The 459,661-nt window shown below is 39.8% G+C and overlaps 2 protein-coding genes and 2 pseudogenes across 8 annotated transcripts; 3 read left to right on the plus strand and 1 right to left on the minus strand.

The window, feature by feature from the left end:
- The first annotated feature begins 822 nt into the window (after positions 1–822).
- On the plus strand, positions 823–52,599 carry LOC308507345 (heat shock protein HSP 90-alpha-like; annotated as a pseudogene). The gene is made up of 2 exons: positions 823–886; positions 50,979–52,599. The product of its transcript is annotated as a heat shock protein HSP 90-alpha-like (transcript).
- A 29,382-nt stretch (positions 52,600–81,981) lies between these two features.
- Positions 81,982–350,912, plus strand: CFAP20DC (CFAP20 domain containing). 5 transcript variants are annotated; one of them, XM_081072079.1, is made up of 17 exons: positions 82,028–82,296; positions 84,648–84,737; positions 96,044–96,137; positions 102,611–102,683; positions 216,093–216,207; positions 225,112–225,268; positions 242,969–243,133; positions 256,844–256,977; positions 257,631–257,793; positions 259,147–259,263; positions 261,176–261,298; positions 263,674–263,987; positions 273,673–274,050; positions 290,777–290,980; positions 300,513–300,574; positions 339,066–339,160; positions 350,356–350,578. In XM_081072079.1, exons 1-17 carry the CDS (start codon positions 82,276–82,278, stop codon positions 350,466–350,468), a joined length of 2,418 nt encoding a protein of 805 aa, XP_080928205.1. In that variant the 5' UTR covers positions 82,028–82,275; the 3' UTR covers positions 350,469–350,578. The 5 variants fall into 5 exon arrangements, with proteins under 5 accessions (XP_080928208.1, XP_080928205.1, XP_080928207.1 ...); XM_081072081.1 differs by lacking the exon at positions 273,673–274,050 and having other exon boundaries at positions 350,356–350,912; XM_081072080.1 differs by lacking the exon at positions 261,176–261,298.
- LOC308507437 (large ribosomal subunit protein eL6-like) lies at positions 90,060–90,802 on the minus strand (annotated as a pseudogene). Its single transcript has one exon. The product of its transcript is annotated as a large ribosomal subunit protein eL6-like (transcript).
- An 82,360-nt stretch (positions 350,913–433,272) lies between the features above and the next one.
- Positions 433,273–452,991, plus strand: FAM3D (FAM3 metabolism regulating signaling molecule D; the record flags this gene model as incomplete). The annotated part of the gene is made up of 9 exons (XM_081072195.1): positions 433,273–433,345; positions 433,432–433,539; positions 436,860–436,880; positions 440,449–440,566; positions 441,902–441,960; positions 444,899–444,949; positions 449,264–449,348; positions 450,055–450,181; positions 452,902–452,991. 9 exons carry the CDS (start codon positions 433,273–433,275, stop codon positions 452,989–452,991), a joined length of 732 nt encoding a protein of 243 aa, XP_080928321.1.
- Positions 452,992–459,661: the final 6,670 nt, after the last annotated feature.

A 459,661-nucleotide genomic window follows, 5' to 3' on the forward strand; every position in this document is an offset into this window, starting at 1 on the left:
TAGGGATAGGAATCTGTTTATTACGAGTAGAATGCAAAATAATATGTGTATCATACATGTACTCATTCAAGAGCAACTTATTAAACACCTAATATATACCAGACATTATTCTAAGAGCTGAGAATGTATCCACAAACAAAACAAACTCCCCTCAGTGAGCTTTCATTCTAGTTGGTAGAGACAGACAACAAATCACTAAGAATTAAAATTGCTGACGGATTTCCATCTATGACAATACCTCATTACAGTCCACCTTCAAGTATTTATCTGTAAGCAAATGAAGTAAAATAAATGTTGTTCCTAAAAGATAACCTTTTAAAATTCTAATGTTTGTTTTCCAAATGAAGCGAGTCTAGGTTACTGATGAAATAAGTGCTAAGTATGTCTCTTGCAGAAAGGTACAAACTCAAGGAAATTCTATTTCTCAAGAAAAGATGACAAGGATTAAATTAATTCTAGAAGCAAGAACACTTGACTTTATCTATGGGATTTAATCTACCTCGTCCTTTTGTATCCTGATTATAATTTTACCTGCTTTAAATAAAACTACATATTTTTACAGAGCTGAAATCACCAGAAACTATATATATATATAACTATATATAACTATATATATACTTTATATATATATATATACTTTATATTTATATATATAAAGTGTACTTTATATATATATAAAGTTTATCTATATCTATATCTATATCTATATCTATATCTATATCTATATCTATATCTATATATATATAAAGTAGGTCAATCATTTTACTTATTTGGCATATTTGTCTGCGTTAGGTCTGTGTCCCCCACTAGAAGGTAAGCCCCATGGCGGCCAAGGCCTGGAATATCCCATTTGCCACCATATCCCCAGCATCTGGTACAGTGGCTGGTAAAAATCATAACATCATTCTGGACTCTCTTTCTCTTATATCCCACATCTGACCTGAAAAAATGCCTCCAGAATTCAGCCACTTCACACTACATCCTTATTGGGAGACAATTCTCCATGTATCTTTTACATTTCTGCTCATCTTATAAGGGAAAACACAATAGCTTTCGTTCTGGACTATTTTTCCAAGGAGGTTTGCTTAGCAAACTACTTTGGAAGATAGTGTCCTCCTCTGAAACAGAGGGCAAGTTTGTTTGCATCCAATATAATAAAAATAGCGTTGCTCTGCAAAAGAGAGCAAAGGCTGGGCCAGTTTCCTCATAATCCATTATAAAACATAGGGGTTTCCTAAGTTTGGGATCTCTCAGCTGTGACACAAACCCGCTGTATGCAGTGTCCCCTTGGGCCACACTGCAGCCCTCCCATGGGACTTGGGAAGGGGGGGTGGGGGGGCATGAATCAAATAAGAAGCTCATGCTGACTGCTGTGTCATGAGAAGTAAAGTCCTTTGTCTCTGATCCATAAGTCTCCTATTTTCTGCCAACATGCAAGAAACAAGCTAACTTGATAATTTACAAGTCAGTAGTCGGATAAAATCTCAGGCCCACACTGTTCTTGACAATCCTCCACTCCTATCCTGGCACAACTGACCATCATCTCTCCCTGCAGTAGCCTCCTAACAGGTCTCCTGCCTCCACCTTGGTTCTCCTACAGGCTTTTCTCCAATTAGCAGCCAGAATGATCCATTGAAAACTACGTCAGAGGGAGCAACTCCTCTGCTTAGACCGCTTCAGTGGTTTCCTGTCTGGACAATGCCCTACAAAGCTTAGTCTCTGGCTCCCTGCTGTCTTTCTTTATCTCATTTTGTTCCACCCTCCCAAGTGTTCCATGCACTTTAGACACACTGGGCATCTTGCTGCTCTGCGAGGCACACTTTCCTCTCAAGGCCTTTTTATTTACTATTTCCTCTGCCTGAAATGCACCCCCCACCCCAGCTTTAGGTCATTCCCTCAACTCCTTCAGGCCTCTACTCAAACATTGCTTTCTCATCCTATTCAAAATTGCAATTCCCCCTTCTCTACTCTGCATCCTTAGCCCCATTCTCCGCCTTATTTTTCTCTAAAGCACTTTGCAGCTTCTAATACACCATTTGCCATTTATTTTTGTTTGACTCCTCACACAAGAATGTAAGATCCATAAGGGAAAAATCTTTGTTTTACTCATTTCAGCATCCCTCATCTAGAACAATTCTTGGTACTTAGAATGCTTAATAATTCTTAATAAATTATCCAATCGATGCTTAATAAATTATTGTTAAATGACTAAGAATGGACTTCTAATCAGACCACGCTCAACCTCTTAGTAACTGTCATTTGGACACGTTGCATAGCCTCTCTCAGAATTAGTTTCCTGTCTGGAAAAGGAAAATCATCTTCATATGATTATTGACTGGATTGGACAAGGTACACATGAAAAACACTTACTAGGTATTTAATTAATGATATTTTCCTTAATAAGATCGCAATGAAATTTATATTAATTCTACACATTTTAGTTTTACCAGGGAAAACTTGATATATATTGCTAACCATATCTTTTCATCTTTATCCCCTCAGCACGGCACAGTTTCCAGCAAACACTAGTGCTTGTTTGCTTTCTCTCATAAAAATAATATATTTTTAAATATATTTATAATATATTTATATTAATATATTTATATTATATTATATATATATTATATTAATATATTTATATAAATATAAATATAGAGAAGAAACAGATCGTCTATAGTCCTAACATAGTCATGACTGTCATTACTATTTTATTGAATTTTCTTCTAGAATTTTTCCCCATGATATTTCTAATTGAAATTATGATGTACATACATTTTTATATGACTTTTTCACTTATTTTTTGATATAAACATTTTGCTACATATCTTTTGTCTTTCCAACCATTAGTTTTTGATAGTTGTATCGTTTTGTCAAATACATAGATTTTAGTTTACTTGGGCATTTTTTCATTATTGGTTATTTAGATAACTTCCAACTATTTATTTCAATAAATGTAAAAGGATTAAAAAGGAAAAGAATCTACTTTCTCTCTCTCCAAAACTAAAACATGTCAGACCCTTTTTGGGAGAAGGAACTGAATTCCTCTACTCTGCATTTAAAAGAGAATGCTTCTGAATAATTCATGGGTACACAGAGATGGAAAAGATATGCCTCATCGAGCTGATTATTAACATAATACAGCCAAATGAAACATTATCCTAAAAATGTCACTTAATTGCAGCTGTGGAAATGAGACTTTGAACATTGTAGAAAGAAGTCATATTTGAGATGTAAATAAATACATTTCAAAATTATTTTAAGGTATTGCCTACTACAAATTCTTCTCTGGAAATGTGGTTATTGGGATTTTTTTCACAAAAGTGGAAAATCAGTCCTTGCAATTTACCAAGTTAGTGAACAATCTAAAAAATAATATAGTAAACTTCTAAAATATCTGTTTATAAAAGGTAATAAAATCACCTAGATTTCTGTGTATAAATGTTAGCTTTTTTTTAACTTTTTGTTAGGTCACATGAGAAATAACACAAATGGTAAAATGAAAACTATGTGCTGATTACTTAGACCAATGATAATGTTTGATTATATCATTCCTAAAAGAAAGGTATACTTCTTATACCAAAAATGGAAACTATAGAGATATGAAAAAGTACGTGTAGAAACATTTATTTTACATGGGGACAGGCAAAGTAAAAAGAAAATGGAAGGATAGAGTACTGCTAACAGACTCTTTAAAGGTTACTGAATATTGGAGTTCAAATGGTTTTCTTCCTTCACTCTCCCTTAGCCCCAGTGTTTCCATCTATGAGTATGTCAGCTGCATTCCAGGCCTAATTGTGTCCTGGTTGTTTCGTTGCATGCTGACTTTCCTTCTGCAAGTCTTCTTTCCAAAATTCAGTGTATTCCTATTCTTGGTTTTTATCCCCCTTATTTTGATTAAAGTACAGCTTCCAGTGCTTCCTAAGAAGGTGAATGTTTCTGAGTACTCACATATCTGAAAAATATCTTTATTCTACCATTTATCTTACCTGATTCATCTCTTGATAGATTAAGAGGCCGGGCACATACTCTTAAAATTTTGAGGGAATTGCTCCCGTAATTTTTAGCATCCACTCTTGGATTGGAGAAATGAATGCTATTTTGACTTAGGTTGGAGGTAAGGAGCCTGAGGGACAATATCTGGCTGTCAGAGTTCTGAGCTGACAGTGAGGAGGGGAGACAGTGCGGAGAGTACCTGACTCACTGTCTACCCTGCTTTCAGTCCTTGCCTTGGTGCTCACCTCACTCTGCCTAACGTCACTGAGCTCAAGCATCCTCCAGTTCAAATCCTCTAGAGCATAAATCTGTTGCTCCTGAAAGGCAGGACCCCAGGGGCCAACCACATCCGTTCCCTCTCTTGTTAGCCCCATGCGTACTCCGCCCCCACCTCCTGCAGTGCTTGGCGTTTCTAAGAGCTGAGCCTCCAGAGCACGGCCAGGGTTATTCAGCACACTTTTAGTCCTCCTTCCTCACCTGTCTCATGTCATCCCCAAATCTCTCTCCGTTCCTATCTCCTCTCTGTGCTCTCCGTCCTAGTGAAATACAAACTTTGTTTTAGTCCTTTATTGTCTTTTTCTTAAAAGTTTTGAAGGAAAAGAGCATCTTTACTTTTCAAATGATGGCACATGTTGCTTCCTTTCTGCGGCCTCCCCGACTCCAGACTGCTCTGGTCCATTCTTCTATGCTTCCCTCTAAGTTCTCAGAGTGCTGGGAACAGATCTCTAGTACCTACTTTCTATTCTTTGTTCATTTCTTCTAAAATACGACACCTATGCTCTATATCATACATCTGAGCACTTGATCACATTTTATATTGGTTTGCCTTTATTTCATGCATCAGTAGGCATCTCATTGTGGGACAAAGGTAACCTTTCATATAAAGCCCCACAATGCCTAAAATAGGTGCTCTCAGACTTAGTGTGCCCAAGGAGCACTTAGAGAACTTGCTAAAAATGAAGACTGCAAGACTTCACCTCAGAGAAACTGAATATGACTGTGGTACCGTCCTGGGAGCTGGATACCTAACACGCACACCCACGTGATTCTGACACAGGTAGTTTTGGACCATACTGTGAGATATGTAGTCTAAGGACACGCCTGAACACTGTTCAATAAAAAATGAGCTGATTGCATTGGTTGATTTGTTGTTCTCTCCCGTTTTATCTTTGAAAGGCTGGGATTCTGGTTTACCTTAATATGTCATCATGAATCCGACATTCATGAATTTATCTCTTTTCCTTAGACTTACTATGCTTTTTTCCTTTAATATCTCAGTATCACAAATTGTCAGCCATATAAGGTATATGTTATTTTGTTGCCTTGAATTATTTCTTACAAGATTCACAGATATTCTAGTTATAAAATTCCTGTATTTGGCAAATATTTTGGTCACCTCAGGTTGCCTAATAAAACATCATAAACCAGGTGGATTAAACAACAGAAATTTATCTTCTCACAATTATGGAGGCTGAAAATTTGAGATCAGGGTACAAAGTATGGTTAGGTTCCGACGAGGACCCTTTTCCAAGCTTGCAGACTTCCTGGCTTGCTGCCTTCTCACTGTGTGCTTACGTGATCTTTCCTCAGTGTGTGCATGTGGAGATAGAGACAGAGAGGGTTGGGGAGGAGAGATCACTTTCTCTTTTTATAAAGGGACCAGTCCTATCAGGTTAGGACCCACCCTCATGACCTCATTTAACCCTAATTACCACCTAAAAGCCCTACCTCCAACCAAATACAGTCACATTGGCCATTAGGGCTTCAACATATAGATGGGGGTATGGAGGAGGAAGAGAGCAGGAATCAGTTCGATCCAGAGCAACAAACTAACACACACAACACAGGTACGGTTAGAACTACACATACACAGGTGCACCCAGGTCGTGGTGCAGTACCTTGAATGTGACAGGTGTTCAATAAGCATTTATTTGATGAGTAAAATAGCCAACATCTAGAAAACAAAGCTACAAAATAGCTAAGAAAAGAATATCTGCTGTGCTCTGCTTTATACAAAGTCAATGTATGAAAATGTGGAAACATGCATACTGATATATTTGATATGCAAAAGAATTCCCTAAGACTTCTTTGGGAGCATAGGAAGCATTTAACAATTCCATTTATACCTGTTTTCTTTTTGAAAAACCTTTCTTAAGCAAATTGAGGTTACACATTTAAATGCGTAATAAAATCAGATGAAGTTGATAAAATGAGCAAGTAATCATACCAACAATTTGGGGTGGTTTATCTTCAAAGGTTTCATTAAAATATAAATTTCAATAGTCTGAAGAAAAGGGAGGTGCAGCTTCAAGCTACTAGAAACTAAATAAGTCCAGTACATTTCACTGGCCAAAGTCAAGTCCCACGACCACTTCTGACTTCAAGAGTAGAGGGAGTATAATTCTCCCTTACATAAGGAGGAGTGAATGGGTCAGTGAATAGTAGCCCAGTCTGCCACAGTGCCTGTGAGAGCTTTTTGAATGCAAAATCAACTGTATTCTCCAAGGTATTTGTTGAAACATTTTATTTTTACTTATTTGAGGATTAATTTCTGACCACTGCATAGAAAATAAAAGCAAGAAATGACTCAAGAGTTCTATAGCAGCTGGTAGATATACAGTGATTTCTTTCCACACCTCTCTTTGACGTCTGAGTGGATGTGAAGAGACAATTTCAGTCTTTGAGGCTTCAGAACTGATTGAAAGTGAAATAATTATAGTCTCTTGCTTTGCCTGAAAAAGCTAGAACCTGAAAAGTGCCCCCAAGGGAAGAGTAGCATTTAAGCACAACATGCTCTAGAAAAGAGAAATGCTGGCTCCTAAAAATCTGCTGAAAGCTTCCCTCAACACATTTCTCATCTTTGCCTACTCAGAGAGCTGAGCGGTGAGCTCAATGAACAGAGACAAAAGTCTAATCCAGCTGTCTAGCATGCCACTGACAAGAGACACCGTGCTCCTCAGGACTCACCAAGCAGGAAAACTTTCTTCTCTTGGAAGGAATGGTGAAGTAGGAAAATGAACATGCCCTTCACTATGAGCCTCCACGTGGGGAACTATAACTTTTACGACCACTGTAACAGTCAGAAATCCATTGTAGTTGCCGCATAAACAATCACCAAGTACACCAACTAACAATCAAAGATTCATGGCTTCATACCATATTCCCAGCAGATACTGAAATAGTGCCTGAGCAACATAATTTCTAAATAAAAAGCTTCAAGTTATTGGGGGTAGGGTGACTCATAGGATAAAAGGAAAGAAAAGTGTCCTAGATATGCTATTTTGTGACTATTACAAAGTCTGAAGCCGTTTTATTTAGCTTGATTGAAGGAAGGCCTTTGTCTTTTTCCATTTAGCAAAAATATTTCCTGTGTTTTGTATTTGCCATGCAAAGGCTCCTTTTACCAGATTAAACAATCTTTTCCCTTCTGAATTTCATGAGGATTTCACTCATGTTTTCTCCTACTACTCATAGGATTTCTTTGTTTTAACATTTACTATTTGAAATCTGTAATCTGTTTGAAATTTATCCTAATATTCAGTATGAGGACTGTCTTCAGTTTTATATTTTTCCACATGGCTACTCAGTTTATCTCCACATCACCTATTAAAAGTCCATCATTTCCCAATGATTGGGATGCTGCCTTTAGAGTGTGTATGACAACATATAATGTTGCCATAGGAAGTTACATCCACTTATGCGTTTTCCATTCTGTTCTGTTAGTCTGTCTGTCTATCCAGGCACCATGATCACACTGTTATAATTATGTTTCAATATGTAGTAGGTCTACCTCACACCCATTGCTCTCTTTTCTGATGACTCCTTATACTTGGTTATTTATTTATTTAAATGACCTTTATAATGAACTTTTCTATCTCTAGGAAAGAAAACTTGATAGTAGTTTTATTGGAATTGTGTTAAATTTATAAATTAACTTAGGGAAAACTGATGTCTTTAGGTTTCCTTTTTCAATCCAAGTATATAGGTACATTTTTCCATGTGTTTGAGTTAATTTTTACGTCTTTTGGGACTGTTTTATAATTTTCTTCATTATATGTTTTGGGTATTTCTTCTTAATTTTGTGCCTAGTTGTTTAGTTTTGGCTATAATAAACAGGGTCCTCTCGTCTATTACATCTTATAAACAGTTTATTCTTCTAAACATGAAAGTCTCAATAAATTTAAAAAGATTGAAATCATACAAGCATCTAATCTGACTGCAATGGTATGAAACAAGAAAGCAATAACAAGGAAAAAAATGAAAAACACACAAACACATGGAAGCTAAAGAACATTCTGCTAAACAATAAATGGGTTAAAAATGAGATCAAGGAAGAAATGAAAAGATACTTTGAGACAAGTGAAAATGAAAACACACAAAATCTATGGGACAGAGCAAAAGCAGTCCTAAGAGAGAAACTCATAGCAATACATGCTTACCTAAAAAAACAAGAAAAATCTCAAATAAACAATCTAACCTTACACTAGAGACCTTTCTCTAGAAAGACTAGAGAAAGAATAGCAATTAAAGCCCAGAGTGCAGAACGAGGGAAATAATAAAGATCAGATTGGAAATAAAGGAAATAGAGTCTAAAAAAATAATACAAAAGATTAATGAAACCAAAAGCTGGTTCTTTGAAAATATAAAAACAATTAATAAACCGTTAGCCAGACTCATCAAGAAAAAAAGAGAAAGAACCCAAATAAATAACATCAGAAATGAAAGAGGAGAAGTGACAACTGACACCACAGAAATAGAAAGAATTACAAGAAAATATTACAATTTTATGCCAATACATTGGACAATCTGGAAAAGAAATGGAAACATTCCTAGAAACATACAAACTTCCAAGACTGAATCAAGAAACAGAAAATATGAATGGACTGATTACTACAAACAAAATTGAATCAGTAACCAACAAACAAAAGTCCTGAACCAGATGGCTTCACAGGTAAGTTTTACCAAACATTCAAAAAAGAATTAACGCCTGTCCTTCTCAAACTATTCCAAAAAATTCAAGAGGAGAAAAAGCTCCTAAACTCATTCTACAAATCCACCATTACCCTGATTCCAAAACTACACAAAGACGTGTGTGTGTGTGTGTGTGTGTGTGTGTGTGTATGTATTTGCCAATAACCCTGATAAACATAGATGCAAAAATCCTCAACAAAATAATAGTAGACCAAATTCAGCAATACGTTAAAAAGATCACACACCATGATCAAGTGGGATTTATTCCGGGGATGCAAATTTGGTTCAATCTTCACAAATCAATTAAATTGATACACCAAATAAACAAAATAAAAAATAATATGATCCTACCACTAGATGCAGAAAAGCTGTTTGACAAAATCCAGCATCCATTTATGATTAAAAAAAAACTCTTAGCAAAGTGGGAATAGAGGGAACATACCTAAATATAATAAAGTCCATATATGACTAATCTATAGCTAACATCATATTCAATAAAGAAAAGCTAAAAGCATTCCCCTCATGATCAGGAACAAGGCAAAGATACCCACTCTCACCACTTTTATTCAACATAGTATCGAAAGTTCTAGCCACTGCAATCAGACAAGAAAAGAAATAAAAATCATCCAAATTGAAAATGAAGAAGTAAAATTGTCATTATGCAGATCACGTGATACCATATGTAGAAAATCCCAAAGATCCACTAAAAAATGATTAGAACTTATAAATGAATTTAGTAAAGAAGCAGGATACAAAATAAATATTCGAAAAGCAGTCGCATTTTTATATACCAATAGTGAACTATCAGGAAGACAAATTTTTTAAAAAATCCCATTTACAATTGCATCAAAAACAACAACAACAACAAAAAAAAAACACCTAGGAATAAATTTAACCAAGAAGGTAAAGGACCTGTACTCAGAAAATTTTAAGACATTGAAGAAGATACAAATAAATGGAGGCATATACCATGCTCATGGATAGAAATTAACATTGTTAAAATGTCCATGCTAACCAAAGCAATCTATAGATCCAATATAATTCGTATCAAAATACCAATGGCATTTTTCATAAAACCAGAACAAATAATCCTAAATATTTTATGGAACCACAAAAGACCCTAAATAACCACAGCAATCTTGAGAAAGAAGAGCAAAATTGGATGCATCACACTACCTGATATATAACTATATGCCACACAGCCATTGTAATTAAAACAGCGTGGTACTGGCATTAAAACAGACACATAGATCAATGGAGCAGAATAGAGAGTCCAGAAATAAACCCACATCTATATAGTAAATTAATTAAAAATTATAGTAAATTAAAATTAATTATAAAATTATATATTTACTATAATTATAAAATTATAGTAAATTAAAATTAAAAAGGATGCACGAACACACAGTGGGGTGATGACAGCCTATTTAATAAATGGTGCTGGGAAAACTGAAACAACACATGGAAAAAACTGAAGACAGACCACCTTCCCCTCCATATACAAGAACAAACTCAGAATGGATTAAAGACATTAATGTAAGACCCAAAACCATAAAACTCCTAGAAGAAATCATAGGCAGTAAAGTCTCTGACACTGCTCTTAGTAATGTTTTTTTTTTTTTTTCTGATGTATCTCCTCAAGCAACGGAAACAAAAGAAAAAATAAGCATATGGAGACTAAAAAATTTTGCACAGCGAAGGAAACCATCAACAAAATGAAAAGACAACCTACAGTATGGGAGAAGATATTCACCAATAATACATCTGATAAGGGGTTAATAGCCAAAATTTTAAAGAACTCATGTAACTCAATACCAAAAAACAAACAGTCCAATTAAAAAATGGACAGAGGACCTGAATAACTATTTCTCCAAAGATGACATACACATGGCCAATATATATATGAAAAGATGTTCAACATCACTAATCATCAAAGAAAAGCAAATAAAAACCACAATGAGATATCACCTGTCAGAATGGTTATCATCAATAAACCAAAAAACAAGTGTTGGCGAGGATATGGAGAAAAGGGAACCCTCGTGCACTGTTGGAGGGATTGAAAATTTGTGCAGCCATAATGGCAAATAGTTTGGAGGTTCCTCAAAGAATCAACAAGAGAACTACTTTATGACCCAGTAATTCTTCTTCTGGGTGTTTATCTGAAGAAAGCCAAAACACTACTTTGAAAAGATACATGCACTCCTATGTTTATTGCGGCACTATTTACAATACCCAAGATATGAAAGCATCCTAAGTGCCCATCAATGAACATTTTGGATACAGAAGAATTGGTACATATATAGTGGAATATTACTCAATCATAAAAAATAAAATCTTACCTTTTGCTACAACATGAATGGACCTAGAAGATATTATGCTAAGTAAAATAAGTCAGACTTAGAAAGATAAATATCATATAACCTCACTTATATGTGGAATCTAAAGAACAAAATAAATGAAAAAACAAAACAGAAACAGACTCACAGATACAGAGAACAAGCTGATGGTTACCAGATTGGGGGTAGGGAGGGAGATTAGAGAGCTGGGTGAAAAAGGGAAGGGATCAAGAACTATAGTTTGGCAGTTATAAAATAGTCACAGGGATATAAAGTACAACATAGGGAACATAGCCAATCATACTGTAATAACTATGTATAGTGCTAGGTGGACACCAGACTAATCAGGGGGATCACTTCATAAATTACATCCAATTATTATACTGTACACTTGAAACTAATATAAAATAATATTCATTGTCAACTGTATTTGAAAAAATATTTGTATTTGAAAAAATATTTGTATTTGAAAAAATATTTGTATTTGAAAAAATATTTGAAAAAGCATAAAATATTTAGGGGTCAAATTAATAAACTATGTGTAAGACTTGCACTTTGAAAACCACAAACACTATTGCAGGAAATTATAGAAAAGCTGAGTCAATGGAGAGATAGTCTATGTTAATGGATTGGGAGACTCAATATTATTAGGTGTCAATTCTATAAATTGAACCCAATCACAGTCAAAATCACAGAAGAATTTTAAAAGAAATTAATGAACTAATTTAAAAATGCATATGGACAATAACAGAAAGTTAACTGGAAAATACCAAAATATATGGAGATTAAATAACACAACTCTAAATAAACACATGGGTCAATGAAGAAGCCTCAAGAAAATTTAAAAATATTTTGATCTAAATAAAAATACAGCTCATCAAAATTTGTGGAATGCAGCAAAAGCAGTGCTTAGAGAGAAATTCTTTTGCATTCACTGCATATATTAGAAAAAATCTAAAATTTATAATCTAAGCTTCCACATCAGGAAACTTTATAGAAAAAGAGCAAATAAAATCCAAAGTGAGCAGAAGAAAAGAAATAATAAGAAGCAGAAGGTATCTATGAAATTGAAAACAGGAAAGCAAGAGAAAAAAATCAATAAAACCAAAAGCTGGTTCTTTGAAAAACTGATGAAATTGATAAACCTCTAGACAGACTAAAAAATAAAATAGGACAGAAATTGCTAATGTCAGAAATGAAAGAGGAGACGTCACTATAGACTTTATGTACATTAAAAGGATAATAAAGGTATACTATGAACAAGTCTATGCCCACAAATTTAATCATACATGAAATGAACCAATACCTTGAAAGGCACAATTTGCCAAAACTCACAAAAATAGACCATCTTAACATACTTACATCTATTAAACATATTGAAACAATAATTAATAACCTTCCAAAACATAAGGCACCAGGCCCAGATGGGTTCACTGGTGATATCTACCAAACATTTAAGAAAGAAATTATACTAATTCTCTACAATCTTTCACAGAGGATAGAAACAGGGAGGATATGGTGCAACAAGAACTTTCATTTATTGCTGGTGAGAATGAGAAATGGTACAGCCATGTTGGAAGACAGTTTGGTGATTTCTCACAAAACTAAATATAATCTTGCCATATGATACAGTACTCACACTCTTTGATATTTACTCACAGGAATTAAAAACATATGTCCACACAAAAGCCTGCACATGGGTGTTTATAGCAGCTTTATTCAAAATTTTCAAAAGTTAAAAGCAACCGAGATGTCCTTCAGTAGGTAAATGGATAAATAAACTATGGTACATCCAGGAAATGGAATATTATTCAGTGCTAAAAAGAAATGAGCTATGAAGCCATGAAAAGATGTGGAGGAACCTGAAATGTATATTACTAAGTGAAAGAAGCGAATCTGAAAAAGCCGTGTACTGTATGATTCCAATCTGAAAAGGCTACACATTGTAAAACTATATGTATAACCCTCAGTTTTTCCTCTTTGTCCCCAAAACTGTTTCTGATTAGTTCATTCACTTATTCTTTTCTTTAGGTTCCGCATATAAGTGAGATCATATGGTACTTGTCTAGGAGAAAGGTGAGGGGATTAGAAAACAGTCGGTAACCACAAAATGGCCTCAGGGTTTTTGAAAAATAATTTGGGGAACATAATCAATAATGTTGTAAAGATTTTGTAGGGTATCTGATGGACACGTGTCCCATCAGATGTAGATGCTTGATCAATGTACTGTACACCTGAAACTGAACAATGGTGAATGCCAACTATAATTTTATATATATAATGTGATGGCTCGGTGCGCTGTTGGAGGGATAGTGGATGGGGGGATGGGGGAGGGGGTCCACAGTGTGAGGGATATAAATGATGAACGTCTAAGTATTACCTGGTCTTGTGCACCTGAAACTAATAAATATATCTATATATCTATATCTATATATAGATATAGATATATATAAAACTATATGTATAATATTTTATATATATCTATATATAGATATAGATATATATAAAACTATATGCATAATATTTTATATATATCTATATATAGATATAGATATATATAAAACTATATGTATAATATGACATTCTGGGAAAGGCTAAACTATGGCTGGCAGGAGTTTGGAGGTGCAGGGAGAGACAAACAAGTGGAGCACAGAGGGCATTTAGGGCTGTGAAAATACTCTGCATGATACTATAATTATGGATACATGTCATTATGCATTTGCCGAAACCCATTGGAAGTACAACACCAAGAGTAAACTCAAAGTAAACTATGGACTTTGGGTGATTATGATGAGTCAGATAAGTTCACCAATTGTAGCAAATGTACCACTCTGATGGGGGTGTTTATAATGAAGGAGGCTGTGCCTATGTGAGAACAGGGAGCATATAGGAAATTTCTGTACTTTCTACTCTATTACTGTGAACCTAAAACTACTCTAAAAAATTGTCTTAAAATTTTTATATGGAAATCCCAAGGATCTCAAATAATAAAAACTATTTTAAAAAATCAAAGTTTGAGGATTTATACTCTCTGATTTCAAGACATTATAAAGCTACAGTAATCAAGACAGTGTAAAAATGGCACAAATATAGACATATAGATCAATGTAACAAATCTGATCAAAAGATTTTTGACAAAGGTGCCAAGACAATTCAACGGTGAAATTATAATTCTTTCAATAAATGGGTCTAGAACTGGATATCTGTAAAGAAAGAGAAAGAAAGAAAGAAAGAAAGAAAGAAAGAAAGAAAGAAAGAAAGAAAGAAAGAAAGAAAGAAAGAAAGAAAGAAAGAAAGAGAGAGAGACTCCAAATGATCATAAACCCAAAATTAAAAGTTTCAACAATAAAACTGTGAAAATAAGAAAAAAACTTTATATTCTTTGGGTCAGAAGATATTTTATAAATTAAACACAAAATCAATAACTATAAAAGAAAAAAATTACAGATTGCACTTAACAAAAGTAAAAACTTCCTGTCTTCAAAACACGGAATTAAAAAAGTGAAACTGCTAGCCACAGACTTGAGAAAAATATTCAAAATCAGAAAATACCCAAATAAATATATCTGACAAAGATTTTGTATCAATAATATATAAGGAACACTTACAACACAATAAGACTAACAACCATTAAAAAAAAAGTTGATTTTACTAAAAAATTCAGTGAGACCTGTACTCTGTATCCCTTATGGATTGGTAATAAAATTGATCCTATGACCAACTATTAGTTTAGCAGGACTTCTTACTGCTTGATACTTTCTAGAAGGCAGATTACCCATTTTACGGAGTATTGCTAAATTTGTTTGAATTCGACCTCTCACACACAGTGTGGATCTAATTAAAAAACAGAGAGCAGGGGCTCCACCAAATTTACAGGACAATAAAGTTCTTACAGATTATAAAAACTGTTTTGAGTCTGCTTCACTAATAATGCTTGCAATTAAATGGCCATATATAGAGGTTGTCAAAAATGTATACACATTGTAAGAAAGGAAAAAAAAACTGTACTACAATTGTAATACTCAATATAGACCGATAACAAAAGATGAACACAAGTCATGTGTATACATTTTTGGAAAAAAAAATATATATATATCAGCAAACTGAGGAAAGGAAAATAAATAATAGTATACTACATGGCTCAACTGCCAATATAGTTGTAGAAATGTAAACATTGAATATTAATTTAACCATAGTTGTGATATAACTTTATTCAGAGTAATGAATTGAAGCTCTTCTGGAAACTATGATGTATGATGTTAGGGAAGAATTGAGAATTAAGTCAGAAATCACATTTTGCAAAATGTGCACTGACTCACAGAACTGTATTCATTACAAACTCTCAGAATAAATACCAGTTCACACAGACTCCTATACACAAGATAAGACCATAAATAAACTGATGCAAGGGTAATTCTGCATGGTCTCATATTTTCTAAACAATAAAAGCACTGAATGTTCCATCATCCCCTCCGATTTATAAATTCTGTCCAATCTCTGCTAAGATTACTGCAAACTTTGTAACATCCCTTCACTACCTCCTTTGATTCTGCATGATGTAGGATCTCCTTTGATACAGCAAATAATAAACCTAACTATTGATTTCAGCTGTTCCTAATGGTCTCTGGCTGATATAAAAAAGAGAATTAGAAGATAAGAAGCATAGTGTGTGGTACTAGATCATCATACTGCATAGTTGGAAGTCAATAAACAATGCATAAAATTTATAAATCAAAAGCAACATGAAAAAACAGGTTTACACATATGGAGGTAAGTATCAAGAGAATCAGTTATGGAAACAAATTGGTAGCCTCATGAGTTGAGTTAGAAGACTGGGGTGTTTGTCTGTTTGTTTAAAATCTTGCAGAGCTATTTGAATCTTTAAGCTACATACATATCTGACTTTGATAATAATAAAATTAAACTGAAAATAACAAATTAGGCAAATATTTCAGGAAAGAATAAGAAGACTAAGCCATATTCTATTCCTTGCTTATCTGAATTTGTAAACTAATATTCCTAACCACTTTTTATTTATTCACTCAACAAATATTTCTTTATAGAACACCACTACGTACCAGACAGAATTGTAGGTACTGGAGACACAATTGAGAAAAAGAGACCAAAAAGAGAGAGAGAAAAAAAAATCAATCCCTGCCCTAAAGGAGTTCAGGTAGATAAGGACTCTAGAAGTTACCTACCTCCCCAAAAGGTAAAATACTAGTTCGCAAAGCTGGCAGATGGTTCAGCCAGGATTTGAAATATGATATTCTGACTCCAGAACCTGTTGACTTTAATTTTAATTATGGACAGATTGGGACCGGGTCAGGAAATGTCTAAAATGAATCTGGAGGCTCTTGTAGTGGAAGAAAGTAAGAAAGTGCTCCAAAAAGAGGACTCTAATGATGGGTATATATTAAAGGGACATAGGAGCCAACTGAAAGAGCTCACAATGGCCAAAACTAACAATTGAGCAATAAAATGAATAAAGTAGTGTTGGATTATAGCCCAAAGTATGAATTAAATGTCCATGAGTCCAAATTGACAAACAAATGATAGATGATAGATGGATACATAGATACATAGACAGACAGACAGATGAGAACAAATCCCCTATACAGCAGAAATCCAAATAATTTATAGCTACTCTATACACAAGGCAGGGGAGCATGATTCCCAATTCCTTAAGTATGGGTTATCAATAGTGACTTTTTTCCAAAGAGTACAGCATGGAAAAGGGGGATGAAAAGAGTAACTTTACAATGGAGAAACCTGACACACACTATCTCAGCTAGGTGATCAAGGTCAACATCAACAGGGATAAGTCATGTCGATAGTATTTGCCTTTGATATAATATGATGAAAATGGCACTTCTGTGGTCTTCCTACCCAAAACTCCTAACCCCAGGCTACTCAGGAGGAAAAACATTAAAATATCCCAACTGAAGGACATTCAATAAAATATATGATCAGTACTCCTCAAAACTGCCAAGGTCATGAAAAACAAGAATAGTCTGAAATGAGAAGTTGCCACAGCCAAGAGGAGCCTAAGGAGACATGACAACGTAACGCAATGTGATATCCTGGATGAGATTCTGGAACAGAGAAAGGACATTAGTTGAAAACTAAGGAAATCTGAATAAAGTATGAGCTTTCATTAATAATATATCCTTTGGTTCATTAATTGTAAAAACCACACCATGCTAATGGAAGATGTTAATAACAGAAAACTGGGTACAGGGTCCATGGGAATTGTCTGCTATATCTTTGCCATGTTTCTACAAACCTGAAACTGTTTGCAAAAGTACGTTTATTTATTTTGAATGAAATAAATATATTTATAAATGAAAAATATAATTATATTAGTTTAAATATAAAATATATAAATTGACTTATTTATAAACGGAAAATATATGGGCAGATTGGCAATTAGGGGCTTTTTATTCTTCAAAAATAACAACATAGACCCCAGTTGGCTAAGTCTCCATATCATATGCTTTATGACACAGGTTGTTTAAAAGCCAAGGTTATAAATTTCAAATTGAATACTCTAAAAATTGTGCTAAAAGGACTTAAATATCAAATATCAAAAGTAGTTTTTTCTAGGGTGAGATCACAGGTGACCTTTCTATTGCTTTCTGTGTTTTCCAAGTTATCTGCAACACATATATTTTCAAAAAGGAAACAATAACAACAAAAGAAATAAATATGTTTTTGGTAAACTTGCAAGCAATTAATTTAAATAAGTTCATGTGAGAAGGCACCTCAGAGGAAGAGAAAGGAAGACCATTTATTCTACAAATACTAGATGCCAGTCACTGGTCTGGGAACTTAACACATTATTTCATGCAAATGTGTAAACTAAGGATGTCCTTGAATTGAATCACATTTGGAAAGTATTTTTATGTTTATGAAGCCACTGTAAGTTAAAGCAAAAATGCTAAAGCATGGTTTTTAGAATTCCGATCAGGTATTTTTTGTTCTTACGCTAAGAGAACAATTAGTTACCTACCACCTAACATGTCATCTATATTTTTTTCTTGTCACACAGTTTTATTTGATCCACATCTGAAGAGAAGCCAATACACCATGTCTTGCCTGTATATGAATCTCTTAAACTAATTTTATGCTTCATTGTGAAATAATTGATTTGTGATTCACAGGACATTAATTAACTCAGATAAGCCTTTAATAGTAAGTAAATAATGAAGTTTAGAAAATGACAGCATGTAATGTGTCCAAAGGAAATATTTTCCACAGTTTGTTTTAGTTTGTGTGCATTTTATATTACATAAAATAAAAAGGGACAAAAATTGTAATCACATTGATCACAGATGTTAAGATTACAAATTTCATATATATGCATATATATTTACACAGGACCCATTTTCTGTGAAAGTATATCTCAAAATCAAAACTACAATCAGTAATCAACATCATTGTTCTTGCAAATCATTGCAGAAAATAGTTGTTTAGTAAATTTGTGTATTTATGGATTGTTTTCTCTAAAGATTTTCAACCAACATATAAAAATTGTTTTTCCCCCAGACACCTTTTCTTGGAGGTGATTGCTAAGTTGCAGAGAGTGACAATATTGTAATTACTGAATGCTGGCTCAGCATTTTATCAGACATAGTCTGATTTAATTCGTACAATAATCTCCCATATTTGTACTATTATCCCCAATATACAAAATCTTGTCTAAAGTCACACAGCAGTAGTAGGTAGAAGAGCTGTGTTTCAAACCCAGTTATGTCTGATTCCAAAGTCCAAATTCTTAACAAAGTCCCAATTCTTAACCACCTTGCTGTTCTGCTCTTTAGTACCAGTACCTGTCTTTCACACAGCTTCTGAGGCTCCCCACTCTACTCAGCTACCCTGGTCAGTTGAACTTACCCTAGTACTGTGCCCCTATATCCAAACCACTCTCATCTCTTACCTAGAATGCTGCAGTAGCCTCCTTTCTATGGATCTTCAAATCTTCCTAATTCTTTGTCTATCCCTTCCCTCCATCACCATCCCCAGCTGCAATCCATTCTCCACACTGTAACTGCAATGACTTTTCTCAAACCATGTGGCCTACAAGCCATTATCTGTTTGCTACATGACTCTCAACCTTCTTGCACAAGGCTAGCCTTCATCCTCTGGGCTCACGCCACACTAGTCTTTTTCATATATGAATATGTACCATACTCCCTCCTACCACAGGGCCATGGTATATACTGTTCCCTCTTCTTGGATCATTCTTTGCCTAGTTAACTCCTACTCACCCTTCACATAACAATTCATAATCATATCATTAGGAAGCCTTCCTTGACCTCCATTCCTAGACATAACTTCCTATTATGAGAACTCTGGCAACATGAGTCTCTGTTCCATTACATGCTGCCATTACAATGTTATCTGTGTGTGTGTGTGTGTGTATGTTTACTTAATTAATGTCTGATCTAAGCCCCTATGCCCTATTGTGCACCACATTGTAAACTCAGTGAGGGCAAGGACTCAGTTTGCTTTTGCTCACCATGTTATGGTTTTACACACAGTAAGCTTTCAACAAATTCCTATAGATGAGTAGACTGTTCCCATTTCTACCACCATCAACATCTAAAGACTACTACTGTTCTCCTATAGGAAGAATGTTCTCTGCCCCTTCACAAGGTCAATGGTGGGGGTAAAAATAGGGCACAGGGGATACATAAATATCATGGTGGTACTGACCGCAGAATAAACCTACTGTGATTCATGGACAAGAATTTAAACAGCTACTTTAAATTCTAGGTTTTGGTTTCAAATACATATCTTTATCCTTCAATAATCCCTGAATTACTAATTTCTATATATGTCTATTCAGTGTCTCTACTTGAATTTCTAATAGGCATTTCAAATTTAACATGTCCCAACCTGAACTATTTTTATTTCTCCTCTTAATTCATTCCTCCCTAGTTTTCCCCATCTCAATAAATGACATCACCGTGCATCTAGTTGCTCAGGCCAAAAACCCAGGAATCATGCCTGATTCTCATCTTTCTCACATACCCTACATTTAATTCAAATGTGTGCCTTGTTCAAAACACTCCAATGGCTCCCTATCATACACAGAATAAAATCTAACATCTTTATTTGACCTTAAGACTCTTCAAAATGTGGCCCTTCATCACCGTTTTGATCTCATTTCCTCATTGTTACCTTCCTCACCGGAGTTCAGCATCATTGGCTTCCCTATTGTTCCTTAAAAATGGACATGACCACCTCAGACTCTTTGTACTTGCTTCCCTGTGCATGAAAGGACATTTCCTCAGGACACTGTTCACACATTCCCTTTTGGAGAATCTACACAGCCCCCAATGCTGCTCTATAGCCATTTATCTCTTTCCCTTTTCTAAATAATGGATCTTGAGATTATCATGCTAAGTGAAATAAGTCAGACAGAAAAAGTTGAGAACCATATTATTTCACTCATATGTGGAATGCGGGATATAAAACTAAAGCAACAAGCAAAACAAATAAATAAAAACATGGACACAGATAACAGTTTAGTAATTACCAGAGAGTAAGAGAGGAAAGGGGCCGGTAGAAGAGAGTTTCTTATCACTACTAATATTAAATTATGCATTTATTTATATGTCTATTCATTTATGCATCCACCACTTTACTTTAAACCTCTCAAGTTTATCCTGTTAAGCATCTAGGAGCTTAATAATTCTCCTATAAATGAATAAACATGATTGCCAATGTCCAACTATTTTGAATTATCTAACAGTTTGAAATTTTCATGTCAACTACATTTTAAATAGAAAGTAAATTAACTGTTTAATAACTAATGTAAAAAGGATAGCAAAGCAAAATGTAATCTTTTAATGATTAGCTAAGAATGATTACAAATCTGTGCAAACCAACTGTAAAAAATATATATAAAATAAAAGCTTTATTGTGGGGTTTCTTAATTAGCTTAGGAAAATTCAGGGTCAGACAAGTTATTTCCTTTATTGTTTTCCTTTAGCCTTCCTCTGCAAAGTCTGTCATCAACCTCTACTCATGACAGTATTATGGCAATAATACTGTGTGTCAATGCAAAGATCATGTAATTTATAAGGAAAAAAACAATGATGTTCAAAGCAGTAAAATTGTTACATGACTCACAGTGATTACTCAGTACGTAAAGTTTAAGAAATATGGATAGAAGTTCACTGTCGATATTTTTCTTTATGTTATCCGACCATTAGCACCAAAAAATCACAAATTTCCAATTCAAGCAAAAAATAAAAAACAAAACAAAAACAAAAGAAAGAAAAAAACTAATTAACACTGCATTTCCTTTTTTTGTAATTTTTATTAAATTTATTGGGGTGACATCCTTTGTTAAGTTTATTCCTAAAATTATACAGGTTTCAAGAGTACTATTCATATATTTCATTGTGTGTTCACCACCTAAAATCAATTCTCCTTGTATAACCGTATTTAACCCCCTTTACCCTCTTTACCTCTCCTCCTTCCCCTTTACCCCCTTTACCCTCTGTTGTTACCCTCAGTTAACCACTAAACTGTTGTTTGTGTCTGTGATTTGTTTGTGTGTCTTGTTCGTTTGTTGCTTTCTGCTTTATATCCCACATATGAGAGAGGTCATACGATTGTCGAATTTTTCTATGACTTATTTCGATTAGCATGATAATCTCAAGATCCATGAATGTTGTCGCAAATGGCAGTATTTTATATTATGGCCAAATAATATTCCATTGCATATATGTACTATTCTTTACCCAATCATCTACCGAAGGACACTTTGGTTGTTTCTATGTTTCGGCCACTGTGAATAATGCTGCAATGAATATAGGTGTATATATATCTTTATGGATAAATGTTTTTTCAGATTTGTTGGGTAGTCACCCAGAAGAGGGATTACTGGGTCATATGGTAATTCTAGTCTTAATTTTTTGAGGAACCTCTATACTGTTTTCTATATTGGCTGTACCAATTTAATTCCAACGAACAGGATTCCTTTTTTTTCCACAACCACTCCACACTTCCTATTACTTCTCTTGTTGATAATAGCCATTCTAACAGGTGTAAGGTGGTATCTCATTGTAGTTTTCATTTGCATTTCTCTAATAGCTAGTGAAATTGAGCATTTTCTCATATATCTGTTAGCTGTTTATACGTCTTCTTGGGAGAAGTTTCTGTTCAGGTCCTCTGCCCATTTTTTAATTGGATTGTTTTATTGTTGTTGAGTTTTTTTAATATATTTTGGATATTAGCCCCTAATCTGAGGTATTCTTTGCAAACATCTCCTCCCATTTGGTTGGTTGCTTCTTTGTTTTGTTGATGGTTTCTTTTGCTGTGCAGAATCATTTTAGTTTAATATAGTTCCATTCATTATTTTTTATTTATTTCCCTTGACTTTGAGGTAAAATTCGTAAAATCCTCTCTAAACGTAAAATCCTCTTCAAAGTCCATAAGTTTAGTAGTACCTATGCTTTCTTCTATGCAATTTATTGTGATTTCAGGTATTATATTTAGGTCTTTGATTTACTTTGAGTTAATTTTATTATATGGTGACAGATATAAATCTAGTTTCATTCTTTTGCACGTGGTTTTCCAATTTTCCCAGCACCATTTATTGAACAGGCTTTCTTTTCTCCATTGTATGTTTTTGGCTCCTTTATCAAAAATTAATTGCCATATACATGTGGGTTTATTTTGGGGTTCTCATTTCTATTCAATTGGTCTGTGTACTTGTTTTTCTGCCAATATCATGCTATTTTGATTATTGTCGCTTTGTAGTATAAATTGACGTCAGGGAATATGACACCTCTAACCTTGTTCTTTTTCCTCAGGATTGCTTTCGCTATTTAGGGTCTGTTATAATTCTATATAAATCTGATGATTTTTTGTTCTGTTTCTTTAAAAAATGCCGTGTAATTTTGATGGGGATTGCATTAAATCTGTATATTGATTTTGGTAATATGACCATTTTAACGATGTTGATTCTTTCAATCCATAAACAAGAAACATCTTTCCATTTCTTTGTGTCTTCTTCAATTTCTTTTAATAATGTCATAGTTTTCAGTGTACTTGGAGGTCCTTCACATCCTTTGTTAAGTTTATTCCTAAGTATTTTATTCTTTTTGTTGCAATTGTAAAAGGAATTGCTTTCTTCATTTCTTTTTCTGAAATTTAATTGTTAGTAAATAGGAACGTAATGGATTTTTGTACATGGATTTTGTATCCTGCAATTTTACTATATTTTTTATTATTTCTAATAGCTTTTTAGTGGAGTCTTTAGGGTTTTCTTTATAAAGAATCATGTCATCTGCCAAAAGTGACGATCTGACTTTTTCATTCCCAATTTGGATGCATTTTATTTCTTTCTCTTGCCTGATAGCTCTGGCGAGGACTTCCAACATTATGTTGCATAGCAGTGCTGAGGGGGAGTGTCCATGTCTTGTTCCTGAACATAGAGGAAAAACTTTCAGTATTTCATCGTTAAGTATGATATTAGCTGAGGGTTTGTTGTATATGGCCTTTATTATGTTGAAGTACTTTTCCTTCTATATCCATTTGATTAAGTGTTTTAATCATAAATGGATGCTGTATCTTGTCAAATGCTTTTCCTGCGTCTATTGATATGATCGTATTATTTTTATCCTTTATTTTGTTTATGCAGTGTATCATGTAGTGTACAATTTATGTATATTGGACCACCCTTGAGTCACTGGAATGAATGACACTTGATCGTGATGTATCATCTTTTTAATGTATTGTTGTATTCAATTTGCTAGTATTATGTTTAGGATTTTTGCATCTGCATTCATCAGAGATATTGGTCTGTAGTTTTCATTTTTTTTGTGTTATCCTTACCAGGTTTTGATATCAGGGTAATGTTGGCCTCATCAAATGAGTTAGGAAGTATGGCCTCTTCTTCAAATTTTTGGAAGAGTTTGAGAAGGACAGGTATTAAATCATCTTTGAATGTTTGGTAGAAATCACTAGTGAAACCTTCTGGTTCTGGACATTTGCTTTTGGGGAAGTTTTGGATGATTGTTTCAATTTCCTTACTGTTGATTGGTCTATTTAGATTTTCCAGTTCTTAATGATTCAGTCTAGGAAGGTTATATATTTCTAAGAACTTGTCCATTTCTTGTAGGTTTTTAAATTTGGTTGCATATAGTCTTTCATAGTATTAACGTATGATTCTTAGTATTTCTGTGGTATCCATCATAATTTCTTTCATTTCTGATGTTGTTTTTTTGTGTCTTTTCTCTTTTTTTTCATTAGTGAGTCTACCCAGCAGTTTGTCAATGTTTTTAACCTTTTCTAAGAACCAGATCTTTGTTGCATTAATTTTTCCTATTGTCTTTTTGTTCTCTATTTCATTTAACTCTCCTCTAATTTTTTATTATTTCCTTCCTTCTGCTGACTTTGGGTTTCATTTGTTCTTCTCTTTCTAGTTCTTTAAGATGTAATGTTAAGTTGTTTATCTGGGATTTTTCTTGTTTCTTAACATAGGCCTGTAATGATATAAATTTGCCTCTTAATACTGCTTTTACAGTATGCCAAAAATTTTGATATGTTCTATTTTCATTCTCGTTTATTTCTAGGTATCTTTTGATCTCTGTGACTATTTCTCCTTTGACTCAGTCATTCTTTAGTAGTATGTTGCTTAATCTCTGCATATTTGTGGTTTTTCTCCCTATCTTTTTGTAGTTGATCTCCAATATCAGAGAATATATTTGGTATGATTTCAATCTTCTTAAATTTGTTGAGGCCAGTTTTGTGTCCCAACATGTGTCCCAACATATGGTCATCTTGCTCATAGATTGTATCCTTTTGTCTTTTTATGTCAGGTAGAATAAGCCCCTTCAGTATTTCCCACAATGCAAGCCTTGTAATGGAAAATTCCCTCAGTTTCTGTATATCTGGAAAGGTCTTTATAACTCCTTCATATCTAAAAGATAACTTCGCTGCACATATTATTCTTGGCTGGCAATTTCTCTTTTTCAATAGTTTGAATATTTGATTTTGCTCCCTCCTAGCTTGTAGAGTTTCTGATATAAAATCAATCTAATATGCTTTCTTTTGTACGTTACTGTCTTCTTTTCCCTGGCTGCCTTGAGAATTCTTTGCCATTACTTTTTAACAGTTTCAATATAATGTGCCTTAGAGAAGGCCTTTTAGGATTGAGATAATTAGGTGTTCTGTTTGCTTTTTGGATTTTAGGATCTAGTTCTTTCCATAGGTTTGGAAAGTTCTCATCTACTATTTGCTTGAATACGCCCTCCATGCCTTTCTCCCTGTCTTCTTCTAGAATATCCATTATTCTTGTGTTGCTCTTTCTGATGGAGTCAGATAGTTTTCATAGAGTTTTTTTCATTTCTTTAAACTCTCAAGTCTCTCTCTTCTTCCATCTGCATTATTTCTAAATTTCTACCTTCAATATCACTAATTCTTTCCTCCATTTGGTCCATTCTATTTCCTAAGCTCATTTCATTCTTCATCTCTTTTATTGAGTTCTTCAGCTCCAGAATTTCTATTTGTTTTTCTTTTTTCATTTTATTTTGATCTCTTTGTTAAAGTATTCATTTTGTTTGTTGATTTTATTTCTGAGTTCATTATGAGCTTTTTTGCATCTTCTTGAGTTTTTACAGAACTGCAATCTTGAATTCTCTGTCATTTAAGCCACACATTTCCATGTCTTTAAGTTTATTTTATGGAAATTTTCATTTTCTCTGAGATGCCTTGTTTTCCTGGCTATTCATGATAATTAATGAATTATTTCTCTTTCTGGGCATCAACGGGTATAAATTCTGCATCAAGCTGAAATGAAACGGTCTTTCTTTTATTTTCAAAAACATAGCGCTGGACCATTGTATTTTCTCCTGTCCTTTTCTGGCTTCTCACAGTGTAACATTCCCTGGGGAGGTGGGCGTTTCCTCTGTGACCAGGTCACCTCAATCTCAGGGCACTACTACCGTGGGAGGATGTGGTAGGCGATGGGGCTCTGAGCCCCTGAAATCCCACTCCTACCCCTGCAGCCAGATGCAGAGCTGTGTGCCTGAGCACTACTGAAATCAGCCACAAAAGGAGTGGGCGGGGTGGGCTCGGAGAGGCCACTGTTGTGTTTGTGGCTTTCCTCTTCTCCAAATAATGACGACTGCCACACCAAAGCTGCCCACCTCTATATCTCCATTGTGATTAGCTGCAGTGTGTGTCTGCCACTCAGGAACTGTCTCTAGAGTTCTAAGGGCTGTAGATATTCTGCTCTTTACCCCAATATTCACTGCAAACATATCTTCTGAGGCCCACTGCTAGCTGTGGGTGGGTTGGGAGAGGAGGCCAGGCTCCGTGGCTTTGTTTTCTGCCTGGCAGTGAGGGCTGCTAGACCAAAGCTATTGGACTTCCAAATTGGGTCTTTGCTTCAATGGCTAGGTTCAGCTGTGTTATTAGACAGGAATGCTCAGGGCCACAGTGAGTGTACTTTGCAGCTAAATCCTGCCCTCTGCCAGGACTGCAGTGAGCTCCAGGTGCATCCACTCTGCTCTTCTCCCTTCCTTCCTCCCCTGTTTGCCCTGATTCATCCATCTTCAGATATTTTGATGTGCAAATCTTTCAGACATGTTTGTGTGTTGCACAGAAAATCCTTTGTTGAATTATAGCGGTTCAACTTGAAACTTCAAAGGGAGAGATCAAGGGGTACCCCTCATGTCACCAGGTTTCAGATGTCACCTCTCAGTATTTTCTATTTTAGATGATGGGTACTTCACTCTAAATTTTTCAGCATGCTAGAGGAGAACTAAGACAACTCTTAAAAGAACCCACATCCACTTATTCAAGTATGGACTCCATCCAATCAATCCCCAAGTCCAATCAGTTTTATCTATTAAATATGTCTCAATGTCATGAGTTTAGGTTTTAAAGTAGCCACTGCCTTAATCCTCCCACTTGGATTACAAAACATCATCCTTTTTTACACTTTTTTTTTTTTTTACTTTTTCAATTACAGTTGACATGCAATACTATATTAGTTTCAGGTATACAACATAATGATTACATAAATATAAATAATATAAATATAAATATATACGGGAGGCGTATACACATGACTTGTATTCATCTTTTTTATCAGTATATATTGAATATTACAATTTTAATACAGATTTTTTCTTTCTTAAAATGTGTATACATTTTTTTGGCACCCTCTGTATATAGGAAGTGATCACACTTCAATAAATCTAGTACCCATTAGACACTATAAATAGTTATTACAATATTATTAACTATATTAACTATGCCATATTTTACATCCCCATGACTAGTTTGTAACTACCAATTTGTATTTCTTAATCTCCCCCTCACCCATTCACTCATCCTTTCAACCCCCCTCCATCTGGCAATCATCAAAATGTTCTCTGTTCTGTGAGTTTGTTTCTGCTTTGTTTGTTCATTTATTTTGTTGTTTAGATTCAACATATACGTAAAATCATATGGAAATTGTCCTTTTCTACCTGACCTATTTCATTCAGCATAATAACCTTTAGGTCCATCCATGACGTTGCAGATAGCAAGATTTCATTCTCCCCTATGGCCAAGTAATGTTCCATTGTATATATGGACCATTTCTTCTTTATCCACCCATCTACTGATAGACACCTAGGCTGCTTCCATATCTTGGCTACTGTAAATAATGATGCAATAAACATATGGCTACATATGTCTTTTCAAATTAGTGTTTTGTGTTTCTTTGGATAAATACCAGAAGTGAGATTACTGGTCCTTCCTTGTCCCTTGTTATAGTCTTTGTTTTAAAATCATTTTGTCGCCCGGCCCAGTGGCTCAGGCGGTTGGAGTGCTGAGCTCCTAATGCGAGGTAGCCAGTTCAATTCCCACATGGGCCAGTGGGCTGTGTCCTTTACAGCTAAGATTGTGAACAACGGCTCTCCCTGGAGCTGGGCTGCCGGTGTTAGCGTGTGCTGCCATGAGTGGCCGGTAGCCCTCGTGAGTGGCTGTGTGCTGCCATGTAGTGCCTTAAGTGGCCAGCAGCCGTGGAGAGCTGCCGTGAGCTGCTGAGCTGCTGTGAGCAGCAGACCAATGACCGACTGCCACAGCCAGGGGGAGCGCAAGGCTCATAATACCAGCATGGGTCGGGGAGCTGTGTCCTACACAACTAAACTGAGAAACAACGGCTTGAACCGGAGTCGGGGAGGGGAGGGAGAAGGAGGCAGAAAAAGGGGAAAAATAATTTTGTCTAGTATAAGTATTGCTACTCCAGCTTTTTTGTTTTGTTTTGTTCCCATTTTCACATAATATCGTCTTCCATCCCTTTATTTTCAGTCTGTGTGTGTGTCTTTTAATCTGAAGTGTGTCTCTTGAAGGTAGCATATATAAGGGTCTTGTTTTCTTATGCATTCAGCCACCCTATGTCTTTTGATTGGAGCATTTAATTAATTTACATTTGCAGTAATTGTTGATAGATACGCAGGTATTGCCATTTTATTATTCATATTTTTTATCTTTTCCTTGTTGTTCTTAAAGAAGTCCCTTTAACATTTCTTGTAATACTAGTTTGGTGGTGATAAACTCCTTTAGCTTTTTCTTATCTGGGAAGCTCTTTATCTGTTTTTTGATTCTAAATGATAGCTTCGCTGGGTAGAGTAATGTTGGTTATAGGTTCTTTTTCTCATTACTTTAAATATTTTGTGCCAATTCCTTCTGGCCCGAAAACTTTCTGTTGAGAAATCAGCTGACAGTCTTATGGGAGTTCTCTTGTAGGTAGCTAACTGCTTTTCTCTTGCTGCTTTCAAGATTCTGTCTTTGTCTTTAATCTTTGGCATTTTAATTACGATGTATCTTGGTGTAGGCCTCTTTGGGTTCATCTTGTTTGGACTCCCTGTGCTTCCTTGGCTTGTATGTCTATTTCCTTCTCCAGTTTAGTAAAGTGTACCATCATTATTTCTTTAAATAGATTTTTAATTCCTTGCTCCCTGTCTTCTATTCTGGTACCCCTATGATGCAAATGTTGATATGCTTGATGTTGTCTCAGAAGCCTCTTAAACTATCCTCATTTTTTTTTAAATTCTTTTTTTCTTTCTGCTGCTCTGATTGGGTGTTTTCTGCTACTTTATCTTCCAAATTGCTGATTCAATCGTCCGCTTTTTCCAGTCTACTGCTCTTTCCCTTGAATATATTCTTCATTTCAGTTATTACATTCTTCATTTCTGACTGGTTCTTTTTTATGTTTTCTATTTCCATTGTTATGTTTCCTATCTCTTTGAAGTTCTCCCTGAGATCATTGAGCATCCTTATAACCACTGTTTTGAACTTTGCATCTAGTAGATTGCTTGTCTACATTTTGTTAAGTTCTTTTCCTGGAACTTTGTTCTAATATTTCATTTGCAACACATTTCTTTGTCTCATTTTGACTTTCTCCCTATGTTTGTTTCTATGCATTAGGTAGAACTGCTATGCCTAGGGGTCTTGGTAAAGTGACCTTATATAGTACATGCCCTGTGAGGCCAAGTGGCACAGTCTCCCTGATCACTTGATCCGGATGCTCCAGGTTGTTCCTTGTGTCCGTTTTGTGTGCCCTCCTGTTGTAGTTGAGCCTTGATTGTCATTGGCACATCAATGGTAAGGATTGATCCTCAAGATAACTGGTTGTAAGGACTGGCCATGACTACAGTGGAGGAGCTGTTGTGCAGGGGCTGACACTACAGAGCAGCATTTACTTTATCAGGGCTCTGGAGCCTGTCTAGTCTGCCCTTTGGGTTTGTTGTTTGTGGAGGTGGCTGAGTGGTGCTCTGGTGTAGTCTGAAGCTGGCCTACAGGTGAGTTAATTCTGGGGCCCCTTGGGGGGCAGGGTTATTCCAAGGCTAGCCCCTGCATGTGCCATGCTGGGGACACTTGGTATAAACTACAAAGTGATCAGCAGATGGTTCCTGCTTATGCTGGGCTTGCAGGTGCCTGGAAGAGGTATCAACTGAGGCTGGCTGCTGCTAGTGCCAGGCTTGGGACTGCTTAGCAAGTGGTATGAGGCACACCAAGGCTAGATACTGTTTGTCTGTGGTTAAGAGATTTTAGGAAAGTTCACAGCATGAACTAAAATAGAACATTTGTATAGAAAAAATATTGGAATCAGCTTGGCCCATAAAATGGATGGAGTAGGGGTCTCAGGGAACCACCAGGGTGGGGTAAACAGTATTAGCAAGGTAGATGGAGAGTCAGTTATGGCACCAACCTGTGACTGTGTGCTGGGAAGAGAGAGAGCTCAACAAAAGAACAATGGCTTATGCCAGCACTTCTGTCTGGGAGAAAGCTGCCCCTCCAGCCCTCACTCTGAAGCCAGACAACTCAGTATCTGTTTGTATGTTCCTGGTTCCTTCCAAACTGCTGCCACAGTGCTGGAGCTCAGAGTAATAAGTCTGTCAGCAAGTAAGTCTGTATATGGGCCTTTTAAGAGGAGCACCTGGGACTCCAGCTGCCTTCAATTTCACTCAGCCATAGCCTCTGCTGGTTTTCACAGCCAGAAGTTATGGGGACTTCTCTTCCTGGCACTGGAACCCTGGGCTGGGAGCCTGATGTGGAGCTTGGAATCCTAGTTCCTCAGGGGGAAACTCTGTAGCCGAGATATTTCTCCTGATTTTTAACTGCCACACATGGGTGTGGGAGCAGCCCATTCCACATTTCTGCCCCTCCTACCAGTTTCGATATGGCTTCTCCTGCATATCTTTAATTATAGGGCTTCTGTTCAGCTAGATTTCAGGCAATTCTCAATGATGGTTGTTCTGTAGTTTAGTCGCAATTTTGATGTGGTCACACATCAAAAGCACAGCATTTACCTTCTGCCATCTTGCCAAATATCTTCTTAAAGGTCCTCTCCACATTTACTCTTTTTCCTTCAGATACACTCTCCTGTCTACAGCAGAATAATATTCTAATATGCCAATCCAATAATGTCCCTCTGTTAACTAAAAACATATAGTGGCTTACCTTTGCTCATAAAATTCTGGTCCCTAATGTCACCTAATGGCCACCTGTGTTTTGGCCTCTGCCTAGCTTCCCAACTTCATCTTGAACCACTCTTGCCTTTGCTCTTTCCACTTGAACCCCACAAAACTCTTGTTAGTTTCTTGAATGTGCCAAAGCCCTTTCTGCCCCAAAGACCCTTCTTAGGCATCATTCTGATTTCAGATCAAAGGTCACTTACTTGAGGGTGGTCTCCCAGTCCCTCTAGTCTAACAGAGGTTCTCCTGTTACAAATTCTCATAGCTCTCTGCACTTTTCCATCCTAGCACATGTCATAATTACATACTTAATTTACTTATTTGTTTAATATTTTTCTTCTACATTACACTGTAAGCACCCTGAAAGCAGGAAACATAGTAGTGGTCCTCCATATTATATCTCAACACTTAACATAAAACCTTGTACATAGTAGAAATTCAATAACTATTTACTGCATGATAACATTGTCGACAGAAGAAACATCCAAACCTATACAGAACTTTTACAAAAATTTATTTGAACCAAATAGAGAATACACCTGGAGAAAGATCTCAACAGACTGAAATAAATCCTTTGGAGAATAACAGTTTGGAGTTTCTTTTATGCCTTTGAGATTAAGGAGGGATTACAAGAATGTGAGAGAACACAAGACAGGGATCAGACTACAGGATACTAAGAAACATGTGCTGTCTCGAGTGTGTTCACAATATTAGAAGGGGGAGAGTCTGAAAGGGGGCATTTCAAAGGTGTGTTAATCTAGAGGCACAGAAACGAAGGCATTTTTAAGGCAAAGATAATCCTTTTACTAAAGAAGTTATATGCCTGGGATGTGGCTACCCACCATGACTGCCCAGTTAGGAATTTATGATCAGGTCACACTTTCCATAGAATTCCTTTTCATCCACAATTCCCACTTTTGGTCATAAATCAATCCGAAAGAAGAATTGATAACCAACCTTTTGTTTGGATGGTGTGGTATCACAGTGCAAGGAAGGCTAATTCCTAGGAGATCTCTATATTGAGGAAGTCTTGTTGACCATTGGGAATGGAGCAATACTGTAACCATAGGATGTGAATTGAGGCTGAATTTTCCCAAAAGGAAAGGGCAGGCAAATGACAGTCAGTCAGGTCTTATGGTCTTCATTGTGAAAATAATATTCTAGGTCATTTCTATACTGTGAACTATCATGATCCAAATTTTGCCTACTATCCCATTTTTTTGTATTAGGCATCTAGTATAACATTCACTTACACAATAAAAAGGTTATTAAAAGTTATCTTATATATCTTCTTTAGCTTGGCAATGTGTAACATGTCTCCTTTCAATAATGTCAGCTCCTAAATTCCTTCATATAACTTAAGTCTAGCTTAAATACACCATGGTGCATGAAGAAATATAAAAACCAATATGCCAGGGAGCCAGGATGAATGAAGCAGCCATCTTGGGTTTTCCATTGTCTGACTATTTGTTTAATTTACAACCATTGTTTACCTATACAATATATCCTAGAAATTTTTCATCATTTATTTTACAATGTTTCCCAGTCGATTTAACATTTTAAAAAAAACAAATCTTTTGAGGTGTTCCAAGGTCCCTTCTGGAACAGTGCAAAGTTATTCCTATGTATGTTGGTATTTTAACCTTTAAAAACTCATTTTTTAATGAAAACTAAGACATAAGCATTAGCATTCTGTAGCTTGACAGATTTATAAAGACATTTTATAAGCTCTAGAAACATATTCCACAGATACCAAAATCAGTTATTAACATAGGCTTATTTTTATAAAACCTAGGCAAAATAAAGACATATCTGTTTTACTTAAACCAACAAGCTTAAGCTAGCTTTTATTTAAAAGGATTAATCTTAGATCACATGGACTTGAAAAGCATTTGAGTTAGTTTCTACATTTCTGAGAATTTTAGAATACCCATTCCTTACAAGCACTTGACTTTAAATTAATTTTAATATGATCTGGAGGTAGAAAATTATCTCTTTACTACATACATATATAAACACACATAGACAGGCACCAAGAGAGATCTAAAAGAACAGTTGGATCCAAATTTTGTTTTGTAGGCATTTACAATTTGTATCTGTCCTTGACAAGTCAGGTTCCAAATGACCTTCTGTATTTTAAAATAAGGAGAGCCATATTAAATACTGCAAAAAATTGGGTTGACACCTAAAAATATCATAAGTTTATCCATTTATCTGAATTCTCTTTTTGAAGCTTCAAGAGACCAATTAAATATGCTTTCCATTCTTTCTGCCTAATTTTATAGCCAGCTTTTTATAATTGTGCATGTAAAATATTAATTTAGAAGTATCAAAGGGTCCTCATCTCAGCCATCCTCCTACATGAGTATTAATGGGAGGCAGACTGTCGTAGGCCTTGTCGGCTGGGAGGCACAATTTCCGATTTTAATGTGGAGATCTGTGAAGTCTGAACAAACTTCTAGGGAAAACCAGCCTTTACATGCACATGTTCAGACAAACCAAATGTGCTGAATATCTCTATAGGGATGTTTCATGCCCTAGAGGAAATTTTTCCTCAGGGATCTCCACAAAGATTCTTAGTCACCTAAGAATACCGGAGCAAGGGCCAGCGAGAGCTTACCAAGCACCCTGAAACTGTGCTGCTTTGCAAGGCACAGGCCCCTCTCCCTTTCAGGGTGAACCCATTCCAAGGCACCCTGCCCTTTCTCCCCAGGCCTACCATGGCCTTCTCTGGGTCAGCTGCATATCACACTGCACTGGACACCTTGCTACCCTTATCTCCTCCACTCCAAATTCAGGATCTGTAACAACTACTGTCACCCTATTGGCTATTTGGGTTGGGGAAACAAGTGTCCTTTCTCTTTGGGAGCTAGAGAGAGTTCAGTCTCTCATTTAACCAGCAAAGATTTTGTTCAGACTCTCAGTAAGCAGTCCAATTAAAGAGCCAAAATTAAAAGCACCATTTTACTTTCCTTTCCCTGAGTCATCCCAACACTTACCCACCTGCAGGATTTTCTAAAAACAGCTCAGATAAAGTCATGGCCTGCTAATTAAAGCAAGGAAGCCTGGAATCCCAAGAGATAACTCACCCAAGTTCACCTGATGCAAAGTGGGGAGTTGGTGGGACCCAATGGGCCCTTGCTTGTAGCAGGTCCAGGTCCGCAGGGTGGTCCTGGGTGGGCTTCTTCGGAATCCTGCCACACGACACCAAGGAAATGTCAATGTAAGAAATGGCCCAACCTGTACAGAATATTTACAGAAATTTATTTGAGCCACATAGAGGATTCACCTGGATGCAAGATCTCAAGAGACTGAGATAAACGCTTCAGAATAAGTTTGGAACTTTCTTTTGTGCAGTTGAGATTGTGTAGAGCATCCCCTGCAAAGTATATTTTCTATGAGCAAGAGTGATTCCATTTTTGAATGAGCAAGAGTTACTCCATTTTTGTGTGGGACTGTGCTAAGGAACACCCAAAGCAGTAAACAAGAACCAGATGGCCATGGAGTGCTGCGTGGACTGGTAGGACAGGGCATACCCTGATTCGCCCCAGACTGCAGAACTAAGAACACAGCACTTTGGAACATCTTGCTTGAGAAGTCACCATGCTGCCCCTCTGCTCTGAGAACCACTTCTCCCACTCAGCCCGAACCTCTGCCAGACCGACCTCCTGGACCAGCCACCCTCCTCACTCCATCAGGACCTTGAATTGACTCTGGGACTTGTTTGTTACCCCTCCTTATTAGAGTGATTATATTCTTAATGTTATTGCTGTGTGTATTGGATAGTTGTAACCTATGTTACTGTGTAAAGAGCACATTGAAAGGCACCGGAATCTGTAAACTGCCTAAATTCTGCTCAGGCCATGGGCTACCGCGGAGACCTTGGTCGGTGCCCAGTAGCCCCCAGGGGTCCAAGAGCCTCTCAGTAGATGAAAGTCCACTGACTTGCAGAAAGAGACTGCAGCATGGGCTGTGAGCCTAGCAATTCCTCGCGACAGATTAAGGAGGGATTACATAAAAGTAGGAGAAAGCAAGGTGGGGATCGGAGGGTGAAGGTAATGTGCTCTCTTGAGTGTGGTCACATTTTAGAAGAAGGGGTCTAAAAGGGGGCATTTCAAAGGAGTGTTAACCTAGAGACACAGAAACAATGGACAGGGTTTGCTTAAGGCAAAGATAAGCCTTTTACTAAAGAAGTTATAGGCCTGGGGCGGACTACCCACCATGACTGCCCAGTTAGGAATTTATGATCAGATCACCCTGAGAGGTTACTTTCCATAGAACCCCCTTTTCATTCACAACAGCATGAGATGAGAAGAAACAGTCAAATGTTGGCATAGGGAATTTGGGCAATATTTAAGAGCATTTTTTAAAGCGTCAATGAACATTGGAATGGGGTCCCAAAACAAAGTTGTGGAATCATCTCCTGTGGAGATCTTAAAAACAGAATATATATATATATATATATATATACACACACACAGAGAGGTCTACACTGCCCAGTATGGTCACCATTAGCCAGTCACATGTGGCTATTGCATTCTTGGAATGTGATCAGTCCTAGTTGAGATGTCTCATAAATATTAAATGCACAATAGATTTCAAAATACTGGAAGAAAAGTAAAATATCTCATTAACAATTTTTATATTGATCACATGTTGAAATAATATTTTGGTTATATTGTTAAATAAAATATATCGCTAAACTTAATTTTGTCTTTTTTGACATTTTTAAGATGTAACTACTAGGAAATTTAAAATATTATGTAGTTACATTACATTTCTATTAGACCACGATGGTCTACAGTATTTCAGGATAATACTGCCCAAAGATAGGCATGATCTAGTGGGGAAATCTGTTGACACAGATTTGAATGCTGTCAGGAAGGATGTTCTGTTAGTAATGTGATTTTTTCTTCCAATACCACCCACCCAGTGGCTGTGCCTGTGCTACTTCACTACACATCCAAATATCTGTTCAATATATTGCCCCACTTACTCAATCTCTACAAACTGAATTTCAAAGCCCCTCATCAGACTGTTATTTAGTCGGTGTTCCAAAGACTGACAAAAAGTTTGCAAAGTTCAGCTTTCTTACTTTACTAACTTCTAAATAGTCAGTTTGTTCACAGAGTGCTCGGGACAGTTTGGCACGATGAATCATTTGCACTCTAGGAACCAAACAGTGCAAACAGCAGCTCTGTTTGGAACTGTAATCGCAGGATTATACAGATTCTCTTCACACCTCTGAAAGCTTCACCGCTCCTCAGAGTTTTCCTTGTATTCCTAAGGCAGTTTGCCCATGTTGTTTTTACATGTTGTCTTCCTCCTAAGACCCTGGAGCAAGTGAATGTATGGATTGATGTTGGTATCCTTAGCATCTAACATAGCGCGATGCCTGCCACAAAGTAGGCACTCAAATCTTCTCTAGAATTTGTAGAATAAATGAATTTGTTCCTCACTCTGATCACCCCTTGACTCTAACCTCAACACTTACTATAGATTCAATTTATAGGCTTGTAGTTGATGAACCATTGCCCAGGGATTGTTTTAGGACCATTTCGTGCGTATGTGTTTGGAGTGGCTAAATCAAAGATAGAGTCTTCAACCTCCTATAATGCCTAGGGCTATGCTTTAAGCATTTCACAGGTTCAATATATAGTAATTGAAAAATTGTAATCTTTAGACCAAACACTACTGCCATGTACGGGTGAAGGGCCTGATCCATGATTGTTCTTAGCATACCCCACTTACTGCACAACACTAAGCTTATGCATAAAATTATTCTTCATACAACTTAGCAAGTGTATCTCTAAAATGTAAGCTACAGTTTAGGATAAACTGACACCACTGAAATATGAAGGCCAAATGAGTCCTTCCAAACATAAACTCTAGAGGACATAAAGATATTGAAAAACTACATCAAGAGTATGTACTGCAAAATTTGTCTGAGGCAATTAGATCAAGGTGAGTAAAGCAACAAAGTAGTGGCATATACATGATGGACTAAAATGTACAAACATCATGTTTGACCAGCTGAAATCAAGCCTTGCTTCTGCATAAGGACACGAGAGGTGCAGCAGTATGCCTGTTGGCTGCCAGAAATCAACACAGGAAGACAGATAACCTTGGGTTGGCAGTCCGAGAGAGTTGCTTTGTTTCAGCAAAAGAATCAGGCAGCCTAACTAGGTGAAGGATAATGCAGCAAATTTATAAATTTTTCCTAATCAGGGGGCAATCCAAGTGTACTCTTGGACTGAGGTCAACATCTGAATTAAATCTGACCATTAACCACTCAGGTATAAGTAAATTAGAAATGCAGTTTTGGGAATGTCTGGATGATTCTCATCAAGGAGTCACAATCTCAAGACAGAAAAGATTTTGCATCACAGCAGGTTTTTCTTCCACACTGGTAGGCCAGGCAGCAACTGCAAGATTGTTTTCTTATTACAAAAGGAGTGTGTGTCTGTGTGTGTGTGTGTGTTCCTCCAAATATTGTAAACCTAAAAAAACAACATTTATATACATAAATGATATAAATAAATGGCTGGCCTGGCTTATGTCCAGGCATTATTTGTATCCTTGGCAGCTATCGACTATCTTAGCAAAGCTCTAGAGAAAATGTGTATGAAGAAATTGCAATCCCATTTCAGTAATTGATAGATTGTGGGTCATAGGCATTGTGGCAGTCACAACCTCTAGCCATTTCATTTTTCCATAAATAAAGGAATACTCCATTGATGCAGATTCAACTAGGGGCATAAACATTATCTGTGCCAACACATCCTTTTCTTGCTAAGAACTGCAATTTGTCATTTCCCAGACAATCAATGTTGCAAAGAGGTCCCACACAAACTCATATAAGCCTATCTGTTTAATCCATTGTGTGGCTGAGATGCTACAGAAGGAGAAAATGAGAGATAACAAGAGAAAGGACAGGAAGGAAAAATGGGATTCCACAGAGCAGCGGTCATACATAGGAAAATTCCAAGGGGAATTATAAATTAATTTGAGCTATATTATGAGTTAATTATGATACTGGATTATCTGAGAACCCAACTACCATTTGTAATAATGTTTCTGTGGGGAATGTATCTGAAATAATTTTCTGAAATAAAATCTGTTTTATATCACTTTTTGCCTAGAAAAAGATTAAAATGAAAAGCAGTAAAAGGGTACTTATGGCTAGTAAAAACATAAAAGGAATTCATTCATCCTCCCCTACCTATTGGAGATACAGGTAAATAAACTAAGCATTTGGTGTACTAAACGTTTTAACAAAATGTGCAATGACATGGAGGACACAGGAGGGGCCTCTAACTAAACTTGATGAGAGTCGAGAGGTGAGGAAGGTGTGAAGGAATGATTTGAGAGAACTGAAAGAAGGTAAAGTGAAGACAAAAATATTCTAGGCAAAAAAAAACAAAAAAAAAAACAAAATAATACTTCTGGAGGCAAGAGAAATAATGAAGTCAAGGAAGACTCCCCGGTTTCCGGTTTTAGCTCCAGGGACATAGTAGTACCATTCATCAAGAAAGAAAACAAAATTACAGGGCTAAAATAATAAAAACAGCATGGTATTGGCAGAAAAACAGACACATAGACCAATGGAATAGAATTGAACCCAGAAATAAAACCACATAAATATGGACAGATAATTTTTGACAAAGAAGCTAAAAACATGCAATGGAGAAAAGACAGTCTCTTCAATAAATGGTGCTGGGAGAATTGGATAGCCAAGTGCAAAAAAATAAAACTGGACTGCTATCTGTCACCATGTACCAAAATTAATTCAAAATGGATCAAAGACTTAAGCATAACACCTAACACAATAAACTGCACAGAAGAAAACACAGGTACTAAACTTATGGACCTTGGGTCCATAACCCAAATTATGAATTGACTTCAAAGGCAAGGGAACTGAAAGCTAAAATAAATGAATGGGAATATGAAACTTAAAAGCTTCTACAAAGCAAAAGAAACCATCGACAAAATAAAGAGGCAACCAACTGAATGGGAGAAGATTTTTGCAAACAGTGCCTCAGATAAGGGGCTAATATCCAAAATGTACAAGGAACGCATGAAACTCAACAACAAAAAGACAAACAACCCAATTGAAAAATGGGCAGAGGACCTGAAGAGACATTTCTCCAAAGAGGACATACAAATGGCAAATAGACATATGAAAAAATGCTCAACATCACTAATCATCAGAGAAATGCAAATAAAAACCGCGATGAGATATCACCTCACCCCGGTCAGAATGGCTATCATCAACAAGACAAATAGTAACAAGTGTTGGAAAGGCTGTGGAGAAAAAGGAACCCTCATACACTGTTGGTGGAAATGCAGACTGATGCAGCTGTTATGGAAGGCAGTGTGGAGGTTCCTCAAAAAATTACGAATAGAATTACCATATGACCCAGCAATCCCTCTCCTGGGTATCTACCTCAAAAATCTGAAAACATTTATCCATAAAGACACGTGTGCTCCAATGTTCATTGCAGCTTTGTTTACAGTGGCCAAGACATGGAAACAACCAAAATGTCCTTCAATAGATGAATGGATAAAAAAGTTGTGGTATATATACACAATGGAATACTATTTGGCGGTAAGAAAAGATGATATAGGAACTTTTGTGACAACATGGATGGATCTTGAGAGTAATGCTAAGCTAAATAAGTCAGACAGAAAAAGCAGAGAACCCTATGATTTCACTGATATGTGGTATATAAACCAAACACCACAAAAGAACAAGACAAACAAATGAGAAACAAAACCTCATAGACACAGACAATAGTTTAGTGGTTACTAGAGGGTAAGGGGGGTGGGGGGGAGGGAGATGAGGGTAAGGGGGATCAAATATATGGTGATGGAAGGAGAACTGACTCTGGGTGGTGAACACACAATGGGATTTATAGATGATGTAATACAGAATTGTACACCTGAAATCTATGTAATTTTACTAACAATTTTCACCCCAATAAATAAAAAAAGGAAGAAAACAAAGAAGAGGTCAGCTTGAGGAGGACAATGTGAATTTCATTTTGGATTTGTGAGTCAGAGGTACTTAAAGAACATACAAGTGGTAGTATTTAGGAGTCCTGTAGATATCTGGAGCTGAGGCTCACGAGACTTCTGGGCTAGAGATACAGATTTTTAAGTCATAAGGAAAGTAATTGTAGGTTTTGGAGAACACAACTCCCTCCCCCCAGGAGTGTAATGATGTGGTTCCTAGACAAGAACCTCCAAACAATGAGTAACAAAGGAAGAACGGCCTGAATGGTTGGAGGAAAAACAAAAGATGCCACTGAAGCAAAATAAAAGCATTTCAAGAAGGAAAGTGTGATCAACAAGGATGATCAAGTAAAATGAGGACTGATAAGCATCCACTGAATTTAGTCATACGGGGCCACTGGAAGCTTTGGTGAGAGCAATACAGTGGAGGAGAACAGCAGGACAGAAACTGAATTGTGGTAGACTAAGAAGTAAAGGCAGGTAGATAGACAATTCTCAAAAAGTGTACCTGCCAAGACGTACTGGGAGTAACATGTAGTGGATGTAATGAGGCTTTTGCTTCATTTTTCTTTATTTACATATTTAAATAAAGGAGCCAGCAAGAGAAGGGAAGAATTTGAAGATACAAGAGAGAAAAAGATAATTAAGAAACTGAGAGAGTTATAAAGGATAGAAAGAATGGGATCCAGAGCCTTGGGTAAGAAGACTACATCGTCATTAGAGGACAAAATAAAAGAAAAAAAACAAAGGAAGACTAGGATATGTGAGCTAATAACTTTGTTGGGTGGAGTTGAGGGTGTTCTTTCTGATAATTTCTAATTGTCTCTGTGTAGCAACACATGAGCTCATTAGATGAGGAGAGGTGGGAATGAGGTGTTGAGTGGCTGCTTTAAGGAGAATGGAGAGTGGGAAACAGCTAAAAACTTGCCAAAAACACTGCCAAGAGCCTAATAAGATTGTGTGGTTTTCCACAGCAACTGGTTCAATGCTGGCTTTGATTATGGGTTCTAAATGCTAAGATTTATGGACTGGGAGAAAATAGAGAAGTGAACAGACTGAATGTTCCTATGAGATGGAAAAATAATTGTTGAGGGAAGAAACTGAGAGACCTGAAATAATTAGACACTTAAATTTAAGATTACAAAAGTAGAGCAATTCCAGGTGATGGTAAGATTCAGGGCTTGGCCACTGGAGTAAGAGGCTGAAGTTGGTGGAGACAAGTATCATGGGAGTTGATAAGGTCACAGAAGTGAGATACTACTCCTGTTGGATAAGGTATAAAAGTCACTCAGAACACCAGTAAAAATTACAACAAAAAAACAATAAACAGATTTTCTTTAATTAACATATAGAAAAGCTGTGATAAATGCCAAAATTGAAGTGCTTAAAAAAAAAAAAAAAGAAGAAAAGAAAAGACAGAGGAGGAAGATGTCCTGAAGATGTAAAACCAACCTGAAGAATTTCCAATGGCCAAAGCTTTTTGAGCAACAAAACAAAAATAGTACTGGATTATAGCACAAAAAGTAAAATAAACATCCACAAGTTTGTACTGATATAAATAAGAGATTAAATAAATAAGTAGGAAAGAAGGGACAAATATTCCATATAGAATAATTTTAAATAATAAATGTAGAAGAAATGAGGAAAATAGAAAATCACCACAGCAATCATCATGGATAAATGCTAAAAGTTGGCATAACAACATTAAAAAGAAACAGAATATTTACATAGCCTCAGATTATCTTTCCCAACATATTTATTTATTACTGCAGTGATTTTAATGTATATCCAAAAATTTTTCAATATTTCTCCAGGAGGCAGAGCTTAACTCTCCTCCCCTTAAGTGTAGGCTAGACTTAGTGACTCACTTCTACCCAGAAAAAATATGAAAAGGGGAAAAAATAGTAACTTTACAGTAGAGAAATGCATCCAACATCACCTTAACCAAGTGATCAAGGTGTAGTTCACAGGCACAAAGCAATGATGACATCATGCTAATATGATGTGTCGGGAAGGGTACTTCACTTCTGTGGTCGTGTCTTCCTCAAATCCATAACCCCAGTCTAACCATGAGAAACATCAGCCAAACCCAAATTGAGGGATGTTCTACAAAACATCTGACCAGTAAACTTTAAAAGTGTCAGAGTCATGAGGAACAAGGAAAGGCTATGAAATAAGAAAAGGCAGACTGAAGGAGACTAAGGGGAGATGACACCTAAATGCAACGTGCATTGGATCTTGGGGAAAATAGACATTAGTGGAAAAACTGGTGAAGGAAGTCCAAACAAAAATCTGTTGTTCAGTTAATTGCATTGTACCAATGCTAATTTCTTAGTTTCAATGTAATTTCAATGTACCAAGGTTAGATAAGAGATTAACATCAGGGGAAATTGGCTGAAGGGTATATGAGAACTCTGTATACTTCTTCACAACTGATTTATAAATACGAATTCTTTCAAAATAAAAAAAATTAAGAGAAAAGCTTTAATGAATAAGTAGCTAGGGAACCAGAACATTATCATGAAAAGACTAAGGGTGTAATGTCTGTCAGAGCTGGCGAGCATAAGTTTCAACGGAATAGGAGGTTTTACAGAATGGTGAAGAAGGAGTCACCGGGAAAAGCATTATGGAGTAAGATGTGAGGTACCAGGCTACCAACTCTGTGTTACAGCCTAACATTTATTTGACTTGATGCTGTTACTGTGTCTGGAGGTCAAATATGGATTAAAAAGGGTTCACTGCATTTGGTAATTATCTGATCCATGTATTATGTGGACCACTGGTCCTGATTAGAAGGGCCATCATCCTTGAAATTTGTCAGTATCAGTCAGCTCCATTCCATTATCCATAGCAGATCTATGCTATTTCCTGCTTCAAAGTTTGCAGCCCCCATGGACAAAGTTTTATAAGTGATCTAGGGAAAGCTACAAGTCCTAAGCTGTTTTGCACAGTGGAAATGACCAACGTGTTTGGAACCTAGTGAATGGTCAACTTTTCTACTCTTTCCAGCTTTTCTCACCTTTGATTGCCTCCTATCAAGGGGTAAGATTTCGACAAAGTGCTGTAAATATTAGGTCACACCAGCAAAAACTTAACAAGGAAAGGAAGTTAAAAAAAAATTTGAGTTGAGTGTCTATAAAGTGTTTAAACTAGTAATAGATAGTTTTGAATAAATTATCTCAACAGGATCATTTTGAAAATATGAATAAAAACATGTAAAATTAGAGACAGTAAATACTATTCACTTTGCTAATTTAAAAAATAATAATGTATACTACTCTAAATTTAAGATGTAGGAAAAACAAGGGTTGAAAGAATGGGAAGGAAAATTTTTTAAGGTACTGACTGACAGGTAAACACAGTAACTTTAGACATCTTTTAATTCAACCCACGCTGTATTTATCACGGGTAAGAGCTGGCTCACAACCATGGCAGAATCACAACAGAGAGCCAGGTGACAAAGGAGAATTTGTGGCAAAGGCTCAGAGTAGACAATGTTCATCACAACCAACAAAACAAATCAACTCTGGAATAATATTCATCACAAAGTTCCAAAAAGAAAAAAATAAGAACTCTTAACTTTTCACTTGATGGATCAGTCTGACAAATACAACTAGAATTAAAATGTATGATGATCGATAAGTGAAAGACAAATATTAGATTAGCTAGACAGACAGATAGGTATAAAATGATAACAAATGTATTCTAGAAACCAAATCTGAAACTTCAGTTTATAATATCCATTAGGTTAATCAAAAACGAAAAAAAGGCTTTTTCTAAGACTAACAATATTTGAGTGCTTAAACAAACAATAGAAAAACAACCGCAATAAACCAACATTACAGATTTTTTTAGTGCTTGATTTTTGAGAAGCTTAAAGTGCTTTAAACCTAATGTCAGTTCCACTCTCAGAGAATTAAGTCAGAATCGCATCATTAATAAATAAATCTGTTCAAAAGCACATGGCAAAAATGACTGAGCCAAATCAGATCCTAGTAGAGTGATCGTTGTATGCAACACAGAAGAGTTATGGTGAAAACCTGGATAGGCATAAATTTTTTTTCAGTAGCAAAAAATCACAAGTCAGAAACAAAATTGTTAAGACAGAGATCCAAATCTCAAAATAGAAGATTTAGTGCCACCATTACAAACCCCTGTCTTAACAAAAATGAAAAATTTGAACAGAAGGGGGACTTGTAAGCTTTAATTTAGATGGTCCCTGACTAATAACAGAAATTTTGATAACTATCACATTCATATTTTCCTAGTAATTGTCTCTGAAATAATAAATGCAGTATTCTCGCATAACTCAAATTTTAAGACAAATTTAACACATAGTATGGGCCATATAATTCATTGGGATAGAGGTCATATAATACGTACATTTTAAATTATTCTAGTTAAATCAATAAAGATGTTCAGATAATTTTATTCACTTTTGACATTGATACAACCAGGATTATTTTTAAAAAATCTTTTTTTATTGAAACACACATATAGAGAAGTGCACATATCTTTTTTGTTTGTTTTTAATAGACTTTATTTTTAGAATAGTTTTATGTTCACAGTAATATTGAGCAGAAGGTACAAAGATTTCCCACAACCTCCCTTCCCCCACATATGCACAACCTTGCCCCTCCCCCGCAGTAACATCCTCAACAAGACTGCTATGTTTGCTAAAACTGGTGAACCTACATTGACACATCATTAACCCCCCAAGTACATAGTTTTCATTAAGGTTCACTCTTGGTGTTGTACATTCCATGGATTTGGACAAATGTATAATAACATGTATCAATCATTATAGTAACATACAGAGTATTTTCACTGCCCTAAAAATCCTCTGTGCTTCTCCTATTCATTTCTCTCTCTCCCCATCCCCAGGCAACCATTGATTTTTTTTCTTTCTGTTCCATACTTTTGCCTTTTCCAGAACATCACATGGTTAGAATCATACAATATGGAGCCTTTTCAGATTGGCTACTTTGACCTAGTAACATGCATTTAAGCTTCCTCCATGCCTTTTCATGGCTTCATATAGAACATTTCTTTTTAGCACTGAATTTTACATTCCATTGTCTAGATGTGCCACGTTTTATTTATCCATCCACCTACTGAAGAATATCTTGGTTGCTTTCAAGTTTTGACAATTATGAATAAAGCTGATAGAAGCATCCATGTGCAAGTTTTTGTGTGAAGGTAAGTTTTCAGTTCTTTGGGGGTAAATACCAAGGAGTGCGAGTCCTGGATCACAAGAGTGTATTTAGTTTTGTAAGAGATGGCCAAACTGTCTTCCAAAGTGGTTGCACCATTTTGCATTCCCACCAACAATGAATGAGAGTTCCTGTTGTTCCACATCCTTTCCAGCATTTGGTGTTGAAAGCATTTTAATTTTGGTCATTTTGATAGGTGTGTAGTGGTAACAAATTAAAACATTGTTTTAATTTGCACTTTCCTGATGATCTATGATATGGAACATGTTTTTATATACTTATTTATCATCTGTATATCTTCTTTGGGGAGTTGTTAAAGTCTTTGGCCCATTTGTTAATTAGATTGCTTGTTTTCTTGTTGAGTTTTAAAAATTACTTTTATATTTTAGATAACAGTCCTTTATCAGAAGTGTCTTTTGCAAATATGTTCTTCTTGTCTGTGTCTTATCATCTCATTCACTTGACAATGTCTTTTGCAGAGCAGAATTTTTTAATTGTAATGAATTCCAGTTTATGAACTCTAAAATATCACAGCCAAATCCAAGGTCATCCAGAATTTCTTCTACGTCATCTTCTAGTTTTATAGTTCTGCATTTTACATTTAGGCCTATGATCAATTTTGGGAGAATTTTTCTGAAGGATGTAAGATCTGTGTCTAGATTCACTGTTTTGTATATGGATGTCCAGTTGTTTGACACCATCTGTTGAAAAGACTATCTTTACTCCAGTATTGTATTGCCTTTGCTCCTTTTATCAAGATCAGTTGACTACCTTTATGTGGTCACATATCTTGAATATAAAGGATGGAAAATTTCATACACTGAATATACTCAAATAACCATGTTTTTTTTGTTTGTTTTTTGTTTTTTATTGTCCTTTTTTTTTAATTAATTTATTTATTTATTAGTTTCAGGTGTACAAAACAAGGCAATACTTAGACGTTCATCATCCACATCCCTCACACTGTGAACCCCCCCCCCATCCACTGTCCCTCCGACCTCACACTGAACCATCACATTATATATATAAAATTATAGTTGGCATTCATTAATGTTTAGCTTCTGGTGTACAATGCCATGATCAGGTATCCACAGTATCCCTGAGGTGGTCTCCCAAATAGGACGCATGTCCATCGGATACCCAACAAAATCTTTACAACATTATAGAATACCTTCCCCAAATTAATTTTCAAAAAAGCCCTGAGGCCGTCTTGTGGTTACCAGCTGCTTCCAAATCCCTTCACCTTTCCCCTTATCTCCAACCCCCTCCCACACACCCATCTAACCACTCTCGGTTTTTTCTCTGCGTCCCCAAAACTGTCTCTGATTAGTTCATTCACATAGTCTTTTCTTTAGATTCCATATATAAGTGAGATCATATGGTAATTGTCTTTCTCTTTCTGACTTATTTCACTTAACATAATGTTCTCTAGGTCCATCCATGTTGCTGCAAATGATAAGATTTCTTTCTTCTTTATGGCTGCGTAATACTCCATTGTATAAATGTACCACAGCTTCTTAATCCAGTCATCTACCGATGGGCATTTCGGTTGTTTCCACATCTTGGCTATTGTGTAAAGTGCTGCAATAAACATAGGAGTGCATACAGATTTTTGAATTGGAGTTTTGGATTTCTCCGGGTAGATGCCTAGGAGTGGAATTACTGGATCATAGGGTAGTTCCATTTTCAGATTCCTGAGATACCTCCATACTGTTTTCCATAGTGGCTGCACTAATCTGCAGTCCCACCAACAGTGCACTAGCGTTCCCTTTTCTCCACATCCGCGCCAGCATTTGTTGTTTGTTGATTTATTGATAATAGCCATTTTGACTGGAGTGAGGTGGTATCTCATTGTGGTTTTTATTTGCATTTCTCTGATGGTTAGTGAGGTTGAGCATTTCTTCATATGTCTTCTTGCCTTCTGTATGTCCTTTTTAGAGAAATGTCTCCCCAAGTCCTCTGCCCATTTTTTAATTGGGTTGTTTGTTTTTTTGGAGTTGAGTTGAGTAAGTTTTTTATAGATTTGTGATATTAATCCCTTATCAGATATATCATTGGCAAATATCTTTTCCCATACAGTAGGATCCCTTTTTGTTTTATTGATGGTTTCCTTTGCTGTGAAAAAACTTTTTAGTTTGATGTAATCCCACATGTTTATTTTTTCTCTTACTTCGCTCGCGCGAGGGGATATATCAGTGAAAATCTTACTCCGGGTAATGTCCATGAAGTTTCTTCCTATATTTTCTTCTAGATATTTTATGGTTTCAGATCTTACATTTAAGTCTTTAAGCCATCAAATAACCATGTTTTAAATATTATGGATACATCCAACTAAAGACAAACTCTTTAGTCTTCCATATACATGTTTAAATATCAAAAATATTTGCTGGCATTTTTATCCCTCATAAATGTGTAACCATTTTTCTTTCTTCTGAATTTTCTTTCACCTATCAATTTTAAGAAGTTGGACCCAATTGTAAGAAAATAAAATTGTCTGGTAACCTACAAATTTGACACATAGCATATTCCTTATCCTAGTTCATTAAGTACCCCACCCTATTCTAGATTGAGATTTGCTCATTTAAATGAGCTGAGATAACTTTATTCCAGGTCTCCTGGCTTTTCTACAAATCTCAGGCACTAATGATAATTCTGACTGCTTGGACTCTGAGTTTTGTTTGTAAGAATGAACTACAAAGGAATGATGATCTTATGGCTTTAATTCACATTCCTTGTAGCTGCAAGGGACACAGAGGTTGGCTAAACTTGGAACCAGGATAAAGTGGAATGAGGATTGGCTCAAGAGTAGCCACTGAAATTTTCAAAGTCTTCTCAAAGAAGTGGAGTCCTGAGCTGTAGGGGAACCAAACAATCTGAACCAAACTATCTAACATGATTAATACATAAAGCACTAACTCCTACGATTTCAAAAAGGGTGCCCATGGAAGTCAGAGCTGCGATCTTGAAAGGATTTGGTTGCTCATTTTGAAAAGCCCTGAAATGCTTCCATTGTGTGCATAAAGAGAAATAAACAGAGAACTCATGCAGAGGTAAAGACTCAGAAAAGTCATACAACAGAACACATTCGATAACACTGCTTATATGAAAATAAACCTGTTGGCTAATGCTGCCTGAGCTGGCTATGGAGGCCTAATGAGCTTGGGCAGCCACCCAAAAGGACCCATTCTGAGAACCTAACAATTGCTAGAAAGGCAAACATTCAGCAGGGGTTTTCTTCAAAGGGTAAATAGAAAACAGTAGGGCTAGGGACTAATATAGTTGTGAAAAATGCTACCTTTTTCTTAGTGCCTATTCAGAAAACAGGCAGGTTTTCAACAATCCACGTTAAATGTGCAATGTTAAAAATTAATGAGTAATCACAATAACATGCATGTAATCACACAGTGATAGCTTATAATAAATAGCAATGGGTTAAATTTCCTTCACTGTTTATGGAATTCTCTCTGAAATTCCTTATTAGATCAACAGTGGCATTACTCTTGTATTATACATGTTGAAGGAATACATGCATACATGCATGAATGAAGTGACTTAACTAGCGATTGAACTTTGGAAGTTTTCATGCAGGGTTAATTTTCTATTACGAACTTGTGTATGCAAGAGTTGGAGTGTTTGCTCATTCTTGCAAAACATATTTTGCTTTGTAAGCTGATTTCAGATTGTGTTACCATGGCATTTGTAGTATGGCTATAAGGCCTACATCAGAATCATCCTATCCTACACAGTGTCTTTGGATGAGTTAGAAAATGTGTCCCTTAAGAATGAATGTAGCTCCTTGGGCATGTGACTTGGTGAAAAGATAGAACTCTGGTATAAAGATAAAAGATGCCCCATTCTCTGGAAGACTTGGGGAGGTGGCGAGAGATTGGGCTGGATTTCCACCCCCATTACCTCTTCTTTGTTGAAAGCATAAGCAGTATAACCTTCGCTCAGCCTATAAGACCACAGAATAATGATAAAGAAAAGAGCAAAAATCAGAACTTTCTTGATATTTTGTTTTGTGGGGTCATTTGCCACAGGCCAGATTCTATTAATAAATGATATAAATCAATAGTTGTAAAAACCACCTAACTGAATGTATTTAAATGTTAAAAATTCAAATTTCCCTCAAGTTGTTTTTCAATCTTTCTTACCAATATGATTTTTCCTGAAGGCAAGGTGAAATAAAATCATTAAAAGGGTCATAACCATACTATATGTGGTCACACAGACTTTTTAGTCTTATCTTATGGAAAATTTCAAATTAATATGTTATTGCTATCCTAGTTATTTTTTTACGTCTCCTTTTGTATCAGTAAAGGTTATTTTTATTTCTTTCCCCTATGACTTCTCAATGGCTATTGTGATCAACTAAAATCCCCCATTCTAATTCTAAGAGAAGGGATATACTCAGAGCAGGGAAAGTGGAGAAATAGTGATGGAGAATGGTAATGGAATCTATTTTATCCTGAAGCAATAACAAAATGAATTCAATTTGCACAAAAGGATTCTGATTTGCAGCCAAAGGACTAGAAAGGTTCTTCTGTTTACTTTTCATTGGGAAAGTATACATGCCACATGCTTTTCTGGCTATCTTATAGCCATGAAATAAACTTGATCCTCCCAGCTGTTAGGCTCTGCCATCTGAGGCTTGTTCTGCATGTTGAAATAGAAAGAAGTGGACTGTAAGCCAGCAGATCCAGTTTCAAATTTCAGCTTTTTGACAGCTGCCCTTATTCTTGGCAAATCACAAAGTCTCTCTGTTTCCTGAGCTGTACGATGGGGGGTTGGGCTAATGAGGAGATTATACTGACAATAGCGACTACCATTTATTGACAGCCTACTGTGTACCTAGCACTAGGGTGAACACTTGCAGTAACACTATCTCATCTGACACTTACAAGTCCATTTAACAAGTGAGTGATTTTTACAGGAGAGAAGCTGAAACTTGGGTGGGTCAAATAACCTACCAGAGTCCTAGAGCTGTAGGTATCAGTGCCAGGATGGAACCAGTGGTGTCACTTAAAGGCCATCTGGAATTGCTTCTTGCATATTTACAGGCTACCTAAAAAGCAATCTACAATGTGAATTGCAGTCAAGAGCTGTCTGCAGATTTTCTTTTTTACACATATCTAAGTGTTTTAACTCCAGAAGCATACACTGAGTTTTCCAAAATGTTAGTGAAAAGGAAACATGACTGCTCTCTTAGTGATCATGCTAAGGGTGGCTCTCTGTAGACTTAGGGAATATAAGTTATCACTGCCAAATCCACTGCTATGTCATATTATTAGGTATTTACATGTCTCATAATATAGAGTCAGATTTCATTTTACACAACTGTTTTTCTTAAGAATTGATATGATGCAAAGAAAATATCACAAGCTATAAAGCCAATTCCAAAAGAAGAATTCTAGAAACATTTTGAAAAATGGTTCCATCATGAAATAACTCAGTAGTTTCTGAAGTGGCTGCTCTAGCTGGGAGAAGGTCTTTAAGTGATAAAGAAGTCATTGATGATGAGGCTGAAGAAAAGGAAGATAAACAGAAAGAGAAAGAAAAAGAAGAAAAACAGTCCAATGATAAACCTGAGATAAGAGATGTTGGTTATGATGAAGAAAAAGAAAAAGAAAAGGATGGTGACAAGAAAAAGAAGATAAGGAGAAGTATGTTAACCAAGAAGAACCGAATAAGACAAAGCTTATCTGGACAAGAAATCCTGATATTACTAGTTAAGAATATAGGGAATTCTACAAGAGCTTGATTAATGACTGGAAGGTCACTTGGCAGTGAAACATTTTTCAGTTGAAGGACAACTGAAATCCAGGGCCCTCCTTTTTGTCCCAAAACATGCTCCCTTTGACCTATTTGAAAACAGAAAGAAAAAGATCAACATTCACAAAGTTTTCATCATGGATAACTGTGAGGAGCCAATCCCTGAATATGTGAATTTCATTAGCAGTGTGGTGGACTCTGAGAATTTCCCTCTAAATATTTCCTGGCAGATGTTGCAAAAAAGCAAAATTTTGAAAGTTATCAGAAAGAATTTGGTCAAAATGTTCTTAGACCTCTTCACTGAACTGGCAAAAGATAAACAGAACTACTCAAAATTTTATGAGCAGGTCTCTAAAAACATTAAGCTTGGAATACATGAAGACTCTCAAAATTGGAAGAAGCTTTCAGAGCTGTTAAGATACTACACATTTGCTTCTAGTGATGAGATGGTTTCTCTCAAGCACTACTGCACAAGAATGAAGGATAACCAGAAACATCGATTACAGGTGAGTCCAAGGGCCAGGCAGCTAACTTTGCCGTTGTGAAACGTTTTTGCAAGCACAGCCTGTAAGTGATCGATATGATTGAGCCTATTGATGAGCACTGTATCTAACAGCCGAAGGAATTGAAGGGAAAGACTTTAGTGTCAGTCACCAAAGAGCGCTTGGAACTTCCAGAAGATGAAGAAGAGAAAAAGAATCAGGAAGAGAAAACAACAAAGTTTGAAAACCTCTGCAAAATCATGAAAGACATCTTTGAGAAAAAAGTAGAAAAGGTGGTCATATCAAACCGATTAGGACATCCCCATGCTGCACTGTACAAGCACATATGGCTGGACAGCAAACATGGAAAGCATCATGAAAGCTCAATCCTAAGAGACAACTCAACAATGGGTTACATGGCAGCAAAGAAACACTGGAGATAAACCCTTACCATTCCATCATCGAGACCTTAAGACAAAAGGCAGAGGCTGACAAGTCTGTGAAGGATCTGGTCATCCTGCTGTAAGAAACTGCACTCCTGTCTTCCGGCTTCAGTTTGAAAGATCCCCAGACACATGTTAACAGGATTTACAGGATGATTAAACTTGGTCTTGCTATTGATGAAGATGACCCCATTGCTGATGACAGTAATGCTGCCGTAACTGAAAAGGTGCCACTCCTCGAAGGGGACGATGACGTGTCACGCTTGGAAGTAGACGAAGCTCTGCCTAAAGAATGGCTGGTACATGTGTTGAATATTTTACCTTCATTTCCTCTGATAACATATTTTCAAGAATTTTCAAAAATTTTATTAACACTTTAAAAATCTGCATGGCATGACAATAACTACTTAAAGGAAACATAAGATTTCTTTCTACTTTTAAGTGTATAATACTGTGATACCTCAGACACTAAATCAGAGATAGTTTTTCCTTTCTAGTTTCATGTTGGCTTCTTTAAACAGATCAAGGTTCTGTTTGTTGTAAGATGTACGTAACGTAATGTTAACTTTGTGGTCTAAAGTATTTAGCTATCAAGCAGATTCCTTAACAGACCAAATCTTTTGTCACTGAAGGGTTCTGAGATATACTATGATGTTTAAAATAAAACTATTGGTTAAAACAACCTTAATCTCCTACGATTTTTCCAAACCTTCCATCCCCTGTAGTTATTAACTGGCCTCTAGAAATTAGTATGTTAAGCTGAGCCAACTTGATGGGAGTAGCTATCCATAAAGCTTCTTTTCCAAAGAAAATTACTATTTAGAGGAGCAAAATTATAAGCCTACTTAGTCATGTTGTAAAGCTGTTTGAAAATAACTAGAGAAAGTTTTATAAATGAAATTATAGTACTCAAGTCACATTCTGCTTTAAAAGGTTGTGACAAATACAGACAAATTTTTAAAAAGCAATTGTATTTCTGGATACTTGCAATGAACTATCTGAAAATGAAATTAAGAAAAATATTCACTTACAAAAGCATCAAAAGAAAATATTTAGGAATAAATTTCACAAAAAAGTGCAAAATTTATACACTAAAAACTATAAAACATTATTGAAAAAAATTAAAGACCTAAATAAATGGAAGACATCTCACATTGTAAGACTTAATATTATTGGAAGACTTAATATGGTAAAGATGGCAATACTCACTAAACTGATGGACAGATTCAAGGTAATTCCTGATAAAATCTTAGCTGCCATTTTTGCAGAAATTGACAAGTTGATCTCATAATTCATATGCAAATGCAGGGAACCAGAACAGCCAAAACAATTTTGAAAAAAAGAATGAAGTAGGAGGACTCACACTGCCCAATTTCAAAAGTGACTACAAAGCCACAGTAATGAAGATAGTGTGGTATTGACATTGGATGGACTTACAGATTAATGGAATAGACTTGAGAGTCCAGAAATAAACCCATGTTAAACTGTTTTTGACAAGAGTGCCAAGACCATTGAATGGGGAAATAGTAGTCTTTTCAATAAATGGTGCTGTGATTACTGGATATCCACATGCAAAAGAATGCAGTTGAACCCGTTCTTCATACCATATACAAATATTAACTCACAATGGATCAAAGACCTAAATGTAAGAGTTACACAATAAAACTCTTAGAAGAAAACATAGGTTTAAATCTTCATAATCTTAGATTAGGTAATGGCTTCCTAGATATGACAACAAAAGCACAAGCCACTATAATAAATAAATAGATAAATAGATAGATAGATAGATAGATAGACAGATAGATAGATAGATAGATAGATAAAAATAAATCATCAAAGTGATGAACACTTGTTATTCAAAGGACTCTGTCAAGAAAGGAAATAAATCCACAGAATGAGAGAAAATATTTGCAAATTTTGTCTGATAACTTATATTTAGAACATATAAAGAACTCCAATTTTTTTTAATTTATTAGTTTCAGCTGTACACGACAAGGTAATACTTAGACATTCATCATTTATATCCCTCACACTGTGAACCCCCCTCCCCCCATCCACTATCCCTCCGACCTCGCACCGAGCCATCACATTATATATATAAAATTATAGTTGGCATTCATTATTGTTTAGCTTCTGGTGTACAGTGCCATGATCAGGCATCTACAGTGTCCCTGAGGTGGTCTCCCAAATGGGACACGTGTCCATCGGATACCCAACAAAATCTTTACATTATTGATTATGTTCCCCAAGTTAATTTTCAAAAACCCTGAGGCCCTCTTGTGGTTACCAACTGTTTCCTAATCCCTTCACCTTTCCCCTTATCCCCCCCACCCCCACCCCCCGCCCATCTAACAACTCTCAAGAACTCCAATTTTTTAAATGTACAAAGGTTCTGAATTGACATTTTTCCTAAGAAGATATATAAATGCACACTAAACACATGAAAAGATGTTCAACATCATTAGCCATCAGACATGCAAATTAAAGCCACAATAAGTTAGCATGCCCACGAGAATGGCTATAATGAAAAAGACCGGTAGTGGGTTTCTCCAACAAGGATATGGAGAAGCTGGAACCCATACAGATAGTAGGAATGTAAAATGGTGTAGCTGCTTTGGAAAACAACTTCGTAGTTCCTCGAAAGATTAGCTGTAGAATTATTGTATGACCAATAATTCTATTCCTAGAAATACATTGAAAAGAAATGTATACATCTACACAATAACTTGTACATGAATGGTCATAGCAGCATTATTAATAATAGCCAAAAAGTGGAGGCAACTCAAATATCTAACAACTGGTAAACAGATACATAACATGTGACTCATCTACACAATGGAGTTGTATTCAGCAGTAAAGATGAATGAAATACTGATACATGCTACAATATGGATGAACCTTTAAAGACATGCCAAGTGAAAGAAGCCAGTCCCAAAAGTTACATATTGTATAATTCAATTCCATTTATGTGAAAGATCCAGTAGAGGCAAATCTATGGAGATAGATAGTTGATTAGTGATTACTTAGGACTGAGAGTGTCGGGGGAAATTGAGGATGACTGCTAAAGGGTACAGAGTTTCCTTTTGGAGTGATGAAAACGTTCTAAAATTGATTATGGTGAAGATTGCACAATTTTCGGAATATATCAAAGTCTATTGAACTGTACACTTTAGATGGTTGAATTGTATGGTATGTGAATTATAATTCAAGATTGTTGTAACCCAAAAAATGCACAGGGGACAAAAAGAGACAAGGGGTAGAAAGGAAGTTGGAGATGCAGGTACATGTGAGAAATTAGAGGGCTTTGTTAGTCATTGTGTAGAACTAGGATTTTACTAAGGGCAGAGAGAAGCTATAGGAGAGGAATTATATATATACACACACACATGTATGTATGTATACATATGTATGTATATGTATATAATTGACAGTTTTAAAAGCTCATTCTGGCTGTTGTCTAGAGAATAGATTGGAAAGGGCACAAGTGGAAGCAGGGAGAGCAGTAGAAGGATATGGCAGAAGCCCCGGTAAGACCTGACAGTAGTTTGAATTAGGATATGTTACAAGAGAAAGAGAAAGATGGATTTGAGAGATATTTTAGAGACAGAACACTTATAATATATACATATAGATAAATATATACATATAAAATTATATATGAAAATAATTTAAATAAAACCCAAAAATTAAAAGCCAGTATTTGTTGAAACATTTGCTTTTGTTTTAAAATACAATGTTTCATATTTAAGTAGGAATCTGTAATGGGCTAGGTAATTTTCTAGAACTTTCAACTCATTTAAGTCTATTTGTTTAATACAGGTAATTTCTACAATGAATAACTATATTACTAAAATTTTACCCAGTTTTAAAATTTTGAGATGAAATTAAAGTCACACAAATATAAAAGTATTTGTTAAACTATGAGTCCTAATTTGGTAACCCTTAACTGTACATCATAGATGCCCACAGAATTTAAAGAGCTGAGGGATCCTAAAAGTCACTTATTTAGTCCAATGACATACCATCCAACGAGTAAATTTTTTTCTACAACATTCCTGACACGCAATCAGCCAGATCTGATATCCTATCAATGCTTAATATTTGTTAATCAAGAAATATCGGAAATTTGACATCTCTGAAGACTTGCTTTGGACATTAACAGTTTTAGAGGATGTTTTAAAACATAAGCATTCTGGAGCTATATCTACAGGAAAATACTATTATGAAATTAATATTTAAATAAATTAGTTATTTTTAAAAATAATTTTGTCAAATGTGTTTCTTAATTCCTTTTTATCTTTACATGTAAAGAAAGTAAATTAACTCAATAAAGTCAGGAATCGGTTTCTTCTCTATTAGATAAGCTGACCACTCATGAAAAGTTTATATATGGCTATTAGCAAAAATTTAATACTGAATTTAGACCAAAATGAACGAATCAGATATCTAGCAACCACAGCAACAGTAGATTTATCTGGCAATGTTGAAGAATGAATTATACCATGCAAATGAATTTTACAAATAATCTTCTGTTACAATCAATTCATGGATACTTAAAACAGTTCTCATTAAAATCTAAATCTATCTAAGGTGTTACAGACTTCACTATCATAGCAAATAGATGAACATAACTTAAAAGTTGTTGATGAATCAGGATCATTATTGTAAAATTCCATAAAATGATACTAGTAAATAAAAGTTAGCTTACACACCCATTTCTTTCCATAGACAACAGGGTTGATGGACTTCATTGCCACATTAGATACCCTACAGAGGTGTTCTCATTTCCTTTTATACAGCTTCAAGGAAAAACTTTTTGTGTCCCAATTATTTCAAAGCTCTTCATCCTGATTGACTCCTTGGTATACTCTCCTCAGGTTCACTACAAAAATATCCTATCTATGAAAAGGGCACCTCCCTTGTACTGGGGGTTCTGCTCTGAGGGCTTTTAGTTGTAAGCAAGGGTAACTAACGGGCCAACGAATCAAAAGCAGCAGCTCCTGAAAGGGATATTGGGAGGCTCACAGAATAGGCAGGAGGACTAGGTTTCGGACTAAGATTCCAGGATAAAGGACTAAACTGATAAGATGAAAAATTACTACCACTGCTGCTGTCCTACTTCTGTCATTCACATACTCCAAATATTCCCACACTTCCCTGCCTTTTAAACTTTGACGTCACAGCATCAAACATATAGTAAATATTCAATACATGTTTATTCATTCAACAAATATGTATTGAACACTTAGTATGTTTCTTGAATTGAATGAAAAATCCTCTAGTATCCTTATGTATATGAAGAGTTTCTACCTTTTTATCAATATACACTACATTTAAGCAACAAGTTCTGCACTAACACAAATGGTGTAGGATTCTCATGTTCCTTATAAACTAAAGAAGTGAATTGAATCTGACAAGTAGCTCAGCCTGAAATCAATGTATAGCTGAACTGCATGCATTAACTATAGCTTAAAATTAATTGCCTAAGGGAGTAGGAGAAACTCTACAATGCAGATTACTATAAGATCTACTTTAATGAAATAATCATGGTAAGTACACCTGGTATGCATGAGTAGGTGCACTCAGATTGCAAGAGGCCGGTGCGTAGCTACATTTCATGCTTGCTTGCTTAATGCTAAACTCAGTTAACTGTTCTGGATAAAAATGAATGTACAAGTTTTGATAGAGACTCATTTGTTTCTTTTCACCTTGAACTTGAGCTGTTTATATCAAAGCTGCATTATTTTGCAAATAATGGAGTCTTAAGATCTTTATACACATAAATCATTCAGATGCAAGTTAGAAACGCTAAATGGACTCAGACATGAGCCACTCGGAGGAAAGCCTGTAAAGAAAGTGGGTATTTTTAGGTGAGAACCCCTGGGAACAAGTGTTCCGATCAAATTAGCTGCTTCTATGGCAGAAAAAAAGGCAAGTCATTATCCTGTGACCATCAGTGTCCTTGTCCTCTGGCTAGAGGTTTCTGATCAACAATTCCTGATCTCGCTGTACAACATAGCGGGACACATTTTTCCATCAGCCTCAGGCTCTAACATGACTTGGCACAGCACTGCTTGGTTTATCATACTCTCAAGTTCAACAGTGAAACAAAACTATAGGTTGAACCACATGAAATGAATGTTTTTATAGATCTAAAGCGGCCAGGTGTCAGTAATTTCATATGGTTCAATCTAATATTCATACTTCAGATCCATTTGATTTAATGTATTTCATAAAATGCTAATTATTGTGCCTGACACTGGGTCAGACTGGTACTTTTAATAATATGAAAAACCAGGCCCAGGAAAGTTAAAGTGCTATGTGTTTAGGTTAAAACCAAGATTAGAACGCAAGTCTTCTGATGGTCAATTCCATGGGCTTTTCATGATACTAAGATGCTTCATGGTAGAACGCTAAATGCTTTGTTTGGCCATTATATTTTAAAATTTTTGAATGATTAACTGACACAGTATTTAAAATGTGAGATTTCACATCAAAATCTGGATTGTCAGCTTCTCTTTCAAAAGAGGAAAATTTGTCTCGGGTCCAGGCCAAGATTAGGGTGAGGCAAATGAGGCACTCTGTGGACACAAAATTTCAAGGTGTGTCAAAAAATTCAGTAATCAAGATAAATCATCTTTTAATGCAATCTTTAAAGAATCAAAATTAATGCAAAAAATAATCCACAATGAACAAAATATCAAAATGTTAAATACAGATAGGCTGTTGTTCATTTCTTTTATTTTTCTCTATTATTGTCCAACTGGAATAGTCATTTCCAACTAGCCCTCTGTAGTGGGGTCACTTGCCCATCAAGTCTTCCCACTGGGCAGATTTACGAGAGTTGACAATTACATGAAAACTGTGCAGCATAGGGCTTTGTATATAATCATATTTTTGATTGTAGAGCTTTTGATAAATTTTTCCATTCAAAATATGGGCAGATATTTTGGTAAGTGTATATAGCGATATACAATTTTCCTTTTGCCTTAGGCTCCAATGTGGCTTTGCATGGTGGTGCCTACAACAAGCAGCTGAAGCCAAGGAGCAAGTCTTTGGCCAGAGAGGTACTTTCCAGGCAGCAGAGTGAGTCCCCGTTCAACCCTCTTCACTCACTTGGCCTCCTTTGTTTTTCCTCTGCTATCTTTGAAATGTTGGCGAGCCACAGAATTCAGAGCTGAGCCCTTTTCTCTTCCCTAGGTAATTTCATCCACAGATTGAAATTATGGATTTAAATGTCATCTATGTGCCAGTAACCCTCAGATATATGTGTCCAATCACGTGACCTTTCCTCTGAGTTCCAGATTTAAATATACAACTGCCTACTTGATATTCTACACAGATGAATAGGATCATAAATTTGACCTATTAAAAACAGAAAGGACTTTTGATTTTTTCTTTCCAAACTTGTTTCTCTTCCGGTCTTCTCCACCTCAGTAAATGATATTACCATCCCCAGTTCTCAAGATCTACATCTAAAAGTCCTCTTTGACTTACCTTATGTCTCCATCCCAAAATCTCACATCTACTCACTTCCCATCTCTATTGCTACTATCACAGTCCAAAATATCACCATCTCTCTCCCTGACTGTTGTTGCAATGGCTTTTCAACTGGTCTATTTTGATTTTGCACTGCATATCCCTCCGCATTCCATTTTTCATTTCACAGCCAAAGTGATCGATCTAAAATATAAATCAGTTTATGTTGCCACCCTGCTTAAAAACTTTACAATGTCTTTCTTTTACAAGTAGACTAAAATCCATATTCTTCTTATGATACAAAACATGTAATATGCATCATCACATTCCAACCACACCGGCCTCTATATTCTCAGAAACTCTCCAGGCACAATCCCTCTTAGAGATATTTTCTTTTATATTCTCTTGTCCTGAAATGCCCTTTCTTTAGATCTTCACATGGCTGGCTTCTTCTCATCATTCAGATCTTAGCTCTCAGATCTATAACCTCTCCAGAGAGGCTTCTCTGACCAGCCTGTCTATAATAGGTCCGTTGGTCACTCTTTCTCATATCACCTCCTATCTTGTGAAATTACCCTGTTTGTTTCCCTGTTTATTATTTTATTTCCTCATGTGGAGTTCACTGATATATTCTCAGCATGTAGCTTAGTGCTAGGTAAGACATGCTCAATAAATATTTGCTGAAGAATGCCTGGGCCCATGAATGAGTAAATGAGACCAACCATATTTCAAGCAGAATTTGATAGGAATATTAGCTATTATAAACTAATGAACCATCCAAATTAATTTTCTCTCCAGAAACATGCTTGGTTTTGTTTTGTCTTCTGTGAATGTCTTTGAGTTCACTTGTTTGTGCCCTCATGCATATGTCCCTGCTTTTCTCCTTCTGCCATTTTTTTCAATTTTTTAAAATTAAGGTACAATCAACAGGTAACATTATATTAGTTTCAGATGTACAAAATAATGATTCAATATTTGTATACATTAAGAAATGATCACCACAGTAAGTCTAGTTAACATCCAGCAGCTTTACATAATCACAAAAAAAATTTGTTGGTTTTTTTATGATGAGAACTTGCAAGATCTACTCTTTTAGCAACTGTCAAATAAGAAATATAATGTTATTAATTGTAGTCACCACAGTGCTTTGTTTTTAAATGTTTATATGCATAAGCTTACTTGAGAGCAAAATATTTCAATTCTGAGAACACACAAATCTGTACTGTGAAACAATATCTGGGTCCTGGAAAACGACCTTAGAGAAAATCTAAAGTCAACAACAACCACATGAAACTATGGGCATTATACAGGAATCCACAAAATGAAGACCTAAAGAGACTTAGAAAATGATAGCAGCTGGTGAAATTTTGGAAGATAAAAAGATTCCCTTGTACATTTTTTTCTGTGACTTTCATTTTTAAAATATCTTTAGACAGCATCAGTCTTTGTGTACATTTATGGTTCCTAAATGACAGAGGCTATCTGGTCACCATGAAATCTAGCCATCAAAGATAGAAATAAAGCATCAAAAGAAAAATTATCCTTAGGTCTTTAGACAGTTTGATCTCATCTCATTGTTGTGATCCTTCTAAATTGGCAGCAAAGTCCAAGATACAAAACTTTTAATTGTTGTCCCCATCTCCTGTGTTTTGGCACATCACCATGTATGTTTTTTAAAAACAGCCTTATTGGTATGTATAAAATATATCATTAAATTTACCCATTTCAAGTGTACGATTTAAATTTTTTTTAGCAAGTTTACCAAATGGTGCAAACGTCATCATAAATCAGGTTTAGAATACTTTGATCCCCCAATAAGATCCTTCCTACCCATTTACAGTTAATCCAGACACTGGCAATCATAATCTATTTTCCATCTCTATAAATTCTCCTTTTCTGGACATATTATACAAATGAAATCATACAGTATATGTTCACAAACATGTAGTGGGCTTTTTCCACTTTGCATTACATTTTTGAGGTTTATCCACAATGTATGTGTATGTAGTACATTATTTTGATTGCTAAATAATATTCAATTATGTGGCTATGTCATATTTTGTCTATTTATTAACTAATTGATGGACATTTGGGTTGTTTCCAATTCTTGCCTATTATAAATAATGCTGCCATGAACATTCACATATAGGTTTTTGTGTGGATTTATGTTTTCATTTTTCTTGGGTAGATACCTACGTAGGAGTGGATCTGATGGTTTATGTGGTTTTATGTAGAATTAAAACAGTTTTTTCAAAATGTTTTTGAAAATGGCTATAGCATTTTATGTTCCCACCGAAACATGAGTGTCCCCATTTCTCTATATCCTCACAAACATTTGTTATTGTCTTATTTATTATAGGCATTCTAGTGGGTGTGAAATGGTGTCTCATTGGTTTTAATTAGCATTTCGTTAATCACTAATTCTATTGATCATCTACATGGGCTCAATAACCAACCATTTTCTTGTATATTCTTTGGTAAATGTCTGTTCATATCTTTAGTTCATTTTTGATTGGTTTATTTGCTATTACTATTGAATTTTAAGGGTTCTTAGTAAATTCTGGATGAAACATCTGTATGAAAACATACATGTTTTCTCCCAGACTATTGCTTATCTTTTCATTTTTTTAATGGTAACTTTTGAAGTGCAAAAGTTTTGAATTTTGATAAAATTCAATTTATCAATTTTTTTCTTTTATGGGCTATGCTTTTGGTATAGCTAAGAAATCTTTGCCTAATCCCAGGTCTCAAAGATCTTCTCCTATATTTATTCTAAAAGTTTTATTGTTTTAGCTTACATTTAAAACTATGATTTTTATGTATGGCATGAAGTAAGGAAGTTCATCTTTTTACATGTGGGTATCTAATTGTCCCAATATCATTTGTTGAAAAGATTATACTTTCCCCAGTGAACTTCCTTAGCATGTTTGTCAAAAATCAATTGATTACAATAAGAATTTATTTCTGGACTTTCAATTGTGTTCTATTCATCGATATTTCTATCCTTACGTCATTACCACACTGTCTTGATAACTATATATTTATAGTAAGCTTTGAAATTGAGAAGTGAAAGTCCTCCAACTTGTCTTTCTTTTTCAAAATTGTTTTGGCTATTTTAGGTGTTATGCATTTCCATACAAATTTTCGGATCTGCTTGTCAATTTATGCAAAAAAGCCACCCAGAATTTTGATAGGGATTGCATTGCATCTATAGCTCAATTAGAGGAGAATTTCCATCTAAACAATATTGAATCTTCCAATGTACAAACATGGAACACTTAGATCTTCTTTAATTGCTCTCAACAAAGTTTAAAATTTTCAGTGTAAAAGTCTTGTACTTCTTTTGTTAAATTTATTCCAAAAGTAATTTATCCTTTTTGATACTATTTTGAATAGAAAAAAAAATATTTTCTATTTCCTGAATTATCATTGCACACAATTGAGTTTTTTTTCAGCTTGTACTCATAGCTCTGCATTTTTTTGTTTTATGGGTATGTAATTCATATTCCATAAAAATCTTTTAAAAATGCATAATCCAGTATATTCACAGAGTTGTGCACCCATCACAACTATCTAATTCTAGAATATTTTCATTACCCCCAGGAGAAACAATGGGCCCATCAGCAGTCATTCCTCATTTCTTCTTATCCCCAGCCCTGGGCAATCACTAATCTAAGTTTTGTCTCTATAGATTTGTCTACCCTATAAGTCATATAAGATGTGGCCTTTTGTGTTTGGTTTTTTTCACATAGCATAATGTTTTCCAGGTTCATCCATGTTGTACAATGTATCAATACTGATTCCTTTTAATGGCTCAATAAAATTCCATTATATTGATATATCATGTATATCCACTAAAAATTGTTGGACATTTGGTTTGTTTCCACTTTTTGGTTATATGAATGATGTTGCTCTGAACATTCATGTACAAGCTTTTGTGCAGACATATGCTTTCATTTCTCTTGGGAATATGCCTAGGAGTAGAAAACCTGGGTCATATGGTAACTCTATATTTAATCTCTAGAGGAACTGTCAACTATGTTTTCTAATATTCTGCACCATTTTACATTCTCATCAGCCATGTATGAGGGTTCCAATCTTTCCATATCTTCACCAACATTTGTCTTTTTTATTATAGCCATTTTAGTGGATATGAAGTGGTATACCACTATAAGTTTGATTTTTCAATGATGTTGAACATCTTTTCATGTGTGTATTGACTGTTTGTATATATTATTTGGAGAAATGCCTATTTGGATTCTTTGTACACTTTCAAGTTGGGTTGTGTTTTTATTGTTGATTTGTAATAGTATTTTATATATTCCTGATACAAGTTCTTTATCAGATAACTGATTTACAAACATTTTCTCCCATTATTTTGATTGTCTTTTGATTTTCTAGATTATCTCCTTTGAAGCGCATTTTTTTTTTTTTTACTTTGATGGTCTAATTATTTTTTTTTTCTTTTGTGGCTGAGCTTTTGGAGATTTAGCTAACTAACCATTGTTTAATCCAAGGTCATGATGATTATCTCATGTAGTTTCTTCTAAAAACTTTGTAGTTTTAGCTATTACATTTAGGTTTTTGATCCACTATGAGTTAATTTTTGAATACAGTGTGAGATAGGGGTGCAATTTCATTCTTTTGCATGTGGATATCCAGTAGTCCCAGCACTCTTTGTTCAAAAGATTATTCTTCCCTACTGAGTGATCTTTGCACCATCATAATCAATATCATGAGTCTTAAATACTAAAACACCAAGATAGGATGTTATAATGATAATACTATTTCCATTTGTTTCTGATAGTTAAAAGTCTTTAAATAATCTTTCCATATTTAGAAAAACACTTGAAAAGAAAATCCAGAGGCAGTTTCCATTTTAGACTATCTTAATAATCACCTTGATGCAGTTGTAGACTAGCCTAAAGAAACTTCATCAGGGTTCTATTCACATTACAGAAGAATTTGGTACTATATTTGTATAAATTATGATGTTTCCCACTGCATGTTAAAGAAATCTAACTTATGCTGGCTTAAATCAAAATTAAATTTATTATTTCATATAAGAGGAAGTCCAGAGATAGGGCAAGCCCTGATATAGTTGATTCAGTGGCACACTGAGGAAGGTAGGCAGCACCCAGGAAAGGCATATTATCGAGGGCCCTCTTCAGATGTTTCCAGAAAGGATGACAAAAAAGAAGGTGAGCAAAGTGCCATGGAAAAAGTATATACTGAGGAGCTACTCCCAGAAAGCAGAAACAGTGACTAATCAAGGTGTATTCGTCACCCTGAGGGCAAGAGGCCCTTGTGAATTCTGTAGGATATCAGAATATAATGACATAGCTAATGACTGCTATGTCTCCCATTATTCCCCTTTCAGGAATGGGAGTACTTAGTGCAGTTTACTGCTGTTACACATCCCTGTTCCATCTTTGCATATTGGGTGTTTGGAGAATAGATAATTTACCTTTTGTAGTTCAAAGACCTTAGAGTAAGAGGAGTCACATCATGCATTACTTGAACTTTGAACCCAATACTGTGATTAGATGGCACTACTGAGTTGTCTACCTAGGGTATGGAATGAGTATAATTTGCATGTAGAAGGTAAGGAAGTGAATATTTGTGACCAACAGGGTAAATTGTATTTCAAGATACTTGGTGCTTCCTCCTGAGAAAGATTATACATCCCTGTCCACTGACGTCAGGCTCTGCCATACGGTTTCCTTTGGTCAATAAAATATGAGAAGCCAGATATACCACTTCCAAGTAGAAGCTTTAAGAGCCATTGCATGATTCTACTACATTCTTCATTTCCCTTTACCAGGAGACTGGCAGTGTTCCAGGTAGGGCTGCTCCACCAGCATGGGTTCCAGAATGAAGATGACATTAGACTGAGCAACAGTTGACCAATGTAAGAAATGTTACAAGACCAGGAAATAAACCTTTGTTGTTTTAAGCTTCTGAGGTTTGGCGATTGTTTTGTTATGGCAGCATAAATAGCCGCAGCTGACAAAAACGATTACTATTTTACAAGTATTTCTGAACTTCTGACAATTTAAATATATCTAAAGAGGCCATAATATACAAAGGAACACGTTTCCTTAATTAGATTTAATTCCGAAGTCTAACAAATTAGGAAAAGGCTTCTTTTAAGATAAGGCCTGGTTATTCGGCGTTAAGGAAAGATGATATAGGAACATTTGTGACAACATGGATGGATCTTGAGAGTATAATGCTAAGCAAAATAAGTCAGACAGAAAAAGCAGAGAACCCTATGATTTCACTGATATGTGGTATATAAACCAAACACAACAAAAGAACAAGACAAACAAATGAGAAACAAAAACTCATAGACACAGACAATAGTTTAGTGGTTACCAGAAGGTGAGGGGAGTGGGGGGAGGGAGATGAGGGTAAGGGGGATCAAATATATGGTGATGGAAGGAGAACTGACTCTGGGTGGTGAACACACAATGGGATTTATAGATGATGTAATATAGAATTGTACACCTGAAATTATATAATTTCATTAACAATAGTCATCCCAATAAATTTAAAAAAAAAAGATAAGGCCTGGCACATCTCTTATTTGCCAATCTAAATCTACATAAATTAGTATCATCTTTCCTATTTAAATATCTGCAAGGCTTTAAATCTGAATAAATGATGCTATTATTCCAATATTGAACTAGAGATCTTGCAGTTCCCAATGCACACATTTAAAATTTACATTATAATACACAAGCCCTATATACAATACTTATTCATATTTGCATAAGTGTTACCAAATTAAAATAATTTGTTATAAATAAAAAGATGAAATGCATCCTTGGGGTTTCTTATATAGAAATGGTTTTTAATATCATATATTGAACATTTTTTTAATGCACAAAAAATCTTCTAAATTAAAGCCATTCAGTTCTCAGCGTGATGCAACTAAATTCAACTATTTGAGGCAAATAAGAAGACGAGTTACCGATAACAATCTACATTTTGGTTGAATATGGCAAGAAAAGGAAGTAGTTTGTTAGAGCAGTAATAGCATATTTACTGGTATATTCCAACCTGAAGTAAAAATTAAAATGTGCAAATTTTGTGTTTTATTACATTAACATTATTTATGACAATACCTAGATATTCTCACAGATTCCAAAGTTTACTTAAGATTATATGTTATAATTTTAAATAAAATCATGATTCAAAAACTGGTTCTACAGTATTGTTTCCTGGCGAAATAAAGAATAATCTCCTAAACAGTAAACATAAAACAAAGCTGCAGAAATCCCTTTGCAGATTTACATTTTAATGTTCACATTTTAGCCCAAAGGAATTAGAAAGCATATTATTATGAAAAATACAAGGAATGGAAAAAGCCAGAACAAGCCAACCAAAGAGATAAACAAATAGGGCAAAGAAATAGGGAGAGAAAACTTAAAAGCTAAAACAATTCAATAAGTACTAAGTAACTTAATTCTAATCCCATATCAGAAGAGTAGCAGATTCCCTAAGCATTATTACAGAGATTAAATTTTTGTTCTATGAGTTCTATTTTCAATAGAATCGCTTTATTATCTAAATATAGCTATAATTAATTTAAATGTAACTAAGTGTCTTATTCACGATTATCTATTGACAAATTATCTTAAGCAATCTGTCAGGCCAATAGAGAAAGAGTATGACTAGGAAGGCACCAAAGTTCACAGAGGACCTTACCAATGTTTGTGCATATCCAACCATGGGCCCAAGAAAATACTACATAACATCACTCACTTAAACTTCTTGGGATCTTAATTATAAAATATTTTTGAGTAACCCTGCTTTATAATTTTAAATATACAAAATAAAACCAATGGGAGGAGAGGCCCAAGACAAAGGATTAAGTAAAAGCTATGCCTACTGCCTGCCAGGATCACACCAAAATTTCAAATAAATTATAGAACAATCAACCTCAAGAATCATCTGAAGACTAGCTGAACAGAACCCATAAACTAAGGGTGTAAACAAGAGGCCACATCCAGACTGGTAGGAGGGGTGGAGACGTGAAATGGGATGACCCTAACCCACACATCGTATTTGAACATCAGGAGGGAAACCTCAGTGGCAGGGGTTCCCCTGAAGAGGGAGGGGTCCCAGTTACACGCTAGACTCCCCAGCCCAGGGTCCTCTGCCTAAAAGAGGAGTTCCCACATATCTGGCAGTGAAAATCAGTGAGGATTCTGTCTTCCCTTCCTGATGGGGTGGAAGGCAGTTGGAAACCCAGACGACCTCTTATAGAGCAGGCACACGGACTCGCTTGCAGGCATTCACCTGTTTGTAGGAGGAAAAGTGGCAGCTCGAGAGGCCCAGGGACATGCAGGGAAGAACTAAGCTGTGTGGCTTTGGCACAGAAGCTGGAAGGACAGGAGCCATTGTTGTCCCTGTATGGAACATGACACACATGTGGTCTACAGGAGAGTGCCATATTTTCAGTGTAAAGCCCTCCTCCAAAGGGCCAAGTCTGGGATCACATTGGTCTGGAACAATTTGTGCACGTGCGCTGTCTTAGTGATGCCTGGGTCCCAACCACTCCCACCCACTGGGTGCTACACTGCCCAGGAAATTCTTGATTGCTGGGCTTCTGGTTCTGCCCCACAGCCTGTGGATATCTGTTTGTAGTGGGCTTTATACATATATATATGTAGATGGCCAGCAAAAACATGGGAAATATCTGCTGCTAAGTGGTAACCCAAGACCTGTGTTTCTTGGGCAGCTCTTGGGAGCCTGCAGGGCCTGAGACAGTGCAGGCTGGCTCTCAGGGCACTGGGCAAAGTGGTCACAAGCAGAGAACTGACATAAGAACTGAATCTGCATTAACTTTGTAAAAACCACCAGCAATATCTTCGGGACTCCCTGGTACTTCACCTGCCCAGCTAGTATTGCATTGCCAACTCTCAACTCCAGGTCAACCAGCCCATCCTATGTACCTAACAAGGCTCTTTCAGTGGCTGAGCACTAGAAGAATCTAGTGGGTGACATTAGGTCTAGGGGGCCGTGAGCCATTTGCTAAACTGCCTCAGGCCCACTACTGGTGGCAGCCAGCCTTGGTTCACAGTAAGGCCACCCACACATGCCTCCAGGTTCAGCTCATGCAGCAGCCAACCACATATACCTCTGTGGTTTCTACCAGGTAGTTGTGGGCCAGTATCAAGCAGGGCTGAAATTGCCCTGCGTGGGAGCCCTTCCAAAGAGACATCAGAAACAACACACCTAGAAACCAGTTTCAGACCACAACAGAGCACTACCTGGTTAGCCCCACAAGTGGCACACCCAAGGGGTTGTCTCAACAGGGACAAGAGCCCACAAGGGCAAATCCTCCTCAGAGGGGGTCAGCCCACACACAGCGCTCATATGCTGTGGGTATAGCCAATCCTCATGTCAGTCAATTCCACCCATTGACACGTCAAAAGCAATCAAGGTTCAGCTCAACAGGAGAATACACCTGGAATATGCATACAAGAGATCAGGGAGAATGTGCCATTGGACTACACAGGACACATATATTACAATTCCACCCAGCAAAGACTAAGAGACAAAGATCTACCTAATACATAGAAGCAAACATAGAGCAGCAGTAAAAGAAATCTCCAAAAATAGAACTAAATGAAATGGAGGTAATCAACCTACCAAAGACATCATTTAAAACAGTGGTTATAAGACTGCTTAAGGAACTTAGTGAGAATTTCAACAGAGATAGCAAGCATAAAGAAGGACATAGAAACCACACCAAAAAAGTCAGAAATAAAGAATATAACTGAAATGAAGAATACTAGAAAGAATATACAGCAGATTAGATGAAGCAGAGGGTGGATTCAGAGACTTAGAAGACAAAGTAGCAAAAAAGATCCAATTGGAACACCACCAACAACAACAACAAAAAGGAATAAAAACAATGAAGATAGTTTAAGGGACCTGTGGGACAACATAAAGCATAACAAGCTTCACATCATAGAGGTACCAGAAGGAATACAGAGGGAGCAAGTGATTGAGAACCTATTTGAAGAAATAATGACTGAAATGTTCCTAATCTGGTGAAGGAGATAGACATACAAGTCCAGAAATCGCATAGAGTCTGAAACAAGATAAACCCAAATGGCCCACACCAAGACATATCACAGTTAAAATGCCAAAGATTAAAGACAAAGAGAGAATCCTAAAGCAGTAAGAGAAAGACAACTAGTTACTTGCAAGGGAGCTCCCATAAGACTATCAGCTCATTTCTCAATAGAAACTTCGCAGGCCAGAAGGGAGTGGCAGGAAATATTCAAAGTGATGAAAAAAAAAAAGGGCCTACAACCAAGAATACTCTACCAAACAAGGCAATAATTTAAAACTGAAGGAGAGATTAACACCTCCCTAGACAAGAAAAAGCTAAAGGAATTCATTACCACCAAGCCAGTATTAAATAAATGTTAAAAGAACTTCTTTAAACAGAAGGAGAAATCACACAAACAAATGAAGAGAAAAAATATGAATAATAAAATGGCAATAACTATGTACCTATCGATAATCATTTTAAACATAAAGGGATTAATAGCTCCAATCAAAAGACATAGGGTAGTTGAATTAATAAGAAAACAAGACCCATGCATACACTGTCTACAAGAGACCCACCTCAGATCAAAAGACACACACAGACTGAAAGTGTAGGGATGGAAAAAGATATTTCACTCAAATGGAAACAAGAAAAAGGGTGGGTAGCAATACTTATATCAAACAAAATAAACTTTAAAATAAAGACTGTCAGAGACAAAGAAGGACATTACATAGAAATAAAGGGATCAATCCAACAAGAGGTCATAACCCTAGTAATCATCTATGCTCCCAATATAAGAACAACTAAATATATAAAACAAATATTGACCAACATAAAGACAGAGATTAACAGTAACACAATCATAGTAGGGGACTTTAACAATCCACTGACACCAATGGACAGATTTACAAACAGAAAATCAACAGGGAAACAGCAGCCTTAAACAATGCACTAGACCAAATGAATTTAATTGATATTTTTAGTGCATTTCACCCCAAAGCAGCAGAACATACATTCTTTTCCAGTGCACATGGAACATTTTCCAAGATAGACCACGTTAGGCCACAAAACAAATCTCAATAAATTTAAGAATGCAATCATATCAAGTGTCTTTTCTGACCATAGCTGTATGAAACTAGAAATCAATACAAGAAAAAAAAACTGAAAAACACAAAACACATGGATACTAAATAACATGCTACTAAATAATGAATGGGTCAACAATGAGATCAAGGAAGAAATCAAAAGATACCTTGAGACAAATGAAAATGAAAACACAACAACCCTAAATCTGTGGGACACAGCAAAAGCAGTCCTAAGAGGAAAATTCATAGCAATGTAGGCCTACCAAAGGAAACAAGAAAAATCTCAAAACAACCATCTATCTTTATACCTAAGAGAACTGGAAAAAGAACAACAAACAAAGCCCAAAGTGAATACAAGGAAGGAAATAAGAAACGTCAGAATAGAAATAAACAAAATAGAGTGTAAAAAAAAAAAAAAACCAGCACAAAAGATCGATGAAACCAACATCTGTTTTGGGTTTTTTTTAAAAAAAGATAAACAAAATTGACAAAACTTTAACCAGATTCATCAAGAATAGAAGAGACCAGACCCAAATAAATAAAATCAGAAATGAAATAGGAGAAATGAAAACCGATACCAGAGAAATACCGAAAAAAAAATTTAAGAAAATGCTGGAGAAATGGACAAATTCCTAGAAGCATGCAATCTCCCAAGGCTGAATCAAAAAGAAACAGAAAATCTGAACAGACCAATTACTAACAGTGATATTGAATCAGTAATCAACAAGCTCCCATCAAACAAAAGTCTTGGACCCAATGGCTTCACAGGTGAATTTTACCAAACATTCAAAAAAGAATTAACACCTATTCTCCTGAAACTATTCCAAAAAATCCAAGAGGGTGGAAGGCTCCCAAGCTCATTTTACGAGGCCACCATTACCCTGATTCCAAAACCAGAAAAAGACATTACCAAAAAAAATTAAAAAGAAATTATAGGCCAATACCTTTGATGAACAGAGATGCAAATTTCCTCAACCAAATATTAGCAAACAAAATTCAGCAACACGTTAAAAAGATCATACACCACAACCAAGTGGGATTCATTCCTGGTATGCAAGGTTGGTTCAATATCCACAAGTTAATTGAGGTAATACACCATATAAACAAAATAAAAAATAAAAATCATATTGATATATCAATAGATGCAGAAAAAGCCATTGACAAAATCGAGCATCCACTTATGATAAAACTCTCTGCAAAGTGGGAAAAAGAGGAACATATATCAACTTAATAAAGCCCATATGTGACAAACCCACAAGTAATAGCATACACAATTGGGAAAAGCTAAAAGCATTCTCCTTAAAATCAGGAACAAGACAATCATGCCCACTATTACTACTTTTATCAACATAGTTCTGGAAGTCCTAGCCACAGCAATCAGACAAAAAGAAAAAGAAAGAAAAGTCATCTAAATGGGAAAGGAAGACATAAAACTATCATTATTTGTAGATGATATGATACTGTATATAGACAACCCCAAAGATTCCAAAAAATTATTAAAACTGATAAATTTAGTAATGTAGCAGGATACAAAATTAATATTCAGAAAACAGTTGCATTTTAGTATATGTGCTGCCGAAGCGAGCACAAACAGTTGCATTTTATACACCAATAAGGAACAATCAGAAATAGAAATTAAGAAAAAAATCCCAAATATTATTACATCAAAAAATAAAATACCTAAATTTTATTTAACCAAGGAAGTAAAAGACCTGTACTCAGAAAATTATACGACATTGAAGAGAGAAATTAAAGAAGATACAAGTAAACGGAAAAATAAACCATGCTCATGGATAGAAATAATTAATATAATTAAAATGTCCATACTACCCAAATTAATCTATAGATTTAATGCAATCCCTATCAAAATACCTATGGCATTTTTCATAGAACTGGAACAAATAATCCTAAAATTTATATGGAACCATAAAAGACCCCGAATTGCCACAGCAATCCTGAGAAAGAAGAACTAAGCTGAAGGTTTCATGCTACCTGATATGAAATTATACTACACGCCTATAGTAATCAAAACACCATGGTATTGGCATAAAAACAGACACCTATATCAATGAAACAGAATAGAGGGCCCAGAAATAAATCCATCCCTATATGGTCATTTAGTCTATGAGAAAGGAAGCAAGAATTTACACTTGGATAAAGACAGTATATTCAATAAATGGTGCTGGGAAAACTGGACTGATACATGCCAAAGAATGAAACTGGCCCACCTTCTTATGCCATATTCAAGAATAAATTCAAAATGGATGAAAGAAAAGACTTAAATGTAAGACTTGAAGCCATAAAACTCCTAGAAGAAAATATAGGAAGTAAACTCTCAGACATTACCCTTAGTAATATTTTTACCGGTATATCTCCCCAGGCAAGGGAAACAAAAGAAAAACTAAACAAATGGGACTAAAAACTTTTTTCACAGCAAAGGAAACCATCAACAAAACAATAAGACATCATACTGAATGGGAGAAGATATTTACCAATGATACATCTGATAAGAGGTTAATATCCAAAATTTATAAATAACTCATACAACTCAACACCAAAAAAACAAACAACCCAATTAAAAACTGGGCAGAGGACCTGAATAAATATTTCTCCAAAGAGGACATTCACATGGCCAATAGACACATGAAAGGATGCTCAGTATCACTAAAGAAGTTCAAATAAAAACCACAATGAGATATCACCTCACTGTTGTCAGAATGGTTATCTTTAATAAATCAACAAACAACAAGTGTTGGTGAAGGTGTATAGAAAACAGAACCCTTGTGCATTGTTGGTGGCACTGCAAATTGGTGCAGCTACTCCCTCAAAAAATTAAAAATTGAATAACAATTCTACTCCTAGATATTTATCCAAAGAAACCCCAAAAATAATTCAGAAAATATGTACACCCTTATGTTTACTGCAGCGCTATTTACAATAGCCGAATTAGGGAAACAACCCAAATGCCTATTAATACGCATAAACAACAGAATAAAGAAATTGTGGTATATTTATACAATGGATTATTACTTTACCTTAAAAAAGCATGAATTCTTATCAATTTCAACAACATGGATAGACCTAGAGGATATAATGCTAAGTGAAATAAGTCAGGCTGAGAATGACAAAGACCATATGAACTCACTTACATGTAGAATCTAAAGAACAGAATAAATGAACAAACAAAACAGAAATGTACTCATAGATACAGAGAACAAACTGATGGTTGCTAGAGGGGAGACGGGTTATGATGGTGGGTGAGAAAGGTGAAGGGATTATGAAGTACAGATTGGTAGTCACAAAATAGTCACAGAGATGTGAAATACATTATGGGGAATATAGTCAATATGTTGTGAAAAACCGTGGTGTCAGATGGGGGATCACCATAAAATATACAAACGCCTAACCACTGTGCTGTACACCTGAAACTAATATAAAATAATATTGAATGTCAACTATAACTAATGTATAACTAAATGTTTAATTTGGTCATGAGGAAACAATTAGACAAATCCATATTGAGAGATATTCTACAGAACAACTGGCCTGAACTCTCCAAAATGTCAATGTCTTAAAAAAAAACAACCAACCAATTGTTTTAGATTAAAAGAAACTGAAATAACATTACAACAAAATTTAAAGCACGATCCTTAATTGATGCTGTATGGAAAAATAAAATAATTAGGAGAACTGGAGAATTCTGAATATACACTGTATATCAGAATACATTATTGTTCAATAAATTTCTTAAGGGTGATAATGATATTAAGGTATGCTATGCACGTAGCATTATGGTATATAATGGTATGCAGATTATCCTGTTCTTTGGAGATATACATATGCTTTTATGTCATGCATTCAGCAGTAAAGTGCCATGCTGCCTTTACCTTAACTTTAAATAGTTCTGCTAAAATACACACACACACACACACACACACACACACACACACACACACACACACTTACTGCATACCAGTATTCCTCAAGCTGTTTTTAAGGAGCCTTTGTTAGATATTTTCTTCCTAACTAATTCCCCAACTGCCATAAAATTTTAATTGTGGTAAAAAATACATAACATAAAATTTGCCATCTTAAACATTAAGGGTATGGTTCAGTATTGTTAAGATATTCACATTGTTGTGCAATCAATCTCCAGAAGAACAAATTTCCATCTTGTAAAGCAAACCCTATACTTATTAAACAATAACTTTCCATTTCTCCTTCCTCTACCCATTCCCTGGCAACTATCATTCTACTTTTGAATCTATGATTTGACTGCTCTGTATACCTCATATAAGTGGAATCATATAGTATTTGTTTTTTTATGATTGGCTCACCAAGGTTCATCCATTTTGTAGCATGTGTCAGAATTTCCTTCCTTTTTAGGGCTGAACTGTATTCCATTGTCTGTATATGCCACATTTGTTTATCCATTCATCCATCCAACAACACTTAGGTTGCTTCCACCTTTTGACTATTCTGAATAATGCTGCTAAGTACAAAAATGCTGCTGAGATCCTGCTTTCAGTTTTTTGGGATATATACCCAGAAGTAGAATGACTGGATTATATGGTAATTCTATTTTAATTTTTTGAACAACTGCCCTACTGTTTCCATTAACTGCTGCACCATTTTATATTGCCACCAACAATGCAGAGTTTCCAATTTCTCCACATCCTCACCAACACTTGTTATTTGCCATGTTTTTTGTAGTAGCCATCTTAATGGGTATGAGGTGATATTCACTGAGATTTTGATTTGCATGTCCCTAGTGATTAGTGATGTTGAACAAGTTTTCCTGTGCTTATTGGCTATTTGTATACCTTCTTTGGCGAAACGTCTATTCAAGTCCTTTGGCCATTTTTTAACCAGGTTATTTGTTTTTGCTGTTGAGTTATAGAAGTTGTTTGTATATTCTGAATATATATGTTATCAGATATATGATTTGCAAGATTGTGTCCTTTGGTGCACAGTTTTAAATTTTGATCTAGTCTAATTTGTCTTCTTCTTTTTTTAACTTTTGTTGCCTGTGCTTTTAATGTATAAACCAAGAAATAACTGTCAAATCCAACGTCATGAAGATTTTCCCCTATGTTTTCTTCTAAAAGTTTTATAGTCTTAAGTTCTGTGCTTAGGTCTTTGATCTGCTTTTAGTTATTTTTTTCTTATATAGTAACAGGGTCCAACTTAATTCTTTTGTATGTGGATATCTAGTTTTCTATAGGCTTCTTATCACAAATCAACACTAAATGGCTTTAGGTTAGGAACGGTTATGTCAGAAAAGGTTATTAGATATAACTAGTACTAAAATTGGTACAATGTTTCCCCAAAAATAAGACCTAGTCGGACAATCAGCTCTAATGCATCTTTTGGAGCAAAAATTAATATAAGACCCAGTCTTATATTATGTTATATTATATTATGTCATGTCATGTCATATTATATTATACCCATCTTATATTATAGTAAAATAAGACTGGGTCTTATATTAATTTTTGCTCCAAAAGATGCATTAGAGCTGATTATCTGGCTAGGTCTTATTTTTGGAGAAACTATTAAATATCAACTTACTTCATTTAACCTTTTCAAAGAGGCATTCTACAAATATGTTCATTTTTCTAAACCTAAGAGCTTGCTATATAAAACTTTATTTAGGAAAGTATTCATACCTAAATATTCAACTACTAAAAGAGTTTGTTTTTTTCCCTGAGAATATCTTCAAGTAATAGCTGGATTGGATATTTCAAGTTTATTGCATAAATTTTGAAGTATTTTGTCATCTAAAGATACAGGCAAGAAAAAATCCATGTAGACCAGAGGAAAAAAATCTCACAGACCAGAGGGAAAAAAAAGACTATTTGAGAAGAAAATCTACAAACAGTAAAGCCCTCAAAAACTTTCCCCATACCACACCTTCTTAAAAAAAATGGCATCACTGCTCTCAAATCAAAAGTAAAATGGATGATTCAGATATCATTAATTTTTCTCAACTAGCTTAAAGCTATAAAATAGGTACAGTTTTTAATTATTCTATCAACTTGGCATTCTTGCCATTTATGAACTTATTCCATAATGTGCAAAAAGAATAAAATCATTGTCCAACTATTAAACATTTCTAGATTACTGTGTAGCAAAGCAAATTCTGATCATCTAACCAATATCTTTTGTCTTCCCATTATGCTAAATAATCTGATTATAAACTGCAATCAAAATATAAACGACAAGTATATTGTGGCATATACTGTACATTCTATTTCTTGTTAAATTGATAATCATATCATCTAACTTGAATGATTACATTGGCATACAAAGGCTCCACCACCTTTTAAAATTATTTTCAGTCTATGCTATTTTAAATGCCATCCAATATCCTTTAATAATATTAATACGCCACCAAATTACTTTCTTTGTAGAACAAAGACAAGCACTTTAAAGCTTGTAAAGTGACTAATTATTAATGTTGTCAAATAAAGTTAAGCAATTTAATTCAATTACTGAATGTACTGACTTCTTTAAAAACTGTACCAATTAGAGAAACTATTTCACTGCCTTTTATAATGTACATAAATAACTTGGCTTAAGCAAAGTTGTTTGGGCAGGCTGCCTCTTTTTTGTGGGGTGGGGGTCTGAATTCTGGTAGCCATACTTGAAGTCATAGTCAAATCTAAGTTTCTGGTCATAGCTTACGTTCATCCAAATCAAACAAAAGCATTTGGTATTATAAAATTGAATCTCTTTCTACCTCTGGTTCTAAGTTCATATTGTTAAAGTGGTGCACATTCTTATTTTGCTTTGTAGCCACCACTGCCAGTGTTAAGAGTAGTTTTCACCATAGACAAAACAACTTTGATCTGAGCTGGGGAGCGTGTAGAATTATCCATTGCCTGGAAGGTCCTACACCAAACTGGCTAAACAACTATAAGTCTCCTGAACTTGTTAGGAGTTAAGAGGGTTAGGAAGTGACCCAACACTTGAACAGTTGGGCCTTAAACAATTACTTTCTCTCAAGGAAATGAGGTGTTAAAAGTAAATGACACTGGCTCTTTCCAACCTTAAATTGAATAAACAGGTGATGAAAAACAAAAACACGTGAATAATACTTACTGATACACTGTGATTAATCATTTCAACTCTGTAACTAGTTTTTTTATCAACAAATTGAAGTTATTAATTCACCCTTTTACCTTAATGTGTTTTCAATTGCTTTCTTCTTGCTTTCTCAACACCAAAGCCTATGACTGTCTTTTAAGAATATATTCATCCTTCACCTCCTTCCTCACTCATTCATTTATTCATTCAGTTACTATTTTATACCAGGTACAAGGTTGAACTAGTTACTACAGTAAATGCAAAACAGACATGGTCCCTGCTCTCTTGAAATTTACAGTGTAATAGAGATAGACAATATTACAAACACATAAAAAATTTCAATTTTTATTTCAATAATGCTAAGTACTAAGATGCTGTGAGAACCTCTAAGTAGGGGGATCTGATCAAGTCAGGGAGACAAGAGAAGGCATCTGTGAGAAAGGGACCCTTGATCTAAACTCTATATTTACAGGACAAGGAAGCCTTAACCAAAGAAAAAAAGGAGCAAAAGTAATCCACGAGGGAGAACAACACAAAGGCCCTACAGTGAAAGTGAACATGTTGAACATGAAGAACTGAAAGAAAACTCGATGTGACTGAAATGAAGGGGGCTACATGATGTACAATGAAACTGGAGCGGAAGACAGGATCTATAGTCACCAGGGTGGGTCAGAAGCAAGGGACTAACATGACTGGATTTCTGTTCTATGAATATGACACTGTCTGCAATGTGGAGATCGATTTGAAAGGGGGCCAAAGTGGTGTGTAAATTAGGAGGCTAGTAGAGTAGCTTAGGGAAGGGAAATCATAGGTTAATCAGAGTACATACAGGTATACCTAGTTTTATTGCACTTCACAGATACTGCACTTTTTTATAAATTGAAGGCAAGACCCTCCACAGGCAAATATCATTTTACTGTGGTGGTCTGGAACCCAAAATCACAATATCTGAGGTACGCCCATATAGACTACAGTGGAGGAAAGGTAGATCGATTGTAGAGGTATCTAGATAAAATGAATAGCTAAACCTATGATGAAATGGGCACGGGGAATGTTTTAGTGATCTGTTGTGTAAAAAAGTACCTTAAAACTTAGCAGTTTACAATACATATAATTTCTGTAGACCGGGAATCAGGGTCCGATTTAGCTGGGTGTCACTGACACAGGCTCAGTCATAGGCTGCAATCTAGGTGTTGACCAGGTATGCAGTCACTTCACGCTGACCAAGGAAGGATTCTCTTCCAAGTCCACTCACGTGGCTGCTAGCAGGCCTCCAGTCCTCATTAACTGTTGGTCAGAGACATTAGTTCCTTGCCATGTAAACCTGTCCAAGGGGCTACTCACAACACAGCAACTTGCTTTGTCTGAAGTGAGGACAGAGAAGGGAAGGCGAACCAGAGCAAGGGAGTGAAAGAAAGCAAAGAAGAAAAATCACAGTCTTTTTGTAACCTAATCTTGGAAATGACATTTCAGTACTTTTGCCATTTTGTATTCATTAGAAGGGAGTCACTAGGTCCAGTCCACATACAAAGGGAGAAGATTACACAGAGGGCACGCATACCAGCAGGTGGAGATCACTGCAGACCATTTTAGAAGCTGCCCACCACGGGGAGTGAGAAAGAGGAGGCACTGTGGTATTAGTGACATTGAGAAGGATGGAAAAGGCCCAGGTTTGGAGAAGTTTTGTTTTGGATGCTGAGTTTAAAAGGACAAGGTGCCTTTAATTCAAACAAAAAATATGTATTTATAAAATACCTACTATGTGCCAGGCACTACTCTAGAAGATAAAGTACAATGAACATAGAAAAAGTCCTTACCTTCATGGAATTTACCTTCTAATAGCTAAAGACAGATGATAAACAAACAAACAAATAAGTAATAAATTCAGATAATGATAAGGGGTAGAAAGAAAATAACAGGACAAAGTTGTAGGTTTCTCTTCAGAAATGATTTCAAAACACCCCTTTCAGAGACCAAGTAGATTGTTAAAAGCCTTAAGATGTCTCCTAGATCCTCCTGCACTCTCATTGTACTGTTTACCACCTTATAGCATTTATCAAAAACTGCTTTGTATTATAGTGCAAGTGAGCCTTTGTGTTAGGCCAAAAAAATGTCGTGCCCCACCCCCAAAAGATATCTATATCTACCCCTGGAATGTGCAAATATTACCCTGTTTGAAAAAAAGTGTCTTTGCAGGTATTTCTAAGTTAAGGATCTTGCAATATCGATTACCTTGAATTATCCACGTGGGCCCTAAATGCCATCACAATTGTCCTTAAAAAGGACACACAGACTAGAAGACACAAACAGAGAAGAGGCAGCATGACCAAGTCAAGGAGAGATGCAGCCACAAGTCAAGGAAGGCTGACAGCCACCAGAAGCTGGAAGACACAAAGGGCAAATTCACCTCTAAAGCCTCCAAAAGGAATGCTGCCCTGCTGACATCTTGATTTTGGACTTCTGATCTCAACTGTGAATGAACTTGTTTTTTAAGCCTCCCAGTTTGTGGTAATGTTACAACAGCCACAGGAAACTAGTATACTCTTCCAATGTTATTCCCTAGCATTGGATTCACGGTATTTATCACAAGTTGCAATTACTTATTTATTGTTTCTCACCCCATTAATGGAAGCACCAAGAAGATGGGGGCCTTCCCTCTGAACCTAGCTCTTAGCATAGTGTCTAGAATATATTGCAATCCTAGGAATTATCTGTAAAATGAATGGATAAATGTCCCCAATTAGATAACAAATCTTGTACGACAGAGACCATGTCTATTGACCATAATTCCCAAAGATCCCCACCACAAAACCTAAACAAAAACTGTTGAACTAGGTTTGAATTATAGAAATAAGGAAGTCTGGATTCTAGATATTATACTGCAATTTACATTTATGTGATATCCCCACCTTTATTTTGTACACATCTAGTATTAGACTTAGTGTGTTTGAGTTTGTTTCTTATCTGCTCTTCTTAGCCCTGATAAGGAGCAAGTACAGATAGCATTCATTTTTCTCACCCTGTACAGGATCCACAGTGCTTAGCATATTGTAGGGACAACAAATATTCGAGACTTTGTGGTGAATTATAGTGATAACAGGCTCAGCCGTAACCTCAAGTCAACACTGCATCCTTGAGTGAAACCAAATTAACCCTGAACCTGAATATTCTCAACTACCCCTTGCCTCACGTGGTTGTGAACCTGTGACCACTTAGCCTATAGTGGCTGCATGAGTGGTACCTGATTATTAACCCTTTGCCTCTGACCTAACTCAACCTAAGTGCATCGGACAAGAGCTCCAAACCAGCTCCATCACCTATTGGCCATGTGATCTTAGACAAACTTCTTTACCTCTCTGAGCCACAATTCCTCAGGCAAAAACTGACAATACCTACTTTATAAGAGTAGTTCTGCACTGCAACTAAATGAAATAACCAAATAGTTAAACTTAGAGAGCCTGTCTCAATAATGTACGCAATTATTTGGAGCAAAAACACTTGGCTTTTTAACATGTGCAGTGATCTGGAATAACTATTCCCACCTCCCCGGGCAAAGAAAGGGGCTAGCAGACCCTATTACTGTTTCAATGAGCCCAAGTTGGGGAAACTTTTAACCAAAGGCCACATGACTCCATGACTCTTTCCTTCAGCAACCTACCAGTTATCAGTGTTTACAACGAAGAGAGACCAAGTCGACGTGACACGTTTTCTAGAAGCGTCCAGCACCGTGGTAGCTTTTAAACACGGCTAAATTTAAGCTTTATCGCAGACACAGGTCACGACCTAAGGAGGGCGCGCATCAGAGATTGCGCTGTCCAAGGTCTCTCAGCGATTCCCTCGGTTGCTTGGGTAACGTGACGTCACCGCGTAGCCTCACGTGCACGTTGGCGAGAAGCCCGTGAGGCGCAACACGCAGGCGCCTGGCAACACGCAGAGCCAATGGGCGCGGCCGGAATGTTGGCGCCGCTCAGCCCCGCCCTTTTCCGATCGGATCTGGGGGCGGTGCAGGGAGGGGCGGGAACGAGCGCGCCTTTCCTGGGCAATCGGGCGGTTGTCGGTAGCTGTGTGGGTGGGTGCTCGGTCACGTAGGTTACGCACACAATCACTCCCCAGGGTTTGCCCGGAGCCTGTCCAGGCCGCTCCGCGCTCCCGCACCCCGGCACCATGATGGCAGGGGTCGCGATGGAGCTGAACAGGGGCTGAGAAGAGCCTGACCCAGTGGGAGCCAAGCACCAAACCCTTCCCCGCCCGCCGATTTCCATCCGCCAGGGTCAGGCTGCTCGCTGGAAGCCCTGAACTCCGTGCTCCTAAGCCCCGGGCCCCCTGCGGGAATGTTCAAAAATGAGTACCAGGTAACCGAAAACGGCTCTCCAACCTGTCTGTAGCTTTCCCCTCCTAGATGACGTAGCTCGTGTCCGGGGTGAGGACAAAGCGTCCCCCATCCCCCCATAATACGGTCTTTTTTTCGGGGCAAGAAGGAATTAATGGATGAGTGGTTTTGACCCAAAAAGAAAAAAAAAAAAAAAAGAAGGAAGCAACTAACGTCTGGGCGTATGATCTGACTCTGCTCAGTCTCCAGCTCAGTGCTTCTCCAGGTGTATGATGGATTGTGTGACATTCTGATTCAAATGAAGCTCTTAAACCCCAACCAGACTTCTGAATCAGAACCTTCAGGGCAGGGCCCGCAAGTCTCGCTTTAACAGGCGCCTTGGGTACTCACCTGCTGACGCACACCTGTGTGTCAGACGCTGTTTAGAAGAGAGTGACTACGGGAATTCCTGAGCGGGTTAAACAAAGAAAGAAAAGACGCACTTTGACTATATGCTATTTTATTTTCCCCAAAACTCTGGGGGTTGGTGATTCTCAAACACTGGAGTATATTAGGATCACTTGGGGTGCTTGTAATAAATGCACATTTCCTGATCCTCACTCCAGATCTCGTGAATCAGAATCTATGTAGACGGGGCTAGTTAATTTACCTTTATAACAACTTCCCATAGTTCTTACTGATGCAGGTGGTCCAAAGATCACACCGGGGAAACTGGGTATCCTTCCCTCACCTTGAGTATCCTAGAGTGTCTCCATGCATGACCTGCTTTCCTCACTTCACGGGGCATCTCCCTTCCTGCTTTTCCTGTGCCCTAATCGCCTGCCCTCCCCTCCCTGCCTCTACCTGAGTTTACAGTCTGGTGTCCATCCTAGTCCTGCTGTTAGGATGAACAACTTTGGCCCTGTGCCAGAACACTCCTCCACTGGTCTCCAACTCTTCATTGCTTCTACCTTTTCACCAAACACTACCTGCTTTCTTATGAGTGTTCCGATAGTATTCTTTAGCTCTTTTTCTTCTATTCGAATTGTTAGAACAATTTCAGAGAATTTCTCTTAATATAGGTAAAATATATTGTTGTAAAAAAGCAAACACCTATTGTAGGCAACTTGGAAAACAGGAGGCAGCAAAAAGAAATGGAGAGGGGCAGTTTTCTATCTCACCGTGTATGAGGATATTTCTTTAAAACAAAAAAAAAAAAGCTGCCTTAAATTTAAAATTCATAGTGAAATACGACCTGACCTCAGAAGCTATAGTAATTCTATCCCACACAGTTTGCACATAATACTGCATAAGGAAGAAGAAATTAAATGTCTTCAAGTCATTACATGTTAAAACTCTGAAGCAAAAATATCTTTACATTATTGAGAAAAATTAGAAGTGGAAATTCTTCACAAAAATCAGACAGATTTGCTCATGCGCTGCTTCTAATTCAAACAGGCCATTAAAGAAAACCATATTTAGTCTTAATTTCAGATTCTTAATTTCTTGCATAAACTCTTCCTCAGAGATAATCATCTTGTTTAATTCCCTTATAATTAAAGCTTCTGGACATTCACTAATGTGTTTAGTGTTTTTATATAAGCGTGTCCTTCCATGTTTTTCTCAGGTTTATGATAGGAAACACGTAGCTTCTCTATAGATATGATTCCCTATTTTTCTTATACAGATTTTACAGATTTCTAAATTAATTTGTATTAAATACATAAAAAGATCTTATAGGAATGCTCAAAATAAGAATCATTATTTCCTCCCTCCCAAACTTTTTTATTGACTAGTATTAAACTATTTGCCCTTTTTTGAATAATCATTGCTGGCACTATTGAGCTGTCGCTATATGTGAGACATTATGTGAGATATTATGCTTGGTGGTTTATGTTTGTTGTCCTGTTTAATTCAACAACCCATTTTACAGATGAAGAATCAAGAGATTAAGTAACTCCAAAGTCAAATAGTTAATAAATGGCAAAGCTGGCATTAGAGTTCAGGTCAGTATGACTAAAAAGCTTGCAGCCAGAGATAATTATCAGAATTTATTAGTCTGGGTTGAATTGAATGTTTTGTAAGCATGATCTATGTGTCAAATAAATGAACTTCACACTGAGAGAGTGCAGTGTTTATATGGCACAATTTGTTTAATGTTTTCCATGCTTTAAAAAAAAAATTCCTTTAATCAGTAATTCAAGGTGACCCAGATCAACACTACTGTGGCTCAGATATAATCAAGGGATAACACAGGAATAATAACAGTGATAGTGATTCTTCCCAGATATATTTAACTGACAGATGCCTGGAACCGTGGTTACAGATTATGTGGGTGGTGGTTATTTTCTTAGCATTGTCTTTCACTTTAAATATTTTATTTTTGTTTTCTAGGGAGGTGCATTTGTTGAAATCTTTAGTGCTCAGGGAAAAAATCCTGGAGCAAAATGGAAGATTCTTGGCAGTCCATCTGTGATTTGGAAAGTAAGTGTTAGAAATTAGAGCCACCTAAGTTCTGGAAAGAAATGAGAGTGACGGTTATAACAAAACGGACTTGGTCAGATTTCTGTTCATTCACCCCAAAATCCTTTCCTGAAATTGTTGGCTGCGGTCCTCCCAGACACCATTCCTCAATTGTTTAAGACTTTGGCATGCGGCTCACAGCCCTCTGGACACCAAGTCCTACTATTGTTTTATTGTTTTAGGTGACTTAAGTATCTATGAGGAAAATCTCTCCAAACTCTTAGCTTTTCAGTTTCTTGATTTCTTCATCTCTGATGACCTCTTCTACTATACTTTACCACCCATTCCCACTGTCACACCCTGTACTTTATCACCACAAACTGCAGGACCTCTAAAATTACTAATTGAGACATTGAGATATCCCTCTCTGACCCCAATCTTCAATTCTTAACTGCTTACCCAGTTACTCACACTACATTTGTTCTTCGACCTAATTGAGACCCTTAGTCCATTGGCCATTCTAGTTTCCACTGTGTTTAGTTTATTTATGTGTGTATTGTCTCTGTCTTCACTACCTCTTCTATCCAGCATGGAATCCATAGTGTATAACTTCAGTCCCTTCTTGGACAAGATCTAGAATTCACTTGTTCCTTGTCCTTTCATCATGACTGCCTAGCAAATGCCAGCCCTTTCTGAATCCCCACTTATCTATCATCTATCTATCTATCTATCTATCTATCTATCTATCTATCTATCTATCATGTGCTTGCATCTGGGCTTCTCAGTATCTTTGAAGAAAATTTCTATAGCTTCTCAGATTGATAATACTGTATATTCCACTGGAATAAGCCCAGAAAGTTCTCCTGCTGTGTTCTTTTTGTTTGTTTCAGGGCTAACTTTTTTTTATTGTTTTGTTTTGTTTTTGTTTTTTTTTAGTTTCAGGTGTACAAAACATGATAGACATTTACATACCTCACAAACTGATAGCTCCCCAAGTCTACTACCCCTCTGACATTGCACATAGCTATTACAATACCATTGACTATATTCCCTATGATGTACTTTACATCCCGTGAATATATATATGTGTGTGTATATATATGTATACTCATATGTATATATATTTACTTACAGTTGACATTCAGTATTATTTTATATTACTTTCAGGTGTACAGCGTAGTGGTTAGGCATTTATATAATGTATGAAGTGATCCTCCCGATAAGTCAAATACTCATCTGACACCCTACATAGTCTTTACAACATTACCTAATCCCTTTTCTTCACCTTTCTCCCCCATCCCCTTAACCCTCTCCCATCTAACAACTCTGTTTTATTTGTTCATTTATTCTGTTCTTTAGATTCTACGTATAAGTGAGATCATACGATCTTTGTCTTTCTCAGTCTGACTTATTTCACTTAGCATAATATCTTCTAGGTCCATCCATGTTGTCACAAATGGTAAGACCTCATTCTTTTTTATGGCAGGTTAATACTCCATTGTATAAATGTACCATAGTTTCTTTATCTAATCATCTATTACTCAGCATTTGGATTTCCTTATAGTGACTATTGTGAATAGTACTGCAGTAAACAGTGGTGCATATATTTTTTTGAATTAGTGTTTTGGATTTCTTTGGATAAATTCCCAGGAATGGAATTGCTGCGTCATAATTGCTGCGTCATAGTTCTATTTTCAATTTTTTTGAGGAACCTCCATACTGTTTTCCATAGTGGCTGCACCAATTTGCAATGCCACCAACAGTGTACAAGGGTTTCCTTTTCTCTATATTCTCGCCAGCATTTGTTGCTTGTTGATTTAATGAAGATAACCATTCTGACAAGATTGAGCTGATATCTCATTGTGGTTTTTATTTATATTTCTCTGATGATTAATGATATTGAGCATCTTTTTGTATGTCTATTGGCCATGTGTACGTCCTCTTTGGGGAAATGTCTATTCAAGTCCTCTGCCCATCTTTTAATTGGATTGTTTGTTTTTTGGGTGTTAAGTTGTGTAAGTTTTTTTATAAATTTTGGATATGAACCCCTTATCAGATGTATCATTGGCATATCTTCTTCCATTCAGTAGAATGTCTTTTTGTTTTGTTGATGATTTCCTTGGCTGTGAAAAAACTTTTTAGTTTATGTTAGTTCCATTTGTTTATACTTTGTTTCACTTGCCCGAGGAGATATATTACCATGTTTCCCCGAAAATAAGACCTAACCGGAAAATAAGCCCTAGCATGATTATTCAGGATGACGTGCCCTGAACATAAGCCCTAATGCGTCTTTTGGAGCAAAAATTAATATAAGACCCGGTCTTATTTTCGGAGAAACACAGTAGAAAAAATGTCCCTAAGGGTAATGTCTGAGTTTTACTTCCTATATTTTCTTCTAGGAGTTTTATGGTTTTGGTCTTACATTTAAGTCTTTAATCCATTTTGAGTTTATTCTTATATATGGTGTAAGAAGGTGGGCCAGTTTCATTTTTTTGCATGTATCTGTCCAGTTGTCCTAGCACCACTTATTAAATAGACTGTCTTTACCCCCAAATAAAGCCTTGCTTCCTTTGTCATAGATTAAATGACCATATAGTGAGGGATTTATTTCTGGGCTTTATTCTGTTTAGTTGATCTATGTGTCTGTTTTTATGACAATATCATGCTGTTTTTATTGCTATAGCCTTGTTGTATAATTTGATATTGGGTAGCGTGATACCTCTAGCTTAGTTCTTCTCAGGATTGGCATGGCAATTTGGTGTCTTTTATGGTTCCATATAAATTTTAGGATTATTTGTTCTAGTTCTGTGAAAAACGCCATTGGTATTTTGATAGGTATTGTGTTGAGTCTATATATTGCTTTGGGTAATATGGACATTTTAACTATTAATATGTTAATTCTTCCTATCCATGAGCATGGTATATATTTCCATTTATTTGTATCTTTTAAAATTTCTCTCTTCAATGTCTTATAATTTCCTGTGTACAGGTGTTTTACTTCCTTGGTTAAATTTACTCCTAAGTATTTTATTTTTAGATGCAATTGTAAATGGTATTGTTTTCTTAATATCTCTTTCTGGTAGTTTGTTATTGGTATGTAAGTATGCAGCCAATTTCTGAATATTAATTTTGTATTTTGCTACTTTACTATATTCATTTATCAGTCCTAATAGTTTTTTTTGGTATAATCTTTGGGGTTCTTTATATATAGTATCATGTCACTTCAAATAATGACAATTTACTTTTTTCCCATTTGGATGCCTTTTACATCTTTTTTCTTTTTTCTTTTTTTTATGTGATTGCTGTTGCTAGAACTTCCAGTATTATGTTGAATAAAAGTGGTGAAAATGGGCATCCTAATCTTATTCCTGATCTTAAGGGGAATTCTTGTAGCTTTTCCCCATTGAGTATGATGTTAGCTGTGGGTTTGTTATATCTGACCTTTATTATGGTGAGTTATGTTCCCTCTATTCCCACTTTGTTGACAGTTTTTGTTATAAATGAATGCTGGATATTGTTGAATGCTTTCTCTACAGCTATTGATACGACCATATGATTTTTATTTTTCATTTTGTTTATGTGGTGTATCATGTTAATTAATTTGCAGATATTGAACCAACCTTGCATACCAGGAAAGGATCCCACTTGATGGTGGTGTATGATCTTTTTAATATGTTGCTGAGTTCAGTTTGCTAATATTTTGTTGTGGATTTTTGCATTTATGTTTATTAGGGATATCAGCCTATCATTTTCTTTTTTAGTAATGTCTTTGTCTGGTTTTGGAAGAGCTTGGGAGCCTTTCGTCCTCTCAGATTTTTTGGAATATTTTGAGGGGAATAGGTGTTAATTCTTTTTTGAATGTTTGGTAAAATTCACCTGTGAAGCCATCTGGTCCAGGTCTTTGTTTGTTGGGAGCTTGTTGATTACAGATTCAATTTCATTGGTAGTAATCAGTCTGTTCAGATTTTCTGTTTCTTTTTCATTCAGCCTTGGAATATCGTATGCTTCTACTAATTTATCCATTTCTTCCGGATTGTCCAGTTTGTTGACATATAGTTGATCATGGTAGTTTCTTAATTTTTTTTTGTATTTTTCTTGTGTCGATTGTCACTTCTCCTCTTTCATTTCTATTTTTATTTATTTGGGCCCTCTCTCTTCTTTTCTTGATGACTCTGGTTAAAGGTTTGTCAATTTTGTTTATGTTTTTGAAAAACCAACTCTTGGTTTCATTGATCTTTTGTATTGTTTTTCAGATCTGTATTTGATTTGTTCCTGCTCTGATTTTTATTATTTCCTTCTTTGTGGCTCTGTTTGCTGTTCTTTTTCCAGATCTCTTAGGTGTAAAGATAGGCTATTGATTTGAAATATTTCTTACTTGTTTATGTAGGCCTGCATTGCTATGAATTTCCCTCTTAGGACTGCGTTTGCTGTGTCCCATAGATTTTTTGGGTCATTGTGTTTTCATTTTCATTTGTCTCAAGGAATATTTCGATTTCTTTCTTGATCTCATTGTTGATCCAATCATTATTTAGTAGCATGTTATTTAGTCTCCATGTGTTTGTGTGTTTGGGTTTTTTTCTTATAATTGATTTCTAGTTTCATACCATTGTAGTCAGAGAAGATGCTTGATATGATTTCAGTCTTCTTAAATCATTGAGACTTGTTTAACGGCCTAACATGTGGTCTAACTTGAAAAATGTTTCATGTGCACTGGAAAAGAATATATATTATGCTACTTTCGGGTGAAATGCTCTAAAAATATCAATTAAATCCATCTGGTCTGGTCTGTCATTTAAGACTGCTGTTTCCGTGTTGACTTTCTGTCTGGAAGATATGTCCAGTGGTGTCAGTGTGGTGTTCAAGTCCCCTACTATGATAGTGTTACTGTGATCGCTGCCTTAATGTTGGTCAATATTTGTTTTATATATTTAGGTGCTGCTATATTGGGTGCATAGGTGTTTCCAGGGTTATGACCTCTTGTTGGATGATCCCTTTATTTTTATGTAATATTCTTCTTTGTCTCTTATTATGGTCCTCATTTTAAAGTCCATTTTGACCCATGTATGTATTGCTACCCAGGCTGTTTTCTTATTTCCATTTGCATGAAATATATTTTTCCATCCCTTTACTTTCACTCTGTGTGTGTCTTTTGGTCTAAGGTGGATCTCTCTCTTTTTTTTTTTTAACAGTTCAGGCATTTAATTAAGTTCTTCGTAATTAATATAGAACACCAGTTTATGAGGATAAACCCCACTTGTGAGAGCAAACACAGAGCGGAGGTAGCCCTGGAGCTGAGGAACAGCTTTGATTTTTGGCAGAATTTGCGAGTCCACTGCTTTCTGATCAATTTTGTGCTGCTCTGTAATTTCATATTTCTCTTTCTCTGTGTTGAAGATCTCCCCCTCCTGGTGCCTGGGCTTACGCAGCTTCTTCTTCTTGAAGTAAACATCAGTGAGATGTTTGGGGATTTTCACACCACTGATACCAATTTTGGTGGAGGTGGCGATGACGAATTTCTGGTGTGTTCTACGCAGAGGAACTCAATTGAGGGACAGAGGTCCAGTCACAAGTAGCAAGCCACTGCTCATCTGCTTCAGGAAAACCACCCTCTTGCCTCTATGGCGCCCAGTGAGGATGATCAGAATGGTCCCGGGAGTGATGCTGGCCCGCAGTTTTCTCACGTGCTGACTGAAGTGTGTCTTGACATGGCTCAACAGCTTTTGAGGCACATCTTCAGTAGGACAGTATCTAGGCATTTTGCAGAGTTTAACCACTCGGGTGCCACCATTCTTGTCGCCACCAACTGGTTTTGTGACAGTAGCAAGAACCTTCTCCTTTTTCTTTTCACTCCTGGATTTAGCTGCTGAGTATTTCCTCTTGTACATGGCCTTTCCAGAATACATAGCTGATCGGGAATACCTGCCGATTCCTCTGACCAGGACAGGGTATCGGCTACAGTATGTCTTCCTCTTCTTAGGCATTTTGGCCTTGAGGTTAGCCTTCTTAACCTTGCCACCAGCATCAGCCTTCTTGGCTTCAGGTTTCTTCTCCTTAGTGTCCGGCTTCCCAGCTTTTTCAACCGCCATCTTGAAAGTTGGGAAAGAGCTGAGGTGGCTCTCTTGTAGACAGTGTATGCATAGGTCTTGTTTTCTTATCCACTCAGCCACCCTATGTCTTTTGATTGGAGCTATTAATCCATTTACATTTAAAAATGATTATTGAAAATCTCCCATTCAGTTGGTTGTCACTTTATTTTGTCGATGGTTTCTTTTGCTGTGCAGAAGCTTTTAAGTTTCATATAGTCCCGTTCATTTATTTTAGCTTTTACTTCCCTTGCCTTTGGAGTCAAATTCATAAAACGCTCTTTGAACCCAAGGTCCATAAGTTTAGTACCTGTTTTCTTCTAGGCAGTTTATTGTTTCAGGTCTTATGCTTAAGTCTTTGATCCATTTTGAATTAATTTTGGTACATGGTGACAGATAGCAGTCCCGTTTCATTCTTTTGCACATGGCTTTCCAATTCTCCCAGCACCATTTAGTGAAGAGGCTGTCTTTTCTCCATTGTATGTTTTTTGCTTCTTTGTCAAAAATTATGTGTCCATATTTATGTGGTTTTATTTCTGAGTTCTCAATTCTATTCCATTGGTTAGCTTGATTTCTCCTTTCTTCTGGTTGAAAAAGTCTTTTTAACATTTCTTGTAATGCTGTTTTGGTGGTAATGAATTCCTTTAGCTTTCTCTAATCTGGGAAGCTCTTTATCTCTCCTTCAATTTTAAGTGATAGCCTTGTTTGGTAGAGTATTCTTGATTGTAGGCCCTTCTTTCTCATCACTTTGAATATTTCCTGCCACTCCCTTCTGGCCTGCAAAGTTTCTGTTGAGAAATCAGCTGATGGTCTTATGGGAGCTCCCTTGTGAGCAACTAGTTGTATTTCTCTTCCTGCTTTTGGGATTCTCTCTTTGTCTTTAATATTTTCCATTTTAATAATGATTTGTCTTGGTGTAAACCTATTTAGGTTCATCTTGTTTGGGAGTCTGCGATTCCTGGGCTTGTATGTCATTTTCCTTCACGGGATTAGGGAAGTTTTCAGTCATTTTTTTTCAACTAGGGTTTTGATCCCTGGCTTCTCCCCTTCACTTTCTGATATTCCTATCATGCAAATATTGTTATGCTTGATGTTGTCCCACAGGTCCCTTAAACTATCTTCATTGTGTTTTATTTTTTGTTTCTTTTTGTTGTTCTGATTTGATCTTTTCTGCTACCTTGTCTTCTAAATCGCTGATTCGATCTTCTGCTTCATCTAATCTGCTGTTGATTCTTTCTAGTATATTTTTCATTTCAGTTATTGTGTTCTTTTTTTCTGATTGGTTCTTGTTTCTGTGTCTTTCTTTATGCTTCCTATCTGTTTGTTGAAATTCTCATTAAATTCCTTAAGCATTATTATAACCAGAGTTTTAAGCTCTGTCTGTGGTAGGTTGGTTGCTTCCATTTTATATAGTTATATAGCTAGAGTTTTGTCCTGTTCTTTTTTTTAGGACATGTTTCTTTGTTTCCTTATTCTGGCTGCTTTTCTGTGTTTGCTTCTGTGTATTAGGTAGATCTCCTATGTCTCTCAGTCTTTGCTGGGTGGCCTTATATAATATGTGTCCTGTGTGGTCCAGTGGCACAGTCTCCTTGATCTCCTGTTCGTGTATTCCAGGAGTGTCTCTTGAGTGTGCTGTGTGTGTTCTGTTGTGGTTGAGCCTTGTTTGCTTTGGGCACATCAATGTATGGGATTGATTCCCAGGCTGATTGACAGTGAGGATTGGCTATGCCCACAGTATAGGAGCTGCTGGGTCTGACTCCCTCCTGAGGGAATCATCCCTGCGGGTTCTTGTCCCTGTTGAGACCCCCCTTTTGGTGTGCTTCTTGTGGGGCTAACCAGGTAATGCTCTGGTGTGGTCTTAAGCTGGCCTCTGGGTGTGTTGTTTCTGGTGTCTCTTGGGATGTGCTCCCATACAGACCAATTTCAGCCTTGCTGGTTACCGGCCCGCAGCTCTCTGGTAGGAGCCACAAAGCTATGTGGTTTGCTGCTGCCTGTGCTGGACCTGATGGTGTGTGTGTGTGGCCTCACACATATACCAAGGCTGTCTACCACCAGTAGTAAGCCTGAGGCAGTTTAGCAAAAAACCCAGTGTGCCCTAGGCCTATTGCCACCCGCTGACTGCTCGTAAACCCTAGCCTTTGAAAGAACCTCCTTAGCTGCTTGGGCCAGGCTGGTTGTCCTGGTGGTGTTCAGCATGCCCTCAGTGATACAGCCCTAGCTGCATGGGGTGGGGTCCCAGATAGTCCTGAGACATGGCTGTTAGTTTTAACAAAGTTAATGCACATTCAGTTCTTACGCAGCCTGGACTGCGACTACTTCACACAGCACCTAGAGAACATTGCAGCCAGCCACTGCCCGCCTCAGACTCGTAAATTTCCAAAAGCTGCCCAAGAATGGCTGAAGCACAGGTTTTGGGTCACCACCACTCCCCAGGAAAGCTCACTCCCTGAGCTTTCCTGGGCCATCTGCCACTACAGAAGGCGTCCTAAGCTTGTGGGGCAAGGCTGGCCACCCAGGAGCCAAGAGTTACCCTGGCACTGAAACTCTCGGTAATCGGGGTACGGTTCTTGGGAGCTAAGGATTGTGGTTGGTGGTTTCTACAAAGTCAATGCAGTGTGATCTCCTGCACCAGTGCTGGGCCGGTGACCACCCCACAAAAATGCCCTGAGAACACAGCCAGCCACCGCCTACCCAGGCCCGCAGCTTCCGGAGAGTTGCCCAAGAGACGTTGCAGTGCTGGTCTTAAGTCACTGTCCACTAGAAGACGTTTCCGAAACAGCCATGGGCCATCCAGTACTACAAAAAGACTTCTGCAGCCTGTGGGGGCGGGGCCTGCAGACCACCAGTCAAGAGTGCCCTGGACAATGTAACACCATCCGTAGACGGTGGGGTAGACCCAGCGCGTCACCAAGGTGGTGCACAGGCGCCAGAATCCACCTGATCAATGTGGTCCTAGATTTGACACTTTGCGAGAGGGTGACACCATGAAAAGATGGCACTCTCCTGTAGGTCACACCTGTGTCAACCTCCCCATAAGGACAACAATGGCTCCTATCCCTCCAGCTCTCACCCCTGAAGCCACACAACTCAGTCTTTCCCCACACGTCCCTGGGCCTCACAAGCTGCTACCCCTCCACCAGAGACCAGGTGAGTGTCTGCAAACGAGTGAGTCTGTGTGTGGACTCCACAAGAGGTCATCTGGGTTTCCAGCTGCCTTCCATCTCACCAGGATGGGCAGACAGAGTCCTTGCTGATTTTCACTGTCAGATGTGTAGGAGCTCCTCTTCCTGGCAGAGATCTCCTGGACTCGGGAGCTTGGCATGGGACTGGGACAGCTCTATCCCTCCCGGTGTTCAACTGATATCTGTGGGTTTAGGGTCAGTGCATTTCGCGTCTCATCCCCTTTCCACCGGTCTCAATGTGGACTCTTTATATCCTTGTTATAGGGGTTCTGTTCAGCTAGTCTTCAGATGATTCTTGAGGTTGATCTGTAATTTATTTGTAATTTTTGTGTGATCCTGGGATACAATAGGCATAATATTTACCTAATCTGCCATCTTGAACCTTCCCCCACCTCCTGTTATGTTCTTAGTCTCTAAAATAGTTATTTATCCATTATCTTCAGGTTTTGAACCACCAACTCCTTACCCACAGCCCAACCCACACCCAGACAGGCTCTCTTCACTCACTAGAAGACCTCATGCCCCATTTCATGGGACAAACCAATGCCATCAGGTAGAAACTACCTCAGCTTGCTGCCACCAGAACTAAAAACCTATATCCATCCCTATCTTTTTCTGTTTCTTTTCTCTCCAGTACAATCAAGAGAAAAATGCCTTTCTAGGGATCTTGTTCTATGGATTTTTTTTAAACTACTACTATTTACTATTTACTTTCTATTTACGAAGCACAGCATTAAGTACATTACATATGTTATATAATCTACACACTAGCTTTGTGAGATAAGTACTTTTATGCCTATTTTATAGATGATAAAACTGAGGCATGAAGAGGGTAAGCAACTTGCTCAGAATTGTACAGCTCTTACTATGAATAAGAGATGAGTGGGTATATAGCAGGGAGATTAGGACAGGCTTCCCAGAGGAAATGACATTTGATTTCCAAGAGCTAACGAGGCACTGGGTGGGGCCGTTGGAGAGAAGAGGTTTCAGGCAAAGGGAAAAGCATGTACAAAGTCCTGTGTCAGGAGAGAGCTTAGAATTTTTTAAAAACTGCAAAAAGATTACTAAGGCTAGGATTCAGAGAGAAGAGTGAGTGCAAGATAGGAGATGAAATTTGGTAAACTGGGTAGAGACCAGGCTACCAGGGGCTTACAGACCATGTTGAAGAGTTTGGTAAGCTGTTGGGAGGTTTTAACTTGTATACAGATGGAATAAATGATACACTTGGTGTGTATATGTCCATTTCAAATACATGAGAGATGCTATTGTGAAGAATATAATACAAATTCAAATATTACTTAATTCTTACTAGTCATTAGTTACAATGCATTTTTTAACGTATATAAAAATGATGCATCGAAGGATGTGTGAAATGTTTTAATGTGAAAAGAGGACTTTTATGCTCAAAGGATGGGAATTTGTTCCAAGATAAAGAAATAACCATTTACATTTTCACTGATTCATGGAAACTGGACTCTGACCTGTAAGAGCGTTTTCATATCCAGGTTTGTTTCATTTTATATTGTTTCTGTTTCTCCGACCTTAGTTTTTTAGGTCACCTTAATTGTAGCACTATAATTTGTACTGAGTTTAATTAAATGGTGTAGAGCGTCAAGTTAGAGCACTAGTGAAAAAAAGGCAATGATTAATTCTGTATCGGCCATGGCCAGAAACCAAGGAACTTCCAGACTGGATATAACATAGGTTAGACATTTATTGTATTGTACGGGGAAGTGATGTTCAGCCTGTACTATTAGACAGAAATACACAGATTAAAGGAGAGGAAGGGAAAAGATACTGGGAACTCTAAGTTGGGAACTGGGAAGTCCCTAAACCAGGAGAACTTCTCATCATTTTGAGGAAGAGTGTCTTGATGTAGCAGAGGGTTTGCCAAGTGGCCTAGTGTGGCTCTCTCTTCCAGTTCCCAGCAAGTCTCAGACTAAGAGCACCGTCAATCATTTGAATCTAGGATTTGTTTCCTGTATGTTTGAAGGTCCAATTTTATAATAGAAGCCAAATAAAATATGCTTTAATTACCACTGTTTTCATTTTTGTTCTATAGGAGTTTGATAAAGAAGTTAAAAGTTTTGTGTTTGTCCTGGAAGGCAGCAGCCAAACAAACAAAATTCAGTTACCAAAGGAGAATAAGCAAATCCGTAAGTAAGATTTTTAGTATTGAACTTAACATTTGATACTTAAAATTATGCTTTTAAGTGCTCTCTTTGGCAGCACGTATACTAAATTTGGAACCACACAAAGATTAGCATGGCCTCTGCGCAAGGATGACAGGCAAATTCATGAAGCGTCCCATTAAAAAAAAAATTATACTTTGAAGTCTCATACATAGGCATTAATTTGACTTTTATTGGCATCTGTTGACATGAAGTGATAGGATTTTTTTTTTTATTTAGAAAGTAGCCTTATACCGGGCTTAAAAAAAAAAAAAAATTCTACCTCACTGTTTACTAGAAATATAGATAGCAATACATTTAAGATTTAAAAAATTATTTAATAGCCATTAATTATAATTGTAATGGTATTTGTTGACTGCTTACTATGTGCTTACAACTTTCTAAGCATTTCACATTTATTAACTCTTTTAATCCTCACAATAGCTCTTTTCTGGATGAGCACACTGAGATTGGTTTCTCGTCAAGTAATCAGGTAGTTAAGGCTAAGCTTTGAAATAAACTCAGGAGTTCCTAAATGATAGGAAATAAATTTGCAAAAAAAATGACATAACCTACTATAGGAGGCATTATTTAGTGACACATCAACTTAGATACCTTTAGAAATATTAATATCTAATAAGTATAGGTATTTATATGTGTTTCGACAAAAGCCCAAAGAGTAGATTCCAATTCTTATTTACTTTGAAAATTAGGATCAGCATTTTAAAGTAGAAGCAATCCTTAGAGATCACCTTTTAGCATCAGAAGCTCAGTTATTGGCAGAACTGGGCTTAAAGTTCAAGGGTCTCCCACCAAATTAGGCTTTGATAAACTTGATGTGATTTAAGAAATATAATTCTTCAGAATATTTAGTCAAATGTTCATCCACTTTGTCCTATGGTTTAACTGTAGTTTTTAGGTAATGTAGCAAATATAAGTAGCAATATTTTTTACATTCATCACTTATTCCTTCCTTCATTCAGTAACAACATTTATTGAATACCTACTGTGTACCAGTACTATAAAAATACCTGTTCTTGGTACCTGATTTTCTCATTTTAAATCAGTTTTCTAAATGTCTACCATTTCAAACTACTACATGTATATTTTGGATTTCTGAGATGTAGACCAAGCCTTAAAAATTGTAGATGGAAGATGATTCACTTTAAAGTAAAATACTAAAGTAAACTAAACAGAACCTAAACAGAAGGAATAATCATTGTTAAAAATTTTTTTAATTTACTACAATTTAAAAATCATGATTTCCTCAGAGTTTCTGTTTTTGTTTTTAGTAGCAGAGTTTTTTTTCATTTCCTCAAAAATTTATACATATAAATAAGGTGAACTAAAATGAGCCAGGGAAATGTGTCTGAAACTATAGGTTATTCTTCTTCAGGAGACATGGTCCATCTTCTTTAAGGATATTGACTTTGTGAAATAGATACATTTGATTTGCAGGAACATGACTTTATTCTAAACCTGTGTTCTTTTGTTGTTTTCTTATTGTTGGCCTGTACTTCCATGTAATGTCCTCAGCATCTATGTACAGGTCATGTTATTGACAAAATCAAATCACTTCTAGTAAAGTTTCTCAGTTGGCTCTGAAAAATACTGTGTTTCCCAAAAAATAAGACCTAGCTGGACAATCAGCTCTAATGTGTCTTTTGGAGCAAAAATTAATATAAGACCTGGTCTTATATTAATTACATTACATTATACCTAGTATAGTATAGTATAGTATAGTATACCGGGTCTTATAGTAAAATGAGACCGGGTCTTATATTAATTTTTGCTCCAAAAGATGCATTAGAGCTGATAGTCTGGCTAGGTCTTATTTTCAGGGAAACAGAGTATTTGTCCTGTATTAAAGTCTCAGTGACTAAAGAGAAACTCTCCTTTCCTACTTCTGCTTAAGATTTTTCTATAAATAAAAAACGTTATGGGTTATAATTGCTTTTTAAACCCAAAGATGATAGTTTTAATTGGAAGAAACAGAAGAATCTTTTTGTATTTCTTGTACAATGCCCTGTAATGAAAAGTTAATCTGGCTCTTTTGTAGCATGTGCAGCACTGTCACAAATGACACAGTTTATATAGTCTGTCCTGTACTAATGCCTTTAAGATTATTTGTAATTTTTGATAACAAAACTTTATAGTTATTTTTGCTCATATAAAATAACCTCTAAGTTGTTATGGTTAAATTCAAACTAAATGGCATGTCTTGAATAGAGAATTGGCTTTCAATTAACATTTCTAAATTTAGTTCAGTTATCATTATGTATTTACTTGACTTTAGGTACCTCATATATGTTTCCTACCGTATTAGGTACTTACAAAGAAAGTTTAATGATGAAATAAGTATATTTCTCTTTTCATTTTAAATAGTAATATTTCTGAATTACATTTGAGCATCTCTAAATATGTCAAAGTTTTCGTTTTGTTTTTTGTTTTTTACTAAGAATCTTATCAAATAAAGGAAAGTGATATCGATTATCAGATTGTGCACTTCTCCAGTGTAGGAATCTTGCATCATCTATTTTGTACCCCTAACTTAGTGTATTGCGTCTAGTTGGTGTTTAAATTTGCCACATTAAGAAACTATAACAATGTAGGTTAAAATTTGCAATTGTAACCAGCTGGCCTTGATAATGAGATGAGTAAATCGTTAGCCAGATAAAGAAATCAATCCATGCTGCTCTTCACCCTGGAACGTGCTACATAGAGAGTTGCCCATATGAAAAGCAGCTCTGTCGCACATAAATATCTATCATTTGGATGGTCTGCTCCGGGACTTTCTGTTCAAGGGTCATCTTTGAAACCCTTTTCCCCTCATCTGTCTGTGGCATCTGAGTCTAATGGTATGTCTCTCCAGATCAGCACCCCTGAAGCTTTGTATTGATCTAAGTTTCAACTGCTGTAAGAGGATGAGGTCATCTTTATGAAGTTCCCCACCAGGACTTCTCCTGTCCCCACTGTGGTGTTCTTTTTAAAATAAATCTCATTATGATTTCCTCTTTTTAAAGCCCTTGGATGGCTTTCATCTTACCACTCTACTGTTAGTGCCCTGTCAACGTCACGAGTGATCTTGCATTCCTGAATCCCATGGCTGGTTCTCAGCCCTCCTCATCTTACTTAACATACCAGCAGCATTTGACAAGGTTGACTCCCTACTCCTTGTTATATTTTCTTTACTCATCTCCCAAGGTGCCCAAACTCCTAATTTTCGTTCTACTTCATGGGTCTTCCTTCTTAGTTTTCTTTCATGGTTCTTCACCAACTTAGCTCTTGACCTTCTGTCTACTTTTACTTCTACATTTACTACATTACTTCCCTTGGTTATCATCTCTAGTCGCATGGTTTTAAATACCATGTCTGTCTTACTCCAGTTTACATTTCCAGCTCAGACTTCTCTCCCAAATTCCAGACTTCTATTTTCAGTTGCTTATTTAACATTTCTACTTGGACAGCTTTCCCCTAGAAACTTCCCCTCCTTTTCCTGCAGACAGCCCCATCTCGGTTGTTAGCAACTTGTGTTCTCAATTATTCACACCAAAAACTCTTTAATCAGCCTGATTTTTCTTCTCTTTATTCAGTCCATCAGGAAGATCTTGTTGGTTCTGTGTTTAAATTAGATTCAGAGTCTGACTAGTACTGCTTGCCACCTCCAATGCTACCACCCTGGTCCGACCCAGCAGCATCTCATGCTTGGAATACTGCAGTAGTCTTCTAATTGGCCTCCCTATGTCTGACTTCCTCCTGTTGTCTATGTAGAGGCTAGAGTGATACATTTAAACATAAGGCACTCCTTTGCTGAAAATGCCCCATCTCTTTCTGAGTAAAAACCAAACATCTCTAGGACCCTGCAGTATCTAGTGCCATCTTAACTCTATTACTTTATCTCCTATTACACTTTCCCTTGTTCACTCAGCTGTAGTCATGCAGGTCTCTTTGCATTTTCCTGGTACCCTATAGTCTTAGCATCTGTGCACAAGCTATGCCTAGAGCTTTCTTTTCCAAAATAGCTGCGTGGCTCACACTCTCCCCTTCTTCAGGCCGTTACTAAAATGCCATCTCCTCAACGAGGGCCCATCCTGACCAGTGCTTTAGGCCCTTTCCACAGTTTTAATCCCTTTTGCCATGCTCCACTTTTCCCAATAGTACTTATCACTATTTACTATGCTATTTATTTTTTATGGTTTTTTTGTTTTGTTTTGTTTTTCTCACCATCAGCAGAAAGCTAAGTCCCACTAGCACAGAAATTTAATCTATTTTGTTCACCTATGATAGTGCCTGGCATATAGTGGACATCCACTAAATCTGTGTTGAATCAATTAATGAATATATGAGTGGCTTCCCATTGATTTTAGGCTTACTCATGTTCTTCACATGGCCTTCACTGATTGAGTTCCTAGCTATTTGCCAGACTTACTTCCTGCTGCTTTTCCCCTTCTGTCTCTCCCACCTGCCCTTTAGGCCTTTAAATTCACCTAACCTACTGTGGCCTTTTTCATCACGTGATAGAGTATTCCCTCTCCCTATATAATGTAGACATGAAGAGTCAGTTTAAATTTACTAGGCCACTGGAAAAAATATTACTGTAGAGTTTACTTAGCTCTTCTGACACAGGATCAGCATGCTAAATGTTATTACTGTATTTTTTCTTTATCAGGTCATCACCATATGGTATTGCCATACTTCTTTTAATCTTAGAAGTGAAGCCTTTTGGAAACTAGGGCTTCTATATTGAGAGAGTTGAATTATAAAGGTTTCTTTTTCTGAGAGCAGGTGTCTTTCATATCTAAAAATGTTCATACAAAAATAGCCTGTATGTGGAGCTCTTTGTGTTTGAAGAGAACAGTGCTGATTCAGTGAGATGTGTGACATAAACTAGGGTCCTTTTGTAAAGACTGATTTCATTTATCCTGGTGCTCTCTCAGCTCTATTTACAAAGGCCATTGTGCAATGGAAAAATACTATAGGGCCAATCAATGGAAGATGGAAGAGAGAGATTAATGGTGGTTTATTTAGGTTGGCCTCATTTTGGTGTCTGTCTTTGGTTTTGTAGTCCAGGATTCTGGTTGCCTCACTGGCTTTTCCCTTAAATGTGGTAGCGTCTTATTTCTAGAGAATTTTCTAAGGTCAGAGCCTGTTATTCCCTGCTTTCATTGTATTGCTTAGTCTACAGATGGCTCTCTGGAACAGTTTATAATAATCTGAGCGATTTAAGCAAAAGTTATCTTTGTATGCTTGATTTTAAAATATTAAGCATATTAGATCAAAATATGTTTATTTTTTAGAAACTAAATTTCAGGTAAAATATAGAAAACTGTTTAAGTTGTTCAAGAATGTTGTAAAATAAGTTTACCAAAGAAATTGTGAATCAGAAGTCTTCATATAGACTATTCAAACATGTGTTGTTATTTTACAATACTTAAATTTGTTAAGCCTACTAACTCAGAATGACTAGAAAATAGCATGCATTTAACCCAGTCGTCTTTATTTATCCATGTGTTGGCCTGTGATAGGAGAGGTTCACAGACAAATCAAGAAATCTCCATTTCCTACCCAAAGTCCCACATCAGGAAAAAAGTTTCTAAAAGGCATGTTTTGGGGGGAAGCGGTACTAAAACATCCATTAACAACATCATAATTGAGAAATCAAGCAAAAGTCCAAAACCTAAGAGGAAAGGAATTAAGTGAATAAGTCTGAAGAATATAAAAGCAATCGACTTTTGAAGCAGTTATAAACTTCACCTATCAAAGGTGCCATAGGGATTGGTTTTCCTGCAAATATTTTTAATCCAGATGAAGCTAGTGATGGAGAATAAAAGTTATCAGTTGTTAATTTGTGAGCATTGACTTAATTAAAAGTGTGTTAAATTAACAAAAGGTATTATAAATGAAACTATGTTCCTTGATCCATCTCAGTGTAGACACCATATTTAAAACCATATAAACTAGATATGGCTCATCAAACCTTCAGTTATAGTTGTAGTAATTAGAATTGTCTTTCTTGATCTATTGTTTTTTAGTTAGGTCATTTAGTATAGTTAAAACTGTCAGTAAATAAAAAGAATTGCCACATGCTGTTATGGCTGCCTTGATGGGAATCTGTAGTGCAATTTTATATCTCTATTAATGCAGTTCTATGTGTACTTTCTCTCACAACTAATAAAAATAGTAAATAAAAAATTGCTTTTTAAATTTTCATAAAAATTCCACCAAGACCACAGATGGGACTTTAAAAGGCAGCGTTTGTTGTTAAAATTTGATTTGATTTTCATCAATTTTTTGCTTTCATAATGAGGTTGTAACTCATGGGTAATGCTATTGCAGCTGTATATGTTGTTGAAATACTAAGACCATGAACTTGTTGATGGTGTGTGATTGTGTTTGTTTATATGCACATATAAATGGTTTGGACATATGAACATATATATTTCCCCCTCTCATTCTAGTTGGACTGATCCAGAGGTTTCTTGTGCTTCAAATTTACATACCCTTGGGACAAGACTTCTCCACCGAATTGCTGTAAGATATATAGAACTTCTTTCAGTGTTTTATGTGTATTAGACATTTGATCAATTGGAGCAATATGAACAGTCATTAATTACAAGTGGCAGTTTTTGCATTAAAGAGCAGTGACTTATTAAGTCGACATGAAGTAATTAAATTAATTTAATCGTATTTCTTAGATATCACTGTAGTCTGACATTTCCCTAGGGGGAGGAAGCAAATTTCATCTGTTTAAGAAAATATCAAAGGATTGTGAATTTGGCAATTAACAGCCAATAACTTGAAGAAATAAATAATCCAAAAGTTTGAGATTTGGGTTCAAATAGGGGTGATGTTATGTTTTGTACTATCTACTATTCAAAACTATATTTGATTTAAAAATGATTGAAATACCCCATTGTAATGTAGTTTATTTTAGAAATATTCATCCTTTTTGTTTATACATAGATGGCTCTGAATAGATTTGTTTTCAATGGTTGCTGTGAACAGATTGTTTAGCAAAAATGAGAATATACAACTTTTACTCAATTGTACTATCTGTTGTCTGAGATGATTCTGAGAATGAACACATTTGATCTGTATATTCATGTAGAATTGAATAATTAAGATTTAATTAATACATGTGTATACTTTCATTACATTACATTTAAGGTATGCTATTTTCTAACTTTTCTTTGTAATTAATAGCTGCCCAAGGTCTAAGCTTAAGCTGTTATTTTCCCTGCTGGAATAAATGGCTTTTCCTGTCAATGGAGGTAATTTTGAACTAGTTACACTGGTACAAAGTAAGAGAAAAAAGTGTTGCTGGAGGACTAGGGTCTGCCTCCACCCTGGGAAGGCCCAGAGAAGGGGCCTGGGGCAGTGGGTTCTTGGCAGAGTGCAGGAAAGAATTCAGGCAGCAGCCCAAATAAAAGTACAGCAAGGATCAGTTTATTCAAGCAGCGGAGAAGGAAGAACAGGCTACTCCATAGACAGAGCTACACCGCTTCTGTCGGGTTTAACCTATCATCGGTGTTTCTTTAATTAGGGGCTATACATTGAAATTTGTAGGGGGAATATTCAGGGTTTTCTGGGAAAGAGTGGAGATTTCCCAGAAGGGCTCGGTTGGGGACATTTTGTGTCCTTTTGTGGTTTATCCAGTTCCAACAATGGTGGCTCACGCTTATGCATTGTAAGGAGCATATAATGAGTCTTAAGATCACTGCCAGGTGAAAACCATGGCCATGTTGGTTCTAGCTGATCGCAGCTGGTCTTAGCTGCTTCCCAGACCACCAACCATCCATTCCCTCTTGGCACCTCGCCTTGAGGTCTGGTGATAAATTTCAGAAGGGCAGAGATTTCTTGTCCCACAGCCAGCCCTGACTCCACAGCCTGCTTTTTCATCTACCTCGAAAGGAAGAACATCTTTCATAAAATGAGAATAACTTAAATTTGAATTCATTTCTCTTTGTTTATGTGAAGTAGTATATTAACAATTTGTGCATATGTTGGTAAAATATGAATTTCACTAATCATATACAATCTTGTTTTCTTGAGTGATAAAAGATAGATGAAATAATTTATACCTTTGTTTTGTTCAACTTTAAATCTCAGTGAACTACCAATATTTTCTACTATTGTCTGCCTTGGTCACCAAGATTATTTAAATTAGTTCTTACAGTAACGGAACCAAAATATTGTTTGATGCTCTTGTGTATCTTTTTCTGGTTCTACAGAAAGAGCATGTTCAAGACTCTAAAGATATTCTAAATGTACAGAGAGTTCCACCATATAAAGCTATATTTTCAATGTAGGGGGAATGGTTTTCTACCAAATGGAAGAAGGCAAATTGTATTTTATTTTTAAGCTTGTTAAGTTTCTTAACAGAGAAAATCCACTTCAGCCCTTCTTATTCTCCTGATCTCTACCACTTACATTTTGAGATTCTTCAGTGATGGGCATACTGGTGGGTGGTCTTTGGATCAAAGCTGTGCAAGACACTGGCAGAAGCTTTTGCTGATAAACACTCTTTTCTATGCAAAATTAAGCTTTATTTGTGCCCCAGACCTTTGAACTTATCACCCAAGCCTAAGCAATATACTGTTTTAACTAACTTAGTAATAATTAAAGCTTTAATTACTGAGAAATTGATAGGTATCTTAGTCTAGCAAGAGAGCAGCTGTTATAAGCAAGCCTGACTCCTCCTTTGTTACCCTCTTGTTAATGCTGTTGCCCTATTTAAGGATGGAAAAGTATTTTCAGGGGTGATAAGATTATTCATTAGATTTTGAATTCAGTTGACTATAATCATAGATTCTCTTGTTCTCGTATACACATGGACAAATATTTGGATTTTCCAAATGTCTTTAGTTTTATAGTTTTAGCAAGATAAATATCTTACAGATAAAAGGTCAAAATTATTAAATAACATAGGGAAGACATTCTCTGTCTTGATGTGGTGAATTTATCAGATTATAAGAAACTATATTAACTCTGCATTGGAATGTGTTGCTAATAGATAAAATATTTTCTGTTTTAAAAGTAATGACAGAGACCATGTTTTTATAAAGAACAAAGTAGAATAATGAGTATAAATTGTCTTTCTAACTATAGCTCTTTTTGTTCTTAAATGAAAAGGCTTTCTTTTACCACCCTTAGTGTTTTACTGTGTAACTAACAGCATGACCCCAGGCTATTTAAAATAACACATTTCTCTCACAAGCTTGAGAAGTCGCATTTACAAATATACCTGGCTTCTAACATTTTCCACTGTCAGAGTGGAAGAGTCATTTTGTTTTACTAAGATACATTCACACATCAGGAGGTTTTCCTAAGTGGAGTCTTGCCAGATGGTTTATAAATTTGCCAATAATTTCTTCAACATCTTCCTGTGTCTGTCATGTCCATTGGATAATTAAACTGCTCAGGGGGAGGTCGTGCATATGTGGGTTAGTAGATGCCTTACAATCAGCAACAGTTCTGATTGAGAAATCATTCATTCAGTCAGTAAACAAATTATTGAATTCCTGTATTGTCAGGCAGTGGGTTGGGCATGGAGGAGTCACTCTACCTTGAATATCCTTCTCCCTATCCTCTCTGCTCTCCTCGTCCCAAACCACCATCACATTTACCTTGATGTACCATTAGAGCATCACCAGTGGATTTCCCAGCTTTTATCTTTTTCCACTCTGGAGTCCAATCACATTGCAGCTAGAGTAATCATTCTAAAACCTCAACTGTAATTCCAATTGTACTGAAGATAAACTCTCAAATCCTTGATATTCTATGTGCTCTGGTCTCTCAAATCTCCCATCTTTTCTCATATCACTTGTTCTGTGCTCACAATTCGTCAACCACACTGGCTTTCCCTTCGTCATACACCAGGAAAGGTCTCTTCTTCGGTCCTTCTCACAGGTGGTTTATACCCCCATTTCTTTGCCTTGCTAACAGCTACTCGGCCTTCTCATCACAGCTCCGTGCCCCTTCTTCAGAGAGGCCTTCTTTGATTTCCCTCAACTAAATGAGTTTCATCTCTTATGCTTTTTTCTAACACCCTGCTCTTTTCCTTCATTACAACTATACCAGTTTATAATTACATATTGACTTGATTATCTATATTTTAGGGGTAGACTTTGAGTTCCACGAGGATAATTCCCTGTGTGTCTACCCAACATGGTAGCCCAGCACCTAAAATGCCTGGCACAAAAGTGCTGATATCCGGATGAGCGGGCAGGAGTAAACTAATGGACTGAAATGAATAAACAGGACTCAGCCTCTTTCTTCATATAGTGTACTCTGAGAGTGAAAGATCAGGCAATTTAGATACATCTTGATAAATGGTTTGATGACATCAGAGCAAGACCTGTGGGGAACATGTCAAGTATTAGGTAGAAGTAATTGCATCGGCTTGGAACTGGACAGAGGCACTGTCAAACCCTGCTTTACCTCTGTGGGACTTTGGACTCACCTCACCTATGGGATGAGAGCAACAATACTTACCTCGCAGGTGTGCATAAGAATTCAATTGGAAAATTAACATAAAGTGTAATGGCTAACATGTATTAAGCACTTACTATATATGCTGGACATTACTCTACGTACTTTAACTGTTTTAGCTCAATCCTCAAAACAAGCCTGTGTGGTAATCATAATTGTTGCCTGTTTTACCATTGAGGGAACTGAAGTCCAGACAGGTTAAGGAATTTGACAGAGATTAGAGGCCTACTAACTGTCAAAGCCAGGATTCAAACTTGTGGCGCTCTGCCCCACCGTGCCATGCTGCCGCAACTTGTAAATATTGTTCTTTTTCTATGTATACATAGATACATATGTGGTAAGGATATTTTGTTTGAATTTTGGTCAAGATGAAAGTGCTAAGCCTTCTACATCTCTTTTATGAGCTTCTCATGATACAGTGTTATCATCAGTTCTTTCATTCTGAGGTGTTCCTGTTTCTGTATTTATCCTTTTGAGAGATAAATGTCTGAAAGTTAAAAGAAGAATTTTACCCCAGTGTTGTTGTTTTTTTGTTTCAGTATTTTGCATCTCAAATGTGGCAATACTTATATTACACATTTAAAAAAGGAGAGAGAGCTAAGAAATAACTTTACTTCTTAATTGATTATTTTGGTCCATACCTAGGCCTTTTTTTTCTTTAACATCTAAAAATTGTATTATTCAAAATCCTGTACCTGTGGATATGATGCCTTCAGCGCTTCGTAACCTGACCAGCAATTATCCAAATACATGACATTTTGCATGTAGAACAAAAGGAGCATTTAGTATATCTAGCAATACAGTAACGGAATTCTCCCACGTTTCTGTCTTTCAGTGTCAATCCACACACACACACACACACAAAATCCCCTCCCTTGCCTTCTACAAAGAAACCCTACATTTTGACTTACTTATTTCTTAGCATTAGCTGCAATTTTCATTTCCAAAGTATTTTAATGTAGCTGTGTCTTACTGTTTGACCTAAAGTTAAAGGATTCGATAAATAGGTTTCAAAGAATCCTTTCCGTTTGTGGTCTCTTCCGTACCGCGTCATCAGGGCAGTGGGAAGCCAACAGCTCCCGTGTGTGGGTTGTTAGGTGTTTCAGAGCCTGCGGGCAGACATCTGGTGCATGAGAGGAACACCACAAACCAGAGCTCTTGGAAAAGAACCAGCTGCATCTCGAAATAGAAATCCATTGCACTCTATCTGATGCTGCCAGTCACATTAGATGACTTTGGACTATTACAGTTTTTGACAGGAATTGTATTCATTTTACTGAATATTGTTAATCTGCATTAATTCCTTCATTCTGATTTTGTCCTTATCTGGATGAATTGTAAGAGATTTTGTAATGTTAATGCCTATAGAGAATTGATATTTTTCTCATTTTTACTCAGCTCAACCAGTGCTTTTTCAATATATGGGAAGAAAACACTGAAAGCCCGTGGTGGGCATCATGTGCTATTTGGAGAGGGGATGCTTAGGCTGTGGTGCCTGTGGAATTTTATTACCAGAAGGTTTCACATGTTGAGCCCTTAGCTGTTTGGAATACTACTTACATTTTAAATTTTATAAGGTAAATTATTAAAAAAAAAAGAGAGACCCCTAAAAGGGAAACTAGTCCTTACAAATTTTAACTGATCCTTTGTGATGTTTTAATTGCAGTATTCTGAATTTGGAGTATATCTCCCGAGTAGAGTTTAATGATTTTAACCTAGAATTCAATCTAGGATTCATGATGCTCATTCTACACTTCTTGCTCTCATTCATCCTTTTGCTCTGTCCCCTAGTTACATGCCTTTAGAGGGCCAGACACTTGAATTCTGTCTCAGTTGCTTCTTCAGTAAATGATAATGTGACCTTTTCTCTTTTAATTGCCAGAGTTAATTGGTAATATTGTTTTTTTCTTTTCTAAGAAATTTAAGGAGGTTTAGGTCTATGTGGATCTCAGAGTTTGTTTTTTTTTTTCTATTTCTGTAAAATGGAAAATTGAAACATACCCATCCTACAAAGTTTTAGCACCAAAGTAATTTAATGAAAGTCATTCTTACATCACCTTGTCTGTATCATTACTGCTGAGCTAGACAAAGAGGTCAGAAGAGAAATTTAATAGAAGTTTCAGGTTCTTCTACCCTATTGAATTTTTCTCCTACCATCCCTTCTTCCGTGATGTTGGAGATAGTAAACTCCTTTGAAACTTTAAACCAAGGAAAATGAATATGGTCTCACAGCTGCAGACCTGTTCTTTTCACATGTCATCGGTTTCTTTCAGCCACTTTAAAGCTACTAGAGTTGAGAGAATACCTAAATTTGATAGCTTTAGGTCAGAATGACATTGGTGAGAGCTTTTGAGATTGTGTCCATTTAACCAAGCACAACTCTTCCTGTGGAAAATTTACTTTATCTCTTTAGTCATTTTGATGCCTTCCTTTGAAGAAAATAGTGATTGCTATATAGCTCTTAAGCTATTTGTAAAAAAGATGCTATCTAAGTGCAAAGTACTATATTATCCAATGAAATCATTATGTCACCGAGTGACTACATCTCCAAACTATATATTTACAACTGAGTGAAAATGGCCAATGGCTACTCTTTTTTAAACTAGAAATATTGTGTAGTAAACTGGTAACAACATTACAAGTGTCATTACCATTTTGAGTGCATCTCATGGCTAATTCCAACTTCTATTTTTTCTTTTTAAAATCATCAGTGTTTAAATCTCATTATTTTAATTATATCCAATTAAATGTGCTTGCATAATCAGTATATTTTGTTACATGCATTAGTAAAAAGCACTTTAAAATGCTTTGCATACTGACTTTCATAATATATTAAATTTGCATGCCTTAAAATAGGTTTTATGTGGAAGTTTTAGGTAACATGTGGTATGTATATAAATCTGATGCCATATTCTTTGTCTATTGAGTAAATGTTCTTTGAGAAATCATTTCCTTCTGGTTCTTAGTTCGGCTTATTTTACTTTTCTAAATTATTTTTAAAATATTCTTTAGACAACCTAGATACTTGTTGAAAACTAGAATTAAATATAATAGTAGCAAAAGAAAAATTGCACATATGGAAATATTTGGAAGTGTTCTTACTCTGTAAAATTATAATGAAAGGCCATCACATGTTAAGCGCTGTTCAGTTAAATGAGTGCCATATCCATTATCAGGGCACAAGTCGGGGTCCTGTAATGTGTTGGATTACAGGCCTGGGAGTCATGGCTTTGTCATGTATTATTAGCTTGATGACCCTGGGCAAGTTACTGAACCCTCCCTGTGTCACAACCTCATCTGTACAATGGGGATGATATATATACCTGTTTATTGAGTAATTATGAGAATTAAGTTATATATTGCCAAATAGTAACTGTACAGTAAATATTTATAATTTTACATCTCTAAATATAGATAAGAGTGCAGGGAGATTTAATTTTAAAATTGTTCTTCTGAAACATTTTGAAATAAGTTGAGCTTTTCTCTTTTCCCTGTGAAATTTTTATGACACTCGTCCCTGAAGAGAGGTGGAAAGCAGCTTGTCCTTGAGAGCCTGTTTGACTATCGACTCATTCAGGTTCTCTATCTGGAAAGACGTGATCAACATAAACATGAAAGGAGAAGTGACTCCCATCGTTTGGGTATGGATGCTAGTGATTTATTTAAAATACAACTGTAGGAACTATTGGCATCCGAGTCTCAAGGTATGAAGGTACTTACAGGTGACCAGGCCAAGTGTAGTGAAGAAACAACACCTGGGAAAAGTAGACAAAGCAGGTAGACTTCCAGTGATTCAGGGCATAAGAAACAGGCATTTGCTGTTTCCCCTGCCCACGTTCTTCTTCACTAACAGGGATGATTGAAGATGACTCGGAGCAAATCACAGATCTTCCAAATGCTCTTCCTCACTTGCTGTGGCAGAGTTGGGAGGATATGTTTCTTTGATACCAGTAATCCATAACTCACTTTTTATTATACGGAGAAATATTTCAGCTGGTTTGGTTCTTCCCTCTGACTGTCTTTTATTTTTATTCTGGCAGTTAATTATTTTAATTCAAAATAAAAATAATGTAAACATCTAAAAATAGAATATAATATGTATGTTATGGACCTATTTAGTCCCTATTATAAAATTTGTAATAATTTAGGACATTTTCATTAATGCAGTATTTACAACTGTTTAATATGGAGCGAACATTCCTCGTTAGCAATTAAAATATATCCTGGAATTTTATGCAGTAATTTGGCTTTGATTAGGTTGGCCGGTAAGAAATAAATACAGGGAGAAGCCCCCTATGGGGGGGGCTGGTATGGCTAGCATTTCGGATTTTTGTAATTTTTTTCCATAAATTGTAGAATTTCTTATCTGGTTTACAAATATTTTAGAATCTTTATTTGAACCACAGAAATGACTTTGGTGGAGTGAAATATATGTAGTAAATCACAAATATATCTTATAGTAGCACTTATACGTAAGTCAGTTATGACATTTATTACATAAAAGTCTTTTTTTCTATTTATTTATTTATTTATTTATTTATTTATTTTGACAGTCGGTATTATCTTACATTAATTTCAGGTGTACAGCTATAGTGGTTAGACAGTTATATAATTTAAGAAGTGATCCCCCTGACTACTTGCCAATAGCTATACATAGTTATTACCATATTGTAGACTATATTCTCTATGTTTTATGTTACATCCCTATGCTTATTTTGACTTCTTAATCCTTTCACCTTTTTCACTCTGCCCTCTAACCTCCCCATCTATCAACCTGTTAAATCTAGTAACCATCTAACACCACACATAATTATTACAATATAGTTAACTATATTCCTTATGCTATACCCTACATCCCCATGACTGCTGTATAACAACCAATTTGTATTTCTTAATCCCTTCCCCTCTTTTGCTCACCCCCCAAACTCTCCTCCCATCTGGCAACCATCAAAATGTTCTCTGTATCTATGAGTTTGTTTCTGTTTTGTTTCTTTATTTTGTTCTTTAGATTCCACATATAAGTGACATCACATTGCATCTGTCTCTCTCTATCTGACACTCCACTCAGCACAGTACTCTCTAGGTCCATCCATGCCACCACAGATGGCAAGACCCATTCCCTTCAGTGGCCAAGAAATATTCCATTGTATATACAGAGGGTGCCCAAAAAATGTATGCACATTTTAAAAAAGGAAAAAACTGTATTCAAATTGTAATACTCAATATATACTGATAACAAAAGATGAATACAAGTCAATGTATACATTTCTTTGGCACCCACGGTGTGTACCAGCTCCTCTTTATCCATGCATCTATCAACAGGCACCCAGGCTGCCTCCATCTCTTGGCCATTGTAGACAACGCTGCAATGGACATATGGATGCTCATGTCCGCACAGGAGCATTTTGAGTTTCTTCAGATAAATACCAGGAATTTCCTGGTTCCTTCTTTGTCTCTTGTTACAGCCTTTGTTTTAAATTCTATTTTTTCTGGTATAAGTGTTGCTACCTCATCCTTTTCTTATTTGTTTGTTTGTTTCCATTTTCATGAAATATCTTATTACCATCCTTTTTTTTCAGTCTGTGTGTGCCTTTTGATCTGATGTGAGTCTCTTTTAGGCAGCATATGTAAGGGGCTTGTTTTCTTATCCATTCTGTCACCCTATCTTTTGATCGGAGCATTTAATTCATTTACATTTAAAATAATTTTGATAGATATTGCCCTTTTACGATTCATATTTTTTATTTCTTTTTTCATCTTGAAGTAGTCCCTCTAGGATTCCTTGTAATACTGATTTGGTGCTGATGAACCCCTTTAGCCTGTTCTTGTTTTGGAAACTATTTATCTCTCCTTCAATTCTAAATGATAGTTTTGGTGGATAGAATAATGTTGGTCATGGGTCCTTACTTTTGATCACTTTGAATATTTCCTGTCAGTCCCTTCTGGCCTGCAAAGTTTCTGTTGAGAAATCACTGACAGCCTTCTGGGAACTCTCTTGTAGGTAACTAACTGATTTTCTCTTGCTACTTTTAAGATTTTCTGTTTGTCTTTAACTTTTAATATTTTAATTATGATGTATCTTGGTGTCGGTCTGTTTGGGTTTATCTTGTTTTGACCTCTGCACTTCCTCTGCTTGATATCTATTTCCTTTGTGAGGTTAGGGAAGTTTTCCATCATTGTTTCTTCAAATAAGATTTCAATTTTTTGCTCTTTTTCTTCTTCTTCTGGTACTACTATGATGCTAATGTTGGAATGTTTGATGATGTCCCAGAGGCTGCTTAAACTATCCTTATTATTTAAATTCTTTTTAATATTTGCCGTTCTGATTGGGTGTTTTCTGTTACTTTATCTTCCAAATTCCTGATTCAGTCCTCTGCTTCATCTAATCTACTGTTGATTCCCTCTAATGTATTCTTCATTTCAGTTATTATAGTGTTTATTTTTGATTGGTTCTTTTTTATGTTTTCTATCTCCATTTTTAGGTTTCCTTTCTCTTTGTTGAAGTTCTCCCTGAGATCATTGAGCATCGTTATAACCAGTGTTTGGAGCTCCACGTCCAATAGATTGCTTGTCTCCATTTTGTATAGTTCTTTTTCTGGAGCTTTGTTCTGTTCTTTTATTTGGGACATGTTTCTTTGTCTACCCATTTTGGCCACTTCCCTATGTTTGTTCCTATGTATTAGGTAAGGCTGCTATGCTTCTCAGTCTTAGCATAGTGGTCTTACGTAATAGGTGTCCTGTGGGACCCAGTGGTATAGTCTCCCAGGTCACCAGAGCCGGGTGCTCCAGGTGTGTCCCTTGAATGGGTTGTGTGTGCCTTCCTGTTGTAGTGGAGCCTGGTTGGTGTTTGCACATCAGTGGTAGGTATTGACCCTCAGGCTGTTGGGTTGTGAGGACTAGTTGGGACTATAGTGGAGGAGCTGTGGTGCAAGAGCTGACCTTACAGAGCAGGGTTCGCTTTAGTGGGGTTCTAGTGCCTGCCCCCTCTGCCCTTTGAGTGTGTCATTCTTCTAGATGGCCGTTGGATGCTCTGGCTTGATCCAAAGCTGGCTACCAGACATGCCGTCCCTGGGGCCTCCTGGTAAGGGACCCGCTTCAGGGGCCACTTGGTATGAGCCACAAAACAATCTGCAGATGGTCATCGCCTGCACTGGGCTTGGATATACCTCAAGAGGCCAATCTGCAAACTGAGGGCAGCTGTCACTAGTGCCAGGCTTAGGGCTACTCAACCAAAGGTATGGGACATGCCAAAGCCAAGTGCTGCTTGTTTGGGTTTTATGAACCTTTGAGAGATTTTAGGAAATTCGACAGCATGAGCTAAAACAGGTCATTTGTACAGAAAAACCACTGGAAGCAGTTGGTGTGCCCGACAGGTGGGTGGAGCATGGTCTCAGGGAATCACTGGGGCAAGGCAGATAAAAGGTGGTAGCCAGTTTGAAGGAGACTCACATATGGCATCTGCCAGCCTCTGCATGAAGGGGGGGGGAGGGCTCAACAGTGAAACAGTGGCTTTTGCAAGCTCCTCCCTCCAGGAGAAAGAAGCCCCTCTAACCCTCCCCCTGAAGCTAAATAATTCAGTTCCTCTCTATATGTCCCTAGCACCTTCAAGCTGCTCTCCCAATGCTGGAGCTCCAAGCAAGTGAGTTTGTCAATGAGTAAGTCCAAGCAAGTGAGTTTGTCAATGAGTAAGTGGGCCCTTTAATGATTGCCGCCCTCCAGCTCACTTAGCCACAATCTCTGCTGGTTTTCGCAACCAGAAATTATAGGGACATCCCTCACTGGCACTGGAACCTTGGGCTGGGGAGCCTGGTGTGGGGCTGGGAACACTTGTGGGAGAACCTCCACAGCCAAGATATCCCTCCCAATTTTTAATGGTCACTTGCAGGTGGTCCCACACCCGCAAGTGTGTGTCTCTGCTCCTTCTATCAGTCTTGAGGTGGCTTCTTCTGTTTGTCTTTAGCTGTAGGGCTGTATTTGTAGTTCAGCTAGACTTTAGGTGATTCTCAATGATAGTTGTTCTGTAGTTATAATCGATGTGGTCCGGAGAGGAGGTGAGCATAGCATTTACCTACTCAGCCATCTTGACTGTGGAAATCAGTGGTCTTATTATTTATCTCCACAACCAACTCTTTACCTTGACTAGACCATGAGATCTTCAGGGGCCAGTGCATTTGGAACCCGATGAGGCTATCATTGGCTTTTGAATTTCTAACCTCCATTTGTAAAGGCCATTGCCTAGTGTTCCAGTAGACAGCAGCAGAGTTAACTGGACTTTATGTTGTTTACAGAGACTGAACATAGTAGATGGCACATAGCACATGATCAGTAAATGTTCATTTTCTTCTTTGAGCAATTTCTAATTCCTTTAAGTCGGTTTCAGTTTGTGGTGTGGTGTATTTTCTTTGGCTGGAAGAAGTGAAGATGTGGTTGGTTTAAAATTGGTAACATGGCAATATTCACATTTAGAATTTCCATTCATAGAAATGAAGTTTCTATAATGCTAGCTGGAAAGAACATTTAAATTCTCTAATCCGTTGGTTTTTATACAATCCTGAGTCACTTCTGTTACTTCAGACAGAACACTCTGTCCTCCCTTTTTTCACTCTTGTATGCATCTGGGGATGAAAATGTGCATATATTTTATATGAACCGAGGATGCCATTGTTCCCACAAAAGGTTGAAATTAACTGATATGGTTCAACCGTCTCTTTAATACTCGGTAGTAATACGTAGTCAAAGGAAGCTGACATGGCAGAATTAGAATTCTGTTGCCGGGAATTCTAACATCTGCTTTTACTTTTGAAATGATCAGTATTTGAATTTGAAGTTTTAGGTTGTGTTCTTAGGTAGCCTAGGTCTGTGGGAACAACTATCCGATTTGCTGCAGTCCAAGCTTCTTCATCCGAATGCACCCCCCAGAGTTGGTGGTCACTGGGCACTGTAAGCTTTTCTGGGTGTGGTCTCCGATACCTCTCCCGCCATAGCTCTCATTCTACAGCTCCCCCTTGCCATAGACACGGGTTGCTGAACATCCTACAGGCTTTTATGCCTCTGGCTTAAGTTTACATCCAACTTAATCCCATCTCTTCACCTTTTGAAACCTAATCATTCTTTGAGGTCAAACTCACATGCATATCCTCATGAATCCTCCCTATGTCCTCTTGTTGGAGTAAGACTTTCCCTCCTCAGTGTTCCCATACTTGCGTACATGATGACTTTGAGGGTAAGGATTTCTTCATCATCATTATGATCCCCATAGCACTTAGAGCGCTGTGTGCATGGTGAGTCCTCTAATGCTTATTATATTGTATTATACTGAAATAGGGTGATATACTGTCAGAGTGGTTCTTTGATTTAAAAAAGATAGGACAGGAAACAAGAATGACTAAGAAGCGGATGAACAGGATTATGAAAATATCCAGCTTTCCTTTTCTCAACCCTTAGTTCCTGGAAAACTAGTGACTGAGCCTTAATTTAACATTTTATTTGCCCTGCATCTACTGGCAGGATGGTAACTGTTTCAAAGAATGAGGAAAGGCAGGAGAACTTAGCTAAGAAGAAATAAATTCTTTTTAATTTTGTCAAAATGGTTGTATGGGAAGGAGTATATGCAACTAAATGTTTTCAAGACTGGAATAAATCTAAGGAATACCACACATGGCTCTTAGGTGAAAACTGGTCTGGTTATAACAGACCTCCCAGAGAACTTTAATTAAAACCAAGTACTCTGCCTTTTTTATTGGCACACATTAGTGATCTTACATTTTATATCACACATTTAAAGTTATTACAATAAACTGTTTGAAACAATGACAGTGATCTGAAATTCTCAGTGTAGTGGGAGGTTGGTTGCATTTGTTAGCAGTAAATAGGAACAGCTATTCTGTTTCATATACATAGGTTTAACCATCCTCTTTTTTTTTTTAAGGTTAATTGCCATTGAATTATAACTTGGAAAAAAAATCTTTTCACGTTATTTAAAACCACATAGGATTATTAGTATACCTTAAACATAGCGATTTGTAATAAATGTACAAATTCACTATATTTTAAAAATTGATGTCTTAGCATAATTTTTTTTTTTTTTAAGTTTCAGCAGCTCAATTCCCTATTACTATAGGGAATTTACACATCTTACCCAACTCTTTATTTTTTTTATAGAAAAAAACCCCAATACCCAGAAAAGGGATGTGACATTCCTCAGGAAGTTTCTTGCAGGCAAACCCAAGATTACAATCCAGGGCTTCTGACTCTATAGCATCTTGCTATTTTTGCTGCCTTTTAGTGCTTGACTTGGAAAAAGATGAAGATGTAGCATGATTTTGTAATCCTGGTTTCTGACACTTTATAAAATTGAAGTTATTTCTCTAAATGCTTTGGACTCTCAGTTGCAGAAACTTAATTCTATTACCATAATCCAGATTGCTATTCCCCACCTCTAACAATTACCAGAAATAAATTAAGTTCTTTGTTTAGGTCAAGATCAGTGATGTCATACAGAACAAAACAGGTACTTCTTTTTTTTTTCCAATTATAATTGACATTTAGTATTATTTTATATTAGTTTCAGGGGTAAAGCATAGTGATTAGACATTTGTGTAATTTATGAAGTGATCCCCCGATAAATCTAGTCCCCACCTGGCACTATACATAGATATTACAATATTATTGACTATATTCTCTAGGCTGTATTTTACATCCCCGTGACTATTTTGTAACTACTGATTTGTACTTTTTAATCTCTTCACCTTTTTCACCCAGCCCTCCAAACTCTGTCCCATCTGGCAACCATCAGTTGTTGCTGTTTTTTAATTTTCTTCCTTGTATTCCACATACAAGTGAGATCATATGGTATCTGTCTTTGTCTGACTTGTTTCACTTAGCATAATACTCTCTAGGTCCATCCATGTTCTCACAAATGGTAAGATTTCATTTTTTATATAGCTGAGTAATATTTCATTGTATATATATACCACTTCTTTATCCAATTGACTATTGATGGGCATTTTGGTTGCTTCTATATCTTGGCAGAAATCTTTTTTGTTGTTGTTGTTGTTGATTATTGATTGATTTTAAACTTACTGGGGTGAAAATTCTTAATAAAATTACATAGATTTCAGGTGTACAATTCTGCATTACATCATCTATAAATCCCATTGTGTGTTCACCACCCAGAGTCAGTTCTCCTTCCATCATCATATCTTTGATCCCCCTTACCCTCATCTCCCACTCCCTAACCCCCGTACTCTAACCCCCGTACCCTGTACCTTTAGTGGTAACCACTAAACTATTGTCTGTGTCTATGAGTTTTTGTTTCTCATTTGTTACTCTTGTTCTTTTGTTGTTTTTGGTTTATATACCACATATCAATGAAATCATATGGTTCTCTGCTTTTTCTGTCTTAACTTATTTCACTTAGCATTATACTCTCAAGATCCATCCATGTTGTCACAAATGTTCCTATATCATCTTTTCTTACCGCCGAATAGTATTCCATTGTGTATATGTACCACAACTTCTTTATCCATTCATCTATCGAAGGACATTTTGGTTGTTTCCATGTCTTGGCCACCGTAAACAAAGCTGCAATGAACATTGGAGCACACGTGCCTTTATGAAAACTGTTTTCAGATTTTTGGGGTAGATACCCAGGAGAGGGATTGCTGGGTCATACGGTAAATCTATTCGTAATTTTTTTGGAACCTCCACAGTGCCTTCCATAGCGGCTGCACCAGTCTGCATTCCCACCAACAGTGTATGAGGATTCCTTTTTCTCCACAGCCTCTCCAACACTTGTTGCTATTTGTCTTGTTGATGAAAGCCATTCTGACTGGGGTGAGGTGATGTCTCATTGTGGTTTTTATTTGCATTTCTCTGATGATTAGCGATGTTGAGCATTTCTTCATGTCTGTTTGCCATTTGTATGTCCTCTTTGGAGAAATGTCTCTTCAGGTCCTCTGCCCATTTTTCAATTGGGTTGTTTGTTTTTTTGTTGCTGAGTTGCATCTATTTGCTATAATTTTTCAGCAGATAACTCTGTCCTTTCTGACACATTATCTCAGTTTGTATAATTTATTCAGAGAGTTCTTGGACCACTAATACATTCCAATGGGACATAGTCCCTTTAGGTGCTATGGAATGTACCACCGTAAAGTATTCACAAGAAATGACTTTTAAAAATCTTGTTTGGGGCTATGCTGATGGCAAATTTCTGTGTAGTTTCGTTTGGTCTTCTATTTGTCTCAGAGTATGCAATGCGGGATATTGGCATCTCTTTATATTAGGACACTTGGCAATTCTGAGTGAAAAGATGGTTGGAAGGTAGCAAGAGAAGGAAAGATATCAGAAGTCTTCCCGCCCCCCGCCCCCACCGTGAGGCAAAGACACTTCGCATATCCAGGAAGTAAGTTCCTGGCATGAATTTTAGCAGACATGTACATGGTGTTTACACGTTGTTTGCTTATGTGTCTAGATGCTATGATGATCGCAGCACCATCCATGTTTGTCTGTTCCCTTATCTGTTAACCCCCCCACACACCAGACTGTATATTCCGCGAGGCAGGGACCGTAACCTGTAGTGTTCACCTCTCTATCCTGGTGCCTAGTAATAAATATTTGTTGAGTAAATGAATTCTATCTGAACTGGTAATCCACATGTAACATACATGATTTAAGTCTGTTTGCCATAATTTGAACAGGGCCCCACATCTGCTGAAGGCAGGAAATTCAGCCCTGTGTCTTTCTACTGCCGTGAAACCTGAGGCATTTTCATTTTTGTTTTCATCCCCTGATAAAATTGATGCATCCCCTCATACCAACTGAGGAGTCGGCTTACTTGTGAGCTTGCAGCCGCCCCATGGGATGGCCTCCCTCCACACACCAAGGCACAGTACATGCAGAACAAGGAAAGGGCCTCTGGAGAGCTTACCTTCCACTGGATTCTTTGACTTTTGCCAACCAACTTTGTAAGTGCTCTCAAAAGTCACTCATTGCCTCTGCTGGTGTGAAGAAACCCTGTGCAGTTCAAGAGTTTGTGAAATAACGTGAAACAGGATTGAAAGCTGTTCTGGCAAAGCAATTACAGTCAGAATTAGCTATGTCACCAAGCCACATCCTGGCTCAAGTGATGTTATTTGTATCCAACTGCACTTGACAACCCCCGAGCCAAAATCTCGCCACAGCAATGAGTCTTACCCCTCTGCTTTGTGTGAGGACAAAAAGGATTGCTCTTGCAAACTTCTGTGTTTGAGCCCAGAGAAAGCACATTGCACACAGGAAGATGTCCTTAATATTGAAGTGGATGGAATTGCTGGGCTTTCTGGACCTGCTACGGAAGCCCAGAAGGTTGTGGATTAAGAGGGAGAAAGAAGAGAGGACACTGCCTTCTTCTTCCTTTAAGTGCGGCTCCCTCTGGAAAGAGAAAGCGTAGGTGTGTATTACTATAGACAGCATTCCTAAGGCTCAGTGTTTTGGATCACAGAGTGGGAGAAAGAACAGCACCTATTTCTCGGATTGGCGAGGGACCCTGTGAGAAGATACAGGCAGGGCTCGTAGCCCCAGCGGGTAACGAGCTCTCAGCGTGTGGTCATCGCTGCACAAGGGTCTCGGGAGGCTGTGCAATGTATGCACGTGTGCGTGTTAGGAGTGTCCATCTCAGAGTCATTCCACAGGGTGCAAGTAGGAGTTAGGAGGCGGGATCTGGTCACATGTAGACCCTTCTCAGACAAAAGTGTCCTTCTGTGACAGTTCTCAGCTAACATATCTCGGCACGTGACCTCATGGGATGCATTTGCCCTGGGGCCCAAAGGGTTCCATGTGGCTTCTTTAACGAGAGACCAAAACTACAGTACTTATACTTTGAGGACTCAGTCTGCTATTTGATAATATCACTAGTTGGTTTAAATATTTTGTGCTGTATGTTTGTGGTTTTATCTGGAGTGGAGTAGAGGTAGATATAGAACCTTTGTATTTTAGTGACCTGTCTGAAATTGTTTTAGAGTAGCAAATAAAAATATGTATTTTTTGCTACTGCCCTGAAAATAGAATTAATTTGCCCTCTTGGTAATGAACCACATTGCTTTCTAAATTTGTCAGACTTTTCAATCGCATCCCCATGTTGGAAGACTGTATAGCTCGCTGGTGAGAGACCGGCAGCCATGCTTTGGGTAGAATCAGGGCCTTACCTAGCCTAAAATCTTCCCCTGCAGTCCTGTAATGCTGAAGAGGGTAAAAATTCCTGCTGAGGATCTGGGTCTGGGAGAGTAGCCAGAGCAGCCTGCCAAGTGCAAAATTGTTTGAAAGGGTCAGTTTAGCTAAAAACATTTCTCATGTTATTCCATTCTGTATCCATGTTTGTTCAAATATTGATATTAAAACTGTTTACATTATTGCCCCTTACCCCACCAATTTTTTAAGTAAAATTAAGGGTGCAAGAAGACATATATTAAGTGTCCAATTTCAGAGACACCCCCCTCTAGCATCTAACATTTATCTACTTCATGATTGTAAGATACAAGAAATTTGAAACTGTACATTTTAAATTCTTAACCACCCTTTTATTCCATGTTCAAACTAAACTGGGTCTATGTAAGAATAGGTGGGAAGGAAGTTAGGTATGGTTTTTAGGAAAGTTCAAGACCATGGTAAGGTATTGATAAGATATACCATGTCCCATGACTGCTATTACATCCTTGGGGAGAGCCTTATGTTAGGTGCAAACAAACAAAAAATCCAACCTGAGTTATGATCTTCTCTTGGATTTGATAAGCAGGACTCTCATTGTGCGTTTGAGGTGCTTTCCAACCCTCCTCCAATGCACTGAATGAAACAGCCTTAATTCTGCCCAAGATAACTTTATTCATTGAATATGTATGTGGGTGTGCGTGTGTGTAACAAACATATATATAGCTTACCTTATATTAGATGCTAAGAATACCAGTAAACCAGTAAAATATTAATAAACTATTTACTCAGGGCTGCTGGTATGATGGAGCTCACATTGTAGAGTAGGGAGAAAGATGGTAAACAAGTAAACACATGAGTAAAATAATTTCAAAAACTGATACGTGCAACAAAGCAAACTCCCAAGGATATAACTAAATTTGCCTGCTATTGATTGGGAGGTAGAAGGTGGCTTCTCTGATGAGGTATCATTTAATCCGTGATCTTCGTGATAAGAAGAGGCCACATATGTGACTCTCAGGGAGAAGAGATTTTCAGGTAAAGGGAACCACTGGTGCAAAGGCTCGGAGGTAGAACCTAGAGAAGACCGATATGTCTGGATCCTTGAAGAGAAGATTCCTACAGACGAAAAAGAGGGAGTGGTAGGTAGGGAGGGGCACATCTTGTGGGATCTTGTTGCCATGGCAGCATAGTTAGCTTTTATTCTAACAGCAGTCAGAAGCCTCTGCAGGACTTTGAGTAAGAGACACACATGGTGTGAAGGGTTTGAGACGATCATAGTGACAGCTGCACAGAAATAGACTTTCAGGGCCGCTTAGAAGGGTCTTGCATTTTGTCCAGCTGTGAGCAATGGTGGCTTGGACTAAGGTGGAGAGGAGTGTGTGGGGTAAGAATGTGGAAGTGGAGCCAGTTAGGCTCACTCATGGCTTGTAGTGAGAGCGATCAACTAGCACCTAAAGCAGCCCTGCCCAGCAGAAATGGAATGCACGCCACGTTTATAACCAAGTGTTCTCATTGCCACGTCAGAGAAACAGGTACAGTTCATTTTGATGGCATTTTAAACATGTAAGCTTAAATAAGTATATTTTAATATGTAATCAATGTAAAAATTGTTACAGAGAATTTTATATTTTTTTGTTTAAAGCCTCTGAAATCCGGTGCATGCCTTGCGTGTATCGTCCTTCTCAGTTTACACCAGCTCCATTTTCAAGTGCTCAACAGCCAGTGTGTTGGGCAGTGCAGGCCTCGTTGACCTCATACCTGAGCATGCTGGAAGCTCACCTGGTACCCTGACCAGGCTCCACCTGCCTCAAGAAGAGGGGAGGCTGTTCTTTTTGCTTCAGAAGCCTGAATTGTCAAAGTCCTATGTCTCCTCTGTTGGCATCTACATAAAAAGTTTCATGACTGTTTATTTAGTCCATGAAACAATGACTAGGATCCTGCCCTTACAGGGCCTGGGCTTCCTCATGCGGAAGTCACAGGGCATTTGGAAAATTAGGTCTTGGGGTCTCTCTTGTCTACACCTTCTCCAGAGTCTCCTCGTGCCACAGGACGAGTAGAGGACAATGAGTATCATAGAAAAAGGAACAGAAATGGATTTTACGTAACTGTATGTTTGGGCCGAGTGAAGGCAAATGGTTCCATAGAATTTTGTAACCAAAACATTGGTATAAACCCACCAAATTCACAAGAACACACAAGAGAGGACTTCATGTTCACATTGCTAGTGGCAATTTCATTTAACAAAGCATCTTACTTCATTAATTTAATGTTAATTTTAATTATGTTGGCTTTTTAGTTTTGTTTGCTTTTAGTGTGTTTTATAGTTATATCTGAGCTGTGGTCGTTATTGTACTTTTAGACCATATCTAAGTATCTGCAATGAATAAGCTGACGTTGGCTGGTGTTGACTTTTCCATAAGAAAGTTTTTCTGTTTAAAAGGGGTCTTTAAATTCACCAACACAACTAAATACTGTTCAAAGTAGTAAATAGTTTCCAGAAGCCGAGTGGGCAGATGCGTGTGGAAGCACCTACTATTTGTTGAGTTCAGATGCATGAGCTGTGCCTTCACAGTTGTAACTAATATGCCAAATGTATGACTTGAGTAATGAACTAGAGATCTCAGGAAGTCCTCAGTTCTTACTCTGGATACACTGATATTTACTTTAGTATTATTTTGCCTTGGATACCATGTTCAGTTTTGATGATTTACCATCATGTCGAAAAAGAAAAGTCCTTTTACCCCATGATGGTGCAAATTAATCTGTACTTTGTACTGTATTTTGGATACCTGAAGAATTTTGGAAATGTTCCTGGATATCTAACCCTCTTCTTATTTTTTTATTTTTTTTATTTATTTTATTTTTTATTTTTTGTGTTTATTTTTTTATTTATTTTTTATTATTAGTTTCAGGTGTACAAGACAAGGTAATACTTAGACGTTCATCATTTATATCCCTCACACTGTGAACCCCCTTCCCCCCATCCATTATCCCTCCGACCTCACACCCAGCCATCACATTATATATATAAAATTACAGTTGGCATTCATTAATGTTTAGCTTCTGGTGTACAATGCCATGATCAGGCATCCACATTATCTCTGAGGTGGTCTCCCAAATAGGACGCATGTTCATCGGATACCCAACAAAATCTTTACAACATTATTGAATAAGTTCCCCAAATTAATTTTCAGAAAACCCTGAGGCCATCTTGTGGTTACCAACTGCTTCCTAATCCCTTCACCTTTCCCCTTATCCCCCCCCCCCCGCCCATCTAACAACTCTCGGTTTTTTCTTTGTGTCCTCAAAACTGTCTCTGATTAGTTCATTCACATATTCTTTTCTTTAGATTCCGCATATAAGTGAGATCATATGGTACTTGTCTTTCTCTTTCTGACTTATTTCACTTAACATAATGTTCTCTAGATCCATCCATGTTGTTGCAAATGATAAGATTTCTTTCTTCTTTATGGCTACGTAATACTCCATTGTATAAATGTACCACAGCTTCTTAATCCAGTCATCTACCGATGGGCATTTCGGTTGTTTCCATATCTTGTCTATTGTGTAAAGTGCTGCAATAAACATAGGAGTGCATACTGATTTTTGAATTGGAGTCTAACCCTCTTCTTAAAAAGTATTTCTGTAGGAAGTTCTAAATTATGGAGTTTTAAAACTTAGGATATTTTCAATGAAAAACTTCCAGAAGACAAACAAATGTGCTAAATCTGTAAATTTTTGTGTATATGTCACATATACTCTCTATAAGCCATCAGAAAAGAATGTATGGCTTCACATATTTTCAGCCCCAAAAATGGTCCAAGCATAGTCTCCGTTTCCTAAACCAGTGGTTCTCCTCCTTTAGATGCATAAGACACTGATTGAACTTGCTGAAAATTCAAACATCAGGGCTTGCCTGCCCTGATAATCTGTAGTTAACTCCCTTCTCAGAGGAGAAAGAGTGCTGTGCGTTGTGGGTGACAGTGCCTGTTGGAACTGGACCAGCCACGTGCTCTGGGTCAGAGTGTCTGCTCTTCAGAATAACAGCAGCCCTCATTGCTGAGTTCCTCCTTTGAGGCAGATGCTTCCCTATACTAATGCATCAGATCCTTACAAGCTCCTTAAATAACAGGGTTTTAAGCCTGTTAGAGATGAGGAAACTAAGGTTCCGAAGAGGCAGTCTTCTTCTCCACCGTGAAACAGCTAATTATGGACAGAGCAGGGGCAGAAAGCCTGTCCAATTTTCAAGGCTGCTACTCCATCAGATGGCTTGCCAGATAAGCATTCATGGCAGGACCTTACATCCTCGCTGAATCGACTGAGCTAACCTAACAGACGCTTTGGCTGGTAGTAATTTTGTTCCCAAATCTGCAAAATGTGGCCTGGTCACATGATGAAGTTCTGCCTTCACAATCAACTGACTGGAGTTCTCTTCCACTGTCATCCACTGTCATTTCTATATGGTCTCTGCCAGAGTCATACTCAACTCCAAAGCCTTGATTTGTGCATGGGTGAGCTTGACGCATGTTTCCTTTTGAGAGGCCAGCTGCCTACCTGTGCTTGGGTTATTGTGCGGTCGGTAGAGTGGCGCTGCTGGCTTTAGCTTTGGTCATCCACACTGAGAGCTGATGTTGGTCTAACTAGTTGTCCATATAGACTCTGACAGATTGAAATCACGGATTCAAGAGGCAGAGACTCCCCAGCTCCAGGATGAAGGGCAGCCCACGACGGTTAGGATGGTCCTCCCAGCAGTGGCGGACTATGTGCGCTAAATATATGGATACGTTGTTATTGCTTCTGAGGTTACTTCTATTATGAGAGACCCAGAAGAAGCCCTAACTAGACATGATTGCGGTGCAGCTAGTAATCATCTTGTCCCATGTGTTGGCAACGCAGTTTGGATAATGGCTAAACGGGTCTGTGTGCCTCTGCAGGTCTCCTGACTGGCGGTGAGGGATCTGCACGTAAGGTCAAAATCCACCTGTGGATATAGCCTTGAAGGTCTAGAGGCTAATTTACAAAATAAAAACACTCATCTAAAATTACAGCAGTGACATGGAGATGTCTTTGAAATAGCTCCTTGTTGCCTGAAAGATTGGCCGTCTCAGATAGATGTTTCTCCAGCAGCGGAGCCCTTCTCATGGAATTATATGATTGTTTTGACACTCTCATCAGTGGTTTGCCTCTGAGAGGGGAGCTAGGGTAGAAACACAGCATGAATTACATAGGCATGGAGGGCGGAATCCAGATGTGGAAATTCAGCTTGGAAACCTACAGAAAAAGTCAGAATGGATGACTAGCTATGGTGGTGACAAAAATGTGTCAACCAGAGGTTGGTTTTGTTTTGCTTAACCATTCCCCAGCTCCTTAAAGCAACATTTCTTGAAGCTTGCTCACTTTTCCTTCTCCTCAGCCTTTAAGGAGAGTTTCTCTGTCGGTCCAATTCGTAAGCTTTTGAGGTGCAGACCTTGGGGACTGTGTGTGAGTGCGTGTGTAATACACAAGCGTGTGTGTCTGTGTAGAGATAAGTGCTTCCATGTACACATGCCTAACGTGTGTAAGTGCTATGGCTATGCAGATACACAAACCTATGTGAGTGTTTCTGTGTAGACACATTTATGTCTTTTTCTCAGTAGCCTAGAGATTAAAGAGAACTTCTGGTGAAAACTTGAAAGCAATGGATTTGGAGAGATTCTGGAGTAGTTGTGCAGTTTATGAAGTGGAGATAAAAGGAAAGAGAATTTTAAGTATCATTCTGGGTCATAGATTAGGCTTCCATTAATGTTATTTGAGAACTTCAAGATTGAAACTTTTCTGGTGCTTCGACTGATGGGCCTGTGTCTCTTTCAGTACCAGGACTGAATCACATGGGTCCACACATTGTACTTAACTTATACAAACATGGATTACCACTCTCACCCCACCCCTAACACACACAGCTTGTCCCCAGGCATGCTGTATGCATTTGACTACCAACCAAACATGACTGGTGGGTAAGACATCAGGGAAAGGGAACCAGTTCTATTTAGAACCCAAACAAGTTGCAGTTAATTTTCCAGAGAGACAGATTTCTTTATTGACATTCCCAAAGACACACTCACATAGAGATAGTATTAGAGAAAAAGACACAGGAAAATGAAGCCACGTGTCCAATCAGCTCCCTGTTTATAGAGATTCATGAGAATGTTTCCTTTCCACCCAGTAGCCCTTTTTCAGACACAGGGGCAAAAGGGAAATGTGCTGTGAGACTCAGCATATGTGTTGCTAGTGAGAATGAGACTTCTAGATCAGAAAAGAGTTTTCAATGGGTTGTCCTTTTGGTTTTGTCTCTGATTTGAATAGATCCCATAAAAAGAGAAATGTGGTGTGTGTGTGTGTGTGTGTGTGTGTGTGTGTGTGTGTGTGTGTGTGTGCGCTCCTGCATGCTCACGTGTGTGTGTCATTCCTTCAACACCCCATTTCTGGGATTCCACCTCCTATGCTGATGCTGATGGCTCTGCAGTACAGGGCTAAGCCCTGGTCACAGGCCTGAGCACTGGGAGACTTGCTGCATCGCTAAGTTGTCTTTTATGGATATTTAAGAATTATTTATAAAAGGACTGGATGGTAAATTAGAAACTGTGCCTCTCTCTTCTTGATAGTAGACTATTTCAATTTGCTATTGGTCAATTCTATCATTAGATTTGTCTCTAAGAAAAATCTAGACATTGTAAGTTTCGTATCTACTTATGTGGAAGTTTGCTTTGTGAGGACACCATATAAATATTTACCAAATTGGGAAATAAAAATATTGAAACAGTTCCTTGTGCCTAAGAAAAAGAAAAATACTGAGTGTGTCTGCATACACATGTATAATCCCAGTTAAAATTAACTGCTTTTGGAGAACTGTTTCTCTCAGTATTTCAGGCAGGAACAAACTAACAGCAGGGAGAAGAAACCCAATCAAGGGAGGCATGGCACCATCTAAAGACCGTGAGAAATCTCGCTGTCAAACAAGAGAGGATTGAAATTAAAGAGTATCAAAATTATATCTTCCCTGGAAGAGTAGCTTACACTCGGAACTCGAGTACAGTGTGGGGGGTATGAAAGTAAACCACTGTGTAAACTGTCTATGTAATTTCAGCCTGTCACCAGGTAACTACATGTGTAGTCAACGTGCTAATAGCAATAGCGGGGCCTATCTGTACACATTCAGAAGGAGCCACATGACGAGCCCTCTGGGTTCTTTAGTAAAGAATCAAGGTCCCTTTTCAACTCTTAGAGCACCACTAGGATTCCGAAGGATAGCTATTCATTAAGAGCAAGTAAAGTTGTCTACGTTTTCCGTCTGACTTATTTCGCTTAGCATGATAATCTCAGGATCCATCCATGTTGTTGCAAATGGCATTATTTCATCTTTTCTAATGGCAGAGTAGTATACCTAAAACCTATGTAACTTTACTAACAATTGTCACCCCAATAAACTTTAATTTTAAAAAAAAACAGCAAGTAAAGTTTCTTTATAAATATAGATTACAAAAAAAAAATTTCCCATGAAACATTGTATGAATGAAATTACCCCATATACGGTGAAACAGGAAAGCAATTGCAGACAAGTAGTGCACTGTAATTAGAGGTCATAGTTTCCTCAATTGCAATCAGCACAGGGCTGTGCAGAGAGATACCAAACCAAAGATGTTTTCTCAGGCTGCTGTTTCCTCCCCTTTCTGCCCCACTGCAGGACACTTACTAGAAGTCTCTTATATTTCAAATCAGAATATTCTGTACCTTAACCCTTATTAGTAACCAGTGACTTGAAGCACACTTCCCAGCAGGCTGGGACCCACCAGATTATGGTCATACTGCAGCTGAGAACGACTTTTCAAGATGGCGAGAATTCATGCCTTCTGAAGCTTCTCGAGCCATCCCCCAATGGGAGCTCCCAGACTTCAGCCCCAACACTTTTATTTGGAATTAAAATGAGGAACGAGAAATGGGATCTTACACCTCGAGGGAGGAAAACCATACACGTTCATATTTATGGCTGGAGAGGGTTGGGAAATGCAGTTCCACCCTTTTCTTTTTGCAAGTGATTTGCAGCTTAGAATGGCCAAGGGACTCATCCAAAGGTGCCCAATGATTATAGGATCAGCCAGACCTTTTCATTGATGTTCCAAGCCTCAGACTGAATTCCATAATCAGTCCTTGTGCTGACAACAGTGCATCACGCCCTGAAGTTAGCTTTTCGCTGGTCAGATTATGTCCTGCATTAACACTGACTAAAGCACCTTTATCATAAATAAATCGATTTTATGGTCAGGGTAGTTACTGCTACCTGCGATAAGAGACAAATCACCCAAAACTTATTAACCCAAGATTATCTCTGTTCACATAAGATCATCTGTAGTTTGTGGCTCTTATAGCTATGCCATCAGTGCTATGTGACCTGTAAGGTCTTCACAGTAGGGGTAGGGAGAGAGGGAGAAGACACATTAGTTCATAGTCCATTGGTCAACCTAGCCACATGACTCCAACCTCAGCATCTGGGGAGGTGAGGGAATGCAGAGGGATGTATAGATGTCTGGCAAGTATCCGCCTCAAAGTCCTGCATCTCTAGACAATGCCCCATAAATACCTCTCAGACCTCGATGTGGTTCATCTTGGTTTGGAGACCTAAAAACTAAAAAATAGAATAAATTGTTTGCCTTCGCCTACTCATCAGTATCCATGGCAGACAGGATAACCACAACAACAGGCTCACTTATTGGGATTCCAAATAACTTCCTGTTATTGGGATTCCAAATAACTTCCTGTTATTTGGAAAGGGAAAGAATGCAGTCACCTAGCATCCGCTGGTCCCAGTAATCTGAAATCCTCCAGACGTTGGAAGGCATCCTATCCTCCTGGGTGGGAGTTCTGTGATTAGGTTCTCTGGAGTTTCTTTGTCCACTCTTCTCCAGTGGACCCTGGCTTGCGGATTCCTCCTCCTTTCTTTATCTTCTTTGGCCATGACTGAAGTAGGCATGGGGTTAACATGGCCTCCTCAAGAGCTGCACACCTTCTCAGTCTCCTTTCTGTTTATGGGAGGGCAGATCTGAGAGCCATTTTAGGTCTCAGAGGTTTTTTACTCCAGCATCTAGTTTCTTTTGGCAATCAGTGCATTTTTCTTAAGAATTAGTGAGGCTTCTGATAATTGCTTCCTGTATGTTTCGTGGGTCAGGAACCAAACTCATTTTTTTTTTTTTTTGAGACACAGTTCTCAAATCTACTTTGTGTTTTCCTTCTCATCCTATTTTTTTCTTCTTTCCAAATTAACATGGAAGCTATGGGGGACAAAAAGTACTCAAGTCACATCATACCACCCCATACTTTCCCCCTCCCCCAGAAATGGTCTCAGGTTTTTAATTTATAGCTTTCATAAACCAGGAAGATAAAAATGAATAACTCAATAGAAACAAAAAGTATATGAGGAGACTTTTCAGGAAAAGAAATACAATTAGCCAATACAGTTTAGAAATTGAGATCTATTTTCTACCTATTAGCATATTTAAGCTTTTATATATATTTTAATAAAATTATATATATTTAAGGTGTATATGGTGATTTTATATATGTTTGTATGTGTGTATATACATATATATGTATTCATATATATGTAGATATATAGATATATATATATATATAAATGATTTCTACAGCCAAACTAATTAACATGTCATTTCACATAGTTACCTTTTTTTTTTTTTTTTTTGGAATGAGAGCTCCTAAAGTCTACTCTCAGTATAGTTCCAGTATTCAATACATTTTATTAACTATAGTCATCACCTATACATTAGATCTCTGGACTTATTCATCCTGCCACACCATTAATTTAGTCTTTGCTCTGAGTCATTTTATGCAATTGAGAGTGTTAATCGAGCATCTGAGAGGCAAGACCCTGAATTTAGAGAGACTGCATATTTCTTTGTATCTGTTTATTTTTGTAAACTGTCCAGTTCTTCCCTAGCTCGTCTTTCTAGCAGCACCTTGCCATGTGCAACCATTGCAGCCGACACACACGAATCCTTGTTTTCAGTATGGTAGGTGGATGGTCTGCCTGTTGGGCCAGCACAGGCATACTAAATGTGTTGCCCCTGCATATATGGACCACTTCCTTTCTAGTCTCTCATATGTAGTTCCTTGCTGCCTGCTGCCCAGCATCTACCCTAACGTATATTTTATCATTGTTGTTTGAAGCACCCTGCTTTTGGCTTTCAATTTCTGTTTACGGAAAATCAGTAACAAAATCTCAGGAGTTGAACACAATGAAGCCCATATAGCCCTGCTCCATCTAATCGCTATGCCATCTAAAATGTGTGAACTCTAAGCTCCCCACAGCAAATGTTTCAGGCTAGAAGTGTCACAGGTCACTTCCACTCATACTCTATTAGCCAGAACCAGACGCAGAGAATCCATCTAACTGCAAGGAAGGCTGGGAGTCTGTAGTGAAGCCTCAGAATATTGACATGTCTCTGCCGTGTGCACTCACACACTGAGCAGCCAGCTGCTAAAATGCAGTTCCCTGATCATCCACTCTGTGCAGACAGTGTCCCAATCCATTGTGTTTTCCCAAGTAACCCAGGACTACTCCCCTGAATTTCCCCCTCCAAACTCTTACTGCTTTACCATGGAGCTGGCTTTGCGAAGGAGAGAGGTCAGAGTCAGCAGTGGTAGGCACGGGGTCTTCCTAGAGGTTCTGCAAAATCCCCCAGCCCCACTTTTTGGAGCTGAATCTGGTGTCACCTAGGCGCCCCCCACCTGACCCTACTCTCCTTTTTTTTAGAGAGAAACTCCTAAGTTATTACTTCCTCTTCTTCCCTTTTCCCTCACAGAGCTTTCTTTACAGGTCTGGAATGCTGGAGTGGAAAGAGCTTTAGGTTTTGCCTTACTTAATTAAAAAAAAAACACACACACACAAAATATTTTTTTCTATTTCTCATTTTAAGAATAATGTGTGTTGAGGTAAACTTCAAAAATAGAGTAGTATATGAAAAATAAATCTATTTTATAACCTAAAGGTTGCCACGATTAGCATTTTGTATTATTTCCTCTGGTTTTTTGTTCTAGGCATACCTATTTATACATAATTTAAATCTTATACTAGAGGTTATTCGGTGTTTTGCTGTTCTTAACAGTGAATCGTGAACATGACATTGTATTACTGGGTATTTCTGTAAGCATTATTATTTCTGTAAGCATTATTTAAAATTCACATATCATACAAGTCACTATTTTAAAGTGCATAATTCAATGGCATTTAGTACATTCACAATGTTGTACAATCATCATCTAGTTCCAAAACATTTTCATTACTCAAAAGGAAACCCCTTACCCATTAAGCAGGCACTCCCCAAATCTCCGATTTCCTCAGCCCCTGGAAACCAGCAGTCTGTTTTTTGTTTGTATAAATTTACCTCTTCTGGATCCTTCATGTGAATGGAATTGTACAATATGTGGCTTTTTGTGTCTGGCTTCTCTTATTTTGCATTACGTTTTCAAGGTTCACCCATGTTATAGCATGTATCAGTACTTCATTCCTTTGTATGGCTGAAAAACTATTCTGCTGTATGGATATAATACATTTTATTTGTCCATTTATCAGTTGATGGACATTTGGATTGTTTCCACCTTTTGGGTATTGGGAATAATGCTGATATGAACAATAGTGTATAAAATTTTGTTTGAATACCCTTTATCAATTATTTTGGGTGTAGGCCTAGAAGTAGAATTGCTAGGACATATGGTAATCCTATGTTTAATTTTTTGAGGAACAATTAAGCTATTTTTCACAAAAGTAGTACCATTTTACATTCTCATCAGCAATATACAAGGGTTCTAATTGGCCATATTCTTACCAATATTTCTTTTTCTTTTCTTAAAATTATAACCATCCCAACATGTATGAAGTGGTAACTCATTGTGGTTTTGAATTACATTTACTTATTAATTAATGATGTTGAGTGTCTTTTCATGTGCTTGTTGGCTATTTGTGTCTCTTCTTTGCAGAAATATCTATTCAAGTCTTTGCCACTTTTATTTTTTATTTATTTTTTAAGATTTAGGAGTTCTTTATGTATTCTGGATATTAGACCTTTATCAGATATATCATTTGCAAATACTTTCTCCCGTTCTGTAGATTGTCTTTTTAACTTTCTTGGTAATGACCTTTGAAGGCCAAAAATTTCAGATTTTTATGAAGTCCAAATTATCTCTTTTTTCATTTGTAGTTTGTACTTTTGGCATCATATCTAAGGGTACATTTCCAACTCTATTATTAGACGTTGGTTATCAAGCTTTAACTCCATGTTTTCTCCTGGGAGCTTTATAGTTTTAGCTCTTACATTTAGATCTTTATCCTGAGCTATTTTTTTCTATATGATGTGAGGTAGGAATTTGCATGTGTTTATCTAGTTGTCCTAGTGTCCTTTGCTAAAGAAATTGTTCTTTCCCCATTGGATGGTGTTGGTACCCTTGCTAAAATCAATTGACCATAGACGTATGGGCTTATTTCAGGACACTGAACTCTATTCCATTGATCTAGACGGCTTTCATTATGCCAGAATCACACTACTTTATTTATAGGAAGATTTGAAATTGGGAAATGTGACTCTTCCCACTTTCTATAGCAATATTGCATAAATATTATAAAAGATATTTAAAAATCAATGTCTCTATGACAATGTATTTTGTGCACATAGCTCCATTTATTTTTCTGATCTTTTGTGATTGGAAAGGAGAATTCTTCATTCAGTTATCATGAACTCATTGAGGGCCACCATTAGCCAATGTTTTACAAATACAGCTATGGTAAGGACGCAATACCTTGCACTAAAATTGGAAATAAATGATGGTCATATACAAAACTGCATTAATTGAATGCTAAGCAAATCAAATTTTAAAAAGTGAAAACAAAAAATGATAGTACAGGTAGAAACATTTCTATTTTCTCTGCCTAATAGTATGGGAAAGTACCCCTAAACTAACTTTAAATGTAGAGGTGCCAAAACAAATGTATATACATTTTAAGAAAGGAAAATTCTATATTAAAATTATGCTGATGGTAGCCACTTTGAGCACCTCTTGCAATTGCAGAAGTCAAAGGCGACTTGTATTCATCTTTTATTATCGGTATAAATATATTGAATATTGCAATTTTTTTTTCTTTTTTAAAATTAAAGTTTATTGGGATGACAATTGTTAGTAAAGTTACATAGGTTTCAGGTGTACAATTCTGTATTACATCATCTATATATAACATTGTGTGTTCACCACCCAGAGTCAGTTCTCCTTCCATCACCATATATTTGATCAATTTTACTCTCATCTACCACCCCTCCCCCCTTACTCTCTTGTAACCACTACACTATTGTCTTTGTCTATGAGTTTTTGTTTCTTCATTTGTTTGTCTTGTTCGTTTGTTGTTTTCAGTTCTATATCCCACATATCAGTGAAATTATATGGTTCTCTACTTTTTCTGTCTGACTTATTTTGCGTAGCATAATAATCTCAAGGTCCATTCATGTTGTCGCAAATGACATTATTTTCTCTTTTCTTATGGTAGAATAGTATTCCATTGTGTATATATACCACATCTTCTTTATCTAATCATCTATCAAAGGACACTTTGGTTCTTTCCATGTCTTGGCCAACATGAATAAAGTTGCAGTGAACTTCGGAGCACATATATCTTTATGGATAAACATTTTCAGAATTTTTGGTAGATACCCAGGAGAGGGATTGCTGGGTCATGTGGTAATTCTATTCTTAATTTTTTGAGGAACCTCCACACTGCCTTGCATAGCAGCTGCACCAGTCTACATTCCCACCAACAGTGTATGAAGGTTCCTTTTTCTCCGCAGCCTCTCCAACACTTGTTATTATTTGTCTTGTTGATGATAGCCATTCTGTTATAACTGGTGTGAGGTGATATCTTATTGTGGTTTCTATTTGCATTTCTCTGATAATTAGTAATGTTGAGCATTTTGTCATATGTCTATTGGCCATCTGTATGTCCTCTTTGGAGAAATGTCTCTTCAGGTCTTCTGCCCATTTTTAAATTGGATTGTTTGTTTATTTGTTGCTGAGTTGTATAAGTTCCTTATATATTTTGGATATTAGTCCCTTATCAGAGGCATTGTTTGCAAACATTTCCCATTCGGTTGGTTGCCTCTTTATTTTGTCAATGGTTTCTTTTGCTGTGCAGAAGCTTTTTAGTTTGATATAGACTCATTCATTTATTTTACCTTTTACTTCCCTTGCCTTTGAAGTCAAATTCTTAAAATCCTCTTTGAACCCAAGGTCCATAAGTTTAGTGCCTCTGTTTTCTCCTATGCAGTTTATTGTTTCAGGTCTTATATCTAGGTCTTTGATACATTTTGAGTTAATTTTGGTACACAGTGACAGAAAGCAATCTAGTTTCATTCTTTTGCATGTGTCTTTCCAATTCTCCCAGCACCATTTATTGAAGAAGCCATCTTCTCTCCATTACGTATTTGGCTTCTTTGTCAAAAATTGTCCATACCTATGTGGTTTATTTCTGGGTTCTCAATTCTATTTCACTGGTCTGTATGTCTGTTCTTCTGCCAACACCATACTGCTTTGATTATTGTTGCCCTGTACTACAAGCTGCAGTCAGAGAGTGTGATACCTCCAGCACTTTTCTTTTTTCTTAGGATTACATTTTCTTAGGTTATATTTCTTAGGATTACATTTGTTAGGAATATGGGGTCTTTTGTGGTTTTGTACAAATCTGATGATTTTTTTTGTTCTTTTTCTTTAAAAAAAAAAAGCCATTGGGATTTTGATGGGGATTGCATTAAATCTGTATATTGCTTTGGCTAATATGGTCATTTTAACTATGTTGATTCTTCCAATCCATGAACACAGACTGTTTTTCCATTTCTTTGTGTCTTTTTTTAAAAATTAGTTTAAAGTGCACAAAACAAAGTAATAGTTAGACATTTATTATTTGTATCCCTCACACAGTGACAACCCCCCACCCCCCATCCACTACCCCTCTGACATCGCACACAGCCATTACATTTCCACTGTATCTATTCCTAATGCTATACTCTGCTTCTTGTAACTATATACATGTACATATATATGTGAACTTGTAGTTGACATTCATTATTGTTCAGCTTCAACTTCAGGTGTACAGTGCAGTGATCAGGCATCTACAACTTCCCTGAGGTGGTCACCCTAACGAGACGAGTGTCCATCGGATACCCTACAAAATCTTTACAACATTATTGATTATATTCCCCAAATTAACTTTTGTAACCCCGTGGCAATCTTGCGGTTACTGACTGTGCTTTCTAATCCCCTCACCTTCCCCCTTATCCCCACTCCCCTCCCATCTAGCAACCCTCAATTTTTCCTCTATATCTCCGAAACTGTTTCTGATTAGTTCATTCATTTATTATTTTCTTTAGATTCCAAATATAAGTGAGATCATATGGTATTTGTCTTTCTCTGTCTGACTTATTTCACTTAGCATAATGTTCTCTAGGTCCATCCATGTTGTTGCAAATGGTAAGATTTCTTTATTCTTTATGGCTACGTAATACTCCGTTGTATAAATGCACCACAGTTTCTTAATCCAGTCATCTACCAATGGGCATTTCAGTTGTTTCCATGTCTTGGCTATTGTGTATAGTGCTGCAATATACATAGGGGTCATAAAGATTTTTGAATTAGCATTTTGGATTTCTCTGGATAGATATCTAGGAGTGGAATTGCTGGATCATAAGGTAGTTCCATTTTCAGATTTTTGAGATACCTCCATACTGTTTTCCATAGTGGCTGCACCAATCTGCAATCCCACCAACAATGCACGAGCGTTCCCTTTTCTCCACATCCGCGCCAACACTTGTTTGTTGATTTATTGATGATAGCTATTTTGACTGGGGTGAGGTGGTATCTTATTGTGGTTTTTATTTGCATTTCTCTGATGGTTAGTGAGGTTGAGCATTTCTTCATATGTCTGTTTGCTATCTGTATGTCCTGTTTAGAAAAATGTCTCTTCGTGTTCTCTGCCCATTTTTTAATTGTGTTGTTTGGTTTTTTGAAGTTGAGTTGAGTGAGTTTGTATGTAAATTTGTGATATTAACCCTTTACGGATATATCATTGACAAATATCTTTTCCCATTCAATAGGATACCTTTTTGTTTTATTGATGGTTTCCTTTGCTGTGAAAAAATCTTTTTAGTTTATGTAATCCCACATGTTTATTTTTTCTCTTACTTCCTTTGCCCGAGGGGATATATCAGTAAAAATATCACTAATGTCTGAAAAGTGTCTTCCTATATTTTCTTCTAGGAATTTTATCTTTTCAGATCTTACATTTAAGTCTTTAAGCCATTTTGAATTTATTTTTATATATGGTGTAGATAGGTGGTCCAGCTTCATTTTTTTGCATGTGTCTATTCAGGCTTTCCAGCACCATTTATTGAACAGGCTGTCTTTACCCTACTGTAAATTCTTGCTTCCATTGTTGTAGATTAAATGACCATATAGGCATAGATTTATTTCTGCGCTCTCTATTCTGTTCCATTGATCTATGTGTCTGTTTTTATGCTAGTACCATGCTATTTTGATTATTGTAGCCTTGTAGTATAAATTGATGTCAGGTATCATTATACCTCCCACTTTGTTCTTATTTCTCAAGATTGCCGAGGCTATCCGGGGTCTTTTATGGTTCCATATAAATTTTAGGAGTATATGTTCTATTTTCGTGAAAAGCATCCTTGGTAGTTTGATAGGAAATGCATTGAATATGTATATTGCCTTAGGCAGTATGGACATTTTAACTATATTAATTCTTCCTATCCATGAACATGGTATGTGTTTTCATCTATTTATATCTTATTTCTCTCTTCAGTGTCTTATAATTTTCTGAGTACAGATCTTTTACTTTTTTAGTTAAATTTATTCCCAGGTATGTTATAGTCTTTGAAACAATTGTAAATGGGATTGTATTCTTAATATCTCCTGATATTTTATTATTGGTATATACAAATGCAAATGATTTCTGAATATTAATTTTGTATCCTGATACTTTACTAAATTAATCTATCAGAGCTAATAGTTTCTTGGTAGAGTCTTTAGGGTTCTCTCTATATAATATCATGTCATCTGCGTATAATTTTACTTCGTCCTTACCAATTTGGATGCCTTTATTTTTTTTCTTGTCTGATTGCTATGGCTAGAACTTCCAGCACTATGCTGAATAGAAGTGGAGAAAGTGGGCAACTTTGCCTTGTTCCTGATCTTACGGGGAATGGTTTTAGCTTTACCACATTGAGTATGATGTTAGCTGTGGGTTCATCATATATGGCCTTTATTATGTTGAGATATGATCCCTCTATTCCCACTTTCTTAAGGGTTTTTATCATAAATGGCTGCTGGGTTTTGTCAAATGCTTTTTCTGCATCTATTGATATGATCATATGATTTTCATTTTTCATTTTGTTAATGTGGTGTATCACATTAATTGATTTGGGGATGTTGAACCACCCTTGAATACTAGGAATGAATCCAACTTGATCATGGTGTATGATCTTTTTAATGTATTGCTGGATTCTGTTTGCTAATATTTTGTTGATGATTTTTGCATCTATGTTCATTAGAGGTTTCGGCCTGTAGTTTTCTTTTTTTGTAGTGTCTTTGTCTGATTTTTGGATGAGGGTGATAGTGGCCTCATAAAAAGTGTTTGGTAGCCTTTCCTCCTTCTGGATTTTTTGGAAGAGCTTGAGGAGAATAGGTGATAATTCTTTTTTAAATATTTTGTAAAATTCACCTGTAAAGCCATCTGGTCCAGGGCTTTTGTTTGTTGGGAGATTGTTGATTACTGATTCAATTTCCCTAATGATAATAAGTCTATTCAGGCTTTCCATTTCTTCTAGAGTGAGTCTTGGGAGGTTGTATGCTTCTAGAAAATTGTCCATTTCTTCAAGATTGTCAAATTTTTTGGCATATAGTTGTTTTTGTTGGCATAGTAATTTGTTGGCATAGTAATTTCTTAATTTTTTTTGTATTTCTGTGGTGTCTGTTGTCACTTCTCTTTCATTTCTGATTTTTTAAATTTGGGTCCTCTCTCTCTCTCTCTTTGTTTTTTTATGAGTATGGCTAAAGGTTTGTCGATTCTGTTTATCTTCTCTAAAAATCAACTCATGGATTCATTGGTCTTTTGTATTGTTCTTCTGGTTTCTATTTCATTTATTTCCACTCTGATCTTTATTATCTTCTTCCTTGTACTCCCTTTGGGCTTATTTTGCTGTTCTTTTTCCAGATCCCTTAAGTGTGAAGAGAAACTGTTGATTAGTGATTTTTCTTTCTTTCTTTCTTTCTTTTTTTTTTTTTTTTAGGTAGACCTGCAATGCTATGAATTTCCCTCTTAGGATTGCTTTCGCTGCATCCCATAGATTTTGGGTCGTTGTGTTTTCATTTTCATTTGTCTCTGTTTCCCTGATCTCATGGTTGACCCATTCATTATTTAGTAACTTGTTATTCAGCCTCCATGAATTGGTGTGTCTTCCAGTTTTTTTCCTGTAGTTCATTTCTATTTTCATAGCACTGTGGTCAGAGAAGAACCTTGGTATGACTTCAGTTTTCTTAAATTTATCAAGACTTGTTTTGTGGCCTAACATGTGGTCTGTCTTGGAAAATGTTCTGTGTGTGCTTGAGAAGAATGTGTATTCTGCAGCTTCGGAGTGAAATGCTCTGAAAATATCGATTAAATCCAAGTGGTCCAATGTATCATTTAAGGCTGTTGTCTCCATATTGATTTTCTGTCTGGAAGATATGTCCCTTGTTGTCAGAGGTGTGTTAAAGTCCCCTACTATGATAGTGTTACTGTTGATCTCAGTCTTTCTGTCAGTCATTACCTGTTTTATATATTTAGGTGCTATGTTGGGTGCATAGATGTTTACTAGGGCTATGTCCTCTTGTCGGATCCGTCCCTTTATTATTATATAGTGCCAATCTTTGTCTTTTAGTATATTCTTCATTTTGAAGTCTATTTTGTAAGATATAAGTATTGCAACTCCAGCTTTTTTCTCATTTCCATTTGCATGAAATATCTTACTCCAACCCTTCACTTTCAGCCTGTGTGTGTCTTTTGATCTGAGGTGAGTCTCTTGTATACAACATATACAAGGGTCTTGCATTCTTATCCACTCAGCCACCCTATGACTTTTGATTGGAGCATTTAATCCATTTACATTTAAAATGATTATTGATAGGTACATAGTTATTGCCATTTTTTAAATTTGTAGTTAGAGTGTTTTCATATTTCTTCTGTTTACAGAAGCCCTTTTAATATTTCTTGCAATGGTGGCTTGGTGGTAATAAAATCCTTTAGCTTATTCTTTTCTGGGAAGATCTTTATCTCTCTTTCAATTTTAAATTATAACCTGGCTGGATAAAGCAATCTAGGTTGTAGGCCTTTGTTTTCCATCACTTTGAGTATCTCCTGCCACTCCATCCTGGCCTTCAATGTTTCTGTAGAAAAGTAATTTGATAATCTTATAGGAGTTCACTTGTATGTAACCCGCTATCTTTCTCTTGCTGCGTTTAGGATTCTCTCTTTGTCTTTAACCTTTGCCATTTTAACTATAATGTGTCTTGGTGTGGACCTCTTTGTGTTTATCCTGGTTGGAACTCTCTGCACTTCCTGGGCTTGTATGTTGGTTTCCTTCACCAGGTTAGGGAAGTTTTCGGACATTATTGCTTCAAATATGTTCTTGATCCCTTGCTTCCTGTCTTCACCTTCTGGTATTCCTATAATGTGCATGTTGTTGCGCTTGATGTTGTCCCAGAGGTCTCTTAAACCATCTTCATTGTTTCTTTGTTCTTTTTTCTTTTTGTTATTCTGTTTGGATGATCTCTGCTAACTTGTCTTCTAAGTCACTGATTCGATCCTCTGCTTCATCTAACCTGCTGGTAATTCCTTCAAGTGTGTTCTTTATTTCAGTAATTGTATTCTTTAGTTCTAACTGTTGTGTTCATTACGATTTCTCTATCTTTCTTTATGTTGTCACTAAGCTCCTTAAACATTCTTATCATCAGGGTTCTGAACTCTGTCTCTGATAGATTGGTTACCTCTGTTTCATTTGGTTCCAATTCTGGAGGTTTCTTCTGTTCTTTTATTTCGGACATGTTTCTTTGTTTCCCCATTCTGGCTGACTCCCTGTATTTGCTTTGATGTAGTAGGTAGATCCCGTAGGGTTCGTAGTTTTTGCTGGGTTATCTTATGTAGTATGTGCTCTTTATATTTGACTTGCACCACTTTTTTCTTCTCCTCTGCATGTGCTCCAAAGGTGACTCTTGTGTTGTGTATATTGTCCTGTTAAAGTTGATCTTTAATTGCTTTTAGCCTGTGAGTAGGTGGGGTTAACTCCTAGGCTGACTAGTTGTGAGACTTGGCTCTGCCCACAGCCGGATGTTCTGCTGCATGAGGGTTGACCACTTAAATGAGGCTTGGCCTCTATGGGCTCTTGTGCCTGTAGAGAATTCCCTCTGGGTGTATCACTTGTAGGTCAAACCCGGTAGTACTCTGGTTTGGTCTGGAGTTGGCCTCTGGGTGTGTTGAATCTTGTGCCTCTTGCGCTGGGCCCAGGTGTAGGGCAATTTCAGAACAAAGCAAATCACCAAGCACAACAACAACAACAACAAAGAAAATACCAAATACATTCACATGTAAAAACAACCAATAACCCATACTCAACACAGGGAAAAATATCAAAGATATAAAAACAAAACAAAACAAAACAAGCAGCCCCAGCCTTGGCTTAAGCCCACCAAGTAATCACCAGGTTGTCCTCTGTTGTACAAAGAGTCCTCTGCGTATTGTGCAGGCAGAGCCGGTCACCTGGTGCCCAGGGTGACCTTGAGACTGCAGATTTAGATGAGTGGGTGCATGGGGTCTGGATGGTAGTTTTTACAAAGTCAGTGCAGTTTTTGCCCTTGCCTGCACATATGCGCACTGAGAGTAGCACCACCAGCCCTGTGCCCAGGTCTCCTGAGTCTTAGAGCACTTCTTCCGTGTGTGTGTGTGTGTGTGTGTGTGTGTGTGTGTGTGTGTGTGTAGGGCGGGAGATTTTTGAGCTACTGAAAGCCCAGAGCTGCTTCTACTGCCTACTGCTGATCCCTGGGAGTATCTCTGCAGTTGTAATTGCCCTGCCCTAGGCAGACCTGAAAGGGTGGGGCTGGGGATGGAGGGGTCTTCTTTCTCCTAGCCCAGCAGTGCCACACTCTTCCCACAGGCCAAAAAAGGCGAAGGCTGTGGGTGGAGGGGTCTTCTCTCTCCCAGACCAGCAGTATCACAATCTTCCCAGCCACTTTCCTGGGTCAGAGCTGGGTTTTCCCAGATCCAGAGCACTATAGCTCCTCTGGAATCTGACACTACTCCTCAGTTCAGGGGCCAGTTTAAGTTTCTGGAAGGGCGGGGATAGGATTGGGAGAGTGGGGGGAGGGGCCCAGGTATGGAGTTTACATCCTTTGTCCGACCTAGGGCCCAGGTGGAGGGCTTAGCTGAGGTTACTGCCTCAAATGCTGAATACGCTGCTCTCAGTGGGAGAGGTCAGCTGTAGGATGCAGGGAAAGAGCCCATCTCCTGGCTCTTTGGGTCTCTGTTCCGTCCTGAGATCCCCTGCATCTCCAAAGCTGCGGATGTGACCTTGTCTCCACTCTGCTCCCTTCCCTCTTCCCCTGCTTGCCAATTTGCCCACCTTCAAGTAATCCTCGTATGTGTCTCTTAGCTGTTCTGTGTGATGAGCAGAGTCCTTTGCTGGGTTGTACACGTTCAGTTTGTGGTAAGCTCTGGAGAAGAACTCAAGTCCACTTCATTGTCGCCATTCTGTATTAGCTTTTTAAAAATAGTTTATTTTCATCTTCTAAATACTACATAAGTGTACAAAAGTAATTTGATGTCGAAGTGAACTTTCATTTTTCTTTGTTTTTTTATTTTTATTTTTATTTTATTGGTTACTATTGGGGAACAGTGTGTTTCTCCAGGGCCCATCAGCTCCAAGTAGTTGTGTTTCAATCTAGTTGTGGAGGGCACAGCTCAGCTCTAAGTCCGGTCGCTATTTTCACTCTTTAGTTGCATGGGGTGCAGTCCACCAACCCATGGTTTGAACTGGCAACCTTGTTGTTGAGAGCTGGGCTCTAGCCAGCTGAACCATCCGGCCACCCCTCCGAAAGCTCAGCGGCAGCTCGTGGTCTTCAATGTAGTTGTGGAGGGCGCAGCTCACTGGCCCACGTGGGAATCGAACCAGCAACCCTGTTGTTGAGAGCTCACACCCTAACCAAATGAGATATCTGACTGCCCATGTATTAATTTTATCATAATAAGAATATTTCAAGACAACGCTGCGTTTTGGTGTATAGATTACCCTGTGATTATTTTCACTATTTTTTCCTGTGTGTCTGAATGATAATCTGTCTCCACAAGTGGACAGAAGCTCTTGGAGTAGAGGCACAATGCCTAATATCTCATGTGCATGGTTGCCTTTTGTTTAGGTTCTCAGTGTTTATCAGTTTCTAGGTGGACACATTTGCTGCAAGTCTGCTTTCTCTGAGCAATTGAAGAAAAATAGAATCTGAGAGACCTAAAATTGGGATTGATGTGTAAGGTCAGCGAAAATATTGATTGCCAAATTTTACCTTAGAAGTCTATACAATCTTCTCTAACCCCCTGTCCCAATAAAGCCCATAAGATTTTAGACGGCCATTCATTCCTGAGAGGCCCCTGCCAACTCTGAACGTGGCAGATCACTTTCCTTCAAGTGAGGCTGATGATTCCAACAAAGTACCTGGGAGCAGACTGAGTTTGCAATGGGTACCAGTTCATTTTCAGAAGTAGAGGATTGGGGGGCACTATTGAATAATGAATAATTTTATAATGGAATGCTACGAAGCAAAACCAGTATGGATTCAAAAATATCATATTGGAGCTTTTAGAAAACTATGGTGAGCAAAACAGACAGGTCTTTATTTCATGGAACTCACCCCTTTGAGTAGAGAAAAATCCTCTTAACAAACATAGAACTTAGTGGCATTTTTTCCAATTCCATGATGCCTCAATGTTCTGTAGGTACTGGCTACAGAAATAGACGCCTTCAAGCTTAAAGACACCTCATTTTCTATCTTACTGCATCCCTTATTCATTCCCTCATTCATTTACTCAGACAGACAAAATTCAGAATCACCTGCAGGCATCTTCAATATAACTGTTAAGGCATTGGGGGAATATAGGAAGTGCCACGTTTGTTCTGACATCTCTCACGAAAATCATGACCCAGTAGACATCAGGCTTCTGATCAGTGATGCGTATCACCTGGGTTCCAAAGTTTTTCCTGTCCTATTAGTCCTCAACTTCAAATGGCTAAATTACTTTTTCTTTTACAATCGTTTAAATAAAAACTGGAGCATAGTTTAGAACACATGGATTTTGAATGTATCAAATCTTAGTATGTAGGATTCTTTCCCATCTCCAAATAACTGATAAATAGGAGATAAGATTTCCTTCTGTATATGAAATTTTAAATCAAAGTAACAAACATCCCCATTTTCTGACCAATGGGGACTGACCTTGATGGCCACAGCTGGCCTTCTCCAGGTAACGCCCCTGCAGCTGTCATGAGATAAGTGCTGATAATAGAAATTGCATCATACAGTACCAGTTAAGAGTTCAGGAAAGTTGAGAAAACTTAAGAGGCCCAGAAGTGAAAATACATGTATTATTAGGTGAATAAAAAAATTCCCTAGAAATACTGTTTAGAAATATACTTCCTTGGTGAGCTCCAGTAACTTTCTCTGCTTTGGTAATATTAAAAAACAAGTGGACTCTGGCAGAAGGTCTCACATCGTTTTTCCTGCCAAGGTGCATTCTAAGACAGGCATTTTTTAGTAAATGACCTTGCATGCAATAATTGCTTCTCTGGCATTGCAGTATAATGCTGCCATTTCCTTTCATCTAAGTCATATATGTTTCGGTATCTGACCACTCAAACCATTGTAATAAGAGACAGAAAAAGAAATTACTTTGGCCAGTTTTCCGAGATGCTAGAATAGATGCTGTCAATTACAGCCACAGGTTAGGAGAAATCTTTTGAAAGGGCAGGGGGATCGGTCCCTGAAACCTTATCTGTTTTATTGCAACGTGATGGAATGTGAACACGATCACATGTTGTGTTTTCATCCACTGATTGAATAGGTCTTTGGTCCTAAGTGATAATGACAAATACAAATACTCAATGACTTACCAACAGGAGAAATAGGGATTTCTTGTCGGGAATCTTACAGAAAGCCCAAAATGCAATTTGAACCTGGAAAAAGGAATTCAAGCAAAATAGAAATTCCCCATGATGCTCTTGGGCCCAGCAATCATAGCGTTACATCTCCATTCAAAGTACCTCTTTCTCTGTACAAGATGAGCAGCTGGCTCATCTACCAAAGCCCAGACTTCACTGAGCTTGTGCTTTATCCTCATGCATGGCCTCAGGGATTCCCCTATTTTCGCAAATATAATTTGTCTAGGAATTATTTGGTGTTTCAATAGGAGATTTACTCTACCGGTATTCTGTGTCCCTAAACAACAAGATGATTTTCTTTAAAAAGTCAAGTAATGGGTCAGCTTAGCAAACAGATCACTTGGGACTGACGTCTGATCCGCATTTATTTAAATTTTGCACGATCAACAAGGGACATTTCTTTCATTGCTAAATATCTTTCAAGGGCTTAAATTCTATACCAGGTAACGCCCCTGCAGCGTTATAGGCCCAGGACTTTTGATGGTGAAAATGACAGATAAACTTCCTTCTCTCATGTTGTGTATGTTGGGGTAGATCCACAATAAATGAATTAACAAAAAGAAATATGGGGGCAGGGAGGGAGAGTGTTTGAGAGAGGGAGGGAAGCAGAAGGGGGAGAGGTGAAGGCTGAGAAGGAAGAGAAGAATGAAGGAAAAAAAGGATGGAAGTAGGGAGGAATAAAAGGAATGAAGGAAGAAAGGAAGGAAGGAGCAGTAAGAACTCTGAAGGAAACAAACAAAATGTAGAATATATATATGTAAACCATGACAGTTACATACATCACAACTCTAGTTCAGAGGAACATGCAAATTAGAGCCATATGATTTTAAAGGTCAGACAGAGACCTTTGATAACCCAGTAGGTCTGAGTTATTTCATTGGTGAGCCGTGGCCATGTTGGTCTCTTCAATGTTGCTAAAATAATATAACATGGAAACATGATCCCCCACAATAGTAAAGACCACCCACCCCCACAATAGTAAAGACACCGACTTATCAATATATCTCCCTTGTTTTAGAGTCATAATTTATATTACCACATGAAATATTCTGGAAAGTCCTCCAATACCCATTCCGTTAAGAATTCCCTACACTTATTTGGATATGGAAACTTGTTTCCTGTCCCACTTATTAACCTCCCACCTGACTTGTTGTTCTGCTGGTTATCTCATGGGCAGGATGGCTAGAAAAAGCAGTGTCCACATCCTAGGAATTTATTTATTTATTTATTTAAATATTTATTTTTCACCTTTAACAAGGTTCCATTTATTTAAAAACAAAACCAACCAAAAAACAAAAAACTGAAGGTATGGAAAATGAATACACACATGAAAGTATTTTCTCAGGGAGCTACTCAGCTAAGCTAGGTATTAATAAGCACAAGGTGGTTATAAAGAACAATTGCTTGTAGATACCTTTTAAATGTGCATTTTACCGAATAAGTTACTTTATTATACACCCACGTAATGCTTCTCAAGGGGCAGCACCATTTCTTGGCTGAGGGAGTGGAAACAATTCATCTTAGGGGCTTTCAAAATGCAGCACTATCCACCCCTGGAAAAACATTCTGATACACGTCCCTTTTTTATTTTTTTGAAGCATCCTACAGACTTTAAGTTCTAATAAAGTAAATATCAGTCTTTAATATGCCACATAAACAAAAAATTCTTTGGGACCCCCCTTTTTTTCAGTGTAAAGGGGTCTTGAAACCCCACACAGAGAAAACCAGTGTAGTTTCTCCTTAGCCATATATGGTCAGTTTCTGGCTCTGACCTCATAAAGCACCAGTGTGAGGGAATGACCCAAAGCTGCTATATAGGGCCCTGGCTGGGCTGAGCTTTCTGTCCGTTATAGCCCAGGAAGCTGATTTGTGGTGACCTGTTGGACTTGGACCTTTTACCGTGCTATTGTTTATTAGCACAGTTTGTAATATTGACAGTTAATACATAACATCAGAGTAGTTACTGTAGTTATTACTGTTTAATAGCACAGTAATATTGTTGATAGTATACTTAGTCATCACAGTCAGTATACTTATTATTACTTACTAGCTCACTTGGAGGGCACAGTATCATCAGTGAGCTAGTTACCGAGTCACCATGACACGTGACTTTAGAGACATCCCTGTCGACCAGGAGCCCATCAGTGCCCATTACGAACTCCAGGAAATCATCGGAGAGGGCTCCTATGGCCAGGTCGTGCTCGGCAAGCACATCCTGACGAACACAATGGTGGCTGTGAAAGTCATGGAGCAACGGGTCGCCGACAGAACGCACCTATTTCTTCTGGAAGAAGTCCATTGCATGGCAGACTTGCACCATCCTAACATCGTCGAGCTATTCCACGTGGTCACCTCGCCGGAATACCTCTTCATAGTCATGGAGCTGGTGCCCGGAGGGAACATGCTGGACTACTTTTACGACCATGGTCGGATGTCGGAGGACACGGCCCGTGGAGTGTTCAGGCAGCTGGTGTCAGCGGTGCACTACTGCCATGGCAAGGGGGTTGCTCACAGGGACCTGAAACCGGAAAACGTGCTGATAGACGCCCACCTGAACGTCAAACTTATAGACTTTGGCGTTGGCGCGTCCTCCAACATACATAAACTCAGCACGTTTTGCGGCACCCTCCCTTATATGGCCCCAGAAGTGTTCCTGGGAAAACCGTACGATGGCTGTGCTGCGGACATCTGGAGCCTGGGAGTGCTACTTTTTGAGATGCTTACAAACTCCCTGCCTTTCAAGGCAAAGAACTGGAGAAGGATGGAGAAGAAGGTACTCAGAGGGCGGTATGTCATACCATCTTATCTATCCTTTGAGGTGGAACGCTTAATAAAAAAACTGCTAACTGTCATCCCTAAGCAGAGAGAAAACCTGACGACCATCATGCCAGATCCGTGGCTCAACATGGGTGAAGAAGAACTAAAACCCTACGTCCAGCCACCCAGTGAGGCCCTAGACCCCTGGATCATACAACAGATGGAGAAGCTGGGCATTCACAGGGAACACATCTACGCCACATGGTCAAGTAAAACCTACAATAATAATACCATCGCCACATACCGCATACTAAACAGCCACAAACCAAAACCCCATCCTCCTGAGTTCCAGAGCCGCAGTCCCTCCCCAGCCCAGAATGTTCAATCACAGTGCTCCATTTTCCATCAGGCAGAACAGCAGCCTATGCGTGAGCCAGGGGAGAAGGCCCAAGAGTGTGCCGGTCTTAAAGCCATCCTGGAATACAGTACCACCGTTTCTAAGTCCAGGACAACCACCGACCCTTCCAACACGGGATGGAAGACCGCCACCTCAGAGGCCTGCCGGGGCTCCAGGACCATCACTGCTGAAACCTCCACTCCCAAGTACAGACCAGGCTCCAGGAACAGCACTCCCAGGCACAGCATGGGCCCCAGGAACACCGCCCCCCAGCACAGCCCAGGCCCCAGGAACACCGCCCCGGAGCACAGCCCGGGCCCCAGGAACACCGCTCCCGAGCACGGCCCGGGCACCAGGAACACCGCCCGCCAGCACGGCCCGGGCACCAGGAACACCGCCGCCCACCACGGCCCGGGCACCAGGAACACCGCCCCCCAGCACGGCCCGGGCACCAGGAACACCGCCCCCCAGCACGGCCCGGACACCAGGAACACCGCCCGCCAGCACGGCCCGGGCACCAGGAACACCGCCGCCCAGCACGGCCCGGGCACCAGGAACACCGCCCCCCAGCACGGCCCGGGCACCAGGAACGCCGCCCCCCAGCACGGCCCGGGCCCCAGGAACACCGCCCGCCAGCACGGCCCGGGCACCAGGAACACCGCCGCCCAGCACGGCCCGGGCACCAGGAACACCGCCCCCCAGCACGGCCCGGGCACCAGGAACACCGCCCGCCAGCACGGCCCGGGCACCAGGAACACCGCCGCCCAGCACGGCCCGGGCACCAGGAACACCGCCCCCCAGCACGGCCCGGGCACCAGGAACACCGCCCGCCAGCACGGCCCAGGCCCCAGGAACACCGCCCCGGAGCACAGCCCGGGCCCCAGGAACACCGCCCCCCAGCACGGCCCGGGCACCAGGAACACCGCCCGCCAGCACGGCCCAGGCCCCAGGAACACCGCCCCGGAGCACAGCCCGGGCCCCAGGAACACCGCCCCCCAGCACGGCCCGGGCACCGGGAACACCGCCCGCCAGCACGGCCCGGGCACCAGGAACACCGCCCCGCAGCACGGCCCGGGCACCGGGAACACCGCCCGCCAGCACGGCCCGGGCACCAGGAACACCGCCCCCCAGCACGGCCCGGGCACCGGGAACACCGCCCGCCAGCACGGCCCGGGCACCAGGAACACCGCTCCCGAGCACGGCCCGGGCACCAGGAACACCGCCCCCCAGCACGGCCCGGGCACCGGGAACACCGCCCGCCAGCACGGCCCGGGCACCAGGAACACCGCCCCCCAGCACGACCCGGGCACCAGGAACGCCGCCCGCCAGCACGGCCCGAGCACCAGGAACACCGCCGCCCAGCACGGCCCGTGCACCAGGAACACCGCCCGCCAGCACGGCCCGGGCACCAGGAACACCTCCAGCCAGCACGGCCCGGGCACCAGGAACACCTCCAGCCAGCACGGCCCGGGCACCAGGAACACCGCCCGCCAGCACGGCCCGGGCACCAGGAACACCTCCAGCCAGCACGGCCCGGGCACCAGGAACGCCGCCCGCCAGCACGGCCCGGGCACCAGGAACACCGCCGCCCAGCACGGCCCGGGCAGCAGGAACACCGCCCCCCAGCACGGCCCAGACACCAGGAACACCGCCCCCCAGCACGGCCCAGACACCAGGAACACCGCCCCCCAGCACGGCCCGGGCACCAGGAACACCTCCAGCCAGCACGGCCCGGGCACCAGGAACACCGCCCGCCAGCACCGCCCGGGCACCAGGAACACCTCCAGCCAGCACGGCCCGGGCACCAGGAACACCGCCCGCCAGCACGGCCCGGGCACCAGGAACACCGCCGCCCAGCACGTCCCGGGCACCAGGAACACCGCCCCGCAGCACGGCCCGGGCACCAGGAACACCGCCCGCCAGCACGGCCCGGGCACCAGGAACACCTCCCGCCAGGACGGCCCGAGCCCCAGGAACACCGCCCCCCAGCACGGCCCGGGCACCAGGAACACCGCCCCCCAGCACGGCCAGGGCACCAGGAACACCGCCCCCCAGCACAGTCCAGGCACCAGGAACACCGCCCGCCAGCACAGTCCAGGCACCAGGAACACCGCCCCCCAGCACGGCCCGGGCACCAGGAACACCGCCCGCCAGCACGGCCCGGGCCCCAGGAACACCGCCCCCCAGCACGGCCCGGGCACCAGGAACACCACCCGCCAGCACGGCCCGGGCACCAGGAACACCGCCGCCCAGCACGGCCCGGGCACCAGGAACACCGCCCCCCAGCACGGCCCGGGCACCAGGAACACCACCGCCCAGCACGGCCCGGGCACCAGGAACACCGCCCGCCAGCACGGCCCGGGCACCAGGAACACCGCCCCCCAGCACGGCCAGGGCACCAGGAACACCGCCCCCCAGCACAGTCCAGGCACCAGGAACACCGCCCCCCAGCACGGCCCGGGCACCAGGAACACCGCCCCCCAGCACGGCCCGGGCACCAGGAACACCGCCCCCCAGCACGGCCCGGGCACCAGGAACACCGCCCCGGAGCACGGCCCGGGCACCAGGAACACCGCCCCGGAGCACAGCCGGGGCCCCAGGAACACCGCCGCCCAGCACGGCCCGGGCCCCAGGAACACCGTCCCCCAGCACGGCCCGGGCCCCAGGAACACCGCCCCCCAGCACGGCCAGGGCACCAGGAACACCGTCCCCCAGCACGGCCTGGGCACCAGGAACACCGTCCCCCAGCACGGCCTGGGCACCAGGAACACCGTCCCCCAGCACGGCCTGGGCACCAGGAACACCGCCCCCCAGCACGGCCTGGGCACCAGGAACACCGCCCCCCAGCACGGCCAGGGCCCCAGGAACACCGCCGCCCAGCACGGCCAGGGCACCAGGAACACCGTCCCCCAGCACGGCCCGGGCACCAGGGACACCGTCCCCCAGCACAGCCCGGGCACCAGGAACACCGCCCCCCAGCAGGGCCAGGGCACCAGGAACACCGTCCCCCAGCAGGGACAGGGCACCAGGAACACCGCCCCCCAGCAGGGCCAGGGCACCAGGAACACCGCCCCCCAGCACGGCCAGGGCACCAGGAACACCGCCCCCCAGCAGGGCCAGGGCACCAGGAACACCGCCCCCCAGCAGGGCCAGGGCACCAGGAACACCGCCCCCCAGCACGGCCAGGGCACCAGGAACACCGCCCCCCAGCACGGCCCAGGCACCAGGAACACCGTCCCCCACCACGGCCCAGGCACCAGGAACACCGCCCGCCAGCACGGCCCGGGCACCGGGAACACCGCCCGCCAGCACGGCCCGGGCACCGGGAACACCGCCCGCCAGCACGGCCCGGGCACCGGGAACACCGCCCGCCAGCACGGCCCGGGCACCGGGAACACCGCCCGCCAGCACGGCCCGGGCACCGGGAACACCGCCCGCCAGCACGGCCCGGGCACCGGGAACACCGCCCCCCAGCACGGCCCGGGCACCGGGAACACCGCCCGCCAGCACGGCCCGGGCACCGGGAACACCGCCCGCCAGCACGGCCCGGGCACCGGGAACACCGCCCCCCAGCACGGCCCGGGCACCGGGAACACCGCCCCCCAGCACGGCCCGGGCACCGGGAACACCGCCCCCCAGCACGGCCCGGGCACCGGGAACACCGCCCGCCAGCACGGCCCGGGCACCGGGAACACCGCCCCCCAGCACGGCCCGGGCACCGGGAACACCGCCCCCCAGCACGGCCCGGGCACCGGGAGCACCGCCCCCCAGCACGGCCCGGGCACCGGGAGCACCGCCCGCCAACACGGCCCGGGCACCGGGAGCACCGCCCGCCAGCACGGCCCGGGCACCGGGAGCACCGCCCGCCAGCACGGCCCGGGCACCGGGAGCACCGCCCGCCAGCACGGCCCGGTCACCGGGATCACCGCCCCCCAGCACGGCCCGGGCACCGGGAACACCGCCCGCCAGCACGGCCCGGGCACCGGGAACACCGCCCGCCAGCACGGCCCGGGCACCGGGAACACCGCCCGCCAGCACGGCCCGGGCACCGGGAACACCGCCCGCCAGCACGGCCCGGGCACCGGGAACACCGCCCCCCAGCACGGCCCGGGCACCGGGAACACCGCCCGCCAGCACGGCCCGGGCACCGGGAACACCGCCCCCCAGCACGGCCCGGGCACCGGGAACACCGCCCGCCAGCACGGCCCGGGCACCGGGAACACCGCCCGCCAGCACGGCCCGGGCACCGGGAACACCGCCCGCCAGCACGGCCCGGGCACCGGGAACACCGCCCGCCAGCACCGCCCGGGCACCGGGAACACCGCCCGCCAGCACGGCCCGGGCACCGGGAACACCGCCCCCCAGCACGGCCCGGGCACCGGGAGCACCGCCCGCCAGCACGGCCCGAACACCGGAAGCACCGCCATCCAGCACGACCCGGGCACCGGGAACACCGTCCCCCAGCACCGCCCGGGCACCGGGAACACCGCCCGCCAGCACGTCCCGGGCACCGGGAACACCGCCCGCCAGCACGACCCGGGCACCGGGAACACCGCCCCTCAGCACGGCCCGGGCACCGGGAACACCGCCCGCCAGCACGGCCCGGGCACCGGGAAGACCGCCCGCCAGCACGGCCCGGGCACCGGGAAGACCGCCCGCCAGCACGGCCCGGGCACCGGGAACACCGCCCCCCAGCACGGCCCGGGCACCGGGAACACCGCCCGCCAGCACGGCCCGGGCACCGGCAACACCGCCCGCCAGCACGGCCCGGGCACCGGGAAGACCGCCGGCCAGCACGGCCCGGGCACCGGGAACACCGCCCGCCAGCACGGCCCGGGCACCGGGAACACCGCCCGCCAGCACGGCCCGGGCACCGGGAACACGGCCCGCCATCACGGCCCGGGCACCGGGAACACCGCCCGCCAGCACGGCCCGGGCACCGGGAAAACCGCCCCCCAGCACGGCCCGGGCACCGGGAACACCGCCCCCCAGCACGGCCCGGGCACCGGGAACACCGCCCCCCAGCACGGCCCGGGCACCGGGAACACCGCCCGCCAGCACGGCCCGGGCACCGGGAACACCGCCCCCCAGCACGGCCCGGGCACCGGGAACACCGCCCCCCAGCACGGCCCGGGCACCGGGAACACCGCCCCCCAGCACGGCCCGGGCACCGGGAACACCGCCCCCCAGCACCGCCCGGGCACCGGGAACACCGCCCGCCAGCACGTCCCGGGCACCGGGAACACCGCCCGCCAGCACGGCCCGAACACCGGAAGCACCGCCATCCAGCACGACCCGGGCACCGGGAACACCGTCCCCCAGCACCGCCCGGGCACCGGGAACACCGCCCGCCAGCACGTCCCGGGCACCGGGAACACCGCCCGCCAGCACGACCCGGGCACCGGGAACACCGCCCGCCAGCACGGCCCGGGCACCGGGAACACCGCCCGCCAGCACGGCCCGGGCACCGGGAAGACCGCCCGCCAGCACGGCCCGGGCACCGGGAAGACCGCCCGCCAGCACGGCCCGGGCACCGGGAACACCGCCCCCCAGCACGGCCCGGGCACCGGGAACACCGCCCCCCAGCACGGCCCGGGCACCGGGAACACCGCCCGCCAGCACGGCCCGGGCACCGGGAACACCGCCCGCCAGCACGGCCCGGGCACCGGGAACACCGCCCGCCAGCACGGCCCGGGCACCGGGAACACCGCCCGCCAGCACGGCCCGGGCACCGGGAACACCGCCCGCCAGCACGGCCCGGGCACCGGGAACACCGCCCCCCAGTACGGCCCGGGCACCCGGAACACCGCCCCTCAGCACGGCCCGCGCCCCGGGAACACCGCCGCCGAGCACGGCCCGCGCCCCAGGAACACCGCCCCGGAGCACGGCCCGCGCCCCAGGAGCACCGCCGCCGAGCACGGGCCGCGCCCCAGGAACACTGTCCCGGAGCACGGCCTGCGCCCCAGGAACACCGCCGCCGAGCACGGGCCGCGCCCCAGGAACACGGCCCCCGAGAATGGCCCGCGCCCCAGGAACACCGCCACGGAGCATGGCCCGGGCCCCAGGAACACCGCCCCCGAGCTCGGCCCGGGCCCCAGGGACACCGCCCCCGAGCTCAGACCCAGCTCCAGGACCCCAACTCCGGAGCTCAGTCCAGGTTCGAGCACCACCATTGTTAGCCCAGTCTCGGTAGCCCAATATCACCCTGGGGACTCTGTCTCCAGCCACAGCATCACCAGCAACAGTCGAAAGGCTGATCACATCAAGCGGGGCCCGCGGAGGTTTGCTAGGAGGTGCTGGAACTTTTTTCGGAAACTTATCTGTCTTCCACCAACAAAGGGGTACTGCAAACCCAGTCAAGTGAAGCCCCTATAGAATTTGGACAGATAAGGTCCTTTCGTGGAGGCCAGCCTCCCCTAGAACATGGACCACTCGGGGAAGAGATTCGTGTAGGAATAAAATCAGGTATCTGTTTAAAGGAGAAAACGAATGGTAATATGGCACCTCCATCCCTATAATTCATCCTGACTCATCTATGGAAACTGCCAGAGCCCTCTAACCTTCCTTCCTTGCTTCTTCCTGTAGATTCCTAACTGGAATGCTCTCATGGTTAAGAAACAATATTCACACATTACTTCTCAAGTATCCTCCAGAGTTTTGCTTTCAACCAATGAGCTTTGGTTTCACCCAAATATAGCAAAATGGTTGAAATGCTGGACTGCATAGTCACATGTGGGTCTAAATCTTAGCTTCACCTTTACAAACGCTGTGACCTAAGGAAAGTTATTTCCCTTCCCTTTGTCACAGTTTCTCACATGTAAAATGAGCCCATAATAGTATTGACTTTACAGATTGTTCAGTGAATGCATCAGTTAGTAAATATCAGTGAGGTTTTTTTTGTTGTTTGTTTTGTTTTGTTTTTCCCTATTGAAAGAATTGGAAAGATTTTTCCATGGAAGACCATTCAGTACTCATTCAGAGTTTGGAGTGTATTAATATTGTGTAGTCAATTGTTGTTGATGAAATACTATTTAGAAGTCAAGAAAGCATGTGTCCTCTCAAGAAAGCAAAATAGAGCATTCCATAGTGAGTCAACAGGGACAGGACACCTAAGCTGTGAGCTTATCAGGTGTTCCGGTGCAGGTGATAGTTATGTATTTGGTTAGGTCCCTTTCGTGGTTGCTAATGAAAATCTCCTTTAGCTAGGTTAGGCCAAAGGAGAACTTCTACCACATGGGACATGGACTGTTTCATGAAACTCCAGGGCAGGAATGCAGGGACTCACCCACTGCCTAGAGAGCCATCGGAATGCTTGCTTTTTATCTCTTGAACCTCTCAGAGAGCATCTGCTTCATTCTACTTCTTCTCTGAAGGCCATCTTTATCTACTCTTTATCTTCAGGTCATAATTTGGTGTCACCCTTTTGTCCAGGTCATAGTTCTGTTCACATTCAGAGAGTAACCTCTTATCTCTAAGTTTCATCTCCAAACTCTGGGAAAAATACTCTGGTCTTGTTTGGACCAGAAGTCTGTCCATCCATGAGGCTAATGCTAACGTACATACCAGGGACCCACCTGTGAAGATTGGGTGTCATTCCCTGAGAAAGGGAGAACTGTATGCTGGGTACAAACTTCATAAAGATCCGAATGATTTATTTGTCTTGTTTAAGAATGGTAATTCCTGCCCAAGCTATAAACCACCCCTGCCCGTATAATTCTTATGCAGAAGGGCTAGAGAGAGATGTGTTCTTTAATATGTTTAGAAGGGTCTCCAGATGATTCTAATGATTAACAAATTTTAAGAAACTTTATTTGGGGACACTCACATTATGGTGGGAAAAAAAGGAAAACAAGACTAATGAAAAGAGATTAAGACTGGACTTTTCAGCCTAGATGAAGTAAGATCAAGAATCTTTAAGTGTCCACACATAACACCTGTTAGACTCATCCACGGAAAATAGCTGGTTTTTGTCTCCACAAAGAACAGTACAAAAGCACGAGGTTATATATAAGGAAACATTTCTTAATAGGAAAAGAATTTAAAAAAAAAAGTAGAACTCTGTATCTCTGGGGCAGTCTCAACATACCTGAGGGTGCGTACGTACGCCAGCTGACCTTTCAGAATGCCGTTCAGTAGAGTCTGGGATCCTAGGGCCAGGGTCAGAATCAACAGGCTCAGAAACGGAAAACCAGCTTTCAGGTGGGGATCATGTTACCCAGAGAAAGAAGAGTGAGGGAAACAGCTCCCACTAACCTTCTCTGACCCATGTACTGGGGTCAATCAAACTGCACTCTCAGCTCCTTTAAAGGATGAGGCATATCTCCGTGGAGGCATTCAGTGGGCAAAGAAGGTGGCACTGGCCCCCTCTCCTCTCAGCTCCCAGTCTTGGCCCCGAACAGGATTATGGTCCAGGGCCCCTCCTCCAGGCAGATGGGGCCTGGTGAGCAATGTGATGTTGTATTCACCGTACGGACATGGCTTGCCCTTACTAGGTCTTCAGGTGCTTGCATGAAAAGGGGAAGCAAAGGGTGGAGTCTGGTCTCCATAAGTCATCCAATCAAGCAGGCTATGTCCAGAGTCAAACATGCTGACTCCTACTTCTCTGCTTCTTCATTACCAGAAGCCCATCTGTGCTATGGTCTGAATATTTGTATCCTCCCCACTCATATGTTGCTATCCTAATGCCCAATGTGATGCTATTAGGAGGAGGGGCCTTTGGAAGGTGATTAGGTCATGAAGGCAGATCTCTCAGAAATAAGATTAATTCCCTTATAAATGAGGCCCAAGAAAGTTGCCTGTTCCTACTACATGTGAGGACACAGCAAGAAGTCAGCAGTCTGTGGCCCAGAAAAGGGTTCTCATGAGATCCTGACCATTCTGGCACCCTGATGTCAGACTTCCAGCACCCAGAATCGTAAGAAATGTTTGCTGTTTAAAGCTATCCAGTGTGTGGTACTGTGTTCTAGGAGCCGAAAGGAACTAAGACAATCAGCCTCTTAGTTATTACATCAGATGGGATGGGGCTTGTTCCCAGGGCCTATTTCTTATAGGCTTGATGCTGACCTGTCAGCCTTCTTTCTTTCTTTTCCAGCTTCTCCAGGTTGGCAGCTGGTGAGTACACTGAGCCAACCTTAGTTTCCAGCCATCCTACTGCCCACCCCCCACCCAACTTCTTCTGGTGGCTGGACAGTGGTAGATACTGGGATTTAAATCTGTGAAAGAAAACGGAGCTAGAAGTTCCATTTAGACCTCAAGTCTTTACCAGAGCTCAACAGTCAAATAGCTGTCAATACAGCGATAGCATCAAGCACGTTCTTGTTCCTTAGGTACATAACAGTCTCCAGAACCTCTGAGGGAGGGCAGTGAGAAGGTGATTGGCAAGGCAGGTTTCCAGCATTCTTGGATCCCAGGGGACTATCCCATTCAAAGCCCAGCAGATTCAGAGTTACTTGGGGACAAATGCATGGGTCTTAACTACTCTTTTCACGGTGTAAATAGACATCTGGCATTGGTTTTCTGATTTCTCAAGGGAAAACAGAACTTCAAAGAACATGAGCAAATAAACCAGATATTTTGGAGCTGGAGCTTGTGCGTCGTCCTGTCTAATCACCGTGGATTGTTGTCTCAACTTCATGAAGGAGCACCATGAGCAAAGGGGAAAGTAATGGTTTCCTCAGGTGCCAGCCCAGGTGTCCAGAGGGCCCTAGACCACTGAGGCTTCGACAGGATCTATGACCCTGTGGGCCACACATTGTCCTGCTCACCACACTTCCCCTCCAATGATGCCCCCAGGATCAAGACAGGCGTCTTCCTAAGGAGAACCCAGAACTCTAATGCCTTGAACCGTTTCTCAGAAACACTTTCCAAGTTCCGAAAACTTTGGGAAGTGTTTTGTGCCATGTTCTCCCTCCATCCTCAGATTTTACAGATCAGTTTAGCAAATTTAAACCACTGAGAATTCCTACAATAAGATAACCCTTTGGCTTTGTTCAGCTTAGAGAATCTGAAATTTATCTTACCATAAAGCGCTTCTTATTTATTTTTAACATCATTCCTATTAGGATTCTGTGAAGCAAGCATTCTGCCAAACACAGCTTAGAAACACTGGCTCACACCAATGTCCAGTTCAAATGGGAAGAGTCCACCTTGCATGGATCTCCTGTGCCCTTCCCCAACTCTCATGGGACATCTGTGGGCTTCACTATAATACTAGGGGGTATAGGTTTTTTACTGTTGTATAAAGTGCTCTTTACTACCAGTTTTTCATGTCAAATTGACCTCATTATTAGGGGTGTTTGATGGTAGTGTAGAGCTGGCTCAGCTCTAAAGTTAGGGCATTTAATCCAGGCCCCAAGAAAATTTTCATAAAACCATACAAATCTAGAAAGTTAAGGCAACACACTTTTGAAATCCATTTGGAACTACTTGCTGCCTTATTTCACTTAGTTAAAATACCGTGTCTAAAGAAAATGTACGTAATTTTCATTGTCAGTATCAAAAAAAAGACAGTAACTGTAATTTCACATCCTTGGTTAAGTTTATTCCTAAGTATTTTATTCTTTTTGCTGCAATTGCAAAAGGAATTGTTGTTTTTATTTCTTTTTCTGAGATTTCATTGTTAGTATATAGGAATGCAATGGAGTTTTGTATGTTGATTTTGTGGCCGGCAACTTTTTTGTATTCTTTGATTGTTCCTAATACCTTTTTCATGGAATCTTTAGGGTTTTCTATATATAGCATCATGTCGTCTGGAAAGAGTGACAGTAACTTCTTCATTCCCAATTTGGATGCCTTTTATTTTTTTTTCTTGCCAGATTGCTCTGGGGAGGACTTCTAACACTATGTTGAAAAGCAGAGGTGAAAGGGGACAGCCCTGTCATGTTCCTGAACATAGAGCAAAGGGCTTCAGTTTTTCATTGTTAATTATGAGGTTAGCTGAGGGTTTGTCATATATGGCCTTTATCATGTTTAGGTATTTTCCTTCTATACCTGTTTTATTAAGTGTTTTAATCATAAATGGATGTGTATCTTGTCAAATGCTTTTTCTGCATCAATTGATATAATCATATGATTTTTGTCCTTTATTTTGTTTATGTGATGTATCACATTGATGGATTTGCAGATGTTGAACCATCCTTGTGCTCCCGGGATGAACCCCACTTGGTCGTGATGAATAATTTTTTTAATGCATTGCTGCATTGTATTTGCTAGAATTTTAGTTAGGATATTTGCATCTGTATTCATCAGCGATATTGGTCTCTAGTTTTCTTTTTTTGTGTTGTCCTTGCCAGATGTTGGTATCAGGGTAATGTTGGCCTCATAAAATGAATTAGGGAGTATTGTCTTGTCTTCAATTTTTTGGAAGAGTTTGAGCAGGATAGGTATTAGATCCTCTTTGAAGGTTTGGTAGAATTCACTAGTGAAGCCATCTGGTCCCGGACTTTTACTTTTGAGAAGGTTTTGGATGACTGGTTCAATTTCGTTACTGGTGATCGGTCTGTTTAGATTTTCCAGTTCTTCATGGTTCAGCCTAGGAAGGCTGTATGTTTCTAAGACCTTGTCCATTTCTTCTAGGTTATTGAATTTGGTGGCATATTGTCCTTCATAGTATTCTTGGATGATCCTATGTATTTCTGTGGTGTCCGTGATAACTTCCCCTTTTTCATTTCTGATTTTGTTAGTTTCTTCTCTCTTTTGATCTTAGTGAGTCTAGCCAAGGGTTTGTCAATTTTGTGAATCTTTTCAAAGAACCAGCTCTTTGTCACATTAATTTTTTCTATTGTCTTTTTGTTCTCTATTTCATTTAGTTCTGCTCTGATCTTTATTATTTCCTTTCTTCTGCTGACCTTGGGTTTCATTTGTTCTTCTTTTTCCAGTTCTTTAAGGTGTAACATGAGGCTATTTATTTGGGATTTTTCTTGTTTCTTGAGATAGGCCTGTAATAATGTAAATTTCCCTCTTAAAACTGCTTTCGCTGCATCCCAAAAATTTTGGTAGGATGTATTTTCATTGTCATTTGTCTCTATGTATCTTTTGATCTCTCCTCTAATTTCTTTTTTGACTTGGTCTTTCTTTAAAGTATGTTGTTTAATCTCCATATATTTCTTGTTTTTTCCTGCTTTGTTTTTGCAGTTGCTATCTACTTTCAAAGCCTTGAGAATATGCTTGGTATGATTTCAATCGTCTTAATTTTGCTGAGGCTGATTTTATGTCCCAATATATGGTCTATCCTTGAGAATGTTCCATGTACACTAGAGAAAAATGTGTAGTCTGATGTTTTAGGATGAAGTGCTCTATATATATATATATATATATATATATATATATATATATATATATATATATATATATATATATGTCAATTATGTCCATTTCAGCGAATGTGTCATTTAGGGCTACTATTTCGTTATTTATTTTCTGTTTGGATGATCTATCCATAGCTGTCAATGATGTATTTAAGTCCCCTAGTATAATTGTGTTTTGGTCAATTTCTCCCTTTAGTTCTGTTAGTAGTTGCTTGGTACATTTTGGTGCTCCCTGATTGGGAACATAAATATTGATGACTGTTATGTCTTCTTGTTGTATAGTCCCCTTTACCATTATGAAATGTCCATCTTTGTCTCTTGTTATCTTTTTCACCCTGCAGTCTGTTTCATGATATCATTATTGCTGTACCTGATTTTCTCTGGATACCATTTGCTTGGAGTGTCAATTTCCATCCTTTCACTTTGAGTCTATGCTTGTCCTTGTAGCTGAGATGTGTCTCTTGGAGACAGCATATGATTGGGTTTAGTTTTTTGATCCAATCTGCTACTCTATGCCTTTTTATTGGTGAGTTCAGTCAATTTACATTTAGGGTTATTATTGATATGTGAGGATTTTCTGTCATTATAGCTTTTGTTTTCTGGTAAGGCTGTGTCTCCATTGTTTCTTTGCCTTTTTGTTGTTGTCTGTTATTTCTGTGTGGTGGTATTCTATGATGTTTCCCTCTGTTTGTTTTATTACAGTATAAATTTCAGTTCTGGATTGTTTTTTGAGTGGTTACCCTTAAGTTTATGTAAAAGAAAGTTTGATATTTAGGTATTCCATTTTCTTCAGCACACTTACATTCTCCATTCCCATATTCCGGTTTAGGCCTTTACTCTCCCCCTTTTTATGTTGCCACAAATTGTCCCTGTTGATGGTGGTCAAATAGCCTCTTTAATATTTCTTGTTGTGCAGGTCGTGTATTAGAAAATTCCCTCAGCTTCTGGATGTCTGGAAAGGTCTTTATTCCTCCTTCATATCTAAAGGAGATCTTTGCTGGATATATTATTCTTGGGTTATAATTTCTCTCTTTCAATAGTTTGAATATTTGGTTCCATTCCCTCCTAGCTTGTAGAGTTTCTACTGAAAAATCTGATGATAATCTAATGGGCTTTCCTTTGTAAGTTACCGTCTTCTTTTCCCTGGCTGCCTTGAGGATTCTTTCTTTGTCATTGATTTTAGACAGCTTCAATACAATGTGCCTTGGTGAAGGCCTGTTGGGATTGAGGTAATTAGGTGTTCTATTTGCTTCTTGGATTTGAGGATCCAGTTCTTTCCACAAGTTTGGGAAGTTCTCATCAACGATTTGTTTGAATATATTCTCTGTTCCCTTCCCTCTTTCTTCTCCTTCTGCTATGCCCATTATTCTTATATTGCTCTTTCTGATGGAGTCAGAAAGTTCTTGTAGAGTTCTTTCATTTCTTTTAAGTCTCAAGTCTCTTTCTTTTTCCATCAGTGTAATTTCCAGGTTTCTATCTTCGATGTCACTGATTTTTTCTTCCATCTGGTCAACTCTACTACCTAAGCTGGCTATTTCATTCTTAATTTCTTCTATTGAGTTCTTAATCTCCAGAAATTCTATTTGGTTCTTTTTTAAAATTTCAATCTCTTTTGTAAAATGCTCATGTTCTTTGATAGTGTGTCTGAGTTCATTAAACCACCTTTCTGTGTTTTCTTGCATCTCGTTGAGTTTTTTCAGAACTGCAATCTTGAATTCTCTGTCATTTAAGTCACATATTTCCATATCTTTAAGTTCCTTTTTTGGAGACTTTTCACTTTCTTTCTTAGCTGTCTTGTTGCCTTGGTTATTCGTGGCAATTACTGATTTATTATTTCTCTTCCTAGACATCTACAGGAGTGGCTTCTGCAACAGGTTGATAGGAGAGGTCTTTCTTTTGTTTTCTAGTCCTTGTTGGTAGAATGTTTTATTTTCTCTCTGACTGCAGCCTTTTATTCTCTTTCACATGGTAGTGCTATGTTTTCTCTGCACTATTCCAGCTTCTCACACAATGGAGGTATTCCTTGGGAGACGGGCTTCTCCTCTGTTGATAGTTCGCCTGGGTCACAGAGCACAGTGTCATTGTGGGTATGTGGAGATTTTTTGAAGTTCCAAAGCTCTTCCTGCACCAGATTCAGAGCCCGTATGTTTCAGCAGTTCTGTTTACTCTTGCAGGGATCTGCCCAGATAGCTGGGGCCAGGAGTGGGGTGAGTTGTGAGAGGTGGCCCAGAGCAATGGTTGCGACCCCCACCACAGCCAGTCCTGCTTCCACAGCTCCCTCACCCTTGCCAGAACTAGTTGGGCTGCAAATCTGTGTCTGCGGTCCATAGTTTTCAGAACAGCAAATTTTCTGTTCTTTTGATCTGACACTGCATCTAGCACCGGGCAGGTGGATGCAGGGCCATCTCTGGGAGGGTAGCGAGGGAGAGGCTAGTCTCAGTGCCTAAGGCTTCTGTCCTCTGCTCAGCAGTGAGGGCTTAAACCACCTCAGTCTTTTCTCCGAGGTCTCTGCCGTGAGCGTTGGGTTCAGCCGTGTTATAAGCTGCCCCCTCAGCCCTGTGGGCCATACGTGGAGCCCTAGCAGTCCGAGTTCTTCCCTCTCCCGCAGCTGCGGTAGTTCCGGGTTGCAGCGAGCTCAGAGCACTGAGCTAGGTCTGCGTCCTGCGCCCGCAGGGCTCCATCTCCACACTTCTCCCTTCCCTCCTCCCCCGCTGGCGCGATTCACCCAGCAGTGAATCCAGTAGTGGGCCTCTTCGTCTTGTCTGTCTGCTGTGCAGGGAGTCCTTTGTCGTGTTATAGTTGTTCGATTAGTTGTAAATTCCAGGGGAGATTTATAGAGGTTCACCTCACGCCGCCATTTTGATCCAGACATCTTTTCAAATTAGTGTTTTGGAATTCTTCAGATATATACTCATAAGTGGAATTGCTAGGTCATAAGGTAGTTCTATTTTTAATTTTTTGAGGATCTTTGATACTGTTTTGCATAGTTGCTGCACCAATTTGCAATCCTACCAACAATGCATGAGGGTTCCCCTTTCTCTACATCCTTGCCAACACTTGTTTGTTGATTCTGACAGGAGTGAGATGGTATCTCGTTGTTGTTTTAATTTGCATTTCTCTAATGATTAGTGATATTGAGCATCTTTTCATGTCTATCGGCCATGTGTATATCCTCTTTGGAGAAATACCTATTTAGGTCCTCTGACATTTTTTCAGTTGGATTGTCTTTTTGTTGTAGAGTTGTGTGAGTTTTTTATAAATTTTGGATATTAACCCAAATTATATCATTGTATCAGATGTATCATTGGCAAATATCCTCTCCCATTCAGTAAGATGTCATTCAGTAGGATGGTTTCCTTTGCCATGCAAAACCTTTGTAGTTTTATGTAGCCCCATTTGTTTATTTTTTCTTTTGTTTTTCATTGCCTGAGGCAATGTAACACCTATTTCTTTTAAGGATCTTTTGGTTGACAGCGACTGAAATCTATTTAAATTATGTCAAGTAAAAAGATAAGCATTGGGAGAACATGAAGAGATCTTTTAGAACCCAACCTCAGAAGCTGATATAGGACTCTTGAGAGATGAGAGCTGGCAGCAGCTTCTCTCTCTGGCAGCTACTCTTTTGTCTCTCATCCTGTTCGTAAGTTTGCTTCATCCGTCTGTTTTCATCTTACAGATCCGCTTTCTCTGATTGCTTGTCACTGTGCATGTGGGCAAATATGGCTGCCAATACATCCCTCTGCAACCCTGTAACTCCAGTACCCATCACTGTATAACCAGTTTCATTCTGTGTTCTTTGAAGTTATTCATTCTTCCAGTTCAAAGATTTGAAAAAGTAATCAGGATTGGTCTTTGGCTTAGCTTCGGACTTAAGCCAACTGCGCTGTCTTTGGTTTCGGACTCAGAGGTTGTAAGCTGGAATCGTTTCCCTGCAAAAAGGGCATGGGCAGGGCAGACAAATGGACTGATACTACTGTACTATTCTTTGAGTATGGATGCTTGTCACCTGCCAATGACTTGTACAGATAGTCCTGAGCTCCTCAATTGGCAGTCAGGGGTAAATAATAGCCAAAATTGTTTATTATAGTCAGAGCTACTTTGGTGCCATTCTTGTCTTAGTTCACATACTTCATTTACCTGAAATCCTAAGGTTATCTCAATGGTACTATATAAACTTTATTAGTTAATCAGGGTAGGCTCACAAGATGGCCTCAGGGTTTTTTTGAAAATTAATTTGGGGAAGGTATTCAATAATGTTGTAAAGATTTTGTTGGGTATCCGATGGACATGCGTCCTATTTGGGAGACCACCTCAGGGATACTGTGGATACCTGATCATGGCATTGTACACCAGAAGCTAAACATTAATGAATGCCAACTATAATTTTATATATATAATGTGATGGTTTAGTGTGAGGTCGGAGGGATAGATGGGGGGAGGGGGGTTCACAGTGTGAGGGATATAAATGATGAACGTCTAAGTATTACCTTGTCTTGTACACCTGAAACTAATGAATAAAAAAAATAAAAAAATAAAAAAATAAAAATAAATAAAAAAAAATCAGGGTAGGCTCTGCTTTGTGCAGTCTGTCAAAGACTAAGCTACAGTTCTTTAGCACTTTTCCAGCTAAGTACCGGTAATACCGGATTAGAACAGTTAGGTTTATTGAACATCTACAATATGTTAGGCTTGTTCCATACTCTTATTTGTCAGGTTTGCTAAAGTGGCTTACAACAATTTCATTTGTTTCTGTCTCACATTACCTGAAAGCTGCAGGTAAACTATAGCTCTGCTTTTGCAATAGGTCGAATATTTGTTGGTTCTGTGTCATCTCATTCCATGGATTAAACAAATGTCCCCTATCTAGGACATTCTGTTCATGAGACAAGGGCAGAAAGAGCAAGAAAGAATCTGAGCAGAACCACACAACTGAATTAAAAGCTTCTCCTTGGATATGTGTTGTATCTCATGTGTCATTCTACTTACATCCATTGGCCAACGCAAGTTATACAGCCAAGCCTATAGTCAGCGGGGCTCTGTCCCCTACAGTCATTTAGGGACCTGGGTTCCTTCTGTCATTTATCTAAGCCTTAGAATCTCTCCTGGATCCTCTGTATCTGGTCAGCAGAAAGGGAGAGCCTGGAGAATCACACGAGAGGATATAGCCAGAACTCATATACCACCCATAACAGCATTGCAGGCTGGGAAACCTAGTTTGGCTATGTGTCCAGAAGAAAAGGAAATGACACAGTTTGCCCAAAACATATTATCTTCTACTAGAATAATCAACTAAGTTGCTAATAAATAAATTAAAAGAAAACTTTATGATTTGTTGTCAGCTTTTTTTGCCCTTATGAAACTTAAGTGATACACGGTACAAAACAGTGATATCTCATGCGTTTTGAAAAGTTGTAGGGACATACAATCTAAAATTAGTTTTAAAATATTTTTAACTTTTTATTTTGATGTTGATGTCATTTCAAACTTAAAGAAAATTTGCAAAAATAGTACAAAGAACTATCATAAACCTTTTACCCACATTTACCAATTAACATTTTGCCACTTTTGCTTTTACGTTTTTCTCTATTTACATATATATCTGTGTGTGTGCATATGCATTTTTCCCCTAAACTATAAGAGTAAGTTGCAGACCTCTTTACTAAATACTTGTGTGTATCCACTGAGAACAAAGACACTCCCTTACTATGGCTATTCACAGTGCAATTTTCAAAATTAGGACATTCAGCATTGATGCAACACTATTATCTGTGTTATAGCTCTACTGTCCTTTATAGCAATTATGTTTTCGGTCAGGGATTATACATTGCATTTACTTTTCATGTGTCTTTAGTCTCCATTAATTTGGAATTATCAGCCTTTCTATGTCTTTCACATCAATGACATTTCTGAAAAATACAGGCTAGTTATTTTGGAGAATACCCCTTAATTGAGTTCATCTGATTTTTCCTTATTAGATTCAGGTTATACATTTTTGGCAGAAATGGTACTAAAGAGATGTGTCCTTCTCAGTGCATTTTATCAGAAGGCATATGATACTAGTGTGTTCCATTACAGGTTATGTTAACTTTGATCTCTTGGTAAAATGATATCTGCCAGATTTCCTCACATGGTAAAGTTACTATTTTTCTCTTTAAAATTAATGTCATTTGTGGGGACATACTTTGAAAGTGAAAATATTTTGGTCTTCATCAAGCTTGTATTTACTAGTTAAATATGATGCTTCTTGCCTAAACCAATTTTTACTATAATGGTTGCAAAACAAAGTAATTTTTAAGTTATTTACTAATTACACATACAAGAAACAAGTGTGGTAGACATTTGTTGGTTCTCTGCCTCCCTTATTGGGCCACGTTTTCCTCTTCCTAAAATTATCTGAGTTTTGTTTGGGTATCTCCTCCTGCCTCGTGGCCGCCTGTGCACTTCTAACGTAGATCACAGCACAGCCCCTGGTGTTGGCTTTGATTGATAGGTCAATTAGCACATTCCATTCATTTAGCCACATTTATTCTTTTAGGAGTGGGCATCTGAGCTACGCTGGCCCAATCGGATTGGATTTTAGGGCTCTTATTTGGGGTGCTGCACTAGTGGCCCTGTTTCCCTCTGGCTCCCCTCCTGTGACCATGAGAATAAGGCTGACCCAGGTGGCAGAAGGGGAGAAATAGAAAGAAATTGGGTCACTGATGACTGTTTTGAATTGTTAAGTCAGTCAACCTCGTAGCTTGTCCTACTTCTGTGGTTTCCAATTATGTGGGCTAATAAATTCAATTTATTAAGTGAGCTAGCTTGCTTGAGTTGGGCTTTCTGTTAACTTTGGACATAGAGAATTCTAACTGATACTCCTGGGAACAAATAAGTAGTAATAGCTGTTTTACCTGATATTTTTTAAAATGGTAAGAATGATGTATGTATAAAACTTTTCAACACTCAACAGAAAGAAATGGGTATGAGGGATTTTCACTTTTTGCTTTTTTTATCTTTATTAAATTTATTGCGGTGACATTGGTTAGTAAAATTATATAGGTTTCAAATGTACATTTCTATAATACATCATCTCTATATTGCATTGTGTGTTCACCACCCAGAGTCAGTTCTCCTTCTGTCAACATATATTTGATCCCCTTTTCCCTCTTCTACCACCTCTTCTTCTCCTCTGTAGCCACTAAACTATTGTCTGTGTCTATGAGTTTTTGTTTGTCTTGTTTGTTTGTTGCTTTCAGTTTTATATGCCACATATGAGTGAAATCATAGGGTTCCTGATTTTTTCTGTCTGACATATTTCACTTAGCATAATAATCTCAAGATCCATCTATGTTGTCGCAAATGGCAGTAATTCATCTTTTCTTATGGCCCAGTAACATGCAATTGTATTTTTGTTTGTTTTCCCACCAGCTTGGTGATAGCATGCTGGCATAGGCTCTACTCAGGAAGGTTAAAGAACTGACAATGCATATCCCATGTGTCGAAAGGCAGATGAGTTCATTTTCAGTAGTAAAGTTGTTATGGTTGTGGAGAGGGACTATTTATTTGGACTCAGTTAACCAAACCAATTTGAGTGAATTACAACACAGTAGAGGCATCAAATGCAAGTATGCGGGGGTGTCACATGAAGCCAAGGACAGTAACCCAGCTGAGTGTGGAAGCCAGCACAAGAAAAGCCTTAAGCACATACTCTTTTATCTTTTTCTGTGTTTCGCCTTCATTTCCAGTTTTACTAGGCAATTTCAAAGAACCTAGAAAGAAAATATGATTGACTTTGTTTGGGTCAAGCATTCATTCCTGTTCACATCAGTTGTACTCGTTGGTATAAAAATCGTTTCAGAAGACCTAGCCCTGAGGGTATGGAGAAGATTTTAGGAGGTGATTCAGAAAGAGATGCCAGAGTTGGCTACTAGAGAAACATTTATGGATGCCACAGTCAGCTGCGGGCATAATTGTAAGCGGGAAAAATTGGTCAGTGATGCCTTTCTTCCCCCCCAGGACTCCTGCCTCTCATCATTCGTTTGTATCTCTCTCATTTGAATTCTTGCTAAGATGCTCAAGAATAAGATTTTAGGGTTTGGGTTGTAATCATTTCCAGGAAGTTTTTGTTGTGTTTTGTTTTGTTGTGTTTTTTTTGTTTGTTTTTTACTAAGGCACTGTTTTATATCAGCAGCATCAATAACCTGGAAATTTGTTAGAACTGCAAATTCTCAGGCCCCACTCCTGAAGTACAGAAAGAGAAAGGGCCCAGCAATTCGTGTTTTAACAAGTCCTCCAGGTGTTGCTGACACACTGGAAGTTTGAAAACCATTGCCATGGGGGAATTCCTGAAAACCCACAAGATGGTCAGAATCCGAGACCTTCTTGCCAGCTTCTGTTCCCAGCTGGACACGCTGGTGTCCACTGCTTGAATATTGAAACATGGCCAAGTTGTCTCACCCACTGCTTCAGAAGAGAACCCTAATCTCTGGCCTCTAACGAGTAAAAGAGACTTCCACAACCAAAAGGCGGCTGTCCCCAGCTCTAGAGCCTCCATCTCTTCAGTTTAGACCCAAGAGACCTCCCTGTGTCCAGCTTTGCTTGGACATTTTTCTGCCTATGTGCAGAAGTCAAAATACCTCCTCTGCTGTCTCCACCTCCCTAATCTTTCTGCGTCTCCTTTCCTTCTCTTTCTCTTCCCTTTTTCTCTCCTTTCCTTCCACCTTATTTCTTCTTTATCTCTTCTTCCTCATCCTTCCTCCTCGTTCCCTTCTTTTTCTTCTTTGCCTTCTCTTTCCTCTTTTCTTTATTTTCACTCTTTGCTGTCTACTTCTTTTTTTCTTTTTCTTTCTCATTTTCTTTTTTCTTCTTTCTTCTCCTTCTCTCATTTCTTGTAATTTTCCACCAGTACCTCCCCTTCCTCCTCTCACTTCTACTCCTAAAAAGGATAAGAAGAGAAGGTGAATGCCTGAGGGCCATAGGAGGTGGTAATGCCATCTCTATATGCCTGGTTGCTACCCACAGACATCCTTACATACACAAGGTACCTTCCAGATTATTCGGGGTCTGAGCCTGCCCACTCGTGGCACCTGTTCAGCAAGACCTCAGCCTTCAGCTCTTCAGTTCTCAGTCCCCACAGCCTCCTGTCCCACCCCCACCCTAACCCTCAGAATGATCTCACACTGCAGTGTGCTGGTAAATGTTTCCCAATTAGTTCTGGGCTGGAGGGTTGGGTATTGAGGACCCTGATGTTCAGCGTTTGCTCATTTCTGTGGTGTGAATAGTCCCACTATGGCCGCTTTTAAGCTACCAGCCTGACGTGACTGAGTGAGGAGCTGAGAAGAACTGCTCACAGTGGACTCTCACAAACCAGTCAAACCTGTTCTAGCATACACCATGCAGGGCCTGTTAGCCATGGTCCATGGACTGCACGCACCTCACTCATTCATGCAGATGTGTTGAGGTTAAACTAATGAATGAATTACTGTAATTTGAAACCTAAGATATTTGTTCCTTCCTTAACTGACTCATTTTTTAGGACAGCCATTGGAATCATTAAAAATAGCAATATATAATTACCACAATGCCACCTTTTAGTTTGATTAAATAAAATTCAGCTGCAAATACTGCCCAGAAAAAAAGAAAATGGAGCCCTTTCAATGATTTGTAAACCTTTTTACTTGTGAGTCTGAGTTCAATCAAAATATCACTATAAATTGACAACACTTTTGGATTATAGATATAATAAAGTTTCAGTTAATATTCAGCTTAAATGTAGAATATCATCCAGTCACCCTATCTTTTTTATTTGCATCCTACAGCATCTCTGTTGGATTTTTATTATTTTTAAGTAGCTTCACATTATGTTTTATGATACATTTCTTCCTACAACAGCTTTGCATACAGATGGAAATGTTGGGAATCTAGTTTAAGGCTGATCTTATTTTTTTTTTATTCTGTTATGTGATTGATCTGGTCAGTGAACAAGAAATTCTTCGAGGCCATCCATCACTCCAGGCAGCAGCTGAGCTAAACCTTCTAACTCACTGCTTCCAGTCATTCATGCAAGATTCGGGTTATAAATATTGAATGTGCAAACAACTGTTTAAATTAGCTGTCCTATCTATTTTATGCAATTTCAGTAGAAAAGCAAGCTGATATATTGTTTAGTGGCAAGAGGTAGAAGACAGTGAATTTAGTATTATCCTTTCATACGTCACTGAATTCATCCTGTTGGCAAATATTTAAAATAGATCAAACTAATTCTTGTTCCCTTAAGTTAAATTAGAAGTAAGGCAACCGAGCATGTAATTTATGTAACATTTTTGGTTTTTATATTCAAACAGTAGCAAGACTGTTCGTAATTGTAAATGTAGCCATCTGTCATAAATATAGTAGCCAATTGTTAAATGCTTAGTTCTGTGAATTTTGTTACCTCTTTGCAATAACAAAATTGCTTAATATTTGGAAAATATTTGGGCAAGAAGGAAAGTAGCAACTGGTTTATCCTAGCACTCCTGGTAAGCATCTAGAATATTGAACACGTGCAGGTGTTTGTTCTTCTGCTACTTGGATTCGTGACAAGTGTGCATACTTTCCCTGGTGTTGATATATGCAACAGATTACATGCCAACAATTTGTAGTGACGCTTAGGAGGCATTTGTTAAGGAATGAATTTAGGTAAAGTTCCAAAATTGCTATCTGTGTTTTAAGTTTATTCTTCAGAATATATTATGCTGGAAACATTCTTTCAAGTAGAAGACATGTATCTAAGCCTTCATGAATAGCATACATGAACGGCTTACCAACGAGAAAACTGCCCCCCTTATAGGCATGCAAGGTGTTTAGGAGTGTGTCTCGCTTAGTATTTGCAGTGGAACATAACAGAAAAGTTGGACAACGTTTTATGTCACTTTCTATACCAAACACTGCTGATGGCTTACCCATATCCATTTTTCTTTTCTTCCTTTAGCAGAATTTTGGTCATGATAGCAATGAGCCCAGCTGAATAGATGTACCTTCCTAGACTCCCTTACACCTGGAGAGGGCCACCTGTCCTAGTTCTGGCCAATGAAACATAAGTGGAATTGTCTTGGTAGTACTCCCAGGAAAGCTACTTAAAAGGGACAATGTCAAAGGGCTAACTGGTCTTTTAGCCCTATGTCTTTTGTCACTTTGTTCTTTCCTTGTTTTCTGCCTAAAATATGAATACAGTGCATGATGGTATAGCAGCCTGCTTGAGAGTATGAATGCCAAAGAAATGCAGTTGGCACAGTAGAAAAATGGGGGGAAAATCTGGGTCCCTGATGCCATTATTAAGCCTCTAACCTGTCCTGAACTGCCAATTCTTAAATTTGAATGAGTAAATAAACCTCATTCTTGTTTAAGCCACTGTTTTTCAGGGATACCTGTCGCCTAACACATTCCTAACTGATACACTTATCTTTCTGAATGACCTAAGTCTTTATGAAACTATGCATTGTGTTTTTTAAAACAGCCTATTTTGGAATTACAAAGATTAGCTTTTACATGTGTCCTTATGTGGAAATAAATTGAACCAGCATTGCCATATTGATAAACCTCATTATTGACAAATGTAAGAATGGTATTGATGAATTATTTTAGTAACAAAAATCACAATTGCAGGGTAAAGCTCAGGGAATTTTCTTAACCTCATCTACTGAATCTTATTTTCCTTTGTCTTTCATCAATTTCTATCATTTTTTCCTTTGCCTTCAGGTGCTCACAGTCTGTTGGAAGCTAATGTATAAACAATTATAATGTAGTGTTGTAAGTCCTAGAAATTGTATCACAAATGTAAACCTAATTTTATTATTTCCCTGCTTAAAAGCTTTCCATAATTTTTGATGTGGAATTAAAGGCTTTCTTCATTCTGGCTCCAATTGCCTTGTCCAATGGTGCTTCCCTTCCTTTCTCCCAACATATTCCCTCAGCCCTGTGCTGTCTAAAACCACTGGAATATTGGTAGGATCCAAAAACTATAACATACTTTTATTCTTTTATATCCTTCCTTATCCTTTCTGTCCTGTGCCCTTTCTCTCATTTCCATCTTTGAAATCCACTCATTCTAAAAAACTGAGTTCAAATGTCTTTCTCTCTAAAGTTTCCTTCCCTGACTCTTCCAACATCATCTTCTGTTCTTTCCATTCACATTCTTTGTATGCTTCCATGATGGCACTTATTAGGTTGTTTTATAGTCTGGTTAGTTTCCAGGTTTGTCTTTTTCAGGAGTTCCATAAAGAAATGAGCTATGTTTTGTTTTGCAACTCGAGTAAGTCAGTATCCGAAATGAGTGAATACTCAAATTTTTTATATGCTTTTATAACAAGAAAATAAAAATTTAAACTTTCTGCACCTCTCATTGAGTACAAGGAGTATTTGCCTGTGTACTAATTATCCCTGTGAAGGAAATGCTACTAATGATTAAAGAACATTCATCAATTACGTAACAAATAATTGTCCATCTGGGGCATCTCTGCATCTGCTCTTATTGACCCACGACTGACTTTCTTGCTGCTTTGTGTGTCTTTAATTTTTGGATTACGTATCACACATTGCATCTAAAGAACGATAAACCTGAAGTAAGTAGCATTTACCTCCCCAAAAGAGTGTGCCCCTTCTTCTAAGCCCATGGAACCATGGAAGCAGGGAAGTCAGTCTGTGGCTGAGCTGGGCTGGGGCTTTGTTGTAGTTTCAGGATGAGTCAGTGTTGTCATCTTTTGAGGCAGAGTCAGATCTTTTCCTTCAGCAGGGCTTGAGCTCTGACCGCCAGCAAGATTGAGCAGGTTTATAGATGTGGCTTTCCAAACTGTGAGAGAGCTCTCTCTTCTTTATAGATTAGATGCCATGTCTTTGGGTCACCAGACAGTTCTCTTTGCTTTCAGTCCTGCCTCTGGTTTGTTGTGCCTTGGGAGGTCTGTTTTTCCCTTGCTGCCTGACCCAAGTCTCCTGAGGAAGACTGCCTTACACTCTGTGAAGGCCTGAAATTCCTTGGAAAGGTCTGTCAGCTCTGCTGGTCACCGCAGCCTCCAGAAGCTGAAATCCGAGCCCCTTAGATGAATTTCTCTCCACTTTCCAGTTACACCCACTACGTTCAGTTACCCCCAGCACGTGGTGAAGACCCATGGGGCAGAGTTGACAGACAGGTGGAGGCTTGCCTTATGTGGGGATCCTCAGAATCCTGACTCACCACCCTGCCTGCATGCAGCTGTTAAAGCTGGACTGCTTTCTCCTTACTTACCCCCATCCATGGCCCATTCTTTGTCCTCCTTCTGCCCTGCTGGAAATAACAGCCATGGTTCTCTCCTTTCCTGTGAAAGTTTCATTCACTTCTACAGTTTAGCTCATTTACGTCTTTTGGCATCCTCAGTTCTCTGATAGGTTTTTTTATAAACTATCATTTTGTAGTTCATCAGGCTTGTTTTGGTTGTTTAGGTGAGAGTAACAGTCTTTTGCCACTTGGTATATCTAACCTCCCTTTCCCCATCTTCCCTTCCATCCATCCATCCATTCGTGTGTGTGTGTGTGTGTGTGTGTGTGTGTGTGTGTGTGTGTGTGTGTGTGTAAGCTGTAGGGATATTTTTTAATACTTTTTATTGATAAATAACACTATGTCTTGGGTATCGTTTCCCTTTCTGTACACCCTCAAATTCTCAAAATGTATTTTCTTGTTATTGTAGCTATCACATGTAGAAGAAAAGTTTGAGCTTTCCTAAGAAAATAAGAGATTCTTTTCACTGAAAACCAATTTTTTTACCTATATCAGTGTGTCTAAGATATTTTGCAAATGAGGATTTACTGGTTCATACCGTCTTTTAGGCTTCATCAAATCTAGAAATGAGAATAATAAATGCTTAAATTTGATTAGTTCACAAATAATGTAGTCTCTATCGACCACAAAGAAGATGAAGAATCAGATGATGAAAGCATTCATTTACATTAATATATTTAACTACGAGGTAATGATAGTTCTATGGCAGCCAGCTAGAAATAGAGTGGAAGGATATTAAACATGATGTTATCAGTATTATTTCATGTCAGTTGAGTTTACCTACAGTGGCTACAGTGATATAAAATGACTGAATACAAAAACAAAGTTTAATTCTAACACAAATTACATGAGGGCAAAATTTAAACATTATATGAGAGCAAAATTCATACATGATACATTTTAAGTTTGTTACAGCCTCCAATAGAGTGATATTTACCACAGAACACTGTGTGGTATAAAATGACTATGTATTAGTCAGCTTTTTGCATCATAAACCATTCCAAGATGCTGTGGCTTAAAAGTATTACGTATTATTTTTCATGCATCTGCGGGGTGGGCTGAGGTTCGCTGATCTTGGCTGGGCTTGCTGGAAACCGTACAGGACAGCTGGCCTGCACACATCCCCTTGGTGCTGCAACAGAAGTACCCTATCTTCTCCCTGCAGGAGACAGAAACAGTAGTGGCTTTGGCCAGAAACCATCGGATGCACACACTCGAGCAGAACACAGAAGAGCACACAGAGTCAGAAACAGGGAAAGATATTCCCCACACAAGGGGACAAGCCCAGCACAGGCTGTGAGGACTCTTGTTATTTCTTGGTAAGAAAGTGTTCCAGGCCTGAGGCCCATTCTTCTGCAGCCAGGAAGGAGTCGAAAGATGACACATGTGAGTCTGCCTTTCCCGACAGTATGTTTCACAAAGAGAAGAGCATCAGTTAATCCAGTGGGTTTGTTGGATTAAGAAGAGAGCTCCTTCTGTTTTAGTTTAAGCATAAGCAATTTTGAAAAGAACCCTTTGTAATTGGGGGCAATGAAAGTGAAATTAGAAAGCCTTCATTGTATGTACTATGTTTTGTTTTAATTATAGGCTCCTCTGCTTTCTTCCTGCAAGTTAGTCTCATACCTTTCTTGGAATGCTGTACAGTGGTGAAATTGGGATTGACCAATTTTATCATTATTACGCATGGTCTATCAGATAAATTGATTACTCCGTTTTCATATCAGATCTGGAAAATAGAACAAATGTTTTCAGACTTTCATCCAAATAAATTGAGTTTTAATCTGTCTGTGTCTAGACTTATTACCATCTTCAGCACTGTGTCTCTGATATTCTTAACTTGGATCTTTTATGGGATACCTATGAATTGCTTTGGCATATGTATGACTGTTGGTTTAGAAGGTAAAGACTAGTCCTATCAGTATACCCCAACTATAAAAGCAGCCACAAGCTTGCTATTCAGAAAGACTTATAATTTTCCAAGTATTAACTCTCTGTCTTAATTTCTTAAATAGATTAGGTTACATCACACCTATAAACATCAACAAGTTTCTAGCTAACAGATCTGTGCAGCAAATCTTCATTTCCTTTTCTCCTGTTCAGAACTGCAGAACTGTGACACCTGCTTGCCCATGTCTACCCATTCTCTCTGTTGTCTTAAAGGGAGAGGGGAGGAGAGAAAAAAACTAGATTGTTATAATTTATAAAACGAATATCTACCTTCAGATGACTAAGAAGCTTATCTACAGTGTTTCATAATTCTTAAAACCTTCCTTCTGTGCTGCATTTTTTTGTGGGAATAATCAGTGCATTTCCTGCCCCCTCCAAACTCTGGTAACTCTCGAAATGCTTATAAAATAGGTCTTTTGATTCCATCATATAACCACAGGAAAGAACATAGGATTTTCAGTCGGCAATCCTGGATGTCATACAGCTTTGTCGGTAACCAAGACCTTGGGTGAGTGATTTTATTTTCTGGGAGCCCCAGTTTCTTTCTATGTTAAAGGAGAAAATGCCTTCTTAATGTGAGGATTAACTTTGATAATAATATGTTTTTTGAGCTGTATGAATGTTCTTATTATAAGAAGGTCACGAGTACTCTTTGTCATGTAAACTTCAGTAACAGCCCTTGGGTAAGGGAGAAAGTTGAAGAAAAATAGAACCGATCCCAGTTGATAAGCGCAGGAACGTTGAGTTGGCGTCCCTCACTACACCTCATCACACCGAGTGTGTCAGATATGTAGTTGGGAGCAGGAACAGCAGAATGTGAAATTCACTAGTTCTCTCGATGGTGCTAATCTGTAAGTGACTTGCATTGCTTTCTTCCTTACGGTGATATCCAGGATGCACATTAGTATTTATTATAATCCAAATTGTATATCATCAATGATAGTTCTTAATATATAAATTACTGATTATATGCTTTTTGGAATTTAGAATGACAACTTCATTAACAGTAAACCATCCCTAACTACGTGATAGTTGCTCAGTAAACTTTCTTGCATAAGTAAATGATCTCACATTTGAAAATACTTCCAACCAGCTTTTCTTGCTTAAAGCCATCTTGGTTCTGCTGAATGTAAAGTATGTTGTTAAGAAACATAAATTTTTCCCAGTGACTTTTGTATGGAAATCAGAGATGTGACCCCTGGTGTGGGAAGCGAAGTTCGTGGGAGAGGCACTCATGTTAGCACGTTCTCAGCCACTCAGGAATAAGGAGGTATTTATTAGTTCCCTTTTGTAGGCGAGGAAACTGAGGTTCTAAGAATCTTTCCTGGGGCTTTTCAGTGGGTTCACAGAGCTGGGACTCCAACTCATTCCTGTCAGGTTCTGACAATCCATGCGCTTTTAACTTCATATTCTCCCTCTTAGGCAAATAGTTAAGATGGTATAGCCAATCACATGATATTTTAGTACACTGTGGGTATTTTAAATGCCAAAAGTTATAGTCATTTTTTATTAGTTAACTTTTTCTATTGAGAATGTTCTCAGCTTTGGAATCCTTTCTTTACCACAAGTCACCTTTTTTGTCTTTCCCCTCAAGCCACACTAATTGGCAGAGGGCTGGAGAGACCTGACTCCTGTGAGAAGAGACAGACAGTAATGTGAGGGGCTTCCCCTCCTCCCGGAGGCCATCCCTCATCTGAAGTGGGTTAGGTCTCTGCTTTTAAGAGATTAGAAGACTTTTGTCCTTCAAAGGGCAAAGCCCTAAAGCATCAGGGTCACTACCCCTTTTTCTCTTGTGGAGTGCTGGTCTATGTGTCATATAGAGACAGTATACTGCACCCTGTGTTTTTACAATGGTATCAAACAATCTTCAAGTGTAAAGTGTCGAGATTAAGGACATAAATTATGACTTACAGTGCTGTGTTAATTATTTCAACAGTGATTTAAATCTGGGTCTCCTCTTTCTTTTCTTCTGTTTACACTCAGCAGGCTTCAGCCCTTTGAATTTACTCCTTTTTCCAATCCTTGTTTCTTTGATTACAATAAGCATCCTAGTTTTAGTAACATTTAATGTTGTTTTAAAGCCTCTTGGAATTAAGGCAATAGGTCAATTCTTACTTTTTGTCCTTTAATTTAAATCCAGTTTTCTCTCAACTATTTTCCCTCATCAACTTCACGTCACTCCATTTAAATCTTTTCAGTGGATGATGTCTTTTTATGGCTGAGTTTCTAGTCAATGCCCTCAGTTTTAGTTCAAAATGATGCTATTTTGCATATGTTACATTTCCTCTAAGCTCCAGCTTAGATGGTGTCTCTTGAACTCGGCCTCAGGAACTCCCCAAACTGGCCTTCCTTTTTGGAGGAACACAGCACTCTGCCCTTCTCCCCGGAACAGAACCTCCAACTTTGTTCTTCACATCCGCATACCCTCCAGTTTGCCACCTGCTCTCCGCCTCCATTTCTGTCCGTCTAAATTCCTCAACACCTCAGATCTTCCTGGATTCTCCTTGAGTCCCCACTGTCTCATGAACTGACAGGCCTGATACTTTTCCAGTGTCCGCTGATGTCTAGCTCAAGGACCTCCATCTGTGTCCCCAAATCTAGCAGGCGTCACAGTCCCTCCTGGTCTGCCTTGATAAGGATTTCTTTCCAGATCTTACCAGGTCTCCTCTACTGAAAAATTGAACACAAGCATTGGTTTCTTCACCATTATCACAACTCGGTTTCACTGATTCCAGACAAATTAGACTGCTAAAAATTTTGACTGGCATTTTGAAGCTGAAATGTCTCTTCTTCACCCCTGTAGTTCTATCCCAAGCTTTAGGCACACCCCATTCCTGGCCATTGCAGGAAACTCATAGAAATGGAGAATAGGGCAGCAGTAAGTAGTATATAGTACCAAAGGGCAAAGAAGGAAAATTCAGATATGGAATTTCTATATTAAATTACAGAGTTGAAACTGGATTTCAACTACCAAATACCATTAGATACAACCCCTGGAGCCCTTTAAGACCTATTATACAACTTTTCAGATTTGGCTTTAGTGACTAACAGTATGGTCCTTGTCTGGGAACAGTCCAGTAAGAAAAACCAGAGAGGACTAGGGGTTCGTTTAAATGTGTCGGCCTGGGTACTCTCTTATTACTATTACGCTAGGCTTCATACTTTAGAACGTCTTTGTCTGTCTCTCCCTTTCCATTTAACAAGCCTGGGTGGGTATATGCTCATACATTCAGATAGTCACGAAACGTCTTCTGTCTTGTCCCTTCTGTTGATACTGCCAAGTCCCCCACCCTGTTCTAGGTCTCTGTGTCCAGCCTGGAGCAGCCTCTGACTCAATCTCTGGTTCACGTTTTTTCAAGACTATTTGGATGCCTGCTGCCGTACTTCCCTGAAATTAAGACCTAGCCGGACAATCAGCTCTAATGCGTCTTTTGGAGCAAAAATTTATATAAGACCCCATCTTATTTTACTATAAGACCAGATAGTATAGTATAGTATAGTATAGTATAGTATAGTATAGTATAGTATAAATGTCATATATTAATTTTTGCTCCGAAAGACACGTTAGAGGTGATTGTCTGGCTAGGTCTTATTTTCGGGGAAGCAGAGCAGTGACTTAATTTTCCACCACGGGAAGCATAAGTTCCACGAACCTTGTTCAAACCTCCCGTAATCTGTGCTCAAACTAGCATCACTCCTACTGCACATACAGATCTTGCTTCTCGCCATCAGATACACACTGGGACTTCTGCTTTCTTCTCTGCCTCTTGCTAGCGTTGGGCCTCCCTCTTGGGTGTGTCTGCTAATAACCCTTCCCTGGTGTCTGAGTCCTCATCAGAGATGGTGGTGAGAATGAGCACTCACAGAAGCCATGTGCAGTGGTTTGGAGTCAGACTGCCCACCCACTATGTGACTTTGACAAAATATTTAACCACTTTGTGTCTTAATGTTCTCAGCTGAAAATGAAGATACTAAGACCAAATGACTCCCAGATCTCTGTGGCTTATGACAACGAGCATTTATTTCTTACTCTTGGTACATGTAAACTCCTGGTAGGCTGCAGCTCTGTCTGTCTTTTTCATCCAGGATGACATGCCATTATCAGGGTCAGCTCTGTGATGGGACCTCTTGTTGCCGCTTAGAAACTGCTGGGACAGGTCATATCTGCTCAGTTCTAATGGCAAAGCCTGTCACATGGCTGGTCATTGGGGTCAGGATGTATTTCTCCTCTGACAAGGAAAGGAGCAGGGGACATATGTCCATAATGATGTAGCCCACCATGCTGCCTCATAGGGTTATTGCGAAGTACGAGTGAGTTAACAGGTGTGACAGCTTAGTAGGGTGCCTAGCACACAGTAAGGACTCAATAAGGGTCAGTTGTTATTTTTATCATTAAGTTTCTGTGCTCAGTACTTTACATGTATCTTAAGATTGATATTATTATGCCTGTTTTACAAATGAGTAAACTGAGGCTTACAGAAAATAGGTAAATTGTCCACAGTTACACTGTTTGCAAGGGACGAAATGGGCATTTAAACCAGACTGTAGAATCTTTGCTACTAACCTGTTCTATTCCAGTAAGCATATCGGGAAGAGTCCACCTAAACTTTATGAGCCTATTTCACTGCTGCCACTGCAGTCTATCACCCCTGCAGACTCTGCCATGACCCTGAAGGACTTGCTCTCAGGCAGCTGCCCACCCAAAGAAACACAGCTGCCAAAGTCCCAAGGCTTTGGTTATAATGACCTTCAAGTTTGGGTTAGTGCCACTGGTTACTTTATTCAGATAACATTAAAAAAAAAAATCTATGGAAGGCCAACTGAGTAGTTGGTACATGGACTCTGAAGCCCTCAATCTCATGTTTGGAGAGCTGAATTTGCTTCCTGTGGGATTTTTCTTGTCTGATTCCTGGCTGGGGCCCCATGTGCTCTCCCCAAGGCAGACGTCAGACCCCACAGGAAGTCCAATAGACTTTGTTAGAGAAAGTTACCTATTTGTCCCTTTTCCTATATCTCATTAGTGAGCAAATGGTAGAATAAGGCATGTGGTCACTTGCAATCCTGTGAGGCTAGAACTGTCCTTATTCAAAGCTTAGGATTTGGAGTATAGCCTTAAAAGAATTGGCCCTCACATTCATTCTTCCAAGCCCAAGGCAGGGCAGCCCTTCCACCTTATAATTGGTTCACTTATTAGTCGTATTTCTTCCGTCATGATATGAGCTTCATGAGGGTAGAGACCATGTTTCATGACCCTTCTGCATTTCCTCACAATGCCTACAACTTGGAGACATCATTAGAGGCTGCCTGGGTGAACCTGCAGAGATGAATTCGGTACAGCCCCTGTCTTTGGGCAGCACACAATGTAGAAGCATTGTCTCTCAGTTGTAAAATGGAGACACATGTCTGCATCACTGAACTGAGGATTGAAATTTAGAGAGAGGGTGGGATAGTGAAGCAGTAAGAGCATGCTCTAGAGCCCGATTGCCTAGTTTATATTGCCTCACTACTTACTATCTGAAAACTTTGAGCTTCAATTTTCTCTTCTGTAGGGTGGGGTAATAGTACTTATTTCACAGGATTATTGTGAGGATTAAATGTTTGTGCAAGTATTGGGCATATAATAAGAATTCAATGAATGTTAGCTCTTACAAATAACAAGTAACACATGAAACACCTAGAATTGCCTAGAACAATGCTACTCAGTGGCTATCTGCAGTGAGATAAGGAACTTGTGCCGATGTAAATCGACACTCTTGCTTCTTTGAAAAACTCTTGTTAGGAAAACAATGTATGCTTGGTAATAAAGGTGATTTACATTCTGCTCTAGCGGCCTATCTTCTTTGTAGACAGTAACAAACAGTTCACAGACCACACCTTTTGTTTCCGTGACCTAGGACATAGTAGGTAGTCAATAAATTTGTTTGGGTATAAACTCTAGCCTAAAAAAACCCTATTTACGGTGTCTTATTATGCTTACATAAATAAATTTCCTACTTAATGAATTTTGTGGATTTGAAGTTCCCTGTGTGTCACACATTACAAATCTGTAGTATACTTATTTACAGTCTTTCTGTATCTTCAGAATTACAAATAGGGTAAAAAGCACAGCCTTTCTTTGGGTAAAAGCTGTCATTGCTTTTCCAGTAATGCGTAGATAAAAGCAGCCATATGGGTCATCATGTGAAGTCTAAATGGGTTTTATCATATAGCAAGAAGACGTACAGGTGATACACTCATTTCCTTTTGTCATCATGTTAGCCTTTGTTTACAGTCAAATATAAGAAAAACTCAGCATAGTTTTTACAGGTAAGATTTATTTATGTAAATACGTTTGGAAACTATGCCTATTGTTTACCAAAAAATCAAGTATGGTGCCGTTACCTAGAAAGGAATTAATATGTCAATACTTTTTTTTTAGCTTCATTTATACCAAGGCAATTTAACATAAAACTCATAATTGTGTTAGTCTGGGTTCTCCAAAGAAACAACCAATAATATATTTTGTAATATAATATTTTATATATTACATATAATTGTAATTATTTCTGTATATATATGTGCGCGCGCGTATATAGAGGGAGATAATGGACTGATTGATTCTAAGGAATAGCTCACACAGTTTTGGAGGCTGAGAAGTCCCACCATCTGTAGTCAGCAAGCTGGACCCATGAGAGCCCGTGGTATATTAACACATAGGTCCAGTCTGAGTCCAAAGGCCTGAGGACCAGGAGATCGTGTAAGCTCCAGTCCCAGTCTGAGTCCAAAGGCAGGAGACCAATGTCCCAGCTCTAACACAGTCAGGCAGAGAGTTTGCATTCTCCCTTCCTGTGCCTTAGTTCTGTTCAAGCCTCCCACAGATTGAAGGAGGCCCATCCACACTGGGTAGGGTAATCTGCTGTACTCAGAGTGTGGTTCACTGACACACCCAGAATAATGTGTAACTAAACATCTGCGCACCCCTTGGCCCAGTCAAGTTGACACAAAATTAACCATCACAGTGTTATTAAACACAGCACCCCCTATGTAAAGATGAACTTCTTTGATTCCTGTGTACTCTTGAGAATGTTTTTTTTTTTCCTACTCAAAGTTAATTACTTAGCCTAGTTTTGGATTTTAATTACTTATTTTTGAATAAAATTTGTTTTGCTCTTCTTAATTTCTGCAAGTAGTATATTTATTTTTATGAGAGGTTATTAGCCATCATTTCTGCTGCCTTATAATTGAAAACTTAAAGACATATGCCCATGGTTGTTCTGGAAATTTTTCAGTTGCTGGAGAATCCTGTTTCTAAGCTAAAAAATAGATTTGATAGATTATAGAGGAAACCTTTTGAGTGATGGGGCATAGGAAGGCAGACTGCTTTGTGCAACTGAATTTCCTAATGTCCTCCTCAAAAGAGAATGGTAGGGATGCGCAGCAAAGGTGGTAACCCTCTGTCATTGCAGAAGAAATGGATGTAGGTAATGCAGCCTGAAAGTTCTCAGGGCATGGAGGAAAAACGTTTCAAAAACAGAAAAGGACCGTTTGAAAATGCAAAAGAAAATGGATATCCTAGGAAGGAATTGGATTAATTTTCACTGATAGCTCTCCTGTAACTATAACGAATAGTACCATAGCTCCACCTACTGAATAAAGAGGCAAAGAGGCAAAACACTGTCGGTTACAAAGAACTTTCTTCCCACACCCCAGGATTTTTTTGTTTTGTTTTGTTTTAACCTTTTGGTTCTTCACCCAAGCAAAGTCATTGAAACGGTTCTTATTTTTTGCTTCCAATCATCTTTCCTCTCCACTTCCTACTAATTTCATGTTTGAAAGATTTATGGGTATCATTTCAAAATCTGACATTTCGAAGAAAACATAATAGGAAATTATAATTTGATGATTTGGTTGAGATGTCTGGAAATGCATACACATAAAGTACAATTTAGATATATATGTACTTGAATAAAATATGTGTGAGAAAGACTGGAGAAGAGAGGAGGAAGGCAGTATTGTTATCTGATGAGGAAAAGAGCAGGAGTTTTAAAGACCTGAATTCTCTGACTCATTTGCTTGGTGCCTTGGGCAAGTTACTTAACTTTCTTTGTGTGCTGCAGTTTTTCCATTTAAAAAAAAAAAATTAGGATAATGGTATATACCTTTCCTCTGCCTCATAGAATTCTTATCAGAATGATAGAAGATCAAGTAATGCCCCCTTATCTAGCCATCACTTGTCAGCCTCCACCTTCCGTAATGAATCTCAGAAGCAGGCAGAAAAACGCCTAGGCACCAGAAGAGCATTGCATATTTTAAGAAAAGGCAAAACCCATTGACTTGGAATTGTGTCTAAAGTAGGCTCAGTGATTTAAAGCGAGTGTGCATGTGTACATGCGCTTGTGTGTTTGCATGTATGTTTCTTCCTGTAGTTCTTCCCTCTCTGTAGTTACATAGGAAAACAGATTTTTAAAATGGAAAGATAGAAAAGATGATGGAGGAGAGTGCACGTGTCTTCTTAGAAATTCACCATGAAAGTAACTGGAGATGAGATCCCATAAGTCATTCTCAGGCCAGAATTGGGAGTAAACAGCTGTCTGTATTTACAGGATTTTACAAAAGGTTTCTGAATCATGTGTAGAATGCTCTTTTACAAAGAAGTTTGTGTTGTATTTTACAAAGACTTCCATTTTCAAAAAATGTCTTTAAAGGGATCTGTATCATTTGTCTTGAAATCAATACATATAGACTACCTCATTTTTTTCTTCCATGATGGTAGACACATTTGATATCACTTCGATATATTTTGATTTCCTCAATCAAATGGAAAATTACTCCCCTAAATTTCCTTCCTTGTGGTTTCTGATCTGATTTAAATCACTTTTTTTTAAATCACTTTCTAAATCATCTTAAAGTCAAAACAAGAAGTTAGATTATGGAAACTTATTTTGAGGGGTAGGAGGTATTTGTCTTACAAAATAAAAATGTAAATTAAATGTCTTTTGTTGTATTTGGCCTCTTGTAAAAGGGCTTTTGTTTTTGAGGTAGAACTGAAAATTTAAAATTCCGGATGATGTTTATGTAGGCATTTTTTTACCTACCTTAAATGATTAGGCATTATATTTTCATGCAGTAAGGGCAACAAATTACATATTTCATATTGAAATCCTTTTACATAACATCTTCATTAAAAGGTGTACTAAATTTATAAATGTAAACTTGAACAAATCCAAAAATTCTTTCTATATTTGTTTGCTGTTGGAGGCAGGCAAAAAGTGATAGATACACCCCTAGTTTTCTTTCCCATCTGAGATGGGAAAATCTGAGAATTCAAATGAGGTTGGTATAAATCAGTGCTTCTCAAATTATTTGAAGTACCCGGTAGTTTTTTTCTTTTTCTTTTTCTTTTATTTTAATTTCTGTCTGTCTTAGACCAGTCTGTCCCACTGTCTTTCCCACTGGCTATACATGGTACCACTGCATAGCTAGGACCACATGCTACTCATGTACTTTTGACATCCCTTAAACTGGTCTGTCTCCTGCCCCAAAAAATGAGTCCAGTGATCACATACTTGGATGTCACAGCAATGTCAAATGCTACGTAAGTTTCTAAATTCTTAGTCTCAATTTTGGTACTTACCTGATTATGGACTGGTAGCAATCTGCTTTCAGGCAAGCACCTTGGAATACCACTGAATAGATTAGTAATTAACCGTACACACCTAGGAAACAGACTTCCTGGGTTCAAATGCTGGCTTTGCCATTTGCTGGCAGTGAGATCCCAGGGACAATCAATATGAATGAATGATTCTAACGTCAAAGAATATTGAATATTCAATGACTATTTATTGAACATGCCTTTTTATATTCAGCCTTCAAAGGGCATCATTAGGTTCCTAGGAGGTAAGCACTTGGCCACTGAGCTTCTATTGGAGGTCACAGCTGAAGAAATCTGGCTGGAGGTGGGTGTATCTTAGTCACAAAGATGTTATTGTCAGTGCCTTAGCTTGAACTATTTCACTTGGCCCCCAAAGCATTTAAGTCTCCACGCTTGGTGCTGCACAGATTAACATAAATGCTAACCCTCTGAGTTACCCATAATGAAATGTCATTAATATTATACTTCTGCGTTAGTGATATGCCTTTGTCAATGATGAGTTCTCTACTTTAGTGACTACTGATACTTCTTCTGGGAGAACTGGTGAGTTTTTGTTTCTTAAGGAAATGACTATAAATTGTTGAAGAGGTGTGGGGCACAACTGAACTTTATACAGTGTAGACCAGAAAGTATAGAAAATATTATAAATGCCTTCCTATGGAAAGAAACTTGTTCATTCAGCCATTCGTGTATGATAGTGTATCTAGAAAGCACTTTTTCGTGTTTTTGTTCCTTTATTCGTTTGATAAATATTTGTTAGCTTCAATTATACGTCAAGTATGGTTCCAGGTGCTGAGAATATTTTTAATGATCAAGGCAGAAAAAAACCCCTGTCCTCCTGAAGTTAACATTTCTAGAAAGAAAAAAAAAGCACATTAAAAAAAAAGGTTAAGTGTTATGGAGTAAATACGCAGAATAACAAGGTCTACAGAAAGGTCCACTTTAGGAAAAGTGGTCAGGATACACAGCTCTACAGAACTAACATTTGAACTGAAACCCAAAGGACAAGAAGGTGCAAGCCCTGGGAAGAGCTTGGACAGAACCTTTCAGCAAGTGGGAAAGCTAATGTTAGCTCTGCGTGGTACCTCATACCAGGCATTTGAAAAAACTCATCAGTAGTGGGAAATACCGTCTTTTCTCCAGCTGTTTATAACCCGTAATAGAAGAAGAATACAGAAATGACTGCCAGAAAGAAGCCATTTCTACTTTAATTTACAATCTACCTCTTTGGAGCTGTTCATTTCTGCATCAACTACCACATCCTCCCAGGACCTCTCTGAGAGCTCATCAGGGCTGCAGTTCAGCGTTCCCAGTGCATTGTCAGAGCACAGAATGCATTCCGTGTATGCCTGACTTTATTACATGCTATCTATCAGTACACTGCAGACACATCTCAGGCATTTAATTCCATTGAGAGTTTTTCTTGATACAAATTACTTTCATTTACTGTAAGTTTTAATATATTATCCACAGGATTAGTAGTTTTGAAACTCTTGACCAACACTTTTCTCAGAGGTCATAATTCTTTCCACTTCTGCTATATCTCATGCCATGCCTTTTACTTAACTAATTGTGAATCGATAAATTGCTCATTTTTAATTCTTTCCCCTAAGAAGCCATATATGTAAGTATTAATTTTAAAATTCTCTTCTTGGTTTACAAATACTACAGCTATTTGAAATTTTCATAGTTACTATGGATATGCATTTACTTCCAGTATTGAAAAATGATCATCTTGTGAAGTGTAAACTAAGTTTTGGGTTATTTTATTGAAAGTGGTATGCAAATCAAACATTTCTTTTTTTAATCTTTAACCTGATGAATTTGTATAGATTTGTTATGGAACAGAGATTTATATTACAAAGTTTTATCTTCCTTGAGTAGAATGAGAAATGTCTAGAAAAGTTTATTAATGAATCTTGAAAACTTTGGTCATGAACTACTTAGAGTATCCTCTTTGCATACTTCAGTGATACTGAATACCTCGCAAAGACAGGATGTGAGTAATGCTTTATCTAATGAAACTCTAGGAAGAATTTAAAATGTCATCATCATTAGCACAAATTCTAAAAACGGCATATTCCTCCTCAGTACTTTGGCTTCCTTGCTTCTTAAATTCTATGTATTTCCTTCCTTTACATAAAATGTGCTATTAGTATTGCGGCTCTAGAGCCAATTATGGTAGAATGACCTGGATTCTTTGTGTGTTATATATCATAAACTAGATTTTTAAACTAGTGTCAATTTTAGTAACAGTAAATCTATAAAATAAGAAAATAATGTAAATTTCCATTTTTGATTAATTTTAAGTGATGAAAGACTCTAATAGTCAGTGGTCTTTTATCTATGATTTTCCTTTACTTATGCAGTTTATCACTAATTTTACAGAGACTTACTAAAATTTAATATACTAATTTTATCTTCTGTTGTCTAAGTTGAAAAAATAGTACAGAATGTACAGAATGTAAATATTTTAGGAATAAATTTTACTACAACTCATGGCATAAGATTTAATAACACTTGGAACTGTGGGTATTGTTCTCTTGGCAAATTTTTTTTTTCCGGCTTCCATTTGTAAAATAATAATAATAAATATCTTACTAAAATGAGAAGTATTTTTTAAATCACAAGTGGTGATTTAGAAAAAGACTAAAAGTGGAAAGAAATTTAGAAGTAAAAATAGCTCAATATTGTACATTTATATTTTTTCCTTGTAGAACCAACTGACAGTACAGAAATATAATAGTGAATAATTGAATGCAGTGGTTCTCTAGTATTTATAATAATCATCTGTCAAGCTTTTAGTGTGTGGGGGGGTGAAGTATGTGATGCTATCAGATTCTTTGACACCAGCTGGGTGCTAAACAGCAGAATTCAGCTCTGACACTAACTCCTGGGGTTAGGTTAAGGGCTCAGTCCTACGAGAAAGACTGTCTCCACTTCAGATGCCAAGTGTGTTAGTTGTGCCCAGCTACCCATAATTCTCACCAACCAGATTGTTGCTTTAGTTGATACTCTAAAGCTTCTATTTCAATTATTCCCTTTTTGCCTTTTTCTACTTTTGTGAGTTCATTATTTTTCTAACTTTTTGAATTGAATATTTAACTGAAGAAGCTTAACCTTTTAAAATAAGCAATGTAAGGCTATACATTTATATGCATATCAGGTCTTTATATGTAGTACTTGATATTTAACCGTGGCTACTTTGGAAGTTATATGTTCCATTTCTATTCTTTTAGTGGTTGCATTTAAATTTAAAACATTCCTATTTGCCTTAACAATGTTGAAAATAAATAGCTCATCCCCTTACAAAATAAACACCTTAGAAAGCTTTAATTCCAGTTGTACCCCCACCTCATTGTTTCTTCCTTTATTTCTCCATTTTTGGCAATTTCCTCAGATCATTAATTCCTTAGATGTAACTTATATGGTATTTTGCCTGTCTTTTTTTAAAAAAAAAGAAAAAACTCTAATTTCTAGAATCCTGTTTGGTTCTCTTTGAAGTCATTTTATGGTGTTCTATTCTTTCATTATGTCTTTAAGCATACTTATTTTATAGTGGTTTTCAGATTGCTCTATTATCTCAAGTTCTAAAGAAGCTAATCTTCCTATTTGTTATATATCTGCTGACTCTCCCTCATGGTGTATAATTTCCTCATGTTAGTAACTTTAGAATATGTGTTTATCTTCATCAGAGCGTGTTTTCAGAGGGAGTACCTATGGCAGAATAGTTGAAGCTTTGCATTTTCTTCTACTGGTTACCTCAAAACTTCTACTGATATAGATAAAACCTATTTTTAAATGCCTTTCTTAGCTTGGGATTTCCTCATAATAAGGGTATTTTAAAAGGCAGATTAAATTCACATACATGGCTTGAGTTTAGGGTTTTGATTTCTTTCAGCAGACTTTCTTCAACCCAGAACTTAGACAGAAACAAGCTTTCTTGCTGCCTGGATCGGTGAACCCCTCTCACAGAGGGGGCAGTCTTTTCAGGGTCTGGCTTTGTGTAGGAGTCTCAATTCAGCTCATCTTATGTAAACCCACAGCCACATCTGCTTCCCGCACGTAGATGTTACGGTCCTGGGGCTCCTGTCCATAATTTTACACATTTGGATCTGCTCCTTCTATATATTTAGGCCCTATTGCCCCCCACCCCCAACACACACACACACACACACACACACACACACACACAAACACACACACACACTTTGACATCAACTCATAGCTCATCAGCCCTGGATTTTATTTCCTTTTCATTGGTCAACATGCTCTTTTATCTTTTAAACTTTGTTTTTCTTCTATTTTTCCAGACTGTCTATGTGTTTGTAGCAGACAGAGAATATTCATTAGCTCAAATCCACCCTTACTTTCTAATAAAGGAAAAATAATGGTTAAACAAAATATAGAAATGTAATAATGGCTGATAGGCTGAATCAGGGATAAGAATCAACTAATGGGGGAAAGCTGCCAGGGCATTCTCTCGTTTAATATCTATTCAGTATGTACTATATCAGATTCCAGAAACTGTTCTAGATCCTGGAGATACAAAGATGAATAAGATACAATTTCTTTCCTAAGGAGTTGTAGTCTATTGAAGAGAATGATACAGGACAAATAAAATCCAATGTGAGAAATGCTAATATAAGTGCATTGCTATGGAGCCTTTAAGTAAAATGCAGTTCTTATGTTGGCCTTTTAGAGATGAATTTATCAATAGATGATGTTTCTAAAAGTTCTTACAGAACAAATAAGAACTTATAAAAGGATGGCATTTTAGGACAAGAGCAAAACATTTGTAAAAGCCATACCACTAGTGCAGTGTATTGGTTTGGCTGGAGAATTAGCAGTGAGTGAACAAGTGGTGGCAGATGAATCTGGAGAAGTAGACAGAGATGTTTGGACTTTATTCTGCAGGCAAGGGATTCATTGTTTTTGCAAATTAGGGAGTTGCATGGGTGGTTCTCTCTCTAAAGATGTGTTAAGTTGCTGAGAAAAAAAACCAGAAGCAGTGAGTCACATTAGGAAGCTGCTACAGTCAGGCCAGTGAGGATGGACTTTTAAAAGCAGGAGTAGAGGTGAAAAGGAAGAAGTAGATTTCAGAGATGAGGCTCTAAGAGAAAATTTTGGAGTTAGTATAAATGGAGAACAGGAAGGGTGATAAAGAAACCAAAATGTATTGAGCGGTGACATTACACCGGGCTTTTACCAAGTTCCCTTAACTCTCACAACTCCAGAAGATAAGTGATAATTTATAGGTGAGAAGACAGGCTCAGAGAAGCTCATGAATAGCCCAGCATCACACCTGTGGAGCTGTAACCCAGGCTGTCTGGCTCCCATGCAGGTTTTCTACACTCCTTTTGTTGCCTCTCTGTAGGGGATTTTTTTTTTTTTAATTTCTGATTTTTTTTTTTTACATGCAAGTTTGCCTCATATTGTAGTTTTATAAAGTGAAATGATGAGCAATTTAAGAGTCTCTAAATAACTATAATTTGAAGCTTCAAATTACTTCTCAACTGTAAGCTAATTAAATCTTGCAAGACCAGTCCCTGTAAAGTTGAAAACGATTTGGCATCTCTTTCTATGTCATTAAGCCCCATCTGTCTTTGTAGTGTGACGATTCTGCTCTCCGCATTTTCTTTTGGTCAACATGTGGTTTGTGGGACTGTGGGGCAAAGGGTAATAATTATTAGTTTCTGATACACTAGTGAAATGTATCAGAAACTAATTCAGAAGCTGTACTCATCACTAAGCCGGTTCACAGTTCAAAAAACAGTGATCATTCGGAGATGTCTGACAAAAACGGTGTCATCCATAAATTGAAGAAATAGGAAGCCAATGACAATTACTGCTGGTTTATCGCAGAAGTTCCTCTGGGCTTTCCAAAAGAAAGGTTTTATATAAGTAAGTAGAGAAGATCTGATTATAATAAGCAGGATGGAATACTGCCACTAACTTTTCCTGCCAACTGGATTCTTCCTTTCCTCCCTAACCAAATTCACAAGCATTCTTTCCCTTTTTCCCTGAAACACCAATGATGGGAACTAAAGGAACACTGAGAGGCTGAGAGGCAGACATGAGGTTCAGAAGTAGCTGGGGCCAACCCCTGAAATCATGCCTTACCCAGAGGCTACATTAGAATTTCTGGCTCGAAGACAAAGAGAGTATGTATCATAGTGGTTTAGAGGACAGATGCTGGAGCCAGACTGTCTCAATTTGAATCCTAGTTCTGATCCTCACCAGCCATATTATCCTAAGCAAATTACTGTTACTATGCCTCAGTTTCTTCGTCTGTAAAGTGGGAATAATAAAAAGACACATCTCGGGATATGTGAAGATGAAACAATGTATGTAAAGAGCTTAGCAAAACGTGTGGCACAGAGTAAGCCTTATATAAATGTTTATTGTTGTTACTGTCATTCTCGATACTTCTAAGCAAGGACTTCTATTTCAGTGGGTTATGGTGATTTTTAAACTTAGATAATAAAATATATGATATCTTATTTCCAGTGAGCAAATTTTTGAGTAGAATAAGAATAGACAGTCTCTTATATGCTTTCCCTTTATGGGGTTTTGCTCTGATTTTGTTGTGTAAATCTTTCAACTAGAAAAGGTTTAGAACTGAACCATAAGTTCTAAAACTGCTATCTAAATTAAATGTCTTTTTTTTTGCTTTTAAAAAAATGTATTTTCTTTGTTAAATTGTAAACAATTTAGTGCACCCACATTCCTTATGGTTTAAGTAGTCTATAGAAAATTTAAATGACAAGGAAGGTGGGATTAACCAGATTTATGATTGGCAAAGGGAAGCTGCAGGCAGCTTTCCATGTAGCAGGTGTAGCTATTTTAATGGCTGTACCAGACTGGTCCATAAACCTACCCAGGTGCTGCATCATTCCACAGATAGCTACTTACAATTAAATGTCACCAAAATGATTCTAGTGAAGAATTCTTTAAAACAAACTATAATGATTTATCATGTCTGAAATATCATCATTATCCTAATGGCCCATGGCCACAACCATTTTCTTCAAATGTTTTCTATCTCCCTCGGGCTCCCCTTTTTCTGTTAGAAACTTCTTCTTTGATCTCCATATTCTTAATACCACTAATCAGGCTGAAGTTTTATTCATATTTTCTGGCTTCCACTAGATTTCCTTGCCTTGATTTGAGAGACATCCTATCTTTTAATTTCATCCATTGTGAGTTGATTTTAATAACTTTCAAGGTAACCTTATCTTCAAGTTCTGAGGGCTACTTGGTTATGGAAGGAGGATAACTTGACAGAGGGATTGACATGTGCTTACAAAGACTCAGTGGTGAGAGGCCTATGGCATTGAATTTAAGAAGGGATCTATACATTTAGCAGGTCCTTGTACAAGGCACAGCATGTTGTATGTACAGGGTACCACACCCTTTCAGCTATGGTAATGGTAGCAGGGTAAATACATCACAAAGGCACACACTTCCTCGCCAGTGTTCACGGCAGACAATGTTATTCAGCCATGGCAGCCCTGCCGTCCATCTCACCAGGGTGCTCCAGACAGTCTCGACCAGTCACTTGAAGTTGGAACTTAAGATGAAACCTGTTTGCCATTGAGGATGTGATTTTTGCAAAGGACAAGTGTTGTTTTGTTTGTTTTTCCAAATGGATTTTTCTTATATTGATTCTCCATAAAAAAAAAAAAAGGAAAGAAAACTGAGGACAAAACATTAAATCTCAACTTGTGCAAACATTTTCTTTTTAGGGAGAAAATATCGTATGGTTCAGAGTATCAGACATCTCAAGCACGACTTCGGCAAGTGCCAGATTCAGTCAGTTCGTACTTGAATTTTTTTGACAAGTGCCTGGAGTGCTGAAATTTGGTCCTGTTGCTTCAGGTGGAATCAGTATAGTGCAGATGCCAGCCTGGAAGCAGAGGTGACATTCTGTTACGGAAGTTCAGAACCTGGATTTCCTTCTTGGCAGACTGAGTGCCACTCTCATTTTGTGCGATGGCGGGTGAACGCGGATGGCTCATTTCTCAGCACTTTTGATTATGTCCAAGCACTTGGATAAATACTTTGTTGTAACCTCAAAGCCCTGGGATATGAAGGAGCTTTTATCAGTAATAACAGCTAACACATAAAGCACCTAAGTGCCTTATTTAGACTATGCTAAGCACTTCGCATGCATTACGACTTTTAACACTGGAGCGATTCCACAGGGCAGAGCCTACTTTTGTGCCTGCGTTGGGAAGAGGGAGCCTAAGTTGCCCCAAGTACTACGGCTGATAAGTGGGAGAGCCATGATGTGTGTCCAGGTGGTCTGACGGCAGAGCCTGTTCTTTCACCTTCTACAATGCCTCTCCACTTGAATTGCAGGTTTTGTGATTCTCCTTCTGTGACAGATCATGTCATCCAGTCCTGCATCTGGCTCAAGCAAGCCCTTTGGTCACGTAGGATCTTCTTGGGTCGTAACTTCTAGACTGTTACCCCTGAGGTTAAGGTTTTTGATGAATCATAGCCTCACCACCACCACTAAGATAATAAAGAACCCCCGTTAAGTTCAGGCTTGAAGAATATACGAAGAATACTCCAGAACCTGGGATTAGAGTGGCTCTGTCTGAGTTCAGCCAAGAAGAGACAGGGATTCGAGCAAACTAAAAGCCAGAGGGGTGCTTTCCCAGTGAAGTCAGCCGTGTTCTCGAAATGCGGTCTTCGGACCGCCTGCACTAGCAGTGCTAGAAGTCCCCAGTCCAGAGGTACCTCCCGCATACTGCTTTCTTTTATTTCACAACGTCAGACGTTCCTTGACACGTACACTTCAGTGGAGATTTGCAGCCTTGACAAAACAGGAACAGGGAAAAGTCGTTGGTTTCTGAAGCTTAGAAAGCAGATGGGAAGTGTGAAGGGAAAGGGACAGGAAGATACTGGGATGTAGGGAGCGGTTGAGGGTTAGGGGTGCCTCGGGCTTTCATTGTTGTTGTTTTAGTCTCTCCCTACTCCTCCCCAGGACAAAAAGCTGTGCAGGCATCTCCAGACCCTTTCCTCCTAGACTCCACTAATTCTAGGAAGGGCCCCCCCCCCATGCCTTTCCCCACTCAGTTCCTGAGAGGGGCTGACGTTTCCCCAGGCAAAACTGGTTTTGTGACAAGTCACTCTCTCCTTGCGTCCACCTTCTCACACTGCGTTCAGGTCCTTATGCAGATGTCTAGCTGGCCTTGGCGCTGTGGTTGAGTGGGGAGAGACAAAAGCAGGAGCATGAGGCAGCTTCTCCTCAAGTGGAGCGAGTTTCATATTGTCTCTGCCAGTTTTCCAATCTGCTGCCATCTTTCTTCCCACTTCCCTTTTTTTGTCTTTACCACTCCAAATTTCGGACAAGAAGCTATAAAATTTTAACCAAGGACTAAACTATGTCCAGAATTTTTATATCCCCAAAGTCTTGCCCCATGACACATAAGCCCTGCATCGGTGTGTGTTTTCAGGAACCACCCTTTGTGACACACACGGTACCCTCAAGGCCAGTATGCCGGCTAGGGCACAATGCAGTTTCCTGGCTACAGTTAAGGCTTACCCCTGTGTTCGCTAGGATGGCTGGTATCTTCTTTCAGAAATTATTCTGTACTATAATGATTGCTGTTGCTTCTGAAAAACATTTGCTTCAACTGTTTTACCTCCTTCAATTCTGATTCTCAGACTTCCTACCTCCACATGGGAACTTCATACTGACAAAGGCTACTGTTTAGGTATTTTGGCCCAATTTAAGTATCAAACGAAGGGCAGCAAGGTTTTGGTTGGCGATAAGAACAAATGATAGTAATGAGGCTAGCCTCCTGTTTTTGTAAGAACCTTGCAAGTCAGGTATTAGCCCCATTTCACAGATGAAGGAACTAATGTGCTGACAACTACTTGCTCCAGTTGCACAGACAGTAGGTGGTAAAACCAGGATGTAAAACTAAGTCAGCCTGCATCTGTGGCCTGTGTTCTCTGCAGTCGCTCTCCCTAGATGCCACGTGATAACAGTAATGGTCCTAACAACATGGACAGCTGTCCTCTGCTGGGGCTGCTGCTCTTCTTGCTCCTTCAGTGAGGATGACGATGCCATCAGACCTGCCGGCAGCAACCCAGGATCTTGGCAACATTCTTCTCATCCACTTTTTAGCCCTTCATCTTTCCTTGATCCGATGCTGTTTCTTTGTCTACTTTTACTTCACTTGTACCTCCTTCCAGAGTTAAGGTATTTCGTGGCTTTCCCTCTCCTACCAACACTCAGAATTACTTTTAATCTCTGTTAACTGCTTACATGTTGAGGTGCACATTGTTGAATGAATCTTAAGTGGAGATTGCCCATTGTGAATGCAGCTCCTCTAAAAATAGTGCGGTGTACAAGTGAAGCCAAAGGTTGCTTTTGACAGACTGTTTCTGCAAAAGCAAGTAGTCCCTTGTCATGCTCTGAAATCTAGGATCAGCTGACGCTCTTTTTTCAGAGGAGGTAAGAGAAGCACTTGGATTTTTAAATATACAGTCATATGGAAGTGTTGTCACCACTGTAGGTTGTGCTCTGTGATTGCCATCTTAGCACATATTAAAAAATGTTATCTACAGTCAGATTTCCCCTACATGCAAAGCTACTTCCTGTTCCTTTGTTCCCTTTTTCTTCAATTAAAAAAGAAAACAGATGTTGAAATGACTAATATTCTAGTACCAAAAGCATCACAGACCAAAACAGGTGATTTTCTGCTATTGCTATAGAAACAGCAGTAAGAGAAATGAGCATGAGCCTTGCTTTTAAATGATTCAGTTCTCTTTTAGACCATTGGTGCAATAATAGACATTTTCCTTTTAAGTAAACAAGGAATGGAGCATCTATCAATGTAGATTTTTACTTTACATAAAGACTTTTACATTATCTTTTTTTTAGCTACAACCATGCCATATAGAAAAATAAAGATCAGGTTTTCTTAAATGCTGCCTCAGTTTAGAATTCATGCAGATGTTTCTGTAAATACATTGTCTCTAGACACAGTCTTATGATTTTGCTATATAATTTAGCCAACATTCATTCAGTTGATATTTACTGAGCCCTACAATGTGGCAGGCATCTCCTAGACAGATTGCCACTGCTGTCATATTCTGGAGGAGAAGACAGAAAAAAGCAAGTAAATAAAACGCTGAAAATTTTTGGTAAGTCCTCTGAAGGAAACAGGCAAAGGACTAACCAGGGAGGTACCTGCCCCTAGACAGGGAGATCGCCCCACTAAATTAAGCCTGAAGGAGATGAATAGCTAGCCATGTGAGAGTGAAAGGAAGAGGGTACCCACAAAACGAAAAAGCCTCTGCAAATTCCTGTTACAAAAACATACGAAGTGTGAAGGTGGAGAGCAGTAAGGAAGAGCGACAGTGGCACGAATGAGATCGGCATGTGTGCTGATGCGTCTCCCTTCCACCACTCCCTAGCCACGCACTGCCTTCCTTCATGTGTCCTGCGTCCTGGGACGTAGGTCTCCGCTGTGCTCCCACATCACATTGTGTTAATCACCCAGCCTCCTTTGACCTAAAGGCTTCCCAGCCAATGGGAAGTACCAGCAGGAGATCAGCGGACAGGAAGACAGAGTCAGGGTGTTTCTTCCCTTTATTCCTGCTGATATCCCCTCCTACGAAGATCCAGTCGCTCTGGCTTCAGTCCTCCCCTTGCCCCTGTAGACCTAAGAATGGTGATAGCTGCCCACGGTTTGATGTCTAACCATCCTTTGTTTATTTCCTCAACCCCCACACCTCCATAAAGTGTTATTTCATGACAACCTTTTCATTTGAACCATGTGGAATGAGTTCTGTTTCCTTTGAGTTCTCTGACTAGAGAATGAGGCCTGGTGAGTGAGGCAGGTAATTTCCTTGTAAGCTAGGAATTTAGGTTCTCTTCTCAGAGCAGCATGAAGCCGCTGAAAAAGGATCCCCATTTAAGATGGTCACTTTGGCTATTCTTGAAGGTATTGACTGGTTAAAGAAGGGATGAGAATGGAAGCAGTGAGACCAGCTGGAAGGCTGGGCAGGCAGGGCAAGGTGGTGCTTGGGCCAGAGATGGAGAAATAAATGAGTGGATTCAACACAGAACTGCAGAGAGGAAATAGGAATCAAGAGTGATGCAGATTTCTGGTTTGATCACCAGGGAATGGTGAGGATGGGGAGTTAGGGCTCTTGATGGCTTTCATTCAAAATGTCTGTAAGATATCCAGGAAGATTCAAGTAAGTAGTTTGGAGTTCAAGGAATTGAGTCCGGGCTAGAGATGTAATAAATCAAATTGTCAGCATGGAGATAACATTTAAAATCATAGGTGATAGTGCACATAGTCCCCAAGGAAGAGAATGTTTAAAACAAAAATAGAGACCCGGGATCTCCCAGATTTAAAAGTCTTTTGGAGCTGTTTGAATGCACATTTTAATTCCTCCAAAAATATTGCCTTAATAATACATAAATCCAGTTTTAGGAAAAGAAAAATGAGAATAATGAATGCTTCAGAAATCAAATGTGAAAATGCTAGGTATTCTATTTCTCCCCATAAAATAAGATTGATATCTAATTGAACATATTTTTAAAAGAACAATAGTTCTGTGCCTTCTAGAAATACTGCCTTACTTCTGCTTTGACCACTGGCACAAATATACCATGTTTCCCCGAAAATAAGACCTAGCCAGATACTCAGCTCTAATGTATCTTTTGGAGCAAAAATTAATATAAGACCTGGTATAATATAATGTAATGTAATTTAATACCAGGTCTTTAATATAACATAACATAATATAATATAATATAATATAATATAATATAATATAATATAATATAATATGATATAATACTGGGTATAATATAATATAATACCGGGTCTTATATTAATTTTTGCTCCAAAAGACTCATTAGAGCTGATTGTCTGGCTAGGTCTTATTTTCGGGGAAACAGGGTAGCTCATGTGACCACTTTAGCTTATGCTGGAAATTTGTGAATTGACTATCGAACTGAATGAGTTAATTTGCTTCCTCATCTCAAGCTCTTGTTTGTAACCACCAGGATTATGCTCAGGTGGTGAATTCTGCATATTGTCTACCTTAATTGGGAAATGTGTTTACATTGATAAGCTTGCAGCCTAATTCAATTGAAGGAAAGCTTTCTAATTTCACCTTTCATTTACTAGAATTAAAAAGATAAAAGAATGTATAAAAATGGCACCAATGTGTTACTAGTAGTGCAATCCACATTAACCAAATCTGTTTGCATTTTACTTCAAAACCACCATCAGGACTTGCAATGAGACATTTACTGGTGTTTTTCTTTAGTTCCTCTATAAATGGTCATCCTCTGACCCCAGAGACTTATAGATTTTATCATATGGCCGTCCAGCTTGTATGTTACAACACTGAACTGTCATCTATAGCATCCATTAGAATGTTATTGACAAAATGTCCACTAATATTGAACTAAGCACTCAATAAACCACTATAAGTAAATTTGTTGTGCTCTTTCCTCACAGGATACTCTATTGATTCTCCACGTGAGTAGAGACAGAATGGCCCTAGCTACAGTTCCCTTGTGGTATCTGTAAAATGTGGCATAATGTCTTTTGGGATGCCCCCAGAAAGTAAAGAACTTTTCACACCTTTTTTGTGTGAATTGTTGTTTGTGTAGAATATTTTATTTTAAATAGTTAACTATTAATCATTGCTTTGTACTTATGGGCTAAAACACTTCCATTTATAGATTATATTACATAATAAAAGTAACCCATGCTCATCACAAGAAAATTTGGAATCATTCTCCAGAGGTAACTGCTTTTAACAGTTTTATGAGTCCCTTCAGAGATCGTGTGTGTGTGTGTGTGAGAAAGAGAGAGAGAGAAAGAGAGAGAGAGAGAGAGACATTACAGTCCTTTTTTCCACAAATAGAATCATACTATTTATAGTCTTTGGAAATTTGTGTGGTGACAGTGAGGCTTTTCTACTTTATCTGTCTTGGATATCTTTCCATATTACTACATATTAATCTTCCTTACTCTTTTTAATAGATGTCATATGTATCATTGCATACATATAGCATGGTATATTTATTAGGTCGGTGCAAAACTAATTGCAGTTTTTGCAATTATTTTTAACCTTTGAAACCGCAATTACTTTTGCACCAACTTACTATCTCTAGGTAGACCTTTATGATGAACCTCTAAATTTTCCCTCTGTTTTTGTTTCTTGGTTTCTCTCTTAATGGTTTAGTGAACTTTCATGTCGTAAATATATTTTTACATACTTGTGAAATCTCCTGCATTTGAAGATATGTGAGATTTTCGAGTAAAAAAATAAAATAAGAGAACGTATATACTACCTAAAGAGTCAAAATCTTCTACAGCTATAGTGATATGTTCAGAAGAGGAGAGGTGAGGAGGGAGAGAAATCTAAAGAGTGCATGTTGCAGGTGTTCAAGGACATTTGATAGATTTCCCCCCTGTTGGATATTGTCAAATTTTCAATGCTGGGCAACTTACAGCAAAAAATTGAAAAAGTTTTCAAAACTAAATAATTGGAAATCTCCACTAATCAGAGTTTAAGTAGTATTTTATAATGATAATTGAGCATCCTAACTGATTTGTGATTTGTGACAAATGTACTTTTAGTGGCGAGTGTCTTCCTTATTGTGGTCTTCAGAAAGTGATCATTTATGATGGTACTATTCAGTTGAACAGAATAGTCAATTAACTGGAATAAGCAATGCTCTAACCCTATTATAAACAAAAGGTTACAGTGCTTGCTGTTCTATTTCCTAAAATGCAGGTGAGTTCGTTGACAATTTATAGCAAAGTGTATTTTGGGTGGGTTAAGAAGAGTGGGTGATGTGAAAATTCCATGGTTTGAATTTCCACTTTTAAGTTAGAGATGGTTATTTTTTTAAGTAGGCAACTTACAAGTATACCCAAACTGTAGCTGTAACAAAGGCGAGTGTTGCTTAAAAACAGATGATTTTATAGAAAGGAAAAGAGAAAACCCAATGAATTAGAGCTGACAAATCAATTAAAAGCATACATCTGGAGGAATAATATCCTGTATTTATAAAGTACTTCACAATTTCTGAAGTGTCATGATCATTTTCTCAGCACAATGAATGAATAGATGTTATTATCCCCAATTTATAGGTGTAGGAATTGAGACTCCAAGAGGTTGGCTCTAGTTCCTGTAATCCTTTGTCTTTACTAATAAAGATGTGAATATTACTGTAGTATGTCCTAGGACTGCCATGACAAATGCCCACAAACTAGATGGCATAGAACAACAAAAATGTATCATCTCACACTTCTGGAAGCTAAAATTCCCAAATCAGGGTGTCAGGAGGATGGTTCCTTTTGAAAGCACTGAACAAAATCTGTACCATGCCTCTCTTGCCTAGCTTCTGGAAGTTACCAACAATCTTTGGCATTTCTTGGCTTGTATATACACCACCCAATTTCTGCCTCTGTTATCACATATGTCCTCTCCTTATCTGTGTCCAAATTTCCCTCTTCTTATAAGGACACCAGTCATTGAGTTACAGCCCACTCTAATCCAGCATGACTTCGTCTTAATTTGATTATGTCAGCAAAGACCCTATTTCCAAATAAGGTCACATTCACAGGTATCAGGGATTAAGACTTGAATATATCTTTCTGGGGCACACAGGTCAACCTGTAGTGATAACTGTGGGTCATTGAATGGATGTTTTCCAGAAGCACAAGAGCATCACCAAAAACCTATGTGTTTCATACTAATGGAATAGAAATAGTAGTTCTTATTTTTTTCTATACCTTTCTCATAAATTTCCATTTACCTAAAGTTCCATCATCAATAAGTGATTGAATTTTTAAAAGCATTTTTTAGTGTGATGTAATTCACATACCATAAAATTCTTCTTTCTAAAGTGTATGATTCAGTGGTTTTTAGTATATTTCAGAGTTGTGCAACCATCACCACAATGTAATTTTAGAATGTTTCATCACCCCTAAAAGTACCTGTACCCGGTACCATGTTTCCCCGAAAATAAGACCTAGCCGGACCAATCAGCTCTAATGCGTCTTTTGGAGCAAAAATTAATATAAGACCTAGTCTTATTTCAATATAAGACCAGATATAATATGTAGTATAGTATAGTATAGTATAATATAATACTGAGTCTTTAACTAATTTTTGCTCCAAAAGATGCGTTAGGGCCGATTGTCCGGCTAGGTCTTATTTTCGGGGAAACATAGAAGTAGCAACACTCCACTCTCTGCTACCCCCAGCCATTTCTTTCCATTTCTATGGATTTGCCTGTTTTGAACATTTCATATAAATGGAACTATGCAAAATGCAGTCTGTGTTTAACTTTTTTCACTTACCATGTTTTCAATATTCATTCATGCTATAGTAGCATGTATCAGTGATTTGTTTTTATTGTGCCTGACTACTAATCCATTGTATGGCTCTACCATATTTTGTTTATTCACTTATCAGTTGATGGACATTTGAGTTGTTTTTACTTTTTGGCTATTACTAATAATGCTGCTATAAACATTCATGTGCAAGTTTTGTGTAGACATATGTTTTCAATTCTCTGACATATATACCTAGGAGTGGAATTTCTGGATCGTATAGAACTCTACATTTAACTTTTGAGGGACTACCAAACTGTTTTCAAAGTGGCTGTACCACTTTATATTCCCACTAGCAATATATGACAGTTTCAATGTCTTCATATCCTCAGCAAAACATATTACTAGTCTTTTTGATTATACCCATTCTTGAGCCAGTGGGTATGAAATGGTATCTCATGGTTTTGATTTGCATTTCCCTGTTGGCTAATAATGTTGAGCATCTTTCATCTGCTTATTGTCTGTTTCTGTATGTTCTTTAGAGAAATGTCTATTCAAATTCTTTGCCCATTTTTAATTGGATTATTTGTCTATTTATGGTTGAGTTGTATGTGTTCTTCATACATTTTAGACATTAGACCCCTATCAGATATGTAATTTGTAAAAATTTTCTTCCATCGTATGGGTTATCTTCTTACTTTCTGGATAGTGTCCTTTGAAGGACAAAACTTTTTAATTTTATGAGATCCAGTTTATCTATTTTTCTTTTGTTGCTAAGAAACCATTACCTAACCCAAAGGCATGAAGATTTTTCACCTATGGTTTTTCTAGGCGATTTATAGTTTTAGCTCTTACATTTAAATAGATGTAAGTAGATCCATATTGAGTTAATGATAAAAAAAAATAAAACTAAAAAATCTCTCCATAACCTAGGATAAGAACGGAATTTCTTCAACCTGACAAAGGGCATCTATGAACAACATATAGCTTGTCATACTTAATGGTATGATAAGACCATGAAAGACTGAATGTTTTCCCCTTAGGGTCAGAAACAAGACAAGGCTGTCTTTTTTTCACCATTTCTATTAAGTATTGTATTGAAGATTCTAGTAAATGCAATCAGGTAGGAAGAGGAAATAAATAATATAAGACATCCATATAGGAAAGGAAAAAGCAAAACCGTCTTTATTCTCAAACAACATGAATGAATGTAGGAGAAAAATAAATGAGTTCAGCAAGGTTGAAGAATATGCAAATTGATATGCAAAAATCAATTGCATCTCTATATGCTAGCAAAGAGCAATCTGAAAATGAAATTAAGAAAACAGTTCTATTCACAATAAAATCAAAACGAATAAAATGCTTAGGAATAATTTTAACAAAGTTAGTGTAAGATTTGTATACTGAATATTAAAAAAAAATACTGCTGAGAGAAATTAAAGATCTAAATAAATGGATAGCCATTCCTTGGAAGATTCAATATTCTTAAGATGACAGTTCTCCCCAAATTGATGTAAAAATTCACCAGCGGCTGGCTGTTTTAGTTTTGGTTTGGTTTTTATAGAAATTGATGAACTAATTCTAAAATTTATATGGAAATTTAGAGGTATAGTAAAACAGTTTTGTAAAAGAAGAACAAAGGTAGGGGATTTACATTACTGATTTCAAAATTTACTATAAAGGTGCAATAATCAAGGCAGTATGGTACTGGCATAAAGAAAATAGATCAATGGAGCACCATGCAGAATTGAGAAATAAAACTTACCTTTATGGTCAGTTGATTTTTTACAAAAGTGCTAAGGCAATTCAATGGATAAAAAAATAGTCTTTTCAACGAACGGTGCTGGGACATTTGAATATCCACATGCAAAAAAGTTGATTTATACCTTGCCTCATACCATATACAAAAATTATCTCAAAATGGAATATAGGCCTAAATGTGAGTTAAAATTATAAAAATTCTAGAAGGAAATCTTCATGACCCAGGGTTAGGCAAAGCATTTGTAGATATAATATCAAAACACAATCAGTAAAAGAAAAAATGATAAATTTGACTTCATAAAAATTTAAAAGTTTTTGCATTTCAAAGGACACCATTAAGTAAATGAAGATGAGCCACAGACTGGTGAAAATATTTGCAAATCATAAATATGGTAAAGTTCTTGTATCCAGAATATAAAAAGAAATCTTCCTGTGCATTAATAAGAAAATATGTCATCCAATTCGACATTTGGTACAAGATTTGAATAGGCTTCTTAGAAAAGAAGATGGTCAGATGTCTAAATGATTCCTCTCAGTATCATTTGCTATTTGGGAAATGCAAACTAAAGCCACCTGAGACACCACCTCATACCCACCACCGTGGCTGTCTTCCTGGGCACCTAAGGGGTACGAAACCATTATGTCCACACACAGAGCTGAACATGAATGTTCTTAGCGCCATTTTTAGATTGACCAAACCTGGAGACAATCTGCAGCTCCATCAATTCAACTGGTGAGTGGACAAACAAAAGGTGGCATGTATACACATGTTGGAATCCTAGTCTGCAATAAAAAGTAATGACACATGCTACAATGTGGATGAGTCCCAAAAACATGATGCTAAGCAAAAGAAGTCAAATGCAAAGATTTTATATTTTTTATTTCATTTATATGAAAAGGCAAATGTTTAGAAACCAAAACCAGATTAGTGATAGCCTGGGGCTAGGGGAGAGTGGGGTTCACTGCAAACAGGCATGAAGGCTCTTTTGGGGATTATGGGAACATTCGACAACTGAATTCTGATGATGGCTGCATAATTCCTTAGACATACTAAAAATGTACACTAAAAATGGTGAATTTTATTGCATATAAGTTATACCTCAATATAACTGTTTTTTAAAAAGGAATCAAATGATATTCAGAGAAAGATTCTAAGAGGACCAGTTATTAATTAAAAATCATATATGTGAAATATGCATTGTACTGAATGGTAACTATTAAAAAAACAAGAGCTACTTGTGTTTTAATAAGTATATGAAAGTATCTTGGGTTCAGAATTACTACTCTTTTCTAGTAAGGATAAAAGAATTCTCAATGAATTTAAACTTCAGCAGAAGGAGTCCAGGGAAAACTAATGGAATAAAATTCCCTTTGGTGATTGTGAAGCATAGGAATGATTCTACATACAGAAGAAAAGTGAATAGGTAATCTGAATAGATGAGTTTATCTGTACTCTTGGATGGTTGCTACCATTTACTCAAATACTCACTGAGGTTGCTATCGTAGGAAAAAAGTGTCAATCAAAGATAAAGATATAAAAGTGAATTGAAAATTGAATTGAAAAGTAATTTTACTTTCAAATGGTTTGCAAATGTAGATTTTAAGATTGGAATGAATGTCGTTAATGACCATGGCTGTGAAAGTTATACACCTGCTGATCACTAGAATATTATAATAAATGAGGTTGATTTTCCTGTTGACTACTCCATTTTTTCTCAACATGGTCTCATTACTTTTTCTATCACATCGCTGACCCTTAGCTATAAGTGCTCATTTACAGATATATATTAACTCATATGTTGTGTGTTTTTTTTAAAAAAATGTATCTAAGTGCAAGAGGCACAATGGCGGTGTTGCTTGTCTTTTTCTGCTTTGTTAGGTCAGAGGAGGTTTTAGATGGTGGAAATCAAGCCTGTGTTACAAGTGAAGAGCTGTTTTACAAGCAGGCTTCTTTACAGCAGCTAAATTGTCCCCAAAAAAGCACATAAGCGTAATGAAGCTTTTAAGTGTCACACATATGCGTTTATATTCTCTCTCTCATGAATGACTAATTTTAATTTTTTTTAAAGTAGCAATTCAGCTTGCTTTCAGAATCATTTAAGCTTAGCAATGATTTTGTTTTCCCTCCAAAACCAACTCTTCTTGATTATGAGGTAGGGAAGGTTTGCATATTTATTTTTGCAAAGACAGTAGAATAAATCCTCATCACCATCTGAATGGTTTAGTCCTAATACCTCTGTCCTAAGCTGGGCACATGATCATTTAGAAATTCATCCAGTGATCAGAGCCATGGTGGTTGGTTTTAACTGAGAACAATTTTGCACAAACCAAAACTTGACCTCCATGAGGGCAAAGTCATGACAGACACCCATTGTGTGGTTCTTTTGAAACCTGACAGCTCAGGGGCCCACATCTCTTAATAAATATTTGTTGAATTACATTAAAAGACCCTCTATAGAAAGGAACAAATCTTTTTGTTTTTTTCTTTTTAATTTTCGTGCAGTCCTCAGGATTATTCTGTCTGGGATCCTCTTTCTCTAGATAGGTGCATAGTTTCAACCTTTGCTTCATTCAACTCTGTTCAAATGGCACCTTTTTCAGGAGGCCTTTGCTAACTACCTTTTCTAAAATAGCACTCGCACTTCATCTCTCTCCATTACCTTGCTGTACTTTATTTTTCTTTATAGTCATTATTGAGGGCTGACATATTACGTGTGTACTTATTTGTCTATTACTATTTCCCCCCATTAAAATACATGCTTCAGGAATAGGAAGTACAAATTGGTAGTTACAAAAGAGTCACAGGGATATAAAGTACAGTATGGGGAAGATAGTCAATAATATTGTAAAAACTATGTAGTGTCAGATGGGTACTAGACTTATTGGAAGGGAATCACTTAATAAATTATATAAATGTCTAACCACTACACTGTACACCTGAAACTAATATAAAATAATATTGAATGTCAACTATAATTTTAAAAAGTAGTCACAGGGATATATAGTACAGCATAGGGAATATAGTCAGTAATATTCTAATAATTATGTACAGTGTCAGATGGGTAATAGACTTATTGAGGTTATCACTTTGTGAGTTATATAAATGTATAATCACTATGTTCTGTAAACCTGAAACTAATTTAAAAAATCCACTGATTAAAAAAAAAAAAGCATGCTTCATGAGGGTGGGGACCTTGTTTTATTCACTGTGATATCCCAGTATCTCCTTTCATGCTTGACACCAAGCATGAAAGTGCTCAATAAATAGATGACCAAATATATGATTCCAGTAGGACTTCAACAAAGGCAGTTCAGCAAATACTTCCAAATTAACTACAAAGCTCTGGACGTAACTCTGTAAGAGTGCCGTGATAAGCAGGATGTGATGTCAGCTCCCGGGGAGCTTACAGGCTAGTAGAAGAGACAGACAGTAGACACGAGCCTACGATGACACCCGTACATGTGTACCAAGACTCACTGCAGCAGGGTGAAAAATGTCATGGCCCACAACACCGTCCATTCCCACTTTCCAGTATGGAGGTTGGGACATTGATACAGTATTATGCAGTCATGTATGGGCCACTCAAGTTTTAGTTACAGAAAATTAAAGGCCAAAAACACACAAGGTTCACTAGGCAAACTACAGCCACCCAAGTTGATGATGGGTAATACTTAGGTAGAACTTTCTGTGTGCCAGACACTGTTCTGAACATTTTTCACATATATACTTACTTTTTACTCACAACAATCCTAGAGTACTATTATTTTCTACATTTTACTGAGGAAAATCTAAGACACCAAAGGTTAAATAACTTGCCTAGTGTCACACAGCTAAGAAATGATGCAGCTAGAATTTGGACCCAGAAAATCTGGCTTCAAAATTATTGCTCTTAACCATTATGGCATATTTCCACACTTGTTAATAATGTCATAATAACAATTTACCACGCAAAAAAAAAAAAATCATAATGCTTGAAAACTACAATTAACTCATGACAGCACTGGTGATGAATTTGTAATATATTTTCCTTCCCCCAAATTGCAGAAGTTTCTCTCCTCTTCTTCTTGTACTTAGGCATAGTAGAAACTTTATAAATTGCCAAGCCTCTCAGGGCAGTCAGACTTTTTTGAGAAATTTAGAATGAGAAATTTTTAAAGTCTAAAATGGACTTTGGTGTACCAAATTCTAGTAACTCTTTTAAATTTATTTAGAATGTTACTAGCAATTGGTAAAACTGAAATATATGGGATCACATGTTATTCACCCATGAAAACAAAGGAAAAGATTTGTATATTTGCACCAGATTATGGCCCATAAAGTGGACTATAGTTACTGACCTAGAACACCAAGGGGGAATGAAAAAAATCTGTAATAGAGGTAAAAAAAAATATGCTGTGGTAAGTCCAAAAAGGATGTGATTATTTTTAATTTGCAAATCTGAGGTGTTTTCAGGGAGGAGGAGGCATTTCAACCCAAACTGTGATGGATGAATATAATTTCAGTAGGCATAATGAGAGAAGGGGCTTTCCAAGGGAAATACATAAGCAAAGGCATAAAAGTACAAAACGAGGGAGTATGCTTACACAGCAGCAAGCATGCTGGTATTGTCACTGTCCCAGCCCACTCCCATGTCCTATGTTACGTCCTGTGTGTCCACCTCTGATATCAGCTGCTGATGTAGTGGGCAGTTTGGTGCAAACTCGCTGAATAGCATGCCATATCAAGGGCCACCCAGGGCTTTCTTTGATACTGTGGGAGCCTGCTCCACCCACAGACAAGCACAGCCTGGAAATATCCCCAGGTCCCCAGAGGCAACCCTTAACCAGAGGGCATTGGGAGTCGGTGCATATACGCTCCCACCTCTCACTCTTCAGGAGGACAATTCCGAGAGACATTCTCTACATGTCTCTGGACATCCTGGTGCAATGGAGGCCTAGAGCAGCGTTGTTGACAATGCATGCTTATCGTGGCTTTTCCTCTTTTGTTGTTTTCTTCTCCCTGCTCCCTCATTCCTGCTTCATGGAATCCTATCTCCCAGATTTAACAGATGACTTCTGCAAGCAATACAGGTATATACCTCGTTTTATTGTGCTTTGCAGATAGTGCATTTTTTTACCAGTTGAAGACAAGAAGCTCTACCAGCAAAAAGATTACGACTCACTGAAGACTCAGATGATAGTTAGCGTTTTTTAACAGTAAAGTATTTTTTAATTAAGATACGCGCTTTTTTTAGACATATTGCTATTGCACACAATAGACTACAGTATGCTGTAAACGTGCCTTCTGTATGCATTTGGAAACCAAAAAGTTTGTGTGACTTTCTTTATTGCAGTATTCGCTTTATTACAGTGGTCTGGAACCAACCCACAATATCTCCGAGGTATGCCTGTACCTGAGAGAGCAATACTTGAGACAGTATCACTCACCCTTAGGGAGCTGTTACATTTATAGCTTATGTGACATTTTCAAGGAAGCTGTGCCCCATAAGTGCATGGATTCCAGGTTTGTGAACCATAAGCAATCTTAAATCAGGTACATGCTGCATTTTTTTGAGGATTTCCCCCTAATAAATACTGTTAATGTATTTGCCTAAGGTCAGTCATGTTTACAAGGAAGCTTTGGCTAGTTGTAATACCTTTCTTTTCTGGAATGTCCTTTTGTAAAGAGGCGGCGGAATGCATTGCAGGCCTGCTACTCACACGTTCCTTCCTAGTAAGCATGGAACATTTCAGAAACACTAAGCCAGACAAGTATCATCCTCTGGAATTGTCAGATAGACTTGTAAATAATTTACCTCAATTCCTCTCTAGCTCTTTAGGTAGATTCCTGCTCTGCCGCATACTAGCTCTGAGACCTTGAACAAATGGCTTAATGTCTCTGAGCTTCTCATTACATTGGCAAGATGTGAATATTAATTCCTATTTGAAAAAGTTGTTGGGAATAATAAATGAGATAACATTAGTGAAATGATGTGCAGATTCTAGCACGTGACAGGCATTTAGATGTTGCTCTTCCATTTCCCATCCTTTTCTGTTTATAATTATAGCCTTGATATCTCCCCTATTGATAATTTCTTGGTATATCAAGATAAGACTACCAAAATCCAACCCTATCTTTATTCTGTAATTCCACTCTTTCTGATGTTCTCTCCTGGCATCTCTGAAACCCAGGCTGGTTTAGTCTTGAACTCTTTATTATATGAGGTCTGACACGAGAAGAGGTTGGATAGAGGAATGTGGTAAAAGGTGCTATTGGAGTAGTGGCTAAGGGTCCGATTTTGGAGGTCCTTGAATAACAAGATAAGGAACTTGGTCTTCATTATTTAAACTCTAGGAAAAATTTAGAGAAAAAGAAGAATTTAGAGCCAAAGAGGAATTTAGAGCCAAGCAATGACAAGTCTTTCTAGCTTTGAGACCAACCTTTCAGGAGGCTTTACGTGGGATCATGGTGGTAAAGTACAGTTTGTGACCTATGAGAAGATTGGATCCAGAATGGATTCCTGAGTGGAGCTGGAAACGGTTCTGAAAGAATGATAAAGGGGGAGAAGTGAAAGGGTATGTGGTTTCCGTCATGTAAACAACTATTGTATTGGAAGTATTTGGCTGTGGTTCTTCCGCGAGGAGAGAAACTAGAGCACTCTTAACATTGCTAGCAGTACCTGACAAGTGGTCATTCAGCATAAACGAAGCACAGAGCTTCAGCCTGGTTTGTACTGGACATAGAGGTGTGTCACAGAAATTACAGTGGATTTGAAGGAGACAAGTTTTAACACTGGTCTCTGCTACTTACGAGCTACAGATCCACAGACTAGCAGCTTCCTTAGTTTCTAGAGTCTAGTTTCCTTATCTACAAAATAGAGAATGAACATACTACCTTCAGGGAAAGATTATTGTGAGACAATAAAATAATGTCTGTAAAATGTGCTAAAAACAGCTAAAAAATGGTTGTTTTACTGGAGTATGATTTCCACATCTTAGCTACTTCCATATCTCTAGTAGTTTGTATTGTGCTACTAAAGCATTGACTGAAAGTTAGTTGAATGAATTCATAAACCAGGAGGAAAGTTTAAATAGAAGATCTTGAAGTTAAGCAGTTCCTAGTGATGATGAGCTTGAAAAAAAGAACAGAGAAATTTTACCAAGACAAAAGTTGTTTCTTTAAAAAGACAAACTTGAGGGCGGCCGGTTAGCTCAGTTGGTTAGAGCGCGGTGCTCTTACAACAAGGTCGCCGGTTTGATCCCCACATGGGCCACTGTGAGCTGCGCCCTTCACAACTACATTGAAACAACTACTTGACTTAGAGCTGATGGGTCCTGGGAAAACACACTTAAAATAAATTTTAAAAGTTTTTTTTTTAAAGGTAAACTTGATAAACCATTGCAGGATTGATTAATTAAAAAGAGAAGTCATAAATTACCAATGTCAGGAATGAGAGGGAATACCACTACAGATCCTGCTAATGATAAAAAGATAGTGAAGGGAATAATGTGAACAACCTTATAGCAATAAACTCAACAACTTTAAAGGAAAATCACAATTTACCAAAACTGAAACAAAAAAAAATTAGAAATTTGAATAGCCCTATAATCTATTAAAGAAATTGTGTAACCAATTTGGTTAGCCAGAATGTATAACTAAAATCTTCCCACAAAGAAAACTTCAGAGTTAGTTGAATTCTATTAACATTTAAAGAATAACTAGCACCATTGTAAACAAGTTTTCAGACAATAGAGGAGGAAGAAACATTTCCTGTATCACTTTATGGGACTAGCATAACTTTATTATCAAAATCTGACATAGATATTACCAGAAAATTACAGACCAATGTCCATCATGAACATAGGTGTAAAAAAAAATCCTCAACAAAATGCTAGCACAATTGCAATTTTTATCAAGAAAGAAGGTTGGTTTTACAATTGAAATCAATACAATTTAACATATGGACAGAATAAAGGAGAAAATCAATAGGATCATCTCAATCAGTACAGAAAAATCATTTGACAAAATTGCACACTCTTTCATGACTAAAAAAAGTTCTCAAAAAAGTAGAAATAGAAGAGAACATCCTTAATCTGATAAAGGAAACCTTCATCTGATATCTTATTTAATAGAAACATAATGAGCACTTTCCTCCTTTGATCAGGAACAATGCAAGGTTTTGTACTCATCACTTCTATTCTGTATATGCTGGAGGTCCTAGCCAGTGCAATAAGGCAGAAAGAAAAAGTAAAAAAGAAAAGGAAGAAAGAAAAGGTATGAAGATCGAAAATAGCAGAAATAAAATTATTTACTGAAGACATGATTATACAGAAAATCTTCAGGAACCTACAAAACAACTACTCATGAGCGAATTACCATGTTTCCCCAAAAATAAGACCTAGCCAGACAATCAGCTCTAATGTGTCTTTTGGAGCAAAAATTAATATAAGACCGGGTCAGACCCAGTCTTATAGTAAAATAAGGCCGGATCTTATATTAATTTTTGCTCCAAAAGATGCATTAGAGCTGATTATCTGGCTAGGTCTTATTTTCAGGTAAACAAGGTTACAGGAAACAAGGTCTATATACAAAAATCAATGGTATTTCAATGTACTACTAGCATTTGGCTGATAATTGATATTTTAAAATTTATTTTCATCATGTCAGAAAACAAAATACTTAGGAATAAATTTAACAAAAGATGTGTAAGACTTCTAAATTGAGAACTATAAAGCATTGTGAAACAAATTAAACCAGGACTAAATAAATGGAGAGATATGTCATGTAAGTTGATTGGGAAACTCAATATTGTTCTTCCCAAATTGGTCTATAGATTCAACACAATCCAAGTTAGACTCATTTTAATAGAAACATTTTAATAGAAAATGATCAGTGGATCCTAAACTACATATGGAAAAGGAAGGGCCAAACAAAACCAAGTTGAAGAGTTTTTTAACTAGTTTCAAGACTTAACTATAAATCTACAATAACCAAGGCAGTGTGACATTTGTGTAAAAGTGAACAAATGGATAAATGAAAAAAATGGATCAATAGAGTCCAGAAATAGACCCACGCATATGTATAGTCAATTGATTTTCGGCAAAGTAACAAGACATTTCCATGAAGAAAGGAGAGTCTTTAACAAATGATGTTGAGAAGAATGGATAAACATATAGAAAGAAATAAACCCACACCCACGACTATCTCACACAATACACAGAAATTAATTAGGGATGGATGATAGACTAAATGTAAAAACTAAGACTGTAAAGATCTAGAGAGACAGGTAGGAAAGTATTTTTGCAACTTTTGGCTAGGCAAGGGTTTTTTAGATCATAGAAAATATTACTATAAATACCGATAAACTGGACTGAATAAAAATTGAAAACTGCTAATCAAAAATCAGCATTGAGCAATAAGCTAATCTAAATAAAGAATATATGAGTTTCTGTGTACTGTTTTTGATACTTTTCCCTAAGTTCAAAATTGTTTCCACATAGAAGTTTTAAAAAGATAGGTGAGAAAATAGTCACAATACGTATGTCTGACAAAGCACATGTATCCAAAATAAAGAACTCTTACAATTATAAGAAAACAACCCAATAAAAACTGAGTAAAAGACGTAACAGACACTTCACAAGATACACCAATAAATGCATGTAAAAGTGTTCAATGTCATTATTCATAAAAGAAATACTAATAAAATCACAATAATATCCATTTCACATCCACTAGAATTGGCTAACAATAAAGTCTGACAGCACATAAAGTTGGTAAGGGTGTGGAACCACTGCAAGCACTTTGGAGAACTGTTTCTACAAGGTTATACATATATCTCCCCAGTGACCCAGTTATCCCATTTTTAATTGTCAAGAGAATGAAAATACATGTCCACAGGAAGACTATAAGCAGTTTCATACAGGTTTCATAAGAAACCAGTATTGGAAACAACTGTGCATCAACAGGAAAATGGTTACATGAAATGTTGTGTAGCCATACAAGACTCAGCAATCAAAAAAAAAAAGTGGTACATGCTGCAGCATGGATGAATCTCAAAAACAGCATGTTAAGTGAAAGAAGCCAGTCACAAATTATAGTCTGTACTCTTCCATCCATAAGAAGTTCTAGAACAGACAAAACTTCTCCGTGGTGATAGAAATCAGGAGTGAGGATTAACTAGAAGGGGCCAGGAGGCAGCTTTCTAGGGCGATGGAAATGTTCTGTATTTGGATTGGAGTGGTGACCGTATGCATGTATACATGTATGGAAACACATGAGATTGTACACTGAAATCTGTATGTTTCCGTTATACAAATTTTACCCCAATAAAGAAATAAAAGAGAACATAACTATTTATTTTTATGATAAAAATAAATATTCATCCTGCAGGGTAGAATGTTGACTCTCTAATAGCTTCCTATTGTGAAAAATAAATGTATAAACCCCTTACCTTGGCATAAAGACCCGGCATGATTTGGCTCTTGCCCACCCTTTCTACTTCATGCCCCACCCTTATCTGCTAGGTCCTACCCCTGCTGGCTTTACTGTGTAGAAATAGGAAATTTCTTGATATTTTCTAGCTTAGTCTCTTACTTGTTTTCTTCATTGCATTTACGATACTTGCATTTATTTTCTCTCTTAATACTTTTTTCAGCTGCCTTTTTCACTAGAATAGAAGTTCCTGGAGGATAGGGACCTTTCCTTTTTTACTACTGTGTTCCCAATGTATTCCCTGGATATTGCCTGACTCGGGGAGTATTTGCTGAACATGTGAATGGATGAAGGAATGAGTGAACAAATGTTCTTGTTGTTCCATATGTTGATAAGGTAGTAGTATACTCATATGTTCCTCTGTTTGGACTTTGATCCTTACCTAATTGAAATAAAAATGACATAGTCTTATCCCTATAAGTAAAGCAAACCTTTAATAAACCTTTAATAAATGAGTTTTTGGTTGATGTAAGGGAACCTTTTCTTCCCCTTTCCTTTCCAGAATCTCTTTATATTCTTTCCTTCTGTTTCTTCTTCAGAGCTCCTTTCAGAAGAGACCTAATAACCTTGCTTTCCAAATATATTTGATCCTGTACCCCATTGGCAAAACATTTGAGCACACTAACCACATAGGTACATTGATTTATTTCAAAAATATATAAATATTACTGTATTACTGTATAATGAAATGTGCACAGAAATAACATTTTGAAGGGGTGATGAAAGATAGTTTTAATATTTTGCTCCTGCACTTCAGTGGATGGTTGTGTAGCACCCCTCCTTCCCATGTGCTCATCCCACTTTGAAGACACTGCCTTGGGGCAAATATTACAGGGCAAATATTACATTTACTTATACATACAAGTGTAAAACTACAGTAGTGTTAACACTTGCATTTTAAACCTTACTTCTAACTATGGGTTGAAAGACTTTATTGCTTTTTCAATGAATTTATGGCCTCATTTAGTGCAAGTAGGGTAGAATTTTTAGCTCTATGGGCATACTCTGAAATTACTGTACTTATTGTGAACATTGTTCAATGATAATTTTCTACAGAAAATATGTAGAGTATTTTAGAGGAAGGAAATAATGAGATTAAAAAAGTGGGAAGGGAAAGCAAGAAAGAGCTATGTTAATTTTAAAAAATAGTTAATTACACTATAAATATTGGTAGCAGTGTATTTGAATGAAATGTCTCCTGGGGGAATTGCTAATTATAGAACACTAACAGTTAGTACATGTAGAAAAGGTTTCTAAAAATAGGGGGAAAATCGCTTTCTCCAATAAAAGATAGTCTTTCAGGAAACATCAATTCTGCAATACAGCAGCCTAAGACAGGTTTGGAGAGTTTAAGCCTGCTGTGTTACCTCTGAGACCTAACGGAAGCAGCACATAAAAATGAGCCTCTATCAATTTGAAGTAAACCTAAGCTTTGTGATCATGGCTGTGGTCTAAATCTATTAAAGATGTTCAAACTCAGTATCCTTGGTATCACAGCGGATTGACCTGAATAGTGAGCAATAAACTTGTGTATTATAATTCTGGTTCGAAGACATGTGCTTACGAAGTGAAACCGACAGTCAGTATTTTGTGTCTGTCTCCATGCAGACTAAGACCCTATAGAAAATGACAGGTGCATTTTTAGGGAAAGAAACCCATAATGTTTTCCTATTTAGTAGGTGACAGTATGTTCCAAGATAACACAAGCTTAAAGGGCTGGAACAAGCATGGTTATTAAGGACTAGCAGTTTCTCAGTTCATACAAATTGAATTTTTTTCATAGGCTGGAAGATTGTGGAAATCTAATATAAAGTACTGAAATAAATTAGCATATTAAGTGAATTTGTACATGCAAACTTGTGAACACTTTGAATTTAAGGAAGAAATTTGATTATTTCTTCAAAGAAAAAAGGCAGTTCTTAAATTCTGTGTTTGATCTCCCTGTTGGAAAGGGCCCATATGATAAATTATATTTATTTGATGATTATCCAAAGATGTGGTTATTATATTGGTGGAAATCTTTCTCTCTTCTTTTTTCTTTCTTTTTTCAGAATAACTGATTTAGGGAATATCAAAAGAAGATTGTACTTATCAACGGTCCATAAAGAACTGTCCTCAACCCCTCTTCATGCAAAAATCCCACTCTTCATGATCAAGCGCAAAATTGTAAGTGTCACATGAATGTTGCTTAAAATATTAAGTTCACTTTAACAAATATTAATTATGGGCCTATTCTGAGTATAAGGCACTTTGTTAACTATGCTGGTATAAAAAAAATGTATAAAATTCATGCTCTTTCTTTCCTTCCCATGAAAATGCTTCAAATCTTACTAAGTAGGAGAATATAATTATTTGAATAGTAAGAATACCACCAAAATTATAATGAAAAGAACAGTGGAGAGGGAAGGTGCTATTTGTACTGTGAAAGGGAAAGAAGTCCATCTGACTTCAGGATAAGAAAAGGCTTCATGAAAGAGATTGCACTTAGCATGGACGTTGAAAGACTGTCAGATTTCAACAGGTAGAAACGAGAAGCCACGCATTCCAAGCAGAAGGAACAGCCTGGAGCCTGGAAAGGGGTACATATTTGGAGAACAAGGAATGATTGATTATTGTTGCCAGATTTTTAAAAAATAGCCTTAAGGAAAATCACTCCTGCAATATAACAGCTTCGTACAAGTTGGGAGATTTTATGCCTTTGTATAACCTCTGAAACCTAAAGCAACAGATTACAGGCCAAGAAACTTGGGCCTGATGTAACTGAGTCTTTCTCAAATTTCAGTCGTTTCAACACATCTGTCCTGACTACCATGTTTGTGTACTACCTGTTCTAATATATACTTAATATTTTCCTTTAAATTGATTCACTTCGAGGAGGCTTAAATTATTTAAAAGAAAACTGTAACCACTTACCCAAATGCATAAATACCAATGAAAAGACTCAAGGCTCATGAAAAATCAGGTAAGTATGACACCAGCAAAGGAAACTAATACAGCTCTAGTAACTTATCCTAACGTGCACAGCTAATGTACTCAGTAGAAAGAGGTTGAAAGATTTTCCTCTAAGAACATGAACAAGACAAGGGTACCCACTATCACCATTCATATTCAACATAGTACTGGAAGTCTTTATCAGAGTAATCCGGCAAGAAAAGGGAAGAAGAAAAATTGTCTCTATTCGCAGATGACATGATTTTAAATGTAGAAAATCCTAAAAACTCCATACACAAAAAAACCTGTTAGATCTAATCGCAAATGCAGTGAAGTTGAAGGATACAAAATTCATATGGAAAAATTAATAGCATTTCTAAACTATAACGAGAATTTTCTGAAAAAAAGAAATCAACTCCATTTACAATGGCATCAAAGTATAAAAATACTTAGGAATAAACTAAACCAAGGAGGTGAAAAATCTCTACTCTAAAAACTACAAGACAATGATAAAAGAAATCCAACAAGACACAAATAAATAAAAAGGTATCTTGTGTTCATGGACTGGAAGAATTAATATTCTTAAAATGTCCATTCTACCAAAAGCCATCTGTAGATCCGATGCAAACCCTTTCAAGATTCCCGCAGCATTTTTAAAATATTTTTTATTTTTTTTACACTTTATTTATTTTGACACTCAATATTATATTAATTTCATATGTACAACATAGTGGTTAGACATTTATATAATTTAAGAAGTGATTCCCCTAACTAGTCTAGTACCCAGCTAGCATTCTACATAGTTATTACCATGTTATTGACTCTATTCTCTATGCTTTACTTTACATCCCCAAAAAGCATTAACCTTAATAAAAAAACTGACAGAATGGGCTTCACCAAAATTTAAAAACTGCCAATCTAAAATAATTTTTAAGAAAGTGAATAAGCAAGCTACAGACTGAGAGAAAATATTTTAATACATATATCTGACAAAAGTCTTTTATCCAGAATATATCCTATGACTATATAATAAAAAGAGAGATAATTTTTTTAAAGGCAAAAACAATTGAATAAACACTTCACAAAGATTATACAATTGGTCAAATAAGCCTGTGAAAAAGAGCTCTCTCTATACCATCAGTCAGGGAAATTCATATGAAAAACAATTTCCACTATTTGCCCACTGGATTGGCAGAAATAAAAGAGACAGGAAATACTACATGTTGGCCTGATATAAAGCAATTATCTTATATTTTCAATGGAAATGGAAAAATCGTATAACCACTTTGGAAATACCTTTGGAAGTTTCTGATAAAGTTAAATATTTACCCATTGATTTGGCAGTTCCACTTGTTGGTATATATCCAAGGAAATGGAAGTATATGGACACAAGAAGACTTGTATGGGAATTTCACAACAGTTTATTCATAAAAGCCAAAATCTTGAAATAACCCAAATGTCCAAGAACAAAAGAATGAACAATCAAACTGTGGTATATTCACAGAGTGAATACTGCTCAGCAAAACAAGAATGAACTACCAATACGTGCAACAACAGTGATGAACCTCAAATCGCATGTTGAATGAAAGAAACCATTTACTGTGATTCCATTAAATAAAGTAATAGAACAGACAAAACTAATTATGGTGAAAGAAATTAGTGCTTGCCCTTGACAGGGGTGAGTACTGAGATTGATTGGGAAGCTGCAGGAAAGATCTTTCTGGGATGATTGATATGTCCTGTCTTACTGGAGTGTGGTGCTCTGTTGTCAGAAATGGTCAAAACTCATCAAGCCGTCCCCTTAAAGTCTGTGCATTTCATGGTATGGAAGTCAGAATGATTATATAATTAACTTATATTGAGCACTTATCATATGCTAGGCACTATTATAAGTGCTTAGGTATATTTAAACATTAATTCTAACAATTCTATTAGAGGTGTACTGTTATCACCATTTTACAAACGAGGAAGGAAAGGCACAGAGAAGTTAACTGTGAAGATTCTGTAGCTAATCAGTGGTGGACCTGGACCCAGACAGTTGGGCTCCGAGCCCAAATTCTTGCATCCCTAGGAGGAAAATATTTAAAAAGAGTTGCCTGTTAGGGTTTAAGTGGAGGAAATTGCCAGACAGGTTAAAGAATAGGATATTTTGATTAGATAAAGTATTTTTAATTCCAAATTTTAAAAGGTAAGTGTTTCAGGGTAATGAAATCTCAAGATGTGACCATGTGAGTGGATTAGAGTGAAGAAGAGAGGAAGGCTTTTGAAGGAAAGGAGGTTAAGGGGCTGTTAAGAGTGTTGAACAGTATGTTAGAAGGGAAGATGTACCTCGTCCCAGCATTTTTCAGCAATGCATATATAGGCTGGTGAGGGTGTGTCTGAAGGGGTAGAAGGACTGACAGGTAGTTATTGGTAGACTGATGAAGCTAAAAGGGTAGAAAAGCCTGCCAGTGCAATGCCTTCAAAGAGGGGCATGCCTTCTCCCAATGCCTCTCGGCGCCAGGGCCTCAAAACAGGGGGCAGTAGAAGCACATGTGAATGCTATAAGTGAACTTCAACTCCAGAGGAAATAGTATTTCAGAGAAAATTCAGGTTTCAGTTAAGGTAAGGTGTGTAGGACCCTTAGAAAAATATAGAGGTTATACGTACTTTTTAGTAGTAAGGATTTCATAGGACACAGCAAAGGGTGAGTTGAGGATTAGCAAGAGAAAGATGAAGCTGCCATTTCAGGAAGAGACAGCTTGCTCAAAGCAGGTGGGAATTTGGAGGTAGGGATCGATGGCTGAAAGGTAGAATGAGCATACTTCTACAAGGAACGTGCCATTCCTTGGTTCAGCAAAGAGCTGCAGCTCTGGAAGCCCCAACCTCCCCTCCTCAGCTCCTCTCTCTCCATATACAGACTTGTCGTGATTTGCTTTTCCTGGGGAAATTGTTTTTTATACATTAGTAATTAGTAATTGCTTCTCCTGACCATGTGGATATAAAATTACTATTTCAATCTCTGTTTACACCATTTTATAAATACAATATGATATGATAGAGATATAATTTTAATGTCTTGAGAAATTAAAACTAACATGAAAAATTATTTTAAAAGGCACAATAAATGTCTTAAAACTTTGTTCTTTGTTGTCATTTTAGGAGCACGAAAACAGGATGAGGTCCTAAAATTCTAGGAAGAGATGTAGTTTAGGATTACTACCATGTTTCCCCAAAAATAAGACCTAACCAGACAATCAGCTCTAATGCGTCTGTTGGAACAAAAAAAGTTAATATAAGATCAGGTCTTATATTATGTTATATAAGACCCAGTCTTATATTATAGTAAAATAAGGCCGGGTCTTATATTAATTTTTGCTACAACAGACACATTAGAGCTGATTGTCTGGCTAGGTCTTATTTTCGGGGGAACACGGTAGGTTATGAAATCGTGGTTTCTTGTTTGTGGTTTCCTTTTAGAAAGGCAATGATGGCTGGATTTGTGCACTGTTATGATTTGGGCCCTTTCCACTCTGGCAAAAGGAATCCAGTTATCTTCAGAGCTTTCGTATAATAATGGCATGGGAGATCAGAACAGTGCTAGGACAACCAAAAACTTGTTACTGCATGCATTTGAGTGTGTGTGTGTGTGTTCACAGAATATACCATCCTGTCATCGGTATAATAAAGCCACATTGCCAAAACATGAGTCAGTGAAAACTAGAAATTCACGCTTTGAATCATTATTTTACCCTTCGCAAATCAATATTTTTCTTGCAAAATTCCATGCTGGAACTAAGTAACATAATCTCTCTTACTAATCTAAGCACAAACGAAACAGAAGTGCCTTTTTCTCTCTCTCAGATTGCTGTCTTTCTGGTGCAAACTTCTTAAGGACCCATGACTATATTTTAGACAAAGACCTCTTTCCTGCAGGACTATAGTTACACATAGGAACATAGGAATATAATTATTAGAGATCAAGAAAAGTGTAAAAAAAAAGGGATCTTAAGAATGGATGATATCACCAATAGTGAAAATAATATAAAGATCAACTGTAATTTATGTAATCCACCTGTTGATAGTACAAAGTTTATACTCTTTCCAAAACTTCAGAAAATGTATCTCAGCATTTATGTTCATATGAATAATGAGTTATTTGTTGAAGCTTATGAAAATTAGAACCTTTATGAATATCAGCTAAAACAAAAAATAATTTCTATTTCCTCTAGCCAAGGGAGGTTTGTGAAAGTTTTTCCATCTTTTTCAGGAACTACTCCGATGTGTACTTCTAAGAAATGGATTCACTAAATGTTATCAGTTCCCACACATTTATAGGGTGTGTTGAGTGATTATAAAATGAAAGATTGAAAGTGTGTCTGTAGGCATGTATGTATATGCATGTCTTCATATATTAATACACACGCGCGCATACCATTATTTGATGAGTATTGGCCATGAAGCATGAGTCCAGGCAGAGGGGGGAAAAGCACACTGTGATGGTTAACTGTGATGGTTAAGAAAAGTGTGTAGTAGGTAAGGGCCTGGTTTCCTGGGACTCAGAGTTTTTGAAGAAGGTGGACACCAATTTCCAAGCAAAGCTGATCGGGTCTGATGGGGTGTGCAGGTGCAACCAGCTGAGAAGTTCATCTAAGCCAGGAATAAAGGGGCAGGGCCCTGAGAAGAAATGCACAGCATGCTCACATGCCTCCCTGGGCCTGGAAACTCTCATTCACTGTTCACAACCGAATTCAGATGTCACCTACAAGCCTTTCCTGGATGGTGGAAAACTTAAGATTCAAAGGAAATAAAGTAGACAGTTAAAACAGCAATTAACTCTAGAAATATAAAGAAGTTGCATAAGGAAGGAAACGTAATCATAGAGCATCAGTTGGCTCAATTGTGTATAATATTTACATAGTCACAATAAGGAAAACACAGAATATGAATTTTGAGGAAAAAAGAAAGAATGAGGTGTAATTAGCTAGGAAGGATGAAGGAGGCGAAGTAGTATGTGTAAGTGAGCTAAGTCTTATCTACCATAACAGGAAGTCAGTAGATACTATCTAGAATTGATGAATCACGAGATATTGTTCACAAATACAGAGAGAAGAAACAGTTAAGAGATGACAGTATGATTACAGGAATGAGAGATGAGAAAGACTTCATTTCATATTAAATTTTTGTCACTATTTAGCTTTATATGCATATAATATCATGATATAATTTTTTAATTAATTTTATTGGGATGACAATGGTTAGTAAAATTACATAGGTTTTAAGTGTACAATTCTGTATTACATCATCTGTATATTACATTGTGTGCTCACCACCCAGAGTCAGTTCTCCTTCTACCATCATATATTTGATCCTCTTTACCCTCTTCTACCACCACCCTCCCTCTTTACCCTCTGGTAACCACTAAACTATTGTCTGTGTCTACGAGTTTTTGTTTCTTTGTTTGTCTTGTTCCTTTGTTGCATTCAGTTTTGTATCCCACATGAGTAAAGTCATATGGTTCTCGATTTTTTCTGTCTGACTTACTTCACTTAGCATAATAATCTCAAGATCCATCCATGTTGTCGCAAATGGCAGTATTTCATCTTTTCTTATGGCAGAGTAGTATTCTATTATGTTTATGTAACACATCTTCCTTATCCAATCATCTATCGAAGGACATTTTGGTTGTTTCCATATCTTGACCACCATAAATAATGCTGCAGTGAACATCAGAGTACATATATCTTTATGGATAAATGTTTTCAGATTTTTTGGGTAGATACCCAGGAGAGGGATTGCTGGGTCATATAGTAATTCTATTCTTAATTTTTGAGGAACCTCCATACTGTTTTCCATAACGCCTGTACCAATCTGCATTCCCACCAACAGTGTATCTGGGTTCCTTTTTCTCCACAGCCTCTTCAACACTTATTATTTGTCTTGTTAATGATAGCCATGATATAATTTTTAAAATGTGTTTTCAAAGAAGTCTTTCCCAAACCTCCCCACCCTCCTATCTTCAGCCCTCTCTGTACTAACTGTATGTAATAAATGCCAAATGTCTGCCTCCCAGACTGGAAGGACTGTCATATTCGTTGCTGTATTCCTTGAGTCAAGCCCAATGTCTAACACCTGATAAGTGCTTAGCATGTGTGTGAAAGAATGGATGAATGCAATTACTGGGACAGACCAGCTGAATGATTAGAATTGGGGCATAATGTTAATTAAGTCTTTTAGGAATAGGAACCACATTTATAATAATAAAAATATTGCTAACATGATAATAATGTTAATAGCTATTATTGAATAGCTGGAAACCCCAACACCTCCATCCCTATAACCTGGATTTTACCACGCCATGAAGTTTCAACTTACTGCATGCTTACTGGATTTGTCCCATACATTCCACTTCCTGTGATAGTCTTCTAACCAGACCCTTCTCACTTTATGCTTAAATGATTGACAGACTAACTAGTCTGTCTGTGCCTCAGTCTGTCTCCCTCTACTTCAGCCTTCCCCCACAGACCCCCTTCACCACCCCAAAACATTCCTGCATCAGGGTTAGTCCAGACTTCCCAATACTCTACTTTTGTCACATTCTCCTTCAGGAACCACAGTGACACTTCATCCTCGGGTTCAAGGTTATCTTCTGCTCTTCCCTCTCCTCCAGAACCTGGCCTCACTGGCCAACCCCACATTACTTCCCACACATCCCAGCACTCACCATCCTACTACTGTGTTTCCCCGAAAATAAGACCTAGCCATACCATGAGTTCTGATGCACCTCTGAGGGCAAAAATTAAGATCTGGTCTTATTTTAATATAATATAGTATAGTATAATATAATATAATATAGTATAATATAATATAATATATAATTAATATAATATAATATAATACCAGGTATAATATAATACTGGGTCTTACGTTAATTTTTGCTCCAAAAGACGCATTAGAGCCAATGGTCTGGCTAGGTCTTATTTTCGGGAAAACATGGTAGTCAAGCCAGTCTCATTATTACATCACACTCGGTCCTACTTCATACCTGTTATTACACCAGACTCCTTTTCCCTGAAAAGACCAGAGCATCTCTGTGGCCTGGGAATTCAATTTTACTGTTGAGATATCTACAGAGAAAATAATCTTCACATATTTAATCAATAAGTTACTGCAATATCTTTTACTTTTCTACTATGGAAACAACCTTTCTACTATGGAAACAACCTCAGCTTTTCCTCCAAGTTCAAATTATCATTCCTAAATAGAACTTGCCTTAAAAATGACATTTTATTTATCAATAAATATGGCTTTCAATTTCTATCAAAATTTTATTTTGATAGAGTAATAAAATGGACCTTATATAAACCGTGCTTCTAAACAAATAATGTGCTTCTTTTTAAAAGAAGCACAGATAATTTTAAGTACTAATTTTAATTTCAAAATTTATTTTTCCTGCTTTTTTTCCCAGTCTTTAATATGTCTTAATTTCTTACTAAATGATTATTTTCTCCTTCTCTTTAACTCAGACCATTTGGAGAATTCATTTGATGAAGTATTGAGGGGTCTAATGTTTAATGGGCAGAAATTAGTCCCTGCAAGAGTACTTTTAAAAATGGCAAATACCAGGCATAATTACAAATTATTTAGCAGAATCTGTTTCTGTAAAATAGGTAAATTGGTTATAACTAGACAGCACTGGCCACAATTTAAACCCAGCTTCTAATTTCATCCATGCTTTTTTTTTAACAAATATAAGTGGCTAATTATGATCAAATTAGTCCCCTTGAAGGAACAATTGGCTACTTATCCCTGATTTTCAAGATTTAAGTGGTCTGATGCACCTGCAATTAGCTTCCCATTAGCATACTGCCTACAGATCTAGACTTCTTCCCCAAAGTTGTCAAAGCCTTGACTCATGATAGAAACTCGGTAGTCAGATGACTAATGTATAGTTTAGATTATGATGATTCCTTTGGAAGAATCAAGGCAATTCTTCAGAAAATTGAAGCCAAAACAGAGACAGATTTGCCTAAAAGGGGAAACTGGTATGGGGAAAATTGATCCAGATAATTGCCTCAAATCTGGACTTTCCACATACAGATGACTTGCTCATTTGTGTGATTATAGACAGTACTTCTTCTTTCCTTTTCTTTATTTTAGTGGTGCAATCTGTGCATTGACTTGGTGGCATTTACCAGTGAAATATTCAAGGGAGCAGTTTTCCAGTCATTGGATGGAATTATTGTCTCAGCTAACTGTAAGCTAAGGAAGATCTTCACTTTAAAATCGAAGCCTCAAGACACCGCTGATAAAGATGGTATGTTCACATTGCTACCGAGAGTTTTAAATTCTCCAATATGTTTTGAAAATTAGACATGCCTTCGGAGAGTATGAGTACATGGTAGTGATTTTTTTTTAATTCGTTTTGTTTTATTTTATTTTGTTGTGGAAAGGATATTAACGTGAGATCTATCCTCTTAATAAAATTTTAGATATACAATATATAATTGCTGACTATACATACAATGACCTCTAGAGCTCATTCATCTTTACTGAAACTTTATGCCCATTGATTAGTAACTCCCTATTTCCCCCTCCCCCCAACCCTTGGTAACTCTTTGATTCCATGAATTTGACTGTTTTAGATTCCTCACATAAGTAGAATCATACAGTATTTTTCTGTATAATTGGCTTACTTCATTTAGCATAAGTCCTCATGGTTCTTCCATGTTGTAGCATATGTCATTCTTTACTCTGGATCCCATGTTTATTTTTACTGTAGCTGAATGTCACAAGGAGGCAGATAGATAGATAGATAGATAGATAGATAGATAGATAGATAGATAGATAGATAGTAGTTTTGCGGTTACATTTCTTTTTTGTTTATGGTAGCACTTACCATCTGAATTAGGTGTTTTTGTTATAAGCAACAGAATCCTCTCTAGGTACTTAAAAAAATAATAATTTATTTAAGGAAATTAGCCAGTTCATAGAATCTCAAGGAGATCCAAAAAGTCAGGCTTGGAAGTTACAGCCAAGCCAAACCCAGACCCTGCCACAAAATTGCTCCAAAGAATACGTCGGTAGCTACTGCCGCTGGGCAAAGATTTCATAAGTCACGCCATAATGCTGGGCTCTAGCTTCCAGAAGTTCCATTACTAATGCTCCTGAAATTCGGATGTCTTCTTCCCTGCCGCCCTTGCCAGAAGTGGATTTCTCCTTCTTTATGTTTCTCCCTACTGAACAAAGACTGGCATGGCTGTGTGATTTGTAGAGCCTAGGTCACATGCTGGAAAGAAGGCTGGCAAAGCAAAGGTCTAATTCCTGACTCGAGGGAGAGGACTCGTTGTGTAGCCAAGTCACTGTGTTAGGAAGGGTTTTCAAAAGGTGTCAGACTCCAAAATGCACTATAGTTGTCCACTATGCTGTCTCAATACTCTGTGTACGTTTCATGAAGTCATTTGGGAGAAATTTTGTTAATACATTAATTTTATAATGGTCATTTTCAAATAGAGGGTTGAGTTATTCCTATTATTTCTAGGGAGACTGGAAACACATACGTTAATTATTCTTTACATGATTAATAAATATACTCTACAGATAACTGAGCCATCTAGAATTCATAAAGCAACACAAATTCTCCTGCTAAGATAGTCTTACACAACTGAAAGTATTGGGAGAATACTGATGCTTTCTTTTGATTTGCATCTGGGATTACTTTTAACAAAATCAATTCTTCTAGAAGCCCAGGAAAAAGGGCTGCACGTAAGATGGCAGAGATGATTTCTTAGAAGTTTGTATGTAAACTTTAGACCTGTGCTTCATCTCGATGAATATCTGAGAAATCCTTGGTGGTTCACTCTGTGGAACAGGACCTGTGCCTATGAATTTTATTTGATAATAAAACACAGCATATTAACAGCTCCCCAGTGATCACCCAGGAAGTACAGCGACTCCTTTCTATGTACCATTTAAAGGCTATACAAGAAAGTGAAAGGTTTCATTTAAAAAAAAATTGCATCCAGCTAATAAGAAGCCTCAATATATAGAGAAACACATGTGCATTCTACATCAGATCATAGGACGTGATTAATTTTAAATAAATGTCAGGAAAAAGAATAAAAAATGGGCAGATTAAATACATGGTTTTATCTCTGGTCCTTCCTCAAGCCCCACTAAAATTATAATATAGGAATAAAAAAAGGTATAAACCTACCAGGATGAAGAGGAAACAACAGACAAAAGATGTAAATCTCGTAAGTGTGAAGAGTGACAGTTGACTTAGAAGAGCAAAGGAAGCTGAAATTTCCAGGTTTACAGAGAGGTTTACCAATGATATTCATAATGTAGAACCTTAGAGGGGCTCAAAAATTGGCAGTCATGGGTTCTGCCAAAGACAAGGTAAAAAGGTGTGGCTAAAAACAGGGATATTGGTTAAAATTCTGCATAGGTTCCTATAGGACCCCAGGGCCATCCTCCAACTCTACATAACTAAGCAACAGGAGATACATTCTCTGGAGAAACTGAACCAGTGAGCTTCTGAACTCAGATACATCAGGTGCATGGTAGATAGACACCAAAACTAGAGGGAAGAACGAAATAGATAAGATGGGGAATAGATATATGTTTTCCTTGGAGTTAAGAAAAGTTACTACATCTATAAAATAAGAATTTGTTCCTGCTTTACTTCAATAAATATTTCATTGATATTCATTTTATTATATTATGGCTTTTTGCATACATATAAAGACATTCAAAAATCATAAGTGTTCAGCTTGAGGAATTACCACAAAGTAATTACATTTCTGTAACCACCACCCAGATCAAGAAATATTAATAGAAATAGAAATACAAGCATCCTAGAAGCCCTGCTTGTATTCCCTCCCAGTCATGGCTCTTTTATTTCTTCTGAGAAGTAACTCTATCCGGACTTCTAACACCACAGATTAATTTCAGCTATTTTTTAACTTTATATAAATGGAACCATATAGTGCATATTCTTTCATATATACATTTTTTCCACAAAACATTGTTTGTGAGATTCATCTATATTGTTGTAGATTTTCAGTATTTTATGGTATACTATTGTAAGAATATACTATATTTATTCACTTTAAGCTATTTTGTATAGTTCTGCTAGAGTCATTCTACATTTCTCTTAGAGGATCTATGTAGGTGTTTCTTTGGATATTTATCAATCTGCTGAATGAATACATACTTCAGCATTCTTAATTTCAGTTATTATGTTTTTTGATTCTAAATTTTATTAGGTTTTTTTTATAGTTTCCATTTCTTAGCTGAAATTCTCTGTCTTGTTATCAAATTTCTCAAATATATTAAAGTTATTTTTAAAGCCCATCGCTCATGATTCCAATATCTGGCTTTCCTGTGGATCTGTTTCTGTTGCCTGTTTTTCTCTTGGTCTTGTCTCCGGGTGTGCATGGTAAGTTTTGAGTGAATCTTGGACATTGGAAATCAGAAACATAGACATATTTTTGGATTCTGCATTGTATTGTCCTCCTCTGGCAACACAGAACCAAAAATATAAAATAAAAATAGCAGCCTAAAAGACTAAAAATAGGATGGAAATTGTTGAAAATATTAGACGTTAGTCCAAGAGGTCCACCACCAGAGTAACAGGATTCCAAGATGAAAGACTAGAGGAAACAGAACAAATGAAATACAAGATTTCCCAAAATTGAAGACCGGGTATTTTCAGATTGACATAGCTCATTAAAAAAAAACTCACAATTGTGTAATTTCAGAACAGAAGGGGAAAAAGAGAAGATACTTTAAGCTTCCAGAATTTTTTTTAAGTATGTTACATACAAAGGATTAGGAATGAGAATGATGTCTAACTTCAGACAGCAACATTAGATGGTAGAAGGCATTGAAACTATACCTTCAAAAGTCTAAGAAAAAATTAGTTTCAACTTACAGTTCTACACCTGTCCAGTCTGTCAATTAAATGAGTGCATAATAAAGATATTTGCAGACACTCAAGGTCTCAAATTTTTCTTTATTTATATCCTTTCTCAGAAAAGATCTAGAAGATATTTTCCATAAAAATAAAGGTGTAAATCAAGGCACATGTGGGAAAAAGGCATATATGGGATCCAAGAAACATAGAATTTTATCCAGGAGAAAAGCAAAGGGAATTTCCAGAATTATGGTTAAAGGAACTCAAAGGATGACACTTGTGCAGCAAACACATCTAGAGAACAATTGGTTCAGGTTTTAGCAGAAAAAATGAGGCTTTCAGGAGGAACGTCTCCAGGAAAAGAATGAGTCTGATGTGTTTGAACGTAGAAAATAAAATCAGTTGTCATTTTACAGTACTAATGGGGAGTTTGGGAAGGACTGATATTAAGAATATAGAAAACCAGCAACAAAACAAAGCTGTGATCAACTCCAAGGAAAACAAAAGGTTGTGCAAGAAAAGAAATGTAATCATAGTATATCATGTGGCTCAGATGTGCATTTTTTTAATAGACTGTATTTTTTAAAGAAGTACTAGATTCACAGCAAAATTGAGTAGTTCCACACACATGCGTTTTCCCCAACCATGACCTCCCATACCAGACTGGTACATTTGTTACAACTGATGAATGAATATACATTGACATGTTATCATCCAAAGTCCACGGTTTACATTAGGGGTCACTCTAAGTGTTGTACATTCTGTGGGTTTGACAAATAAATGGCATATATCCACCATTATAGCATCATACAGAATCGTTTCACTGCCTAAAAGTCTTCTGTTTTCCTCCTATTTATCCCTTCTTTCCTCTTAATCCCTGGCAACCATTGATTTTTTTTTTACTGTCTGCATAGTTTTGCGTTATTCACAATGTCACATAGTTGGAATCATGTGGCATGTTGCCTTCAGGTTGACTTTGTTCACCTAGTAATATGCCTTTAAGATTTCTGAATGTCTTTTTATGGCTTTATAGCTCATTTTATTTTAGCACTGAATAATATTTCATTGTCTGGATGACTGCAGTTTATTTATCCATTCATCTACTGAAGGACATATTGGTTGCTTCCAAGTTTTGGCAATTATGAATGAAGCTGCTATAAACATCCAGGTACAGGTTTTTGTGTGGACATAAAATTTCACCTCCTTTGGGTAAATTATCAGTGAGTGTGATTGCTGTATCACATGGTAAGTGTATGTTTAGTTCTGTAAGAAACCTCCAAACTGTCTCCCAAAATGGCTGTAACATTTTGCATTCCTGCCAGCAATTAATGAGGGTTCCTGTTGTTCCACATTCTTGCCTGTATTTGGTGTTGTCAGAGTTTTGGGTCTTTGCCATTCTAATAAGTGTATAGTGGCACAACATTTTTACAGAATCTTAATAATGTAAAACACTGACTAATAATTTATCCCCCAATTATGAAAATCATATTTGGAGGATGTGGGGATGGAAAAGAGGTGGGGTGCTGTTTAACAGTGTTGAATCCTCTTTTTTCCAAAATAGGAAGTCAGAGATATTACCTATAACTATTAAGTGCAGAAATGTCAGTATAAGGCTACTATTTATAAATATAGATGTAAATACTAGAAGATTTAGAAGATACAGTTGAAAGGCTTGAAAATAGTTGTTTCTGCATTGTGGACTGGGGGATGAGTAAAGTGGAAAGATCAGCAGTTAGGGAACACTGGTGTGATTTTTTTCTCGTAATTTTATAGTACTATTTGAATTTTTGAACAATATACATGTATTTTGTTTTATAATTAATTTTTGAAAGTGAATGGATAATCTGTAAAAGATTCCAAGAACAAGCATTGGTATGATTTCTTTCAGGTATTCAGAAGGCCTGAAAGAAGCCTTATGAATGTGGCATGTTTGATTACCTAAAACGTTCTGAATAGATTTTGGGGAGCATATTATGGTTCAGGCTACTGTGGAGTATAACCCGCTATTCCCCACATAGCTGCCAGAGCCTAACCTTGTCTCAGTACTCACCCTATCTCTATGCTTCACTTTCCTCATCAGTAAAATGAGAATAATAGTTGTTCCTTGGTTAGATAAATACTATTAGATTTGCTGTGATCATGTACCAACTTTGTATTTTTGTGAGTGTTCTGAACATCTCTGAGCCTGATTTCCCCAAAGTTACTATAAAGTTGTTGTAAAGATCCAATCAAATACAAAAATGTATATGAAAAGACAAACTATCACACAACATATAGGTGCTAAACAATTACCTGCCTTCTATGCGAGTACATCAAGCGCTGGAATGCATACAGCCTCTGCTTCAAGGAGCTCAGGGTCTCACAGGGACACTGCCATGTACGTGTAGCTTAGAGTACCTGGTGCAGACTTTCTAAGGGCTTGGCAAGCAGTGAGAGGAGACTCTGAGCACTTACCCTTACTGGAGAGAGCCACTTGGTGAGGCACTTGGAGTTTTTAGACCTGTTAAGAAAAACTTTGTACACCTAACAATTGTCACCCCAATAAATTTATAAAACAAAGAAAAAAAAAGAAAAACTTGAGGACTAACATATTAAGGTTGCCATTTGAATTTGCCAAATCAGACCATTAAAACATACAAAGAAACAAGAAAAACTACAATTATTCTCATTGTTTTATAAAATGAAAGGACATTTAAACACACGCACAAACACACACACAGGAAAGGTCATAATTTCAGAATAAAGCTGGCATTTTCACCCCAAGCCAATGAAAATGACTTCATGGATCCGTATCTGTCCACATAGCAGTATTTGGTCTATATTAACCTAGAGACAAACTTTCAAAGCTGCATCCTGACGGAAAAATTATTTCCCAAGTTATGAAAATGAACAATGAAAAGACACAGCATTTCAGTCAGAGGAAAGAGCATAGTTGTATATGAGGTCTGACAATTAAGTTTAAGAACTCATCCTAGAAAAAGTGCATCATACCTCATTGCTGAATATCAGTACGGTCACCTTCAAAGTACTCCCCTTGGGAAGCTATGCACCGACACCAATGCCTAGTCCACCCTTCAAAGCAATTCTGGAACTCTTTTTCTGGAATGGCCATCAGAGCTGTGGTCGTATTATCCTTGATGTCCTGAATGTCATCAAAATGTCTTCCTTTCAATATTTCCTTTATCTTCTGGTAAAGAAAGAAGTCATTGGGGGCCAGATCAGGTGAGTAGGGAGAGTGTTCCAATACAGTCATTTGTTTACTGGCTAAAAACTCCCCCACAGACAGTGCCGTGTGAGCTGGTGCATTGTCGTGATGCAAGAGCCATGAATTGTTGATGAAAAGTTCAGATTGTTTTCATCTAACTTTTTCATGCAGCCTTTTCAGCACTGCCAAATAGTAAACTTGGTTAACTGTTTGTCTAGTTGGTACAAATTCACAATGAGTAATCCTTCTGATACCAAAAAAGGTTAGCAATATCATTTTGACTCTTGATTTGGACTGATGGAACTATTTTGGTGATGGAGAATTGGCTGACTTCCATTGTGCACTTTGATGCTTTGTTTCAAGGTCCTGTTGGTACACCTATGTTTCATCACCAATAATAACATGGCCCTAACATCGTCTTGCCTCTCCAAAAGGTCTTGGCAAACTTCAACTCTCCTTTGTATTTGTTCATCGATGAGTTCCTTTGGGACCATTTTTGCACACACTTATCTCATGGCAAGATTTTCAGTTAAAATTTTCCTAACTTTTTCTCTATTGATGTTTACTTGGTCTGCTATGCTTCTCACAGTCAGCCAAGGATTTTGACGTACAATTTGATGAATTTTTGCAATATTTTCATCAATTCTGCTTATTACTGGCCGCCTTGACCTCTCTTAATCAGTGACGTGTTCTCTCCCCTCAGAAAAATGTTTAATCCATTTGTACACTGCCATTTTCTTCATGGCATTATCCCCATAAACTTGGACTAACATGACCCTGATTCTGATTTCACTTCCACTCTTGCCAAGTTTAACATGAAATTAAATGTTTGTTCATTGCTCTAATTCAAGCTCAGACCTTCTCACAACAGCACACAAAAACACGCAACAATAGTGAACACCACTCAGTAAGACATTGCCACATATTAACAAGAACACACCTGTGAGACACTGATATACCAAGGTTATGAAACCTTGCCAAGCTCTTTGTACACTGCTGCCAGTGTAAGCACATGTTGCAAGTTTGCGAACGTAATTGTCAGTCCTTGTAAAGGCATCACGTCATGAATGGATCTGATGTGTCAAAGGAGCAGGTAGTTCAGTATGGCACACGGCAAGGGTGGGAGGTATGATGTAGCATAATATTGCATTACTAGGCCACATACATGGAGTGACATAAAGATAGAGAGCAAAGTTCCTGTCCCCACAGTTCACTGTGTAATTATAGACACAGAAAAGTTAACACTACAAGAGTTCCTTCAGAAGACAATTGGATAAAAGAGGGCAAAGAATAACAGTATGGAATACATGAGTATCCCTGGTCAAGGAGGTTGGTAGCAGAAGTGATAACGGTGATGATGATGATGGTGATGATGATAATAGTAGCAGTGGCTTCTGTAAACACTTAATACATATCAACTTAATTTAATGCTCATGACAACACTATGAGGTGGATGTTACCATTATCCTCATTGTACAGCTAGGGGAACTGAGGCACTGAGAAGTCAGATAATGTGCCCAATGTCACACAACAGTTAAGTAGGAGAAGCAGGATTTGAACCCTGGCAGTAGGACTCAAGTATATGGTCCTAATTACTACAGTGCACTGCCCCTCATGGGAGGAGAGAAGAGAGGGGAAATTAGAAAAGGAAAGATACAAGAAATGTCATGGAATAAGAATGGCAGAATTTGCTGACTGGCTCTGTGGAGGGTGTCTGTCTTACAGTAAGTAACGGACGTCCCTTTGTCATTCTTACTGAAGGAAGGGTCATTTTCTTCTGCAGAGACAGTCAGTCATAGTGTTGAAACTTTTATCACAGGAAACTTTTATTTACCTGTTTCTGACATTCCATTCTAGGATTCAGTTTTAAAATACTGTGTTAAATGCTTGCTTGAGCTCAGTACTGAGCTCAGGACACTTGGCTTAGTTAAACTGCTACCACTTTACTCTAGAACTTCCTAAACTCACCCAGGTTAGAAAATGTTGCCTAATCCTTTGCTGTTCTCTGTTTATACAGTGGGTATAATAGAACATGAGTTAATGGAACCTTAAAATAGCAATTAACCAGTTTTTCACTTTCCCAGAGAAATGCCTTATGCTGGACAAGTAGTAAAGCATGCTGGTTTAATTTAGTTTATGACTTTTATGGTTCCTGAGGAGACATGGAATGGTATTTTTAGGTATTTGCATGACTTAATTATTGATTAACTTATATCATTCTGCATTTTTGCAAAAACAGAATGTATGTGTAGATAGATAAGAGAAAAACTGAGGAGAGGAAAGAGAAGAAAGTAAAGAGCAAGTGATTATCCACTAAGCATGGATGTATGCTAGGCCAGTGACGATTTTACAGGTCTCCTGACTCCCCAATTCAGTATTCTTTCTAAATAATCAGTACTTGGGGAATATGTGTTCTGTGTTTAGAAATGCAAAAAGAAAACAAAATACGATTTCAGAAGCAGACCCCTTGAGAGCATATGTTGGGTTTTCACATTTTTATCTCTTCCACATAACCTGTCACTGGTAACCTGTCATAAATGTTTAATTAATGAATGAAGTAAAGATTGGCTAATAGTTTGTTCAATTTTTCATTCATTCAGTGTCTTTATTCAATAAACCTTTATTGAGTGTCAAGTAGTGTTTAGAAAATTGTCCCTTCAAAGGCCACAGGAAAAATTAGAAATACTGATGTCTTACCTTAGTAGGCTCCTTGAGCAGGGCATCTAATCCAATGTCTTAATTATACCAGTGAGGAAAGGCAGGCCCATCACTTATGATGTATCTTGTGCTGAGTTCATAGAGGTGGAACTCAAGGCCGAGCCTCCGACAAGTTCTTCCCAATAGTGCACAAGGTTGCCTTTCTCCATACCTGGGATGGTTTCGTGTTTTTAATAGTTAACATTGCTGAGTGTTTTCTTACCCTTCTCTTTATCTCCAGGTCAGGTGAGTGCACAGCAGACCCAAACCTCATAGTTTCAAGCTGCATTCCCTCTCCTTCCAGCACAGGAGTTGAACTCAAAATGCCCTTGCCTAGCAAACCACCGCAGGGCAAGAAAGAGGATAAGATCTCAGTGTAGCAGAGCTGCCCAGCAGCCAATAGATCCCACAAATATGTACCATGAATGTCTGTAAATCAAGACTCAGAATTATTCCATTGAAAATATCAGTTTTAATCATCAGAGAAATGCAAATAAAAACCACAATGAGATATCACCTCACCCCAGTCAGAATGGCTATCATCAACAAGACAAATAGCAACAAGTGTTGGAGAGGCTGTGGAGAAAAAGGAACCCTCATGCACTGTTGGTGGGAATGCAGACTGGTGCAGCCGCTATGGAAGGCAGTGTGGAGGTTCCTCAAGAAATTACGAATAGAATTACCATATGACCCAGCAATCACTCTCCTGGGTATCTACCCCAAAAATATAAAAGCATTTCTCTATAGAGACACGTGTACTCCAATGTTCATTGCAGCTTTGTTTACGGTGGCCAAGACATGGAAACAACCAAAATGTCCTTCGATAGATGAATGGATAAAGAAGTTGTGGTATATATACACAATGGAATACTATTCAGCGTTAAGGAAAGATGATATAGGAACATTTGTGACAACATGGATGGATCTTGAGAATATAATGCTAAGCGAAATAAGTCAGACAGAAAAAGCAGAGAACCCTATGATTTCACTGATATGTGGTATATAAACCAAAAACAAGACAAACAAATGAGAAACAAGAACTCATAGACACAGACATATTTTAGTGGTTATCAGAGGGTAAGGAGGGTGGGGGGAGGGAGATGAGGGTAAGGGGGATCAAATATATGGTGATGGAAGGAGAACTGACTCTGGGTGGTGAACACCCAATGGGATTTATTGATGATGTAATACGGAATTGTACACCTGAAATTATGTAATGTCATTAACAATTGTCACCCCAATAAATAAATTAAAAAAAAAAAAAAAAATGAATACACTTCAAAAAAAAAAAAAATCAAATTAATGCAATTGAAAAAGAAAAAAAAAAAAAAAAAAAAAGAAAATATCAGTTTTACAATAATAGAACTTCATATCTCAAAAATAAGGATGACAGTTCTATTTACAGTAGCATCCAAAATAATTAAATATCTAGGCATAAAGTTAGCCAAGGAGGTAAAAGACTTCACTGAAAACTATAGAATATTGCTAAAAGAAATTAATGCTAAAAGAAATTAATGATACCTCAAATAAACGGAAAGACTTTTTGTGTTCACGGATTGCAAGACTTGATTTTGTTAAGATGTCAGTCAGTATTACTCAAAGAGTTCTAGAGTTCAATACAGTCTCTCAAAATTTCGATGGTCTTTTTTGCAGAAATGTAAAAGCCGATCCTTAAATTCCTATGGAATTTGGGGATTATGGGGACCCAAATAGCCAAAAATCATCTTGAAAAAGAAGAACAAAGTTGGAGGATTCACACCTCCCAATTTCAAAACTTACCTAAGGGTTACAGTAATCAAAATAGTTTGGTACCGTTAGAATAGACAGATAGGCCAGTGGAAAAAAGTGAGACAAGAAATGTACTCATACATCTGATTCTGAAAGGGGTGCCAAGAACATTCAATGGGGAGAGAACAGTCTCTTCAACAATGGTTCTGAGACAATTGGATGTCCTCATGCAGAAGAATGAGGTTGGACTCCTACCTCACACTATATATAAAAATTAGCTCAAAATGGATCAGTGACCTAAAGATAAGAGCTAATAAGAAAACTGTAGAGCTAAATCTTCATGACCTTAGATTTGGCAATAGATTCCTAAATGTGATACCAAAAGCACAGCAACAAAATTTTTAAAAATAGATAAATTGGACATCAAGACTTAAGCTTTTGTGTATCAAAGAGCACTATCAAATTGAAAAGACAGCCTACAGAATGGGAGAAAATATTTGCAAATCATGTATCTGATAGGATATATATTCTGTTTCTACATATAGGGAGTATGTGGGGGGGTGAGGGTGTATTCTGATATCTGGTATCTGGAATATGTAAAGGGCTCTTACAACTCAGCAAAAAGACACAACGCAATTAAAAAATGGTCAAAGGACTTGAATAAACATTTCTCCAAAGATATACAGATGACTGACAAACACATGAAAAGATGCTTAACATCATTAGTCTTTAGGGAAATGCAAATTAAAACCGCAATGAGATACCACTTTATGCTCACTAGGGTGGCTGTAATGTTTTTTAATGGAAAATAAGTGTTGGCAAGGGTGGGGAGAAATTGGAACCCTCGTACATTGCTAATTGGAACACAAAATGGTTCACTGGCTGTGGAAAACAGCTTGGTAGTTCCTAGAAAGCTTAAACATGGAATCACCCTATGACCCTATAGTTCTACTCCTAAGTATATACTCAAAACAATGCAAAACAGATCTATGTACATGTATGATCATAACAGCATTGTTCACAATAGCCCAAATGTGGAAACAGCCCAAATGTTCATCAAGAGGTGATGAATGGACTATACACGCAGACTTATTGTCACTTATTGTCACTTATTCAAGCCACTTATTGTATGATTGTATTTATATGAAATATCAGAATAGACACATCCGTAGATACAGAATGCAGATTTGTGGTTGCCAAGGACTGGGGCCTGGAGGGAAGGGGAGAAACTGGTTAATGGGTAAGGGATTTTACTTTGGATGGAAATGTTTTGGAGCTATATAGAGGTAGTGGTTTCATACCGTTGTAGATTTGCTAAATATCACTGAATCATTCACTTTAAAATGCTTAATTTAATGTCCATGTGACTTTCTCCTCAATTATTAAAGAAAAGAAACTAAAGGTATGATTCATGCAGTTTAGCCAAGTTTTTTGTATAATCCAGGTTTATTTATCCCTTGAAACATCAAAACCTTTTATTATGAAAAATACTTACTAAGATGTGGCAGTTTTGTCACCACTGTAATGAAATAGTTTATGTAAGTATTTTTTATTAAGAAAAAACATTTATGTAGTACTTGCTATGTACCAGGCACTACTCTAAGCCCCTTATATATACATTAACTCATTTAATCATCACAACAACCCTATATGGTGTTATTTTTATATCCATGTTTCACAATTAAGGAGAGCAGGACACGACAAGGTAAACTTCTATGCCAAGGTCGCACAGCTAATAAGTGGTGGAGCCAGAATGAACCCAGGACGCCTTGTTCCAGCTCCTGTACTTTTACCCCCTATAGTACCCTGCTTCTTAATATCTTTGTGCATTGTACAGTAAACTTCATAATGGCAGGAATTTGAATCCATTCCAGACCCAGAGAAAATCTGTTATATGGTGAATGAATGAATGAACAAACAAAAACTAAGTAGACTTTGTGTCAATATTGTTATAGACTAGATGTTTGTGTTCCCGTAAAATTCATATGTTGATACCCAAAGTGATGGTATGTGGAGGTGTGGCCTTTAGAAGGTGATTAGGGTGGAGCCCTCATGAGTAGGATTAGTGCCCTTATAAAAAGAGGACCCAGAGAGCTCCCTCACCCCTTCTGCCATGTGAGGGCATAGCAAACAAGACAGCCATCTCTGAACCAGGAATAGGGCCCTCACCAGACACGAAATCTGCTGGCACCTTGATGTTGGACTTCTCAGCCTCCAGAACTGTGAGAAATATGTTTCTTTTATAGGTTGTTTATAGGCCATGCAGTCTGTGGTATTCTGTTATAACAAACAAACTAAAACAAACATTTTGGCAATTAGGGACTTCCATGCATTCTGTTTATCTCTCACTGGTGTTTCAGAGAGGTGAGGTTTTATATAAATAAGGCACTGTGCTAGGCTCTGCGGGCTATTTGCATATAAACAAGATGAATATAAATGAGTCTGGGACCAGTGAACTATTATGAAATTAGTCCTTATTTAAACTATATGAATTGAGAGAAGCCATAACAAACAGATCTATATAAATCTCACTATTTTACAAGATACTCCCACCCATAAAATGGGGATGATGATTTTTTAATGTATAAAGTGCTTTATGTATGTATTAAAATTGATGACTTAATTTGTAAAGCTAGTCAAGATCCTCATCAAAGGTATTAAACACTTACAGAATGGTTCATTTTACGACAGTTTTATGGCCAAAGAAAGGTGAACAGGGTTACAGAGTCACTCAAACATTTTAATAATATACCAACACATACAGGGAGCAAAGACATTAAAAAACCCACCATCTGGTTGTGTTTGGATGCTACATGAGCAAATCTGTCACTTTGTCATAGCCTTCTCCTTCAATTCCATTTTGCAATTCTGAGCTGACCATTCTGGCCAACATTATGTTCTTTCAGATTTGTTAGCAAAAGCAGTTGAAATTCAACTATGTCATTTTTCAGACATTAATTAAGCAGTCTGCATGTTTCCATACACATTCCATTCCAGAAGGTAGAACTTGTCTGAAAAAACAATGCAGACAGGCCCTGGTCCCTAAGTATCTGATTGCCAGCTTGGTTTGGGAAGAAAGTTATGCTATCCAAATAAATTGTGCATGGAGTACTTTTCAGGATATAGCTGAATAAAGAAAAACCAAAGAAGAACAGTGGAAGACTTGGCTTTTAATCTAGGTCAGCTGTTATTAAAGGGCATTTGTTGAGCATCCCCTTTAAACCAGATGTTATCCTAAATGTATCATTGGGATTCTCCCACCATTCTCTTCCACAGCAACAGCCCCTTGGCAGAATTGTCTTTCTTTCAGTTCCTAGAATGCACCAGTCATTCTGCCTTCAGGGTCTTCAAATGCTCCATTCCCTTCACCTGAGTGATCACTCCCACCCCATTTTACCTGACCACTTTCTACTTATCCTTCATGACTCAGCTTAAATGTCTCTTTATCCGAGAAGACTTTCCCTGGCATCCTATGCTGGTAGATTTCCTCCATTACTTCTTTTATAAGACCTTGGATTTTTCATTCAGAGCACTTAACAAAATTATAATTAAACAATTATTTGTGGGGGCAGCCAGTTAGCTCAGTTGGTTAGAGCACTGTGCTCTTAACAACAAGGTTACCAGTTCCATTCCCACATGGGCCACTGTAAGCTGCGCCCTCCGCAACTAGATTGAAACAATTACTTGACCTGGAGCTGATGGGTCCTGGAAAAACACACTTAAAATAAATAAAAGTTTTTTTTTTTAATTATTTGCAATTTTATTTATTCTATATTCTCTGCTAAGTGTAAGTTTCAAGAAGGCCAGGAAAGAGTCACTCTGAGTCACCACTGGATTTCCAGCCACTAGATAAGTGCGTGGCACATAGTAGAGGCACCGTAAGTATTTGCTGAATGGTAAAATGAGTGAATGAATGCATGAACATGTACTCACAGTTTAGCACTATTTATTTTTTGTTGTAGGATCTATGCTAGTTTCAGAATTGTTATTTTTAAATTAAGCTATAAATGCTAAAAATAAAATAAAATTTCCTAGTCATTGGACATCAGAGGGATAGTTAGTGATGATGTGGGTGGTGGGGAGATGAGTTAACTTCCAACACAGCAGCCCACTGCTGCGTCCTGAAGCTCGTTCATAGTTTGGTTTCACAAATGTGAGACTAAAGCCGCTTTCCATATATTCCTCCACGGCGTCTCAGAGAAAATTTGTGAGTCAGTAGTTGCGAAATCAAATGGTATCAATGATTAATCTTTATTTTAAAATAAACCAGTAGTTTTTTATTTCTCCTTTTATTAAAAGTTTTATACTGCCCACAGTTTCCCTCAAATAATAATCCAATAAGTAGTGAAACAGTTCTAGGTGCAAAGGGAGAGTAGATTCATAGAAAGGGAAGTTAATGCAGAGTGGATTTGAGCCTTTTGATGTGAAATCTGATTTGCATGTCAACCATGTTCCTATAAGATTCAGATTGGAGTTTTGTAATAGTCTCTGCCTTGCTCTGTCCTCCATGAAAGTGTATAGATTTTTGGTTACCAGGATTTGCTGTCTGTCCCTTGTTTGTTGGAAACTCAAGTTTTGTCTTGGACACACTTCAAACTTTGTATGACATTGTACCCTGTGCCGTCCACACAAGCCCGCTAAGCTCAAGTTTCCATGATTTTTCTTTATAGGATTCAGATTCACAATATTTTATTTCAAGGTCTTATTAGCCTACAGAATTATCTTCCTCTTTTAATATAAAAATCTTATTTGTCAACATTGGCATTGATTAGGAAATTACCTTTTTCTACCACAGAGGGGTTTGAATATGTCAAATTTATATCTGGAATTAGTTTATTTTTTTTCTAAATGTTTTTTATTTTAAGAGTTCTGTTACTCAGTTACTTTATATTGATTTTTCTAAATGTCAGTGACAAGTAAAAAATGGACAGATAAAGAACACCTGAAGACTAAGATTAGTAAATCTAGTGGATTTTTAATGACTGGAGCATTAGGACACTTAGAAAGCATTATATGGCTGATGAGTATTTAAGTTTTTCATTAAACGATTCATTTTCCTTTTCAAGATGAGGACATTAGGATTTAATTAGGAAACTGCCATGACTTGGGTGCACATAAACCTAACATCATTTGCCTTAATAAATGTGGTAAGAGTTTATGCTTACATAGAATACTTTTTGAAGAATGATTGGTTGAATTTTCCTTACTACTCACATTCACATATACACAAACAAATTTTTTCCACTAGATTCTAACATTTTCATAAAGAATAAAATAAAACCTATGCTTAAGCTAACCATCAAAAGTTATTTTACTTTGGTATATTTCCTACGGGTCTTTTTGCCATTCATACATTTTATTTATTGATTTTCTACAGTTGAGATAGAGTTTCATATATATTATTTTCATTTAACTTTTTATCTTGAGTCTTTCCCATATCGTTAAACCATCTTCATAAATACAATTTCTTATGACTCTTTACTGCAAATTCAGGCTATTTATTTTTCAGAAATTATAAGCACCTATTTACATAGATCTTCTTTTGAGTTTCTAATTTTTTTTACTTTAGGATAAATCCTTAAAGTGAAATTACTGAGTAAAATGACATGTACATTTTTAAGGCTTTTGATACACATAGTAAAATTGCTTTTTGGAATGATAATATCAATCTAATTCCTACTTGCTATGTATGACAAGGTTTAATATCTTTGCTGTAAAAGAGGTTATACAAATAAATGAGAAAAAAAATGTTCTAATAGTAAAATGCGTTAAGAAGATGAACAGAAAATTTATTAAAGTGAAAATGTAAACATCCGTATAAATATATATGAACAATATCAAATCTCATTAGAAATACAGATTATAATAATAAAAACAATATTTTAATGATAATAACTTTTTTCTTTGAAATTATTCAAAGGTAAGATGTAACATTAGGGGAAGCTGGATAAAAGGTATATAGGAACTCTGTACAATTTTTGTAACTTCTGTAGGTCTAAAGTTATTTCAAAATAAAAAGTTAAAAATGTACTCATATAATGGCTGTAGTTGCTTATTCAATAATGTCATTGTATTTATTGATCTTGTATAAATGAACCAATATATTCCCAGAAATTTTCACTGGAGGCTACCTAACTAGTTCTCTCAAGTTAAACTGTAGTATTGAAAAGAAAATATAAAATATTTCCAATGAATACTCATTTATTGCACAAGTCTCTGAACCTGCTCCATATGTTTTATACCTACTTCATCTCATTTAATCCTTTCTACAGTTCTTGACAGTAAACAGTAAAAATTATCATGCTCATTTTACAGATGAGAAAACCAAGGCTGTAATTACAGTTGAGTAATTCATCCAAAGTCATATTTTAAAATGATTTACTTTAATTGGTTTCATTTATAAGATATGTCCATTTGGCAGAAATGGCTTACATTTTAGGAATGAATGTGTTTGTCTTTATTTCTAGCTGGATATGGTATTCCTTTTCCAGCAGATGAACCTACAGATATTATTCCACGAAGCTGCCAACTAACAACAGATGTTCCACAAGTCACACAGCTGCTGAACATGACTAAATTCCGCCAAACTGAAATAAAATTTGGAGGTCATCCTCTAAATTCAACAGAATCAGGTATGCATTCAGGCACCTAATTCATAAGTATATTTATTTGTAAGACAAACAAAGGGGGGTAAAAAAGCCTTGCAATTATGCTTTATAGATCAAAGTTAAATATTAAGTCACTTTAACATTGGTTCATGTCAGTGATAAATAATTATTTTAAAGTTCTCTTTAGCAACTAAAATATTTTCTGGATTTTTTACATGATATATCTAAACATCCTTAATTATTCCTCTCCTTTTCCAATATGCTTCCAAGTCTTGCCAATTATACCTCCTAAACATCTCTCAGATCTGTTTCCTCTTCTACCTTATTGTTACTTCCATTATTCAGGTCCCCACTGTCGCTAGCTCCAGCCTCCCAGCTAATCTCCACATTGCTGTCAGAATTGTCTTTCTGATAATAGAAATAGATGTGATCATGTCACTCTTTAATTAGACTTTTAATGCCTTTCTCATGATCTTAGAAGACAACATGAAAAACCCTTGGGAACTCACACAAAGCCATCTACTCCCAAACCTACTCCACAGTTTCATCTGCAGACACCTTTCTCTCATTCCCCACATGTGATTTTCTGACCACCCTACAGGCTTTCACATGTTCATATTTGGGGATTGCTATTTCGTTTGCCTAAAATGGCTTCCTTGCCTTTCTGCCTGGATAAAGACCCCATTCAACTTTCTAGATCCAGTTGAAATGCTACCTTTTTTATGCAGCCTCCCCTAATTCTAATAAGCATTGTCCTCTTCCCATGACTTTTTCCTTTTTCTTTTTCCTTTTTTTTTTTTTTTGCAATACTTTTTAAATTGTCTACATTCCCCCAATAAAGTGCGACTTCCTCCAAAAAGGGCACTCCCTGTACCTTCTTCTTCTCTTTCCATAGCTTCTGACACAGTACTGGCCATATACCAGGCCAAGGGCTGCAAATTCAAATTACTACAGAGGCCAGACAGATATATATATAAATAAATAAATAAATAAATAAATAAATAAATAAATAAATAAATAAAGTGGGCTGGATGCCTGGATATTTGACATGTAGAAACATTTTCTACTTCACCAATGAGTCGTATTGGGAGTAGAGGAGGGCAGTTAGGGAAGAGGAGTGAGATAGTGCTTCAAAGAAATTGTTCTCTACTATTAACATAGTAACAGTAAATAGCAGCTAACTCTCAGCCCTTGTGAGGGAGTTGTAGAGAGTGGTGAGGACTGCAGCAAACTTAGAAGCTCATTCCCAGTCTACAAGGGGTAACTGCAATACGGTTCCAGCCAAGAGTTGCCTTGCAAGAATACAGACCCAGTCTCACCAGATCTTCCCTTTTTTTTCTTTTTCAAGACAGGGTATCCTAGTGATTATGATAATTCTCCCAATTTAAAAATATCATCTAAAGTCTAAATTTTTTAAAAAACACTCTACGAGCCTCACAAAACATGCAGGGCTGCCCCTTTTCTGTTGCTGTATTAGATACCCATAGCTATTGACCAAATGAATGAATAGTACTTACAAATCAAGAAGCCGGATACTATTGAGATGAGTAGTTCCCAACCTCCTGTATTACATTAGGGTCACCTGGGACATTTTAAAAATAACTGGTGTAATTTTCTTTCTTTGATGTCTATGCTTCATCCACAGAGATTCTGATTTAATTGTCCTGGGATGGGTGGTTGTTTTTTTTTAACTCCCCCAGTGATTCTAATGTGCAGCCAGAGTTGAAAACCACTGGATCACTTATCCCCACAAAGGTCATATGGTTTAGATGACACTCATAAACATGGAAATAATTCAGAGGAAGGTTAAATGATGGTCATAACAGGACACTTATGTAGGAAGTAGATCTTGAAAGTATTCAATATACTTGTATAAGTGTTTATAATAGATAAATGTAACATTTATGGACTTGTGATATGGTGCAGAAGACTGAGCAAACATAAGGAGACAGCCAAATACATCGATGAGTTTACTGAGGGATTAATAAGAGGAATGGCCTGAGTAGGGAGGATGGCTGTTTTGGCAGAATACAGGAAGAGTGTGCCTCATGTTTCTAAAATAGAGGAATGATAACTTCCTTTTTAGTAAGTTGAATTTGATATCAGGATTCAAGATTAATTTTTAAGTCAAGTGAGACCAGAGATTAAGGATTACATGCAAGATGTTTTTGCAGCAATGTAGGCATAAAATGACAAGAGGTTGTCAAAGTGGAAAGTGATGACCCTGAGAGAAACTACAGGGGAGAAACTGGCAGGACTTGGTGATTCTCATATAACAGATGGGGAAGAGAGAGTGGTCAAAGTTTCAGAGAGGTCAAAGTGGAAACAGGAGAAAGGAGATAACCATGATGAAATGAATGGGTTACAAAAACGGACTCAATTTCTCTCTATATCTATCTATCTATCTATCTATCTATCTATCTATCTATCTAGCCTATATTTATTTATTCTAGTGAATTTTCTATATATAAATCCTCATCAGCATTACATGTCATAAATTGTATATTCCTACAGAGAATTGGGACTTTTTCAGTATAAACCTTGGCAGAGGACTGTGGGTAAATAGGCATTATAGTTTTAAGCCCTTTATTATGAAATTTCCAACCTTACAGAACAGTAGAGAGAATACATAATGAACCCCCACGTCTCCATCACCTGCTTCTACAATTGTCAGCTTTAGGCAGGACTTTTTTTATAGCAATGAGAGCATAAGTAATGAGAATTCATATGTTTATTATATATTCTATCTTTAGACAGAGAAGGGGAAGAGAAAGAGAGAACATATACAATCCATGTTCATTAAAGGACCTTTAGAAAGTAAATAAAAGGATGAAAAGCATCTCACTACCCAGACAGCCACTGTAAATACCTTGGGTCATAATTCAATCTTAATGGAATATTCCTCACAGAATGAAATAAGAGCGTTTTCAATAGCCAAACACTGTCTGTACCTAATAGGCTGTGTGTGATAGCTTTCAGTAACAGAAATGACTAAGCTGTAAAGCCTATCAGATAACTCTGCAACTAACTGCTCTACTTTTCTCTGTAGCTTAAAGTTTTAAGAATTTTTTATGCCTTTAAATGAAAATGTAAGTCTATATCCAGATTTTTTAAGTGTCTTTTTTTATTTTATTTAAAATTCAAGGACACTTATAATGCCCGAGATTAAAGAGGAGTTTGAATAAATATTAATTGCATCATTAATTCAATATTATAATTAAACACGAACTTTTTCGTAGGCCATATTTGATCTCGACTTGTAGAATAGAATATTAGTTTATATTTTGAAAATTCCGTCAATGGGCTCTCAATGCATGATAATAGTTAACTTGAGTCATATATACAGAAAATTAATAATCGCCAACTAATAGCATATTTCTTCTGCCCTTTGAAATCCCAATTATATTTATATTCATTTATAACCATAGGGTTTATTATTGTTCCTCTTAAGTAAATCTCATTGCACACATATGGCAGCTAAGATTACATGAACATACATTGAACTTTGTATAATTTTATACAAAATTATTGTATAAAATAATAAGTAATTTTCGATAAATAATTTTTCAACAAATAATTTTCAAATGCTAATTTTGACATTTGTGGGCTTTTAAACTTGCTATAAATGAATATGATTATAATTGTTTTCTGTGTAAGATATTTTATTTGAAAGGTATAGCTAATGGGTAGTGCCCAAGGACAGACTTTTTAATCATGGAAAAGCCAGGAGATACTTCTTCATTTGAACTCTGTGTGTTTGTGTCTTTCTAAAGAAAACAAATGGACTCCCCATGATGAGATTTGAATTGCATGAACAATGACTGTGTGCTCTTGTAATTGACTACAGTACTCATGTAAATTGTGATATTTTATTATAAATGCACCTACTCAGAAATCCCAATAAAGCCACTACAGGAAGAAGCACCTGTTTCCTATGGATATTTTCTAGCATGTTCCCGCGAGCAAAACAGGAAACATGGAAACTTCTGCTTTAGAGTACATTCTGTGAATGTCATATAACTTGATCAAGAGGATTTAATGAAATTAATAAAATAATTGTGTTTCCATAAAGCCAAAGTTACCACACATTCACATTCTTCACTTTGTCAATTCCTGGTGCATAGTAGCTAATGACAGTCTACAGAGGACTGAGATCTGGTGATCTTATTTGCATTAATGGAACCCCAGTTTAAGTGAACCAGAGATTCAGGTCTGGTTATTGAAGTTGCTCATTCAGCTAATGACAAGATATAATGGTCTGCTAAGTACAAATCAACACTGGTAATTTACTTAAAAATTAGGGGCAGTTTTCTCAAGTGCCCTTCTTTCCACAGCAGCATTGAATTTTTACTCTTTATTAAATAAGAAGAAATGGAATCCCTATCTCCTAGCACAATTGATAACAGGTAAATTAATACATCCAGCAAAAACATGAAACATCATCTAACTATAGTTGACATTGGTGAGATCCTGATTAGAATTTCTTCTTTGGGTTCCACATTCTGAAAGCAAAATTCAAATCAAACAAAAAAATCTGCAAAGAAGAACCTGAAAGAAAAAGGAGTTTGATTCTGACTTCAGAAAAAAAACAAGACACTCTTTAATTTGTTCTTTTCTAAACTCAGACATTTGGTAAGCCTTGTATTAGGATTGTTGGTTAAAGAGATGCCACAATTTGTAGTTCCAATGTCTGGTAAGAATTCAGAGTAAACTCAACCATCTCTTACTTTTGAATTATATATCCTCTTTCCCTGTGTTTAGTATAAATAAGGCATCACTAGTCACATTCCTTCATTAAAATTTTTTTTTAATGTGAAAGGAATTTAGTATGGATATTGATCCAGTATCTATGAAATCTGTTGTAGCACAAATCATTTATAGAGTGAATTTTGCCAAATGTTGAAAAAACTGATATATAAAACAATGTTAAATGTGAAAAATAACATTTAACCAGTTTTATAATTGTGCTACTTTTACACGATTGACTGATTCCAATCTTTACATTTCTCTTTTAGATGTCTATTACAGCTTTGCTTATAAGAACAAAAACCTAGAGATATAACAGGGAATTGATTAAATATCTGCACAATAGGATATTATGTATGCAGGTATACAGATGACCTAATCTGCTTGTGATAGTCTGGAAAATTCTCTAAGCCGTGTCAGAAATAATCTATTAAATATGCTGTTTCCATATGAGCCCATTGATGTAAATATTAATATAAAAGATAGTTGCCTAGGGATGCTGATACATGCATACATTTTTTTTTTAAGGAAACACAAGAAACTTAATAATTACCTTTAGGATCAGAAACTAGCAGAGGCAGGGGAAGGGATGTAAGATTTTTATTTCTCCTATAATATCTTTCTCTGTTAGAGAATTTTAATTTTCTAAATATATTCATGATTTATTATGTCAGCAGATGTATTATGTTAGGGCAATTATGAGACATTTCTATTTTTTCTGTATACTTTTCTGTCTTTTGCAAACCCAAAGAATTGCTATAAAATTAAAATATATTTCTCTATTTAATGTCAATATTTTATTTAAAATATATCATGGGAAGGAAATCCAGAATTATTGACCCGATAAAATGTTTAAGTGTATAGTTAAATATTAAAGTTGTTTATGGTATAATAGGGAAATATATATGATAATCTATACTATATCAGTATGAACTATGCTGACGTGCATTTTCATTAGTGTTGACCATGATACTATCATTATTAATGACCTCCAATAAACCCCAAGACATCTGTAACATCACCCTGTTTTTACTTTTATCACAGCACTTATCATTACCTGATATTTTCTTGTTTATTTATTTGCTTATTGCTGTTTCCCACGCTGGAATTAGAGCTTCAGAACTACCCGGGTCCTATTTTGTGTTGTATCCATAGCACCTAATTCAATGCTTAACACCTGTCAGGAGCTCAGTAAATATTTGTTGATTAAATGATCGAACGAATAAATAAAATACTAGCCAAATAGTTTGAGCAGGTAAATATATTAAGCAATAAATCATCATGATCATCATCGTCTTCTTCTTCATCATCAGAGCTAATGTTTTCTGAGTTTTTACTTTGTTTCAAGCACTAAACCCTTTACATAGCATATTAGTCAGAAAAAATAAATAAATACATATATATATATAAAGGGCCAAAAAATATATACACATTTAAGAATAGAAAAATTATATTAAAATTGTAATAATGTGTACCGATAACAAAAGATGAATACAAGTCACGTTTGACTTTTGCAATTACAAGAGGTGCTCAAAGTGGTTTCCATTTTTTCCTTTCTTAAAATGTGTACATTTTTTGGCACCTCTGTGTGTGAGTGTGTGTGTGTGTGTGTGTGTGTGTGTGTGTGTGTGTGTTTCTGTTTCTCTGGAATATACATATGGCAGAGACAGACTTATTATAAGGAATTGGCTCTCACAATTATGGAGACTGAGAAGTCTCAGGATCTGCAGTCAGCAAGCTGGAGACTCAGGAGAGTCAATGGTGTTCCTGCCCTAGCCTGAAGGTCTGAAAACGAGGAGACTGATGGTGAAAGTTCCAGTTTGAGGGTGGGAGAAGACCAATGTCCCAGCTCAAGGAGACAGGCAGAGATCACATTCTCCCTTTCTCCATCTTTGTTCTGTTCAGGCCCTCAGTGGGTTGGATGCCCACCCACATTGGGGAGGGCCATCTGCTTTATTCAGTCTACTGATTCAAATGTTAAATTCATCCACAAGCACTCATAGTCACATTCAGAATAATATTTAATTGAGGCACCCTGTGGCCCAGTCATGTTGACACATACAATTAACCATTTGACATAGTATATCCTATTAATCCTTTCGCACACATTTTCATGTAGAAACCAACATAATCTCCATTTTGTAGATGAAGGAACTGAGGCTTACAGAAATAAAGTAATTAGTGAGTGGTAGAGCTAGGATGACCAGGCAGTCTGATTTCAGAGAGCCATTCTTAACTGCTGACCCCCATTATGCAATTTCTCACTACTAGTTTTAAGGATTATGTTCTGAGAAGCCTTCTTGTGTTAAAGGAAGCGTCTATTTTCAAACCCAAATGATGGAGATTATCTGCCAAAGCCTATATTATATATAAGCTGTATTCTTTATTTAAAATGGAAAGTTTTCTGGAAATGATAAAATTGTTTACCTCAAAATGTTTCTTTAGTCATTAAGAATGAAGAGCAGAAACTAGCCTAATTATAACTTTTAAATAAATTAAGACTGTGAAAAATAGTACTATCTTGTACTTTATTATTTTTATCTTGTTGATGTGTCCTAACTTTGCACAGATGGTGTTTTTACGTTGTCTAAGGTTCTACTCAAGGTCCAAGGAGAAAGAGATATTCTGTTATTTTTTAATATTATTTTATTGCCTTTCAAAAGTGTCTTAAACTTTTATTAATCAGATAAAGCTAAATACTGCTTTTAAATTTTTGCAAAAACTGATTTTAATCACTTAGGACCTTTCCTGCTTTAGTAATTTACCTACTCACTTGTGCTTCCAGGGTTTACAGACCGACAATCCTCCAACTGATCTAAAAAAAAGTTATTAACTAAAATACTTTGCATAGGACATGTACTCTCAAATTAGCCACAGTTTCCCCCACATTCTACATGTGCCTGCTTGTCACATAGCTGTTACCTGCCTGGCATTGAAACCACATTAGTTTGTCCCTCCCCTAACGCAACTCTTTCTTCTAAAAAAGGACATTACAGTATTATGTTCTATACTTGACTCCTCATAAACCCCATTCGTCTTCATCACATACATTAATTATCATATTTATGAAGTTCTGGCATTAAGCTATATAATCATTAAGCTACTTTTCAGATGGCAAATCAAAAATTTTTAGTTAGATGGCTTCACAAAACTGCACCGAAAATAAATAGTGGATATAGGGAGAATCATCTGCAGTGCCCTCCTGGGCCACCAAGGGCAGCCTCATATGTGGTGAAAAGATGGCAGAAAGAAGCCTGGGACACTTGGATTCTGAGCCCCTGCTCTGTGTGAACAGGTCTCAAAATATTGTGAGCCTCAGTTTCTTCAGCTGTGGAGATGGGATAATATCACACAAAGTGGTTGGAAATTGTAGAGCTCTTGTACGGATCATCATATCCACCTTTCTTTTGATCTCTGCTCCCATAGACTACATACCAGCCGTCTGTTAAATACACTTGGAACACTTTGAACTTTTCCTTCATAACTCTTATCACAGTTGTAATCATGTAGTTGTTTATGAATTACTTGCTTTAATATCTGTCTCTGGTGAGACTGTGAGTTCTTTGAAGGAGGTGATGTATCCACCTTACACCCTGTCTTACTTCCTAGAGCCGTGGCTGCCCAGAGTAGGTGCCAGTCACTACTCAAAGAATGGGGGAGTGAAGGAATAAATGATTGTGAATGGACTTTGCCAATTATTAAATGCTATTCAAAGATGGAAGATACTAATAACATTTAATAAGCATTTATTGCCTGCTAAGCACAGTACTGAGCATGTTATATGCATGTTTCATATAATCTAACAAAAACCCATGATTTAAGTACTATCATCCCAATATTATGAATGAAGAAGGTGAGATTTAGAAAGGTTAAGTACCTTGTCTAAAACAATATTGCTCTACTAGATCAGCCTTTCTTTTGTATTTTTGACATTCTTTATAACAATGCACATATAATTAAAGAAAATTAATTCAAAGACAAGATTCTGGTAGCAAACTTAATTCTGATTTGATTATTAGATAATAGTCGTAAGTCTTGAGCGTGACCCCTCAATGATTAGAGTTGAAAATTCAGCAGGTTTTTCTGGTTAAGCATTGAAAAACCTGCAAACTATAAATGGCTATAATAATTAAGATAGAATATCTTGAGACAAAAATGCATGTTTATTTTTCTAAAAGGCAATTAGAGAGTAGACCCTCACGTTTTATAATCTAACTACAAAGGCATGTACCCCTCAGTAAAATAGCAAAATAATTAATGGTAACATCTCTGACCTACACCAAGTTCATTTTCTGCAAACTCAAGAAAATGAAATGCCTAGAGCATGACTTTAATCTAATCTTGATTTTAACCTTATATTATGCATATTGATATCAGCTTTAAAAGAGCTCCTTTTATAATTCAAAAGGCATGCATTTCTGCTTGTAGTTTTATTAAGATTTTCTCATTATAGAAACTTTGTCTCTTCTACTTTTTATTTTAGAAACCAAAAGTCTAAATTACTTTTCCTTGTAGTTTTTAATTAGGACCCTATTATAACAGATATATAGCATGATACATATTTATAGAGATAATTATGACAATTGATATGATTAAAAAGAGAATAAAGTGAAATAGGCTTTAAGAATGTGTGTTATTAGTACTAATATGTTTAAAAACATCTGTTCATTAAAGAGATAGTAAACAGTAGAGTATTGGTATACTTTGTGGGGAAAAAGTGTATTACATTTAAAAAAATAGATTTAATTTTAAATACACAGTGGGAGATTACTCTAAAGGAATCCTATAGTAGTTCCTCTTATAAAATACAGGATAACATCTAATTTTCTGTGATTTAGGAGCCTATATCATATCAGGTTTAGGCATGTTTCTAAGAATCACTGGATATCCACTATAGAAAGCAGTTCCTCTAAGAAATTCAAGGTATTTAAGAATTTTAATTTTTAAACAACTATGAACTAGATGATGTGTTCATTTTGTTGGAATTATAACTAGAACTGTGTCAGTTTGACTTTTTTTATTTTTATTGAGGTATACTTTACATATAACATTACATATTAGTTTCAAGTATATAATATAATGATTCAATATGTGTATATATTGTGAAATGATCACCACAATAAGTCTAGTTAACATAGTTCCGAAAACATTTTTTTCTTGGATGATGACTTTTAAGATCTACTCTCTTAGCAACTTTCAAATACACAATAATTAGCTATCGTTGCCATGCTAGAGTATTAACTATAGTTGCCATGCTGTATATTACATCCCATGACTTATTTATTTTATAACTTTAAGTTTGTGCCTTTTTCAAGATGGTTTTTTAAATACTCCTTCACTCCACCCACCCACCCCCAATCCTCCCTTTAATCTTGGATACTGTCCGCAATTTTGGTGAGATTTATCCATTGTCTACCATATGCTCTGCTGGGCCCAGCAGATGGGAGTACATACAGTAGCAAATAAGTGGTCTTTCCACTCAAAGGAACTTAAATTAATTGAGGGGAACCTGCATATAGATAAAGAATACGGGAAAAAAAATGAAGGAAAATTGCCACTGTACGATGTTTGAACAGAAAGCCATCCCTAATAGCCTCATTGTCCTGGTACTGAAAATTCCCGTTTAGGCCTATTCCATATCCCACACAGTCCTTCAGGGGCCTCCGTCGGCTGTTTCTTGCTGGGGAAATCCACATTCGAGAACAAAATCAATAGTCCAGGATTTGTTCTATTGGTCACAAAAGGTACAAATGATGAGCCTATAATAATGTTTTCCATTTGGCCTGGAATTTGAATGTCATTTCAATTATTGATCCTGAGAGACTAACAGTGTTTTGCTGACTCCAAATGGATATTTATGAATGACTGGGGGGAAAAATACAGATGTGCACGTAACCAAGTCTATTTGTTAACACTATGAAATTTCACCTGTAACGTGAATGAGCATCTGAGTGGTACCATAGCATCGCTGCTGTTGAGAGCCACACTATTTATGTAAATAGCTACATCTTGGTCATTGTTGACCCTTCTCTCTCATCCCCCACATCCTGACATTTGTCCAGTCTTGTTCAGTCTTCCTCCTCAATTTACACATAAAACTCTCAGGTGGATTTTTCTTAAAATGAAATTTTAATCATAGTTAGAAATATTTAGTCATTTAATCCAACTTCCCTTCTGGCCCATTACATTTAACGATTCATTCATTATGCTCAGCAAGGATTTATTATGTGCCTATTCTGTGTCAGGCATGGGGCTAGGTACTGGCAATTCAGGGGTGACAAAGCAGGCTACTGAGTTTGTATCTACTGAAGCACATACTGTCAAAGAAACCCATAAACACAAGTAAAATTGCAGTTCTGTCAAGTCCTGTGAGGGAAAGGATATGGCAGTACCTATAGTGGCGGAATTTGCCCTAGTCAGAAAAGTCCAGAAAGCCTTGTCTGAGGACGTGATACATGAGCTGAACCATAGAAGCTAAGGGGAAAAGGAAGAGTCTTTTAGCTGTGGGGACCAGCATGCACGAATGCTCTGCTAGGCAGGAATCACAGCAGAGGCCAGTCCGGAGGGAATAGAAAATGGGAGGTGTAAGGTATCAATGCAAAGACAGAACATGCAGGGTTTTGCAGGCGATTTTAAGGGCTTTCTTCTTAATCCTCAGAGCAGCAAGGAAGTCATTGAAAAGTTTCAAGTGAGGAAAGTGAATGACCCAATCAGATTTATGTTTGTGTGAGGCCGCTCTGGCTGCATTTTAGAGAAGGCACGGGATGGGGGACAGAGTAGACACAGTAGAAAACTTGAGAGCCTTTGAAGTCATCCAGGAGAAGGACGACGGTCACTTGGATTGCAGAGCTGGTGGAGGAGGTGGGAGTGGACATGGATTGGATATGGAGAGGATGGAGGGAGGGATCAAGAATGACACCTAGACTCTGGCTTTTCAAACTGGATTAGACTAAGTTTTTAGTTTGCAGTGTCTTTGAGACATCAAAGAGGACCTTGTCAAGAAGGCTACTGGATACAAGGAGCAGAGCTCAGAAAAGAGCACCACACTAGAGGTAGCAATTAGGGAGTCACCTGATATCTGAATCTGCCTTACAATATGCAGAATAGCTTTCCAGACTTCTGCCTGAACACTGTCAAAGTGACAGAAAATACACCATCTCAACACCAGATAGGCTTTAATTAAATAAAAATGTTTCTTAGGTTGGACTAAAAGCTTTTGGAAGTAAATTCTACTCATTAGTTCTGATTCTGCCCTTTGGACAAATGAAATCTGTCTTCTACCTAATAGAGCTTCAGGAATTTGGAGAAAACTGGAATGGTGTATCTCCTTACCACTTCAGATCTTCTGTCCTGCAAAAAATCTTTCAGATCAATTCAGCAATCTAGTCCTTGCCCATCTCTTCAGCTTCATCTGTCACAAACACAAAAACAGACCCCAAAATACCCATATACCCACACATACTACTTCCACTCAGGTCTAAATATTTGGAGCTTCCTAAACATGATATGTGTTCACCAACTTTTGTGCCTTTTCCCATGCTGTTGCATAGGAGTGGATTTTAATTCCACCACTTGTAAAATGGCAGCTGTAGGCCAAGGCCAATGAGATCAGCTAGCTAACTACAGGAATTTTTTCAGAGGAATGGATCAGACAGGAAGTGGCCAGTCACTCATGTATGTCCAGGACTGTAGGACAAATGTGGACTCATTCAGTGCCAACATAATATTCAAGTTGGTCCTGCCTTGCCAGTGGGACACAAGGAGAAGGTTTTCTAGGTTGTGGGTAGTGTTTGGAGTGAAGAGCCATCACCCTCACCTGGTTTGTTGGTCAGAGGAGGCAACGATAGTCACAAAGCATCCCATAGTCCTGGTCTACTCAGGAGTTCCTTTCATATTCAGCCTTCCATATTCAGAGACCCAGACTCCTTTCATCTAGCGGCTCCTTTGGAGGCCTTGAAGTCCTTCACTGAATCTTCTGCATCTTGTCAAGAGAAGAGGGAAGAGAGAGCAGAGGGAATTATGCAGGAGGTTTTAGGAGCCAAGAAGTGGTTTACACTTCTCACACACCACTTCTCACATTCCATCAGCAGATCTCAGTCTAATGGCCCGTGTAACTGCAGGGAAGGCTCAGAAATGAAATTGAGCTCTGTGCCCAGAAGGAGAAGATGGCAAGGTTTGGTGAGCACACCAGCCTCATACCCGTTTACTCTCTTTCTCCCTCAAACCTTCAGTGATTCCCTGTTGCCTACCAAGTTTAAAATAGACTCTTAGCATTTTAAGGCTCTTTTCAATGTGATCCTAGTCTATCTTTCCCACCAAACTCGTGATTTCATTATTCCCCAAGCATATCATACCCTCTCACTCTTCCATGCCTTCGTTCAGGCACTTTCTTCTGTCTAGAGCACCCTACATCTCTTATTCTTGAATCTTATCAGTCATCCCAGGTCCATTCAAGAGATCACATTCTTCATTTCCACTGGTCTGTCTTATGTTAGTTATCTGTTTACTTGTAATGTCACCTCCCTTCAGACTCCCAGAGGGCAAGTAATATGTTTTATCTATTTTGTGTCACTGACAACATCTAGGAAATGCCTGAGAAAGCGCTCAAGCACATATTTGTTCAATTGAGTTGAACAATTTTATTTAAATTATTTCCTTAAAGAAAAAATAAGATGTTCTTTTAGTAATTTTTCCTTTTTTTGAGGAAAAACATTTGTGGTCATGATTCTCGAATGATAGTGAGCTTGTTAAATGATCATGGTGGAACTTGTTAAAATTATAGATTTTTGCCTCCCTTCAACCGCCAGCCCAAGATTCTAATTCTACAGATGTGATATTGGGCCCCAGTCTCAGCATTTTTAATAAGTGCCCAGGGGGAGGGGCGATTCAGATCACATGACACCCGGACTGTACTTCCATAAATATTGCAATATGATGTTTTCATTACGCCCATTAATGAACTTTTATTACCTTCCTTTAACAAAACAGATCAGCTCATTAACAGAGGAACAGGTAATGTGCGGAACAATAAAAATCAGGATGTTTGTCATATCGCCTTTGGATCCAAAGTTCTTGGACCACCTCCACTCTCTGGCAGAAGAAATAACAGGATAGCCAGTGAGGTAGGAACAAGGTTTGAAGAGCTTATCTACACATGAGTGGCATGGGAAGGGAAGGGTCTTTTCCCAGTGCAGGGGGATAAAAGAGCAAGAGAGACTATGAGCCAAAAGCAGAAGCGTGAATAAATTTTGAACAGAAATTCTGGATTTTAAAAGACCTCAAATTGTTTCCTTTTTGTCATGTCAACACAGTTAACATTTTTTAGTATTCTTTTCATTAAGAGTTATGTTCACAAAACTTTAAATACGTATATATGAGCACATTTTATGGTCTCTTCAAAGAGTTGGATCATCACCAGACACCTTACAATGAACAGATTCTCAGATGTTATATTTTTATTTTTAATTTCCTTTGAATTTCTGACATACACAGTGATTTTTCAATTCAACTCCTACCTACTAAAGATGGACTGTAGCAAAAAAACAAATTTTTATTTATATGTCTATGAGACATTCTTCCATTTCATCTCACATTATTTTTCTCCTTTCTAATTTTCTACTATAATTTTCCTCCCCCATCAACTTTTTAACCTCGTTTCCTCTCATTTTTTCCCTCAGTCTTTATTTGTCCAAATATTGTTTTTCTATGTAAAATCAACAGGAAATAAATGCAACTCCTGTATTTTAATGTACAGATTCATTCCTTTTCTTTATAGACAATGAGATCCATTGGGTCCAAAAATAACCAATCATGCCAGCCATCCACAGTAGAGAAGGGTGTTAACAGTGCAGAAATGTTAACCTTGCTGACATCTGAGTCTGAGGAACAAGGAGACAAAGAAAATACTCGCCAAATAAAGCAGACTGTACCTATTCCTGGTAAGAAAGAATCATGCATAAAGATTGATGGCTAGTGAAAATAGTGAGCATGTTCTTGTTAAGATAAATCTGAAGTTATATTCGTCACTAGATCTTAAATCCAAAGAATTATCACTTAAACATGAAAAGTGTGGTAGATATTGAAATATGTTTAGAATGCTGGTATATACACATTATCTTCTGAAACCTTTCATTCTATTCATTGCATTATTTCAAATTCTTACAGGACCCCATGTTTCTACTTTGTGATGACTGGTGAGGAAATAATATCACATCCTCATCACTATATTTTAGAAACTGCATTTTAAGTTCTCTTAATTTTACCCTTCAATTAATCTTTCCCATTTGTAAAGTGCTCTTTATTTTCTCTCATTGACGCTAAAACAACCCTGTTGGTGATGAAAGGAATGTCTCCTTTTATAGATTGGGAGTTCAAGGCTAACAGAAGTAAAGTGATTTGCAACCTGTAATCATTGAAAAGAACTGAGACCAGAGAACACAGGGCTTACCAAACAAACACTTTTAGTTTTTCCACTGCTACCAGTCTGACTTTTGTGAGAGTTGGAATGCAGTGCATTTGGGTTCATGTTTTTTAATTTAGGAATGAGCACTATTACAAACTGCATATCCCATGGAGTATAAAACTGAGATAAGGAATGAATAACACAGATACTCAGTATTGGCCTTAACACTGTCTATGAGACCTACCCGTATCTGTGAGACCTTGATCAAGTTTCTTAAGCCCTGTAAGACTAACAGTAGTCATAAATAACAACTGCTTCAAATAGTCATTGTGACGATTCAGTGAGAAAAAAAATCAGTCAAGCACCTCATACTGTGCCAAGAAATTAGGCATTCAGTAAATATTAAGTACTGCTATGAATATTATTGTTATTATAGTATTAAATTATACTTAAGAATTCTTCTTTTATGCGTTTTCTAGGGTTCTTTTGGAAATACCATCTAAATTCTTGTTGCATTATACTTAATTTCGCTTCCTCTTTTAAAGGAAGAAATGAATTCTTTGTATTGGCTGTCAATTTCATTTTTTGTATTGTTAATATAGCATGTTGCATGATTAACATTAATCAAATTACTTGTAGCTCTCTGTAAGGTTATAGTACGTGAATGAAATGCATTAGTAATTTCGAAAGCCTGATATAATCCTAATATTGGAAGAGGAGTAAACACCTACTTTCTGTGAAGGAATAAGTTTTTGATAACAGCTTTACATAATGTCACAATGATACATGAATGTTCTCATTATAGCTATAATTGTATTTACTGAGTTATTTCAAACCATATAGTACTTTCTGTTCTGGCTTTTTGTTCTTTGATACGAAAATGTACCAGCCAATCTGCATATTATGCAGCCACATCCCCCTCAAGAAACATCAGCAGATAAGAAGAATAACAGGAGAAGATTACGGTTAAAAAGCACCAGCAGAGAAAGGACAGAGACACCCAGCGGTATGGCCCTGATTCAATACTATCTTATATCTGTATATTATTCAGAGCAATGGAATCTCTCTCTGCAGGTTGTAAATTTCAAAGGATTATGAACCAATTCATTTAAAATATAAATGTCTGTTCTACAGGGATTATGGAAATCAAATTTTCTGCAAAAAAAAACTGCTTTAGAGCTCTAACAGAGATATGCTGGATTAAATAGACAGTACTGCAGAAATAAAGGACTCCCGACTTCTACTCTCAAAGGCCAAATAAGCTTATTGTTTTTTTTAAAATGGCCCAAATTTGATAAAGCAAGTTCCTGCCTGCAGACTTTACTAAAATTGAATATGACTCATAATTTTTCATGTTTCATTTATATTTCTTCTTTTTAAATTGGGCCCTTTTTAGATTGTTTTTGTATTTGCTGTCTCTCCCTTTGGACTCCTTGCCATCAGATATAATATAGGTTAAAATTTCAACTCTTTGCAACCAGTAAAGTATGAGACAAATAAAGGTGGCTGTTAAGGTATTCTTTTAAGTAATGGATTTGAGGCATGTTTGTATAGATTTGTATATACAAGCATTAGTCTATCCCAAATGAAGACCAAAATATACCATGTACACATCTGTTAGCATAATTTCTCAAAAATGTAGGCTTCTTGGGTAGGCCAAAATTCAGCTTGCTGTGTTTCATGTTATTTTCATAAAATAGTGGATAGAAAAATTAATTCTGCTATAATGCCTGTGCTCATTTTCTTAGGGTGCTGATGGAAAGAGCTTGGTTTAAAAAAGTCGAGTTCAGTAAGAATTGTAATTTAAAGAAAACACACTCCATTTTATGGGGAACAAAAGAACAAAATATAAGACCCTTTGAAAATGATATGGGTTTTGGAATTCCTTTTATCACATATTGTAAAACTTAAATCTAAAATGTCCCCATGCAAATATCCAGGAATTTTAAGATGAACGTCTGCAAAAATGCAGCTGAGTTCTTAAAGCAGTCTACTGAAAAAAAAAAAACTGTATATAATTTATAGTGTCACTTCTGACTTGCTTTACAATAATCATATAGAAAAATATACCAAATTAATACCGTTCTTCAAAAATTAATTTTTATAAACAGCAATAGATTCAGAGATACAGAAAAAAATTGATGGCTGCTAGATGGGAGGAGGTTAGGGGATGGGGGAGAAGGTGAAGGGATTAGGAAGTACAAATTGGTAGTCACCAAATAGTCACGGGGATGTGAAATACAGTATGGGGAACATAATCAGTCATGTTGTAAAGATCATGTAGGGTGCCAGATGGGTACTGGACTTACCAGGGGTATCACTTCGTAGACTGTGTAGATGCCTGACCACTACACTGTACACCTGAAACTGATGTAGATAGAACAATATTGAATGTCAACTATAATTAAATATATATACCAGGGGTACCAAAACAATATATACAAGTGGACACTTTTGTCAATGTTGCTCAAGCAGTAGTTCGCCGTCATCAGAAGTGTCTGGACGCTGATGGTAACCACTTTGAGCATCTCTTGTCATTGCAGAAAGTCAAACGGGACATGTATTCATCTTTTGTTGTTGGTATATATTGAGTATTACAATTTTAATAGTTTTATCCTTTCTTAAAATGTGTATACATTTTTTGGCATCGTGTGTGTGTGTGTGTGTGTGTGTGTGTGTGTGTGTGTGTGTGGTCACAATATAAAGTACAGCACAGGGAATAGAGTCAGTGGTATAGTAACAGCTAAATACGATGGCAGAGGGGTAGTAGACTGGGAAGGGGGTTACCACTTTGATAACATAATGTCTAATCATTGTATTGTTTTATACACCTGAAACTAATAATAAAAATGGTAAAGAAATTAATTTTTATAAATATCAAAAAAGTAATATAGTGGAAAATATTTATTCTGATAAAGGCAGTTCTTCAGGAAATCACAGGAATGAAGATAAAGTAACAAATGCTCTCACCACTGGGTCCCAGCAAAGAGCAGGGACATTGAACTCCAGCAGTCCAGCACCCCAGTCCTCTGATCAAGCAGGTTTGCATGTTTATTACGCCACAATTGTTCATTACTAATAAGGTATAAACCTGTCAATTACTTCAAACCCCGTCACTTTGAAAAGTCGTGATGCAGTCATTTGCTACAATCTGTCGTTTTTTGTAAATCTCCTTTTAACCTCAATTTTATGTCATACTTGCGTGGATGAAAAAGAATTTTTATTTTCACATTTTAATGCACCAATTGTCCTATTCAGAATGAAACTTTTAAACTTTGAAGTTTTCATGTGACATTGTCACCGTCCCCAAAGATTATCTCTTGTTGCATTTCTCCAGTCCTCTTTATAATGGAGATGATTGGATTGTAGAGCAGTGAGCCCAGAAACATATCTTGCCTCGCAGGTGTTAGTACTTTTACAAAGGCAGATTGTTTTAGAGCAAGGAAAAAAGGAAAATAAATTAAAATTGTTTGTAGTTTGTCAGTCTTATTTATGCAATGTTGAAACCTTCATTAAAATGGTAGGCACAATTAGTGTCTCTAGCATAAATCTGACTGTGTAGGAAAACTAATTAGATGTTTAGGTGATCATTCTTGCATTTATCTTGTTTGCTGCAATATTGTGATTACACAGTAATTTACATATTTTCCTAAGAAAACACACCAAATTATTCATTACAATTGATATGGAAATTTTTGAGGTAAAACTACAAATTCCAAAAAAGCATGTGGTAGTGAGATAATTAGTTCATTTGGTATAAAAACACTCCTTTTACTTTGCCTTTTTGACACTTAATAATATGTTTGACAAAAGGTCATACATGTTGTTTAATTGCATAATGAAGATACCGGTATCTTTTCTCCAATTTTTTTTTTACACATCCATGAACACAATGCAACATAATGCTTTTGTAATCTTTTTTAACCTCTATTAAAGCACCTACTTTGTTTACAAAGCACCTGCTATGTGCTTAGCACAATGCAAAAGGGTGTGCTCTCCAAAAGAGGACAGCCCAGTGAATCTATAAATATCGCCTGCCCCAGCTACACTGACTCAGGTCCCTCCACATTCCCTGGGAAGGTGGTCAGGTGAAGTAGATTCAGCCTGCCATTGGCCATTTACCTACAGACTCTGTCCCTGAAATTATGAAAGCCTTGTCCCCAAGAGATTTTCTTGAAGAAATGTACATTTTTGCCCTTTTTATAGGTAAGTTATGTTACATAATGATACTCTTAGGTTAAGAAACAGATGAATACAATTGTGATGAATACAATCTTATTTATGCGATCAATGTTATTTTCATCAAAGGTCTTTTTGTTTGCTTGATGCTTATGCTTTTGTAGTATATGTTTTAGAGTCAAGTTAGCAAATCTTGGATATCTCTTGGATACTTTTCTTGTGATGATAAATATGGTAGGATTCAAGAGTCAGAGGTAAAATTACCAGGTCCACATTGTGGTTCTGCAGAACAGATTCTTGTAAGATTTTCACCATTGACATAATGCAGCAAAAACTAAATTTCAAGAAAAATAGACTACGTTGAGAAAATGCTCAACTTTTTTCCGCTGTCATTCTGAAGAAGAAAGTAACCATGTTTTAAACAGTTTTCATTATACAGATTTGCCATTTCTGGTTAGCCTGGATTGTAAAGTTATAAACTCTATCTCAATGTTGAGTAGAAGATTCTAATTTTTTAAAGTTTTTATAAAATTGTATCTCAGTGGTAGCATACAGTAATTTTAAAGAAAACAAATAATGCTGTGCAAAAATATTTTCATATCAAAGCATTCGCTCCTAAAATTAAACATAAAGGTCTTTTTCACTCGCAGAATTTACCAGTCACATTAACAAATACTTCTCTGGATATACTACTACTTGAAAAGTCTACTCAGTTTAGTCTGTGAATTGTCCTGTTTTTATCAGAATGGACAGAAAAGGTTGTCAACCTTTTCATGGTTTCCTCTCCTCCTTCAGGTGATTTATACTCTGAACAATGCCCAGATACTTTGTTTAAAGAAGTGTATTAAGTACTCTCTCCTCCTGCAGTTAAAGAAAGATACTTGTTAGTCAGACCCTTTTAAATTTGGAAGGTTTTCCCCTCTGAAATGTCAAATTAATGCGGCTGTGCTATAAAGAACTTACTGCAAGACAGGTGATAATTATTACCGACTTAGAAATTTCCGGGCCATGTGGTGAGGAAATTCACATGAGTTGTCCATAGCTATGACATCGGTCGTATAGGCACCGGTCTATGGGTTAAATGTTTGGCAGGTGACAAGGTGGTGGATAAATTGTTCCTTGGCTTTAGCATTATTTAGTAAATCTCTGTTTCAACAACAAGAAATTTTAATCTACCTGTCAAAACTAACACTTACGGAACACTACTCTAATTTTTATCATCTTTCCCAAATGTCAGATGAATGGATATTTCCCGAAAATCATGTTCACATTCCCCATTTGGCGTCCAGCAGACAGTCTTTACTTCTGAATGACTCCTGCCACACTTCACAGCTGTGGCTAGAAGCCAGCAATGAACATGACCAACAGGCAGAGGAAACCCAGCTTGTCCCGAAGGACATTTTCACTTTTTCATCAAGACCACGATCAGCGCCTCATGGGAAGATTCAGAATATGTCCCCAGAGGGGTGTCCGTTTGTTTTGGATCTAAAAGAGGATACCAGTGTGACCCAGTTGGAGGATGATTGTTACAACAGTGACAGCAGCGAAGAGGTACACTGCTTGATGGGTGAAATAGTTTTAAAGCACAGTTGTTCCATTAGCTCCAATAAGTACCAAAACTAGTTGAAAGGAGGAAATCAACTGCTATTTATAAAAATGCAGCAGATTGCAATGTCAGTCAACAGTTGCCTGGGGTTGTTATGGTAACTCCCAATTGCTATCTTTTTTTATTAACAGTCAGCCCATTTCATTTTTAATTATAGAAATTGGTTTTGGGTTTGTTTTTAATCTTTTCATGTTAATCTTTGTTTCATAGGATGAGAAATAACATGCAGTTTAGTTTTATGATAGCAAAAACCAGTAAAACATTGAGAACATCTTGTTCTGGATCTCTGGGGAAATGGGGTTGCAGTTGCTAAGCATTCTGAATTGATGGTTTTCTGGCTTCCTTACTCCCCTGTCATCTTTTCACCTTAGACCTATTAGGACTCATTATTTTCCATATGGTCCCAGAATTTCAAGCGTTGTGACAATTAAAGTTTAGATAATGAATCATGGATTAGTTCTGGGACTTGCCTTACAGGAGGTTTTTTGTTTACAATTATAATAGAATAAGATATATTTATATCTTACAAATTCATAAAGTTTTTAAAAAACAAACTGGAATATAGTTGCAAAACATTTATTTAGTACTTCATACATTATAACTCTTCCCCATATAAAATGAATGTATTTGTGAAATTTCTTTAGCTTTATTCTTTAATGACAGGCATTAATATTTTCTAGAAAAAAGTAACTATTTTAAAAGCAGGCTTTAATTATGGTTTAACAAAATTATACAAATCATTTCAGTGTAGAAATAATACAAATAATTAGAAAAATTTGTTGTGTATGCTTACAAAACTTTGTTCTAATAGTTATAACTGATGAAGAATCACCCCTTTGGACAGTGGGATGTAGATCGAATTCATAACTCCTACCTTCGAGTCAATTGAGAATATGGTCAGATTGTTCAGGCCATGATTATGGTCTCTTGCAACTTTTAATGAGTTTCTGTAGCAAAGTAATTGGGGAAATCCTTTTATCATAATATCCTTGCTTCTGAGTGTGATGAAACTATGAGTCCTACCAAACATAAACCTACTACAGACCCCTCTGTGCATAAATAGTACATTTGATACCAGCATTTTAAATGTTGCTGTGGACATCTTTGTTCCTTTCACCCGGAATAATCTTAAGCTATAAAACTATAAAATGGATGTTTGTATCTAATATTGTTCCCATCCCAGCTGTCAGTTCTTCCACAGTATTAATTGGCTAATATGACAAATTCACTCATAACATTTCGTTAGTGGGATAGTCCCATTCTCTTCCCATGCATACAGTACCATGTTTTTTACCTAACCCAAAAGAATTACTGTGATGGTAGAAATTTCACGGCTAGTGGGAAATGGTAGTTCTCTGAAAAACTTTCAGGGAACTATTATGGGGAAACTGGCCTTAAATAACACCATGTGAGGAACTTACCATTTCCATCTATACAAAGAATAAACCTTGAGAAGACGCAATAGAGCTTCATGGGAAAAATGAAGAATACTAGTTCTGAATATTTTAATTTGTTATTACTTTATGAGCTTTATTTTGCTACTAGCTACTCTATCTCTGGTATCCTTCAACGTTTATTATGCAGCCGTATACTTAATATCAACTACATAAAATTAAAAATAAATTTATCACGTTACCCAAGCTCTGACTGGCATAGCTATCTGGTTGACCCCTATGCCACGACCATCAGAATGATCAGTAGCATATGGCTAGGGTCTGTAGTGGGACCATCTCATTGCTAACACCTGCCCTAGCCTACTTTTAGCTGGAGCCTGCTAAGAGGGGCTGCCAGAGAAAGAGGCAGAAGCTTCACCATGTTATGCAAGCTCTGGGGTTTGCAGTTAGAGACAAAAGCAAGATACAAACAGAAACACAAAAATACAACCAACAAAAATGCAGGGCTATATAAACAAGTTCTAGAATTTATAACAATCATTTCTTTATCAAATTGGTTTGTTTGCAGGGGATTGTAAATTCTTTTCCTATATTAATTATTACTTCTCCCATTTATTAATTATACCAGGGATGCCAAAAAATGTATACATGTGACTTGTTATTGGTATGTATAATTACAATTTTAATACAGCTTTTTCCTTCCTTAAAATGTCTATGCCTTTTTTTGGCACCCTCTGTATAAGTCAGTGGGAAGTTGGATTACACATTTAACATGCTTATTTACATATTATATTGTCTTTGATGAAAAATCAGTTTAGTTGTTTAAGGCATCCTTACTATTAGTTGCATTATTTTAGAGTGTTATATCCTTAGAGTAACATACAATGTTTAAGGAAAACATAATGTCATGTTATACATAATGATGGACGAATGAGTAATAATTACATGACTTATTAAGCTTGAAGTTTGAAACTTGTAGTTAAAAGGCTTGATTTGATTTTAGACCATTGAGTATTTTTAAAGGGAAATTAGATGTATTCAGTAGCATATAAACTAGGAAAAATTAAATCATGTTACTATGATAAAGGAAAAGCACATTTTGTAATAAAGGCTAATTAAAATAAGCTTTAAGTGATACATTGTCTTTGTAATTTAAATTGCTAATAATTAATTCACATCTGAGATCTTCATTAGTGTGAGAGCCTCAAAAGTATAAATTTTTTTTGTATATGCTCTTGTCTTAGTCTTTGCTTTACTATATATTTTATTCCTTAGGCAGGCATATATACTAATAGTCCTGATAATTAATTTTGAAGTTGTACATTTTATTTGAAAAGCACAGTATGGAACTATATTTTGTGGAGAGCTATAAAATCAAGGATGCCATGTAAAATGAATTATCTTAGGAAAGCTATTAACACAGCATGTTTCATACTATTGCAGCATCTGAAAGAAAAGCATGTTACTGTTTTCTCTGTTTTGTATCTTATGCCATTATTCTCAATGTGGCTTCTAGTATATACATCTGGTTTGCAACTTGAAATAATTAGCTTTATATTAATATTTTATTATTCTCCTAATTTAATTTTTCATTTAGCAATACTGTCATTTTTTTCCCAAAACTCTGATTGTGGATCATATATTAAAGGAGATTTTTGCAAAGACAGATAATCTGTCTTATGTAACAGTCCAAATTGGAACATTTGAACCAAAAATATCCATATTTGGATATGAATTATGTGGACTGACTACCTATAGTATTCAAGTTAGCTGGGAAGCTTCCAGATTCTCTCTCCATCTAACTCTGTGGAAGCCTAAAGGACAAATGACAAACAACAGATTAAAAGGATCATTTTAGTCCTTTCTCTCAGCTTTCCCGGTATTGTTGCTCTCAAGGTGTTTTTTAGCACATTTTATGTGTTGGAAAAAATATGGAAGGACTTTATTTTTAATATATCGCCTTGCATTTTTATTCCTGTGTATTATGAATTACAACATGACACACTATCTAAACCTACCAGGCACCTTTAATGTTATTCTGTGTAATTCTTTTGGGCTGTTCACATCTACATGTTTTTATTGTTATCTTCTGAAGCTCTGTTCTTTTTTGAAAAAGGCTCAGGTCCCTTGGTTCCTGTAACTTGGCTCTTCATTATTATAGGCAGGTAAAGACAATTATAAAACTCTTGTCTGCTTAGAATAACATTCTACAACTTTTGCTAAAAGATAAACATCTTGCAGATAATTTTTGATATGGATAGGAGTTTTCACAAGAAGTCTTTAAAGTGTCATCAGTTAAAAGAGCATGAAGTCTAACTTATAGAAATATATGTTTTTGTCTTGAACCATTAAAGTAGTCGCATCATTTTCCCCAAATAGTTATATGATGTTTGCCCGTCCCATGTAATCCCTGTAACTTCCTCTATGATTTGTCTGTGAAGCATCATTGGCTACAGGTAAAGATGTTTACAAAAGAAATTTGCCCAACCCCTTTTAATACCAAGCATGCTGCAGGTTAGTGACCTGTTAGAAAGTCACATCTTCCTTTCATCTTATTTGCTTATAAACTAGTAAAATGTAAACTAAGACACCAGTATCGATTATCTTTGCCACCCGGAGAAAACTGTATTGCTTTCATAGTTTCCTATAAAATTCACGAGGTAGAAGTAGAAATACATGTTGGGGATGGTTGTTAGTGAAGACATTTAAGATACATTTGAATGGTCTATCTAATTATCATCAAAGAAGAAATGATTTTTTCATTCTCTTATGACTTTAGCTATATTTCTGCAAATAATTGTGCTCTTTGGTTGACATTGGAAATATATACCTGTATCATCTCTGTTGTCTGCTAGTCCAACTAAAAGATACTGTCAGCTCACATATTTAGTCACCAAAACATTGGACAAAAGTGAAAACCCCTGCTGACTGGATCAGAATTACAAATTCAAAACTGCCATCAAAGTGTGTTTGGAGTATCGCAGATGTTTTTGTTACAGAACTTTTAAGAATGTTATGTAAGACATTATTCACAGTGAGCTGAATTTAAAAATCAATTGAAATAGAAATAACTATGATCATCCACTGCTACAAAGGCTAAAACAGGATTCTATCCTGACTCACTCAACATTAAAGTTGTGATACAAAGAGCCTGGGTCCCATCTGTTCCAAGTAGATGGCCCTCAAGAGTCATTAAAATTATCTTTTTTAAAATTACAGCTCAGCAAGAGCAATCCATTTTGTGCATCCAGAACTTATTGTCCAAATGCCAATCTGCATGTCCTTTTAAGAGATTAGTTGAGCAGACGAGGTGCTGGTTCCTTGGGGAAATTATCCCCACCTTCAGTATACATATGCTGTGCTGCAGTTAATCAGACGACTCTATTGATGGTCCCGGCACTGGGGTTCGATGGAATATTTAACAAACAAATGTTTCTCCACCCAGAAGACAGTCAGTTCAAGAGATTTGGTACTTTTAACAAAATATATTAAGTTAAATCAAAAGTATTTTGTATTTGTTCTTCTGAGAAACAGATGAACAGATGATTGGAATGCAAAAGTAGCTTGACCATTTCTTTACTCCTCTGAACAATTATATGCAATTGCTGTACCGGGTTTTCAGTAGCTAAGCCATAAACCAAAGGGAAAAGAGTGATTGTTTTTCCAATCAGATCATAGTAAGCTAACTTCTTATGCATATGACAAATGTATGTTACATAGAAAAAATTAATCCCAAAACATGTTGAGCCCAAATGAATTACATACGAGAGATCAATCAACACCATCCATACCTGTATCATCTATTTTAGGAAAGCAAAAGCATTACTAAAGAAAGGAATAGGGTTTTGCCAGTGTACCCTCCTAGGAAATACTATACTATTTTTTATTCTACATTTATTTCCTTTCTAAAGGAGAGAGCTGACCCAACTCAAATCAAAATATTAGTCTCATATATCATCTTGCCTTTCTCATTTATCCTAATTCTCCTTTCAGAATATGGGATAAACCAGATTTAGTGGTTCTGGGGCAGCCAAAATAAGCAAGACTTTTATACCTTCTCCAGATTCTTTAGTTATTTGTGTTTTCCATATATTTAAAATAGCATGGATGCATATTACTGTGGAAATGCAATACAACCCAGAGAATACTCACCAGGGAACATAGCTAAATCTGTCCACTTCTTGGCCCACCTCCACATCTTGGCCTATCACATTAGGAAAAATGTGTGATGAATGTTCATATACATACTCATGAATATTTCTGTATAAATAATCACTGCTCATGTCAAGTGAAAAAATATATATTTTACCCCTGAGTGAACCACTGGAAGGAAGAAAAGGCTGTACTCTGACCCAGTGACACAGGTGGAAAAAATAGACTTCCTATCAAATGAGTTGATTTTTAAAGTATTTTTAAATGATGTAGCAAACATCTGGTTTTCCATGCGTTCCTCTCATAATAGTGCATCTGAAACTTTTAAAATGGCATTTACTACCTTTTACCTTACAAAATGATTACCTTTGCAATAATTTATCTCTCCGCTAGTATTAGACTTTATACCTCTTGAGGGCAGTGTCCACATTCTTACCTGTGTATGTTACATAGTGCCTAGAAAATGCTTTACACGTAACAGGAACTTGATAGCTATTTATTGAACTAATGTTTATTGCAAAAGCTCTTAATTTATGCCTATGTCATACACAAAATGGAATCCCAGAATGATCCAGAGATTTGGGCCTAAAGAATCATAAATTATACCTTTTCCACTTAACTGGCCTACTTTTAGGACCAATCTGTTTTAAACCCACAGTATATGTCTTTTATTTTTTTTATTGTGAAAATATGATGGAAATGAGTATGTAGAGGGTCTTTTGGTCACAGAAATCCCACTGCCAATTGTGTATAACAATTATAGGAAATTAAACTTGAATTAAAAATAAAAAGTTGCAAAAGATAGTCCACTAACAGCCAGACTCAATTAAAAAAAAAAAATCCACTTCTATCAGTAGCTTCTCAGAACTAAGGCTTGGGGGGCGATGTTTATATTCTCTGTTTACCTTCTCTAAACAAGACGAAACTTTTATTCTTGTTTTGTCTTTATGCAATAAAAATTGCAAACATCACCATTCCATTCCCTAGTAATTTAGGACAACAGGCATTTTTCAGGTCTCTGGAACTCTTTCCAGTTTTCTGCCTGAAGGCAGGGTTCTTCAACCATCTGAGTATTTTCAGGATTCCAAGAATGATAGTGAAGGACAAGCTCATCCAGTAAGTGGTGTACAGCAGAGAGGATTGCCCAATGCCTGCAGTACTGTTGCAAGTGCAGAAATATTCTGAGCAGTCTTTAGACATAAAGTAAGGGCCCAGGGATTGACACCCCTCACCAATTTTACCCTATCTGAGATTCTGAAAAAATAGTTTCACCATCATTTATTAAGAAATATATGTATCAGGAGATCAGGCCAACATAGACAAAATTAGGCCCAGAATAAGTACCAAGAAGAAATGTTCATAAAAGATCGTGAGATACTCTGCAATTTTCATTCTTTATTACAGATAGGCAAGTTATGTCTTAAGAGAGTTTATAAGACCTGAGGGTACCTTTCTTGAGAGCCCTGTTGTCTACTAATACCATCTACTTCCTACTAGTAGGGAAAGTTATAACATGACAGGATCAGGGAAGAGCTTCATAACAGGATCATGACAGCTCCATGTAAGAGCTTTCCAGAGTCACTAAGTCCAGCATGCTCTGCCTTCTACAGAGCTCTCAAGTCAGCCCAGCCTATCCATCATCACCACCACAGCCACCTCAGCATTTCTAATTCAAACAATTTAATCGTCTCGTAATTGACCTCCCTTTGTACTGTCTCCATAAACACTCTAGACACCCCACAAACAATATTCACACAAACCCATGCCTCCTGTTTTATACCTTGTGGCATTCCCCTGCGTCATATCATTCTATGATTCCTCATTGCCCTTTGGGAAAAAGCCCCTGGATGGCCAGGATTCAGTTCTGATCTGCCATTATATTCCCAGCATCTGCAGTTCCTGGAGCAATACTTAGCCCATGGTGATGAAGAAAGAAAGAGAAGCAGAACAATGATAGATAGACACACAGATGGATAGATTCCTTCCAGTTAAAGGTTTGAGAAGATGTGGTACATATATGCAATGGACTATTACTCAGCCATAAAAAGTAATGAAATCTTAACATTTGCGACAACATGGATGGACCTAAAGGATATTATGCTAAGTGAAGTAAGTCAGACTGAGAAAAACAAATACCATACGCTGTCACTTAACATAACATCTTAAAAACAAAATACATGAACAAACAAAACAGAAACAAACACATAGATGCAGAGAATATTTTGACAGTTGCCAGGTGGTGGGGAGGGGGCTGGGTGCAAAAGATCAAAAGATTAAGAAGTAGAAGTTGGTAGTTACAAAATAGTCACTGCAGTGTAAAGTACAGTATAGGAGATATAGTCAATAATATTGTAAAAACTATGGTGTTGGGGGGAGGTTCTAGGCTTTTGGGGGGGATCACTTTGTAAGGTATATAAATGTCTAACCACTATGCTGTACACCTGAAACTAATATAATATTAAATGTCAACTGTAATTGAAAAATGAAAAAAAAAATTTTTAAAGAAAGACTGAAGGGAAGGAGGGAGAAGAGAGTGATATCCTGAAATCAGGATAAGTATCACAGTTATTTTGTCCTTTGTAGCAATCTTGGACAATAATGTACTTTTGTTGTCATCTTAATGTGAGATACACGTATAAAATGGAAAACAATTTTTGATATGCTGAAAAACTCATGATTTTTGTTTATATCAAAACTTTTTAAATTATATTTGTTTATTTTATTATAAATAGATTTCATTCAAAAAAAAAAAAGGTTTGATAAATTCTTCTCATCCTGTGCCCAACCTTGAATAGGCTCTCTTTTTACCTTCACATATACTTCATCTCTACCAAAAGGGAAATTTCACCTTAGGCCGTGATCTGTGTGGTTAGTGTGTATGATGGCCAAACATTCAGGAAGAAACTGAATAGTTTAATCAGACACTCAAATATTTTGTTTAAAAACGCCAAACTTTGGGAATAACTGGATATTTGATTCTATGCGGCTATAAATAGAAGGGTAGGGGAATAGCTACTGATACTGAATGTAAAATATACCTTATCAGACATCAAATAATGTCTTTAAAATCTACTGTCTTTATTGATATTTTTGTTCTTAGTTTATCATTTTAATATCCATTTATTTATTATGTACTTAACTAGATAAGACAAATTGGAAAAATCTACCATAGCAAATACAAGCAATGATCATATTAGTTTTTTCTTTAAATTTATTATTTTATAGCAGAAAAGTCTACCAACTGAAATAGCACTATATTTCTTGTTTCCATTATTTACTGTCATGGCCATTGATTTTATGTTTGTAATTCCTCCTTTCTCAAATTTTAAAAATTTAAACTCTTGCTTTCCTAGGGCCAATTCCAGAACTATACACTTGTAAAATTCTAGCTGCCACATTCAGCTTTCCAAATAATTATGTTTAATGAGGTTTATATCTTGTGGGAAAAACACTTTTTATAATTGAAATTTTCGTGTAAGACGCATATTTCACCAAACAAGTTTTATTATCCAGCACTCTTGAACAACAAAACTGCCCTATAATAATATGCAAAAATACTTTGACAGGACCACTTATTTTTAGAGTAGCATTTCCCTATAAGCTGAAAACTGTAAGATCTAGTTCTTTCTTTTCCCATGGAGTTAGCTTATCAGGAAGTAAAAGTATACAATTCTCAGATGTTTTGCGTAACTTCCGATAAATACTCTTAGAGATTCTTTGAATGAATACATTTGAATTACTATTTCTTAAATGCTCTCTTGTTACTCAGTGGTAAAAACTACACCTTTCCAGACCAGCGGTACTAGACGTAGCAGGGCACTTAGCACTTGATTTATATCCCTTTACATTGCTGTCTTTAGTTACTTATATTTCTATTTTTATTTCTAATAAACCAAAATATATGTATATATGTATATATTTTGGTTTATTCATAAAATATATGAACTTATTAAGAATAAGCCAAAATATATGTATATATGTATGTATTTTGGCTTATTCATAGAATATATGAATTTATTAAGAAACTGTATTCAATCACCACACGTTTTGGCTCAAAGTGATTTTCCCTTTGTTCCCTGTGTAGGGTAACCACAGTGTCCGGGGTTCTCCCGGTCAAACAACTAGTCCTTCTGAGCCAACTCAGTTAAGATTAGAGAGTACGCTGGGGAAGGCTGCAAAGCCGACAAGCGAAGAATACCTAGAAAGTGCCTACACAGAAGCAGATGCAAGAGAAAGCCAGAATTCCTTGGCGAAGCAGATAGATAAAAACAACTTTCAAACAAGTTTGGTGCCGACACCATGCCTTTCTCCCCCTGGAAGGAGGAGTGAGTCTTCTGGGCAAACTCCAGATCCCATTATCAAAGCAAAGGACCTACCAGCCCATCAAGTGCCAACTTCAATAGTCAAAAGCTCCCTAAAGGAAATCTCAGGGGAAACGTTGAAACCGATGCCGGCAGTGTCTGTAAGTGGTTTCCCTCTAGTTTACATATGTGGGCAATAGATCCTGCTGTGTGGTGTTCTGCCCTGCTTTGCACACATTTCCAGCAGCCTCTATTTTTCATCATTGGGGTAATCAGTAATGTATTTTCTTCCCTATTCAGATGTGTTTTCACTCAGTAGCAGCAGCTGTTAAAGAATATTGCACATCCCATCGATAATAGAAGGCCTCATGTTTTTAACGAGAAAGATAATTATCATAATAGTTATTTTTTATTTCCCAGTTACTTCTCATTATTTTAGTTATCACTGCCTGCAAATTATAAATGAAGATCTTATTTTGAGCCAAAGGCTTGCCAGTAAAATTGACAGATTTTCAATAACAATGTACATTAAGAGCCATAAAAACATCATTATTCTATTCACTTTCTGGTCTCTTTGCAGCAGTTCCCCCAAATAATAAATGATATGAGTGAAGGTTAACAGTAAAGCAGTGTCATTGAATAAATCCCTAGGCTAGTTTGGTGGCTATATTCATGTCCATCAGATTGATTTTTTTCTTCCTGCGTAAGTACTTTTCTTCCTTCAATTCCCCCATAGCTGCACTTAGAAACCAGAGGCTATGCAGAACAAATGGCACTTACATTCCATTTTTTAAAAACATTAAAGATTTTCTATATTTGTCATGTCCTAAGTATTCTATATGTGTTACAATGGAAAACTTTGGTTCAATTATGTTCTAAACAATTTAGAGTGGATTAATTGTTACCTACCACAGGTAATAGACATATATATCATCATCAACAAAATAGAAATAGCTATTATTTCTTAAACATTTACTATGTGCCAGTCATTATGCCAAGACTTTTTCCATGAAGTATTTCATGTAATCCTCATGGTGACCTTGAGAGGTGGAGACTATCATCATCCCCGTTTTTCAGATGAGGAAACTAAAGTTCAGAACAGTTATGTAGTTTATTCAAGGAGAACAGTTGGACAGTTACAACTTAAACCTAGATTTTCTGAGTCTAGAACTACTGGCTGTTTCTAATGTGCTATTTTGCACAAGTATGTGCTAAGTCATAAAAATGATGGCCTCTTCAAGAAACATCCAAAGATAAAACGAAAATCTCTTTTTATTTCTCATACATGTGTACATGTGTGCGCACGCGCACATAACAAAATAGTAAATCAACCTAGCAAAAATGGATTTGTTTTATGAAAGTGATCAATAGTATTTTTGCATGTTTTTTATTTTTGAAACTATTTCTAAAACAGATGTTCTTGTTTTACCCAACTGTAACCTTTTCTTTGGTTGTGCTAATAATTGGAATACAGCCGAAAAGTAACATTACAGATTTAGTCTACAACGCTGCTTCACTTGACTGCAGCCATACTGGACTGCCAAAAACAGTACCAAAGCAAGTCTTGGGGAAGCACTCCACTCCATTTTCCCCCTAATTTCTTTGCTACCACCTTCCACTAGGCAGAATCTGTCATCCTATATAACCAAAAGATTGTTTCTTTTCAATCATTTTATCTTTCTGTAGAAATAAAACCAATCAGCTTGGGAACTTCAGGCACAATTGGTCTTTAAGTACCTGGCCACTCAGCAAAGTACACTGCCTAAAAAAAATAGTGCACACTGATAATACTGGGGAGTAATGAAAGGAGCAAAGGGACCAAAGTTTGGGGACTTTCCCTGACCCACGCTCTTCATTTAAGAGGCTTTTAGAACAAGACAGTTTCCAGAAACCATCTGAGTTGTTACAGAAGACCCTTCTTACAGCTGCTCACTGCAGACAACACAGTGCAAACCTGACACATGTCTGCTCCACACTGGAGCCCTCTGAGATATTACTATTCCATTTTATAGCTAAGGAGACTGACAGAGCAAGTGCGTCCGAGGGTTTCACCCCTTTGGGAGAGGAGCTTTATTTTGATGAGGGGACAAAGGCCCATTTGTGCAGAGAGGTTTGACCTCAGTATCAAAAATCAGACTAATACAACTTAATCTCAGCCCACATGATCGCTACAATCTACAGCTCACGTTCGTGGATGTGATCATCTCAGTTTAATAGGATATAAAATTGTTCAAGGCATGGGCAGTCTACCCCATGTCAAAGTGGATTTACTGTACAAATGGAGTGTTCTTCCAGAGACACCATTTAAAAACAAATCCATGGTCATAGTGAAAAGATTCTAATAATCAACATTCTCTCCACTTGATGTTTGCAGGTAAGAATCTGTGGTAACAAGCTTCCTCAAAACAATGTTGTGTGCTTACTAACTCCACGAAGGAATTTTCCCTCAGATCCCAGGAACCCATAGGAGCGGCTTTTTTGTAATGACTTTACTAAGATTTAATTTTCATAACAGAATTTAGCTCTTTTTTCAGTATACTCACCAAGCTGTGCAACCATTACTACTACCCAATTTTATATAATTTTCATCACCCCAAAAGAAACTCCACAACCATTAACAGTCACTCCCCATTCTGCCTCTCCACCTAAATTTCTGGCAACCACCAATCTACTTTTTGTACCTATGGATTTGCCTATTCTGGATATTTTATATAAATGGAATCATACAATATATGGCCTTTGTGTCTGACTTCTTTCACTTAGCATAATGTTTTCAAGGTTCATCCATATATAGCAATTCATTCCTTTTTAGACGTGAATAATCTTTAATTATATGGATATGCTTTATTTGCTTATTGATTTATCAGTTGATAGAGATTTGGTTGTTTCCACTTTGGGGCTATTTTAAATGATGCTTCTATGAACATGTGCAAGATTTTGTGTAGACAGATGTTTTCAGGTCTCTTGAGTATATATGTAGGAGTAGAATTGCTGTTTCATATGGAAGTTTATGTCTAACTTTTGAGAAGCTACCAAACTGTTTTCCAAAGTGCCTGTGCCATTTTACATTCCCACCAGTAATGTGTGTGTGTGTTCGGGGGTAGTGGGGAGAGATGGCCCAATTTCTCCATATCCTAAGGCAATACGTCTTATTGTCTGTCTTTTTTATTTAAGCAATCCTCATGTGTGTGAGAAATGGTATCTCATTGTGGTTTGGGTTTGCATTTCTGTAACAACTAAAGTATTGAGCATCTTTTCATGTGCCTATTAGCCTTTTGTATAAGTCCTTTGGAGAAATCCCTATTCAAATCCCTTTCCTACTTTTTTTGTTTTTAAGATATTGATACTTTTAAATTGGATTATTTGTTTTATTGTTCAGTTGTAAGAGTTTGGATGCAAGTTCCTTGTCAGGTATATGATATACAAAAATTTTCTCCCGTGCTGTAAGTTGTCGTCATTTTTGATAGTATCCTTTGAAGCACAGAAGTTTTGAATTTTTTTTAAGTTTTTAATTTTAATGAATTTCAGTATATCTATCTTTTTCTTCTGTTGCTGTGTTTTTGGTATTATATCTTTATATCTAAGAAACCATTGCCTAATCCAAGGTCACAAACATTTATTCCTATTTTCCTCTAAGAGTGTTATAAATTTAGCTCTCAAATTCAGTCCTTTGATCCGTTTTGAGTTCATTTTTCTTTATATGTTGGAAAGTTCAACTACATTGTTGAACATTGTTGATACCCAACTACATTGGGTACCAGTTGTGCCGGTACGATCGGTTGAAAGACTGTTTTTTCTCCGTTGAATTGTCTTGTCACCCTTTTTGAAAAATCAGTTCACTGTTCATGTCAGAGTTTATGTCTGACCTCTTGATTCTATTCTATTTTTATGTCTGTTCTTATGCAGTACCACACTATATTGATTATTATAGTTTTGTAGTCAGCTTTGAAATCAGGAAGTTTGAGTTTTCCAATTTTATTCTTCCTTGTCTTGATTGTTTTTCCTAAGCTGGGTCCCTTGCATTTGGATATGAATGTGAGGGCCAGTTTGTCAATTTCTGCAAAAAGTAGCTGTTATTTTAATAGGGATTGTGTTGAATCCATGGATCAATTTGGGAAATATTACCATCTTAACAATGGTATGTTTTAATTCATGGGATGTCTTTTCTATTGTGTTCTTAATGTCTTTCAGCAATGTTTTGTAGTTTTCTCTGTACAAGTCTTGCGCTTCTTTTGTTAAATTTATTCTTGAGTATTTTATTCTTTTGATGCTGTTGTGAATGCAGTTGTTTTTTAATTTCATTTTTGACTTGTTCGTTGCTAGTGTGTAGAAATACAATTGATTTTTATATTGATTTTGTATCTTGAAACCTTGCAGAACATGTATTAGTTCTAACAGTGTTTTTGTGAATTTCTTAAGATTTTCTGTATACAAGATCATGTCATTGCAAATAGAGATAGTTCTAATTCCTTTCCAATCTACATCTTATCTTTCTTTTTTTTACCTAATTGCTTCCATCAATGGATTTAAGTTAAATGGAAAACTTTTCTTTCAAGATATTTAAGATTTAATACTTTGGCTAGTGAGGCCCCAGTACTGGCTTCTAATACAGACATGGCGAGCTCAGTCAGTCCTAGAAGGAGCTGTTGGTATGGCTCATAGGAAATGTACTGATGCAAGAAGAAAATTTTGAGATTTGTCCTTGGACTAGAAGTCCATCTACTGGTAATATGAATGCAGAAGGCTGGCTAGCATTGTAGTCCTTATGTGTAGAGCACTGACACACATGTGGCGATTTCTGCCACCTAAGCTGGGCCTCTAAAATAAAGGACCTCCAGCTGATGGCATGCAGCTGTTCTGGTTCTACATCTGGATAAGTCAGAGCATCTCCCTTCTGTTAACATCTATCAAGCCAGACTTTCCCCCAGGGGCTAGAGATACACTGACCAAGACAGATAAGCTTATTCTGAATAAGACAGAATAAGACAGGGGCTTATTCTGTTGGGAAATACAGACAATAACAAACAAGTACATAAATTTATTGTAAATTCTCATAAAGGTGTGGGAACTGAAAATCAGGGTGATATAATAGAGTGGCAGGTTGGGCAGAATGGTGGGTACTTTAGGTATTACCTGACTGAGTAGGTGACATTTGAGTTGAGATCTAAAGTTTAGGAAGAAGCCAGCCATGCAGAGAACCTGTGTATAGTGTTTTAGGCATCAGGAACAGTGGATAGAAAGCTCCTGAAATGGGCATTTTTGTAGCTGGGACATGTGGGCAGGACGGAAGTAGAAGAGGATGAGGTCAGAGAGGTAAAGAGCCCAGATCACATAACGGCAGGAAGGCCGTGTCAGAAGGGTGGCCTTGGTTCCAAGTCTTTGAAAGGCTTTCATTTACATTCAGAAAGTTTCCTCTAGCTGTGTCAAGAATGGACAGAAACAGGGAGAGGAGATGAGATATTACTCCAATAGTTCAGAGTGGAGATGAAGAGAAGTGGCAGGTCACTGGCATATTCTGGAGGTAGGACTGACAGGATGTAGGGAAGAGGAAGCAGGAGGAATCGAGGATGACTCTTAGGTTTGGCACCTGAACAACCAGGCGATGGTCATGTCATTTACTGGGCTGCAGATCACTGCGGGCAGATCTGAGCCATCCACTTAGCCATCAAGGTACTGCAATCAGCAATGGTGGGTGGACATACCCCGAAAATCTGAGCTCTTGCAAAGTGTCAACGTGAAGCAACCTTATGACAAGGGAAAATAAAAGGCTTACAAAAACAGGTACAAGGGTCGGCCCGGTGGCTCAGGCGGTTAGAGCTCCATGCTCCTAACTCCGAAGGCTGCCGGTTCGATTCCCACATGGCCCAGTGGGCTCTCAACCACAAGGTTGCCAGTTCAATTCCTCGACTCCCACAAGGGATGGTGGGCTGCGCCCCCTGCAACTAGCAATGGCAACTGGACCTGGAGCTGAGCTGTGCCCTCCACAACTAAGACTGAAAGGACAACAACTTGACTTGAGAAAAATAAAAACAAAAAGAAAAAAAAAAAGAAAAAGACAGGTACAGGACAACTGTCTTTCTTATCCCCCAATATGGAAGGGTACTAGTAATTCTTAAGGAATGCTTATTGAAACTGATTTGCTAACTGCTTGGTAAATTTTTTCCTTGCAAGGTTTCACTCATATTTCAATAGAATTCTCAATTATGAAGTTCAAATATTTTTAATTAAGAAAGAATACAGCCCTCTGGGTAATATTGCAACCATGTAGATAGCTGGTAATTAAAAATTTCCACATGTATAACTGCCTGGAAACAATTTTGAATGAATCATTTTAAACCTACAAATGTCATTATGTGCATCTTTAAACAAACAAATAAAAAAGACGTATCTAACAGGCTTTGTGACTCCAGAAAAAGTTTGAGCTTATTGAAGAATGGTTATTTTCATAAAAAAGACAAAATATGCTACCAATTACAAATTCAGGTATTCTCTTTAGGAAAAAAAAAAGTGACTTTTTATAGCAAAAAAAAATAGTAAAATGAGTCACATATAGTTTTTCAGTTTAAGTTTCACATTTCCATTTTGGAAAATCAAAACTGAGTTATGGAAAGACACTTTTAAAGATATTTTAGGTATAATATGAGAATTTTTTTTTCCTTTTATTGTCAGTTTCCTTTGGATGATGAAAAAGGATTAGTTTCGTTGCCGCCCTGACAGACTTGAACCCAGTATTGGAGTCGGGCATATCTGTCATCATATTTTTTTAAGAAATAAAAGTTAACTATTCCATATAATTTGTACTTTACAAAGTTAGAGAAAAGTGAATTTATAAATTATTTTAGAATTTTAAACTCATCGGCCCATTATATAAAGTTCTGTATTTTCTAGGGTATATAATACCCTTTGTTCCAAGGGAAGCCATCTGTTTTTCTTTGAATTTTCCACTCAAGTATGTCTTTGCAGCTGTCTTTCTAACAATACTCCATTGTTTGAAGAATTTGCAAATGTCTGTCTGACCCTTGACTTGCTCCAGCTACAGTACTGCATTGTTGCAAAACACCTGTTTGGGGGTCAGGTTGCCCTGTGTGTTACACATAGGCTCATCTCCCTGCCCTAACTGTGCAGGTGTTCTCAGGTGGAACCATAGGTGCCCACAGGCCTGGTGCTGCCCTAGGCCACCTAATATGCAGCCTTCCCCTTTGTCACCCTCAGGGCCTTCCCCAAACAGGGCCCTATGTCAAGTGTGTCTATGTTTTCATTCTTCAAAACCAAGAAGTCAAGAGCAGTGGACTCCCATGGTTCTGATTTGAGCACCAGCTCAAATCAGACAGACCTGGATTTGAGTCCTGGCTTTGCTGCTTCTTACTTATGTGACCTTGAACAAATTTCTTAACCTCTTCAAGCCTCGGTTACCTTATCTATAAACTTGGAGGAAATAATAATACTTATTCCATAGGGTTGTTGTAAGTATTAAATGAGATAGTACATGTGGAACACTTATCCCATACTCTGGCAGGGTATTTTCTTCTACCTATTGCTGAGTAGTTAATAATGTAACCAGTATACCTAGCATTCTAAAACAAATGAAACCTTTTCAAATTCAGTAAAATCCAGAAACTAGTTATAGGTACTGTTCAATAAGTACTAGCTGTATGTGCTTTTTGTCCTCTGTTAATAGTTGAATCAAGTGCTAACATAAGAGTGAATTAATGGCTCACTTCTGCCAGGTACACGTTGTTATTTTCTCAGGGATACATTGAAGAGAGAAAAACATCTAGAAGCAAGACATGGTACCTCTCCATTCATTCCCCACAGACCACCCTCTCTGTGCCTACCACATTCCAGGAGCTAAACTGTAGGTGTATAGCTTCCCGGTTGATGGAGTGAATTGAACTTGGGCAGGACTAGTAGCATTTCATAAACCATAAGGTTAGTGAAGGTAAAAATGCTTCATGTATTAAATTGGACACTCCTACCAATTAGTAGCCTTTGGAAAAGAGTCTGATATTTGAAGTTTTCTTGAAATTACACTCCCTCCTGTCTCTGAAAAAACAAGGTCATTAACTCAGTTCTATCTGTCAATGAACTGCTGGGCATATTGCTGAAGCTACAGAACTTGGTGATTGAATAACATTTGTGCTTCAATTAAAAGTGTTTGCATTAAGCATAGAAATTTTCGAGGTGGAATTTACTCCCAAGCCCCCTGCCTTCTTTTTGAATATTTTTTAGTCCAAACTCCTGCTGATGCTACAGAGTGGTTTGTTCTTTTCACTTTCTTTATACCTAGTATCTAATTTAGTTGTTGACCAAGGCAAAATAATCTAGAGTATAGATTATGTTAAAATAATTTAAAATGGAATTATTTTAATACTGAGCAGCTCAGTATGCAAATAATGTGTCACTTATTCTAATGAAGAGGAGCAATTTCAAGTTCTCAAAAGTTTCAGAAATTGTGATCTCAATTATATACAGAATCTAAAGAAGAGAATAAGTGAATGAACTAATCAGAAACAGTTTTGGAGACAAAGAGGAAAAACTGAGGGTTGTTAGATGGGCGGGGGGTGGGGATAAGGGGGAAGGTGAGGGGATTAGAAAACAGTCGGTAACCACAAGATGGCCATGGGGTTCTGAAAATTAATTTGGGGAACGTAATCAATAATGTTGTAAAGATTTTGTAGGGTATCCAATGGACACATGTCCCATTTGGGAGACCACCTCAGGGAAGATGTAGATGCCTGATAACTGCACTGTACACCTGAAACTGAACAATAATGAATGCCAACTATAATTTTATATATATGTATGTATATACTTACCAGAGACAGAGTACAGCATTGGGAGTGGAGACAGAGGAAATGTGATGGCTCGGTGCGATGTCAGAGAGATAGTGGATGGGGGGTGGGGTGTCCACAGTGTGAGGGATATAAATGATGAACGTCTAAGTATTACTTTGTCTTGTGCACCTGAAACTAATAAAAAAATAAAAATAAAAAATAAAAGGTTTCAGAAATTGTACATAGAAAGACAACAAGAGTTAAGAGACTACCAGAAGTATGATTCAATGAAAATGCAGTGGTCATTTAGCCAACACACTCTAGCATTTCACTGTCAGTGCTCCAATATTCTAATGCGAAGGTTAGCATCCTACTAGTCAAATGTTTATTGGAGAAATCCACCTTCTTGAATGTCTTGATTTTCTTTGTTTTAAATAGGAGTAAGGCATACCTGCCATTTCCTACTTTATGTAAGAGGCATGAGGCTGACGGTATTTCCTAAACACATTGAGATTGAGGTCTTTGATTAAGAACCTTTTTTGTGCCTTTAAGGATTGGGGCACTTGCCATGTGCCAGGCCCTCTACCATGCCCCTCCCAAGAGGCCTTACCTATTCCTGTTTGACAGATGAGGAAGCAGAGAGGCTTTCACTTATTCACATCCAGTAAGTGACAGAGCGGTGTCAAACCCAGGAGTTTGGGCCAGAAAAGCCAATGTACCTTCCACCACTCTGGAATCCCCCACCCCGCCCCATTAAAAGCCGCTGACAGAAGTCTGTGATCATGTGGCAACTAGGCTTCCATTGTCACTCTAAGCTTTGCAGTATTTTAATGTGCAGAAATATACACAGATATTGGTCTATCTGTCATCACATCTTAACAATTCAAACTTACTGGAGGTTATCATCCTCCCACTCCAGAAGCATCAGTTGGCTTACCTCTGCTATTTTCATTTCTATGGCCAGTTTCAGTAATTGTTTTCCTGCTGGTTCTTTAAATAATAATTGACTCTACCATTTATTGAATGCTACTGTGCTTGTCCTATGTACAAGGTTACAATCGCCTTGTACAGGGTATATCCTTGAATATAAATATAACATAAAACCTGTTCAATTCAGTTTTACTAGATTAAAACTTCCAGTCATTAGTTTATTGTTAAACTCAGAATGTACCTTGAACTCAGAATATAGGTGCTAGAAAATTACAAATTGTTTATCAACTCATTTTTAGATTAATAAAAACAGTTGAGCTCTATTTGTCAGAGAATTCTTTCTGAAAATTAGCATGTTGACTACCAAGGAAAAATGTATGTTTCTTTATTTCCTTTAGGTCATAGCTTAAAAGGGCATTCTATACAAATACAGCACATCAATATTAAGATCTTTTTAAAAAATCCTTTCTTGCCCTTCCTCCCCGCCCCCCAAAAAAAGAGAAAGCCACATATGAGATAAAAAGTTATCTCTTTGCAAGGAGTTTTGCCACTATTGGGTTTAATTACCCAAGAATTCTCTACCTGAGATATTCTTAAGGGATTAGTATGCATAGATAATGAAGTATGGATTGAGTCAGGTTGTAAATTGTCAGACGTTTCAGAGGCAGCACTGGGACTGGTTAAGCCTAGGTCCACATGAAAGCCCTTGACATAAAACACAATCTAGATTCTGACCAGTTGCTTCTTTCTAACAGCCTGACTCCTGATTTATGCTGTGTAAATTGCATCCCTTAAATTTAGCAAAGCTTTTCAAGTTGTACTGTGGCTTGGTCTTTAAGTTTTTGATTTACCTCTTTGCATGGTGAAACGCATTCTGAAAGCTACCATATATTGTGAATGAGTTACGTGCTCAAGTATGTGTCACTTACAGCTCACATTTGTGGTTTATGTCTTCTTTTCATTCTTATTGCTAGTGGGCTTGCGTCGCCAATGAATCAGGGCAAACCCTTGTGTGGGATGTGTAGCTCAAGACTTTGAAACAAGTCTTCAAGGAGCGCTAGTTAGTGAAGAGATGTCCTGGAACATTAATTTACCATCGGCTGCTATTTCACATGTCAGTGTAGAAATTAAACACTCTGCAAATAGCAATAGAGAGGAGATTAATCATCAAATTAAATGCCAATTAAAATTTAAAGTTAGCTTTAGAAAATGGACTTCTACTTTTCTTGCTGTCATGTTGGGTTTCAAAAAAACTTCCAAAACTTTCTAATTACAGCTTCAAAACTCTTAATAATACATACAAATTTAAACTACCAGTGATACTCACTATCCAGCCACATTTACAAAATGCTTTTTTCTTTTCCCGACTAAGACAGTCCAGAGTCAAGTGCCAGTGATTAACAACGAATCACTTCCTGGGAACTGTTTTTTGAGCCTTAGACTTTTTTGCGCGGTTGGTCACAGAGAAGTATGCGTATCGTAAACATATACTTTGATGAACTTTCACAACCTGAACAAACCCATGTGACCATAACCAGGGATCTAGAAAGAGAACAAAACCAGCACCTCAGAAGCCCAGTCGTGCTCCCTCTCTGTCACTACACCTTCCTGTCACTCTCCCGTCACGACCTACCCCCAACCCCCAAGCCTAGTTTTACCAGTGTATACTCTCTTTTGTCTGGTTTCTCTCACTTAGTATTTTGTTTGTAAGATTCAGTATATCACTCATCTCATTGCTGTATACTGTCCTACTGTGTCACTGTCACACCATTTATTTATCCATTCTACCATTGCTGGGCATTTGTGTAGTTTCCATTTGGGAACTATTAAGAATATGTCTTTTGGCGGAATCTTAGCCTTTTCATAAGACTTGGGCAGGAGTGTAGAAGCTATTTGATCTTAAAAGGTTTAAATTAAATTCTAGGTATTTCCATCCTTGTTACTTTGGAGCAAGATTACTGGTTTCATTTCTAACACAGTATGTGTAAGTATATTTCTAGTTTGTTTCATGCTCCCTATTGCCCCTTTAAGCTTTTTAGTACAAGCTTCATACTTCTGGCTTGCCCAGTGTTTTCCTGCCTGATGGTTAGAATACGCTTTCATGTCACCCTTCCTTTCCTTCAAGGCCCAGTGGAGAGACCATCTCCTCCATGAATCCTTGACTACAAGGAGTGACCTTTCTCTTTTCTGAATGCCAGACTGTTTGGCGTGTCTCCTTTTTCTCACATTACCTTTTATATTATATTCTGTTCATAACAGCCTACATCACCCTTGAGTCTTGCTGTAATTTAAAAGAATACAAAGAGTCAAGGACTGTTTGGTAGACCTTTATTAAGAATTTCTGCAACATGATGTCCCCTGGGCCGTGGATGTCAGGCACTGTCACAGTGCAAACCGGATTCAGAAAGAGAGTCTCGGAGATCTTCTTGGCTTCAGAATGAGAATAACAACCCAATTTTCTTCCAATTCAATTACAGTCCCATCCATATAGAATACAATGAGGTTCTTTGTCTGGTCTTGTTAACCCATGGCCACGTCTCATTTTGGCTCTGCACCACCATTGTAAACTTAGCTTTGTGTTATCCACAGTTCAGTAGAACTGGTCCTTACCTGAGGCTCACAAAATTCTACAAGCAGTTGTTTGATCTGTTTAGCTGATCTGTCTTAATATCTTGAGAAGAGAGATTAGGTGAAGGGCATCAAGTTGAAAGGTTACTTTTGTTTATTGTGTTTTATTATTTTGCTGGAGTTAAGAGTTTTCCTCTTAATCCTTATGAAAGTTCTGTTTGTTGTTAACACTACACCTCAGTAAATGCCACCTTATTTTCTACTCATTTCTTGGTAACTCTTAATTGCCCTACTAGATTGTCAGGGCTGCGAAAGCAGGGGCCACATATTACTTGTCTTTTTCCCTTCACTGTCTTAGGCTCCTAATAATGTCTGAAGAAAGGTCAATGAAAACGAAAGGCTAGACTGGCATCATGAGGGAAGGACTTGCCTGGGAATCTGAGCACAGCTGATAATATAGACTCGAGCCCATTACCTTGTTCCTAAAACAAATCCGACTGATAATGTCTCTCCCCTCTTTCTTAAAGTATATTTTGAGATGAGATTGGCTTATACGTAGCATTTTGAGCTCTTCAGAGATAGAATTATAGAAAGCACTTTGCCTCTCGGCATTGCATAATTTAGTTAGATGACATCTTGTGCTGGAGTCCACCTTAATGTGAAGACTTTATTGCAAGCCTTCTTTTAAAAAATGAATGAATGATTAGCTTTTCTGGGGATTTAGAAATGGTTTAAGAGATTGCAAATCAAGAATGTATTAGTAGACTAAGTTAATTACCTGTCTCTGCCACCAGTCGTTATATTCATGACCCTGGAGAAAGTCGCTTTTTTCTCTCTGCTCATTTATGGCTGCTCCTTCCAGGGTGTTGTCAGAATACATTATTACTGTTGAATGAAATAAAATCCTGGAAATATAGAGTTCTAAGCAAACTTAGCATCAACAGTTCCTGGCACATGGTAGCGTCTCAGTAAGTATTTATGGAATAAATTAATGAATCAATCTATCCTTTTCCACTACTGCAGGTTACTGCAGTATCCCAGCCAGCTATTATTTCCCGCGCCTCTGCTTCAACCCTGACAGTGGTGGAGAGAATTCACTCCCTCTGAAGGCTACTCATTCTATTTGTCAACAAATTTAATTACGGTCCAATGCCACCTTAGACTTCTATGAGGCTTTTCCTAATTTTACTGAGCAGTTAGTCTGCTGTCCTGCATTCCTCAAGCATCTTAGCCTTATCTCTGTTGTGGTATTGATTTACAATACCTGTACCCCGATTTACAATACCTGTTATGCATCTCTTTCCAGACTGTGAGCTCCACGAGGACAGAGATGAGTCTTATTTTCTGTATACTCTCAGCTCCTAGCATAGTACAGAATGGATGAAGGACCGGACGGAGGGGGACGGAGAAAATGAGAGGAAAGAATACTATTAACAGGGAGCATATGTGCTGATCGCCAACTCAGTAGTCTCCTGAATGGACTGTACTCACCCTAGATGTGTACCAAAAACAATCCATTGGGCTTGAGGAAGAAAATGATTAAACTATTTCCATTTATTTTTTTTTAAGATCAACTATTTTGATTCCTATTTTTTAATGTATGTTTTATAATATACATGCTATTTTAATATAGTTAGTTGTACATGAGTTTGATTTATAAATAACCATATATTGGAAGGTACATAATCAAATGTTTTCTGATAAAGGTGTGAATCGTAAGTTTGGAGACCCTTAGTTTGTCAAGTACCATGATAAGCATTTGATATATATTATTTCATTCAGTCCAACGAAAATCCCATGAGGCATTTACTATGGTTCCATTTGACAGATAAAGAAGCTGAGGCACAGAGAGGTAATTTGCCCAACCATATAGCGCTGGTAAATGGTGGAACTAAGGCAAAGACTCATATCGTCCGGCTAATCACTGCCCCATTCTCTCTTGTTTTTCTATCGTAGCACCTGGGGTTGTACCTCAGGCACAGTACAGACGTGTGGGCTAAATACATAAATTGAATATATGGATGGATTAATCATACTACATACTAAGGCTTTCTTAAGAAAAATTGCAGACATGAAAATAAAATTTCCTCTTTTATTGTAAAAGCATCTATTGGCAATGACAAGCCAAATAACACACCTATATGACACATTAGAATGTTTAGTTCTATTTCTTAACAGAAAACCTGAAGTGGACGACAGTGGGTCACTTGGTCACTGTTGAGCCCGATGTCGAGTGTTCTCACATCTCACAACGTCAAGCATTCTCATTGTCACATCTGATTACCGAACTACTTTTTTTATTGAGATATAACTTATATACCATCAAATTCACCCTTTTAAAGTGTACAGTTTAGAAGATTTTAGTATGTTTACAAAATGCTGTAACAATCACCACCACCTAATTTCAGAACATTTGCATCACTCCGAAAAGAGACCCAGAGACCCCATACTCGTTAACAGTCATCCCCCATTCCCTCTCCCCCAGCCCGTAGCAGCTACAACTCTGCTTTCTGTCTCTATGTACTTGCATATTCTGGAGATTTCATATAAATGCAATCATGCAATCTGTCTCTGGCTTCCTTCACTTAGTATAATGTTTTCAAGGTTTATCCAATTTGTAACATGTATCAGTACTTCATTACTTTTTATGGCTAAATTATATTCCATTGTATGAATAAACAAAAATCCATTCACCACTTGATGAACATTTGGTGGTTTCTGCTTTTTGCCTGTGATGAATATGCTGCTATGATCATTCGTGTACGAGTGTTTGTATGAACATATGTTTTTGGTTCTCCTGGATATATACCTAGGAGTGAATTGATAGGCTACATCACCCATATTTAACATTTTGAGGAACCACCAAACTGGTTTTCAAAGTGGCCGCACCATTTCACATTCCCACCAGCAATGAGAATTGCAGTTTCTCCACATCCTTACCAACACTTATTACTGTCTATCTTTTGTATTATAACAGTCCCAGTGGGTGTGAATGGTATCTCATTGTGGTGTTTCTCTAATGACAATGATGTTGAGCATCTCTTCTTGGGTTTATTCCTCCCCAGTTATTTCTTTTGAATTTAAATTATTTCTATTTCCCTTTTTTCATTCTTAGTGTTTTTTATTGGAATATAAATTTTGTTCTTCTTCTTGTGATATCTGTTTTGTCCCAAGAACTCTCAAAGCACCATGGCCTCTCAGGGTGCTAGATTGCTAGAGACATGAACTCTAAGAATTTAAGTGAGTCCCCAAGGGCAACTTTCCAGAAAATCTCCACATCACATTATTAGATCACAAGCTTTCATCACCCCCAAATTATGATGATGATCGGTGCTCTATTAAAAAGCTTTTAATGTCATAGAAACCCCAAGAATTTTTTTCACAATTATATTTTCTTAACTTTAAATTGCTATGAGGCAGAAAAGAAGGCAGTAGCTGTCTCAAAGGGTCCTCTGAGAAAGTAAATGTAGAAGTTAAAATGTCCAAAAAATTCTATTGTGTCATGGAAAAAAACTTTTTGAGCACAACCAATGTTTCCAGATGTACAAGAAAAATTCAAGGTTGTTTTTAAGTTAGATTCCAGTCCTGGATGTAAATCACACTGCTCATATATGATGTTAATGCTTTAGCGATGTTGAAATTAATGTTTGTTATCAAATTTGGTTTAAGCCAGAGAAAAAGAGAAGGTTTTGAAAATTCCATATGCCAATTTCTTCCCTGTATGGTGAAAGAATATTTATTAGCCTCTAAAGATTTGTAGTACTATTCTTGAAAAAAAAAAGTGTGCCTGACAGATTATATATGTAGTCAAGTCCCTATCTGTAAAAGTGTTTATTGTAGCTGCGAGGTCTTTCTGGCTTTCAGACCTTACCTGTTCCCATCTTAAGTTCATATTTTATTTGATGGCTTTTAACAGCACTAGTCATTCTCAGTCTTACTGTAAGTTGAATGTATTTCTTCATAATGTTGACAATGATGAAATTCATCAATTGTCTTGTAAACTAGACATTTTTATGGGAAGTGATTTCTGTTTTTGAAAAAACTCCTTTGAATTTTTATTTATTTAGTCAATCCTCAAAAACAGTTGAGCACCAGACATGGGAAGTACAATAGGAGTAAGACAATCATGATGCTTTCCTTTGGAGAGCCCATAAGACTACGTGTGAAAAACAATTACATAACTGCAGTTGTGATAGATGCTAAAAAATGAACACGAGGATTCTATGAGAGCACATAATGTGGAGGCACTGACCCAGTTTGTGCTTGTCAGAAAAGGCTTCCTCCAGGAAGGGACATATAATCTGGGACCTAGAAAACTGCTAGGAGTTAGCCAGCGCATGGATGCAGGAGACAGGCACACGCCCAGGCCCTAAGCAGACGTAAGTTTGATGCTTTGGAGGCTCTTAACGAAGGACCATCTGGCAGTCATGTCAAGAGCAAAAGGCAAGGTGAAGCAGGGGGGGTATGCACCGCATACAGGCATGTAAAGGACCCGACCTCTGTCAGTGAGGAGCCATTGAAGGGATGAGGCTGTGGAGTAGCATTTTTGGTAGCCTGTAAAGTTAACAAAGGCCAAGTGACCCTTTGCTCTGTCCCTTTTTTCTCTGTTGGCCAGGAATATGACTGGAGAAACTACCAACCCAGCCAAATGAGTGAATCTGAGCTGCAAATGCTGGCAAGTCTACGGCGGCAACAGAATGAGGAACTAGAGGACACGGGGGCTTCCCATGGCCTAAGTGCATCCCAGGTTGACAACTGTGATGTCAGCATAAGTACCAGCAGTGATGACACAACCACCTGGAACTCCTGCCTGCCGCCTGTGAGTCCCGGGCTTTGCATTCTTGTTTGCCTTCACTAGGAGCAAGCTTCTTCCTGCCAGAGCCCAGCCGCCCAGAGTCAGTTCTCCTTCCTTGTCTCTCTCCTACCACCCCCACCGCTGGTGAACACACAATGCTCTGTAGAGGTGATGTCGTATAGACATGGACACTTGAAACCTTTGTGATTCTACTAAGCAATGTCACCCCAATACATTTAGTCAATTTAAAGAAAGAAATAGGAAAAAAAAAAAAAAAGAAACCGAGCCAAAAAAGAAACTGGGCCAAAATGAAAACACCCCTATAAGAAATATTCAGAACCCACTCTGAATTAGCTGAGGGGCCATTGTCTTTTCTTAAATTGTCTTATTTACCATCAGATAATGTATGTTAATTGTGTCGTGATATATAAAACCACACATTGAAAGGAAAAGGAATAATTTTCCTCTGGGTATCCTCTTGCATCCCCAGCGTCTAGGATGAGCCCTAGGGGCTCAATATGTGTTCAATACATATTTGTTCAATGAATGAACAAAGAGGAAGAGACTGTGGCTGCACCAAGTATTGCTTGGATCTGAGGGCAGAAAAGCACCTTCTGTAGAAGCCACCAGATGTTCGCTGACTCCTCCCCGTGCCTAAGGGCCGTGACAGGCGCTGTGGATGCTTCGTGGCTTCTCTTTTCCCGTCTGCTGACTCAGCTAAAGCACTTTTCAGTACAGCCCATCATCCTCACTAGGGATCAGCAGAGGAGTTGGAGCAGGTCAAAATCTCCCTGTTTTTCAGGTGGAGAAACTACATCCTGGGCACCAGCTTCCACACCTGGTCAGAACAGCCCCCCAGAACAGAGCCCAGCGTTCTGACTCAGTCCATTCTCCACAACACTATGCTCAAGGATCTTCTGGCTTAATTGGGAAGACAAAGCAGAAACAGTGACAGAACAGCCCTATACAGCACAAAAACATCACTAGGCAGAATAATAAAAGCATTAACTAAATAATGGTAATTATTAAGCACCTGAAACATTTTAAGACCTGCATAGGTCCAAGGAACATTTATTTACAAGGCCACATTCAATATCAGATCATACATTTTAAAATACCCTGTTATCCAACAGTAAATATAACTTTTTTACAATGCAGTTTCTGAAAGAAAATACAAAATTGTGTAACTTGGATTCATATTTATATAAAATGTATAAAGATTAAGTTCAAGTGTAGTTGACAGTGAATCACGTATTTAGTGTTTAATTACATATGCATTAATGTTGCAATGTTCATTTTGAATCTTAAAGCCATTTTTTTCCCAGGTCCCCAACATCTTTGTAGATCTTAGAAATCTCAGAGGCCCTGGCATTAGGCCTGTGTGTTCCCTAATTTACTCCTTACTTACTGCTGCCCTATGTAGTAAGTAATATTGAGTTCCCATTTCCAGATGAGAAACACGAGGCCCTTGAGTAAGATGATTCAGAACTAGCACGGCATGACTCCCGAGTCCAAGCTCCTAACCACCCTGAGATGGTGACTTCTTGATTTGTTACTGCGTTGTCACATGAGGCCTACCGATATCTAGCAGAAGGTGACATTTCTGCTCTGGAGAGAACTTCCAGGTCTTTATGCAGGAAGAATTCGAATTGGCTCTGAGATGTGGAAGGGAATGATGTTAGTTTTTCATTAGTATTTTTTATCCCCACCTTGCCCACCCTCCCGGTTTCTCTTGCCCGAGTTGTGCTCTCATTAAATTGAATGACTAACCAAGCATAATGCCTCAAGCAGCCTTGGTACCAAAGAGCATCTACCCACCCAGCAAAAATACCCCCATGTGCTGGTTACTCAGAGTATCCTTACAGCCAGAGCTAAGAACAGAAGAGTAAGCGACAAATTTCTGCCAATGGAATTTACAATGAATTTGAAACATTGCCTTTCTTATAAAGTATTCCTCAGCAGTCATTTAAACCAAAAGAAAGAAAGAGAACAGTGGCCTCCTGAACGAGTTCATTCTGTCATGAAGTAGCTCAGAGACCAACCTTACAAAGGGCCAGCTGAGGAATGATTATTTATGGATTGAAAAGGCTGAACTCTTGGTTGCCCTGGATACAGTGTTCTCATCACTATCCTGTTCTGCCAAGGACTCCTGTGCTCATGCATGACAACTACTCCACTCTAAAAGTATACAGCCAAAAATAACATCATTGGTAATGAACTTAATAACCCCTCTATTTGACCAAATGAGAAATTGAAAATAGTCTATTTTTTAGACAGAAAATAATTGAAAAGCCTACATTTGGTATTCATAAGATACGGTTATTATTGCATCAAATTCAGTTTATTTCAATATTGGAAACTATCACCAAATGGAAAATTGCATTCCTTAGTGAACTTTTGCCTTGTTCCTCATTTAGAGTTTAAACAGAGCGGTTTACAAGAACCATTGTGGTCTGAGAGCTCACACCTTTCTCTTTAGAAGTTGTACAGGGACCATGAGAAAGAAGTGATGAAAGAACTCATAACTTTATTACAGTAACATCCTGCTTTTCTTGTATTTCACTGCTGGTGCCACCATCCATGCTGGCACTCAAACCAGAAATTTGGGAAACATCTGTGCTTCTTTCATTTCCCGTACCCAATTGGTCTCCAAATCCTAAGGATCCCCTCTACTTTTTCCCTCTTGTCCCTCCCTACCTAACATAATAGGCTTGACACTTCATATTTCATCCGAATTCCTTCAACAGCCTCCTAATACCTGTGTACCTCCAGTTCAAGCCCATAGCCTGATGGTTGGGAGCTCTGAGTCACATAGCCAAGACTAATCCAAGCTGTGGCTTGTAAAGCACTTGGCCCTGTATCTGAGATACAATAAGCATTTAATAAATTAAGGTAGTTGTCATTTTTATTATCATTATGAGTCACACTAGTCATCCTCCTAAAGCCCAGATCTGATCTTGTCTCTTCCCTGCATAAAGCCCTTCCATAACTCCTCATTGCCTTTTTAGTTTGGCACCCAGCGCCCCTCATGACCTGAGACTTGCCCCCGTCTCCAATCTCATCTCTTACTGCTCCCCACCTTTTGTTCAGACCTTAGTCCCACTTGTCATTTCCTAATGCAGTCTGCACCTATCTTTGTACCTGATCCCTCAGGACCTAGCTCCAGAGCTTTCTATAGCCCTTCTCCAGGCCTCGCTATCAGACATACCTTCCTTTCTGCCACTAGAGCCAGGAAAATCTCCATGATGACTCTAACCACAACCTAGCTTGACTCACGTTCATTCATTTCACATATTTTTTTTTGAGTGGTACAACATGCTGTTGACTATGCTGGGGTGCTGGGCATACAAATAAGACTTTACCCAGCCTTGAGATATTCACCAATTGTAGGGAAGTAAACAGAGAGAAGTAAACAGAGAGTAAACAGTTCACTTACTCTCAGAGAGTAAGTCAGAATAGTGAGTGATAATACTCACAGAATAAAGAGTGCTGGGAACGTGTGAAAGGGAGCAATTAATTCTACCTGCTGGTTTCAGGATGTTTCACAGAGAGAGCTACAGTTAAGCCAGAATTCAAGAATGAATACAAGTTCACCAAGTAGAAAGAGGGAGAAAGGAATTCCAGCTTCTGAGAAGGAACAGAATTAAATCTATGGAGATGAGGGTAGTCTCTCCTTTAACAAGATAGCCTGTTTCTCCATAGCCTTGAACAGGACTTGGAATGAGTTTTTGTTTGTGTCAGCATCACGGCCCACCCAACATACACACAGCACTAACGGCTCCCTACTCTTGCTACACTGTGCAGCTTGCCCCTCCCTGCCACGCCTTTCATCCAGATCATGCCAATCATGCCATTGCTCACGCTCTTTCCTCTGCCTGGAGACCCTCCATTCCTCTTCTCCACCTAGAATACTCTGTTTTCCAAGGCCCAACTCAAGTGTCACTGCTTCATGAAAATTTCCTGACCCTCAACCACTCTACACACAATTCTTTCTTCTCTGGGTTCCCGTGATCTTCGGGCTCAATGATAGCACTTATCTCATCAGGTAACCATTGTACTAATATCCCGCAGGCCTGCTTGTGAGCTCCTTGAAGGTGGGACCATGCCGAGAACAGAGCCTGGCATGAGGTCACACTCAGTCACCGCTGGTTGTTAGAGGTTGTTTGAATGAAATGATCAATAATATTAAAAGATTCCTTTTTTACTCTAAAATAAGGTAGTTTTCATCAAAATTCCAAAATATGAGCTTTTTTTTTTTTTTGGCTTATATACACCCTGAATGTTGCAGGCAATATCTTACATTTAATACCAGATAAATGGATATTAAATATATACACAAAGAAAAAAGTCTCCCTCTGGGCAGGGCTTTATGCCCAATAGTTCAAAAAGGAGATTTAGGCAGGTCACATTCAGTTTAACATCTCCACCTAAGGACGTCACGCACATTGCAGTCTGAAACCAGAAAGCCCACGCAGAGTAAAATGAAGAGTTTAGCAAACTCGATTGTATTTATTACCAGCTTTGATTCCTCAGCTTTCCTCAGCATCTGTACAGTTCAGGGTAATATGTATTGTTTAAAAGGTGTTTAGATGTAATAAATTAGTCGGTTAAAGTGTAATTAAATGTAACCATATTTCTCATAGTAAATTGGCTTTTGTAGGCATCTCATGCTCAATAAATCAAGCCCACTGAGAAATCTACTGGCCTTTGACAGACAAATTTTTCAAAGTTTCTGAGAACCAAATTCAATTAAAACAATACTTTACAACTTCTGTGGAAACCAGGCTACAAGTAACAATTTTGGAGTGTTTCTGTTAGGAGTAGCCCTCATGAGATTTATTCAAAAACTAGGCTCTAGACAGCCATAGGAAGGGAGTTAGTAATTGGTTCTAATGGATTTTTAAGTGAATTTTATTTTGGTGAGGGATTTTGATTAACAATAGCATAAAACCATGTCTTGGGGTGTGTGTGTGTGTGTGTGTGTGTGTGTGTGTGTGTGTGTGTGTGTTTTCTATTTAAGGAAAAGGAATAGCTATCAATGGAAACAGCTTCATGTGATGATGAAAAGAATATACTCATAGACTCTATGTCAGCCAACTTGGGCTCACATCCCAGCTCTGCCATTTACTGGCACAATCACCTATAAAATGGGAATACTGAAGGGCTGTACTTGTATTGGTTTGGTGAGAACTGAATGAGAGCATGAAATCCACGTGCGCAGAACCTAACACAGTAAGCTCAGGCTAACTAATCTGCGGCTCCCCAAAGGTGCTCTCCTCAAAGGGCCACTCGAGTGATCAGAAAAGATTTCTAGGGCATTTCCCTTTTTTAGGACCACTGAGGCATAAGAGTGAGCAGAAGTTCTCTTGTTCTTGTTTTGATGTAAGCTTAACCATTAGAATCCAGACTGACCCCCTCAGAGCTTTATAAATAAACACTTTTGTTTATTTCTCTGTCCCACCTCTAACCCAGACTCAAGAAAAGCATGCCTCAGCCATCATTCCAGTCAAGTTAAGATTTCCCACAACCTAATATCAACCACGTTAGTCTCCTCAGCTTGTTTTTAAAAAACGCACATCACGTGCATCCAGCAATGGCACATTGCAGAGCATAACATTTGGAGAAACAAAGAGGCAAAATGCACTTACAATTTCAAGCGTGTGGTGCGATTCTCAGACAAGTTATTTGTGGTCTTGATTAGCCATGCAACATTATTACCATTTTCATAGGTTTTACATAACAACATGAAAATATTGTCTACCTTTTAACGTGGCAAGATTATCTTACCTCCTGTTCTTTTATTTAGCCTTTTCTTCTCTCCCTCACCCCAAAATTGCTAGCGGTTTGATCATGGAAAAGCAAATCTTTTGTGCTCCGTGGTAATTAATGTTTTGTGAGTGGGGTTTTCCCGACACTAGTGCATGGCAACAGCGCCACCAAAAGGACAAAATCCAAAGTGTCTAGGATCTGTCCTGTTTCTTTGCTCATCAGCATATCAGCATTTTACATGATTGCTGGCTGACGTGTATCCAATATATAATATATTGGCATTTCAGGCTCTTTATAGTTCATAGGTCTTAATTCGTTCTGATCTACGGATTCATTAACTTCTCAGCTGCCTTTAGGTATAATGAGTTTTCTTTTAATCCTCCTGAACTAAGAAGGTAAGTAAGTTGATTGTGCTAAACTGCAGATAAATCAGATGAGCAGATGTCTTATACCACTATAGAAATGATATACGTAAAACTGATATTAGAGTCAGTGTAATATCTGAGCTATCTGAAATGTGCAAGTTGTTCTCTGTTTAGTGACTATGAAAGTGACCTCATGAAATAAACTTTTCTCATTCTCAGAGTATTGTCTGTTATATCCTATGTTGGTCCCAAATTTAGCAACGTAGAAAAACTTACTTTATTTAATTTTAAATATATAGTAACATGTCATCAGAATAAAATCAAATGAATTTAATTTTTGGTAAGGAGTTAGTCTTCTATATTTCCAATAAATGTATTTCAGGACCACTGTTTTATTCCTGACATAAGCTGAAGTTACTTTGTCACACTTGTTATTCAGAAACTTAGGTATTCACCACTCTTGGTGAGCCCCCAACCTTGATTAAGCATTACAGCCTAGTGATTAAGAGGGTGAACTGTAGAACCAGGCTGCCTGGGTTCAAATTTTGGCTGCACTCTTTCCTAATTGGTATGACCTTGGGTTAAATCCAGTGTCTGAATTTCCTCTTCTGTTAAATGTTGTTAATCCTATCTGTTTCATAGAATTACTGTGAGGACCAAACAAAGTAATATCTACCAAGGGTTTTACACAAAAGTACGTGCTCAATAAATATCAGTTACTGCTACTATTATTATTATTTATTGTCATAGTCATTTGTAAATATCTGTGGCTATGTCTCTGCTGCTGCTTCTTATGGTATTCTCTAAATATAGCTGAATTCCAAAATTGAAAAATCAATGTTATTTTTTTAACTGGTGCTTTCACAGGATGTTACCCACTGAGTAGTAGTAGAAGTAGGTTTACTGCTGCCTGTGTATGGAAGCAGATCTGTTTCCATTTGTGGATGGGGACATCTGGCTTCAGACAGCCTATCGGATTCTCCCCACCATGTTCAGAGAGCTTTTAGAAACCATTAGGCACATTCTCATTCATTCTGATTTGGGCCTAGGAAAGCAAACAGACCTCGTCCAAGTGAAAGCTCTGCTTTTTCAAAGCATCAAAGCAAAATTAAGGGAACTGAAATATCCTAAAAGAGCTCTTTGGATGCATCATTCCCATAATCTCTTCCTGTCCCTGAGTCTGATTATGACGTTAGGAGACATGTACAGAGAAAGGGAAGTGAGGCCAGCCAATTTTGTATGGCACCAACTCCAAAGCAAGACTTGCAGCCTTCCCCAGCTGAGTCATTAGCAGCCAAGGTTTATAAGTCAGTTTGTAGCAGTTATATGTGTAAGTCAGAATGCTCTGCCATGAGCTGCTATTATTAAATTTAAGTTAGTTATTGAATAAAATATTTTGGAGTAACAACTTGGTCATTAGTTTTCAATAGTACAAATTAAGTTAAGGAATCAGATATTCAGACTAAGTTACATTGCCTACAATTATTTTACCTGAATATTTTTATTTACCTTTCTATCTATTCATGTCTGCAATCCTTACTACAAAAAGTTTCCACTGATTGGTTTTTTTTCTAACACGTAAAAATCATTATAAATGTGAATCTTTTATTAACTGTGTTCCTTTTTGCTCCTTGTATCCTTGAGTCTGTTTTATAGAAACATGAGCAAACATGGAAAGGGTCAGTCTATGTAGTCTAACTGATAGCTGAGTCACAAACCATATAGGATTCTGTAACTATTTCTCTTCTCCAGAGGTTGGAGTAAGACAATTTGGAATGAGGGGGTTGGGGACGGGTGTAAATAGAATTAATGGTATAAATTTAAGAAAATTGAAACTTGGCAGAATATCAGGACTGCGATGCCTCTGAAAGTAAATAGACTATTTTTATTTATTTATTTATATATTTATTTATTTATTTATTTATTTAGTCCACTCACTGAAGGCCCTGAGTACAGCCGAAATACTGGACAAATGCCAATGAATGTACTATCGGAAGTATTTCTGCATCAGCGTGAGTTGGTCTACAGAACCTGTTAGACACTTAGCTTGCTAATCCTTTTTTGCTGTGAAATAATACAGCCTAAATCATAAAACTAAATTTCACTTGCAAATTGCTACAAGTCTTATTTCTCCAGTGAGATCAAATATGTCTTCTGACATGTTTTTCCTTCCACCATTCTCCCAGCTGTTGTTTCTTATTACTGAAATGGTGATGCATTGATATCGGTTCAATTACCAAAGTATCTGGGTACATTTATATTCATGGTGCATCACGGATCATCAGGCTAAGTGACTGTGATTATCAGACAGGGTGTTTGATTTAAATTAAAGGAATACTTCCAAGAGATTATTTATAGAGGAAGACAGTTTACTCTAAAGAATTCCCATCACCCATATCATTAATATTTTAGGACCCATTAAAATAAGGAATATGTGCTCTGTATGCACAGGCACCAAGGGCTACACTGTTTTTCAAGGTCGAGGTCAGCACTGTGGGGTCATATGATGGGTGAGAAAACCTTAATGCCAGACCCATTAGGTAAGGAACCAACTGAAGCCCTTTAAATGCAATTCAAAAACGTATACCAAATTCCAACTTGCAATAAAATGAGAACGTTAAAAATGATTTCATATTACAATTACATGGTTGTTAACCACATAGGAAAACTACTTTGAGCTGATGTTCCAAAAGAGAATTTGTGTCAGATATAATGGAATTTTCTCCTTTTGTAGAACGACCGTAAAACATCAAGTTCCAATGGAAGCAAGTTAAGGCTTACATGGGATGTAGTTGTTTAGCTATGTTTTGAAATAGTAATTTAAATGTTTCTTGTAGAGAGAAAAATTAAGATTTCACATTTTTGTTAGGTATTTCCATCACTTTTTTCAGTTTGTTGATTAATGCTTAAGGTTTTAGTATACACTTGGGGGAAATGACCACCTTGACCTAAGATTTACATGTTTAAGTAATTCTGTTAATGAGAACAGAAGTTATCCTTGCAAACTTAAATATATATTCTGTATCTCCTGGTCTCCGGGTTATTGCTGATTATGCAACTAGCCATGCAACATTAGTTCCGTTGATATATCCTGTTTTGTTTTGCTGTATCTGGAAATATTAACCAATGTTAACAGCATAAAAATTCCACAAGGAGGAAGATTCCACACATGAACTTTGATTACACCTTGGATGCTATTGAGTCCAATGAATGGCCATTAAAATAACAAATGTTTTCTCACATATACCACTTTGTTATACGCTGCATCTCCCCACCAGCTTTCAACTCTCCTATAAAGTAAACCAGCCCTTTCTTGCAGATTGTTTCTCAGGAAAAAAATTACAGTAAGGAGAGTGCATGCGTAAGTATATGTAAAGAGCACTATGCTGATTAGTACCTCACAAATGTTTTGTCTTTTACAGCCAGTCAACCAGGGTCGTCACTATCAGAAAGAAATGAATCCACCTTCTCCTTCTAACCCCCGGTAAGAATTATTAATAATCTAAATTATTTTTTTACAGATTAGTTAGAAGATTGTGCATTTCTCTTAGTTTCATGGAATTGTTTTCCAAAACTTCCAAAGAGCTTGCCAAAGTTTTTTCTTTTTCTTTTTTGAAGGCTGAGTTTAGTCTACTTTTCTTATTCAGGCAATGGTGTAGTGGTTAACAGTCTACCCAGGTGTAAAGAGCACCTCCACCTTTTACCAGATGTGGGACTTCGAGCAACTCGTTTGACTCAATTTAATTCAGGCTTAATTATTTCCTCATAGTATTTTGGGAACAAGCAAATGAACTAATGCATGAAAAATTCTTAGCACAGTTCCTGGCACATAACAAGCTCTCTTGAAATATTAATTCATTTATTATTATTCTATTTGCATAGATATTTCATTTTAATCGGCATTTGATGTTAAGTATATTTGAGGCATGAATCTTTTTAATATAACTTGGTGCCTTTAAAATTTTCAAGATAGCCTATACAAGTTTAAATGGCCATTCTCCTTTTTATAATTTCAAAAGTTCATAATCTAAAAAGTATTTCATTATTGCATAAATGTCATTGACATATGAGTGATTTGTCAGTATGTCAGAAAAACCTCATTATCTTGGGCTCATTAGGGACAAGGAAATCTGAATTTCAGTTTCGAAGTCAATGCAGTATCTACCTAGTATCATGGCTTTCTAATACATCACAAAATAAGCTAGTTGATCAGTATAAATCAGTATTACTTTACTACTATTTATTATATGCTAGGAATTTATTAAAAATCGGTTTATCTTGAGCTCCATGCACAGGGTCTTACTTATTGTAATGCATCTCATTATCAAGCTCTTTCACCTGCACTGCAACTTGTCCCACGGAATGGACCAAAACGCCAACAACAGCATCATAGCTTGGGATCCAGAGAGAGTGTGATATCTGTTACACAGTGTCTGAATTAAGACTCATTGGTTGCACATACCAAAAACAATTTGTGAGAGAGAGAGACAAGCAAGGATTTGTTAAATAAGAACATAGGGCTATATCCTGGAACCCAGGAGCAGCCAGTCCTCAGGAGGAGCCTAAAACTAGGAACTGGAAATAATCCTCATTCCATCTTTGCTTGCTCCCTCTTGTCTGATCCATTCTTCTCTCTGAGCACCAGCTTTTTCTGCTTCCCAGTCACATATGGCTGTCTGACAGCTCTTAAGTTTACATATTACAGTTCAAAATACATGCCGAGGCTGGCAGGCTTTGTCTGAACAACAGCATCATAGCTCGGGATCCAGAGAGAGTGATAGCTGTTTGAATCCCAGTTCCTACTTTCCAGGAAAGAGAATGTGATTGGCCTAGCTTGGGCCAAGTATCCACTTCTGGTCCAATCAGCAATGAACAGCAAATCAAATCCATGTAAAACTAACATGGCTGCCAGGACACCACCTACATGGTTTACAGGACTTTTAATGGGGCCCGTAATATTCATGATGTAGAGAGTAAATGTTCTTTATTAGTAATCTCTTCTAAGTATTCCTGGTCTATACACTTGATCTGGTCATTCTTTCATGTTATCTAGTAGGGGGAATTGTTACTATCATAAGTAAATACCATAATAAGTTCAAATTTGAGATTATAATTTCAGTATATATAAAAAGGTATGTTAACATTCTTAAAATCAGTTATCTCTCGATATGTGAATATGTCTCATGCAATCATGCAATTCATCTAGATTTGACTAACAAAATCTTTTTATCTATATATGAGTAAACTTTCAAGGTAACTGGAAATACAACTTTGGTTGAAATTATAACAAAGTCAGAATTTGAAGTCTGAACAAATGAAAGTTATAGTAAGACGTGTCAAAAAGTGGAACCTTTTGTTTGAATAAAAGAAGGGGAACCTAATTCTCCTCCTAATTCTGCTACTAACCTGGTAAATGATCTCAGAGAAACCTCTCTACATGCCCAGACTTCATCATATGAACACCCTCATGTATAAAGGAAAGGATTTGAGTTACATGCTCTCTGAAGTCATTCCCAGTTTTAGATTCTGTGACTTTGATGAGACTCATTATAGACTTTACAGATGGAAACCAGTTTCACTATTGAAGGAAACACTGCCCTATATAGAAAACATACTTATAATATTGGATGGATTCATGAATTAATTAATTAATATTTAGAAATGGTAGTATGTGACTTTAAATATCTCCTTTAAAATTTAATTATCCAAGATAGAATATAAGAAAATTCACTAACTAAATAGAATATTTTATTTAACCAATTAAATGTCCATTCATTTAGGAAAAATTAATTTGCATTTTACATAATAAAATAAAAGGCCAAATTCTAAAGCAAAAAATAAAATGCCATTAATCCTATTTGCTAGCAGGTTACCCACCAGTTTTCTAGAACACTGTTATATAGCTGTTCAGGACACCTGCAGATTACATGGCTTGGCTCTTGGCTCACAAATTCTGCAGCTTGGAGAATTGGCAGAAAGGCATTACTGGGCCATAAATAGAGACAATGATAAAATTATGAGGTCAGCATAGATCATCATATAAAAATGTGATAAATTGAATCATGTAATATACATAATTTAACTTAAAATTGAAAACTATGATTCTTCTTAAGATTTTTATTTATTATATTTCCTACAAATAGTATTCCATGTTTCAGACTCTAAAATAAAAGACTTTAAAATTAAATTTTAAAGTTAAAAGATACTGATGATGAATATGAAAAAATATATATCAGGACTGAAAAGATAAGTCTGTAAGTCTACCCTCATGAATAAAAAAGCATCTAACCTGAATACTGTATTAACGTTCAGCATACAGAGGCTCTGAACAGTAAATGAGAAGCAGGTAGGCTCTTGATTTCATGAATTAAGTGTTGTGATTAGAGTGATCACAGGAATGCAAACATCATGGTGTGGTGATATGGGCACATGCAGGTCCACTGAGAGGAGAGCTTGATGGTGCCCTTGGAGAGGTGAAATGGCCACATGAGTTTCGGTGAAATATCTACAATATCCAGAGACATAAGAACCTAAGATTTTTATATTGTTTAACTTATACCTACACACATACATATCTAGAGTTAACTTTCAATTAGCTTTGCTAATGTAACCACAACCAATATCTCCAAAGTTCCTTCATTTACATTTTATTCTGGAAAATTTTTTATTTCTGCAACATGCCCTAGTTTTTTGCATTTATGATTGAAGTTGCAGATAGTATGCATTCCATAAGGCAGGCAGATTTGGGTTTTGAAGAGTCCACTCTAAGACGAAAATCACTAAAACACTGCATCTGTTTATACAGTGTTTTCCTCAGAGGAAAAGAATTCACTTACACTCATAGAGCAGTGCTTGACATTGGATAGAGGTGAGATACAATGGTAATCACTTCCTGAGATGTTTACAATCTGGGAATTGAAATACACGCGCTTTACTTCGTCATATTCCCTTGCATGTCTAGATTTACAACAAAGCCGTTTCCCTTTGCATTGTTAGGCATGGGTGTGGTATTTCCCGTTATTTTTTCTTAACCTTCTGACTGACACTGAGGCAGCATCTCATGCTGGGCCCTTACCTCCAGTGTCCATGCACATTGCCTCTTGGGGCGCTGACAGCCTCTATGACAGGGTGCAGAAATGGCTAATATAATCTAATACATTTTAGAGGAGTGTTGGGTAAGAGGAAACAATTTCACAGTCCATTCATGCTGAGAAGTGTTTCCTAACATGAAAACTTACATTCTGCCAAACAGAGCAAAATGGATGCTGTTTGCAGCCTTCAGTCATTTATTTTTAAATGCCATCTATTGGTTTGTGGAGTTTAGAGCTGTCCCTTAGGCACATCTATAGATGTGTTTATGTAGATTCTTCGGAACAGCTCAAGATATTTTTGCTCAAGAATGGGTTTTGTAAAATAAGCTGTGATTACATTCTAGTTGTCTGTTCGTATGGATGGAGTATATAACCAGTCTTTCTTTTCAAACGATTTACTTGCTATTTTTACAACTCATTGGAAAATGAGGGTTAAGAGGAAAGGTTGTCTAAAGCTCTATAAGGTTCTAAATATTTAGGGAAATAAACAGTACAGAAAATAATTCTAGAATGCCCAGTGATGAAAGGCATGGTTTTCTAAAATGTTTGCTTTATGATTTATCGCTTATCTGTATTTTTTTAAATGTCAGTGCAGATTGTGTTAGGGCTTGAATCTTTTGCAGCTTTGCCACATGTTTTTCTGATATAAACATACTTATAACTATAATTATCTGATAAAGCCCTGAAGACGTTGACAAATGATTAATAACCGCTGACCCTGGTTCATGCTGGCTCAGCTGGCCTGACTGAGGCAAGCTGGCCTGTCATCGTAACCTACAAGCACTAGTCTGGACTGATCACAGTGGCTTCATTTTTCTTTTCGCTCCAATTGTCAGGACTCAGCTTAATGGGCTTCTCTATGGGTTACGTTTTTGTCTGACCAACACAAAAGAGAAAAATGTATAAATAAATGAAATTAAATACAGAAATTGCATGTCATGTTCCTCTTCAGATGATTAAGTTTTTTGGATCATTTTAAAAGAAGTAAGCTGAATTTTTAACAAATATTCCTCCTTCAGACCGAAGTACAACAGAGAATTTCCTGATTAACTGGTGTGTGTGTGTGTGTCTGTGTGTGTGTGTGTGTGTCTGTGTGTGTGTGTATATATATATATATATATATATATATATATATATATATATATATATAGAGAGAGAGAGAGAGAGAGAGAGAGAGAGAGAGAGAGAGAGAGAACAGAGAGCCTCTGTTGCTGGTGCCCTCTTAAATTCAAGTGACTCCGTGCCCCTCCTGTTCCCAGAGAGGTGTGCAGTCCACTGACCTACCTTTACAATAGACTTTAAAAATTAAAGGCTAATAAGCAACAGAATGAAGAGACTCAGCTGGGCCCCTTTCCTCCACAGTCTACAGCAAAGACCAGGCTCAGAATGGCTTCTCTAGGTTCTCTAGCACCTCCCCAGAGAAAACCTGAGCTAAAGGTACCCCTGATAGCAAACCAAATCCCTGAAGAATCATCCTGCTTCTCACCTCTGACCACTCTGAACTTAGGACCATGCCCTGTACAACTTGGGGGAGCACCATTCCCATTGGGTTCCAAAGAATCCCACAATTCACCAACAGAGTTGGGCAGCTGATGGTCCCTGCCCCCATCACTTCTCTCGCCTCCTCTGCTCTTGGCACTTGGCCTGTCCAGCCCACGCTTAGTCCTGATTCTGGTCATTTTTTCTACCAGAGCCTGTTAGATTGCCTACCTGCTCCAATTACCCTGTCCCAAGCCCTAACTAGCCATCACCGCAGAGGACTGGGTGCTATCCTGCCCACCTGACGGCTGGTTTATTTTGCTTTGCTCTCTCCACTTGTTCACTATGGCCCTCTCTGCCTGAGCTTCAGCTGACCCCACTCTCCGGTTTCTCAGTTGAGATGTTTACCTGCTTTCTGACCAGGTCTCTCTGGGACTGAGCACTTCAACCTGAGTCCCCTACTTTTCTATCTGTGCTCCATGAGAGAGTATTAAGCCATTAGGGCTGGAGAAATACTCATCAATATTTTAGCGATTGTCATGTTTTCCAGAATTACAAAAACTTATGCAACCTATTTCCATGAGTTTCAGAACAACAGATTGCATCTTCTTCCTCCACCTCCCCAAAGCTCCTGTGTCTGAAATGATGGATCCCTGAAGAACCTTAGCATTTTTAACTAGCAGAATGTGTGGCTCCCGCAATTACCCAGGCCTCCCCACTCACTGTTATCCGTCCAGATGATGAACTCAGATTACCTTTGGCGCAGAATCCAGGGTAAAGAAGGTAATTACCGAAGCAATTATTTACCATTCTAACATTTTACAGTTTCTGCTTTTAATTAAAAGATTCAGCTTCCTCTTCTAGAGTAATGAGCGCCTTTAAAAAGTCGAAGTACTAATTCCAGTTTATAACATTCACCTCTATTCTATCTGAGGGGGGGGGCAGGGAGGGAATTCAGGCTGAGGTCCAGGATAATGACGTGAGCCTAAGAAACGGAAGACCGTAATTATGGTTAAATGGCCACCGCCAGTCTCATACGTAGAAGCACTGTCTCATCCTTCATTTTGTAACCTCGCACAGGATAACTTCCCTTGTTGTTTAAACAAGGAACCACAACAGCAGCGAAGGACTGAAAGTGTGTTGCAGTTCATACCCTCAGCAACGTTCTGTGAGTATTTTTGAAGCACCTCCTACGTGCAGGGCATGGCTTTAATGTGCCTTTAGTGAGCTTTCAAACTTCCAGCACGGGCCAGTCCTCATTGCACATCATCAAAGCAGTGTGTGAATGTTTTAGGAAAGGTGCCCAGGAGCTGGTACCAAGCCTGGCACGGAAAAATCACAGCCTTTCCAACCTGTGCCCTCTCACAGGCTCTGCTTTTGTTGGCAGTTGGTTTTACTTCCCGGTAATTCTTTCGTTTCTCTTGTAAATGGAAAACATTATATTTTGAAATTGATTAAAGTTAAAACACATAATTTTTCACTCAAGCGATGTTATGTTTACCAGAGTTTACAGCTTCATATTTTGTTGTTCATTACCGCATAAAAACCCACTCAGTGTAATAAATACCATGCATGTCAAAGGTCCAGCCCCTTTAAAATGACTTAAAAGAGAAAAGGCAAACAACTTATAACTGATTTGATTGAATTAACACTAACATTATTGTTCTATTGACTCTTTCTTGTCCATTGATTTTTTTGAAAAAGCCTTTAGCTCCATGCTATTGATTAAGACAAATCAGATGCAATTTGGTGCTCGGTAAGAAAATGCCATTTGGTGTTGGGTGTATGCTTGAAAAAAATATATCCATATGTGCTGAAACGAGACTGGTTAGAAGGCAGCTTCTCATATTTTACTGTAAACACTTCTTTGCTTTTGACCTTGAGGTTAACAGTCGTGACCTTTGTTTTATGATGTGAACACGTGGATCAGTAACAAGTGCAGCCAAATGATGATTTGTAGATGGTGTGCTTTATTTAAAATGGGAGAAATCTCGCTAGAATTTGACATATTCTCGTATTTTTCAGTTCTTCATTCTCCACACTTGATCTTAGCCAAAAGGCCGAGAGGCGATCTTCATTCTCTATATACAGAAATTAAAGGCTAATAAGCAACAGAATCAAAGCAAGAAAGGAGGGGAGAGTAAAATATCTTCTGCTGAATTAACAGCAAACAATTTTTAAACAGCAAAACCATTTGTATTATCAAAATTGCAAAGATCTAGAAACTGAGATCAGTCAACATCGTGATAAAAATGAAGTTCTTAGTTTAAATAAAATCACAGTGGGGCTTTCAATCAAGTAGTGGTGTTCATGCTCCGTCTTTTTAGGAAATTCATTCCTAAACTACTGGATGAATATTTTTTTCTTTTCGTTTTCTTTTTTTTTTAATGGTATCTTTTTCTTTCCACCTAGAGGTTGGAAGTGGAAGGTGACAATCTATTAACTGCCCAGTAGCATTGGAAGAAAATTCTGTTATGGTCAGTGTTTTGACGTAGGGAAGGAAGGGTGCAGTTACTTTGTATTTTATTATATTCCCTCTTCTGACCTCTTTAACGACGCCTTTAGTGAAATCTGAAATTGCCTTCATTTTGGAAATACTATTAACTCATATTAAGAGTCCAGAAAAGCTTTAGTTTCTCCTGCTGGAATAATGGAAAAAATGGGAAGCAAACAAAAACAACTACCCTTGTGACATTCTCTAAATTTACTTGTGATTTTCTAAATTTCAGTGCTAGCAAAAAAGAAAGATGCAGCAAGGCATATAGTAAATGAAGATATTATGTATTAGAGAAGGAATGAATCTGTCACTTTGACGAATTGTGAGGCGAAGAGCAGATTAACAGATTACTCATAGTCAGAAGGCAGCTCAGTGTGAAAAATGTGCAGGAAATGATAAGTGTGGGTTTGTGCTGATTTAATGATATTTTTAAACTACAATAACACTCTGGTGGTATAATATAATAAAGCACTTTGCTTGCATTTTTAAATCATCAACATATTTCCAGTTTGACCTTAAAAACATTTTGGACCATTCTCTATTAAAATATGTAGCTTTCAAAATAGAAAAAAAAAGCACCATTTAAAATATCACAGCAATGACCTTACAGGAAATATCATTGGCTTTTAAAATCAGTTTTTTCTTAAACTAGCATTTGAATACAAATTTTAATTATGTTTTAAGCCCACAAACACCACGTTTATTTTTTTTTTCTGGGCGTTTAAATCACTTAGAACAAGAAATTGTTATCTTCTCACAACCATTTCCAGTAAAACACTTCATGGATATTACTAATTTGTCTATGTATTTGCATTGCAGTTTTGTAGTTTTGTAGTTGAGATCACAGAGTACTTATGAATAAAATAACTATATTTTCCCATAGATAGTGGATAAAAGTAGTTCAAATTTGAATTGAGTACTCTGGGTCATAGCAAGAAATAAGGTGAATTACTTGTTGGATTTTATATTATTATAAATATTATCAGAAAGCAAAACTTTTAAAGAGGTTTACATTTTTATATAAATAAATTTGGGATTTGAATAGCACGCTTTTAGTTAATTTGACAATGATGGACTGGCATTGCCAAGAATTTTCAGAATCAAATTTCTATAATGTATTTAAATGGGTTTTTTTCTATAACTTAATATTCAAAACCTGATATATGGCTTGAGTGGTTTCATATTATCTTCTCTTAGCTCACCAATGATGGTTTTACATAATTAGGTACAATGAAACTTGTAAAGGAATAAAATATTACATTTTCTATCTAAACACTTATATGTAACCCAAGTGCAAGTATGCATATAATATGTCATGCCCAGGGCTTGAATCCCAGACATAATTATCATTCAAATTGTGTTTTACATACACAGTGAAGACTTTTTTCAGAATTTAGCATGTTTTGTACATTTCTCCTAGTATGTTTTTAAGATTTTTATTGAAACATAGCTAACTGACAATATTATATTAGTTTCAGGTGTACACAATAATTATTCAACATTTATATACCTAAAGAAGTGATCACCATAAGTCCAGCGACCATCTGACACCGTACCACACTATCACAATATTATTGACTATATTCCCTAGGCTGTACCCATGACTTATTTCTTTTATACCTGGAAATTTGAACCCCTTATTCCCATTCTCCTTTCCCCCCCTTTTTTAATTTTTCAATTACAGTTCAAATTCAATATTATTTTATATTAATTTCAGATGTACCTTATAGTGGTTAGACATCTATATAATTTCATAAGTGATCCCCCCGACTAGTCTAGTATCCACCAGTCACTATACATTGTTATTACCACATCATTGACTATAGTCCCTATGCTTTACTTTACATCCCCATGACTAATTTGTAACTACCAATTTGTATTTATTAATGCCTTCACCTTTTTCACCCTGTCCCCCACCTATCACCCCAATAAATCTACTAACCATCTGACACCATACATAGTTATTACAATTATTATTGACTATGTTCCTTATTCTATACCCTACATCCCCATGACTACTTTGTAACTACCAATTTGTACTTATTAATGGCTTCACCTTTTTCACCCTGTCCCCCACCCCTTCTCCCACCTATCACCCCAATAAATCTACTAACCATCTGACACCATACATAGTTATTACAATTATTATTGACTATGCTTTTTATTCTATACCCTACATCCCCATGACTACTGTGTAACTACCAATCTGTCCTTCTTAATCCCTTCCCCTTTCTCACCCATTCCCAACCCTCCTCCTGTCTGGCGACCATCAAAATGTTCTCTGTATCTATGACTTTGTTTCTGTTTTGTTTGTTTGTTTATTTTGTTCTTTAGATTCCACATACAAGGGAAATCACATTGCATCTGTCTTTCGATGTCTGACATACTTCATTCAACACAATACCCTGTAGGTCCATCCATGCCCCCGTAGATGGTGAGAACCCATTCCCTTCCATGGCCAAGCAATATTCCATTGTACTACATTGTATATATGTACCAGCTCCTCTTTATCCATTCATCCATCGATAGACACTTGGGCTGCCTCCACATCTTGGCCATTGTAAACAATGCTATAATGAACATGTGGATGTTCACGTCCCCTCAACGTAGCATTTTGGGTTTCTTTGGATAAATACCAGGAAGTAGGATCACTGAGTCCTTCTTTGTCTCTTATTATAGCCTTTGTTTTAAAATCCATTTTGTCTTGTATAAATATTGCTATAAATATTGCTACTGCTTTTTTATTTTGTTTCCATTTTCGTGAAATATCTTTTTCCTGTGCCTTTACTTTCAGTCTGTGTGTGTCTTTCAACCTTAAGTGAGTCTCTTTTAGGCATGTGTAAGGGTTTTGTTTTCTTATCCATTCAGGCTTCTCATGTCTTTTGATTGGAGCATTTAATCCATTTACACTTAAAGTAAGTGTTGATAGGTATGTAGCTATTGCCATTTTATTATTCATAATTTTGATCTTTATTTTCTATCTTAAAGAAGTCCCTCTAACATTCCTTGTAATACTGGTTTGGTGGCAATTAACTCTTTTAGCTTTTTCTTCTCCGAGAAGTTCTTTATCCTTTCATTCTAAATGATAACTTTGCTGGTAGAGTAATCTTGATTATAAGTCCTTGATTTTCATTGCTTTGAATATTTCCTGCCAATCCCTTCTGGCCTGCAAAGTTTCTATTGAGAAATCAGCTGACAGTCTTATGGGAGCTCCCTTGTAGGTAACTAATTGTTTTTTTTTTCTTGTTGCTTTTAAGATTCTCTCTTTGATTTTAACCTTTGGCATTTTAATTATGATGTGTCTTGGTATGGGCCTCTTTGGGTTCATCTTGTTTAGGACTCTGCACTTCCTGGGCTTGTATATCTATTTCCTTCACTGGGTTAGGGAAGTTTTCAGTCATTATTTCTTCAAATAGGTTTTCAATTACTTGTTCTCTTCTCCTTCTGGTACCCCAATGATGTGAATGTTGGTATGGTTGATGTTCTCCCAAAGGACACTTAAACTCCTAATTTTTGGGGGGGGAGAGGATTCTTTTTACTTTTTGGGTGTTTTCTGCTACCTTATCTCCTAAATCGTTGATTCAATCCTCTGTTTCATCTAATCTACTGTTGATTTCCTCTAATGTGTTCTTTATTTCAGTTATTGAATTTTTCATTTCTGACTGATTCTTTTTCCTGTTTTCTATCTCCATTTTTATGTTTCCTATCTCTTTGTTGAAGTTCTCCCTGAGATCATTGAGCATCATTATAACCAGTGTTTGGAACTCTGTGTCTGGTAGATTGCTTGTCTCTATTTTGTTTAGTTCTTTTCCTAGAGCTTTTTCTGTTCTTTTATTTGGGACATGTTTCTTTGTCTCCCCGTTTTGGCTGCCTCCCTGTGTTTGTTTCTATGTAGGGCTGGTATGTCTCCCAGTCTTAGTAGAATGGCCTTATGTAGGTGTCCTGTGGGTCCCAGTGGTGCAGTCTCCCTGATCACCAGAGCCGGGTGTTCCAGGTATGTCTCTTGTTTGGGTTTTGTGTGCCCTGCCATTGTGGTTGAGACTTGATTGCTGTTTGTACATCAGTGGGAGGGATTGACCATCAAGCTGATTGGTTGTGAAGGACTGGCTGTGACACAGCGGAGAAGCTGTTGTACAGGGACTGACCCTACAGAGAAGGGTTTGCTCTAGCGGGGCTCTGCTGCCTGCCCAGTCTTCCCTTTGAGTCTGTCGTCCTTGGAGGGGGCCAAGGGATGCTCCAGCCCAATCCGAAGCTGGCCACTGGGCCTGCCAGCCCTAGAGCCTCCTGGGAGGGGATTCGCTGCAGGCCAAGTTCAGCCACAGTTGGTTCCCTGCCCGGGACCATCTGGCATGAGCCACAAAGTAAGCAAGAGATGGCCGCCTCTCGTGCTGTGCTTTGAGGTGCCTTGAGAGGCCAAGCCACAAACCAGGGCCAGCTGTGGCTAGTGCTGGGTTTAGGGCTGGTCAGCCAGAAGTACGAGACACACTGAAGCTAGATGCTGCTTGTTTGGGTTTTGTGAACCTTTTAGAGATTTTAGGAAGTTTGCAGCAGGAGCCAAGGCAAGCCATTTATACGGAAAAGCCACTAGAAGTGGGTGGGGCAGACAAAAGGTGTTAGCCAGTTGATGGAAACTCAGATACAGGAAGAGGGAGGCCTCAACGAAGCAACATTGGCTTCTGCCAGCTCCTCCACCTGGGAGAAAGCTGCCCCTCTAGCCCTCATCCTCAAGCCCGACAATCCAGTTCCTCCCAGTATGTCCCTGGCACCTTTCAAGCTGCTGCCCCAGCGCTGGAGCCCAGAACAAATGAGTCCATCAATAAGTAAGTCCATGTGTCATCCCTTTAAGAGAACCTGGGAATGCAGTCACCCTCGTTTCACTCAGCCACAATCTCCACTGGTTTTCACAGCCAGAAGTTACAGGGACTTCTCTTCCCAGCACTGGAACCCTAGGCTGGGGAGCCTGGTGTGGGACTGGGAACCCTCGCTCCTCAGAGGGGGACCTCTGCAGCCGTGACATCCCTCCCAAATTTTAATGGTCACATGCGGGTTTGGGATTAGCCCGTTTTGTGTCTCTGCCCTCCTACCAATCTCTAGGTAGCTTGATCAGTATGTCTGTAGTTGTAGGGCTTTGGTTCAACTAGACTTCAGGCGATTCTCAATGGTGGTTGTTCTGTAGTTTCGTTGTAATTTTGATGTGATCATGGGAGGAGGTGAATATATTGTTTACATACTCCACCATCTTGACCAGAAATGAAAATTCCCTCTTCTAATATGTTAATATTCTCAATTTGGGGTAAGTAAACAAGCTAATGTAAACAACTAGTCTATTCTTCTTGGTAAAAATCCCAAAATGCTTGCAGCAAAAGTTGTTTATATGTTTTCTGGCTTCCTTACATATTTATTGTCTGCAGTGGTTACTAACACGATTTGCCAAATATTCTAAGCTCCCCCAATTCCAAGCACACTGTGGTATTGTCCTTCTAAGTCCACTTGATTTGAGTGGAGCCAATTAGCCCAACCTCCTAGCTTCTGCAGCTGGGACCTGAAAATTAAACTGACAAGTGGCAGATAAACAAGAGAAAAGCATACAAATTTTATTTATATGTGCAGTGTACATATACATGGGAGAAACTCAGTGATGAGTAACTCAAAGGACTGGTTAGAACTTGGAGCTTATGTAGCATCTTAACACAGAACATCTTAACACAGAACAATAAATTTGTAAAGAAATGACAAGACAAAGGAAAAGGGTTTTAGGCTTTTAGTGGTGGCACACTGTGGAAGGATAAACATATGGGGGAAAATAATGGAAGATGAGTTGTTTTAGTAAGGTTTGTTCTGTAGATTCCTCTTGGTGCTGTCTCTGGGCTGATTTGGTTGTACCCTGTACCAGGAATTTTCTTCATGGGAAATTTTATGTCCTGCTTTTAGGTAGAAAAGGGGAGGTCAGAGCCCTTCCTGCATCTGCTGTTTCTGAAGTGTCTTCAGCTAAAAATAATCAATATGTCAATGCAACATTATTTTGGGATAGTATGTTTAGAACACTTACATGATTAATTTTTTTAAATTTTCAAGCAGTCCAGTTCTATCATACTTTTGATGCATGATAATTCAATCGTAGCTTATGGTTTCTGGGATGCTATGACTCACACTCATGTGCAGCTATGCCCCATCCTTCATCCACTGCAGACATTGCTAGTGGGTCACAATCTTCCTGCCCTTTGAGCCCACCTGTAAACTTAAAATCAATAAGGTACTCCAATCAATACTACCAATTGGACTAAGGACATGATTTATAATCTATTTGAACTAGCATTTGCATTATTTATTCAGTCAGCTAGGTTACCAAATGGGCTGTATTCCTAGCCTTACATGACACTCCCTAACCCTGAAATTATCACCTTGCTAATGTCTCCTACTCTAAAGGTCATCCCTCTCGTCTCTAAAATCTTCCTTGACTAAAGTGAGATTAGGACTGCTCATTCTCCACATTCCTGAGTCAGTTCTCCACATCAACCATAATTAAAATCCTACCATATTAAATGATAGGCACACATATTTTTAAATTAATTGCTATAAGTTTGCCTCTGGCGATGGCAGACTTAGTTGTTTCACCCTGAACTTCCCTCTGAAAACAACCAGGAAAGCCAGACAAAATATGAGAATAGTCTGATTGAAGCCATTGGAGACCTTCCAAGGCAGTGAGAATTTTAGAGCCTTGCTCCAGGGGAAGGGAAGCCAGGAGAGGCAGCCTGAACATTGTGCCACTTTTCTCACGAAAAATTCCACTTCAGAAAGCAGCAGCTGAGAGGAGGCTAAATATATCCTTCAACAGCTTTATGTATTTGGAGGACAAATATTGGCGTTCTGGACCTATGAAGAGATGGGGCCATAGTAAACTCCAGAGTGCTACATGTGGAGTAAAAGCATTAACCGGAAATAGACCAGGTCTCTGGAGGATTCCAGACACATTTATTTTGAGTCATTCTAATAATTGATGGTCCTCTGACCCCACCCTAATTGCCTGCCAGAGCAAAGGAATCACATCCAGAGGAAGAAAGCATCATCTCCAGCTACTGTCCAATTGAAATAGAATGTGGGCCACCTATGTAATGTAAAATTTTCTAGTAATCACACTTAAAATTTTTAAAACAGGTAAAATTATTTTTAATAATACATTTTATTTAACCCAGTATATCCAAAGTATTATCCTTTCAACATGTAATTTTTTTTATTAAATTTATTGGGGTGACAATTGTTAGTAAATTTACATAGATTTCAGGTGTACAATTCTGTATTACATCATCTATAAATACCATTGTGTATTCACCACCCAGAGTCAGTTCTCCTTCCATCACCATATATTTGATCCCCCTTACCTTCATCTCCCTCCCCCCACCCCCCTTACCCTCTGGTAACCACTAAACTGGAGGAAAACATTTTCTCTTCCAACTTAGGTTTGAATGATGGGTGTGGGTGGTTGTAAATTAACTGACAACACATTAACAGGAGAAAAAGGTTATTACACATACATATGGAAGCATTCTGTAAGGAGTGGCCCTCTGAACAGCCAGGGGTAAGGGTTCATACCTCAGCTTGATAAGGGTGGTGGGAGGATGGGGCTTCAGGGGGAAAGGATTGAAGTTTCTGATAAGGCTTGTTTACACAATTTCTTGGATTGTCCCATAGCTAAGTCAGTTGCTTCTCTGTCTGAAGACTTTCCCAGAGTGGGGGGTTCGTAGCAGCTGACTTAAAAAACTCTGTTTTAAGTCAGATAAGGGAATTTCAGGTAAGATTTCTTTCTGCATCTGCTATTTGTTTCAATGTTTTCAGTTTAAAGTAATCTTTATGCCATTGTGGTTGTTTGTTGGTCTCTTCACAATCAGTATAAAATATTGTATTAATGAGATACTTTACATTCTTTTTTTCATATTAAGTCCTTGAAATCCGGTGTGTATTTTATATTCTTAGCCAATCTCGATTCAGACTAGCTCCATTTCAAGGGCTCAGCAGCTACTTGTGGCTTCTGACTACCATGTGGAGCGACCCAATTTCTAAAAGGCAACTTCAAAGAATAGCTTCATGGCCTTGAGGTAGGAAAAGATTTCTTAAACAGGTGTCATTTCATAAAGGAAAATATTGATCAATTAGACTATATTACAATTAGGAATTTATTAAAGGACACTACTAAGAAAGTAAAAAGCATTCCATGGAGTGGAAGAAGAAATGTACTGTGCTTCTACTACACCCCATTACAATGGCTAAAATATAAAATATCAGTAAGTTTGTTGAGGCTATGGAGGAGCTAGAACTCTCTCACACTTCTGGTGAGAGTATAAATTAAAACAAGTACTTTGGAAAACTGTTTTGGCACCATGTACATAAGCTGAACATACCATATCCTTTAATCCAATAGTTACTTTCCTAGATATATGGCCAGTGGAATGTGTATGTATATGTGCACCCAAAAACATAATATAAATTGTGGGGACTCTCTCAGACCCCCAGAATTGATATAAAGATGACTTTATAGTGAAAATATTTGAGCTACAAAAGATGCAGACAGAAATCTTATCTGAATTTCCCTTATCTGACTAAAGCAAGGTTTCCCAAAAATATAGCTTCCATTCAGCCACCATGAAGACAGACTGCCCATTCCCATTAGCATCAAATAAGCAATAGAACCTTCCATACTTTCTCTCTGAAAATCTAAACCCACCCCCTTTGTTAAGTTGGTATATAAACTTTTATCTTGGGCTATTCAGTGAATTACTTACTACCTAGCAACTCCCATGCTCATGTGTAAATAAACTCTGTCTTTTCTTCTGTTAATCTGGCTAGTGAGTTAATTTGCAGGCCCCCAACCAGAGGATTCAAATAGAAAAGGAAAAAGTTTTTCCTCCCAACATAAACACATCCATGAGAGCCCCAAATTGGAAACAGCCCAGTCTACTTCAACAGTACAAGGCATAGGTAAATTGTGATTCGCACAATGGAATACTACTTATACTCAAAAACATGGATGAATTTTACAAATGTAATATTCAAGGAAGGAAGCTAGACAACTGAGGAACACATATTGTATTCTATTCATACAAAGTTCAAAAGCACGCCAACTAATTGGTAGCGTTAGAAGTTACCATCTAGAATTCTATACCTGAAATTTATATAATGTTATTAACCACCGTTACTTACAATAAATTTCATTTTTAAAAAAGTCAAGCTACCAGCCAAGCTACTTTTGGGGAGCAGGGAGTGTAATGATTACAAGGAATATCTAGCGAAGCTTCTATTTTTGGCCCATGTGGTAGTTATGTTCACTTTGGGATCATTCATTGAGCTATGCATTTATTATTCGTGCATTTTTCTACATGTATGTCACACTTTAATAAAATAATTTTTCTATAAGAGCCATTAGTATAATTCTTAGCTTTGGTACTTCAAAGTTTCTGTATCTTTCTGCCTTTTTTACAATGTAGCATGTAAGCTTTCTATGTAGAACGAGGTTCATATTTAGTTGGATAGCAGCTGCAGTGACACCATGAATAATTACGACGATGATGTAGCGTCGCAATGTGAAAGAATTATTGCCCTCCCGGGCAAGCCCAATTCACTCATTAGAATGGTCCATGCAACAAAAGAATTCTGATTATTTCCCCCCAGTGTTTTAAAAATAGCATTTTACCATCATATCTGTTCAAAAATCCGTATATCACCCACATCAGCATTCTATCATAATATTTTTCATTAACCTAAATGTTACAATTAACACACCCTGCAACTGCTAGAAAATAAATCTAGTCAACTAAAGATCCTGTCAACTTTCTCCGGTTTTTTATTTTTTTGTGCAACCAGCCAACACTGGGGGGAAATTAAATTGTCATTCACCTCCTAGAGCCTTCTTTTTAGCATATCATTGTTTTATTTGACTACTGAACATAAAGCAATAACCAAACTTTGAAAAGAAAATGGAAATCAGTACATAAATATGGCATCTGATAATCTGACACACTAAATGATGAAAATGATACCCTGTAGTTATTCTTTACAAAAGCCCAAAGAGCTAAATTAGAACATTAATCTAAAGCCCACCTACTCTTTCTGCACCATTAAATCCCATCATTCCACAGAAAGGTTGAGGTGGTTTTATTTTGTATTCTAATTTTAAGGCAATTATTCTCTAGTTAAAGTTAAAAAAAAAAGGCTGTGAAGTTTTCTGTTCTTGATTTGCTAAGGATTTAGCTACAAAGCATTTAACACATAGTTGTCTTATAACACTGTAAAGGGTGTTATGTAAAGTTTCTTGAGAGTGAATATTTTTCTGTAATTTCAAATAATAATAACTACTAACATTATTTCTATTACTGCATCGATCACTTATTGATTCCATCTCTGTAGCAGTCACTGAGTGATGAAAGTTTCCATTTGTTATATTACTTTATTTACTCCCTCCACAACCCAGTGTGGTAAATCCTGTTATTCCTGGATTCCAGGTGAAGAAACAGAGGCACAGAGTTTAACCCAAAGGTTTCAAGGCTAAAAAGAAATTTAAGCTCAAATCAAAAACTGTGCCACTTGAATTATATGCTATGTTGGTACCCCGATATCTCATGTCCAGCTCCACATTGAATTATCAAGGTGTTTTCTATTGTGGTGGTGATAGTCTTTGCTGATGCAGCAATCCCACCATAGCCACTCATGCACCCAGATATGTAGCGTAGGGATATGTCGTGTTTGTTTTGTGACCAACCAGGCCTTGCTGGGTGTTATGGCGTTGATCCTAGAAATTGAGGTGGTCTATCTAAAGTCATGGACTTTTTCTCTTTGATTCCCCATTGCCTCCCATTATTCTTTATATAGTGTTCTACACATTTAGGAGTTCAGAAATGTCTGAACTCTCAGCAGTAGGATTTCCCTGGTAAACATGGTTGTAACGTGTATTTCATTTGTTCGTCTGAGAGGCCCGTTATATTGGAAACATCTATCTCTCAGAGATGGCCTCCATCAGCCATTCTGTGATCCCCATTTTCTCTGTGCATTTAGAATCAGTCCATATGCAATAGATTGGAGTTTCCATGAGAACCTATCACCTTTACTCTGTGCTAGAGCTGTTATTATGAAATGCTCATTAAATCTTTTATTTTTAAATTTCTATAGCACTTTTTGCTATCTGAAAATATTCTGTCATAGGGGAAGAAAATCTTTTTCTTTCTATCCTTCTAGGTTTTCCTGCAAATTAGATGGACAAAAGAAAAATTAACAAGACGAAAACAAACAGAAATTTATGAACACCTGTAATGTGCATAAACACAGAGGTACTCGGTGATGAGTAACTCAAGAGAGTAATTAGAACTTGGATTTATACAGCCTTTTAACAAAAGAACAGTAAATTTTGTAGCCAAGTAAGAAGACAGAGGAAAGGGATTTTGAGCTTCTTGAGGAGGCAAATTGTGGGAGGATAAGTATAAGGGGGAAATTAATGGAAGATAAAGGCTAGTTTGTAGGTTTGCTCTGTAGATTCCCCTGGTGTTATCTCTGGTAGTCTCGAGTTGTCTCCAATGATTAAGAATCATCCCACCCTTCCTGGTAGAGAGGGGAGGGCTGAGAGATTTTCTTGTGTCTCCTTTTTTTTTCATAGGCTTCAGCTCAAAATAATGCTTATGTCAAGGTGGTGTATTTTGGGTGCCACATTCTGAACCACTTCATTTCTTTGTACATTTATGTATTTATTTATTTATTGTCTGTCTCAAAGATGTGAAGATGAAACCTGTTATTTGGGGGGACAGTTCTTTCCTCTGCATCTTCTGTGATGCTGTATTTATTTGAAATGTAAATCCTCATTATATGTGCTTTTTTTTTTTTTTTTGCTGGGTAAAGCAATAATATTTAAGTCTCCCATTAAAATGTAGAGGTTTTAAAGGATGTCTTGAAAACTATCACAGCTTCATACAATTTTTCTCAGCCTTTCTTTTTCTATTGGGGAAATATGTTCGATAGATGTCACTTACATGTGCAGACTTCGTGGACATGAATTGGGACCCTCCTTTATACCCAGCAAAAGTCTAAGAGTGGACTCTGGCCTAGCTGGGGTCTCACGCCTGCTCCCATATTGGGAGTGAAGGAAGGCTTAGCCCTCAAACCATGTGAAGTGAGTTGCCCATAGGAAAGAACTAGTTTCTCGGAAGAGGGAAAGGAAAAGTAACCAATCAAAATCATAGCTACCACAATATTTTACTAGTGGGTAAGCTTTAACTTTTCAGTGGTTCACTTAGTAAGTATTTATTGAATGACTCCAATATGCCATATATACTTTTTCCTTTCCCCTTCATTTCAAGAAAACATATCAGAATGGGAATGGTATTAAGATAACTCTGAACTCTATTTAGTTTATTTTCTGGGTAAATTATTTACATATTTCCATATTGAAACTATTCTGGTAACATTACATGCAACAAATGTAATAATCTAATTGCACCACACTGGTTAGCCAGTATTTATTTGTGCCCTTACTAAATTCCAAGCAGAAAAAAAAAGACAATTTTTACCCCGCAAAAGGTTTGAGAATTGTTGTTTTAACAGATAAAACTCCAGATTGTATTGTAAAGATCAACTACACAAAATATAATCATCACTTTATGGTTGTAACTGATTTTTAAGAGCAAGAAACAAACCATGAATAAACCAATCTTGCATTAGACATCTTGACATTTAAATTGACTTCATGCGAATAAAATAAGCAAAATCGAATTTTCTGATTTACTCACCAGACACTACATCCTAAAAATGTAATAAGAAAAATTTCATCTCTTTATGTCTGGGATGTGTTCCTGATAAATTCCATAACCAACTTGGAGGACACTAAACTGAGAGAAATCTCACATCACTTTTTTCTCTTAATATTAGTATGGTGTGATCTTTCCAGGTGGTTGGTTTTTTTGTGTGTGTCTTCATTGAGGCATTCTGAAGCTACTACCCATTTCTGGTACTGAGATGAACTTGTGCTTCTGACATGGAAATATCAAAGGGAAGAATTAAAATGTTCATGCCCATGGTCCTCATCATGAGAGCTTTTTCACTTTATCCCGACCCGACATTGAATATTTAGGGAAAATGTTCAATTTGTAGCTTTAGCTAATAGCACTACAATGTCACACTTCTCTGTTTAACATTCAGCTTTGTTAATCAAGAAAACCAGCTGGCTCTCTGCATGTTGATTAAATTGATTACAGCTGTAGGCCTCGCTAGCATTTTTTTCAAGTGTCTCTAATTAATCTGACAATGCTTGATTAGTTTTTTCTGTTTTGAGGAGATAAACTAACTTCCTTGAGAATTTTCACCCCAAAATGATTCCCCTCCAGTGAAAGGTAAAGGAGAAGTGAGTCACTGCTTAGTTTTCCATGAGGCTAAGACCTTTTGTCTTCCAGCAACTAAAAAAGAAAAAGAAAAAAAAATCTTTTGAGAAGCAGATTAAAACATACCATTAAACTTCTTTTCACATATTCTCATGAATACATCTCCTAGAATGAAAAGTCTCTATGTTCCCCTTGAGCTTTTAGCCTGGCCCCCGCTCTGTTATAGAGCATCTTCCAACTTTCCCATTGTAATCATTCTTTGTCAAGTTATATCACTGAATTGTCAGACCTGGCCTTGCAGATTTCAGCCCAGGAACCATTTTGCTTTAATAATTGGGCTCATGAATGATGTGTTAAAAACAAATAATAAGCCACCATCTATTTTTTTAAGGCGTTATCTGTAGCATTAGATAAAGCAGCTGTTGTTTATGCAAATGAAAACTTGACAATTTCCAGGAACATTACCAACATTTGTTTATAAAGACCCAACCATTCTGCTTTCATCATTGAAGTTGATATTTCCAATGGGGAAGGCTGCTAGGATCAGCTGAGAGGTACACATCGGCAGGCCAAAGGCTCCCTTTTTTCCTCTCTCCTTCTCCATTGGTTGAAAGTCTCCATTGGGACTGTTCTTTCCTGTCAATGCTTTTCACCTAAAACTCTTTTTTAAAAGATATTTTGAAGCTGTGTTTCAGAGGAATTTTCTTTCTTATAGATGCCATCAAATTGGAAGGTCCTAAAGAGAGAGGATATGCCTTTGAAGAAGAAAGTAGTAAAAAAAAAAAAAAAAAAAAAAAAAAAGTTCAACAAGAGTGGAAAATTGGATGTGAAAAATAGGTCTTACTCTTCCCATCCCTTACCCCACATTTCTGCTCCCAGGTGTGATGAGGGTTTATAGTTTTCTGGGACATCCTTCAGAAACTTTCTATTCATATTCAAGAAAATATGTTTTATTTACATATGTTTTCAACATAAATGGGATGAGACTCTATACTGTTCTACAACTTGCTTTTTAGATTTTTATTGAATTTTTGATATCTTTCTGCATTTGCACTTATAGATCAACGCATTCTTCATTAATTGCTGGGTATTATTTCATTATTTGGATGTACTGTGATTTATTCAGCCAGTTATCTGCTGCTGGACATTTAGGTGGTTTCCAGCTCTTCGTTACCATAAACAGTGCTGTAATAAACATCCTCACGCCCATATCTTTGTGACCGGGGCAAGTGTATGTTTACAATAAACTTCTAACAGTGAAATTACTTGGTCAAAAAGTAATTTTGATAGATACTACCAAATGCTTCACCAATTTACATTCCTACCAGCTCACACTGAGTTTCATGAAATTAGAACTTTGGCCAAGCTGCTATGTATCAATAGTATCTTATTTTAATTTGCATTTCTGTAATTATAAACATGATCAAACCTCTTTCCATAGTGAGGGTGGAGAGGCATTTATGTCTTTTCTTCTGACCTGCCTGTTCATATCTTTGCCTACTTCTCTAGGACCATGTCTTGTATCCTTATATATCTAACATTGGGTACATGAGTACCCTCAATAACTACTTGAATTTGACTTAAATAGTACATGAGATACACAGAAAGAATCCAAAATATTTCTTATCAGAGTGTAAGGTCCTTGAGGCAAACTAAAGACCTTCACTCTCACAGGACGATAAAAACAAGATATCTTCTCAGGAGATATCTGTACATTACAACCTTATTTTGATACAATGGGAAGTGAATTTTGTCAAGAGGAGAATTCTGTGTTCTTCATATGTATTTTCATACACATATGTACCAAATTTCCAAAATAACACTTTATTTCTTGCCTAGCTTACACAAAACAAACTCCTAACTGATCATTCTAGCCCTTTTCTCTTACCTACCACTCCATTCTCCACACAGCTGCCACTGTGATCTTTCTGAAATGCAAATCCAAGATTCTTCTGACTTAAAATCCTTCAATAGATTCCCCATGGCCTTCGGAATAAAGTAGGAATGCCTTCACTTGCCATCTAAGACCCCTGCCTTCTTCAGCAATTGACCACAGTCTCACCATCCAACACATATGTATGCCAGTGCCCATGATTTCATTACGCTAAGGGTACCCCCAAGCCCTGCACACCTTTCTGCTGTAGTGCTTGCTGTTCCTTCTAAATATCCTTCAGTTTTTTTCTCTCTGTTGCTGCTTCATTCTTATCCTTCAGGAACAACCCTTTCATCACTTTTGCTAGAAAGTTAAGAAAGCCTTATCTGAACCCTTCTAACTCTAAGAGGTTCCCTGGGCTTATCTTTATCTAACAACACTTACTTTACTTTCTTATAAGTGTTGGTCTAACAATCCGTCTCCATGAGACTGAATTCCTCAAGAGCAGAATCATGTCTTACTCCTCAGTACCCAGTATAAAGTGCTGTGACACTGCAGAGCCTCAATAAATACCTATTCAGTATAAAATTATAAAGCAGCTATGCTGGTAACACTATAGAGAAGGAAAGGAAGGGATCGGCCTTTTTCCATATTGTCTCAAGTAGATGGGATATTTCTGTTCTCATGTTGTAGTTGAATTTGATGGCTGATGCCTGGGTTTGTGCCTCCAGAGTTGAATTATCTGCCATATTTAATGAGTCAGTATTTCTAAAATGGTCCCAAGGTGTTACGTCATTAATATATTCTTAATCTGAGGGAAAATACTGCCAAACAGGAAAGATGTTCAGTTCTGCAGAGAACATATAAAATATATTTGAGTAAGAAAAGTTCATCATTTTTGTGATTTCTTGGAGCATTGAGCACTTAGAGGAAGCTGGGTGCTCTCTTTTTATGGATTTTCTGACAAAGCATGGGCAGAAGAGGTTATTTTGTAGAGGCCAGAAGAAGAAAGAGTATGGTTTCCCTTTTGTTATGAGTGTTTGTTACGTGTCTTCACATATACATGTATTGAGGTGAGGTAAAACTACAGTACTTTTTTATGTACTATGTTTCCCAACCTTTGCCGTGGAAGAGATGTGATCCTATTCCAGATGTCACCATAATGCAAACATCCTCGGAAACACTTTTAAGCGGGGAGGAGAAGAAATGTCTGGGAAGAATAATTCTCATATCATTCTCAACTAGCTGCCTTTTCCAGCTCCTGCTATTCCTCCCACTCTTCTTACAGTGTTTCTCCTGACCTCCTGTCCTGACCAGGTCTTTCTCAGAGAACTCATCTATTTCCCAGTCTTGTCACTCTCACCTATAGGTCTTTCTGTTATAGCCCTGGCCTTCCTATAGGTATTCATTCATTCAGCAAACATTTATTGAGCATCTAATATGTGTCAAGCCTGAGGGGAAGAAGACATGCTTGTCTGCCTTATGGAGCTTAGAGTCTGGTCACAGCTTTTCTTCCTGGTTCATAGATGGCCATATTCATACTATAACCTCGCATGGTGGAAGGAGCTCTTGGAAGTCTCTTTCATAAGGGCACAAATCCCACATATGAAGGCTTGACCCTCATGACCTAAGCACCTCCCAAAGATCCCACCTCCAAACACCATCACAGTGGGGGTTAGGTTTCAACATACGAATTTGGGGAGGATACAAACATTTAATCTGTAGCACTAGGCCACTATGAGGAAAGGGTCTAAGGATGTGACTGTGGCTCTCGCTTTGAAGCTGGGGTATTGTGGTGGTGACAGTAAGGGAAAGGGACACAAATATTCGGTAGGAATAGTGAATACCAGGCCATGCAAAGCTTTAAGCCGTCGTAATGATTTTGGATTTTGCCCTAAGAGCAAATTTTGAAAAGCTTACTCTGGATTGGATTAGAGGGAGTACAGATTTGCTGGGGGAAGGACATGGGGGGGTTGTAGAAGCATAGACTAGGATGGTGGGATTGGGTATGCAGATGTGTCAACATATTGAGGAGCTAAGGCTAGGACCTAGTAATGTAGCCTTAAGTATTTCCAGCATACCTTCATTTGGATAAACTACCAAGACTTCATATTCCTTATGTGCTAAACCAAACTCCTATGTCACCCCAAACTGGTTTCCTCTACCCAGTATCCTACTTCATTCAGTGGTACCAACGCTGTTGCATTCCCAGAATCTAGACTTTAGTTTCCTTGTTCTCTCTTCAGACTTGCTTCCTCAATGTGACAGGAAATACGGTAACCACTGGCATCTGAGTTTCACTTCTTTTGACTTCCACCTTGATTGGACTGTCTCTTATTTTCAGATCCAATTTCAGAAGTTCTAGGGAAGCACAGTGATTGGCCGAGATTAGGTCGGATGTCCACATCTGGACCAATCAACTGAAGCTGTGAGCTCATGTAGGAACAGAGCAACTCCCAGAAATTTATATGGTTAAAGGCGGCTGTTCCGAGAAGGGGGAGGAAGGAGTTCTGGTCAGACAGTCCCTTATGCTATGTCTTGAAGAGAGATTAGAATTGTTTCTTGGAAGTGCCAAGAGGTAAAGTTAGGAAAAGCAGATGGAGATGAAAAGAAAACATTTTCCTCAACATGAGGAATAACTTTTTTAACCGTCAAAGTTATTTGAAGATGAAATGTGGTCTTTGAAAGTAGTAGGGACGAGAGGAAAAAAAAAATGGCGGCGTGAGGTGAGCCTCTGTAACGCTCCCCTGGAATTTACAACGAATCGGACAACAATAACTCCACAAAGGACTCCTTGCACAGCAGACAGGCAAGACGAAGAGGCCGACTACTGAATTCACCTCCAGGTGGGTGAATCGCGCGAGCGGGGGAGGAGGGAGAGGAGAAGTGCGGAGACGGAGCCGCGCGGGCGCAGGACACAGACCTAGCTCAGTGCTCGGAGCCGGCTGCGCCCGGATCTTCCGCAGCTGCGGGAGAGGGAAGGACTCGGACTGCTAGGGCTCCGCTTACGGCCCACAGGGCTGAGGGGGCAGCATACAAAACCGCTGAACCCAACGCTCACTCGCGGCAGACCTCGGAGCAAAGACTGAGGGAAGAGGGCTAAAATCGGTGGTTTAAGCCCTCACTGCCGAGCGGAGAACGGAAGCCTTAGGCACGGAGACTAGCCGCCACCTCCCTACCCTCCCAGAGCTCGCCCCGCCCCCACCTGCCCGGTGCTAGAAGCGATAAAGTAGCAGTGTCGGATCAAAGGACAGAATATTTGCTGCTCTGAGAACTGTGGACCGCAGACACAGATTCGCAGCTCAACTAGTTCCGGCAAAGGGGAGGGAGCTGTGGAAGCAGGACTGGCTGTGGTGGTGGTCGCCGCCATTGCTCTGGGCCACCTCTCACAACTCACCCCACCCCTGGCTCCACCTATCTGGGCGGATCCCTGCAGGAGTAAACAGAACTGCTGAAACAAACGGGCTCTGAATCTGGTGCAGAAAGAGCTTTGGAACTCCAAAAGCTCTTCGCATACCTATCAACCTGTTGCAGAAGACACTCCTGTAGATGTCTAGGAAGAGAAATAGTAAATCAGTGATTGCCATGAATAACCAAGGCAACAAGATAGCTCAGAAAGAAAGTGAAAAGTCTCCAGAAAAGGAACTTAGAGATATGGACCTTTGTGATTTAAATGACAGAGAATTCAAGATCGCAATTCTGAAAAAACTGAACGAGATGCAAGAAAACACAGAAAGGCAGTTTAATGAACTCAGAAACACAATCAAAGAACACCATGAGCATTTTACAAAAGAGATTGAAATCTTGAAAAAGAACCAAATAGAATTTCTGGAGATTAAGAACTCAATAGAAGAAATTAACAATAAAATATCCAGCTTAGGTAGTAGAGTTGACCAGATGGAGGAAAGAATCAGTGACATCGAAGATAGGAACCTGGAATTTACACAGAGGGAAGAAGAAAGAGACTTGAGACTTAAAAGAAATGAAAGAACTCTACAAGAACTTTCTGACTCCATCAGAAAGAGCAATATAAGAATAATGGGCATACCAGAAGGAGAAGAAAGAGGGAAGGGAACAGAGAATATATTCAAACAAATCGTCGATGAGAACTTCCCAAACTTGTGGACAGAACTGGATCCTCGAATCCAAGAAGCAAATAGAACACCTAATTACCTCAATCCCAACAGGCCTTCACCAAGGCACATTGTATTGAAGCTGTCTAAAATCAATGATAAAGAAAGAATCCTCAAGGCAGCCAGGGAAAAGAAGACGGTAACTTACAAAGGAAAGCCCATTAGATTATCATCAGATTTTTCAGCAGAAACTCTACAAGCTAGGAGGGAATGGAACCAAATATTCAAACTATTGAAAGAGAGAAATCATGAGCCAAGAATAATATATCCAGCAAAGATCTCCTTTAGATATGAAGGAGGAATAAAGACCTTTCCAGACATCCAGAAGCTGAGGGAATTTTCTAATACACGACCTGCACTACAAGAAATACTAAAGGAGGCTATTAGACCACCATCAACAGGGACAACTTGTGGCAACCGAAACATAAAAAGGGGGAGCGTAAAGGCCTGAACTGGAATATGGGAATAGAGAAAGTAAGCGTACTGAAGAAACTGGAATACTCTAAATATCAAACTTTCTTTTACATAAACTCAAGGGTAACCACTCAAAAAACATCCAAATCTGAAATATATACTGTAATAAAAGAAGAAACAGAGGGAAACATCATAGAATACTACCACACAGAAATAACAGACAAAAACAAAAAGGCAAAGAAACAATGGAGACACAGCCTTACCAGAAAACTAAAGACAGAATGACAGGAAATCCTCACATATCAATAATCACCCTAAATGTAAATGGACTGAACTCACCAATAAAGAGACACAGAGTAGCAGATTGGATCAAAAAACTAAACCCAACCATATGCTGCCTACAAGAGACACATCTCAGCTACAAGGACAAGCATAGACTCAAAGTGAAAGGGTGGAAATTGACACTTCAAGCAAATGGTACCCAGAAAAAATCAGGTGTAGCCATAATGATTTCTGATGAAACAGACTTCAGGGTGAAAAAGATAACAAGAGACAAAGATGGACATTTCATAATGGTAAAGGGGACTATACAACAAGAAGACATAACAGTCATCAATATTTATGCCCCCAATCAGGGAGCACCGAAATATACCAAGCAACTACTAACAGAACTAAAGGAAGAAATTGACCAAAACACAATTATACTAGGGGACTTAAATACATCATTGACAACTATGGATAGATCATCCAAACAGAAGATAAATAACGAAATCGCAGCCCTAAATGACACATTAGATGAATTGGACATAATTGACATATATAGAGCACTTCATCCTAAAACATCAGACTATACATTCTTTTCTAGTGTACATGGAACATTCTCAAGGATAGACCATATATTGGGACACAAAATCAGCCTCAGCAAATTTAAGAAGATTGAAATCATACCAAGCATATTCTCTGATCACAAAGCTTTGAAATTGGATATCAACTGCAAAAAGAAAGCAGGAAAAAACACAAATACATGGAGATTAAACAACATACTTTTAAAGAACGACTGGGTCAAAGAAGAAATTAGAGGAGAGCTCAAAAGATACATAGAAACAAATGACAATGAAAATACATCCTACCAAAATTTTTGGGATGCCGCGAAAGCAGTTTTAAGAGGGAAATTTATATCATTACAGGCCTATCTCAAGAAACAAGAAAAATCCCAAATAAATAACCTCATGTTACACCTTAAAAAACTAGAAAAAGAAGAACAAGCGAAACCCAAGGTCAGCAGAAGAAAGGAAATAACAAAAATCAGAGCAGAACTAAATGAAATAGAGAACAAAAAGACAATAGAAAAAATTAATGTGACAAAAAGCTGGTTCTTTGAAAAGATTAACAAAATCGACAAACCCTTGGCTAGACTCACTAAGATAAAAAGAGAGAAGACACTAATGAACAAAATCAGAAATGAAAAAGGGGAAGTTATCACGGACACCACAGAAATACAAAGGATTATCCAAGAATACTATGAAGGACTATATGCCACCAAATTTAATAACTTAGAAGAAATGGACAAGTTCTTAGAAACATATAGCCTTCCAAGGCTGAATCATGAAGAACTGGAAAATCTTAACAGGCCGATCACCAGTAAGGAAATTGAATCAGTCATCAAAAACCTTCCCAAAATCAAAAGTCCTGGACCAGATGGCTTCACCAGTGAATTCTACCAAACCTTCAAAGAGGATCTAATACCAATCCTGCTCAAACTCTTCCAAAAAATTGAAGAAGAGTCAGTACTCCCTAACTCATTTTATGAGGCCAACATTACCCTGATACCAAAACCTGGTAAGGACAACACAAAAAAAGAAAACTACAGACCTATATCTCTGATGAATACAGATGCTAAAATCCTAAACAAAATTCTAGCAAATCGAATACAACAATGCATTAAAAAGATTATTCATCACGACCAAGTGGGGTTCATCCCCGGGGCACAAGGATGGTTCAACATTCGCAAATCCATCAATGTGATACATCACATAAACAAAATAAAGGACAAAAATCATATGATTCTATCAATTGATGCAGAAAAAGCATTTGATAAGATACAACATCCATTTATGATTAAAACACTTACTAAAATTGGTATAGAAGGAAAATACCTCAACATAATAAAGGCCATATACGACAAGCCCTCAGCTAACCTCATAATTAATGGTGAAAAGCTGAAGCCCTTTGCTCTACGTTCAGGAACACGACAAGGTTGTCCCCTATCACCTCTGCTTTTCAACATAGTGTTGGAAGTCCTCGCCAGAGCTATCAGGCAAGAGAAAGAAATAAAAGGCATCCAAATTGGGAATGAAGAAGTTAAATTGTCACTCTTTGCAGATGACATGATGCTATATATAGAAAACCCTAAAGACTCCACCAAAAAGCTATTAGAAACAATCAATGAATACAGTAAAGTTGCTGGCTACAAAATCAACGTACAAAAGTCCATTGCTTTCCTATATACCAACAATGAAATCTCAGAAAAAGAGATAGAAAAAACAATTCCTTTTGCAATTGCAGCAAAAAGAATAAAATACCTAGGAATAAACTTAACCAAGGATGTGAAGGATTTATATGCTGAAAACTATAAGACATTTTTGAAAGAAATTGAAGAAGACACAAAGAAATGGAAAGACATTCCGTGCTCATGGATTGGAAGAATCAACATAGTTAAAATGGCCATATTACCCAAAGCCATATACAGATTTAATGCAATCCCCATTAAAATCCCAATGGCATTTTTTAAAGAAATAGAACAAAAAATCATCAGATTTGTTTGGAACCACAAAAGACCCCGAATAGCCAAAGCAATATTAAAAAACAAGAACAATACTGGAGGTATCACACTCCCTGATTTTTCCTTGTACTACAGGGCTACAATAATCAAAACAGCTTGGTATTGGCGGAAAAACAGACACATAGACCAATGGAATAGAATTGAGAACCCAGAAATAAAACCACATAAATATGGACAGATAATTTTTGACAAAGAAGCTAAAAACATACAATGGACGAAAGACAGCCTCTTCAATAAATGGTGCTGGCAGAATTGGATAGCTACGTGCAAAAGAATGAAACTGGACTGCTATCTGTCACCATGTACCAAAATTAATTCAAAATGGATCAAAGACTTAAGCATAAGACCTGATACAATAAACTGCATTGAAGAAAACATAGGTACTAAACTTATGGACCTTGGGTTCAAAGAGCATTTTATGAATTTGACTCCAAAGGCAATGGAAGTAAAAACTAAAATAAACAAATGGGATTATATGAAACTGAAAAGCTTCTGCACAGCAAAAGAAACTATTGACAAAATAATGAGGCAACCAACTGAATGGGAGAAGATTTTCGCAAACAGTTCCTCTGATAAGGGGCTAATATCCAAAATATACAAGGAACTCATGAAACTCAACAACAAAAAAACAAACAACCCAATTGAAAAATGGACAGAGGACCTGAAGAGACATTTCTCCAAAGAGGATATACAAATGGCAAATAGACATATGAAAAAATGCTCAACATCGCTAATCATCAGAGAAATGCAAATGAAAACCACAATGAGATATCACCTCACCCCAGTCAGAATGGCTTTCATCAACAAAACAAATAGTAACAAGTGTTGGAGAGGCTGTGGAGAAAAAGGAACTCTCATACACTGTTGGTGGGAATGCAGACTGGTGCAGCCGTTATGGAAGGCAGTGTGGAGGTTCCTCAAGAAATTACAAATGGAATTACCATATGACCCAGCAATCGCTCTCCTGGGTATCTACCCCAAAAATATAAAAGCATTTCTCTATAGAGACACGTGTACGCCAATGTTCATTGCAGCTTTGTTTACGGTGGCCAAGACATGGAAACAACCAAAATGTCCTTCGATAGATGAATGGATAAAGAAGTTGTGGTACATATACACAATGGAATACTATTCGGCGTTAAGGAAAGATGATATAGGAACATTTGTGACAACATGGATGGATCTCGAGAGAATAATGCTAAGTGAAACAAGTCAGACAGAAAAAGCAGAGAACCCTATGATTTCACTGATATGTGGTATATAAACCAAAAAGAACAAGACAAACAAATGAGAAACAAAAACTCATAGACACAGACAATAATTTAGTGGTTACCAGAGGGTAAGGGGGGGGGGGTGGGTGATGAGGGTAAAGGGGGTCAAATATATGGTGATGGAAGGAGAACTGACTCTGGGTGGTGAACACACAATGGGATATATAGACGATGTAATACAGAATTGTACACCTGAAATTTATGTAAATTTACTAACAATTGTCACCCCAATAAAATTAATTAAAAAAAAAAAAAAAAAAAAAAAAAAGAAAGTAGTAGGGACACAGTTGCTGATGGTAATCAAGTGTAGATTAGATAACCACTTGGTGGGAATGTTGTAGAAAGCAACTCCCAACACTTAGATGTGGATTGTTCTTCCAACACTGAGCATCTGGTTAGAGACCTCCTGTGGAAAACAAACCAAAATTAAGTAGTAGCATCTTAATACTTACTCCAGTCATCTTAAAATATGTGCACAAGAGTTCCCAACTTTAGCCTGTGTTTCTAACTTTTAGTTTGAGCTTCTTCAAGTACGAGATGAATCCTAGAAAGAAAAGCTACCGAGAGTTCTTTTTGTATGTTTAAGGTTCAAAAAAAATAAACATTTTCTTCATTTTTTTTATACTAGTAAACATATTCCTGAATAAGCGTTCTGCTTTCTGAGGCAGAAAATTAATTTTTTCTGTCTTGGCTATAAAGAAACAAGGTGTGTGTCCCCAGATTCACCCCAAATGTGTGTGTACCAAGCACTTGATAAGAAACAATACCATGCTCCTGGCAGGCAGAGAAAGTACAAGGTGGAGGGAAAATACAGAGTGGTTCGCAACAGCTGCGTTACTTATTGTTATGGAAACTTTCAACACCAAGTGGCCCTCAATATTCTAGACTGAGAAAGAGGCTCTTTCAATAGTCATGCATTTGATAAATACTGAGGAAGTGCCTCCTCTGTGCCAGGCACTCTGCTACATGCTAATTAGAGTCAAATAGGGGAAACTATATTCATCAAATGATCAAACAAATGAGGATGTAATTATGAGCTGAGATAAGAGTCCTTCATGAGATCACAGTTGATCTACTGGAAGGAGTAACAAAAGAACTCAGCTAGATTGGCAAGGGAGCATCAGGGAAGACTTCCCAAGAGACTGACATGAGCCGAAATCTGAAGGTTGGGTACGATTTCACCAGGCCAAGGAAGGGGAGGAACAGGGGATGAGACCATGGTCTAGACAAGGGGCACAGCCTAGGGATGGCCCCATGATGGTAGGGAGCTTGGCATATTCCAGGAATCGAGAGCCGACCAGTGTGGCTGGCGCCCAGTGAGTTAGAGGGAGAATAATGCAAGATGTGGTTGATAAAAGACACATAGACTAGTCTATACAAAGCATCAAAGACCAGAATAAAGATTATGGTTTTTCTCCCAAGTACAAAAGCTTCCCAATGACAATGAAGGGTTTAAACAAAAGATTGACATAATCAGGTTAGAATTTTGGCTATAGTGTGGAGAACAGAGAAGTGAAGCCAGAATGAATGGCTATGAAGGGATCAATTATGAGCTTTTGCTACAGATAATGTGAGGCAAGATATCTGCTTGGACTTTGGTAGTAGTAGAGATGGTAAAAAAGTTGGATTCAAAAGACATTTGGGAGGAAAGTTGACAGAAGTTTTCCTAAGAGCCTTGAGAATGTTCCACTTCACAGTTCATTCCTGTAAGATAAAGGTCATTCAACTCCAGCCTGTGGGCCAAATCCTACCCATGGCAGGATATTTTATTTTTTTTGGTAAGATTTTATTAGAACAATGCCATGCTCGTTTATTTACTTATTGCTTATGTCTGCTTTCACATTACAACAGCAGAGTTGAATAGTTGTAACAGAGACCTCCTGGCTGGTAAAGCCTCACTTATTTACTATTGGGTCTTTTAGAGAAAAACTTTACCAACCATGGATTTTATACTACTAGATACATTACCTCCATGATATTCCAACCCGCAGATGTTCTTAATTTGGGCTTCCAGGAGTCCATGAATGGCCTTCGGATGATCTCTGACCTCCTGAAATTGGAAATCAAACTTTGTATTTACATACATTTTCCTGGGGAAACAGTTTTCACCAGCTTTTAAAAAGAGTCTGTGAATTCCCCACAAAGTGAGATATTTCCCAGTCCACTCCCCAGTCTGTTCCCTGGCCACAGATTTTTTTTAAACCCAAACTTCTTTCAGTAAATAAGAAATATACTCTGGCACCAAATGATAAATGTCATTGTCTTGGCTAGAAATTGCTAAATTCCTAACATAAGATCTCCTGTATAAGTGTTTCAGTGGGCTCCTCTGACCCAGAACTTCATGATAGCAGGTAGCTCAGTGTTGTAAATGAGAGTTATATAATAATTATGGCTATGGTTTAGATTTCTCAAAGAATTACTCCCCCAAATAAATATGTAAATGTATACAAGATTGTAGATAGTTTTCATTCCAAGGGGATTCCTTTAAGGGAACAAATGGGTGGTCTTATCAGCCCACAGGAGCCTTTGGGCACAGCCCATGTTCTGGTGTCATTTTCTGTTGGCTAACGTATTTCCTCTATCTGACTCTGCACTCTTTGCTTCCCCAGGGCTATGGCACACAGGAGTTCAGTAAATGGTTACTGTATATAGAGAGAGATGATTAAACTGTTGGTTGCATGTATTTGTATATATGTGTATGTGTGTGTACACATACATAATATATTTATAGGAAACACATTAATTAAATAAATGTACATAAAATTGTCTTGTAAACAAAATCTTGTTTTAAATGAAGGAACTGAAACCATAGTTCATCTCAACTGAAGACATTATCCCCAGTTATAAAAATATCTGACTCAGTCAATGCTCCTTTTTTGGCCAGGATTTCAATATTAGATAAATCTGGCCATTGTGAAAATTCACAAGATGGTATTTATTCTTCATCTATGTAATATTTTTATATATGATATTTAATATAAATCCATGATTTTAACTCTTGAATAAAACACATCTTCTGGTGATAGTACTCAGCAGTAGGTATGCCTAGAAGTTCTTACTCTCCAGTTTTATGAGGAGATGCAGGGGTGGGAGGCCTGCCTGAGTCCACAAGAGGAAGGAGAAAGGAGAAGCACCTGAGCATGCAGAGAACAGGCTTGACTAAAAAGGATACTTATCCACCAAGGAGCTAGAGGATTTCGTAACAGGTAGATAGAGTCTCTCCTTGGGAGAAAGGATTATAGCCAGAGCTGAGGAAAGCAACCAAACAGGATCAAGTACAAAAGACGAAGAAAGTATAGAAATAGTGGAACAAAGAGCAAGAACAAAATCAATAAGAAGAGAGAAAAAAACCTAAAATGGAATACAAACAGAAGCTGATGACTCTGTATTTCCAATGAATAATACAGATGCTTCTTGACTTACCATGGGGTTATGTCCCAATGTCATCAATATCGTAAGTCAAAAATGCATGTCATACACCTACCCTACTGAATATCATCACTTAGCCTAACCTACCTTAAACGTGCCCAGAACACTTCCATTAGCCTACAGTTGGGCGAAATCACCTAACACAGTGAATACACTGTAATCAGTTGTTTACCCTTGTGATCACATGGCTGACTGGGAGTTGCGGCTCGCTACCGCTGCCCAGCATCACAGGACGGTATTGCACCACATATCGCTAGCCAGGAAAAGATCAAAATTCCAAGGACGGTTTTCACTGAATGCTTATCACTTTTGTGCCATCACAAAGTCAAAAAATTGTTAAGTCGAACCATCATAAGTTGGGGAACCTTCTATGTAACCACACTGAAGAGGGGAGGGGAAATTAACCCACGTACATTTTGAACATAATATTTTGACTGGAGAATAAAAAGAATTATAAACAGAGAACCTTAGAGAGTAGGTTACAGATTGTCTATTGGTTGTTTTGTTTGCTGAGCAATTCTGAAACTACTTTTGGCATGTTCTGTAGTTCAGAAAATAAGTGAATATATTGAGGATAATAAGAGCCAGGTTTCTCACTGTCAGAAGGGAGTTACAAATATGCAAAGAGGAAAGATGAGAACAAATATGTGGTATTGTATTAACATTGGAGAAATCAGTATGAACCCATGATTACAGATCAGGGATCATCAAACTTTTTCTGTAAAGGGCCAGATAAATACTTAACTCTGTCATTGTAGCGCAAAAGCAGCCATAGATGGATGATACATAAGCAAGTGAACATGTCTGTATTCCAATAAAAGTTCATTTATGGACATTGAGATTTGAATTTTATGTAATTATCATATGTCATCAAACAGTATTTTAAATATTTTAAACCATTTAAAAATGTAAAAAGCATTCTTGGTTTGCAGGCTGTAGGAAACAGGCGGTGGACCCAATTCACCCACATGCTCCATCATTTTGCCAACCCGTTTAGATAGAGAAATGATAGATGATTAGATAGATAGATAGATAGATAGATAGATAGATAGATAGATAGATAGATAGATAGATAGATAGCAAATGTGATAAAGTGTTTAAATTGGGGACTTTGGGTGAAGGATATGTAGGAGTTTTTTGTGTTCTTCTTGCAACTTTTTGATAAATCTAAAATTTTTTTTTTAATCAGAAAAAGAAGATCCCTGTATTTTTCATAGCTACTGCTAAGAAGGAAAATCATTAATCAAATCATCGGCCTGATAAGTAAATGTCTTGCCTTTTGTAACAGTCACACAACAACCCCCACCTACATTTTTCCCATGTCCATGGACCATGAGTAGGTGCTTCTACAGCCTTGTGTAGAGTTTCTAATTTGTCTCTGGGACTGTCATCATATGCTAACATTTTTCTCCTGTTCATCGTTACCCTCCATCATTCTTTCTGAGTAATGAGGTCACTGGGCTCATAATTTGTATGTGACCATGTAATTTTGTATAATGTAGAAATTTTTGGTCTATCACAATTAAGTGGACTACATAAAAGGCACTTATCAGAAAATGCCCCATTAGCTTGGAAGTCTGTGACAAATCCTTTTTGATGTCCTTAATGTGTTTTTATGAAATTCAATTGCACAGCACACACCCTTTGCTTATTTCCCTAACCATAATCTAGTGGTAGCTGTGGTAAGTAGTTGACTGAAAGTATCTTAAAATATTACAAATAAGAAATGGTAATTTTTACATTAAGATACTTTTTATACAAGAAGAGTGAATGACTTCCAAGGAAAACCTCTACTGTATAGACTTATAAGCCTTCTATCGTCTTTCACTGGTTTAATTTTAGCAGAAGCCAACTCCGACTGTGGTTTATCATTGTATGTAAAGCCACAGGATGATCTTCATAGATAATGAAGATGATGGTGGTCATAGCTGAAATTTATTGAGTACAATATGGTACCCAAATCCATGCCAAATGGTTTTCATCCATTTTTTCATTTACTCCTAACAACAAAACTCTATATATTTGGTCCCCTTTACCCTCATTCTGGGTGGTGAACACACAGTGTGATTTATAGATGATGTATTACAGAATTGGACTCCTGAAATCTATGTAACTTGACTAACAATTGTCACCCCTATAAACTTTAATTAAAAAAAAAACAGTAAGGTACTATCATTACCTCCTTTTTATAGCTGAGACTTACGATATTGAGTGAGTTGGTCAGGTGCTTATGTTAGGGAACATGGAGCTGGGATTGGCCTGGAGAGCCAGGGCTCTTAGTTGGGACTGTCTCCCACTGTATTAAGAGATAAAGATAGTAGGACATACAGAAATTTAGAAAGAAATTGTTTAGTCATGAGGACATGCTCCTGTTAAGAGAGTAAGGTAAACTATAGGGTACTGTATCAACGCAAGAAATAGAACTCGTGTTGGAAAACCCTTCCCATTCGCTTGCTTGCTCCCTTCCCCTGAAGAAATGCAGTAGCAAGCTTAGCAATGATGAGAAAGGCTCGAAGTGGAAGGCACAGTGACTCATGCCTTCCGGATGTCACCCACTTGCATCACACCCACCCAGGTATCCACTAGAGGGAACAGGGGACTGGAAAACAATGGAGGAGGAAGGAAAGTAAGATTGGGAAATGAAGTTGGAAGATGGAGGGAGGGACAGGGAATGTAGGAGGTGCTTTCTGGAGTGGTTTTGTTCCTGTTTGTAATGGGAGAACTGAAGGAGCGAGTCACTCAAGGGCCCAGCTCCCCTCACCTTCCCTGACACTCCCTTCTTTTGCCCTCTATTGCTCTGAAGCCCTGAATTAGTGCCTACTGACTCCCACCATTGCAGCTGGCCCTTGAGAGCGCCAAGACTAACTTCTGATTTGAATCACCATGTGGAATATTGTCATTCGTGACATGACATGTGACTTCATCAGGCTTTCTTACCCAAAGGTCATAAGGAGTTTTGTCTCTGCTGCATTTCTTCTGAGTTATCAAAATAATTTTCTTATGTGAGAGGAACTGTGCTACAGTTTAATAACAACAAAAATAAACTTTCGAGAATAACGTTATCTTTATTTGGTTGATGTATTTATTGAACAACTACAATCTCCAATTTATGATGGTTCAATTTATGATTTCTCAACTTTACAGTGATTTGAAAGCAATATGCATACTAAATTACATGAGATATTCAACACTTTATTATAAAATAGGCTTTGTGTTAAATGATTTGCCCAACTGTAGGCTAATGTAAGTGTCTGAGCACGTTTAAGGTAGGCTAGGCTAAGCTATGATGTTTGGTGGTTAAGGGTATGAAATGCATTTTCAGTTTAGCAGTGTTTTCAGTTTATGACGGCTTTATCAGGATGTAACCCCACAGTAAGCCGAGCTGCTCTGTAGTTAGTTAAGTGATTGACTCTATATTAACCGATGTATAAAACTGAATATGAATTTTTGGAAATCTTATCTTTCTGAAATATGAAGGAGGAAAAATGTTTCTTTGTGGAAGCCCCAGGGAATTAATAATCCAGGGGGAAAGTCAAGTCTGTATATGGATTTACAGACATATTTTTAAATTTACTTTCTCCTTTTCTATTTTAGGGACTGGTTAAATATGCTCAGCCCACCCATTGTTCCTCCCAGTCAACAGCCAGCCGAGCAGCATCAGGATTCTTCTGGAAGTTTGAGTGCTCAAGGTGGGAATCTGAAACATGCTAATGCATAGAAAAATAATTAATGATAGAGAAAATCAGTCTCTTTGAGATGCCACTGTTTTTATTAAATGCTGATCACTTAGGTTCACACACCCAAAATGATACAGTAAACTTGTGTCTCATTTTACAGGATGATAGGTTATTTGCAACTAAAAAGAATATAAGAGAAATTGTCCTTGTTCTTTTAACGGTTAGGCCCAGGGCAAAGTACTGTGTAAGGAGTAAGAGCATGGCTGTGGTGTCAAGTTGACCTTCATCTGAATTCCAGCTGCACCAATTCCTGCTGTGTGACCTTTATGGATTTTGGTTACCACATTTGTAAAATACTGCCCCCCTGAAGGTTTTTCATAAACATTCGATGAGGTATACTATATACAAAGCACTCCGAAAGGTGTCCACCAAATACTAGCGGTTGGCATTATTGTAAAGCAGACCCAATATTCCAACATCACTGAGATACGTATGTTTGTTAATACAGAGATATGGGTGCTTAGGGGTATTATTTGGGGTTGGTTTGTTTGTTTGTTTTCAGTTATCGTTGACATAAAGCAAAGGCCGGCATAGAGCTATGGTAAGTGGTGTTAGTAATGAAAAAATTGGAAGGAAGCAGGAATGACAATTTGCCTGGAGTTCCCTTTGTTGGCGAGAGCCATTAGTTTGAACCATTAGTTTCTGGTTGTGACTAGGGAACATGATTCTCAGGAGGATAGAGGAGGAACAAAAAAAATCTTTGATGGAAACAGAGGGCTTGAGATGGGAGGGATGGGGGGTCTGAAGTGCATATGGAGTGACAAATAACCTCAGAATGGGACTCCCTGAGACAGTTTTCTGAGTTGGACTTAAAAGATGGAAGCTCTGTATCTGAGATTTTTTTTAGAACACTGAAACCAATATAAATTGCTCCAACAAAGGTGCCAGTTTTTTGGGTGGGTATTGTTCCCCCCCCCCAACTGCCCCAGGGAGAAAGTGGAGCATCCCATTTTTCTTCAGGTACGGAGAATTCAGAGTGAAAGCTCATACATCTGAGTTGTGCATTTTGGCTGCCCAAGGGATAGAGATGTCTGTGTGATTTACTGTCTGAAATAGATTATGCCCCTCAAATTGGGAATCTTTTTAGAGGTGTACATTTATAATTACTTATGACAGAAAAATAGAATCTTGGCTGTCAGGAGGAGACCTTGCTGTGAGGGAACAAATAATATGTTATGTTAAGCGTCCTAAATAAGACACAGGAAACGGAGAGTGTGGTCCTTGAGCAAAGGCACACGAGATATATATATATATTAGTGATAAGTGACTGAAAGGATGTCTTAAAGTCACCATTGCAAAGGGCTGTTTTGACAGCAGGAGCTCAATTATGTTGAAAGTAAACAGAACGTCCATCGAAGGCAAATTAACAAATTAGATTCAAAGAATGATAAAAATATTCTGGCTAATGTTAACCAGTTCTGGCACCCCTTCTGCACGAGGTTTTTCTGTATCACCCTAGATTTTTACCAGTGGTCCTTTTCCATTTTTCTAATCTGGTTGGGTGGGTGGTTTGTAGCTAATTCATGTTATCAAAAACTAGTGTTTCCTATCTAGTTAATCTTTACATGTCATTGGCTTAGTTTTAGACAATAAAGCATACAGTTCATACTTATGAATATACCAAGATAGCATTTTCATCTGTTCCTACAAAGTGTTTGTTAAAGAAAAATGATGGGTTCAATTATCCAGTTTATATCATTAGACGGAGAAGGGAGGCACAATTGTGGGCAGTCTAGTACTTTTCGTGGGTTCCTGTTGCATAATATGATTAGCATTTAGTGTATGCCAGACACTACACTACTATTTTTATACTTTTCTGGTTACATTTAGCCCTCACAGCACCACCATAGGGAAGATACTATTTTGGTGTGTGTGGTTGTTTTTCACAGCTAAGGAAACTGAGGCACAGTTCTTGAATAACCTGCCCCAGATCACACAATAGTCATTAGCAGAGCTGGGATTTAAATCCAAGTAGCCTGGCCCCAGAGCCAACCACTATTTTTATACTTTTCTGCTTTTGAACCAAGTAGATAGTTTACCTACTCAAGAAAAATAATAATAATTTATATAAAACCAGGAATTGAAAGTTTATTCTTCTATTGAGAAATCCTAATCAATAGGAAAAACAAATTAAAACATCTCAAGGGCTAACTAGTTACGTTCTTTAAGAAAAAAAAAAAAAGTCAGACCTCTCGTAACCTGTTTCAGCCCTGGACCTGCCTCCCCCTCCCACCCAGGTTTGTCGGGAATGACAAGCAGCTGTACCAACTCCATGGGAGGGCCTGAGGGGTGCAGTGACTGTTGGCCAGATCAAAGGCAAGGCCTTGGGAGTGAGGAGCTGAATGAAGGACGAGAACACTGGGAGCAGGACTGCCAGGGCTGGGTATTTGCTTGTAGCCTATCTTCCTAAAGACCTTTCTAGACGATCTGATCTAAGTAGGTCAATCTCTCACTTCACCTTGTACATTTTCTTCACAGCCTTTTCACAGTTTATAATTGTGATTGGTTTACTTGTTTATTGTCTTTTGTCCTAAGTAACCTATTTTTAAGAGCAGAGACTTTGTCAGTTTGCTCAGTCCTGGATCCCTAGTACCGTATGCAATTTCTGGTGTATATTAGATACTCTAAATTCTCACTAGAAGAATAACAGGAAGGAGAAAGGGAAGAAAGGAAGGAGAGAAACGTTCTTCAACTGGTCATTTCTTCTAACAACCTTGAAAAAGTAAGGTAATGCATTGAATTCTTACTTTCAGTTTTCTCCCTAATTCCAATTATTTTTAGTATATTAGGTATATTTCTAAAATTCAACAATGAGAGTATTAAACTTTGACCCATACATTTTAGCAATTAAACAGTTATAGGTCACATTATGCAGCGGTTCTTAAACTTTATTTATAAGCAGTGGGCACTTTTCTTTCAAATGAAATTTCATATGGAATCCCAGTATATAAAAGAGAGAAAAGCAGAACTGTGAGGGTCTCAGAACGCTGCCCTGGGATTCTGATGAACCAGTTAAAAAGACTGATGTAGTCCAACCTGCTCCATTTGACCTTGCCCAAGGTCAAATGTCAGAGCCCAAGCTAGGATTAACACCCAGTCTTCCTCCACACCAGTGCTTTCCTGCAGAACTATTGCGCTGGGATGTAAAAGTGGCTTTGAAGGCTGGTTCAGGGAGAAAGGGGTCTCCCACCTTCGGACCTCTAGGATGAAAACAATCATAGCTAACGTTTATTTCATCTGCTTGTGACCTAGGCCTACATGTGCACTTTAGTTCTCCTAAGAGCCTACTAGGTGTAGGTACTATTATTATCTCGTTTTACACATGGACACAGGGACTTAGAGCAGGGAAGCGATGTGCTGAACCACAGCCCCTCCATGGGGAGGCCGAGATGCCCCCGTGCCGCTGGAGACTTAACTGCATTTTCCTAGCAGGGAAAGTTGGCCTGACCAACGCATAATTCTAGAAAACTTGCTCCAGGCCACACAAAAGTACGTGCACCCATCATCATACCTGCCCTTAAGACCCTACTTTATTCAGTACAAGTTTGTGTCACTGCCGCAGTTTCTGCTCAGCCAGCATGTCTCACATGTATGAATGCCACCTTAAAGGGAACAGCCTGGCTTCCCGCAGAGCCAACCAGCCAGCAGGAGCAGGACTGTGCTCTGTGCCATTCAAGAGGATGGAGAAATGGCCAGCTCTGCACAGCTCCTCCTGGGCCATAGTACACTTGCTGAATATCAATTACCATGGGCACGGGCGCCCTGAACACTTACTAAAATGTGTTTTCCTGGAGCTCGTGTGAAATGTAAAAACGGGAACTTAAGAGTTCAGAACTTACTTCAAGAAAACTGACCTTTTGAAAATGAACCACACTTTGCTTGAAAAATAGTTGTCAATTTGTTTTTGACATTTGTTCCTTTACAGATGTGACCCTTCAATTATTCATGCTTACCAGCTCCAAAATGGAATAATAATGACCTCTCCCTTTAGGCTCGAAACCTCTCTCCCAGTTTACATAGCTCTTGACTAAGAAAGGCATTGACTAACAAGGGCTTTTGGGGTTGCCAAAAGAGTCTCATAAAAATAACCTGTTTGTAACTTTTGTATGGCAAGGCCACATAGGCCATTCTTTTATGAACAATTGATTAATTGCACACGAAACATAAATAGCAACAGATGCTTTATTATAGATGTGATATCTAAATTACTAATAAAGAATTTACAGAAATGGCATGGCTCCTCAGAGCTAACCAGAGAGGGGGGATCTGGCCATCTGTGTGGCTCCAGCTGAAGAAAACTGTCACAGTCCTATTTCCTGTCACCAATTATTTGACATTTACCTCGTACTCTAAAGCAGTCTTCTAAAATGTGTTAGATTAGTTACCTCACCAGACATTATCCATCAAATAACTGTGGTACCCCTAGTGCTTGACGTGGCACCCAGGACATAGTAAACGCTCCACAAATATTTGATGAGTGAATGAGTCAACCTTCTGCCAATGGGAAAAAGAAGGATGATTTGGTCTACCTTTTGGATCTTCCCTGTATCTTGAAGATTTATTTAAGATACAAAGGAGACCTTCCCCCAATATTGGTGATTAAGAGTAATAGTAGAAATGAGCATTAATAAAGTACCTACTGTGTGCCCAGCACTGTGTCAAGTTTTCTGTGCATTACCTCACAATGACTTGTCCCAGCACTCTCAGGCATGGGGCTATGTTGTGTCCCCACTGTATAGGTGAGGTTAAGGTCTGTGACCCGGGCTGTGTGAATGTGGAGCAGAACGCTGACCCAGGCCTGTCGGATTAGACAGTCTGCAATAGGACCGCAGAATTCCCATTTAGGTCAATAAGAACTGTATGACTGAAATCTCCATTGAGATTCTTTTTAATTTAGGAAGTTCTCTTTATTGAAACTTTCTAGATTAAAAAAATTACTCTCTTTTGTATTCTCCTTAGACCCACAGAGCCCTCACCTCAACTCACAGATTATAAAAAGATTATTATTTATGATATTCTTGAATCCAGAGTCCCTGCCCCTTCCTCTGCCTTTTGTTCTCTGATGAACCCCGGGAATATATTTTCTCTTATGCAGCTATCAGGGTCCTTCGGGTGTCCTCTCTGCATAGAAGTGATTGGGGGAAGGAGGGCTGGGAATCAGTGCTCTCAGAAGTATAAAGAGATGCCTTCTTTTCTGGAGTATTGGGAGCGAACCCTGCAGTAGAGAAGTAAACACATTGCTGGTGTCTGAGGCTCTCTCCCTTATTCCAGAGCCACACCCCCACCTATTTATTCCCCAGATGCACCCAGAAGGGGTCCTGGCCCAGGATGTGATCCAGCTTCCCTTGCTAAAACTGGGATGCATTTTTCCCTAGCTGCAGTGTGGCCACCTTGCCTGAAACCAGACACTGTGGGCTCTGTAGGCTTCAGAGTTTCATAGTCCAGCTAGGGACCTTCCTTCATGTGTAACAAAATGCATTTAGAGTTGAAAGCCACATATATGGTTGGGGGGGTTTTCCCAGCTTTATTGAGATATAATTGACCTGATACATTGTATAAGTTTAAGGTGTACAGCGTGATGATTTGATATACAAGCACGCATTTGAATCACTGCACACTTATTAAGTAGAGACTGCCTAAAAATAATGAAATTGCAGTAACTCCTATTGAATCATCTAAACCCTTCAACATGTCACTTTAAATGGCATTTTCCAAGTAAAACACAATCACAGGTTTTTACAAAAGGGGTGATGTACTTGTTTCTGAAATAAAACCTGAACTATAATCATGGCATGTTATTTGCCTTCCAAAACACAATATAGCTTTCTAAAAGAAGAAAGTATCTTTTCATCCTTTTTATTCCATTGTTGGTCATTTATCTTGCTCCCATTTGAGTGCACATATTTGCTGAAAACCAAAATTCAGCAGTTCACAGTGGACTTTCTCAGGTTTTAGTGCAAGTTAATTTTGCCCTCCTGTGAAATATGTTGGTGGAAGAGTTTGCAAGCGCCTGGTACTCAGCAGAATCTTATCTAAAATGTCATCTTTATTGATCCTAAGGCTGACTGTTCCCAGTGGTGATCCCTCACCATTGAATTGTTTAAACAATAGTGTATTTGTATGCACATAAAAATACAGTCAATCAGTTTTCAAGATCTATAAAAGAGAAAACACATTAACTTTTTTTTAAAAAATTCTAGATGGCAGCATTAGAAAATCGAAAATCAAGTACAGTGTCTTGATTCAGGATTTAAAATCTGATAAACTAGTGCCACATCATTTATTTTCAAGCTTGAGAACTTACCTTATGCATGTAGGTTTTCTATTATCTGCAGTTAAAATGCATTAAATATAGATAATTAAGCATTTATATTAATTGACTTTCAAAAGGTGAACTGGAGGGATTATTTGCCTGAGCTGCCAAGGGGAGGGCAGCTAATATTGCTGCTTTTGGTCTGGCTCCATTGGTTTTTCTCCTGTTATTGCTGATAATCAATTCCAAAGTGGACAAAGCTGAAAGTTTGTAAATAGATTATTATCTGAAAGGCCATTTTATTTTACTAGAAATAGCTTTGTTATATAAGAAGAGTAAAAATGTAATTTGCTCTTAGTTTGGTAGCAGAGAATGACTTTATTTGTTAATTTGTCCTTTTAGGGTTTCTGTAGCCAGTCTAGATAGAGCAATCTCACATGTGGGAGAAAAAAAAACAAACTCTGCACTATCCAAGAATATAATTGAAAATTACCCCATACCCATGCACAATAATTATCTTTCAAAACATTTCCCATTGCTTGACATCATAGTGGTAATTGCTTAATGATATTATCATTTCATTACATAGGGCTTACAAGTGCAAAATGATGTAAGTTGGAGGCTTTGAAAATTAAGTTCGTATGAAAACAAAACCCTTTATCCACGTTTAAAGCACTTATTTCAATGTAAAATTATACATAATGCCACCCAATTTTTGTACAAATGTTGTTGGTAGAGTTTTAAAATTCATCCATTTAAAGCTTTAGTACTAAAAACCACAAAACCTGCCTTAATCCCATGGTTGTAATGCAAGAGACCCCAGTTTTGTAGTGATCTATGTGGGAACGAATGCATTTCTATGGCAATTATTGCTTCGGTCCGTATGTATTATGTATCAAAACCTCTACTGAGGAATTGGATCCACCCCATTCTTTGCAGTTGGGTGATAAAGACCCATGCTTCATGAAATTCATGACAACGGTTATTTTCATCTTGAAAGCTTCCTGACTGGCTGTAAAAAGTATTGAATTTTCGAATTAAATCACATCAGCTTAAAACTTTGTCTTTCTTGGAAAGTCAGGCACAAAATGCACTAAACAATTAAATACCATGTAACTCTTTTGTGCCGGAGGTTAGAATTTTCCCCCGTGTGTTGGAGTGAAAACAAGACATCACATGCCCAATAACTGAGATGGTTTGATCATAATCATTTACCTCAGTGCTGTGTGGTTTTAACATGACAGCTGACGGAAAAATTAGTTTTACATTTTGAAAAATACTTGATTTTTGGTATAAGAATTGTTTTTATTGAAAGGTGAATTCATCATAATGTCCCATATAAAACTAGTTGGGAGCTTTGTGTTTATTCAAATCCACTATTTTTTTTTCTTTTGATAAAAAATCAAACAGATACAGTTTGGGGCTAGAGAATAAGGTAGAAATGAACCTACCCCACTCGTATCTAACTCAGATATCTTATGTTTTCCATGATGATGATTATAACAACATTTATTGAGTACTCACTGTTTGTGTGCTGTTATCTTATTTAATTCTCATAGATACTATAACGGGTACTATCCTTACTGTACATCTGAGGAAACTGAGGCGCAGACTGCTGAATTTTCCCAATGTCCCACAGCTGTGAAGTGGTAGAAATGGGATCTGTCTCTATGAAGCCTTTTCTTCATATTTTATGTTTTATCAATGTTCCTGTTCTGAGTTACTAAAACTGTCATAGCTTATAGTTCATGATTTATTTTATTATTGTTGTTGTCCTTAATAGTAAGAGTAATGATCATTTATGGAACAAGCATTGTGAGCACTGTGCTATGCATATTATCCAGTGTCCATTTTAGTCTTTCACAAAACCCTATGGAAGGGACATTGTTGCTCCCATTTTATAAATGAGCAAGTGAAGGTTCAGTGAGGTGAAATCACCTGTAGCCAGCCTGAGGTCACCCGGGGAGGAAACAGCAGAGCTCCCATCCATGCCAGGTTGTTGGATTCTAGAGCTCAGGGCTGTTCTTAGCCATGCTGCAGTTGCAACTCCCACTTTAACTCCTTGTTAACCGTGAACATAATAGCTGTTTTTGTTTCGTGTGTGCATGTCACTTCCACAACTAGACTGCTCAGTCATGTAGCAGGCATACAGTAGTTATTTCCCGATAAACTGATTTTGTTCTGTTCTCTGAAGTAGCCCAAATATGAAAGGGATGATAGATCGAATATCTGAAAGTAAAGGATGTGTACATTCTCCTTTGATGTGCAGAAGTGACCTAAAAGGGGTCATCTTCGATATAAAACAACCACTTGAAAAGCATTCCCAACCTCTCCTACGTAGAGGAAAGAGGTGGAGGCCGAGCCCTGGGGACCACTCTTAAGATAACAATAGAAAGGAAAAGAAAGGCCACCTGCCTTCTCTGAACTCCTGTTCTTAGTAAGAAGCTGTGCACCGGGCTCAGGTCAGCTGCCCCTGTTAATGTGGCCGTTAGCTAAGTCCTGTCATACTTCAAGGACATGAGCCACTGCAGTTAAGCATCCCAGAGACTCATCAAGGCACCACAGGGACAACTGGATCTGGTCCCCTGTCCTGTACAGGGTTCATCTACAAAAGCTCACACAAATGGTCGTCCTAGTTCTGGCTTCCCCCTCCCTCGAGTCCACGTTCCATTTCCTGGTCAGCTCCAAAGTTTAGAAAATTCTTCCTTGTGTTGAGCCAAACTCTATCTCCTTGAAACTACCCATTGATTCTATTGCTTCCTCCTGCAACCCCACAGAATCTTCATTTCTTTCTCATTTGCCCCTCTTTTATGGACTTAAAGCCAGAAGGTCTGCTGTCGCTGCCATCAAGCTTGCTCTTTTATGGGTTTAATGAGCCCAGTCCCTTCAGGCTTATTGAGCTATTTGCCTCTGCTCTCTCACATGGACTCTCATCTTTGTCAGTGATTTTTAAAATACGACAAATCAAATTTCTTTTGTTTCCAAACCTGATTTTTTTACATGTGGGACACTGTTACAATTTCTTATTCTTTTTCATGTTTAAATTCCCGTAATGTAATAGCTCACAATTGAATGTGTTACACCACCTTCTTAGTAAAAACATCAAGCCGATATGTTCGAAAGAGCACTGAACTGAGAGTCTGAAAACCCAAGTTCATCCCTGACTCTGCCTCCGTCTCACCAAGTGACTTCAGCTGAGCTATTTAACTTTGCAGACCCTGATTCCTCATCTGTAAATTGGGCACAATAATTCCTGCCAATTTCACAGGATCATGTGGGTCAAATGAACTACTGTATAAGAGACTGCTGTCTAAGCCGGTACGGGCTCTACCAGGATGTTACGAAGCAAGGCAGACAGAATCATTCCTCTGCTAAGAATTGCTTTTTTTTTTAAGAATTGCTAGAACTACATGCAACTCAAGAGAGTCAGCTGATTTCCTGTTTTGCCCATGTCACTGCACACTCCTTGAGAACAGGGCCTGTTTCTTATATCATCGCATCCTCAACATCTAGCTCAGTGCTTGGCACCGGGAAGGATCAAATTAAATGTTTCTGGATGATCAGAAGATGGGCAGAAGAATGGCTGAAGAAACAGGCCCTGGTACAGTTTGGGACCCCATCTTGGCTCCCTTCCTTGGACGTAACTACAGTTTGTCACTGTCCTGACAGTATCCACGCACCAGTTTGATCTGATTTTGTTTGATAAGATGTAATCCCACCATTACCTCTGACTTCCTTCACTCTGGGCAGTGACACTTAAGGTCACGGGCTTTGTTTCACAATCATTTATTCACCCTTTCAAAAAACATTCAGTGTTTATTGAGCCTCTGTGACGTACCAGCGCTGTCCTTTGCCCACCACCTTCCAAAACTGACCCTGGTGAGCTCGTGACCCACAAGTTTGGTTTCTGTGGTCCTCAGTCACCTGTGCTAAGGCAGAGAGAGGAGGTTGTTAATCACCCCCTCCTCCCTGAGCCTGCTCTGATTTTCTCCAGCTCAGGGAAGTCTTCCCCTCCCAGCCTCAGCCTCAGAACTCCTATTATTGGATTTTCAGAAGCACTCAGAAGGCACTCATTTGCTATGATGGCATCAAGTACCCAAGTACTGAGCACAATACTGGGCACACATAAGGTACTCAGGAAACAGCTTAGTAAAACAATTTTCTTTCAGTCCATGCCATTTGTTGGAAACCAGCCAAACCTTGCTAAATAACTTAGGCTGCAGGAGTTCTCTTCATCCAAACCACACAAATGACTGTCACAACAACAACAACAACAACAAAACACCTCAAGCCATGTTCATATTCCCAGCAAACTTGACAGACCTTCCTACCACTGATTAAATTACAGATCACCTGACATTGTGTTTTCCATCTCTGTTGTATGCTTTATGTGTCTTATATTTCTAAACAACATTTTATTTTAATTCATGTTTATTCAGTAGTCTTTTTAGGATGTAGGAATGGGAACGGTTCTTTATTATGTCATCCAGTTTGCAGTGTTTTGCATTTGTACAGCTCTGGCCCATGAAGAAGTCTAGAACGGTGATCAGATAGTTTTAAATCTTGCTCCAGTTTCCCCAATCCTAATTACCATAACCCATTAGTCCTTTGGCCCTCTCCCTTCTCCTTTCCCCTCCCAGCCAGTTCTCCACACTTGGTTTTCCTTATCCTTTATAGTGAAGCTGCCCTTGTGATCACTGTTTCTTTTCTGTCTTACACTGCATGGTCTCATCATGGCGGCAAGGCTCCCCCTCTTGCCAGCATTGCCATTCTGCCACAAAACAAAAGTCTCCCAGGAGAGATGGTGACTCCTGTGCACTGCCCTGCTGATGTTGCCATTTAGCAATTCCTGGCCAGGCCAGCAGCTAACTGTCTATGGTTCCCCTTCCCACAGGTGAAGAAGACCTGAGTATAGAAGAGGACGAGGAAGTGCTGACTCTTCTGTATGACCCATGTCTGAACTGTTACTTTGATCCCCAGACTGGGAAATACTACGAGTTGGTGTAATCTCTCCTTCCAGGGCAAAGAATGGCCACCCTTCAGCAGAGCCCGACAGAAGTTCTGACTCTGTTGACACCACAATGTGTGTGTCAGGCTGGCCCACAGAATCAAAAGTAACTGAGATTAGTTCTGTAAATAATGTTCACTGTTAAGAATACCAACATTCCTTTTGTAGATGCATGGGACTTTTTGGAACTGTGAAGAAATTAATACAGAGACAAGACGTTAGGACTTTGAAGGGGTTCGTATTTGTTGGTTCTTGTCCTACATATAATTTTGTTTATTTTATATAATTTTATGTAAACAAATTAAGAGTTATTAATTCAAAATTTTTGCAGTATTAATCTGTAAATGATGGCGTGGTATACGGAAAATATATTCTTGTTTAAAAGATATCTGGGTACCTTTTATTTTACTATCTATTTGTGTTAAAAATAAAGTATGATGATCAAAAAATATCTCTTTTTTTAAAAAGATTTTTAAAACTATAGCTCACATGCAATATTATATTAGTTTCAGAAGTACACCATAGTTATTCAATGTTTATAAACCTAAAGAAGTGATCACCATGATAAGCCCAGCAGCCATCTGACACTGGACCACGCTATCACAATATTATTGGCTATATTCTCTATGCCGTATGTTACATCCCCATGACTCATTTGTTTTATACCTGGAAATTTGAACCTCTTATTCCCATTCTCCTTCTCCCCCCTTTTTTAATTTTTCAATTACAGTTGACATTTAATATTATTTTATATTAATTTCAGGTGTACAACATAGTGGTTAGACATTTATATGATTTAAGAAGTGATCCCCTGACTAGTACCCACCTGGCACTATACATCGTTATTACCATATCGTTGACTATATTGCCTATACTTTACATCCCCATGACTATTTTGTTACTATTAATTTATGCTTCTTAATCCCTTCACCTTTTTCACCCTGCCAAACAACCTCCTCCCATCTATCATACCAACAAATCTAGGACCCACCTGACACTATACATATTTATTACCATATCATTGACAATATTCCTTATGCTATACCCTACATCCCCATAACTACTTTGTAACAACCAATTTGTACTTCTTAATCTCTTCCCCTTTTATCACCCACACCTACAAGCCCCCTCCCATCTGGCAACCATCAAAATGTTTCCTGTATCTATGAGTTTGTTTCTGGGGGATTTTTTTTGTTTGTTTTGTTCTTTAGATTTCACATATAAGCAAAATAACATTGCATCTGTCTTTCTCTGTCTGATATACTCCACTCAGAAAAATACTCTCTAGGTCCATCTATGCCGCTGCATATGGCAAGAACCCATTCCCTTCCCTGGCCAAGCAACATTCTGTTGTATACATGTACCACCTCCTCTTTACCCATTCTTCCATTGACAGACACGCAGGCTGCCATCACATCTTGGCCACTGTAAACAATATGCGATGAACATATGGATGTACACGTCCCCTCGAAGTAGAGTTTTGGGTTTCTTCAGATAAATGCCCAGAAGTGTGATTACTGAGTCCTTCTTTGTCTCTTATAGCCTTTGTTTTAAAGTCTATGTTGTCTGGTATAAGTATTGCTAACCGAGATTTTTTTTGTTTTTTGTTTGTTTTCCGTTTTCATGAAATAACTTTTTCCATCCCGTTACTTTCAGTCTGTGTGTGTCTTTCCATTTGAAGTGAGTCTCTTGTAGGAAGCATATGTAAGGGTTTTGTTTCTTCTCCATTCAGCTCTCCAATATCTTTTGATTGGAGCATTTAATCCATTTACATTGAAAGTAATTGTTGATAGATATGTAGCTATTGTCATTTTATTATTCATCACTTTGATTTTTTTTTCTGTCTTAAAAAAAGTCCCTGTAAGAGTCCTTGTAATACTGGTTTGGTGGCGATGAACTTCTTTAGCTTTTTCTTGTCTGGGAAGCTCTTTATCTGTCCTTCGATTTTAAATGATAGCCTTGCCGGGTAGACTACCCTTGGTAGTAGGTCCTTACTTTTCATCACATTGAATATTTTGTGCCAATCCCTTCTGGCCTGCAAAGTTTCTGTTGAGAAATCAGCTGACAGTCTGCTGGGAGCTCCCTTATAAGTTACTAGTTGCTTTTCTCTTGCTGTTTTTAGGATTCTTTTTTTGTCTTTAATCTTTGCCATTTTAATTATAATGTGTCTTTGTGTGGGCCTGTTTAGGTTCATCTTGTTTGGGATTCTCTGCACTTCCTGGAATTGTATGTCTATTTTCTTCACCAGGTTAGGAGAGTTTTCAGTCATTATTTCTTCAAGTAGGTTCTCAATCCCTTGCTCTCTCTCTTCTCCTGGTAACCTTATGATGCGAAAGTTGTTATGCTTTATGTTATCCCAGAGGTCTCTTAAACTCTCCTCATTCTTTTGGACTCTTTTTCCTTTCTGCTGCCTTGTCTTGCAAATCGCTGATTTGATCCTCTGTTTCATCTAGTGTGCTGGTGATTCCTTCTAGTGCATTCTTCATTTCAATTATTGTATTCTTCACTTCTCACTGGTTCTTTTTTATGGTTTCTATTTCCCTTTTTTATGCTTGCTATCTCTTTGTTGAAGTTCTCACTAAGTTCCTTGAGCATCCTTATAACCATTATTTTGAATTCTATCTCTGGTATGTTGCTTGCTTCCATTTTGTTTAGTTTTTTTCCTGGAGTTTTCTGCTGTTCTTTTATTTGGGACGTATTTCTTTGTTTCCTCATTTTGGCTGCCTCTCTGTGTTTATTTCTGTGTATTATGTGGATCTGCTACATCTTTCAGTCTTGGCAGGGTGGCTTTATGTAATAGGTGCCCTGGGTGGCCCTGGCACAGTCTCTCTGGTCACCTAGGCTGGGTGCTTTTCCCTTGTGTGGGTTGTATGTGTCCTCCTGTTATATATGAGCCTTGATTGCTATTGGCATGTCAGAGGGTGGGATTGAACCTCAGGCTGATTGGCTGTGGGGTTTGGCCACATACAGCTTACAAGCAGCTTACGAGTTGCTGTGCAGGGGGCTTACCCCACTGAGTGGGATTCACCCCAGCAGGCTCTGGTGCCTGTTGGGACTGCTCTTTGTATGTGCTGCTTGTGGGGAAAATTTGGTGGTGCTCTGCTGTGGTCTGAAGCCAGCCTCCAAGTATGTTGATTCTGGGACCTCTTGAGAGGGTCTCTGGTGCAGGCCATGTCACCCCCTACCTGTGACCAGCCAGGGACTACCTGGTAGGAGCTACAAAGCTTTCTCTGGTTGTTTGCTGCCTGTGCTAAAATTGGAGGTATGTGGGAGAAGCCACACTGCAAACTAAGCACATCTACCACCAGTACCAGGTCTGGGGTAGCTCTGCAAAAAGCCAGGACACCCTGAGGCCTGCTGCCACCTGCCAGCTCCCTTAACGTTCATAAAGCCTCATGCCTTACGCAAGTTGTGTAAAGCAGGGTCTCGGGGAATCACTGGAGTAGGAAGAGTCGTGGTCACTAGGTTAATGTAGACTCTGGTTTAGTTCCCATGCTGAGCCTAGAGCTACTCAGCATAAGTGTCAGTTGCCAGTTGCCACCCACCTGGGGCCCACAGAATCCCATAGTTTTCTAAGAATGAGTGCAATTTGGGCAGGGCTGGCTCCTCGCCAGAAAGGGCCTCAGGTGTTGGGTGAGTTGGGTGGGACAGGGTCTCAGTGAGTCACCAGGGTGGAACAGCAATGCTCACCAGACCAATCAGATTCAGATTTGGCCTGTGGGGGCGGGCTCAACACAGGAAAGATGGCACCTGCCTGCCGGCTGCACAGAAGGATAACCTCACACAGGGAAAATGCTGACTGTCCTCCAGGCCTCCCCCTGAAACCACACACCTCAGTTTGCCTCCCCATATGGCTCCGGTGCCTCCCAAGTCACCATCCCTCTGCCAGAGCCCAAGGTGAGTGCTTGCGAGTGAGTGAGGCTGTGCGCGGGCTGTTTAAGAGGACGTCTGGGACAGCCTTCCATCCCACCTAGATGGTCAGAATCCCCACTGTTTTACACAGCCGGATGTTGTGGGGGCTTCTCTTTCTGGCACCAGTACTCAGGCTGGGGTCCCTCACTTTTCCTGGGGGAAACTCTGCAGTTGGAGATACCCCTCCTGATTCTCAACCTCCACCCAGAATGTGGCGTCTCATGTCTCCACCCCGCTACCAGTCTTGACGTGGCTTCTTCTTTAATCCTTAGTTATAAAACTTCTGTTCAGCCAGACTTCAGATGGTTCTCCAGGTTGATTGTTCTAGAATTTAGTTGTAATTTTAATGTGTTCATGGAAGGAAGCAGGCCCAATGTTTATCTACTCCACCATCTTGGATCTCCCAGAAGAATACTTTTTAAACTGCTTGTTTTTATTAACCCCATTTTCGTTACCAGAATATTTCTAGGTGATATTTACCTTTCCTTAGACTCTTAGAAAAGGAAATGTTACAAACTGGTCAGACTTTATGATCACCTTTTATTGGCACTGGGCCCCGCTACTTCCATTTCATTCTGGTTAATCCAGAGTTTGCCAAAGATCACAACATTGTTAATCACTTAAGCTGCTTAGTGCTGTACTTTGCTTTTTTTTTTTTTACCTGTTATCTCTGAATTTTAATAATATGATCCAAATCTATTTCCATGAATCCTGATTTAAGAAGAAGTCATCCATTTGAACACCCCATACACCTCACTACTTCTGTAAGTTGGGCCTAGAGAAATTGGGGGGTTTCCTTTGGTCTTCAAGGTTATGTCACTGTAATTCTGCTTGCTGCATCAGAAGGAAGAAATCGTGTGTGTCCTGAATTTGAGTAGATGCCCTTGAATTGTGTGCCAAGCATTTTGATAGTGAACTCAAGGAAGTACTTATATTAGCTGGCATATTTTTTTATTTAATAATGATTTTTAATAAAGAAGAGTAACATTGGAAATGAAAAATTATTGGTGTATAGTTGGATTTAATGGCAGTACTATAATTTCATTTAATGTTGCTTGATAGAGGAAATAAGAGCTCTTTTTTGCAGGAGTAGATTTGGGCTCCTGTTCAAAGGAGCATACATTATTTAGAACGATGTTTTTGTATGATAAGCTTTTAATCCTATTGTTCATAAAGTATACCTTTGTTATGAATTTCTCTCCAAGATCTTCATACTTACAAAATGCAAGGAAATATCTGAGGCTTCAGAAAGCATTCAGAATGATAAACTAGTTGTGTTATCTTGATTATGCCCTTGAAGATTGGAGTAGGGCTCAGAAAGCCTTGTTCCTGCTTTAGTCAGTCTCAGGACCATCCACATAAATAGGGGAGTCAATTAAAAGCCTGTACCAGTTAAGACATGTAGTTACAAATATTAAAAACATCATAAGCTAAAAAATAAGTGTGGGGACAGAGCCAGGAGTGCAGTTTCCAGGTTCTCGGCCTCACGTGGAAAGGTGCTGGCTCAGGTAGTAAATGGCCATCAACTGTGATTGGATGGCCATGAGCTGTGACTAGTTGGCCATCAGCTGTAACCAGTGAGCCATTGGCCACTAATATAACTGCTGTGGCTACGCTAGCAGGAAATGGGGGCTAGCAAGAAGATGGTGGCTGAGCCTGCAAGAGCGGATTGCAGTTAGCACAGTGGGTTGCGGGCAGTGTGGCTCCTGCTTCCTGTGTCTCTAACCCAGCCGCCAGCAAGAATATAGTGGTGTGACTCCCCTATCTATAGCTCTGTGGGTGTTCCTGTTTGGCCTCACCGTGTCCTGCATTCTTATGTGGGGAGCGGAAGCTGAGACCCCGCAAACCTCCCTGCATGACACATTGGCACAGCAAGCAGGGTCTCCCGCACGACAATAAGGACTTAAGAGTGCCTCATGAACCCCAAAGCAGAAGGCTACAAAGCCTCCAAATGGACTTAAGCTAGGACAAAAAACTATAGAAAACTGTTAGGATTCTTGAATTGCAAGCAACAGACACCCTTGACCCCAGAATTCAAAGACTTGTTGAACAATAAGACCCTAGGAGGCACGGGGATCAGAGTAGCTCCAGGGATTCTGTAGCAGAAACTAACAGTTTCTTCTGGTGATTAGTCACCAAAATGACAGTGCCACCTTTTTATGCCTTGAGTCTCTGCTCAAGGAGCAAGAGGCTAGTAGGTTTGACCTCTCTGTTATTCCCAGCCCTTATGGAATGGGAGTGAGATAGTCTCTAAAGGAGAAGAGGACCCTGTTAACAAGATAGAGAGGGATGGCAAGCAGGCAAAAACGACAGATGTCTACCCTGGGAATGTAGAAAAGCACTGTTACCTCTAATTCATTTTGCTTATCTCTTTTCTCTTTTTTTTCTTCTCTTTCTCTCTCCCTGTAACTTTCTCAGCAATTCAGTCCAAGTGCCAGAACACAGCCATTCCCCATGCATGCAACCATATAGAAATATTACCTCTAAATTTCAATTTGAAAATTCAAAATTCCAATTGGCCCAATTTGGTCCAATGGCCACCAGAACCTTCTATTGTGGATGGGGTAAGAGGGGAAGGCAGTCAAAGAATTTCTTGTGAACCAAGCAGACACTCCAAAAGTTATCACAAGGTTTTATTATCCACTTTTTATATTTTATTTGTCTTTTTTAAAGGAGTGGCTTCATTTCTGTTGGTGATTACTACAGAAGAATTGAAAAAGAGAAACTGGTGTGCTTCACACTGCCAATTTCAAACCAGAATGGTACAGCAACTTTACTTGAAAATTTATTGACTGGGCTATTAATGCTTCACTGCTTAACAAATTTCACTGCTTTTCAGAATCTCCTGGAAAGTTTATAATAATACTGATGCCCAGCTTCCAACCCCAGAGAGTGATTTGATTGGTCTCAGGTGCAACCTGGGTATCAGAAAATTTTAAAACCTCCCCTAGAAAATCTAATGTACAGTTCTGATTGAAAACCACTGATATAGATTAAATGCAGCATGATGTGGAGCCAAAGTTTTGCCTAATGGCACAGGTACCAGTGGGGAGGAGTCTATATTATTATTTATTAGTTTCCATTTTCAAGACTTTCACTTCTGCTTTTCTAATAAATGTGTACTGAACTTTATATCTGAAACTGACTATTATAAATGGAACCTGAACAACTAGTTTGATTCAATATGGAAATACATCTAAATATAATTTGGTACCAATTTTGGGACTGATTCAGTTTCTTATTTCATATAATTCAGGATGCAACCTGAAAGTGATTTAAGTGTTCAACCTCTAAATTGTTATTTAAATACAGAGCCCGGGTAATGGAAATTATGAAAAACAACTGCCAGCTGATACGTGGCATCAGATAAATTTAGGTTCCCTGGCAATTGTAAGTTCACTCCAATTAACTTAATTTTATTTTCTATTAAAGGGAAATACTGACATAGGCAAAGTACATAGACACTTTTGCAAAATAACATGCCCTATTGTATTTCTCTATATTTTTAGATTTAGCTTCATTTATATAGTCATTTCAACCACATCTTGATTTTTCTGAAGTACAAACTGTTTAATAACCGAGAATAGTGTAGTCACTGATTGTACAACCTAAAGGACAATTAATTTAAAGAATTAATTTTAAAGTCGCCTTTTGGCTTTAATTAAAGATCTAGCTGCTGTAAGTTTCTGGACTGTGGGGACAGAGCCAGGAGTACAGTTTCCAGGCTCGGCGTCACGTGGAAAGGTGCTGGCTCGGGTAGTAGATGGCCATCAGCTGTGGCTATTTGGCTGTCAGCTGTGACCAGTGAGCCATTGGCCACTCATATAACTGCCATGGCTAGCAGCGGCTGGTGGCTGAGCTAGCAAGCGCAGATTGCAGTTCGCAGGACGGATTGCAGCTAGCAAGTGGGATTGGTTGGTTCGTGGAGAAGCGGATGGCGGGTTGCAGATCATGTGGCTCCTGCTTCCTGTGTCTCCAACCCAGCCGCCAGAGAGAATATAGTGGTATGACTCCCCTATCTGTGGCTCCGTGGGTGTTCCTTTTTGGCCTCACCAGGACCTGCGTTCTTGTGTGGGGAGCGGGAGCTGAAATCCCACATGACACCTTGCATGACATGGACTGTTCTTTTTAAAAAAAAAAAGAAAAAACGTTTAATGATAGCAAGTATAGTACTAAAACTAGGTTTATTCCAGGTTGCATCTTGTGACTGAATTTTCCATCAAAATGGCCAGAATAGTGAGGATTAGAATCACCTATCCACATGTGCTTGTATTACAGGATTTCTATTTTCAACATCATTTACTTTGCATTCCAGAAAAGTCAGTCATAAAGAGAACTCTTGTCAAACAAATCCTATTTTCTTTTTCTTCCATGATGATAGCTGAGATAGAACCATCTAATTGGGCCTAGAAAGACAGTCAAGATTATTTCTCTAAACGCTGAGTTTACAATTGAGAAGATTGAGATTCAGGTTGGGAAGTTAATTGTCCAAGGCACTCAGTTGCAGAGGGGAGAAGGAATCTATGATGCCTCGTGTCAATTCAAGATGACATCACAGACACTGTGCAGTAGGCAGCAGAGGACACGGCGTCCTGCTGGAGTTTGGGTTCTCTGGCACTCAGTGTTTCCTCTCTTTTGCTCTGTGCAGATTCTTTCTTCCCTCCATTGTCAGTCTTTCACATCAAGGATCAGCATTTCTCAAAGTGTGTTCCAAGAAACAAATTCCATTCAAAGTTAATCAATTTAATGGGAGTGGGCAAGAAGCCCATGGTCAAACGATGTTGGAAAATACTGGAGAAGCAGAAATAGTCATTTGTCTTTTCTGGAGAAGTTCTTAGTGGCTTTAACAGACTAACATGCATAGGAAATCTCCAAGGAGAAGTGAAGTATGCAGCACTTTTCAGATTTCTTTGTCCTCACAGCCTTTTTCAGTTGAGTATTGTGGGGACAGAGCCAGGAGTGCAGTTTCTAGGCTCTCGCCCTCACGTGGAAAGGTGCTGGCTCAGGTAGTAAATGGCCATCAACTGTGATTGGATGGCCATCAGCTGTGGCTAGTTGGCCGTCAGCGGTAACCAGTGAGTCATTGGCCACTAATATAACTGCCATGGCTATGCTAGCAGAAAATGGGGGCTAGAAAGAAGATGGTGGCTGGGCTAGCAAGAGCGGACTGCAGTTAGCAGGCGGGGGAGAGCGGATTGCAGCTAGCAAGTGGAGTTGGTTGGCAGAGAGAAGTGGACGTCAGGTTGCGGATAGTATGGCTCCTGCTTCCTGTGTCTCCAACCCAGCAGCCAGCGAGGATATAGTGGTATGACTCCACTATCTATGGCTCCGTGGGTGTTCCTTTTTGGCTTCACCATGTCCTGCGTTCTTATGTGGGGAGCAAGACCAGAGACCATTCTTGACACCCTGCATGACAAGCATCCTAAAGGGGTTATCTACCCACAGAACCTCCTTTGAGAAATACTGCAGTAGATCACTGCTCCACCGCCTGGGAGCCCTGACTCCACCAGAACTCCCAGAAATGTGTCTCCCCAATTGGTTGGTTGGTTGGTTGGTTGGTTGGTTGGTTGGTTGGTTGGTTGGTTTGGGGTGTGTGTGTGTGTGTGTGTGTGTATGTGTGTGTGTGTGTGCTAGTTGGTGGTGGTGGCTGTTTGTTGTTGGTGGCAGGTTTTCTGCTTTTTTTTTTTTTGTTTTGTCCACATATTTCACAGCCCCCTTCAGATTCACTTTTATCTAAAACAAGGTTTGCTGAAGCTGAACATTTCTTAAGTCAGAGGCTTTGTTCACCTAGGATGAAGAATTTTCTTTCTCATATTTTAAATTATACAAGCTTATAACTGTAGGTAATACAGTTAACTTACAGCAAAAGATAAATCTAAGTTAAAGTTCATTTGTCATGAATATTGGAGCTTTACATCTTAACTAATATTTTGCTTTGGATTTGGGTCATTTAAATATAATTTAAAATCACATTAAGTCAAAATAATTTGACTTATAAGAATTAAATAACCAATAAACATGGGCCACAGATAACACTAATTTTTACTGCTGACATATTCTTCTGTAGTTAATCACCTGTAATCCTGTGAAACATTACAGAAGTGAAGTGTGGGAAATAGTATTGATTGGTTTTCATCAGCTCAACTTATCATTGTCAGTGTTTATGCTGAAACTGGCAAGATTTAAGCATATAAACTTGCTCCTAATAATAATAAGCATTGCCAATATTTTAACCTGTGGATCAGGGGAAATTACAGTAGTCCCTCCCTTATCTGAGGGACATATGTTCTAAGATCCAAGTGGATGCCTGAAACTGCAGATAGTACCAAACCCTATATATACTATGTTTTTTTCTATCTATACACACCTATGATAAAGTTCAACTTATAAATTAGGCACGATAAGAGATTAACAATAACTAATAATAAAATAGAACAATTATAACAATATACTGTAATAACAGTTACGTGAATGTGGCATTAAGTAAAATAAGGGTTACTTGAACTACAATACGTGACAGTCGGTCTGATAACTGAGGTGACCACTAAATGACTAACAGGTGGGTAACACATATAGCGTGGATACTCTGGACAAAGGATGGTTCACCTCTCGGCTGGACAGAGTGGGGCAGCGTGAGATTTTGTCACACTATTCAGAATGCCTTGCAATTTAAAACGTATCAATTGTTTATTTCTGGAATTTTCCATTTAACATTTTTGGACTGCGGTTGACAATGGGTAACTGAAAGCGTGAAAGGAAAGTGAAACTGCGGATCAAGGGGGATTACTGTATCTCTAATTTGCTATGAAGGATACTTCCAAAAGTATGGGGCAGAGGTTTGTCCCTGGGACCTAAATAATTGAGATAAGCACAATCATGTAGGAATATTTGGCTGAAGAATTCCAGGAGGGGAAATTACTCTTTATTTCTGAAATATAATTTCTAGTAACTACAGTTTCAGTAATCTACAAATAAATCATGAGATGGGATTAAAACCATCTTCAATTTTGCTTTATGGCTTCCTAAACTCAAGATTATCCTCATTAAAGAAAATCAATCAAAATTTCACCCTTCATTTTTCCTGCTATGTGCAAAAGAGATTCAGACATTTCAAACCCTGAAAATTTACAAACCTTTTGACCAACTCAATTGAAGAGAGCTTCCCGTTTCCTTTAAAATCTTTTGGCTTGTCAAAGAAATTGATAGCATCCTATTATGAAGTAATTCTAGCAAGCAGAATATCTTTTGTTCCCCTGACACTTGTCTGACTTGATATTTAAATATTTCTAAAATTCATCTAGCTATTTAGATCTAGACAATATACTTATATTTCAATTCACTTATTTCAAAGATTTTAAGCCTCTTAGGTCAGGTACTTCACCAGTCATTTACCAAGTGACTGGTGAAGGTGATGGGAACCACTGTCTTAAGCTATTGAGATTAGTGTGTGCATATGTCTGAGTATGTATTCTATACCTGGAATTCATCAGTTTGCAAAACCATTCTTGAGTTACTATCATTAAGTTAAATACTGTTAGGAAGTTGGAGTCATCCATTTATAGTAGCTCTTAGTGAGTCAGATCTACTTTTATTCCACATAACAATGCCATTTTTTTCCAATTTGAGTAAAGGTGTAGAGCAGTGGCTTTCAATCTTCCTGTATCTATGGCATACTTCTAACTGTGAGGCTACAGAAGACGCACTGAGAATTAAAAACCTTGCTTGCGTCACTCCCTGCAGAGTCCTAAACCTCTGGTAAAAGTCATTTTTGTACACAGCTTTGAATGGGAAGTGCTGTGGGTCTGTGAAGGAGTTAAGATAATTGCTGTACAATGGGGTAACACCAGGCAGAAAAGGGAGGGAAAGAGTAGAAATGAAATGAAAGAATGGAGGTGAAAAAACCAATAAGGCAATAACCAAGTCAGAGGGGAATTGGAGGACCATAGGCCTCTAACCAAGGATCTTTGCAGAGCGCAGATGGGGTGACAACCATTTGTGGGATGAGACTATAGGTTGGTTTTTTGTTTGCTTGTTTTCTAAAATCTTGACAATCTGGAGAACTTGGAGACATCCAAGATGCGGATAAACGAAGTACCCATAGTGGGCACTTGGGAAATGTTCATTGCTGTGGTTGTGACATATGCCTGGGCCTGGTGGACCTTTGGTTTTCAGACTTGGACCTCTGGTGATACGAATGTCTATGGCATTGTTTCTATACACATGAATGGTACCCATGTACTTTTATGTACGTGAGTTAGACTGTCATTTTTCTGTAAGACTAAGCTGGAAAAAAAATGTTTTATCAGTACTCCGAAAGAAAAGGATCATTGGCTGCATGCAATAAGCCATAAAAAAAAACTAACTAACAATTTCCTAAAAATTGAGGGAAAGATGGCCAACACCGTTTCCAGATTTAACACCAGGGGCCATGTGGTTGGAAAATGGACACTCCAGAAATTCTTTAAAGCTATATTTATTCAATATTTGTAACAACCTGGGTCTGACTCACATGGTTGAAATAATTGACTCCACTATAAATTTTCAGAGTCTTAATCCTGAGTAAATACCAAATCAACAGCAACTTTTCAAAACAAGGATTTCAGAAATGATCAATTCCAAGCCAAGCAGCTTATGTATCTTAAGGAAGGTTTCTACTTTCATTCTTCATTGTGTGGTGTAGGATTACTATAAGCAGTCTTTCTAGCTCACCTCATTTTATCTTTTAATATACTTGTCATCTTGGGGCATATGAAGAGTATTTGATATTATTAAATGATATGTTTAAACAGAGTCTGTAATCCATCCAGATTTTATATAATTTCAGTCTGGCTCTATTCTCCCTGGGCTAAAATAATGGGATTTTCCTAATTATTGGATAAGATTATGTTAAAAAGTCATAGAAATAATCAATGCTAACTTTGCCTTTGTTTACTATTAAGATCAGCCGTTCTCTACAAATGTTTCTCCCCAGATTTCTATCTAGAAGTTAATCACAAGTTATAGATATGAACAATCCACCAAAGAAATACCAATGTCTTCCAAATCCACAGTTTTCCATCCCTTTCAGAGGTGTTTGCTGCCTTCCACGGCGGAGATGAGGCGTGACATTCACAGCCTCTCTCAGTAGCTGTTTTCGCCACAGCTTTTATGCCATGTTGGGTGTTATAAACCTATTAGGGTGAGAAGCAGTTTTTCTTCTTACTTTATTTACTCTCCAGTTAATTCCAACACCACCAAGTTTTATTTCCATTTCTAATACCAAGCTGTAAAAAAAAAAAATCTACACAGCCTCTAAAACAGTGTATACAATAAATTTCTCGTAATGCTTTCTGAAAGTTATCATTTCATCCACCTGAAGTGATAAAGGGCATTTAAAGCATCTCTTGATTAATCCTAGAACACCTGAAGTTCTGTTGTCACTCTGCCACATGGTCACACTCCATAAACAACATCTGCATCTTTATCATCACAATCACTGCTTCAGGTTTATTACGCGAGACTAGGTAGATGACTACCTAGTCATCAAGACTACATAGAATTCATCGTTCTAGGTATAGAATTCATCATTCTAGGTATAGAATGCTTTTTAAAATGCATTCCTATGGCATTTCTACTCACCTGAATTTTACAGATACTATCAGATACTATTACATATCAAAGCAAAAATTATCCATTTTATTCATTTAGCCTAAAGATTCATTAGGGTACTCTTTGGACTATGACTCTGCTCAATGCTTTACTCTGGGTGAAAAGACTCTTGACTATTGTCCTTATCATCATGGTCACAGAAACCATTTATTGAGTTCTCACTATGTTGCTCATTGCACTAAACTGTATGTATACATTTTCTCACTTAATTCTCACAACTCTTTGAAATAGTCCTTAGCCCACTTTATAAATTAGGAAACAGGGGCACAGGCAGGTTCAGGAACTCTCCTGAGTGATATAACGCAGGGATCTTTCAGGCCTGGCTGACATCAAAGCACTACTGACCAGCAATTGTTCTTATAATGGCTGAAATCCACATTGTTTATTAATAGAGGAAAGTGTTCATCCTGACACCAGGCTTCCTGCTTAGGTGTTATCTCCATAGTTGTGGCTTGAAAAATATTTTTCCTGTTTATCTGGTGCACCTTAAACTAAAAGAAAAAAAAAAGTCTAGAAAAAAATGTTTTGAAGTCCATGAGACATTTCCTACATATACCTAAATACATTTTAAGGTTATTGATATGTTTGCATATTAGGAGCTTCCCTTCCGATTAGCCACACATTTTGTAAATGGAAAACATTACACATGATATGCAGGTACCATTTTAAAAATCGATTTCTTCTCCACAAGGCATCCTTCATACTCTCCCCATTCCCCTGGTGTTTCTATAGTAACCTGGCATCCTCAACTAACACCTTTTTGTTGGCACTAAAAGATCATTGATAATAAGTCCTCCACTTATTCTAAAGTGCACCCTTCAATCATAACACAACAGATACGTAAGTTTAACAGGACCTGAAGTGTTTCTTATCTTGAATTAAACTCACATGTTCAGAGAAGTGAAAATATCAAGAAATACGCTGTTGTAGGATTTAGCTTTCCGCTTCACAACTAATAAAATTAACCAAGCTGGGTTCTTGGCTCATGGGAGTCAACCTATGCCCCTTCACACCTGTTCCCTTTTCCTAGTGCTTTCATGGTAAAGACTATAACTGACAGAAATACAATCAAATTCAAGAAAGGACAGTGCAAAAAACTTAACTTTTCTAAAGTCAGTGTTTTGGGTTTTTCGTCCTGAAAAGTCTTTAGTTCTTTCATCTCCAGAACGAATAAGAAGGTCTTTTTGTCATATCAATAATAAAATAAACTCTATATTCAGACGCTGGCAGAGTAAAAGCAGAAGAGCCAGTGGAGCTGGGCCTCAAGATGACAAAGGCATTCTCATTATCTCCAAGTGGGTTAAGATACATGCTCACAGAAACACTCCACAGCCTCCAGTAAAGAACATGGTCGTCCTCCATCTTGAAAATGAATTCACATTACTGAACCACCTCACTTGCAGTGTGTGATGAAATACTTTTCAAAAAATAAATTCTGTGATTATTTTCTGAAAAACCCAATTACATTACATTTGTCATTTGGGAAAACTGAAAGGGTTAATTTGTCAAATAAACACATTCAAAATTCACCAAACCAGCTCCAATCACAGTCTTTATTTAGCCATAATCTCCCCCATCTCAACTGATAGCACTCAAATCCATCCTTCCAGTTGCTGAGACCAGAAAACCTTGAAGCGACCTTGATTGTCCCCTTTCTCTCACACCCTACTTTCAGAATGTCAGGAAATCCTACAGGCTTTACCCTCACTATATCCACAGTCTGACTACTCATCATGCTTACCATTGTCACTACTGTCCCCTCTCACTCGTTGTCTCATTACAATAGCCTACTAGCTGCCCGGCCTGCTTCAACCATTGCCCCAATACACTACCACCGATCTATTTTCAACATGGCAGCCAGTGTTAACCCTTTAAAATATAACAGATCAATTCACTTATCTGCTCAAAAGCCTCAACTTCCAATAATGGTGGAATTACTTGGTATAAACCAAGCCTCTCATTGGGAACAACTGAAAAGCCTACCAGAAAAAGAAATCTGTCTTAGCTGCTATAACAGAATGCCATTGACTTGGTGGCTTAAACAACAAACACTTATTTCTCACAGTTTGGGGGCTGGGGAGTTGAAGATTAAGGTACCAGCAGATTCAGTCTCTGGTGAGGACCCTCTTCCTGCCTTGCAAACAACCACCTTCTTTCTGTGTCCTCACACGAAACAGAGAGAGAGAGAGTCAGAGAGATACAGAGAAAGAGTGCTAGTGCACGTGTTCTAGCTCTTCATCCCCTTATAAGGGCACCAACCGCATAATGCGGACACTCCCATGACCCCATCTAAACCCAGTTCACTCCCAAATGCCCCACCTCCAATACCATCATGTTGGGGAATAGGGCTTCAACATATGGATTTTGAGGGAATACATTCAGCCCACAGCAATAAACAAAATCTGATTGAAGGCATCAGAGAGTTACCATAACAGTCAGAACTCAAGGGGACAAGAAGATAGAACAATGGGAAAAACAGGCTATTCCAACATTCAGTATCACTGTTTCCCTTGCTGACAGTGTGAGAAGATGAGCAGAGGTTTCTGAATCTTCTGGGGACACAAAAGTTCAGAACCTACCAAGAAGGAAGGGCTCTGTTGATCACCACCAGCTTACAGGAGACCCCTAAAGAACAGTGCTCTGATTATAGAGATTTAATTGGTTATAACATTCAGGTCACACAAACAAAACTCACCTTCCAACCTCTGATTAGATAAGGTGATCCACCCCTACTTTAACTGCCCACAGCATGCAAATATAAATCCTTTTTGTAAGAAGATAATGCCATCTAGATTCTCAAATTAGCCTTCACATTTTTTCCAAAATTTAATCCCAAAAATCTATGCATACAAGGAGACAAGCCAAAAGCACTGACAACCAACAAGTGAAAAAAAAAAAAAAAGGAACAGATATAAGGAAGATCTGTATGAAGGACGTACAGATATTGGAATTATCAGACTTGGACCCTAGAATAACTGTGTCTAAAACATTAGATGACAAATAAAGAATTTAATTAGAGAAATAGAAACTGTAAAAAAAATTAACAAATTAGAAAGGAAACATAAAATAGAATTAACAAAAATAGTAGTTCATTGTAAAAAACTAGTAAAATGAGTGACACTAATAAAACCATTATAAGATTATCAATAACAAAAATGAAAGTAGAGAGGGAAAAAGTTACCAATATCAGGAACGAGAAAGGGGTATTTCTACATAGAGATCCTACGCACATTTTAAAAATAAAAAGATATTATGTATAACTTTGTGAGAATATATTTGAAAATTTGGATAAAATAGAAAAGCTCCTAAAAAAATACACTTTACCCAAAGTAATATAAGAATTAGTAAAAAGTTTTAAAATTCTACATAGCTATTTAAAAATCAAGTCAGTAATCTAAAACCTTCTCATAAAGAAAACTTCAGACCCAACTGTTTTCACTAGTGACTTCTTCCAAATATTTAAAAGGAAGCAATACTATTAATCTTACACATACTCTTCTAGGAAATAAAAAGCAACACTATCTAACTTGCATTATGAGACCAGCATAAGCTTGAAACCAAAACTTCACAAGAACATTACAATACAAATTACCAGCTGTTCTTCCTCATGAATATACACGCAGATATCCTAAACAAAATATTACGAAACCAATTCAGTGATATACAAACAGGAATAAACGCAACATCATGATAAAGTCAGGTTTATTTCAGGAATGCAAATTTGGTTTAACATTCAAAAATCAATCAGTCTAATTCATGATATTAACAGGAAAAAAGAGAGAGCAATCATAAGACCACTTAGATCCAAAACAAAGCATTTGATAAAATTCAATATTTGTTTATGATAAAATCTCTTAGAAACTAGGAACAGAAGAGAACTTCCTTAATCTGATAAATGGTATTAAAAAAAAAAACTCTGTACCAAACCTCTCGCTTAATGCTGAAATATTGAAAGATATCCCCCTGAGACTAAGAAGATCATAAAAATGCCCACTATTGCCATTTCCATTCAGCATTGTACTAGTAGTCTGAACCAGTGCAATAAGGCAAGGAAAAGAAATAAAAGCTGTATGAGTTGGAAAGGAAGACACAACACAGTCATTTGCAGATGACATTATTATAAATAGAAAACCCAAGGGAATCTACAGATAAATTACTAAAATTAACAAACTTATCAACAGCGTCTTAAAACAGCTTATTTTATCTACAGATAAATTATTTTAAATTATAAGGATTATTTACTATTGTTGGATACAAAGTCAATATATAAAAATCAATTGTTATTCTATAGAGGGTGCCAAAAAAATGTATACACATTTTAAGAAAGGATAAAATTGTATTAAAATTGTAATGCCCAATATATACCAATAACAAAAGATGACTACAAGTCACATTTGACTTCTGCAATGACAAGAGGTGCTCAAAGTGATTACCATCAGTGTAATTTTAATACAGTTTTTTTGTGTTTCTTAAAATGTGTGTACATCTTTTTTGGCACTCTCTATATATACCAGACACAAAAAAATGAAAAATGAAACATAAAGTATGCTACTATTTATAGAACATCAAAAAACATCAAATTTATTTATTTGAACATTATTTTATTTGAACATTTCTTCCTAGATAGGAATAAATCTAATAAAAATTATGCAAGTTATCTATACAGAAAACGATAAACATTTTTTGATACCAATTAAAAGATTATTAGTCATCAATTGATGCATAACAAATTGTCCTAAAACTTAGTAGTAGCTTAAAACACGATTAAACATTATCTCTCACACTTTCTATAGGTAGAGAATTAAGAAGTGGCTTAGCAGTTCTGGGTTGGAGTCATGAGGTTGCAATTAAGACTTCGTCCCAGGTTGTAGTCATCTGAAGGCTTTTACTCAGGCTAGGAGATGGACCTCGCTATTTGACAGTTTGAGTGACCTTGAAACATAGTTGTCTTTCTCCAGAGAAGTGATTCAAGAAGCCAAAGTAGATGTCATTGTTCTTTTTATAACCTAGCCTCAGAAATCACACATCATTATCTCTGCCATCTTCTATTGGGCTACAGACCATCTCTGAGTCGATGTGGGCGGAGATACACTGGAATGTAAATGTCAGGAGGCAGGGTTTGTTGAGAGTCATCTTAGAGGCTGGCTACAAAAACAGACCTAAATAATTGAAAGCATGTTTCATGTTCGTGGATGGGAAGACTCAATATTAGAAGGATGTCAGTTCTTTCCAATATAATGCATAGAGCCAATACGTGTATCAAAGCTCTGGCATGTGATTTCCTCCACCATCAGAAGCCTAAAATCAATGGAACGCTGCTATTCATTCATTCATTCATTCATTTTTCTAAATTACTGATTTATTTCTGTGTTAATTCAGCAATAACCAAAATTCTGTACCTTCCTTTCATTTCATCCCAAAGTCATGTCTGATTTCCTCATTAACCCAAATAACATCTGGGGGGTCACTTTTATGCACATCCCTGTGATGAAGTTTTTATAATCCCCCTACAAGATTTGAATAACACACACACACACACAAAAGCCAAATTATTTAGTCCTTGGCATAAATCCCACGGAACAACCAATTTTTAAGAATCTTTCCTTGCCAGTTTTTTCTCTATCACGAGGACTTGAACCTCTACAATAGGGCAGCCAAAGGTATTTCCCAGTACAGACTCTTCAAGACAGGTACACAGCAGATTCATAAGCATGCTACCTTGGGCTTATCCTACTCACCAGAATAACAAAAGGCACCAATTTTATAGTTTACTCTCACTAACTACTTTCTGGTTAGGCAGGTACATGCCCATCAAAATGCAATAACTTGTTGTGGTCACTAGCTGTGTTCACAAATACGATGGCTCTTTCTGTACTCTGACTGCATTCAGAAGCCTGTACTCTCCTGCCCACTTAAAGAGAAATACGACTACATGACTTGCTTAAGCCAACAAAATGTGAACAGAAATGATGTGTCACTTCCAGTTGGGAAATTAAGAGCTGGCACCCTTTGCCACTCTCTTGGCCACTGCAATGTTCAAGGTGCTGGCTTCTCCATTGGCCTGGGTCCTGAAACGAGGACAAAATAGCCCTGGGAAAGAGACTAAGACCATGGCTTTCCTGTGGAGCCAAATAGATTCAAGTCAAGAAGGAGAGAGCCATCCATGTCTTGAAAAGAACCATGAATGTAACTATGGGCACATGAAGTTGATGAGAATCAAATAGATAAGAAGCCAGTTAAGTTTTTGAGAAAGTTGTACAGCCAGAGAAACCAAGAGTCTGGACTACAAAATGTTTCTGATTAAAAACATTTCAAAATTTAAAGCCACGCTTGGACTTCCAACCCTGCTTAGGCAAGAAGCAGGCTGAGAAAGAGCTTCACCCCCAAGGAGGGCATGTTCTCACATTTTTTACTTCAGATGTGGCCAAGGAGACTAAAAAGAAAGGAAAACCTCTCAGAGGATGGAGCCAACTGGACTGGGGAACAGCAGAATCCAGATCTAACCAAGGAATGTTTCCCACCCCCAGAGCAAGGGCCCCTTAACATCTGCCAACAAGATTCGGAATTGCCATAGACTAGAGTTTGCTCCATCTTTGTTGCAATTATTCTGTCCCTCTTCCACCACTATATTTTAGGTGTTGCATCAAACTTGTCTTTTTAATTCATTGATATCTGGATTAACAGAAGCCATATCCTGACCTGATGTAGAGACCACTGTCCATTATCCTGACATCCTGCTTTTTGAGCTGGACACCATGATAGAATGGGACTTGGGCAATGTCTCCCTGAGGAAGAGGATGAGTATATTTTGCCTGCAGGAGGGAGTATGAACCAAACATTTGGTGAGCAGAAGGGTAGACTGTGGTTGTCACTAAGTGCTACTTGCCAGCTCTTTGCCTCCCAGAATATGGTAGGTTTGCACTTCCTGTCCCATGATTAGATAGATAGAGTCAAGTCATCTCTTCTGACCAGTGAGTTGTGAGTAGAAATGATGTCTTGCTTTCCTGATGAGCATTTTTCTCACTTTCCAATGAGAACCTTTCCAGAGTTCTCTTTTTCTTCTAGCACAGAGACCTGAATCATCTGTCAGCCTGGGTCCTTGAGAGACTCTGATAAGCAGAGCCCCACTGCCTACCCAGTGTGGGCAAGAAACAGTCCTTCATTGTTTTGAGCTTAGAGTTGAGACTTGTGTGCTTCTGCAGTATAATGTGGTTCTCACTGATACACTATTGGAGCCAAGAATCTCATCTCTGGAGGAATTCCAATTATTTACCCTACACAGTTATTTCTTGGAAGATGTCATCTGCCTTACTCCGTGAATCCTGGGACTGAAATGGTGTGGAAATCATCAGATCACATCCCAAAGCCTGGTCAGCGGCACCCTCCCTAACTCAAAAACGGCTAAGGAACTTTCATTGATCTGCCCTCCTTATGCATAAAAGAAGTTGAAGACATCGTAGAAAGAAAAGTTTCTCTTTGTGATAAAAATATAGATAACTTTATTTTAATTTTAAACTGATGAGTCTTTAAAAGAATTATTTGGACTAAGATGCTGGTACCTACCAAGCTTAATTGCCATAATTGTCATTAATAATAACATACCGTGTTTCCCTGAAAATAAGACCTAGCCAGACAATCAGCTCTAATACGTCTTTTGGAGCAAAAATTAATATACAACCCGGTACTATTATATTATATTATGTTTATTAGATTGTATTGTATATTGTATAATATTGTATTGTATATTATATAATATAATATATTATATTATATTGTAAAGACCAGGTCTTATAGTAAAATAAGACCATGTCTTATATTAACTTTTGCTCCAAAAGACGCATTAGAGCTGATTGTCTGGCTAGGTTTTATTTTCGGGGAAACAAGGTAATTCAAATGTTTAGAAAGTAAGGGGGGTGGGGAGAGGGAGATGAGGGTAAGGGGGATCAAATATATGGTGATGGAAGGAGAACTGACTCTGGGTGAACACACAATGGGATTTATAGATGATGTAACACAGAATTGTACACCTGAAATCTATGTAATTTCACTAGCAATTTTCACCCCAAGAAATTTAAAAAAAAAATGTTTAATTGTTGGATAGCCTCCTCCAGAATGACAGTAATCCCCTTTGCTCCTCCCACGCCTCATCAAAATGTGGCCTCGCTCTTCCTGGGACTCCCCCAACAGTGCTCGTACGCTGTGCAAATCTGCTCAGTAAGCTGCTTGCTGGTGCGAAGCCCAGGTCCCAGTCATGGCTGCTCTCAAGCTTTAGTTACCTGGCACCACCTCTTCTCATTGCCATCTCCCGAAGAGATAACTCACTGCCTTCTGGCCACCAGGTGAGGTGTTGTGGGAGCTCCCAGCCCTGAGGAGTCCCCAGCAGAGGAAAGAAGAACTGCCTGACCCCCACAGACCAACCCCACATCCCCCAACCTCTCCACAACAAGGAACCCCTCCTTTCAGAGGGATTAAACTGTAGCGTCCTGCACTGAAGACTTCGTAACTGTTTCTTCTCCAAGCCCAGTGAATGTTTGCCTTATATCAGTGTTACACACACCAGACCAACAAAAATGTGTGTTTAAGGGACCCGTCTCTCCCATTAGGAGTCACTAGTATATTTTTAACTGCGGTTGTCCTTCCTCAGAAAAAAAGGTTTTTATTAAACTCGACTCCACTTAGCCACCTTAATCATAGTGAAAGCCAACAGTCATTGAGTGCTACGGCCAGGCATTAATTCATTATTACATATATTATTTAATCCTCATGCTAGCCCTAAGGGGATGGTACCACTTACACCCCACTTGGCAAATGCAAAAACAGAGAGAGAATGGGATCTACCCAAAGTCACCCAGCTCATGAGAGGCAGAGACCCAGCCTGTCACCACAGCCTGCTCCTAACCATCGGTCACACTGCCGAAGATCCAACTAGTAATAGAAGCAACAAGACCGTATAATAAATTGTTACTTATAGATGCTCTCCCCCTTAGTTGCCTTTAAAGGTGCAAGAATGCTCCCAAAATTCAAAGTCAGACGTTTCCAAGAAAGAAAGAAAATGTTATGGCGAAGAGATAACATAAATAGCTGCTAATGTGGTCTTGCGCATTATAACTGCTGTTACACTAGTAAATTTGTTGCAAGTGGAAACGCTGTTTACATTACATGAGTTAAGTTTTTCCATTAAAAAGTATAATATTGGATGATTGTGCATTTTGTTTGTGTGAAGGGGGGGTAGCCTTTACCCCTCTGAAACTGCTAGTGTCGTACAAAGTGCTGCATATTTATTAGCCCATCTGCTACAACAGCATTAAAGGGGGAAATCTTATTATAAGCAATTTATTCACAGTTACAGTTTTACCACCTGATGTGCAAAATAACAACATTCGGTAAGCAGTTATTATTGTGCTGAGTAATTTTGATTTTCAATTTAATTCATAACATGCTGTAAAGACCACAAAAGTGTATATTTGTTTAGTATTAGGTTTTGTTTCCAGATTTTGGTTGAAAAAAATAATCACTAGTATTTGAGGTGATAAAGGTGTGTCACTCACCAACACTTTTGTCTCTCGGGGTTTGCAACTGTTTGAGGTTTTAAAAACCCAATTATGTGTTCAGTGACACGGCAGCTGCACGTTATCAAAATTGGCAAGGTAAAGATTTGAAAGGTGAGTTTGAAACAGACCGCCCAGGTATTTCCAGAGCAGCTGGGAGGCAGCTGCTGTATTTTGCTAACGTTGAATCCAATTGCAGTACAAGCTGAGACTGTTTATCTCTCTTGGCAAAATATCAGCAATGTGTATCAGCTGAGGGAATCTTTCAAAAACAACTGATCCGAAAATAACAATTAAATAAGGATTCGGGCAGACAATCACAGCCAGTGTGTGACTTTCACACCTGGAGAAAGGTAAAAAGGAACTCTGAGAGAGTGGCCTGCCTACTCAACATGCTCTCCTGCTGAGAGTGGGAGCTGCCTGAAAGAGGAGAGGAAGACTTCTGAGCTGAAGATGGTATCTCTCAGGTCGTCTGCCCCATCACGAAGCAGATGCCCTGGAAGCAGAACCCTGTGTTCCTGTCTGACCTCAGGTGATTGTAGCTGCTACCCTGCTGCCCTCGGCAAAGTTGCCTATCATGGCTCCTTTGACACGTGTTCTGGTTACATACTGCTGCGTGACAAAAGCTCCCAAACCTACGTGGTGTAAAACCACAACCGAGGTACTATGCACACAGATTCTATGGGTCAGAAATTCAGAGAGGGGTCAGCTGGACAGGTTCAAGGTCACACTTGCTGCGGCAATGTCATGAGGGATGGGAGCATGAGGGATGGGAGCTACTGTTGCAGAGATCTTAGAAAAATACAGTCACCCACAAGATGACGAGAGCATGGCAATCTCCACTCAGGATTCCTGCCCTGGTTCTCTGAAAGGAAAGTGTTGAGAAAGGAATAGAGGTCCCAGGAGAGAACTGTGGAAAAATTCCTTCATTTGATCAACAAACTAACCACTGTACGTCGTGGCCATCAAAGTCCCGTGTGATAGAGACCTCCTCCCTCCAGATCACATGACGCCCGTCTCTCCCGCCACAGTGACCTGCTTTAAGTTTCTCGTGCTTGTTCCTGGGCTCCTCTGCCCAGGGGCTTTGCCCTGCCTTCCCCCTTCTCTCTTCAGCTTACTAATGCCCACACATCCTTCAGATCTCAGCTTAAATATCACTTCTTTGTGAGAAACCTTCCTGAGCTCCCTGATTAGGTTGAACTCCCAGAAGAGACACTCGTAGCACCAAGTGCCTTATAATGCTTGTAATTTCTTTTTAATATTTAATGTCTATCTTCTCATCTTGACTGTAAATAAGGTCAGTAATTCTGTTTCTGATGACCACTACAACACCCCCATCCCTACAGACACAATTACAGAATCCCTGGCTCAGAGAAGGTGTTTCGTAAAACTTGTTGGAATAGATACGTACAGTTATTGAGCATCTCATATCCACCAGACACTGTGTACGGTGGGAATGCAATCCCACTTCTGCCATCTTGGAACTCACATCTAGCGGGGGGAGACAGATGATAAACATAAACTTAGGGGATGTGTGTATTGAAAGAAGAAGGGCTCTGTGAGAGAAAACGAGGGGGGCTAACCTAGGCTTGGAATCTGGGAGATTTTGCTTGAGGAAGTGAGATTTCCACCAAGCCCTTCTCCCTACCACACACCTCCTGATTTCTCCATCCCAGACAAGCAGTGGACACACAGGTCTCAATTTCTTCCTTTCCGTTAGGAGCAAATAATTACTCCCTCGTCACTTACATTTACAGTGTGTTGCGAGATAAATCAGTATAAGCCCAGGAAAAAGAAGTCTAAATGTATTTCTCGGCGTGAATGGACCATTTTAATACTATCGTGTGCACTAATTAAGTTGTATGTAACAAGGAGAACACTTTGCTGCCATTAAACTTAACGACCCTTTGCTTAAAGAGGAAAGACACATTTGCAGTGACATTACAGCTGAGCCGTGATGCCTAGCTGGAGGAATGCCTTCCAGTACATTGTTTCCAAATGCCTCAAAGCACCAGCTTTGAAATAACAATAATGTGCAAGTGGCAGCACGAGCAACTCAGTTGTTCACAGGAATATTTCTTCTGCCTGTCAACACAGCAGAGCTCAAAGTCAGAGCAGTTGATAAGATCGGGAGTTATCTTACTGGCCCTTGGAGCCCAGAAAGTATTAGGTAGCCAAGGAGGTCTTCAAACTCACCATCTTGTATCAAGAACTCATATCAAGGCCATCATTTGCATGCACGAGCTCAATTCATCTTAACAGCAACGCTCTAAGATATTTTTATCACCATTTAATAGATGAGGAAACTGAGGTTCAGAGAGTTTAAACAACTGTATTCATTCCTCCATTCATTTCAACAAATAGGTTTCAAATATTTGCTTTGTACCCAGCTGTGGGGACAGAGCCAGGAGTGCAGTTTCCAGGCTCTCGGCCTCACGTGGAAAGGTGCTGGCTCGGGTAGTAAATGGCATCAACTGTGATTTGATGGCCATCAGCTGTGGCTAGTTGGCCGTCAGCGGTAACCAGTGAGCCATTGGCCACTAATGTAACTGTCGTGGCTACACTAGCAGCGGATGGTGGCTGAGCTAGCAAGCGTGGATTGCAGTTAGCAAGTGGGGTTGGTTGGCAGAGAAGCGGATGGCGGGTTGCGGATCATGTGGTTCCTGCTTCCTGTGTCTCCAACCCAGCCGCCAGAGAGAATATAGTGGTATAAACCCCCACCTATGGCTCCGTGGGTGTCCCTTTTTGGCCTCACGTGTCCTGCGTTCTTGTGCGGGAAGTAGGACTAGAGACCTCGCAGGACACCCTGCATGACACCGGTCCTGTTCTGAGCATTGGGAATTCAACAGGGAGTATGACAGGCAAGGCTCCTGTTCTCCTGGCACTTGTATTCCCATGGGGAATCCATGTAAGCACAGGGACAACAGCAGAGGGGGAAATGTGCTGGGAGAAAAATAGGAAATCAGTTATAGAGGAACCCACAACAAAGGTGGCCTCTGCTCAAGAAGACACGGTCGGGAAAGCCCTTCCAAGGAGACATTTAACCAGAGATTTGAACGCTGAGGAGGGGGTGTCTCTGAGAAGAGGTTTCCAGATAGAAGAAACAGCTGGTGCAAAGGTCTGGAATCAGGACTGCCCTTGGCATGCTCAAGGGCAGGGGGAAGGCTTGCACATGGTGACGGAGTCGGGGAGTGCCAGGTGGTCTCTCCACTGGGATGTGGACTCCAGAGCCCATGGTCCTAACCACTGCACTTCACAGCCTCGTACCCAGAAGAAATGACACAGGAGAGCCTGTTGCTTGAAGAGAAAGAAGCCAAGCAATGAGTTCCAGCTCTTCAGGAGAGACACAAGCTTCCCAACTTGGAAAGTAATGGAAGAAAGAGAGTTGGGTGGAAGCAGCTTCTTCAGCCCAGCCCCAACCAGATGAGATTCTGTTTTATCAGGCAGAGCTATTTCACAAAAGTTCACAGCTGAAAAAATCTGCACAGAGCACAGAATCTGCTGGATGAACTATTTGCTAACATGACTTGTACATTTCTTTCATTCACTCATTTAAATAATATTATAAAGCACCTATTATGTGCCAGATAGATGCTGAAGCTGGGGTACAAGATAGATCCTGCCTCTACCCACATGGAGTTGACAACAGAGTAAGCCCTAGATTCACCAAAACTACTCACCGGGAACATAATTTTGACTCCCTGACTCAGGATAAAGGGGCACATGGCAAAATAAGCTTGCATCAAGAAAAGAGCCAAAAAAAACCCTTCCTGGAGAAGGTCTGGGAGCAGCTGCCTATAGCCCGGTTTCCAACTTTATCTCTCCACCTGTAGGATAGTGACGTCAGAGTCCCCACTAGCAACTGTCAACAAAGAGAGAGGGAAAGGGGAGGGCATTCAAACATTATATAAGGACTTTGTATCACAATTCTGGAACAAAAAAGGAATTCAAGTTAATCCTGGGTTAACCAGAGAGTTAATCAGAACATTGCCCTGCTTCCTTCCTTATCGATTAATTGAATTTTTATTAAAAGCAATTATGCCCAGTGTTCAGCACGCCCATAGAGAAATTCAGTTTCTAAACATTATTTCCTTGAGTAATGGTGATGATATACCACAAATAGCAAGGTAATGTCTTTTAATTCCCCTCCCCACATCCTCCCGCCAATGCACACGTGAACACACAAGCACACGCACACGCACACACACACACACATCTAAATCCTGCTCCCAAGATCCTGGCTTTCAATATCATCATCCTACTGAGAATGCTAAAACTGACCAAAGCCTACCGGCTTAGCTGTGCAGGTAGAAGGAACCAACATTTCTATCTAACACACTCTTGCTCAACATACGAAGAGCAGGCCAGTGAAATAGACCAGAGTCGTCCCACATTGCCAGGAGAGAGAGAACTGGGGAGGAGGCAGAAAAAAAGTGGAGTGCCCACACCTTCAGGTCCAGGTGATTGAGGGGAGACAAAGGGAAACACACAGAGGCTGGGGTGGGGCTTCCCGCTCTGCGCCAAGGCCCCCAGAAGGAGGAGGTGTCTTAGGTGGGTGATGGTGCTCCTGGGGCAAGGGCCTTGCCCTCTTAACATTCGCTGCTCTGGGTGGGATTGGCTCTCAGGCCGACCTGGCCCCAGCCCAAGGTGCTGGGTGCTCCATGGTGGATCCAGGACACAGACTGGAAGGTGGAGGGTTGTCAGGAATCGATCTTCCCCAGCCTCACCACTTCAGGGTCGCATGGCAGGCCCCTGCTCTTGCCTCATGTTCCTGGATAGGAGCCAATTAGGTATCCTGGCAGAGGCAGGTGAACTTTGAACAAACTGAATACTTCAACTGAAAAGAGACCATTGAAACTCTAAGAGCCTGAGATATTATTAATTGGTTCCTTTAAGCTTTGTGCTTCCCCAGCTGGAAGAGGTGATGGGGAAAATCAGGGTGATAGAAAATAAAGAAACTGCATTTCCTTCACCATCTGGGTGTAGCATTCATGAATTTTGTAACCCCACTATATTTTCTATCATGTCTCTGCAAGAGAACCCCACTCCATGGCTGTTTTGTTCAATATAGTTGAACGAGTGCATATGAATAAATAAATGAATGAGTGAGGCCAGCCTTGGACTCCTCCATAGCTAATCCCAATAAGAATGTACAAATCAGAACCTTACAGAGAGAAGAGGACGTATTAAGAAGTCAGACACCAGTCAGAGCCAACATTGGTTGATCTACCCAGTACCGCCCTCCCCTTTGTCTTGCACAACCCAGGTGTGGGCAGCAATGTACCCAGTCAGAATACTTCCTCCTCGGATTCCCATGTAGCTGGAGATGACCCAGTCACCAGTTCTAGCTAATGAGGTATCAACTGACGTAAACAGAGCAGGACTTCCAGGAAAATTATTGTTTTTCTGATAGCAATGGACAGAATCAGTTGGCATATACCTGTTTTTCTTTCTCCTTTCTAACTGAAATGCAAAGGTGATGGCTGGAGGTACTGTAGCCATTGCGCCCATTAGGGTGAAAATCACACACTAAGGATATCTGAGCAAGAAGCCAGAAGTCTGAGCCCTTTGTTCTTCCTTGAGCAGCTGCACCAGCCTGAACTACGACTTCCAGAACACATTCCACGTGTAAAGAACAAGTCTCTTTTTCTGGATCTACGGATCCCAGAGCATCCTTGGAAAGCATTCAGAGTTTCACAAACATGAGAGGGAAAAGGTTATATGAGGTGTGATCAAAACATACGGAGAATGTTTAAATTTTTTTTTTAAATTATTACAGTAAAAGACACATTGCTGTTAATCCCCCTCAAAATAGTCCCCCTTGCTTTGACCACACTGATCCCATCGTTCATGCCACTTTATGAAGCTGTTCTGGAAGTCTTCTTTCATGAGTGTCTTTAGTTGCGCTGTCGTGGATGCCTCGATATCCTGAATCAATTCAAAACATTTACCTTTCATGGTCATTTTGACTTTGGGGAAGAGCCAGAATTCGCATGGTGCCAGATCCAGTGAATAAGGTGGATGAGGACACACTATAATGTTTTTATTTGACAGAAATTGCCGTACCAGAAGCGATGTGTGACACAGAGTGTTGTAATGATGGAGGATGAAATCATTTGCCCACTTCTCTGGCTGTTTTCTACACACATTGTTTCTTAAATGCTCTAATAAGCCCTTATAATATTCAGAGTTCACCATAATGTTCTTGGGTGCAAACTCAGCTCGCACAATTCCATCAAGGTAAAAAAGAAATACAATTAACGTCACCTTGATGTTACAAGCATCGGCATTCACCGTAATTTTTTATCCCACCTCGTATTTTCGTTTTCACAAATTTCTAATTCAGATTTAGTTCCATTATGAATGTGGGCCATAGACAGGAGTTGTATCAGCAATGCCTGTGACCTTGTCGATAGAAATCACAGGTGTTTTCATTTAACATTACAGTAGTTGCCTTTATCTTAATTTATCACTTATATTGTATGAAATTCTAGTGGTTTGTTATTAGACTTACTGTTTGACCTAGCTATTAAATGCATTAATTTAAAAAACAAACATATTACTATATCCCAGTTGGATCTTTAAAAATATTTTGATAACTATTTCAATATAATTGGTTTCTTTCATGGTCTTACTATTTTATTTTATATTTTATTGTATTTTATTCTTGTAAAGACATTCTTCCAGATTCCCCTGACTGCCAAAGGAGATCATGGCTCAAATAAAGTTTCAGAACCTTGATTTCATTTTGTTAAGCTCTGTGATCAGGTCTCTTTCATGCAGCACACAGAATTCCCAACGGATCCTCCTGTTTTCCCAGCTAATGCTAGGGCAACTCTGAGGGATGGTAATTTCTGCAACCAAGAGTAGAGACACTGATGAATAGAGAACAACCTTTGCAGCTCATTTCCCTTTGACCTTGATTTTTTTCCCCCTAACCTTGAGTCTCCTCTTAAAATGCAGATGCCCTGGAATGTACTAGAGGAAGGCACAGTGTTTCTGCCTCCTTCATAGGTCTTCTCCCTCGGGCTGGGCCTTCCTATCACTCACAGGACAACATTCAGCTGATAAGGTGGAAAATGGCTTCCTTCTTGTCAGTGCATGGGCCCCCAGGGCCTGAAAGGTTTACAAATTAATGGAGGCTTTACCTACCTGTGCTAGCCTCCTCAGGCAGTTCCTCCGGCCTCCTTTGCAAGTCTTACTGGGAGTTTCCATGCTTTATGGTCGCTGACGTTATGTCTTTCTGCTGGCGTGATTTGTACTCCGATGGTTATCCAGCTTGGCATGCCCAACCCCTGTATGACCTGTCTTTTATCACAGTAGCCAGTTTGCCCAAAGCCATTTGTCCAGATTGCAGCCTCTGGGGTCCTTGTGACGTGACTCTCATAGACCGAATGGGGAGCCAAAAAAATAACATGTCACATCTACAGGGTGAGCAAAGGTCACTCTCTTTCAGTGGCTACAGAACATCTGCCCCAGACAGAAGAATTGATGACCACGTCATCATTTGTAATCATGAAATCCAATCAACTTTCTTTTCTATGGCATTTAGAAAAGAGCCAAAGCCTAAGAAGGAAAAGCGAGAAGGTTTCAGACACCCGTGGAGACCTATTCCTGGGTAGCATTGGACCCCTGTGGGGTTAAGATCATCTGCTATCCCAGCCTGGGATCCCAAGACATATGCTGCTTTCATGCTTATTAAGGACACTGAGTCTACTGAGTGTCCCTCTCAGAGGCTTCCTGGACTTTGGTGTGATGCTTTCCACCTGGAGTTAGACTGTGAACATATTGATTATGTATTGCTGTGTAACAAATTACCTCAAAACTTAGGAGCTTAAAACAATAAACATTTCTGTGGTCAGGAATCCAGGCACAGTTTAGCTAAAGGCCTCTGTCTCAAGGTCTCTCACAAGACTGTAATCAAGGTTCAGCTGAAACTACAGTCTTGTCTTGAGTCTCATCCTAAGGCTGGACTGAGGATCTGCTCCCAAGCTCACTCACGTGATTGTTGGCAAAATTTGGTTTCTCGTGGGCCATTGGACAGCTATTGGCTGTGCTTCACTGGCTATGGGCTGTTTTCTGACCACAAGGGTCTCTCCATAGGGCAGCTCACGGCATGGCAGCCAGCCTCCATTAGAGAGAGCAACTGGAGAGCAATAGAGTGTGAGGAAGCTGGTAGCCAGTCCTTGTATAACATGATCTCCAAAGTGATCCCTTCACGCTTCCTGCATTCTGTGCATCGGAAGCAAGCCATTGAGACATGTGATTTCACTGATACGTGGTGTATGAACCAAACACAACAAAAGAACAAGACAAACAAATGAGAAACAAGAACTCATAGACACAGACAATAGTTTAGTGGTTACCAGAGGGTAAGGGGGGTGGGGGTGGGTGATGAGGGTAAGGGGGATCAATTATATGGTGATGGAAGGAGAACTGACTCTGGGTGGTGAACACACAATGGGATTTATAGATGATGCATTACAGAATTGTACACCTGAAATCTATGTAACTTTACTAACAATTGTCACCCCAGTAAACTTTAATTAAAAAAAGGAGAAGAAGGAGGAGAAGGAGGAGGAGGAGGAGGAGGAGGAGGAGGAGGAGGGGAAGGGGAAGGGGAAGGGGAAGGGGAAGGGGAAGGAGAAGGAGAAGGAGAAGGAGAAGGAGAAGGAGAAGGAGAAGGAGAAGAAGAAGAAGAAGAAGAAGAAGAAGCAAGCCATTGAGTCCAGATCACACTCAAGGGGAGTGGATTTCACAAGAGCATGACTTCCAGGAATCAAGAATCACTGAGAGCCATGCAAGAAACTGAATACAACAATGGGGAGTTTTGTAAAATTCTGTTCGTATTTCATGCATTTCATAAAATGCAGAAATGCATTGTATTTCTGAACCCAATTTATTGTGCTTCCATCTCCAAATTGCAAGTATATTGTTGCCCAACATAAGAGATTCTTAACTTGAGATCCGTGGACATTGGAGGAAGATTCTAGAAATCTCCTGAAGTTGTGAGCCAACTGTTGGATTCATGTAGATTTCTCTGGGAAGAGGATCTGGAGTTTTCATTGGATTCCCAAATGGGATCAAGAATACAAAAAGATAGAGAGCCTGTGGGGACAAAGCCCCAAAAAGCAGTTTCCAGGCTCTCGGCCTCACATAGAAAGGTGCTGGCTCGGGTAGTAAATGGCCATCAACTGTGATCAGATGGCCAGCAGCTGTGGCTAGTTGGCCGTCAGCTGTAACCTGTAAGCCATTGGCCACTAATATAACTGCTGTGGCTACGTTAGCGGAAAAGAATGGAGGCTAGCAAGAAGATGGTGGCTGGCAAGCACAGACTGCTGTTAGCAAGAGCGGATTGCAGAGAGGTGGATGCAGCCGGCGAGAATATAGTGGTATGACTCCCCTACTTGTGGCTCCGTGGGTGTTCCTTTTTGGCCTCACCATGTCCTGCGTTCTTATGTGGGGAGCGGGAGCTGAGACCCCGCAGGCCGCCCCGCAGGACAGAGCCACTCCCCATAATGTTTGTGAGACAGTCATGTTCCCCAAATGTCATCAGACTCTACCCGAGAGCTGACAGAAGAAATGGCTAGCTGCATGGCAGGTCAGAGCTGGCAGAACTACTCAGAGGCAACCTCATCCAACAGGTAGAGAAAAGGAGCCATGGGGAGGGAAGAGGAAACCAGTGAAGATACAGGGGCAGGTTCACAGGCTTGAATGAAGGGCTTGCTCTGTTTGGTCATGTTACTTTTATTGCTATAAGATCCCACGGAAGAGAGGTACCATGTGTTTAGATGGCTGTCTGGCATACCTGGATCTTTGCCAGTAAACCAGTATAAATGTTCCTTCAACACAGTGTCCGGGTGTGTAAAACCCATTCCCAGCTCTTTTCTTACGCATTCACTTTTTTTTTCCTTCAACTTGTTTGAAAAACCTTGCTTTATACTTTGAACAGCCATTCACTTTCCATAGGACAGGACACTTAGAAACATATACTGTTTACTGTAGGGAGGGAAAGGGCTAGAGATATTGGATGGCACCCTTGATGAAGACATTTTTGCAAAGGCAGCCTGTCTATTCAAACTAAGTGCATGAATGAAATGCCTGGTCAAGAGTGTGCCTGGTTTTGACTACCCTCTGCACACTTAAGATATGTGACCATGGGTGAGTAACTTAACCTCTCTGGGCCTCAATTTATCTGTTTACAAAATGAGAAACATAATAGAACCCACTCCACAGGGTAGTGGGGCATATTATTAGGTCAGATAGTGGGTATAAAGCACTGAGCCCAGCATCTGGCCCGAGTACGCCCTGGAAAAGCAGGTACTTGTGATGTCCTTGACCTTTTCTAAATTTCTCAAGGCTCAGAATTGTGAGCAAGACCACAGTTGAGGAGTAGAGAGCACATGTTTTTTTCACAGTGGAGTCTGAACTCAAACACTGAGATACACAAGAATATCGGTGGAAAGCCCTAGAGCCCAGGGACCCTGGTTTGAGCTTCTTCTCCACTGAGTTACGACTTTCAGCAACTCACTGCTCTCTCAAGGCTTCCCAGGAGAAGGGTAGCCTGCTCAGAGATGCGCAGGGCCACACACTGGCTGCCCTCCCTGCAAAGCCCCCTCCACACCCACCTGGAGCAGACATTACTGGTCAGTCGTGACCTGGACAAGTTACAGGAGCAGCACCTGCAATCCATTCTCCTCTTCATGGGCTACTTTGCAAAAGAAAGTGGCTCAAACAAATCCCCTCATGAACATGCTAATGATCGGCCTTCTGGAAAACACAGGTGATGTTTACTGGGAAAGAGTCCTTCCCCATGAAGTACCTTCAACAGAATAATACCTGAGGTATCTGGATTACTTATGGCAAACAAATCTGGAATCCATGGATTTATGGGGCACGCTCCCTGGAAGACATCCTGTAACCCTTGTACCGTGAAATACTTCATGATCAAAATAGCTCTCTTGTTTGTAAGTATTGTTCACACTGGCATTGCTTAGAGAATACATTTGTTAAATCTGGAGGAAGGAGCATTCTAATGCAGCAAGAGAGGGCCTGGGGACCACACAGGTGAGTCCTGGCCTCTCTCTCCACACTTCATCTGTGCATGGCAGTAGTGTGTGCCTGAAAATTGTCAGTAAAGTAAGATACTAGATAAGATCTCTGATTCTTGCAAGTCTGATTTGGCATTCCAGTCTTTTGTGTTATCTCAGCACCCTAGGGCTAAAGAAAAGTTTGAGCAATTGAGACTGAGAATATGGATGATGACCTTTTCTGGGTCAGGGACCTCAAAGTGTCTCTGTTGTCACGCACTGCATATGACCACGGGAGGTGCTCGGTGAACATTCACTGACTGAGTGTTGGTTATTTCGTCCTAGGAATTGACTTCTAGGTCTCTGACTGTTGAACAGAAGCATTCGGGAATTCTATCTCAGATAGGAAAGCAGGAGGAGGTATCAGATAAAAGGGAGAAGCCATGCAGAAAGCTGGGTATTTCCTCAAACCCGTTTTGAACACGTGAAGCTACCACTCAGAAACTGCTGCTGGTCTGAGAGACAGATGAGGCCGGTGTTGTACACCCTTATGAAGCAGTCCCCTCAGCTGAACCGAGTATTTCCTGCCATGGCGATAAATAGTCCATGAATTAAAACTTGGCTTACATTGGTGACAGAAACCATGACGATCTACCTGGTCAAACTTGAGAATTTGGTGAAAATGGCCAATTTTTGATGCATGTGAGCCCCACAGAAATGTTTCACAGAGCTCACCAAGTTTCTCCTATTAAGGAAAGATACCGAACACCATTCCTTTTCCCCAGTGCAAACTCATAATTAACATGGGATGTATATATATATTTTTTTGAAAGAGTCAGAAATCGTAAAGAAAACACAGCAGGCTTTGTCAGTCAGCCCATTTGTCTGAAATTTATACATCTTTAATGCAGAAGAATAAAACACTAAACATGTGGCAAAGAAAGAGAAGGCTCAGAAAAAATGAAATTTAACGTTTATTGGAAAATAATTTTCCACAGCACTATAATAATCCATTAATCCCAAAATAAACCCAAAGATAATGACTATTATCATTATGCATCAATGTCTCACATTTTCCAAGGCAAATAAAACCATCATTAAAAACACTAGTGTCTCAGAAGCTCTTTAATGCTCATTTTTGTTTAAATAAAATCCATTACCTAGAGAAAGAAATGCTTGATGCTAACTCTAAGACGATGCTTCAGTCCAGGGCCTGGGTGGTGCCACACACCTATTTTAATGAAACAAAAGCTCTGAAATTGAATGACTGCCTGGCAATTTTGTGCAGAGTAGGGCATAGGGAAGGGATCTTGCCAGATCCTATTCTGTATGTTTTATGTGGCATCTCATAGTATACGTTTAAATCTCACAGATTTTATGCTGGGGCACCAGAGGCCCCGGGCCGTGAGCACTGAGGTTTTACAGGATGGAAGTACAGGGAAATAAAGTGCTATCTCTTCAGTCTCGGTCATAATTCCCTCAGCCTATAAAGTGATGCTAGAAAGAGATTGTGTGTGTGTGTGTGTGTGTGTGTGTGTGTGTGTGTGTGTGTGCGCGCGCGCATGCGCACGCAGGCACTCACAGAAAACAGAGACAGACAGACAGAGAGAAAGAGAGATAGACAGAAAGAGAGAGTAAATATTTCTTGGAAGTAAGAGGTAAAAAGAAGACCTGTTTTTTATGTTATTTACTTATCTAGATCTGTGTTTCTTAATCTTGGCACTATTGACATTTTGGGCCAGATAATTCTCTTTGGAGGGTGGCTGTGGGGCTGTGACACCCATTGTATGACGTTTAACCACATTCTGACCGCTACCCACCAGATGCCAGTCATGCCACCTGCTTCCCAGTTGTGATCACCAAAAATGTCTGCAGACTTCGCCAAATATCCGCCGAGGATAAAATCACCCCTATTAAGAACCACTGATCTGGAGCCAAGATTGTGCCCTTGGAGGTTGGTTATCAATGAGATCAAGACACTAGGAGGAGATAGGACACAATGTCTCTGGTGTTCTGTGCAGCTGGCTGGGTGTTCAGTGTTGACCCAGTAAGGAGGCTTCTCATGGTGGGAAATCTGACCTGAAGCTGCAGAAAACAAAATTTAGCTTCCAGAATCTTTCCACCTGAGATGTCACCAATATTAATTGCAAATGTATTCCCAGATGTTCCTCACCTTCTTCCCACAAAAGAGGGTTCAGGCTTGGCCCAATGTGTTAGTCAGGGTTCTCCAGAGAAGTAGACCAATAGGAGGTGTGTATACAGAGAGGGAGAGATTTATTATAAGGAATTGGATTGTGCCAGTATAGAAGCTTTGTAAGTCCAAAATATTCAGGGTAGACTGGCAAGCTTGAGACATAGCAAAAAATTTCAGTTCAAGTCCAAAGGCAGTCTGCTGTCAGAATTCCTTCCTTGCTTTGTTCTTTTATCATTTTCAACTGATTAGGTAAGGCCCACCCACATCATAGAGAGCATTTCTGCTTTACTTAAAGTCTACAGATTTAAATGTTAACCTCCTCCAAAAATACCTTCATAGAAACATCCAGAATAATAGTTGAGCAAATATCTCATTATCATGGCCCAATCAAGTTGCCATATTAACCTTTGCAGCGCACCTCTTGAATCCACCTTCCAAGGAGGGCCTGGCCCAGGCAGATGGGTTCTTTGGGTTTGGAGACGGGAAAATTAAGAGGGAAAGAGGATGAAGCAGGGTAACGCGAGGTCGGCAAGGGCAAAATCTGAAGGAAGCTTTTGGGTTTGTGTGTGTGATGGTTATGGGTATAGGGAACATCTGTGGCATGAGAGGGAGTGGATGGCAGAGGTTTATGAAGCAAGATTTCAAGGATATCAATGACGACTCTTTGTCATTATTATGAGAGTGCTCACAATAATACAAATAAAGGAACTTATTTGTAAAAGCACTTTTGATGGTATCAACTGTGATGTTTTCATTGCCGCACATTTTGGGGACTGACCCAATGGGTCATGGCTCTCTAGCTATTACATATATGAGGGAGCCGTCACTGTGCTTTAGATCCCTCAGGTGAGGTATGGCTACTGCTGTGATGAGCAGACTCCAGGGTATTTATTTGGCCTTTCACAACAATAGAAGGGCCCCACATTTTCTCCAACAGGCATTTCCTCCCTGCCTGAATACTTCCAGAGTAATTCTCTGACACCTTCTCAGAGGAAGTTCTCACATGGCCCATGCTGGATGGGCAAGGTGACCAAACAGCAACACAGTCCAACATCCAGTGTCAACCCATTGGAACAGGGGTGGACACTGGTGGATCACATTGGTTCAGGAGGCACCAATCAAGTTGTCTCTCCTCAGAACATGCAATCAGCTCCATTGGAACAGTGAACAGAAGGCCTTATGAAGCTAGCACTGGCGTGGTGGGGGCAGACCACACAAGTTGGCAGAGAGAGGAGCATGAAACAGATGCACAAGGAGAAATTGGGAGTATGCAGCTCCTCAGTGTCTAGATTGTCTGAGAGCTGAAACACACGGATGATAGAGCATTAGAATGAAGTTCCTGCACATTCTCTGAGACTCTGATATATCTCAGTATTCTCCCAATAAGTTTCCATCACCCAGGAATGAGTTTCTCTATCTGACAGCCCAATGATACTTGGCGAAGGCTGATCTATCTCTCTGGCACAGGCGCTGAGTCAACAAGCCCTGTAGGAGTTTCGATTGATTGTCACCAGATAGCCTTCCTCCAGTCCACCTGGAGTTGACATGCACATCCGGTAAACCTCAAAGGAACTAGATCCAATTCACAACCCCAGGGAGAAAATCAGGATTGGTCTAAACCATGCCCCTGGCCAGTGATAGGTTGACGTATGACCCTGTGACATCATTCTAGCCAATGCGACATTAGGAGGAACTGCTAAGGAGAGGCGGGCTATGGGGAGCCGATTCTGTAAAAGATTTTACTTGATGGTAAAAAGAAACCCATGGAAGAAATAGTCTCTTTTTCTACCAAAACACACACTTCTGAGTGTGGCAATTGATACCGCTGCTAGCTCGTCTTATGAAACAGCTGAGGACTAAGCAATGCAATGAGGGTGGCAGAGCAGGAAAGAGAGAAGAACCAGGGTCTTTAAAGATGTCTTTGAGTTCCTGAGAACCACCCATCTTGAACTTCTTGCTACTTGAGAGACTAAATTCCTTATTTTTAAGCAAGGTGAGGCTACATTTTTTTGTTACTAATCGCTAATGTCATTTTGTCTGCAACAATGCAGAAAATATAGTTTTACAGCCTACAAAAGTCGATAATCTAGGAGCAATCTGATGATGAGCAGGATGATGGTGGTGGTGGAGACAGGGATGATGGTGACAGTAATGCTGCTGCTGGTGACGATGGTGATCGCAGTGTTGGCGATGCTGTTGATGACTGTGGCAGTGGTGATGGTGATGACAAAGCTGGTGATGACAATCTGAAGAGTGACAGTGAGGTCATCAGCTACCACGTGGTGACTGTTCCCTTTGTACCGGGTCGACTTCTGACCAGGTCTCTCAATTTCTTGTGTTGCTATAAAAAGGAAATGAGATAATCGATGCAAAAACTTCTTAAAAAGATTAAACCAATCATTGCATTGATAATCCATTTATTAAACACTTACTTAGCCCTACACTGTTCTAAGTGCCTTAAGCAGATATTTTCTCATGACAATTTAATAGTCAGATTCCATCTTTTATATTTGCCTGCTGATAGCTTTCCAGCCACCCCCCATTCCCATTTTTCTTTGCCCCACACCTGGTCAAGCTAATAAGAGCCCAGGCACTTCTTCCCATTTGGGAAATTCCAACCAGACAAACTCTGCCCATGTGTGGAAACTCTCACCCCAGCCCTACCCCGAACCACAATAAAAATCAGAGGCACCACCCCTTCAGACCATTTTCAGACCAGCGTGGGTGCCTGCCCTGCCCTCCCCGAGAAAGTCTCATGATGCAACAAATATTTTCATACCCTTTTAGTGTGTCTGTGACATCATCAGTCTCAACATCTGAAGCAATTTTTAGATGTAGAAGGTTGGTCCTGCCTTCTGTACTGAGCAACCACAAGTAAACCCCATGAGACAGAGAATCTGATTATTCCCATTTTGTTGATGAAGAAATAGAGGATCAGAGAGGTAAACTTACTTGTCTCCCATCACATAGTTACTATATAACAAACATAGGTTCTGTCTGACTTCAGGAACTGAGCTTCTGATCAACCAGGCTATCTTTTCTCCACTTCTAGGGGGTGTTTTAAAAGAAGGAACAGGATACTCACTGTGGAAGATCCTTCAAAAGCAGAAAGCATTTGTTCATTTACTCATTCTTTCAATCATTCTACAAGTGATTAATTGTGCCCCTGCTACATACCAAGCTGGGACTAGGTTGTGGAGACAGACATTTGGACAATTAGAGGTCCTTTGAGCCAACTAGAACCAAATGCTCTTCTGGATGAAGTTATAGGATCCTGGGGCAAGGTAGAGGTCAACCAGGCCAATCCCCTATGAAAGATGCTCAGAAAGAACTTGGCCAAAGTGGGCTAAAAATATTAAAATGAAAGATAAGTAAAGGAACATAAAAAGGTAACCACAAACCCAGCAGGCATGAGGCTCCTGCTAGAGCAGGATACAAAACCTGGACCAGGGAGGAAATTTATTTTAATGAATCATTACCTAAAATTGCTGATAAGAAAGTCACAGTAAGCCTTAGCACCATGACTTGGGTTGGGAGACCGCCTCATTACTCTAATTAATTAAATGAAGAATTAATTTATAAATCAAATGCTCATATTAAAAATTCAGAGGGCAGCAATCAATATTTTTCTGCTCGTGCTACATTCATCTAATTTTCTGTAATAAATGGCATTAGGAGATGATTATTGGTAAATTAATAGAATATTCAATTGAAGCACTTCTTGAGAGTGTTTGCCAGTTTGGAGGGCTCATTTATGGATAATAAAAAGCTTGGGTGGATCCTAAGGACTGTGAAGTAATTTACTATTCATTGAGCAATAAAGAGCTTCCAGTTGAATGACATGGTGACAAATCAATGAGAACCATTTCGAGAATTAGTAAATATGTAGAAATATTTGCTTTTTTTTTTTTTTTTTTTGATGAACTGAGTCAAGTCTTGCTTCTTCCCAGCCCTGGAGCCTGGGGCCAGTATTGACCTTAGCCAAGCCACATGGGTGCTATTTCCCAGGATTTTGAATCTCAAGGCTGTGAAACAAGTGTAGGAGGAGCAGTTGAAGGCACATTATCACAGTGGCCACAGTGGCTTGCTGACCACGTGGCCCCCCGTGCCTGACCATACAGATAACCCAGAGTTAGTACCCATTTCCTAAGCTTGATTGCCAAGCCACCTATCAATTCGGAGAACTCTGATGTCCTTCTAATAAACTCCTTCAGGCTGAGGATGGCCAGAGTTCATTTCTTGCTGGCAGCCAAGAGTTTTGACTGAGACATAAATAACCTAAGGAAAGAGGTAAATTGTGCATTAATAAGTTTCCCATTCCGGTTAGGCTCTTTGTGTAAGGTAAGAGGAGCTTGCCTTTAGAAATATGGGAGAAGGCAGCAGGAAACTATTTAGCTTTGATAAATGTAGGGAGTGTGGTTTGGAGGGCACCTGTCTCCAACTGAAATGGGAACAGAAAGAATTATGACCAGAGAGAGAGGAGGGAGAGGGGAGGCGATCCATTTAAGCAGAGCACATGAAATGAAGTCATTATCCAACAAACAAACAAAGGGCAGAAGTGCTGTTCAAGCTGATGTGATTCCTTGAGGCCCCTACTTACCAGAATGATTAGGATGAATGGCAAATATGCAGGTCTGGTCATGAATCAAGGCAGTATTTCTTCCTGAGCTTGTCTGTCTGGTTCCTGACTGTGTTCCTGGGATATGCTTCTCTATCAGGGCTCCCTCTGCAAAGGTCCTAAGCAAACTGATGGCACATAGTAGGTACTCAATAGGTATGTGTTGAAAGAATAGCCAAAATGTGACCCCAGGATTATGCCCCTTTTGTGGAAAGGAAGAGTGGTACAGCCTCTAGAACATCGTCATGCACTTAGCCCTTTAAGATCTCTTACCATCCATTTAAGGATGTTCATTCAATATTTCTTTCTTTTATTGGTTTTTATAGCCAAACTTTAAGATGGCCCCCAATGATTCTTTCATGCTGGAATTCATGTCATGTGTAGTCACCTCCCACAATGAATAATGCTCAATAAGGCAGACGTGTGTGACCAATAAGATATTGCAGAAATGATGGAGTGTGATGTCCAAGACCATATCATAAAAGACATTGCAGCTTCTACCTTGCTCTCTCATGGATCACGTGTTCTGGAAGAAGACAGCTGCCAGTTGTGAAAACACTCAAGCAGCCTTATAAGAGGCCCTCCTGGTGAGGAACTGAGGTTTCTTACCAACAGCCAGCGTGAACGGGCCAGCCATGTGAGTGAGCCATCCTGGAAACAGACCCTCCTGCCCCAAACAAACCTTCAGAAGATGACAGCTCCATTATTAACAAACGCTGTGAGGTAGTCAATGTGCTGTTTTATACTGCTAAGTTTGAGGGTATTGTGTTATTCATTGAGAACTAACTAATGCACTAGACATGTTATAACCCATTAAAAGTGTACAAAAAGGTAGAGATTTGGGGTGACTTGTTCAGTCTGCTCAGTGTCTCCTCCATCCCCAAGTGTCACGCCACATGAGTAGTCTTAGGCTTTACCACCTGGCCTTAGGCTTTACCATCAGAAACTACCCCTCCTCTATCTGCTTCCTCATGTCCCTCCACTTTCCCAAAGGCCCATCTCCTCATGTTCAGCTTCCAGGGTGGATTGTTGGCCATTCTCCACTCCAACCAATTCCACTGTCAAAAGAGGAATGAGGCTTCCAACCCTAAAAATGGAGAAGGGGAGGAAGAATTCTCTCCAAAGTTCTGCTCAAAGTGGAGAATCAAAAAAATTAAACCTATACCTTTTCATACAACGCTTATTAACTTTCTCACCAGCTTATCTCCTGTAAGTCATTATACTCGCTACACAACAAAAGGCTGAGAGGATTCAGTGCCTGATGCCATGTGCCCCTTTCCAAAGTGAAAATGATTCTACACTCCTTGCTTTTCTCTTCTCTGATGAATGCTTTAACTCAGCGTTTCTCAAGTATTTGGATCTCTAGTCACTTGGGATATCCAGAGGCAAGGGACAAATCTATGGACAAAAAATTAGGGAATTGCTGTATTCTGTTGCCTCCTCTTGGAGATCCACAACATATGTCTGTATTCTACAAAACATGAACCTAGTTAACCCAAGATTTCCCAAATTTTTTCAACCACAGAATACTTATTCTTGCCTAACATGAATTCCTGCTGAATTAGCATTCAACTGAACCCCTTGGGAAACACTGTTTTAGCTAAAATGTTGGTTTACTCTCTTTTTCAGTTGAGATTTCGAGTCAAAGGTAAAGAAGGGAGCATCAAATAGGGAGTATACTGCCAGGTAGACAGAGCTCAGGTGTGAAGTGAAAAGACCCAGGGTGTCTTGGAGTTCTGCTTATTTGCTTACATTTTGTTTTGAAAAAAATCTGATACTCATAAGAAATTGCAAAAACCGTACAGAGTTCCCATGCACACTTCACGTGGCTTAATGATAACATCTAATATAACCACATGAAAAAATTGACATTGGTACAGCACTAATAACTAAACTATTATTCAGATTCCACCAGTTTTTACATGTAATTTGTTTTGGTGCACGAGATCTGACAATTAAGTTTGCGAATTTGTTGCAAACTTTTCTGATATCAGAGGGATTATTCACTATGAATTTGTACCAACTGGACAAACAGTTAACCAAGTTTACTATTTGGAAGTGCTGAAAAGGCTGCATGAAAAAGTTAGACGACCTGAACTTTTCGCCAACAATTCATGGCTCTTGCATCACGACAATGCACCAGCTCACACGGCACTGTCTGTGAGGGAGTTTTTAGCCAGTAAACAAATGACTGTATTGGAACACCCTCCCTACTCATCTGATCTGGCCCCCAGTGACTTCTTTCTTTACCCGAAGATAAAGGAAATATTGAAAGGAAGACATTTTGATGACATTCAGGACGTCAAGGGTACTATGACAACAGCTCTGATGACCATTCCAGAAAAAAGTTCTAAAATTGCTTTGAGGGGTAAACTAGGTTTTGGCGTTGGTGCACAGCTTCTCTAGGGGAGTACTTGGAAGGTGACTATAGTGATATTCAGCAATGAGGTATGATGCACTTTTTCTAGGATGAATTTGCGAACTTAATTGTCCAACCACATAAAGATTTATGACAATTTATCACATGAAAAGATTTATGCAGCCACCACCCTAATCAGGATACACAGCTTTTCCATCACCACAAAGAAACTCCCTCATGCTCTAACTTCATAGTCACACCCTCCACAGCTCCTAGCCCCTGGCAACCTTCACTATAATTTTGTCATTTTGAGAGTGTTATATAAATGTAAATACGTGGAATCGTTGATATTGGCTGTTTTTTTTTCACTTAGCATAATATTCTTGAGATTCAACCAAGTTGTTGGGTGCATCAACTGTTCATTTCTTTTTATTGCTAAACAGTATTTTGTTGTATGGATTTAATAGTGTTTGTTTAATCATTCATCTGTTGAAAGATATTTGGGTGTCTTCCAACTTGGGGCTACGACAAATAAAGCTGTTATAAACATTTATGTACAGGTTTTTATGTGAATATAATGTTTTCATTTCCCTGGGATGAATATCCAGGAGTGCAATTGCTGGGCTGCATGTTAGATATATCCTTAACTTTACAAGAAACTGCCAGACTGTTTTCTAGAGTGGTTGTACCATTTTTCATTTCAACTAGGAAAGTATATGTGATTCACTTTCTCTGCCTCCCTGTCCGCACTTGGTATTGTCAGTATTTTTTATGTTAGCCGTTATAACATGTGTGTCATGGCATCTCATCATGATTTTAATTTACATTTGACTAATGGTTAATATGTTGAGCATATATTCATGTGCTTATGTGCCATCTGTATCGCCATGTGGTGGAATGTTTGTTCAGGTTTTTTGTTCATTTCCATGGGGATCGTTTCCTTACTGTTTTCTTACTATTGAGTTTAGAGAATTCTTTATATATTCCTGATACAAGTCCTTTATCACATATGTAACTTGCAAATATTTTTTTCCCATTCTTTAGCTTCTCTTTTCATCATTTACCAGGGACTTCCACAGAGCAATACTTTTAATTTTGATGAAGTCCAATTTTTCAAATTCCTTCTTTTTATAGATTGTGCTTTTGGTATCTAAGACCAGTTTGCCTTAGCATAGGTCACAAAGATTTTCTTCTCTATTGTCTTCTAAAAGTTTTATAGTTTCCCATTTTACATTTAGATGTGTGATCCATTTTGAGTTAATTTTTGTACATAGTGTGAGGTTTGTGCTTTTTGTTTCTTGTTTTTGTTTTTTGCCTAAAGATGTCCAATTATACCATTTATTGAAAAGACTGTCCTTTTGCCATTTTGCAAGTTTGTCAGAAATTAGTTTGTCATCCTTGTGTGGGTCTATTTCTGGACTCTATTCTGCTTCACTACTCTTTCCCTCCTCCATCACACTGCCTTGATGACTGTATTTGTATAGTAAATTTTAACGAGTACTGTCCGGTTTGAATCCCAACTCCTTCACTTAGTATGATGGTAGGCAGAATGATACCGTCCAAAAGATGTCCACTTCCTGATCGCCATAAACTGTGAATACATTACTTTGTATGGCAAATGGGACTTTGAAAATGTGATTAAGGTAAAGGACTTTGAGATGGAAGATTACCCTGGATTATCCAGGTGGGCCCAAATCTAATTACATGAATCCTTAAAAGCAGAAAAACTTTCCCAGCTGTGGTCACAGAAAGAGATGAGGACCAGAAAAAGGGCCACAGAAATGCTACATTTCTGGTTTTAAAGATGGGGGAAAAGGACCACAAACCGAGGAATGCAGCTGGCATCTAGAAGTTGTAAAAGCAAGGAAATAGATTTTCCCCTAGAGCCTCCAGGAAGGAATGCAGCCAAAACCTTGGTTTTAGACCTGTGTTGTATTTCTGACCTACATATCTATAAAATAATAAATTCATGTTCTTCAAAGTCTCCATGTTTGTAGTAATTTGTTGTAATGGAAATGAGGAACCTAATCCACTTACTAAATGTGGAACCTCAGCCACATCACAGATGTCTCTTCATCTCCGTTTCTTCACCCTGCAAATGAATGGAGTTAATGGTGTTCCAAATTTAACACTGTTGTGAGAATTAGAAATGTAATGTACAAAGTGTCACAATGTACAAAGCACATTGCAGGCACTAAGTAGATGACAGATCTCTTCCCCTATTTCAGAAAAAAACATGAAACCGTACAAAGGAAGAGATTGTTCTAAGAATAAGACCTAAATTAAAATGGAAAAGGATATTTTAGCTTAAGTGTCCATCCTACATTTCCTGAGCAGCAGTATCCTCACGCATCAAATGAGGATAATAATACAGTGAAAACTCTGGTCACTGACCCACACTCACCCAGCCTACCCAATTAACTCACACCCTCAGGCACCCAGCAACGACTGCCCATCCTATTCCAAACATTTTTAGCAGCTCTCATGGTGCTATCTGCTCCTTCCAGCCAATTCCCCACTTGAACTGATGTTTTGATTAACCTCTCAATTATACTGAATGAGAGAGCTCCTACTCGAGTATGCAACACCCAGGGGCATCATAAAACCCTATTTGGCCATCATAAATTGGATTTACTGTCCCAAGTCACCCAGGACAGGTATTCCAGATTCCTTGTTGTCAGAGGACTTGTAGCTCCTCCACTCTCTGGAGCTTCCAGACAGATGGAAGACAGTGTTCAATCATCTCCAGGGCTTAACTAAGCACCATAGCTTGAGAGTAACAAGTGTGGCTTCTCTCCATAGCAGACCAGAGGTAGGTGCTCCTTCACTGACACATGAAATGTCCTTCCTAACTGTCCTTCCTCCCTGGGCCTTTTCTTCTTCCTCTTTCCCACTGGCTGTGACCTTGGCCTTGATACATGGGTAAGGTCCTGTAAGAGAGTCAATTTACTTAAGTGAGTACATGCCAACAGTGCTTTGAAATAAATGACGACCACCGTTGAAAGCAAAGGATCACATTTAATAATGCATCAACCCATGGGCATATTTACATGTCAGAATGTTGTTACCCATTGTACCTGTTAAAATTCTCACCTTCACCCGTTTTTGTTTCAAGCATGTATATGTAATAACCACCCAGATGTGGGGACACAGTTTAGACCCCAATATGTTTACAGTGTTTATTTCTGGAAAGCAAGGACACGTGCCTTTTAATTGTTCTCTGTGTGTTTACATTCCAATTTTCTGCAATGAGTAATATGAAGAGATAACAATTCTTTTTCTTTTAAAAGAGTTCTGGTTTAAAGGAAATACTCCCCAAGAGTCGATTTGTAAAGTGTAAACCATATTGGACTTATAAAAGGCCCCCTGATTTGGCCTGTATTTTTGGTAAGATGGAAGCCTGATTTGTAGTAATCACTGCATGGAGGACTGACCAAGTGCTGTCTCCGCCCTGATTTTGACCTCTCACTGTGATGAAAAACACGTAGGGACATACCAGAATGTAAGCCCTCAAATGGACTGCCCGTGTCCGAATTCCCACCCACCGGTTTCTAGCCGTGGAACTTGGGCTATGGCACTTCATCTCTCTGTGACTCAATTTCCTTTTTTATATAAAAAAAAGAGTTTAATACAACACTGCCTCATGTACACACATTTACATGAGAGTGTAATCTTCTTAACACAATGCCTAGCATATAATAAGTGCTCAATAAAACGTGGCTCTTTTTCTTTTGGGCCTGCAATTTCCTGTAAATGTTTTGTGCTCATCTCCATTAACTCCGACACTGTGTCCTGAGAAAGACAGATATAAACAGAAGATAACAAACCTGTGTTTACCTCTTCTGTATATTCTATGACGCCAAGAGTCCCTTGTGCACCATCGATCCTAACTGGGTGGGGGTTCATGTAGGGAGGTCTCTGTGCAGGTATAATCAAGAGTGAGTCTCAAAACTAACATTCCTCAGGGAAACAGTGAAAAGATGGAAAAGAGAACTGTTGTTTACATGTGTAAACCAAATGTGGTAGCCAGCCTCTGAGGTGGCCCCAATGATTTTCACCTCTTGGTACTCATGCCCATGTGTAGTACACTCACATACTGAATAGGGCTGAGCTGTGAATAGGGCTTTGCATTAGGGCATTGCAGAAATGATGGACTATGACCTCTGAAGCTGAGTCCTAAGACATGTAGCTTTAAATTGTCCACTCTTGGATCACTCTTTCTGGAGAAGCCAGCTGCCATGCCATGGGGAATCTCAAGCAACCCTATAGAGAGACCCAGAAGGTAAAGGACTGAGGCCTCCAACCAACAACCAGACCACATTGGCCAGACTTGTGAGTGAGCTATCTTGGAATAGAATCACTCAACCCTAATCAAATCTTCAAATGAGTGTTCATCCAACATTCAAATAGCTTCATCCAACATTTTGACTATGACCTTATCTTAATCCATTCAGGCTGCTATAACAAACGTGCTATAAACTGTGTGGCTTATAAAGAAGAGAAATTTATTTCTCACAGTTTTGGAGGCTGGGAAGTCCAAGGTCGATGTGCTGAAAGACTCAGTTTCTGTCGAAAGCCCACTTCCTGGTTCTTAGACAGCCATCTTGTCACTGTGTCCTCACATGGCAGAGAGGTGAGAGAGCTCTCTGGGGCTTCTTTAATAAGGGCATGAATCCCATTCATGAAGGCTCCACATTCATGACCTAACCCCAAGGCCCCACCTCCAAGTACACTGGGGATTAGCATTTAACATATGAATGGGGGGGGCTCGGGAGGGTAATTGCAATCATTCAGTCTATAGTAATCCTCTTTTGGGACCCTTTGTTTCTGAGCGAGAATTGTAGAACTAAGCTGCTCCTGAATTCCTGACCCACGGAAACTGTGGGAGATAATAAATATTTATTGTGTTTTTAAACTGCTAAGTTTTGGATTAATTAATTGCATAGCAATAGATAACCAATACACCAAGGCTGAGTTACCAAAGGACCCATTAATAAAGTTGTTAAAGGTGGAGGACCAGTGAGCACAAAAAAACAACATACCCTCTAACTCTCACCATATGCCAACCTCCTTATTACAGAAAGTGGCTAAGCAGATTGCATAAAATGCCAATATTGAATCTGAAGTTCGAAAATTACATAGCTACTTGGGTACCTACATTATATGCTCCCCTAGTGGTCAGATCCCAAAATGTACAATGACATGAGTTTTCAGTTAGGCACCTTGGGCCCAATGTGGGGTCCCTGAAATGGTGAAGGACAGAGGGAAGGAAAAAGGGAGGTGACAGGACCAGCCAAGTGTTCTCCTCAGCAGGTGGGGAGAACATGCCTGGAAATTCTCCTACTGCTTTCAGGAAGAACACCTGGCCCTTAAGGCCTCCCATTTCTCAGAAAGAGCCCAGCCTATAAAAAAAGCCACATGATATCCTCCCCTTCTCCAAACATTGCTGGTTCCCTCCTACCCACTTCGGCCTCAGTTCCATGAACAAATGTGCAAGCTGACAGCCAGGTGGAAAGCTAAGCCCTTGTGAAATCCTAGATAACCCCTAATTCTCATAAATGTGGGTTGTGTGTGAAGAAAATACACCCAAGCAATAAAACATGTGCTTGGTATAAGGAAATTAAGACAGAAATGTATTTGGTAATGAATACTCTATAACCTAAAGCCATCCAGCTCTATGAATAAGTATCCTCTCAAACATTTGGGTTTTTTGTTTTCATTTTTTAAATTGAGGTAACACTGATTTATAACATTATATAGGTTTCAGATGTACAACATTGTAATTCGACATCTGTGTATATTATTACATCGTGCTCACCACCAAAATCGATCATACAAATGACCCCTTTACCTGCTTCACCCTCCCTCCACTTCCCTTCCCCTCTAGTGACTACTGATCTGTTGTCTTCCTCTTCAACTTTCTTTTATTGTTTTTGTTTGTTCATTTATTTTGTTTTTCTATTCCACTTACAAGTGAAATCATATAGTATTTGTCTTTTCCTGTCTGGCTTATTGCACTTAGCGTAATACCCTCTAGGTCCATCCATGTTGTCACAAGTGGCAGAATTTCACCTTTTTTATGGCTGAATAGTATTCCTGTGTGCATATATGTGTGTGTGTGTGTGTGTGTGTGTGTGTGTATCACATCTTCTTTATCTACTTATCCATCAGTAGATATTTAGGGTGTTTCCATATCTTAGCTATTGTAAATAATGGCTGCAATGAACATAGGGGTGCATATATCTTTTCAAATGAGTGTTTTTGTGTTTTTGGATAAATACCCAGAAGTGGAATACCTGGATTATATGGTAGTTGTATTCTTAATTTTTTCAGGACTCTCCATACTGTTTTCCATAATGGCTACATAATTTACATAATGGCTACATAATTTGCATTCCCCCAGTCATACACAAAAGTTCCCTTTTCTCTGTATCTTCTCCAGTGCTTGTTGTTTCTTGTCTTTTTGATGATAGCCATTCTATCAGGTGTGAGGTGTTACCTCATTGTGGTTTTGATTTGCATTTCCCTGATGATTAGTGATGTTGAACATCTTTTCATTTGCCTACTGGACATCTGTATGTCTTCTTTGGAAAAATGTCTATTCAGATCCTCTGCCCATTTTTTTATCAGATTGTTTGGCTTTTTGTTGTTGAGTTGTATGAGTTCTTTATATATTTTGGGCCTTAACCCCTTATCAAATGCATGATTTGCAAATATCTTTTCCCATTCAGTAGGTTGCCTTTTCATGTTGTTGATGGCTTCCTTAGTTGTGCAGAAGCTTTGTAGTTTGGTATAGTCCCATTTATTTATTTTTGCTTTTTTTCCCCATTTGGCTGTTGGAGCCAAATCCACAAAAACACCACTAAGACTGATGTCCAAAAGATCAGTGCCTATATTTTCTCCTGTGTATTTTGTGATTTCAGGTCTTACGTTCAAGTCTATAATTCATTTAAGTTAATTTTTGTGTGTGTTGTACGATAGCAACCTAGTTTTATTCGTTTGCATGTGGCTATCCAGTTTTCCCAACACTATTTATTGAAGTCAAATATTTGCTTTTCATGTTTACTCTTTGTGGGTGTGGGCAGAGACTGAAGGAGCAGAACAGGAAGCAAGAGAACTCACTTCCAAACGTTGCCTAAGGGATGGGATCTCCACCAAGCACAAGCTGGATAGGAGATGGGGATAAACTGCACCACTGACTAGAGGACCTGCGAGAGGCAAAGTCTATACATCATCACACATTGTATTTCATCCCATTGGGGGACATGAAATGATAATTCCCCAGTGTATTGATGAGTGTTGACTTCATCCCTCGAGAGGGATTCCAAGCATCAGGATACACTGGTACCTATCCCCATGGAGGAATGCCAGGAAGCCTCGTGGGGAGGAAAGGACCCAGGACTAGGCGAGTATGACTTTGGGCAAGTCCTTTAGCTTCTCCATACTTTTATCTGTAAAATGGGAATCATGATTCTAATGAGCTCCTATCATTGAACATCAACAGTACACCTGGCAGTAGGCTAAATGTAATTTATCTGGTCCCCAAACTCCTATGATTTGCTGAGAAAGTTAAACAACTTCTAGTCAGTAATCAAGCTGGGATTTGGCCACAGGCCTCTCTGACCCCAAAACATATGCTGCTAACTACTGGACTACACTACCTCCTACTTCACAGAGGTCAAGTCGAGCAATGCAAGTTAAATTAATATGTCAACCACAAAGTGATAATCAGATATCAAGCTGGTTGTTATTTTTAACTATTAATAGCTAAGAGAATTATACAAGCTAGGATCATAACTTCTAAAAACTGACAGCCAAAGCAGACCAGTGCTAGTTACACTTTTGTAATATACACACAAGTCAGGAAAAAGTAAACCAAAAAATCAACAGATGAGTGAAAGCTAAAGAGAAATAAAAGGAACTAATGTTAACTAAAAAGAGACAACTGGCACGCACATTCAGTTAGGTCTTGTTTACCCATCTGTTGAAATTTCAGCCACTTTTGCTGCTCCCTAGGAGATCAAGACTCACAAGTGAGTGTTGGCAAACTGTGTACAGCTAAGCCTTCGGGTCGGGACAAAACCTCAATCAATATTTTCTTGCCTCTTTGCCCAGTTTTCTCTGAACACTTCTCATCAAAGGACAGGGGCTTAGTTAAACTAACAAAGTATTATCCTTCAACAGAGAATCTAAACGTGACCCGGACCCAAGTCAATGAATTTACTTAGTTCCCTTTAAGGATTTAGGTCAAGATTGGTCTCTGCAATGAATTTCAAGCATTGTTCCAGCGGCCGAGTGAGGACAGAGAAGCGGCCAAGACTGGAGACCAAGCTGGCACAAAGACCAGGAAAAAAGCCAGAGTCACAAATGTTCCTATATCATCTTTCCTTACCGCCGAATAGTACTCCATTGTGTATATATACCACAACTTCTTTATGCATTCGTCTATCAAAGGACATTTTGAGAGTATAATGCTAAGCGAAATAAGTCAGACGGAAAAAGCAGAGAACCCTATGATTTCACTGATACGTGGTATATAAACCAAACACAACAAAAGAACAAGACAAACAAATGAGAAACAAAAACTCATAGACACAGACAGTAATTTAGTGGTTACCAGAGGGTAAGGGGGTGGGGGGTGGGTGATGAGGGTAAAGGGGATCAAATATATGGTGATGGAAGGAGAACTGACTCTGGGTGGTGAACACACAATGGGATTTATAGATGATGTAATACAGAATTGTACACCTGAAATTATGTAATTTCATTAACAATTGTCACCCCAATAAATTAAAAAAAAGAAAAAGCCAGAGTAATGGCTTCACCACAGGAGATTCTCTTCTGGGAAGATGGTGACACTGATCCTCCAAAAGACAGGACTTTGGTTTCCGAAGCTGCCCAGAGCCCAGACTCTTTTTCCTCAGACAGTGGGAACGTGGACTGCCTTCTCCCAGAAATGCTGCCCCTGGACACAAGGGCTGGAAATGCACTGCCCGGCCCACTCAGTGGGGTCAAGAATTTCAGCAAAACGGAAATCTGAAATATCAGAATCTTGGAATTATAGCCTGTTAGCGTCACTGAACTCCTCCAAGGCATGGAATCTTCCTTACTCGTGTCTGCTCCTCAGAGGCTGGCACAGCATCTGGCACAGTAGAGGTACTGAAATATTTCTGTAACTCTAATATATTCAGGGGCCTTCCTGGCCCAGTCTCTGCAAACTCAGGTTCAAATAAGCAAGGACCAGCCTCTAAGAGAAAATTTTTAGAGAATTCCTCTTTTTGTTTGTGTTTCTCAGGAAACCTGAAAGGGGAGCCAGTTAATAACTGCTAAGTACTCTTGCCTCTTTGCCCAGTTTCCTCACACGCAGAAGCAGCCTCTATAGCCAACATCGAGCCCACTCCCTCCACGCCTGGCCACTCTCTCTCTTTCACCCTCATCCCAAGCCCTTTACACCATATTTCAACTTAGCCTTTCCAGCTAAGTCCTTATCTCTTTCTTCTCTGGCCATCTTCCTCTCTACCTTTTCTTGAGATTACACATGACAAAACCTCTGAGAACCAGGATGGGGACCACAGAACCCATCCTGGATGAAAATGGGAAGATGTCAAATGTAAAGGAGGCAAATCAGGGTAGTCAAAGCAACATTTAGCAGGAAAGGCAAAGCAGGAAACACTCCTCTGCACCATAATTTGATGAAAGACCATCCTGGGTAGGTTGATAAACAGGCAGATAAACAGAATGTCAGAGTTGCCAAGGACCCAGAGACTACCTCATTCTCTCTCAAGCACCCATCAGCATCAGAAATGTTCTTGGTAATATCCAGAGTTCATCCAGCTTCCGTCGGAATGCCCCTGGGAATTGGGAACACCTAGTGGAGGCACATTGCCTCCTCAGCCCTAAATTCTGAAGGCCCGTGGGAGGTCCAAGGCAAAGCTAACTACTCCAAATGGACAGGACCTGCCCCAGCTACCTCTCCCCTCCAGAAAATTCCTGAAGAAACAGCTAGGGAAGACCACGAAGCAAATGAGATCAAAGAAGGCATAGCAGGAGAAGGTGGGTACAGTGATGCCTGTGCCTGAGCCCAGAGCCTTGGGCAATTCCACAGCCTTTTTGGGCAACAGATGGTCCAGGACTCTGGACCCAGCATGACCTACAGTCCTGAGACGGTGGCCATCACTTCCTTCGCCACCTTGCTCCCACAATTAAAGAACGGCAAAGGTATTTTGAAATGCTCATACTCTCTATTTCCCTTTTCCCCAGGACCTTGCCTGTGTGTACCAAAGCCGTTTGCAGGGTGGGCTTTGGACTTGCCCCTGGAGACTATGTTTAAGTAAGTGCACCAACACCACCATATTGTCCCCCTGCCCTACAAGGAAAGAATCTGGCATCACCTCCCAGCTCTGTAAGCACCCTCTGGTTGCACAAGCAAAGGTTAATCTTCCATGTTTACATGTGCACACCAAGATAAGAAAATTAGATAAGAAAATCCACCTTCTCAGGAGCTCTGGGGGCTGCATCAGTCTGGCTTTCAGAGGCAGTCACCGGCATGTGTGGGATGAGGAGTGAATGGTACACTTAACTGTTTTCGGTAACTCTAAGTGTGCTCCTTCTTATTGGGCAGCCATCCAATAGTACCAGCTGCTGTCGTGGAGATGCTTCCAAAATGGAAGGGCTGGCTGGGCTGCATGGATTGGGACCGGCTGAGACATCCTGTAGTTGCACTCGAGATATGGGTGGAGTTTTGTTCAAAAGGACACAGTGGGAATATTTGATCAGGATGGCTTTGGGAAGGGCAAAGGCTGTAAATGAAAAAATAGAACTATTCTCTTTGGGGCAAAGGTCAGAGGAATCTAATATGATTTTTATAGATGAGAATGAGAACTGAGGATTACATTGCCAACCATATTAAGGTGCCAATCCAAGATGGCCTCTCCCACTCACTAGCAAATAAGATGCTTTGCGCACCTGCTATGTGGTGGTCTCGGTGCTACGTGCTGTGAATCACGGACAACCCAAAGATGAGTCGGGCATATAGAAGCAGCTGTCCAGTGTAGTGTCCCTTCAGAGAGAGCCCAGTTAAATTCCAGCTCTTCCATTCTCTGGCTGTGTCTTTGTGTATGTTTCCAAACCTCTCTGTGCCTCAGTTTCCTTGTCATAGAAATACTGCCTGTCTCATAGGTTGTGGGGATTCAGCGAGATAGTACCTTGTAAGGGGCATAGCACAGCACATTGTCAGTGCTTGAAAAATTAGAAGTGTCTAATTTTAGTAAGTTAATTTTTAATAAGGTTCAAGGTAGAAAAGACAGTATGCATGTGAGAGGAGCAGGGAAGCTTCTTGGTCAGGAGACACAGGCACAATTTATAACACCTGTTCCACTCTCAGGTGCTGATGGGGAAGGTATCCTCGTCTTGAATTTTCACACTCATTTTAATCAAAAGGCTTAAAGGAAGGATGAAAAAAACGTCTGCTGATAAAAATTTAACAGAGGTGGAGGTCATTTTAAGAGGCAAAAATAATAGTTAACAATGATCAATTATTAACTCTTATAAGTCATGGAATCTAAGACACACCAATATTTCACGTACCATCAAGAAAGAACAAAAGCCACAAACTGAACAAGACAGTGTTTTCTTAACAGCAGTTGTAAGATGCATCGATTTCAGATATGTTAAAAGATGAAAACAAATGTGCATCAGAGAACCAGTGAAGAGCGGGATTTGCCATACTCGATAATAACGATGGTCATTTTAAAAGCACTTTTTCACTGAATCCCCACATGGAATAGTTATAATGGAATTCAGTAGTTATAATGGAATCTATTTGACGGATGAGGAAACTGAGGCCCAGAACAGTGAAGTAACTTGCCTAGGGTCCTGTAACCAGTAAATACTGGAGCTGACAAACTAATTCAGAGCTGCCTGACAAAGTCCAAGGGCGTGTGCACCAAGCTATACACGAAAAACCTAAAACCCAGCACAGCTGGGTGAGAGGGACAGGGAGAAGTGCTATGGACTAGGTCAGATCTAGAGAGCCCTGAATGCCAGGGTAAGGATGGCCATCCATTCTGAGTCCTAGTAGAGCAGGCACTGTGCTTAGCATGGGCGGGGAGGGGCAGGCAAGGGCAGCACTGAGTAAGAGACAGAGTGAGTCCCTGCCTTCACAGAGCTCATGGCCAAGCAAGGGATTGGCAGCTGGCCAGGTCACTTAGGGGTAGGCATGCCAGGGTGAGGGTGTGCATAGGTCGCACATAGGAGGAAACTTTGACCCGGTGCTGGGGAATTCGGGAGGGCTTCCCAGAGGAAGTGACTTTTCATGACAACCTGAAGAATGGGTCAGAAGAGGAGAAGGGTGTGGCACCAAGCAGCACTGCTCACCAAGCAGCTCATGTGCTCCCCTGCATTACCCAGTGTGGGGACAAAGCCCCAAAAAAACAGTTTCCAGGCTCTCGGCCTCACATAGAAAGGTGCTGGCTCGGGTAGTAAATGGCCATCAACTGTGATCAGATGGCCATCAGCTGTGGCTAGTTGGCCGTCAGCTGTAACCCGTAAGCCATTGGCCACTAATATAATTGCTGTGGCTACGCTAGCAGAGAAACTGGGGGCTAGCAAGAAGATGGTGGCTGGCAAGCGCGGACTGCTGTTAGGCAGATTATGTAGATCCTGCTTCCTGTGTCTCCAGCCCAGCCGCCAGCGAGAATATATTGGTTTGACTCCCCTACTTATGGCTCCGTGGGTGTTCCTTTTTGGCCTTACCGTGTCCTGCGTTCTTGGGCGGGGAGTGGGAGCTGAGACCCTGCACGACAAATGGCGCAGCGAGCAGGGTCCCCTGCGTGACACCCAGCTTCCCTTGCAGTTAGGTTGGGGCTATGTAACCAATTCAGACCAATAGAGAAAGTGACCTGTGACACTTCCAGTCTGAGTTGAGAGCCAGGTGCCTCTTTTAACTTCTTTTATTTTGTACTTGTGACCGTGGAGGCCACTTCAGATGGAGAAAAACCACCCAACCCACTCTGCACCTTGCAGGAGTGAGACAGAAACTTTAACGTGTTAAGTGTCTGAAATCTAAGGGTTTCTTTATCATCACCACATAACGTAACTGATCCTGACTAATCCAACAGGAAAGAGTATTCCATGCAGAGGAAACAGAACGTGCAAAGGCAAGAGAACATGCGAACCTGAAGGAACTGAATACTTCCTGTGGCTGTAGCAAGAGCACCAGTGGCTGGTGGCATGAGATGAAGCTGGAGAGACAGGGGGGCCTCCCAGGGCTCTGCAGGCCATGTGGGAAGTTTGGGCGGCTGTGTCTCAGAGAATAGATTAAAGCTGGAGATAGATCAGATGACAGATGCTGGAGACAGATATGAGAATACCACGACATGGAATCCGTGTGGGTGACAAATGAGATTGCTGGGTCCAAGCTGTCTCCAAGGTCTTGAGCTTGAGACACGGGCGTAAGGGTGGTGTGCTCCACACGAACAGGAAAAAGAGAAACTGATTTAAGAGGGATGTTGATGGGTCCAACTTGGAACATGTTGAGGCCGAGGTTCTAAAGGAGCAGCAAGCAAGGGAACTCATGAAACAGGACTTGATTTAGGAGCTGTCCTCGGCTTATTCCTTCCACTTCTCTTCATTCACAACAGGGTCAGTTAGACGTACTCTCCAGATTAAGGCTTCTTAAAACGGTCTGGGATTTCCTAAATGCTTTTAAAGACCAATTAATGGCACTAATTTATCTATCAGCTTTTCCTAGAATGAGCTTCTAAGACATAATTAGACAATGCGTTTTTCTTAGGGGCTGCCATCTCAGGTGGCTGTGGGAGAATACACATGAACAGAGGTATAGAGGTGATGGGAAAGGGAAGGAGCTCTGGCAGACCTTAAAGCCACCAGCTGGGGAAGCGCTCCCAAAAGAGGAAAGCGCTGAGACCTGCTGGTGATTTGGTATGCTGGACTGGCTCCTACGGGCTCGAAGGTCTGATTATTAACTATTCAGGATTCTTGTAAGCTGGCCATGGTGAGAGTATTTACAGCATAGAAATCAGCCAATGTTACGAATCAGGGCTTTTTGTGGAAGGGAGGAGAAGGTGATTTAAGAGCAAACCTCTGGTTTATAACAACGGAAGATGGCAGGAATGTAGGGCTTAGAAAGCCATCTCAGTATCTGGCTCTACCCAGTTCTCATGTGAATTCCAAGAGTCGTTTGTGATAGCTGCCTTCCCCTCATCCTCCAGCTCCAATCCATCAAATTCTCTCAGTTCTGTGTCCCAAATATATCTTTATTATCTGGCTCCTGCTCCCCTCATCTATAACAGCATCTCCTTCCTTCTCACTCTCTACATTCTAACCACACCAATAACTTTTCCAATCTGGGACTTTGCATACTCTGGTCCATCCTCCTAGAATGTTCTTTCCCCAATTAAGATTGGCTGAGGTTTTCTCATCTTTCAGGTCTCAACTTAAATGTCATTTCTTTTAAAAACATCTCCAGACTATACCATCTAAAGCAACACTCCCTATATTATTTTTTCATTTTCTACTTTGTCTCCTTCAAAGCACTGTCCACACTTTATTTTGTTTTATAATTCTTTTGTGTGCTTCCTACAGGATTGGGAACTCCATAAGGATAAGCTTGTTGTCTCTTTCTATTACCCATGCCTCCCACAGAACTTGGCACACAGCTGGGAGTCAATAAGTATTTACTGTAGAAACATTGGATGAAGTGGAACCACCACCACCACCCAATTTTGGGAGTGTTATCAGAACCCCTCTTTTCAAGGTCTGGGCCTCCTTAAGGTTGGAGGTTGTTACTATATAAAATTCAAACCAATTGAGCTCACAGGATGGATGATTTCACTGATGCCATGAGGCCTCTCCAGTGCCAACCCCCCCCAGAAGTAAGGTGACAAACATTTCCTGCTTTCCTCATACTGGAGTGCATTTCAAAGGAGATCTATCCAAATTACTGAGCCCATTTATTTCACTGCATTATTTCACAACCTCCTCTCATCACCATGATAACTCCAGTAAAATCAAGGGGGAAAGTTTGTCTGTCATTGTGACCTTCACGCACCTAAGCCTGAGGTATTTGTGTTTGATGATCTCTTCTTTTCCCTGAAGCCTCGTGATGTCATAGAACACTCAGGACCCCCTCAGAAGTACAAAAGGATTTAGGTTTACCAGATATCTTGGCACCAAAGAAACTACTTGGCTCCTCCCATGTATCCAACACTGTATTAGATAAATACCAAAATTATGTAGATCAACCACTTCAATGATGAAAAGGCAAAATGTTCTATGGTAAGAGAATGCACAGATCACTGTGACTCTTCTCAAGAGCTAAAGATACCTCATGATGGGGTTGGGGGCAGGGATACAAAGCAGTGTGGCAGACAGCCCCTAATGACCTCTGCCTCCCGCTGTTCACATCCTGTACAACCGCCCCTCCCCCCGAGTGTGGACAGAAACTGACTTGCTTCTAGCCAAAAGAATAAGGCAAAGAGATTTGGCTGATTTAAGGTCCCAAATCAGTTTATTTTGAGTTAATCCAAAGAGTGATTATGCTCAGTGGGTCTGATCAGGTGATTAGACCAATTAGGTTAATCGGGTGAATGCCCTTAAAATAGGGACTGCGCCCTCCTTGAGGTGAGAGAGATTCTCCTTGCTGGCTTGATGAAGTACGAAGCTGTGGTGAGGAACCCTATTTGGGGTGGAGGGCAGTCTCTAGGACCTGAGGTCGGCCCTCAGCCCACAGCCAGCAAACACCTGGGGCTCTCAATCACACAACCACAAGAGAATGTGTAAAAACCTCAGTCACAATACAACACGAATAAGCACCGAAATGCATTCTTCCCAGCTGAGCCTCCAGATGAGAATGCAGCCCAAGTCACACCTTGATTGCAGCCTTGTGAGAACAGAAGACCCAATTAAAATGTCCAGACACCTAACACAGAGAAACTTGGTGATGATAACTGTGTGTTGTTCATTGAGTGTGTGATAATTTATTATAAAGCAATAGACAACTAACACAGGCAGTAGCATGAGCTAATCCCAGGAAATAGTAACCAGAGATTCATCAACACTCACCCTCTATAGTGCACAACCTTCTATTGTGGCGGTTGTGGGTCATTTCTGCTCCCAGACAAAGCATTTCAGGTACTCCCTAGGGTGTAAACTTGGTCATTCATCAATTTGCTGAGCACCTACTATGTGCCAGGATCTGTGGGGGGGACTGATGATTCAAAGATGACTATCATATTGTCCTCCTTTCAAGGAACCTACAGACTAGGAGGACAGATAATGCAAGTCACCCTCCCATTAGCATATATTTGCAGAGGACTGACAGTGTGGCTGTCACTATGCTAAGCAAGCACTGTAGCCAGAGAAGAATAAAGACCTGCTCAGCTTAAGGTGGCAGTCAGTATAGGGAAAGCTGGAGCCAACTCACGCTGGCTCACAAGAGCCAATTGTTAAATTTTCAGGAATCTTATGATCCAATTGTCAAACACAGCCATTATCAAAGGTCAAATTAATTAAATGTAGAAATTAAATTATGTTAAAAACAAAGGTAATACATACTTATAACTCATCAGGCCCAAATTGTTTGCTACATTATATTACTATCTCTGCTCTTGAAGTTATATACACATATTGTGTATGGATGGTGGAAATTTTATATACTGGTGTGCTACTGGGCATGTCTTCCCAACTCCATATTTAGTGATATCACAATGGTAACTTGAAATCGTCCAGAGCGTGCAAATTGACACTACAGGAATTGGCAAACACTACAAATCTGAGCCTGATTTATTGTTTTGTTGCTTGTCTAGACTTAAGAAGCTGATGGAGAAATGCTAATAATGCAGTAAACATAAAAATGTTTCATGTCTGTAGCCATCCCATTTGAATTGAACAAAAAACTGAGGAAATAATATTCTTCCAGTATTCAAAAAAGAAAAGCTGTTATCGGATTCAGCGAAGAAGTCACTCATGTCATTGACAATCAAGTGAAGTTTTGATGTCTTCAATGTTTCACTTTCATCTTACTTATTAACATAAATGAAAATAACCAACATTCAAGACAGAACCACACTTGCTCATTCAATAACCTGGATGAGTTGAATTGGAAAGTAATCAAGTGTGTATTCATAGTCTAATTTTGTCAAATCATGGTTGAATTGCAACCACAAATTGCCTAATACAATAAGTTGGCAAAAAACGAGAGAAAGCATTCTGTGAGAGTCAATGACTCTGCAATTTACAATAGAGAGCATTGTATATTTCATTATTATTTAAATAATAAATGTGTGTTTCATAACACATCCTTTATACCAGTAAAATATGAAAAACTTATATATGTATAGATGTGCATATCTTTTTCTCTAGAGAGCTGGTTGTGAACGTTTTTCAGCACACCACTAGTGGAAACGGACACAGATGACTATCAGTGAGTTCAGAGCAATCGTCAAAGTGTGTATGAAGTTGTGAGGCAGGAGTGGGGAGTGATTTCTCTTGCTAATTGAAAAGGTTTGAGGGGGTGTTTTCTGACCCAGGTCAGGGCTCTCAACTAGGCTATGAAGGGTTCTACAGAACTAGGCTCAGCCTTGTTCTACAGGCTGAGGTAAGACACCAACTGCTGAGGTAAGACACCAATTGGCCTCTCCCAAGTCTGGACGCAGGCTGCCCAACACTGGGCCTTCCAGTTACATAAGGAAAACGGCATTTGGAAAGCAGTGTCAGTCAAGGAGTTCCTTTTGCTGCTCCCTGTCTGAGTCCTCGTTCCAGCTCTCTCCACCACCTGGGAGATGGGCCCACGCCCCCTGAGGCAGCAAGTCCTCCGCATTCATCAGGACCTCCTGCAAAGGAGAAGGGCAGTGGAGTTAAGGGGTTCACAAAAAAAGACATCAGTTGATAGGGAGGAAGTATTCTGCTCTGAACCAAGCTCCATGATGTGAGTTTTATCCACACATCTCATTGAATCCTCATGACAACACAGTGAGGGCCTCTCTCTTACCAACCTCAGTTTACTGGGGAGGAGACAGGCTCAGAGAAAGGAAGTGACTTCCCCAAGTACGTTCATATTTGGGGTCAGTGCTGGAGCTAGGATTTGATCCCAGGCAAATGGACCCTGTGCGTGCTAAAACGATGTGTGAGGCGGGACGTTTCCCAGACATCTTAGTGCAAACAGAATGTGCACGTGACAGGAAATCATGGAGAACATAAGGCTGTGTCCACACCCAGTAAGATAACCATAATGATCATGATGATGGAGCATCTGTAAGAATCAAGAACAAAATTCTTCCATTTCATTTGATTTTCAGATGTCTTTGCTGTTAGATTGTTTCCTCCAACTAATAGGAAACAAATTTTTCGTTCTTTTCACAAATTTTTACTGAGTTCATACTATATTCTAGGGATGGGAATTATAGCTCACAAGAGACAGGAAGAAACAAATATCAAAGCCGCTCTGATGGCATCCACCCCAGGATGTGTTAGGAGGCAGATCTAATTTTGCTTTTCAATGTATGCAGGGGTTCCAGCCTGGTGTCTAGCCCAGAAAAGGTATTCATTAACCATTTGTTGATGAACAGCTGAATGGATGAATGGTACAAGGGTTGGTCATACCTGAGTACCTCCTTTCCTTTCCTGCTCCAAAAGTGCCTGGAGACAACCAGAATGAAGAAACTTCCAAAGGTGCTCGGTGTCTGCCTTCCCTGGGCTGCCCCCGGGAAAAGAGCCCCCAGTCCACATCCTGACTGGCCCACCCACTAAGAGCCCAGCCCCTGGGAGGGAGACTCTGAGTCACCCACATTACGCCATAGCTCTCTGAAGCTCTGCTTCCCCCTGTCACTCGAGAAGCCAGACCTCACACAGGAGGACAAATTCAAGCCAGCGTGGCTGCCTGAAAGCTGGGAAGGGTGAGGCCTCCCCTTTATAATGAAAGGACAATAGCTGTGAGCCCCAATTAAAAAGCTACACGGTAGCCATAAAGGCCAGCTTCTCCCTCGTCAGACCATTAAACTCCCCACCCAGCCTGAGCCCTTCCGACAGCCTAGAAAAGCAGGGTGGCCTCTAGTTCACATTCCAAGGGTTTATCTGCCTTGTTAAACCTGTGCCCACACCTAAGGAGGACTCCATGGTCCTGGGGAGTACGGCACTCAGCTGAAAGGAAGGGCCAGTGGAAAGGTCGAGTGTTGATAATGAACTTTATTGCGACAAATATCAAGTGTAGAAAATGTAGGGGGCACAGAAGACTTGTGTCAAGAAGAAAATTAAAATTGCTGTCATCCCACTTCCAAGAGACAGCTCTGTTGGTACTGGCTACAGATCTTAGTCTTCCATCTATATGTGTCTGTTTCTTTACATTGTTTTAATTGGAATCCTTCACAGAATACTATTTAGAAATCTGTGACTATGTGGAAAGAGAAGGAGATGCCAGATTCTGTTTCCATAACATCACGAAGCCCCCCTCACCCCCAATTTTTGGCAACCAGGAAGGATGAAGGGAGCTCCAGAATTACAGTTGGTACTGAAGTTGAATTATGGTTGACACTGAAGTTCTCTCCACCCTGACAAGTGGAGGTTTGGAGTAAGATTTAACTTGATTTAGAAAAATAAATATGACATATCTTACACCCATGCTGTGGAGTAAAATTCATACCAGCTGAATGGATGGGTAGATTGACAGACGGCTGCTTGGATAGCAGGCAAAAGATAGAGAGAGGAAGAGACAGGGGAAAAGAACAAAACAGACACATATATATCCTTGTATGTGCATAGAAAATTCTAGAAGGATACTTAGAAATTGTGAAAAGTGGTTCTATTGTGGAGAGTGGGCAAAAGGGGACATTTAAATGGTTATTTCATTCATGGCTCTGCCATGAACAAGCATTACTTTGATAATTCTTAAAACATTTGAAGTGATTTCCCCACTTCAAATATTATAAATGTTAGATTCTATGGCAAAGGGGATTTAAGGCTACAGATGGAATTAAAGTTGCTAATCAGCTGACCTTCAAAATAGGGAGATTATCCTGAATTATGGGGGCAGGGGATGGTGTGTGATGTAATCACAAAGGTCCTTAAAAGTAGAAGAGGGAAACAGAAGAATCAGAGGAAGGTATGTGCGATGGAAGAAGGGTCATAATGTTGCAATACTGCTGGCTTGAAGGGGCCACCAGCCTCTAGAAACTGGAAAGGGGAGGAAACACAGTCTCCCCTGGAGTCTCCAGAAGGGGATGCAGCTATGCAACACCTTGATTTTAGCTCGTTGAGACCCGTGTCAGACTTCTGACCTGATTCAAACCCCCTATCCTGGCCCCACCCAAACAACAGATTCACACTGTAAACAGCTTGGCCGGGCTGCTGGTGACCAGGCCTCCGAGCCCGAGAGCTTCTGCATGGCTGCCCACTCCAGTCCTGGCATCAATGGAAAGACTTCCATTGCTGTTCAAAGGAACAGCAATAACACTAACAGAAATGAATGGAGGAATGAATTATTAATGCTTGGGAAAGAAATTTCTAACTCTATTTGTACTGTATCCTTGGCTGTGTCTTCCGTGCCAAGGCACTGATTTTATTACATAGCAGATCCGGGCACAAGGCACACGTGGCCACATTGGATTTGGTCTATTAACAAGGGTCTGAAGAACTGAACATTGTGGGTAGTTTATTGACAGTGCCACTCTGTGTAGTAATGCTTTGTGCCTTTCTGCCGTGGTTTCAGCACACACCTGGCTTATTTTGTGATCAGGGTCCATGGTTGCTGTGAAAACTGCTGCTGATTTGATGCTGAGGTTGTACAAAGAAATCCCTGCCTAGGTCCTGGTCCACGTTCTTCTCAAAGATTAGAGCTAGAAAAATCGGTGTGGTGGACATTTATTTCATTAGTTAACCAACTCTTTTGTCTTTGGGAACCCAGAAGGTCAAATACAGCCTATGCAAACACACACATCTGTGAACCTCTGCATACACATATACAAACATGCTTATCATTACCCAAGCAGTATACACTCACACACTTACAGGTACCCACACTAGATACACACACGTGCACACACACAATAATGCTGTTCTGCCATTTTGTCTCAGATGTGCCAGGGATGGGTTCTGTTCCTCTGGGCTTTTCCCTCTGAGTAAAGCATTCTAATTCAGAAATGACCCCAGCTCCGGGGAATGCTTAGTTTGTCTACTGGCCAGAAACAAGCTCAATTTTTTAAAAGCACCTTTTTTTCAGGAAATGCTGGAGGGGACTGAATGTTCTGAAGCCCCAGGGAAGGTGCTGCTGTAATATTCTGGAGCTCTCCTTGCTGACTCTGCAGCTCTTAGAGGGGTGTGTGTGTCCCCTCCACTTCCTGCTTACTAGCTGTGTCACCATAGGCAAATTACTTAACCTCTCTGTGCTTCAGTTTCCTCATTTGTACATAATAATACTACTTCCCTTGGAGGGTTGCTACTAGGATGAATTCAGATAACACATGTGTCTCATTTAACAGAGCACCAGGCATATAGTAAATGCTCCATGAATGCTGCCGCTACTATTATCCCTAGTCCCATACTCATCTAATCTCCCAACCGTTTAGGAACACACACACACACACACACACACACACACACACACACACACACACCTTGAAGACGTGGTGCTTGAAGAGGTTGTGCTCAAAATCTTCCCTTCCATTTGGACAGCTCTTTTCCCCATGGTTTTGAAAGCACCTTGATGTCCGTGTTCTTCTTTTTGCCTCAAAACCTTGTGGAGTAGAAAGGCTGGAATTATTGGTAACATTTCTTTTTTAAGGCAGGAAATAAAGGTGCACAAAGCTCTCAAGATGGGCCTGCAAAAAGTCATTGCAGTGTTTTTATAAACACACACACACACCCATGCACACAATATACGCACACGCCCAGCAGCTGAGGAGGGTAAATGAAGGTGGTGCTTTTGTAACATGCGATCATGCGAAGTTTTAAAAAAATCACATCTACCAGTTTTCAATAACGTGGGACATGCCTCAGCTATGATGACAACTGAACAGAAAAGGGTACAAACCAGATGTACAGGAAGAATTCCATTATATAAACAGGGGAGGAAATATGCCAAAATATTAACATTGTTCCAAGGAGAGGTTATACTTGTCTGATTTCTTTTCCTTTACACTGTTTGGTACTTTCCAAAATGTCTACAATAGGATTGTATTCTTTTTATAATTAACTAATAGAAATAAGCTCCTAAGTTACAATCACTTCTCTGAGTGCTCACAGCTGCCTGGCGGCAGAACCAGTGCCCTGAGTCTGTCAGTAACAGAAAGGGTGGTTACCATTCCCACTGGCTCCTGGCCTAAGGGTCAGCCTTTGGCACCAACACTCCCGAAGGAAATGAACCAACTGTCAAACACCAATAATTGTACTTTCAAGACTTCCTGCCAAACCAGACTTGACACTGACCCCCACTCTTTCAGTGTTGTCATCCAAGAGAGAAGAGAAGGCATCCTGGCTCATTTCACTAGGAAAGTCAAAATTACAGTCAGAGTTTATTAAGCATCTACTACGGGCCCATGTTGTCCACCTGCATGGCAGGCTGGCAGGGTCAGGGGACAGCGCCTGGCATGCACAGGAAGCAGCACCCATGCCGAGACCCAGCTGGTTCCTCTGAGTGAACACTGGGAGAATGTGCCCTCGGAGGTCTGCTCAGGTTGCGCTTCCGTGAGGGCTTTGACAAGAGAAGGAAACTATGAGATGATTTCACGATGATAATTAGCTTGTCAAGCGTGAAACCCCCAGGGAGACTGCCCTGGGCCTTCCCTTCCTCCTAGGGTTCCTGTAAAGGGACCCAAAGTGGGGAGCAAAGGTCCAGGGTCACACTGCTCAGAGTAGAGTGGGGGTCACAGTTTCTGGCTCTCAGACCGGTGCTGTCTATATTGACTAATGCAGAAATGAGCCAGCATTCATTCAGCAAACCACAATTAAGCACCTGCTGAGTACCAGGCACTGTTCTAGTGAGCAGCACCAGCAAGCCCCTGCCTCATGTGATTCACTTTCCAGTCGAGCAAGACAGGTGACAAGAGGACAAAAATTCAGGAGATATCATTTAGGCTGTTGTAAGTGCTATAAAGAAAAAAAAAACAGAATTGCACCTGTAATTAACAAAATAAAGGCCCTCAAAGATGCCCAGGTCCTAAAACCTGAAGCTCGTGCATGTGTAATATTAGTTATATGGCAAAAGGGAATTAAAGTTGCAGACGCAATTACGGTTGCTGATCAGCTGACCTTAAGATAGGGAGTGGTGTGCGGGGTAGCCTGTGGGGTCTCTGCTCCCGCTCCCCACATAGTAACGCAGGACATGGTGAGGCCCAAAAGGAACACCCACAGAGCCATAGACAGGGGAGTCATACCACTATATTCTTGCTGGCGGCTGGGTTGGAGACATCGGAAGCAGGAGCCACACTGTCTGCAACCCGCCGTCCTAACTGTAATCCACACTTGCCAGCCACCATCTTCTTGGAGCCCCCATTTGCTGCTAGCGTAGCCATGGCAGTTATCTGCAACCTGCCGTCCACTTCTCTGCAATCCGCAACCCACACTCCGCCGTGCTAACTGCAATCTGTGCTTGCTAGCTCAGCCACCATTTTCTTGCTAGCGCCCATTGTCTGCTAGCATAGTCATGGCAGTTATATTCGTGGCCAATGGCTCACTGGTTACAGCTGACGGCCAACTAGCCACAGCTTGTGGCCATCCAATCACAGTTGGATTTACTACCTGAGTGAGCACCTTTCCACATGAGGTCAAGAGCCTGGAAACTGCACTCCTGGCTCTGTCCCCACATTCCGCCCCTACAGGGTCTCACCTCACAATCTACGCGACAAGCGTCTTCCGCGAGGGGCCCTGTGCGAGGAGCCTGGAGGGGAATGCAATATCCTGGACACAGCCAGGGCTCTCAGGGCACTATCAGTTCTTCTGGGCACAGCCAGACTTCCTGGGCTTCTTAGGGTACCACCAGTCTCCCCAGGTACAGCCAGGACCTCTCGGCACCGTCACTCTCTCTCTGTGCACAGACAGTCTTCCTGGACACAGCCAATCTTTCTCACATATTCTCCATGGCAGCTAGTCGAGACACAAAAGCAAACATTACAATATAGCACAGTAAGATTTAAGTTAGAGTAGGTGTGGGCTGCCATGGGGGACCCCTGACCCAATCATGGCAAACCAGAAAAGCTTTCCTGAACAAAAAGACTCAGAAAAGGAGCAGAAGGACGTGGAGCCCTCGCCCTGTGGCGTGGGCACAGGTTGTGGGGCCAATGCACAGCCCTAGCGAATGACTATGGACTATAGTGAATTGACTTCCATCCCTAATTTAATGGACCGCTTGACTGTTTGCTTGGGAACTTACCACCGTGTAGTGGAACTGGTGGATGTTTGCTTTTGTGTCTTGACCAGCCGCCTTTGAGAAAATGTGAGAAACCCTGGCGGTGCCCTGAGAGGCCCTGGCTGTGCCCGTGGGTGTTCCTTTTTGGCCTCACTGTGTCCTGCGTTCTTATGTGAGGAGCTGGACCAGAGCCCCCGCCTGACACCCTCCCTGACAGGGAGAGGAAGGGATGGCTGGTTAGCTCAGTGGGTTAGAGTGTAGTGCTGATAACACCAAGGGAGACGGTTTGATCCCCACATGGGCCACTGTGAGCTGTGCCTTCCTTAAAAAGAAAAAAGATAGGGAGAGGGTCCTGGAGCATCTGGGGGGCCCAATGTATTCATAGGGTCCTTAAGAGTGAAAGAGGGAAGCAGAGGAGAGAGTTAGAATAGGTGACAGTGAAGGAAGGTCGTAGAGATGCGAGAATGGAGGAAGGGGTCGTGTGCCAAGGAATGTGGGTAACCTCCAGAACCTGAAAAAGGCAAGCAAACATTGTCATACTGGGTCTCTGGTCCCACTCCCCGCATAAGAATGCAGGATATGGCAAGGCCAAAAAGGAACACCAACAGAGCCATGCATAGGGGGTTCATACCACTATAGTCTTGCTGGCGGCTGGGTTGGGGACACAGGAAGCAGGAGCCACACATGCGCAATCCGCCGTCTGCTTCTCTACCAACCAATCAACCAACCTTGCTAGCTGCAATCTGTGCATGCTAGCTTAGCCACGGCAGTTATATTAGTAGCTAATGGCTAATTGGCAGTTATAGTATTGGCTAATGGCTAACTGGTAGTAGATGGCCATCTACTACCCAAGCCAGCACATTTCTACGTGAAGTCAAGAGCCTGGAAACTGCTCTCTGAGACTCTGTCCCCACATACATATTCTCCCTTAGAGCCCCCAAGAGGAGCACAGTTCTCCTGACGCCTGGATTTTGGCCCTGTGAGACCTGTGTCAGAATTCTGACCTACAGAACTGTAAGGTGATACATTTGTGTTGTTTAAAGTCACTCAGTTTTTTACAGCACAAACAGGAAACCAGTAGAGCACCTCAAAGTTCCCTCCTCAGAGAAGCTCCCCGACCACCTGCTGAATGAAGAAAGCTTTCCTGCTATTTGCTGTCTATGTGTTCCTTAATAGAACTTATCAGAATTATAATTCAATGACTTGCTCGTTTAACTTTGGGAAGCTGTGGAGGAGGGGCTGAGGAGGTAACACTCGAGGTCAGATCTGAATGACAAGAAGCCACCAGCCAGGAGCAGAACTGTAGAGGCAGGGGAGAGGAGGAGAGAGGAGGTAGGAGCAGATACAAGGCCAGGCTCAGAACCTGTCAGGATGCAGGAAAGCATGGCCTGCCCTGGGACGTGCTCCCAGGGTGTCCACTTCCCCTCCCCAGGGACCAGGTAGGCAGCCAGAACACAGGCCTGCAGGCCACCTCTGTCCCCAGGAGCCTCGTCCTCGCACCAGTTCCTGGGAACTTGGCTCTATTTTCTGAGCAGCTCTTTGACCTTATATCCTTGAATATTCCTTTCAAGGAGGCCGCACATCCCTTCTGGAAGCAGTTAGGGTAGAAATCACCAAGTGCAGAAGCACGCCCTGCTGGCAAACAAGAGAAAAAGGCCCCAGGTGCCCCTGGGGAACTCGGTGCCTCCTGGGAAATAACTCATCCTAAGATGAAAAGGTCTCAAGAATGAAAATCATGACAAGTGACACGCCTGGGGGGCTGGATGGGGATTGGGAGACACTGTGCCCCTCTGAATGCACCTGGAGGCCCAAGGAGAAAAAGAGGCAGGAAACACTGCATGCACCGTTACACTGAAATTCTACCCCATAGTGGCCCGTCCCTCTTCTCCTCCCTCTCTCTCTCCAGCTATAGCTTCTAACTCCATGTGCTCCAAACCAAATCCAGAATCTTGTCCCCAGACGGCTTCCTCCTCCTATTTCCCTTGCTTCTGATGAAGGGAGCTCCTTTTCCGTCACCCAGGCTCACTATCTCCAGGTGCCTTTGACCCCGTCCTTTGCTGCCCCACCCCCACTATAGTCTGTCTGGGTTTCTGTGTCGGCCCCACCCCCCCACCCCACCCCCACCCCGGGTCATCCTCTCCCTGGTTCCTCCCTGGCCCAGCACCTGGCCCAGCACCTCAGAGCAGGTAACAGCACCTTCACTAACTCATTCTACAGGCCCCACTTCACCCTGCAGGGCCAGGGAAGGTTGTCAGCATGGGGTTGGTTTATTTTGGGGGCATGCTGTTTTGTTGTGTTCTGTTTTGTGTTTTCAGGCAGCCACTATGGTATATCATTCCTGACTAAGTTGCTCAAATTGCCACCCCAAACCTCTTCTACCAAGACAAGGAGAGCTCTGTGGGGAGGAGACACTCTAGCCTGGGTCCTAGCCAGGGCTCAGGTGGCTGCTCAGCCAGGGAAGATTTCAGACTCATTTCCTGCCAGTGAGTCTTTAGATTCACTTCCTCCTTCCTGGTGAGACCAGGGCAGGGAATTTACGGCAGGCCTCTCCAAAGGAAGGTACTTTGTCCCTGTCTCTGGGCCTCCTGCATCTAGAAGCCCCACTTGGGAGGCCTCAGGCTCTTGGGCACCGGGAGGCTGGACTCCTTGAACAGGCTGGTCCGGGGCTGTGGTTGGCTGGCTCAGGAATCCAAGGCACCAGCTGCATAGACCCTCTCGCATTCTCCACGGAAGCAGGGAAATAGGAGCTTGAGCCCTCAGGTACGTTTCTGCCAGAATGCAAAGGGCAATACCTCTGTGTCCACGTTACTAAGAGAAAGGAAAATGGAGGTGAGGAAGGTAGAAAATAAGGAGTGAAAGAGCTTGAGAGAAAAGGCGAAAGGAGAGGAAGAAGGAAACCACATAATCAAAGAGATTTCTGAGGTCAGACTGAGGAAGGCAGGTAGATTTTATCTGATAGGCCAAGTCTTATCAATTAATGGTGGAATGTGATGAGGGTTCTGAGGCTGAGTTCAGGCTCCGTGCAAAGATATGCTCATATAATAGCACATTTAATCTTCATGTCACATCCATGAAAAAGGCACCATTACTACCCCCATTTTGCAGATGGGAAACCAAGGCACTGACAGATTAAACAACTTGTCCGGGCAGTGTGGCTGCAATATTTATGCTCCCACCACTGTGCAGCACTGCCTCTGTGATACAGCTGATTCTAAGTCCATAGCTGAAGAGAGCTGGTACAGGAGTAACTTTGCAGATGATTCCTTCAATGAACATCAATTGCACAGATAGTCATTTCAAATAGTTTTGACATGTGCCTCATAGGAGATAACCTGGGAGTCAAGACAGACTTCTCTAAGACTAAGTTTGCCAAGGAAGGCTGGCAGGGGTAGAAGGACAGAGGTAAGCGTTTGACACACAGCAGAATTTAAGAGAAGGGGGTGAGGGAGGAGGGGAAGAGGAGGGCCAGTTCTACATGGAGAGGTCAGGAGCTGGTGGTAGGAGGTGAGGCCAGCGAGGTGGTCACTCCCAGGCCAAGCACAAGTGTGGGGAGAAGTTTGTTTTTGTCCCGTGTTTGCTTTAGTCTGTCCATCTGCCTGTCTGCTCTAGTGCATCTGCCCTCCCCCCATATTGGCTGGCGGCTGCCCACCTCAAGCCATGCCAGGCCAGCCCATATTAAAGGGACTGGTCTCATCCTGGCCTGGCTTCCAGTGGGCAGCAGCCAGCCTGTGTGAGGAGTGGCAGCCCCAGCCCAGCCTAGAGGCCGACAGGGCAGGCCCCCAGGAGAAGGGCAGAAGCTTCCTGTGCCCAGCACAGGGGGACTCTGAGAAGCAGGAGTGGGTATGTCTAGGTGTGCTCCTAAGGGTGTGGCTGGGAAGATAACAGACAGAATTCCTGAGGAGCGCCCCACCTTTGGAGACAGGATCCCAGCTCTGCCTTTTTTCCAGTTGTGTTACCTTGGGCAAATTGTCTGAGCCTCCCTTATTTCAAAAAATGTGGAGACATTAGTCATTCCCTTGGGTTTTGGCTGATGCGAATTTTGAAAACAACAATGTGAAGCACCTAGGAGGGTGCCTGGCACCTAGTAGGTGCAGAATCCGGGGTGGGGCTGTGGTCAAAGCTGAGCACCACTGTGAGCCGGGCACGATGCGTGGTGCTCAGCTTTTAGACGTGATTAGGCGCCCTCTCAGGAGCTCAGTCTATCACCTGAAACAGTAGATAGATGACAGAGAGTAAAGGGACTGGGGCGGGAGGCACTGTGAGAGAGATGGGAACAAGCTCTGTGAGCAGTATCACAATAACAGGTGACTCGTACGGAGGGTTGGCTGTGTGTCTAGCATGGTGTCAAGTGCTTTGCATGAATTATCTCACTCTGTATAACAAATTTACATGGTAGGTCATATTCCCGTTTCACAGAGGAGCAGCTGAGGCCTAAGGAAGTGAGGTAACCTACCAAAGGTGGCAGTGCCATGATTGCTAAAAATATTTGCACCCAGGCAGTCCAGCTGCAGGGTCCATGCATTGAGGAGATTTCTGCACAGGCCACAGCAGGGAGACCTCACAAAGGAGACAACATTCCACAAAGTATAGGGTTCCCTGGGAGAGAAGAGGTGAGAGCAGCCCTGGTGGAGAAAACTCCATGAGCAGAGCAGAGGCTTGGAGGTGGGAGCTGGGAGTCAACCAGCCAGGTGGGAGAGAAGCTGGGACCCAGGCACAGTGCCACGGATTTGGATCTTTCTGCAGACACGGTCAGTTCTATGTTAGAGGAATAGTCTTCTGGTGCAAATGTCAGGAGCGATGTGGCTTCTGGTAGGGAAGCCATGAGGAGACCGTTGCTAAAAATGCTGAGAAAAAGTTTACGGTCTGCCTGAATTTTCAGGCCCCTGCAAGGCCAGAGGTGTCCAAACCTCAAGACAGAAGGAGGAGGGTGGGAATTTAATTTGAACCTTTCTTGCAGTTGTAGCTATTGTTTAAAATGAGAAAATCCTTGTTTATGAGGTAGTAGTCTTCTTCTGGGTGCAAGTGACAAAAACCAACTCAAACCAGCCCCCAAAATAAAAGACTTATATTGGATCACATAGTGGAAAAGTCCAGAGATAATTCTTACTTCAGGCAAGGCTGGATATAGGGGCTAAAATGACATTCCCCTCTATCTCTGGGATCCTTTCCTCTAGCGTTTTATTCTCACACAGGTTCTCCTCCTTTGGTGGCAAACATACCCATCAGCATCTTCTTCCTGAGTCCTCTTGACTCAGCAGCCCCAACAGAACCCCTGGCAAGTCCATCAAAACCCTGGGAAGGCTCTGATCTCCTTAGCCTGGGTCACCTGCCCATCTCTGATTCCATCTCTGTGACCAAGCGATGGACCTAGGCCTGGGCCATGTGGCCACCCCTGGAGTCAGAAATGGGGCCAGCCCTAGCCAACTGCAAGACAGTAGTGGAAGTAGGGGGAGGTCCCAAAGAAAATCAGAGCAGTCACCAGAAGGGAGAACGGATTCCTGACAGATCACCAAAGTAACAGATGTCCACCACAGCCTACCGTCAACCATCACTACTTCATTTAATTAGTTACTAAAGCAGTGAATGGCAATATTGCGTAAATCATTCTACTTCTGTGAGCTACTTTCTACTTGGGCAAGTCAATCTTTCTAAGTCCCAATTTCCTCATGGGTAAAATGCAGTTAATAAAAGAATCTGCCTCATAAGATTTTGGGGGAATATTAAATGGAAGGACACAGGGCTCAAAATGGGCAGACTAACAATAATAATACTAAAAAATAATAACATGAGAATCGTTATTATGATTATTAGTAAGATTCTTTCTCCTTCGGCAATCTCTGGATCCCACACCTCTCTAGGTAAGACTTATTTCCCAATGCCTTTCCAAGCCCCCACTGACTTCATTGTGGAGGCTGCCTGCCATCTTGGTTAATCTAAGAGGCCAAGACCCAGACGCCTCTGATGGAAAAGAATAGAATTACCCACTGGGTCTCCAGTGAATTTCCCCATACTTGACCCGCTGAAGTATTCAGACAGGCCAACAGCAGACCAGCCACGGCTCAGGGATGAACCCAGATGCCCCAGCGGCCCCTCCCTGATCCAATTTGTCCTCTTTGGTGACTCATAGCCAGGCTCTCAGCAAAGAGGCACAAACTGGCTTCTCTGGCTCATGTCCCCAAAGATGCCCAGAAGCCTTAGATTATCCCATTCCCCAGGACACTGGAGCGGAAGGGGCTGCATGTTTGGCCAGACAATCTCTTCTTTCCTCCTGCTGCTCTGTCAGGGCCTGGAGGAACTCATTCCCCATTCTGAGCACACTGAGGGGGGAGGGCACAGGGCGTATGCCATGCGGAGCAAGCAGAGGCTGGCAAGCAGGGAGGAGGCACAGAATTTTAGGAATTCTCTCTAATCCTACAGAAGGCTTCCTTCTCCACCTTGGCTGACCCAACCCAGGCAGGCGGAAGCCCAACAGAGGGAACACTAGGGCTCATATCCACCTTAGGCTAAGAGGGGCCACACCCAGAGTTGGGGTCCACAAACTACAGCCCACAGCCAAATCCAACCCACCACCTGTTTTTATAAATAAAGTTTTATTAGAACACAGCCACATTCATTCATTTACACACTGTCACGGCTGATTTCCTGCTGCAATGGCAGAGTTGAGTAGTCATGACTGAGAACATACTGCCCACAAAGTCCAAAATATTTCCTCTCTGATCCCTCACAGAACATTTCTGAGCCCTGGTCTAGAGGAGTAAAACAAAGTGGCTAAAAATGTAGGCTCCTGGGTTCATCTCTGCCTGGGTTTCTCGAGATCCTTTCTTTCTCTGACTCCTACCAGCTGTGAGACCTGACCTCTGTGCCTCAGTTTCCCCAAATTCCTCACTGAACTGCTGCAGGATTAAGTTCGTTAAGATAAGGAAGAGTCTCAGAGCACTGGCTGTTGTCTTATTGTGGAAAACATCCTAGGAACTTGGGGAGACTAGAGCTCTGAGAATCCTGGGCCTCCTCAAATCTTCTTGCATCTCCTGCTATGCAGCCCTACGTGGCCCAATAATTCTACCGTTGGTCAGAGCTGGAAAAAACCATTAAAACCAATAAATAAAATTAAAACAGGGCATAGAGGAAATAATGGGCTTATCTCCTTCCGAAATAAATGTCACTGGGACAAGTTCTTGGAGCCACCAGCCTTATCGTTTATAGATTTATTCTATATTTATCTCCCTCTGTATTGGAGACATGATCAATAATTGCCTATAAATACCGGGAGTTTATAAGAACAGTTTAAAAAATGAAAGGCAGCTTCTGGTTACTTTGACTACCGCACCCAGGCCTGGGCCACGACAGACAGTGTTCAGGGTGGCCTTGGGGGATGATTGAAAACGCAGGGCAAGGTACAAACAGGCCGCGCAGGGTTAACGCATCCCCAGGTTCCAAGCCAGACTCTTAGCAACCCCCCGACTCTGGGGTGCGCGTGTGTGTATGCATACACCTGCAACTGACAGTCTTTTAGTGTCTCTCCTTCTTTATTGTTCTGTTCATGTCTCTCTACCTCAGCCTTAGCTCTTTCTTCCTGTGTCTCTCCCTCAGACCCCGTGGCTCCCTCTATAGTTTCCATCTCATACTCTGACACACGCAGAATCCGTACCTTGCATTGACTCCCTGCTCGCATATGGCAGAACAGAAAGAAGCTCATGGAAGAGTAGCTAGTGTCCCCGGCCTTTGGTGACAACAGTTAGCCCACAGAATTTCCAGAGATGATGAGGAAAATGACCTGAGCTTGAATTTCCAGGGGAGGCTAATCAGATTCTAAAGTCTGAGCAGATCTTCTGGACAGTGTTCAGCTTTGGAGAAAACTGTTGAGATGAGGTAAAAAGGAAGTAGCCACTTAAACAGAGGGAGGAGCTCCTGTTAGGTTTTTTTTTTTTCCTTCCCTTATTTTCTCTCCCAAGCAGCAAGTCACTCACTTCCCTCTAAGAACACTTACTGCACACCTACTATGTGCCTTGGTGCTAGCAGCAGGGACAGGGATGGAGAAGGCACTCAAGAGCCATGGCCTGGAGGGGAATCCAGCCCAAAGCTCAATGCTGGCCGTGAAACAGGACAACAAGGTGCCTTAGTAGAAAGAGTCTCAGAGAGGCTGGGAAAGCCCAGGAGCCAGGATCAGGGAAGGCTTCTTGGAGGAAATGCTACTTCTTCCAAGCTACCTCTTCCAGTTTCATCACTGGTTCTGTGTAAGTCTTCCTGTGCCCTTCATTGCCCTCAGAACAAAACCCAAGGCCATTATCCCAGTCCTTAAAATGCTAATGATTCAGTTCCCTTCCCTTCTTCACTTTGGTCTCTACCATCAGAATATCATGTTCTGCCTCTCCTCTGAGCCTCCGCATATGCGTTTCCTTCTGCCTGGAATACCTTCCAGGAGAACTCCATCTGCCAAATGTCACTTCCTCCAGGAAGTCTTCTCTGACAAACTCCTGGGCTGGGAGCTCCCCTGAAGGAAGCTGTCCCTACCAGAGCACCTATCCCACTGCGCCGTAGCCATCCATGAACTTGTCCGTACCCCCTTACGCTGTGTGTTTCTAGAAATGGGGAACCTTGTTGGTTCTCTTCTCTGTTCCTACCCTCAGCATAGTGATTTCTCAGAGATGATTCTCAGGAAATATTGTAGGATGAATAATTAAGTAGAATTCTTGAAAAATGTGTCACAGAGGTCTCCAAATAAGTTCTCACCAGGGGGCTCAAAGGGGTCCCCTGCTCAGCTCGTGACTGTGTGACGTCTCAGGCTTGTCTGTGGCAAGGGGGAAGTGTCAGCCACCTCCACTGTGTTTCCTCTGGTTCCTGAAGGCCGATGCTGTGGCCAGGACCCAGTTCCAACTCCACGTGGCCCCACTCCAGGGATGACAAACCTGCATCCTCTTCTGCTTCAGCCAGAAGGGCTGTCCTTACTTTAGTAGGTCTGCCATGGGCGGGCACAGATGCTATAGCACAGATGCTATTTTCCATCCTTGCCCCCAACGTTCAATTGCTCAGTGAAGGAAAATTCAAGCCCTCAGTGGCATGTAATCATCGTCTCTCAAGCCAGGACACTTTATCGGTGTAGAATTGTCCTTTGAGCTCCAATTAAAATGCCTTCTTTTTCAAGAGTCAAGCCCTGTTCTTAGACACACAGAGCCCCCTCACACCCATGCCCTTCATTGTTGGGATGCGGTGAGCGAGGGTCCATATCAGGCCTGCCGGCCGCCGTGCCCACTGTTTTTACCCTCTGCTCTGCGGTCAGAGGCGTGAACCCCAGCTCTGCCGCCACAGCTGTGAGCCCATGGGCGTGTCACCGCCCCTCTTCTGGCCTCAGCCTCCTCCCCTAAGGAGTGAAGACGGTAGTGGATTCATATCACCGGGATTTGGTGAGATGTATGTGTAAGATTCTCAGCCTGATCCGAGGAGCAAGCACTCCATAAATGGTAGCTACTTTTATTATTTTATTTATAATGTGTTATTTTTATTATCAGCTAAAGCAAGTCTTGTTCAAGGCCTCACCAAGAAAACAGTCTGGTCCCTCTCTCCTGACAGAGATGCCGGGAGGGGTTCCCAGGGCCTGGGGTTCAGACAAGAAGAAAAGTCAGAGAAACATGCTCCTGGAAGGACATGCAGGCAGATGAGGGCTCACTCTCATGGGGGTGGCATGGCATAGGTTGTCCCCCAACCTGAGGTAACGCAAAGGTGAGGGGGCTTCTCGGACAGGCTTAGGAGGGGAGGTAGAGAGCCCTGCCCAGGCCAGGCTAGTTCTTTGGGGACCCCTTGGTCAGAAGTGGGGAGAAGGGTGGTGCTGTGGGAAGACAGGGAGCCCAGGACTGGGAAGGTCGAGGGGAGGGAAGGACAGACTGATTTTATGCTGTTTTGAGTTGGTTTCCTCAGAGGCAGGCCATAAGGAAAAGCTACAAGGGAAACATAAGATACAGACGACTCCGGGAAACAGGAAGAAGCTGACGTCCCAGCTTCTATAGGGCCATAAAGAAATGTCACAAAAATTCAGGCAAATACTGTGACAGCATTTTGGTTCCGCAGAAAGAACAAACATCCATGTAGGAATCCTGCCGTGGAGGTGCTCTAGCAGGAAACAGCAGGGTGAGTGGTGCCTGACAACAGGGAGATCGGGCGATGCCATCGGGCCAGCAAGCCCCTTCTAGACAGGTGGCCTCCCTGCCCAACCCCCATTTCAGGACTGGTAAAGAATGTCACCCTTATTTGACAAAAGAGGTAGCCCAGGCCCAGACAGACGTGTCCCAAAACACACAACTATTAAGTGGCAAAGCCAAGGCTATCTGATCCCAAACTCCATCCTCTTTCCCAGCATCACAGGCCTGTTACTGCCTGATTCTTTCAGGAGCAAAAGCACACATAGTGCCCCCATGTTCAGCCCTGGCGTGTGCACCTTCGGTGGGACTTGTCTGCAACAGGAGCTGATATGTAGTAATGTCTGAGAAAGGGACTCCAATAGCCCAGACTTACAGATGTCCAGCTTAGCATCATTAGGAGAAAAGAGCCTCTCTCTCCCCAGTTTCCATAGATCCATCCCAGGAAAAACTCTGATTGGCCTTGTCTGGGTCACATGCCCCTTCCCGAAACAATCATAAAGAAAACACAATGCTCTGATTGGCCAGCCCCTTTGGACAGGGTGGGGTACCTACTCAGGACCACAGGTCAGTGTTTACTCATGATTTGGAGGGCCAGGGAAGGTTTCCCAGAGGAAGTGACTTCTACACTCGGACCTGAAGAATGAGGAGGAGTGTTCTAGGCAAAGAGGCAGAGGAACGGTGCGCAGACAGACAGACTAGGATTGCAAAGGCCCGGGATGCTCCAGGGAGTGTCTCGCTCACAGCCACCTCCCCCAGGCCTAGGGCACAGCCTGACTTACCCACAAGTGCTCAGGGAACATTTCAGGTACGGAATCTATAATTACCTGTGCAGCCTTAGGTAAGTCACTTGCCCTCTCTGAAATTCAGTTTTCTTCTGCAGCCAGTGGTTTAATCACCCTAACTTTCCAGGACTATGCAAGACTCCAATTCCCCAGATACTCTAGTACTTGACTGTACTAGACCTGCAGGAAATAAGGCCTCCCTGCCATGAGGGGATAGAGGCGCTTATGCACTTGGTCAGATCTGCTTGGCCAGAAATCAGAAGGGGTCCGGAGGGAGGAGGAGGACAGAGGGAGAGTCTCAAGGACAGACAATGGGCTCCCCAGTCAGGGAAACTGGAGCAGTTCTCAGCTGTGTGTGCCTCCCCACTCCCTACCCCCAGCCCTCATCCCCTACTTTCCATCCTGCACCCTCCCACCCCATCTACTGTGATCAGCACCACCATATCTGTGCCTGGGCTCATCAAGTCACCATGCAGGGCATGTCTCCCTCTGCCCTTGCCCCTGAACTTCCTAACCTGAGTAACAGGTTGTGACAATCTCAGCAGGAACAAGGAGGAAAGAATGTGCTCTGGGTTTGGGTGACTGCAGACGGGATTCTGGCCGCACCCTGCCTGCATACCTGGTTCACATGCCTCTTTCCCTCTCTCCTCACCCCAATAGGCCAGTCCTGGGCTCCAACTCCACAGCACACGGGGGCTGGCAGGGAGAGCTGGTTCTGGACTCGAACAAGCAGAGAGCCCTGCAGGTGCCGAGTGGGTAGTTGGGGACTCAGCCAGGGGGGACATCAGGCTGGGAGAACCCTCACCACCCCTGCCCCTCCCCGAGGGAGTCCCTGCTTGGCAAGGGCATGACAGCAAGAGGCTAGCCCCCTGCTCAGGTGCGTGCCCCTACCCTCTGCCTCAGCCCCCTGTCTCTCTTCTGTCTCTCTGTCTCTCTCTCTGTCTCTCTCTCTCTCTCTCTCTCTGAATCTGGGTGTACACAGGTCGTATTCTCTGTGTCTGTTCTCGTCCTGGTCCCTATCTCTCTCAGTGCTGTCTTGTTCTTTCTCGTCTTTCTGCCTCTCTCAGTATCTCTGCCGCCTCCCACCCCTCCTCGTCTTTATCTTCATCGCTCTAGCCTGTCTCTGTTCACACTCTCTCTGAATACCCATGTCTGTCCATTCATCCGTCCATCCCCTCCTGTCTGACCCTGACCCTGTCCTTCCATCCTGCCCAGCCCCCAGTTCTCTGAGATCCTCTACACACAGGGGACCCCCAAGTGTGTCCTTCAAGCCTCCCTCATCCAGGGCCGTGGGCTCCTGGGCTGTAGGTCACATCCCGAGAACGTTCAAGAGCATAATATACTTTTGTATATGGAAACAAAACAAAAAAGTTCGTCATCTGAATTTCAGAAAGTTAAGTTTACAAAATTTCTGTGGGAGGATGGGGTCCCTGAGATAGTTGTGACAGCCTAGCTTTCTCACCCGGAAGACCCTAGGGGGGTAGGACCAGAGTGGGTGGGAGGATTTAAGTAATTCTCAAGAGGAGACGTGGATTGGTGTGTGCCTTTGCTGTTGTTTCAATATGAAGGACTGGCCCAGCCCGGCCGTCTCTTATTTCCTACCTGGATCCTTGGCAGTTGGGCTTTCGACACCATGTCTGTTGAGATAGATTCTTAGGATAAAGAAGATTCTGAGGTAGGGAGGGGAGAGGAAGAGTGATGGGAGCAAGTCATTGCGGCGGGGAGTCTCAGCCTGGGACAGTTACCGCTAGCCCCTGAGAATTCGCCTGCATTTCCAGAGACCTGCTGGGTATTTTCAAAGCTGCCTAATCACTGGAAACTGCCAGTCCCTGTGGCTGGCACAGCGGAGAGGTGGGCCCAAGATGACCCTACCCCTGCCCAGGACTCAAAAAATGAGGAAATTTCCATTTCAACTCTCCTTCTAAGACAAAAAGCCCTGGCAGGGGGACCCTGTGAGAATTGGGCAGCTGGAGACCTGCCTCCAAATTCTGACTCTGACCCTCGCAAGGTGAATAAGCCTAGGCTTAACCGTGGTGAGTCTTAGCTTACTCACCCCAAAATGGGGGTTTATGAGGGTTAAAGGAGATGACGCGCACGGAGCGACCCATGCAAAACCACCTATGACGGTCAGATCCTGATTGTAGTTCATTTTGCTACATCAGCAAAGAGCTCTTGAGCTTCTTCCCCCTGATGGTTTCCCAGGAGCAATGTCTCTCAGCTGACTGGGGGGACGGACAAACGGGTGGACGGGCGGACGGGCGGACAGATGGATGGATGAGTGAGTGAATAAATCAATTCTCCAAGAGACGGTGGCTGACAGACTGCACCTTCCTCTGCTTTCGAATCTCTGCACTCGAGAAAGACATTTTGGATATAAAATTTCAGGGGCAAAAATGAAGGACAGGTAGAGACAGGGAGGAAAGGAAGAAAATTGCTCCCCTGTTTCATATGGCAGGTGGTGAGGAACCAAACTGAACAAGCGGTGATCTCCTCAGTTAGAGGTACCTACCCCTACTCTTCAGCCTTGTGCATTTTCAGACCCCAGATTCCGGTTTCCAATGCAATTTTTTTCTCTCCACAGGCTAACGCTGACCCCAAGCCACTCCTCACCTGAGCAGGATGAGAGTATCAGGTAGGGCCAGGCTTGGAGGGCGCTAAGGCTCATTGTTGAGGTCCAAAATTGGTTTTGGAATCATTTCTCTGTCAACAGTATCTGCACATCTTGGACTCAGAGGTCATTTAGCTGTGTGTGTTCTCAAATGGCCAGGCCAGACTTCCAGGAGGAAATCTATCCAGGCAGAGAGAATGTAGAATGGAAGAGACAATTTCCTGCCTCTATGCTGAAGGGCTAGAGAAACTCTGGCACAGGGACCCCACCTGGCTGGGATCCTGGGCATTCCTTATCTTGGAAACACCTGACTCTCCTTGGAAATTAGGGACAAAATACTTGCTTCAAGAGGGGTCTTCTTGAATCCTCTCATCACAGGACTGGGCACGAGAAGCCTTTGCCTTCTAGCCTGCATCTTCATGCTGTACAGATAGAGAAACTGAGGCTTCTCACAAGTTTTAGAGTCAGCTTACTGCTCTGAGTTCAAATCCCACCTTTATCACTTGAGCCTAAGTTTCCTTATCTGTAAAGTGGGGATAATCAATAGGACCCACACAGAGGGTTGCTGTGAGGATGAATTGAGATGATGTGTGTAAAAGCTGTGGGCACAGTGCCTGGCATAAAAATGAGTGTTGTATAAGGTGAGCTGATCTCCAACGGGAAATATGGGTGCCGACAGCCACACTGTGCCCTAGAAGATGACAGACCCCATAGACCTGAGCCACCCCCCACAGGATCCAGGGGCCTTCTCCCACACCCCAAGTAGCTTGACACCAGCACAAGACCACAGAGCTGAATTCAAGGCTGAGGAGAAGGGTGATGCCAAGAGGAAGGTCAGGTGAGGAGTGAGGGAACGTGGCCTGACCGTTGGATTGGATTCGGAAGGCAGCAGGAGCTACTGGAGTCCTTGAGTTGGGAAGTCTATTGCAGCCCACTTCTCACCCTTGTGGCAAAGTGAGGAAAGGGAGTGGAACCGGGAGCTCTGGGTGGTCCATGCCATGTGTGTGCTTGCTCCCCAGTGGTGGTAGGGAGGTCAGGGAGCAATCTGTCTGTGAGGCAGGGGAGACACCTCAGCAAGGCTGCTGTGTGTTCCTGTGGAGAGCATTGTGTGGTTATTGTGATGGCTTTCAAGGGGAGTTGATGGAAAATGTGAGGAGCCAACCCCACCCCCCAAGCCATTGGTTCAGTGGCAAAGGTGTTACCATGTCCACTATGAGACCGAGGGACTCCAACTCAGAGAGGCCAAACTCCTGCCCAAGGTCACACAGCAGTGGATGGCTGCCCTGAGCACACAGCCTTCCTGACTCCTGTGGCAGGGCTCACCTCCCAGGGCTGTCTGCAGCAGAGCCTGCCTCCTGCTTTCCCACTGCAGCTCTCAGGTCCCACCTCAGGGTGCTGGATACAGTGCAGATTCCCAGACTCACCCCTAGAGATTCTCTCTGGAGGGCACTAACTTTCTCTCCCAGTGGTCCCACTTTGGGGAATGTTGCCATGTGATCTTGCAGCATGACCTCACCACTTGATTGTCGCATGAATTCACACTGGTTGCACCTTGTGGGCCCCTCGACTGGTCCACAGCATTGTGTGGTTATTGTGATGGCTTTCAAGGGGAGTTGATGGAAAATGTGGAGTGGAACCGGGAGCTCTGGGTGGTCCATGCCATGTGTGTGGTCTCACTGTGGGGCTGTGGTAAGGACTCACGTGTCGTCTCACTACGTAGCCTGGCGATGTGGTCTGGCGCTGTGGTCTCATGGCAGCATGTCCTTGCTCTGCAGATCTGCTTCGCGTGCTGGCCCTCGTCTTTGTCCTGGTCACCTCATGGATCTTTATGTACGGCTATTTCAGCTTCAGCAAGAGAACCATCGGTCTGCCCCGCTGGCTGGGTGAGTGCAGCTCACTGCTGGGGCAGGGCCGGGAACGAGGGCGGGCTAAGGGCCGAGGCTCTATTCCTCCCTCCATCCCTGGGTGACCCAGGAGACATGGCAGGATGTGGGCCCGCTTTTGGGACCCCAGCCATTGTGGGGTGGGAGGTGAGAGAGGAAACCCTCAGTCTCTCAAAAGCCTGGGGCCCATGGGGAACACAGATGTGTTCCCAGGCCCTGGCAAAAAAGCATGTGCATCAAGGGCCACTTTGGAAAGATGACCCAAGATAGAAGGGAAGAAAGAAGGGAGAACAGAGGGGGAGAGAAAAGAAGGGTGGCGGGGGAGGGAGAGAGGGAAGGAAGGAAGGAAGGAAGGAAGGAAGGAAGGAAGGAAGGAAGGAAGGAAGGAAGGAAGGAAGGAAGGAAGGAAGGAAGGAAGGAAGGAAAGAAGGAGAAAACTGCGCATTGAGTGGCTTCCACCTGCACCTGCCGTTCCCTCTGCCTGGAACGCTCTTCATGCCCATTTCCTCGGGCCCAGCTCCTTCTCAGCCTTCAAGGCTGAGCTCAGATGGTACCTTGGCAGAGAGGCCTTCCCTGACCACCCCAGCTACAGCCATGCCCTACTCCTGTTTTAGCCTCTCTCATGTCAGCCTATTGTCTTCAGAGCATCATCGTCATACATCATTATGTCACTTATTTATTTGTTTACCTGGTTGTTTTCTGTCTCCACCCTCTGGAATGTAAGCTTCCTAAAGGCAAAGATTTTATTCTGTGTATATCCACTCCCTAGCACCTTGTGCAGAGCAGATGCTCAGGAAATATTTGATAAATGAAACAAAACTGGTTGGGTGAGTGGGTGATCAGCCGGAGGGTGGATGGATGGGCGATGGATGGGTGATGGATGCCCGCTGCTTTCCATGCGTAGTCTCCTCTAATCCGCACAAACGCCCCCTGGGGCCATCATGGTGTGGTTGTGGAGTGGACTCATGCATGAATTCATGTTGTGGTTTTATGTGTGGTCTGCGAAAAGAAAAGCTCAGGGAGATTAGGAAACTTGTCCAAATGATTCTTGTAGATGTCAGAACAGGAATAGGCACCCAAGTCTCCCAGTTTTAAAACCTTTCAAAGGAAGAAGAGAAAGGGAGGGGATTTATAGCTGGACTTGTTCTCCTTGAAGACCGAGAGCCACAGTCAAACATAATGACCGGCAGTGGCCCAAGCTGGCCCCCAGCTTCACAGCAGCAGGAAGCTGGTCACCCCATCTTTCACACATAGTCCCCACCGTGGAGGGTCACAGGTCCCTTACCTTACCCACTTCTTATCGAGAATGGCCCACACCGAGGTCAGGATGGTTACACAGATGCGTGGTGGTCACCGTGTCCCCGGGCCCAGGGCCCTGCTTCTGCAGACTAGAGCCCGACTTGGCTGTGCTGACAGTCTTGGACGAGATGGGCCCAGGTCAGCGCCGGAGGCTCAGGGCAGGAGAGCAGCTCAGGGGGTTCTCTAGAGAAGAGAGCCCCAGCCCCAGGTGCGAGAGGGAACAGCGTTTGAAAGGAGACTCCAGAAATTGTTTCCCTCTCAAATCTCAACTACCTCCAACCAACGGTCATCAAGCCACTACCCTGTGTTAGGTCTCAGGGACCCTGAAATGAGGAACCTGTGGCCCCAGTTCATAGTCTGAGTCGGGGAGACAAACAGACTTAATTACAGAGTCTACGAAAATGAGAGTGCATGAACGTGATTCCAAGTCTAGAGAAATGCTGACTGTGGCAGAAAAGGTACCCAGTGGGAAAAGTGACTATCAACACCCGGTAGTAACATTCATTTACTTCAGAGGTTCCTCACCCCCACCTTATATTTGATGCATTAATATAGAAGCACATTTATTACTATAGCACAAATTTATTTTTAATGTTTTTATTGTATATTGATATATAGTTGGTTTCCTTTCTAATCCAATCTATTTTATTTTACAATTTAATAACTTGTAGTCTGGTGTAACACGATGTGCTGTTTCCAGAGAAGTGGGAATAAATTTATTCTCAGGGGAGTTCATAGGCTTTTCCAAACCACCATCGGGGTCCATAGCACAGACATCAGGAGATTAAGAACTCCTGATTTACTGGGCAAATTAGGCAGGGTTCTTTCTGACGGGAGTGATAAACCCAATTCTAACTGGTTTAAACAAAACGGAATATCTCATGTCATGTAATTGTAAGTCCATGGATACAGGCTTCAGATGTGGCTGGATATAGGTGCCCCCACAAAGCCTCAGAGTCTCTGTGTCACTGGGCTCTACTTGTTGGTACCTAACCTCATTCCGTGGGCAGCTTTCTCTCTAAGGCAGGTGTCATGGAGACCTTCTCTCCAGACGCTCATCTTCCAGCTTAGCTGAAAGAGGCACTTCTGTATGTCAACCCAGGGAAGGGCTCTATCCCCAGAGGAACGGGACATTCTGAGTGGCCCAGCCTGGGTCCCATTCTAATTCGAGGGCCTAGGGAGTTGGGACATAGTCCAAAATGAACAGCCCCTTGAGGTCCAAATGGAAAGCGTGTCAGTGTGGGCATCCTCCCCAAAAAGAGCGTTCTCTCCCCCAGAATTTCTGTGGCCACTGGGGGCCCTGTCCTCTAGGACTTATTAGGTATGGTGGGATACCTGATATAGAACTGCAGAAACAACCAGGACACAGTGTGAATGTCACAGAGAGCAAACGCCCAAAGGCCCAGTGCAGTAGGTACTGGCGGGAGTCAGGAAAGGGACACTCTGACGTGGCTGAACAACAACAGCTGTGTACTCCAGCCCTTCCCTAGGCCAGGGCAACAGACACCAGGCTAGGCCCCTACAGCCTGACCTCATTGGATCTTCCCCACAGCCTGCGAGGATGGGCGTGATGACCAGCTCTGTGAGGCAAGAACTCACACCGGGTCACACAGCCAGGAGTCAGGGCTCAAACTCCAGTGGTTCTCACAAGCGAGTCCTGCTTCTTTATAACTATTAGAGTCATGTCTGTGTGTGTGTGCATGAGTGTGCACGTGTGTGTCTGTGTGTGTCGAAGTGTCTGTGCATGTGTCTGTGCTTGTATGCATGTGTACATGGGCCTATGTGTGTGTGTGTGTGTAAGTAAAGGCGTGGCGGCAGCACGTGAGGGAGGGCTCCCAGATGAGATGGGACTTGAAGCTCATTTCAACATCCACCATGGGAAGGGGACTCTGCTTGGCCAGGCCAACACCACTCCAAATTCCCTTCTTCTAACTCCCCTGTCCCCAGCCCCCAACCTCCATCCTGCAGGCGAAAGCCCAAAGCACTTTCTCTCTAACCAGATTCTGTCTTCTCTCCAGCAGGTTCAGACTCCAAGAAGATCCGTGAGTATCTTCCCAGTCACCCCTTTGCCTTGGGGTGAGATGATCCAGGGTTTCTACTCCCAGCCTTGCAGGTCCCAGAAAAATCTCTGATTCCAGAGTCTGTCCAGCTCTCTCCTCCCGTGGTCCAATGGTACTTTCTGAAGCCCCCAAGCCCTGTGGCAGGGGTAGCCCCTTCTCAGTCAATCAGACTGATGGGAACAGCACAGTTGTCCCCTTTCCCCAGTCCCTGTATTCTGCAGTCTGGACTGTGTCCCACCCCTGCCTTCCTTCTCTGAGTCCCCTCACTCAGCTGGGAGCCCTGAGGATGGGCGCTATGCTTTTTATCACCATTGCAATGACCATGAATTTGGCTCATTGTCCCTGCTCAAAAGTATCAGCATGCCAGGTACTCGAGGGACCCCCAGAGGCAAACAGGAGGTGGTACCGTTGTCTGTTGGGGTAGAAGTGCTAATTGTGCCAAGAGAGGTGGGGCCAAGTGTTCTGGGCTCCAGGAGGGCCACCCCCTTCCAATGGGATGGGGTCAGGGAGGGCATCAGGGAGGAGGTGGCTCTTCGGCTGTGTCTTGTGGAGGACAGAATGGCCCATGCGAAGGCCTAGAGGCGGGAATGCTGGGACTCCAGTGGAGACCTTGGCTGCAGAGTCAGTGATGTGAGGAGCAGAGAGGGGAGGGAGCACTGGGAGGGCAGGAGTGCTGCAGGCCTCATGCTGGACACTGCAGATGTCTGAACAGCAAGGACCCCAGCGCTCCAGGTGTGGACAAGGTGGAAGGGGGAGATAGTTATGACGATGATAATAGTAACAATGATTGAGTGCCTACTGTGTGCCAGACACTGTATTCAGAACTTTACAGGCATCTCATGCAATTCTCACCACAAGCTTATGTAGGTGCTAGAATTATCCCCATTTTATAGATGAGGAAATTGAGGCTCAGAGAGGTGAACTCTCTTGGTCAAAGCAATATAGCTGTAAGTGGTGGAGTAGGAGTCAACCTCCTGGTCTAGTCCAGAGCCCACCCTCTCAACACTTCCTTGCAAGAGGCCACACCTCCAGGCCCCGCCCTCTCCGACATGGTGGTGACTGAAGAGGGATATAGCTCCAGGAATGGGATTTTACCTGACTGCGAGGGTATGGAAGGCCCAGTGCACCGAGGGGTCACAGACAGCAAAGACTCTGAAAATCAACACAAATTATTCACCCCACACCCCAACCCCATCTCCCTGAAGCCTCCTGACTCCTATTGTGAAGTCGACACAGAGTAACAACATCTCTGTGCTGAACAAACACTCAGACATCACCTGCTTGCGGGGGATGGCAAATGCTAGCACACATTCCCACCTGCCCCCTCCGCGGTAGACACCCCCAGTCGACCTCAGCACGTTCTCCGCCAAGCCCACAGGGAGCCTCAAGAGCTTTATTATTAAGCCACTGACGGTAGAGCCATTGGCACTGAAGAGGAAACCTCTTTGACAGTCTTGATCTATTCAACTTCCTCATGTTAGTGGGCAAAGGTGAAGGGAGAGATTTCCGGCAAGTCACACAGCAGGTCTGAAGGGCGGCCCAAGTTCCTGACTACGCCCTCCTCCAGGGCAGTTTCACTCCCTGAGCAGCAGTACTACGGGCTCCTACAGGGGTTGAGCAGCTGGTGAGGGCGGCCCCCAAGCCCAAACCCAGAGCAAATCCCCTGCCTCCCAGTGGCTGACACCCCACTGGGCACCGTCCCCTTCGTCCCTCAGCTGGACCGTGAAAACTGGATGGTCAGAAAATCAATTATAGAAAAGCCTGCTTAAGCCTGCCTGTTGACATTGGGCTTATCAGACTTAGCTGCAGTTGATTAGGCTCTGGGCAAACTCAGCGGTGGTCCCCACGGCCTGACACAACCCCTCCGTCATAGGTGACAACCTCTGGTCTCAAGAGTGAACTGGCCTCTCCCTGAGGGGCCAGGTGGCCAGAAGTGGGGCTCCAAGGCTCATAGGAGAACAAGACCCTTCCCCAGCCTTGTCCTCTGCCAGGCCCGCTGGCAAGGGCTGGGCCCCATTGTGCAGGGTCCTGTCCAGAGGGTGGGAAAGGGGAGTCAGGTCCCCGTCTCCAGCCCTCCCTCTTGAGCCACAGGTCTGGACACCCACCATCTCCTGAACAGCCCCTCAGGGTGTTTCTCCTCCATCTCTCACTCTCTGGTGATTATGTCCTGGTTGAGCTCTGGTTACATCAGGTGGGTGTGCTGAAAAGTCAGGGGTGAGGGCGCACAGAGCCTTGGACAGGAATTCCGCTCAGATCACCAGGGCTGCCCACTCAGCTGAGGGGGGCAAACTCCAGCAGGGTGCCCTGGCATGGGCTACACTCACTCCTAGGAAGGGGCACCTTTACCTACTCAGAGGTGTTGTGGTCTTGCCAAGCCTTGCGTCAGTGGGTTCTGTTCCCCACTAAGTGGGCACTCTTTCCTGATTCACATCGAGGCTCCCTATAGGCTGGCAAGAGCACTGGACATGCTAACCATCTGTCCCAGCCTCTGGCTCAGCCCCGCCCAGGGCTCTGTTTGCTCATTCAATGAATATTTGTTGTTGCCTCTTGTGTGCCAGGCACAGGAGCTATTGAAATGGTTTAACAAGATAATAAATATAAAGCACTTGCCAGAGTGCCTAGCACACAGCAAGCCCTCGGCATGTGCCAGCTTCTCTGAGGAAGGCTGTGGGTTTGCTCCAAGCACACACTGGCACAGCTCAGCCAGACACCTGGCACAGGGGCAGGAAGAGAGACAGGCTACCTAACCACCGCCTTCCCTTTGCAGGTGAACTTTCTCTAATTCTCTGTTTACCAATCCTGCCCAGTAGGACCTTCCCCACTGTCAGGTGGTGTTAAAAACACGTATGAACATAAATTAGAATCTGCTGGACTGAAAGCACAGCTGACACTCAGAGGCTGTGTTTGGGGGTCCCATCTACATGTCCCACCTGGCTGTGTGGAGAGAACACAGGTCTTAACAGCAGCCGCAGTAATCAGAGGTGCTCCATAGTGAGTCCTTGGGTTCCGAGACCTTGCTAAGCACCCAGTGGGAGGGCCTGCACAACCTACCTATTCCCTGTTGTATCCCAGGGTCCAGCCCACAGTAGGTGCTCAGTAAATGAGTGATGATTGGAGGATGATAAGAAAAAGAATAGTCAATATTAAGCTGAGCTCATTTATTCCTCACAAGAACCCAGGGGGGAGGCACCATAGTTCTCCCATTTCACAGGGAAGGAAATTGAAGTGCAAAGAGGTTGAAGACCAAGGGAATCCACTGGTGAAAGACACTCCTACCCACCATGCGAGGGCCCCAGGAGTTGTCAACAGGGGCCTCTGGGAGCTCAAAAGGCTGCCCCAGGTTCTCAAGAGAATCTCTTCATCACGTTCCGCTGTTATTAACCACCACTCATTACTCCACATGCATTTACCAGGGTGCCTGCGTTCAAGGGGCCTGCGTTGAGTAGCCCTGTGCTGGGACTGTGATGGGAGGGCCCCAAAATTAATTCTGGGGTAGTCGATACACCCCACCACCCCTGCTGCCACCACACCTGGCCTGTTCCGTCCCCAGGGGTCGTAAAGAACAAGTGTGGCCTCAGCAAGCCCTGCGCAGACAACTTCTTCGCGTTTAAAATCTGCAGCGGGGCCGCCAACGTCGTGGGCCCCTCCATATGCTTCGAAGACCACATGTAAGTACAAGAGGAACTTCCGGGGTTCATTTCTTTTATTTCATTCATTCATTAGCTAATTCAGAAGCGGGGGCGGGGCAGTCCCTGAGACCAACCCACACCTTCCACAGGCTTCCTTTTACTCGGGGTCACAAATCACAATAATCCTAACAGCTTCCATGTCTGCAAGCACCTTGCTGAGTGCTTACAGCATCGTCTCATTCAATCCCCCAACACTCCCAGACGTGAAACTATAATCTCACGTCTAGCTGGTGGTAGAGGCAAGATTTGCACTCAGGTCTGTCTGACAGCCAGGCTGCTGGGCTTCCTATGAAGGGAGATACCTATGGAGAGGGTTCAACATCAAGATCCAGGCATCAAAGCCTGGAGGCAGCAGGTGCCAAACTTCCACCCGGGAGCAAGAGCAAAGCCAGGTGGGTAAGGCCCTCGGAGAGCAAGCTTACCCTACAGAAGAAGACAGAGATGGGTGTTTTGGTCAGGATTCTGAACCTAACTCCAACTTGCTTAGGCAAAGCAAGGAACTTGTGGTTCATGTACCCAAAGGCCAGGCAACGGGCTTCAGGACCAGCCAGACCCAAGGGTTCAAGCCATGTCATCAGCCTCCCTCTCACACCGTCTTCAGGTCTGCTTTCCCTGTCATTAAATTCCGTTTTCTCAATTGAAAATAAGCTTCATCATGTGGTAAAGGAGCTTGGCTACCAGCTGGGTTGCGATAATAGCCCTATCTAGCACCCCACAAGAAGGAGAGCTTTCCCCTCTGAATTATCCCTATGAGTCCCCAGACTTGGCTGGCCTGGGTCACATGACCGTGCCTGGCCCAATCCCTGTGGCCAGAGGCACAGGAAGCTCTGCTTGTCCAAGCCTGGGAGAGAGGTCAGTCCTGAGTACCACCTGGCCTGAGCTGGAGAAGGACAGTTTGTCCAAGGAATAGCAGAAGATAGGAGTGTGAGTTCTGGGCAGTGAGAGACACAGCTGGGCTCCACGTGGGGATCCCAGACACTGCAGGACAGAAGCGATACTCTGGGTTTTGCCTTCCTCAGAGCTTGCGGGAGGTGGGCTGGCCCTCCCTCCGACACCTCAGAGCCCCAAGCAGGGACCTTCCCTCGTCCCTGAGCAGACTGTTCTAGTCCAAACATGCCATGAAAGACTCTTCGGAGAACCCAGCCCACCACTCGTTTCCAGGAGAAAACAGATGGCCCGCATTATTCTGTGTGCTTCCTGATGTTTCTGCATCACGTCATGTAGACCCTCTCAGATTTCCAGAGTCGCAAAAGCATAGTGTTCATGCCACGCTTGGGACTGACTGTTGGATTTGGTTTTTCATTTCTTCTTCAGGATCATGAGTCCTGTGAAAAACAATGTGGGCAGAGGCCTGAATATCGCCCTGGTGAACGGTGAGTTGCCCCGCAGACAGCCCCACCATGCTCTTAGTACTGGGGAGGGCAGTGGTACATTCATTCAACCAATATTAGCTCAGCTCCTACCACGTGCCCGCATCACGTGCTGTCAGCGGGGGAGGCCTGGCTGGTCCTGTGGGAGCAGAAGGTCTGAAAGCCTTAGTCCTACTGAAGTCCTGGCCAGGCCCCTGTCACGCATGCCCCATCCTCAAGGCTACCCGGAGGCTTAAATCAATATACATGAAGCCAAAAGGGACAACCACCAACAGCATGAGATCACAAGCTGAGAATACACCTTCATTCATTCATTCATTCAACAAAACTCGACAGCAGACACTGTGGGCCAAGCCATGTCCAGAGCACTGGGGGGTCCAGCTGGAAGCTAGAAGGACAGGCCTGACTTCACAACCTCCTGTGGGTCCATGAAGTTACAAACAATCGCAATGTGCTGAGCATAGAGGAAGGAGAAGGAAGCAGAGCTCTGGGAGCTGGACACAGAGCTTGGGGCAGGGCGAGTCAGGGAGGCTCCAGAGGGAGGCGGCGCTCAGCAGAGTCCTGTAGAGTGGTAGGGGGTGGCCGGAAGAAGAGTGGGGGGGCTCCTTCCAGACAGGGTCAATACTGTGCAGGGAGCAGGGAAGGGAGGAGGGACGAGAGGGACTTGGGGGTCCACACAGGGTGGTTCTGGCTGCAGCATGGAAGGGAGCAGGCAGTGGTGAGAGGCGAGGCTGGGGAGGCCGGCAGGGCCAGAGGGCGAGGGGCTAAACGCCTTGCTAAGAAGTGTGGACGTGATGCAGAGGGCAGCGGGAGCCTCGGAAAGGGTTTGAGTAGGACACAAGGGCCCAGCCCCAGAATCCTAAAACTTCCTTCTGGTCTGGAGTAGGGAAGTTGGGGGCAGGGAGACCCCGGACGAGGCCCAAGTCTCACTAACCCTGCATCTCCAGCAAGCGATAAACGGAGGCCAATAGCAGGCCAAGCCCGAAACATGGACACATTTCAGGAGGGGGTGGATTATAGGGATCCAGTAAGGACCAGGTGGTCTGGCCCCAGCCAAGACCCTCCTCTCTGCCTTTGGCTCTTAGATGAGGAACAAAGGCCATTTCCCTGGATCTAAGAGCCACTTCCTGGGACAAAAGTCAGAGCAGATGAGAAAATGGCACAGTGGATGCGCAGGAGGAAAAAGTTCAAGCTTGTGTGTGGCATGATCATATAACCAAGGAGGTGACAGGGTAGGATTCGACCCCTGACCCTTTGCCCCTAGAGGAGCATTTCCCCCTCTGTCAAGAAATCTTGCTGGGTCAGGGGATAGGTCAAGGCCTGGAGCAAAGATGGAACCTTGCCCAAAGTGGGGTCAGAGGGCAGTCCTGGCCAATTTCCTGGGAGCCTAGGAAAGCTGGGGCCTGGGAGGGATAGGAGGCCAAGCAGGGTGGGCCTCCTTCAAAGTCATGAGGAGAGGAAGCCCTGCCTCACTCTGGCCCCTTCCTGCAGAAGACATGCAGGCAGCTCAGAACACTCTTCAGGCACGCAGGAAGCACGTCAGCTGTGCCTGACCTGGCTGAAACCTGCAAGTTTTCTCTTCCCCCAAGTGGGCTACCGTCAGAGACGACCTCTTGAATGGTTTCTGATGAGATCGGCTGAACCTGGGGCCTCCTTCCTCATCCCTCACAAAGCCCAAAGATAAAAACAACCATTAATAATACTGAAAGCTAACATTTATTGAGCATTTATTATGTGCTAGCTATTTCCTTCAACCTCATCACAATGCTAGAATATATCCCTATGTTCCAGGTAAGCAATGGAAGCTCAGAGAGGTTAGGGACTTCCCAAAGTTACACAGGCAATAGAAGCATCTAGATTTTAACCCAAATCTGGCTGGTTCCAGTTCTTAATAACTCCACTGACCTACCTCCCTACACTAGAAATGTCTCTAAGCATGTATCTGCAGCTCCTACTGCATGCCAGCTCTGGGAAAGTCCAAGGAACCACTCTCAGGGTCATCTGTATAATGAGCCAGAACAACAGAAGGATTGTTAGAGTGGTGGTTCTTAACCTTCTAGGGGGCAGAGATTACTCTGAGCAACCGTTCAAACTACCTTTCCTCCCCCTAATTCCAGAAAAATCCACAAATGCACAGAATCACAGTTTCACAGGTTCATGCATCCCCTTCCAAACGCCCAGGGGCTTGGACATTAGTGACCCCGAGAATCTGGAAGGGGGCTGCAATGTGAGCTCCCCTGAACCCAGCAGAAGAGCCACGGCGAGCCAGGCCCCTGTCCCCACCCTCTTCAAGAATGCACAAACTGCAATGAGGGAGGGGAAGGGTGGTAAAATGTAGACCTGTTATCCCCTTTGCAACACCCCCATCTAGTGGCAGAGAGTCAGAACTGCAAATTTCCAGAACATCCGCTTCCCTAGAGCACTGGGACCCTTTGCAAAATAAAGGCAATTGAGATTACTGGACTCAGGACACTAAGAACAGTTCAGTCCCATAAGAAATCATTTCCCTTCAAGAGTTGGAGGACTCAAATTGCAGATTTCCTAAATAGGTAGGAATAATAATGACAATTGTAGTTATTTTCATTACTGTTTTGCAGCTAAATTTTATCTTGTACGCTATTTTAAATACATCTTATTTAGTTCCCAAAGCCCATTGTACAGATGCAAAAATTTATGTCAAAGTGCTAAGTCGTGTGTTAGGAAGTGGAAAGGCATAACACAGACCCTGACTTGTTATGTTCTTGTACCTTTCAGATCAGCCCAACAGTTAGTTACTGAGCACATACTTAGTCCTGCATGCTTTCTACAGGACCTGATTTTATTCCATTATTACTCTATTTTTAGACCTTAGACTAAAGAGTAGTAATTTTCCACAAAATGACAAGCAGAATGACACATTACAGGAAATAATAGTTCTGCCTCTCTCATCCCTCTCTCATAGGAACCACAGGAATGGTGCTGAAACAGGACTATTTCGACATGTACTCTGGAGGTAGGCCCCTCTATTGGCACTGAGTCATGGGTAGGCTGAGCTCCTTCCTGTGGCAAGGGAGCTATCAGGGTGCTGGGGTGCTTGGTTCTTGTTTCCACAAAAGACAACTGGATAGAGGCATGGTGGGGGTTCACATTATCCTGCTGCCTTTGAAATGCCTTTCAGCTGTCTCTTGGGGCTCTCCCAGATACAGACCCTAAGACAAGTATGCAAGGGCATTGTTTTATTTGGGAGGAGGTGAGCTCAGGAAATGTCAGTGGGGAGGTGAGGCAGGGAAAGGACAGCAGCTGGTACGGTGTGTTATCGAGCCATTGAACACTGTGGGCAACTGGGACTCAGGAGCCAATGTCAAACATATGCCTCAGAGATACCCCAGAAGAGCAAGGGAGCTGGGGGGAGCAATCAGGCTCCCACCCCTGATTATTTGGCACGTCCCACACTCCGGCCAGCCCCAGGTGCGAAAGAGAATATGGAGGCCAAAGACCTTCAGGCAAAGAAATGCTGTGCTGGCAGTTGGAGGCCAGCATGTGTGCAGCTGAAGAGCTAGGGACGAGGGTATGTAGCCCAGTTTGCTCTGCTAGGTAAAAAGTATTTTATTTTATTTTAAGGCCATAGGGGTGTTTAGTGGGCCCAGAAAGGACAGCTCTGAGGCGCTAAGCTCTCGGCATCTTTCTGCAGCTGTCTTTCTTGTCTGCACAGACATGCTTTCTGAACTTTTCTGTGCATAAGGCCACCTCTTAGAAACTCACAGTCTTCCTTGCCCTGAGCAAAGCCCAGCAACAGGGCACTGACCTACTTAGGGAGGCCAGGACATCAAAGTTCCCACCGGCAGCTTCCTCATTATAGTGTACTAACTATATGCCCAGGTGTCCTGGCAAAGCTGCGGGTAGGGGCAGGCCTCTCATCCAACACTCCAGACATTTTTCAAACTGTGGTGGAATTAGCCCCGAGCCCAGTATGCCACCTGCTGCCCAGCTGGCAACCCTGCCTCAACAAGGACTGAACAGGCCTCAACAAGGAATGAAAAGCAACAGGGTGGCCCTTTGCAGCAGGGCTGAGGTCTGGGCCCTACAAGGACTGGTTTCCATGGAGACACATGAACTCAGCTCAGCCCACTTCTTGGAGCCCAGCTCAATTCCATTCCCTCCCATGTCGATGCGATCATATCGTGGAGCCAGCTCTGGGCTCGAGCATCACAGGCTGCCGAGCATGTGACCACTCACCCCAGCTCCTCACACAGTGGAAGGGGTCAGGCTGCTGCCAATCAGCTGGCTCTCTTCTCCCCTGGGTCCCCCATCTTTGCCTCTACCTCTAGGGAAAACCTACCTTACCACATCCACCTAAACACGTGAGTCCAAGATGGGAGAAAGCCACCAGGTAGCAGAGAGCAGAAAGCCTCTGGGCTTTGCAGACAGAGGAGGGGCTGAAACATGGGAAGTGCTTCCCAGAAGTCACAGCTGGAGCATGTTTGGAAGGTGATCTGCAGCACACCCTTACAGACGGGCAGCTGGAGTGGGCAACCCAGGGCTTCAGAGGGTCCCACAATGGCCATCGTCCAGCTGCCTCCCACCTCACTGGTGGGGTCTGCCAACCAGGGGATATGCCAACCTGGAGCCTACCTCAGGGCCCATGAAGGCCTCTTCAGGTGTGCCCCCCACGCTGCAGAAACACCGCGAGGACCCAGGGGTAGCCAGCGGTGGCTGTTACTGCAGGGGAGGGTGGCGTGGATGGAGTTCACACAGGCCAACTGGAGTATACCTTTGTAGGCATGCAGTGCTCCTTCTGGTGCCGGAGATGGGTGAGAAGAGAGGGGGCAGGCCATGGGCCGAGGGCCAGAGGCCTTCATTTATTCTCTGTCCAGGACCCTGAAGATGTTCCGTGTGGCCTGGTGCCAGGGTTATGGAAAAGGCCCAGTCTCTGGAGACTTCAGGTTGCATGACCCGAGGCAGGTGACACCTCTGGAACCTCAGTTTCATCATCTGTAAAATAGAGATAACCATAGTGTCCACTTCATAAGATTGCTGTGAGGCTTAAATAGTAACTTGCAATAATCAGTGGAAAGGGCCCAAGGAAGCTCATTTAGTCTTCTCCCTACCTTTGCGTCCTCCCTCACTCTGTCCACATGATTCAGAAGCAAGGAGGTCATCTGTCCAGATGAAAAGGGGGAAAAATAATTTAAAAGATGAAACTAAGTTTTATGATGCTTTATTATAAACTTGGATATAATCATGGCTGATGGGGAACCAGAAACAGAAGCATTTTGAGAACATGTCGCCCCCTTCCCACCAGAGACAAAAGAAGATAGACAATGACTTTTAAAAGTGCAATGATAATTCACAGAAGGCACACTGTCCTCTCCAATCATCCACTGTCCACCCCAGACAAGAGCCAGATCTTGATATCTGCTAATAAATTAATGGTACTTTCAGACCTCATTCTTTTATCTCAAGAATTCAAGGGCCATTTCACTAATAGAGAAGTTTGGTTCTTGACTGGAAGCCTCTATATGACTGAACTGGTTGGCAGCCAGCCCTGCTTGAGCTACTTGATTCTTCTCCTAGGTTCAAAGCACCCCCACAGAATACTAACAATCAGGGCCGCTTCCTGGGTAAGTGGCCTGTGGGCAGGGCAGTCACACAGGCCCCACACTTTGAGGAAATTCATGTTTGGCTTGAAGTTCTGCTGTCACAGTCTTGAAATTCTTAATAATTTTTTGACAAAAGGCCCCATATTCTCAATTTGCACTAGACCCCAAAAATTATGTAGCCAATCCTGCTAATAATTGTAATTCCATTATAGTATACTGACTGACTATATGCCCACAGTCATCATCACGTTTGATCTTTACAAAACTGCTATGAGCAGGCCTATTAATCTTCCTCATTTGGCAGATACAGCCCCTGCTCTACCCACTAGGCCCACTAGGTTCATACGTCAACCTTCAAGAGCCCCCTGCACAGTTACACCATATCCAGAGAACCATCAGCAGTTTTAGTATTTTCTTTTAAGTTGGCTCACTTATTTAAGCTAAATAAATATATCTTAACAGAATTTATATCATTGCCTTAAGTAGAAAGTCATTATTGCTTTTTTAATCACAAAAATAAGCACAACAGAAACAAATCAGTGTCCTAGACCTGAGCAGGGAATGATTCCCCACCCCACGTCCCACCCCTCCCCACCAGGTGCACACCTAGGCCTGCTTTTCGTCAAATGCAGAGATTTTGCAAGTGCAGGGAAGTGTTAAAGATGCAAATAGAGCCTCGTTCTTTGATGTAAGCTGGAGAGTTGTCAGAGTCTGATGTTCTCTCCCAGTGACCCCAGTTGCCTGCAGCCCAATGGGTGTGCCCTCCAAAGAAATCCAGTCGAAAAGATGTATGCACCCCTGTGTTCACTGAAGGATCATCTACAATAACCAAGATATGGAAGTAAACTATGTTCTCAACACTGGATAAATGGATAAAGAATATTTCATATAATGAAATATTACTCAGCCACAAAAAAGAATGAATTATTGCCATCTGCGACAACATGGATGGACCTACAGGGTATTATGCTAAATGGAATAAATACGGTATGATTTCACTTATGTATGGAATATAGAAAACTAAATAAATAAAACAAAACAGAAACAGACTCCCAGACATAGAGAACATACTGATGACGTCCAGAGGAGAGGGGAGTAGGGGTGAAGAAGGTAGAGGGGATGAGACGTACAAACTTTCAGTTACAAAATAAATAAGTCATAGGGATGGAATACACAGCACAAGGAATATAGTCAGTAATATCATAATCACTTTGTATGGTGACAGATGATTATTGTTATGCTATAAGGTTTATAAGTGTCAAATGACTGTTGTACACATGAAACTAATACAATATTATATGTTAACTATATTATATGTTAAATAAGTCGGCAGAGACAAGCTGGGCTCTTAACCGGTGTAGAAGGGGGTGGAGGGAGCTGTGCAAAGAGCCCAGCGTTCCTGAGAGGTCACGGCTCCTTACCCTGCGTGGAAGCCGCCAACAGCCCTTAGGCCAGTAGTTCTCACCACAGGCTGCCTGTCAGAATGGCCTGGGGAACTTTCAGATAACAGAAACAGCCCCAGACCACCTAAATTAGGATACCCTGGCTCCTTAGGTTGGGGAGCCCCACCCAGGGTGCCGCCTCCTGCTGGCCCCCTCAGCTTCCAGTGGAGCTTGGTGTGAGCCTGCCCAGGCCACTCCTGGGTCATTAGGGCAGTAAGAAAGAATGAGAATGACCAGCAGTCTTTCTCCTAAATGACCAGCACCTTGTTTTCCTTCCTCCCCTAGATGTTCAGCTCCTGGTGAAATTCCTTAAAGGAATTCCAGAGGGCGTGCTGGTGCTCGTGGCCTCCTATGATGACCCAGGGACCAAGTAAGTGGGAACCTCTACCTACCCAGCTGGGAACAGAAGCAAACCAAATGCTTCCAAACCCCGCATGCCCTTTCCTGCTCTCCCCCCAGCTCCATCTTCTGGCAACTTCTCCGGAGGAAATAACCAGCCAAGCGCACAAAGTGCCGTTCTGGGAGGTTCATCACAACCTTGGTTATAACAGTGAAAAGCTGGACACACTCTCCCTGTCCGTATAGCCGACCAGTTACAGAACTTATGACAGATGGTGATAGATGATGTATTCTTAAACATACCTAAAAGAGGATACACTGAACCAGAAATGATGATTTGGAAAATACTTAAGGACATGGAAGAATGCTCTTTCTTTAGTATTAAGTGGGGGGAAAGCAGGTTACGAAAGAGTTGGTATGATCCCACACACAGTACATGGGGCAAAAAGACATGAAGGAAGTATTTTAAATTTTTACAATGATTCTGTCAAGGGGGATGAGACTGTAAGTAATTTTTTTCCCACTGAACAAGTATTACATTTGTAAACAGAGGCCAAGATGTTCTAACACCTCTCCAGCTCCCTCTGAGTGGTCTTTGGACAGCAGTCCTGGCCCCTCTGCCCTGTTCTTCCAGAGGTGACCTTGGCGGCTTCTGCACATGGCGAGGGGGGTGAGAGCTTGAGAAGCTCCCCCTGCTTCCATCCCGCTGCCTGACCGCCTTCTCTGGTCCTCTGCAGAATGAATGATGAAATCAGAGCGTTCTTCTCCAAGTTGGGCAGCTCCTATGCAAACCACCTGGGCTTCCGGGACAGCTGGATCTTCTTGGGGGCCAAAGACATCAAGAATAAGAGTCCTTTTGAGCAGGTGGGTTCCTGGTGGCCTCCCCATCCCAGTGGAGGGGGCAGGGGCGGTGCCAGGGCTGGATGGACAAGGGCTGCAGTGGCACAGGAAGGACACACAAGACAGTGTGGGGAGGGCCGCCTGGCTGTCATCCACCCCAGAGATTGAAAGGGCCTGACTGGCTAACCCCCCAGCAAGAAGCGGCCTTGACATATACAAAGGGGGCCAAAATATAGATACACATTTTAAGAAGGAAAAAACTGTATTTAAACTGTAATACTCGATATATGCCAATAACAAAAGATGAATACAAGTCACGTTTGACTTCTGCAATTACACAAGGTGCTCAAAGTGGGTACCATCAGCGTAATTTTAATACAGGTTTTTCCTTTCTTAAAATGTATATACATTTTTTTGGCACCCTCTGTATAAATGTGTAGATACATAGAAAAGTTCCAAAAAGAAGGAAAAGGAGAAAAGAAGGGTGAAAGGAAAGTGAGGCCTGGAAGAAAGAGAAATGATGTAGAGATGAAGCCTGTGCAGTAGGGGGAAGGGTCCCCAGAGCAGGGGACAGGATCGCTGGCTTCCGGTCCCAGCTGCCACATTAGCCGAGCCCCTCCTCCCCCATGCCCCACTCTCGCCACCTGTGAAGGGCATGGTTTGGACCAGGGGAGCCCAAGGCCCCTTCTAAGTTCACTGTGGAGAGGGTGAACTGACACCAAGAAGGGGACACAGGAGAGCCCACCTGAGTATGTCAAAGGAGTCAAGAGGGGTCCACGATATGGGGCTCCACTGTCACGACTGGGGTGACACCAGCAGAGGGAGTCAGGGAGGCACCCAGAGGGGGACTTTGTGGGGTGCTCACAGGAGGAAGGGGGAGTGGACAGAGGGTTGGGGCGCCCCAGAAAATGCTTCACCTTCTTCGTGGCAGTCTTCATCTGTGTATCCCCAGCTCAGAGCAATTCGGAAACCAGGGAGAAATGGCCAGGCCTTCCCCGGCATGGTGGTGAGAATGTTTGGCTCTGCCCAGACCCCGGATGGGGAGCTGAGGGTCAATGATTTGGACCTGTAGGAGCACTGAGGAGTGTGCACTCTGTCCTGAAGGCACTGGGGAGCTATGGGAAGCTTAAGAGGGAGGGTGACAAGCGCGAATTGATAACATGAAAGCCTAGCATTCAGCAAGGCACTTGCTCTGTGCAGGCATGGCAGAGCAAGGTCCCTGCAGGGTCTTAATTAACACCCACCATGAAGTGGGTACAATAATCATGTCATCTCACAAAGGAGGATCGGGGCCTTGGAGAGGTTTTAACCAGCTTGCTCAGGTCTCAGAACTACTCAGTGATGTGGATGGGTTTCTTTCTCATCCAGGTCTGCTGCCTCCGCAAAGATTGCCTGTCCTGATTACTTTTAGGACAGCCTGCCTGGCTGAGCAAGGAGAGCACTGTGGCAGAGGGACAGTCAGAAGGCAGGGAGGAGGCGATGTACAGATCGAATGAGCAACACAGCCGCCAGGAGGGGCAGGGGTTGGAGGCAGAGGAGGGACAGAGTCAAGAGGCCGTGTGCTGAGCTCTAGGATGGGGACCATGCTGGGCTGCAAGGTCTTTCGCATTATCTGGAAAACACGGGCCTAGTTTGTAGGTATGTGTTTTCAAAAGGATGTATTCAGGTAATTGGAAGTGCCTTTTTAAAAATGAGGAATAGTACAAGGAGCTTGTGCCCGAGGAGAAAAAGAAAGGACCCTCTGGGTGAACAACACAGGAGCCATGGGCCACAGTCTCCAGAATGTCCCCGTGGGGGTGCCGGGACAGGAAGGGGCTCTCTAGGAAGGGGCTTGAGGTGGGGTTTGGACCCACCAAAACTGGTCCAAGACAGCAAAGAGAAAGCACGTAAGTAGAGGAAAGTCAGCACCATCCTTCAGCTGAAATTTATGATCAGCGGATGGACCCATCACCCAAAAATGAACGGAAGACCATGACGTGATTGAAACCTTCGTGTCTTTTGTTCCCAGACGTGGGAAACTGGGTTTTGGAGAAGCAGCAGCTAGAATTTATTCTTTTTTCCTAAGAGTTAGCCATAATGATTCCAGTGGTAAATTTTGCCATTTACATTTTTTCTTCCAGAAACTAAGCCTGAGTATTTAAAACACAATCTTAACTGATTTTGTTCTCTTTATATAGTTGTTATTAATATTAATTAATATTGCATAGTGACACTACCACTTACCAACTGGGTGGCCATAAGCAATTACTTTGGCCCGCTGTGCCTCAGTTTCCCCATCTGTATAATGGGATAATAATAGTATGCACTTCTTAGGGCTATTGTGAGGATTAAATACATAAGGCATCTTGTGCCTGGCATAGAACAAGCATTCAAGAATTGCTGGCATGCTTCTTTTTATTGTTATTATTCTTTGGGATGTCCTAGAGAGGCTGATAGATAATTTGGGAGAGAGGCTAAAGCACTCCAGCCCCACCCCCACATTTGGTGTCCCCCTGCCCCTGCCATGACAGGTAGTGACTAGGCTCTGTCCCATATCTGAAGCCTTGGGCTAGTTGCATTCCCTCTGAGCCTCTGTTTCCCCATCTGTGAAATGGGCTGGTACCATCCAACACTACCTGTCTCATGGGGCAGTGGTGAGGATGAATTGAGTGAAAGCATTTAGGTTTTAAAAAGCACAGTGCAGATGCAGGTGTGAGTCCTAAACAGCCTCCCCCATTGTCAGTGTTTCTCCTCTCTCTCTCTAGTTCTTAAAGAACAACCCTAACACGAATAAATACGATGGCTGGCCGGAGATGCTAGAGCTGGAGGGCTGTGTGCCCCGGAAGGTTTTGTAGGGTGCCTGTGGCTCTTCCTGGGTTGCTGTGAGCTGGACTGCCAGAAGCTGAAGGACCGTAGAGGAAGAGAAGGGAGCAGGAGCCACAGCATGGAAAGTGCTGAAGGTCCTCATAGAGACCGGAAACAAAACCCTCCCATGGACTAAGGCATCCTACCCGGAGGTGGCCAGCCTCAGAGAGTCCTTCTGGAGCAAGTGGTCTATGGAGAGAGCAGGTGTGTTTTCCCTCAGGAAATGCTGATTTACCCCCAAGAGAAGATGGACTGTTCCCACCTGGGTACAATTAAATTTTATTTTTGTTGATTTTGAATGAACTTTCTGACCACTCAGTGTGCAGCCTTTCTCCCTGGGATCAAAACGGTCTAGATTGGGATTGCTTGGGCTGCAAGTTTGGACAGATTTGTGACAGCTTCGGGCACCTGGTTAAGCAGCAGAAAAAGAGGTTGGTTCCACAGGAATTTCATTCAGGCATGAAAGATTCCATGGTTCTGAGCGTAAGGAGTAAGATACACAGAACCAGAGGCAGAGGACTGGACACAGAACATTGTCTTCACCCACCATTTGGATGAGAGCTGGAGAGGAGGAGGAAGTGGGGAGATGTGACAAAGGCTGGAGAGAAGAGTCAGACTGTAAGGCAGGCTTCAGGGGAAGCATCCTAGCTGTCTTCATGTGGGTTCCCCAGGAGCAACCCCCGGGATTTATTTGGGAAATGATTCAAGAAAACACCAATAGAGGGGTGGGGAAGTAAGACAAGAAAGAAAAGGAGCCAGTAAAGGATTTGTTGTTGACTCAACTACTGCTGTGCTGCGTGGAGCTGCCCCATGGGGACCTGTTGGAATCGGTATGGAACACACACCCCAGAGAACTCTTAGTCACGGGTGAGAGAGCTGGGATCCCTGTGTACCAACGCCCATCAGTCATTGTTCGAGGGCTGCTAGTGTTGGGGCCCATGTGGCTTCCAGGGTGCTTTTCCTCTGTCCTGTGCAGGTAAGAGTGGCCATCTTGGCTTCTCAGAGAGTCCTCAGCCAAGAGATGTCCACTCCAGCCACTTGAGCCCACTGAGATGGTGGTTCCAAGAAAGACGGTGTTAAGGCCCTTACGTAGGGTCTCTGAGAAGGGCCCTCCGGCCCTCAACCAAACCCTGGAAGCAGAAAGCACTGGTCCTCAGGCTCCTGGAGTGTGTACCAGGGAGACTGCAAGGCTCATAGAAAAGCTGCCCACACCCCAAGTGCACATGCCCTGAGCAGTGGAGCAGCAGAGGCCCAAGTCCTGTGCATGCCACTGGAGGTGGAGCTCACAGTTCCCAAGCCCTCGTGACAGGTAGGGCTTCAAATGTGCCAAGGAGGTCTGGGGTCGACAAGGACGGAGTGGAAACCTTTGACGGGGCCATGTTGAGCTGGGACAAGGTCTGTGGTTGCAGAGGGGTCAAGATCCATGTTCAGAGCCTCGTGGGTCAGCTGTGAGCAGGACTGGCTGAGGAAGGAGCCCAGCCAGCCACCCTGCCAGCCACCCATTTTTAAATGGGAAGTTTGTTGGCAGCCCCAACAAACCACTTACACAGACACCCACATCAATATAATGCTTGGCAGCTTTACATAGCAGATGAATTTGCTCATTCCTCCCGTTTTGTTCCAAGTGGCCAGGCCGTCTGCCCACACCTGACAGTCAGTGCTGACAAAGGGCTGCCGCTGAACTCCAACACCCTTCCTTCCCCACCCCCATGACTAACTGAGTCTAGTTGTGTGAGGGGCTTCCGAAAGCCGTGGACCCCGACCAAGCCACCCCTTTTCTCTCAGCTGACTCACTTCTGTTCTAACCAGTAGTTACCACAGGCAATGTAGCTGAACAGAAAGACCAGCCAGGCCTGTCTGTCAGGCATTAAATATGATAAAATGGCCACATCACCCACAATTGTTGGCAATGAGAAAAAAATAAATAAATAGAAAACATCTGGCCAGATACCCACTCTGGGAATGAAGGAGGTAGGAAATTCCCATTATTACCATAAACGACCTCTGTATGTTTGGATTTTTTTTCTTTACAACAAGGAAGAATGCCTATGAAATTAAAATAGAACCAATAAGAATGGCCAAAGTGAGGAAAATGAGGTTCAGAGAAGACAAGTGACTTGTCCAAAGTCATACAGTTAAGGAGCCTCAGAACAGGCCAAGAACAGGGCTAGGCAGAACTCTTGGCAGTGGCACTATTTTACAAGGACATGGTGTGGCCGCCTGACTTTAAGACAAGACACATGGTACTGTTCTAGAGGCTGCATTGCACAACACTTTACAGAAGATTGAGGAAAATGTCAATGGGATGGATCAGAGAATCAGAAAAAGGATCTCCTTGAGATGGGGAGCTTGGAAAGGCAGCGTCTGCTAAAACTGGTCAGTCTGCACTCTTCTGTGGAGAACTGCCCTCAGGCTCTGCTTTGCGCCTGGCTCAAAGAAGACAAGCCAGGAAGTGCCAGAGTTTCTGTCTTTCTAAGATAGGCCACGGCTAATGACTGCTTGGCTGAGACTGGGAAAGCCCAGCTCCCTGCCCTGGGGCATGACAACCATGAGGCTTAATTTACACTGCAGAGTTCCCGTGGGATCAAACTGAATCTGGGACTCTGCCTGAAAGCATCCCTTTGCTTGGTTGCTTCCCCTTCTCCATCCTGCTGCCCCACGCACTTACCCATCTCCCCCAGGGGCCAGTCCTTAGTAAATCACCTGCACAAGAATCCTCATCCCAAAGTTGGCTCCCGGGGAACCCCTCCTACGAGAGGCCGTGGGCATGGCTCCCTGAATGGGACTGAGCCGCGGACTGGGACTAGGAAACAAGACCACTGGTCTACAGCAATTGTTGTTATAAAAAGGTCAGTTCTCCGGAAGGAAAAGCTCCGAGGGAGGGATCTGCCCTTGCCGCTCCCACGTGGAGCCTGTGGGAGAGGCCGTGTGCTGGTGCACACTTGGGAACACGAGGCCGAGACTGCAGGTTATGCCCCTTCCGCCTCTCCCTCCTGGACCAGGCACAGGGCTCAGTTAGCTCATCCTCCAGATGGGGTTATGGAAAAGGAGCCCAATAAACCATCAGCTGTACCACCAAAACCCACCAAGGAGACAGTATTCTAGAGCCAGCCACCCTGCCCCACCCCGGGGTGGGCATCGCAAAGAGGCAGACGTCAGTCAGACTCCCAGCATTATTGGCCAGCATAGGGACCGCCTGGTCAGCTCAGGATTGGGGCAGGACAGAGTCCAAAAAGATGGCTGTAAAGAGCTGAGTCCGTATCACTGAGTCTGTTACCCATTAAAAGTCAGTTTCCTCACTCGACGGTTACTACTACCAGTTATGTGTCAGGAACTGGGTAGGCACTGGTGGTACTATGGTGAAGGGAACCAGGCACAGTCCCTGCTCCTCGTCTAGGGGGGACACAGGTCAAGAAGCAATATGGCTCGATAAGGGCTAAGTTAGGAGAAGGACTGCAGGATCGGGGAAGGCATTCTGGAGGCAGCAGCATCCACAGTCGGTCTTAGGAATGCGTAGGAGTCCCACAGAGAGCGGAAGGAGCAGTGTGCCAGTCGAGGAAACGCAGCATGGACAAGGCCTGGGTGCTAGAGACGCCTGGAAGAGGCAGAGCGCCGGTGATATGGGCGGAGGCATCAGGGCAGAGGGCCTGAAAGACCTTGTGCTCTGGGCACAGGGGCTGGGACTTTGTCCCGGGGCTATGGGGGACACGCTGAGAGATTTGCAGTTTTTACAAATTCCTCCTGATTGCTCTGTGGAGAAGGGAGTGGAGGCAGGGAGGCCAGTGAGGAAGCTTCTGTATCATCCATGGAGAGAGAGTGGTGGCCGGGACCAGGAGATGGCATGGGGATGGGAAAAGGGGGACCAGTCCCAGGGATATTCAGGAAGTAAAACGGACAAAACTTGAGGACTGATGTGTTTATCATCGGGCTGGACAAGCCTTCAGGAATCTTTACAAGCTACTCATAGCCTCAGAATTTTGGGCTTGTATTTCCCTACCCGCTCCCCACCAACATGCCTCTTCTCTCTCCCAGGGAGTGAGGATGGGGAGAAGAGCGGGAATACTATCTACCGGTTCCCTCAGCCACAGGGTCTTCCCAGAGGCTGTAAGTCCGATCCTTGCCAGTGGGTGGCAGCCCAAGATAGAAAGGGAACAGTGGCAAGGTTTCCCCAGTCCAGCCAGTACTTGGGAGATGTGTTGTGTTTAAAGGACGGCTTACCTGGGACTTGCCAGTGGGCAGTGGATTTGCCATCACTGTTATAAACAGCATCATAACAACACCGAACTTCTATGAAGAATTGCTGTTATCCAAATATTCTCTGTGCAGTTTTGCATGAGTTACCTCATTTTATCCTCACAGCCCCATGGGGTGGGGCCATTGTTATCCCCTTTTACACATGAGGAAAATGAGGTTCAGAGAAGACCAGTGACTTGTCCAACGTCATGCAGTTAAGAAGCCACAGAATACGGATTGGAATCCCAATCTATCTCCATCACTAGGGAAAAAGACTCTTCAGAAACACTTGCCCTAAAACTATTCTGAGGTAAACAGCATCCACCCCCAACTCCTCCTCCCCTCCCCCTTCCTCCTCTTCCTCCTGAATGCCTCCGAAGACATTTGAAAATTGCTCAGAACCTCTGGGTCAACATTTGTATCTGCCATCTTTGCTTTGGGAAAGATGGAGAGGGCGTGGGTTTGAGAGATTTGGAACTCCTCATTTCAAAACCCTCCCACATTTTGCAAGCCTTGCTTCCTTCTAAAATGTTTATCCCCATTTTGCAGATGGAGAAAGAGAGGCTAAGAGCAGTGGCCCGGCCACACAGTGAGACAGGGCAAAGCTGGACCAGAAACACCTGGTCCTTGGCACTTCACCACCAGCTGTCATTTCATAAATCATTGTGTCTGTATTACAAGCACCTCCTCTGTGCCAGGCCCTGTGCTCCAGGGCCACCACCTCCATTCCTCCTGCCCACAGCATGGGGTCCAAATGTTGTATTTCAGACCCACATCCCGCCAGGAGCCTGGCTTCAGACCTTCAGCTAATCGAGGCCCCCAGTCAACCAGGCTTTCAGTGCAGCTCATAAGTCATATCTCAGCAAGACTCCAAGCAGATGGGAAAGAATTAATAAATGTGTAAAATTCTTTTTATCTCCTCCCATCCCACCAACAGGCAAGCTGATGGATAATTTGGGGATAGCTGCCAAAGGAGTTTGATCTTCAAGGTTGACTTATGGCATTTTTACGGCTCTGGATGACTGCCAATTTAGTCATTGCCCTTTACAATTTTGTGAACGCTCTTCTTACGACAGGAAATCAGAAGCTGTACCCTAGCCATGATTGGAACAGGGAGAAAAAGAACAGGGAGCAGCCGTGGCAAGGGCTGGACCCAGGAGAAGGGACAGAAGGAAGCCTCACATTTTGTTTGGCTGGAGGGGGCATGGGTGTTAAGAGAAATAAGCAACAACAAAAACAACAGCATTAATAATTGCCATGCAGGGAGCACTTGCAATGAGTCAGTTAAGAACGCTATATACAAGTTGGACAATTAAGTTCGCGAATTCATCCTAGAAAAAGTGCTACATACCTCATTGCTGAATATCACCAGGGTCACCTTCGAAGTACTCCCCTTTGGAAGCTATGCACCAACGCCAGCGCCTAGTCCACCCTTCAAAGCAATTTTGGAACTCTTTTTCTGGAATGGCCATTAGAGCTGTCATCGTATTACCCTTGATGTCCTGAATGTCATCAAAATGTCTTCCTTTCAATATTTCCTTTATTTTCGGGTAAAGAAAGAAGTCACTGGGGGCCAGATCAGGTGAGTAGGGAGGGTGTTCCAATACAGTTATTTGTTTACTGGCTAAAAACTCCCTCACAGACAGTGACACGTGAGCTGGTGCATTGTCGTGATGCAAGAGCCACGAATTGTTGGTGAAAAGTTCAGTCGTCTTAACTTTTTCATGCAGCCTTTCCAGCACTTCCAAATAGTAAACTTGGCTAACTGTTTTTCCAGTTGGTGCAAATTCATAATGAATAATCCCTCTGATATAAAAAAAAGGTTAGGGGTGGCCAGTTAGCTCAGTTGGTTAGAACATGGTGCTAATAACACCAAGATTGCCGGTTGGATCCCCGCATGGGCCACTGTGGCCTGCGCCCTCCTTACAAAAAAAAAAAAAAAGTGTTATGCAAAAAAGGTTAGCAACATCGGTGCAACAAGTTCACGAACTTAATTGTCTGACTTTGTATTTAAGAGTATTTTGTTTACTCCTCCTCCATCATTTCTTCATCCACTCTACCAATACTTATTAAGTGATTACAATGTGCCAAGCACTATTCTAGACCCAGAGGGTAACCTGATGAACAAGACAGACCAGGTCCCAGCCTTTATGGAGCTGTCATTACAGGTGGAGAAGACAAACAATAAACAGAAATAATATCATTTCAGTTGTTGATAAATGCTATGAAAATATAATAAAGATAGAGAGTCTGGGAAGCTGCTTTGCATAGGGAGTCAGGGAAGGCTTCTCTGAGGAGGTGATAATTGAACCTGAAGGATAAAAAGAAAAGAAACATGCAAAGATCAAAAAATGAAGTCAAGGGAGAGAGACGGGAAACATTCCAGGCAGAGAGAACAGCAAGAGCAAAGGTCCTGAGGTGAGGGGA

The sequence above is a fragment of the Rhinolophus hipposideros genome (assembly GCF_964194185.1).
Source record: "Rhinolophus hipposideros genome assembly, chromosome: 14".
In the NCBI taxonomy this organism is placed as follows: domain Eukaryota; kingdom Metazoa; phylum Chordata; class Mammalia; order Chiroptera; family Rhinolophidae; genus Rhinolophus; species Rhinolophus hipposideros.

Excerpts from the sequence above, each read along its gene's own strand:
- CFAP20DC (XM_081072079.1), top strand. The coding sequence starts at position 82,276 with ATGTTCAAAAATGAGTACCAG. Across the intron at positions 225,269-242,968 it reads AGACACCGCTGATAAAGATG|CTGGATATGGTATTCCTTTT; the intron begins GTATGTTCACAT and ends CTTTATTTCTAG. Across the intron at positions 274,051-290,776 it reads AACCGATGCCGGCAGTGTCT|GAATATGACTGGAGAAACTA; the intron begins GTAAGTGGTTTC and ends TCTGTTGGCCAG.